We start from the raw sequence: 576,716 nt of genomic DNA on the forward strand, positions 1-576,716 counted from the left end.
GGCACCATCTCTCGAGGAGGCAAAGTGGCCACTTGGAGTCTAGTTGTCAAGTTGACTCCATTGGACTCCTTTCACATTCCCAATCCTGCGTCCTCCCCCCCATTTTGACAAGTATTGATCTCAAAGACATCCCTAAATAAACATCTTCCACGTGATCTCCCTCCCAACATCTGCTTCCCAGGGAACTTAATGTGTGACAAGTGTCTACTAAGCATCAGGATCTATGTAGGTGACTTACTTTTATGATCTCTGTTATTCTTCACAATACCTTGTGAGATGTTTTGAATGGTGGGGTCCTTTAAGAATCAGAGCAGGGAGCCTCAGAGGTTAATTAACTTGCCCAGGGATCAATCACTTTTAGGTCCAACTGGCTCCCCAGGCCGAGTCCGGGAAGTCTATCAAGCTGGCTACAACTGTTGTAGGACAAAAGGAAAGGACACTAATAATCATTTCCTGCCATAGACCAGACACTGTGCTAGGCACTTCTACCTACATGTCATTCCATTTTCATGGCAAGCCAATTAAGGGAGAAAGCATTGCCCCCACTTTTACACATGTATAAAACCGAGGCGAAGGAACTTTCACAGGGTTAGAGGGAGAGCTGGTTCTGGGACCCAGGATTGTCTGATTCCAAAGATAATGCGTTCTCCTCTTGGTCAAATCGCTTATACTGTCCATGATAGAAAGCCACTCAGGGAGAACATGGGAGACTGGAGGCCCTGAGAGACTCGTTTACCTAGAAACAGCCTGAAATATGCAGCATTCATTGAAATATCTACCGTGAAGTTGGGTCAGAGGAGTCTCCCACCAGCCTGCTGAACCCTCTGGTGACCTGTCAGGGTGCCTATGTAATTTTTGATCCGAGCGTGACACTCTAGAGTGTCAAAGGACAGTAGGAGTAAACCAGGATGGCCATGGGAAAAGCGATGAATGTCTACCCTACTATTGGGAAAAAATGTTCTGTTTCTTAGAAGCTATTCTTAGTTCATACTTAGCCAGTGTCTCAAACCAAACCACAGTATAAGTTGGGTTTTAAGAGAGAGTGCTGCAGAGTAACTCTCTGAATGGCCCAGCTTTAATGCATCAACTTTGCTCGAGAAAATTCAGCCATGATCATAACCTCTTAATCACACATCCACGCGAGTTCCACTCTGATATAAACACTGTGCATTTCCGATTTGTGGAATTGTTTTCCTCTAATTAAATGAAGGGGGGAGGTGTAGCTATTTTCAACTCTCCGCACAAATTACTACCCAGTTGAAAGCGGATAATGCATTGTAAGCAGTACTTGTTCTATTTATTGTGCCATCTACTGATGTGTGTCCGACTTGTCCTATTTTGGAGGCACTGCCGTGGTAACTGGGCTCCTGACAAAGGCCTGTGTCAGAGCAGAACTTGAATATGCAGAACTTCAGATAAGTGATGAAATAAAGAATCAACCTCAGCAGGCTCAGAAATAACAATTTGAAGGATCCTGGGTGTATTTGTCCATAAAGTTGGGAAGCCCTGTGAGGCAGCTCATGAAATTTACTGGATGTCGAACTGATCTTGAGCAAAGTGGAGGAATAAAGTCTATTTTCACAGTCTTTTAGCTCCCCTGTGAGCATCTGTTGCTCTTCCTCTTGCTCCATTTTGGCCTTGGGGACAGGCTCACAGCTTTAGGCATCAAGTACACGCTGGTGTTCAGCCTTCAAAGGCGGTAAACGACTGGCCTTGAGTCCATGGACCTGAGTTGTAGTCCTGACTCTGCCCTTAACTAGCTGAAGAGCTTCCCTGAACTGGGATTCTGGTTCCCACCTCTAGGCTTGGATGCTCTTGGAAGGCCCAGGAGCTCTAGCCTTGTGCTCCTCTTGAAGACCATGCTAGAGACGACAGAGAGGAGTCCTGATGGAGTCCCCCTTTTCTGTAGAACTAGCAGATCCCAGTGTTCCCACAGGGAGTGGGCACCTAAGCTACGCTGACTTTCTATAGTCCACGTCTACAAGGACTGAGGACACTAGAACAAAGCCCACAAGAGCAAAACTCCTTTCCCTTTGGATTTGGCTTAGAAACAGTAGTCTCATCACTTCTCAATTTCTCACTTCCAGGGAGTAAATGATAAACACAAGCAGTGACTACATCCTGCTCTGCCCTCCTTTCCTTTCCCATCTCAGAATCCTTCAGCCCATCAGCCCAGGCTTGGTTTAATTTCTGAGTTGGGCCTAGGAGTGGAAAGGAGCTCCTGTCCCCATGGGAGGCTATGGGCCCCTCCATAGAACTTGTCCTGGGATTCAGAGCCAGTGTGAGGATTGTCTTTCTTCTCCTCCTTTTCCACCAGAGTTTTAGTCATTGTTCATGGCTTCATGAGCTAAATTGTTCAGGCTTGAGTTCTGTCTAGAAGCAAGATGGTCACAATCTCTTAGGAACCAGCTCAGAAGGACTAGAAAGAAAGGGCCTGGCAAGACTATGCACAGTAAGCCATCAGCCCCAAGGGGAGGCTGATGGAAATGGTATCATCTGTGCAAATTTCCTGGCCCAAGGAAGAGAGACCCAGGGCACAGATAGGCAGAGGAGGGAAAATGGAGGAATTTCCCTGCTTATTAGAGAAACAGCCTCTTACTTGGCTGAAATAAAATTTGAAAGATTATCTAGGACTCCCAGCTTCTCATCTTAGCCATCATTTCCCATGCCCAATATATGAGAGGTGGTTGTAAACTTAGCATGGAAGGGTAGGCTTAGTGCCCCCTCCTGTTCTTTCAATCAATGCTCTTGCAACAAAGCATTCCATGTGCACCTCCTGATCCTTGCCGCGTGCCACCCCCTAGCCCCATCCTCCAAAGCATATGAGCCTTTGGCATTCCCATTGGCCCTCCCTTATCCTCAAGCCTTAGCCAGAAGGCTGGACCCTTTCAAGGGTTTCCAAAGTGGAGGGGCCATTAGGTCAGAAATAACAGATGTGGGTCCTGGATTTAGAGCAGACCCAGCTCTCCTCCACTCTCTCACCCTTTCAGTTTCAATTATTGATAATGGAAATCCCACATCTCTCTCTGATCCTACCTCTATTTCTCTTCCCCCAAATATCCCTCTCCCATAAACCACAGAAACAACTGCCTTTCCACTCAACAGCCATTTCTCTTGGGATCCTGGGTATTTCCAGTCAGGGAGTCAGCTATCATTCTAGCTCATACCTTCCTCCTTCATTCAATCAATTCTTACTCCAGTTTTCAAATACTTCCTCTGTCAAAGACACATTTGCTGGGGGGTGGGGGAGGGGATCGTTGGGTCGCCTGGAGCAGAGTTGGAGATCACAGAGGCGTTAGGACAACAGCTGTGGAAATCTGCTATAGCTAGAGTCTTTTTTTAGCATTAAAAAAAAGCTGAATCAGATGTCCAGTGACTGTAATCTTTTGATTTTTCTAGAGGGCAGAGTTCAAAACTTAGAAAAGTAAAAGGAACGCAGGGCTTGAATGTCCGCATCTGGGGTGAACATGTGTAAAGGCGAGAGAGGGATGGAGGAAACAGGGGACTGGACAAATTGCTAACAAACCACGGGAGGAAGACAAAGATGGGGCTCTGTATTTTTAGGGGTGACGGAACACTTCCGGCTTGTGAAAGCTTAGATGTTAATTATAGGACCCGTGGATGTCAGCAGAGATCTTTTAAAAGAATTATTTAAGCGTCTAAAATCCCCCCTAGAATACAGAGCCCGTTTTAGAAATGGCCGTCAAAGACAACAAAAGCGAAATGCGCAAATGCCTTCTACGCAGGGTGGTGCCCAGCAACCAGCTCGCTTTCCAGCCTCCCCCCACGCTGTTGCTAGGAGACCAAAGGGCTATGCTTCCATCATCTCCATACTTGCTGGGAGATTGAGTAATTGGTCTCTGGATGTGCGTGTGCTGCTTCCCAAAATATCTCTTCAAAAAGACGTGAAAAGGATGGGGAGCCGGTCGGTAGGATGATGGAGGGCGGACTGAGTCCCAAGAGGGCAGCAGGTTCCAAGAGCCAAGAGTGAAGCTGGGGGAGCCAGGAGACTTAGGGTGACAGGAATGGGGAGTTGTTTACAGCTTTCCCAGATTCTTTCCCATCCTCAGCCTTGTTATCTGGGACTGATCTCCTAAATGGAATCTGGAAATTGGTGGGGACAAAATTTAGGGAGCAATGTGATTTGGTTTTTCTTCTTTCTATTGAGACACAGCAAGGCTGGGAGAAATAATTTTATTTCATAGATATTTAAAATGTAAATGCACACCTTTATAGTACTTGATTATAGGTGTTGAACCCTGCTTTGTGGGGAAGGGGCTGAAGGAAGAAATAGAGCATGCCGTGGACACACAGGCCACTGTGGATGAAAATGCTTGCTTCAGCTGCAGGGAGCAAAGAAATGGAACATTAAGGCTCACAGCTGTAGGGTCTCTGGAAGTTAGAAAACCTGGGGGTGAGATTCAGCACTGCCCCTAACAGCTACATGACTGTTCCTGACCCTTCTGTGCCTCAGTTTCCTCATCTGTAACCCAACAGAATTGAGCTAGTACATCCCCAAAGTGCGCTCCAAATCTCTGACTTTACTGGAGTCTACGCTAGTCCCACCTTCTCCCCAGAGCCAAGGGGCAATGTCATATCATTTCTTTGTGGAGGTCTTCAATTCTCTATTTTAATTAATGAGGAAAATTTGATTGCTTGCTGCATTTTGCATTTTTCAAATATCTATTCAATTATCTATTGCTGGAAGTCTTGAAGAGTAGATTTGGAAGTGGACTGACTTTGAATTTTATTATTTTCATTTTTGTCTTATTTTTCATATAATACTTAACGTGTTCAAAAATCCATTTTTTTTTTTTTTAAGATTGGCACCTGGGCTAACAACTGTTGCCAGTCTTCCTTTTTTTTTCTTCTTCTTCTTCTCCCCAAAGCCCCCGAGTACATAGTTGTGTATTCTAGTTGTGAGTGCCTCTGGTTGTGCTATGTGGGACGTTGCCTCAGCGTGGCCTCATGAGCAGTGCCATGTCTGCACCCGGGATCCGAACCGGGGAAACCCTGGGCTGCTGAAGGAGTGTATGAACTTAACCACTCAGCCGTGGGGCCAGCCCCCCCAAAATACAATTTTTAATAGCATCGTATTTTTTCTTTAACCAAGGGAGGAGGGTGGAAGGAGGCAGGGGTTCAGGATATATTGACACTGTATCCTGATCATACCAGTGAGAACTAAGAATCTGGGGAGTTTTCCTTAAAATCACTGGCCAGATGGTTGAATGTTTCAAAGTTCTGTCAAGAATTAGGAAACTTGCCTTCTAGTTCTGACTCTATCCGTAACTCATGGGACCATGAGCAGACCCTTATCTGTAAAACGGGAGAAAAGCCTGTGCTCCAGCCTGCATAGGAATGTTAAGAGGCAGAATGCCATAATATATGTAAATACCCTTTGGAATGTAGAAAGTGTGCACAGAATGTTCTGCATTCTTTTCACTGCATGCCTGAGAAATTTATTTATTTATTCTGCAAGCATTTTCTGAGATGCTGCTGCCACCAGGCCCTCCTTAGGTATTCGTTCACATGGCACACACACATGGTCAATGTCAGCCATCGTCCATCCCGTCCCACACTTCCAGGGAGAGTGACCCCTGAGTACTATAGATAACTGAACTCCCAACAACCGCGTCCCCTGAATACTACACCTTCTCCTAGGCTGAACCTTTGCACAGTGTGAAAAATGCTGTCAAATCACTCCCACGAGTGTCTGTCTGAGTTTGTTCGCGAACACTCCCGGTGACACAAACCTCAAACACTTTCCTTCCTGTGTTAATGAATGCCAGTGCCTAATCATTGTACAAGCAGATGTTCCTTAGGAAAAACAAATAAAATTAAGGCTATCTTTAGGTTAGCAAACACGCCCCACCCTTGGCTAAGCAGGCAAATAAGCAATGCCTTTCACCTTTTTTCCTCTCTCATCAGAGATGGCAAAGCTTGCTGTCCCAGGGAACATGTAACTCCCTCGTTTTCTGTGCTGTTAGCAGACTGAGAGAGATTCAGGAGGGGCCTCTGGCATGAGGGCTGTGAGGGGCTCTGCTGATTGCCTACGCACCCCTGATGAATTATTTCATCGGTGAAGAAGAGGCGACACACCGCACTTTGAATCTTTCTGGTCCTTTAAAAATTTACTTTTTCCTTGCTCCGAAAGTGAGTTGAGCCCTAGAGAACAGGTGGGGGAAAATGAATGGATGTGACTAAAGAGAACCAGGGTACTGTGCGCTGGGCATTGGCTTTACTGGGCAGAGCTGGCTTCCTTGCCCTTTCTCCTGGGCATTTGGCAAGCACTCCAGTTCTCGGTAGGGGGATGGATGTGGGAGGAAGAGCACAAGGGAGTCATAAAGGGATGCCAAGTAATAATGAATAAGAGTTATTTGTGCACTCCCAGGAGATCCGAGCCCATGGGCACCAGCTCCGAGGAGGCAGATGTTGGTTCAGCACTAGGAAGTGCTTGCTAAGGAGGCCTCACAAAATGCAAATGGACTGTGCATGTGGGAGAGGATGAGGGCAAGAAGCCATGTCCGGATAAATTTCCTCTCACTAGGGCTGGACCCCTCTGGCAAGGATGTCCACAGGATTGCCCTCTATGGCCCCTCCAACCCTATGATGCTATAGGAGATCCATTCTGATCCATATTCACTCCTCTACCCCAAAGCCAGAAGGGCCACTATTTGTCTCCAAAACATTCTGTCCCTGAACTAAGAAAGTATTAAATAACTTTGCAAACACTGGTTTTTAAAAGTCCACTATAGAAAAGTCCCCTGGTCAGGCTGAATTGAACAAACATAGCCATTATCCTAAAGATGCCGCAAAATTACGTTTATGCTTTTTCATTTGGTATAATTGTCCGATTTCCGGCAAGCATGGAGGGAGATCCTCTGCAAGGGACCTTAATCTCTTACTTCTGAAGATACAGAGTCTTCTTTAAGGGACACTGCCATGGCAAGTCAGGCGTCCACCTGAAAATGAAAACCTAGCCATTTTTATTTTCACTCGTGGTAACCTCGCTTCTTCCGGAGGCTTGTCTGGGCTCGGCAAACTAAGTCAGGGAGAAAATTTGCTCTCCTTTCATGTGGGAATATTTGTCATTTATACTAATAACTTTACGGTTTCAAAGCATGGGTTAGCTCATCTGAACCTGGAGAAAAAGCTCATATGAGATAGTTTATAAAGGAGGATTCTAAGGCTTAGGAAGGTTAAAATGACTTGCCTAGGGTCACACTCCCTGTTTCCAAGCATCAGTCTACCGTAACTACCTGCCTCTAGTTTCCTGACCTCTTCTCTCAAGCTACTTAACATCCATCCATCTATTCGTTCGTCTATTCAGTCATTCAAAAATGATTGAATATCACTGATGTGTCGAGAGTCATCCTAGACAGTGAAGCAAAGACACTAAAATCTCTGGCTTTATAAACTTTACGTTCTAGTTGTAGGAAATGGCCAACAAAAAATGAATAAATAAAAATTACAATATTGTCATTCAAACAAGGGCAAATGGCTGGATAGTCCATGCAGCAGACCTGCTGGAGTATCGTGATTTAGGGGAAGACTCATGGGGACAGAATCAGCTGGTATGTGTGTTCCCAGTTCAGCTGCCTATTACTCTCTGAGATTGCACACAACAATCTGGTAGGACTGAGTTTACACTCCTTGAGGCCGTGGGACTTTTAAGTCGAGTGATTAAGGAAGTACTGGCCCCTCTCCTGCAGTGATCCAGGGCAAGCATTTAATAGAGATATGACAGAACGTCAGCTCCAGCATGTCCTGGCAGCTCGGTTTTCATGGTCATGGGCTGGGTCCAGGTCTTGTGGCTGCTGTGCTTGTTATAGCGAGCTATGAGCAGGATGATCCTCACCAGAATCCGTGGTTGGAGACCCACCAGCTGTTCTTCTGGCTTGATGGGGAGCTGGAGTCCCAGCCTTTTAGTTGATCAGGACTCATGGATTCATTGCCTTAAGCTCTGGGCCATAAATGGTTTCTGTGGAGCTTTGCAGGAAACTTATTGTCTGAGAAAATACACAGTTCACTACTCAACTCCTTGGATACTGACGATTTGCTTTTCAAACCTATCTAGTGCTTCTCCTAGCATTCATGAACTAACGTTCTAGGCCTTTCTCTGTCTGCCCATTCTCTGCTGAGTCAAGTCTTAGGTCTAGCACCAGGTGTTTCTTTGGATGGTTGACATTCTGGGGCTGAGCCTTATCATCCTCTTCAACAATATTTCCCTACCCTAGCTGCACATTAGGAACACCTAGAGAATTTGCAAAAATTAAACAATAATGCCTATATCTTACCCCACCTTGGACCAACAGAAACCAATTCTTTCAGGGTGGGGCTTTGGCTTCTACATTTTTCAAAGGTCTCCAAGGGAGTCTGAGCCACGATAAAAGCTGAGAAGAACTGTTCTAATATTCATCTCGACAGAATAAGACCATGGGAAAAGAACCTTCATCTCAAATTAAGGAAGAAAGCTTTGAGATTTCCAGGGAAGATGGAAGACTGGACAGGTGCACAGAGACCCCCATCTTGTGCTGAACACATGCATATGCTCGATAAAACATAACAAAATGGAAAAAAGAGAAAGAAAAGCTCCAGGAGCCAAATAAAATTAAAAGCCAAATTAAGGTCTTAGAGGTAAGGCTTTGTGACCCGTCTTGAGAAAAGATGGTTACAATACCTAGTGGATTGAGCATCAGAGAGGTGGTAGATGTTGGGGGATGGCGTGGAGTGTCTGAGGGCATCTGTCCTAGACTCAGGGCTCTCCGCTCTGGCTCTAGAAGCAGTGGATTGTGTTGGTCAGTAAATAGAAACCCTTCTCACGTTTCCTGAGTATCAGTGAGCCTTGGGATCCATGGGTTACCCTAGACAAGGGAGGCACACCCAGGAATCGCTGAGATTGATTTTTGCCCACACAGGATGTGGATGTGAATCAAACATAACCTGATTTAAAGGAAATGAAGAGAGTGGCATTTCCCACACTTGGGCTGGTACCTATAAATCCATACCTACTACAGGAGAAAAGGCTGTAGTGTCTATAGGGAATTATTATATTGTCTGTGTGGCAATGACTTTAAAATCAGCATAGACAATGTGATGTTTGTGTCGAGTTAAATCTAGAAGTGATTAGATATTATGACATATCTAATGACGTACAGATGTCCCATAGATGACATGTGTAGTGCCTATGTCAGAAATGACTTTACTAGTTAATTGGTATTTAAAATATTGTTACCAGAACCAGAGGGGTTGTTAATTAGCATAAGGGACATGAGAGATTTTTATGTGTATGTGAAATGACTGATTCTGAAGATTGAGGGTTTATTAGATGTTGTACAAGCGCCGTCATTCCTGCGTGAAGGAGGCAGGAGAATCTGGCAAGCCCAGCTCTCTCATGCCAGGAATGGAGCTTTCAGTGGCCAGAGCTCCCTGGGTGTTCTGTTGTCCCTGCCTGTCACCTGATCTGAACAGAGGCCAGGCTGGTCCTGGCATTAGTACATTATGGCATCTGCCTTTGAGTATGACTTCTGTGTAAGGACAGGGAGGGGAAGTTTCCTGGCTTAGACAAAAGGCTTGTAGTCTTGATAATAAATCAGTGCTTGTTTGGATGAATTTGGTCTAACCTTTGCATTCACAGTAAAACACCACCTGTAGATGGCAGGGGTGATGCGGTGTTTAGCTCTCATACAGCTCTAACCATGGGAACCTACCAAAGAACTTTGCCATAGAGAAATGGCCAAATTTGCAGAGGTCTTCTTGCAAGAGAGGTATTCTAACATCACCCCAAGCCTCAGAAGCCCCTGCCAGGCATCTGCCTCTACCCGCAGGCTCACCCTCCCCAACACTGCGGAGTGATGGGACGATTAGGAGCACTGGGCTCTAGGAAAGCACCCAAAGACCTTGCTGGTGCTCTGACTTGCCTTTGGGCTTTGGTTTAGTGGCCAAATTCTTGCCTTGTCCCTAACGACCAAAGTTCTTACACCCCAGGCTTAACTTTCTAGAAAGTCTCTAGTCTCCACGAAGCTTGAGTCTTGGCATTAGCTCCCACTGATAACCTCATTCCTACAGGGCTGGGGTGTTGGATTGCTTTTTACAGTCTCCAAGGGGCCTGGAGCCCACAGCCTAAACACCAAGTCACATGGCCATACCAAACCCCACCAGCAGGGCTCCCCGATGCCGGCCGTGTGCCCGCATCTCTGCCTATCATCTGTGGATGATACCTGTGGAAGTCCGTGAGGTTGCCCCTTGCTTTGAGGATTAAATGACTATCTCCCCTGCGAACAGTAAGGGCTATATTTACTGGTCAACTTCTTTTGACCTAACTTTTGGCAAGTTCCTTAACTCTCAGTGCCTCAGTTTCTCGTCTGTAAACTGAGGACAATGATAGTACCTGCCTCCCAGGGTTGATGTAAGAATTGGGTGAGTTAACATACTGTAGTGGGTTTAATGGCGGTCTTCAAAAAGATATGCCCACGTAGTGATTCCTGGAACCTGAGAATGTGAGCTTCTAAGGCAAAAGATGAGTAAGGACCTTGAGAGGAGGAGCTTGTCCTGGACTATTCAAATTGGGCCTTAAATGCAATCGCATGCGTCCTTGTAAGACACACGCACAGAGGAGAGGACACACGAAGGGGAGGAGGCAAGGTGACCGTGGAGGCAGAGACTGGCGGGATGCGGCCACAGGCCAAGGAACGTCGGGAGCCGCTGGAGGCTGACCCAGGGAAGGAACAGATTCTCCCTTAGAATCTGCAGGGGGAGTGCGGCCCTGCCGACACCTCAGTGTCAGACCTCTGGCCCCCAGAACCGTGAGGGAATCAATTCCTGTTGTTAAGCCAGCCAGTTTGTGGTAATTCGTTACAGCAATCACAGGAAAGCGGGAAATTAACACACATGCATAACACCCCGCATACAGCAAGCATTTGTTTTATTAGCCAATTTATTCTAAAGGTAGGGATGCCTGTTTTGATGAGGTTATTGGTCACAATACTTCAGAAGTGTTGTTGCCATCAAGAAATTAGACATCCGTAAGGGTGAACTAAAGGAGTGTATCTGAGGGAGAAAACTAGACGGGAGCTCCAGAGAGGCAGGCGAGGCTCGGGGAAACTTTCTGTTTGGGATTTAAATTGATACTGTTGTCATCGTACCAATAATAGGAATATAAGAATGTAATCTGGTAAAAGTTTGGATCTTTAACAGTCCAAACTGGGTTACGGCTGGCCAAGACATCGGGGGTTTAACTCTCGTCCTTTAATCCACATTTTGTTTGAGTGGGAGATACTCTTTGATCCCACAGGGACACGTGGTGCTATTTGGATTTCTGGACAAGTTCTCTTCCCCTTTCACGCAGTTTTGAGTTCCCTGAGTCTCTGCTGAGTTTAGCTTGGTCGGATTTTTTTAACTCAAGGAAAATACATCTGCGCAGTAAGAGGGCTTTTCATGAGGCGAAGTTCCTGAGGAGTTTGATTTGGGGACAGCCTACTGCCAACTTTTATGTTCCTGCAGCCCCCACCAGGAATGCTGTCCAGATGTCTCCTGGCTCTCAGACGAGGCTGCAGGGAGGAGGTCAACACTGAGAAACAAGACTGGGAGATACTGAGACGTAGAAATGTGGGCGGAGTGCTCCAGCGGCGAGGAAGAGACAGCCTTGGAGCCCATGCTAAGCCACTCTCATTTTGTCGTCCCTCGCCTCTCTGATTTAGGAAACACTGGTTAACAGAGAGACCAAGAGAATGTGGCATTTTCAACTTGGCTACTTCTGCGCTTGGGTCATTATGATCCTCAAAATTGCCCCAACCCTAAGAGGCCACGATACACGACATTTCCCTTGGTGGGTTTCTTAGGTGTGATCTGTTAGAAATCAGGATGATTCTATCTTCTAAGTCGGTGCTGTCTAACATGGAAATCTTGAGCCACATGTGGCTATTTAAATGTAAACTACTTGAAATGAAATCAGATTTAAAATTCAGTTCTTCAGTCACACTGACCACATGTCAAGTGCCAACTAGCCACATTGGACAGTGCAGATAGAATATTTATATCATTGCAGAAAGTTCTATTGGACAGTGATGTTGCAGTTCTCTAAGAGATAAGTTCAAAGTGTCAGGTTATGGAGGGCTCAGCCAGGGAACTGGTACCAAAGGCCACTTACTCTCATTGCCTTCAACTAATGAACACTGCAGGCATCTTCAGTGGCCATATCTAAAATACAGACAGACAGACAGAAAAAAGAGCACACCAGGCCTTGTGAAAGTTCTATACATTTTTAAAGTAGTCATCATGTCACTTTTGGTGTCTCTTTCGAGGATGTTATTTATTGTAAGACATCATTTTTATTAAGTACACTGTAGTACAAGAGACTTTCCATGTCAGGTTGAGAGAAGCTGGTCACGTGATTTACAAACAAAACTTTTTTTTTAAACACTGATATTCTGGTGTCACTTTGAAATCAGCCAAGATGCAGTGGGTCTTAGTAAAGCAATGGACCTCGAAACAGATCGCAAAACAAGAACCAGTAAGTATCAGCACAGAGACATCACATTAAAGAAAAAGAAAGCAAATAAAAGGAGAGTTCCAAATACCAGGTCACAATTAAAGGGGCAATATATCTTCAGAGAGAGATTGAAATGTGTGTGTGTATACGGCCTGGATATTTACAAACATCTCTCCATGTACAGAAGCAAATGCAGAGAGTGTCCACATCTCTAGGCAGATTTGTAAGTGATAGGTAATGATCGATGAATGCAGGGAGCAATATTTCACCATAATTTGGTCGTTTGTCAAGGGATTACATATTTAAAATCCACATTTAATTCAAAGACTTTGTATTTAAAACATTTCCAGCTGTTTTATACATTTTTAAAGCAAGAGTAAGATATACAAGCTGCAAGATATAGGCCTTTACATTTCATTTCATTTTCTCCGATTTTTTTTTTTTTCCAGTTCAAACGTGTGGCTATTAGCAGCTTTATTATGCTTGCTCCAGTATGCTGAACATTCAGCCAGCCTTCACGCGGGATCATTTTCATTAATGCACAGACCAAAGAAATAAAACAAACACAGACCTGGCCTAGAATGCATAGACTAAAAAAATGACATCCCCATGTTTTCCCATTTCGTCTCCTGAGACGTATGTTCAGATGGCAAAGTAGTTGCTTGGTTGCTGTTGTGAAATTCACAGTGTTTTGCCTGCAACACATATACACATATATATATATTTTTTGCTTTGCTTTGTGTTTGTGATGAATGGAGCAAAAAATATATAGAAATAAATAAATACATAAATAAAGGTAAAAGGGAAAGAATGGGAAAAAATGAAAAACTAAGGATATTCAAGAGCCTCTGACTTGAGCAGCAGTGATTCATTCTAGCCCTGACACCAAGAAAATACCTCTTCATGAGCTGTCACGTTTAACTACAAATCCCTCCCAGCCCTAATTCTTGAGGATAATATTTGCTATCACAACCTCGGGAGTCTCCGCATTCCGCAATGATGCACTGTGAAGAAACTGCTTTCATTGCTCATCCAGCCATCTGAGGAGTGGGGTCACTGGCCGTTCCCCTCGTGAGATTTTCTCTAACACTGATATGGGGCCAAAACAAAACTCAACATTGGAAATAAAAATCCTCAAATGGGGAAAAAAAAGAGCCAGAGAATTGAGGGTATGTGTGTACGCAGTCACGTGTTTAATCAGACACACAATTTAATGTTATTGGCATCATAGAAGGTCCAATTTGCAAAAGGAAAGGTTAAAAAGAAAAGTCTATTTCTGACCAGGGCATCCTGCTGTCACGGCTCTTTGCCAAGGCGGCATTTTGCACTGCTGTTTCTTGCATTCCTGCTTGAATGTGGGGATTCCTAAGCATCGCTCACCTGGCTGTGGGGTCTTGGAGTCTCACCATTGACCTTCAAGACACTGGGCTGCCAACATTTCAGTTCTCTTCTGGAATGCCTGGACTCTGAACACAAGTGTAAAGGGGTCACGGTGGAATGAGGTGAGCATGATACAAATGTGCAAAAAGATGAAAAAAAATCAATTTTCCTTTCCTGGACCTTTACAGAAGGAGATCTATTTCAGTCTGCATTTTCCTTTGCAAGGAGCCAGAGAAAGGACTCAGTGTCGCGGGATGGCTTCGATTCAGTTGTTCTGGGAAGCACATTACCTGAACTATGTCTTCTACCCATGTTGTACGGCACAGAGCTGAAAAGTGCGATGCAGTCCTACCCACGTGGAGAATGGAAGCACTAACAGCAACAGGACATTAAAAAGTTTTGGTTACTTAGCAGATTTTAAGCAAATTATTCCTACTGCACCCTACTTATAATTATCTCTATTACTGTGTGCCTATAAATTTATACATAATCACACAAACTATGCATGTGTGTTCATATATGTAGAAATCAAGTATTTATAACACACATATAAATACATGAAAATACCACAGGTAGCGTTGGTGTGAACACATACGTATAATATGAGTTCTGATATAATCCTAATAGCATAGTTCAAATGTTTTCTAAATAAGCGTGATTATGACGTGGGTTCAGTGTACAAGGATTTAGCTGAAGCTATGAGCATGATTATATATCACGATATCTCAGTTGCTTGTCATCTCATGTGGTTCATTTCGTTCTAACTTCGTATCCTGGTTCATGAACTTGTTAACATGCTTTCTTTCCTGGCCGGCTTGCTTGTATGTTAGAGTCTCTAGTGGACAGAATCATGAACTTCAGAGTCAGAATACTTCCATAAGTCCCAGTGGTGCCAGAAGCTAGCCTGGGGATTTCTAGCATGCCATTTAACTTCTCCAAGTCTCAATCTCCTCACCTACAAAAAACGGGAATAATTTGCTAACATATGTAAAAAGCGTTTGGAAAACTATTAAACAATTTACCAGTGGAAATGTTTGTCAGACTGAGTTTGGGCTAGAGAATTAGGCATGTCACTATGACTGTTGTAGTTTTGAAGGAATTTGATGGCAGGCCATATTCTGTGATCATTACTTTCTAGAATGAGAACACTCCTTTTCTAAAAATTGGAAGAGCATAGAGAAGAGGGGATTGTGGAGGACAGCGATGAATGTTTTAAGACAGTCTGTGGTTCATTCAGCTACTTCAAAAGCAATCTGGTGTTCTTTCAATGAGAGAGACATCTCTGAAATCAGTACATACTCTTGAGACAACAGAGGAAAAAAATAATAATCAGCAATAGAAAGAACTATAAAACTTCGTGCTTGCATAGAACCTTTTATTTCAAGACCTTGAGGGATCTGTCAGAAGGTAAGGAGACATTTTTTTTCTTTTTTCCTTCAGAGGAAAACAACACAGGAATGGAATGGAATGCTCCCGTCTTCTGATTTGCCTTAAACAAGGCCTTGCTCTAAAACTGCACAGCCCTCCTTAAATTTGATTTCCTAGGGTATTACCTCTTTTGCTGTCTGTTAAAATAAAACAAATAACTTGCAGCTTCTTCCCCCAGAGCAACTGGCCAGTCGCGCAGAAAGACAAACCTGTGTAGGTTTTTAGGTCATTGCTGATGGAATCTAGAAGAGTTTTATACAAATCTGCCCCTTCTTTACCGCTTCACAGAGTGCCACAGTGTTTGCACAGTACCATGGGTCCTTGTAGGATATATACGTGCAGGTATATATCATGGAGATATGGCTTTCATTATATTATTATGTGTATTCTGGAGGGGTGGTTTTTCACCTACAAAGAACAAACAGCTCAACTCTCACATCTCATAGGCCAGCACAGAACTTGAAGGGACCAGGGTTCGTCTTGTCCAACCCTCTTCACTTGACTGCAGATGCTACTGGATTTCCTTTTGTTCTCAGTTAATCGACACTATTGATTTTTTGACAACTGACTTTCAAAGCCTATAATGGAAAATAAGGTGCTCCAGTACTTAAGGGCGTAAGAAAAACCTAAACAGAGCAATTGCACCTTCAGAAACAAATATGAAATAAAATGACCTAAGATGAATTAAAATCACTCCTTTTCAATCTGGCTCATGTTATAAAGGTGTCAAGTTAGCAAAATTCCCCTCACAGAGGGTAGCAAGTTTTCTTGTGGAACAGAAATATTTTTCTTCCTTGGTGTAACTGATCATCAAATAACTGTAAATTTCTATTTAAATTTACAATCTCTTTTTGCAAAACCCATGACTATGCCCAGAAGCACACCTCCAAAGCTTGACCTGGGCATAGCCTCCTATTGGCATGCTGTGCCTAATTTTTTATTTTTACTTCTTTTAATGGAGTGAAGAAAACAAAACAGCATACTGACAATGGAGTACACTTGGAATGAAACCACTCTCCCAACCAGAGCCCAGAGCAAGGTCTTGGCCTGTGTACACTGGGCATCAATGCAGGTGATGCCCCAGGTGAGGTTTCCTTTCCCTCCGGGATTGACTGCCCTTCCCCCAGTCCCACAGTGGGTGCCGCGTGGATGGAGACTTCCAGGCTTCAGGGTACATATTTGTTAAAACCCATCACCACCATAAGACCCAGAGATATTTATACTCAGCTAATGAACTCCATTAGCTTCCCCTAATTATATAAGTGATACCTCTTAAGGATCTGCTCTACCTATCAGGGGCACGACGTCTGGAGCGGTAGTTCTGCACACAGGTATTAATCGACGAAGACCATGCACATTTTTGCTTGCACAGTTAAAAGGATGGGTCAGGTGGAGGGTAGGGGTTGGAGAGAAGTGCTATCTGAAAAGTTCAATATAAGAGAAACTTGCCTCTGAATTTATAGCTTGTCCTACCTTTCCAAGTCCTTGGCTTTCCCATCTGACCCTGAAATGATCTCTGGATAAGAATCCACCTATTTTCAACTGAACTTGATAAAGCCTCAGTGAATAACACTTGGAAAAACAAACCAGTGCTATCACCACGATCTACAAAGACAAGACCGTCTGAGCGTGTGATGCGCCATCTTGCGTCTCACGGAAGCCATCTTTTCCCTCTACTACACTCTAGTGTTTCCGGTGATGGGAAAAGAAGAGTCCACGGCACAGAATTCAACAGTCTTTTTACTCCTCAGAAAGGTCCTCAGGGGAAGGTGCCGAATACATTCCTCCCAGCTAACAGTCGCTGGGGTTTTCCTAAGCAGGGACCGACGCCAGCTGATCCCAATGGTTGTCTTTGTTCCTCTCATACTGCAGTTTATAATAAATCTTCTTTCTCTCTGGTTTTAATCTCCCATAGATAAAAGCTTCCCAGATTGAACACAAGTTTTCCTTCTTCATACACAGGCTTAAGCCATCCAAAATAATAAGAACAGTAATAATAATAAATAAATAGAAGTGAATCCATAGAAACTCTCGATGTCTGTACAGCAGAAGTGACAAAGTTTAAGTCAAATATTTGTTTTCCCTTTTTTTCATCCACATCAAAGGCAGGAATACAACAAGGCATTGTTAGTTGTGGTGGGCAAACTGGAGTGTCTGCTGATATAACAAATTAGGTTTGTTAAGGCCTTTGTCTATGCAGAGTTAATAGTAATGCAGAAGCCAGATTGATTTAAAAAGGAAGGTAAGGACTGTGAAGCAGGAAAGACAAAAAAGAAAGGAAAAAAAGAAGAAAAAAACCTAGGGAACAAACCAAAGGAGATGGAAAGAGAGAAAGAGATAATGCCAAAAAGAAGTCCATACTGTGTCTACGGATGGAGAAGTACACATTGCTTCCCTCTGAAAGCTTCTCAGTGTCTCTGTTGTTAACGCTGTCAGAGTGAAGAACAGCAGATTGATGGCATCCAGCGGCAGTTAAAAGACGTTCATCCTCTCGGCCCATCTGAGGAGGTGCTTTGGGAAGGATCGACCTGGGGAAGGGCCCTAGCCTAGAATATCCAGGTAGACTGGAGATGCCTTGGCCAAGTTCTGAAGGAGCGTGTGGATGCCCTTGATGTTCTTCCTCATGTGGGGCTCCCGCTGCCAGCACCCCAGCATCAACTCGTAGACCTCCTGGGGGCATGTTCGAGGTCGCTGCAAGACCCTGCCCTGAGTGATGCATTCTATCACCTGGACAGGATGGAGATCAAAGACAGGATCAGACAGGAGGAAAAACCAGGCAGATAAAATAAATGAGGGCTGCTTTAAAGAAACCCCTTGATGTTTACTTTCTCCAGAAGGAAGAGAGCAACTATTATAGTTGGTATATCATGGTTAATTTCACTGCTTTGTATTCACTTTGCAAGCCATAGTGATTTCACCAAACTGGCAGAGAAATCATTTATCTGTATGGAATGCTCCCGAATCTCACCCCAGCATTCCAGTGTGTTTCAGTTGTGCTGGCCTGAGACGTAACCCGGGTCACTTTTGTGTTAGGACGCTGACTGGCCAGTTAACCTCAGGCTATAGACCTGGGCGGTCGTTTTCCATGAGGGAATCAGATAAAGGACGGATGTGGGCCTGAAGAAGATATGAGGTACCTGACCCAGAAGTATGCCTCAGAGGTAGACATATTTGCAAAAGAATTATGATGGGAAAACAAAGAGCTTGAGGTTTTCACCAGAAGTAAATGTTCTAGTGAAATGTGCAAAGAGGAAAGAAACTTGAAACCTTATCGGAACAAGACCAAAAAACTAGCTGGATGCTTAGAGTGCGGGATGCTACGCCTGTTATTAACTTACTAGATGAGCAGCACCAAGTAATTCCCAGTCCCATCACCAGAGAACCACAGGCCTGTCAGCACACACTGCTCTGCTTGCTCTAGAACTCTGAAATGTGGAGAGTGACTACGCTTCAGCCGTGACATCTAGGCACACGGCAGCCCCTTTGGGAGGGGCTGCTCCCAACAGAGCCACATAAGATGGTGTCCTGACTTCCAGTTGAGGGATTCCCCTTGGCATCAGCCCTTGGGGGTGTCCTGCCCGGCAACCGCTTACCTCATTGTTCGACAGCTGATACCAGGGCTGTTTGCCGTACGTGAAGATCTCCCACAACACGACCCCCAGGCTCCAGACGTCACTTTCTGTGGTGAACTTCCTGTACATGATGCTCTCTGGAGGCATCCAGCGAATGGGGAGCATCGTGTGGCCACCAACCTGGCGGAAAAGGGGTGAACAAGGGGGCATCAGTCACCTCAAAACCAAGTTCCCACGCTCAGGGAAAAAGGAGTGGAAGAGAGATGTAGGGGATGTTTTTTTCCTTTCCTTTATTTGTATTTATTTTAATTGTTTATAAACACTTAAGGAAAATACAATTTCTTTATAATCTCAAGCAACAGAGATAGAGGGCAAAGGATGGTCAAAATACTTTTTTCACATGAAAGGTATTTGCAATTCTCCCTTTCTAGAAACTAGATAGGAGCAGAGATGACGATTGGGTGGATGTTCATCTTGGATAAAAAACACATGGACTTTCTGGTAGGAAGATGACTCTATCTTCTCATTAACAAGATGATTTTGAACAGGATATCAATAAGGTGCTCTGCATCTGAAATGGCCCACCAGATGACTCTGCTTCCTTAGCAAGGCCAGAGCTTCCTTCTGCTTTAAGGTGTTAGGGCGAGTGGACAGCCCTGCCTCGAACACCTTGCCACAACCCAGCAATGGGCAGGGCACAGATTATTCCCACTTTACAGATGAGGCAACTGAGGTTCAGGTTGCTGTGGACACAAAGAAGTCAGGTCTTTGGACTCCGAGCTCAGGGCTTTCCTCTACACTGTGCAACTGAGCTTATTTACAAAAGTAAGCACAACTTTTGAAAAATCCATTTTAGTAATAACACCAGAGCTGAGGCATCGGATGGCAAGAGCATTAGCATAAGCAAAGAGAACTTTGTTTGACAAAGGAGACTTGTTTATGATGCCCTACTTCCTGGAGAAAAGTTTAGAATTCCATTTTCGGGTTTGTAGCCCATGAAGTCTGTCTGATTTTAAAGCCATGATGAGCTTTCTGCACGGCAGTCCTTGGGGTGGTAGGTCCCACTTTTCATGCTGGTAAACCCAGCACTACCAGCCCAAAAGCCGTGCCTGACTCCAGGCAGCAGGTGAGCCCACAGCAGGGTTAGACTCAGCGCCTGAGTCCTGAGACTAATGCCACGTCGAGTTTCTGCCCAATTCTAAGTCTCAGGATCTATTTCTGACTCATGAAAGGAAGGAAATGGACTAACTACCTGAAAAACGCCACTCAACCTCAGAGCACAAGGAGCTGAGAGCATCAGAGACGTCTAATGTGGTTGGTGATTTCAAATGATGCTCTTAGCGTCAAAGACAGCGCGACTGTAAGAGAAGAGGGTCTTTTTCTATTCTTCTCTGTACTATGACTCCAAATCTGATTGATAGGGACATAACTTGCTGGCTCGAGGGTAAGCTGCCCCCATATCTTCACTGTTCAGCTTTGAATATACCAAAAGCTCATACACTAAGTAGAGGCAGTTGCCTTCCATCAGCTTTCGATTTCCTCACTTGCCTCTCACCCCGAAGTGACAGGTAGTCGCTATTCAGTGAGCACAGATTTTCCTCATGGAGATGCCTGGACAGGCCTGCAGGTGATGACCATACTCACCATCAGAGTTGATTTCCAAACACAGCCCACGTGACAGAGGCACTCACTGGCCAGAAAGGATGGTGGTAGAAAACTCATTTGAAATGTGTGTTTGTGGGGGACAGGGAGCGAGACAGAGAACCACTTACATGCATCTCCTAGAACCAGACAGCTAAACACCACATTCTGGGCTGGGTTAACCCGGCGACAGACCAGGCTTTCCACGTGCCTTGTGCATTTCCAGCCACTGTGCAGTGGACAGCACTCAGTGCATGACGTTAGAAACTCTGGGTTCCGGTGCACGCTCCAGCGCGCTATTTTCTAGCTGGGTAAACCTGACGAGTTGCCAAACCTCTCTGTGTCTTAGTTTCTCTAACTATAAAATGTGCATACCAATAAATACCTCCCAGGGTTGTCATCAGGTGAATACCCAAGCAGACAATATTTGCAAAAGTGCTTCCTAAATTTTAATTCACTAAATGCTTTCAAGGTTTTACTTTCTTCCGTGTAGCCTTTACTATCTTATTTTCCCAATAGGAAGCAGCCATTCTGGAACAAGAAGAAGAGTCAACACACACGTCTCTCCCATACTCCTCCCTCTGCCGTGACGGGGGCGCTGGGGCTCCTCTGATTGCTGTACCTACTCTATCTGGCTCTCTGTCCTGTGTTCCTAAAGGCCAAAGAAAAAGCTCCTGTTTCCTTTAAAGGTGAAAAAAAAGATTCAAATTTTGATTTACATGTTTTCCCACCTGATCATTTATTTTGTGCTTGCAGTCTCTTTGGGACAGAGTTTTCACTTTGATTCTTTCAAGAGTCCCTTCTGGGATTTCACACATGCTGTTATAAATAATGTTCTCCTGGTCCTCATGTCAAATGGGTGAGTGGTGGGAGAATCGAATCAGAGTTCAGACAGGGTTCACAAGTTTTCTAAACCTGTTTAGAACATTTCTGAGCATTTTCTTTTGCAGTCCTTTCTCCAGATTTTGGAGCATGTCACAAAAGTAGACAAAAAAAAAAAAAGCCACCGTTGTTACAAATTACTGTCACATTCCAGTCCCGGTCACCCCGTGGCTTTTGGACCTCACAAGCCACATACTGTGCAGCAACAAACACAGTGAGACAGTTGTTTTGCATTGTGCTACCTGGCAACTTGCCCTCACACCCTCTGATATTTGTGAGAGGGAACGTGATCCCAGCGTGACACTGGGCGGCAGGACTGCAGCTTCCACTGCGGGAGATGCCAGCGTGCCTGAGAGGCGCTCCGGGCTCAGGCTGGGTCAGGCCGCATGCTCCTCACTAAACTCACCAGAATGAACCGATGCAGGATGGGAAATCCAGTTAGATGGGAGTTGACTTGGACCTGGGTTTCTAGTTCCTGCTGTGCTATTAACCAGCTTAGGTAAGTCACCTTAGGTCTGCTTATCTCCTTGTTGGTAAAATGTGACAGGTTAAACCAGCTTAGTTACTTCTAGCACAAAACACTGGTTCTGTAATCACCTACCACCACTTTGCCACCATAATCACCCATCAACACATAGTACCTCACTTTTACAAAGAATTTCCACCCCGTGATCTCACAGGAACCCGATAGTCACCCTCTGGGGTAGACATTAGCTTGTCTTCATATTACAAATAATGTCCCCAAAGTTCAGAGAGTTTAGGTAGCATACCTAAAGCCACACACATAACCTCTCCCCCCTGAACATCTTGAGGTCATTCTGCTGGGTCTCCCTGTGTTCCCGGCTTCTGCAGTCTCTAACACGTGTTCTGTATTCAGCCAGCAAGCTTAGGTGTGGCTCCTTGCCCAGGCCGAACCTACTCCTGCCTCTTGGAAAGTCGGATCTCCTTTCCTTTCTACCTATTTCTCGAAGGTCTCCTAAAGGCAAGCTCAAGTTCACCATTTCAAGGAACTCTTCCTCCCTCAGTGACTTCCTCAGCTCAGTGACTTCCTTCCTCAGCTCAGTGAGTTTTCTAAGCACCAAGAAGTCCAGTACCCCTTAGTACAGCTCTGATAACACTGCAGGCACTCCTTTCATTTGCTAAAGTATCTGTTGCATCAAGAGGGATGAACACTAATCAGTGATGTCTTGCAGGACCTGAGGAAGTAGGTTGGTAAGCATTCCATTGCTTCAAGTGCGTTTCTTGTGAGTGCTGATATTTAGGGAGGAATTCTCAATGTGTTCTTTCAAAGAGATCAGTGTTCCCTACCTTCCAGTCCATCCTCCAATAACTACTCTAAACTCCTAATAGACCTAAGCCTTAGATTACATGGACAGAAACAGGCTCACCTATTTCATGCTACAGATAAGAACCATTTAATAAAATTGGTGACTTCTTAAAATGCAACCAAAAATATTGGGGTTCAGAGGAGTACGAGAGCTCTGAGCAGTGTGAGAAATCCCATTCATCCCTCGGTTTGCCATCTATACAGTGGACATAGGGGTCTATGGTACAGACCTGGAACTATTCAATCTGGAAATGCAGTCTAGGAAAAAGTCCGAACGCATAATATGAGGGAGCATTGTTCTACAGGTGGTGACTAGCATCTCGTATCTTCTGAGGCTGTAGACAAACAACAGGGACTAAAGAAGAAAGTTAAACCATTAAAAAGAAAAGGACTGAATGACCATCATGGCTGCTAATAATTGCAACTAGCTTAAATCAGCGAAGCTAACCACAGCGATGTCTGAGGCCCATGGCCACAAAGAAATTCCACAGTGCCTAAAATAAATCAAGTTACAGAAAATAATGGATTCTGTTTTTTAAAACATATTAAGATGAGAACTGTTTGTTTAGCTTTTAATGTTTATTTCCATGACACCTCCTAATTTTGACGGTGACGTGTATAGGATGATCTGGTTAAAAACAAAACTAACAACTGTGGTCTGGTCCAAATACCTGGGCCCGAGCATCCTTTAAATCTACCTGTTGGAAAGATAATTAAGACAATAAATCCTGAAGAGAATACTTAAAGGAACTTGGTGAAACTGTCTTGCATTAGAAATCAATGATTTCATTATTTTTAAAACAAATGGGACACATCTAATTGTTTAACTACAATATTTATTTCTTACCCAAGAAATACTCTTTCAGTACATTCTCTTAGGTCATTGAGTTATAAATTGTGAAAATTTCCCCATGGCTTAACAAACAATATGATTTCTTTTTCTACATTGGAAAACTAGGATTTAAGGAAGTCGAGGAACCTGCTGAGTAAGTGTAGATATAAACTGGTGGCCAACAGTATAGAAGACATCTCTCTATCCCACTACTATTCATGCTGGGAGCCTGGGTTCTTTTCATTTTTTACAAATATACAAAGCATCTTTATCCCTGATACAACTTAATGAGGAATGCATAACCAATTTTCCAGGTACATTGGGAGACGAGAGAGGAGATGACAAGCTTAGCTCTCCTTCTGTTGGACTTCACATAAAATGCATCTACCATCCTCCTTGCTGCCTCATCATCTTCTCTTCAGTTCTCCAAGAGCATCCATTATTCTCAGTGTTGCCCAGTCCATTCCTGCTTCCCTTTCTTTGAATTCCTCTCAAATCTCACTTGTCCAGTCCCATTTCAAATTCCAATGTTTCGTTCAGTCGTGACTGATTCTTTTTTTATTTCCCCAAATGATTGTGCTTCTCCCCATCCCAACTCATTCTCTGTCCATGGTGACGCCTAGTCTCCAGTCTATGCTTATGAGAGGCAAAATGGTAAGCTGGAGCCTTTCTATAGCTCCAGAGCAAACGCCTAGCTGGCTTTGAAACCACTGATGATTTAAAGGTGAATAATGCTAATCTGGGGCCTTCTAAACTCAACTAGCAAAGACCAATGATGCCTGGGAGGCCACTTTCCGCTTGTGATATTTACTCACTGAGTGAGTGATGGCTTGTTTGGAAGCCAAACATTTTACTCCTTTAGAAACATGCAGGCCAAAGGGCAAACCCCATTAAGAGATGCTCAGTCGTCAGAGGCTTTTGGCTGCATTAAATATTGAAGAATCTCCTAGACATCCTCACACACCCTACACCCGACTGCTTTGTTTCAGCAGTTTCTCCTCATCTGTTCCTTAAAAATTCATGAAAGCTGTAAACTCTGAGAAATAGCTGGACCTTATTTACTTATTTATTATGTGTGGCATCTGTAATATGAAGTTAAAAAAAGGAGAGAGAAACAATTTACACAAAATATTCTCCTTGGAGAATCTGGAACCATTGTGGTCAAACTGTGGGCGCTTTATGACCACATCCAGGAAGATCAGAGTTCTCCTATTACAAAGAGTGATGGAGTGCCTCCATGGCATGTGGCTGCTGAACCTGGGGATACTTCGTGGGAAGAAATTCTGCCTTTCCTGTCTTGCCTAGAAGTCTTGAAGGAGCGCTCAGGTTGAGTCAGGGGAAGTGCTGGTGAGAGCCTAGTCACCGTCTCTCTTTCAGTGGGAACTGACCATCACTACACTTGAAATTGTTATTTGCAGCCTAGGGAATCTTTCATTTTCTTTTACCATTACCAATCTGGTCATAGACATAAGGGTTATGACTTAGTAGCTTCAGGACCAACTATTTTTGGATCAGTCAAAGAGAGGGTATGCCGGACCTTATTCTAACAATATTTTTGTGAATACTTTTTTTCATAATTAAATCTCTTTCCTGTCAGAACAAGGCAGATGATCATGTTTTGAAGGGGAAAGTCATAGAGCCATCATCACTGTCTTCTGACACTTGGATTCTATGGGAGCAGATAAAGCAAATTCAGTACAAAATTTCCACTGAGAATTGATTTTGCCCTTATTCTACCATGAAATAATAAGAATACAAATAATAATATTAATACTTCATGTCTGTCTAACACTTCTTTTGCTTTTTCATAGCACTTCCACATCAGTTTATTCTATAATAATTGTACCGACCTCAAAATGTGTTTGTGAAGATTAAATGAGTTGCTGTTAGCAAAGCTCTGTGGTGCCATTGTATGATGCCATTTATATGACATTCTTGAAAAAGCAAAGCTATAGGTCTAGAAAACCTATGGTTGTCAGTGGCTGGGAATTGGTAGGGGAGCTTGCCATACAGGTGCACAAGGGAATTCTGGGAGGTGATGGTGGTGTTCTACGTTTTGATTGTGGTGGCAATTAAATGACTGGGTTTGCCAAAACTCAGAACTATGCACTCAAAGAGGTGAATTTTACTATATTTACATTATACCTCAGTGAACCTGACTTAAGAATAAATAAATTCTTAGAATAATGCCCAATACATAGTAAACGTGCAAAAAGTATTAGCTGCTGTTGTTATGCCAAGTATTTGACTGTCCAGTAATCCTGTGGGGCAAGTCAGGCATTTTCTTTTATCCCAGCTGACGAGATGAGGAATCTCCAGGCCCAGAGGCAAAGCGACCTAACCAAAACCACACAGCCAAGAAGGAGCGGTAGCATCTACACCAGGACTCAGCTCTCCAAACGCGTGGCGCTCTTTCTGTTCTGCCTCAAGTCTGACATGGAGTCAGTCCAGGGATCGGGAAGGCATTAGTCAGCTCAGGATGCCATAACAAAATACCATAAACTGGGTGGCTAAAGCAACAGACATTTATTTTATCACAGTTCTAGAGGCTAGAAGTCCAAGATCAAGGTTCCAGCCATTTTGATTTCTGATGAGAGCTCTCTTCCTGGCTTGCAGATGGCGGTGCAGAGCTGTGCGTGTGCAGAGAGAAAGTGAGTTTCTGGTGTCTCTTTTTACAAGAACACTAATCTTATTGGATCAGGGCCCCACCTCATAACCTCGTTTAACCTTAATTACTTCCTCAGAGGCTCCATCTCCAAATACAGCTGCACTGGGGGCTAGAGCTTCAACATATTAATTTTAGGGGGATGAAAACATTCATTGCATAATGTGTCCTTGCTAATGCTCCCCCTTCTGATTCCAGAACACTCTGGGGGAGCAAGAACAGCTCTGAATACAGCCATATCTCGGAGATGTTGCTAGTTCAGTTCCAGACCACCACAATAAAGGAATTAGCACAATAAAGTGAGTCACACAAATTTTTGGGTTTCCCAGTGCATATAAAAGTTATGTTTACACTATACTGTAGTCTATTAAGTGTGCAATAACATTATGTCTAAAAAAATGTACATACCTTAATTAAAAAAATCGCTAAAAATTGCTGGCCATCATCTGAGCACTCAGGGAGCCATAATCTTTTTGCTGGTGGGGGGTCTTGCCTTGATGTTGATGTCTGCTGACTGATCAGAGTGGTGACTGGTGACGTTTGGGGTGGCTTTGGCAATTTCTTAAAATAAGGTGACAATGAAGTTTGCCACAGTGATTGACTCTTCCTTTCACAAATGATTTCTCTGTTGCATGCGATGCTGTTTGATAGCATTTTACCCACAGTAGAACATCTTTCAATATTGGAGTCAACCCTCTCAAACCCTCCTGCAGCTTTATCGACTAGGTTTATGTCATATTTGAAATCCTTTGTTGTCATTTCAACAATCTTCACTAGGAGTAGATTCCATCTCAAGAAACTACTTTCTTTGCTCGTCCATTAGAAGCAACTCCTCGTCCATTACAGTTTTATCATGAGGTTGCAGCAATGCAGTCATATTTTCAGGTTTCACTTGTAATTCTAGCTCTCTCATTATTGCCACCACCTTTGCAGTTACTTCCTCCTCTGAAGCCTTGAACCCCTCAAAGTCATCCATGAGGGTTGGAATCAACTTCTTCCAAACTCCTATTAATGTTGATATTTTGCCCTCTTTCCATGAATCACAAATGTTCTTAATGGCACCTAGACTGGTGAATTCTTTCCAAAAGGTTTTCAACTGACTTTGCCCAGATCCATCAGATGAGTCACTATCTATAGCAGCTATAGCCTTACAAAATGTATTTCTTAAATAGTAAGACTTGAAAGTCAAAATGACTCCATGATCCACGGACGGCAGAAGGGATGCTGTGTTAGCAGGCATGAAAACAACATTGATCTCATTGTACATCTCCATTACAGCTCTTGGGTGACCAGGTGCATGTCAATGAGCACTAATATTTTGAAAAGAATCTTTTTTTCTGAGCAGTAGGTCTCAACAGTGGGCTTAAAACATTCAGTAAACCATATTATAAACAGATGCGCTGTCATCCAAGCTTTGTTGTTCCATTATAGAGCACAGACAGAGCAGATTTAGCATAATTCTTAAGGGCCCTAGAATTTTTGGAATGGTAAATGAGCATTGGCTTCAACTTAAAGTCACCAGCTGCATTAGCCCCTAACAAGAGAGTCAGCCTGTCCTTTGAAGCTTTGAAGGCAGGCACTGACTTCTCCTCTCTAGCTGTGAAAGTCCTAGATGGCATCTTCTTCCAATAGAAGGCTGTTTTGTCTGCATTGGAAATCTGTTGTTTAGCGTAGCCACCTTCATTGATTATCTTGGCTAGATCTTCTGGAGAACTTGCTGCAGCTTCTATATCAGCACTTCCTGCTTCACCCTGCACCATGTCAAGGAGACGGCGTCTTTCCCTAAACCTCATGAACCAACCTCTGCTAGCTTCAAACTTTTCTTCTGCAGCTTCCTCACCTCTCTTATCCTTCACAGAGTTGAAGAGAGTGAGAGCCTTGCTCTAGATTAGGCTTTGACTTAAGGGAGTGTTGTGGCTGGTTTGATCTTCTATCCAGACCACTAAAACTTTCTCCACGTCAGCAATAAAGTTGTTCCACTTTCTTATCATTTGTGTGTTCACTGGAGTAGCACTTTTAATTTCCTTCAGGAACTTTTCCTTTATGTTCACAACTTGGTTAGTTGTTTGGTGCAAGAGGCCTGGCTTTCAGCCTATCTTGACTTTCAACACGCCTTCCTCACTGATTTTCATTTCTAGCTTTTGATTTAAAGAGAGAGACATGCAACTCTTCCTTTCACTTGAACACTTAGAGGCTATTATAGGGTTATTAATTGGTCTAATCTCAATATTGTTGTGTCTCAAGGAATAGGGAGGCCCGAGGAGAGGGAGAGAGATGGGGAAACAGCCGGTTGGTGTAGTAGTCGGAACACACACAACATTTATTGACTAAGTCTGCCGTTTTACATGGGTGTGATTGATGGAGCCCCCCAAAAATTACAACAGTAACATCAAAGATTGCTGAGCACAGAGCACCACAACAAATAGAATGATAAGGAAAATTTTGAAATATTGTGAAAATTACTAAAATGTGACACAGAGACACGGAGTGAGAAAATACTGTTGGAAAAATGGCACTGATAGACTTGCTTGATGAAAGGTTGCCACAAATCTTCAATTTATAAAAAACGCAATCTCTATGAAGCACAAGAGAGTAAAGTGCAACAAGATAAGGTATGCCTGTCCTAAGAGCTGTGCAGTTCTGGTCCAGAATGCAAATCTGTGGTCCACTTTCAGCATCTTCATGTCTGCAGGTGAAGGCTCAATGCCACTCCTCCCTTCCCTTCCCAGGTAACTCTTGACGGTTTCCCTATTACCAACTAATTCTAGAGTTGAGCAAATGGCTTAAACCGGCTCTTGTTCCAGATTCAGCTCATGTCCAGTGCAAAGCTCAGGGCCATCTCAGTCCTCACCCTGTCACCTATACCCCACTCCATCCCAATTTCCCTGGTGGAAGCTAAGGAAGACTGAGCAGACCCTAGAACCCCCTAGTGACATGCAGATAAAGGCAGAAGGGCTTCCTGGCCTTTGTGTCACCTAAGTGACATCCCTTGTGGGTCCCATTGTCCCCTACTTGTGCACTATCTACAACTTAAAGAGCCACAGAGCCCCAGTCTTAGAAATGATTGTAGTTTCACCTTATTTTACATTTTGGCTCTAATCAGGAGCAAATAAGTCTTCCCTTGGTAAAGTATAAAACTGCAAGCACACTGATGTTTAAGATCACATTTGGATCTAAAAACCAAAGATTCTTCATCTGAACAATAAAGTGAAGTCAGACAGTAACAACATGCTCTCCTCCTTCCTCTGATTCCTTCTCCACCCCATCCCACTAACTGTTATCAACTTTGATGGGGAGTTCCCGAGTGGCTCAATGGGAGGATGACACCTTTGGAAGGAACTAATACAGCATGCTGCCTGGTGTGTAATTATTGTACAAAACTTATACATCTCTCAGCGATGGGACGCTGTATATTCCAACCATATGCATTTCATCAAACTGCCATTATTTTAATGTTCAATGTTATTGAGCTTTTTATGGCCGCCTGATAATTATGGTTTTAGACCCAAGAGACCATCTGACTCTTCAGCATTTGAGACCAAAGCAATGCATCCTTTGATGGTGAAAAGCCAAGGGGGACTGACATGTGCTGAGCAAAGGTAATCAGAAAAGCAGGAGCAATATATATTCATGTGACTGTCTGTAGTAAGGTGACTGCATGATGTTGGTTAAGAACCAAAATTCCATTGTGAAATTGTTTCTATGGAAATAACTCAGAAACGCTAGTATTCCAGCTAGCTTTTAGAAAAGGAAGAAATCAATGATTTATCAACATAGTAGGAAAAAACTAGCTTCACTGTATTAGAAACAGCTCTCTCCAGCCCAGCTGCGATTACCATGATTACTGCTGCCCCGGGTGCATCATGTCCAGCAAGCAGAGAGATCTGTTTTCTGGATGGACACCACATATCTATGCCACCATTGATGCCAGTTGGTCAGTTAACACTGAAGGCCCTGCCAGAATGTACATTCCACCACTAACCTGAGATGAGGACTTAGTATATCAGAGCTGGTTCAAAATGAATAAGGTCCTCTTTCATCCCAGCTCATTCTGATATGGAAACTGATGTCTGTGTCCATGTGAGTGTAACAATAATGGGAAAGTTGCTTTTTTCCAGGGAGCTCTGAATGCCTACCTAATGTCATTATGGCCCTTTTCTGCTATGTCTGTGATCTATGTAATGCATGGAGATTGTGACCTTGGTTATAAAGGACATTGTGATTTGTTATGATGATCATGGGAGCCAAGAAATAATATAACAAAATTCACTCAGTTAGGGAGCCAATAAATAATATAACAAAATTTACTCAGTTACTGAGCACCTACTCTGTGTGCCATGCTTTGTGCTAAAAACATTACCTACATTTAAAACCCATTTTCTCATACTTCTCCAGACATACCTACAGAGAAAACCTACCTACAGAAAGTACACTTATTACAAGAAGCAGCTGTTTTGCAATTGTGAACCTGGTACTCAGTTCCTCACCAGCAGCTCTTCTGTGCAAAATGAATATTGGCAGCTCAGTGTTATGGAAAACCAGCATGGTGTAACTGGATGTTTCTCAAAGCTTTCCACCAAAGCACCCCAAACCACAGAAAGAAGTAAAAAACTAGGGGTGTGGGGAGTAATTGGGACCATGTCTGTGGGTCTAGTCCAAGGTGCTTATGGCAAATGTGGAATTTGTTTAATGTCTTATATTTTATCTTTAACATCTAATATAATTGTTGCATTAGACTCCATGATGAATTATGAAAAGTGAGGTTTTGTCCCTCAATCGCTTATTAAAGTTGATGCTTTAGAAACACAGTCCATGTTTATCTGGTGGCCTCAGGGGTCTCTGGTTGGGACACACCATCTTGTGTTCAAAGGCCACCCAGACTCCTGTTTGAAAGACTCTGGTGGCAGAAAGTGACGGGTTTTGGAGTCGACAGAACTGGTTTCCTGTTCCAGCTCAGCCACTTACTAACTAAGTGAATGTAAATAAATCACTTTATGTCTTAGAGTCTCTTCTTCACCTCTAAATAGGAATAAAAGCTCATAAACCTAAATCCAGCCAATACCTTTCCTCAATAGGCTAAGTTCTAGAATATGTGGTAAAGAGCCCAATGGCCAGAAGAAACAAAAAGAAACATTCAGACCACAGCCTTGGGATTGCACAACCCTGCAACCAGATTCCATACGTCCTGTCCACTGCACGGTCCTGAGTGGCTCCATTCCCACTGCGGTCCACACAAATGCCCCCTCCTGGTATGCTCAACATAGTGACCTGCATCAGAAGCCTGGGGCTCTATTCTAGGGCATAAAGACTCTCCACATGACTGGGGAAGTCACTGTCTCCCTCTAAACCATGTTTTGCACTTACAGATTGGGGACAGTGATACTTACTGTGTCTTCTCTGTGAGCCTCAAGTGAGGTAGCTGGCAAAGTGTGGCTTAAGTGGTTAACACCCAATCCACATGCAATATCTCATTATTCTTGCTTCTTTTCCAGTACCTTTATTTCAGTACATTTCAACAAACTTGTATTTGGTTAGTGCTATGTGCACTGTGGGGAAGCAACATTGAATGAGAATAGCTCCTTGCTGTCTGGAGCTTGTTGTGCAACCATAATGCAGGGCAGAGAGCTGACACCATGGAGGAAATGTGAACAGCCGGCTGTGGACCATGATGCTGCTGCAGTTTAGCCCACAACTTCATCAGCTTCCTTCCACTAACAGGTCAATGTTAGGATGCCTGCACATTTGCTACTGTGTCCAGAGGGTCCCATGCAGGGAGACTATTGGGAAATAGCAGGAGAAAAAGTTCTCAAAGAAGATCAAGCCCCTGATTCCTCACTGAAGTTCCCTCAGGAGTAGAAGTTGGCCACAGTGCCCTGAAGAGGCTATGATGGCAGAGTTGTGTTCAGCTTTGCGGCTAACATTTAACATCTAGCTACTACTTATTGCAGGTGTAGCATATGTGAGGCATGACCAAGAGCTTTACCCATATTATTTCACGGAGCTGCATTGAACCACAACCAAGCCAGTGCAGGGATGAAGACCGTGCATCAGGTGGGGATCACCATCAGCTGCAGGTGACAGAGACAGTGGCTTAAACATGGAGGAAATTCACTTTTCTCCCTTACTGGAAGTCTTGAAGAATGCTGTCAAGGGCTGGTGGAATATTCTATGAAGTTCTTTCAAGGACATCCTTCAACAAACATCTCAAATCTGTCCATGTCCTTCCACCTCCATTTTGATCTCCTGGTTCTGTCATTTCCCTCCCTGGGCTACTGCAACAGCCTCCTAACTGGTCTTCCCGTTTCCCTTCTTAGCTTTTTCCAAACCACTGTCCATACAACAGCCAGAACAATAGTCTTAAAATATTAATTCCATCAGATCATTTGATTTTCCTGCTATAAACTCTTTAATGACTCCTCATTGCCTTTAGGATAAAATTAAAAGTGGTTAAAATGGCTGATAGAACCCTGGTTGATCTTAGCACCTCCTTCTCCAGTCTCCACTGATGCTTTCCCCTTCCTTGCAGTGACCCATCCATTTTGGTCTAAATGTCCTCAGCACTTTCTCACCTTAGGTCTTCACACATGCAGCTCCTCAATTTTTACCTGGCTGCCTTCTACTTGCCCATCAGAACTTAGCTTAAACATCATCTTCTTAGACACCAAAAGCAAGTTAGACTATCGGGCAGTTCTGCTGACTTTCCCCTCACAGCACCGATCAGGTGTAAGGACATGCCTATTTGTGTGGTCATGTGGTTGCTATCCCCGTCTGCCCCTAGACTACAAGTTTCATGAAGGAAGCACTGTCGGTGCTTGGATGTTCAACAGACACATGTCGAGGAAAACAATTGCATCTGGCTGCCTCAGGGAATGGGCTGGGTGGGTAGACAATCCAGTGTGAAATAAATATGGAAGGAAACAGGGGCTACAGCCAGAAAGGCAGCTTCCTGTCTGCCCTCCTCGGGGCTGTCAGAACAAACCCCTTAGAGCCGACGGGGGTATCCAGAGGGGAAAAGGAAAAATGGACAGTAGCCGATTAGCTTTAGGGAGCGACACCCGTTTTTCATTTAAACTGTAAATAAGGAATGGAAACAGACATATGTTGAACACAGAGTAATGAACATACGGGGTAAGCTACCATGAAAAGCTGTGGAAGCTGAAGATTAATGAGCTGAAGCGACACCTCGGTAGAGGAGAGGGTGTGAGGATGCTGGGAGAAACCAGAGAGAATGGAAAGGCTGAGTGGCTTGACCTACGGGTTCCCTTCTCTTTGCTCACCCTGTGGCACGTCCCACTGGCCATCCCAGCTTCCCTCCATGAAGCCATCCCACTTACAGAGGTTCCTTGTGGCCCCATCAGAATTTCCCATGGGAGGGGCTCAGGGGTGGCAGACGCTTGGCTAGGGGAGAGGCTGGTCTGAAGCACACTTGGCATGGCACCGCCTATACATAGTCTTGACGGCTGGAGAGGTAAAGGGGCAGATGGAGATTAACAAAGGAGGCCTAAAGCCCCAAGCCAGCCCTCAGCATCACCACTGCCTCCTGTACGAGCTGTCCTCTGACTCTCACCTCCTGCCATAGCTCCACCACCTGAAACCATGACCAGAGTGCTGTGGAGTAATGAAAGTTGGGAGAATTCAACCTGGAAGCCAAATCCCCGTCTTCAAAAGCTTATCCATTTCCACCGCAGCAGATAACATTAAGAAAAGCTATTATAACATTTTTCAGATTCTCAGACCCTCATTGCAGAGAGTATAGGTTGATTTTTTCAATCATTGAGTTGATAATCATTTGTTTGTTTTGGTATCATTCACTCATTCAGCAAAAAAATTTATTGAGCTACCTGTGGGGTGCTGGGCATGGTCCTAGGCACGGGGGATGTGGATGTGAATCAGCTCCATGTCCTCATGAAGCTCTCCTTTTAGTGGGACACATAGACCATACATAAATAAACACATAGCTACGTACGATAATGTCAGGTGGTCATAAACACTGGAAGAAAAAGAGAGTCAGTAAATGAAAAGGACACCGGGGCAGTGCTCTTTAGATGGGAGGGTCAGCAAAGGATTTTCTGAGCAGGTGATACCTAAGCAGAGATCTGAATAAAGTGAAAGAGCAAGACATGCAAACATCAGGAAGAAGTGCATTCCAGGCACTGGGGTCAACTGGTGCAAAGGCCCTGAGGTAGGAACAACCTCAATATATTTGAACAGTAAGGAGGCCAGTGTGGCTGGGGTCACCACAGCAAGAGGGCAAGTGGTAGGAAAGAGGTGGAGTGTCACCTGGGCCATCATTGATGGAGTTTTCTGTAATGTCACAGCTGCACTGGGGGCTATGTGTCTGTAACTATATGTCATATCTGTATCTATATTTATATTATATGTTTACTTCTATATCTAAATAATATGCTACATCAGATAGTATTTTAAGGCAAGCTACTTAATACAGGGATTTACAACAAACACATAATCTGTGAGCCAACTATCACCCCCATTACTGAGTAGGGAGACTAAGACATGAGCTCAAGACTGTAGTCAGGATCAGGCTCTGAGATGGCGACGGCGGACAGATGTTTCAAGTCCATGAATCTTGCCGCTTTCTCTTTGACTTTTGCCTCTTATTTCGCAACATCCCCAACTCCACCTGGAGGTGTGCATGCCCGCTAAAGCCATCAGCAGCCACTTTCTCTGAGCTCTGTTCAGGGGAAAACTCTTTCTTCCCTAATCCAGAGAATTCGACAATGACATCATTGCGCTGCAGCAATACCCAATGCTGGTTTTTGCAGAAGTGATGGATTTAGGACGCAAAGTGGCTCTGCTGTGTGGGTCCCCAGCCCCTCTGTCAGTGGAAGGAAGAGGGGCAGAGAGGACCCTATTCCTTCCAGGCCTTCGGCAGCAGGGGTGTCTTCCTGAGCTTCCCTGGGTGGGTACTTACAGCCGCTTGGTGTTTGGCCTTAGAATTTATGCTGAGGGTCTCTGCAGGCTTCCTGCTGTCAGTACAGAAGTAGGAGACTCCCTCCACATGACCTTGCTTTTCCTGATTATTTCCCCAATATTGCTCCAGTTATAGGATCACGTCACTGCTGAGGTCACCCTTTGACTCCTAAAACAATTGGCATTTCCTTTGAGGAAGAAAGCTGCCCTCGTGCTGTCCCAGGGAAGAAGAGAAAGATTCCACCAGCCTGAAGTCCATAATGATGGTCTGTCAGCATCTTTCTTTGTGCATCTTCCTTCCTGCCTCTTGATCCCTTAGTCAACCCCTATGGCCATTTTTCTTCAAATTCCTTCTCAGGATCTCTATCCCCGACAATTACAGTTGTTTATACCAAAACATCTATTTAGGTCCAGATCATTGTCATTTAGGATACTATATTTACTGCTTAATATCTACTTGAATCCATTTACGGAAATAGCTTTCATGAAACACAAACAGGTTTTTAAGTGCTACTATCTACTCTGTGAACAGACTCAGGGATACCAATTCTCCTCGGCTGTGAATTTGTCTTTAGAGATGAAGATAAGAGCACTCCAGAGAGGGGCGAGATTTATACAGAACCAAGAAGCTACTGCAAATTAACTGAAAACTGCAGGGAAAGGCAACTTCAGAACGCTGGAGTTTTAAACAATCTGCTCCCCTTTCCAGTGGTGGTGTGTCCTCTGCTTACCGGAGGGTTAAATGTCCTCAAATTTCCTCCCTCCTCTGAACCCTGCTCCTCCTTCTGTCTTCTCCATCCCCTTAAATACCACCACCATCCCCACCAACCACCACTAATTTGTTCAAAGCTAACAACCCAGGAGTCCCCATTGCTTCCTCATTTCCCCTTATCCCCCATGGCCAGGGCATTGTCAGGTTCTTTCAGCTCTGCCTGGGAAGCATCCCCTGAATGCACCCACCTGAGCATTTCCACCGGGACCGCTTAGTCCCGGGCACCTCAGGCTCGCACCTAGGCTGCCGCAATAGCATCCTCTGAGCTCTCACAGCCCCGGGTGCTGCCCCAACTCAGCGGGCAGCCTCCTTGGTGCCTCTCATCCTAGCCCGGCCTGATGTCGAGGGCACCATCTCACAACAGCTGTCCTCTGCCCCGAGAAACTCCTCCACGGCCTTGGTGGTCTCTTCCTGCCGCCTCTGCCCCACAGGAGGGGCTCGCTGAATGACCGCCCTCTCTGCCCATCACCATAACTAGATTTGAAGAAAACTTAGAACTGGAGCAGTCAAATCACAGAACGGATATAACCACCACAAAAGTGTTGTTAGTTCTTTACAGGCTGTATTTGATAAAACTTTCCGAAGACAGGAATGTTTACTTTTTGAAGAATTTGTGAATTGACCATTTTAGTGGTCACTTCGATGCTTCTCTAGATGAAATCACTAAAGTTGCACCATTATTTTAAAGTGGAGAAAGTGGCTATGCCTGAAGAAAAAAAATTAGTTTCAGCAGAAAAGGAACCCAAAGTGATTTTCAAAAAGTCAAACATGCAGAGAGACAGTAGCACATAACAGCATCTGGGAAGCCGGCACAGCCACACGTCCGCGGCTCACCCAAGACGTCACACACCAGCCTCTGCGTTAGGCTCCTAACAATCTCTGCTAATGAAAACTCAGCCAATCGGAACTGGCCTCATCCTCTTGGGGGTCTTCAGAAATTACGACCAGGCTGGCTTTGATTTATATCACCCATGTTCTTGTCAGGAAAACTGGGAGCTGGGCGGGGGTTAGGGGTTTATTTACCTGGCGGGAAGCAGGCTAAGGTGTGGCCTAAACACTGTCTTCGAGTGACGAGGCCCTGTCACCAGGAGAAGAATGCCTGGTGCTCGTCACCAAAGGCAGAGCAGGAAAAGGTGAGGGTGAATTGTTGCGTGAGGGTCTTGTCTTCGATATAATCAGCTTTTTGACATGAAGGCCAATAGGTCATTAACTGCTTGAATGCTCGATGAGGGGGGCTGTGAATTTCCTTTCTCTGTACACTTCTGATACCCTATATTAAGATACTCAGTGGGGCTTTTCCAGTTGTCATCCTAATTTAAAAATTCGGGCCTCCAGCTGAGGGAAAAGGAGTTCTGGGTACCCCATATTCCAGAGAAATTCTCTATCAGTCAGGCATCTGACAGCTGGATCAGACTCCTGCCCCCATAATAGAAAAAGCCCTACAGTAACTGCCCACCACGTTATATCCCTCTCCTCAGTCTGTATGGGAGGGGAGTGAGCAAGAGTAACGAGGGGCTATTGATCTGGGGGGCATTGGTGGAATGTTCCTAAAGAGAGGTCATTTCCTTCCCTTCTCCTTTCTGCACCTCCACCTCCCCCCCACCTGGCCCCAACCTGAAATCAAGTAAGGGAATTCAAGAGAATTACTCATAAAGACTGGGGAGCCTTAAGAAGGAAGATCGGGACCTCATTTTGCATTTGGGCTTCTGTTTAGGCAGCAGACTGTGTGCACTACACAGGAAAAGGGAAGCGGGTGGAGAAAGATGGCGGAGCTGAAGAGGGGGAGCAGGAGAGCCCACTCTCTCATCATTGGAAGGCTGAAGATGCGTGAGCTTCTCATGAATAAGTGGACACTGTGGAAAGTGTCTACATTTGAGCCTACTTGTCTGTTCCCCGGCTGCCCACGGTGACACCTGACCCACAGAGGTGTTAGCAGAGAAATAGTGATGAAAAAGGAGAGGATGACAACTGAGAAGTAAAGAGATGTTTGTCCTTATCCCCAATCCCTCCTCCCAGTCCCTAACTTCATAGGGAATACAGACTGAAGAGGAGAAGGGAGATGTCTATCCTGATGCTGGATGGATAAGAATGAAGTTGTAAACTAGATTCAACTGGTTTCACAGCTGAAGGTGAACAGGAAGTCTCGAAATCTACCCAAGATGCTCCCAGGTGGCGGGAAATACCAGTGTCAAAAGTGTTGCAGCACATACCACTCCATCCCTATTAGAATGGTGGAAATCCCAAACCCTGACAGCAGCAGATGCTGGCAAGGATGTGGAGCAACAGGAACTCCCATTCATTGCTGGTGGGAATGGAAAATGGTACAGGTACTGTGGGAGACAGTTTGGCAGTTTCTGACAAAATGAAACATACTTTTATCATATGACCCAACAATTGTGCTCCTTAGTATTTTCCCAAATGAGTTGAAAACTTATGTCCACGCAAAAATCTGCACATGGATGTCAATAGCAGCTTTATTCATAATTGCCAGAACTTGGAAGCAACCAAGATGTCTTTTGGCAGATGAATGGATAAACAAACCAAGGTATACCCAGACAATGGAAGATTATTCAGTGTTAAAAAGAATTAAGCTATCAAATAAGCTATGAAAAGACACAGAGGAAACTTAAATGCATGTTACTAAGTGCAAGAAGCCAGTCTGAAAAGGCTACATACTGTATGATTTCAACTATATGTTAGTCTGGAAAAGGCAAAACTGTGGAGACAGTAAAAAGATCAGTGGTTGCCAGGGGTTGGCGGGGAGAGAGGGATGCGTAGGCAGAGCACAGAGGATTTTTAGGAGAGTGAAATTATTCTGTATGACACTATAATGGTGGCCACATGTCATTATAAATCTATCAAAACCCACAGAACTTACAACACCAAAAGTGAACCCTTATGTAAACTACAGACGTTGGGTGGTAATGATGTGTCAACATAAGGGCACGATTGTAACAAATGTACCACTTCGGCGGGAGACATTGACAGTGGAGGAAGCTGTGCATGTATGGGGGCAGGGGGTATAAGGGAAATCTCTCCTTTCTGCTCAATTTTATCGTGAACCTAAAACTACTCTAAAAAATAAAGTGTATTTTTCAAACAGCATTGCAATGAAGACATGTGCTGTGGCAGAGACTGAGGCTCTGTTGATTGGTTTGCAACCAAGCCATTTAAACTTTCAGGAAAAGAAGGTTGCCAGCCCCGCCCAGCCCTTGCTGTGATCTGCCGTCATTCACTGGGCTGCGGAGGCTGTTCCGCACAAACTGAGAGCCTGAGCAGCAAACACGGAGAGTGGCTCAGAGGAAACCGACAGAGAACGCAGTTGAGTGGAAGCTGGCACGGAGTGGTCCACCAGCCCAGGCCCAGGGAGGAAGTCGGTGTGGCTAGAAGTCCACTCTCCACAGGAAACAGGAGACTGTGCTGTTCAGGAGTGTCCGAAATGGGGACACAATTAGGGTTCGGGATAGAGGCCAAGAGAATTGGGGGCAGGACCATTCTCACCAAGATGAAATTAAATTGACCATAGAATGTACCCATTGTTTTCCCCGCATATGATTTATTTTTTTAAAAAAAGACATTTTTGTTTTAGTTTTGAGAACTTCGGAGCTAAACTTGCCACAGAGGATTACAAGGATGTTGGGCATATCAGTATAGCAACAGTGCTGAGCCAGAATAAATACAAGGATGGATTGAGAATATTAGTGAGAAGCATCTTTAATTATAATGATTTGTGCCTTAATGACCCAGTATGTTGGCAGTATCATAGCTAAAGATACTAGAATATGATTTTCATCATAACAGTTCTCTTTTAAAGATATTAGACTCTTAACAGACAGTACAAAAAGAGCTTTTATAGCTTACAGATGGGGAGGATTCTCAGTTGAGAACAGTGACTGCCTCATGACTGCAGGTGTCCCCTCTCATCCGTAGTTTTGCTTTCTGTGGTTTCAGCCATCCGAGGTCAACCGAAGTCCAAAAATATTAAATGGAAAACTCTAGAAATACTCAATTCATAAGTTTAAAATTGCCCACCATTCTGATGAAATCTCAAGCTGTCCTGCTCTGTCCTGCCCTGGGCCTGATCATCCCTTTGGTGGATCCATGCCACACACACCACCCGCCAGTTAGTCACTTAGCAGCCGTCTTGGTTATCAGATCTGCTGTGGTGGTATCGTGGTGCTCGTGTTCAAGGAACCCTTATTTTGTTTAATAATGACCCCAAAGTGCAAGAGTAGTGATGCTGGCAATTCAGACATGCCAAAGAGAAGGAAGCAAAGTGCTTCCTTTAGGTGAAAAGGTGAAAGTTCTTGATGTAACGAGGTGAGGTTGCTACGATCTATGGTAACTTCTATTACGGTATATTGTTATAATTGTTCTATTTTATTATTAGTTATTGTTAACCTCTGACTCTGCCTAATTTACAAATTTATCATAGGTATATATGTATTGGAAAAAACATAGTATATATGGGGTTCAGTACTATCTGTGTTTCCGGCATCCACTGGGGGTCTTGGAACATATCCCCCATGGATAAGGGGAGACTACTGTATTCTCATAAGCTTCAATAGGCTTGGGCAGTTGTAAAAAAGCAAACTTCAATATTGGCTTACCTACAAGTGTTCAGTAGGACAGGGATAAAAAAATGGCTAAAATGGCCTTCGTGGGCTGGCTAGCTGTTCAACCTTGTCCTCCTACACGTATAAATAAGTGCACTCCAAGGAGGGGGACCCCGGGAAGCACTCCAGAAAGAGTGTGCGAAGGACAGACTGAGAACCCTACGGTCAGAAGACAATAAGAAAGAGTTTCCCTGGCTGAGAGAAAGGAAAGGCTGCTTGGGGATTTCCAAAAAAGAGCCTGACAACCTCAACTACAGGTGAGGGTCCATTTGGGGCAAACTTACACACACTGGCACATCGCTAAAATGCCACCGTCTGAGTCTGGATTGCAGAAGCATGTCAAGGCTGACACTGTATCATGTACAAATAAAGTCCTTCCGGTAGCAAATTCTTTTGCTTTCCTCAATGGATTCACCTCATATCCAATTCTAAGAAATGACAATGGTGGCAGGTGGAAGAGTTTCTCCGTGAAACAGAGCCTGAGGCCAAGGCTTCTGTGCTCCTACTTTCTCAGGGAGTGCAAAGTCAGGGAAGCAGAGAGAGGGATAAGGAGCATGAGGCAGGGAAGCAGGGAGGGGCAATAAGAAGAGGAGTATGGAACTAGCCACCATGTGGCATCCACGTGACTGACTGCTTGCTCACAGGCTTCTTCTGGAGGCTATTGGACATACTGGGTCTCAGGAAAGTTGGGTTGAAGGGAAGAACAGGGAATAACTTAACTAGGGGCTCTTGTCTCCTACTGCTCAAAGATTCCAACACTGGGTGTTGGCTTCCCTGCACTTGCATGTCTAGCATGCCTGGGCATCAGAGTGAGTCCAGTGGAGTGTCATATCTCAGCATCAACAGGGAGGCACTAGGCCACAAGGTGAGAGGTACACAATGTGGGCAAGATGCAAGGTGCTGTGCAGTCAGTTGGGGAACCCAAGCAGAGCTGGTCATTGCAACAGGAGCTGGAGCAGAATGAAACGGCCCATGGTCCCAAAGCCAAGGTGATCTGAAGCAGTGCATAAGAGATTTTTGCTATACAAAGGGGGTTAGACTACAAGACCCCACTATCTCTTCCTTCTACCACGGCTAGACCCACTTTTCCTCACCCAGATTTTCAGACCCATCATTACTCAAGCAGCTTCAGCTTACCCTAACCCCTTCCCAAATTTGCTTTGCTGAATATAGAATCAGCCTCCTCGTCGGGCTAAGTTGGTGCCCTTCTGCCGACCACCCAGCCCCCACCTTATGCCTAGAGTCATTCTTCTTGTTCCCTTGCCCCAAGGGGAGCAAGTGTCTGTGCTGGCCACCATGCACACCTAGCTCACAGCTCAAAACTCACAACATGGAGTTTCTCCAGGCAGTCTTTTTGCTGGTACAAATTCTGCTTTGTCTCTCCAGTAACTTACCACTCCAGTCACCTTACTTGTCCCCCCAGCTTCCAGAGATACCTGGATCTGTGCCTCCACACACATGCTCAGTGCCTATCCCTGTCTCCCAGGACAGATTCCTTATAGCCACATCCTGTAGGACAGGACTATGGGGTGTCTGCGCATAAGACCTCTCATTTCTGGATCCCTCCACTTTGATGGGCATTTAGCTTCTTCTTGACCCCTAGCCTGGTCCGGAGATTGATTTTAATCTCAGACACTAACTTCGCTCCTTTGTTAATCCCCTCCCACCAGTTGGACCTGCTCATCATAGTGCCCTGGTCTAAAACCCAGCATCTGCCTGGCCCTATACATGCCCTGTCTGGCCGCCACGTCTTCTCTGCAAATCCAACACTATGATGACAACAGCAAATCAGGAGTTGATAGAGACTTGGTCCTTTGTTGGCCTCCTGCAGAGTTCTGCAAGTGTCTCGCTGGGTAAAGGGTACATGCCACCTCCATGGTCAGGTAGAGACAGGGATGCAGACACATGCTACTTATCACTGGGCTGAACGTGGACAAAGCCCCAGGTGATTCTGTACATGGGTGAAACTGGGCTCACCAGCCTGGAAACAGCCACAGAGAGGAAGGGGGTCACTCAGTGGGGGCCCTAGAAAATCCACCCTATCCTAGAGCATCTCTGTGATGGAGCACACACCTAAGCGAGGGGCCAGGTGTTGTCTGTTACTCTCGCTCTCTTTGTCTCCACTTCTCTCTATACCTCTTCTCTACTCTGACTTTCTTGCCATTTTATCTTTCATAGAATGCTATTATACAGATACAGGCCAGCAGCTTCCTGGCTGCAGACCGAGAACAGAGCCCCAGCTCTCTGACTCTAAGTCCGGGGCTCATTACCCTCCATCGCATGGTGTCTTGGCTCCCAGGAATCAGACGGAGAGGGCAGACTCTGAGGCCCCAGTGCAGGGTCTCTCTCCTGACTGGAGGAGAGAGTCAGTCAGGTGTGGTCAGGAGACACACAGAGCCAGAGCCAGAACCGGCTCCATTTTCCCTCTGCAAATCTGAGCTCTAAATGACTTGCCTTTGGGCATCTGTGCTCTGCCCACTAGCCCACAGCCATCTGGGCAGAATCGCTGTCTTGCTCTAGCTCGTCTGTCTGACAAGATGCCTCAAAGCTTTCTTTTGTCAACTTGGTGGAGTAAGAAACCATCATGGAGGTCATTGCCGAGTCTTATCACAGCAGTGTCATTCATGCTGCATTAATAAATTTCAAGTGCTTAATCATTCACATTAGTGGGAAGGGGGTTACATCCTTAGAAATGCTTTTTCCCAAGGTTAATATTTCATGCTAAGTCTATTTACTCTTTTGACAGGTTTATGACCTGTGTACAACAGTCTCATATGTTCAAAATAATGTTCAAATTGAAAGAGTATGATGACCACTTCACAATATAAAAAGTGCTCTTTGTAAGTCAATTTCAAATATCTTGTTACATTTGGGACTTGTGTCCAATCAGATATTTTTCTTTTAAAGATCTACCCCGCTTATTTTCCCAGGACTGTAATATTTGGAAAGGCTAGAAAGAGACTGTTAGCTTCTCTGGGGATCTCAAGAGTCTATGTGTTTCTTGTCCCCTGTTAAGCCCTAATTATCTTTAGACAACAGAAGGTGAGCTACTGAATTAAAAACTTTACGTGTCTGGAATTGTTACCCTAAATTTGGAACTGATCAGGAGTTTCTGCTTAGTTGGCTAGATAAAGGTGGTATGTTCCAGTGCTGGAAACATAGGCAACAAGTGTTCCAGGCCAAATGCTGTTTCTTCACATACGTTAATTTATCGAGTTCTTGTAACAACCCAGCAAGCTGGGCTTTATGACGTCCAATTCTCAGATAAAGAAACCAAGACTCAGAGCATAAATGACTAGCAGGACCAGTCTAGCAGCGCCTTGACTCCCCGGCTGGAATCTGCTCCAATCTGCTGGGACCATCACGATGCTTTGGACTCAGTTCAGAACCTACAGAAGCCATGGATGCTCTTCACACGGGTGCCTGGGACCCCACGGGACCTGATGGGGCAGGGTGAAACTCACAGGCCAACTCGTGAGAAAAAAAAGGGGATGAAGAAGGGCCTTTTCCTTAAATTCTACCAATATTGTAATTATTCTGGAAAAACAAATCCAACAACGGTATGTAGCGGTTCTTCTTGGCAACATAGTCCACGCGGCGAGACTGCTCCTGAACCCCAAGGCTTCCGCAGCAGCTCCTGCAGACAGGAGGGCGGAACTGCCTGCAGCTCAGCAGGAATCTACAGACTGCATTTCTCTTAGGGAAGGCCCTGCAGGAAAAGCCATCTAATTTTCCAAGACTTTTCTGTTCCTAAGGACTCACGTGGAGCTTTGCTATTTTTAAAATGGTCTAACGGCCCTGACTCCAATGTCGCCTTTTCCCAGGGAAGATCCTGCCCATCCGGCTGGAGCATGTTTGTGCCTGGCTGTCGGGCTCTATGCAGATCCATCCTGCCTGCACATCAGGGATTCGTCTGGGTCTAATTGAGGCCACGACACACATCGGGCAGGAACTCTTTAATTCCGTGTTCTCTTCAGTGTTTAGCAGATTGTGTTCACTCAACAAATGTTAAATGCCAGTAATAACCAGCACCTTCTCTCTCTAAATAACGCACTATTTTGAGACAGCATATACATGACCATTCTGATTTAATTTTTTATTTAGAGAACAGGAAAAAAAAGCCACACACAGATTCTGTCAGCAATGCTTGAATTTCAAAGTCTCAAACTGGGTCATGGTGACAGGATGGAGGATGCGGGAGGCTGAGGAGTCCAGACCCTCAAGGGATCTGGCGATGGTAACGATAAGAAGCCTCTCCAGCAGGTCTTCCGGGGGAGACAGGCTGCGGGAGAGGAAGGGCACTGGGTGGGCCTGCCACTGAGCCACGGTCAGGCTCTGCCAACACTGCCTATCTGTGCTGCATTTAACCAGTAGCTTCATCTGTGTGGGGCTCAGGGGTCAAAGTGGATCATATCTGAGAAAGGCCTGTTCAGTCACTTAAATTAGCATCTACTGAGCACATATTTATTGGGGTCCTAGTCTGCGTTCGATACAGAGAAAATAACGGCAAACACGGTCCTCACCCTCATGATCTTAGAATGGGGAAGATATTAATCAAATATTCTCAGAATAAGATGAAATTCAGGTGCAATGATGCGTAGAGGAGAGGTACAGGATGCACAAAAATAGGAGAGAATTCAAAATATCTAACAGGGACCAACTGACCATACCTCCATAGATCTTGGTGCCTGAAGGCTCCGTGCTGTGCCTGGAGGCAACTCGTTAGTGGCTGAAGGAAGTGGATGAAGGGTGGCGGCTGTTCACCAACTTGGGCAAAAATATTTCAATTTTTGCAACTAGTCTTCTAGCTGAATATTTCCATTGTGTAAGAGCTTATAATAGAAGGATTTGTCCTAGGCTGGAAGGTGGTAAGAGGCTTCAGGTGGGGATAACATTTGAGCCAAGACCTGAAGAATAAGTAAGAATTAGCTAGATGAAGAGAGGAGGAAAATTATTCCAGGCATAGTGAGTGGAGCATGTTCAAATGTCCTGTGGCAGGAGGGAACAAAATGTGTTTGAGAAGTTTAATGAAGTCCAGCATGGCTAGAGTGCATTAAGCAATGGGAGCATAATAGGGAATAGGCTGGGGAGTCGGATATGAGCCAGAACATGCAGGATCTTGCAGATCAATGAAAGGATTTCATTCCTTTTCCCTGTGAGCAATGGGAAGCCATTAGAGATTTTAAGCTGAGAACGTCATGGCTGGATTTGTATTGTACAAACACACTCAGGCTGCTGTATACAGCAGAGATTGCAGTAGAAGCAGGTGGAAGGCTGCTGTGGTCATCCAGGGGAGAGCTTGGTGGCTCACACTAGGACACTGGTGATAAAGGTGGAGAGTGTATAGTTTCTTGCTTGCTGAATTGGTAATGATGATCATTCACTGAGATAGGAAACACTTGAATAGGCCTGGGGCCTGTGGGCTATGGGAGTCGGGAGAGAGACAGTGGGAAGGGAGAGGGGCTGACCACGCTGAGATGAAGAGGCCTCTGCGGTACCCAGGGGAAACCCAAGGGCAGGAGAGTGGTGTGGATGGCGGTGTGCCTCTGCAAGTCATCTTCGTAGCAGTGGTCGCCGATGCCCAGACTGCAGAGACAGCCTCAGGAAGAGCAGGGGGCTAGGAGGAGCTTTGAGAAATTTTAATGTTAATGGCAGCCGTTCATCTGTGAAGGAGACTAAGAAAGAGTGACTAGAGTGGCCTGGAAAACAAGGTGTTCCAGTATCAAAGCAGCCAAGGAAAAAGAATATTTCAAGAAAGAGAGAGTAGACGACAACTGCCAAATACGCTGAGGGCTGAAAAGGTCCATGAACCTTCGGAGAGATTTTACTGAGGGGGTTAGTGAAAGCTGCTATGTTTTTCTTGTAACTTTTCACTTGAAACTATTTACAGACTCACGAGTAATTGTATAGTACAGAGAGGTCCCATGTACCATCTTCCAGCTTCCCCCAGTGGTAACGTCTTACCCAGCTACAACATTAAACCCAGGACACTGATATTGGCACAATACAATTAACTCGACTACAGACCTTAATGGATTACAGTAAAAGCTGCTTTGAGGAGCAATGGGGCCAGAAGACAAATTGGAGTGGCCGGGGCAGGGAGTGGAGAGAGGAAACAGAGGCAGTGCAGATGGTAAATGTTCACTGTATCCTGCTCTGTGCTAGGACGATGGCAGACAATGGGCATGGAGTGGAGCCCCGCGGAAACCTCCAGATCCACAGGATCCAGACAAGGAATCAGGAGAAAAGGAAGCTGAGGGCGACAATCTACCTCTGAAAGGGGCACCAGCACAAGAGGCCACATTGGGCCGGGTGCAGGAACTCTAGTGTGAGTCGCTGAGGACGCCCTCCCAGCCCTGGCAGGAGCAAGAGAAAGCATGCTCGTCCAGTGGCAGAGGCCTCAAGGCTCTTCCCCAGGACAGATTTTTCCGGGGAGTTTGTCCTCCCAATGCTCTCAGATTTTACAGACTGTTAAGAGCAGAGAACCTTTCGGCAGTCGAGCTCAAAACATTTTACAGCTATTACATTTCTAATTGAACTGAGAAGGAACTTTAGCTGGTAGGTTGGAGTAAGATATTCTTTACAAGGCCATTTTACAGATGAACACACCAAACCCCAAGCTCCAGGGAAACTCATGTCTCCTAACCACATAGCAAGGTGCTTCCAAGATCTCAGAATTCTGATTTGATGATGTTTCTATTCCATTACCTTGGAGGTCCCTACTTCCTGTGTTGCCCTGGATCTCAGGAAATAGATTCTACTGAGCTGTGTAAGTAGTCCCTGTTTCCGATGAAAGTATGATCATTGCTTATTTCCAGTATCACCCAATTTGGCTATCCTCAGGTATCAAGCAGCCAACAATACCATAGGACGTTTTGTGTTTGTCTCTTGTTCCAGTTGATGGATGGCCAACAACCAGAAAAATAATTCAGTATATGAAACTTGGAAGGATAGATTTTACCGCTCCTGCTCCACATTCTGACTCCTCCCCGACTCAGGCCACTCTCTGAAGCTCTGTTTTCAAGACGGAAGGAGGCAAAGGCACAGAGCGCAAAGCAGGAGAGGCAGGTCGAAGGTGGCACCAGGGCCTGGATCCCCATGGGGCTGGGGCTGTGGTCGGCCGGGCTGCAGTCAGACAGGTGCGCTGGGGGGGGGTCCCCTCGGCCTGTTTCCTTCCATCTCAGTGGACGAGTTTAGAGAGCACTGGCTGCTGTGGGAGAGAGGCTGCGACAGGAGGCCCCGGTCCTGCATACTAATGGGCATACTTCAATGACTCCTCGCCCCTCCCTCCAAAGGCAACAATCCCCTCTTCCGAAATCACCAGCTCTGAGCAGAGGAGGCTCGCTGCCATAGCAACCAAGCCTTCCAGTGCTGGGAAAACTCACCATAGAGATGTGGGGAGAAAAATTCCACAGTCGAATTTCCAAAGAAGAAGGGCTCCCAGGGGAGGGAGGCGGAGGGAGAACAAAGGTGTTGGGAATGATGTGGTCAGAGATGGGGAGCTTCCCTGGTTGAGGGCCGGGGGGCACTACACAAGGATGCACCCAGACACGCAGACCCGCAGAGATAAGACCAGAGGGGGCCTGGCACTGAGAGATGCCATCTACATATGCTAATGTTCATATCACCTCATCCGCGGGAGGCCCAGCACAGAAGAGTGAGGGTAGATGGTGTCTGTAACGGTCTTGTTCCATGAATAGAATGCCCCCTGTGTACTCAGGAAAATATAGTACAGAGGCTGAATGTGCTCTGATCAAATTGTGGACTTTGTCACTGACAGTTTTTGTTACTGTTTTTGCTCTAGTAGAAAATCGTATTTGAAACAATTATACTTCCTTTGAAAAGTGAGGAAATATATTCAATAAAACGTGTGTGCCTGCCTGCTGACTTGTTTCGGGAGAGCAGAGAATTCACCAGGTATGTTTGCTTGGAGGCAACCTGCTCCCCTCAACGCGACCAAGACTTTTTGATGTTGTTAGAGGGGAGACGTGGGCCAGCCGGGCTTGGCTCCTCTGCATCCTCTTTAATAGGACGAAAAAGCAACACACAGCTGTTTGGTGATCCCCGTCCTCAGCATTGTCTGAAGCTCTATCCTCTCCGAAACAGTTTAACTTAGTCCCCTCTGTTCTTTAAAGCTCCCCTTCAGATCCCTTTTCTTCCTGTTTCTAAAGCAAGGCAGCGCCTTTTGCGTCACGAGCCCGTGGCATCATTTCTGAAACCCCCTGGTGTGAAGTAGCTGGCGCGCGTGATGGCGAAAGGGGTGTTTAGTTCTCAAAACCAAAGCAAACACACACACAAATGTTCTCTTTGGAACCAACGTGGGAGAGAGTTTCTAAAGGCCGACCACAAGCTGATTGTGTTTCTGAGAGTCCCCTTCTCTCAAAGGAATGGGCGAATTCCGCCAAGCCTTTATCTTGCCTGACAACTCCCAGAAACAAGCCAGGACTGGGAGCTCCTTTCAGATCCAAGTCAAAACCCTGAGAGCAGGAGACGCCTGCACTTGGAGACTGAAGCCCCGGAAAACCACACGAAAACAGGAGGCAACTGGTTTTCAGATGGAGCAAGGGGTGCAGAGAAAAGCCTTATTCCGTTGTATTAATTAAGATACACAGCAATGTCACATTCATCTTTGTCCCGCTGATGTCATTTTTGACACAAAGACTTTGTAACATGCTTGACTCCCAAGCCCTGGCTTTCAATACGACATTTGACAAATCTTCCATTCATTTCTTTTCAACAAATATTTACTGAACAAACTCTGCTAGATGCCAGGGACACAAAGATGACTATCTGTCTGGCCTTCCTTTAGAGGGGATTGAAGATAAGACCCATCTCTTACATTTGCAGACTACTTCCAGTTTCCAAAGCACTTCATACACATCATCTAATTTAATCCTTGGGACCAGCCTGGAGTGTGTAGATAAAGCCCGTGCCGCCTGAGCAAGGACTGAGAGGCAGGAAACTCTGGATGAAAGATGCCCCCAATGTTGGGGGGGGTACCATCTTTGATATTACCTCCTTACTTTGCACCGAGGAAACCCGGGTGCTGAGAGCGTGTGCTCTCTGGGCACCTAGGCACAGGCTGTCTGGGGATGAAGAGCTTTTTGGGAGAGTAAGTAAATTAGCCTTCAAAGAAATCTTTGCAAGTGAGAACACTTTATTCAGAAAGAAAATTGACTTTACTTTCAAGGAAGACTGCAAAGAAGCTATTTTCAAAGCGATGGCTTCAGGAGGTAGAAAGAACACTGACCGAAGCTTTAGGAGTTTGATAGCTGGTCCTTCTCTGTAGCTTTTGGAAAATAAGGAAATTGGGATGGATTATTTCTAAACTGCGAGTAAAAATTTCTGCATGATTTACCAGGCAGGTTTGCAATTATATATGTTATTCAGCCGTCCTAAAAAATTGATCAAATGCAGTTTTAAAAATTATGCAATTGGTTATTACTTATATGTGTATTTATTTAATTGCCAACACTGGTCGAATGTCAAGAGCTAAATAGCATTTTCAAGGTCGTCTTCTTTTGAGGTCTCTTCTCTCATGTATTATGGGAAGATTACGGATGGAAAGCATAATGCCTGGGACAAAACAGGCATTCCATAAATATTTGCTTCATAAATATATGAAGACATGGATGAATGAATGAATGAGGAACAGATAACTAGGCAGCAAAGAACAGAATTTTGTAGTGGTGCAGAACTGGAGAATGTAAAAGGATATCCCTCTGGGAAATGGATCAAAGCGTCCCCTGCCCCAAACAGAAGTCATGTGACTTGAGAAACAAAATAGCATCTTGGGGTGGGTGGGTACATCTGTACATGCAGTTTCAATTTTACTAATTTAGTCCTACTACTATTTTCTTAAGATTAATTTGGTGATTTATTGCTACGTAGCTGAATTGCCTATATCCTCTGATCCTAGATACGCATTTGCATTTGGAAAGTGAGGTTACTCCTGTTGCAGAGCCAAGACAGCATGATTCTGTGCAGATCCAACCATCAGACGTAAATTCAGAGTCCTAGCTGACATCAAAGAGACTGGTCATTGTATGTCATCTTCTGCAGTCAGGTAAGCCATTTGCGGTACCCTCAGCTCCTCAGCAGTTTGGCCTGTGGCCGGCACACTGACAGTGCCTCCAAGGGTACGCCAACCCTGGCTGTTGTAGGTGCACATCCAAGGCCCTCACACCTTCTAGATGTCTCTCTCACCCAAGAAGCCCTTGGCTCCAGCCATGAGGTCTATCTACGGCCCTTGCAGCTCGTCCATTCGCTGTGGCCGTGTTTCCGGGGGAAATGCACCCAAATCTCTTCTGGATCTTGTCAATTCCCCACCATACTTCAAGATATAGCTCAGGCTTCTTGGTAACACTATGAAAACCCCCAACCTATGGGAACATTTAGCACTTACTCTTTCTAATAAAACTACTTATCAGATGAAACTCTGGGGTGTTATGACTTTATGCATACACTTTGTCTTTCTAACTAGATTAAAAACTCTTGCAGGGTGGGAACTGCATTTGGTGCACATCTGTGTCCCCACAATGCCCAGGAGGGATTAAAGAAGCATGTGTTGATTGATGCATAAGAAATAGATCAAGGAGTACATAATAAATACATTAAGGAAGTAAATACAGCATTTAAGGCCTCAAATTAGAAATTCCCAGCTTTGAAGTACAGGCAAACACATAGCATTACTTATATCCAGACAAAGTTGAAAAAAACGGCAAGTTCTTTTCTACCATCAAAATTCTAATTGTAAAACTAAATAAAATTTATATTTGCTGCATCATAAGTATAATTTTAGCAGTAGGAAGTTAAGCAATCAAGAAGAAAGTACTTAAAGAGAAAAACGGGAGCAGAATTTTCCCCTCACAGGCACCATTGCGTAGTTAATGCTTCTGCTCAGGAACCTAGCTTTTAAACCGCCCAACTTGGTGTGACTGACTTTTCATTCTTAATGCTTCACTACCCTTTGATCCCTTAAAAATGAATCATGAGCTCTAAATGTTTGCGAGGCTAAGAGGGGGATATAAAGAAAAGGAAAAAGAGGGAGAGAGTTTAAGTGATAGAAGAAAGGAAATAGTTCCTTTCTGCTTTCTCAGGGACTGGGGTTCCTCCTTCTGCGCTGAGTAAACAATGCTACTTGCATTTTCCTAACTTAAAAAAGAAAATGAGGGTGGTATTTCTTATCCATTTACTTTATAAAACTGTACCACAGTCCACAGGTCCGAGTCATCTCAATGTAGTCGCCAGATCATTTCTTCTTCCACCCAAACCAATTATTGACCAGGTATTGCTGAGAGCCCAATCCATTAAACCCCGGGGCTGGGCCAAGGTAAGGCTGCAATCGTGCCCTTTCAGAGGAGCACTAGGCACCAGGCCGAACTTCCCAGCAATTCCCTTTCACCTTGACACGCAAAATTGGGCTAATTTGGGATCTAAAATGCTTACTTTTTCATATCAAAAGACATCAAATCTATGGTCTCATTTACAGGAGAAAGTGTGATTTTTTCCCCTCACCCTTATCAGAAACAGCCCCAGCTAATTGACTTCACATTTCCTTAGTGAAATCACTTAAGATTTCAAAGCCCAATTATAAGATGATCTGTTCTAATCTAAAGGATGCTTTTACAGGGTTTTTGGATATACCTCAGACTATGTTGAGTGGAACAGTTAAATTAAAATCATCTTTCTGGACTTAAACACAGTGAGTGCAACAGTGGGGTCCCCAACGATAGGCACAAGACCTCTCTCGCTCGCTTGCTCTCTCTCTCCCTCTCTGTCTTTGTATCTCTCTTGCTCACTCTCTCCAATAACTCATCAAGTGGTCTCAGTAGATCTAAAGGAAATAAGTCCACCAACAAATGAGATGCATGAATGACCATGAAACTTGTTGATATGCGAAGGAGAAGCAGTTTCGAAGGTGGCAAAAATAGTTCCAGTGGTGACTGGAGCAATCGCTCCAAAGAATCACCATCAGAGCCCGAACTGGGGAGGGCTGAGAACTTTATAATTTGGCTTGAGGGCTGTTTATCAAAGGGGAAACATCTCTGGCCTTCAAGTAGCGACCAGATAATAACTGTAATTTAACCTGCTCATGCCTTGCAGACAGCAGCCACTTTTTCAAGTCTGGAGGCTGGCTCTGCAAAGAGCGGAGAGCACAGCTCTGTGTAATTAAAGCTCCAGCTGCAGAGACCTGCTCGTTAGAAATTCACAAAGTCCTGGAGAGGGTCTCTCTCAGCCTTCCCCACCGCCTCCCACATCCTCTCCTTGTTTCCTCGCCTTTCCCACCCTTTCTGGCTTTTATAATTTATCTCTGAAACTGCAGCAGAAAAACTGCAAAACACCTAAAAATCCCACTTCCTGACTAAACTGGGTGTTCCTTGAAGGCGGTCCTACTTATCTTAACACAGAGACTTAGTAAACACTGGCAGCATTAATGGAAGTTCCCTTTGCCCATAAGGACGCTGGCAAGAACATTACTTGTGTGTAAATGAGTCAGGCATCGTAAAGTCTTCAACACTATGTCAAATTATGCTTAACCAATTCAAGGAGGGTTGATTTTATTCTTCAGGAACATACTACAATAACATTTTTCCATATTTCTACCAAACAATGAGCTTAAGGATTAATTAGGCAGTAGCTATCACTCTTCATAAGTCAGTGGCATCGCTGAAAGGGCAGGCCACCAGCAGTTAGCTTTTCAGCAGAGGGATGGGTAAGATCGCAGGCTGTGCAGCGAACCCTACGCAGGTTCAAATGCCAGCGGTCAATGTCCAGCATCGTGTGGACAGAGGCAGAGCTTCTTCACCCTCATGGAGGAGCCCAGTGTACGCACGGAGCTGTTGAGCACACTTCCTGAGTAGCCCCGAGGTAGTGCTCCCTGGGGTTTGTCCTTAGTGAGGCCCAATAAATGCTAGTCAGTTTGGCCCGCTGATCACAGCTCCTTCAGATAGAGATACCAATTACAGGGTTTCAGAAAGGGAACTGCACTTTGTTTCCATCGTGGAAAAGGGACACTAAAATAACGTCAAGAGATCCGTTCACCCCTGATTAGGAATTCCCTATGCACCTGATTTAACCAAATAAAAATCATATCTCAACAAAAGGCTTGGCTGTTTCTACAAACACCTTTGCAAGGACAGATAAGTGATTTTTTTTTTTCTCCTTTTCCTAAAAAGACACAGTCTTGTACTAGTAGCCTAGTCAAAGGCATTTCTATGACAAGAGGGCAAAGTCATGCTCGCGGCCCATAACAGCCGCAACTCTACTGTCTTACTGTTTTATACGCTAACACTGTCTACAGTGTTCATAGCACGTTCCTTCATTTGATCTCCACAAAAATCTGCTGAAGATACAGGAGGAAGGTAACCAGAAATGAAATAGAGAGGTTAAGAGGCTTTTCTCTGACAATACAGTGAATCGGTGGCAAAGATAAGACTGGAACCTACGTACGCTGACTCTCAGCACCAAGAACCTTCTAGTTTACAGGTGAACTACTTCTTCATGAACCACAGTTAATTTTTAAAAATCCGAGTACATGCCGTGAACAGTTTTTGTCACACCAGATAGCGAGGGTTCTCAGCGAGGGGTCACCAGACCAGCAACATCTGCTTTACCCGAGAACTTGTTAGAGGTGTAAATTCTGGCCCCCAACCCCAGACCTGCTGAATCTGAACTCTGGGGGTGGGCCCGGCTGTCTATTTTACCAAGGCCTCCACATGACGCGCTGCACACCGAAGCTGGAGAACCACTGCCATAGAATGAGGAGGCCAACAATAACCAGATCCCTTCATTTTATCCTTGCCACAATTCCAAGGTATGCAATACTGTTGTCACAATCTTCTATGGAGGAAACCGAGGCTCTAAAAGAACAGCCTTTCTAAGACCAGGAGGTAAGAAAAAATTGAAACTCAAACTCACATCTGCCTCACTCGTGCCCACGGCCCCACCGCCTCGCAACAAGTACAACTGTCAGAAAGGGTTTTACTAGAAAGAGTTCAAATCAGCTTCTCTGTAATTTCTACCCAAATAAGGCTCTTCTTTTCCCTCACAATAGACCTTTACTTTAAAAATGATGGTTATCATGCCCCCCCACTCCCATCATATAATTTGGGGGATGGGATGTTAACATAACCAGTTTTTCACACTTGACAGTGGAAATCTGAAAATGATGATTCCATTTTCAAGGGAATGATCACAAACACCCAATTCCCGTGGAATCCAGGCTCACAGTGCTAAGGGCACTTTTCACGCTACTCTGAATTTGCAATTGAAGAATACTTTTGATCACTGAGCTCTTCAAATGGTTGGCACTTATTTTCTAAGGGAATAAAAATGTAATTGAGTTCAATTTCCATAACTAGAACTGGCTCAAGGGTTCAAAGAGAACTGCTTATAGTTAGGCAAAGAATTAAAATAATGGTGAAGGCCTAAATTAGCACAGGAAACCCCCTGATGGAGGTCTTGACAGCTGTCCTTCAAAATATTTTTGAAAGAACAACAGGTGCTCTGTGGTTTTGTTCTGGAATCTGTTGATGCTGATCCCCAGGACAGGGCCTGTGTCTAAGTGGTTGCATATTTCATTTTATGTTGCCTCTCTCCAGCAATCTTACCTTGGGGTCATTAAGCTTCCAGGGAACCAGGGGAAGAGAACTGATTATAAACTTGAAGAACAGCAATTTCATATAAGATGCTGTTAAAGGGCAAGTAGGTAGTAATTTTTAAGACTAAAATTGGTAACACTTAAGAGGGCTTTTTTCCTCAACTCATGCGTCTGCAAAATGATCTCAATACAAGACCTAACTCAGAAGGCCAGAATAGCAAGTACCCTCTCCTGCTTCCCTATGCTTCCTTCACCCAAAAGAAGTGAGATGGGGTGGGGGAAAAATAAGACAGAGAAAGAAAGAATCTGCCACAGCTCTGAGAAAGAAATCTAATTTGCTCAACCACGTGTTGTCCATCCCCTTTGATAAATAATCATACATTACTATATTTTGTCTACATATCTTTGTGAAATGAGGACTAACTTAGGATCTATCTCTTCTTCAAAATGGTTTTTAAGTCAAAGCATATAAATTGCTTCCTCTAAAGCAAATGGTCATGTGAATATCTAACAGTAGCTATCCTATGCACTAGAGAGGGTTAGTTACCCTACATTTTTATATTCTGTGATGTGTGCACAAAAGTGGGATTTTATCACAGCACGTTGGTTTGTAGGTAAAAGGTAAGAGGGGACCACAATGAACCTAAGTGGAGAGATTGAGATGAAGAGGACAAGGTGGACCTGAGAAAAGCATGGGGAGTTTTGTGGTGATGGCGTTAGCATGCAGACGAGGGGGCACTTGGGTACCAGGTCGGCTTAGATTAGATGCCTTCGGATGTTTAAGGTCAACGTCTTGCTGAGAAAGAAGCTGAGCAATTGTGCTTTGCTAGTCCTCAGTGAGTCAGAGCTACCCAAGGAACCTGACATGTGTCCTCTCGGTGTGGCAGCAGGTGGGTTTTCCTAAAAGCAATATTGGCTAAAGGTCACTAAACTCTTCTCTCTTTCCTAAACCTCAAATACTGACATCTAACACTAAACATTATCTCGTGTGGGTGTATAAGTCATAATTCAACCCAATCAAAAGGAAATATGATATTACAGGCAAGCACTAAGAAAATGCGAAACATTCTTTAGTAGTTTAAATTTTCATTGATCAGAATGTCCATGCAATAACAAAGGCACTGGATAGAAATTCCGAAATTAAAACCCTTGGTTAGTGATTCCACAAACACCAGACAATCAATTGGCTTGATATCCCCCTTGCCCACTGAATTAGCTAATTTCTTGGCTAAGCCATTTTAGTTATTTTGGCTGCACGGACCGCTCTTCAGACAAATCAATAAAACCAGAAACTCCCAATTTAAAGGTTAAACTACTAAATGACTCGAAACACAGGCATTTCAAAACAATTTCTCTCTCCAAAACTTCTTCCTTTTTATCCTGTGGACATAATGGCTAAAGTGAAATGCTATTTTTAAAAAATACAATTCTTCCACTTATGGAGAAAAAGTACATCGGAATATTATGCTTTGTCGGTTGATTTAAGAAGACAATGAAAAAATCAGCAAGTTCCAATTATTACACAATTCGAACTATAGGTTAAAGAAACTATATTTTGTTTCTAAAACAAAATGGAAAATAATGGATTAGGAAAAAATATTTGCTTAATTATGTACACATGAATAATTACACACACACACATACACACCCACATATTTTAAGGGATTACTCACTTAAAAGAAAAAAAATCAAGACCTCAAAATATACGTGTTGAAAGCACACAGGCAGGCTATCTACACAAGAGAAAATAAGAATAGGTTACAAAAACTGGGGAGTGGATGATTCTGCCACTTGTCCTTCCAGTCCTTTTAGATCGTTCCTCCTTGCCCATGAAGGCATCACCTACTTTCATATAAAAACCTGACATAGGTATCTGAAGAATTTACTTCAGACTATCTGTTCTCTCACAGTTTGACTCCCTAAACCTTGCTTTTATCTTCCCTAGTTCTTCATTTACATCTACTCTGAGGTCCACATTCAGCATCAAAGGCTTTAATGTCCCATTTTGGACGCACTATCCAATCTGGATGTGTAGGCCCTCCTTCAGATGTGCCACTCACATCCAGCCTCTCCCCTTTGTACTGGGAGCGGAGAAGGGACCTCCTTGGATACTGACTTCCTGCCTTGCCCCAAGGGAACTAATTAACGGTCAGAGGGACAGAAATCATGCCAATAATCAAATAATAAACCAAAAATCAAAGGAATCCAGATTCAAACATGGGGGACAGTGTTTCATTTAGGAATCTGCAAAACTTTTCATTTAATCACCAATGTTCTCAGGGTTAGATGCAACAAAGACACCTAGGAATTAGTGGTTAACAATATTCACATACTGATATGTCCTAAACAACTGTTTTAAAAGCAGGATGGCAATATAGATCAAGCATCATAATAATGTTCACATCTTTTGAGACTATGAGTCTACTACTGGGACTACTAATCCTAAGTAAATAGTTCAAAAGAAGAAAAAAATCTTACATACAATCATGCTTTCTGTGCAGATATTTAAAATAGTAAGAAAAGGAAAAATCCAGAAGTCCGATAGCATGGAACAATTAGGCTAATTATGGTGATACAACTAGATGGAATATTACTTAGCTATCAAAAATGATCATTATACAATGATCATTCATTATAACAAGAAAAATGTTTGTAATAAAAGACCAGGCTACTGGTGGCTGTCATTATTGTGACCTAGTACAGGTGTACTAACACAGATACTGGGAAACACCATTGGATTTCTTCCTCTGGCCTGTTAGCACAGGGGTTTGCCATGCCCTCTAGAGCACCAATCCAATCATGCTCAGCCAGGGCAGGCAGTCCATGCTAGGTACTGGCCTTGTCCCCCAGAAAGCCCAAAGGGAACTTGTGGGTCTGTGTAGGTGGGGTGCATAGGACCTCTACAGTGGGGTGAGTGAATCTGCCTTGGTGGAGCGGGGCATGCACACGGGGCAGGACTCTGTTGACGGGGTATGTGGGCCGATGGACAGTGGGGCTTGTTGGCTGCTGCAGACTTGTGTCACCAGCCTTCTCAAACAGCCACACAGGGGATCTGCCCCACCTTCCAATGCCTGAAATGATTGTGTGCTGCCATGCTTGGGGCCAACCCTACCCATCTGCACTCCTGAGAAAGCTGACAACAGCCTCATAGGCTGGAGGCCCACAGAAATTGTGAGCCCCTGAGCCTAGCAACCAGCCACACTGGGGGCCTGACTCCCTTAACAGCAAAACAGCAGCAGGTGTGTGCTAGTAGACCTTGTAGTCATCTGTGCTGGTGTTCACCATGCCCAATAAAGTGACTAAAGTGACTGTAGCAGCTGCACACACCTGAGCCTTACAAAGAGCCAGCCCAGGGGCCAGCCTAGCCTACCCATGCACCCACAGCAGGAGCAATATCATCACAACAGAAGAGCACACATAGCCCACACAGCAGGCACTCCTGGAACATTTGGAACAAGTGACTAGACGGAAGCACACTGCTGGGCCCCATAAGGCATCCCTTACATAAGGTGACATCTCCATGACTGGGAAATGTTGCTGATCTACCTAATACATAGATATAAGCACAGAGAAGTAGACAAAATGAGGAAACAAAGGAATATGTTCCACATAAGGGAATAGGACAAATGCTAAGAAAAAGAACTAAAGGAAATAGAGATAAACAACCTACCTGATAAAGAGTACAAACTAATAGTCACAAGGATGCTCACTGATCTTAGAAGAAGAACAGATGAACACAATGAGAACTTCAACAAAGAATCAGAAAATATAAAAAAGAACCAATCGGAAATGAAGAATAGAATAACGGAAATGAAAAATTCTATAGAGGGAATCAACAGCAGAGTAGATGACACAAAAGAACAAATCAGTAAGCTGTAAAAAAGACTAGAGGAAATTACCCAAGCTGAACAGATAAAAGAAAAAGAATTAAAAAGAAGAAGGACAGTCTAAGGGACTTCTGGGACAATATCAAGCATACTAACATCTGTATTATAGGTGGCCCAGAAAGAGAAGAGATAGACAAAGGGGCAGAGGACCTATTTGAAGAAATAATAGTTGAAAATTTTCTCAACTGAGAAAGGAAACAGACATCCAGGTACAAGAAGCACAGAGAGCACAAAACAAGATGAACCTGAAGAAGCCCACACAAAGACACATTATAATTAATATGTCAAGAATTAAAGATAAAGAATAAAATCTTTAAAAAAAAGAATTAAAGATAAAGAAAGAATCCTAAAAGCTGTAAGAGAAAAGCAATAAGTGACATACAAAGTAAACTCCATGAGGCTATCAGCTGACTTCTCAGCTGAAACCTTACAGGCTAGAAAGGATTGGCATGATATATTCAAAGAGATGCAAGGAAAAAACCTACAGCCAAGAATACTCTATCCAGCAAGGATATCATTCAGAATGGAAGGAGAGAGAACGAGTTTTCCAGACAAGCAAAAACTAAAGGAGTTTATCACCAATAAAACAGCCTTACAAGAAATGTTGAAGGGACTTATTTAAGTGGAAAATAAAAGACCACAAACAGGAATAAGAAAATTATCAAAGAAAAAAATCATTAGTAAAGGCAAATATACAGTAAAGGTAGTGGATCAACCACCTATATAACTAATATGAAGGTCAAAAGACAAAAGTAATAAAATTATCTATTTCCATGACAAGAAGTTAAGGGATACACACACAAAAAATAGAGATTAACTATGATATCAAAAGCACAACATGTGGTGGAAGGGGAGTAAATGTGCAGAGTTTTTAGTAAGAGGTCAAACTTAAGAGACTACCAACTTAAAATAGACTGCTATTTACATAGATTCATAGGTTATATGAACCTCATGGTAATCACAAATCAGAAAACTATGATAAATACAAAAAATTAAGATAAAAGAACCCAAACATAATATTAAAGAAAGCCATCAAATTACAAGGGAATAGAGCAAGAGTAGACAAAAGGTGGGGGCCGGCCCTGTGGCCAAGTGGTTAAGTCTGCCCACTCCGCTTTGGTGGCCCAGGTTTTCGCTAGTTTGAATCTTGGGCGTGGACATGCCACTGCTCATGAGGCCATGCTGAGGCAGCATCCTACATGCCACAACTAGAAGGACCCACAACTAAAAATACACAACTATGTACCAGGGGGCTTTGGGGAGAAAAAGGAACAATAAAATCTTTAAAGAAAAACAAAAGAGTAGAAGAAAGGAACAGAGAAGAACTAACAAAACACCCAGAAGAAAAACTAACAAAATGGCAATAAGTACATACTTATGAATAGCTACTTTAAATGCCAATGGATTAAATGCTCCAATCAAAAGACATAGGGTGGCTGAATGGATAAAAAACCAAGACCCATATATATGCTGCCTACAAGAGATACACTTCAGACCTAAAGACTGAAAGTGAAGGGATAGAAAAAGATACTCCATGCAAATGGTAATGAAAAGAAAGCTAGGATAGCCATACTTATGTCAGAGAGAATAGACTTTAAGAGAAAAACTGTAACAAGAGACAAAGAAGGGAACTATATCATGATAAAGGGAACAATCCAACAAGGGGATATAACACTTGTATGCACCCAACATAGGAGCACCTAAATATATAAAGCAATTATTAACAGAATAACAGGAGAAATAGGCAGTAACACAATAATAGAAGGGTATTTTAACACTCCATTTACATCAATGGATAGATCATTCAAACAGAAGATCAATAAGGAAACATTGGCCTTCAATGACACATTAGACCAGATGGATTTAGTGGATATATACAGAACATTCCACCCAAAACCTGTAGAATACACATTCTTTTTGAATGCACATGGAAAATTTTCCAGAATAGATCACACATTAGGCCACAAAACAAGTCTCAATAAATTTAAGCAGGTTGAAATAATACCAAGCATCTTTTCTGACCACAACAGTATGAAACTAGAAATCAACTACAAGAAGAAAACTGGAAAAGCCAAAATATATGGAGATTAAACAAAATGCTGCTGAAGAATTATTGAGTCAGTGAAGAATTCAAACAAGAAATAAAAAAAATACCTGGAGATAAATGAAAATGAAAATATGACATGTTAAAATTTATGGGATCCAGCAAAAGCAGTATGAAGACGGAAGTTTACAGCAAAATAGGCCCATTTCAAAAATAAGAAAAATCTCAAATAAATAATCTAACAGTGCATCTAAAGGAACTAGTAAAAGAACAAACAAAGCGCCAAATCAGCAGAAGGAAGGAAATAATAAAAATCAGAGAGGAAAAAAATGAAATAGAGACCAAAGAAAAATAGGAAAAAAATCAATAAAACTAATATCTGGTTCTTTGAAAAGATAAACAAAATTGACAAACCTTTAGCTAGCCTCACCAAGAAAAAAAAAGAGAATGCTCAAATAAATAAAATCAGAAACTAAAGAGGAGAAATTACAATGGATACCTCAGAAATACAAAGGATTACCAGAGAATACTATGAAGGGTTATACACCAACAAACTGGATAATCTAGAAGAAATGGATAAAATTCTTAGAATCAGACAACCTTCCAAAACTGAATCAAGAAGAAATAGAGAATTTGAGTAAACCAATCACAGTAAGGAGATCGAAACAGTAATCAAAAGCCTTCCAAAAAACAAAAGTCCAGGACCAAACAGCTTCCTCAGTGAATTCTCCCAAACATTCAAAGAAGATTAATACTTATTCTTGTCAAACTCTTTCAAAAAACTGAAGAGGAGGAGAAGCTTCCTAATTCATTCTAAAAGGCCAACATTACCCTGATACCAAAACCAGACAAAGACAACACATAAAAAGAAAACTACAAGCCAGTATCACTGATGATCAAAGATGCAAAAATCCTCAATAAAAGACTAGCAAATCAAATATAACAATACATTAAAATGATCATACACCATGATCAAGTGGGATTTATTCCAGGGATGTAGGGATGGTTCAAAATCCACAAATCAATCAATGTGATACAAGTGATACCATGATACATTAACAAAATGAAGAATAAAAATCACATGATCATCTCATTAGATGCAGAGAAAGCATTCAACAAGATACAAGATCCATTTGTGATAAAAACTCAATTAAAATAAGTGTAGAAGGAAAGTACCTCAACATAATAAAGGCCATTAAACCCACAGCTAATATACTCAACACTGAAAAACTGAAAGCTATCCCTTTAAGAACAAGAACCAAACAAGGGTGCTCACTTTCACCACTCTTATTTAACATAACATTGGAAGTCCTGGCCAGAGCAATCAGGCAAGAAAAAGAAATAAAAGGGATCCAAATTGGAAAGGAGGAAATAAAACTCACTATTTATAGATGACATGATTTTACATATAGAAAACCCTAAAGAATCCACCAAAAAACTATTAGAAATAATAAATAAATAAACAAATACTCTAAAGTTGCAAGATACAAAACCTACATACAAAAATCAGTTGCATTTCTATACACTAATAATGAAATAGCAGAAAGAGAAATTAAGAATGCAATCCCATTTACAATCACTATAAAAAGAATAAAATACCTAGGAATAAATTTAACCAAAGAGGTAAAAAACCTATACACTGAAAACTATAAAATATTGTTGAAAGAAATCAAAGAAGATACAAAGAAATGGAAAGATATTACATGCTTACAGATTGGAAGAATTAATATAGTTAAAATGTCCATACTTCTGAAAGCAATCTACACATCAAAGTCCCAATGACATTTTTCACAGAAATAGAACAAAGAATCCTAAAAGTTATACAGAACAACAAAAGAACCTGGATAACAAAAGGAATCCTGAGAAAAAAGAAGAAAGCTGGAGGTATCACACTCCCTGATTTCAAAGTATACTACAAAGCTGTGGCAATCAAAACAGCATGGTCCTGGCACAAAAACAGACACACAGATCAATGGAGCAAAAGTGAAAGCCCAGAAATAAACCCACACATTTATGGATAGCTAATTTTCAACAAGGGAGCCAAGAACATACAAGAGAAAAAGGAAAGTCTCTTTATTAAATGGGGTTGGGAAAACTGGAGAGCCACATGAAAAAGAATGAATGAAGACTGTTATCTTACACGGTACACAAAAGTTAACTCAAAATCGTTTAAGAACTCGAATGTAAGACCCGAAACCATAAAACTTCTAGAAGAAAACATAGGCAGTACACTGTTTGCCATCGGTCTTAGCACTATCTTTTCAAATATTATGCCTCACCAGGCAAGGGAAACAAAAGAAAAAAATAAATGGGACTACATCAAACGAAAAACTTCTTCGGGCAAAGGAAACCATCAATAAAACGAAAAGACAACCTAACAGTTATGAGAAGGTATTTGCAAACCATATGTCTGATAAGGGGTTAACATCCAAAATATATAAAGAACTCATACATCTCAACAGCAAAAAACCTAACCATCCAATTAAAAAATGGGCAAAAGATCTGAACAGACATTTTTCCAAAGAAGATATACAGATGGCCAACAGGCACATGAAAAAATATTCAACATCACTAATTATTAGGAAAATGCAAATCAAAACTACAATGAGATATCACCTCACACCCATCAGAATGGCTATAATTAACAAGACAAGAAATAACAAGTGTTAGAGAGGATATAGAGAAAAGGGAACTATCATACACTGCTGGTGGGAATGTTAACTGATGCAGCCACTATGGAAAACAGTACAGAGATTCCTCAAAAAGTTAAGAATAGAACTACCATATGATCCAGCTATTCCACTTCTGGGTATTTATCCAAAGAATATGAAAACATGAACGCATAAAGATATATGCACCCCTATGTTCGTTGCAGCATTATTCATAATAGGCAAGACATGGAAACAACCTAAGTGTCCATTGATGGATGATTGGATAAAGAAGATGTGTTATATATACACAATGGAATACTACTCAGCTATAAAAATAGATGAAATCTTGCCATTTGCTAAGAGAAATAGGTCAGATGGAGAAAGTCAAATACTGTATGATTTCACTCATAAGCAGAAGATAAAAACAACAACAATGACAGACAAACACCTAGAGACAGAGATTGGATGGGTGGTTACCAGGGGGGAAGCAGGGAGGTGGGAGGGCAAGAGGGGTGATAGGGCACATATGTATGGTCATGGATGGTAATTAGTCTTTGGGGGGTGAACATGATGTAGTCTATACAGAAATCGAAATAAAATGATGTATACCTGAAATTCATATAGCATTATAAACCAATGTTACCTCAAGGAAAAAAAAAACAAATAAAAGACTAGGCACAAAAACTGAAAGAAAATTGAGTTCAAGGTGATTACAACTATATAATGCGTGTGTACATGTGTATGTACATAGTGTACATGCTGCAGAATTTCATTATTTGCAAATTCGCCTACTCCCTAAAATTGGTTTGTAACCCCCAAATCACTACTTGTGGTGCCTTCACAGTCACTCACAGGTTATCAGCTGAGGAAAATGTTGTGATCAGCGGCTCAGACACCTGACCCTGGATTTCCCCTGCGCAGCAATGGTGCTGTATGTACTAACTCAGGATCCGCAGTGACTTTATAGAACACAATCGCTGCTAATAACAAGAATCAACTACACGTCATATACATGCACGCAAATATATATACATCCATCCAGCCATACAAACACTACAAGAGAATTGTGTGCACAAATATACAAATATGCAACTATATGGGTTTAGGGATGACTTAGTTTTCCTCTTAAAATTTCAAAAATGTTTTTATAACATTGCTGTCACCATGAGAACATTTAAAATGTACAACAAAGAAGCTCTGCTGAGTGACGAGCCTACAGTCATAGGTACTGTTCTGTGGAATCCGTGGCCTTACCACCTCTGTCAAACAAAGCAGGTGGGCCAGCACGTGTCCTCATGCTCATTCTCTGGACAGGTCACCCGATCTCACAGTGTTTTAGTCGGCTCCACTAGTCTCACTCCACTTGCAGTAAGTTTCCCAGGAGACCTTCTGATTCTCTTAGGCTTCTAGCATTGTGGTCTTCAGAGTGTCTGCTCTAAACTGACAGTGCAATGGACTGAATTTTGTCCCCCAAAATTCATAAATTGAAACCCTAACCCCTAAAGTGATGGTATTAAGAGGTGGGGCTTTAGGAGGTAATTAGAGTTAGATTGGGTCCTGAGGGTGGGCCCTCATGATAGGCTTAATGCCCTTACAAAAAGAGGCGGAGACAACGGATATGCCTGTCTCTCTGTGTGCACGCGCCAAAGAAGGCCACGTGAAGACATGACCAGGAAGAGGGCCCTCACCAAGAACCTGCCCGTGCTGGCGTCCTGCTCTCCAGACTGTGAGAAGAAATTTGTTGTTTAAGCTACCCCGCCGTCTGTGGTAATCTGTTTTAGCAGCCCAAATAGACTAAGATGAAGCCCCAACTCCTCATGTGACTGTATTGGAGATGTGCCTTTAAGAAGGTGATTAAGATTAAAAGACGTCATAAGGGTGGAGGCCTGATTCGGTAGAATTGGTGCCCTTGTTAGCAGAGGAGGCGATACCAGAGACTCTGCTCTCTGTCCACCGTGTGAAGACACAGTAAGAAGTGGCCCTCTCCAAGCCAGAGCTCTCATCAGAACCTGACCATGCTTGGCACCCTGATCTCGGACTTCCAGGCTCCAGAACTGTGAGGAAATAAATTTCTGTTGTTTAAGCAGCTCAATCTGTGATATTTTGTTATGGCAGCCCGAGCTGACTCATACACTTGGGTTCAGTCCCCGTGCTCTCTGGCTTCCCACGAGTCAGAGGACAGGGTGTTGGACATGAAGTCATCACAGGCTGGCTGCTTACTTCTACGAAAGCGACAGCTCCTGAGCGGGGGGCCCTCTCCAGGTAACCACGCCTTCTACTTATCACTTCAGACCAAGGGGTGTTGTGTCCTACACTATCCCTTGTGGTTTCCCTCAAACCTGTCTACACCTTTGTAAGTAGTCTTTTTATTCAAATATGTTTCCATTACTCAATTTCAGCGTGTCATCTATTTCCTATCAAAACCCTGACAGGATCTAACAAAACATGGGAATTGCTAAAATGATTTTTTAAAAAAATATAATTCCAGACATTGTTTCACTAACAAAGAGACTGAGACCCAAGAATTCCTAATTAACTGGTAATAACGTCACATCCTCAGGGTCACCGGAGTCATTACAAATGGGATCATGGCACAGTGGCTGCTGCATTGTGTGTACCACTTGGCTTGTGATAACAATGCCAAGGAGATGGTAAGAAATGAAACCCCCTTTGGTCTGTCTAGAGCAAAACTTATGAATATTACATTTTTCTTCCCATACTCCATGAGCCAGACCTTCCATAATCTCTTCCATTTTTATTTTTGCCATGTCTTTTTCTCCATCTTGGTTCCATTCGTGAAAAGTCTCCGTTGTTCTAGGGGTCAGGAAAAAGGGGCAGGGGGAGTGCTTGTTTAGAAGTGATTGCCTAGCAACCCATCTTCCTTATTCCAAGGACAGAGGCTATTTGCATTTTGGGAAAGAAGAAAAAAGCTCCTCTTCTCATGAGTCCCGGAGTAAGAATGTCTTGCTGACCACTCCTCAAAGGAACCTTCCTTCCTCTGAGAACTCCCCCTGGGTGGCCTTTCTTTGCCTGCAGCCACTGTGTCCTCCCTTGGGGGCGGGTGCAGCCTTCCAAGGTGCACCCCAAGCTGCCTCGGGCAATAAGCGCCTGTGGCACTGCCAAGCTGCAGCCCTGGCAGGCGGGTGGCACCAGGACAGGGCTCAGAACATCCTGATCTCATTCAAGGGACATTTCTTTCCCACACTGTTCTTTCCTTTTTGTAGCTTTCTTTCCTGGAAACGTGCCACACCCAGGGGATGTCTAGGCCTGCCGTTCTTAACCTCCAAAGTGCTGGGGAGTCCCTCGAGCCTGTGTCAGGAAAGCTGAAGCAAGCAGGACAGGGAAAGAGGAGGAGGCCAACCTCCACTCGGAAGTTCTTCATCGACCTGCAGGAGGTAGGAACCAAGGGAAGAGAGACGGTGCTTCACATCATTTGAGAAACTGCACTGGGCTGGTATGTGGAAAAATCTCTCTTCCAAACTAGAGAGAGCCCTCCTACCACAGACATCGCATCCTGCATCCTGCTCCGTCCCCATGCTGAAAGAATGCAGGATGCTTCTCCTCTAAGTGAGGTGCGGAGAGGAATAAGATGGGAGTCCTCTCTGTTTTATGCCTTAAAGAGGTAAAGGAAACTCTTGGGCTATCTGGCTGCAAGCTGGGCAAGGCCTTTAATCTTCTGAAGCTCTAAATTACCATCTATAAAACTGAGGTCTTTAAGAATTACATTGACAACTGTTGACAATGTTTAACTGATTTGAACACCACAAGTACAAGGCATGTCCATTTGGGTGTACTGTTTAATGAAGGCCATCTCAGGACTGCTTCTGCTGGCTCCTTTGCCTCCTCGTCATGCTAGGATACTTGTCATGAGGAGAGGCCCAGGCTATCCACAGGTGATACTGATCTACAACATGATAGCAGATACATCTGGCATTAGGAGATGTTATCAGGTTTTATATACCTTTGCATTCCTTTGTCGTTTTATGTAGTTCCATGCACACAAACACCCAAGACAAAGAAACCGTGAAAGTCCGTACAAGGCTAATACATCAACTTCTTTGACTAATATAGGGATATTCTAAGAGAGAAAAGGGGGAAGATCATACCAGCTAATCCTTTTAGCTGTAAGGCCAGGAGATAAATGCATCCAGAGGAAAATTCTGAATGATTCATGGGAGTTGGTCAATGGGCAGGGAACAAAGAAACAAATTTTTAAAAATACCACTAAGCAAAACTTTACCTCCAGCAAAAGAATATAACTATGGTTTTGTTTTTAACTTTTATTTTTATCAGATTTATAAGTTCCCTAAGAATTGATCTTAAGCTTTCTCTGTACAGAAAATATTTTGATTGAATTCAGTGGAACTGGGAATTGAGCTTAGAATTTTAGAGTTAAAATACTTCAGAAGTTATCTGACCCAAACCCTGTCCTCATTTCACAGCTGAGCCCACACAGTGAGGCCCAAGGAGGTTCAGGTTTGCTCAGGGGACGTGCAGATGACATACGCGGCACTTAATGTGCAGAAATCGTTACGTACGGCACTGCGTTCATGTAACCACAGACAGCTGACCTTATTAATAATAGGAGTATTATATTTGTTAGCAGGCCAACTTTGTTTCTCATTTGGAAAGGGTTTGAGGTATATGCTTTTGGGAATGAGGAACTTGGAATGTTAAGCAAGGGGCTGAATTAGACCACCATATTATTATTCATTTTTCACTCACTTCTGCAGGAGTATTTGAGGACACACTGGGTGCCCCAGCACTGAATAGATCTAGAGGAGTCTGTTACGGCCCAGAGTGTCCTTGGGTTAATGTTCTCTCTGCTGCCAAGTTGGTGAGTTTTGCTGAGTCTGGAGAATAGTGAAGCAGTCATCTGGTAAAATGTTGAATCAAACTCTGGTTTCCCTGATCTGCTTACCATTCTCTCTTTTTTCTCTTAAGCACTGCCACTTCTTTACTCACAGTCAGCTGTGCTTCAAGCTTGCGAACGTTTGGGCATTCTCTTCTCTGTGACATGGAGAAACTGTTGGGCATGGTCATTACACGATTAAAATCATGATGTCATAAGTATAACGAGATACCAAGCTCCAGACTTTTTAGAATAGTCCATGCACATACAATCAAAGAATTTGAAAGTTCAGATGAAGTTTGGCAAGTTTGAAAGAAGCAGGACGAGTGTAGAAAAAGAGCTTATTGGAGAACGTAGGGTGAGTTGAAAACAGAGTTGATTCCGAAGCAGAGTGTTTCATAAATTTCTTCCTGTGCACAGAGGACCTGTATCTTGTCACATCCTTTTTGTTTAGGCTAAAATAATTTGCAGCAATGAGAATATAGTAGCTGATTTTAATTGTCAGAATAAAAACCATGGAATCTTTGCGTTATAAAGGTCTTTAGGAGTTATCTACATCAAATACCATCTTAAACAGAATCCCTAAAACTAAATCAAATAAAAATGCATCAGATTAGTATGAATTTATTTCTAAAACTTCAAATTGGTAACTTTACGTATTATGAATCAAACCACAAAAACACATTAAAGTTTTGCTGTTGTCCAATGTGTTAAACTTGTATATACAACCTATCTCAGTACATTGGTTTCTGTTGGTTTTTATTAATGATTAAATGCACTTATTATCAATAAGTATAGTAATAGTTAGAATACACATAAGCAGATGAAATTTAAATCAGCTGTTTACAGAACCAATCACTGAACTCCCTCCACAAAATCACTGGGTTCCACAGAACACAATTTACAAAGCACTGGTCCGTTTCCACAGCATCTTGGAAGACAGAAAGCCTGTGCTTGGACACCTCCCTCCAGTGACAAGGAATCCATCTCTTGGCAAGGCAGCCGAGGTCACAGATTTCATTCTTAGGCAGTTCCTCTTTACCATTGTGCCAAATCTGCTTCATGAAACGTTTACACAACAGACCCATTTCCGGCCTCTGGAACCACTGGCCTTATCTGCATGGCAGAAGACAGCTAATGTGTTCACATCGAGGTCTTCCCTTTTCTGACCCTTATGCTCCGCATCCCCTCAAGTGTTCCCCCTGTGGCACGATCCCAGACTTCTTGATCACCGTCCTCTGAGTGTTCTCTTGCTTGTTAGAGACACCCTTGAAATGTAGACAGCTTGAAATTGAAATCAACATGCACCAAACAGAATTCTTGGTCTCTCCTCAGCCCATTCCAAAACGAGAACAGTGAATGACACCACTGTCTGTCCAGTTATGCAGGTCAGAAATCTATTTCACATCCTGACATGTTCCTCTGCTTTGTACTTTCTGTACCCAATCTACCACTAGGTCCAGGAATTTTGTCTCCTAAATAGCTTATAAATCTTTTCACTTGGTTCTGTCTCCACTCCCATCATCCTTGACCACCGTCCTTGACCTTCTGCAAGAGCCCTTTAGCCTACCTGTTTACAGCTTCTCTGGCTCTCCAGAGTTGCACCATCCACATCCTGCTTAAAACTCTTAGCGGCACCCCATTGTTTCACGATAATGAAAAATCCTCAGCATGGCTGACAAAGTCCTATGTCGCTTATTCCCTTTCTGCTTCTCCAGCTGGATTTTGCACCACACGCTCTGTGCCCAGGACACTAGCCATCTTTTCTTTCCTTCACCATGCTCTGCTTCTCCTGCCACAGTGTCTTCCTACCTGTTGTTTCCTCTGCCTAGAGTGTATCGTCCTTTTCTTTTGGTCTAGTTAACACAAGTTGTAGGACTCAGCTCAAAGATTCCTGCCTCGATCTTCCCAGAGCTCTTATACCAGGTCAGCTTCCCTTGTTATAGGTTCTTATAGCCCTAAGGATGTCTGCCTCATGACACTTGTCGCAGTTCTTATTTACATCTCTTGAGATTATTTGATTAATGTCTGCTTCCCCAGCTGGACCATTAGCTCTACTAGGCTAAGATGTGTCTATTTTTGCTCACTTCTTTCCTCCTAGTGCACATAAGGTATCTGTTGAGTGAATTAGCTATGCAATTCCTATTTTGATTCTGTTTCATCAAGGGAATTGATCTTAAATCTAGAAAATATGGAAGAAATATGGTCAAGAGGAATTTGAAACCCAAAGGAGATGAGATAAATGGAGAGCTCAAAGTTGTTTTTAAAAGAATATGTGTCTCTAGGCATTATTAAATAATGCCTCAGGCTACTCCTCTTGACAATATTAAGTTTGGCATTCACACAGAAGGTAGGATCTAGAGAAAAGGACGAAGTGAAGACAATGAAGGGAGATGGACAAAGGTTGATATGATCTTCAAAAGAGAGTGAAGAAGTAGGGTTACAGAAACTACTGATAACTAAACATGACCTTTGTCCCAGACAGAATTTTAACAGCAGTGATTAAAAGCACTTAGAAAAGGAAACACTGATGACCAGGAGCAAGAATGGGGTCATCAAGATTAAGTCACAGCAAACAAGCATCCAGTTCCTGTTAGGTGAACTTGCAGGATGAGAAATGGGAGACTGCCATGGGCATGAAGTATATTAATTTCACTGAGACTCTTGGCAAAGTCCCACACAGTATCCCTGAGAGGTAGAGAAATGTCAGTTGAACTCGCAGCTAATCAGACCCCAGTGTGACACGCCCAGCTTAACACTGCCCCGAACAGGGCTGATTCTCTTGACAAATAGAAATGGCAAGCAATAGGATATATTGGAGCATAAGAGGAAGCCATTTGGTGTAAACCTAATTTGGCCTGACTTTGTTTTTCCAAGAGGGCCTGACATGGCCATTGAGCAGGCATTGTATATCTGCTTTAAACATTTACTATGGCAAGAACAAATCCCTTAAGATAAAGGCACAACTTTCCCCCACATTGGCATTTCCTTAAGAATAAGCATCTTTCCTTAGGCTAGGAACTGATTGCTGTGCTCCCTCTTGATCACCCAGCTCAAGACAACAGACCTGCCACCGTGCTGTGTCCACCGAGACAGTGACCTACCTGCTGTGTCCATCAATCGCTGTGCCGGCAGAGCAGTCTCGCAACTATTGTAAAAGGGACATCTCAAACATCTGTGAAACATCCTCTTTGGGGGTATATAACCACTCTGTACACCCCATTTATTTGGTGTCCTTTCTTCCTTTGGGAAGAAAGGCCGCAGGCCATGGTCCTCACGTTTTAGCTCAGAATAAAGTCTCCCAAAGTTTCATTTATAGATTGGTTATGGATTACTTTCTTCGACACTCTCCAATGCTATTTATCTCTGAGATGTTCTCTTTAAATGTTCATAGTAATGATAGCTGACACATAAAATGCACACCATGAGATGGACACTGTTTAAAGTGCATTTAATCCTTACAACAGCAAGTTGAGAGGGTATTATGGTTATTTCCATTTAAGAATTGAAGAAATGGAGTGTTGGGAGATTAAGTAACTTGCATAAGGTCACGTAGTAAGAGGGGGAACTAGAATTTGAAGCCAGGAAGTCTAGCCCCAGAGACTATGCTCCTTATGCTATCTCTCTCCCTGTCTCCATGCTTCAGATGCTCTAAAATGCTATCAGCAGGAGGACGTTATATCCTGCCTAGTGCGCATGCCTGCACTATTCTGCAATGCTCCAAAGTAGGAGCTCTCTACCTGTAACGCACAGACTCTCAAGGGATCTATGGATAGAATTCATACGGTTCTATAAACTCGGATTGTGTCTAATTTTTACTAATCTCTAACAAGAAGTTAGCATTTCCTTCAATTATTAACATAGGTAACAGACCATAGCAGTATCAGCGCATATGTGAGGTTGTCCCCAGTAATCAGATATTTTCGTATCACATTATTGTTTTTGTAGATATCTCAAAACATCACTTATCTCCATTGCTTTGAAATTATAGTGATTATTAGACCTGCCACCAAATCTCATTATTTAATTTTTTAACAGAAGCCCATGCATTATTATTTTCACCTTTTTAACACGTTGTAACTGCGCCGTACTGTAATCGCGTTCCTTTGTAACCCCGCGTTTTACGTTCCGCATTAAAGCCTCTTCTGGGAAGGAGCTGCGGGGCTGCGTAGACTGCTGGAGACCAGAGCCCACCTGCACTCTCCACGGCTGCCTTGTGCCGCAGCGTGTGCTTTATGCCATGATGGCTTCTCTTTGTGACATGTGTTTTGGGCCCAGGCAAATAGTTAGGACTCATAATGGCGGACAAAAGGTAAGCAAGTGATAGCTCTGGACCAACCAAAGAGACAAAGGAAGGATATCACGCAGAACATTAAGAGGAGCTTTCTGTGGTGGCAGCTGATGTTGTCTTTAAGGGCGTGGTAGAAGAAAGACAGAGTCCAGACCAGCAGGCAGTAGGGATCTAGGGAAGTCCTTGACTTTCTCAAAGACCTCATACTCTAGCTGGGAGAGTTGAGCAACAGTGTCTGAAGAGCGGCTGTAAAACACTCATGGGAGGTGTGTCATAAATTCAGAAGACATGAAAAGAAGGAAAGTACAAGGGCCGATGTACGTGCCCTGAAGGCAACACCCGGGGACTGTTCCATAAAGATCTGAGACAGCGCTTACGTTCCTAGGAACCCATCCCGGATTCTGAGAGAGCACTCTCTTATCTAAGAGATGCTTATCTAAGAAAGCATTCCTGCAAACATGGAGGGCGGAGCCCAGCATATGCCGCGGGATTCTGCTTTGTCCCTGTTCACCTACAACAACGATAACAACAATGACAACTTACATCCGTATACTTTACAGTTTCCATGGTGGATTCATGATAGCACTAAGGAGCAGGCAGAACAGACTTCTTTACCATTTTACTAAGATGGAAAGCAAGCTTCAGAGAGGTATAATGAGTTGTTCGAAGTCACACACTGCATACACACTGCAAGTGAGAACAGATGCAGGCCTGCTGTCTGCTGGTCCCATGTTCCTTGGCATATTAGCCAGATTTGGAATCTGGAAAGAATCCATATTCCTGCCTCAAGAAGGTCAGACTGGCTTTTTCTGAAGCCCCTTCCCAGCCTCAAAGTTTACAATTCAGAAAGGTAAAGTATCCCTTTTCCTCCTCCAGCCACTAAAGCTTTAAGACTTTGTCCTGCACAGTAAGCACCTGTCCCAGATAGACGTGTTATAACCACTGGAGGCAGCACTCAGAACAGCAGGCAATCCTTCCCCACCTCCCAGGGAGAAGACCAGAGGAGCTGAGGTTGTGCTGAGGGCATGAAGCAGGTTCAGAGTGGGAAGGGCATGGCTTTTCCCTTCAAGAACAGGAGTTCAGATGCCAGCTCTGCCACCTGGATGACCTATGGCATCTCAGGAAAATGACTGCACCTCTCTGAACATTACTCTTCTCACCTGTGTTATTTAGGTGATGGAGAAGTTTACACGTCAAGCTGAGACATAAAAAGAGGCCAGTAAACGTTGGTCTTCCTTACGAGACCCAACATCAACCCTCTAACACATTAACAGGACTTGTTTAAGGTAGCAGTTGGTTCCTACAATGAAACCTATGAGTTTTCCAGAAGAAATTCACTACTTTCCCTCAAAGAGCTCGGAAGAATTCAAATACCTGTGGTAGCTGCAAGAAAAAATGATGATATTGGACTTTACTCACTCTGCGATTTCACCTTGGGGTAAATGTTCCCTCTGTGCCCTGAAAATTGGTTATCAATCCATCTACACCCTTGCAAAACCCAGGAAGGCTTCTGCACTGTACGCAAAGGCGAGGCATGGGCCTCGAATCCTCCGCAGCCTCCGCTGCCGCATCCCCGTCATCAGCAACATGTGAATGAACCAAATTATCTCCAGGCTGGGGCGTGGGCCACACAGCCGGGCTCCGCCGTCAGAGGAGCCCAACGTCATGTTTTCCACCCCCTTTAGGAGGTGGCTGATGCTGTCGTAGGGCTGTGAGGGAGGAAGCCAGCCTGGAAATGCCATGTAGGGAAGAAACTGTTCCATTTCAGTGTTAGGATTCTAAAATAGCTGCTAATAAAAAGCCTTCATACTGTGACACTTCAATACAGACACCCACAAGGATACCTTGACAAGCTGTTTGACTCCTCACAAGCCTTTTCTTGTTATTCCCGCGCAGGGCCCCCAGCAGTCACCCACACAGACATACAACCATGCAGTGACAGAGAAGGCCAGCAGGGGTCTGCCTAGACTGCCGGCCCAGCCCGGGAGCCCTGGGTCCTTGCAGGAGGGAGGCATTGCTGCTCTGATGTTGGCTTGTCCAGGGACATAGCCCATCAATTTGAACCTACTGCTTATTCTGTCACTCTCTCTCTCTATCCACATGTTGTCTGACAATATTTACCTAAGAGTGAGCCAAGCTCACCTCCCGGGATGAGAGGGGAGATCTTTAAAGAGTATTTCACTTACAAATTCAGAAATGCCATGGTTCAATGAATCTAGGCTTTGAAGGTGAGGAGAGTAGGATATGACTATATGACAGTGATTAAAATTGAAAGAGTCTTTCCCATTGGAAGGCCTAAAAATCCATTGATTACTATACTACCAACTCCATCAGGAAAATAATATGTCGAGTTTGAGAGAATTTTTCACAGCACCTATCCTATTTTTGAAGCTTGATAATTAAGATCTTTTATAATGTTACCATTTGAATCTCAGCATAATGAGACCATGTTATATCCTTAGCTACTTTCTGTAAACGCTGCTATCAGGACCAATATGATTCTGAAACTTGGCTGCACATTAGACTCACCTAAGAAGTTTATTAAAGGTATAAATTCCCAATTATCATCCCCCTAGAGATCCTGAATCAGTATATCCAAGGTGAGGCCCAGTAATCAAGATTTTGAAGCAAGCACTCTGAGCTATTCAAATGTGGGTCAAGCTCAGGAGCCTCCATAGTGGGGAGCACGATAGTACCAGGTAAGCTTCCACTGCTATGCCTCCAAGAGAATGAAAGGAACTTGAGAAGCTGTCTCACAGTCAGGTACCACAAGCAACTTTATGCTTGAAAATTCTCTTAGTGGAGCTCAATTTACGGTGCTTTTCTTTGGTTAGTAGACATCCTCAGGTCATGTGCCTATACTAAGGTCTTATGACCACCAACGGGATGATCACCAAGAGAAGCTGCTGCAGCTCTGCAGATGACCAACCCTGGTGTTTTCAATATCTCTGTATGAATCCAATATTAGCTCAGGTTGTTCTAGCAATCTCTTGGAGTTTTATAATTTTTCAAATCTGGACAAATAGACCAAGCAGGAATGTGAAATAACTACCTGAGAACAGAATTCTAAAAAAGTGTTACAGAGAGTTGAGAGATGAAGTCAAGTCACGCTTGGACTTAGGAGCTATTTCCATCCTGAAGACCCACTACAGTGGATGGCATCTTTACTTTCAAAGACTCTCAAGAAGAGCACACGATCTTTCTCAGACCTCCTTTGAGGGAATTATTTCAATCAGTAAGTACCTAGTAAGCGCCTTCAACTTCTAGGAATGAAAACCACAAGGTGTGAGATGAAAAATATACTGGATGGGAATAAGAGGAAGTTAGACATTGCAGAAGCAAAGATTATTGAAGTTGAAGACAGAGTAACAGAAACCATCCAAAATAAAACGCAAAGAAAAGAGAATCCAAAAACATGAAAAGAGCTCAGTGAGCCATGAGACAGCTTTAAGTGGCTTAATATAAGTGAAATTGGAGTCCCTAGTGGGTAATTAGGGGGAACAGAAGAAATATTTGAACAAATAATGGTCAAAATTTTTTGAACTGATGAAAACTATAAGCCTACAATCCAAGAAATCCAATGAACCCAAGTGCAAGAAATATGAGTAAAACTATACAAAGGCACATCATAATCAAATTGCTCAAGACTAGTAATATGAGAAAATCTTAAAAGCAGCTTGAGAAAAAAGAAACACTTCATACAGATTTCCCACTGAGAAATTCCAGAACTTTTGTTTTTCAGCAATGATTATGTGCCACTTCAATTTGTTGTCCTCAACAACCTTTAAAGGCAAGAGCTCATTGCAAAAAAAGAAACGGAGGCTATGATGGTGCATGAGATGAATATGACACATAATTTCCTTTGCTCACCTCAAAGCCATGTGCTTTTGCTTCCTTCGTCCCTGTAGTAGAATCGCAGTTTTGTTTAGGTCTTTTATTGAAGGGTGACAAGACTTTGGCTTCCTTTTTCTCCATAGTAGAACCCCAGTTTGTCTAGACCTTTGGCAACAAGCCATTGATCTTTGCAAGTGAGTTCAGCTCTTTGTCTTGACCCACCTGTAGCCAGTGAGCTACAAGGAGGAGTCTTTGCAGAGATATTCTGGGAAAGACTTACCCCCTGATGAGAAGAAGGCGTGTAGAGATAAACGATCTGCTCCCTGCGGCATGTTTGGCGTCGCTGCAGCCACCTTGCAGCCATGAGGAAAAGACCAACAAAATCTCAAGTGCCCACTCATAGATCTGACATTGTAAAGCCTCTGAACTAATCAGAAACTGCTCATCTGTGAACTTCTTGTCTTGTGAGCAACATCAACTCCCTATTTGCTTCGGCCACTGCTAGTAGCATATTTCTACCTTCAGCTAAGTGCGTTCCTAACTGACAGAGCCATAAGGTTAAAAACAAGAAAGCAGAGATTTGAACCTTTCCCCTAGGACCCCAGACCAATGCTCTTTCCTCTATACCCCAGCTAACTCTTCGTTGCCAGCTCCCTTTTTTAAGGGACTCTGGACTGAGTGCTGCAAAAGTATGGAATGTCACAGGCATGAAAAAGCTGAGGCCTGGCTGCTTCAAATGGGGGTCGAAGAGGGAGAAGGGACCTACTGAAGAGAGGTCTGAGCACTCAGAGGAATTCGAATCCTTCCAGCCCATCCAAGCAATGGGTTGCAGCTGCCTTCACTCCCGGCGCACCTAGAAGTGTACTTAATTTCAGCATGTAGCACTGCTGTGTACAAAGTGGATGGGCTAGTGACTTCAGGGATAAGGGACTCTGAAGACTGAAAAAACAGAGGGTCTTTATCCCACCTTCCCCTAACAACCTCAGTTAGTTGGGAAATGGATGGGACCAGGGACCTGATCAAAGGCCCTCCAGGCCAGCTCTTCCATGCTGGCTTTGGTCACTTTCCACAGCCCTTCTGAAGAGGTCACAGGGCAAAGTAATAGATTAAAGGCTCTGAGGAGTTCCGTGGCAAGGAAAATTGCTTACCTTAGTGATTGTGGATCTCTTTACTTGATGAACACCCACTGCCAGCTCATGGACCCAGTTTGAGAGATGCTGCTCTAGGCCAATCAAATATGTACAGGAGTGGAGATCTGGGGATCTGTTGGGTGGATCTACTTTCATAAGCTGACAATGTAATGTGACATGCCACTTTCTACCGTAACATCTCTCAGTGGCTCCCTGATGCCAAAAGGACCAAATCCAAAGTCTTGGCATGGCAAACAGGCCCCTGTGCAATCTGATGATGGCCTCAATAGCCTACATTGTCAGCCTCAGACACATGCAAAGGAGTTCCCATTCCCTGGCCACACACTGTGATGTTTACACCGCAATCTCTTTTCATGCGCTACCTCCTAAGCCAAGAATGCCTCCCTCCCCTTCTGGCCCAGGGCCTTCCTGCCAATAGTACAATTTGGGGTTCAGATCTTAAATATCAGCTCAAATGTCATGTCTCTATGAGCCTTACTCTGATTTCCTAAAGCAGGCTGGTGGCTTCCTCTTTAGGGTTCCCAGTGCATATCTCTGTTACAGCATTCATTACACTGCATTGAAATGTCTGAGAACTCCTCCCAGCCACAGCTCCAGTAGCTTTTTTTCGTCTGGACGCTTTCAGTACAGCACCTAGTGCACAGTAGTTGCTTCAAAAATGTGTACTGAATAAATGCACAAATGACACACACTCTCTTGCTCCAACGCCGAAGCATATGCACAAGGTTCTTAGGAAGGCTTGAGTACACATTAAACCAATTTAGAATCTTGAAACAATTTATGTAAATCTAGTTTAATATAGAATTAATCTGAACTCAATGTTCTGATTTCTCCCCCGCAGACAGGTTCCTCTGAACTGTGCTCTCTCTCAGTGTTGTATGAGGCATAAATTGAAGACAATTTCATAAAATAAACAATGTCTTATGTTTCTGGGGCCACTTTAATCAAAAGAACGCAAACAGAAAGGTCTATAATTGTTTATACGCAAGTTAAGAGTCATTGTGTCAGTATCACGTATTAAGGGGAAAATAAGGAAATGGCACATGCAAAAGAGAGTTGATGACATAGGAGACATTGCTCTTCCAGGAAGGGCTTGTGTGGGCTCAAAATAAACACTGTGCCTGGGTTCAAGGGTTCCAGACAGAGTATGGCAGAGAAAGTTTCTCTACTATAGTATAAATGCAAATAAGTTTTAGCTCTGGGCTTTCTACTGAGAAGAAATTTTCTGAGATGAGGATGTTCTTCTATCCTGAGCTTTATTTCCTGGAGTCAGTGCTCCCAGCCTCAGAGCCAGGAGCCACCTGCAAATCTGAGGCTCTTCTGTATTCATCTACTGGGCTAAAAAGACTCACTCAGAAAGGCTTTTCCTGACTTGTGTCCTGCTCAGCAATCATTTACTGACCTCCTGGCATGTATCGTGCACTCTGCCAGTCTGCGCAGATACAAACATGTATAAAACGTCTTCTCTCCCTGCTCCCACATGAGTGAGAAGATGCATATGTGAACAAATTCCCACGATGCCACAGGCTGTAGTGCCCATTTATATGAAGTACTGAGGGGTCACAGATTTGTGAGCAATTACTCTGCTTGGAGGAAGCCAGGGAGGAGGTGAAACTGGAAGTGCCCTTTCAGGATTAGCAGGCGTTCACCAAGCAGATGCAATGCCGCTCCTCACAGAGGGCACGCCATTGGCACTTCACATGACAACATGCTAAAAACATGTGTGGAATGAGTCAAGATCGATTGATCTACCTACTGTCATCTATCTATCATCTAACAATCTATCATCTGTCTATCCATCTACCTAATATCTACGTATCTACCTATCATCTAGTTATCTATTTATCTACCTGTCTAGAAATGTTCACACTACATGAAAATATTCCTTAAAAAATAAACACATTCTTTTCAAAGACCAAGGTATGAAAGTTAACTCCTGATCATTTCTTATGTGCTTGTCCTGTTCTTAAAATACCTGAGCCTTCTCCTCTCCCTTGTGTTTCCAGCTCATCACCCCTCCTACTCCAGGTGGACAGGGTAAGGAGAAAGGTGCTGAAGTTCAAGTCAGTCTTTTTGGCTACTTGTCATCTCAGCTGATTTTGGTTCAGCCTGCCTTGTTTCCCTCTGCAGTGTCTAGCCTGGTGTGGAGGACCTACACGTGATCTCCTGGACTTGGTTGCTGATATCATTTCAACACTTTAGGATGCTGACTGTGGCCTTGCTTAGCTAAGTTATTTTCATTTGCTTCTTTAAATATCCACCATAAATCAATTTGCCTATTCTGCTTCTTTTTCTTTTCTTTTTAAGTGGAAGATGAATTAAAGGATAGAATTTCTTACCATCCCAACATAAAACTAAAGCCCAGAGGAGATCAAGATTTAAAAGCTAGGATTTCCGATGTCTAGGGCTCTCTTCTCACTAACCGATCATGCTCATTTTAAGCACATGCTGGAACCACATAGGGAAAACCACCAAAGCGCACGTTAATAAAACGTCGGTGGATCCACTGTGGAACAGTAATGGCCAAATAGAGTGAGATCCTAGGTGCCTGACAGGCAGAATGTGACAGAAATCTGTTTCAGATAGTTCCTGCGTGTCAGGTTTTGCCAGTGGAGAGAAAGAATAAAAACAAAATAAAAGATTGGTATTGCAGAGCTGCTAACTAAAACAATTCAGAGAACATAAATGCTGGAGTAATTTTGGACCCGCCATATCAGGCTGTTGCAATGCAAATGTAGTGTTCCGATTCCTCCCTTCATTGGGAAGATATAATTAGCTCAGCTGCAACAGGGTGGGAGCCTCGAGGCAGGCATTTCCTGGTGCTGCCAGCTCCCCTGTGATGGAGAAACAGCTGCCACATGCCCCTCCTACCACGGATTGCATAGAGCCATGGCCACCCCACAAGGCCGCTCACAAGCCACCACGAGCAGAAGGCTCAGGCTGCCACTGGAACTGGTTCTTGCTTAAAGATAAGGAACATGTTTCTCCTCAGTCTAGTTGACTCCAGGCCTAATCACTGCCCTCCCACATGATAAAGCCTTGGTTAACACAAAAATCCTCTCCCATGACTATGGCAGAAGCAATGTTTTACATTGGTGCTGACAACCCACATCAGCTACAGAAGCTCCCCACTTTGGGGTTTGATGTAGGCTTTTGGAGAGCACAGGAAGAGAATAATGAAGAAAAACTTACTTAAGGTGCTGGCAAATGGGAAACCCAAGCTATAAAGAGGACACATTCCCCAGCTGCTGTAACAGGAAAGATGAAGAGACACCATGACGGGGAGGGGTTAAAGCTAAGCTTGTGGACGATCCAAGGTGGAGAGCTTCTGTGACAGCAGCAGTGTGCAGGGAAATGGCCACTGCAAGGTGCATGGAGTTCACCTGTAAAACAGCAACAGCTTCTGCTTGTCCATGTGCCCAGTCAACAGAATGGACCCCACTGATAAGCTTTTGATATTTTAATAAGAAAAAATATTCTACAAATGAGTTCTATGATGAGAAAAACTGTCACGGCACCAAAAGGTGGACCACACCTTTGAAATTTTAGAGAAGGCAGAATACAAGCCATAATTTCTTTGTTCTCCTAGGCTACTATCAAATTGTCAGGTCCTATGTCCACCATCCCTTTTCCTATCAGCTGCTGCCCATCCCTACCTTTAACAGAAGCTAATGGAAGCCTGGTTCTTTTTCCTCATCCTCAGTGGGAAGAACAATGAACCAAGTGAACACACAAACCCTCCAGCTGCAACTGAGAGTGACCACGGGGAGGGGTTAAATGTGTGGCATCTGAAGCACATTTGTTAATGGCTGGGATAGTTTCCTGAACGTTTAACAAATAAAGGAACTGGGAATCATTATTTCATCCCACCAATTCAGAAGAGAGTACTTCAGGAAAATGTCACTTAAGTGGAGAATTTTTTTTTAGCAAATCATAGGAAAACATAGTAGATGACCAATGAGTGTTTTCATAATGTGTAAATGACCAAAACTAGCTTCTTATCTTCATAATCATGGTGACTATTTTGCTAATATTTTCCTTTTCAGGCTTTTTTTCATTAAAACATAATTTATATTACTACAATTCTTACCCTTTTAAAGTATACCATTCAGTGGTTTTTAGTATATTTATAAATATACTAAATAACCATTACCACTATACAATTCTAGAACATTTTCATCACCCCAAAAAGAAACTCTACATCCAGTAGTAGTCACTTGTCATTCTCCATTTCCCCAGCACTAGGCCACCACTAATCTACTTTCTGTCTCTATGGATTTGCCTATTCTGGACATTTCATATAAATAGGATCATATGATATGTGAACTTTTGAGTCTGGCTTCTTTCACTTACCATAATGTTTTCAAAGTTCATCCATGTTGTAGCATGTACCAACACTTCATTCCTTTTTATTGATGAATAATCCATGGTATGAATATACCACATTTTGTTTATCCATACATCAGTTGATGGACACTTAAGTTGTTTCCATTTTTTAGCTATTACGAATAATGCTGCTCTAACATTCACACACAGGTTTTTTGGGTGAACATATGATTTCAGTTCTCTTAGGTATATGCCTAGGAGTGGAATTGTTGGTTTGGTGACTCTGTGTCAAGCCTTTCGAGGAACTGCCAAACTGTTTTCCAAAGCAGCTGCACCATTTTACGTCCCATCAGCAGTTTACGAGGGTTCCGATTTCTCCACATCCTAGTTAACACGGGTTATTGGCTGCCTTTTGATTACAGCATCCCAGTGTGTGGAGTGGTATCTCCTGTGGCTTCGACTTACAGTTCCCTAATGACTAAGGATGTCGAGCATCTTTTAATGTGCTACTGGCCATTTGTGTATCTTCTTTGGAGACACCTCTACTTAAATCCTTCGCTGATTTTTTAATTGGGTGATTTGTCCTCTTATTGTGGAATTTTTCAGTCTTTTTCCTCTGATCTATTTTTCTAGAGATTGTAGAAGAGGACATTGGCGTCCACCTGGTTCATCTTGGCTTTGGGAATGAATCATAACTTTATCGATTTGGAGAATGATAAGTTTGAGAACATTTTTTGAGCACTTATTTTGTGTCAAGCCCTCTGAAACCTTTATTAACTCCCTGAAACAGAGGAAGCCATTGCTCGGGCCACATGCTTCTCCCTTAGACGCTCATCAAGATCAGTCGTGTTTTCCTCAGGGAAGCACCCATGTATTTCTTTGTCTCCTGAGACAGGGAGACCCCCCCCACCCCAACCTCCCACCCAGAAGCACAGCTAACAGAGGAGATGCTTCCATTGCTAGGTAAGATCTTTATCCATGTTTTAGATATCTGGAACAAACTAGATACTGCTACAGTCAGGACACATGCTTCGAACTCTATTTTGAAAACCTGAAGTTAAGACCATGCCCGTGTTTTCTACAAATACACTCAAGAGAATTCTTTACAATTTGGTCTCCACTCCTTCTTCCATACAAAATTGGACAAGGCTTATCAAGCTGACAAACTAAGCAGCCCCACAAAACAATCTACAGAAGGATGTTCAATAAGGCAACGGATTCATTTTCTTAGACTAATTGCAGCAAAGTTGACTGAGCTGAGAATCAGAGGCATTGGAGGTGAGGGAGGCTGCAGGGAGGGGTCTAGGAAAGAAACAGAGAAGGCTCCTCCTCCAAAATAAATCACACAGGGAAGAGCAAAGGCCAGGAGAGGCAGGTTCTTCACCAGCCCTACCTGTCACGAAACTTACTCGAGTTACGTGCTTTATCTTCTTAGGCTATATATAGCCAGCACATTTATTCCTTTTACTTCCTATTTTCTTCCTCTCCTCTTGAAAGTCAAGCAAAACAACAATCACTACCCCAAACCTTCATTTTAGAATATCAAGACTTCAAGGTCTCCAGACGCATCCCTTTTCTCTCGTACTTAAGTGCCAAGATCTCAATTAACAAATCTAACATGCCACAGGGGCCAATTCCAGGTAATCAGGGGATCTGAATTCCTGTCTATAACTCTCGCTCTTAGCACCTCTGGTGGGGGAACCCCAGGCAGGCTGGGGAAGACTGTTCAGGAGCAGGCAGGACAGAACCATTTATATCTCACCAAGATGGCCACCAGCTAATCCACTTTCAGCCAAGGAGGTTCTGTGTGGGAATTTCCAAGGTCTAATGTATTATTATTCATGTGAACAAGTTCATCTTAGGTCAAACTTCAAACAAAGGCTCCAGGCATAATTTCACAAATCAAATCCAAACCTCAAAATACTTTAGCCTCATGCCCACTAGGAATTCCCCCAACCCCTTGGGTTCCCCTGGCAGAATTCTCATGCTGAGGACTTTTCTCTTGGAGATGTCACACCCTGCTCTAGAGAGCCATGGAAAGAGTGGCCCGGTGCTGTGGGCTGAACTGTTCCCCCCAAAGTCATTGGTTGACGTCTTAACCCCCAGCACCTCAGAATGTGACTGCATGTGGAGACAGGGCCTTCAAAGAGGTGATTAAGTTAAAATGAGGCTGTCGGGTGGGCCCGAATCCTATCTGACTGGTGTCCTTATAAGAAGAGGACAGAGGAACACCGGGGACGCATGAGCGCACAGAGAGAGGACTGTGTCAGGCACAGAGAGAGAAGGCGCTGTCTGGAAACCAAGGAGAAAAGCACGAGAAGAAATCAACCATACTGTCCCCTTGATCATGGACGTCCAGCCTCCAGAATTGTGGGAAAATAAATCTCTGTTGTTTAAGCCACATAGTCTGGGGTAATTTTGTTACGGCAGCCCCCAAACTAAGACAAGGAGGGTCTCCCCAAGGGCGTGGCTGCTTACCCTGTAGTAGTCGGTGCTGTACACGTCCCGGGACATCCCGAAGTCCCCAATCTTCACCAGGAGGTTCTCGCCCACCAGGCAGTTGCGGGTGGCCAGGTCCCGGTGCACGAAGTGCTGGGAGGCCAGGTAGACCATGCCCGCGGCGATCTGCTGCGCGATGTGCAGCATCTGCGACTGCGTCAGCTCGGTCGGCGGGTTGCCTTCGGCCATCAGCACGGCGTCAGGTCCGTGTGCCCTGGGGAGGATGCAGAAGGCGTTGCTGGAGCCTCAGCTCTTTGCCTTAAGGGGTCCCTTCTCCCCCATCAGTGCCTGGTGCTAAAAGGCGCTGCCTGACCGCATAAGAGGAGGGAAAGATGCCTCACCACAGCTGTACCTCTGTGGCCTCAGGAGCACCCGGGCTCCATTGCCCAGAGAATTCCCAAGGCCATGTGGGCCTAAATGACACCCCCTCAACACACAGGTTTATGTTTTAGGGGCTCTGGAACAATGCTGCTGTCAGAGCGCCTGACCAGAGCGCCTGACCTGAGAAGCAGTGGGCGACTGAAGCAGAAAACAAAAACACAAAACAAAACAGAATATGGCGGGGGTTGACTCTCCTAGAGGGCAGGTCAAAGCCCCCAGTGACAGCCCCCTCCCCTCCAAGCCACACGCTGCAGCGGAGCAACCCCACCCAGGCCGTCCTTCCAGAGGGCTCCCTCCAACACCAGAGCTGGCAGCTGTGGTCTCCCTCGCTGCACCTGCTCTGCCGCCAGGCATGGCTTCCAAGCCACCCGCCTCTCCCTCAGCCCAAAGCAGCGGAATCCCAGCGCATCCTCCGCCTGGACATTCATTCCTGGTGAAAAATTACATCTCCTTTTGCCCTTCCCCTGCCCCCTTCTCCCCATCCCCCCCGCCCCCCCCCCCCCCAGCTCAACACGTGCTCTGGCCACCCATAGGAGAGTTCTTTGAATCATAACACATTTATTCCATCATTGGGGCGAGTTTTATTCTTTATGCTATGCAAGGCGGGGAGTATGATATTTTATACCTTCTTTTTCTGACTTACACACCCGGCCTTCTCCCAGCTGTGTGACAACTTAAGGCATCTAAACACTGGCCTGTGCTTCAGGGAGGGACAGCTCTGAGTTTTGAGATGTCACCATCAGACCTGGCAGTCCTCACTCTAGAAACCTGCAGAGACTGGTGTCGCTGCCCCTGACGGCCTGAGGGGGCGCTGCAGAGCAAGGGCGGGGGCGGGGCGGGGGTGTCAAAGGGCTCTTCCCTCTGGAAGGCAAATAAGGAAGATCTCCTTCAGGACAGTTTGAAGCACTTAAATATAGAGGATTGAAATGAATTTTAAACCTGCAGAGTTCCAGAACTGTAGGAGCATTTGAAAATGAGAGAGCCAGAATTATCCAAGAACGCCCTGCTCTTCCCTCCCTCCCGTACTGCCACCCAACCTTGGATGCGCTTTCTAGGGTGCTGAGGATACCCCTTTCGTCACGGCCGCAGCCCACGGTCATCCCCCAAAGAGACGGTGACCAGACCTCTCCTTCTTGTATTGTCAGAGAAGAAGCACTGGACAAGGAGGTGGGGACTTTTCCAGCACCGTGATCCGAGGAAGCCTTTTGACTTCTCCAGTCGGTAACTTCCCATTAGTCAAAAATACAAAGGGGTATTGTGCTGGTCCCTGCTATCTCTAAATATCCGGATTTAACCGTTCCTAGGGAGGAACTTCCTGTTTTTGTACAAGGCAAGTCCTAACACATTTTACCTCCATTCAAGCCACAGCCTCCGCCTGCCTCTTGTCACAGGAGAACCAGTCCTGGGGAGATGCCTGGCTCTCTTCAGCTCAGATCTCCTACCGGAGGCAAGAAGTCTTGCAGCACAGTGGCCAAGAATCTGGGTGTCAGAACTGAATTTGAATCCTGTCCTAACACACTAGCTGTGACCTTGGGGGAGCTACAGCGCCTCTCTGGGCCTGTCTCCACAATCTGTAAAGCGAGGGTCCTAACTGCCCCTTCCTGAGCTCACGATGCCAGCGTGTATGTTGTGGCTTTTCATTGGAAAGCCAGAGAAAGACTTTGCAGACAAGGTCCTCTTTAAAAAAGAAATTGAAAGGTGACATGAAAACATGGCTTATCCTCCGGGTGTTTCTTTTTGCAACTGGCCTGTGACAGGCTCTTGGGGACACTGAAGAGTTGGCTCTTCCCGCCTCACTAAGGTTACGCAAGCCCAGCCCTTCGCAGCTCTCCGGGGGAGGGGAAGTGAGAATGTTTTCACTCGTCACAGGAGCAAAGCCCTGGCTGTGACCTCATCACCAGGAGAGGGGCCTGGGGGAGTATAAACTATGAGAAATCCCAAAATACCCAGAGACTCCAGGCCACGGCGAAATCTTCTTAGATTTAGTTCAAAGAGTGAAATAAGTTGTTGATTTGCCATAGCCTTATTTCAGCCCCAGAAATCTAGAGTCTGTAAGAATCTGTCCACCGCAAAGACTCCAGGGAAGAGGAAAAGTCAGAGACCAGCGCAAAAGGCCACCTCTGCACAAAACCCCCTTCTGCAGCCTCACGCGGCGAAGGCGCCAGGGAGCTGGCGGCCCTCCACCACCCTCTGCGCTCGTGTTGTCCTGTGTGGGTTGGGGCAGGATCCTGCATTTTTACCAGTCGTTTCTCCTGCTTGCTGCTGGGTATTTGAACAAGGCTCCTTTTAACAGGAGAAACCTCTGGATGCTTTTCTTGAGCAGAAAGCCCTGCTGTAAAAAGAGAGCAGGCGAGTCTTCTCAACAAGTTCTTGAGAAGAGCATAACTAAGTTAGTCCCACAGCCCTCTGCTTCATGCCCCGGGCACCCTGCAGCTCTTGGAGGTAAGGACCCGTCTCCCCTCCGCCAGGAGAACACCCACTAAGAGGGGAAAGCAGCAGCAGCCCAGCTCGAGGACCAGGGAGGGTCGGGGGCTTCTCCGGGGCAGGCTCTCCCCCTGCTCCGCTGGTTCTCTCCCAGGGTGGGTCGAGGTGGGTGCTGAGCCATATTCTGCTGGCTCTGGAATTCCATAGCACACTACGTTCCCTCTGATATTTTCACAGCCACCTCAAGAGGAAGTACTGCCGTGGTTAAGACCATGGGTTTTGCAGCCTATGGCCATGAGTTTGCATCCCAGCTCTGTGGCTCACTAGTTGTGTGACTCAGTTTCTTCAACCGTAAAGTGGGAACAATGATAATAATAGTTTATTAACTTTATACAAGTTAAAACGTTTAAAATGCTCAGAAAATATTAGCTCAATAAATTGAAAGGCTCAATAAACATTAGCCATGTTATTGCTTGAAAATACTTTATCTATCTTGCCTTCATCGGAAGGGAATTCAGGAGGCCTTCTGAGAGGAAAAACTGCAGTCTCCTTGAAAGCAAGGACTGTGTTTTTCTCCTCCTATCCCAGCCAACCTGGCAGAGGGCTTGGCCATATTGGTACTCAGCGTATGGCTTCCGGATGAATAAAAAGGTGGGAAGATGACTCTAGACATAAGTTTTTACAGGGCAGTGCCAATGACACTTGGGGACATGTTCATGGCAATCTAAGGTCTTGGTTCCCTTCCAAAAAGAGAGAACAGACAGTAGCTCACAGCACATTATTAGGCCTGAGAACATGACTCTTGGCTTGGAAAACTTCTCGTTCCCCGAGTTCAGCAGATTCTGAAATTGAGCAGAGGTTCCCAATAGCTCCATGCCCTGTGCAAGATGCTGAGGGACAACCGGGTGCCTCTCTTCAGAAGGAGGAAGGAGAGCCAGGGAGAGGTAGACAGAGCCAAAAGTGAAAGAATCAACAGACACACACGTGTACATGTACACGCTTATGTGCACGTGCACAGTCTGAACTCACAGGAGCGTTTAATCGCGTCCAGGTGAGTACATTTGGATTTATCGTGCTACAGTTTGGGGAAAACACCATTTGTAGTTAGAGAAGTAGCCTAGAACATGGGAATAAGGAAAAGGTATTTCTTCTGTGAGCAGCTGGACCTGAACCAAATTCAGCTTCTTTTTACATTAGATCTGACATGCAGAAGCTGCTGTCACCCTCTCTTCCACTACCTATAAGAAAAGCTTTGCTGACGTTGGATAAAGCATTATTAGGGTGAGAGGCTCCGAACACTGTGAATTGGCTACATATTCCTAATCGCACCTGGCATTCCCTCATCCGATCATCGGCAAAGCAGAGCACAGGGACCCATCCCAGCAGAGGAGAACTAAATGACATGTGTATTCACGAGGCTAGAGGCAGTGAGCGTGATCCAGACGGCACAAACCATGTGATGACATTTCTAAACACAGTGGTACGCTCTTGCCTTCCACTGTTCTCTCAGCGATTGGCTTATTACTCAAATTGCACACTTTCTGAGTGTTCCAGTGGCTGCATGAAGCTACTGCGCTGATTTCTGTTGATAGCTCTCTCCAGTGGTCAAGCAAACTGGAGGACGGAGAGGTTTAGGTGTTGCCATAACATGAAAGGTGTAACTTCCCAGGATTGTGGATCCCTCAGCCAAAATAAAGAGGAAATGTGGCAGAGAAGAAGGGTAGTGGGGGCAACATCTATTGATTGCCTCCCATCGCAACAGTCCTAACACTGGGCCTTGACGGGGAGATTATTACACCCCTCTTACAAGTGAGAAAATGGAGGCCAGCAAGGACAGGTGCAAACGGTCACCTGCCCCTAACATCTTTCCTGTTTCTCCTAAATTCCACTAGCGATCAAGATGTCACAGGCAGCACATCTGCTAACCTTTCAAAGATGACAGACAGTTGTATTTTAAAGAAAACAGCATGTTAGAGCCAGACATGACTTAGAGAGGATCTAACTCAGACCCACCGGAGAGTTGAGGTGACTGAGGGCAGGTAGGCTGGAGACAGACCTCAGAGACACAGTGGCTGATGCAGAATAGGAAGGAGAAATGGTCTCCGGGCCCTCACTACTAGGACCACTAACTCTTCACAGGTCACCATCGTAAACGAGTGACTTCCACTCGTGCTTCTGTTTAATGCAAGTACAGGTGCCACTGGTTTCCTTCACCAGTCTCTGATCAGTGCCCTTCTGCTCTCCCGTGGTAGATACGGAATAAGAACCCTCGGGATGGGCCCTGGCCAGGAGACTATCAAACTCAGCCCTCCTTGCCATTTCTCTTACCAAGGCAGCCGGTTTACTAGTAGAAATCATTACTAGCAGAATTCAAGCTTCTGCTTTTTGAAAACTTCCTATTTGCTCTGATTCTAGGACCTTTCTATACTTATTCTAATTCAATCCTCATGCCAGCCCTGCTGGCTCAATATTATCACCAGAAGAGCTAAGAGACTTGCCCAAGGTCACTCAGTTAATAAAAGTCGGAGCTGATGTTCAACTTCAGCTCTGTCTGGAGGACTAACATCCGGCCCGCATCACTTTACTGCAACCTCTTTTATTTTGAAAGTCAGCCTCCCTGTTTCCAAGCAACTTGACCTTTCCTCCTGGGTTATCTCACCCTAAGCCCTCTCTCACTCTCTCTGTCCTGTGGCCCCTCCCCGGCCCCTGTACCCATCACCGAGGGAGGGGACTTCCTGAGAGCCCACTGCTGAACTAAAACGCATTTAGGCCCACGCTAGAAATCCAAGTGACGCAAACCTATGTAATAACCCAACGACTCCTTTTATAGTCAACCTTTTCCCCTTCCTTGTCTTGCCTTCCTCCAATGACCCTGCTTGCCACAAAGCCCCTCAAGTTGCAGCTGTCCATCTTTTCATGACCTCAGGGTCTCAGCAATTGCCACAACCCTGAGTCTGCAGTGGTCCCGCCAAATGCCATTTTCCCTCCTTCTTTCTAGACCTTTTGCTCATTGGATTCTGTTCTCTTCACTAGATCCTCTGACCGATGAACCTCCTGATTCTTCTTTTTGTCCTCAGAATAAAGTCCAAAGATGACCCTTCCAGCTTTGACTCCTCTTAGCTCCTTGTCCACCTCCCCTCCCCAGGCCCCTTCTGTGGTCTGAAACTCCAGACCCTCCACTCTTTCCTGACCAACCTTTCACTGTAACACCTTGGAGCCTTAGCTCTTACTGTTTCCTGCACCTAGCAAACTCCTACAGATCCTCTAAGGCCCATCTCAAATGCACATGTCACATGCCAGCCACTTAGCAAATATTCAATAAATCCGGGTGGAACTGAGCTGACTCAGTAGCATCACACTGCACAGAGCTAGTCGATTAAGGGAAAGAGCAATGCTGTGGCCTCCGTTTCTTTCTGGCCTGTGTTGGTGTTATCACCGGGACAGACTTTTCCAGAGAAAGATCCAGTGGTCCCTTGACCCTTCCCAGGAACTCCCATCCTCACCCTCAGGCTGTGTGAACCATGAAGGCCAACTCCATCTTCGAGCCCACCTCCCTCGTCGTCCCCCACTGTACCTGAGGAACTTATTGAGGTCCCCATGCTTCATGTACTCAAAGACCATGATGAGCGGGTCGCCCTCTACGCAGACGCCGTAGAACTTGACGATGTGCTCGTGCTGGAGGTTGGTCAACAGCTCGGCCTCGCGGTGGAAGTCCTTGCGTGCATTGTCACTGGCGTCCTTCAGTGTCTGAGGACGAGGGGCAGAGAGGGGAGAAAACCAACACATCTTAATCTGAGGACATCAAAGGGAAGGTGACATTGAGAAAGAATTACTTCAGCAGTATCTGAGGTTCCTTGATGAGAAGGAAATTCATTGCATTTATTACACAAAAGATTGGAAAATGGCCTAATTCCTAGGAAATAATATTTGTATTAATAACTGAGGAGAAGTCCCTTATGGGTATGCAAAGCTTTGCAGTTTACGAAGCACTCGCACAGATGTTCTCTCATTAAGTGAAAGACATGAGGTTTTTAGAGTCTTCATCTCTTTTAACCCTGGTCTAGACCCGGTTATTACCACAGACTTCTCTCCCATTTAGATGTCTGTTGTACTTGCTAGGATGCCATGCACAGTTCACCTCTGCTCATGTCATCTTGTAAAAACTTTACATAATAGAAATATTCAGTAGAAAGAAGAGCATAATGAACTTTCACGTACCCATCTTCCAGCTTTGAGAGCGATCATTTTGCTGGTTTTATTGTGTAGCTCACTAAAAAGCCTTCTTTAACTTATTCCCACACACACTGCTTGCCCACGAAATGTCCCTGCCCAGTGAGCTGCAGGAAGGCCAGTCACGCAGCAGGATGCAGACCCCGAGGATCGGTGTGCCTTTAGTTCTCTGCTCGGACCACTCTGCCACCACTGTGTCAGAGCAGGGCATAGCTGCCATTTGTTGATGCCACACAGGTGTGCTGAGCTCCTGTCCTGTGCCAGTCACTGAACCAGAGTTCTGGTGGCATGAAGAAGACACTGACAAAATCCTGGCCTCAGGCACTTATGGGTACATAGCAAGATAGGTCACGTATACAATTAACTATAATTCAAGCTCAAAATACAACGTCCTGAATGGTCTGGCTTCCCTGCATCTCTGTCCAGCTTGATCTGTTGACACGCCTCTCTTGAAGCCTATGAAGTATCCACAGCTGCCAAATGGCCCTGGGCCATGTCTCCCTGCGCCTGCGCATGTTCGTCCCTCTGCCTCGAATGCTGACTCGGACGTGGCCACTGGTGTTGGAGGTTGAATAAGACCTCCTAAAAATGTCCACATCTCAATCACTGGAACCTATGAATATGTTACCTTACATGGCAAAAGGGACACTGCAAAGGTGATTAAGTTAAGAATCTTGATGTGGGAGATTATTCTGGATTATCAGAGTGGGCCAAATGTCGTCACAAATAAGAGTCTTTATCAGAGAGGGGTAGAAGGATCAAGAGTGAGAAGATGTAGTGATAGAAGCCGAGATCAGAGAGGAGAGAAGATGCTACACTGCTGGCTTTGGAGATGGAAGGGGCCATGAGCCAAGGAATGTAGGTAGCCTCTAAAAGCTGGAAAAGGCAAGGAAGTATTTTTCACTCTAGAACCTCCAAAAAGAGCCAGCCCTGGGGACATCTTGATTTTAGCTTAGTAAAACTGATTTTGGATGTCTGACTACCAGAACTGTGAGAGAAATAATTTGCACTGTTTTAATCAGTGAGTTTGTAGCAATTTGTTACAGCAGCCAGAGGAAACTAATACACCTGGCTAACACCCAGCAGTCCTCCAGGACTGGGGTCAGCCATCACCTTTCTGAGAAGTGTTCCCTGACCCCCTAGTTGCTGTCACTTCCCTTCTGCCCCCCAGGCTAGGTTGGATGTCGCTCCTAGGTACACCTCATACTTACCTCTATCATATTCCAGCCACAAGGCATCCTAATTGCATATTTACTTGTCTGTCTCTGGCATAGACAGTGAGCTCCTTGCCCAGGGACTGTGCCTTCCCTCTCTGCATTGCCAGCACTGGACACAGCACCAGGCACATGACAGGAATTCAAGAGATGCTTGTGGATGAAGGATAAAGGCCCCGAGAAGCAAACACTGAGCGAAAAGAGGAATTCAGAGAGGGAACCGTTGCTTCAATTGAGGGATGAGGAGGAAGCCCAGAGGACGCCTTCCAGTAGAGGTGGCATGAGAGAGTGTGAATCCCTTCTCCAGAGAAACTGCAATTGGTCATTATCAAAGTCAGACGGCAAAGGTAAACACCCCATGTTCCCCTAAATTGCACGTTGGAACAGAATGAAAGCACGTCATCCATCAGATGTGCACTGAGTACAAGACTAAATGCTGTGTCCAGTACCAAAGAACACTGCCAGGTCCCTGGGGGTCATTTGTAGCTTGCTGCCTTGACTCTGCTGTCCCTCTGGGGATGCTCCTGACCTGGACAACTTATAGACCTGAAGATGTGTTACAGGTCGAGTTTCTGGGAGCAGACTCTGATGGAGATTAGAAGACAAGACACTTATTAAGGCATGCTCTTGGCATTAATGCCTGTGGGAGGGTGGGCAGAGGTGAAGGAGAGCTATGGTGCAGCTTAACAGAACCTCAGAAGGGAGGACCCTTCACACTTGTCTGAGTTGGGCCAAGGGGGCTGAGCCTGTGAAGCTCCTTATCAAACAGTCATCAGATAGGGGCAACCCTAGGAAGGGAGTGTGACCTTGAGTGGACTTGCTGAGCCCCCAGAGGGAGCTGGCAGCTGAGGACTATCCACTGTACCTTTTCCAACAACCAGGGAAGCAAGTCCTTTATTCCCAAAGGGGGGCAGGTCGTTCATCATCAAGTCTACCACAGGGAGAGATTTCAGTGTGCAATTTACCATGCCCAGGGCTGCTCTCCACATGGGAGGGCACCAGTGGACATGCGGGGTCTGTTTCATATCAGTGACAAGAAAACATTACAATGGCAGAGGCAGAAGCAAGATCCCGAAGTCTTTTCGGCTACAATTGTCACAGGATCTAGCATTTTCACTAACCGCCTTTAGCATTTGAAGCCTTGTCTCCAGTGGCGATCTGACCCAAAGAAACAGAAATTACAGGTGTAGTTTTCTTTAAGCAGTTGCTTCTTACACCAAATTGTGGAGATACTATTTGAAAAAAGGGTCTGGTGTTGGAGTTCCCCATTCTTACTTTAGTGTGGGTTTTTCGGAGAAGTGTCCCTGAAAGCACCATCAATTCTGCTTTGAAAAGTGAGTAGATTTGGGCCAGCAAGTGCTCAGACAGGTCATGAAGCTTCAATAGGGCCATTGCCATGGAAACTGCACATTTATTCATTTAATAGCAAAATGAACAGTGGTCAAGAACCTGGGGTCTGTGGCTCTGCTCCCTCGAAGCACCGGAAACTGGGCTTGTACCCACGCAAATTAAATTTCTTTCATCCCTCTTGCACAGGGAAGAGTGAAGTACTTGTCTTGACAATTTGTTTAGGTTGGTTTTATCCATCAGCATGCTTTTAGCTGTTTTTTTTTCAATCCAACCACTGTTTTGTTTTGTTGAACGTCTAAGTAGAAAAAGAGCAGATGAGGCAAGGAGATGGGCATGGGGGAGGTGGAAGTTGTCATCAACTGGGTCCTTCCTCTGGGCTCACAGAGCAAAACACACACGTCTGAGCAGTTCTCACACTTGGACTTGCATGAGGGTATTGAGTTCGTGTATGTCTCCATTACTTCCTTTGACAGTAGAAGTGTGTTGTGTTCACCTGTTTATCACTGACTGCCTGACGCAGGATCGGGCAACTGAGAGAACCCCTGACCCACGAGGTCTGTGGCAACTAGAGATAAAAGAGAATTGGAAAGGAATGAAAAGCGAACATTCATCTGGAAAGGTGGAATGTGGGCCCAGGTAAGGAACAGAAATGAAGAAGGACCAGGAAGAGAAAGCAGGTGGGAGAATGCAATGGTGACGGGGGACTTCCCAACACACTCTTGCCCGGAGAGCTGGCCCCAAACCTTTGTGCTCTCCTTCAGTCAAAAGGCAAATCCTCACAATGGTGGTACTCAAATGGAAGTTCTAACTTAAAATCAACAGATCCAGGTTCAAATCCTAGCTCTGCTCTCGACCTCTCTGAACTCTGGTTCTCTCCTCTGTAGAGTGAGGGTAATAATATCATCTACTTCACAGGGTCACTGGGAGGATGGCTGAGATGTGGTAAGTTGGGATGCCTCCCAGAGTCCCTGATAGAGAGTGATATTTGGGTGATTGAATTCAAAACCACACCCAGGCCTGTATTCAGTTTGTTCACACAGGATCCAGGAAGGCCAAAGACACGTGGAAAAGGCACAGAGGGTGGCCAAGACGTCAGAGCAGCAGTGCTCCTGAGGTGGCCGCCGTTTCCCTCCTGAAAGCCCTGAGCCCTGCGTGGTTTCCTCGGAGATCCCGCCTCATTACCAGGAAGCTGCTGCGAGTCGCTGGGACAGCTTACTTCTAAGGCCTCAGCCTCTCTTCAACAGTGAGTTGAAGAAGGCGACCTTGGGTTTTAGGTCATTATCACAGAGCATGAACAAATTCTGTATGTAATCTTTATTCTCAAATTTTAGCCGTGTATTGTTGATTCAAGAATGCTAGACTGTGTGTGTGCGTGTGTGTGTGCACGCGCATGTGTGTGTGACACAGAGAAAGAGGGAATGTCAGGCAGCAGGGTAGAGAGGTAGAGTGGGAGTGAAGATAAGATTTTCTTTCAGAGGGAGCACCAAACTGAAAGAGTTAACAAGCATCTCGTATTTCCTTTTCTCAAAAATAAAATACTATATGAAGAGACCTCACTCTTAGTACAACGTCCAAAGCTGTGCTTCTGGAACATTTTTGGATTTCAGAGAGATTTCTCTATTCATGGGGCAAGTGCATCTCACACGCCTGGCCTATTCCTATGTGCCCATCCATTTTTGCATGTTGGATCCTTTTTCTAAATTATGATTCAATTCTATTTTAAGAGATTCATAAAATATGGCAGTAACGAGTTGGGCAAAATCATCTTCTGAATTTGGCACTCGAAGGATAGAATTTTTCTAAGGGTGGAACCATAGCCAGACAGTAATCAGAAGCTGGAAAAATCCTGCTATCAGCCCCATTTATAAAAATCATCTCTGTTTTAGTACCATGGCTAACTGTCGTTTTATTCAATTAAGGGAGTCTTGGCTGGTCCCCCGAGCCCCTTGGCAATGGACATGAGGTGGCACCTTCCCTCACTGACAATCCCTCCACTTAGGTTTCGTTTTGACAGGCATATCTGCCCTGGCATTGAGCACTGCCATCTTCTTACTCCTAGTGTCTGCTTTGTAGCTTCATTTGTTCTTATTTCTGGTGAATTTCCCGACACTCGAAGGTTACCGTCCTTTCTGAAGACATTCTCAAGGGAGAGGTCTCATCCTGAGCCACAGCAAGTTACTGCCTGGAGTGCACACTGATTCCGAGTTGGAAGGATGGAGGAGCATGAAATAAACTTCAGCACAGAACTGAGAAATTACTAAAGGTAAAATAGAAGTCAGAAAAAAAACCCAAAAGGAAAACTAACATTCATCTGAAATTATTCAGCAAAATATTAAGGCTAATAGGAAGCTGGTGGGAGAGGCAAGAGAGCTTACTTGAAATCAGTGGTGTGACCGGATGTTGTAGGACATCACAAATGGTCATGAATTTCAAAGCAGAGGTGGTTTAGGAGACACAAGATAAAAGAGAGATTGATTCCTTTTTTTATGCTGATCTCATATTCTTCTGTTATATTTTTTAGGGATCATAGAAACAGAGTTAAGGTGAAAGATTTTTTTAAAAAAAGAGATTATTAATGGTAAGACCTCACTATGAGCAAAGCCCACCACTGTGCATAGAACATCTAAGGGCAATGAGTAAACTCCCATATGTGGCCACCAAGAGGCATGAGGCTGTTCACCAACGTTCCTAACGTCTCCTGGGTCAGGATCATGGGGTCAAGATGTGTTGTTAATGGAGACTGTTTACTCTTCTGATATCTTCTAGACCTGCCGTGTCCCATATGATAGCCAACAGCCACATGTGGCTAGTGATCACTTGAAATACGGCTTGTCCAAATTGAGATGTGCTCTAAATATAAAATACACACTAGATTTTGAAAACTTAGTATGACTAAAACATCTCATCAATATTTTTATATTAATAATCTGTTGAAATACTATTCAGATATGTTGAGATAAATAGAATATATTAATAAAATTAGTTTCATCTGTTTCTTTTTACTTGTTTCTTTTTTGAGGAAGATTAGCCCTGAGCTAACTGCTGCCAATCCTCCCCTTTTTGCTGAGGAAGACTGGCCCTGAGCTAACATCTGTGCCCATCTTCCTCTACTTTATATGTGGGATGCCTACCACAGCATGGCTTGCCAAGCGGTGCCATGTCCGCACCTGGGATCCGAAGCTGCCAACCCCGGGCCGCCAAAGCGAACGTGCGCACTTAATCGCTGCTCCACCGGGCTGGCCCCTGTTTTCACTTTTTTAATGTGCATACTAGGAAATCCTAAAACAAAATGGGGCTTGCATTTGCGGCTCACATTATACTTCTATTGGATAGAATTTTCCTATAAAAGCCACCACAGTAGGCTACTAATGGGTCAACCCAGTTCTTGGGAATGTGGAAAACAACGCTAAATTGCAATAGAATGAAGGCAGATACCTTCTTATAAGGTTCTCACAGGCAATGATTAGCTAAGTATCTAGAATGAGGTGTAGCCACAGTGCTGCATGATTCTTCTAACTTATAGAAACTTCTCTAAAGAAAGGTAGAGGAAACGTCTATCAAATTCTTACAAAAGTGAACTTTGGTGTATTTTAATAAATTCAGAGATGGGAAGAACTTGATAGAAATAAAATCTTAGAAACTAAGGAGAGTGCAATAGATGGCTCCCCAACATTCCTACAAACATAAAAACAAATTAAATGATTGTATGCAAATAATGATCACAAACACTCAGATAGTACTAGAAATGAACTCATCACATTCTAGAAACCAACATGCTGCATATATCAACTCAATCATATGTAACTGGCCTTTGAAAGGGCTTTGATTATGTACCAAGTGACGGGCTCAAATACAAGATTCATAGCCAGAGTGTCAGTTGCTGCTGTCTTTATTTTCGCAGCGATGCTGACTCTCCTGGTTCAGAATCTAAGTCGACCATTCAGTGGAAAACATGAGGCTATGTTCTGATTTGCATCCTTTAAAAAACTTGCAATAATTTGGGGGATAAAACTGATGGTTTATGTGTGCATATTACATCAAGTTGCATGTTATAAATGCTAAGTCTTTGAAAGACAGAAAACTAATTCATAGTAACTGTCATATTAGAGAAATATTGACTCAAAAAAGTGAATCAGAAGTTGGCCTCCAACATGGACAACTGCAATATATATATATCCAGTCTGTAAATATGCCAGCATACAGTTGTCTGAGACAGTGGCACCAGATATAAAGGAGCTGGAGCTGATGGATCGTGGTAGACTGTGACTCAGTTGTGAGCTGGGCTATCATGTTAAAGTCAAACGAAAAGCAGCACATCTACCACAATGCATAGAACGTTCCAGGGATACAGAGCGGTGGTATTAACCCTCCAGCTACATTCGGTACCAGGTGAGTCCTCTCTAGAGTGAAATGCACTGTTTTGGTTTTAGCATTTCTAAAAAGATGTGGATAAATTGGAGAAAAGCCAGAAAAGAAGGTTAATAAGACAAATTAACGAGACAAAAAACAGATCTCTGATCAAAGGTTAAAAGTTAAAGTTACTGGGAAAGGGCCATTGATGGAATAACTTAATAACTGGGGCCACGCTGACTCAAGTACAGGGGGATTCTTACAAGGAAAATGTTGTTTTCCATCCCACAGTATGTGAGCACATCATGTACACACGCATGCACACACGCACATGCACAGACACACACGGAAAGAATGTACTTACACTGAAGACCAATAGAAATCTATTAAGCAAAGTCTGGACAGTAAAGACAATTATGCCTTTTAACGAGCCACTATTAAAAGCTTACAATTTCTGTTCCTGGAGAGTTATAAAGATGGAATTGATGCACTTCCTGCAACATTATGTCCTGTTAAGGTATACAACCTATTTTTTTCAGGAGAACACTGACAAATGTTCTCTTAAGTACACTAATCTTGTCATCATCCATTTCCGTTTTGTGGGAACAAGGATTTCACTTCCCACTGTAAATAGAGACTCGGGGAGGAAGCACAGCAAGAAGGAGGAATGGGGGAGGGACCTCACAGTGAATCAAGATGGGAGGGCTGATACGATGACTGTCATAAAAAGAAGAAGAAAGAAAATAGTCATCTATCTTAGAAATAAACCTGCCTGGGTAGAGCACTTAAATCGATGAACTCTTGATGCTCTTTGTAGGTATGAGATGCTTCAGTGTTCCAGAATTGGAGAGAATGGGCTTTCCTTCTAGAGCCCTTATCCTGCCCTTGCACGTAGTCTGAGAGAACTGGCTCTGGCTGCTTCTTTCCCACAGGTGGCCTTATCTGTGCCGTGTGACTGCCTTGGATGATTGGACTGCTGGGAGGTGGCCAGGCATGAAGACTGAGTGGAATAACTGGACACACAGTGTTTTCCTTCTTGAGGAATCTGAATGTGAGTAACAGAGACCGTGTGAGCAGTGGCTGGCAAATGCTAGGAAGCAGCAGAGACGAGAGGCAGCTGCACTACACTAGCAGGGAAGCCTAGGGGACTATCCCTGATGTCTCTTGCTGAGAGGATGGGAAGGGACAGCCATAGGACCACCTCAGATCCTGAGTGGGCTTGTTAGCTCCCACCCGTTCCAGGCACAGTGAGGCCCAGCTGTCCTGCAGCTCCTACTTGAGTTGGTCATCTTTCATTTTTCCTGTCGGATCACTTTCCCTCTTCTTTTGGCTACATAGCATCTCTAACCTTCTTTTGAGGAACCACTGTTTCCACACATTCAATCCATGTGTTGAGTGGAGTTGACCCCATTTTCCATTTCCAGGGATACATGTATGTGAACTAGGCCTGGATGATCAGAATATTCTATTCCTTGGCCAGAGGCCCTCGTGACACAATTTAAGAAAGCCAGTAGGAGTCAGCCCTTAGGCTTTTGCATAACTGTTGGGAAAGAGGAGCTCTCCTTTAGGTCACTGGGATGGCAGGCTCTAAGCTCAGAGCCAGTGCTGCCAAGTCTCTACCACCGTGTGGGCAGAATCTGCCTGAGAAGGCAGTCAGTATAGAGGAAAGCAGAGCCAAGAGATGGGGCAGAGAGAGAGAATTGTTGATTCCCTGGATCTAGCAGTGCCTGAAACTAGGAAACCGGTAGCAAGGTTTCCAGTAGCTTGAGCAAATAAATTCCCTTTTCTGCTTAAACCAGCTTGAGTTGGGTTTCCAATGAACATTATACTGCTCTTCTTATCAAAGTTGATTATGATGTTTTGCTTGTATTCCCCTGAGGCCAGGGCACTCATTCTAGAATCCAGTTTCCCTTATTTCCACCTTCTCTTGAATTATATTTACACTTGGGAAAACGTGAAATCGTCTCTCCTGCTTACATACAAATAGGCACAACCAGCACACTCCTTTATATTACGTGGTAAGTGGCATTGTGTTGAATTTCCTCAGTTGTTTTACCAGGGCACGTGTAAAACTCAATAAATGAAAATGTGGCTCAGGATGCACAGTGGACTGATGAGGAAGCCTGAGCTTTAGTCCTAGGTGTGACATTAAGTGACCTTGTTCAAGCTATGTGACTTTGGGTTGGTCATTTATCTTCTCTGGGTTCTTGTTTCCTCATTGGCAAAATGTGGGAGTTAAGCTAAAGAATACTAATAATAGCTCTATATATCTGCATAGTGATTCAATCATTTGTAAAATGATTTCACCTTAGATTACATTATTCTATATATATCATCTTTACAGTTCCTCTCAGCTATAAAATTCTATGAAAATCAATAACTCATCAAATCATTTTCTTACCTATAAATGCCAACTGCCAACTCTTTACTTCTTCAAAAGTCTATTATTTCTATGGTCTATCCAGCCATCCATCCGTCCATCCATCCATCCATCCATTCATTCATTCAACAAGAATTTATGACATGCTACCACATATTGGGCAATGTGCTAAAAAGCATGGTTCCTGCCCATGAGAATATGCGACTCTAATGGAGGCGACAGACATTTATGCCAGCAATTAAATAAGCCCACAAATACATATATAATTAACAATCTTGACTAATGTTATAAAGGACAAGTATAGCTGCCTTAATAGCATATAATAGAGAGATCTGACCTGGATTGGGAACAGGCAAGGGGAGGTCTCCCCAAAGAGGAGCAACTTGAACTGAGAGCTGATGGATTAGTGGGAGTTGCATGGACCAAGGGGCTGGGCTGGGGCCCTCCAGATGCGTGAATGGCAACAACGTGTTGGATGTCACTTTGGGGCTGCCTCATGGTAATGTGCCAGAGGGTTTATCAATCAACTCTTCCAAAATCCTTGGTGAAGGAAATCATCATTATTTCCTCTATTAACAAAAAGATATTCAGAAACATGAAAAGCAAAAAGTCTAAGTTAGCTCCTGAAGAAAGTGTCTGCTGAACGCAGATTTCCCATTGCTCATTTTGCCACATCTTCCTGTGCAGCACCTCTGACTTGCTTTAATGTACACCTCCATCTTGAGGAAGTCGCTCGACTTCCCTGGGTCTTGGTTTTCTCATGTGTAAAACATAAGACTTGGGTTATATATCCAATTTCTAAGGTCTCTCTTGTATTCAGCATTTTATGTTTCTAGAAATACACCTGGGTTAGTGGCGAGTGGGAGGAGGGGCCGTGAATCCTACAAAGCGCACTGTGGCTGTATTTAAAAAACAAAAAGCAGCAGCATTCATAGTACAAGGCAACATTGTTGGAACTGTAGCTATTGAAATGCAGGTTGGATAGAGCCAAAAATAGCTGATGCATCCACAGCTAATGCAGAAAAACTGCCATGAAGCGTTTCCTTGGCAATTGAGTTACTTAAAGGTAAAGCAACTCATTTTGATCAAAGACTGGTTTCTCTTGCTTCTTATCTTCTCAATAAGTTCTTCAGTTGTAATTCAGTGTAAAGGGAAAAAATGTTGACAAATCCACTGCACTGAAAAACAAAGGTCACCCAAAAATATCAGGAAAAGGGCAATCTGGTTGGATCCAGATAAGCAGATACTCTGCTGGGAGAGGCATGCCAGCCCCCACGCGCCCTTGAGTGCCCTGCACATGCCTTAGGATCACTTCCATCTTAAACCGTTCCTGTGGATCCCTCAAGCTCTTAAATCATTTGGGGCAAGCGACACCAGAAATTACAGGAACCTGACATCTGTCAGTCTGAATGCAAAGCCTTGGGTTTCAAACCACTCAGCTCCTTCTAGAGAAGGAAAAAGGACAATGGCTGCTATTTCTTAGCATGCATAATCAATGCTGCAGGGGTTGCTAGGCAACGGGCAGAAAGACTGTCAAACATCCCTGGATGCCTCCAATGGAAGAGGAGCAGCCCAGCAGCCACTCCAGAGAGGTGACAGAGTATGCAGGCCCTGGAAGCTGGAAGCCACGTTTAGTTTGTCTCATTCCTTAAAAAAATCCCTTTATTGTGGTCAGGACTGAATCATAGACATTTTCGTCCTAGGCTCCTTTAGACAGTCTTTGAACACACTTCCAGTTGGCTGCCCATAGCCCTAAAAATGAGCAGGACAGTCTAGCCAGAGTCAGCTCTGTGAAACGTCCGTGTGTTATTCTGATCCAATTTATCCTGGAGCCCATGGAAGATCTGACTTGTTCCTTATGTGGCTGCAGCCTCTGGATCCCAGAGAGTTAAACGGGCTCCGTCTCTGAAGCTTGTAATCATTCTGGCAAACATAAGCAAAGCCTCTGATTTCAACAAAAATTCACCTTCAAGGTCATTGAGGTAAGTCTTCTTAGGTGTGCCACCTTGAAGTTGGAATGAATTTTAAGCTGTAGGCATTTTGTCCTCTCTAATTTGAGGTAGTGGTTTCATTTGAATTTCAACAAGAAGGGGGTCAGCAAAGAGAAGGAGTCAGGATTTGATAAAGGAGCAAATACTTTATTTTTTTTTAGCAGTGTTGATTAAAGAGGAAACACTCATCATTAATGACTATAGGTCGTTAATTTCCAAAAACTTATTTGGCAAAGCCAGGAGGTGATGAGGACCAGGTCCTGGTCTGGATCAGAGGTGGGATTAGGGCTATGATTAGCATTTAAACCAGGTAGAGGTTCACCAATGGTAGTGATGGCAGATACGCCCAGAGGGAACACATCGTGGGCAGGGCAACTGGCCGTGCATTGCTGTCGCTGGCTCATCCTTCATCATCACTAGCCTAAGCCTTGAAGCCCTATTTAAGCATGTATTTGGAAGGAAATGTAATGTTTGCATTGAGGGTGCCCTGGATTTAACTACGCAACACCCTCTCCTTAAGGGCATTGCAGGAAGTCCGGAGAAGTAGACACAGAGTGAGGAATGACACTAAGATGAAAGACTACACCCACTGAGAAAGTTTTTGGATCTATCCCTGTATCTGGCTGCGGTCTCTCAGCTACTCCTACACTGTCATACAGGATTCCCTAATCTTCTAGGATTTTCTTATATTCAAAGATTCCCACTTTGTGACCCTATGGAGTGAATCCAGAGTCTGAAGCCCTGGCTTAGCTCCGGGATGGGCTCCAAATAGCAGCAGGAAACACGGGCCCAGAGCAGGGATCCACGGCTTCAGGCTCCTCGTCTCTAACACACAGCTAGGTCAGGATCAGATGTTCCCTGAGCTCCTTCCAGCTCTAACATTTGATCAGTCTATGAATCTACAAAAATAGAGGCACCTTTGGTCCTATATATTCAAAGGGAGAAAAAAAAAAGGAAGAGCTGAAGCAGAAAGCAAAGACTGCAGATCCACCACTGCCGAATGTTCTGAGCATTTTATGCTTAAAGAACAACAAACTTTCTAAGTAAATGGAAGAAAGGAGGAAGTAATAGCAACAGCAGGAATTAAACATCCCAGAATGACTGCAGGATCCTTCCTTTACCCTTCGAGCCCTTGACCTCACATCTCTCTGGCATCTCCTTCCTTCTCTTCTCTCCTCTGTCTCACTCCCCGCACCATTCGCCTGTCTTAGTGAGATGAAGTTTATCAGGTGGATAGTACATTTTCATCCCTAGGAAGATCTGTCTTTTATTCACTCCAAAGTGCAGCTTTTAGAAGCCTATGCTGACGGTCGCCGTGTCACTCGGGTTAGTTACCTTGAAGGATAAGGAAAGCAAATGTACTTTCTTTCATTTGGATGAACTTTAACAGAAACCGCGCTTAGTCTGCAGGATGGGCAAGTTCAAGAGTAATTTACTCTCTCTCCTCAGTTACCCATTACGCGTATATGAAGTATCTTAATAGTTATAGCAGTAATGGAATATATATATGATTTTAAAAAACAAAAAGGTGTCCTGGTTATAACTAGCAAACAAATGCCATTCCTACAAATATTGTATGTTTGGAAGAAACAAAAACCAAAAAAATAAAACTCAGTTATCTTTTATCAAGCCAAGAAGTTACATTTTATTACATTAGCCATGTCCATATTCATCCTTCAACTCATTTTATAAATGTTTTACATATATTATCCAATACTTCAGTGAGATGTCATTTTTTAAAAAATTTTGACCATGCATATGTAAAAGATCTGCTGAAGTCTTTTGTGCTATTTTGGTTAATTTTTCTGTTTAGAGAGCTCAGCAGAAATTTTATCCCCTTCAATAATGTTTATCTTATTGAAGATTAAGTCTCCTTTTTGGGTTTATGGGGAAATGCCTAGGACGAAGGATTATCAGACTTCTTTATTTTAGTAAAAGCTTGTGTCTCCTAGGGTAGTGGAATCCACAAGAGATGCCCTCCACCCCAGATTGTAATAATGCCTGCGTAAAACCCTGGGGCCTTGGAGACAGTTTGTAGGGACAAGGTAAGGTATAACAGAAGATCTCGGTGGAGCAGAGGCTGAGAGGGGAAGTGAACTCCACAGTCTTCCTTGCAGAATCTCGAAAACAAGACAAGCTCCAGATGAGCTTAGCACAAGGACTGAGCAATCCTAGGAGATAGGCTGAATCTCCAACACTTAGCTGGTTGAATTCTGATGGACCCCCCCGACCTCCATCCAGAATTTAGTTAGCATTGACTTAGAAGGGTAGCTCAGAGCTATTCACAGCCTGCAGACTTCTAGGCTGACCTTGAGAAGAATTTCTGACAGTTAGATGTGCCTCATATGTCCTGCCCACTGTCCATTTAGTTAAAGGAATTTGAACACATCCACCATAGCACACGTAATTTGCTCCTGAGTTGGCCACTAAAATAAAATAAAATAAAGTAAAGTAACACTTCCACACATTAGTGTGACCATGGATAATGAGACATTCTGGAGTGTTCTCTTACCTTCACTGCCACCAAGATCTTGTCCTGCTCAGGACAGAGGTTATAGCATTCAGCTAGGAAAACTTTTCCAAAGGCTCCTTCGCCTAGCTCCCTTTTCAGAACAATGTTATGTCGCTTGATGTGCTGAACAACTGTAAAACAAAGACAGAACGGAAATTGGGATGGAAGCACGTGGAGGCGAGGGCAGAAGGTGCGGAGTCAGGGGCCTGCATCTGAGCTTGCAGGCCCAAGATCCTCTCCTCTGCACACAGCGAACGAAAGGAGAGGCACAGTGTCTGTCCTCACAGTCCACCCCAAATGCCTGGAAGGTGGTTGCATTGGCTTGCTCTCCAGAGCGCAATTAATGTTTTCCATAGAACTAAAGTTGCAACCTAGCTGTTGGCTGTGAAATGTCATTAATGAACTTTACATTCTAAGAAAGGGGAGAAATGATAAAGGAATGGACGTTAATAGCAGGCCTCTTCCATGCTGGACGCTTTGCATATATTTGTTGGTCCTGTGTCTAGTGGGGAAAGGCAGAGAGAGCACAGGAATCCCTGTTTGTTTGTTAGGCTGCCTCAGACTCCTGAGGGTGAGAGGCTCAGGGACACAAAAAGAAAATGCAAGATGTGTGCTTTGCTTATTAGAGCTTTGTCCGCACCCCGGTGTTACCATCCCAGTGAGGTGGGCTAGGCCATGGTTGAGCCTCAGTGACTCCTTTCATTTAGACCAAAAATGTCTAGATGTTGCTGATGCTGGCTTTCTTAATGTCTTTCTAGGACCATGCCCTAGTCTGGGCTCTCTAAAGCCAAGAAGAGACAGGAATAGATGCAGCTGGGGAAGAGAGAGTACTTCCCACTCTAGTCTAGAGCAGAGCTGGCCCACGTCACTCAGCTCTACACCTTCCTGGAGAATGAGGCAGGAGGCAGTCAAGGGTCCTCTGAAGTTCTTTAGCTGCAAGGTGGAGAACAGAGCGAAGCAACCCTCAGGGCCAGCGGAGAAGCCTGAAAGGACACTGTCGAGGACACAGATGCAGTGCGAGCTTATGCCTCTTCACCCGGCGCATCAAACGACGAAGCCCTCAGCACAAGGGTTCCACCAGGTCACAGCCACCATTCTTTTCTGTACTACTCATCCGTAAATGGCAGTATCAAAAAGAGACTGTGATGCCCTCTAGAGCTTGGAATGTGTGACCAAGAACGTTCTGCCATTCGCCTCTCAGAACCCTGTGAAGCATTCCCCTGCATTTCGTACATGGGGAAACTGAGGCGTCAGGATTTCAGTGATTCACAGCGTGCGAATGGAGGAGTTGGGATTTGAACCCAGGTCTCTCTGAACGCAGAGTCTATGTTTTTTCTTCTATACCACAAAGTTTCTTTTCAATTGTAAACTGTGATAAGCATGACAAGACAAATAGAAATACATAAGGGTAGAGTAAAAAGCAAAAATAATCACTCAGCTTCCTCTCTGTGTAGTTCACCATCCAAAGGCCAATTCAAATTCTCACTCCCTCAGAGAGCTTTCCAAAGCCACAGAAAAAAAGGAAATACAACAGCCTATCCCCACAGTTTAAATGATAATAAAATGAATACTTGTGAACCCACCATCCCATGTAAGAAGCAGAAGAGCGCTGTGTCTTGACAGCCCCCGTGCTCTTTCTTGATCGGACCCACTTCCCACTCACCTCCCCGGGCTAATGACTACCCTGAATTTTGTGTCAATCAATTCCATACAGGTTTGCTACCAATGACACGTCCCTAACGAGAGACTGTTCGGCTTTGCCGGCTTCCGAACCTCGTCACTGGCATCGTACTACAGGCTTCTTCCGTACCTCGCATCCTTCACTCAGCACTGCCCTTGAGATTGAGTTATATTGTGCGTGTATTAGTAATCCTTTTGCTTTTACTACTTTATAGTATTCTGTGGAAGGACTATACCACCATTATTTATGCATTCTATGTTGACGGAAGAGCCATACAGTTTCTTTTTAGATACAACTTGATATAAAATGCAAGTGGTGATTAAGGTTTTGCTTTAATAGGATTTTTTCCTGATGATTCATGTGGTTCGGAGCTATGACTGCTTCCATGGGCCTCTGGGAACTCAGGGTGATAAAAATCAAAAAGTCTTTTATGAGCAACAATATTAATGAATACAGGAATGTATATTAATTTCTCATGCTCCAGTAGCAACGCCTGAATTTAAGAGGAGAGCAATGTGTTCATTAGGTAGAGTGCACATATGAAGAGACAAACGTAATTCTTGCAGGGAATTAGCTGCCCTATTTAAATCTAACATTTAACTCCATGGCTGTCACATGTTCTGTGGGAATTAAATTGCCATGGGATTTACTTTACACTCTAACCAGATCAAGGCAAGTATTTAACTTTTCTTTGAATTTGATTTACACTTTGCTTTTTTTTTCTAATATTCCAAGCAGTAGAAAAAGTTGGTGGGAAATAAGTTTGTAAAGCTATGGATAAAGCCACAATTTCATCATCTTCAAAACTAAAATTGATGAGACAAGTTTTTTCATGGTACCTTGAAAGCAGTAAATGCATCAGGGTTTTTTTCTTTTCTTTTCTTTTCTTTTTTAGTGGAAGATTCACCCTGAGCTAACATCTGTGCCAATCTTCCTCTATTTGTATGTGGGTCATCACCACAGCATGGCTGCTGCCAAGTAGTGTAGGTCCGTGCCCAGGAGCCACACCCTGGTCCCCGAAGCAGAGTGCACCAAACTTAACCACTAGGCCATGGGGCCAGCCCTCCAGTAAATGCATCTTTTAAGAAATGGGCTATTTTGCACCGATTTGCTTTGTTAGTTTGGGACAATAGTTTACAGGAATGATGGCCTTTTGCCGATGTATTTCCTCTAAACAGAATGAATTTCTCTATGAGACTGGCAGCCACTTGGGGCACAGGTAACAATTTTGTGCTTGTATTTGCATTCCAGACAGAGCCTCACAGTGCTGTGCATACAGTTGGTGCTATATAAATATTTGTTGAAAAGTGTGCCAAATGGTAACAAAAACAACAGACAAATACTGTTTAATTATATTGTTTCAGTTAACTGACAACAAGCCTATGGAGTATGAAGTCAACAAAGCAGCCCACTTCTCCGAGATGTCAGGTGTGGGAGGACAACTGAAGCTGTCACATCACTGAGCTGAGAATTTCTTCCCATGCTGCTCCCAGAGAGCATCGGGACTTATGGCAACCTGCCGCATGTCCTGTTTCCTTCAATCCCCACAGGAAGTCCTCGGTACCCTCTCTGAGCATCCCTCCTTATCTGCCTCTCATCTGCAATTGCTCTACATGCCCCAGGCTGAGCCAGTGCTCATCTCTTCACCTCCCCGATGAATCCTTCCATGGGGCCCTCTGGGCTCGCTCCCTGTCACCCACAAGCCCCCTATATCCCCAACATCTCCTTAAAGTTCCCTTTACCTCCTTCTCCCAAATAAAACCTTGGCTATGCCCTGAGATAGGAAGAAGGAGCTGGCCACCCACTTCCAAAAACTTGGCCGTGAAAACCCTGTCAATAGCAGCGGAGCATTGTCTGATACAGGGATGGAAGGTGAGAGGATGGCTCAAAAAGACTGGGCAGGTTCTGCTCTGCTGGACACAGGGCCGCGAGGACTCAGAATCTCCGAACTGACTTACAGCACTAACAACAAAAATGCCCCGAGGGCATCACACGGTTCCCCTGCAGCCATCTTGAAGGGAAGCCACCCTCCCCTCGTCCCCAGGTACTTTAGGGCCCGTGTGCCTGATTTCTGACCATTACTCCCTCTCCTGCTAGAGGCCCACTGTTTCAAGTCATCCGTCTTAGGGAGCCATCATCCTCTACCACCTCTGCACCCTCGTTGCTGACGTCTCGTTTACTCTTCCCAGCCACTGAGCTTCTGGCTCACATCTTCCCTCTCCACGGTACCAGTGTCATCATTCTCAGGCCCTGAGGCACAGAGAGGTTCAGGAAGCTGCCTAAGCTGTAGAAACATTGGGCCACCATTTATCTGCGTCTTTCAACAGTGCAGCTAAGAGGCGGGGCATCTGGAGGTTTCATTTAGCTGTTTGCATGGCATTAAGCCAACTTTTCCTAGGAGAAGACTTTCTTAATGAAGGAAGCAATGCACTGTTTGACCTGCTGGACAATTTCCTTACCTCACTGTGGACTAGCACTTTGAATATCACCGTCTTAAAGGGCCCTGTTACATCTGGATTCGTTTCATACCAAACACGCTGAGCGAAGTGACTCTGAGGAGTCCATGATAGGTAAGCTCTCAGGAAGCAGGTAAAATTTGTACCCACTTCCTTTCTCTGAGGTCAGTCGGTTCCCTCTTCCTAACTTTGGAGCCTTGAGTAAAATCACCTCAAACCAACATGAGTAACTAATAAAAAGATAAATAAAAGCCAAAACTCTACCATAAATGGTTTCCTAGATTTGGAGGGAAACTAAAAACATTAGTTGATTTCTTAAAAAGTTTTATAAAAAAAGTTTTTATTTAAAATTCACCTTGCCAAAAGAAAAAGAGGTATCAACTAGAGGTGTAGGAAATACACCACCAAACTCGTGTGGGCCACAGACTGACCAATGTACGTTAATATAGTCCAATCAAAGTATGTGATCAGATGATTGTGCAAATAAATCTACCCTATAGAATCAGGGAGGAAGTGATGACCAGCAATGGTAATTAAGGTGAGTGGCTCAAGACCGTCTGGATGTCTTTGTTGTTAATGGAATTTTCCAGAGTGGAAATTTGGTGCCCTTGGTCATTTGCTTCATGAGTAGCAGAACTGAGTAGACTTCCGGTTTTGTGTTAGTATCACATTACAGCCACTGAGAAATGCATTTTGTCACAAAGTAGCTTTGGTAGTTTACAGAGATGCCTGCAGTTTCCGATGATTTCAATCCAGTTCCTGGTATTGATAGCTCCAGAAGCAAAAATGCTGTGTACACCCGCAGGCTGGAGATAAAGTATTAATCCATGTCTATAGCCATTACTACTAAATCTAAAACTAACAAAACAAATAAATAACTATAAGTCTACCCACTTAAGGTTGAAATAGGACATGTGTCCTCCCCATGTTCTCACTGATGGGTTCATGGAAATCTGTGGACAGTCGACATGTCCCGCTCAGCACATGGACCTTAAATTGAGACCTTTGTGGAGTCTGTAATATATGCCAAGTACTCGGTGATTGCAGTTCACAGGAAAGATATGTTAAAGCTTCAAGCAGTAAGGTAAAGAGACATGTCCTAGAAGATAAGCTTCTGTACTAGGAGAAATCTTTCTGTTTCCCTACAGACCTAAATGTTGGGCCTGCCTCAGCAGTTCCTTCTCAAACGTCTGGACTCTGTGACGGGAAGAGAATGTCAAGATCCTGGAGGCCAATTCCTTTGTGTTTGACAGCCAGTGAGTGAGGCTTAGAGTGGTGAAGTGACTTCCCCAGGGCCACACAGCTAGAAGGTGACTGATTTGGGACTCGGCTCCCCTGCCTCTAAGAAGAGCTACCCTTGGACTGTGTACTCAGCACCCTGTTTGAGGCTGAAGGCAGTGAGGGTTTCCTGATATGAAAGTGGAAGAAGGTATTTCATTTAGTTAATTATCTTTTCCCTTAACATTTATCATCTGAAATATACCAAACATCTCATAATGAAGAATTTCATTAGAAATGGCCAATAAACATAAAATATGAGTTCAGAAAGCAGGATGTAAAAGTTAAAGACTTTGAAGAATGCTTGAGTTTGATTTTAAATTCAATTAACAAAAATTATTTACTAAATATCTTAGTTTCTATTTCATGGGCAGCATATTGAAACAGGTAAAATCATCCACTTTGTAAAAATAAATACGCATGAAAGATAGGAACTATGTTTTTGCATTTCACGTACATTTTTCTCAAGATACAAGTTGGTACTAAGTTGAAAATAAATGCAATTAAGATGGCAGACATAAAACACACCAGGACAAGACAAAGACAAATATTCATAAATAACCTTAATGATGAAATAGAACATGTAATAATACTGAACCATTCTTAAGCACTTTTCAGCAAAAAAATCCCAATGTGCATTACCATCAATTAATTTTCATATCCCTTGGAATGAGGTCAATAGTCACATTTATTTTACAGATGACACCACAATTAATTGACTTACTTGTGGTCACAGAGCAATCCACTTATCCTTTTCCAAGTGCTATTTCCAATGAACTGAGGACACAGGGAGGGAAGAGGGGGCCTCACATGTGCTGATTGCTACTCTGGGCAGAAGATGTGCTGAGAGGGTTACAGGGTTATCAGCATTCATAGCCATCTAGTCGGGGATCCCCATCTCCGTTTTCAGATTAAAGTAAAAAGAAGAGGATCAGAGGAGCTAAGTAACTCATCCAAGGTGGTACAGTTGGTGAGAGCAGAGTCTGGATTCTTTTTACGACAGCATTCTACCTTTCCTTGCCCTTCTTACAAAGAACGGAGTGACAGAGAAGGTGTATGAGCTTGACTTTGCCCATCTAGGGAATCATGGGTCTACTCTTATCAGTTTAGCTCAACAAACCTTTATTCAGCACATACTATAGCCTGGGCATTTTTCTAGGCCTAGAAAAAGGCGTGTATAAAACAATCCTTGTCCTGAAGGAACTCAAAAACTAAAGGGCAGGAAACACACGTACATGCGTCTATCTGCACATAGATCTATCACATTTGTTTCTGACACCTTTGCTTCCTGCGCAGAAGATTTTAGTGTTTTACATGACTAGGCAAGGCAAAACAAAAACTTAAATCAGAACTCAAGTCAGGGAAAATGGAATAGAAGGCTAAGACAAGAAATTAAGTAGCAACGCAAATGTGCAGATTCTAGGGTTCCACGTGGTTATTAATATTGTCATAATTGACTCTGAGCTTCCTGGCAGCAGAAGCCAAAAAGGAAACAGACTAATTCACAAAATTTTGACCTATAAGTAAAAGCACAGAAATTTGTTATGGTAAGTAAGATTCTTCATGGCATTTTGTGTTCAAAGGAATGTACTGAATGGATTTTACCCAGGGGATCAATGTCATCCACAATGTCTCTGGAGTAAAGAGAGAGTTTCCTAAGAATATTTCTCATAGCAGAGCTCAAAAGAGATAAGCGTTTGACACAAAAGCCATTCTCAGCCAAAGCATTGCAAAGGGAGTCCACAGCTCTTGTCATAATAGCATAAAAATCACCGTCTTCGGGCACACTCAAGAAGGCCGTGGGCATGGGGTTGAAGCAGAGGTCTAATTCCCCACACCCACAGCTGAGCCTAGAGCATATTAGGCAGTCAAAACTGTTTTATGAATAAATAAAATAGATGAGTGATCGTATGAGAGGTAAGAATGCTGAGAAAGAGGGCGTTTCAGGGGAGGAAGAGAAAGAGCAAGAGGAGGAGGAAAAGTCCAGCGTCTACTTAAGAAATAGTGATTTATCTTTGTTTCTCCTGAAGAGAAACAGTAAGCAACATGCTGTGAAAGTAGGGTGACACCGTATAGTAGGGGGCCTTGAACGCTTCACTAAGTAGTTTAAACAAGTTTGGGCATTAATAAGTAAGGACTCTTGGACAAGTGACTTCTCTTTGCTTTTACTTCATGATTTTTAAACGAGGGAGTGGGAGCTGCGTGGCATCTTCAGGCTGCTCCAGCACACACACTCCACAGCCTACGAGTCCATGACGTTGTTTTCTATATGAGTCCTGTGTGGAGCCATGGAAGACTTTTGAGCATGGGAGACAAGCGATAAGGATAAACCGTTAGGCTGAGCTGGCAGGCAGAGAAGCCAGTTAGTGTGCAGCAGAAGACCCCTTCTCACCGAGGCCAGGCTAAGCTGAGGGTGGGCTCCATCCAGTTACTCATCCATCCTTCTTCTCCAGCCCCTTGTCCACAGAACGCACGCAGCTCAGGGTGCCTGACAGACCCTAGGGAAGCTGAAGTCAAGTCCACCCCAAAGGGAACAGTGAGAACAAAGCATATTGCCAAGGACTAATCCTCTGATGTTTTCAGGGAAAGATAGAAGAAAAGGAGCCATAGATGAAAATGGACAGATCAGAGAGGCAGGAGAAAGGGCCACGAAGGAGCCTGAGGGGAGCAGAAGTCAGTCTCTGGGGGGCGGTGGGCAGAAGAATACATGGGAAGTGACGAAGCAGAGGCAGTGAATGGAGACTGTAGACGTGGGAGGTCAGGACCAAATGGGAGTGGGGCAGACAGGTTGGTCTAGAGATAGCACCCGATTCTAGAGGATGGGGCTGGGGGTATTTTGAGGAGGGAGAGATTTGAAGGTGTTTGTAAGTTCAGGAGAATGGTAGAGAGTAAGAAACTAAATAGGCACAGAAACAAAGGATGGAATGGAGGGAGAGAGGGAGGAAGGGGAGATGCTGGTGGGAGAGATTCCTAGGGAAGGTGTTGAGAGTACAGTGGGGTGGGGAATGCAGAACAATTCTGGGACGGAGAGAAAGGATTTTGAGTGAGCCGCCTTCGGAGAGCCTCCGCTTTGATGCTCATCACAGCATTGGGCCACTGAAGGAGGAAGTGGACTTTCAGGGATTCCTAAGGGGTCCATTAAACACAAGCCATCAGGAGTCCTCAGGCTAAGCCCCGCATCGGGTCCAGTGATGGCAACTTTACATGCTGGGAGGGCACCAGGTACCTACTTGGATGCCCCCATACAACATCCAATGGCAGCAAACGACACTTTTCTCCTAAACCGAATTGTAATACTCCCATGCTGAGTGGGAGCAGAGCACCTAGGGGGCAGGAAGGAGTAGGGCTAATCTAACCTGGACGCCACAGTAGGTAAAAGCAATCACATTATCTGAAGTTAAATTCCCGAAACTTCTTGGAGAAAACAGCCAGGGAGGGGGAAAGCCCCAGAAATCTTTCAAGCTGTTAGATTGAAGGGAACACCACACTTCAAAATACACATACGGCACATCCTTCGCTTTGACAGTCTCTAACAGCCAAAATTATATCTGTTCTACACACTGGCATGTGGTAGAATTGGATTGATTTGCCCTGACAGCCCTCCCTGCTGGAACAATACTTGTCAGTCAGCCCCGGCAATGTTTGTATTTTCAAGAATAATTATGCAGAGTGATTGTATGAAATCCTGGCAGGTGGGTCAGACAGTCTTATCTGCCTGCCTCTCCCACCCCATGTCCCTGAGCCCTAGACTGTTTCCTGCTCCTGAGGGTGGAAAACAGCCCTTTCACACCCTGCTTCCCCCTCCCAAGCTGTGTGCATAACCCTCCATTTGAGGCTTCCATGTTGGCGTCTCTTTTATCTTTGGGGTCCTCCACTCCTGTGCCCTCCTCATGGAAAGTGTCCTTCCTGCAATAATTGAAATCGGTAGCCACGACATTTTCCTAACTGACTTCTTCACATTAGCTGGCCTTTACCAATGGACCGCTACATGAATGCTCCCACTGTGAAAGAAATCCTTTGTTTTTGGTGGAGATAATTCAAAAACCACACCAGTGGGTATTTGGGGGCTTCCCTGGCCGGTATCTTAATTTTGAACAGTTTATCCCACCGTAAATATATTGAGTATCTCCTCTGTGCACACTGTAGAGAGGGGGCAGAAATAGGTAAGAGAAATGCAGATATAACAATAATGTGATCAGAACGTGATAAATGGTGATGAGGGGGACAAGCGAAGAGCCATGTAAGTAGGCCACTCAGGAAAGGCTCCGTGGAGCCACTGAGCCAACTTTAGAAATACAAGTTGGAGTCTTTATGAGGAAAGCTCTGAACACGAGAAAGGGCCAAGTGCTTAGCCTAATAAGCAATGGGAAACCTGCGGGCATTTGATGAGGCCCAGAATTCCATGCCAGCTTCCCAGGCTGTTTTCCATGGCTGTAGGCTCTGCCCCAGTTCCACAGAAAGGCAGATGCTCAGTAGAGCTCATACCCAATGATACGTGGCCAATGTCTGCAAGATAGAGGGTCACAGACAAGATTTTTGGGGTGCATCCCAAATGTTTTCCATCTCTGGATGGCTTTCTGTCCAATTAATATGCAAATCAGAGTCCTATGGCATTTTCTCTTTAATTTGCTTATTTGAGAACTTGTATTTTAAAAGGTAACACTAATGTTTGTTTTCCTTAAAGGATTTTGAAGCATCTTTCAATCCATCATGTTTTTTTTTCTTCCTCATTTCACCATTTAAGCACCTACGTGAAAGAACGATGTTTTGGTGCTGCGGAAGACTCAAGGATGAAGGGGTAAAGAAAGTCAATAGTCATTGACTGCACATCTGCTGTGTGTGAGGCGTTATGTTAAGCCTTGTACACACATCTCTTATTCAGCCCTCCCACTGGACCTGGGGAGAAACATCACTGTCTCCATTCTCGGAATGTGGTAATCGAGTCTTGGAGGTGTTGTTATTTGCCCAAAGCTACACAGCTGGAAAGTGAGCAAGACAAGCTAGGATTGACTTCAAAACCCATGCAGTCTCTCCCAAGAGAACACGAATCTTTCCCCTGAAGGAAGGGCCATCTAATAGGGAGATGAGACAAATACACAAATAACAGTTGTGAAAAGCAGAATGTTAAAAACTGCCGTGAAAGATGTAAAAAATATAGGGTTAGGAGTGTTTAGAACAAAAAGTAAATCCTTTGAGTACGCGGTTTGGGGTTGGAGGATGTGCCATTTGAATTTTCCCTTCTAAGTTGAGCAGGGCTTGAAATGTTGGCTGCAAAGAAGGACATTGTTGGACGTAATAAATTATGACATTTCCAAAACATCAAGATGTCACTGATTTGATCATATACTGGGCCTTCATACTAAGAGGTGTCCACATTAAAATCTGAAAACTATTTAGGTTGAACCAAATGGAATTACCACTTGTGCAGGCCCACAGGAGGGAAATATCAGCTATTTCATATGGCTCAGCCTAACTTATCACTAGATTGTACCTCTGCAAACAGAACCTCTGAATATTAGAAAGAATCCACATCTTTTCTTTTAATTTTCAAAAAGCACATTCAGGAAGGCAATACACGCACACGGTGACGCAGCAAGTAGTACCGAAGAGCTCTGGGTGGAAAGAATTGTACCCTCGCACACTCGCCGGGTCCTCAGCGCTACTTCCTGGGCACCCAGTTCCATACAATTTGAATTTTGGTTTTCTGGGGATTACCTCCATAACTCTAATTAATGTGCTGTACCTCCTGTTCTTATTTTCCTAATTTGAGACACTTGTTGATTCGCCGTTACATAAGAAGTGGATTTTGCTCACAGTGTCTCTCACCTCCTCCCAATACTTGGGAGCGGTGTTATTTTCAGTTCTTCTATTCATGATCTACCTTATCACTCTCCCTTCGGCCAGCGTCCTGACGGTCCTCTGTGTACGATAAGCAGGTTAGGACCCCTACCTTCGCTCAGCCCCAATCACTCCACATATTCTTTGAGCTTGACCTTTATCACAACTGTCAAGATTGTTGTTATGTACATTCAATTTACAATATGATACAATCAGATGTCATATGCTTCTAAAAATTGAAAAGCCATCAACAGAATTTATATTAATATGACCAGCTCAATGCTATATACCTCAAGGAGAAGCAGGTGCCAGGACTGCATTGCTTTCCCATATGTCCAGTGCCACACTGGGAACTTTTTGAAGGAGGATGCTCCTAGCACCAAGACCAAGTGACTTTTCTTTCCCAGCCTCAAGCCTGTCCTAGCATCTGATTCAAGTAGATAGATTTTTCATTTCTCTTGCTGGCACCTAGTGGACCTCTCAACAAGCCACTCAACAAGTGACATTCTCTTCTGTTTTCTTTCTTTGATAATATTCTCCCTAGCATTTTTCTCTGTTCTCATTATTAACTGGAAATCTTAATAGTCATGTGTCACCTTTCATGATACAATTGAATTATATGAATTCTCGCTCATGAATCACTTCTTTATTTCTCTTATCTTTTCTTCCTGAGCACTATCTCTGCCTTTTCGCTCTTTATTCTGGAAAATTTTCTTGACTATCTTTGAGACTTGTGCTTGAAACTTTTATTTCAGCACCATATATTTAATTTTTATGAGTTCCATCTTATCTTATAATTCCCTTCTCATAGCTACGTAACTTTGATTTATGTGTATAAAATCTCAAATCAGAGATCACTTTTTTTTTCCTTTTAAATTTTTGTCTGCTTCCTGAAATACTTCTGTTTCCTCCAAGGTCAGTTTTTCTCTTTGAATCTTCTCTTTCAGGTGCACATTGTCACCATCTTAAATCCTATTTATATTTAAGAGTGAAAGACTGGGAGCTAATAAGAGTTTCTTGTGCTTTTACGTTGGTAATTCTGTTTTCAGATAGGGAGTCTGGTGAGGAACTGGGGCAGTGGTAGAAAACACAGATATGCAGGCCTTGCTTTAGGGAGAGTAGACAGAGAGCAAACCATTAAGCTGGAGCATAAACATGCCAGACTAAAGAGAACTTTACTCGGGGTCTCCAACACCTATACTAACGGCCCTCATCCTCTAGTGCAATCTGGCAATTTCTGCATCGAAGTGTTTTAGATTTTTCCATTTTGTTCTGAGGAGAAATAGTGGGCTATCTGATTCTCTGTCAGATTTGGGGTGGGGTGCTTGCCACTAAGGCTGGGGTCCCTGACCTGTGGTTAAGCCCTTGCCCACTCCTTCCCTCCGCTGCACTTGTGGGTCTCAAGCCTGGAGCCATTCCAGATTCCAGCAAACAAAGTGCTCCCACCTCTGCTGCAGATCCCCTTAGCATATTCTGAGCTGGAGATTCCTCCACTCTTTCAGGCATCAACATGGCAACCACGCACCATCTCCCTTCCAGAAATCTATGGAAAAATCTCATCCATTAAGGCCCTCCACCTCTCCTTCCCCTCACTGTCAGGGAGAAGAGGCAAACAGACATGCTCAGCTCAGCAAAATGGATGGAACGTCTTCCTCCCTTCCTAAGGAGGTGCTGCTTAGAGTCTCCACAGCAGCTAGAATGTTCTCCAAGAGCTCAAACAGGGTTCCTGAAGACCTCGAACAACCTGTTCAGTTTATAAATGAGGATAGCTAGGCACAGTAAAAGTGCTAATTTCCCCTAGCTGAGCCAGGACCCCAAATTCACTTGCTTGCCCTCGAATCCAGTGCCCTTTTCATTATGCCCAGATCCTTCTCGTGACAGACGTTTATCAACCAAACATAATATACAGCTGAAAAGTGCAAGAACAGGGGAAGGCAGGGCAGACAAAGGCTGCATGAAGTCCTGGAATATTGCTGTAGTCTGTCCCCAGAAGGCAAATGGCCCTTTCTCTGCAGCTACCAGATTTATCTCTTTTGTCCTCTGCCTATTTACACTCTCCACCTTTGATGAGCTGCAAAACCTTGGGTGTGAACTCACGCCAGGAAGCATGGTGCTGAAGGCAGTTTATGAGCTGAGAGCAGATTTATAACAGTGAAAGCCATGGTGCTTGGGTTCCTTTCCTCTCGGCCTTCTGATAAGGACATGTTTTGCGTGCTTCTGTCAGCTGGAACACTTCCAAACTGTGCAGTCAATGCTGCAAACTCGGTTTCTGGAGAACAGTTATAAAAGTGCACAACGAAGTCACATTTACCTAATCAGGCTGCTTTAGAAAGGAGAGCAGTGTTCCCACCCATTGACCTTTGGGGTCCTGTTGGGGACACTGCAGAGGGCAGGACAAATCCGACCCCTGGTGCGGCTGCCCCGGTTTTGTAATGAAGTGTCTTATACAAACAGCCTCTCCTGAGAGACTTTCAATGCTCCTATTACAAAGCAAACTACTTACGCTGAGTGACTAACAATTCTGTTCTTATGTGTTAATATGAACCTTTTGCATCTGGGATTGGCATCATCTAAAGTATTAAAATGGCATCAAATATTTGGAGTCAATTATATTAAACAAATTCATTCAGGAATAAGCCAATGTTAAATTACTCGGTATGCCGAAGTTGCGGAAGTAATCAGCCGATGACAGTTTGTCCTTGTGGGTATGGATAAGAGATGGGCAGCCCTGCCTCACAGCCCCACCCAGGGCCTAGGTGGACAAGGGTCCGGGGAGAACCTGCCTTCTCAGGAGGGTTGCCATCTGTTGGCAGGGGGCCTGAACTGAGAGGGAGGGCTTAGCATCATACTCAGATCGCTTCTCCAATCCAGGCTCCTCCTCCTAAAACTGCTGGAGTGAATCAACGGTATTTGTAAAGAACAGTAAAATATTCCTCTATTTTGCCCACTTTATGAATGTGTGCATCGTTCTAACAACATGAACAAGAGTGAGAGCCTTACAAGCCCAGAGGAAACCACCCTAGCGACACAGGAACCAGCGAAGGCCAAAGAGGAAAATGCGCATCCAGGACGGAAAGTGAGAAACCAGGGGAGTGTGTCCTGTGGGCAGGGCCCAGGGTGGTGATGGGGAAGCAGTGGGTGGAAATGACCACAGTTTGCAGGCAGGGATTAAGAGACAGAATGGTTGCTAGTAACTACATGACTTACGGCAATTCACTTATGATCTGTCCAACTTTGATTTCTTTCCTCTAGCTGTAAAATGGGAAGAGAAACACCTGACCCCTGCACCCTAGTGAGAACAGAATGCTATTCTAAATAAAAAGTACTCTGAAAAATGAAATGTCCTATAAATGTTATACGGCCTGACTGCTGCTAGTTAGCAATTTGGCACTCAAGATTACACGGTGCCTTACAGATACATTTTATTGGTTCAATTTAACGTTAAATATTACAGACAAACTACAATTATAATGAGGGCTTCTGTTCTCAGAGCACTTTAACGTTCATAAAATACCCTCACATGTTATTTTATTGGAGCATTAAAATAACTCTGTGAAATAGACTATAAAAATTTCCTGAGTTCCATTTTACGGCTGAGGAAGCAGAGGTTCAGAGAGGCCAAGGGACTTGTCCAAGGCTGCACAGCCAGTGAATTATAGAGTCAGATCCCAAGCTTGATCTTTTGATTCCAAGTTCAATGTTCTTTACACCAGAGTGGCATAGTAGGCATTCTGGAGACTAAGAATCAAGGAAAATTAAAAAATTCATTCTTTGGGGCCGGGCCAGTGACACAGTGATCGCACGTTTCACTTCTCAGGGGCCCAGGGTTCGCTGGTTTGGATCCTGGGTGCGGACATGGCACTGCTTGGCACGCCATGCTGTGGTAGGTGTCCCACATATAAAGTAGAGGAAGATGGGCATGGATGTTAGCTCAGGGCCAGTCTTCCTTAGCAAAAACAGGAGGATTGGCAGTAGTTAGCTCAGGGCTAATCTTCCTGAAAACAAAAAATCATTCCGGAGATAAAACTCGTAGACAAGACGCTAAGTTCAATGCAAGATGCTAATGCAAAAATAGTACCAAGCATTTGCCTACTAAAGGGATATGAAGTCAAGGAAGGAGAAGTTAATGCAGATGGTAATTATAGGAAAAGCTTCACAGATTTAAAAAGGTCTGGGTTGAATGTGAATAATGGACTTATTTGAGTAGTTGGAGGTAAAGGGAGGCCCTTAAGAAAAGAGGAGAAGCAAGGGCACAAAGGCAGGGTGTGGGAATAGGACTGCTCTGGTTAATGAGCGGTGCGGCGAGAGGTGATGAGATAGAAGTTGCCATAGGTTAAATGGAACCAGATCGTAGAGAGCCTGAGGGTTAGATGAGGGGCCTAGATTTGATCCTATAAACAGATGGGAGCTATTGTAGGCTCCTGAACGAGGGAGTGACACCATATGAGTAGTATACTGTCTGGCGGGAATATGCATGGTGTATTAACTGTGCCCAGAGGCAGGGAGAGTAGCTAGAAGAGTGCTGCATTAGTAAAAGCAGAGTCATGAAGTCCCTGGGTTACAGTGGTAACAATGGACATAAAAGGAAAGCTATAAATCCTAGCAGCCAAGTCATTTGATAATAGAGCAAGAATTATTCGCTGAGCTACCATATTCCTCATGGCTCTCAGAATCATGAATAGCTTTCTCAGTCATATTACCCCTTAACCATGCTGCCAGATTAAGTGATCCAAAGTGGCTGAAGCAGAGTTCATTAAAAATCACAGGAATTCGTCAAAAAGCTTCCTTATTTCATCCCTTGGTCTTCCACCCAAGAAGACTCTTCAGAAGTAAAATGAGTACACACATGCACATTGGGATCACCTTCAGACCTTCCCAGTGAGTTAACTATGGCTTCAGGGCATACGCATCCCTGCTTCTGGCGTCAGAAGATGTCAAGTGTCACCTTTCACTGGACACATATCAGCTCCGAGGAGATGCAGGTGCTGATGGGGAGCAGAAGCCCCAAGTGTGGAGTGGAGAAAGAGGAGGCAGAGCGGCAGGAGGACATGGGCAAGCTGGCACCGGTGGATGGAGAACCTGGACCGTAATCATTTGATTGCTTAGTCCAGCTGGAGTCTCGGCACCTGATTCTGCCTTTCCAGTACCGAGTATATGAAGCCCTGCCCAAAGCAGAAAAGGTTAAGGGTTGAAATTGGTCCGTTTCCTTTGCTTAGCAGGTGGATTCATCAACACGACCAGATTGAAACATAGCCAGAGCCTCCATTTTCATAAGTGAATTTTGATTCAAACATACTTTCCCTTTAAATTTCAATAGCAATGTCGTGCTTTCCATTCCTTCTTCACTTCACTGTGTGGGCATTGCACAGGCACACACACCCAGACACTTCACACGCTGCACCGACAGCGGCTTGCCAGTCAATGAAGTCACGTTACTCTGCCATGGGGATGTGTGAAATCAGCCCTCCCAGGAGGGGGGCAGAGGCATGCATGATGCGATCAATGCAAGCGGGAGTTTTCTCTCTCCCGCTCCTGACTGTTTTGTCAGCTCACTGAACAGACGAGTGAACGGCTTCATTGGGTGCAGAACTGTATTTAGCAGAAAGCTTTCTTTTTATCGTCATTATATGTGATAATAACTTCAGGAGACTGTCACCTTTGGATTCACGCTAGTTGGATGAAGCAGTCTCCCTTCTCTCAGAAAAACCTGACAGAACTGACCTCCTTTTCCCATGGAAATGTCAACAGCAATTATAGAGCCAGCACTCCCCAGGCAAGGAGTCCGGAGCCCTTTGGAGGGCTGCATGGCTGCGGCCAAGCCCGGCCACTGTCACGACATCTTCAGCACCTCAAAGCGTCTCTCTGAGAGCTGATGAGCACAAGCTCCGTGCCAGGCAGCCGCCAGGCCAAGGAGCTCCAGCCCAGGCACTCCTACCTCCACCGCGTGTTTGCAGCTATCGTCCCACCAGAACGACCTCCGTCCCAGACTCTGGCAACCCAGAAATTGATGACCTAAATCAAGTACCTGAGAGCTTAGTTGTATTATTTCAGTACTCAGTGAAAAGAACTTTTGAAAGGCAAATGTTTATTTTGGGTCAAATTCATTTACATAGTTCCTGATGGTGTGCAAAAAATGATTTGTCTCAGCTGATGTCATTAGACTACCCACAAGGACTTCTAGGCCCCCAAGTAAAACCTCTCTCCAAAACCAACCAAAGCCAACAAGCAGGCTTGATTGTTTAAATAAGGAAGGTACAGTGGGAGGAGAGCTACAGGACACTGGGATAGGATGAACTCCAGAAAGCTAATTAACACGACCAGGAGAAAGAAGTGTGTGACAGATTCTCACACACAAGTGAACTGGCAGCCCTAACTAATTAGCAACAATTAATTTTACGGTAGGAGCAAGAACACATGTATTATGTTCTATAGAAGCTTAATAGATGTCACCATAAATCACTCCCATCTCTCCCCTGGAATTCAGCTTGCAAGCAGGCTGCCCTGAAATCTTCAGGAATTAACAATATAGAGCAGCCTGCTATGTCTTTGATCTTAAGATGAAAAACAAGGTGGTTTTTCCTCTGCCACTTGGCCCTTGACTACTCTCAGCTGTTGTCACTGAGGTTGGTGTCAGCAGGCTCAGCCACACCCAGGCCCTGAACCAATTCTGATTAAGGAAGGTAAGAAATGAACAGCCGCAGGCCTGCTCCTGCTGGGATCTGGGATCCACTGTGCTGCACTAGACCGGATGTCCAGTGCACCCAGACTGTGCTCCTGGCCCGAGATGGAAACAGATTTCTTCGTATACACCTTCTCCTATGGAGTGGAAGTGACTGCATGACCCATTGCGTGGAGAAGATCGGGGCTTAGTGGGAAAGAGCGCCATGATCAACTAATCACGTCTGCTGGGCACTGGGAGGAAGAGCACTGATTTTTGTTTGGTTTCATTTTCCACCATTCTGTCTTAATTGTGATAAAATACATATAACATAAAATATATCATTTTAAAGTGTACAATTAATGGCATTAAGCAAATTCACAATTTTGTGCAACCCTCATCACTATCTAGTTCCAGAACTTTTTCATCACCCCAAATGGAAACCCTGTACCTATCTATTAAAAAGTCACTTCCCATTCCCCTCTCCTCAGCCCCAATAACCACTAGTCAGTTTCCGTCTCCATGGATTTGCTGATTCTGAATGTTTCATATAGATGGAATTATACAGTTTGTGTCCTTCTGTGTCCGGCGTCCTTTCAGCTAACGTGTTTTCCAGCTTCATTGTGTTGTAACGTGTATCAGCACTGTTGTTCTTGATCGTCCTGACTAGGCCTGCCTGTTGACCAGGTTCCCCTTCAGTTTCCTAAATGGTATCTCAGTTTTCTTCTGAGTCGAGAACTCACTATGAAGCCCAACCAAGTCCTTCCAGGCCCCTTCTTCAAATGGTTTCACTTTATTGCTAATCCTCCCAGGCCCTTGGTGGGACTGCGCTCTGAGAGGGCAGATTAACTATAACTAGGACGCTGCAGCTTGTTCAACAGCTCTTGCTGCCGTGGTCTACCAGCCAGACCGGGCTTCCCCGGAATGCGGTAGACCCACCCTTTGGAGCATGCACTTTGCTTGCTCTGGACAGAGAGATTTCAAGGGCCAGACTTCAGCCAGGTGAGTTCCTCCAGTCCTGAATCTACATTTGGGTGGTTTCATCAGTCTTCCAGAAAGCTCAGTCTCTTGAGATGTATAGGGGTAAAGTTAAATGTAAGAGCTGTAAATTCGGCTTCCAGGAAGACAGGGTGGATAAGCTTTTCTCAATTTTTCCCGCTGACTACCACTAAGAACCCTGGATTACAGACACATATATGTAAAACATAAGAAGATTCTGAAAAGTGAAGAGAAGAAAGCAGACTGCTCAGAGACCTTGGAATGCCATTTTTGCCTCTTATATCGCCAAATTGGAACTGAAGAAGCCAGCAACTGAAAAATGCCAATGGACATAGGTGGAAAAATCCCTAGATCAAAAGGCTCCTCTCTCTTTCAAAAGACCAGGAAAGCAGTAGCCTAGCAAGACAGAAAACTCATGCACAATAATTACTCTACTCCTACCAAACCCCATAGGGAGATGATGGCGCCATCCCACCAGTGTCAGCAAAGGCCGAATGGGGAGCCAGGACTTCTACCCTCATGAAGCAGTAACAAGGCCACCAGCCATGGGCCCAGATGATGTTAGAGAAAAGGCAAAGAAAGAAGCTGAGAATTTCAACCCTACCAGGCAGTAACAGACATCCTCACCCAACCTCCTGCCACAGAATTCTTGGAGACCGTGCAGGGAGCCTGTACTTCCATCCCCACCCTGCAGCAGGCAGGCGCCCCCATTCTTCCCTGCAGGGGGGCATCAGAGGTGACCAATGCAGAGTCAGGACTTTTACCATCACCCAACAGTAATGAGACCACCGCTTGTGTCCCCCACACATTGTGATATCAGTGGAAGCCACGTGGGGAGAAGTCAGGAGGCATTCCTACCTCTCTCAACCAAGGAGATAGCAGCGGAGGCCTAGCAGGGAGCTGGAACTCCCACCCTTACCCAACAGTAATGAGGAGACTGCCCCCTCAAGTGTTAGCAGAGATTGAGTTGGAAATCTGGACTTCCTTCACCTGGCAGCAACGAGACAGAGTCCCCCTTTCTCCGGCTAGGGTGGTATCAGATGAAGCTAGCTAAAACAGAAGATTTAAATAAGATCTGAGTATCATAACAGAATACCCTAAATGTCCAGGCTTCAATTAAAAGTCATTCATCATACTAAGGACCAAGAACATCTCACACTGAACGAAAAAACAACCAATAGATGCCAGCATCAGGATGACAGCAATATTAAAATTATATGACAAAATTTTAAAGCAGTCATTATAAAAATGCTTCAATGGACAACTACAAGCACATTTGAAACAAATGAAAAAAATAATAAGTTTCAGCACAGAAATAGAGAGTATAAAGGAATACCAAATGGGAATTTTAGAACTGAAAAATGCAGTAACCAAAACTAAAAACTCAATAAATGGGCTCAACTACAGAATGGAGGGGACAGAGAAAAAGATTTAGTAAACTTGGGGACAGGACTACAAAAATTATCCAATCTGAACAACAGAAAGAAAATAGACTGAACAAAGTTAATGGTACCTAGGAGAACTGTGGGACTGTAACAAAAGATCTAATGTTCACATCATCATAGGCTAGAAGAAGAGGAAAAAGAGGGCATGCTCAAACAAGTACTCAAAGAAATAATGACTGAAACTTCCCAAATTTGGCAAAAGAAATAAACCTAAAGATTAAAGAAGTGAACTTCATACAGGATAAACCCAAAGAAATACACACCATGAAGATTACAGTCACACTTCAGAAAATTACAGGCAAGAAAAAAATCTTGAAAACAGTGAGAGATAAATGACACCTTACTTATAAGGGAAAAACTATTTGAATGACAGTGGGTTTCTGACGTGAAACCATAGAGGCCAGAAGAAAGTAGCACCACCTTATGCAAGTGATGAAAGAAAAATACGGTCAACCCAGAATCCTATAACCAGTGAAAATATCTTTCAGAAACAAGGAAAGAAAAAGATCTTAGACAACACAATACATTTTCCTTTTCCTTTTGAGTTTTCTAATTTATGTTTGGTGCCTGAAGCAAAAATTACAATATTGTCTGTTTTGATTTTAAATGTATGTAGAATAAATGTTGGAGGCAATTATATTATAAACAGAAAAGAGAAAGTGAAGAGGAGTAAGGTTTCTACATTTCTTTTGAACTGGTAAAACGTCAAAACCAGTAGATTGTGATAAGTTATGTATATATAATCTAATACCGAGAGAAACCACTAAAAAAGGTATACAAAGGAACACACTCAAAAATACTATAGATATAGCAAAATGGAATTCAAGAAAAAAGTTCAAGTAACCCAGAGGAAATCAGGAAGACAAAAGCGATACAAAACAATGATGACAAAAGAGAACAAAGAGAAAACAAAAAATAAAATGAGTGACTTCAGCCCTAACATATCAATAATTACATTAACTTGAAAGATCTGAATACACCAATTGAAAGATAGAAATTGACATATGGATTCAGAAACATGACCCAAATATACAGCATCCACAAGACACTCCAAATACAACAATACAGGTAAATTCAAAATAAAAGGATGGATGGATGAAGATCATGAAAACATTCATCAAAAGAAAGCAGAGATGGCTATATTAATAGCAGATAATACAAACTCCAGAGCAAAGACAATTATCAGAGACAGAGGAAATATTACGTAATTGATAAAAGGGTCAATCTACCAAGAAGACATAGCAATCCTAAGTGTGAATACAGCAAGAGAGCTGAAAAATATGTAAGAAAAAAAATGAGATAACTGAAAGCAGAAATAGACAAATTAACAATGATAATTGGAGACTTCAATACGTCTGTTTCAATAATTGATAAAACTAGCAGACAGGAAAACAAGCAAGAACAAAGAAGAACTGAAAAACACCATTAACCAACAGAATCCAAATGACATTTATAGGACACTCAACAACTTTCCAAGTGTCTACAGAACACACAGGAAGATAGAGCATCTCCTGGGCCATGAAACAAACAACGCAAATTTACATTAAATTTAAATCATGTAGGGTGTGTTCCCTAACCACAAGGGAATCAAAATAGAAATGATAGCAGAGTGACAATAGAAAAATCTCTAAACACTTGCCAATTAAACAATACATGTCTAAGTAACCCACAGATCAAAGAGGAAGCTTCCAGGGAAATTTAAAAAAATATATTGAACTGATTGAAAATGAAAACACAACATATTAAAATTTGTAGGACACAGACAAAACAATGCTGAAGGGAAAATTTGTAGCACACTATGCTTGCATGAGGAAGATGAAAAATTTCAAATCAATAATCTAAGCTTATGCCACAAGAAACCAGAGTAAGGGAAAAATAAGCGCAAAACAAGCAAAGGAAAGAAATTTAAAAAGATAAGAGAAATCAATGAAATTGAAAAAAAAACAAGAAAGAAAAACACTGAACCAAAAAGTTAGTTCTTTGAAAAGATAATAAAATTGGAAAGCCTCCAGCAAGACTGACAAAATAAGAGAGAAGATGCAAATTATCAACATCAGGAATGAAACACTATAGACCCTACAGACATTGAAAAGATAATAAGGGAATACTATGAACAACTCCACACATAAATTCAACAATTTGGATGAAATGGAGCAATTCTTTGAAAAGTACAGACTACTACAAGTCACTTGATAAATTGAATAGCCCTATAAATTTGAAGGAAATTGAATCTATAATTAAAAGTCTCTCCAGGGGCTGGCCCAGTGGCATAGCAGTTAAGTTTGCGCACTCCGCTTCGGTGGCCCAGGGTTTGCTGGTTCAGATCCTGGACGCGGACCTACGCACCGTTTATAAAGCTATGCTGCAGCAGGCATCTCACAAATAAAGTAGAGGAAGATGGGCACGGATGTTAGCTCAGGGCTAATCTTCCTCCAAAAAATAAAAGTCTCCCCCAAAGGAAATCTTCAATTCCAGATGGTTTCACTGGAGAATTCTACCAAATGTTTAAAGATTTAATGCCAATTCCACACAATCTCTTCCAGAAAACAGAAGATAAGCATGTATTTATAAATTCATTTTTAAAGCTAGTATTACCTTGATATCAAAACAAGATGAAGATAACACAAAAAAGAAAACTACAGATATCTCTCATGAACATAGATGTAGAAATTCTTAACAAAATATTAGCAAATAGAATTGAGCAATATATAAAAAGAATTATACACCACGACCAAGTGGAGCTTATTTATGGGATGGAAGGTTGGTTCAATATTTAAAATCAATCAAGGCAATCCACCATATTAACAGGCTCAAGAAAAAAAAAAATATCACATGATCTTATCAACTGATGAAGAAAAAGCATTTGACAATTTTCAAGACCAGTCCATGATAAAAACTCTCACAAAACTAAGAATAGAGGGAAACTTCCTCAACTTGATATAAAGCGTCTACAAAAACCCTACAGATAAAATTATACTTAACGGTAAAAGACTGAATGCATTCCCTTTAAGACTGGAAACAAGGCAAGCTCTCACCATTCTCACTCCACACAGCAGTGAAACTTGTAGCCAGTGCTATAGGCAATACAAGGAAATAGTAAGCATACAGACGGGAAAGGAAGAAATAAAACCTTTCTATTTGAATAGGTCATGACAGTCTCCATACAAAACTCCAAAAAGGCTACCAAAAAAACCACCCTCCTAGAATAAACGATGCCAGCAAAGTTGCAGGATACAAAATAAACTTGAAATTAATTGTAGCTCTTTTTTTTTTTAAAGATTGGCACCTGAGCTAACATCTGTTGCCAATCTTCTTCTTTTTTTTTCTTCTCCCCAAAGCCCCCCAGTACATAGTTGTACATCCTAGTTACAGGTCCTTCTGGTTCTGCCATATGGGATGCCACCTCTGCATGGCTTAATGAGCGGTGTGTAGGTCCGGACCCAGGATCTGAACCAGCGAAACCCTGGGCTGCTGAAGCTGCGTGCACGAACTTAACTACTCGGCCGTGGGACTGGCCCCTAATTGTTTTTCTATTTGCTAACAATGGACATGTGGACAGCAAAGTTAAAAATGCAATACTATTTTAAATTGCTCCAAAAATATGGAATACTTAGACATAAATCTAACATAATATTTGCAGGACTTGTATGTTGAAAATTACAAGGCAGATGAAAGAAATCAAAGATCTAAATAAACAGAGAAACATACTATGTGCAAGAGCCTTTGAGGGTCGCAGCCCTGTTGATGTTGATTTCAGGCTTCTGGCCTCCAGAAATGTGAGAAAATTTGTTTCTGTTGTTTTAAACCACTAAGTTTGTGGTAATTTTTTATAGTAGCCCTAGGAAAGTAATACCATAGCCTGTCAAAAAATGGGCTCAAGCAATTGGACATCCATGAGCAAAAAAGCTGAACCATGACCTGTCTCACACCTTATACATAAACTAAATAAAAATGAATCATGGGCTTAAATGTAAAACATAAAAGTGTAGACCTTTTTGGAAAAAACAACCACAGAAGACAATCTTCATGATTTAGGGCTAGGCAAAGCATTCCTAGATTTGACTCCCAAAGCGTGACACATAAAAGGAAAAGTTAGTGAACTGGACTTACGCAAAATCAAAAACTTTTACTGAAGATTCTGTTAAGGGAATAAAAAGTCTTGTAAAACACTGGGAGAAAATATTTGCAAGCCACATATCTGACAAAGGACTAGCATCTAGAATACATAAAGAACTCCCGAAACTCAATCGTTAAAAAACAGCAAACAATCCAATGAGAAGATGGACCAAAGATATGAAGAGACATTTCACTGAAAAGTATATACAAATGGCATGACAAACAGCCTCACGAAAAGGTGTTCAAAGTAATTAGCCATGAAGGAAATGCAAAGTAAAACCACAGTGAGATATCACTACTCAGCAATCAGAATGGCTAACATAACAATTGTGACAAGGTCAAATGCTGGCGAAGGTGTGGAGATCTGGATCACTCACACACTGCTGATGGGAATGCAAAATGGTACAGCCATTCTGGAAAACGTTTGGCAGTTTTTATAAAAAAAACCTAAATATGCAACTACCATACGACCCAACAGTTGTTCTCCTGGGCATTATCCTAGAGGAATGAACACTTATGTACACGCATATTTATAGCAGCTTTACCCATAACAGTCCCAAAATGGAAACAACCCAGATGTCCTTTGACAAGCGAACAGTTAAATAAACTGTGAGACATCTATACCATGGACTACAACTCAGCGATAAATAGAAACTAACTATCGATGCACACAACTTGGATGGATTTCCAGAGAATTAGGCTGAGTGAAAAAAAAATCAAAAAGGTTACATCTTGTATGCCTCCATATATCTAACATTCTTGAAATGACAAATTTATAGAAAGAGAGAACAGACTCGTGGTTGCCAAGGGGTTATGGATGAGAGAGAGGAGACTGCAGAGGGAAGTGGGCGTATCTACGAAAGGGAAACAGGGGGATCCTAGTGGTGATGGACATGCTCTGGATCTTGACTGTGGGAATGTCAGTATCCAAGTTGTGATATGGTACTATCATTTTACAGGATATTACCATTGGGGGGACTGAGTAAAGGGTACATGAAATTGCTCTATATTATGTCTTACAACTGCCTGTAAATCTACAATTATCTGAAAGTAAGTTTAATTAAAAAATGCCAGAGATGTGCCTTGTGCCTTTGGATACATTTTTAATATGGACAAAGCATGTTACTTGCTTGTAAGGAACAGTTTGCCACTAAAAGCTACCATTCATTATTAACAATGACGGCTTTGGTCCCACCTGCATCGTTAAGTGAGCTCCTTCAGGGCCTGACTCATGTATTATTTATCCATAAATCCCCCACAGTGAATAGCAAGCACCCTGCTATGTAATAAGTGCTCAATAAATGTTTGTTGACTTAATGTTTTTGTCAGTAATGCATTGAAAATGTGAGGATGTGTATTGTGCATTATTAAAACATTGCTTGCTGCAAATGAGAAAAACATTAAAGAAATGTGTCATGAAGTAAATTAACGCCATCCTTAAAAAAGCAATTAGATCTCTTTCTTTGTTGTTTTTTTTTCACTACTCTTCTGCTTTTTTTCCCTTTCTTTGTTTGTGTCTGATTACAAAAGTAATCAATGGTCATTGTAGAAAAGTTTGAAAGTCTAGAAAGACCTTTCACTGTCCCTACCCTAATGACCAGACGAGTCACTTCTAAGGTGACGTGGTGTGCTTCCGAAGCGCTGCCTGGCAGCTTTGTGATTCATTGAGTCATGCATTCAGCAGATGTATGCTGCCGATCTGCCAAAGGCAGAGGGAATGTGGCTCCCTATTCCACACATGAAACGGACTTGCTTGTTTGGAGGGTCCAGCCAGAGGGAGCCTGTTTCCCTTTTCTGGTGGCCAGTATCAGAATAACGTCAGATTCTTGTACTTTGACATCTTAAAAGGACAGCACTGCCTGGTTAAGGATGAATACAGCTGAGTATTTCCCTAGCAGTGAAGGCTTCCAGGGGACATCTCCAGGGGACATTGCCTGGTCAAGCACCACGACCAACAGAGAAGGCAAGAAACAGCCAAAGGGCATTGACTAGCCTTCAGCCATGAGGTTGGGAGTTCAGAAACTGCAAACTTGGGCAAGATTTTGAATGTACTCAAATGCATCAGAAACAGAACAAAAAGCGACATGGGAGAAGACATGAGGGTCCATACCATCTTCTATTTACATCAAATCCGTATTCTTGGAAAAGGAAAGTAAGGCTTATTCTTTAAAAGCAAAAAAGGTAATACCTTGAAAGACAACCAGGCAAAATCTGTCACCTTATCAACAGAAATGCATTATTTTCATTCCCTGATGTTTGCGCTGGTGTAAATTTTATCCGCCAGCCTGAGCAGAATTAAGCAAAGCTTTGGGGTTTTTTGCCAGGCAGGTACAAAAATATGTGTGTTATTTTTTGTTCCACTTTTTGAAAGAGAAAAAACGACTCACAGAGTTCTCACTGATAATAATGGGGAACCAAAGAGTCCAGACTTTTCCCAAAATACCAACTGAATTCCAAATGCAACATGCTTTTCAGCTCATTTTTCTGAAAATATTCTGTTGCTATGGAAATGGCCATGCAACTTATCCAAATGAACCCCCTTCTTCACAGGGGAGGCCCCTCTAATTGGGGTCACCACATTTCCTGGCCTGTCACACATAATGACCGAGTTGAAGCCTGCGTTAGAAGCAGTTCTGCCAGCCAGGACCAGAGTTGTAGGTGTCAAATTCACATTTATCACCACTTATCATTAATGGTAGGTGATGATAAACAGATTTCTTTTGTGATTTTAAAGAGATTCGCATGTTTCGATTCAACAAGTATTGATTCCACACTTACTCCAGAACTGCCATAAATACCCTACCCCCCATTGTGTTTTATAGTTTTACAGAGATGCTGTGAATTTCCCCAAAAGCATACTGGATATTTTTGAGCTACGTAATTGGTTAAAATTTTTCTTTTTGAAAAGAACGCACCCATTTAAAATTTTCCTCCTTTACAAAAGGAAAAGAGGTAAATAATAATTCCGGGCAGGGGTAGGGGCTGTTATATACTGATAAGTACGATTTCCAAAGGAATAAACAGAAACATTGACAGCAATTGTCCACAGGCAGAGGAGGCAGCTGCTCACACATGATTTCAAGAGCACCAGGACACTTCTGGCTGAAAACTTCTCTAACTGGCCTTCGGCCACTCTGCCCATCTCAGAACTACCATCAGTCTCTATGGACTTGGGAGATCTGTGACTGGACAGGGCTCATGACCATCCTTTAGGCCCAGGGCGCTGAGAGAGAAGGACGATAGGGCATGGGTCTGTTCTGATGGAAAATACACTAAGTCCGGCAAAGGTCATGACGTAGGGGTTGGGCAGAAGTAGACAGAACCAGTCAACTGGAAGAGCCAAATCGAATCTTCTCAGTCACTCTCCCTTCTGTCTCTGCCACACTCACTGCCTTGGGGCCTGGCCACCAGACCACAGGGCCACATATCCCACCCCTGGTGGTCTGTTCACCCACTGATCTGGTGAAACTGCCCTCTGACTGACTCCACTTCATGAATCCAGTTTTTCTTTGTGATGCTAGTTGGTTCCTCTCCTCTTCTTTTCCCTCTTCTTCTTGCTGTTCCTGAATCCTAGGCATTCCCACGCCTGGAATTCTGGATTTGGTGTCCTCTTTTTCTTCCTCTTTACGCATTCTCTCCAACTACAACTACACATCTTTTTCAAGCCTCCAGTCTTCCTTCCATACAGATGTGGCTCCATCAACATCTGTAGCCCCACAGCTCTTCTGAGCTCATTTCCTGTTCCAGCTTCCTTAGGATATTTTTTCTTGGGTGTCCTTTCTGCTCCTCAAAGGCAAAGCACTAGACATCGAATGCATCTTCGGCCTCTGCAACCTGACCCTCCGCCTATGTCCTTCTTATCTCTTCTCTCACTATCCTTACGCCCAGATTGAAACAAAACAATTTTAACTTTCCCTTGGTCCTCAAAATATACTTCCAACCAGTGGCCAGATCTCATCCCTCCTGCCTCTCTCATTTTCCCAGAGTCTGTTTGCATTCACTCCGTTCCCTGCCATCTCCCTGACAGGACCCTTCTCCCTTCAATCTGCATTAATACAATGGTCTCCTCTGTAGAATGCACTTACCCTACACTCCCAGATTAACTATCCTAAGGCACCACACAGACAGTATCATTCCCTGATTTCAATTGTAATCCAAATGAAGAAATATGTTTTACATTATAACCTAGTACACATAAGCCGGCATTCACCCAAAATTTCATAAGGCATATTTACTCTCAATAGGGTAATGCACTTTTTCTTTTTGAGGAAGATTAGTCCTGATCTAACGTCTGCTGCCAATCCTCCTCTTTGTGCTGAGGAAGACTGGCCCTGAGCTAACATCCATGTTCATCTTCCTCTACTTTATATGTGGGACGCCTACCACAGCATGGCATGCCAAGTGGTGCCATGTCCGCACTCAGGATCCGAACTGGTGAACCCTGGGCTGCCGAAGCGGAACGTGTGAACTTTACCACTGTGCCACTGGGCTGGCCCAAGGGTAACGCACATTTTAAAAGTCAACTTAACTCAATTTTGTTTAATTTTATTTTCTTAAAAGATGACTGATATGACCCACTAATGAGCTGAAACATGCAGTTTAAAAAGCACTGATTTGTAAGACAATTTGGTAGAAACTTATTTTCCTCTTACCCCCTTTCATCTCCTGCCTTTTACCATTCAGATGCAGAAAATTTCATCATTCTTTAATTATGCCTGGCCCATTTTTTTCCTATTGCAGAATACACATAACATGAAATTTGGCATTTTAACCCTTTCTAAGTGTGCAGTTCAGTAGCATAAATTACACTCACAGTGTTGTACAACCCCCACCACTGTCCCTCTGTAGAACTCTTTTCTCGAAAAACTGAAATTCTGTACGCACTTAACAATAACTCTCGACTCCCCTCTCCTCCCAGCCCTGACAGCCGCCCTTCTACTTCTTGTCTCTATGAATTTAATGCCTGTAGGACCCTCATGCAACGGAATCATGCAGTATTCATGCTTCTGTGGCTGGTTTACTTCACTTAGCATAATGTCCTTAAAGTTCACCCGTGTTGTAACACATGTCAGAACTTTTCTTTCCTTTTCAAAGCTATTAGTCCATCATATGTGTGTACTGTATTTTGTTTACCTATTTATCTATTGATGGACACTTTGCCCTGCACTTTTAAAGCCCTGCTTCTGTGTCCACATCATGTCTTCGCACATTCCTAGTTTCTATCACACACATACACACACACACACGCACACACACACACACACACACACACACACACACACACTGTTACTTAAAGTGATATCACCAAATTTTTATCTCTGATACCAGAGGAGAAACAGGTTTTGAATGAAAAAATTCACAGAAAATGTAGATGCCCTTTTTAGCAATTAAAATCCACTTTTTTTTTTTTGCTTTATCTCCCCAAATCCCCCTGTACATAGTCGTATATCCTAGTTGCAGGTCCTACTAGTTGTGGCATGTGGGACTCTGCCTCAATGTGTCCTGACAAGCGGTGCCATGTCCACGCCCAGGATCCGAACCCGTGAAACCCTGGGCCACCACAGTGGAGCATGCGAACTTAACCACTCAGCCACGGGGCTGGCCCTGGAATTCACTTTCTTAACCACATTGTTTTAAACTACAGTTGTTGCAAGAAGACAAAATATTATGTTGGTGGATGACGGTAAAAAACACCATCTATAGGGGCGGTATGAAGAGGAGATAAAGCAGAGCGTGTGAAGAATGCGAAGCCGCACTTGAAGAATAAATGGCTGCCTGCTGAGGAAGTAGCTTATTAAAATTCCAAGGTATTTATAAAGATTAAAAACTAAGGTTGGCTGGAGTTACACAGCTAGGCAAGTTCTCTGCAAATTCCATTAATAATTAAACCTTTTACAGGATTCTATGTGACTCCTAGAGGAATGCATTAAAGACACAGTGTGTCCTCTGCCCAAGGTTAGGCGAGAAGCCAATTCAGTGATGAGGATTAGAATTCATGAATTCTCTGTTCAGAATACCATGTGCCTAACATATGGGGTAGGAAAAATAATCTATAACAACTTCTGATGGAGAAAGGGAGGTCAGAGAAGACGGTGTTTAGAAGAAAGAGCATTTCCATATTTAAGCTGTGTTGCAGCACCTATCAGGTTTTTTCCTCACTTCTTTGGTTTTGCAGGCACTGTTCGTTTAGAACCACTAATTCTGAACAGCCTGAAGGAGCTTCTCAGTAATGGTTGAAGCATCTGCTTAGTAAAATACTCTGGGCAGAGAGGTCTACAGGTTCACTGATGAAGCATCCCCCTGATTCATTAACAAGACCACTGCTCCCAGGCCAGGTAAATGTCTTTAGTATACTCTGAAAGAGAGGAAGGAAGGAAGAGAGGAAGGGAGAAAAGAAAAAAACAAGTGGGTTCAGGAGAGCGAAGAAAAGATTTTCCTGCCTGCTGAGAATACATTGCTTCTTCTACTTTGCCTCTTTTCCCATCAAAAAACATGATGCCTTGAGATCAAAGACTTTAAGGGTTAGTAAGTATTTTAGTGCTGGAATGATCATAACATGGGAATTGGGAAAGATGATAAAATTGTGAGAATATGATTAGCTGTACTATATCTCCAAGTAAGCAGCTCTAAATTACCTTTCCACTCCAGCCCCGTGGCATCCATCCTCAAAGTCACCCCATGGTCAAAACATTGACCCTACAGCTCAGCTGCCTTCCAGGAAAGCTTTAACCAAGGACTTTTGTTTACATTTATTGGCCAGAACCGCACCACACTATAACTGCAAGGGAGTCAGAAGCACTGACCAATACACCTTTCAGCAATGATGGAAATGTTCTATCGATGTTGTCCTCTGTCATAGCCACCCAAAATAAGGAACTGAAATTTTAATTTTAATTAATTTAACTTTTAATAGCCATATGTATAGATTTTCAGCTAGGCGTTCCAATAGAATCAGAAAATTCCCTCATCTCTAAGTTACATGGGGAGTGTAATGAGGTGGGCTGGGGTGGGAAAGGGATGAAGAATCATTGAGATAACTTGTTTGTAAGCTATGAAGCCATGCTAGAAACCTGACAATTACTGTTGCATTTCAACCTCATGGAAGTGACAGCAGGCTTTATTGCACCCATTTTACAGAAGAAATAACTAAGGCTCAGTTTAGATAACTTGGCTAAAACCATAGAGTTAGTGGGAGCAGAGTTGAGTTTTGAGCCTGGGGCTCCCTGACAGCAGAGCCCATGCTGTCTCCACCATCTGAGAGACCAGTCAGGAGGAGTCAGGACTCTTAGACGAGGCTCCCAAAGGCTGAGGGGAAGAGGTGCAGATGTTTTTAACTGGAACGCCTTCTGTCATCCTTACCTTTCTACTACTAGTTCTGTGGGTTAGTTTGTCTACCTCCCTTCTCTTTATGACAATTTGAAAATCAAGAAAAATAAATAATTTAAACCAATGTAGACTCATTGTTTACAAAACTTCAGGACCGAAAACAGGGAATGTGGGGCCAGCCCGGTGGTAAAGCACTTCAGTGGCCCGTGGTTCACCAGTGTGGATCCTGGGTGCGGACATGGCACTGCTTGGCACGCCATGCTGTGGCAGGCATCCCACATATAAGGTAGGGGAAGATGGGCATGGATGTTAGCTCAGGGCCAGTCTTCCTCAGCAAAAAAGAGGAGGATTGGCAGCAGATGTTAGCTCAGGGCTAATCTTCCTCAAAGGGAACAGAGAGCATTCCAAACCCTACCCCCAGTCCTAAAGATTTCCCCTCACCCCTCCTTCTCGTGAACTGCTGTGAAATAAAGTACAGATTCACCTAATCCCCGTGTCCCAAAAGCATGCGTATAGATCCCTCAAGGTGTTCCAAGAAGAAAACACAAGAATTTTCTGAAGTTTCTTTCCTTCTTATTGGCAGGAAAAAGACAAAGACACTTAAAATCAAAAACAATGATAGTATTGATGGTAATCTTTAGATTCAACTATTACTAAGTAATCTTACTAAAGTAATATGCATGTTTACCTCAAAGAAAAGGTGAGCTTCTGGACATTTTGAGCGTGGGGGTTATGGTTTGCATGTGGGTGGAGCTGGGGGCTTTGAGAAGAAGCCAGTGGAGGGAAATGCGAGCCAAGCCCCAGGGGCAGTCACTCTCTCCAGAGCCACCATCATTACCGCACGTTAGACACATTCATGATGTTGTGGGAAAAGTAGGGTTAGAAACAGACAGATGAAAACAAATATGCTTTTCATAATTATTTGGCGTTTCTTGTATAATTATTAATTATGGTACATTTATGCTGATTTTACAGGACAGAGTATTGTTTAAATTTTTGAAATTATAACCGAGCTTATAGTAATTTATAATTGCTTCTTCTTTTTTGGGTTCCCATCTGTGAGTTACTTGCCGGAAAAGAATCTTAATCAAATATGCAACCTGTAATTGCACATTTCCTTTGAAAAGATACCATCCTACTTACAATGTTCCACTTAGAGACTTTATTTCTAGGTTCAAATGTGAACCGTCTGTATGCAGTTCGTTAGCCAAACTGGCTCCTTACCTCCTCACTCATGTTTATTTATTTATTTATTTATTTATTGTGAGGAAGATTGGCCCTGAGCTAACATTTGTTACCAATTTCCTCTTTTTTTTGCTTGAGGAAGGTTAGACCTGAGCTAACATCTGTGCCAATATTCCTCTATTTTATATGTGGCATGCCTCCAAGCACAACTGATGAGTGGTGTGGGTCTGTGCCCTGGATCTGAACCCATGAACCCAGGTTGCCAAATCGGAACATGCCAAACCTAACCACTATGCCATGGGGCCGGTCCTACTTACTCATATTTTGATCAATATGCTGCTTCCTGATGCTTGAAAAAAACAGTTTTTGTACTCAAGTTGATAGATGTTTTCAGCTGTTGAGAACTTTTTAATTGAAGATTCAGGGAAAGGAATTTTAAATGAATCAATAAAATGAGGTCTTTGCATTATTATTTTATCCAGGTGCCCCCTGTCGTCTCAGAAGAGCTGAGGAGGCTTCCTTCTAGTCAATGATTGGAGGAGATGATATTAATGCTCCAAGCACTGAACAAGCTGGCAATTTACATTTAAACTCACAAGTGCAAATACTTTTTAGATAGCACTGTCGGACCTTTCCAAAGCATGCCTCTGAAATGCAGCTGCTTTGGTTTCCTTTAGAATTGTTCATTCTAGAATTGTTGTGGCTGACTGATACAGATGACATCTGAAGGAAAAAAGAACCCATGGAAGCCAACCCCTCACCGGGCCCATGATATTCTTAGGTCTCTTTGTGGGAGTTCCAGATTTAAGGATGAAAACTTCAACAAAATTCATCCTTCACTATCCTTAACCCAATGAATGCACCCAGAAACACACAAAATCCTTCACATGACCTCAAGAGCTGGGGGGAGGAGAAGTGCAGTAACAGAGCCCAAAAAGAAAGGGGTAGATGGGCTTTTCATCCCATCTCTGCTATTCATTAGCTATGAGTCCTTGGACCAGTTTCTCACCCTTCAAAGTTTTCTTATCTGCTAAATGAAGAGGTAGAATTAGGTGATCTCTAAGGTCCCAGCTGACACTAACATTCTGAATGTGATCATGGCTTTAGAGAAGCCATCATTTCCTTTGCTTAGCATCAAGGAACAAGAGAAGAATTTGGTGCTATGTCTCATGGGAAAGGTGGAGCTATGAGATGTTTGCTTTGCTTGAGATACCCCAAAACTAAGTTGTTCCCTTAACACGGCCTCCTTGCTTTATAAGACTCTGATGAGTGTTGTTAAATCTAGTCTCTCCTCGGATTTTCTAAATGGCCCTAAAACATAGGAAGGGCGGGAACATTTTTTCCACAGACCAAGGAACTAAGAATTTGAGGAGCTGAGCATCCACTCACTGAGGGCCTAGGATCCTGGTCTAAGGGCTCCTAGACTGTGCTGCTCTCTTCTTTGCCAGGCAATCTCATTCTTCATCTACATGTGTGGCTCTGATTCTAATGCTCTCTCTCCCTTTCTTCCTTTCTCCCTTCTATCTTCTATGCCCCAAACATGAGGGATAGGAATGAAAAATGCAATCCTTATGCAAAAGGGATAGAGCATTATTACATGGTATTTTCAGAAATTAACTGGTTTAAATTCCTGCCCCATGTTCAAATATGCTACTCAAACAATGCCTTTTTGGCCTTCGATGATACAGTTGCCCCAGATGGACTGAAGGATGACTGTGGGAGAACAGGCGCCCTCCCAACTTTCCAGAGAGAGAAAAAACAGTAAGATGACAATGACTGACAAAACTTTTAAAAGCTCTTCTTGGATTGAAGGTTCACATTTAAAACCCATTGGTCCCATACTGAGAGTGCTCTGCGCATCCCCTCAGATGCTTACGCCACTCCTCCATGTTACGTCCTGAAATAGAGGTTTGCCTTCTGATCAGGAGTTACTGTAGAATTAGGTAAGAGAAAGAGTGAAATGTCTAGGTTATTAGAGTTTTCTGAAGCAAATCAATACTCCTGATTGTCTTTAAATAAAGACATATTTAGTGTTTCTCAGCACCGTGAGCTAAATGCCCATGCTGGTGTCTTTCCAAAGGAACCATTAATGCATCAGTTTTAAGAATCCTCCTCCTCCTGCCCCCCTAGTCTCAGTGTTCAGATCACTCAAAAAAGGGGCACATTTCTGCTACACCAGACTTTGTTGGCACTGAAGACAAGTATCTCAGTAAAGCCAGCCTAGAAATAAACTGAACACTAAAAAAGCTCTTTTCTCAATAACTTTCAGACTGTGTGACTCTTCAAGGCTGAGTGTGTACATGGTAAGAACAAGGTAGGTCTGTCCAAGCAGGAACATCTATTGCACCTAAGTGCCCTGCACCCAGCCACAGGCAGACACAATTCTATATTTCACAGCACCATCTGAGAAACCACAAGCAACTAGTGGAATGGAGACAGTCTTCTGAGAAAGTGACGGCGTCCCACAAGCCCAGAAGTCAGACATTCCAAGTCACTCTTATGTGACTTTAGCAAATCTCATCACTGCAGCCATTTCCCACTAAGACAACAGAGACTGGAGCATTTCTGTTAGAGGTGAACCTGTCTTACAACGGTGGTTTCAAAGCCAACTATCGCCATCATAGAAAGAACAACAGTAGCAGGTAGGACCTTTCTCTTTGTATTCTTCTCTAGGCTTTTCTGCCTCCAAGTTTCCTTGTAAGTCAAAGGGAGGACTGCATTCAACAGGGTGGGTCTGGCCTTCTACCCACCCCAGGCCTAAGCTGCAGTTGCCACGGCTACAAAGACAAGAACATTCCTTGGTCTTTCTCTCATGGACCTTTTCAGTCAGCATTTCTTTTGTCCTTTTCAGATCCCTGTGTAGCAGGAATGAGATGGAATTCACCACTGCCCCAGCTAAGTGAGGATGACCAGCACATGAGCCATCGAACAGAATGGGCCTGAGGAAGTGGTTCATGAGGGTGTGGAGGGACGGCTTGCCTCTCTGCCCTCTTCTGAGTCCTAAGGCACTGATTACACATGGGTTCAGGCCTCATTCTCAGCCTCCTACTGTTTTTGTCTAGCAATAAGACAAAGGTGCCAGCACCCGAGGGAATCTTGTGTCAGCACAGGCAAGTCGAGTGCTGTTACAGGGCCCCAAGCACGAGTCAGAACTACAGCATAAGCAAGCTCACAGCAATGCCCACAGCATGGGGCCCTGGGGAGAGCAGGGCCTGGTGAGTAAGAGCCCAGGCTCGGGCGGGGGGACCTCCAGAGGGCTAGCTCTTCCACTGGCCAGCGGTCTAGCCATGAGAAGTCACGACCTACCCCTGGGCCTTGATTGCCTGGTGTGTTGAATGGGGATAATGACCTTAGTAATAATATCATCTCTCTCTTAGGTGGGTAACTATGACTCCAGGAAGAGTCAAAAGAGCAGTTCTAGGAAAGGAAGGTGGCCCACTCACTCTCCACACTATGTCCACTCCTCCTGCTCTGAATTTCCAGCTACTGTCATGGAATTCCTAAGCCCTCCCTTGACTCTTCGCTGACCCGTTACTCTCCTCTCTCCCAGCTGTCATCGTCTCTATCCTCCTTACCAGCCACCACTCACAGAAAGAGGGAGAAGAACAAGAGTTTGGCTACCTGAGAAGTCCTGATGTCGGGGCACTGAAATAGCTCATTATTAAATTTTAATCCCTCTTAAGATGTATGGTAGGAGGTCATTTATGCATAAGTACAGTAAAAAGTCTCACGAAAACAAAGGCATTTTGTTGAAATGTCTAGCCGGTTTCATTTCAGAGATGTGTAAAGAGTCGGATAGCCCAGCATACTGCAAGACACTGAATCGCTTTAGAGGCACACCATGGAAGCCTAACGTGAAATCACTTCCTTCCTTCCAATTTTGGAGGATTTCACAAGTCATTAGAACTGGGTTAGTTTGGGAGAAAAATGTGTGCTTCGAATTCCCATCACTGCATGCTCCGTCCATCCACCCCATTACTGAGCACCTCCTCCCTGCTGGGCAGTGTTGCTGGCACTGAGCATACAGCAGTGGGTGAAGGAGACCAAAATCCTTACCCTCAGGGAACTTACATTCTTGCACAGTGCCTGGCACCAAACAATCGCTGAATGAATACAGGCATGCACTTTCACCCTAATGATGCAGTGATCCTGCTAAATCTAAGATGGCTATACCACTTCTTCAGCAGGCATAGCCATGGGCATAACCAAAGTTGCCTTGATCAGAAAAAATATTTAAAACAAACCAATAAACTTTGATTCACTTCCCAGAGAACCTATCTCAGCAGAACAACAACAAAAGAGAGAGCGAGAGGCTTACTCAACTGGCAACAGCCTAAGAATCCCAGGAAAATGCTATCTGTAAATTAACATAGGCTTCTGCAAGAGAACAACATAGATGAGAGACCTACACAGCCTCTAAAAATCTTACCATGTGAGTTAAAGATCTTGGGCACCACTTGTCCTTTATTGTTAGATAATAGTTCCCCAAACGCCCTCCCCCCAGCAAGCAAGCCCTTTACACTACCAGCTTCTCCCACTGCAGCAGCGAGATGGGAGAAGGGAGCTAACCCTGGCAAAGACAAGCCTTAAGAGCTTTGTGTTCCCTTCTCTGCAACGCTCTATTGATTTGCTCACACTCCCCAAAGATCTGAGACATTTTATAATCATGACCATAATTGAATGCCATCAGGAGTTCAAGGGGACTTTCCTCTTTAACTTTTAAAGAGACAATAAGCATCAGTTTAAAAGCCATAAAACCTTACCAAGAAGCCAAGACAACCCCACAGATGGACCCTGCCTTCTGCAAAACTTCTGCTTTCTAAAATGTGCCCCTGGGTGCCTGGCCAATGGCTCCAGGGAAGTGTGGAGAAACCCCCATCTCTCCCCTGGGATTCAGTTATCTGGCTGCCAGGACAGCATGGCCTGCCAGACAGGAGAAGGAGAGCGGTTTGGGGAGAATCATTTCCAGGGAAAAGCAATTAAAAAAGCCTTTCATCAAAGATTTCTGCTGTGAACAAGACAGGCAATGGATCCCAAGTGCCAGGAACTTCCAAACCTTTCCACTCTAACATGGCATCCAGGTAGCCTCTCCAGATTCAGGGAAAGTGGAAATCTCTGTGTCAAAGTAACTGCTTAACAGTTAGGGCTGGGAAGTTGCAAAGCATACCTTTAAGATTTAAAAGACATTAAAAAAATGAGTATAAAGCCCACTGGTCCACTGAGCCTCCTGACCTTTTGTTCGTGTTATTGTCGCTATTCCGCTGTCTCCCCACCCTTCACTTCCTTCTCTTTGCCCTGAATTTGGTAAGTTGTGTAGGTGATTGTCTCAGGTCGCCCTATTAGCTAAGGGTTATGTTTTCCCCATTATGGCTTGGATAAGTTTGAATCATAAATCTGTATATTTTCCTGCAATTTTATTCCAGCTGAGTCAAGTCACAGATGCCTTGTCTTCTCTGATGTCTGTCCAACTTCCCTCTCCCTCTTAAGCTTTGTCTGTAACTTGGAGGAAAAGCCTTATGAATTGTGTCCCCAAACTGTATGGTGTTTTGAAGTCATCATAGACAATATTAGAGATGATTGACAGTATCTGTTGTTTTGAGGTGCATATGGCAATTTATTAATCTGATGTCTGCCATCACTTATGTTTAGATATATTTGTAAATTAGGCTTCACGGTAAGATGTACCGTGTAGATGATCTATTGGATGACCACAATATTTCCAGACTGTCAGACTCAAAGAAGCTTCTTGCTCTTGGCAAGCCTTAAGCAAGATGTGCTGAAGTTCAGACAGGATATTTAGATGGAGGTGGGGTGAGGTGGAGCAATCTTCCTGTTATTTGCTGACTAGAATCTGACTGATCCATGTAATGAGATAGAACAGAAAGTTGCGTTGGCTCAGCTGCAACATGCCAAAAAAATTGCTCAACTTTGCCTTAGCTCAGCAGCCAATGACCCATTAATGTACAAAGCTAAATAAAATCATCTGTTCGTGGAGATAAGCGTGATCGCTGCTGGTCTGGTTATACAAACTGTGTCCCATTAAATTAAGCATGTGAGATGCAAAACAAAGAGAACCAGCTCACAGTTGGAATGCATTCAAGGCGTTGGAGCAGCAGCCTTCTTAGATTCATGCGGGTGTGTAATGCAGACCATTAATACCCCTCCAAGTGTGGAGTCTGACCAGTGCATGCAATCGCCTGGCACCTGTTAGACTTTCCATTTGTCTGAATAACAATGAGTGGCTCAGCCTTGGGAACGTACTTTGCACAGTCCGGCCTCTGGATTTAACAGCCCAATGACATCTCCTTGCAGTACTTGGTTGGAGAGGCCTCCTGGGCACCTTTCGCTTTGTTGCTGAATGTACCACATCTATCGGGGAAAGTAGGGTGACCTGTCTCTCGTTGTCAAAAGAGCTCTACAGGTTTGGAAAAGCCTCTAAGGTCACGCCAGCTCCCACATGCAGCTTCTTTTTCTACGCTGGAGGCAGTGCGGGCAGTGTCTGCCTGGTTGGCCAAGAATCCTCACCCTGCTCCAACAGACGCACGACCTCCTCCCCTTGCATCGTGCTGCATGCTTTGAGGCAGACTATGTCCTCCTTTGTCTCATGGAACAATCAGAATAAAATCAATAATATAGAGTCTGATTCTCAGACAGAAAGACAGACCCGCTAATAAACCCGGCTGCACTTGGAACTCGCGGTGCCTGCATGGGCATGCCGTGCCTCTGCTCTCTGCCACATGCCAACCGGCATGGCCACATCCCTGGTCAAGGAGAAGCTGCTGCCACTGCTGCGGGCTTTTAGAGACTGAAATCAGGGCACAGGGGCGACTGCTCCAAAATTGCTGAACAGCCATGGATGACTCCTGGAGCAACAATTCTCCTTCCTATGCAGCACAAAAAGCAGTGGCTCGTGGAGCAGCAGCCTCTGAATGGAGCACAACGAAAAAGCAGAGTTCCAAGGTTTAAGATTTTAAAACTTATTAGACAAAGAAGGACAGTTCTCACCCAGAGTACATGCGGGATGCTTCCCTTTATATGAAGTTCCAGAGCAGGCAAATGAACGCAGCGTTGAAACAATTAGAAGAGTGATTGTATCTGATGAAGGGTGGGTTGAAGGGAATGACTGGAAGTCATGGGAGGAAACTCGACAGGGTGACGGTGACGTCCCGGGTCTTGATGAGGGTTTGGGTTACACAGGAGGACGGGTTTGTCAAAGCTCATGGAATAGTACACTTGAGACTAGTGTATTTCATTACAAGTAACTTTTATCTCAAAAAAAGAAAGAAAGAAAGGAGAAAGAGAGAGAAGGAAAGAAGGGAGGGGGAAAGAGGAGAAGGAAGGGAGGGAGGAGGAAGGGAGGAAAGAAGGAGGTGGGGAGAGAGGCACAGAAGGAGAGAAACTATAGACAAATATTGCCTCTCGCTTAGGCTTGTTGAAGTATTTAGAGTTGAAGTGTCCCGCTGTCTGCAGTTTACTTTGAAATGCTTCTAAGAACAGCTGGACTGATGATGATAAAGAGATCTCACTGTAGAATCCAGATGGGCATACGGGCGTTCACTGAACAATTCTTTCAACTTTTCTGTACGTTTGACACTTTTTAAAAATAAAATATAGGGAATAGGAGGAAGAAATTCAATTCTACTATTGAGAAGTCAGGTTTCAGAGTTGGCGATGTCAGTTTTGGGGACGCGCCGGACGGAATGTCTCACCCGGAGAGTTGCCGCGTGAGCGAGGGGCAGAGCGCACGACCGGCCGTGCCCGCAGCCTTCGGTCCGCGCGTGGATGCTCCTGGGGCCCCTCCCTCTCCGGGCCCTGCCGGACTGTAAGACACGATTCTGCTCGGCAGCAGAGCTCAGATAACTTAAGCAAGAAAAATGCCCTTTGGATAATTTGCAGACTTTGACCTGAAATAAGGGCAGATACATTTAGATATATGATGTGTTTTCCGGCTGCTGTGCTATTTCAAAGTAGTCTTGTTACTGCTTGTGGTGGAAAACTCCTCCGCTATCAGGGAAATGAATCAGACTGGGTTACTAACCATACCCTCCGGCTCTCCCAGCCCACATCCATCTTACTATCATATTGGCCTGAGTTCACCTCTTAAAAAAATACTTTTAGTGTGACCCATGTGGGTAAAGAATTTTTTTTAAGCAGAATATATTGGCTGAGCCAAACAAGTTGTTACATCCCTGTACATCTTAACAAAACGGAGCCCTTTCTCTATTTCTGTAGGTTCTAATTCATAACTCTCAATTTTAAGGGCTAAAGAGGAAAATATAGACATGAACATCAATAAAAATCTCTGGCATTTGGCTTTGGGATTCAGTCATAGATCAAAACTAAGTGAGATAAATACATGAACGAACCGTCTAGGCTGCGTTCCACTCTCCTCCCAGATCAGGCTTGCTGGGTCCCAAGACCCAACCAGACAGCTGAGAAAATAGGAAGAACCTGGAACTAGCTTTCCCAAGCGGCATGTCCATGGTAGTGGCCAAGATTAAGCAAAACTATGGAATGAATATTGCCAGAACTTCCTTAAGAGTTAATTTTAATTGACTCTTTGGGGAAATAGATTTTTATCCTAAAATATAGCAGATATATTCCAGAATAGTGGGCAAAATTCCCATGTGGTAGTAGACTGTCACTCTGGTGGCTTCCCATAAACCTCCCTATTTTCACACCCTGTGCAAGCTCCTCGCTTTGGATCCAGGCTGGTCCTATGACCCGCTTTAAACAGTAGAATGCAGTGAAAGTGACACTGTGCTGCTTCTAAACCCTAAGGCTTAAGAAGGCCTGGCAACTTTCACTGTTGTGTTTTAAAAATGTTTGACTAGCTCGAGTCCTCCAGGACGTGAGGAAGCACTGGCGTCCACGTGGAGAAATTCACACAGGGGAGAACTGAGGCCCTTGGCTGGTAATCCCACATGAACTCCCAGCCAGCAACCACCAACTACCGGCCATGTGCAAGAGACCATTCTGGACCTGCCTAGTGTCTGAGCCAACACTATATGAAGCAGAAAACCAGCTGATTGACCCACAGAATTGTGAGAAATAATACATGAATTGTTCTCGTTTTAAGCCACTAAGTTTTGGGGTGGTTTGTTACACAGAATAAGATAACCAAAGCATATGTTTAAAATAAAATCTGTGTTTTCAAAGATATTTTGCAATTGAGGAAGGCATCTCAGAGTTATACTCTGAGATGTTTACCCACCAATGAGGGTACTTCAGTGAAAATGATCGAGAAGCATTTCCTCGGAACACAGTTCACAAGAAGATGGTCCCCTAGATTCAGGTATGTTTCCTAGTTGTTGTATGATCAAGATGAGCCTCATATCCTAAGCCTTTGATAGGTGATCAGAGATAAGCCTTTTGTAATTAAGCCTGTTCATACCAAGGTGATTGCTAATGGGATCATTTGAAGATATTGTGAAAGTAGGAACATCATTTATATCTGGCACTGTCCTCTAGATCTCATAATTATTTGTCTCCCAAATTCCTGCTGCTGTGACTCAGAGACTCCATCCACAGGGTCAGCTGTAGCCGATCCGAGACGGTGAGAAAAGATCGGTGAAGGCTGGTTGTGTCTGCCCTACCCGGGCAACCTAAAGCTAAGACTAAGAAATCCCCCCTCACTCCAGCCGTTCATCAGACGGCCCCTTCATAGCAAGACGCTCAGCACCTCCCTGCTGGATGAATTCTCTGAATCAACATACTGAGGGAGCCCTGGCCTGGCTCAGTACCTGTCACATGAGGATGATAAGGGTCACAGTCATTAGCATTGATCAGTTGCATCCATGGACCCACTATTGCCCAGTACTGGATCCTGAGTGACTGAGAACCTAATGTGACTCAAGGTGAGGCAGAGAAAGAAGGCGCGAGGCAGGAGAACAGGACTGACGTCTGTTGACCACAGTGAGACAGACATCAAGCTAGATGTGTTGTATGCATTCAAAATCTCTGAGGATGCAGACGAAGCAGAGCAGGTGGGCATTGTTATCCTCATGTTCTGCACACTGCGATGATGTCTGGAAAGTGCTTAGCACAGCAGCTGGCTCTTACCAGGTGCCCCAAAGTAGCAGCCATTAGTATTTTCATCATGTTGTTAATATCATTTTACAGAATGGAAACTGAGGCTAATTGAGGTTATGTGCCTTGTCCAAGGTCACATGGGAGCAGCGGCCTGAGACCAGGACTGAAGCCCATGTCTGTGATGCTCCTGTCTCCACACCAGCAATAATGATGGTGTTGTGAGGACGGTTGTTTTCCCCTGGTAGAGGCTGAAAAAGTTATACCCTTAGAATATGCCACCAAAGATATGTTAAAGTTGTATCCAAATTTAAAGTACCAAAATATATTTGGGTCCTACTTAAAGCAGCAAGAATATTTTAGAATTAAAGGGAAAAATGTTTTTAAAAAGCCATTTTAAAAAGTCATTGTTTTCAATAGTAACAAACGGACAAAGGTCATCCATGACTCAATTAGCCAACAGAAAAAGGCTGAGCTTCTCAGGGACTTAAACCAAAGCGGTTTTGAGACCTGTGATTTGTCCTAATGAGAGACTCAACCTTCCGCCATTACAGGTTGAAGTGGGTGTCTGGAGTCAGGTCAGCTTCACCGTGTGTGGAGCACGGGAAGGACTGGGCCCCATTTCCACAGGGTTGGTGGCTAGATGCTTGGTTCCCAGTGGTGGAGGCCGAAGTCTTTGAGGACAGAGAATCTGGATCTTTTCTCTGCCACTTTCTACCTAGACTGTGAATCTTACTTAAACTCTCCAAGTCTCACTTTCTTCTCCTTAAGAAATTGACTGAATGTGATTTTCAGCTGAGATAATGTATGTGTAAACACTTAGCTCTTGGTAAGTCTTCCTTTCCCCTTCCCTCTGCAGAACCGGTTAAGTTCGATCAACATTTTCTAACAAACCCAAGATAACATTTCCTTCTGCTTCCTTTGTCGTGGCTGACTTTGGTTTGCCTTATTAAATACTTGGAAAGTAGTGAGGCTGGATCTGTTTTGTTTTTTGTTCTACTCTGTGGTTTGTCAAGAAGCCATGTTCCTTAGAAAATCAGTTTTGTCATTTCTTATAAAATTTACTTTATTCTTAAGCAAATAGGACACAAAACAAGATCACGTGCCCCTCTTGTTTCCTATAACTTCAAGAAAATAATTTGCACCTCAAGTGATGCTAATAGATAATCTTTTCCTTAAGGAAAAAAAAATGTGCACCCAGCCTTTCTGTAGTTTCTTAATTTAAGAGATTTTTCTACTGGGGTCCAAGCCAGAAAGCTGAAATCTATATAACAAAGCAAAGCTGAGAATAGATGCTATCATCTTGCTGGGGATGGTTACCTAATGTCCTCAGAGGCAGTGACTGGTGATGGCCAGAAAGAGAAACAACATCTTGGACCGCACTCTTGACTCAAGGGTACATATCACTGATATATTTGGTCTTGCTGTGTGAAGAATGCTTAACGTCAAGCTTACTGTCAAGCGCCAGAGAGGCTGCCATTTTTGCTTTTGAATATCAAATCATCTTCTTCTTGCACCTCACATCATTTGGCTCCAAGGCCCTTACTAGTTGTCGTTAATGATGCTAGAATATCATTTTTAAATTCCTTTGACAGCAGGAAAACATCCCCTCCAGGGGGTGCTTAATTTCTTGCTAGTCACTTGATGATGAATAGGTCTCAAGGCCTTTGGCAGCTGTTGGCAATATTCACATCACCAGGGGAGGATGCAGGGTGATGGGAGATAACCTTAAGCGAATCCTTAAAAATTCCTTTGCTTTGAAAGCTGACCTAGAGAAAGGGACTGTCTGAATGGGAGGAGAACAAAACTTAAGAAGAAAACAAGCAACACACACATTTGGTTAGAAAATACTAGTTCAGGCCTTTACCAGAGCATCTTCCATTTCTTGAAATATGATCAGTTGTCCTAAAATAAAATGCATGAAGTGCTACAAGTCACTGATTTTTTTTTTTTTTTTTTTTTTTGATGAACCATGTACCCTCTGCCTAAGCAAAACTTACTCTCAGGAACAAAGTTCAGGCCCACGCAGCATCTTTTATCTTTTGTTCAAACCCCACACTTGTTTTACCCTCAGCTAGTTTAGGCAGAAACTGATAGCTAATGCTTTTCATTAAGCCAGTCAAGAAAAATTGCTTACCAGGTTTTACTCTTTCATCAGCCTGACTAATTACACCCATTCACTCTTCCTTTCATATAGAGATTTCAAATTCAAACTCTCAAAGACACACACCACCCAAGAGACATCTGCATCCTGGCTCACTCTGTCTCCTTTTTTATATTACCTAGTGAAAAGTGCTCGGCAAAGCAAATTCTAGAAGTGAGAATGGATTTCAAGCTCGTGAAGGGGCAGGTCAAGGAGAAGGTGTTGAGATAAAGGTAATGGGAGATAGTGTGGTAAAAAGACAGAAAAAGATCTTCTCATTCAATACATTCAGGGAAAGGCATCTGGCGTACAGACCCCAGTGACAAGCTTCAGATACCTTCGTGTGGCGACAGAACAAAAAGATAGAATGTGCACGTGTTCACTAAGGCAAAGCTGGTCTGAAGGAGTTTGACATACCAGTTGGAGCAGGGGCTTCACGGGCGGCATTGGCGCTGGATTGGGTGCTAACACCTAAAGCTGGACTTGAGCCCCAAGCCTGGGCAGGACCCAGGTGGTAGTTACATTTCTCCAAACCATCAAATGTTGAGCATTAAGGAGGTTAGGGGACCAACAGCTCAATAAGTTTGGGAAGCAACTTCCCATGGATCCACGGTCCAAACTGAAATTTCACCTTTAAAGGAAAATATGGGGATGCAACTTAAAACTCATAAAGTATGATAACCTTAACTTTCCCTCTCTGGAAATTTCTTTGCATGGAACTGCTTTAGCTGAGTCCACAGCAAACTCTTCACAGTGGTCACATATACGTACAAAAGCATGCAGTGTTGACCTAAAGTGGCAAAATCCCATTTCCCATCTACGGCGTGTTGTGGGTTCTTTGAAGATTTCTTCTTTCTGGCTCATTAATCTGTTGGTAGAAACTTGATGGCAAAAAATAGTGCAACATTGTCCAGATTGCTGTCAGAAAACCATTTTGAATACTGCACTTAACCAAACCTCAGAGCAGATAGCTCTTCCTGACCCGTCTTTCTTCTGAAGTTGCTGGAGCTAACTCTATTGTTTCAGCTTAGGGCCTTCTTGTGCGCTTGACATAATGCTTCCCAGGATTATTAAAAGCAAAAAAAGAGGATAACTTCTATTCGCCTACAAGTTCATTTCATGTACTTGATTTATTACAGCACAAAGAACACCAGATGTGGTTTACATTTAAATCGTGTCTTTAATATAAAGCTCTAGAGCTGCTGAAATCATGCGTGTATATGACAGCCATTCTTCACAAAGCTGTTTAATAGCTGGAGATCGTGTTTCGGGGCCTCGACCTCACTATTAGAACTCGATTCTCCGTCAGTGATTTGTCACTTGCATCTCATTTTCAAGGGATCATGAGAAAATAGGCTTCTGGTCTTTCAGGGTTCCAGCGAGTGAAGCCATATTTAAAATGCTAAATAATTTTTGACAGACGAGGCTCAATTAGGTCGCAGATTTCAGAACTGAGTAGCTTGAAGGGGGCTCAGTGATCCTCTCTACCCCGGAGTTACGAGGTACTAACTAGTTAGCCCAGGAGACACATTTCGGGCAGTCGATGCACTGTTTCTTCCTTCTGCCCTAGGCTAACCAGGGCAAGAAACAAGAAGCCAGATTTTTCCCATCAGTTTCCTTGCCTCTCAACCACATCCAATCCACATTTTCCACAATGTGTGTTTAGCTTAGTGGTCTTATCCTTTATGTTTAGCGGTTTGAGAAGACACTTCATTTCTGAGAAATATAAATAATAGTGTGGTTGCAAAACTCTCTGTTTGCACTGAAATATATTAAATAAAGGAAATCTTTAAAATCATCCTTACTGGCACTATACACAGTATAATTAGAGTTAAGCATCTGTGATAAATTGTGCCTAACAAATTGCTCAAGCACCATAAGCATTACGAGAAGACCACAGTTTTATTAAACCCTGGAAATTGTATTTTTCCCAGTGGTTGTACTGCAAGATAACAAGCTCACTATGAGTGGTGGCAGAGATGCAAATTCAATTTTGCAAAGACTTACAAATGCCGTGATATATTATGCCAATGGAGACACAGCCTCCGTCTAGACAAAATGAAAAAATTTCCTCACGTTCAGTAAGCGCGTATAATTAGGAAAATATGAAGAACAGCTAATCATCCATATTTCAGGCATGCCTACATTTCCAATCTTGTTTTTAACAAAAGTCTAGTTGAAATTTGAACCTTACTCTTCCAGGTTTCAAGTTTCAATTTTCAAAGGGACTTGACATTGGTGAAACTAGAAGGCACCCAGTCAGGACCGAGAATTTACTAACTCTTAAAATTTCTGCTTTCAACCAAGTGCCATGCCAAGGTTTTCGTTCATAAGAGCAAGTTTTATTATACAAATGAGCAGACATTGTCTGGGAGGCAAAATGAAAGCAGCTCTGATAGTTTTATTAATTTATTTGATTTACTTCTGGTTTCTCTTACCCAATCTTATTTATGTCAAAGTAAGTTGAAACAGAATTCATTACGTAGTGAAATCCAATTTGAGCACTTTTTATTGGGACATGGTGATTCAATCATTTCTCTCCTTAAGTCTCATTATCTCTTCTTACATTAGTTTGTACAGATCAAATCACAATAGATGAAATTTCTAGAGGAACCTAAGAATTTTGGGGGAGGGAAGAAATAATATCCCAACAAGTCCTAATACTAAGTTACACTCTCATCATTTTGCGTTATGATAGCATATTTTCTTGGAAAAAAACCAACTGAGTTAGTGAGCTTGAGTTTTTTGAGTAAGCTTTTGAGGAGCTGCAGTTTCTAATCATTTTGATATAGAATTATCAGTAGCTTTGAGCCTAATCTGACCAAGTTTGGGCATTTCTGCATCTTGTTGATTATGTGGATTACAAAATTTGCCAAATTGCTACGGGATCTTTTCCTCTTCAAACAGTAGAGTTTATGAGTTTTTGCATTTTAGTAACTTTATGAAGTACTTGTGAAAAAAAAATGAGAGAGATTTCTCTTGTTTGCTATTTATTTCCCTGGCTTGTTGTGTCACGTATACTGGTAGTACACAGGGAATCCTCAACTCATAAATGGATCTAGTTACCAAAGTCCATTTCTGTGTTGATTGTTTAGAAACGGGAGTCATTTTCTCATGGAGACATTGCACTTGTGCTTAGAATGACGAGACTCTCCCTTAGATGCCTTCTAAATTCTCTAAATCAAAACTCCTCTGCCCTAACTCATCATGAGTGAGATACTTCCATGTTTAGAGACCTGTAAGATCTCTCTGCAGACCAGAGAGGGTAGCTGAATGTCAGCAAAGGAGGCAGGACTACGAAAAACTAACCAGCAACAAAGATACAAGCCTGTCCCTAGGACACTTGCCTCCTCACCTCATCCAGCTTCATGGTTGCTCCAGAAGAGAACCTTCCACAGTGGGTCTGGCCTGCAGACAGGATCCCCAAACTCCAACATGCATCAGAATCATCTGGAGCTTCTTAACAACACAAATTCTCTGGCCTTACCTCCAGTCACTGGAACTGGTTGGGATGCAGGGATTTGATTCTTAAAAAGCACCTCCAGTTATTATCACACACACACACACACACACAGAGACAGAGAAAGAGAGAACAGGGACCACACAGCAAGGATCCAGGTCCAAAAGCTTTTGCTTGCTGATGACTGCCAATAGCTGACTGGCTAGCTAGAGGATGCAGAGTTAAGGGTAAATAGGTACAGGTCTCCACCAGTGGTGTCCCTCAGCTTTGCTGGGTATTTGAGAAGAAAGAGGCTGGGCAAAGCCTCACACAAAAGGCCACCAGTATCTCTACCATAACCCTCCAAAGCCACGTGCCTGCTATTGGGTGGCTCTCCATCAAAGATGAGGACTGGAGACACTGGTTTTTACCATTTGAAATCATTCTCTACTCTGTCGTCATAGGCTGTTTAGAACGCAAAAAGTACTTTTTATAATACAGAAGGAAATTTCAGGATTTAAACCATGGGCAAAATGAGAAAGTTGTAGGTATACCAACTCATCAATTGCCAATGTAAACTGTCACTGTCTCAAATCCTTTGTGGGCCAGTGTGTGTACAGTGTGGGGAACAAGAAAGACCGGCTGAATGGCTCGACAGAGGCAGAGACGGGCACCTGGATAGCAGGTGCTTAAGGAAACAGACTCCGGAGTCAGCCTCAGAGCCTCAGTTCAAATCTTAGCTTTCTTAGGTCTATTAGCTGCATGTCCTTGGGCAAGTTGCTTAATTTCTCTGTGCCTTATTGTCTTCATCTGTGTGATTAAAGTAATAATAATACCTATTACATAGCAGTATTGTGTAAATTAAATGAGATAAATACATTGTACAGGGGCTGGCATGTATTAACTGTATAATAAATATTAGTTACTATTATTGTGTTAGAGATAAAATTAAATTTTGGTTGACAGCATTCATTAATCAAGTTCTTAGCTTTCTGAGTCAGTTTTTTCCTGCAAGATTAGCCAGGAAATTTTGGGGGTATAGGCCTCGATTCACTCAAAACTTTCTTACTAGTCCCAGGAAGGAGCCATCTGACACCCCTAAGGGGTTGACCCAGAACGCTACCTTGCCCCTTACCCAGAACCCTCTGGGTGTCTTTTTCACAACAGGCTCCCCAGTCATCTTCCCAAGCAGCCCCTTCTTGGTCCCTGAGCTTCAAACCTTCCCAGTGACCACCGCGTTTAGTCCCTGAGGGCACAATCTGTTCTAGTTTTTCCAGAACGGGTCTTCTTTTAGTCTACACATTCTTATTATTTTTGGTCTCCTTCTAGAAGCCTCTGCATGCCTCTTTTATTACCAATTCTTCTCCATAAAGTCACCCTTGGAGCATGAACATCAGGGCCCCTGAGAAATTATTCTCTCATAATACAAAACATAAAGTATTAGCATACTTGAACCCAATTTACAAAACCAGACAGAAGAATTCTGAAAATGTAAATGACTTGGGAGGTAGAAGAGGAAGAAGCAGGAAAAAGCTTTAAACCCAACAGTGAACAGACATGGCAATGGAGTAGATAACGTGAAATTCAAATGGAGAGATTGCCTAACTTCTGCTCCTAACAGAATCAGAAGGGAATTTAACTTGTTAGCCATGCCTGATGCTCAGTGAAGTAGAGATTTATTTTTCCCCCGAAGTTACAAGTACAGTAGATACACTTATCCATTCATTTGTTCATTTAGTCATTTACATGTTTATTATGCACCTACAATGTCCTGGGCACTATTCTAGGAACCAGATTTCCCAAAGCACCTATTTGTCCATTGAATGGTCCATGATTAGGAACTTAGATGATTGTCAATAAGTATTTCCACTGGTAATTTTCAATATCATTCAATGATTGCTGCCATTGAATTCCTGGGCAAGACGTGACTTCCTCATTACACACATTTGTCATCCAACCGAGACATATGACCACATACACTGCGCCCAGTCGGAACTTTCATCCCCATCCCTGCTGCTCCACCCTATCCTGGAGTTTCATTGTTAAAAGTTCCAGATAGTCTGGTTAATCAGAGATTTGTTTTGTTTCATTATTGGGAAAATTTTCCATATTGACAAATGTAGCTAGGTACACACAAAAACACACACCACCCCCATTCCAGGGGGTGCAAGAGACTCATCAAATTCTCTCTTTGGAAGGAAATATTTCAACCTCTTTCCTCGGAAGTCTCATTCTAGTTACTCTCTCCAAGACACTCTTGGGTTGCGGCTCCACTGACCCCCATGGGCTGCCCAAGCTCTGAACCTCTGTGCTGATATACGCCCGGGGGCCCAGAGGCCTGGAAATCTCTCATAAACAATATTTTGATCATAGCATTATTTGTCATGATGGACTTTGAACTGCAATGAAATAATTCATACTCTGGTCTTTTCTAAGTTATCAAGATAACTAAGAGAATAAACATTTGGGTCAGGAAGTAATTTATTCATGTCGGCTAACCTCACCAATCTAATTCTTCTGCACTGGTCAAGCTGGGGAAGACGTGTTACAGGACGTTTTGGGGGAACACGTGTTACTCTCCTTATTAAAAGACTAAGATGAGGAACTGGTCACACACACAAATCTGTGTAGGCGTATGCTCCTGAGACAAAGTAGGTACCTAAAAAAAATACCAGCTTCTTGATGTTCCCTGACCTAATGAAGCTCCTGACGCATTCTGTTCCCATGGAAGAAATGCCATTTATCAATGCCGACACGTGTTTTTAAAAAAGACTCCATAGAGGTTAAATTTCTCAAGAATTTAGACCCCTTTCAATAAGGCAGTTTGGAAACACAGACCTTTGCATGGAAAACAAAAGAATAAGTCAGAGAGGGCGAGCCAGAAGCGTAGCTTGTCTCTCCTATGAGATGCTCACACGTGGCTGACATTGAAATTGGTTGCCTGTAGAATGGCTGGTGAGAAGGCATTATGAGCCTCTGTGTCCCCTTGGCCTCCCTGGAACAGGGTGACCCAGGCAGGTCCTGTGGGTGCCTCAACCCTGGCAGCACTGCCTAAGGACACTCAGAAAGTGTGTGCACCTCAATTTGCTCCTGAAAACTCTTGGCCCTCTTTGAACACTGTCTTTGGAAAGGTGGACGTCAAGTTCACCTAGGAAATATGATGCGCTCATCTCGGAGGAGTGAAGGCGTTCAAGAAAGAGTCAGAGACCTATGGTATCAGAGGCTTTTCCTAGGATTTTCTGAAATAAAACAAAAAAGGCAAAGTTTTCAGGGTGGGTTTGAGGGGGGATTTTACATGATTTTCATTATCAAAAAATAAAAATACGGATTGATTGTTAACAATTATTTAGTATTTCTGGCAATGACTCCATTGAGAGAACCTCACTACTGCCCCAGGGGGCCTGTGTCAACCTGTACATTAGAGATTGGGCCTGGGGTCAGCCCACCACTGGCTCCTTAGTCCTCCAACAATAAGTTTACCACCTGCCCTCTGACGTTCCCCAGACTTCATGTTGGAAGGTCAGTACGCTCCGCACTCCTTGATGAACCCACGTGAAAGTTGCGATACCAACACTGTAACCCCCCTCGCAACGTTAGAAAATCACTCCGTGTTACTTTTGGAAAAGGCCAGCAGCAGCACTGGGCCAGAAAAACCGCAGGCTTCACACAGGCTGATCGGGGACTGAACAGCAACTCTCCCATGTGTTGGGTGTAATTTCGGTTTGTTACTTTTCCTCCTACCTGAAACTCAGTTTTCTCGTCTGTAAAATAGAGTAATAATATTTATTTCGCAGCTTTGACAAGGATTCTTTTTTTTAATGTGAAAATGTGACTCATAGGGCACATTGAAAGCATTAGATACTGATTGTTCAAAAATAATAATACAGACTTCACTGAAGGAGCTCTTGGCATTACAGAACAGGCTGAGAGGAAATGGAGTATTTCAAATTTCCAATATTGCACCTGTAATTTAGCAAATGTAATGCTAAAACTCAGTGGGCAAAAATGAAGCAATAGCTAATAAATTAATTAAAAGACTTTCACTTATTTTTAAAAAAAATTATCCAACTTTTTCCCTAGATTATTTCTCAAATATACTAAGAAGAGCCCCTGATTCTCCTATCCTTTTCACCTTTTTAAAATTCACTCTCTGTTTTGGCAGGCTCATTCCTTTCCTCACTCTGGAGAGTCACATAGAAAAAACAGCAGCGAGCAGTCGAGTGCCGGTCCCAGCGCGCGCCGGCAGACAGCGCAGGACGGTTGATGCTGCCGCTGCTGTGGCTGGCTGAGCCCAAGGGAGTCAGAGAAACGTATCTGTGGGGACCGGCGGCCTGGGATGAGGAAGGACAATTAGGCCAGGAATGCAGGAGAGGAGAGACGATGGAAAGCTAATCAGCCCAGTAGCTAATGTATATGAAACCGAGCTTTGCAACAGCAGAGGTTTATGCAGGGTCCAGGCCAGAAGGAGCCTGTGTCCAGTGCCCGGTGGGTGAGGGGACTGAGATTCTCAGCTTGTGCCCCAAATTTAAGGGACCCCCAAAATTTAGTAATCAGGACGAATAATATTTTAATGCAATATTTTTTAAAATAAAAATTAATGCAAACATCTAGGATGAAAAAAATATCCAAATTTTAAATAAAGACAGGATCTGACCCTGAACTTGCAGGACTCACCTCGCCCTGATCCCAGTCCTCTTGGATCCTGTCTTCATTTAAAACTTTGATACTTTCTTCATAGTTTTTTTTTTGCATTAATTTTTCTCTTTTAAAATATTGCATTGAAATATTATTTATCTTGATTGCTGTGATTGTTGGTGCCCTTTAAATTCTACATGCCAAGGGACTGCCTCACCCGCCTTACCCTCCTCCGGGCCCCGCCTGGGTGTGGAGAGGGCTGCGTGAAAAGTCAGAAGGGCTGCTTGGGAGCTAAGAGGGAATAAATGGGGCCTAGCTTTAGGGGGCTGTTTGTAGTGCTTTTAAGAATTCCAACACTGAATTATTATTTTTAGGTGACAAAAGCAGGCAACGGAGACCATGGATCTGACACTCTCGTCTTTATTGGTATACGTGTTTGGCTCTGAATGATCAACTACATGACAAATTCCAGTACAGCAGATCTCATTTCCATGAACACGTCTACATAATAAAGAATCCCAAGCTCCACTGATCACTCATACAAATGTGTGGACAAGCCCTGGAGTTTCTGAACATAGTCAAAGAATGCAAGTCATGTTTTAGGTCCACTCTCTTGCATCAAATATGAGAGAGGGAAGTAACGTTAAGCAACACATATCAATCAACAGAGACCCCTCCCGATCTCACCCCGGCAGATCATGGTGCAGCATCAGAGGGCAGAACTGCTGAGACCGCTGCTGCAAGACAGCAGGTAGGTGCCAGCAGTAAGAGGCTCGTTGCCCAGAGTGGGGAAGCTGGGAGACCTCCAAGAGAGGATCACTCTAACACCCAGACTGGGTGCCCATTAGCAGAAGGGTCTCCTTGGGGAACATCATCCATACCACACAAGTCTCCTCTTTCCAAAAGAGGGCAGAGAGTATGGGGACAGCGTGAATTCATCCCCCAACCCAACAACTCCCTCCCATAGATTCCGTAGGTGTACCAACACACAGAAGCTCGGCCCTCGATGATACAGAGCTCTTCAAAGAGAACAAAAGGGAGCACTGGGGTGTTGACAGCAAGGACCATGCCCATGTATCAGTTATTAGACCCCATCTGGCAAAGATCTGCTTTAATTAAAAACTAGAGGTCAATGTGTAGGAAGTAGCAGAGAGTTTCACCAGCCCAGACTAGAACCATGACTCAGGAAGTGAATGGCAATCTTATTCCCTTTGCTATGTGGCCATTGTCTCCCTCCCCAAAGCTCAGGAGTTCAGGAAGCTAAGGCAGAGCTACCCATCACCAATCTATTACTAATAAAATGAGTGTTTTCCTCTTCCAAAATGAATGTTGATAAAGGTCTAGGTAGGGCTAAAGGAAAACTAAAATCTTACGTGTAAATAGAGGAACTTTACCATCAACTCAAAAGAGAAGCTCTTAAGAAGGAGAGAAAACCATAAAAGCGATAGCATTTAAGAAAGAAAAAGATGGTCATAAATAAGGTTCAAGCAGCAATACATATTCATCATTGCTGCTGTGGGTATCAGGAAATGGCATTCATGCAACTAGGAGCTAGGAAGAAATGTGATCATGAGCATCATGGTTCCTGAACCCTGATATATGGAGAAAAGGAGGGAGGATGGCAGAATGAGATGGGCAAAGGAATTTCTATTTTATGGGTCAGAGGAAGTAAAGCCAAGATAGAGACAATGTGAGACCAGATAGTCCAGGTGGCTGGAGGACTCTATTAATAGAAGGTGAGACAATGAGTCTGTCCCTGGGTAACCAGTTAGTTTCTCTCTGTTCTTTAGCCACAGACTTAAGGCCAACTTACCTGCAAAAGTAAACTCTTTTCAGGAGTAAGGATGGGGATGAGTATTGGGCATGAGCATATAAATGGATCTGAAAATCCATCATTGTTGCAGGAAAACAACTCACGTGGCTGCACAGTGGTGCCATCTCTGCTTATTTGACAAACAGACAGATCATGCAATCTCCTCTAGTAAAGACATTCCCTAATGTGGAGACTAGCTCTTTTGATATAATTAGATAGTGTAGGATTTTATCCTGTTTCCTCTATATCAACCACTTTATTGGAACATTAGGAATATGGCACTCACTCTAAATGCCATTATTATCAAATAATGAGTTTGGGTTCCATTTTAATGCAACCAGAAGGTCAATGGCATGATTAAATAAATGTGCCAAATAATGGCAACAGGATAAAAAGAATGTTGATGTCTACGCCTATTCATAGCATGTACAGTAATGAGAAGAATAATATAGAAACTAGGCAATAGATTATTATTTTGTTTCTAGAATTCTCTCCTTCCCTGTTCAAAATCATACAAATCTAGACTCTTGCAAATCGCAGGAATCTATCTGTTCTAATTCATTTTTAGAATCTGTCAACTTTAACATTACTGTGAAAAGCGCTAACACTGCCACATTGCTGTATGTCATGCTGTTGACAGGGTTCCTCTTGCCAGAGCCCAGTGTAGGCCAGATGCCTGAGAGACCAGAAGAGGAAGCTTTTCATGATGAGAAGACTAGACATTGTTGCACAGCTACCTCCATCGTGTTTAGGTAAGGCTGAGTGACTAAGGAGAGATTCCTACTCATCAGAGGCCCTTGCACAGCCCAGGGATCCTGGGTGGAAGAAAAGGCATCCCTAAATTGTGGGAACCTTATCAGATGTAACCAGCCTGGCCCTTTGAGATCCAGCACACTTAGCTCCCTGAAGGGAGCTAGCTGGCCAGGGCAAAGAACTGGGAGACAAAAAAGGATCATCTGCTTCAGCTGAGCAATAAACTATGTTTGGAATCACCAAGAGTAGTGACCCTCCCCTGGAACGCTCAGCCTGCCACGGCAGAACAGGGAGGCTCATACTTCTCGAGTCTTCCCAGCCCACAACACAGGCCTCACGTCCTCTCTAATACTCGCTGTGTGAGAGCTGAGCTCCTCTGGAGTTAGGATCTCTCTAGCCCAGAACTGGGATGGCAGTCCAGCCCCCCAGCTCTTATCATAATCCCTGTGTACCACCAAGCAAATATGAAATCTGCACTGGCAATAATACACTCAGTCTGCTTCCTGTGGACTTGCCTGCACAATCCACAACACATGAACAATTGCTACAGAAATATGAGCAAAACCCAGTTCAAATAAAGGCGAGGGCACAAACAGACTTCACATCACAGGAGAGTGAAAGGACATTCATGAGACGAGAAAGCTGTACATCCAAAGGATATATCAGCAGTTATCTCTATGTCGAAATTACCGGTGAGTTTTTATTTCATCTTTGTTTCTTCTGTTTTCCAAATTTCTTACTGTAACCTATATTGTTTATTTTTATTTTAAAAGTATCTCCTTTTAGGGCACCTGAAGGCATCTTGGGTAATTAAGACTTAATTCTGTCTTACTAGCAGAAATCATCAGGTCTATACCAACTAGGGTGACCATTCCATTGGGGTTTGCCTGGGACTGTCCTGGTTTTAAAACTGAAAGTTCCAGCACATCCTTGTCAGTCCTGGTGGTCAGTGTAATATTGACATTCCCTTTTCCTTTAGGCCACAAGTACTGCCTTCTAATTTTTCCTTCCCTGAGGGAGGCCAGGCATTCAGAAACACACAGCATTTTCTCAGCAAAAGGGAGCAGCCTCAGACAGAGGGCAGCATGCATTCAGCATTCCACCCTTTGGGCTGCTGTCTCCATCTCAGGAAGCAGTCCTTGCTCAAGTAGGAGCCAAGACTGAGGAGAGAGTCTGCCTTTGTGTTTGGCTATCAGGTTAAAATAAGAACTAGTTCTCTTCCCAGTTCTTTCCTGTCCATGGTATGGAGCAAATTCATCTTACCTGTCTTTCAAGAGAAGCAATAACTACAAGAAAAAGAACATTCATACAAACAAACCAGCAAATAAGTATGAAGGGCAGCATTACTGTGCGTCTCATCACTAAGGAGAGCTGGCATGATACGTAGTCTGAAAAGAAGCCCAGCCATGGTGGGTTACCCTCTCAGGCTGGCAGAATTAGTAAAGGCAGAGAAAAATCTGCATTTCACTCGGAGAAAACCTGCACTTTGTCATTATAGCTGCCATAAGAATTTGAGTATCACATCCAAGAAAAACTCCCATCCTGCCATCTCTACTTAACTATAGGAAGTACTCAATTGTTCAAACCATCTGGGTAGCAGGAGCTTTGTAGCGGCATAGGAGGCTCCCCTGCATTGGTGTTTGCTGAGCTGATCCTGGTCCACAATCTGTTGGCACATGCAAGAGTGACCCACCGAAAGCCAAATGGGAGTGTAGCTTGATTAGATTCATCCTGCTGGTACTCATGCTCCTGTAGGGCTGGGCCTTGGGAAATGCCCAGAACAAATGCATTAGGACCCCGCATCTGTTGGTATGCTTCCAGCACAGCTCTGATGATTTGGTGAATTACACTGACATGTCCGATGTGTGGGGGATGCATAATTCCACCTTTCTTGGCCAATGATGTGGAAGTACAAACAGTTTTCAGAATATCATTATGAGTGTCTCTCTGACCTAAATCCATAATTGTTTTTTCCTTTTCAGCCATCAGATGTAGGATTGGAGTGTTTTCTCTAGGGGGTGGAGGCATCTTATAATCAGGTACTTCTTTTTTGATAAACAAGTAATATCATCCAGTGGTCAAATGTTAATAAAATGATGGCTCTTACTTTTCTTAGTTGTAAATGTGCTTGACACTGGTTTACTAACAAGTCTTCATCTCAGTGGAGTTTGTAACATGGCTTACATTTTAAATGCAATTATGCAGCATGTATTCATTTCCTTTCTTCTAGGGAACTCAAGTTGCTTTTTAAAGCATTGTTTGATAGTTTCTTACCATCTCCTCTGGAGTTGAAAAGAGAATATAATATCAAGCTGTGATAGCTAGCGATGCAGGACTATGGCACCAAGAGGGAAAGAGAATTGGATTGGGACCTACAGAATTTGAGCAATGTGCCATGAAGAGCCCCATGGGATGAGTTGTCAACCGGCATGACATAAAGGATGCAATTTCTAAGGATCCTAAAATAACTGCATTCTCTCTGTCCTTACACTCTCACTGGGCAGAACGGACTTAGTTTATTTTTAAAGTGCAGGCCATGGCCTTCAAAGGGATATAAACAGTTCCCAAAGCAGCTATTATTTGGCCAATTAAATGCTTAGAAGAAAATATACTTTTGAAAGACAAAATTAATAGGCAAAGGACAGAGGAAAGTGCAACAGCAATTGTTTCTACCTGTTTTTAATCCTATCTCTGACCATCAAAATGGACCATCAGCACAGACTGTGCTGAAGTTTGATGATAACCTCGGGTAACTCTGTGGGCCCTCATCCTTTGATCTAATGAGTTCCTAGGGTCCTGGGTGTAATGCAGAATTTTTGCTCATGTGTACTCAAAGTAACATTGCAAATATGTTCAAAACCTCTGCAGTTCGGTGAAAAATATTGCCTCCAGTAACCTCTCCTTGCTGGCGACACAATGATGGTGTGGGTATGGCAGTTGACGGGAGCTGGGGGGTGGCCCATGTGATCTTTTCAACTACTGTTAAAATTCTCCCTCCCTTTATTACGTCTGATTTCCTTAGCCTTAGCTGGTCTATGAATCTGTGCTTAGCTACATAATTGCCTAATAAGCATGTAACCAATGGGAAAACACACACACACATACACACATATGAACTGTAATACCTAGAGAAGTATGGCACACTATGCAGGGAATCAAAAAATAGCCATTCCATTAGAAAAGGAATCAAAGTGGGAAAAATTCAGAATTCTTTATATGCATCTGCCACAGGGAGTTACTAGCCCTAGGTATACTTAGAGGGCATGCTCTGGATGGACAAACACATACAGTACATATTTAGAGACAATTCTCATTTCATTCAGGCCCTAGGCCTAGGGTCCTCACCCATTTACAAGGCTGCTGTAGGAAAGATGCAGTTTTAGGGATGACAATAAGTCTATGGCACTTGCTTTTCCTGGGGGAAAGCTACAACGCATTCCCACCCTTCAAGAGAACCCAAGATTGATGATTCAGGGGTTTTGCTGGTTAGTGTGTTTTTCTTTCCCTTTTGTTCCCTCAGCTCAGAAGGTATGTTTCCATTGTACCCTGTCAAAAATGTTCTCAGCTGTCAAGGAGAGGACAGCGGCGCAGCTGCCCTTAAGCCGAGTTTGTAAATCCTACTGGGGAACCACCCCGTGCTGTCAGATGACGTGGTTTTCAGACACATCTACACAGACTAGTTGAATTAAAGACAAACTGCAGACTTGATGTTGCTGAGCTCCTCAGCTCCATCTTGCCATCCTGATTGATCGAGGAGATGGGTCTATAGTTAAAGTGGCACAGCACTTTGAGCCTTAGTCATTAGAGCACACTGCTTTCTCTTTGGAAGGCAACTTCTTGCTTGGCTAGGTTATAGAAGCTAAGGAGTGACGTCAAGGTGTTGTCTGGCCAGAATTTGCAGATAACCATAGAACTCTTCTCCTCCATCAGGCATGGACTTAGCCTCCTTTAGTTCCTGCAGTGACACAGGAGCCTCCAAATACCAAATTATTATCAGGCGGTCTTGGGGGAACCTCTGGGCCCTGCAATAAAGTAGACAGACTTGCTATTGGAAAGTGTTCAGGAGCAATTCAGCCCTGTTCAGATTGCTCTAAAATCCTGCAAACCAGCTCTGGACTTCGCAAATGAAAACCTCACATAGCTCCTGAGAGTGGGGACATAATTTATCATCATCTTTCACTTAAATGATCTAACACGTCATTTAAAGAAATCAGTTTGATCATGTTATTTTGTTTGTTGTTTTGTTTTTAAAGCAAAGCTGTGCAAATATGGAGGCCGTGTGATTTTGGACAAGCCACTTCTGAGCATTGTCTGTAAAATCAGGTGTTTGTATCTATTGACTTTTAAGGTCTACCTCAGGGGGTCACAAACAGGTGGAGGACTGTGGACCAAATCCAACTTGTGGGATGTATTTTACTGATCCCCCCCAGTGGTTTCAATCTTGGGAAATTTACATGAAAGAATAAATGTCCGTTTTCTCTGGACAAATTGGAGTATCTGGTAATACCAGGCTCATGTTCCAGCATGGCCTTCGCTGCCACATGTCGTCTCTGATCTGTCTTGTTTCTCAAGTTGACCTACCTGACCCCTGTAGGTAATTGGGGTTTAGGACTGTTACTCTAAGCTATCCTATCACTGTACATTGTGATTATATGATGATATCTTAACCACTGGCCTCTCTGATGAGATGCCCGGAAGGCAAGGACCATGCCATCATTATCACTGAATCTCGCTCCTAGCACTGCAGGACTATTGTGGTTGGCCAATAAATATTTAATGAATTGAACTTCACCTTCTATACTAGATTCTCACAGTTCAGTGAAATGAGACTGGGACCACTCTTTGTAAAATCACACATATATTCTAAAGCCAGCATCTTTGAATAGCATATAGCCTTAGGAAAAGAAAGTAAATATGCTGGTTTGAGGCCCAAGCCTCTGATGGGTCCAGAGGTTGGGGTTATATCATCCATGTGATATTCTGCTTTAAGCACATGGGAAAAGCTCTAAACTTTTTCTGAGATCTTCTTAACTTTGTTTTTCAACTTCTAGGAAGAGCCATCCTTTGGAAATTCTTTAGAGGTTAATTTGTAATAATATTCAATGGGAATCAGTTCATTGAAAGGTAAGCTCCCAAAATTTCATAGGCCTATAGCAACAGATCCTATCCATTTTGAAATATTTCAATTTCTGGATGACTACAATTAGGATGTTCAGAAACTATTTTCTGTTAAAAGCTTATTGCTGTTAAAATTATTATCTAAATCTGTTTAAATTGACTAAAATATTGTCAGAAACCTATCTAATAAATGAACTACTACTATGTAGGCAAGCTTAATAGGCAATGAAAGAACAGAGGCAATGAAAAAGACTATGAGTCATCTTGTTACAGTCTGTTAGTAACATGTCAGTAATATGTAGCCACATCTGGTCAACATCTGGCCAACATCAAAAGTACAGCATATGCCACACTATGAAGGAGTAGTTCAACAGACACCGTTTCTGCTCTCCAGGAGCTTACAATCTAACCTAAACAGACTATAGAAACACAGACACAAGAATAGTCATCCTCAGGACTTAAGAAAAGGCAGCAGATACATTGAAGGTAGAGGAAAAAAATACGGAGTAAAGAATGACATTTAAGAAAGGGTGAAGGGAAGGAGAAAAGTGATTGTTTTTCATTTCCATTTCTTTGAAAAAAGATTCATGGAAGATACGTGATTTTGAGTTTTCTTAAAATCATGAAAGACCATATGGCTTGATGCCTAGAAGAAATAAAATTTCCTCTGACTGAGTGACTGGAAACACTGAGCTGAGTAAGGACAGTTGACTGAAGGACCCAGCAAGACTTTATAAAGAAGGAAATGTCAAATGAAGAATCAGTGGTCTGGAGCCCTCTGGTAGAGGACAAAAGGTGAGGGGAGGCTGCAGGTGTCCTCAACTTCTTCCAGTTCCTTCTAACTGGGGGTGGCATAGAGTGGTTGAGCCACAAAAGCAAGATTCCTCCAAAAGAACTAAAATGTCTAATCCAAAACCTTTGCAAAAATCTCCACGGACTCTAGATTAAGGAAATCACCTTTAGAAATTTCTTATGGGATTTGTGAGAGAAAAAACCACTTCCAGATAGAACCACAGATCCAGCAGCCATCTAGTCCACTTTCTTCTATAGAATCTCTTTTTTATTTGTTTGTTTTCTTTCTTGTTCACTTGTTCATTGCTTCTTATTGGACTTGTTGGGCTGGTGCTATCTACTTGATTATTCTGCTTTATCTCTCCTCCATTGACAAAGGAAAGCAAACTTTTGAGGACAGGTTGATTTTAGTGACTCTCAATTATAATACAGCCTCAAGCTAACTGAAGTGCATCATACAGCTTGGTACTGGTGGTGACAGGGGTGTCAAAGTACTCTGTTCTTAAGGAGAACAATCAAAATTATGACAGATTCTCCCACTGCGTTATCTTGCTTTGCCTTCTTCAATATTTGAATGTTATGCATGCCAGAGCATATCAAGGACATTTGAAGGATGCTTATCTCAACAAAGAATGCGCATTTTAAGCAATGCCTCCATACATCTTATTCACAATATAATGACAATATTAAGATTAATAGTATCTTGATTCCAAATAATACCTTTTATTTCAAGGAGTTCAATATTCTTCACATATGCTATTTTAATTATCTTGTCATATTACATCTTCAACTGAAATCTATGGGGTTTCAAGTCTCACACATTACAAGCTTGTAACACTGTTCTTCCTAATGATTAAATTCAAATCCAATATTAAATATGCTTTTGGATACATTTGAATGAATAGGAGGAAATTACAAGTATTTCCTTATATATGAACAGATCTGATACTCATTGCTAAGCCCCCTTATCTCATGAAAGTTTTTAGTGGAAAGTCAGTCCCCAAAGCCTAACTTTGTAATAGTCTTATCTTACTTCCGAGGCAGGCCAAGAAAACAGTGCTTAAGATGGGATAAGAACATGCAAATAGACATAAGGTGCCCACTCATCAGTGCCAGGGAACCCCTGGGACCTGGGCCACCTGTTGTTCTAGCCCTCATCACCCCTTATTCGCATGTGAGGGAAGGTCTGGAGTTTCAATAGCATAAGGTTGTTTGTCCACTGTGGTTTTATTTTTTGTTGTCCTTAAGGCTGTGCTCCACTTTTTATATATGAGCAGTGGCTCAAAAGATAAGATTAGATTCTCTGAGAAAACTCCCAAGCTTCCCAACAGAGATTAATGAGTTAATTTGCTTTGGAGAAATATAAGTCAGCATACTTAACATGCATATCATTGCTCTAGTGTCTCTTTGCTTTCATGGCATCATGATGAGTATCATGCTGGGAACTAGGACTGAGCAAAGAATACAAAACTACCAAAATTGATACCACCTGACACAACACTTTCCTGACTATCTCTGGTGTATATTTTAAGGACTTTCAATAAACCAAATTTAAATCCCAACAATCGCCTGTCTTCCATAACTGACGCATGTGCATTCTAATGACACGTCTGGTTTCTGTCTCTATCTTTTTCACGATAAGCATGCCTCAATTCCAACTTCATGTTGACAAATGCTTTTGGAAAATGGATCCCAAGAGAAGTCGGTAACTGCCCCCAGTTCCAAGCTCAGCAGGAGACACACCCTGAGAATTCCATAAACAACAAACTAAAAGCGCTAATCTGTCGGCCCAAAGCCCCAAGAATTCTCAGACATTTCAGTGCCCCCTCCCCTCAGTCACCCTGGTTAGACACTCTGACAAATATACTTGTTGATACAGCTATGCAGCACATGGGCCGATAAGTATTAACAGCTGTACTTACATGTGTCTGGCTTGAGTTGACTATTGGTGATGCCGAAGTACTGGGGATTTTCAATGACAGGAATCTTGGTCATTCCAATAATGACGGCATCTGGGCCGCCCTCTGAAGATGATGGGGTATTACTCCCATTGGAGATGTGGTGGAGTGGGCTGGCAGAGTCATCATCATTGCTGATAACTGAAGCTGGACCTGGAGTTGGAAACATGCATATTCACCTGTAATTTTTAATGCTTTTATTGAGCTATAATTCACATACACGAAACTCACCCACTTAAGGTGTACAATTGAGTGGGTATTGGCGTACTTAGAGTTGTGCAACCATCACTACAACCTAATTTTAGGACACTTTCATCATTCCAATTAGCAATCCCTCCCCATTCAACCCACTCTCAGCCCTGGGCATCCATGAATTTAGTTTCAATCTGTATGGACTTACCTATTCTGGACATTTCATATAAATGAAATCATATAATATGTAATCTTTTGGGACAAGCTTCTTTCCCTTAGCGTAATGTTTTTAAGGTTCATTCATGTTGTAGCATGTGTCATTACTTTATTCCTTCTTATTGCCAAATAATATTCCATTGTATGGATATGCCACATTTTGTTGATCCATTCATCATTTGATGGACATTTGGGTTATTTCAACTTTTTGGCTATTATGAACAATGCTGCTATGAGCCTTTGTGTACAAGTCTTTGAGTGGACAGACATTTTCCTTTTTCTTGGGTGAAATTGCTGCTTCATGTGGTAACTCTGTGTTTAACATTTTGAGGAAATGCCAAACTGTTTCCCAAAGTGGCCGCACCATTTTATATTCCCACCAGCAATGTGTGAGGGTTCCAATTTCTTTGCTTCCTTCTCATGTATTTAATATGCAGCTTTCCCTTCTGCTCTCTGAACATCGTTAGAACACTCTCTCACCGAAATGCCCAGCGTGCATGTAGGACTCCTGTTTCACAGTGCGCTGAAAGATGTACTAGGAGTTCAAGATCTGAGCTCTTTTCCACTCTTTGGACAAGTCACTTACCTTCTTTGTGGCTCTATCTCCACTTACATTTGTAAAATGTGCAAAATGGTACGTGTTTGTTATTTTATGAGACTAGAATGAGACTACTGCTGTGAAAATATATTGCAAATTGAAATGGCTTCACAAATAGGAATTACTACTAGGTATTATTAAATGAACTTACAACTGGGGGAATAGAATTACATTGGACTGTCCTGCTACTTTGTTCTTCTTTCTGTATATTCTGTCAGTAGCTGCATCACTTTTGTGTACAAAATAGAGGGTCAATCCCACGGCGAAGTTACCTACTTTGCCGTTAGCCGAAATGTTATTTGTAGAGTCATTCCATGGATATCTTTATACTAAAGCAATAACCATAGCATTTCCCATACAAAACTTAAACTTTTTAGCACACTCTCAGAATGTATATGCCCACAAATATGATTTACTACGTCTTGTCTAAACGATTTATCCATTGACCACTAAACCTATACTGTTTGCAACCAAAAATAGATTCACAAAGATAAAAATCTACAGGAAAGCTTCAAAACAATTAAGATCTCAGTGGCTCATGACAAATGCTGCATACATGAAAAGTACTCAAATCCCCGTAGACATTTATTTATTTATTTATTTATTTATTTTTTAAGATTTTTATTATTTCCTTTTTCTCCCCAAAGCCCTCCGGTACATAGTTGTATATTCTTCGTTGTGGGTCCTTCTAGTTGTGGCATGTGGGACGCTGCCTCAGCGTGGTCTGATGAGCAGTGCCATGTCCGTGCCCAGGATTCGAACCAACGAAACACTGGGCCGCCTGCAGCGGAGCGCACGAACTTAACCACTCGGCCACGGGGCCAGCCCCCCGTAGACATTTATTTTTATTACACATGTTTCTGCAGTGTACTGAATGGGCGCAGCATCCCACAGAAGGCAACCACTGGCTAGGGCTACTGAAGGAAAGGATAAGGAGGAAAGACAAAAGGAAGCCAGAATGGAATATGCAGCCAAGGCAAATGCCTACTAGGGTAGGAAAGTCTGAATCACAACTTTCTGAGGAAGGGAATGTGTTTCCATGCAGCCCGCCAGGATGCAGGTTTCAGCACCTCCATCCATTCCCTACCTTGTCCGTCCCACTTAACTATTGCAGTAAGAAGAACAGCAATTCTAAAAACAAAAGGTTTTCTGTCACACATTTTTGAATCCCCTTGAAATGTCATGCTAATCTATCCCCCAACCTCAAGAGTCATTTCTCCCCCATATGGGGATTATCACAGCGTGTAGTGATAACAATTGGATATTCCCCAGCTGGCTGAATCTTAAACAAACTATGCAGGAGGCAGCCAACTGCTATTATAGGTAATTTTTTAAAGCATTCTCTCAAGGGGATGTGCATTTAAGTTGCCTTTAATGATACACTCTGGCTTAATTCTGCAAACAAGTCCTCACACTGCCAATTTAGAAGCCACAGAACACTCAGAGGAAGCAAGCACACCAGTTATGCCCATCTTGTGCCTAGCTTGCTGGCATTAGCCAAGAGTGGAAATTCTGCCAAGAATAGCTACGAAGACAAGTTATTTCTCGTATCCTTACCCATCCTGTTTTATGATTTGCTTTCTGACAGCCCTAGATCACCCAGAGCTTAAGCCCAGAGATGGAAAATGGAAATGTATTATGCTAAGGTTTCTGCATCTTGTCAATAAAACCTTCCCACTGCTGGCTCCCTCGCTGTGTTCCTGGTGCAGCTGTTCCCCCTTCCGAGGTTACCAAAGCACGCTACTGCCTGAGCTCCCTGAGGGGGTGCAGTCAAGGCCACACATTTCTCAACAGAATCCAGGCTGCACATTTGCACCCCGAAATGCAGGAGTTGTCATGTTCAAATACTCCGCATGCCGTCAGAAGACCCACCATATTTGCTTCAGGAGCCCCTGCAATGATTAGAAACGCACTGATCCCAGTTGCTCTCTTCTCTGATTCTCCTCTGGCTCGGGTCAGGCTATCAACATTCCCGGAGCATGCGATCATTTTAGAGAAGGTCGATACCTAGAAGACAGTGTTGAGATTCCTCCAGGAAGTCGGGCTCTGAATCATCTGCCATGTACACCGTGGAGCCCTGATTTAAAGAGTTCAACCAAAGGACTTGCTCTTTGCTTCTCTTGCTCCATCAAAGAACAGCCTGTCCTTTCCTTGGCCTCTCAGAGTAAAATCCCCGAATCTGAGGTAACAGATCTCAAGGGAATGGGCCCTCTGTTTGGGGGAAAAAATTTTAAGCATAGCAGCAGTGTAAAGCACCAGAGGTAATTTTTCAAAAGCCTTTTCACTTTGCCAGAAGGTCACTACTGACAAATCTGAACAACATATAAACCTCAACAATTTATCAAGTGGAATATTAATTCAAGTGCTGTTTTCTTCATTATCAATGTTCCAAATCCTGGAAGATTGATGTCGCTGGCAAGGCTGCAGGGATTCAGCCCATTTTTCTCTGAACATTTTGATCTAATGGAGCACAGCAAAGTTGGGAAGGGGGGAAAGCTCTTGGCAGGGACAATGAATGTCTATATACTGTGACAGCAGCCTGTCTGTGCACATCATGGGATGTGTCTGTGTGTGTCTGTGCATGTGCTCGAGGAGACACCACAAAAAGACAGACAGAAGAAGAGTTGGGGCACATCACTACGTGTTATAAGAAATTCATAAGAGGACTCGAAAAAATGTCTTATGTTAATAAAAAGTTTTAAATTGCTAGGTCTGTGCAACTGGCTGGGTTTGGGGTAGATAGCTCTAATTACTGAGCTGACAAATAGGAGCTTTGTCTGGAAACATTTTTAGCCCATTTTAATTTTAATATGTCTCCAGTGCAAAGAGGCAAGCTTCTTTTATCAGAGCTGCTGGGTAACATATCCTGCACGTATCGCTTTGCAGACATTTCTAAGCCCAACTTAGATTTATTTTCCTGTGATAAGAACAGATGATGGTCATCTGGGAAAGGCGTTTCCTTCTCTTGAGACCAAAAATGCTGTCAAGGTGAGGGGAGAGATTATCGTTCTTGGGCAGCTGTATTAACCGTATCTTGTCTTTTCTGTATTCTTGTGTTTCAACATCTGGGGCCTTGCTGACCCTGGAGAGACTGCCCCTTCCAGGGAGAGCCGGTTCCTAGAGCCAGTCAACAACTCACCTGCCAGTGTACTTGTCATATGCAAACCGACCAATCCATAGTCTACACCGCCAACCACATTCCTTATCAGGCATCATACTCCAAGCCACTGTCCACATGTCCTTTCACCCTGAACCAGGTACCAGACACCTTGGGATGCCCCTACACCCCAGAGTCCTCTGAAGTCACTCAAACTAGCCAATCCTAAACCTGCCTCCTCTGCCCCACTCATCCCTTCCTGCAGAAAGCACAATGGAGCCTCTTATCTGTGGTTTCCCTTCACTCCTTCTGCCTCCTGACTGGCCCAGGGGCTGCCCCCATGTGTCCCCCTCCTCCACGGCATGGTGTGTCCCTTCCCTTGGGAACCGTGAGTAACAAACTGTCTTTTCACTGGCTGTTGTCTCCTGACCTGTTGGCCTCACTCTACCTAAATAACAATAAAACCCGCATTTTAAAGTGGCAGCACCTCTGATGAACTGTAGCTGAAAGAATAATTCTGAAGGCGGCTCTCTGCTGTGGCCTAAAAGGGTGAAACTCTGTTTTTGAAGCTTTCCTGGAACATGCGCCTCTCTACAGGGCAAATTGGTCTGGAAACTGTTTAGGTGGTTCTGGAGGTTTGCTGTTTAGTGGAGGAAAGACCCCCTCTCACATTGCTACTGTGGGAGAGTTTATCACTCGACACCCCTGTCACCACCACACATGGAGCACAAGCCTTACCCCAGGGCACCTGTAAGACCGTCCAAGCAGGGCAGTCTCTCTGGTATCGGCAAAGTGACTGTGACCAGCTGTATCTGAAATTTGCCCCCAGGGTGTGGCTGACAAGTCCAGGGCTGGTTGAGCTCAACATTACAACTTTGCCACATCTCTGCCTTCCTTTCGCTGGTCAGGAGCTTTTACCTTGGAATTCATGGGGCTTATAAGGGTTGGGGTGACGTTTCCCCTCTCTGGCTCAGTCTGCTTTGGCCTGCCACCTCTGGGCTCAGCCCACTGGACATTTTGGATCACTGGCAGGACATCAGTAAAGGCTATCCAGTAGGAAAGATCTGATATCAGGCTCAAAAATGGAAAGGAAACGTGATTCCTTGTATGGATGGGATGAACATGTAGGGGGCAGATGGCTCAAACCTGGAAGTCTCCATGACAATGGTACCCTGGCCCTATTTTACAATTTTACCTATAGCCAACCTCGCTATCAAAATAAATACTAACCAGAAGATGCTCTAGATGGGGCCAGATCTTGGAAACACATATGCAAGATGTAAGGCAATCTGCCTTTTCCTGCCTTCTAAGCAATTCCTGTCCATTGTTTCTCTACCCATAGAAAATGCTGAGCAAATTGGAGGTCCCGGGATGTCACACCTGATTTCAATCCTAGTGATGAGCTACATTCTCTGTAGTCATTTGGGAAGCTACAAACTCTGCTTTTCAATTGTCAGCACATAGTCTAAATGCAAGGAATAGAATGCAATCAAGCACAAATCATAGTGTGTGGACATTAGAGTCTTGTTTTGAAAGAGAAATGGTCATAAATGAACAGCTGATTTCCCAATTCAGACATTTATTTCATCTTGGCCAATGGAAGAAAGTTAAGAACCCAACTTGTCCAGACATGAATGTTCAGCCAACTATTTGCTGCACATGGAGTGGTAGTGAGGTGCATTTATTCCTCAAGCTTCTTAAAAATGCATCACCAACCTAGAACTGCATGACCGTTGACCCTTCTCCATGGGAGAAAAACAAGTTAACGTCAAAAATACAAAACCACTCACTGAACTCAATTAGCAAAAGTAACACCTTTTCTGGAAAAATTCTAGGCCTCTTTCTTCAGCAAATCAGAAACCAGGAATGCAGAAAATGAATGAAGGGCCAAGAAGTATGAAGAAAGGGGTCGAAGCAGGTTCATCTGAATTAAACAACACAAACTCATTACTTATCCAAAGAAGGAGTGAGTAACTACTTACCAACACCTTGTCTTGATTTTACTTTCCCAAATCCAAACCATGAGAAATCTGAAAACCACAACAAAACACAAAATAAACTTCGAAAGAGAAGCGTAAACCAGACGCACACAGCGCTGTCCCTAGTGACATAGTGGACTCCCTGAAAAAGCTCCACTGCGGACCGAAGCTTCCTCTCAAACACCTGGAGACTAACTGTTGGATTTGTATGTAAAGATTTATTTCTCATCCTGAGAACATGGAGGTTGGAATCAGATAAGAGACAGCAGCCTGTCTTTGAGAAAAATGGCCCAAACCCAGCGTTAAGGGCTGGGAGCAGTTTTCTTTCTTTCTCACGTTCTCTTTCCCTCACGTATCGCGGCAGCTAACAGGAGAGCTACAGGGGCGAAGACACGCGATGCATTTGACAAATGCACGATGGTTCTGAACCGCAGCCACGTGGAAAAATAATAAGAGAAAACAGATTTTTTTTCTGGAGCTGAGACAGGCAGCAAAAAGAGGAACATGAAATCCTGTGGGAGAACTGACACTTGGGCTGGATGGGGATTCAGGAGGAAAAAAGGGGGATCTTAATTCTACACAGATTCCACTACTGACTTGCTGTGTGATGGTGGCCAGCTCACAGCAGCTCTGTGCCTCTTACAACCCAATGCTCCACAAGGCACAGGGAAGGAAAGGTCTGCCACATGTTTGGAGGTCCTTCAGGGAATAAAGCCACAGTGAAATGCCTATTTGTTTCCTGGGCCTGACTGTTCGCTTCTAGGTGATTTCCACTGGGTTCAAAGCAAATTCTGCCCAGCAGGGAAATCCCTGGATGCCAGGCCGATAAAGGGAATGGAGCCCAAACAAGTAACTGTGTTTCTCAGCAATTTAGATCTATAACGATTTTTACAGGCAGTTAGGATAAAGAGCTATGCAGAAGAAGAGCCAATTTAAAAGAAACAATGTATACAAAAACTCTTCGCACACTCAAAATGCCTTACAAAGTTGCTGTCATGATGACTGTTTTTGAGTATGTTTAGCTTTTGCTTCCCTGGTGGTCTACAACGTCAGCTCTCCCAACTCTCAGCGTTTTTCCTTCTCATTTGTGTTCCTCCAGATGCCTTCCTCCAGGTTTGAGAAGACAGAAGACGGGATGGAGGTCTGGCTTCTCTCCAATGCCAGATCGCGATAATGCCTTTGCACAACAGACACTGGACCTCGTTCACGGGGTCCTCTTTTGCGCGAGGCAGGGCTGCGCCTGTGGATTTCTTAGTTACCGCTAATCCCTTTCAAAACGAGTGTATTTTCCTACTGGTCACCTTTTGTTTTTCTATATTCGTTTGATTCATATAGTTTATATCAACCTGAAGACTGGATTTTTTAAGATTGCTTTTTTCACTTGAGTATTTTTTCAAACTCATGTTTCTCTCCTACAGAGAACCCACCAAAGGACAATGCCACAGCAGTCCCTCACTGATTACACGTTTGAGATGACTGTCAATCATTAACTATAATAAACAGAACCTCAATGAACATCACACATCTTAGGTGCTCCAACCCCCATTTTCAAAAGTCATTCCCTCAGGATAAATCCTAGAAATGGAATTACTGGATCAAAAGCGATGAATATTGTTAAGGTTCTCAACACGTGATAAATGGCTTTCCCATTCTATCCGGTCTGACTTTCACCAACAGCGTATGAGAGAGTAGGAGGGGATTTTCAAGTTTCACCCAGTGGGAAAGCTAAGGGTGAACCAGTTTCTTCCTCCATCCTGCCTTTGGTGTATCCACCTAACTGAACAGGGACCTGGTAAGTACGCCCTGGTATCTGTGCCACACAGACCATGCACACCCCACCTCTCCTCGGCTCATGTTTGTTAGGGGTGCAGTAAGGAGAACCGCAGATATATAAAGAATCAGGACCCCTCTTATTTGTGCAGCCATTATAATTCACTGACTGCTCCCCCACCAGACACCTGTCCCTTAGTCCTCAGCCAAACCCTGTAATATATCATCTTCAGTTCATTGACAGGAATTGAGACACAGAGAGGTGACAGACTTAGCAAAGGTCATAGATCACAGTGACTGAGAAGCCAAATCCAAGATTTTTCATTCTTCCATAGTTGCCTTTTCAAGCCTCCAAGATGTTTAGCCAAAATTAGCCCAGGTTTACAACATGACAATCAGGATTCAATTTTACATATGGAAAGGACTATAAGTAGTCATTCGTTCTCACTTACTGATTCAGCAGGCATAGGAGAGGAATCAAAGAGAAATGAGCTTCATGACCTACCCTCAAGGAGCTTACAATCGAGGGTCAGCTATCCTAGAGGTATGTCCAGGGTGTGTGGGAACTTAGAGGAGGAACATCTACCCCAGTCTGGGGGACGGGGTGTCAAGAGAGAGTTCTCTGGCTTCTGGATGACAGATTAGAATTAGCCAGGAATTGGGGAAAGTAGAGGGCAGCATTCTCATGGTATGCAGTCCAGTTGCTGCTAGAGTGGGGAGCAGCGCATGTGTCAAGGAGCTGATGCAGCTGGAAAGGGGAGTAAACTGAGAAACATGAGCAAGAGCCAAGTCAAGAGTTTGGATTCTTTTGTGTGTGTGAGAGGAAGATTGGCCCTGAGCTAATATCTGTTGCCAATCCTGCTCTTTTTGCTTGAGGAAGATTGTCATTGAGCTAACATCTGTGCCAATCTTCCTGTATTTTATGTGGGTTGCCACCACAGCATGGCTTGACAACTGGTGCTATGTCGGTGCCTGGGATCCAAACCTGCAAAACCCAGGCCATTGAAGCAGAGCACACAAACTTAACCATTATGCTGCTGGGCTGGCCCCAAGGTTTGGATTTTATAATGGAAATGGCAGGTAGCCACCCACTACCACCACCACCAAAAAGATTCTCAGGCCAGGCAGTAACATGATGGATATTAATTTTAGCAAATGGCTGCAGGGTAGAAACAGAATTATGAGAGGGAAAGGCTGAGAGCAAGAGACTGGTTAAGGAGGCTTCTAGAGAGATCAAGGTGTGAGACAATTGTGTGTGAACCAGCACTGGGGAGGTGGCACAGAGAAGTGAAGGGGATGGCTGTCAGGCATATTTAGGAGAATCAATAGGACTTGGCAATTGATAGCAAGTTCAGGGGAGGAGGGGTGTGAACAATGAAGGTTTTGGGTTTGGGCAATGAGACCCATGGTGCTGATTCCCACAGCATCTCCAAGGACCTTAGAAGGGAAACAGGCTTGGGGATTAAACTGACAGCACGGGTGTTGGGCACAAATCGCAAATAAGTTGTCCACGTGGAGAAAATGTCAAGCGGAAACAGCCAGTGTTTGGACTCAGGTCTGGAGCTCAGTACACAAGTCTAATACCCAAAGTGGATTTGCCCAAGTTCTGGAGCTCACTGTTGAACTGGAAAATGGAAGCTGGACACTGTACCTAGGAGGACATATTTCTTGTTTGGGCACACAAAACACTCTTTTTTGTCAGGCACAAATGAGAGGGCATCCGACTGAGGCTATCTTTGACAAACTTATTCGTAAATTGCTAAAATATTTCTAAGTTCTTTTTGACAGAAACACAATTATTATGTAAGAGAGAACACAATCTTCTTGACCACAGCCCAGAGTACTTGGAAAATTTAACTGACCAGATATGGCAGGGTCGCATTGGGACCTACCCCCCACCGCCAAAGCTGTCCCTTGTTCACAGGTCTTTCTTGATGAATTTAAGTAGTGTTAAAACCTTTGTACTAAATTTCACCAGCAAATTTTCCCACAAGGCCAAAGAGAAACAATTTCTCAATTTCCTGTGATGTTTCACCCATTGGGAGTAGAGTCCTGCCAAACATTCTTTTATTTTCTGTTAAATAAGAGACACTTTATTCACTGCAAAATAAAGGGCCCCTTCAAAAGCAAATGTAGCTGCAGAGAGCTTAAAGGAACTCCTCCTTTTGGAATCTAGACCAACAAAGACTCCAAATTATGAAATTAACCAATTAAATCCATCTCGTATTGAAGAAAGTTCAACCTTTGCTGACTGGAGAAGAGGAATGCAGGAAAAGACAGCATATTAACACATGAACAACTCTAAGACAAGACTTAGCCTAAATAAAATAAATGGCAATAAAGATTGTTTTTCAAATGTTTCCCAAAGGAAACAGCTTAAATTTAGGGAGTTGAAAAGGAATATTTATGGTGCAAGTGAGAGAGGCTGGAGAGAAACAGGCAGCATGGAAGAAATCGAATCTTCCCTGTGGGTGCTGAATCGCACAAACACAAAACATGATTGTTAGAGGGGTTCTGATCTCCAGAGAATGCTGTTTCTGTTTTGTTTTTTTTTTAAATTTCACAAAAATCATTTTAGTATGTTAGGAGAAAAATCAGCTTTCCTCCCTTCTAACTCTGGAGAAATTAAAATCTGCTGTGTTCTCAGATGTAATTTCTTGATATTTTAAGGCAAGGTTCACCATCCTCCACCCTCAAGAAAAGCATCTCCAACATTGCAGTGTAAGCAAATGGGAAAACATGAGTCACTGACAGAAGTTCACTTCACCTCCAACTTCTTATGGCCACACCCACTCCCGAAAGGCTCCAGGAAAGAGGCGCCCTCAGCTGCCGCGCTGCAGGGAAAGTTAGCGCCAGACAGTGCTGAGCCCTAGCAGGTCCTCCCTAAGCGCTGCACTGAGTAGCGGGTTGCCTGTGACCTCAAACAAAGAACTAGGATGATTGGTCTTTGGAGCGGAGGGGAAATAAATGCAAAGTATCACTTTGTTGACAACGCAATCGTCTCTCTTTCCAACTGACACATAATCGGAGTGAGTAATAGTTTGCTTCAAATTCATTCCAGTTCTTCAGGGCACAGAACAGTGTAGTTTGGGGCCAAGTTTCCACTTCAATTTAAACTTAATCTCTTACTTAAGGACAAAACCTTTCTATATGTCCCATTTCCACTGCCTAGGAAGAAGGCTGGTTCTGAAATCCTGATGTAAAAAGTCCTGGAATCCTCCCGACCAACCTTCATTGGCTTCATACCTTTCCTTCCTTCAAACTTCCAAAGTGACTTATTATGCTATTCTCTAAGTAACATTGAACACCTCCACTGTGACAAATACAAAGAAAAACACATGAATTATGGCTGAAACTGCTAGCTTGCTCTCTGAAATCTTTATTTCCCTCTTTTTTCATGGGCCCACAGCTAATCTACATTTCCCAGCCCCTTCGTGGTTAGTTATGGCCATTCCATTCAATTCTAGCCAACAGAGAGTGATCAGAGTGATGGTACCACCCAGGCCCGCCCCACCAACACTTCCCACATATGCTGCCCATGATTCCCCCTTCCACCTGTCCAGAATGAAGACAATGCTTACATCAAACTTGGAAGTTATGACTTGAAGAAAGCAGGAAAGTTCTCTGCTAATTCTCCCAGTATTGTTTGGTGAGGGTAGACAGTGTAGGAATGGAATTATTCTACCTGAGCTAGGTATCCTCCGACTCTCACTCAAATGCAAGAAATAAACTGTCGTGTTTGAACCATTATCCACCTTGGGACTTGTTTACTATGATAGTGAGCCTACCCTAACTAATGCGTATATACAAAGAAAAATATATATATATATTTTTTTTTAATAAAGATTTTATTTTTTTCCTCTTTCTCCCCAAAGCCCCCCAGTACATAGTTGTATATTCTTAGTTGTGGGTCTTTCTAGTTGTGGCATATGGGATGCCGCCTCAGCGTGGTTCAATGAGCAGTGCCATGTCCATTCCCAGGATTCGAACCAACGAAACAATGGGCCGCCTGCAGTGGAGCGCGTGAACTTAACCACTCGGCCACAGGGCCAGGCCCCAAAATATATATTTTTTGCTGCAGCCACTATGGAAATAGTATGGCGGTTCCTCAATAAATTACAAATAGAAATATCATATAATCCAGCAATTTTACTTCTGGGTATATACCTGAAGGAAATGAAAACACTAACTTGAAAAGATATATGCACCCCCATGTTCATTGCAGCATTATTTATAATAGCCAAGACATGGAAGCCACCTAAATGTCCATCAACAGATGAATGGATAAAGAAAGACTGGAGTATTATTCTGAAAACTATAAGACATTGATGAAAGGAATCGAAGACAACACAAATAAATGGAAAGAGATACTGTGCTCATGGATTGAAAGGTTAATATTTTCAAATTGTCCATGCTACCAACAGCAATCTGCAGATTCATGCAATCTCTATCAAAATACCAGAGGCATTTTTCACAAAACTAGAGCAAAGAATCCTAAAATTTGTGTGGAATCACAAAAGACTCCCAATAGCCAGAGCAGTTCTTGAGAAAGAACAAAGCCAGAGTTATCATGTTCCCTGATTTTAAACTATACCACAAAGTTATAGTATCAAAATAATATGGCATTGGTACAAAAACAGACACATAGATCAATGGAACAGAATAGAGAGCCCAGAAATAAACCCACGCCTATATGGTCAATTAATCTATGACAAAGGAGGCAAGAACGTACAATGGGGAAAAGACAGTCTCTTTAATAAATTGATGTTGGAAAAACTGGACAGATACATGCAAAAGAATGAAACGGGACCACTGTCTTACACCATAACAAAAATCAACTCAAAATGGATTAAAGGCTGAAACCATAAAACTTCTAGAAGAAACACAGTCAGTTCTTTGACATCAGTCTCAGCAATATTTTTATGGATCTGTCTCCTCAGGCAAAGGCAACAAAAACAAAAATAAACAAATGGGACTACACTAAACTCAAAAGCTTATGCACAGCAAAGGAAACCACCAACAAAATGAAAAGGCAACCTACTGAATGGGAGAAGATATTTGTAGATGGTATATCTGATAAGGGGTTACATAAAGATTATACATAAAGAACTCACACAACCCAATAGTAAAAAAACAAACAAAAACCAAACCCCAAACAATCCAATTAAAAAATGGACAGGAGATCCGAATCAATATTTTTCCAAAGAAGACATACAAATGGTCACTAAGCACATGAAAAGATGCTCAACATCACTAATCATCAGGAAATGCAAATCAAAACCACAATGAGATATCACCTCATATCTATCAGAATGGACATTATCAAAAAGATAAGAAATAACAAATGTTGGCAAGGATGTGGAGAAAAGGGAACCCTTGTGCACTGTTGATAGGAATGTAAATTTGTGCAGCCACTATGGAAAGCAACATGGAGATTCCTCAAAAAATTAAAAATAGGACTACCATACTATCCAGCAATTTCTCTTCTGGGTATTTATCTAAAGAAAATGAAAATACTAATTTGAAAAGACATGTGCATCCCTATGTTCATTCCAGCATTGTTCACAAGAGCCAAGCTATGGAAGCCAAGCTATGGAACATGATAACTCTGGCTTTGTTCTTTCTCAAGAACTGCTCTGGCTGTTGGGAGTCTTTTTGATTCCATACAAATTTTAGGATTCTTTGTTCTAGTTTTGTGAAAAATGCCGCTGGTATTTTGATAGAGATTGCATTGGATCTGCAGATTGCTTTTGGTAGCATGGACAATTTGAAAATATTAATCTCTTCAATCCATGAGCACAGTATATTTTTCCATTTATTTGTGTTGTCTTCGATTTCTTTCATCAATGTCTTATTAAGTATCTGTCCATAAATAACTGGATAAAGAAGATGTGGTATATAAATACAATGGAATATTAATCAGCCATAAAAAGGAATGAAATCTTGCCATTTGCAGACAACATGGATGGATCTAGGGGTGTTATGTTAAGTGAAATAAGTCAGACAGAGAAAGACAAATACTGTATGAGTTCATTTATATGTGGAATGTGAAAAACAAAACAATATTGAACAAACAAAATAAGATAGAAACGAACTCATAGATACAGAGAACAAATTGGTGGTCACCAGAGGGGAGGAGGTTGGGGGAATGGGCAAAATAGGTAGAGAGAATTAAGAGGTACAAATTTCCAGTCATAAAATAAATAAGTTATGGGGATAATAATGTAATGTACAGCATTGAGAATATAGTCAATAATATGGTAATAACTGGGTATGATGCTAGATGGTCACCAGACTTGCCATTGTGATCATTTGATAATGTATATAAATGTTGAATCACTATTTTTTACACCTGAAACTAATATAATATTGTATGTCAAGTATACTTCAAAGAAAAAAAAAGTGGTTTATGTATACAATGGTATATTATTCAGCCATAAAAAGGAAGGAAATCTTGCCATTTGCAACAATGTGAATGAACCTTGAGGGCCTTAGGCTAAGTGAATAAGTCAGACAGAGAAAGGCAAATGTCATATGATCTCACTTATATGTAAAATCTACAAAAAAGAAAAAACAGCAAACTCGTAGATACAGAGAACTGATTGGTGGCTGCCAGAGGCGAGGGACGAGGAGTGGGTGAAACAGGTGAAGGGGGGTCACAAGGTACAAACTTTCAGTTATAATATAAATAAGTCCTGGGGATATAAGGTACAGCATGGTGACTGTAGTTAATAACACTGTATTGCATAGTTGAAAGTTGCTGAGAGAGTAGATCTTAAAAGCTCTCATCACAAGAAAAAAAGCTTGTAACTATGTACATGACCGATGTTAACTAGACTTATTGAAGTGATTATTTTGCAGTATATACAAATATCAAATCATTATGTTGTACACTTGAAAATAATATAATGTTATATGTCAATTATATCTCAATAAAATATATTATATTTAATATACATTTGAGGTTTTATCAACTGACTCTATGACTTCCCAAGCCTGCATCATAAATTCAAAATTGTGCAGCCATGTGTATTTGTGTTTCTCTGGAGAAGTCAACAGATTTCATTAGATTTTCAAAGGTTTCTTCATCCCCAAATGCTGAGAACCACTGAACTACATATAAACCATTTTAGAGACAGAGCTGTCAGTGCATCAGTATTCTGCGTGTATGTTCTGCTGAATCACCTTCCTGTCAAAGGTTGATCTGGGTGCTGAGAACCATCCGCCATGTCTCACCTAGGTTTCTGCAGCAGCCTCCTAACTTGTCTCCTGCTCCATTCCTGCCTCTCCCCACCCCAGTCTCTTCTCCACAGAGCTGCCAGAGCAATCATTTTCAAGTAAGTCAGATTATTGCATTCCCCTGCTTAACCTCCTTTAATGGTTTCTCGTTGCATTTAGTATAAACTTCTAATCATCAAGATAGAGTCTGACATGACGTAGCCTCAGCCAATCCACCAGGGCCCCCACCCATCTATTTCCCAACAGTCACATTGGTCTCTTTCCTGTTCTTGCTCCCTGGGCACTTTCTTTTGCTTGCTCCCAGAATCTGCTTCTTGGGCTCCTTTCCTGACTGACCGCTTCTCATCCTTCAGGTTTCAAGTCAACTCTTGCATCCTCAGAGGAGCCCCCATCTCAACCCTTTAACCAGAGTCTCTCTCAGCCCCTCTCCACTCACTATCATCTCATCCTTCTCAGCATGTACCAATAAATAAACTTCTTCATTTCACTTATCGTGTATCATTTGTGTCCTTTACTAGAACTTGAGCTCCAAGAAGTCAGTGACTGTCTTAGACGAGGCTCCCCCAGAAACAGACACCAACACAAGGATTCAAGTGAAGGCAGTTTATCAGGGACAGATCCAGGATACACTAGAGGGCAGTGAGTGAGTGACCAGGGAGGGGATCCCTTAGTGGGTGCAGTATCCAATGGGTCACACTTTGGACGGCTGGGTTTCAAACCCCTGGGGAACTCGGGGAGATGGTATACAATGCAGTTCAGAGATGTCCCATCCAAAAAGTGAGGAAGCTGGAACATTTACCCTCCAGCCACCATCTGTCATTGGCTGAGGGCTTCCGACCATGAGAAATCCCTTAGGCAGAGAGCCAGGGCTGCTTGTAGCGGACGCTGTGGGCAAGGATGGGGCGGGAGGACAGTGAGAGCTGAGGCTGTGGGTGGGACGCCAGGGGATTTGCTACAGAGATTTTGTCTGTGTAGTTCGCCACTATCACCAGTGCCTTCCACAGAGCCTCAATAAATACTTGTTGAACGAGTGAATGAGAGCAACAATTTCTAAAAAGCATAAAAATATGAGATGCAGCAAGTCTAATAAAAATGCCAATATGGAATTTATACACCCAACATAAAAACCACTGTGCTTTGCAAATATATTTGCTACCTTCCTGGTTCATTTATGACACTCCACAGAACCTCACTGAAGACAGTCTTTAAAGGTGAGCGAGACTTAGAACCCAGGCCTCTGGGAAGGAGTGTGGAGTAAGTACGCTGGACTAGATGTCAGATGTGGGCTCTCTCTAGACCCTGCCGGAAGTGAACTGCAAGAGCTTGGGAGAGTCATTTCCCCTCCTATAGACTTGGTTTCCTACTCCGTGAAGACAGAGGTTGAGAAATGGCAGGAAGGCCAGTCCCAGCTCTCGCCATCTACAGCGCTAATCCTTAGGCACACATGACTGAGAATCGACTGCTACCTGGCCCCATGCAGCCCGCCAACACGGCTGTTTGGGGAATCAGATCTTGTACAGTTTAAAGAAAAGCGCTCAGTCAACTAGCCTGGATTTTCTTCTGCTAAATAATACTCAGATGCTTTTGGGTCACTTTATCCTCATCTTGAGAGAAGGGCCTGTGGCTGCAAAAGTAATTTTAGAAAACAGTACTTACTGAATACTTGCTATATGCCAGGAAACTTAGTGGAGATGAGATAGTTCTTTAATTAGGGAAAATTGGTCAGTTTCTCTTGCAGCATTAAAAAAATAATAGCAGAGGGAAGCCTTAAATCCTACAGACTTAAAGTTCTGAAGCCTCAAGTGGGAATAGATGAAGCTAGACTTGCTTGGAATGTGGCAAAATGTCCCAATCCTGTATTTCAAACGTTTAATTTTGAGGAAAAAAATGCCAACTATTTCCCTCTTTCATTTAAACCTGTGGAATATTTCAAAGAACATTCAGTTGGTCTACGTCTTAGGCATTCATGATTGAACTGTGCAAGGTGTATTTTTTAACCTGTTGTAAATTCTGAAGCCTTTTTCTTTAACAAAGGTGGTCACAATCTGCCCTGGGTGGTAAAACATGAACCTGGAACTCCTAATAATTAGTTTTCAAGCTTGGAGCTTTGAGAAAGGCAGGGGCAACCTCTGCTTACTAATCAAAGTTGATAGACTTGAGAGAGTCCTATTACAGCTCTGCCTTTCTATGGTCCCACCCCAGTGAGAGCTTAGAATGCTCTAGAAACATTGTTTTCAGCTGTTGCAGGCTCCCCAAAGGGAAGGCAGGTGACGTCCTGTTGCACAAACACAATTTCCCTGATAACACTGTCTTAGTGTTGGATGAATGACTGCCTGAGAGTCACCCCCAAATTCCCTTCTCTCTGCACAGTAGTGTTGGTGAGCCCTGGGAGCAAGTCTTTGGCTGATTAGCAGGAAATCATCGTGGAAGCGAGTTAGTGGCCCACAAAGAGAGTGACAAGTCTGTAGAATCTGGCAAATATTTTAGGTCAAATTCCCATGAGCTTTTGTTTCCATGGAAAATCTTAACAATGACTCACACCTCGGCCGACTTGCCCAGACCTGTCGATTGTGCCCAGTCCCCAAGTGAGACCAAAACGAAGGAAGGCCATGCTCTCCACTCTTCCATAATGTGGCACAAGGTTTGTTGCCACAGTAAATGCATCTGAAAATAAATGCCTTTGCAACTTCTGCTATATCTTTATAGTTATATTCATATTCACACATATTATTTATATTCATATATATAAATGCAAATTCTTTTTTTAGTTGCTCTAAACCTACATTTGCTGTAGCTAATGCAAAGCACCACGTAGGAAATTGTTTTGTGGTTGTATTACGGAATTTGGGAGGGAGAAAGAGGATGGTATGGTTTCCATCCATGATGCCTCACTATATATCTCTATACATAGTGATGACATGATAGCACTGTATCTCACTATAGGATATTTTCCAATTTCAACTGTATCCAAATTCTCCCCTCCAACCTGCAAACGTGGTAACTGCTTCATGCCATCCTCCATCACTTTCGTCTTTCTTTTCAGTGGCCCACTGTCTCCCTTCTCATCCCGCACTCCTGTTCCACACTCCTGAATCCAGCCAAGGTCAGGAAACGTGTGGGGCTGATACAACAGCCAAGATGTTTATTTAATTCTATTACTGTGTGCTCTTCTATCACGAAGCTCTCATAATGAGATAGAATATAACAGGATTACATACACTTATAAAGCTGGGTGCTGAATAAAAATAATTGAATAAAATGACCATAAATAGAACAAAATGAAAACCTATTGTTTAAAATGCAATGCTGGTCACATGAATTAACTATTGGCCACCCTGTTTAGCATCACTTGAGACAGTTACACACTGTTAGTGGAAGAAACCCAAACCCATAAGATGGAACCGCATTTCTGTCCTTAGTGTTTTCCTGCTTTAATGCCCAATAAGCTCTTTAGGATCCACTGTTTTTCTGGAAAATAATCAAAATTGACCGACTAGGTCAATAGTTCTCAAGTGGGAATGATTTTGCCTTCCAGGGGAACCTGCCAATGCCTGGAGACATTTGGGGTTCTGGCAGTGGCGGGGGAGGGGAGGAGGGTGCTCCTGGCATGTGATGGGCAGAGGCCAGCAATGCTGCAAAATGGCCCAAAATGCACAGATCATCCCCACAACAAACAATTTAAGACCTGAAATGTCAACGGTACTGAGACAGAGACACACTGGCCTGGGTCATGAGCCAGCAGAGGTGCAATATATCCCCACACCTTTTATATCTATTAAAAAAGCACCCCAGCTTGTCCATGCTCACTGTCACTATGGGGGGTTAGTCTCCTCTTGTGTTATTCCAATGTTCTTGTCACTGCTGTCCTTGCTGCCAGGCCCTTCTCTCTCAGTTTATCTTATATCTTGCAAAACCAGCTCTGATATTGTCACTTCTGCTGCTTCCAAACACCAAAAAGTGCTGTTCTGGCCCCAGAACAGAGTGGCAAGGCAGTATGAAGGGACAGGAACTGGACTTGGACTCCAAGCCTCAGGGTTGATCTTGGAGCCACCGTTTCCTGACAGAATGCCCACAGTATGACTTGGTCTTTCTAAGAGATCCTCCTCGGAGCAATGCTACCGCCCTGCCCACCTGACGCTGCTGACGTGTCTGCTAAACCTCTGTAAACACTCTGGCATTATATAAACATAGGGGTAAGGGAATAATAAAGTCCAAAATCCTCAGTGACTTTCTAAACCTTGACCTGGCCCCATGACCTGGCCCCAGGTTTATCGCTGAACGGCTCCTCTTACAGCATTCCAGTTAAACCGTTAGTTTGCATTCCTTAAGTGAACATGCCTTGAATTTTCCTATTTATCCATTAATTCATTCAAATACTATTCATTGAGCACCTGAGAGATGCAAGACAGTGTAACAAATGCTGGGAATGTAACAGAGAACTGGGTAAAATAACCGCAACCCCTGCCCAGAGGGAGCTTCCAAATCTTGTGTCTTTGCACCACTGTTTTTTCTACTTGAAATGTAACCTTTAAACTGCATCTGTGATCATTAAACTCCATTTATTCAACAAAACCCACCTGAAGTCACTCCATCAGGAAACATTTCTCCATTCCCCAAATCAGAAATACACCGAGTGAGATTTGGGTTGTTTGTCTCATGGTAAACACCACACTTCCCACTGTATTAGTCATTTATGGAATTGCACTTCTCCTATTAGATTTTAAGTACTCTGAGTTGAAAAAAATCTTCTTATTCAGTTCTGCACCCTCTTCTATAAGCTTTGTAACAGTTATAATAGTGTCAAACAGGGTACTTTACACATGGCAGATACTCAACAAACATCTCAATTGCTGGTCAGGTCCAACTAGAAGGATTTAAAAATAGGGCATAAGATGCCCACAAAAATAGTCGAGTCTGAGTTGTAAAGAACAGGGCTAGACAACAGTGGGAACATTCATTGCTGTTGACTACTGTTCTCTGTACTTCCAAGGCACACTGTTCTTTCCCTGTACTCTGAATGTTAATTATCTCCTTTCTTGTTGTAAACTCCCGCCACACTGTAAGTTCTTTATGAGCAGCAAATGTTTCCATCTTGTCTCTCCGTTGTACTTCTAGCATTGAATATAGTGTCTGGTGCATTTTTGGTGCTCAATGAAGATTTGTTGAATGAGTAAATGTATGAATTTCAACTTTTCACCTTGGCATTCTTTGATCAAGAGGCAAATTTGGTATAACATGAGTTCATGATTGTGTTCGACACTGCACTGCTCACCTCTCCCTTCTGGCCCAGCATAGCCTCCACATCCTCAATTCATGTTGCTTGCTTTTGCTAATATAACGGGAGTGGACAGGACATGTGTCACTTCTAGGCAGAAGATTTAATAGTCAGTACTGGGTTTTCCACTTCCTCTTCATCCTACCATGAACCATGAAGCCTCATGTTCAGATGGCAGTCTAATGAAGTTCTGGGTCCCTGAGAGGTGACAATGAATAAAGCCGCCTGCTCACTGGGTTGTACATGTAGCATGAGAAGAAACAGTCTTTTCTGATTTAAGGGTTATTTGTTTCTGCAACATAACCCAGCCTATTCTGACTGATACAAGAGTGAAGTTCTGAGTGAACTTTACTAAAAGGCAGTCTTATCTATAAAAATATGTGGCTTTTATTTTATAAAAAGACTCCAATATGTATGGTTAAGAGAGAGCATGCCCACATACTCCTGATGGATAAAAGTCCACCTGAAACAGGAGTAATTAGAGATGCACAGCTACAGAATTAGCATTTTTGTTTGTGTCCTGGACAGAATTATGTACCTCTGAAATCCATAGGTTGAAGCCCTAATTCCCAATGTGACTATATTTGGGCCTTTAAGGAAGTAATCAAGGTTAAATGAGGTCATAAGAGTGAGCACCTAATCCTCCAGGGCTGTGTCCTCACAAGAAAAGACACCAGAGCCTTCTCTCTCTCTCCAAAGCCACAGAGGAAAGGCCATGTGAAGACGACACAGTGAGAAGGTGCCTGTCTGTAAGCCAGGAAGAGGGCTCACCATGAATCTTATTGGCTGGCACCTCGATCTTGGACTTCTAGCCTCCAGAACTATGAGAAAATAAGCATCTACTGTTTAAGCCACCCAGTCTGTGACATTTTGTTATAGCAGCCTGAGCATACTATTCTAATTTGTTTGTTTTATTTGTTTGTTGTTGCTAGTTTGATTGCCACCCTGTATCTACTTCCTTCTCCTCAACTGCTAATGATATTTATTCAGTTTTCCACCCACCCCTAGACAGCCAACGTGATTCACGATGGAACCAATGGCTCAGGCATAAATAAGCCAGCACAATTCCATTCCCTGCCCACCATGGTTGGTTCAAGAATGGGCACATGTCTAAAGTTAGTATGACCAAAACCAAGCCTAGGATGTGTGTATAAAGGTTGACGCAAGCAATGTCCTCTTTCATGCTGGAAGGGCATCTGGAAGGATGTAGCAGCAGGGGTATATGGAAGTCATCTTTGCTGCAACCATGAGAGAAAAGTTTGTCTCCAAGTTGAGCCAAATGCGAGAGAGCCAAAAAATGGATCCTGGTCACAGTGTTTGGGCCTTGGACCAAGCCATATCCAGGAGCTTGGAATTTACTCCACGATGGTATATTCATTGTTCAAGACATTCGCAACTGTAAGATGCCAACCTAATACAGGGATGGAGCAATAGTGGTCTAATTGTCAGTAAGTGAGTCCTGCATCTCCAGCAGCTAGAGTGAATGGGTACCATATTCTGGAGTCCTTCTGTGCACCCAAGTTTTATTACCACTAATGTTGAATGGGCCCCTTATGGTGATGTAAATGTCCTGCTCTTCAAAGGCGTGTTTGACAGGATGAAAGGCTCTGGGATTTCAATGACTTTGACTCCTCTGGAGATGGGAGGACAGCCTATTTTAGCAATTTCCATGGGAATGAATAGACATATACTTTAGCTATTCAAATATTTAACTAGCTCTTTTGTTGTTGTTTTGAATCCCAACAAGCTGCAGCTGCCTGTTTGTGTCTGTTGTGCCTTTAAGGGGCTTGCTGATTCAGTAGGATCCCTTGAATGCATTAATTAGCCTTCTCTCGTTTTCCCAGCCCATGCCTATGAAGAAATGAGCATTTGCAGCTCCAATTGCGGAACGATGTGAGTCTTGAGGGTACCAGATAAATGGAGGCTCAGAATCGCCTGCTTTTTGATGGGTAGTTTTAGGCTGGCAGCAGCCTGCATGGCAAGGCTCCTGTGGCTGCATGATTAATTTATTGGCTATCACTATTGGCAGGCAAATGAAACACAGGCCCTGGATTAAAGTGTAACAGGAGAGATGGGGCATTAATCAGCCCAGGTACATGAGTCAGAAGGAGGTAAGGATCCAGAGAAAATAAAATGTTATGGAAGGATGGAAAATGATTTATCATTTTTAATATATATCATCTAAGCCCACTCTTTGTAACTGCTTGTAGGCCTCCATGTTGTGAAGACTTGGGCAATAAAACACCCCTTCCTTAAAACACTAAAATGAAAGGTGCTGCTGGGGAAAATAAAGAAGCGTGAAGGATGAACTGACTATAAAAGAAAAAAAGCGTTTGGCTTAAAATTAAATTTCCACTTGTTTCTTTTTAAATGATTTAGAAATACAGCTTTTGCTTGGAAAAAACTGTGTTCTATTGATCAGATGGAGAGAAAGATGAGGTCTGTCCATGAGGGCCAATTTCTCAGATCATCTTTGAAAATATTATAATATGAGAAAATGTCCTTTCAAAGAGCAAGTGTCCATGGCAGGCTTAACTCTTAACCCAACCAATAGAATTACTGTTAACTAAGCTTTGAGCTTGCAAGTTGGGTTCTACATAATTAAGCATTCCTCAATTTGGAAGTTAGCAAGAATAAAGTCTAGCAGTTGAGCTGAGAATTGGAGGAAAGGAGACATCCCTTCCCCCATCAGTAACTATTTCTCCTTGGGTTTCCTTAACCCAAGAAATTATAAGAACCATTTTCAGGAAGGCTTCCCTTTCCATAATGGGCAGAAACAAATAACAGCATGCCCCTTAGCATTCTGTAATGCCTTACAGCTTCTAACAGTAGCTGCTTTTCTCAGTGTCTTCAGAAATGTCAGGTATTTCTAGCAAACAGGCAGATAAGGATCGAGGACCTAAGCTGGTTACCCAGAACCATCGAGAAATGTAATGAAAGAAGACTACTAGGAGGTCTGTTGTCCCCTCCCTCGTTTTGCCCCCTTTACAAAAATCCTCTGACTTATTCCGAATGTGGGAGGAATCTGTGATACGTTTATAGACAAAGAACCCATTGCTTTTTGTATAGTGAGCCATCTACGACTAAACTAATGCTAGCTGAAAAGGCATCAGCCATGGCACTGGCCCAGGCCTCTCCAGTTCTCAGGACAACTGCTGCCTTGGCCTACTGTAGCCTCCAGCCCTCTCTTGCCCTCCTCCTGTCCATTTTCCATGCTGCAGCTGGAAAGAACTTTCTAAAATGTCACTCAGATCCTCTTCTTCCCTCCCTTACTACTTAAAATCCATCAAGGGCTCCACATGCTTGTCTGACAACCCAAACTCCTAATGTAGGTCTTGAAGTCAACTTCCTTTCCAGACTCTTCTCTTCCAGTCTCTTTCTCTCACCTTATGCCCTAGCAACTGTGGTAGTGGTATGAGCTCAATGCTCATATTGGGCTGTGTCTTGCCTCTGTGTATTGCCTCTATGTCTTGGCCAATGCCAATCCTTTTCCCAGTTTTTCCTTTACTGCTCAAGTTCACCTCCTTCAGGATGCCTCCCCTGACCACTTCAGACTGGGCTGAATGTTTCTCCTCTCTGCTCACATGAAATCCTTTGCAGATCTTGATTGTAACCAGGCATTATAATGATCTTTTCACTTATCTATGTCCTCAACTAGATTATAAACTCTTTGAGGAGAAGCTCTAGTCTTAAGTGTTTATTCCTGCACAGTGCCTGGCCTAAAGCCCCCCCTCCACTGCCACAGGCCCACGCAGGGCTGACGCATTGTGCAACACCCTGACTGGTGGCCCTTCGAGTTGTTGGACTCAGGGCAAGGCTAGGCTGCCTGTGGCCCACCATCCGAGATCCACACCTGTGACCTCTAATTCTCCACCTTCAAAAATCTCTGGGAAAATGCAATTGTCCCTGGCAAAGAGAACACATCAAACCATAATGGCCATTAAGGCCAAGTACTGCTTGACTCACAGCTGGCCAAACTGGCAGTGGGGCCCAGGGGAGTGAAGGACAATGGGCAGCCACTTTTAAGTGAGGAAAGTGAGGAGCAGGAGATACTTGCAGATTAGGAGATTTCCTGGGAGCTGGTGGAATCCTGCATTGGGAGGGGAGATGCCTGAGGGAGGGTGGGGTACCTCAGACATACTGTATCTACCTCACAACCTTCCTGAGCACTTGCAGGACTAAAAACCACCCAGCCACTGTACACCCAGGGAATCAGTCCACCCCTTAAAAATGTTTAGATTGGAAATCTACTGTGTGCGATACTATGGGAAGAACTGGCATTTACTGAGTTTTTCCTAGGTATGAAGCATCTTATTATTAGATACTCACCATAACACCATCAAGTAGGTATTATTATGATCCCCATTCCTAAGGGAGGGAATGAGGTGCAGAGGGGTTCAGTAATCTTCCGGTCATATAGACAGGAAGTGGAGCAATGTAAACATGTAGTCAGGAATTAGGCAGAAAGGCTGGATCATAGGGTTAGATTGGGGGGTCATCCAAGAACATGCCCTCCTCATATGTCTCCCCATCAGATACTCATGATCTTTCATTCATTTCTGGATATTCACTGTCTAGGGTCTCATAAGGTCTTTGTATTGGCCCTAGTAATGGGTTTAAAACTTGGCCGTCCGGCTGCTCCCTCAGATATTTGACAAGGTCTAGTTCTCTCCAAATTTAGCCTGAAGAATGGAGGGTCTGATCAGTGCTACCAGTTAGTGGTACCAGACTGTGGACAAAGTGAGGTTCCAATTCTCATATAGAGGAAAACCCCTATCTTCAGTGAAATCAGGGGCCCAGGGACAGAGGAGGTGCCCACAGGCACACAGATCACCTCCCGATAACCCACGGTGTGACCAGTGAAGCAGCTTTGGGTGGATAACAAGAGAGGAAGAGCCAGAGTCCCAGCCCCCGGAGAGCAGACAGGTACTAGTGGCCTGGTGTGGAGGGAAAGTCCCCAGGCGGATCAACAACTTTGGCTAAGGGCCTTCCTTTGGGCTCAGAGTTCATTTTATTGTGTCATCCAGAAGAAGGATGGCATTCACACACAGGGCCTTAACAACAGGGCTTCCCCTCTGATAATGTAAACATATGTTTATGAAGATAACCCTGGAGTCATGGAGAAATGACCTGCGGGAGGGCGGGACTTGAATCAGCAGCGTGATGGGCTGAAAGGCCACTGCTGTTGACTGAAGAGGTCAAGGGCCTCTTCACCTGGAACAGTGCTGCATCCTACAGTATGCTCAACACCCAGACTAAGATTCCTCAGTCCTCTACTGTGCGTAAGAGCTGCCGCGGCATGCAGGAGTGGCTGGAAATGAAAACAGGAGATTAGGAGGGATTCCAGAGTCACCCACATTGGTTGCGTCATCAAATTTCTGGGGAAAAGGATAAATAATTCTGCCTCTTGCTTCAATGTTTTGTCTATGGGTTGCAACATATCAGCACACAGAGAAATATCTGGGCGACTAAGATTTTCACTTTCACTGGCATGCTTCTCATGCCACAGCCTGGACCTTGCTGTCCCCCAGATTTGACCTGTAACATCAGTTCTTTCACTCACTTATTCAACAAATATTGATTATGATGAAATATCCTAGGACGTGCAAACAAAATGAACAAGAACTCCTTCCATCAATGCAGCTTACATTTTGTGGGGGAGACATATGATCAACAGTAACAACAAAGAAATATGTCTGCTAGTGATTAGGCTTTGAAGAGAAATAAGGCAGGAAAGAGGGTGGAAGATGATCAAGGAGGAATAAGGACTGCCATTTGATAAATGGTCAGAGAAGGCCTCCCAGAGGTGACATGTGAGCAAGGACCTGAAGGAGATGAGAAGAACATTCCAGAAAGAGGAAATCACAAGCACAAAGGCCATGGGGAAAGAGGCTAACCAGGGTGGGCTCTGAACAGCAAGGCAGCCAGTGTGGTCAGACAACCCAGAAGAGAGATCAGAGAAGCTTGGGCCAGGGTGGCAGCTGTGCAGATAAAGCAAAGCAGTGGGTTCTAGATATATTTTGAAGGTAGGACTGATAAGGGGCTGGATAAGGGGTGTGAGTGAAGAGAGGAGTGGTGAGGACTCACAGATTTTGGCCTGAGTGTCCGTTTATTGAGATGGGTTAGACCATGAGGGGAGCATGTCTCAGGGGACAGCTCAGGGCTCTGTCCCAAAATGACTTTTAGGCATCCAAGTGGAGCTGCTGAACAGATGGTTGGCTATTTAAGTCTGCAGTTCAGAAAAGATGTCTCTGCCAGAGATCAGATTTAGGCAAAGCCAGAATTTAGATGGATGCAAAGCCATGAGGTTGGATAAAATCCCCAAAGAGGGTGTGCAGCCCGAGAGGAGAGAGGCTCAGCTACGGAGCTCAGCCACGGTTACAGCAGGGAGACGAGAGAAGCCACCTCTGAGAGGGGAGGAAAACATGAGGGTGGGGCGTCCCAGAAGTCAAGCATGAAAGGGATCCAGAGGAGACACGAGAAGCCGTGCCAGGTGCTGCTGACAGGCTAGGTGGGATAAGAACTGAGAGTGACCAAGGGACTTAACAATCATGACTTGAAAGGGACCTTTCTGGTGCTGCTTTCCCAGTGAGAGCCTGATTTTAGAGAAAGGGGGCGAGCGGAATTAGAGAAAGGAAGAGCAACTCCTCCAGGAGGGCAGGCGTGGGGGGTGAGGTCAGGAGGAGTTTGTTTTTTCAGATGTGAGAAGTGACAGTAGATTTGTAAGCTGATAGGAATGGTCGAGTACAGAAGGAAATGTGACATTGCAGGGAGAGAGGACAACTGCTGGGGTGATGTCCTCCAACAGTTTCCCTGGGGGCAGAATCCAGGGCGCACATGGGGGCTGTCCTGGGGGAAACAGCGTGAGGAGGGGAGTAAAGCGGAGGCACTGCCAACAGGTGGGGAGAGACGGTGGGGGCGGGGCACGGGGTTCTCTTCTGAGGGTTTTGATTACCGCAGGGCAATGGAAGGCAAAGTCCTGAGCTATGAGTGAGTTAAGGGGAGGAGGTGGTGGAAGGGTGCTGAGAAAGGAAGATGTGGAGGATTTCTCTAGGAGAGAGGGAGGGGGCGGGGAGGGCACACCACTGCAGAGGAGGGCTTTGCGGTGCCCAGGCTGGCGGAGCACTGGAGTTAGCCAGGGTGGCTGTTTTGCCAAGAGAGGGACAAGGATGCTGCAAGTAAGTGCAAGGGAGCTAATCTGGCCAGTGACCATGGATTCAAAGCTAGAGGAAGTGAGGTGAGAAAGAGAAGGAGAGAGAGATGGAGGGGGGAGGGATGGAGAGAGAGAGGAGGGAAGGAAAAAGAGAGAGAAAGCAAGAAAACAAGCAAGAACGCAAGCAAGCAAGCAAGAAAGAAGAGTAAAGAAAGAAAGTGAGAGCGAGGAGGGAAAATCGAGGGAGGAAAGGAGAGCAATAGAGAGGGGGAGAGGAAGGGAGGAAGGAAGGTGGGGTCAGTGTTTGTGGTCCAGGAAGGCCCAAGGACTGTTGGCATCAGGGCAGCAGCCAGCCAGCTGGAAGCAGGATCAGAGAGGGATTCCTGAGACTATGCAGAGGTTGGTAATGACAAGGTCAAGGAAATGTCCACAGGAGAGAGTGACCACAGCAAGACAGAGGGCTCATTCCTCGCAAAAGACCAAACTTGGTATGAAAGGGCTGAGTATTCTAAGGTCTTTAAGAAGGAAAGAGGAAGGAAGGGAGGGTTGGAGTGAGGGAGAGAGAGAGGGATGTTGGCAGCAAAACGCACCCACTTAATGACATCGTATTTCTGAAACTAAAGCTGGGGCAAAAGTAACCAAGCAACCCCAGACCCTGTAGTGTCACAGCTTCCCAAAGTCCATCCTCCATACCTCTAACAAAGAGTGGCAATTTGTCTGCATTTTGCACTCACACTTGACATGCTGGCGGCCTCTCGCATGCTGCCCATCTGTCTGCAGGGATGGGGAGGCAGGGGACCACTCCTGCAGGATCGGATCGGAGAAAACCCACAGGCACGCGCCGGCCTGGCCTGAGGAAAGCAGCTTGCTCCGAGTCTGCTGGAGGCTCTGAAATCAGCTCCACATCATCAAAACTAAGCCTTGGCCAAACTCAGCACGGAGCGGGCGTGGAGCAAGCACTCCATAAATATTTGGTGTTGACCAAATGAAGGAAATGCCACTGCTCTGCATCTGTATGGAGCATGAATGTGAATGAAGCCCAGGATGTATGAGCCTTCAAATGAGGGCTCAGTGGGCTGAGACCCTGCTGGGGTGAGGACATTTCACATGAAAGGAGACCTTGAGGTCCGTAGTTTGAAGCCCCAGCTTTTTATTCTCATTTCCACTCAGTCCACAAACATTGGTGAACAACTATTATGTGCCAAGCTTTGTGCAAAGAACAGAGGCTCTCATGTAAATCAGTCAAGAGAATATTTACTGAAGTGAATAGGACAATAGAGGCCAATGAAAAGGCAGAATTAAAATTTGTGCTCACCTGTGGTCTACATTGTTTTAGGTTTTTAAAAAGTATATTTTGACCCTTCTGGTGGGAAGTTGTTAGAGGAGCAGATGGGAGCTTCCTCAATGTTTCACACACAAAGACACCCATTAGGTTGACCACCAAACCACAAATGGAGAGTTATAAATAATACATGGCCTCAGTCAGAATCAGTGGGAATGTGGGTTAATTACTACAGTAATAAAGGAAGTGAGGTAACTTATTTTTCAAAGAGTAATGAAATGGATGTTTCACCTTTCAGTGCCTTTTTGTACATCTTGGCATTTCCTCTGTTCCAGAAATTGGATCCAAGTCTTATAGCAAAACATTATGAAAAAAATGATTGAGGCTTCTGTGCAGAATTTCAATTATTTTTAATCAATGAAGCAGAAGGTAAACAGTGCTGTTCTATATTTTAAAGATTAGAATTGTTTATTTTGAGTATATAAGCTATTCTTTATTTTACTTTAAATTATATATTCAAAATAAAAGTTCACAGAATAGTATACGTTATGGAAGAAAAGTAAAACTAGGTAGGTAAATTCATTCTTCTGGTATTTTTTTTCTTTAAAAGCTTTAGAACAACTTTTTGCATTATAAAACATGTGCTTGCTTTTAGTAGAAAATGTGAAAAGTGCAGAAAGTATAAAAAAGAAAATAAGAATCACCTATAATCCCACATCCCATAATTATTAACATTCTGATGCTTTTATCTCATTTTTTCCACGTAAAAAGTAAGTTGGGAATTATAATGCGTAAGGAATACACAGGGAGTATAGTTTAATATTCTGAACTTTTTACTTAACATTACTTTGTGAGCACTTTACTGTCTTTGGAATTTTACCATCATTCAATTATCATTCTGATATAATTGAGCATTTAGGCTTTCTTTAACTGTTGTAAATTACACGGAGAGTATCAACTTTGTACACATAGCTTCCTCCCCCTCTCTGTCCCTGTTTTCTTCTGGATGTCCTGTAGTGGTCCCTGTTGTTGTTTTCCTATTTGGAATGACATTTTTTTACCATTATATTGTCTAACATTATTGCTAACATATGAGTGAACTATTAAATAATCTGTTTGGGATCCAGCCAGATTATAGAAAATTGGGATTCAATACTGGGTTTGTAATTTGTTTCTCTACCATTTTCTAAGCACTCACAATATCTATAAATATTATATCTTTCCCTTTTTCTTAGATAAGCCACTTATATTCATTTCATGTCTTACTCCATTAGCTAGAACTTTCGAGAACATGACAACATCATAGTGATTACGTACATGTTCTAGCGTTGCCTCAGGTTTTAGTGGGAAAACTTCGGAAATTTCACCATTCATTCTGATGGTGACTGTTGGTATAAGATGCAGCATGTTTATCATATAAACAAGGTGTCCTTCTCTTCTTAGACTACTAATTTGTATAAGTTATTTAATTTTGTCAGTAGCTAAACCAAATGGAGATTTGAAAAGAGAAACAGATTTTCTTCTGTGACACTGGATTCTTGGCTTATCATAGTAGCATGGGGTTATTCTTTTATTATTAGGTTGTTTAAAAAGTTAGCTGAAGTTTTATCTTTTTACGTCTAAAAGCCCTCTCCATTCCATCAGACAAAAGTTCCTTGCTACAAAGCCTTTCTCCAATACCTGAGATTACCTAGCACTCACTGAAGACCCATTCGGTTCCAGGCACAGTTTCTAAGCACCTTACATGAATCTCTAAACAATCCTGTAAGGGAGATCTTATTGTTATTCCCATTATATGTTTGAGGGAATGTGGGCACGGAGAAGTCAAACCATTTATTTCAGTTCACACAGTCGGGGAGTGGCAGAATTAGGACGTGGACTCCCAGCAGCCTGACACTGGAGTGTGCTCTTAGCCACCACAGCCATACGCCCTAGTTGGAATCACAGCTTTATCACCTGCCACCCAGGTAGCCTTGGGCAGGTTACTTCGCTTCTCTCAGAAGCAGTTTCCTCATCTCTAAAGTGAGCATTACAATAGGAACAACAGTACCTACCTAGCAGCTCTGGCGTGGAGCTCTCCGTGGCTGGCATGGAACAGACACTCAATAAGATGACAGTTAACATTTCTTATTAATTCTTTTATTTACTTAACAAATACTTATTGAATGCATACTCTTGGTCAGACATTATTCTGGGCATCTAGGAAACAACACCACAATCATGGAACTTCTCTTATAGTTTATTCCCAAATTATTTAAGGTTATATTATACAATATTATGCTCTCCTACTGGCTCCCAATCCATTATCTGCACTTCTGAAATCTGAAATGTTCCGAAAGCCCGAAGTTAAACTCATTTGGCTCTAAAACCTGCCCTGAACGGCTGTGAGGTTATTTGCTTATTCCAGTTGGTGTGACAAGTCTTCAGTTTCACTGCAGAAATGTCACTGAACATGACGACAAAGGGCTCCCCGAGCCCCAGCAGAGGTGGTATTCACTGTAGGAACCATACTGCATTTCTAAAACCCAAAAAGTCCCCAAATCCAAAGCATCTGGCTCCAGAGGTTTTGGATAAAAAAGTGTGGTCCTGTATAATTTATGATAATATTAGATTATGCTAGAAAAGAATCACATTACATTCTAGTAGAATCTAATAGTGTGATAAATTTGTTCCCTCAGTTAGAAGGCAAGTCCCTTGAAGGCATTGACTTCTTGCTCATCACATCGTCTCCCACAGTAACTCACATGCTCCCAAGGCCCTGGTGGGTTCTTGATAATCATTCCACTCAAATTAATTCAATCCGAGAGCATCCTCCTTGATCCAAGATATTTTAGTTCCCTGAAGGGCGACTTCCCTCAGACAAAAGCATCAATGTAGCCATCATTTCCTAACCAACGGTGGGGCAAATGGGCAGGGCAGACCACTGGTAGCGCTGCCCTTGACTTGCATTTCTGTATACCTAGAGATGATTTTCTGCCTTGTATCAATGTGTTTGGCCTTAAATATCTGAAAAGTAGTTGTTTTATTAACAAAATGTTCAAAATATATCAGCACATTTTAATGATTTTACTTCTACCAGACACTAACTCAAAACGTTTTGTCAAAGAGCAGAACCACGGCATTCCTTCAAATGATAAGGAGCTCTGGTTCGCTGAAAGATGGCCTCAAGTTGCGATGGGATCCAGCCTTCCGCCTTGGCACCAGGAATGAGCCATTAAATCCTGTCTTACACTCCAACCACAGGGCCTCCTTGTGTTTCTGGAGCTGTTTTGTCTTGTCAATTGTTTTGAGTTTTGTATTAGATTAGGATTTGCTAGCATTGCAGGGGAAGGTGCCGAAACTGCCTCAAGCAAGCTCTATAAGCCAGGAGTAAGAAGAACAATGACATTCACTACTTTCACACATTATATTTTTCAAAGTAATTCCACAAACATCATTTCAGAATAGTTTCTCATCAGCTGGCTTTCCCTGGTCAGCCTTATGTCGCCATTACACACATGGCTATCTTCAGCACTGATGTACAGGGCAATGATTTTGAAAAATTTTATAACAAGATTATTATAAAGGAGACGGGCGGGGGGCATCTTGGATATTCAGCCAACCCAATGCATCATCTTTGGATTTTTGTAGGTTCCTGTTTTCCTGTCTGGATCTCATAGTGGCAAACACCAGAAAAATTGTCCCATGGTTCTAGCATCTGAAGGATACTTCTTTGCTGTGGAGAAGCTCACTATTCCAAAGGCAGAAATGGCTGCCTTTCAGAGGCAGGCTAGTTTACCAACAGAACATAGCTTAGCACATTCCAACTGCAGTGCAGCATCATGCACAGATCAACACTGAACACGTCTACTGTGAGGACTGATAATGATGATGGGGCAAGCCAGGAAAGGTGCCTTGCACAGGGCCAGGTACTCAATAATCACTGATTGATGAATGGTGGCAGCTACTAAATGCTACTCTAAAGAAAGCTACTCTTGAAAAGATATGTAGGTTAATCCACGGTTCCAGATCAGATGCCTGGGATTGAATTGTGGAAGTCTTTCTTAAGGCAAGCGCGGCTGGAAGAGTGGGAAGGAATGCTTAAGCAGTCGTTACCGGTTTCCCCTGCCAAAGGAACACCACTTACCCAAGAGAGAAGACTAAGCCATACCCACTACAAGGAATGGAAATTATTTCCTGGGTAAGTTGGACAGTGCTTTTAGTCTATTTTGCCCATGTTTTCTGGTATGAGCTCAATCAGGTATGTAATTTGCACTGTCCAATGCCAAAGGAAAGGCGGGCTCCCAGTTCATAAATTATTAAGTGTTTCAAAATGTTAACAGCAGAGCCTTAAACCAACAATGCAGCCCTTCTGTGGGGGGCTGAGTGTGAAGGCACAGTTTCCGTCCTGGGAGACTGGCCCTGAGTGCGAGTAACACTTTGGATGTAATGCTCTGGTTGTCCTTCTTGTTACCTGTAATCGGTGGGCTCTTGGGGTTGCAGGAGCAGAGCTAATAACATGAGCCAGAAAAGATGAGGTCAATTGTCTTACCGGCTGCACAAGAAACACTTCCCTCAGATTAGAAAGGAATAGTAGGACAACCCAGGAGTTCCTAGAAGTTTGAGGCTGTGTTGACCTTGATAATCAAAGGAAAAAATGTGATTAGGGATGAACTTCATGTGGTAGGATATAAAGTTGTCCCCTCCTTGTGAGCAGAGGCTCAGTGAAGACCTGCTGCCACTCTGGGGCTCAGGTCTAATTACCCGGGGAGGCAGGCTCCAGGACACCACAGGGCCTGCGAGCCTGGAGACCTGTTATTAACTTCGAATCAGACACTTGCCGTTTTCAATTTGTTTTGACTTGATTTAACTGCCTTCATAGGTAGGATAAATGCAGGATGCCCAGCTAAATTTGCATTTCAGATAAACAAGAAAGAATATTTTGTGTAAGCATTTCCCAAATACTGCATGGGATAGAATTACATTAAAAAAAATCATTTGTTGTTCATCTGAAATTCAAATATAAATGGGCATCACGTATTTACTTACTAAATCTGGCAAGCCTATTGCTAGGCTCTTGATAGGTTCCCCCGCCATATTTTGTAAAGTTCTAGTAAGAAAATGTCAACTTCTCCCAGCTGAGTGAGAATTTCAGGGAGCTGACAGGGTAACCCCGCAGACAGAAGCCACCGTGGCGATTGTAGTGAGCTGCCCGAGGGGAAGGGAAACAAACTAAGCCGTGCCCATCCTCACCTGGGCATTCTCCTGCAGCTCTCCACCCTCCCTGCACCCTGGAATCACCAGGGGAGTTTACAAACATTGACGTCAAGGTCCTGACCTTGGAAATCCTTATTTAATTGATCTGGGCGGTAGTCTGAGCAGGTGGAATTTTGAAAGCTCCCCAGGTGAGAACCATCGCACTAAAACCTCAGTGGGTTACCTGATTTGGTTTATCAAGGGAAGTCACTATTAAACCCTCAAACACATATGTCCTCAAAATCCAAGGGTAAGAAATTGATCGGACATTCACTTTAATATCTACTGGACTGATAATGTCTTTTTTTTTTTTTCACGTAAAGCACTAAAAGCACAAGGTTAGTCTTATCCAGTTCCAGTCGTTCTCATACATTAGAATCCCCTGACTCAGGACGCGTCCCCAGATGTTCGTATTTACTTAATCTGGAGTGGGTCCCAGGCATAAGTAGTTTTAAAAGCTCTCCAGGTGACTCCAGTGTGCAGCCCAACTGAGGTCCTCCTCCCAGAACAATGGCTCTCAACCCTTAGTGTGCATCAGAACCAGGTGTGGAGCTTTTTAAACAGGCAGATTTCTGCCCCGCCCCAAACCGCCACCACCACCCTGTGAGGCCCAAGAGTAGGCCCTTTATCAAGCTGGTTCTGCTGCAGGCCGCTGTTGGAGAAAAGCGGCTCAGGCTGTGGGCTCCTCCGCCACAGGAGTCCTCCTCAGCCCTGCTCGGCCTTCGCAGGGCCTGACAGAGAGGCGAGGGGTCTGCACACACTCCATTCTGGGGCTGCAATGCTCACTAATATTGCCTTATGGTTCCAACAAGAAAACCAAGGGTTGGGGCCAATTCCACACATCCTTCCATGAAGCTGGAGCTGCGGACATTAGTGTGATATCTTTAACACATGCAACAACAAGAGCTCGTCGTGTGACACCGCTGTGCCCTTGCTGCTTCCACATCTCCTGCTTCTGGATACGTCCATCCAGGCTGCCCTGCACCTCCATCCTTCAGACATTCCACCATCCTTCTGGGGCCAGTGGAAACGCCAGCTTCCCCATGAATCCTTCTGTGGATCTCCACAAAGCAGGAAATCGTGCCTTTTTGTTCACGATACCCCGTGGTTCTTTAAACCTCTTCAATGGTGTCTATCTGATTACACCTTGGCTATGTTTGTTTTGTAAAGTTAAAATTATCTGTGAGAGTATAAACCTCCTGAGGTTTGTCTCGCATCTCTGTATCCCTTTAAAATGCCCAGCATCACTGTGTGAGTGTCAAATGCTTGTGTACTGAATTAAATTGTGATTGTTAACATGGCATCTCAAGCCTGTAACTAAGACTCAATGAAACCAACCATATTTTAAGTTGGAGGGAGAGCAGCAGAGCTAAGGAGAGAATACAGGAGCATCAAGTTTATAGAATTCATGTTCTGAAGGTTAGCATAACAGGAAACTGCTAATGCCTAAAACAACCATGATTTCTGGACATGGCAACAAATGCAGTTTCTGAATCTTTTGGAGTTGATTTGGATCTTACCATGAAGAATAATGGATAAATTTTGTTTTCTGAGACCGTGAAAGACCTCCCTATTTGAGCTAAAATATCTTGCTTTGTTGGAGGTTTATCTCACTTCGAGTCTGGGACCTCCACTGAACTCCCATTCTTGCAGAAGAGGGAACTGGAGAATCTCTGAAGTCTGTGCCCATCCAGGGGCGCGTGTGCTGACTGTGACTTCTGTCGGGTTAGCGTCCGTCACCTGGCCTGGGCCCTGATGTCTCTTCTTTTCCCTCACAGTCATAGGAAGCCCTCCAGGAGTGGTTAAGAGTATAGACTCTGCCAGCAGAGGCCCTGATTGAATTCTGGCTACGACACTTACTAGCTCTGTGACCTCAGGTGAGTGACAGAGCCTCCCTGGGCCTCAGCTTGCAACTCTGAAAAGCAGGGCTAACAGTTGTATCTACCATCAGTGGTCTCTACTGTGACCAGCCTACCTCATGGGAGTGCTATAAGGGTTACAGGAGTGGGCCCACCCAAAGCACTAGAACCACCTGCACCTGTAAGGCCCTCTCCTGGGGACCCTCCAACATATCAGAGCCCCAGGAGGCTAGACACATCACTCTTTCTTATTGTCGGTGAATACACACACACAACCACAGAACCACAGGTAGACATGTAATACAAAACAGCATATAAACACTAAAGCAAAGATTAGGGAAAAAATTTAAACAATTCAATGCTAACAAGGGTGCTAAGAGATGGGCATTTTTTATACTTTTGATACAACTGCAAATTAGCCAAAGTTTCTTGAAAGTAAAGTAGCAATGTATTATAAGGCTCTCAAGAATATTAAACCTTATGACCAGGAAATGTTATGTCTAGAAATCATTCCTAAGGAGATGAAACAGAGACATGGACTATGGTTTATGCCCAAAGATGTCCATTACGGTGTTATGTTTAATAAAGAAATTGATACTATTTAAATGCCCAGCACTAGAAAATGATTAAATACATTATGGTTTATTCACAGGATGAAATACTATGAAGCCATGAAAAAATTTTATTTATGAGAAATGTTAATTCCATGAAGAAATCTTTATAATATACAGTTCGGTACATATGACAGGAACTAAAAAATATATATAATATTATTTCAACCATATAAAAATTATACGTACAACAAGGTATTGAGGGAAAAAAGTAAAATATTTCCGGATGGCAGGACTATAGAAAAGTTTTACTTATTTCTTGGTAATTTATATATATTTTAAAAACACCATACCAGTATAGTTTTAAAAATCACTTGGGAAAGGAGGTAAACACAGAATATGGATATCAGGATTAGTTCAATACCAATGTATAGTAATTTCAAAAATTTTTTTATAATATTGAGAAAAGCTTCAGAGATTAAACTGCTCCTACCTGAAATAAGGTATGAGCATATCTGTATGAAAACGTACCTGATTTATAACATGTTCTTTCTCCCTTGTAGGCTGAGAACAGTTCAAAGAAAGATGAAAACAAAAAAAACACACAAAAAACCATTGGGCCGCTCAGCACAGCACGACAGGGAGAAAAGGACGGGTCAAGGAGCACCCAGGTCATGCCAGCTTCAAAGAGTTATTCATTTGGGGACTGTTTCCATCACGCTTCTAACCAAGACTGCCACTGTTTAAACATCCATAAAGACTCCGTAAAACCCTGCCTGGGTTTAGATGAGATGAGTGCATGTATAACCTCTGGGTATAGGACACCGTGCACAGAGTGTGACGGTCCTGGGCACTGGCAGGGACTCGGTGGGCTTGAGTCTAGCGAGTGTGAGATGCAGCACAGGAGGCGTTGGGAACAGTGGGAAAGACCAGATGATGATGGGGTCTGACTGGCACAAAGCATCTCCTACTGCCAGAGCCACTGTGACTTTCCATATTCAGCATAATTCTATGTGAACCCCAAATGACTTAAACCTAACCGCAAGCGGGCTGGATGATAGGGGCCACTGTAGGGTGGGTGCTTCCTAAACCACCCCTATTCTGGAGCAGTGACAGCCACAGAGCAGCCTTGTCCCAGATGTTTTTGATGGCATATCCCCAAGAATTACTAGTGTTTCCCCCTCTGATAGATAAGAAACAAAACATACTGTAATTCAGAGAGGAAAAAAAAAATCCTTGCTATCTCTTGTGGAGAGGCAGTGGCCATCCAGGAGCTCCCAATACAAAAGAAAAATATAGAGCTTAGTGAAGAGGATTAAACTACCCCATCCATCAAAGGCAAAAAAAGCCTCATAAATCCGTGAACAATCCCCAAAGGCGTCTAACGGACCCCACCATCCATCTTAGAATGTCACAGAGGAGCGTGTGCAGGTCTTTGAGACGTGCCTTCCATCACAGCTTCCTCTCACATTCCATCCAACAGCCACGCGACATGCAAATGGGCGAAACATCACCTCCAGTGAGGCCAACAGAAAGAATATTTAACAACTCAGGTCCCGAGAAGAACTTGAGAACAAAATTGGTCTAGTTGTTCCACATAGGGGAAATGCAGCCATTCTAAACTGTGGGGTAGCGTGGCCGAGGGCAGAAATCCCGTTTGGGAGTCCACGGTGTGAACTTGCCCTCAGATGAGCTTTGTTTGATTACTCCATTGTTTAAAAAAAATCTATGCGTAATGGCAACATTTTAAAATCAGGAAATTTCATATAAAAATACTGATTTCTGGCTTCTCTTTAAAAAATTGAAATGAAATAGACAATCCTGGTAATGGTCCACATTCTGTCAGCAGCAAGGAAGAAGTGACCCCCTGCAGGCAGGACAGGAAAGGCCCCAGGAGCCCAGGGCACTGAGGGCTGTCTGTCTGCCTGGTCCTACACAGGCGTGGCGTTTCTAATCCATGAATCACAGATCACACTAGGAAACATGATAACTAAATATCTCACTCTTCTCCAGCTTGCAGAAGAGACTGACAGCCATTTCTCTCTTCCCTTTCTTTGAACTTTACTAGCCAAAAAAAAAAAAAAAAAAAAAAATCAACCAATACAAAATTTCGTTTCATTTTTTTTAAAGAAACAAATCATATTGAGTTAGAGACACAAAAGAGATAATTCTACTCTTTTGGGTACTAATGAGTCCGTCTGAGTTCTCTTTGGGATGGATAAGAGAATCCATCTGTTTGGAGGGGTGAGGTGGAAGGTGGGAGGTTTGTCTTATTCTCTAGAAAATCTTCCCCTGAAGCCTGACTCTCCCTAACGACAAGCAGAATTAGGGAGAAGACGCAGATCTATGGAAATGTAAAATTTTCCTGTCATAAGAATAAATCCTGAAAGATAAATTTTTACCTTCAACATAGAATGAAGTTATAGCTCTTTGACAAACGATGTTCTGGGTTGTCATGACAACTGGGCCTGTTAGAGGTGTGCATAAAGGGGCCTGCCCATAAATCAGAACGTTTTAGGAAGGGGTTAAAACAAACATTTCTGGATGATTCCCAAGACGTAGTGCCAAAAATGTAATTATAGACATTTGTATCAGTCTGCCATAAAGCATGACAACTCCAATTTCACAAAACGTTAATTAAAAAAATCTATTAAGCCTGTGTCCCCCTGAGAGAAATTAATATCACACCTAAGGTTGGGAGTCAGTGCAGCTCAGAGGCTGGGAAAATTGGATGGCAAAGTCAGAAAGGGGGCTTCAGAGCAGACTAATCCAGGCGCAGCCTAGTTAAGACTTTGGGCTAGTTCTGACCCTCAAGGGAAGAAACGCTGAGGCCAGAGGACAATGCCTAGAGCCTTTCTGGAAGCTTGAGAGAACACGAAAAGGAAATCAAAGATTTGGAGATGGAATTAGAAAGGAAAAGCTGCTAGATGGAGGTTAGTTCACCTGAAAACCCAGGGATGAAGCATGGAAGAATCGCTCAGTCCAGGAGGACACAGACAACAAGCGGTAATCATTAGCAACTTCCAATGAACTCAGGAAACATGAGAGTTAGCTCCAAATCAGACTTTGGAAAAATGCTTCTTCAGGTCAAGGTCATGACATTCCAGTCCAAGGGTCGTAAATTGGCAGCCTGCAGAGCCAAACTGAGTCCAGAGACAAGTCCTGTCTGGTTTGCACAGTGCTCTTTAAAAAATGTGCAGTGTTTGCCAACATTTAAAAATCAGGAGACTGCACAGAAAATTCTGGCTTCTTCTCTTTAAAAAGAAGATGATTTGGCAGCAATAGGCCTGGATTCTCATGTGGCAACTGGAGCTGGGTTCCCAGAACAGAGGCTCCATGAGGACAAGGGGTTAGCCTCGTTCCAGCCTGTGGCCTCAGCTCTGAGAACAGAGCGGGGCACGCAGAGGGTATTGAACAAATGGTTGCAAGGATGGATGAGCAGCAGCTGCCCTCTTTGGAGAAGGCACACACTCTCTCTGGGCTCCCTGTTCAGACTGTTACCTGCCGGGCCCCCAAAGGCATGCTCTGTACTATAAACGTTTCCTAAGTGGAGACTCACGTTGCCTCTCCACGTGAATTCCCCACAGAACCCACTCTAGTGGCCACATATGCAGGCCATTGAAGTGAAATGATAATGCAATAATATTCTTTAAGGCTTTTAAGAATAGTCAAAAAATGAGCTTCCTTTAAAGGTTTGGCATCATTGTCCATCCCGCAGGCAGAAAGCTGTAGAAAAGTACTTGCCAAGCTTCCTCCAGTGCCTGAACAGAGCAAGTGCTTCTGACAGGCTTCAGATCTGATCACTTGTTTATTCATTCAACAAACCTGGAGCCTCTTCTAAGTGCTAGGATGACTAAGGGCCATGTGATATGTCTTTTTCACCTTGATGTCCAGAGATTTAAATTTTTATTGAGTGAATGAATGAGTAATGAGAATCTCTATAAACAGAAACTATATCATGAATCTACTATGTGCCAGATTTACATATTTTTCACTAATCCTCACAACCTGTGTGTTAGAAATTATTATCCCTATTGTATAGAAAAGAAACTGAGACTTAGTGAAGTCAAGGAATAGGTCCACAGCACAGGTCAAATGGGGATTCGAACTTAGGTCCATGAGACATCCACACCATGTGCCTTCCATGATGCTACCAACCTCTCGGCTAAACTCTGTTCTCAAGTGGTGGTTCACTTGGAGGTGGTTCAATAGTGGCCTCCAAAAAATGTCCAGTTCTAACCCCGTGAACCTGTGAGGGTGATCTCATTTGGAAAAAAGAGTGTTTGCAGATGTAATTAAGCATCTCGAGATGACATCACCCTGGATTTAGAGCGGGCCCTAAATCCAATGACAATTAAAGAGGAGGCGAGGACAGAGAAGCACAGAGAGAAGAAGGTGATGTGATGGCAGAGGCAGAGCTTGGAGTGACCGTCTACAAGTCAAGGAACGCCAAGGACTGCCGGCAGCTGCCGGAAGCCAGGAGGGAGGCATCAGACCCTCCAGAAGGAGCCAACCCTGCCAACACCTTGATTTCAGACTTCTGGCCTCCATGACTGTGAACGGACACATTCCTATTGTTTTGAGTCACTGAGTTTGTGGTAATTTGTTACCGCAGCCCTGGGAAACTAACACATCCGAATATTCCTGGTCCACGTATCAGTGAAGGTCCCCAGAGAACTTAGCCTGTCCTGTTCACAGGGGGGATTCGGCTGCACTCAGGGTGCGAGACCCTCACTGATCTTCCTTACCTCAGACGCTCCCTATTTCTGGTCAAGCCTTTCAGCCTGGGGTCCCACACAGCTTTATCCAGAACATTCTCACATCTCGACAAAAGTGAACTCGACTGAGAATTACAGCACGGTGAGTACCTCTAACGTAAATGGTATGTGGTCCAGTGCTTTGGAATAATTCAATTTCCTGCAGCAATAGAGGGCCCAGCTCTCCTCAGGAGATGATCAAGCATGGCACAACACTCCTACGGGAGTATAGGAAAGAAGGTGTTGTTTCTGAGCGGGATGGGCCTCTGACAGATGAATGCAGAAGGTGGTGGGAGGAAGAGGTCCCCAGGTGGAGCGAGCGGCTTAAGGAAGAGGAAGAGAGGTGGGGGACGGGGAAGGCATGGCTGAAAAGATGGCCCAGAGGTAGAATGTTCTGGAGTTTGAATGTCCTTTTGAGGAGCTTGGACTTAATCTACTTCATGTGTGAGTGGCAGAGGTGTGTGAGTACTAGCTCAAGTCTGTATTTTGGGGGGAAAATGCTGGACTCTGGGGTGGAAGCATGGTGAGAGGGGGTGTGAAGACCAGCCTGTCCCCTTGGAGGGCCTGGAGGAAGGCAGGGGGTGGGAGTGGGAAAAATGGGGCAGGTTTGAGAGATATGGGGGAGCAAGACTTGGCTTGATTTCAGGAAGGAATCCAAGAGGCGAGGGGGAGGAAGCTGTCCTGGCTAACCCAGAGGTTTGGAAGGATGAGCAAGGCCCTTACCACAGCAGAGGCCACAGGACAAGGGCTGAGCGGGCAGATGTGGTGGATTCAGTTCAAAAAGACAACTGATCATTTTTGCCTCCAGGACCCGCAAAGTCCAGAGACGTCCGGTTAGCAGATGGTGGGCAGCTTCTGCCTTCTCTCTCTGCTTCTGATGGATTTCCTTCCAGGGGGAACTAGTTGGAGTTTAGAGGGAGTTTCTTTAAATTAAATACATGAATAGTTTTAAACCCCCCAAAGGAAACAGTACACTCTAGGTGTGAATCATCTAAGGTGCGTAAACCGCTGGCCTATTTCCTGGAAAGGTCCACCTCCCTAGCAACAGGGCAGCCATGTCTCATAGCCCAGGACTCAGCATCAGGGTACAGAGCGTGCAAACACTGCCTGCATCTCAGGTGTGGAATCGCCAAACTTAGTGAAGGGATCTTAGAGCTGGGAGTGCCGCAGGTTCGTCGGCGCCTACTCAGGACTGTCCAGAATGTCGCTGGTTCCAGAGCGACCTCCTCGCTCCCATTGACCTGCCCCTGCTTTCTCCGGAGAGCCGTGCAGTCCTCCCCCAATGCAGTCCTGGAGGAAAGACGGGCTAGGAGTCTGGGGCCCACACACCAAGCAATCAGAGTCTGAGCTAACCTGGACACCATGCGGATCTCACTAAGAGGCAGCGTGGAAGAGCGTCAACAAGCACTGGACTGGCCTGGAGTCACAGATCAGGGTTCGAATTCTGGCTTGACCTGGGGTTCTTGTTACCTGTGGACTGGGGAAAGTCACAGATCTCGGTGGTGGGCCGTGCTGAGGTTGTTGGGTCCATGCTGGTGCTGTGTGCGCCCAGCAAGGGCAGCCTGCACCTGTGTCTCTTTCCTGGAGGATCGCCCTGAGCTGCCAGGGCCCGCTTTGCCTGTTGGGACCCTCAGCCCACTGACTGTTGGGTCCATGAATATGAGTCCAACTTCCAACTCTCTGAGAGGCCACCCACACTCAGGTGCTCCTCCTCCACCAGGCTTTGTCTGAAGATTGCTTAGTGCCCCCTTCTCTGTGCTGCTTCCTCCGCTCCCCCAGGCTGCGCTGGAGCCCACCCTTAATAAATCACTCACAGGTGAATGCTCATCTCAGTGCCGGCTTCTAGGAAGCCTGAGCGAAGACCAGCATCTGCTTGAGGCTGTGGTTGAGGAACCATATCTTAAAAGCAATGAGCAGAATATCCAGCACAAGGGCCACAGCAGGCAAAATTTGGCATAAAGACATGTTTTGTTTGGCTCATAGAGACTTTAAAAAATGTTAGGGGCCTTGCCAACATTTAGAAACTAGGAAATTCCACACAAAACCCCAGATCTCTCCTTGTGTTGAAAAATCAGAAGATTCGGCTACTCTGAGCCTGCATTCCTGCGTGACAACGTTGACAGGGGCTGGGGGCAGCTCTGTGTGTGCACGGGGCCAGTCCATGAGCCCACCACTCATTCGCCTGACCCGTCTGGTCTCTGTGGTCATTGGAGTTGGCAACCTACGATCTAGCACACAGAAAATACTCAATAAAGTCTGTCGCGTCCAAATAAGGCATCATTTTTCTTGAAAACAATTCAACTCGAGGGCTGCTGGAGCCCAGGAGTGAATAATTGTGTAAGATGATGCAGCGCTCTGTTCCACTCCAGCTCTTTCCTCATGCCTGGAGAGGTCAATGTACACTTCCATAAACACTCTTCCGAAAGAAGATGAATCAATAACAAGAGCTGCCATGCTAGGAAATTTGGTTGACGGGGAACACAAACTGAAGAGAAATAAAATCGCTTGTGGTTTTAGTATGTAGGCGAGAAAAACAAAAACAGGTCTTAGTTTCAGATGTTGTTTTGTGTTGCTATAAATAAAAGGGTGGCTACAGCTCGAAAATGACATTTTAAACATTTCAAAATGTTGATTTGCCTGGTCTGTGTACTTCTCTCTTCTTTAAAGAATGATTATAGTTGAAGCCCTTTAAACCAATGTAACTGGTAGTAAGTCATTTAAGGAAGCAGAGATTTCCTTAATCACTGGAACGCAGCCTTGCAGCCAAGAGTGTTCAGGTCACTGTCAGATGGGTCAGTATGTTTCACAGAGCAATGGGGAGCAGTGTTACCTAGTATATATTGGTCAAGTGGAGGTCAGATAAGACAGCTTCTATTGTCTGAGGGCACCTTGAAGACCTTTAACTTCAGGAAGCATAACTGCCAAAGGGCCCCAGCTGCACCCTGAAATCTTTCTCCGCTCTGAAATGCCTCCCCTTATTTGCACAGAGTCCATGCTCCTCGTGGGCTGCTCCAGCACCAATGACTGAGTGTGGGAGGCATAGGCAGACCCACCCTGGGGGACAAGAAACTCCTCCGCTGGTGAATTTTAGCTCCAAGACTCCCCAGCACCCTTGCCCATACTTCCTTGGGGTGCTTGACCTCCCCTTCCCTCCCTCTCTCATTCACCAAGGTCATACATGCGCTGCAGAACGACACTCCTGCAGCCTTCTCTAGCTCCTTCTCCATTTTCTCTTACACAAGAGTTTCTCCTGATTAAAATCCTTGCAGCTATAATCCCATCTTGGCATCTGCTTCTCAGAGGACACATTCTGCATTTGAAAATTCCTGCTGCTTGTATTCGGCAAAGTCTGTGGACTCTACCCAATGATGGGAGGCTCCCGACTTCCGTGTGCTTGCATGAATCCAAAGAAGAAAGTACCAACAAAGAGAACTTAAAACGAGTGGGCTTTAAGAAATTGAGTATGGAATTATGAGAAATAGGAAAAGGAAAAGGAGGGGGAGGAGGCAGGGGACACGGAGAAGGAGGGGGGGACACCTGCTCAGCAGTTCCTCCATTTTGACAGTTGACTACTAAGAAAACAGGCATCGAGGTCCCCGAACCACAGCCCAGTCACACCTCTAGGAAAAACTCTCCGAGACTTTCTGGGTTACCTGTCTTGCTCCGGAATCCCAACTATAAAATTGCCATTTGGGGATGAGATAGATCGTCCCTTAGAGGACTGCTGGCCAAGAAATCTTTTGTGACCACAATGAAGACCACAGGTTATCATTCTTAACAGCCCAAACCTCAACCTTTCCAATTGTCATTTTGTGGAAAGGAAAAAAAGGGGAAGTACACTGCCTATATGAAATATGTCAGATGTGCCTCATAACCAAGAAGAGAAAGAACACAATAATACACACACAGGCATGCACGCATGCACGCACACACTCTTGCTCCGCTAGGAGGGTTAATGTTAAAAGGAAGCCTTCAGGCTGGTTATTTCATAATTCACAGCAAAACAGAAAAGAGAGACAAAATCAGCAGCATCGTTTATAAGCCCTGGAAAATCGAAGTTTCCAAGCTGTCATAAATAAGGATGGAAAGCTTTGCCAAGTCAGAAATTTTGCCAAGTTTGGAATCCACTCAATCCTTACATCTTGGAGCTCAGAACGGAACACCAACCTTTTGGGATTTGTAATCATTTCTTCTCAGCAAAACTTCTTGCTATTTATAAGTAAGTAAAAACAAAATGCAAAAAATACAATATGGAAAGTTTTTAAAGGAGCTGGGAGCATTAAAGCACGGTGAGCTCTGGGGAGGTGATAATGGTACAAATGGTATATGGACTGGGAGGGAATTCCCATTTAGTCACCCAGGGCTTACTGTATGCACTACCCCTGTTCCACGTGCGTGTGTGCATGTGAATTACTGTTTCCTTCCTTGTTGATGCCTCTCTCTCTCTCTCTCACACACACACAGACACACAATCTCTCTTCTATGCAAATATTCCACCCAACCAATTGTAAATGTTTAACGTGTGAAAATTAAAGAGAGGATAAAGCATATTGGTGTGTTTGTGCAGATGGAAAGGGAACTAGAAGAAAAGAAGAGGGGGAAAAATAAGAAAAGAGAAAGAAAAAAAGAGAAAACAGGTACCAAGGGCAGGGATACCATTCACCAGTTTCCACTGAGTCAGGAAGAATGACAGCCCTCAAATGGAGAGCAGAGTTCTGATGGCCCCTCAGAGCCAGCAGCCCTGGGGTCACCCAGGAGGCAAAGGGAGAGTGAGGAGCTCAGAGAGCAGGGCCTGGAGCGTGGATTCCACAGGCAGTCGGCTCAGATTTGTGGGACCTTGGACAAGTTACTTAACTTTCTAAGCCCTTGTTTTTTCATGTGTGAAGTACGGACAAGAATGGCATCGACATTACAGATATTACCATTAGCCCACAGCCCACGGGGCCAGAGGTGGCAGCTGCTTTGTTTATTTGGTATCTCCCAGCACCTGACTCACTGTCTGACCAAAAACTGACCAATAAATATTTTCTGCATTTTGAACAGACTCAATGCAAGACGAAACAAGAGCGTGCATTAGAGAATTTAGTGTCTGTCTCGGTTGAGGCTGCGTCAAGGAAAAGAACTCACCTCAAGAGATGCAGGGATGATGCAGAGAGGTATGAGCAGATAAAAGAAACAAACCAGAAATGGTGAGGCATGGGAGACTGACCACAGAGGGAAGGCTTCCCCGCCTCCAGGGCTGAGGGACAGATGGCAGGGCTGCAGATGTGGAGGGATGAGCCCTGTCAGGGACAAACCTCTATGAGTGGGACAGGGCAGACATATCCTGACCCTTCTCCTCCACCTAAGACCTGCCAGTCACCCCGCCGTCAAACACACCAGGAGCCAGCATACTACCTGGGCCAAAGGAAAACACGGCACGCAATTCAACCATGTTTAGGAAGGACGGCGATGGAGAGGCGATTAGCCTCCCTTGGGCCCAAATCCTAAGTAAACGCAGAGAGAAAAATCTGGCAAGGGAGTAATCTTTGCAAAACCTGAAGCACCCTAATAGGCTATGTCTTAGTTCAGGTAAAAACCTACAACTCCCCTAAAAGGTGAAACAGTGCTGGCGACTCGGTACTTCCTACGCCGGCTCAAGGGTCTTTAGTGAAATTACGTGAACTTACCTGAAGCAGAATTCTAATCCTTAAAGCAAACAGCTGTGGCCAACATTTTTATTTAGCGATTCAGCAAGACTAATTACTGTATGACGACAATTATTAAAAAGAGAGGGGTGACAAAGAAACACGAAAGAGGCTTTTCCTTTGCTCCTGGGTATCACAATAAACATTCTAAAAGAAGAGAGAAAGGGAGAGAACTTACTGGTCATTAGTTTATGGTCGGGCAGAGATTTTAATTCCATAAACACAGGCCCGGGGTCTTGTGGTGTGTGAGATGGGACTTGACCAAATGACTGGGAAATTAGCATGTGCCCTTGGCAGTCTCTTTCTGTCCCTGGCTCCCAGACAGGACGCTCAGGGACAGGAGCGACGACGTGACCGAGTTGCTCAGATGCTGCTCCGTCTCCCTGTGCTTCAGGCAGGGAGCAGCTCAGGCGTTTTCCACCACCTCGTTCCAATGTCTGGATCGTCTTCATGGAGGCGGCAGAAAGTGTCCTCAAATGTACCTTGCCACCATGCCCCTCCCACCCCCACCCTCACCGAGGTAGCTTCCCTCACCATCACTCATCGCAGAGTCAGGACTGCTCCAAATGAATGGGAAGGACTCAAGTTCAAGAGCGACAAGAAAATTCACTTTAGAATAATCAAAAACAACAAATCCATCTTCGGTAACAATGGACAAAGCAACACGGTCCGGGTTTTCATTAGCTAATTAGCACTGAACACATACTGGGCACAACTTCTCTGTTTCATAAGGTAAAATTGAGAAAGTACGTGCCAATTTCGCTACCCTGCCAGGTACTTGCAAGTCAGGATCTGCAAGGGCTTGGTTAGTGGCTTATGGGGACAGTGGGTGCCTCCTCAATGATTTCAGTCAACCTTGGAATTCTGCTTTTTCACAACAATAATCTCTGCTTGGCCACTAGAATGGATAGAGTGACTGCTGGACAATGGCACGGCCCTGAGGGTGCCCCAAGCACCATGCTGGCCTCACCCCATCCTGGCCCTGCTCATGAGTCCAGCCCATACAGGGCAGCCCCTCGATCACCCTGTTCCTCAGTTTCCTAACTTTTAAAATGGGAGCAATATTTTCACTGGCCTGCTGGGGCTGTAGGGAGGACCATGAATTAATATATGAATGAATTAATACATTAGCATATGTTTTAATATTTAAAACAGTGCTTGGTACACAGTGAGGAATCAACGCCCATTAACTATCAGACCCTGTGGTAGCTCTCGCTTCAGAATGTGTCAGAACAGGAGGTAACCACAGTAAAGGCACCTCAAATTTCGTGCTGGGAAAACTTCAATGCCATTTATTACAAATGATTTAACAACAAGAAAAAAGCCCAAATTACAAAATATTTTTAAAGAAATGAAATTTTGTCACTTCAGACATGAAGTAACTCCAACTAGGCCATCACAAGTCGCCTCCTAGAGCTGTGAGAAGAAAGCAGGTGAGCAAGGAGGAGAGAACAACCTAGTGGTTGTACCTCACGGCCTGTGAACACGTTTCCAGCACTTAGGGGAACTTGAAGCAAGTCTCTTTTTCAGCGTCTCCGCTAATTTGTCTGTTGTTTTTATTGTTAGCCAAAGATTTTCAAACGGATCCTTCAAAAGTTAAAGTCAATGTAGACCCGATCCAAGGGATCAAAAATTCTAAATTAAAGTGAGAACAGAAAAGCCAGACCATATTTGGGACATGCCTGCCCAGGCTTTCTCTTCCAGAATCCTCAAATTAGAGACACCATTCAAACTCACAGAACTATCATGACACAGACCCAAACAAATTGTAGCCTGTTATTTTATCAAAGTCAAATCTGAGGAAGAATCAACCTGAAGAATCGCCTGGGCAGAGTGAGGGATGTAGGAGCAAAATCACAACAGCTCCTGAGAAAGCCCCGAAGTGGCCCTCATGGCTTGGACCATGTGCAGAATGACCTAGTGGGTGAAGCCCTTTCATTTCACTCCATGAGTTGCACCCATGCAACCACCATGGGACCAATACGTGCAAGTGAGTCTGTGATCCGAGGGCATTTACTGCAGCGTAGCCAAGCATACTGCAAACCCAAGTCTCTCAACGTGTTTTTATTAGTGACGCCCAGTGACCCCCATGCGCCATCTCATGCAACTCTCGGAAGAGCCCAGTGGGGAGGCACTGTTCCCATCATCATAATCTCACTTTGCAAATGAGGAAACCTAGCGTGGAGGAGTGAAATAGCTTTCCCGAGGTCAGTTAGCTTGTGAGCATGGCTGGGATTCAGAGCTGCGTAGTCTGGGTCCAGTGCCCACCACCCCAAATTATGATACAACCTCTAAATGGCAGTTGAAACCTGTTCTCCACTCAGCAAGTTGAGAAGGGGTTTGGAAAAAGCACAAGTCTCCAGCACTACGCAGGCTCTTGGAAGAGGCTGGTGTGCTTGGCTTGATGAGACATCCGGTCACACTGGATCAGTTTTTCCAACATCTAAGTCTTCAATTTGGAGCAAAACCCTTTCAAGGTTACCAGAAGGTGAAAGCAGGCTCAAATGAATCAGAACTGACGTCCTACAAACTTTGCTTTTAGGTCCTATCCTGAAAACAAAAAAATGAGGAAGGACAGCGTGGCCAGCTAGGAGATAGAGACAAAAGGGACGGGAAGTATGGGGACCACGGTAACAGGTGCAGTTTGGTGGCGTCTCATGTCTGTGTTCATTTGTCCTCTTCCCCCTCCCCGTCGATGAAAGCACAAGTCATGGTGTTCATTGACTACAAAGTCCCTTAACATGGAGCGACAGGGCACTGAGTGTATCCTCCTGCTGGGACCTGGGTCACTCGGAGTTTTGAAAATCCCAAAGGACTTTTCCACAGAATGTAGGTTGTCTTTTTTTAAAAAAATTCCCTTAAACTTTTCGTTTGTTTGTTTTTTAGGATTCCCTTTTATCCAATGAAAATATATCTAGTGAATGTATAATTCACATTGCTGGAAATGTTAAAAGCCTTTTTTGGTGGGGAGAGATCTATTCTAGAATCCATTGTGGGTTTGAGGACTCCCCCAAACTCTAAGTGACGTTTCTCACGCTCTTTCATCTAATGCCTTCAGTCTTGAACACCACCACACACACAGGGTGACGGGATGTGTTGGAGGAAGGGGGTCAGGTGTATGAGGCCCTACAGAGAATGCAAGACACATGGAAATGAATTATAAAACTTTATTGGCTTGTTAAAAAAATGAATGAACTCAGCAAGTACATTTATGGTCTATCCAGATTGTTAAAACAGCATTTAAAAATAAAATAAAAAATGATTATCCATTATTTACAGGAAAAGTGAAAAAAAAAATGACTTTAAAACCTGGAACAGTGTGGGGAAAAAACAGGGCCTGAGAATGATTCACAGACTGCCCATGGATTACAGCAAATGGATTTGAACATGAAATGAGTGAACCCCAAGGATTTCTCTTTCTCTGGAATCTCTTGCTATTTTTTTTCCTTTCAGTTTTATTGGGGTATAATTAACAAATAAAATTATAAGATATCTAAAGTGTACAATGTGATGATTTGAAATACCTAGACATAGTGAATAGAATATCTCTCGTTATTTTATATTTGTTTGTACTCCATTCATAAATGGAGTGTCTTAAAATAAAGGTGATGGAAAAATCTCTGTTCTTTGCTTCTCACATATTTTCCTTTTCCATGGAAACTAAGACTTCAGACACAGCCAATGGCAACCTATGTCGGCTGCTCGCTAGCGCCCGTCTCGAGGCCACACTGCAGCGTGAGCCGGCACTAAATTCGGAGTGATCTCACTATCAAATCAGATGGCTGGAGGCTCCTCAGTCCCTGAGGACCAGAACAAGGCAACTGGCTGCCTGGAGCGGAAAGCTGCCTTCTGTGACAGCTGTTTTCATGTCACTCTCTGGGTTTGGGATTCTGTTAACCTAATTCAGTCTGGCAGCACCCCACAAAAAATGGCATCCATGCCCTGTCCAGGAGAGCCCTGAACCTTCCAGGTGCCCTTGAATAAACGTGACCTGGTTCCCAGTGCTGCAGGCGTGTGGATGCAGCAGAACACACTTAACAGCGTGGCTGCTTCTGCCTAGTCCCCTGGGAGTCAAGCCTGCTGAGTGGCACAGCCCCAGGGGGCCCCACTGACCTCCACTAGATGAGAACAGCACAGCCCACGTGGCTGGATGCTGCAACCCTGCAAACACCCTGGCTTATATGAAACCTCTTCTCTTCAGCTGCTCTCCCTCTACATCTAGAGTTTGGACAAAACAAGAAGAAATGAGTGTCTCCTGTCGTGTGAGGAAATTAGATGGAAACCAAGGGAGGCGTTGTGGACAGAACGCACTGGAGCCAGGGGCAGTGGACCCTGGCTGCCCTCCCATGGAGGGAGAGGAGAGTGAGCACACGTCCTGTTTAGTCCTTTGGTTCCATTCCACAATGAAAAAAGAGTTGTGTGCAAAGCAACCAATAAAGCACATAAAAATAAACTCTCAGTTTGTCTTAGAGTCGAGTTAGAATGCCAGAGAGAGGGAGAAAAAAGTCAGGGATTTTAAGTGAATAGAGAAAAGAAAGAGGAGAGAGAAGGCAGGAGCGTGCCCTCACACCTGGCTGTGACCCGACCTCCTGACCCTCGAGCTGTGCCCTCCTCAAACTGCCCAAGCACAGCGGCCTCTGCTCTGGGGAGGCGCCTCAGCCCTACCCACGCTGGTGTAACTCAGGATCCATTGAAGGGTTCGGAGCCCAAAGCAAACTCCCTCTGCTCTGGGTTGCGGGGTGGGGCTGAGACTATTTAGTTCTCATCGCTACTCTCTACTCCTGGAAAGAACGCTCACTGGGTGGAAAATGAAACCTGTCCCTGCTAGAGACAAGGAGCGAAGCCCCTGCATGGGCTGTCTCCCCTACATATGTGGGGATTCGCTTTTCCTGTTGAGAGATGGACCTTCTTTGGCCTCAGACTGATGGCTCATCTGATGACAGGGGGAGCTCCTTAGTCCATCTCAGCTGCCTTGGAAGGTCTCAGTGGGACCCAATTCAAGATACAGGGCCTCAGCGACACCTCTCGAAGATGATACAGCTGTTTTCCACCGACCAATGGCCGCATGGGTACATTAAGGACACCTATGAACAGGTCCCATCTGAACCTGGCCGCTCCTGAGCAGGCCAGGGGACAGGGATCCCGGGGAAAAGAAAACGGGAGGAAGGGCTCACCAGGTTGCCTCTTGCCTCATGGAAGTAGGCCCAATCAGAGGATGGAGGGAAAACTGCCACAGGAGGGCTCCCAGGCAGGAAGAGAGAGCAGCGACAATGAGTGACACAGTGCAGATCAGTGAGGGGCTAAACTCAGTGGCCATTAAGCTCTCAAGGGCAATGTCAGGAGGTACATTTGCAAAGGAAAGATAGGATACAATGAAAGAACAATAATCTTGTTTTAAGACAAAAGTAGCAAACTGGCAGCTCACAGACATGTTTTGTTGGCCCACATAACATTTTAAAAATAACTGAGCCAACTTTTCAAAAATAAGGACATTTCACATAAAAATCCAGGTTTCAAGTTTCTCTTAAAGAATCAGAAGATTTGGAAACCAGGAGGCATGAGTTGGCTGGGGCTGGTGACAGGGGCCCCTCTGGGGTGGGTGCTCACTCACCCAGCACACGGCATTCACTGAGGACCCCCACCTGGCATGAAACGCCAGATCCTCACTGGAAGGCGACAGACTCGATGTCAGCAGAAATGCTGCCTATCATTTTCTAATGCTGTGAAAATACGTGATAAGGTGTCTTTGGGAAGCTCTGAAAAGATCTCTTACAGGGACATGAAAAGCAGAGGGTGAAAGGGGTGCTCTAGAGGACAGAAACGAGAAGCTATGCTACTGACTGGTCTTCAGAGATTAAAAAAAGGAAAAGCAAAGAACACCAGAACTGTATGAAACAATTTTCTAACAGCCTGCTGTTTTCATGGTTCCCTAGGAGATGTCAACTGCTTTTTGATGTATTAAATTGCTTTAACTGTCCACTTCTCTCTATTTTAAAACAAAAATTCACCCTGCAATTCTTCTAGCTGTTGAGTACAAATATCCAAGTTTTTTTTTTCCTTTTCGGTCTGGGAAACTTACAAAATAGTCCTCGAACAAAGAATCACCTTTTTATGGCTCCATGGAATAATGTGTTTTAAAATAAAGTGTACTGAATGCTGATATTTAAGAAGGCTGTCTGTCCTGACAGCCTCTGCTTGGCTCACAGTTCGAATTTCATTTTTCTGTCAGGGTTCAGGGTTTCTGCAATTAGCTGGCCTGTTTGTAAACCAACACCTTTGGGAAAGACCAAAATCTAAGTAGTGACAGGAACTGTCACTGAACAGCGAGCAAGAAAATGGGAACTCAGAAAATATTCAGACCTCCCCACACCAGCTGAGGACCAGTTGCCCCCACACTCAGACGGCTTTTTGGAAAGAAAACTTTTGAGAACAAGCAGCCTGTTTATGCCTCAGCAAAACTGCCCCTCTTCAGGCTTGGGCTGGAATAGCCAAGTTAAATGCTGTAATCCATAGGCCTCTGTGAACGCCTGCATCGGGCGACAGCATATTCAGTGGCTAATGTAAAAGATACAGTAGAAAAGACTCATCGTGGGCCATCTTTTTATATCAAGTGGTGCCTAAGTGGATCCTGGTTTATTAAGATTAATGCCTTGATTACACAGGATTCAAGACAACGTTTCCAAACACGTTGGACTAGTTAAAAATCTATAAATCCTTAAAGCTGAACTGCAAAACTTGAGTAACTATTTCGCCAAAAAAAGAATTTTTAAAAACATCAATAAGTTTCCAATTCAGCCATGGCATCCATGAGCATACCTTAACAGTCAGAGTGGATGGTGTTTTCGAATGAAATGCTCCAGGCCTGGCTCTGAAGTTCCCCAAGCAAGCAGGGTATGAGGTGAGGGGAGAGGAGGTGGGGCAGGGCAGCCCCGACCTCCTGAAGGACAGGGATCCTGCTTGGTGCAGACTGAACAAAGCAGACCAAGGTCACCGCGATGGTCAAGGGAGTGACACAGGTGTCCACAGTAAGACTAAGGCAGGACACAGGATTCTGCAGCTCTACGGCTGCCCTCTCAGCAATGAGGCTGGACGTTAGCAAGCACATGTTCATTAGCGATCTGCCACCTCTGTGCTACTGGGGTCAGGAAGGGCTGCCCTGCCTGGGGACCCCAGCAGTGGTGCAGTAGATGGTAGGGGACTATCCTTCTTAGAATATCATCTCCTGCTCGCAGCAGGCCAGCCATTCTGCTCGCAGGCCTTTTCAGAGTAGAAAAGCTGCAGGTCTTCACGGGAACAGCATGATGCTGCGGCCTCCTCACTCTGTAAACTTCTAAAAAGCAGGTGGATCGCAGAGGGCAAATGAAAGAACAAATGCACCATATGCATATATTTCTCTCTTATAGTTTCTCTGAAACTGACTATGCCTAGCCTAAATCTATAGCCCTCTACCCAACAGCTTCTTTTTTGTTGGTCTTTTGTCGGCCTGATGAGAAACTTTAAGGAAATCCTTACGTTGATTGCATGACTCTGGACCTTTATTGCCAGTGAAGGAAAGAACCTCTCAGTGACATCACCGAGTTCCCACAGCGACGATGTCCATGCCCCTAACTCTGTCAGTCACTGTTGTGGATAGGAAAGTGAAACTTTCTGAACTCAGCACTGATTAAACAACAACAGAAAAGGATGCTAAAATACACGTTAAATGGAGATTAAACTGTTTAGTGTGCACTTACATCTGCCCCTAAATTTAGATTTTTTTAACTTTGCAGTTCACCTTTAATAAACAGAAACAATAAAAATCAATACATTTCCAGTACAGTCAAACAGCACCCCTTTCAGAAGGGAAGCATAATCCAAAGGAATTTCATTTCAATTTTGTATTTGAACGATTGTAAGAACAAAAGAGAAGCACTGATTTAAGACGTTTTCTTGAGCTTCTGCTTAGCTGCCTGTGAGCCGCCTCTGCACTGGTGTCCCCAGTCACAGCTCACAACGTCTGCGTCTGCGGGCGTCCTGCAGGCACCACCCACAGCTACCAGAAAACCCCAGACAGCAGCCCTTCCCGGGGGAGGCCACCGCTGTCCCAAGAGTCCAGCTTACGAGGCAGCATCCACCCACAAGCACACAGCCCCTTCTCTGTCCTTTCCTTTATTTCAGCTACCCATCCAGGGGGATCTTATGAAACAAAACAAAACCTAAAAGAAACACAAAATAAAACATGAGTCATGCTCAAAAGAAAAATCAATGGAAATTAACATATAATCACTTTTAAAAGAACATGATACATAAACATCAAAATTAAGACACAATACGGAATATGCTTTAAAACATAAAGTGGTATATAATAACAGAACAGAAACTGGGAGAAAACAGGCATCTCATTATCAAGCAACTTAGTTTTAAACTTAAAACCGATTTTACATGAAACACGGGAAAGAAATGGAAAGGATCTCTGTCCACAGCTCCACCCACAGCCGCGTGGGACGCTGACATCTTCATCTAAGGAGGAGAAGTCTGTGTGCAATATAGATGACCCCTGAAGAATTTTTACATACAGGGGAAAAAAATAAAACTCAACAATATCTACCCAAGTCCTGATTTTCTTTCCCCACCTAATTTTACAAAATTATTTGTAAAATAACGGATTAATTACTCAGCAAATGGATCAGAGAACTCGCTGGCTTTAGCTGGTAAAATACTGGACCACATGAAGATTTAGATTTTTTCTGGAATTCTACTATTAAATAATTAATTAATTGCCTAAATTTAATTAAGTAGCATACCATATATATGACACATGCACATATATAGACATAATATCTATTATATAATGTATGATATATAGCATACAACATGTAGTATATTGCGTGTATATGTATTATATATACAAAATGATGTAGTACAGTACATATCACGTATGATATATACATAACACTATGTCCTGCGAACATTTATTGAGCACTGTTCAAATAGTAGACACTGTAACAGATGACACAAAAATGAAGAAAATGGAGTTCCTTGACCTCAAACACTTCACTGCCCCACTGACAGAGAAAGATGAGTAAATAACTTGCACAATGTCACAGCTAATCTCCCTTGTGCCAGACTCTCGTCTAAGCTCCTTGCCCAAATTAAGTCTTTTAATTTCACCATAACCATATGAGAGAGGTTTTATTATTGCGCCCTCTTTACTGGAGAGAAACTGAGGCCCAGGGAGGGGAGCAGCTCACTCAAGGTCTGACAGCTCATGTGTGATGGAGCACAGATGCTGATCCTGGAACTCTGATTCTGTGGCCACCTGCCGTGTCCCTGCTCAGGAAGGACAAACTGTCTCCAAACACGCTTATGAACACCCAGCAGGAACAGGGAAGACTCTGTTACATGTAATTCTGTGTGTAATTTGCATGGATCCTCATCAGATTCATAAGTGACAAAATAGATGACGTGGTAGTAGAAACCCCCAAGACGTTTCCAAGACATTTTCAAGTTCAGCTTTGGAAGGCGCTTCTCAACCCAACCCTCCAGACTCTCGATCTTCCTCAACCTGGTGTCTGGTCTGCCAAGTGCTCGTGTCATCTGCCTCCAGAGCTGTAATTACCACCACCAATCTGTATCGTCACTTACAACAACACTACGAGAGTCGATGGAGCTTAATTTCCATGGCATTTCTCTCTCCCGCCCTTCCAAGTCTCAGGATAAGAACTCAGTACGGACTGCAAACATCGTTTATGGATTTAATCACCCACAAAGCACTGAGAATTTGGGAAGTACACAGTGGTGCTGAGTAATCTCCTTCACATCTGTCTCTAGCCCCTTTCGAAAAGAGCAGCCTCCAGGCAAACAGAAGCTGCACTAGGTTGAGAGTGCGCTGTGGCATGGAGGACGAGCATGCCCGATTGGAATAACTAACCAAACACCTGAGTTACTCCTTCAAGTTTGAAGAGGGTAGATCTCAAATTCCTTCCCACTGAAACAACAGGATTAATATTAGGATGTCAAGTTTGCCAATAAAAACAGGAGAAACTTGGTGAGACAAACAGAAGACCTCACACCCAAACAAAAAGATTTGTTGATTCAATAGACTAGTTTCTCTGCACATTCAATTTTGAAGGGCATTTGATTAAGAAAAATACTAACAGAACAAACTAAACTGTGAAAGTAAGCCTTCTTTCCACTGGTTTCCATGTCTTTCCATTGCACAAGAACCCTGAGAGTTCAGTCATGTCAGAGCACTCACAGTGGGAACCAGGCCACCCTTACTTTGCCTCTATTTGCCATTTCCTCCCCCATGCTCTTCCAGGCTCTTTAATATTTCAATTGGGGAAGAATGTTCTTTGCTCCATGCAAGTGCTTTTGGACTGCTACTCACTCAGGCTGCAACTGCCTTTGCCCCTATTCAAACTGATGTCAAGTGTCCCTCTTCCATCTTCCCCTGCTTTCCCTTTCGTAATGCATTCTTGTCAAAGAAGAATATCTCAGCCCCTCACGTCCTTGCAATAAAAACAGTGAAGCCACCATAAAAACACCGGGATACCTCCGGTATGAGGAGGAGCCAGCTGTTATAGTGATAAGCAACGTGCAGTGTCTGCATTCAAACCGTCACTACCACCGCCCTTCCAAGGAAGGCAGGTCAGGGTCCTCTGGACACCCTTGGTCTTCACATACTGTTGGTACACCAAAGATATACCACCAAATATTGAAACGTAAGTTTGATTTAAAGAATTGACTCTTGATAAGGCAACGTATCCAGTGCTTCCTATTTCTAAGGGGTTGAAGCAAAATTCAATCAAGGCTCCAATTCACCTGCCAGGATCTCATGACTTGTGCCCTCTCCTGTTATTAGAAACTCAAGACAGGGGCCACAAAATGATATGAAACAATAGATAATTATTTTCTCCTAGTGACGGGGAAAGTTTTTAGACCACAACAAATGGCTGAACATCTTGTGGGTTTAGCAGCCAAACGAGCTGTCTAGCTTCTGAGCCTGAAATACAGATATTTTGACAATGTGACATTCTGAAGCATTTGCAGCATTCCGACGGTGCATGGGAGTTATGGAGAGAACAGCTCCTTTATCAAAAGCGACTCTGGAGAAACTTTGCCACCACTGCTTACACTAGCTGAGCTAAATAAGAACAAAGGTAAAGCAGGTGCAGTCTGAGAAATGTGATAGAAAGTTGAAAGCAGAGAAGAAAAACCCGGATGTGCCCTAACCATCAGTCAGTCTCCACGATTTGCTGATTTCAGACCTGCTCATTGACTTCATGAGAGGGAGGGACCAGGAGGCTGAAGGTCAGCGAAGCACTGTGCTTTCTTTACCATAGGCTTCCGACCCATTTAGATTTATTTACATTCAAACGCGCACACATTTTCCTCCTATTACTCAGAAGCAATCAGCCAGAAAACGGCCAGGATCTGCAGTACATTTAAATTAACAGCAATTTATCTGGAGCAAAAAAGAAAACTGCTGAGTCGAAAGGAAGCGAAGGGAACGGAAGAAAGATGCAGCTGCTATCTAAAAAAGCAAATTTTATCACATTTGTCGTTTGAAGAGTTCAAGTAGGAAACTGCCAACGGGGACGTCCATGTGCATGGTGCCACTTTGGAGATGGCATGGTGGCCAGGGTGCCAGTAGAGGGGCTTACCTCGCTGGAAAGCAAAGCAAAGGCTGCCTGAGCATTCTGGAAAATGTTTATAGGTAAAATCAAAGAATAAACTCTGGTGTTCTCATCACATTAAGTGCCTAGAAAACAGCGGATGCAAAAAGCTTTCCATTGCAAAGTTAGATTTGTGCTCGGTGCAATTCTGCTTTATACCAGCCCCTTGGCTTAAACATCGACTGTCTCAATTTGACATTGGTGGAACACTTAAAATCTGTTGGTTGTTGCACCAACTACCCCTTGCTGTTGTGCCTTTTCTATTTTATAGGTGATTCACTCAACCCACATGGCTGCTGTGACACGTCCAGGGTCACCCAGGAATGGAGTGAGAGAGCCGAAATCTAAACTCAGAACCTCTGGATCCTCAGTCCATCTTTCACAGTGGTGTAGCAGAAACTTCCCAATATCTAAGTTTAGGTCCTGGTGCCTCCTTCTCTGTGCTCATTCCAGAAGTGGCTTAACCATCCTTCGGACACCCCTTTTCCTTCCCAAGGATGTGCTTTGTCCACACACCATCCTTTCTCCTAAGATCGCCTTCCACCAAGCGAGCTTCCCTCATAGAAACACTGACCATTCTTGAGGGTTCAGTGCAGAAGCCGTCTCCATCTCCTGAGAGTATTTAGCTCACTGGCCTCTTGACTTCAACTTCATTCTCTTCCCTTCAGGCCCATGGCCTGCCTTTGTACCTTGGTAACACCTGTTTTCTGTTTACTTGTCTGAATCCCAGCGTGTAAGCCACAGGAGGGCCGAGAGAGAATGTCTGTACCTCTTCTATGCCAGCACTGCCTTGCACAATACTAAGGACTAAATGCACTTTAAATTTCAGAATAATAATGTCTAAACTTGGAGTTTTAGTGGAGAACTCAACAACAGAACCAAAATGGAGGGGAGGGGAGGATACAGCACAATGTAGGATCTATATTTCTCACTGGGTTTAGCTGGGTTAATAAAATCACTTCAAAGCTTCCTGTACGAAATCACAGATTTGCTCAGAAGTATGTTGAAAGTTACGGAGTCAGACACGTGGACACGCGGTGGTGCCTCCTGAAGCATATTAAGCTCCTGGGGAAAAGGTGCTAGACTTAGTTTATTCTAATTCTCACAGTGATCAAAATTACAGAGGGCATTGAGCGGGACAAAGGAAACTGTTGTCCATTTGTTAACTGGAGATAAAAAACAAACAAAAATGAGTAGCTGAGGATGGTCAGTGGGACTCGTAAAGCTCTGGTTTGACTTTACAAAATGACGTTTAGTTATGAACTGAAAATTAAAGCTGGAAACACAAAGTTCTTGGCAAAGCTCGAACGTGTAAGGAAAGCCAAAGCTATTGCACAATTAAAATTCAGTGATTTTAAGGAGGATGTGATCTGATCAGCAGGACCTGAGGATAAGTGTCCAAGGGCTCACCCACCACCACGTCAGGGACTTCCCACAGGATGGGTAGCACATCCAAACACTGATGACATTGCCTCTTTCTGCAGAATCACCTAAAAATGCTATAAGTGGAGTAGAAAAAATTAAAAAAAGATGGAGTTCGTGGTTTGAGGAGGATTAAGATACTCAAAAGGCTTTTACTACAAATACAGTGAGACACGCGAATCAATGTGTTGAACAACCTGCAGGTTGAAGAACTGTGGGTGCGTCTAGCCTTCTGGCTTACTTCAATAAGGACATTTGCAAAATCTATAGGGGAGCTCCTGGTAACGTGAAATGACATCTTCTTAACGACATTGTTTCACAATTCTCAGACCAGGGAGGCTCACCAGCGACTCCAACATTCAGTACACATAGCAGGGCATTGTAAATTCATTATAGAATAGCATGTACTTGCTGCTGCCAATAAATTTGTCTTTGCCAAAATATTCTAGCCAGTGGTCCTTCTTAGTACATGAAGCCAGAGTACTGGAACCTACACTGTCCAAATAGGAGACAAATGACACAAAACCTACTACCCAGTTAACCTATAATGACATAAAACCTGCAAGAACCTCAAATACACAATCTAAGTTCTTGGCTCTACTCAATTGTGGCTAAAACTATGGCCCACAGATCAAAATGGATCTGGTAATAAATTTACAGAAAAGTAAATAATGCATAAAAAAGCAGCGAAAACGAGTGGACATGGGTCAGCCAGCACCTGTCTGATAATAACAAGGGTGGTGGTAGTGGTGATGGTGAAGACAAAAGATGGAGGGAGGAAGAGCAGGAGGAGGAAAAACTCTTGCTGTTGATGCAGTTGGCAGGCTTCAAGCACAAAAAAGGGTGACTACAATTATTGGAGATTGAAAACAGAGCTAACAAGGCATCAGAGCAGGACTACAAGTCCAGGGCCAAGTTTAAGCTGATCCTAGAAGGAAGAGAGGAGGTAAAAGAAAAATTTGTCACGGAGCCCCACTTTTTCATTAGGCCCTCCAAGCAATCTTACTTGCTCAGGATGCAATAACCAGGGGGCTTCAGCGCGCAGTATCTCCGCCTATTATTGCAAAGCCCCAGAAGTCAGAGCCACTAATGGCTCCAATTAAGCAGAGAGGAAAGTCAAACAAATTACCTTCACTTGAATGGAGGTACCTTATAAATCTCATCTCCATTTAAATTAGCTAAGTGCACAAGATGATGAAAGCTCAGCCAAGGACCAAGTATTCCAGAGTGCAAACAAAGAAAGGTGGCCTTGATGATCCTCGTGAACTGACCACAATGAACATGAATTACTCAAATCTGCTGAGAACAGGATCAAACACAAGGCCTTTGTTTTGTCTGGCAACATCCTGGAAGGTAAACTGCCCTCCTATGATCTGGTGCCGACAAAGTGAAACTGCCACAGTTCTGAGGACTTAACTCTGGCTTTTCCAGGAGTCCAGTTCATGTCACTCCCCAGCCCTGTGTTTGTTCCCTCTCCTGTGTGTTGCTAACACATCCAGAGCCGCCTCCTCACTGCCCAGCCCCTACAAGCAACGACTGCAGCCCGCTGCCCAGGGTCCTGCTCCCAGACCAAAGTGGGGCCGCAGATCCTCTTCCAGCTGCTGCAGGCACACACGGGAAGCTGCCAGTCTTCAAAGATACTTCTCTTGTCTCAGCCTTTTATCCAGAGAAGATGTGCCCAAACTCAGAGACAGGTGAAGATTAGGAGGCAGGAAGGCGGGCCTTCCCCAAACTGTCCTTTTTCTCTGCTGCCTTCTCCCCAGGACAACCATTAACAGAAAGACTTCCACCATCTCAGAAGTTACCTTGCTAGAACAAGAATTAAAAAGTGCTTCTCTTCCACAGCACCTGAGATGTAATGGGGAATGCTGGGTTGGAATGGTGGTTCATCTTGCCCTTAGTCTGTCCCCCTGGGACATTACTTGACACTCCTCTGTAAATTGTAAAAGTCCCAGATTGGACCCCACAGAAGCATATCCAACTAAAACCCTGCTGAGCATCCCCCCTGCTAGCAAAGTTTATAAGGCCATGTCCCAGAACTGCTCATCAGTCTGAAAGAGTACCAGCCTATTCACACCACCAAGAACATGATCTATGCTCCAAAAGTGTTTTCACATCAGGTGGAACCCTAAGGATTCTGGTGCCACAGCCAATAGCTATGCTTGTTCTTTACTAGTAGGAGGTGACCCATTTTGAAAAACCATTTCAGTAAAAGGGAGAGCTTACTATAGTCTCAGTAGGAAACTTGAAAAGTGCAAAGTCAATCCCAGCTCACAGCCTTATATGCATTCAGACCGAGGAAGCCAATAGAACCCCCAACTTCACTTAAACTAAACCCACAGTTCTAGAAGCTTCTGCTGTTAGCGACATTTTTATTTGCTCAAAGAGCTCATTTTGGAAAAAGTCCATGCTGCTATGCCATCCCGCCTCACTATCCTTATACCATTTCAGCAGCATCTTACAGCAGCTGGACATGTGCCAGCCCCAGCAGTTTCACCCGGCAACACCCCTTTCTGAAAGATGGAAGATTCTCTCTCCTCCTTGATTCCTTCATGTTGGAACTCAGCAAGTCCCCTCATAATTCTTTGCTTCAGGTACAATTTATATGTGAAGAAAACTTTGGAGCTTAAAGAGCATGCATTTTTACACACACATACCAGATTTTACAGTTTATTTTCCTCTTTAAATAAAGTATGCATGGCAGATATGGTACATCAACTAGAACAGCTTGGTTAAGAATTAGAGCAACCATGCCAAGAATCAACCAGAACCAAGACACTGGGAAAACAATGCATTCTAGAATTTTTTAGATGGAAATGTAATGTATCCAAACATCTGATATTATTTTAAGGAATGCTGTCCAAAACTTACCAGGAAGTTCTTTGCTAAGTCAAAGTGATTAATAGGGAAAGGCTGTTTACCTTGTAACTCTACACGCATTCTTAGTTTAAAACAGAAATCACATCTATGTAAGCACAAGAGGCATTCAAAGACGTGATGGACAAATGCGTCGCTTTATGAGAACGCAGTAAAAATCTTAAATGTCACATAGATGAAAGGACAGAGTAAAGTTACATATGCATGCCAGGAATGACTGGATTATAAATTAGTTTTTCCTTCATTCTTGATTATTATGGCCATTTATCATTCATCGTTTAACTACATAAGATCCTAGAACTTGACTTACAGCTACCATTGGAGTTAGAATTTTAATAAGTACAGTCACACCACATATTTATCTTCTTTGGCGATTGTGTGCTAAAGAACTCATTTCCATGGTGATGCCCAGAAGAAAACCAGCTGGCTGGCTGGTGAGACGGCAAGAAGCAGCCTGAAATCAGACAAATCTGAGTCTGGATCCTGCCCCTGCCCCTCCTGAGCTGTTAAACCCTGGCCAGGTCAGGGGACCTCTCTGAACCTCAGTAACCCAACTCTAGAACAGAGATGAAACAAATCTAACTTATTGTGATGGCTAGAATTAATGAGAGCCAAATACTGTCCATGCCATACACAGGTTCCTCAACTCAGGGCAGTTGCTAGCAATGTGACTATTAACATTAGACAAAGCACCAAGCCATGGAAATACCAAACTATCCCATTGATTTAAAAAAATACAACTGAAATGATCCCTCTCATTGAAGACAGTTCTATGTCTCACCAAACATACGATTTACAAAAAAAATATTCAGGATGATAAACTCCTAGCCCACAGGTTAAACGTCACCTTGGTCCACCTTCATTGAGTCCATTTAGGACTGCTGTAGATGGGCAACATGACTTCAAACCAATTAGTGACCATATTCTTAAAGCTCATAAGTTTGGAATATTCCTCCACAAACGTTGGCCTCGTCCAGGCTGCGTAGCCAAGTATCTTTCCCTTTTGTCTCCCAATTTTTCATCTTCCTATTTTGTTTTTCTGGGCTGCCCAAATGTCTTTCTTTTGGATCTCTCTCTCTCTCTCTCCAATTTCTTTCTCTTTCTCCCTTTCTCTCCTTCTCCCTCTCTCTCTCATCTGTTTCACTTGCTTTGCATGTGTGGGTCCTAGCCTCATTTCCAACACTCTCTATTTCCTCCTGTGCACTGGGAAGAACTGAGGTATATGCTGATGTAACTATTCTTATTTATCTAGTGGAAGTTTGTTCTAGATTTGAATATGACATGGGTTCCTCTTTAAAAACCTAATTTAAGTTGTATTTATTTATTGAAAGTTAACCCTCCCCTCATCTGTGTTGCTATGTTGTCGTTGTTTCTAGTCTGCCATAACAGAACTGGGGGCAAAGAACATTAAAGCTAAGTGCCAATCTGAAGTGAAGATATATCATTTCTGAAAATATTATTCAATAATGTAAGCAAGAGAAATATGACAATTTATAAAAATCTGGTTTCCATACACCTTTTCACGTATGTATGAATCATATTTCACACACTTCTTTTGGGACAAGGGCTATCATTTGCTTATTGTGAAGTGAAAAGGAGGTCAGTGCTTCCATTTTACAGATGAGAACAGAAAGGTAGATGGGGGCCAAGTGGTCATATTTTGTTTGAGTTAATTACATGTTTCATTCATTAATCACACAGCAATAAACCTCCTCCCATTATGATAACAGGACACTAACATGCCTTTTAAAATTATCGTATGTAATTCGGCTTAGCACTGTAAGACAAAAAGTTCTCGAGCTTCCTTTCCAAAGCAAGGACCTCTGTTACCCACCAAGAAATAAATGCTTTGAGAACCAAGGGGACTTGAACGTACATGAACCCTTGCCGCACCAATCACTAGGGGATTGCTTGACACTCCTGTGCTGCTCCCTAGAATAACCATGCCTTGGTGCTTCCAAGATTTCCATTCACCGTCAGGAGCAGTGAACTTCTGCCCACCATCAGCTCAGCAGCCACTGCAAATGATGACTTTCAACTCCATTTGAAATCATTAGCCTAATAGACTCCTTGTCCTGAGATATAAAGTAAAAAGTCACAGAAAGGAACTTTGCTCAAAAACTCCATCTTCACACTCCCGGACAAGTGTGGACCTCTCAGTTAGAAGCCCTGGGGATGCTGGAGGAGGGCTATGCTGGACCACAGCTGTCAGATCCAAAGGGTGGCCACGGGCCCTCTCACACCATTGTCAATGGTGTGAGTCTTTTGATGCCAAAATGGTGGCCGCTGGCTAGGGATGTCATTGAGTCTGAAGGCTGGCCAGTGCCAGGGATTTCAACCCATGGTATGCAAAATGTTTGAGAAGCACTCCATGGCTTCAGTTCCTATTCTAGGACCACAAAGAAAAAGTTGCAAAAGAATTTTGCCTTCATCCACAGTTATAGGAATCTACAGTTCCACAACTAAGGAATACACATAGATGATAAATATGAAACCACACCTTGATTTTCAGCTTGTAATTGTCCTAGACACCTGGACCAGCTGCCCGAAGGCCAGGGGACAGCCTCCAGTCACACGTCCTCCAGATCTAGAGCTGCTACCGAGGCGATGCACGTTTCTCCCTATCTAGCATCTTCCAGCAGCAGTTAAATGAACCAAACCCTAACTAAATTTAACTGGCTAATTGCACCTAAATTACAGTCACAAAGCCCCTTCAGAAGATTCAGTCAATTTCTTGAGGGAGAAAGTAAATGTTTTACTATATAATTATAAACTTAATTAACATAAAATAAATTAATTAGGGACTTGCACTGGTAATGAACACCATGGTTTAGCTGTTTATTGCTTTATTTTCCAGTGGAAGCTAAACCTTGGGAAGAGGGCTAACTCATTCTGTAAGCCTGATTTCATCTCTCCTCTCCCACCCCAACAGAACTGTGAGATTTCTGGTTGATACTCAGTAGCATGGTATCTAAAATTATACAGAATTCAAATGGAGACAGTTTATGTGTAATCTCTAGGAAAAAAAAAAATCCCCATCCTGAACCACAGTAGCTCTAATAGTTCCTAGCTGGCAGTTCACTAAAATAACAGATGATTATCCAAAGCAATAGTTACTCTGTCCCAGAGTATAATGACAAAAACTCACCTAGAGCCGAAATAACCATCTGCCACAGATTGTTCCACATGGTTTGTTTGCTTGTTTGTTGTTTAATTCTGAGAAAGAATTCAAAAATGATATTGGCAAAGAAGGATGATTTCACAAAAATGACCCAGTTTCCAACCTGTGTTGCCTCAATTATTGTCCTAAATTCTTTTTATCTGACTGCAGAGAGGAGGAGGCAGGGAAAAGAGCCTCTGAGGATGATCTTGATGGCAGAGAGTAGGTTTTTGGTAAATGAAAAAAGTCTTGTTCTAGTTTTCAAAAGTGTCCATAATTTCTAGGAACTCCAAACTGCATTTCTTGTACTGTTTTCCCCCTTAATTGCTGTGAAGATGAAGAATTGCTGCTGTGAGAAAGTCTGAGCCCTTGAGAGCGAGGTAGAAGGAAGAGCGGTTGAGAGTATGGGTTTGGAAGCTAGAACGTGCAATGACTGAGGGACCTGGACAAGCTGTCTCAGTGTTCTCATCTGTGAAATGGAGCTAACGAGAATACTTAATCTAGGGCTACTGTGCAGATTTTAAAAAGCTAATACATATAAAGTGCTTAGAAGAGTGGCGCATAATACATACCAAATGCTATCTATTTCTATCACCTGAGGACCCCAGCTCTCAGCTTTTGTCCCTCTGAAATAATGTTTCATGGTCAAAAAGACTTGCAAACATTTAATGAGACAAGTCTAACTTGTGGGCTACCCTGGTCAACACACAGACCAAATGGAGAAGACATTTAGGCTGAGACCGTGAATAAAAAGAATCCTCTTGTTTCAGATAAGAAATGATCTGTGTCATCATGAAGTCTGAGAATTTTAGCGAAGGAAACTTAGAGACCATCTAGCCCATGCAGCCCAGCCCGTCTCGCCCTCTCATCTGGGAAACGAGGACCATAAGTTTCTGGAAGCTCGAGGAAGTTGCTCAAGGGCACAGGGCCAGCAAAGGGCAACTCGGGGCCCCTGGTGCGTGCCGGCTGCAGACTCGGAACTGGAATGCAAGGTCAAAGTGGTGCAGGCGCCTCCCCTGACAGGCGGAAGCCAGACAGAAACGGGATCCGTTGTTTTTGACATGGTCTGGGAATTCTGAATGCATTTCTGCTACATCACCCACATGTTTTACTTTATTTTATTTTATTTTTACCTAAACATTAAATTGATTTTCACATTGGGGGGCAGTGGAGCCCAGGCGCTATGTTGAGTTATCATGGAATCACCACGACTGCTCACGCTGGGGCTGGCAAAATTTTCAATGAAGGGCTGAACAGTAAATATCTTCAGCTCTGCGGGCCATACACTTTCTGTCACAACTACTCACTCTGCCACTGTGGCAGGAAAGCAGCCGTGCAACACGCAAAGGAAGGAGCTGGCTCTGTTCCAGTAAAACTTTATTTATAAAAACAGATGGCAGGTTGCATTTGGCCCATTGGCTGCGGTTTGCTGACCTTTGATTAATGCAACCACCTCCCTGAGATTGCCTTTGCCTTATTTCCTTTACCTTTTCCCAGCTCCAGCTTCTTCTTTAGATGAACGTTCATACTGTTTCAATAATCTTACCAGGATATGATCAATATACAGTAGGATCTAATTTATTGTACACTAGAAAGAAAAGCCAGGGTGAATTTATGAAAAGCTCTAAATTATAAAATATGTTTAAAGAAATGTAGTTTTATTACTTTCATATACATATAGGAATTGAAATTAAGCCAGTAAAACATTTTTAGCATGTTTTGGCAGGTAGGGGGTAATTCAACCTCACCCAAAAGAAAAGAAGAACTTAAAATTATGTAATTCATCAACTGTTTTCATGAGATTTCTTCTAACGGGCTTAGAAAGTTTGTTCCTTGAGACGGTGAAATATGATTCCTACCACCCCATCTTGTTTCCACTATTAATGGGGTGGCAATTCTTTTGTTCATAGAAGGTGCCCAAGTACTCCACCAAACCAATTCCTCACGCAATTAATTATCTGAATCATCAAGAGTTTTTCAACTTGCAGAGAAGCTAAATAAATTGTAATCCTATGACATCAGAGATTAATACCATCTTTGAAAAAGCTTTACTGCTCTCTCTCTAAGGGCCTCTATCCGACCTTTGGCAAACATTGTGAGCTGGCTACTCAAAATCCACTCATAATCCCTTTTTCCTTTGCTTCCTTTACCTTTGAGGGAGAAAAGCCAATATACTTGATTTCCCAGTATCCCTTGAAGCTAAGAGTGGGCATGCGACGTAATTCCGGCCCTTGAGATATAGCCAGAAGTCCAGGGGGTGGAGGGGTCCTCTCTTCTTGAACTGAAAGGCGAAACTCATCAGAAGAAAGCCTTATTGCCCTTCCTTCTTACTACTTGGAATGTAGATTTGACAGCTGGAGGAAACACAGCCACTGTGAGACCATAAGGTCACGAACATGAGGAAGAGGCTTGCTTGCTAAGGACAGCAGAACAGAAAGGTGGAAAGAGCCAGTGTCCGTGACGGCATCACTGGGCCACTACAACAGCCTTGGATCCAGGAATCCTTGCCAAGTGAAACAGATAAACTGCTATCTGTTTCAGTGGTTGTTTGTTTATTGTTTCAGCCAACGCAATCTTAAGTGATCCAGTTCAAGCAGGCTCTGGGCTTACTTATGTTATTCTGAGGGTGGAGGGGAGAAGGAGAGAGCAAAGGAGAGGGAAAGGGAGACAATGACTCTAAACTAAAGAGTCCCATCTACTGCCAAGGAAAAGGAATCAGCCTTCAAGTGACGCCACAGCATCTGTGTGGCACCTGGAACTCTCTGCAATGACTCATGTTATAATATAGTCATGTACTACGTAATGGGCTTTCAGCCAATGACACACTGCATATACGATGGTGGTCCCATGAGACTAGCACCATAGAGCCTAGCTGTGTAATAGGCTATACCATCTAGGTTTGTGTGAGTATGTAGGGGAGGAAGAAATTTCCCTCTACCCTTCCAGGTTCTTCTGGCTAGTCTAAGAATTAAATAGACATGACACAGATTCATAGTAGAAAAACAACCAAATTTTAATAAATGGGAGAAATGAAGGAAAACCAAGTAATTAGTCCAAATGACTAATCATCCTCAGCTAAAGACAAAAAGAAGATGTGAGAGGTGGGGAGAGTCAGAGACTTCAAAGGGAGGGAAGGCAATTCACAGGCAGGTGAAAAGGAGCAACATTTGGAAAAGATGTTTTTGGTTGGCCACACAGAAACAGAAGAACACAGAGGGGGCCCAACAAACAGACTTTTCTAGTTTCCTCCCTCTCTGCCACCCAGTTCATGTTATGCTAAGGTGGAGCTCGTTTCCTGAGACAGGTTTTTTTATCTGAATTCTTTTAGGCAGTTAAGTGGAGTGGGGGGGGGGGGGGGGGGAGGAGGGTAACAAGAAAAACTTTCTGAGTTTTTTGTTTCTTAAAAAATAATTATCCTAAAATAATCCTCATGTCAGAGAGACACATTTTGGGGTGGGAAATATTGTTCTCCTTTAGTACACTCCATGATGTTCACGCAATGACAAAATCACATGATGATGCATTTCTCAGAATATATCCCGTTGTTAAGTGATGAATGACTATAACATGGGGCTGGGTGGAGAGCCAGGGCAGGAATGCCCTAAGAACAGCCACCTCACGACACCAGGGAGCCATGGGGGAGCAGCCAAACCTCCCCATATGCCTCAAAGTGTCACAGAAGTGACCCTGAGGGAGGGAAGGTGCACTCACATACATGAGTGAGGAGATAAAGAAATTTTGGGGGGTCTAGGTGAGGAGAGCTGAGTAGAGAAAAGATGCAGTGTGACTATGTAACTCAGCGAGTCACACCGAATCCTGGGTTAGGGAGAACCAACAGAACACCCTGGACATCTGAGGATTGGAGAGTTGAGAAGACTGTGGCTGCTTCCACCAAGACCCCTAGGAAGCAGTGCCCCAGATATGTTCCCCGCATCAGAAGTAAGACAGCACTAATGCTTGGCCTGCACCTGCGTACTTGATGGCCTCACACAGCCTTCTGCATTTCCCAAGAGCCCAGAGCGCTGTGCGCCCAGGAGGGGCACAAAGGTGGTCAAGACTGTCTCTGGGCATGAGACAAGCTGTTGGGACAAAGGAGAGACAGAATGACCTGTGTGGACCTGATGCTGGGGGCCATGGCAGGCTGGAGAATGTCACCAGTGGAGACATCCAGCGTAGAGGACAATGCGAAAGACCAAAGGCCAGGCAGATCCCAGGGGCAGGCTGCCAACCCTAAGGCCCAAACCCATCCCACCCCCTGCGGGGGAGGGCAGATCCCTGAAATTGACAGCTTTACATGAAATGACAAAATTAAGAGATCTCAAGGTAGAAAGCGAGTTCAGGGAGAGGAAAATAAAGACCACAGATGTTTCCAAATCCTGGACTAGACAGAAGTTTTAATGTTTTCCCAAACACAGATTTCACACTTCTGTCTACCATATTCCTTCACTGAGCTTTTGTCTTCTCACCAAATACAGTCAGATGGAAATAAGTCAATAAAGTTGAGATGCCTGTGTTTCAAATCAAGACACGGAGAAAAGGACTCCAACCTGCTTAATATGAGACTCAGCCTTCATCCTCGACCTCCAAAGACCCTTTATATCCAAGCATTTCCCTCCTTGGCCGACACTCACCTCTATCATGATTATAAAAGTCTGTGTGTGAAAGAGAGAAGACAAAGGAGAGTAACTAACATTTTCTAATGTGCCTGATTGCGTAAGGCACTTTGTATAAGTTAATTCATTTAAAGTGTGTTTCATCTTCATATTAGAGATGAGAAACTAAGAAGATAAGTAACTTGCCCAGTCTCCAACAGCCAATAAAACTCACCTATATCCAAGCTCAAAGAGTAGCATTGCATTGGGGTGTTTTTGCTGTGCCATTTTGTTAGCCAATCTGAATTGCCTTTTTAACCTGTTGACTCTCTCTCCCAGAGAGGAAAATAAAGAGCGGACAGCAGTGTTTGACCCATCCCATAAACAAAGGCACCAATGGCAACGGACAAGGATGCCACCATTTTGAGGTGATGCCTCATCCTCATTTCTGGACAACTTCTCTCTAATCTCCTTCCTTGTAATGTGGTATTTTTATAGATACAATGTCTTCTCTCTTTCTCTCAACATGTGGTTTGTACCTATTGCCAAATGCTGTAGGTGAAGGCTAAAACATTCTTTCATGTAGGTATTTTCAGCCCCCCAATAGATACACACGTCAACCCAGGAGATCCCCCAGCCTCCCTGCTGAACTTGTATCACTGGACATGAAAAGAAGGCAGCTTGAGCTTACGTGGAGTCAACTGGGTTGTCGGAAACCTCCCTATGTTCCACAGCAGGGCCTGGCAAGGTTTTTCTGAAAAGGGCCAGGTAGCAAAGAATCCCAGCTACACAGTCTCCTTCCAATGCCACCATCCTTAACTGCCGTTTTAGCGAGCAAGCAGCCACGGACAATGCCAAACCAAGAGATGTGGCCGTACCCCAATAAAACTTTATTTACAAAAACAAATTTGGCCCCCAGGTTTGCTGACCCCTATTCATAGTCATTTCTGTGAGCCACAACACGAAGATTAGTTGTTGTCCTCTCCTTCTGAAATAGAACGGAGGGAAATTCCTTCCCATTACAGAATCTCAACACGTATAGTATAAGCTTACATCTATGCTGCACATTAAATGTCTTCTGGGAAAAAAACATTCAAAACCATATTTCATAAAATTATCATCTGCGTTTGTGCCTGGGCAGGCAGTGGGCCTAAGGCAGCACAGTATTTGTGGGACACAGCTGGGAGGACATTCCTGGTGGCCACACTCACCATCCCCAACCTCACCATATGGAAAATCGCTGCCTCTCAATTAGTAGCACAGAAATAGTAGTACTTTCATTATGACTCACACTCTGCAATTTAGGTCATGCCTATGGCCATCAATAACATCCTCCACTTAGACTTGCCATGGCTAATTTGATTCCCCCCCAACCCCTAAACTGAAAGGGTTTTTTTTAGTTGTTTTCAATTAAGCCAATTTGTCAGACACCTCTGTTCTCAACAGGGTATTTTTGCCCTATTTCTCTTTTGTTTTGAAAATAGCAAAGTGGGAGAAATGCATGTGCAAGTGTTAGGCTCAAACCACTATAGTTTGTGCAAGGATTTACTGTAAATAGAGAAGAGGCCTCTCAGCAATATCACACAGACACACACATACACACACACCCCCGAGTTGCTTTCCTTTATTGTCTCACTCTGCATATTCTGTACACATCCTTAAGTGAAATGTCAGACCCTGATGGTGGTGATGCTGATGGTGACAACAGTTACACCTTATGAAGTGTCCACTGCATGATGGACACCGTGGGAAGCATTTCACAGGTGTCATCAAATCCTCATGATATTTGTATTCTCCCTGTTTACAGAAGAGAAAAGCAAGGCTCAGGGGAGTTATATAATATCTATTTTACAGAGAGGATATGGAACACTGAGGTCAAAAAATAGCTCAGAGTTTCAATCTCCACCTTATTAATTTGTGACCTTGAGCAACTTTCTTAATCTTGTGTAAGGCTAGGTGATCTCATTTGTAAATGGTGATAATAACATCTTCTTTAAAACTGTGTTGGAAGACTCAAATAAGAAAACATCTATAAAGCTCCCAGTACGATGTCTTAATACATGCATTAGTCTGAACATATGAAAATGCCCATATTTAATCACTGTCTTAGCCTGGAAAAATGATAATTTCATATGGCTCAAAACAATAATTGCTCAGAAAATAATATTATTAGTAATACTGCTGTTATTATCGTTCAAAGACAATAGTAGGTGGCAAAGAAGGGATTTTAATCTGAATTTGACTGATGGCGAAGGCAGTGCTTTTTCTACTAACTTAGTGGCCTTCAAAGAAATCTAATGATAATTTTTACTGAGTGATCCCTTAATAAACTGAAACTGGCATCAGGGAGCTAGTAAATGAGAAAAACAACATTGGTATTTTTTATTTTAATAGCAGTATTTTATGAACAGGACAAAGCCCATTTCATAATCAGCTCAGTATATCCCAAACTTGTTTGAAGAGTATTAACCAAGTGTCAGTTAAAGAAAAATGTGAACTGTCTCTCTTCTTTAATGTATGAAGTGTCACAATCTACTGAAAATTGGGATCTGCCTCATTAAACAGTTATAATTAACTCTGCCCATAATATTCCACAGTGGAATAGCTGCAGTGGTTCATACTTGAAATGAGGAGGATAATTCAGCAGCATTCGATGAAAGAACAATCAGATTTTTCTCTTTCCCATTCCATGATGGGAACTGGGAGTAAAAATAACTTTCTCTTCCCAGGCTGGGGAATTGTAGGGTAAAGAGACTTCCCCTCAAACGTCTGTCTGTTCATTGACAAGCTTAAAAGAAATAAATTCCCATCTGAAATGAAACCATTTCTTGTTGTTTTACCATTTTCCCAGTGGCTATATATGTTGAAAGAGTCTAGACATTTTTCAAGCTTCAGTTGGATTTTAGACAAGGTCTTTCAAACTCAGAGATAATTCTAAAAAAGGCTTTCTTTCTAAAATATGAGAATCTAATCTCCAGGGTGTTGCCTCATAGGATTGTAAAATCCAGTCAGAAAGAGGAATTTCTCCACTTGCTTTTTTTCCAAATAAATAATGAAACATCATTCTACCGATGTATAGAGAGGAAATACCAAGGTCAAGAAAACATTTGAAAATATTTGCATGGTGTTTTGACTGGAAACCACATGCGTTCTCTGGAACTTTTCAGAGTGTCTCCCCTGATGTGTCTACAGCCAGAACTTTCTGAAGATGAGCTCTTCTCAATGACCGTTACCCCTGGGGGAACTCTGTCCCTCTGAGTCAGCATGGAACTAAGGTTTGATTTGGAATTTTGTAGAGATAATAGTCAGTTATAGTCCTTTTTGGCTAAGAGAGACATAAGAAAATGTAAATAAATTTTAGAGAAAGACAGTTAACTATAAGAGCTAATCTAGATATTCTGGTCAAAGTCCTCAAATCATGAGAGGACCAAAGAGAACACATGTTTTGGAGGGATGGGACAGGCCCCCTTTCATCTCTCAGTCATCCTTTTGAATATTGGGTTGTGCCACCATCAAAGTCCTTTTGTACAGTGCCAAGAGGACGTGACACTCATTCCCATCAGGAGAGAAGGTAAGAAGCTCACATTTCTCTCACGTTAGGAGGTTAGAGAGTCTTCATTCTCAAAAGCTCAACTTAGCCAATAAATACTAAAGTAAACAGAATATGATTTGACACTACTAGGCAAACCCCAAGGGGGCAATGTTACATTTGAAAGGAAAGAGTTAACTAAAATATGACACCGAAATAATTGAAGAGGAAATGCATTGATTAATAAAACCACTTTTTAGCCAGTGTTCATTTTAGTAATAATAATTGCTTTATCAGTGCAGATTGGCAATCATAAGGGGGTTTCTGTCTTGATTCCCCAGATTTGATCTTGAGCTGAATGAGGATTTTAACTCTCTGAAACTCTCCTATAGACTTCCTTCAGATCCCCACCACATATACCTACACTCCCTCCTTCAAGGTCTCATTGGCCCCACACTCAAAACCGCATCTCCCTGCATTGCATCTAAGCAAACCCGTCAGAATGGATACACGGGATGGCTTTACAAACTCCAAGAAAGACTAGCTGACATAGCAAATGTCAACAGTGACCTTGAGAGTATTGATCAAGCACTGTTTCTCTGTTACAGAGGTAGGAATATTAAGCAGTCTTCTAAATCATTAATGGATTCCTCTTATGTTCTTCTATTCAACTCTCCCATCCCCCATTCAAGCCAGGAATTGCCATCCTTACATCTTGGCGGAAAACAGCAAAACTTATCCTGTCAAAATGTTCAGGAAGGCTCAATTTTCTTTCATCCACTGCTTAGAATAGGCAGGGAAAACTTTATCTGCAATCAACTGAGAAACTGTCTTGGAAAGATATATAATTTTTGCTTCTTTTGTGGAGCTGATGGTTAAGTCTCCCTTAGAAATTTATTAAAAAGGTAATGACAAAGAAAAGACTTCAGGCACTTTATATGTAACTGAAAGTTTTCTTGACTTTATTCTTCGAGCTAAAAGTTTTCTTTTATAGAGTATTGAGATTGGCATATAGACCACTTAGATTTACAGACTGAGAGCCTGTCTATGCACTGGGGAGAGGCCCATATCAAAATGTAACTGTATTCCCTGGGAGAAATAGAATGTCACATCCACTATATCCATTGTCACCCTGGAATTTAAGCTATTTGTTAACCAACCACCTAACAAGGCCTGAGGAGAAAAGTAGCAAGTGCTGTTATGGGTAAGAAGATAGAAAAGAGATATGAAAGCTTAGGGTTAGGAAGAGCTTGATTGACAATCTCTGTGGCCAGAGGACAAGAAAGGTCACAGAGCGTGGGGTGAAGAGAGAAGGGACAAGGATGCAGGGATGTGTGCATGGAATGTACGCAGGGGCAAGAAGGTCCTCCTGGATTTAAGTTGGCCACTAGGCCACTGACTCCAGGCTGACCTGGGCAGGTCCAAGAGTTACTGTGGGCCTCAGGTTCCCCAAGGAAGCTACACCTGGCAGCCTCTGACCCCCATTCCAGGTCTAACACCCAGAGGTTCTATGATCCAAACTTGTCTTTCTTTGCCATCTCTAAGCTAAACCCTGAGTGTCCGCATTTTCAGTTGGTGGATGTGTAGATAGCTGCCTCTGAGGGCCAGGTCAGCAAAGCATTCTGTCTCCTCACTCTGTAAGGCCAATGCTCCGGATGCTCAGCTTGGGGCTATCCAGATCTGGCACAGATACAAGTAATTCAGTTCACCTCCCCAAGACTTCTGGCTGCCCCCCAACAGCTCAGCAGTTTCACAATCTGCTTGAGTTGAAGCGGGTCATTTCCTCAGGCCACACCTGAGACCAGGCAGCAGAGGCTCTCTGTGTCCCTAGGAGCTCCCCTGCTTCTTCTCTCCACTTCTTGTCACAGGATGAGAGGTGATACCTCAGCTCCTGTCATGGCAGAACCTAACTTTTCTTCAGCTTGCTTTCATCTTGGCCTTTCGGCCCTGCCACTCCTCTGAAATGCCCCCTCACAGCCACCACAAAAGCCTTATCGACAATTTCTCAATGGCGTTTTCTCCAGCTTCTTCCAGCTGACCAAGCTGAGGCCTTTGGCAGTGGCGAGCACACCCTACTTCTAAATTCCTCTACTCTCTTGATTTCCCTAACACCAGATTCAGGTCCCTCTATCCTCAACATGGCCATTTCTCCAGCTCCTCCTCCACGGTTTTGGTTGTCTCCAAGGCTCTTTGTGCCTCGTTCTCTGCAACTTGCCTGGAGCTGGATGGCAGCTTCCTAACTGATGTCTCTTACCAGTGTTCTTGCTTCCTGTTACTCACTGCTCAGAAACAGACATGGGCTCTGGGGAGGGGTTGCACACAGCTCATGGAGGCTCACAAAGCTGACAAAGGCCCTGTTACCTAATGTCCTCTCTAGGCTCCCTACAGGAACAAGCCTGTCCCGGGCCACCCCCATCTGCCTCTCCCTCTCTGTTGTCTGCCCTTGGTCAGTCCACCTGAACATTACCTGACACTTCTCTGTCCTCAGATACCTTCTGTCTCAGATACATGAAACGCTGTTCCCACAAATACCCCACCCTGCCCTCATCCCACACGCTCCCAACCTCTGCACGGAATTCTCTCTCCCACTTCCCTGCCTGGGAGACTCGACAACAAAGCTCCAGTGCACTCTTTTACATGAACTCAGCCCTGGGTCTCCGAGGCTGAGGCAGAAGAAGCCCTTCGGAGCCCCCGGGACAGACACTGACGACGAGCATGTCACAATGCTCTCTATGGCTGGCTTTTCAGCAAATACTTCTCAAGGGTGACCCTCCCTTCTATATGTGTGTCCCCAGCACATAGAATAGACACTCAACCAAATGTCTCAAAAACGGCAGACGGACTCACTGAATCTGAGCATCTGCCAAATTTATATTTTTGTTAATTTAATGTTCATTTTCCCAATTTTTTAAAAAATTTCATTTTTATTTTCCTACTAAAATCTTTCTACTGGTCTTTATAAAATAATTACTTTAATCCTTGAAGATAAATAACAATTATGACATAATAATAATAATCACAATAATGAACGTAATTCTTATGCTTACTGTGTACAATAATAGTAGCTAAAACATGGTGTTAATCAGGCTTCTTCTAAGTGCTTTATATGTATTAATTCATTTAATCTTCTTAACAACCCTATAATGGTATTATGATTATCCTGTTTTAGAAGTGAGAAAACTGAGGACAGAAAGGTTGAGTAACAGCAAAGTCACAACGTTGGTAAGTGCTGGAGCTCAGATTCAAACCAAGACATCCAGCTCCACAGTTCACTCCTGAGCTGGACCAACTGCCTCGCTGTACACTACACTGCCCGCCACATTGCAGACTTTATAGATATTCTCTCATTTAAGCCTCACAACAACTTTATAAAGCAGGGAAATTATTATCACTACTTTCTACAATAAAGAAAACAAAGGCTCTGAGAGGTTAGGGAACTCACCAAAGGTCACATAATAATAAGGGGTGGACAATGGAATTAAAAATCTAGTGTTTGCTTCACTTCTCACATTTGAGGAGATGAGAGGAGGGAGGAATATACCAAGTGCGTGAAGACATAGCCATCCACACAGCCATCACTGCGTGTGCAGCAGCACTTCACCGTGATCCAGCAACTCAGATAACGGAGAGATCTGTCCACATCATCCTAATTTTGCAGATGGGTAAAGAGCCAGTAACTAGTTCAGTTGAGAAGCTGTGTCTCCTGGGTCCTGAGCTGGCCCCATTCAGTTGTCTCTGTCATTACACTTGAGATCGTTTTGTCCCTAGTCACTTTAAATATGCCTTGTCTTTGGTAGCTTCATTTCAAGCTTCCAGAAATCTGACCAGTATGGAAATAGAGTTGCTCTCCCTTGGTTCAAGGACAACAAAATGTCAATAAAAGGGATTAAAATTGAGATTGGGTTTTAGACACGTTTTTCAAGAAGCCCATAATTCCTTGTTGGAGGGCCACCACCACCACCGTGGCATGCTCACAGCTCCTTAAAGCAGACAAGGCATTTGCCATCCCAGACACGTGATGATCTCTGCGATCTGGAAGCCCGTAATTCAAACATGGGTGACACGAACTCTTTCTCAAAAACAAGCTTTCCTCCCATCATCCCTTTTTAGCTTTGAGATAGCACCTTTCTTTGCATAGAGTTTTCATTTTTCTGCCTAGATATTATTTGGCTAAAATGATTAAAAGATTATCCTATAAAGATAAAGAAAATAACAAATCCCATTTTGGAGAAACAGGGAGAAAGAAACCAGAAGTAGAGACAGATGGATCAAAATAACAAAAGGATAAAACAAGAGAAAGATATAAAAATAATACTAAATATCACTGAAAATTTATAGCTGATATCTGCCCAGATGTGGACGCTGGTGTTGCCACTTACCACATGTACGTATAGATATGTGACCCCAGGCAAGTCACCTTCTGTCTTAGTATCTCCATTTTCTCATCTGTACTTCCTCATCCAACTCATGAGGCATTGAAGGTATTACATGAGATAACACAAGTAAAGCACAGAAATGTGCTGGGAGCAAAGCAGATGCTGAATAAATAAGAGCTATTGTTGTCGTGGTGGTAATTTTAAGAAAGACATGAATTCTACCACTTGATGATTCCCAGGGGACTCTGAGAATGTGAGACTCTCAGATGAGATGGGCTGGCAGGCAACAATGTAAGGGACTAAGGTTCACACTGCAACTCCACATGCTCTGGTTTCCTTGGTTTTGTACAAGGCATGTGCAACCTCATGAATTCCCAGGTCATGTTTCTAAAAGATTTCTCAGTTCCTCTCTCGCCAAAGTTGCAATAAATTCTGGTGTGCACTGCCAGGGGAGAGGATCTGATAGCGTGGTGCTTGTGTATAAGTCACCAATTTGGCTGGGGATAAAAGGAACTTCAGTTCACCCTTTGTCTGCAATGATTAGCTGTCGCTGACTCTTGAAATTGATGTTTTAAGAACAGTTAATCCAACAACTAATGCCTTCCAAGGACTTTTTTCCGTGTAGTTTAAGTTATTGAAGACTGAATAAAACTCTCATAGGAAAAAATCAGACACAATACACAATTAGAAAAGAATATGCCATAAACACTATATATTTAAAGATTTCTCAAACTGGATGGTTCTATAGGCCAATATTTTGGAGGGCCAATTGGAAACCAATTCTTCTATGAAAGCATCTTGTTAGCATGAACCAGAAATAATCTTTCTCTCTGAACCCCCATAGCAATACTTCTGTCTTCTTCTAGAAAATGAGTTCTGTTGGCCCTTGAGTCATACAGAAGCCACTTGACTGTAAGGGCTACTACTTATTTAGCCTCATAACCACACTTCCTTCTCCATGTTTACACATAGCAGGCCCTTCACAAACATTTAAGAATCAGTGAATACACTCATTAGATTCAGAACACACATCCTCAGTTTTCTAACCAGTGTGCATGAGAAGGATAGCGGGACTAGAGCAGCCAACCTATTCCAGGAAATGGTTTTGAGCCATGGAGCATGATTTTGGTTTGGGATTACCATTCCTGTTGCTTAAATGAGGGAAAAGGATTAGGGACAACCTCTTCTAAAACTTCTGTGATGTGATTTGCATTTTTAAATTTCTGCTAACATCATCTGTTTATAGCTCTCAGGAGAACTACAATGAGAGAGGATTAAGAAGGGGCCTTCGCTCATGAAATGTACGAACTCGAATTAAATAGGATTTATGACTCTCTGGTTCCTCTCTCTATTTCTCCAACTTCCCAGAGAAAATGGATTCTACCGTATAAATGAGTTTGCCAAAAACATTTTATAAATGTTCAATCTTCAAAGTAACTAAATTGTGAGAAGGAAAAAATACTCAATAAGATATGAATAAACTCCCAAAGGGCTTATTTTCCCCAGTTGATCTGAATTAAAATGTTAATAAGTCAGTTAATAGTATTTTGATTTATACTGCATATTGGACACTTTGGTCATCATACGTGAACACCAGTTAGTTGATGAACATTAATTATTAAACACTCTCTGCCCTCACACCTCAGGAGATGTCCCTGAAAGGGACAGTCCTCAGCCTGGGACCTTGCACATGAGACACTAAAGAAGTACTTGTTGAGTGTGTAGCATGTGAGTAGACGCTTTTAAATAAGCCCACAGGGAATACATACCTGAATGAAGGTCCTCTCCTTCTCTCTTTATACACGTGCTCAAATACACACACACACACTCACACACCTTCATGAGTAACTTTCAAACTCCACACATTTAACGCATACAATCTCATTTCACTCGCACAACACGTTATGAAGGACAAGCACCACTCCCATTGTCCAGAAGAGGAAAAGCCAGCTGAGAGAGTGAGGAAACTACCCAAGACCACAGAGCTAGTGACCCATCACACTGGGATTTGAACTAGATCTGCCGGGCTCTGCCTGTGCCTTTCCATCAGGCCACGCTGCTTCCTTCAACCAAACTGCTTCTGCCCACATTTTTGGAACTCATTTTTAAATCTTACCTTTAGAGTTTGCTAATATTAGTTTGACTTACTCGAATCTGGTCATCCCTGTTAGGAATCCTACCTCTGGTCGTGCTCCCCAGCCCTCCAGTCTACTCTCCTCCCCACTTCCAAGGGTTCTTTCTACAACATATACATCATTAGGATGCTTCCGTCTAGCAAAGTCGGCCCTTCGGGATAAATTCTATCCACTCAGTATCCAAGGGCCTCCGAGGTGGACTCCCTTACTCCCCTCCAGTCTCTCCTCCAATTCTCTACACCCATTCTCTGCTCAGCCAAACCCTGGAAATGTATGAATGCCAGAAGCTTTTTCATAAGTTCATGTCTTGGGACAGGAAATTCCTGCCTGGAATCCTCCCTCATCCTTCTTCCTGCCCTTCCCTCAACTCTCACGCTCTGCAAGCTCCAGAGCCCCCTCCAATGTTCATCTTTAGGACCAGTTTCTAGGCTAGTTTAGATATTCCTATCCAGGGCTCCCACAGCAACCTGCACTTACCCTCTCCCACAGCACCCTTCAAAGTGGATATTTAAAATATCCACTGAGTCTATACTTTCCCGGTAAAGTGTATGCTTCTGGGAGATGGGGCCATCAAACCCAATGCTTATTGCAGATACATGTTTGCAAATGAATAAATGTAAGCAGCAAAGGCTGACAGTAAACACTCAACCTTTGGGGGTGAATCTGACTCAGAGAAATAGCAGAGAATTATTCAGAGCCAAGTTGAGTAAATAAATGTGAGTGATCAAGCTGGGTAGCACTGTTTAGGGTCCAAAACCATTTCAACAAAAATACATTAAGGTAAAGACTATTGTCAAGAAAGGAAAGTCAATCCCTGTACGTACAAAATGTCCCTCAGAGGCTGATCAACAGTCCTAAATAAACACCTGTGAGAGGAAATGTCACCAGGAGTGTTTACTATATTATACTTCAATGGTCTCATACAGGGGATGTAAGGAGCAACGAGAGGATGTTCACAGGAAGACAACCGCCATGTATTTCTTATCTGAGAAACAAGTTCTTGAAGATCTACGAGAAGCTTCAGCAAGCCTCACTGGTTTCTCCTGGACTCTCAAATATGATCTACCTTTTCATACTAGGGAAGTCAAATCCCATATCCTCACCCACTTCAGGATGCAGACCAATGGAGAACACAAGATTAAGCATCACAGCTTGGTCAAAGTCATGGTTTACGAAAAATAACTTCTTCTACAGAAGTCAATTCTCACCAAGCTGTTAGCATATTTCTTTAAGTACTTGCAAGTTAATAGACAAGGTCAGGCTGGGCTGTTACACTCCAGAGCGTAGTCCCTTACAAATGCTGAGGAAAAGACACGTCACTGCCTCAGAAAATGTGGCACTTGGTGATATGACAAGTACAATGGTATTTATCATCCATATCCACAGCCAAATGGACAAGAGCCATATCTGAAAACGGAAAGGGTGATTCAGCCCATTAAGTATGCAGAACATCATCTTTCAACACAAGATGGTCCTTGATGATTTCTTTTCATATCTAAAGGCTTTATCCAAGTGGGAAAAATGCAGAAGCAGAACAAGCCACAGCTTTTCTGTTAGAGCTACAGTCACAGCAAACTAGGGATTATTGGGCAGAAGGAGCTCAACAGAATACGCAAACAACCTGCCCTCTCTTCACAACTCTGCTCTCTACAGAGGGGCCACAACCTCATACTTAACTCTTGTTTTCTCTTTCCCCTGCTTCCTGATAAATGCTTTTACAAAGTTTTCTGAGAGCCAGATTTCAAGTAGGTTCAGATTATAATTTCCAAAATAAGACTTTCTATAAAAACTTGAGTCCTGGCAAGCCCGCATCCCTGGCTTGATGAGCATTTCCCGTTGAACTGAAGATGAATTGTCTGCAGCTAACGAGACAAACAATATAAAGTTGTCATTTTGTGGAACTTAAAGCCCAAACCCTGCTCCTCCCTGCCACTGACTTTTTTTCTAGGAGGTGATGGTATAATCCTTTAAGCAAGTCTCTCTTATACAACGATTTAGTTTTAACACACCCTCCAAGGTATTATCTAAAAATCCTCCACTAAAAAATCATTACAAATGGCCCTGCTATAAATGGCTTTTCCCAAGTTAAAGTGAAAGACACTAAAGGAATTACCAAAATAAGGGGTTAGTTAGATCCTGGCTGAAGCTTTTGATTTCAGTCAACATATAAAAGATCCTCACAATGTGGTTACCTTCTATTTACTGCATTTAAATGAAGCATATGCTTAAAAAAATACAGAGCTCTCTAAGCTATGTCAGTTATATCCCTACGTTGTTTCATGATTTTACTTGACGTATTTGAACCAGTCGTACATGGGCCCCCCAAATCAGTGCAAAGATTTGCCACTATTTCCACCAGGGGGCATTCGTCTCATTAAAAATAAACACTTTTCAACTGTTTGGCTAAATTCAGGGTAAAAGAGAAAGAGAGTTACGCTAAAATGGCTAAAATACGTATTTTGTTTATTAATCTGGAAATCCACACTTTTAATGGGAAGCAAAAAGGCTAAGTCGTTAGTGGGTAGTTCTTGAATCAGATGCTTCATTTATGTTAAAAGGTATTATATAAGTATGGAAAACTTATTGCTATGTTCTAAAAGGTGATATATACTAGAGAATGTTATGAAATTTTCAGAAGTGTCAACAAAATATGCATGTAAAGAACGCTCAGGTATAATTAGAGATTAATTTTAGAGGCTATAATTCATTTTAGATTAATTTTGGGAGCTATAACTGCTGCTTTCTTAAAATTTTTCCCATCCTAAAAGTATTAAAAGACTCCCACAAAAGCAAACATCATCCTTTTTAAAACGCCTATTTCTCAAAGATCGCATCAGTTTCCTTCTGACGAGACTACACAGGTACTTTGCACACATGAGGTTTGGGCACTGGGAGACAGAAACAAGGCTGATTTTCTTTGGGAAAGTTATGAAGAGAGGAAGAAAAGATGATGAAATATACAAAGGTCACACATTTTAAACAGGAATCCTGATAGCCTTTTATTAAAAATAAAGTATGTGGGAAGCTATACCAAACACTGTCAAAAAATACCCAAATACAGAATACCTTTTTTTGTTTACCTACCAAGAATATATCACACAAAGTTTGCCATATCCCTCAAATTACCACCAACCCAAACAAGCCAGAAAACTTCTCATATTTTTCTTTATAAAAAAGATAAAAGAAAAAATTCCAAGTAGAAATATGATAGTTCATATTTCTATCTATAGCCATCCAATCCACCAGCTCTTAATTAGGAATCAATAGATCAATAAGGACTATGGATCAATGAAGTCTAGCATCGCCCCCACCCCCAACCCTGATGGCAGCTTTCTCTTTCTCCACAATCTCCATTTTCATACGTTAAACAAACATGGCCACAGTGGAAATCACAGACTCTTACGGTAAAGCTGCACAGGGTTGGTCTTGGTATTCTCTTGAGCTAGAACTTCTTTCTGTTCCCATCCCTCTGCTTCTGCACCTGCCTAAGAAAGGCCAAACCAGCAATCTATGTGGGGAGCCGAATGGTGAGTTATCATTTTATTAGATATTTTGCTTGTTTTTCTCTGTAAGGCAGGGGTCAGCAAACTTTCTTCTATAAAGGGCCACACGAAAATATTTTAGGTTTTTTGAGCCATGTGGTCTCAGTCACAACTATTCAAGTCTGTGGTGTTGCATGAAAGCAGCCAGAGACAACCCCTAAACGAATGGGTGGGGCTGAGTTCCAATAAAACTTTACTCACAAAAACAAACAATGGGCTAGATTTGGCCCATGGGTCTTAAGTTGACAACTTCTGTTTTAAGGGGATAGCTCAAGCGTTTTCTTCTCCTGTACTGGTGGAACTCTGACATGTCAAACATCCAGAGGTTCCCTGATGGCAAGAATGTTAATCATAACTAGATTTTTAAGGAGAAAACCTAAGATAGAGCCCCCTCTATAATGACATTTTCTATTCACAAAAGCCAGCTACCGGGGCGCTTCTCTGACCCTCTAGTGGTGCCAGCTGTTAATGCTAGATGCGAGCGGGAGTGTCTTGGGTTCTTCTTGGCCCCTCTGGCACTTGCTGTCCTCAGCAGTGGAGAGAAACATCTCTGACTCCAGAGAGGAGTCCAATTTGGCATTAGGATTTCAGACCCAACACACCTGAGAAAAGTTTTTCAAACTTGCACACTCTTTGCCTATCAAACGAAATGCCTCACTTCCTCTTCCTGAACTTCTGAGGAGCGAGTCAAGTCGTCCGCATCCAGCTAAGCCTTTTAACGACCCACGGCTACTGTGCTGTTGCCGTGACTGGGGCAAGAAGGTGCAGCAGACATCTGGCCTGGCTGAGCACGCCCTTCTCAGAGGAGCTCCTCCCTCTCACGGAGCAAGAAAACTCCGGAATCTAATTTGTCTGCGTGTCTAGACAAAAATTTGGGTCAGACAACACAAAGCCCTCTTTTAAAAAAATCACTTCTAGTTTTGCTTTCATGAAAAAAGGGAAGATGGGAGTGAGGGGGTTGGTGGGAGTTGATCTCTAGAACACAGCATGTGAGTTGTCTTTTCAATTTGGTCTCAGCCTAAACAGCAAATCTGTGTGCTCCTTCTCTTTGCTTGTTAATGCATTTCCTTCCGTGGGAGAACAAGCCCCCCCAGAAATAGTGCATTTTATAAACAGAAAAAAATCAAGTTGTAATGGAAGCTCTGAATCAATGTTACCAGGCTTCCAGCAAAGTTGACATGGACCCTTCAGAATGTGCATCTCTGTTTGGCGGAGTTTTTTATTAATATTACTCATTAATATTTTTACTCTCCTCCGTGTGCTCAGAGACCTTGGCAAGATGAGCATTTTATAAATCTGAAAAATAAATAATTAAAGCCTTCCAATCAATACCACCCAAGGGAGAGTGAAGGAGGCACTCAAATCTGCATTAAAGTCAAGGTCCTCCCTTCTGGTAAGTGCTGGAGGAAGAAGAGGCAGGCTCGGAAAGCCAGAGGCCAGGAAAGCTCCTCTCACCCGGGTGAGCCGAGTGTGGCAAGCTGGCTCCTTCCACTTATCCCTCAACAGCTGGGAAGGGAGAGGGGGCCACAGGGAGTAACTCTGCCCTTGAAGCAAAGTGCCCCAGCAGGAGCTGGGCAGCAGAGACTTGCTCACTGTGAGCTTCACTGGAACTGCACGGTCTGGGCTCCCACTTCAGTTCTCTGGGAAAATGTTTCTGTCAACACAGCAATAAAGCGCTCCACAGAGGGACTTCACAGAACTCCGCAGCCCAGGTGAGCAGCCCAACTGAGCCGGGGGGATTCCAGGGTAAGGCTCTCCAACAGGCTTCAGGCACCACTAGTGCAAGGAGGATTCACCCTGCCCCCATCCAACCACCAGCCACCACCAACCACTGAGGCAGGTGTCTTGTTCCTGAATTTGTGATTCATTATGATTCTACAGATCACCAATTATGAGGAATCATCACTGGTTGGCGCCTGAATAGCCTCCCACTCTTCTAAAAATATCAGTGACAGTCAGGCTGCATCTACAGGCCTTTCTATAGAAGAGAAAATGCTGAGCTGGTGGTTGGTTTACTTAAAAAAAGCAAATAGCCAGGCTGGTTATACGCACAATATAAAGGAAGACTTTTAAAAAAATGAAATCATATCGTTGAAATGAACTTCAAAAAATCATTGAGGCTGTCATCCTACCTTAAGGTAAGCCTATCTATGAATTGCCCGGGGACAAGCACAACATACATTATTATAAAAGATCTTGAAAAAAGGAACTTCTATGAGCAAACCTTTTGTAGGACCAAACTACCTTCACTGTCAAAAACTTGCTAATTAGGACTGTTCTGCAATGGGTTGCTGGAGCCAGCTCATACTGGTTTGTTAAATTTTCAGGAATTTTGCGAATTCTGGCTGACGTCACATGGGTAGCTTGAAATCAGCCACGGTGGGAATATTTACACCACAGAAATCAGCAAACAGTACAAATTAGGTCCCTAACCCCACTGCACCCCTACAAGCTGGTTGTTAAAAATTTATCAGTATACCACCGCCATATGCTTTGTGAAACTGCTCCATTTTTCTCTTTTCCAAACTCTTAATTCTTTGAGAGAAGAGAAAAACTCTAGGAGTCAAAGCAGAAGTCTCAGTTATAATTTTATGGAAGATCTAGCCCCAACTTAGACAAAACAAAGGAAATCAACTGCTTTGCAAGACAAACCATTTATAGACAATGAAACTGCTGTATTAGAAAATCACCCTTAGCCCCAATTTATCCCTGCTATTCTCCCTGCCATTTCCCAGTCTTTTAAACATCTCTAGTCTCTTCAGCGCTCTCTGAATTATGTCACATCCCTCAAACTTCAGGATAAGAATGCGTTCAGTACTTCAATAGTACAACTGCAACCATGAAGAGCCACAGGTGACCCCACTTTTTATGATGCACAACCCCACCTGCTTTCTTAATATAACTTCTCTCTTCCTGTAGGGAGCTAAGCTGCATGCCAAGACTGGAAGTTATTTACTTCCTAGAGTCTTTCTGATAGAAATAAACCTTAGTACAACCCAGGGATTGGGAAACGTATCTTTCATGACTTCCAAAAAATATTTATTGGCCCTAAAACCTAAGAATAAAGATATTCTATTACCTATTGCTGGGACATATTCTCCATGAGTCCCTTGCATTTCTGGATATCTTACAAGAAGAGGCACTGACTGCCTTTTTTTCTGGATTATTGTTTCGAGGAAGTTTGTATAGCGAACAGCTTTAGAAGATAGAGATCATATCTCTGGGGCAAAGAGAAAGCATGTTAACTGCCCATTTAAAAAGATTCAAATTCCCTAAACTCAGGGTTCCTTTCCTATAATGCAATCTCAGCCCATCTGCATCAGCCCCGTGGGACTCGGGGCAGAGAGAACTGACACACACATGCTACTGACGCTGCTTCCAGTGTAATAAGTAAGAAAGTCCTTTGTCTCTGACCCAGGAGTCTCATGTCTTCTGCCACCATCTGTGAAACTGTGGCAGGCTAACTTGTTAGCTTGCAAGTAGAGTAAAATCTCAGACCCTTCACAGTTCTTGACACCTGCCCCCTACATGGCTTTAAAAAATTATATATATTCATATATCTATCTATCTACCTACCTATCTATCTAATAAGGACTAATTGTGCCCCTCAGAGATTCTTTATAGCTCTCATGGGCAATAATGTATAAGACAGCCCATGACGAAGTTACTAGGATGGAAATTGCAGAGCCGTTGCACTGTATTAAAGATATCCATGTGAAACTGGGCAAAATGGGCATGAACAAAATGATGATTGCCTTAATGTGTACTCTTTTTGTGTACTCTAGAGCAGGGCTCCTCAAACTCTAAGGAACATTTAAATCACATGGCATCTTGTTAAAACGCAGACTTGGATTCAGCAGGTCTGGGATGAGGCCCAAGATTCTGCATTTTTAACAAGTTCCCAAGTGATGCTGATGATGCTGGTCCAAGGACCATATTTTGATAGCAAAGTTCTGACAGCAACTAAATATAAATTCTATACATGTTAACACTCTGATATTTGCATAAACGCTAACATTTTTAATAAAAATATCTACAACAATCCAGAAAGTCCACATAAATCAGACAACTCCTATATTGGTTTAGCAAAGGATACTAAAATAGTTCCTGAGTACATGATTGAGTGCTTCTATACTTATATAAAGAAAATATCAATATTTGTTGAGAATTATCCTTTATTCCAAATTATAAACACATTCTATTCAAAGAACCAGGAGCAGAGGAAACCTGCAGGAGCAGACCTTCCTAGGTTGTGCAAAGAGTCTGTGGCCTGCAGCGAGCACAAAATAAACAGGGCAAGTGACAGTCCTTAAGGTTTATGTTGTAGGTCATTGTACCTCTGGCTAAGCTAATGCTGATGGGCTAGGCACAACAGGAAAAACAATATGTGGACATAAGACTGAGTCTGAAGAAGCAAACGTGCTTGAGCGAAAACCCCGTGGGTAGGAAGTCAGGGGCCCGAGTTGCGGTCCCCCCAGCACTCCCTTGCTACAGGAGCTGAGGGAAGCAGGGCCAGTCCCCACGGGGAGGTGAGGGTAGAGCCGTGCTCCAGGCCCAGGTGCATCCCCACTTCTGGACTCACATCTTTGCTCCAGTCTCGGTCACCTGCACAGGCAGCCTCTCTGTGTCAAGGACCATTATTTAAAAGTGTCATCAGCCCAGAGAAATCAATCTTTCTGTCTCATCTTATCCACTTGGGAAAAAGTGTGTGCGCAAATTTGAAAAGCACAGAGAGAGAGAGCCCAGAAATGAAAGAAAGGCGGAAGATGTATTTCAGATTTTTATTGAGAAACGTTTAGCAGCACTTTTACTTCATTCCTTCTGTCTCCTCCTTTCCTTTCTCCTGCCTTCCTTCCTCCTTCCTACCCTCTCTCTCTTCATTCTTTCTCTACCAAAAAGACAACCAAGGAGGCAGCGAGGTGTTATTTCTTATTCCCCACCCTACTTTCTCAAGAGGGTAGTGACTGTTGCTTTTAAGCAGATTCCTGGGGTCATCATGCTTAGGAAATCCGGGGTTCAACAGAGTGCAAAGGTCTCTTTCCTGAGGACCCTCTCAGCCTTTAACAGGCCGATGTGCAGGGCAGGCAACTCTCCTCCCTAAGGGGCTGGGCCACTGCATTTTCCCTGTTCAGCCAGAAACCAAGCCCTCCTCCTGTTAGTGTGCTGCGGAATTTGCTCTGAGAAAGGGAGCTCTGATTCTGGAGCAGGAGCCAAGCTGTTGTGTTTGAATTAGCTCTACCTGGAAGAGAAGCTGCGGCCTTGGGCAGGTCACACAACCTCTCTGAGCCTCCAGTTTCTTCACGTGCCTGAGAGGTCCATGGCATCTCGCTGAGGGTGCCATTGACAGGACCAAGGGAGACCAAGCATGCAAAGCGCCAGGAACAGAGTTCCCCCTGCAGCCCAGTTTTCAGAGTCACAGGGGATGTTAATCCATGTCCCCTGAGGGCTTGCTGGAAAAGCGCCCATTTTACTGAAAACTACTCTTGGCAATGAGGGCACTGGCCTCTTTCCTGACCTCACCCGGTGTCAGAACTTGGCATGTGTCTAGTCCCATCCACTCAAACCTGACTATTCTCTTCCGAGGGCTCCCACCAGGCCATATCTTTTTGTGGTCAGTCCCAACAGATGACATTTGCCAAAGGAACGAGGGAGAGAAAGGAAATATTGAGACAGAAAAGGTCACAGAGAATAAACAAGGGCAGGATTGAGGCCAGGTCAGAGATGGGACATGACTGTCCTGAGGCAGGCCCCTATGCCTCTGTGCTGTGGAGGAATGTGGCCTCAGGGAGTGAAATAATCTCCCTGGGTCTCAGGGTCCCCATTTAGAAAATAAAGACAATTACCACTACCATGTGACTTCACTCAGGTGTGGAAGATGAACAAATAAACAAACACATAGGAAATGAGTATTTACCAGCAGGGAAGGGGGTGAGGGAGGGAGAAGGAGGTGAAAGGGACATATGTATGGTGACGGATAAAAACTAGAATATTTGTAGTGAGCATGATGCAGTCTATACAGAAGTCAAAATACAATGATATCCACATGCAATCTAGATTATGTTATAAACCAACTGCGAGAAAAATAAGTAAAATAAATTTTTAAAAAGTAAGATAAAAAAAGAAAAGAAAGGTAATGCTGTCTATCTGGTAGAGTTGTGCTGAGCGATTAAGAGAGATTCTATATGCAAAGCACTTAGCACAGAACCAAGCACAGGGGAGGAACCCAATAAGAAAGATGAAAACAGAGCTAATGTTCTTTTTGGAACTAAGGGGGAAAAATAGAAGCTATTGTTCTCAAATCCAATTATCTGATTTCTAGGTTAGAAACTGGATATCGTCATCTTTCTGAGGAAATCTCAGAAAGAGGAACGTACACAGGGCAAAGAATTCCATTCCTTACAAATGACTTCAGACATGCCCAATGAGTGGTGGTAGATGTAGTTTTCATGCTGCTGTTTGGAGAAAGAGAGAGAGAGAGACAGGGAGAGAGAGAGAGAGAACCTACTATCTACTGGACTCCAAGAAGATTACAGTCAGCAATAGAAAACAGTAAGTGTTCAAATTGCTACATGAGGACCTCTTCCTCGGCCCTCCACAAGGCAGTCAGGTAGAGACATCAGATCACTTCCTTAAGACAGGACTCTCTTCACCTCCTCCACCCATATCTTACATATTTATTAATCTGTTGTCCGTCTCTCAAGGCAGGGACTCTATCTGTCCTCAGGGTCCTTAGCGGGCTGGCCCAGAGCAGCCTCTCAGTCCATGTTTGTTGAAGGAATGAATGGATCCCACATTAGTTATTTAATAAGCATGACCACTCAAGGATTTACAGTCCATTAAAACAGCATGAAGACCACAGGACCAGAATTTTTTAAAAATTAACAAGGTTATTATAACTCAAATGAACAACTTTATTAATCCCTTCCGACTTTAACAGCAAATCAAGGAAGAAAGTAAGAAAGGCTTAGCAGGAGCCAAGACATCAACATAGATACGATCACTCTATATTTAGATGTTCTATCCTAGCCTCTCAATGACTTCCTTATCAATTCCTAAATTCAGTGGCTCTGCTGTGACCTCAGGACCAATTCCAAACTCAAGAGCATGGCAGGAAGGCACTTGTTCATCTCTCCATCATCTTCTGCCACGTCCTCTCATATCTTACACTCCTGCCATGTGCAAACTACCCTAACATGAACCTCCGTGCCTGGACAGGTGCCTCCTTCTCCACCTTGTCCATGCGGTGAACTCCTACTTGTCCTTCCAGATCCCACATGAGGGTCGATTGGGAAGTACTCCCTGATTTCTCTAGACTGAATGAGTCAGTCCCCTCCCGTGAGGGGCTATTTAGATAACCTATTGCCATATCATCTGCTTAGATGTCAGTCCTCTGCTAGACTACAAACATCTTGAAGGCAGGTTGACAGGACACATACTTATTCCATGGCACATTGTACACCCTCAGCAAAAATGTTTACCAGAACAAATAACTGGATCCATGACCACTGTTACACTTTCTATGCCCCCATCACTATCCCTCCCAGCCAATGACCTTAAAACCAATGACAAGAGACCAGCAGGCAGGTTCTAAGGTAAACTTTGTGGAACACCTATTATCTGCTAGGCACTATCTTATTACTCTTTTGGTTACCTTTAAGTGCTAGTGTGCCCACTTTACAGATAAACAAAATGAAACTCAGAGAGGTTGTCACAGAAAAGAATGCAGCAGAGCTCAGAGTCAAGCCTGAGTCTGCGCTCCTTCCACTATCTTATCTGTCCTCAAATGCAAATCTCATTTCATTCTTTACCACTTCGGAAGGCTGTTCGCATCCCGATTGTCTTCCATCATAATTCTCACCTCTTAAGCCATATCCCCAAGTGGCCCTCAGATGCCATCGGGCCACCGAACTTCTCCCTGTCTACTGGACATAACCCATTTTCCTCTCTCTTTCAGATCTTCTTGTCCCAAAAGCCTGACCAAGTGTTTCCACTGCCTTCTAGTTCTTCACTATTTCTTCTGCTCAAGGCAGTTGAATGGCTTTGAATTAATTTCCAAGAATAAATCATTCATACCCAAAAGACATGAAGAAGACATGAAGACAGAGGAAGAGGATTCTTCTGCCCTTACAATTCAGGCAAGTTCAAAAACATGTCCTGAGTGTTAACTCTGCCTTGCACCATACCAAGTACTGGGGACACAGAGATAATAAAACAGAACTGCTGATCTGGAGGAGCTTTTAGGTTAATGGGACAATCAACAGGTAAGCTAGATGCTAAGCCCTTTCAATGGGATGGGCTAAGCATTTTTCTGGATGATTACTCACAGTAATAAAGTCTATAAAAAAGGGTCCATCCTGAGGGTATCAGAGAAGGCTTCTTGGAGGAGTGATGATTGAGCTTCGTCTTTAAAAGATAAATAAGAAATAACCAGGCAAAGGGATGGAAGAAAAGCATTCCAGAAAGAGAGAGCAGCTATGGTCTGTAATAAGTGCTGATGTCACTTTAGAGGTCTTTGGTATGGTTTTGTATACTCTTGCTGAAATTTTCACATGTGTAGAGCTTGTGTCAGCAATGAACAATTCAAACAGCACCCAATGCAGATGCTAGATGGAAGTCCATTTAGATGGTTATGCCATCATTGCCATCACCCGTTCAATTTTTTCTTTAAGGATCTCTCTGTGGAACAGACTGATAACTCCTGTGAGATGAGTTCGGGCTTTGAGAACGCTGCGGTCCATTTAGAGGCCGGAACAAGTCCTTTTCTAAACAGCATCCTGGTACAATACAGCCACAGGACTGAGCGTGACCGCCCCAGAGGAGGAGCTGAGAGAGAGACTTCCAGCCTCTGCCCCCAAAGCACATTTGTTTATTTTTCTTAAAGATTTTATTTTTTTCCTTTTTCTCCCCAAAGCCCCCCGGTACATAGTTGTGTATTCTTCGTTGTGGGTCCTTCTAGTTGTGGCATGTGGGACGCTGCCTCAGCGTGGTTTGACGAGCAGTGCCATGTCCGCGCCCAGGATTTGAAACAAGGAAACACTGGGCCGCCTGCAGCAGAGTGTGCGAACTTAACCACTCAGCCACGGGGCCAGCCCCGCAAAGCACATTCTTAACACTCCATCCTGTTTCCACCTTCTCCGTAATTTTGTGTTTCTATGAACCACCCAGATTCTTTCATAAACTGGACAAAGCTCTCTCTGTATACAACAAACTGATATAGCTTGCCTCAAGCGCTTATTAGAAATTATTTTCAATCATTCTCATTCTGGGAAATGAAGTTTAGTGTTTGGTAATGTATTTTGTTATCTCTTAATAAAGAGACAGTCTCCTCCAATTTTAGCAAATCATGAACTTTGATGTCGGAATGCCTCTTTGATAACATTAGAAACAGACATTTTAATACCCCACAAAGAAAAGAGAGTCAGCAGGGCAGCAGATGGAAGAGCTAAAGCATTAAAAGCAGAAAGATCTAAATATGAATTATAGGCCTGCCAATTACTAGCTCTGTGACTCGGGCACGTTAATATATTCCTCTGGACTTCAATTAACTCATCCTTAAAATGGAAGGTTATTATGAAAATCAGAGAAAATGTGTCTAGGACGTGGCATACAGTGGTGCCCCTCAGTAAATAGTAACTATAATCTATACCTTATTTAACTTTTAAATTACATTTTAAGATCACCCACTTGCACATATGTAGCCCAAATTAGCAAATGAGAGATTAAAACTTGTTTTAAACATATTGACAAAAACCATCAAATAAGATATTAATTTCTTAGAGCGCCTGCAGAAAATACTGTCTTAGGTCTGCTGCTCAGAAGTAGACCCAGACAGTAGTGTTCATGGTAAATGATTTATTAAAGGAGGGCTCCCAGGAGAGGGGGAGACAGGAAAGGAAAGAAGAAACCAAGCAAGGCTGCAATTTCAGGTGAGGTCTCAGCCTCAGCCTGATCCTGCAGGGAGCTCTGGAGTGTAAATTACCCACGAATCCTGCAGAGAACTTGTAAATTATCCCAGGGAGTTGGCCCCACCTGAAGGCAAGGGAGTGGGTTTTCCTGTTCCTTCATCAGTCAGTCATCAGCAAAGGAACGGTTGGGGGAAGGGGTTGGAGGGTACTTAACTCCCAGCCACTTCCAGCTCTGCATGCGTCCACGTGTGTGCACGTGTGTGCACGTGTGTGAGCATGTATGTGTGTGTTGGGGTTGGGGAGGAACCCCCCTAGCTCAAGGCTAGCCCTCTGAAGAAGGTTCCAGGTGCTAGCCCTTAGGAGCAAAAGTATACAGAAGCCAGGCTGAGCGCACAGGACCAGTAAAGGGATCTGGGCGGGGGTAGCTGGGTGGAGCATGGACAGCATCTGCAACATTAATCAAGGGAATTTCACGGTAACGTATCTGTGTCAACTCTGCCTTCTGATCTTGGAGTTGGTCCATAACCAAATTATGTACACTTAACTGTAAATACACTCATTTTTCTTTGGTAATTTACAAAGACCTGAGTTTGAAGTAAATATTTCCTAGGAGTATAAAATTCAATTTTGAGGGTTTGCCCTCAGGCATCAAAAAATGAGCTCGTCAACCTATTACGGTTATGGTTTTCTGCTGAAGAAAGTTGTGCCAGTCACTAATAGAGGGCACAGACCCTGCTCAGACAGAAGCACTGGGAAAGACTGGTGGCCAACTCCTCAAATACCAAGGAGAAAACTGGCAGCAACAATTCCTGGGCTTTTTCATGTATGCATATTCATTGGTCTCCGCAGAGCTCCGACATTCTAAATGCCATTTAATTTGAGTTGTGTAATCCATGCATCTGGTTAACACAGATCTATAGCACAGAGATTCAAGACTCTGCTTTATTCAAATAAATTCTTGTGATTTAAAAACGTAATTTTTTATACCTCTATGTCCTTATCTCTAGAAGGGAAGGCTGACTTTAAGCCTTCAGGTCATAGGGACTCACTGGAGACAGCCAGTTGGGTAGGTAGGCTGGCTCAAAAGGTAACCTGAGAATGAGCTAATAGATTATTATAAATGACTACAGAAACATGAAATGTCAAAATAATTTTTAAGTAATACATGCAATTAATTTGTCAGGGTCATGAATGGTTCCATACACCCCTTCTAAAAAAAAACTTTCCAATAATCTGGCAATTTATAATTTAAGGCAATTATGTCAGCACATCAGGAAGACTAGGACTGGAACTAAAGGGTATAGTCTATGAATGCTGTATAACCAGACGTATCAAAACAATTCATGAAGAACTTTTGAAGGACCCAACAGACCGATAACACTGATGATGAATGGGCACCTCAAGTTTTTGCACCTAGAGCAAGTTCCAATTTCAAATAAATAGTGAGCAACTGCAATGAGTGCCGCCAAGGGGCAGGGGCAATCTACTATTCCAGGGACTCTCAGAGCACTGCAGGAGCTCGGGAGATGAGTGGGAAATATCAGTGGGTACGGGGAGGGGTTAGAGGAGGGGCAAGGATTCAGCCTAAGAATGATTATCTTTCTCAAGCAAAATTCTCAACTACTACTAGAGTTACCAAATATCTACGCTGAACCACCATTCCAGGGTGAAACATTCGCTAAAATGATAGGATGAAGCTACTCAGACTTGGCATCTCCTGCTCTTGGCACATTTGAATTCTGAGAATTCAGAGTCTGATTGTAGTTCTCTGCTTTCCCATGCATTGTTTTATAATTGAAAACTTTTGGAATCGATAAGAACCTGATATGTAGTATAAGATGCTGAAGAGAGGGAAAACTAAGAAGTCAAACCAAAATTAATACTATCCAAGAATCTATGCCAATGAATGAGATTATCCAAAATTGTGCCCTTTATTTTCCATTTTTAGATTTTCATTTGGTAACATGGTAGATCTGTCTTTTCAAATATGCTTTTTTTGCTGGTAATATCTGAGTTAGTTTCTTTGAATTTGCTAACCCATAAGTGCATTAGGTGACGGGTGAGAAAATAGACTAGAAAAAACATGTATTGCGGGGCACTTCATAAAGAGGAAGAGCTACATGACGATAATGAAGACTTGGGAAGAACCTAATTCCCAGATCCCATGGGGGAAAGTACAGAACATTCTGCTCCATGCCACCCAGGGCCAGAGTAGTTTGGAGAAAGAAGGGGAAGAGGTCAGAAGCTCCCCAAAGGTGGTAGTCAGTCAAATACTTCCCCAGAGAGAGAGAATAAGAAGGATGAGGAAGCATGGAGATAGAAAAATACATTTAAGGAGATCTGGTCATAGAATAATTAAATCCCACTCCCCACACCCAGCCCATGGTGGAAAGGCAATTACTCCAGACCACAACATGGCAAAGTGCTATCACAAATTTGTCAGGAGGATAATAAGCAGAAAAATCAAGTGCTCTTGTCCTCTCTAGAAATGCACAGCTTCAAAATTTTCCAGCCTCATCTTAAGTCCTACCCTTGTCTTTCAAGCCAAAAGGGACACCATGCAAAGAGCAGGGGTTCTACTTAATGTTCAGTCATCATGATGAGGAAAATCAGAATTTCCACAGTGTCTCTGCTCACTCTGAAAATGCATCATTTGAGTTTTCAAACAGTAGCACTTTTCTCCCAATAGCAACTGAGATGGTAAAAATAATTTTACTTAAATTATATCAGCCATGAAGTTAACTACGGTGTAATGACCTCGCCTTGGAGTGAACTGAGCTGCATAAAAGGAATTAGAGTGAGGGGCCTGCCTGGTGGTGTGTGGTTAAGTTCGTGCACTCCACTTTGCAGGTTCAGATCCCAGGTGAGGACCTACTACTGCCCGTCAAGCCACGCCACGGCGATATGCCACATAAAATAGAGGAAAATTGGCACAGATGTTAGCTCAGGGCTAATCTTCCTCACAGAAAAAAATAAAAGGAATTAGAGTGAGGATGAAAAGGATTATAAGAAAAACTCAAGACATAACCGAAGCCCGAGTCCTACCCATTCTGGTCTCAGGGGGCCATGGTCATGTGATAACTAACAATTGCAGCATACTGTGGGTGTCTAACGCCGGGGTAATGCAGACAACTAAGACCTTGCAAACCATCATTTCGGGGTGTGTACTGAATGCATGCGTGGACAAATGTTGGGGACTGGGAGGGGAGAGGGATCGTACTTCTAAGTAAAGCTGATCGTGAACCTGAAGTGAAATTTTCTCCACACCCTTGTTGCATGAACTTCTCTCCTCCACCCCAGAGATATCTTTTCCCCCGTCATCCTTTGTGATCAGAAACTAATTTTATACATTAATACATCAGTGTTGCCCACACTTAAGTTCTTTACACACACTTTCTCAACTGATGCCTTATCTAAAACCTTCTGTACCCTACCCTTCACTCAGAAAAGCCTTCTGAAAGCTGCAGGTCCCTATGCAGAGCTGCATCTCTGCCACTTCTCTGGTCTCTCCTACTGCTCTCCCCACCCCCACCCCTGCTCTGCTCCAGCCACTCTGGCCTCTGCTCTTCCTTCAACACGAAGAGCTCGCTCCAGCCTCCCTGACTTGCGCGTGCTGCTCCCTCTGCCCAGAATGCTGTTTCCTCAGGTGTCAGCAGGCTCATTCTCTCTGCCTTTGAATCTTCGCTCAAATGTCAGCTTATCAGAGAGGTCTTTCTTAATGATTTAAAAACAGCAAAACTCTCACTATCCCTCTCTTGCCTTGCTTCACATTATCCATAGTATTATGACTTGTACACAAATGTTTGTACTAGTTTTATTTTCAGTAGTCACAAACTGGAAATGCCCAAATGTCCACAAACAGGTGAATGGATAAACTAATAATGGTATATGCAAAGATAAGAATATTACTCAGCCAAAAAAAAAAAAAAATGATGAGCTACTCATATAATATCATTGATGAATCTAAAAGTAATTATGCAACATAAAGGAAACCAGAAAAAAAAGGAGTAAACATTTTAGGATTCTAATCATGTAAATTCTAGAAAATGCAAAGGTATCTATTGTAAGGGAAAGTAAACCAATGGCTGCATGGTGGGCTGTGAGTGGCAGAGGGTGAGAGATTATAAAAGGATATGAGGCTGATATATGGTGACAGATAAGGTCATTGTCATGACCATGATGATGGCTTCACAAGTGTACACATATATCAAAACTTACCAAATAGTACACTTTAAATATGTGCAGTTTATCGCATAGGAATTATACCTGGATAAAGCTTTAAACAATGGCTCAGGATGAAAAATCTATGTATCCCCCTGATTTGGAAAGTAGGTTTGGGAACCCTATATTGACTCCACCATCTCTCTCCTCATGCCTTTGGGGGTCAGTCCTATTCAAATAATCATTTTTTAAAAATTTAAATTGAAATTAAATTATTTACTTAATATTTTTATTTAATTTTTTAGCATATTCCTTATCCTAAATAATATCATGAAACCAAGAGTATGATGTGCCAGATATATTTTTCTAATAAATTTAAATTATCAGAACTAAAGATGTTAGCCCCCGAGAATCTTCTAAAACCATCTTGGTACCACTGATGATGTATGTCCCCAGAAACACAGTGTCATTCAATGGCGGTACATATCAGTGGTAGTACATACAAGTGACAGCCAATGGCAGCTATATACCAGTGACATCCAACGGCAATACATCCTAGCGCTAACACAGTGAGTTTGGTGTGGAAATAAGTTTTATTTATTGTTATAATGTTTCTTAGTCTCACAGCATAAAACATTAAAGCTGGAGTCATGAGGCCTGGCTTCTGCCTCTGGATGTGCTACAAACCAGCTACGTGATCTTAAGTAAGTCCCTTAAGCTCTCTGGGTCCCAACATCTTCATCTCTGCAATAAAGGCTTTGAATGATTCCTAAGCTCACTGCCTGCTCTCACTGTCTTTGATTCTACCAACGACCACAAAGATGCAGGAGGGAATCCGAAGGAAATTAGGGCTCTGATACCTACTTACTGTTTAATCCCCGTGATGAGGAAAAAATAAAAGAATTCCCACAAGGTCTTTGCTCAATGACTGAGAAACACAAAATAAATAATATTTTATAAAATAAAGTAATATTTTTGATGTAGTAACACTAACCCATGACCCACCCAAACGTAGGCAGCCGGATACCAAATATCCATTGCCTCAAGGAGGGCTTATCAAGGTAGACCCAAAATTAAAAAGTTGAAATCCTTAAGGCCAGAATGCTCCTTTTTTAAAATGGAATCCAGTAGGTACAAGGAATGATTGAATTAGAAAAACACCATTCTGCAGCCCTTAGAAATTAAATAATTGTTTCAGGAAAAGATCAGAACTGGATATTAAGCCCATTAGGTTCACGTTTTGGGGGACGAGGACATTAGCTAGGGCCAAGCTATCACTCTACAAATTACCCACCAACTGCAAAAGGAAAAACGTATATTTACAAAGAAAAGATCTGGTGGTCGCCATCTCTAAAAAGTGATCCAGCTTAGACCAACAGTGTAACAATCTGACACAATGCGCTTCTAGATGTGGTACAGTCTGAAGCGCACAGCATCTCTGGGACGTTCCTCTTCCCCAAAACTTTTCACCTGAATCTAATCAAGCCTTTAGAAATAACTCCTGTCACAGGAAATACAGGAGATAAAAGACAAGTTAAAGAATCCCACCAGCAAACTATCAGACACAGTCAGAATGAAGGACAGACTACAGGACAACTGACCGGACTCTTCAAAAAGTCAGTGTCAGGAGGAAAAAAAATGGAGGTAACGTTCTAGATTGAAAGGGCCCAAAGAAACACAGTGACAAAATGCAACGCATGAACTTTGAGTTGATCCTGGTGTGAAATACAAATAGCTGTAAAAGGCACTGTTGAATAACTGGGGAAATTTGAAGATGTACAGGTAATATCTGTTATTTCAGAGTTATTTTAACTTTCTTGGGTACAGTGATAATGGTATTAGGGTTGTGCTTTTAGGAGATTTGTGTCCTTAGTTTTAGGAGAAACATGCTGGAAAATTTAGGAGTGAAGTGACATGATGTGGGAAACTTATTTTCAAACAGCAAAATGTTAAACAGAGATTGAATCTAGATGTTGAACATGCAGATGTTCACTGTAATATTCTTTCAACTTTTCTTCGTGTAGAACACGTCATCATAAAAATTTGGAGAAAAAACAAGATCCACATGTATGACAAAAATTATTTGGAAGATGAAGTCAGGCCAAACCACTTTTCATATTCTTTCTGTATCCACGGGAAACAGGAAGTAACTTGTTTGTTTACAAGTTAAAGGAAGGCAGGAGGAGCTCGTACCCTGTCCCCTAGTCAAGTATGGGGGGTGGGGACCCATAGAACCTCTAGTCAGGGCTGGAGATTCCAAAGAAGAACCCCAAGTCCATCTTTCTGGGAGGACCTGAAAACATGGCCAAGAAGCCAGAGCAACACCAAGCCTGTAATGGCAGGAGAGTGATAAAGCCGGGAGACCATAGTGTGTCTAGGCAGAGAGAGCCGGGGCCAGGTTCACAGAATTTCCTGTGTCCCCAAAGCTTCAAGGATGGCCTTGCAGAGAGGCATGTGAATATGGTGGAACCTGGTTAGGAACACAAGACATTACACCTGTGACTTGCCCGAACTGGTGGCTGAGGACAAGTGGGAAGAGAGACAACACAGCAGAAACCAATATTGAGAAATGACCACCAACGGCCACAAATATGCTCCTCCCATGCAGGGGCACTTCATAATCCCTGAGGCATGCACTCTGCCACCATCCAGAAACTGAAATGCCGCCTGAGGAAATGGAGAGCAGAGAGAGAGAGACCCTGACTTGATGGAACAAACGCTGAAGTCTCTGTGATTGTCCACAATTGTCTGAGATTACCCGGAATGGTAGAAGATTAAATTCCTGCCACCTAGTGCAAAAAGGACTAAAAATAGATATTTTATTGAACAGTCTGCATGAGATATGTGCCTGCTCCATTCTCAATCCCATCCTAGACATTTAGCTATGCCTCCACCCACCGCCATGGTATCACAGGATAACCAAGATATAATGTGGTTCAATATGGATAACTCTAATGTTTCAAGGATTTATTTCAAACAAAATAACAAAGCCATGCTGTGAAGTCTAACTGGAAACAGTTTGGAAACAGTTGGGGAACTGCCCAGCTGTTGATTTGCTCCCTGAAACGCACAGCGTTGCAGAAGAGAGACCTCGGCAGGGCTGCCTCTCTGCTTGAGCTGGGATTTCAAAGCTGCCTCTGGCAGGACTCATGCTACATGCAAATTAACAGTAAACAGAGTTATTGGGAATGCCAACTAAATAAGAAATACCTTCTGATTATAACTTAGAGGCCAGACTTTGTTGAGAAGATCACAAGTTTGAAAAGACATCCAGGGATATTTAGTATTGACCATACAGACACAATATTTCATATGTTAGTAGTAAGAAGATTGTAATTCAACAATGGAGCAAAAAAGCTATATCATTACACACCAAAATAATAATGGACATCACCAGAAGTACATGGCGGACTCTTTTTTATTTTTTTTTAAAGATTGGCACCTGAGCTAACAACTGTTGCCAATCTTCTTTTTTTCCCCCTGATTTTTCTCCCCAAATCCCCCCAGCACATAGCTGCACCTTCTAGTTGTGGGTGCTTCTAGTTGTGGCATGTGGGGTGCCACCTCAGCATGGCCTGATGAGCGGTGCCATGTCTATGCCCAGGATCTGAACCGGCAAAACCCTAAGCCACCAAAGCGGAGTGCGTGATCTTAACCACTCGGCCATGGGGCTGGCCCCCATGGCAGACTCTTTTAGTGAGTATGTGATTGTTTTGAATGGTTTTGTAACAGGATGGTAGACATAAAAGCTGGAGGGGACCCTCAGATGCCTTTTGGTCCTGTACTATTATTTCTGGTCTGCACACAATTTACTTTTACAGATGATCGGGAAAGGCTCAGTTGGCTGGTTGACTCTACTCAAGTCTTGCCAGGACTACTGAAGTTGACAAGCATAACACCACCTTATTCTCAACATTCTCCCTCCCACACCAGCCCCACCCCTGAACTCAAGGCCCCTTCCTTCCTCTCTCACTAGTGGGCGCTGAGGTGATTCTTCCGTCTTTAATTCAGGATGTTAATCTCTTACTAAAGACTTAAAGAATTGTGATGGAGATTCTCTCCCTCTCTCTCTCTGTCTCTCCCATTCTCTGTCCTCAGAACAATAAAGCTCCCAGATGATCACAGAAGAAGCCAATGTATTTCTACTTTTGCTCATGCCTCGAGGAAAACAAAGATCTTCCACCGCCATGTGCCTGGCCAAGCCTTGGCTTCTCTCACAGGAAATGCAGCATCTTTTCTTGGTCTATGGTTATAATCATATGGATGACAATCAATTGTATAAGGAAGAACTTATTTTCTCCAGAATCTCTATTTTCGTCTCCAGCAGGCTATGAATACAGCAAAAATTAAAGTCTATTTTTGTTCGAAATCATTTTAGTAGTTGCAATATTCTCCAGGCAAAAGGGAAGCACATGCGAACAGGAGGCGCTATGAGCTCATGTTTCTAGATTAAGCTAACGGTTCTGGGGAGGCAGGGCCTTCTCCTGCCCATCCCACTCCTGCCTGCCCTTTGTGCCCCTTCCCTACGGTGACCGCTCCTCCCAAAAGAAACTAGTCAAACCAAACCAAACCATACCAAACCAATCAATAAAACAGATTTCTCATAAAGCCCCAAACAACGTAAACAGATGAATTGTTCAAATGACAATAAAATTAAGAATTTGCAATAGTTCATACATAGTGTCTTTAAGGGCTGAGGGACTTAAAATTAGCGTTTGTTTCAGCAACTTTATACTCATAATACATCCCATAAAGTAGAGACATGTTATAATGATAATTTTTCTATAAACTCAACTAATAAATCTTAAAAGACTAGTAAACACTGTATACATTTGGACATTTTTCTGCAGTTCAGACTGAGTATGAATTCACACAGGACTCTCCCCTCACTCTTGTCCTTAATGATGTATTACTGTAACGTGAATCTGAAAAATAATTACCCCTTATGGAATTAGTTCAATGAGCCAGGCACTAAACTATGCACTGATTTAGTTTTTATAATCAGCTGAGAGATGCATATTATTCCTTCATTTTACCAAAGAGGAATCTAAGATTTAGAGAGTTTAAAAATTTGCCCCAAATTATGGTTAGCAGGTGGGAGATTTGGGACGGGAACCCAAGCTCATCTGACTCGTAAATCTCCAATATTCTATCTCTACTTGCTCCTAGGATTGAAGACTTAAGAGTTAACAACTTACAAACACGAAGGATGTGCAGTGTTCAAACAGGCTGTCTTCTGAATTACCATGTGACAATTCTGCTGATTTAGAGCTAAATTTATTCCCGTAGTCATTCAGTATTCTTGCCCAAAATAAAGTAGATAAAATCAGAGCATATGTTAGAATTTAAGCCAAGTTCTTATCTGTCTTCTTCATAAATTTTGAAAAGCTTGTCCACCAACATCAGATGCTAGGAATGAGGAGGAAGAAGACCAAAAGAGGGAGCAAAGTAGAACTAGGAAGCACAGAGTGCAGAAGGACAAAATGGCAGGAGGAGAAAAAAATGGAAGGTTAAAAAACAAGAGAAATAAAGGAGAAAATAAGAAAACCAGCAGATTTTCCTATTTAGGAACTCCTTTCTATTATCTTTTGTTTTTTTGAGGAAGATTAGTCCTGAGCGAACATCTGTTGCCAATCCTCCTCTTTTTGCTGAGGAAGACTGGCCCTGAGCTAACATCCACCCATCTTCCTCTACTTTATATGTGACGCCTGCCACAGCATGGTGAGCCAAGTGGTGCCATGTCTGCACCCGGGATCCGAACCAGTGAACCCAGAGCTGCCGAAGCGGAATGTGTGAACTTAACTGCTGCACCACTGGGCCGGCCCCTTTAGGGAGTCCTTTTTAAAGCATGTCATGATCTGTGTAGGGAGGTCAAAGTGAGTTCACCACAGGATTTATGGAGAACCAAAAGTAACAATTTTGCCTGATTTTTAAGTATAAAATCTACTTTCTTAAGAGATTCTTTACCTTTTAGTGAAACTAGTAGCGTGGAAAGTCCCTAAACAATACTGGGCATACTTTCCACATTACAGGCGAATCTGGGCTCTCCCCCAGTCACACTGGCCAGTGGGATGCCCTCATGTGACAGGTAATTTAAACAGTTCAAGATCAGTGTGCTTGCAAGGCTAACGGGAGAAGGGCTACTTCCACTTCCTGTCCTGTGTGACCTGGCCAGTTCCTGGAAGTTCCACGCGCACCTTCAATATGCTGCAAAGAGTAAGCATGTTCTGCCCTCCTATAGACATAAGCCAAATGTTGGCCCTACAAGAAGTAAGAGACTTTGAAAAGGAGATCTTCACCTCACAAATATATGGGAAAAAGCTTCGTATAACATTTCCATAGTTACAGGAAAGGAACGCTTGGGCTAATTCTTTTCTTTGGATAAATTTCTAATTTGTCCAATTACTCAATACCTCTTTCAACTGAATGTCTTTTCTGAAATTTCCAAGGATTTGATTGTTATTGACAAACTTTGTTCTCTACTAAGAGAGCCCTAAGATAGACTTTAAGTTCAATCTGAAGCTGGGAGAGGGCAGCAAAAAAGGTTCCTATAAAAACTTATATTCTCTGATACTATTTTGTGAGGTTTATATAACCCGTATTATAAGAAAACCAACAAAGCTCATTACTTACTTTACAAAAAAGAGTTAATTGCTAAGTTCTCAAAAATTTCTTTTTATTAGTGGCTTTCTGATGCCAGAAAGTTAAAATAATACTGTTGGTCTCTCTGAAAATGTCACACTAAAATTTGTTTAAATATCTTTATTCTGTATATCTCTGAAAAAGACAGGAGTACTTCACACCAAGTTATAAAAAATTTCAAAAGAACTGAAGAGCTAAGTTAAAAAAACCACACATATGGAGTAAAACTAGTAAAAGAGATATTAAAAAATATGTTTACAATCCTAGAGGAGGAAGGCCTCCCTAAGGAAGACACAAGCTTAGATGGAAAAGGACAGACTTGCTTCTATAAAGAGGTAAATCTTTTTGTTTGACCAAAGATACTATTAAAAAAAGACAAAATATTGGAAGAAAATAGAAGCAATATATATAACCAATAAAAGATTTATATATATAACATAAGGAAGTCTATAAATCAATAAGTAAAAACAAACATTTATTCTTATTCTTCACATGATAAAGATGCTTAACTTTATTATTAATCAAAATATCACTTTAACTGAATTATCAAAAATATAAAAGATTGATAAAATCCGACGTGGATGAAAATACAAATGAAAGGATATCCTCATACTGTTGGTGGCAGTGTAAGTTGATGAAGCATTCATGACACCTTTTCCCTCAACAATACATTTCCAAGTATCAATCTTTCTACGTAAGGTATTATTTGAAACAATTATCTGAAGACTTGGTAAAATTCTCAATGCCCATGGGAAGAAGAAAATAAATCACAGTTCACCAATAATAACAATGCAACTATTTGTATACTAATTACTAAATGCCAGGAACTTTGCCAAGCACTTCACACACATCGACTCTGTGTTATAACAACCTTATGAAGTGGGTATAGTTATTGCCCCTTTGCAGCCGGAAATACTGAAACATGAAAAGAGGAGAAGCTTGCTCAAAGGCACACAGCCCGTGGTGGGCAGAGCCAACTTTCAGACCCAAGTAGCCTGAGAGCAGACTTCTCGGAAGTACTATCAACTTGAATGCAGTGGATTCCTGGATGCTGATATGGAAAGATCTACAAGGCAACTTGTTCCCCTTAAAAAGACGCAGACAAAATTGGTATTATCATTTCTTTACGGAACCGAAAATGAATATATTTGATTCCATAATAAGTGAAGCTATGTATTTTTTTATTTACGTAGCCATATACATTCTAGACGGTTAAAGAAGGCTATTCCCAGGAGTGGAAACGGTAGTAGGAGAGCGGGGTAAGTGGAACTTTCACTTTAACTCTATATATTTCTAAACTGCTTAAAGTGCAAAAAACAGAAATGCATTTGTGTGTTACTGTTATAATTTTTTAACGTTATTTCTCTTTAAAAAATGGCGGCGGATTGGGGGGGCATATGGAAAAGTTTGTCCTTGCAGATGTTTCTACAACTGTGTTTCTGGCTTTTGGTCACATTTTTCCCTCTTTTAAAAGTTGATCCAAATATCTGTTAGACTCAACCTCCTAAACTTTCCAGAATGAATTGTTTTCAGCTCATATAAAAGGCTTTCACCTTCAACCTCTTTAGCTTTGGCCCCATTATGTTTATGACTATTTTTAAATAACAAAATTTTTGGTTGCTGTTGAAAGACATCGAGGAGATCATTTATTAGAGGAAAAACTTAACTGTGTGCCTTTAATCTGAGTTCAGAAAACCTGGCTCTGCATTCTGAGGCAGTGTAGTTCTCTGGTCAATTGGTAAGTGGAAACATCCACAGCTCGAATAGCAGATATGAGTGCACATCAGAGGTTTATGTGCAAGGACAGGAGGCTGCGGAGGGAATCTGCAGCCTATCAACACTGAATAACAGAAAGGGCTTCCTATTCTACTTCCTCCTGTGGGATCTCTTAGGGTCACCGAGATATTTACTCTAGAAGGAGAAATGATGCATCAGTACTTAGGGAATAAATATCACATGTGGACTTCCATCAGGAAATGCAAGTAATATAAAGCTGATGGCCTTAACTATTTGTCTCCAGTGTGACGAGTGCCAAGCCCTCTCCGCCCTTCTGGCTCCCTTATATTTTTTCCAGCCCTGTGCACCATCAGTGCCATCAGGCAGGGCTCCCAACATGGAGCGCTCTTGGAAGGCTTGGCAGCCCCTGTGCCCCAGGATGCATCCATTTCCCCTTCGTGCGCACTTCCACATCTTCAATGAGAAAAGGGAGCCAGGAAGCAACGTGAGAGCTAAATACAAGATCTGGTCACAGCACAAGCGAGAGCATTCAAAGGCCTGGATGCCTGTTCTGTTGGCAATAAATCTGCTCTGGAAAAGTCTTTGAGCCCCTTTTCAGTGGAAATTAAAATTAAAATAAATCAGAGGCAGCCTTAAAAGAAAAGGCATAAAACTATGTATTTACTTCTAAGAGTATTGATATAGACATAGACTAAATAGATTTGTTATGCCTTTTATGCATCCATATTAAACACACACATGAATAATCTCTATACAGATGGCCAAGCACTAACAGAGGGGCTTTATTTGGGGCTTCTGTAATTATGGTAACTAGATATTCAAGCAAAAAGCAAGAGGATGGTGTAAAGGCACAGAAATGAACATAGCAAAAAGGACTGCGGTAAATTCTACCTCTTGACATCTTTACTGAAAAAGGGCTTGTGGTCTATTGGATGCCAACAACAAGAGGCTTGAAATATCAAGCTTAAAAGTATCAAGCAATAATGAAAGATAAATTCTAGGTTAACACCAAGATAAGAGCCACCATCTGGCACTTCTGCCCACTTCAGAGCTGGACAAAGACACATATTTTGAGGCCATACCTTCAAAGGCAGAGAGGCAGAAACTGAAGATGCTCACAGGCAAAAGGGAAAGCCAAAATGAACCCTCCCAACTTAAACAACAACAATTGTTGAAAATAGTGTGGGAAAACCTACACATCCTAAGACATAACCTGGACAAAACGACCTCTGTCTATGGCCTTTACTTATCTGGAATAATTGGTAAAAGGCGGGTGGACTTTGATCCTGTCAGAAACTTAGAAAAGCTCCAAGATCTCTTTAACATTCATATATGAGCTGTCCTCCAAAGATTAACTATTTTCCAACCACCAAACTAAAGTGGATGAAGTTAAAAATTCTCTGTGGCCATTCATTCGGTCAATTCATATTTACTGAGTGCCAACTTTGGGCTTGGCACTGGGTAGGTAATGATGACCAAGACTAATGTGAACCCCGTTGGCGTGGCGCTCACAGTTGGGGCTACATGTTCTAGAGCGCACTGTGAGCACTTGGCACCGTGAATTGACAGAGCAGAGGAGCAACCCCATGAGGCTTCCAGTTCAATAGCCCAGTCTCCAAAGAACACACCCCAGCTCACGGGCTGTACTCTAACACCCGGGTTTAACTCATGAGTTTGCACTTGAGAGATCACCTTCCCATGGAAGCAATGCCAACAATTATGTTTGGATTCTCAGGTCAGTCCACAAAGCTTGAGGTGCCCTGCATCCAGCTGCAACATGATTTTAAGAGGTTTCTAGTCTGTATTACCCTGGGCCTTTCAAATCAACAGTACTATATTGTAGTTTATAATCATGACGCTGCCACCACGAATTGAAACAATCGATGCTGCAGACTGAAGCATGCAATGCTGGGGATGGGTAAAAAGGTGTAAATGCCCATGGGTGCGCTGGCAGCCCTTCTTCAGCCTCAACCTGTCTCCCCAACAAGGGAATACAAATGGGGGCAGAATCTTCCAGAAGATGCTTACGAGGGCAAGGATTACATTGGGAGTATCTTCTGCATATCAGCCACCGGCCTCTCACACGGTGTCTGCAGTTCCGGCCAAGGCTACGTACATTTCATACCGTTCCTACTCAGAAATCTCAACTGACACATTTCCTAGTTGTTTCTGGAAGTATAATAGTGTTTTTACATATTCTTACCTTTTGTAAGACGTATGTTTTTCAGCAGTAATCTCAGCTCTAATAGTATTTAAAATGCATTAACATGCATTAATTTTTAAACATCACTTTTTATGCAGTTTCAATTGCCCTCATTGCATGAGCCTTATCTTATCCTCTAGATGCCCCAAAATTATCAACTCATCATCTGACTAGCAAAACAAGAACCTGGGCTTAGGCCCATTTTGTTCAAACCATGGCAGTGATAGACGTGTAGCTGAAAATAGAAAAATGAACTATTCTAAACAAGTATGTGAGTCTCCAAGACAAATTTTTAAAACAATTTTATTTACGTTTAGGAATAAGGGAGCGAAACATACGCTATAGTAGTGACTGCCTGAAGGAAGTCATTTACTGGTTCTGTGACAAGGTTAAGCAAAATCTTTCTCACAATTCATTAAGGATACCCTTAGGTTATACTCTGAAAATGTAGTGCCTTAGCTGTAGCCACCCCAAATTATCCAAGTAAAATACTGCTTCAGTCTGAGTGCCAGAGCCTCTATACGAAATACAATCTTCTCTGCAACAAAATGTCTACCTTTTATTCTCCTCCATCACTGCGCTGTCGAGAATGTGCTCACTTTTACACATCATTCTGTCAGATGTTTTCCTAACACAAAGCTTGGGTGGACAGGGGCTCCAAATGTTGCTCCAAGAGTTCCCAAAGCTTTTGCTGAATTCTGAAAAGGACCTGGACATATCCTCTCACTGAAAAGCCCATGAGATGAAAAATCTCAAACTAAACCCTCAAGGCGGGAAAGAGACAGGGCTGGAAGCTGGCTTTCTCCAGTAAAATCTGTGCTTGGGGACATCCACTCCAAGTGTCTCTAAGGAAAGAAGTGCCAGATCAGAACAAGGAAAGCAAAAAGCCGTGGTGGTAGCTGACACGCAGAGGGTGGCAGCCTGGCCTGGACATGGGTGCCAGCTGAATATGGGGACCCAGGAAGGTCTCTGAAACAGTGGGTAAGTTTGGTTTGCAGTGCCTCTCCCACATCTTGTCACACTCAGAAAGAGACCTGGTAGCCCACGTTTACCCCATAGAATAGAGATTGCCGAAGAATGTGGAGGCAACAGCAGCATGAACATCCCTTGGGAACCGTTAGAAATGTCAATCTTCAGGCCCACCACAGACCTATTAAATCAGAAACTCTCGGGGTGGCCCAGAAATCTGTGTTTGCACAAGCCCTTCAGTACTTTCTGATGCAAAGTCGAGTTTGAGAACCACCACCGGGAGATTAATAAAATCACTGTAGTCAGACCCTCTCCCTTGCCTTATTTATCACTGGAGAATGACAGATCTCTCCTCCTCCAAAAGAAATGTCAGGGGTCGGCAGGCCAAGGGGGAGTCAGGAGGAGGTTTTGGGGCTTTCTTAGGCCCAATTTACCACGACTCCTGTCTGTTCATTCCGGGTTTAGGAATCTCAGTCACAGGCACCAACAAAGGGAGAGGCGAAAACGTCAGAAATAGATCCCATCCACCCCGGAGCCCAGAGTATGCTGAGCAACTGACCGCTACTTAAGCATTCAAGCAAGAACACTGACAGTACCTGCAATGTACCACACAGAGCAAGAAAACCCAGCAGCCTTTATCTTCAATGCAATTAAGACACCACTAAACCGTCTTCACAGCTTCCTCAAGCTAGTGGCTACTTCCCAGAGACCATACCAAATTCAACAATAAATATTAGTGAATACATAAGTTGAAACTCAGAGCAAATGCTTTTAAATCACTACAACTCTTGGCTATTTATATAACAGGAACATTTAAACAAGTTTTCCCCCTAAAATGAATTCTCAATCATCTAAAAGAGACCCATGATCTCTTCTTGGGTAACGCAGTGCCTAATTTTTAATCGAACACTGGGAACTTTTGCATTAAAAAATCCCCACTCATTCGCAAAGCTTTGATGTACCTCCAATGGCTCTTCTTATTCTGCCTCCCAACACTGTTCGAATTTCAAAAGATGAGAATCTGAAGAAGCAGCAGCAACACCAAAAGCATGCCACAGACGACCTGGAAGTCAAGTGTACAGCAGAAAGGACCTTTCTGCACAAAATACATGTGTCCATAACCAGCCTACCACCACTGGGCCTCGCCTGCCTTTCTGAAGCAAAAGGAAAACTCAGGCAGTGTTGCCTGTATCATTATTCGTCACTTGATACTCAAGAAACCAGTTCTGTGTCTTCTGGGACAAGGATTCTCATTGGAAAGTGGGCAGTGCTGAGTAATCAACATTATTTTGCTCTTTCTTGATTTGTAGTATCATATTCTTGTTGCTATTTTTTCAGCCTTAAAACCCAGTCATCGTAAATCTAGCTGCTTCCTTCTTTACTGGTAATTAGCATTAGTCATAAGCCAAAAATTATTCCACAGAAGAAGTAAAATAAACACAGCCCTTCTTACCTTTCATGCCAAACTTGGAGTGTCTTGCCAACTTCAACAGAAACAGCATTACCAGCAGACAAAATCCCACTACAGATGCAATGACCACCACAGCATAGACCTGGAGAAAGGACCAGAGGGCAGTTATGGCCTTGCTGACCAGTTCCCTAAACCCAGATGATAATGATGATGATGGTGACAGTTAATATTTATCGGATGCTTGCTACTCGCTCTTCTAAGAGCTTTATGTGTATCAATTCAGTTAACCCTCAACAACCCTATAATGAAGTATGTAGGTCCTGTTATTACCCCTGCTTTACAAATGAGAAAATCTAAGTTAAAGCTTATAAAAATGGAGGTCCAATTGATAATAGATAGAGATATAGATATTACATATATCTATTTCTCTCTCCTCTATCGACCTACCTACTTACCTACCCATCTGGAGAGAGAAGAGAAAAGAAGCGTATATGAAACAGGAATGACAAAATACTGATAATTTTTGAAGCTGGTGAAAGATACAGTGGGGTTCATTTTGCTGTTCTCTCTACCGTTGTGCATGTTTGAAAAGTGTCCATAATAAAAGATTTTTTAAGCTGGTTGTTGTTGCTCTTAGACGTTGGGGTGCCCTGCAGCAGTGAGCAGGCCTGGAAGGGAGCAGGAGGGCACTGGTGGGTGAGTTCAGCTTGTGAGAGCTCATTGGGCTGTAGACTTATGATACGTGCACTTTTATATACGTACGAGAGAGGTGAATACAAAGTTTTTTTAAATTTAAAAATGCAATTACAAGATGTGGATTCTGCAAGCAGAGGAGTAGATGCAGACCTGTGTGAATCCTGTCGCACCCTGAGCTGCAGATGACAGAGGCACAAGTGCATAACGCTAAGTACATATTAACACTTTGGAAATAAAGATGGAAGCGGACCTGTGAACCGCCTTCCATTCCTGCTGCTCACCCCAAGTGGTCCTGCTTCCAAGAAAAGTTTGATTCTCTAAACCAGGAGTTGGCAACCTTGCTGTAAAGGGTCAGATAGGAAATATTTTAGGCTTTGGGGGCCATACAGCCTCTGGTGCAACTACTCAGCTCTGCTGGTCGAGCATGAAAGCAGGCAGACAGCATGTGAGCAAATGTGCACAGCTGTGCTCCAGTACAACCTCATTTGCAAAAACAGATGGACAGCAGATTCAGACAGTGTGCCGACTCCTGCTCTAAACTATCTTAGATGTCCACGCTGACTTAGATGCTCAAGCTTCTCTGTTTGTTTTAATCTGCATAACAATCCTTAAGACAGATATCATTATCCCCATCTACAGTAATCATTGGTGCTGTTTCCCAAACATTTCTGTTTTTCTCTGTTTCTCTTCGTAGGACTCACTTCCCGGCTTCTTTATGATGAGATGGGTTCATGTGACTAGTTCTGGCCAATGAGTTGAGACTTGCATCACTGCCAGGCAGAGGACCTCATTGCTACTGTGAGATCTTAGATTTAGGCAGTGGTTCTCAACCAGGGATAATGATGCACCCAGGGGATGTTTGGCAATTTGTGGTTGTCACAATGAGGGAGAAGGTGCTACTGGCATCGAACGGGTCAAGGCCAGGGATGCTGCTAAACATCCTCCAGTGCCAAGAACAGCGTCTCACAATGAGGAATTATTCATCCCCAAATGTCATAGGGCCAAGGTGAACAAACCCTGCTCTCGGGCTGTCTTTGTCTCTGCCATAATAAATACTAAGTTTCTAAAAAGTGGCTGCCTTGTCAGCCTGGTCTTGGAATGAGGATGAGGCTGACAGAGCTCCCAGACAATACATGTAATCAAGCAAGAAATAAAGCCTTGTTGTTTTAACTCACTAAAACTTGGGGATTTTTGTTACTGCAGCATAGCTTATCCTGATCGATACCCTCGTCTCACAGTGAGAGGCAGTAAAGAGTGGCGATTAAGAACATGGGTTCTTCCTGGTTTTGAAATTTAGATTTACTACTTATTAGCTGCATGACTTCAGAATTACTTAAGCTCTCAGCATCTCATAATCCTCCTGGGTAAAATAGGGAATGTAATAATTCTACCTTTCAGGTTGTTGTAAATCCTCAAAGAGTTAATGCAGATAATAGGCTTAGAACAGCAGCTACTACAATATATAATAAATCAATGTTGGCTGTGATAATGATTATGATGATGAAAAACTGAGATTTAGAAAAAAATAAAGAAGCAGTCCAAGGTCACACCTCTCAAGCTTGGGATTCGAACCAAAGTCTGCCCAAGTATAAAGCTGTGATCTGTCCATTACATGGTCTCTCCAAAGCACGTGGCTAAGAATGAAGGCAGGATAATAAAAACACACGGCTAATCCTCCTGCAGCACCTTCTCTGGTGTCAGACGAGGACAGCATTAAATACGTCACAAAGCACAGAAAAGAGTGCACGCCAAGACCTGGCCAGGGCTGAGCAAAGGTGTGCCAATTCTCTGCTCTGAACGTCAGCGGTGAGTGCCCTCCCAGAGGAGGCTTCCGGCGACGTTTGAGGACAGACGAACTCTGACTCCACGGCCCATCTATAGACAGAGCGGTGGCGATTCCTAAAAGGCCAATATGGGTCAACTTGCTCTGACCAAAACTATTTCTCTCTAAATTACCTAATGATTTGGGGTGTTTTGTTAAATCTTTATTTCTAACTAACATTTTCATGGGAAAGAGATCGTGGTATTTTAGCTCTAAGTTTCTCTTCCTTATAATTAAACTCTATACTTCTACAGATAGAAGGGGGATACCTAAACGAACAAGTTCCAACTCTATGGTATAGATGAGGAAACTGGGATGGAGAGAGGTTAGGGGACTTCTCTGAGGCCCAGACCTCTGTGGTACCGACGTATAGTCTTGTACCACTTTGGAAAGCACAAGCCTGGCATCCAGGAGACCCGGGTCCCTGAGTTCGCGGGATACCTTGCCTTTACCAGCTGTGAGAGCAACCGATGCTTCACTTCTCCAAGCCTCCGTTTCCTCATTTGCACATGGGGATAATAACTGCTGCCCAGCCTTCTTGAGATCCTTATAGGATGTTTAAGTCAACCTGGAAATGGGCAGGGGTTCTAGTGCTGAAGAGCAGCTAATAATCCACTGAAAAATACTGAAACCTATTGAAGCAGTTCTCAATACATGGAACCCTTTAATAAAGACTCCTGTGATGATAAGAAGAATCACTTCCTCAAAAGGAGACTGTGTGATAAACACAGAGCTTTGCGTGTTATACGTGTGTTCAGACGGCTGTGGTCTCTACCTGGGAGACAGGCAGAGGTGAGTTTACGTTTGTTTGGTCGGTCGGTTGGTTGTTTGATTGTTTTTTATCTGAGGATATCTCTTAGCACAGAAAAACGAGGTGCCCTCCTCCAAAAATCCAGCAAGATTCGTGAGGAGCCCTTGCTGGAACACCAAGGTGTTTGAGTCTGTCTTCAAAGGCTCTGACAACACCTTTACCCTTCGTATCAGCTCCCTGCCTCTGACACTTTTCTAGTCTAATGGTCCTGGGATCAGGGACTGTTTATGTATCAAATATCAGATCCACTCACAAGTTTTAAATTTTCTTTAAACTTCTACAAAACATTGCCTTGCACCTCTCATGCAGATTTCCCAGAAGGCCTCAGGTGGAGCCACAATGTACAAACTTTCAACAAAGATTATTTTCAATGATCTTGCCTCCCAGCGACCCAATCAATTCAAACATCATTGAGATACACCAACTTGGGGCTTGCATTTAGCATTTGGGTGCAAAAGAAAAAACTGAAGTTGGCATATATTTTTAGTAACTGGGATACATACACATCTGTGGGCTTAACAGATGCCGCTCGTATTCCTTCTGTATACGAACAACTTTCTCCCACCAGGAATCATTAAGTGGTTGGGTATGAGAGTAACAATGGAAATGAGCGTGCAAGGCAGGGAGGGGAAAATATGCTGCAGGTGACTTAGCATGGCCTTTGTCCTTGCCACTTCAATGCAATGCACACAGCCCGCTGTGGGAGCGCATGTGTGTGTGTGCGTGTGTGTGTCTCCACAGACTGAATGTGCACATTTTGAGTTGCAGCTGAGCTGCGTCTGTTTATGAGGCTCACCTTCCCACCCCTGGCCCTGGTTTAAACACAAACACATCTCTTTGTTACTGCACCAGACCCCTCACTCATCACCCCACTTCCAATCTCTCTGTTCTGCATGCAGCCATTCTACCGTGTTCATCGTTAGTCTAACCCATCTACAGTTCTTACTGAGGACCCCGGGGGCCAGGCACTAGTCTAGGGACTAGGGGTACAGCTGGAAAAACACTGACTCGGTTGCCTATACTAAGAATCTTATGAAAGAATCCAGGAAAGGGGAAAAGACATCAAATAAGTACACAAATAAGCAAAGTAATTACAGACGATAATAACTGCTCAGAAGAAAATGAAGCAGGTGATGGCTGCCTGCTGACTATCCTAGCTAAAGCCATGTGATGACTGACAGGAAGTGCATGCCTTCTAGAGGGAGCAGCATTATAAAGGCTGTGAGACAAGAGTAAGGCCAGAACATGCAAGAGGGCATTAAAAAAAGACAGGTGATAAGCAATGAGAGATGTGGGAGATGAAGTCAGAGAGACAGAGGAGGGCAAGGTGTGTGGGGCCTTGTGAGCCGCCACGAGGAGTTGGGCTTTTATAATAAAAGTTTTATTACAATTGCATTGGGAAGACTCTGAGGAGGATAATAAGAGTCATCCAGTTTGTGCTCTAAAAAGGTCACTCGGCCTGCTGTGTGGAGAAAGGCAGGAAGATCACAAGAGTGGGGGGCGGGGCACGTAGGAGGCTGCAGAGTCTCCGGGAACAAGCAATTGTGGCAAACTTTCCCTGTAAAGGGCCACATAGTAAGTGTTTCCAGCTCTGCAGGCCATACAGTCTTTGCAGCAACTACTCCACTTGCCATTGTAGCACCAAAGTAGCCACAGATGATATGCAAACAGACATGACTGCGTTCCAATCAAACTTTATTTATGGACGCTGACATTTGAATTTCATAAAATGTTCACGTGTCACAAAAATCACTCTTCTTTTGAGTTTTTTCAAACCACTTAAAAATGTAAAAACTATTCTTAGCCTGCAGACCACATACACCCAGGCGGCAGCAGCATGGGGTGGCCTGCAAGTGGCGCTGGGGCGGGGACACAGGCAGTGGGTGGGTTAGGAGTGGAGGAGGAGGCGGGGCTCACAGCACGTGGGATGGAGAGGGGAGAAGGTGCTGAGGCTGCCCAGGCTCTGCTGGGAGCCCGCGGCCCGCAGAGCAGCCCCAGCCATCCTGGCATGGCCTCCGTTGTGCAGTGAATCCAAGCTCCTGCCCTGTGTTCCCAGGCCTCGCGACCTGGAACGGCCGTCTGCACCAACCTTGCCTCAGCCTGCCGCCCTTCTTCCTGCTAACCTTCCCGTCAAGACTGTTTTCCAGTCTGCAAGCTCTTGTCCACCCACCCAAAATGCCCTTCCTTCCGTGTCCTACACAGGCCGCGCAAAATGCTGCCTGTCCCTCCAAGACGTCTGCGGCTCTCGCAGCAGGAAGGAGCGAGCACCTGGCTCTGTTTCCACCTTTCCCATCACATTCCTCAGCCTCTCTTTGTGTTTTAGGTGCTAGTGTTCATTGACATCTCACGTCTCTGAACGAAGTATGAGCTCCTAAAGGAAGACTTGGTATTTAGCTCATAATTTTATATCCTCCCACTGCCAGTCCCTTCCAGAACCTACTAGATTCCTTACATTTGGTGGGCACTGAAAGTTTCATTAAAATATTTAAGGAGGGGGCCAGCCCCTTGGCCTAGTGGTTAAGTTCAGTACACTGTGCTTCATAGGCCTGGGTTCGTGGGTTTGCAGGTTTGGATCCTGGCCACAGACCTACACCACTCATTAGCCATGCTGTGGTGGTGACCCACATGTTAAAACTAGAGGAAGACTGGCACAGACGTTAGCTCAGGGCTAATCTTCCTCAACAAAAAAAAAATTTAAGGAGACAGCTGTGAAGGTGTGGAAGACAGGAGTAATTATTCATGTCCCTGAAGGAAAAAGCTGATTTCTTGCTCATCTAGATAACCTTTCGAAGGACAGGTACTTAAAGTAGGAACCACCAGCAATTAAAGCGGCACACAAGAGGAGAAGCAATGAAGTCAGAGGCTACAGTGGACCTTTATCACTTCTCTTAAACCTTTCGATCAATTCCTCCAAACTTCAACGTCCTATTTACACCTGAACGATAAACATGTTTGGTTGAAACACATGCACTGAAGCAGCTCTCCTCCTCCAACATTGAAGCCTCCAGAGTACTCAGAGCCAATCTAGGAAACAGCTCTTTACCCCACTCACCGAGAGGTGTTCCCGACCGGTATTGTCAGCAACGTCTGTGGAAGGGATGTTGTTACTTCTGTTCGTGGTGTCCCCAATGTCATTTGCTGCAGTCCCATAATCTTAAATTGGAGAAAAGGGAAAGAGAAGGAAGCATGAAGTTGTCATTAGGCTGCCAACAAACACGAGGCCACACTTTGACCCAGAATGAAGCAAGACAAATGGCAAAGATTCCAAACCACTGACAGCCTGGCTGGGGAGGAGCAGGACCTGGCTGTTGAGTTAAATCCATTGTAGCATAGAGACGGCGTGATGCCAAAATTGGATGCAACCCACATCTTTACATCACTGTTTTCTTGGTCAAATTCTAAACCAGGTTTAGAGTTTTTCTTTGCACATAAGAATATAGCCCTTTTTAATGAAGTACCTAATACAAATGTGAAAGAGAATCGATCATCTAAGAGCCACAGATTTATAGACCTGGAATGGTTTTTAAGAGATTAAGTCTAACTGCCAGTTTTACAGCTGGAGAATGTCAGCTGAGGAAAATTAAATGGCTAGTCTAAGGTCACCTGAGAAGAAGGTGGCAGAGCCCAGACATGAACCTAACTTGAAATCAGCAACACTGATTCCCAGGGCAGATGCATCTTATTTGAGGACGAGGCAGCGACTCGAGATGAAATGTGGAAGCGGCATCGATGTGGAACTTGGGTCCCCATAGGAACTTTTTTGAAGAGTTCTGAATCACCAATATTTCAGATTCAGAATTAATAGATAGGGAACTGCACGAACACAACATCTAGAATTGTAAGGATATGTTGCCAAATTAGCATGTCTCAAATGTAGCTGTCATCTTTTGAATCAATTTTAGTCTACATGGATCAGGATAGAAATAAGTGACTGATCTGTTTTGTGGATAGCCAAAATTTTATTAATAATATTACATATAAAAGGTCATAGAAAATTCTTGGTAAATTTATTGCAGACAATACTGTTTATAAATGTTTGGTATTTTTATTCTAAATAGATATCATGCCTTCAATTTCCATCCTAAACAAACAAGCTCATCAAGTGAGCCTGGGCTCAACTTCCTTTGGTAAAATTATCATGTTGGCCTCAGGGCAATCAATATAAATTGCATTTTTATTAACAGAGTGTTCCTTTGAATGTGAATGAAAAGCAACAGAAAAAGCATCTATTTTCTATCAGTTTGCTGTTTTATTAACTCCAAAACTACATTCTCACCATTTCCATTTTGAATATATTAAAACTTAATTTCAAGCACTAAGAGCGAGCATTTATTTGCATATTTTTCCCACTTCATATTAAATCCAGCCACTCATGCCAAATTAAATCCTTAGAGAATCTATGGTTTAATATCATGACTTTTTGACCCAAAGATCCAAAGTGGGATCTGAACTCAATAGGAAGATAACATTTTTAATGTCTTGAAGTTACCGCAAAGAAGTCTAAAACATAATTTTAAAATGTAAAATCACAATTTAAACGTATTGCTCTGTGACATGATTTGAGATGCTCTTCCTTTAAACTATATCAAGACAAATAAAAACAAAAATACACAAATCACATGCAGAAAAATCATCCAAACCACAGTGTGAAGGATATGTAGCTTAACATGCACAAAGTGGGTAGAGACAAGATAATTCCCCAGTTAAAAATAGCTCAAGTTAAATACACACACATATGATAAACATATAAACACAGAATCATTTTTTTAGAAAAAATAAAATGTCAATGTGTATATATAAATATAAAATTAAGGAATAGAATATTCTATAAAGTAAAGGTATAAATATAACATTTTAGTTCATCCAACTTTTAATCAACCTTAAATTTCAAGCCAAGTCTTGAAATTTAGCCTGCCACTTGCCCAAACAGAAGCCCCCTAGTCATGAAGGTTGTTTGAAAATCTATTAAAGATGGGTTTTCACACCTAGTAAAACATCCCTGGCATTCAATTAAAATAGCAAAATATAGATAAGGTATTCCCTTAAAAGCTAATACAATGGACCTTTTGGTTTCTCCGCTTCCACATTCCTGAAAGAACCCCATTTTATTTCAAAGGTTTACCACATCCTCCTGGGAAGCTGATCTAAACTCCAGGGGTGGGTCTAGTCAGTCAAGGGTTAACCCATGGTTCCTATCAGTAATAGAGGCAAGAGCGGCCCATGACCCAACTGGGTCTTGAATCTGATTCCAGGAGGGCTCTGTGCAGGTTGCTGGGGAAGTTCTCTTTCTTCTGGGACACTTTCAGGAGCTCTCCCTTTTCTCCCATCCATGTGGATGACAGCACAGATGACAGCAGGGCTTCATCTCTTAACCATAGGGGGACCAGCCTTCAGTGAAGCCGGCACAATGGACAGGGGGTGTGGGTATGAAAAAAACTTGAGTCCTTGATGACATACTTGAGCTGCTGGTTTAACCAACTCTAAAGCATGCCCTGCCTTGGAGGTTCCTGCCTGCGAGCCAAACTTCCTTATTACACAAGAAACATAATTTTGAATTGAGTTTACTGTCATAGCCAGAAACTGATACACCTCCCTTTTCTTGGTAGTCATAGCTTTTAAACAGGTAATTAGTTCCCAATTACGGAAACAAAATGTCTGTTACAGCGGAATGGATTTACCACTTCCAAGAACAGCGCATGAGAGAGAAAATGCTATTTACAGGCACTGGAAATATCAAGGGAAGACAGCCGTCAATATTGAATGATTTTTGAAATATTATTTGACCCATGTAATGCTTGAGGTGTATATTTAACTGAGCTTAAAGGTCTTCTTTTAGTTGATTGATTTCATTCTAGACAAACATTTTTAAAAAATACAAAATAAAGACAACATGATAGCTACCTTCATAAATTACATCAGGATAATTTGGATTTGTACCTAAAAAGCAAAACAAAGCAAAGATTTGTAAGTATGCATTTGGTGTTAAAAAATTACTAACTTAATACCCACTAAAATGAGCTAAATATATATTGAAGTTTTCGTGACTGAGTAGATTGTTTGATAGGACAGGCAGATAACCTGAAATTCTTGGTTTGCTTCATGTTAATTCTGTTCCCTCCCAGTGCCACCACCTCTACCCCTCCGAGAAAGAAAACAGAAGAACAAATGGAAATCGCAGATCACTTTAGCTGAAAAAACTTCAGCAATGAACGAATCATGAACATTTCTTTTTTGCACCACTTCTGTTTTAAAGTGGGCCATTTTAATTGCAATTTTGCATTTTTGTTCCAGAGACAGATCATTTCTGTACCACTTTTGCTATTCTCTGATGGTTTGGGGTTATGTTCAAACTATGGTGAGGCAGGTCGATTTGTGTTCACAAACATATCATTAACCAGCCTGTATAATGATATTTAAAGCACAATTTTGTTCTCCCCTTAGTCTTTGGTGGGGGGGGGGGGTCCAAGGCTAAATAAACCCTTTTGTTTGCCCTAATACGGCACAGAAAACTAAATGCTGTTTCTCTGTTGAAATTGTTTATGTATAAGAGATTATAAATAAATGTATGTCAGAAAGAAACACAAAAGTATACCCACTTAATTCTTTTGGATGACTCTGTAGTCATCAAGATAATCAGAATATTCTATTTTAGAGTATTCCCATGAGGTTTGCAAAAATATTTTTAATCTTTTTTAAAAAATCACTGTCAACAACAACTGGTGGCAAAAACATTTGCTACTTATTCTCCAATCAGAACTAACTGGTCTCTATACAAAAGCCTACTTGGAAATAAAATTAAATTTTGATATACCATTTAAGTGATTACCAAATGAATTTCCAAAGCTGCCTCCTAAGCTGTTGGTCCTCACTTACCATGTGAAGAAGTAAAACTTGCAAACCATACAGCTTACTCAGTTCTCATTTCACTTCTGAGCCCTTAGCAGAAAAATACTATTTAAAATAAAGTGAAACTTGAGCCAATTTTCTGTTTACATATTCCCGAGTGAATAATAAAGATTAGTCTAAATGAAGAACCAAATAAAAGTGGCCTTAATGTTCAAATGAGAATTTTAACACAGAGCAAGCAGAAGAATACCCCTTTTAGCAGGGAAAACTTAAGTAGATGGCTGTGCACTCCGATTCAGGGATGCTGAATCCTGAACCCATTCTTTGTACAACTCCAGGGGGCGCCATTCAGCCTACAGTCTATGTGAATGGCACTACCTGAGACTGTGCAGTGCACAACCTGTGCAGTCACATGTGATGGCCTTGCATCAATTCATGCAAAGTCATCAAATCCAGTGAATTTCAATTGCATTTTGAGTTTTATTATCCCAAATGACATTTCAAAGTAGTTTTGAGTTATAATATGTCAATATGTATTGTCAGAATTATTTGTAGCTGATGTGACACCCTGAGAAGGCCTTGAAAGCTGCCCTGCCGTTTGAGGAGTAATTGACTGAATACAGGAGCAGGAAATCCCAGTGGCAGCCCTGGTGCTGCCATTTGCAGGGTGCCTGCCCATCCTCTGAAGTCCTTTCCCTTTGCAAAGTCCCTGGACCAAATGGCGCCACTCCCTGTGAGGATTTCCTACCCCTGCTGAAGGAAATGCTCTACAACCCCAAGTGAGCAAGTCATTGTTTCAACTGCTCAGCAATCCATTACTTTAGAAGACCCCACTTTGGCCCTGTTCTCACTGAGCCCTCGACATACAGCCTGAATCTGCAAGGCTGCCTGCCCACTAGAGTCCACTCATCACTTCTAGACCTTGCTCCAGTGCCCTGGACCCAGAATTCCCTCCCCACAGGCCCCACACCCACTTCCTAGGCCTGGCCAGCCTTTCCCCTACATCCATCAGCCCACAGGTGGCCATAGCACCAGTATGAGCACCCTCTGACCCCAGATCCAAGGGAGGGGTGAGGGCTGAGGCAGGTCAGGTGGGCTGGGGGGTCCACAATCACATTCATGAAGCCTCTCATTTTAGATTCAGAGTCACGGGACAGGGGCCATGGCTGGGGACCAGCTCTACCAAAACCACTACATTCCAGCCTGGAACTCCAAGAGTCTGAGAATTCGATCTCCAAACCCAGCCTCCCAGGTCATCATAAACACTTTCGTGCCAAGGTAGGAGGATAGAACCCATTTTATTTAACAATTCATAAACTTGATTTTGTAAGTATTTGGGTGTAAGTACGTGGACGTTCATTGGTACTAGGGTGACCAACCATCCGCACTGCCCGAGACGAGGGGACCCTGCGTCATTGGACTTTATGCTTTAAAACTGGGATAGTCCCAGGCAAATTCTTGCTGTTTGCCCAGCAATGAGGGCCTTTCCCAGATGCACTTCTAGTGTAAACCGGGACGAGTCGGTCACCCTGATTCGTTCTCATGCCCTCAGGGACGCTGCACGGGTGAGAGGGGCGCCTGCAGTCACCACTCGCTTATACACACACAATTCCATGAGAAAGTAAAAAGCCTGAGGATTCAGAGCCAGACTCATGTAAGCGGCACACTGAAAGGGCCTCAGTGAAGGTGACAGGCGTCCAGGCTCAATCAGCTTCACGGCAGACAGGGAACACCCAAACACATTACTCACGCAGAGCCCCCAGAAAGATCTGAGAACATTGAATCAGTGCAGTGTAGCAAATGCCAGGTATAGAAAAATGGGATTTAGGGTGGCATGAAAAGTAAGTAGGTTAGCCCATCCTCTGAATAAAGGTCATTTTCCAGACTTATGATTCATATCAGAGCATGCCTTTCCCACCACGTTCACCAGCAGAAGCTTTAGATCACATCACTCTATTTTCCTAACTTCATTTTCCCAGATGTAGGAGAAGCATTGTCACTTTTCTTTTGTTGTCAAGAATAGCCAAATTTAGTGCAAGAACATGAATCTCGCAGAAAGACACTGTGGGAGGAACAATAATGGGTTTTTCCTGTCTAGTATACTGAACTATGTCTGATGAGGGCCCACTCGCCACAAGAAAGAAATGCCTGTCTGTGCACAGAGGTTTAGGACGTCTGGCACATGGGAGAGTGCACAACCTAGAGGCTATGAAAATCAAGGGTCACATCACTCCAGCTGACCCCAGATCATTAAGCACAGTGTTTTGCTTCTAGCAACTTCTCAGTCAAGCCAACCTCCCATGATGTCTACATTTTAGTAGTGAGGTGGTTGTTAACATCATTTTAAATGCAGACACAGAAAACAAAATCACCACTGGCTTTTTAGACTTCTGGCAAAGGTCAGATTCTGAAAATATCCTACCATTTTTGTCTGATTTCTAACTGGTTCCTTTGACTTAGAGTAAATGCATTCTCTATGGATCGTCATACGCTGAAGGGAGGAACCTCTGTTGGAGATATTCACACTAAACGTGGAGGAAAGAGAAACACTGGCTGTGAGAGAAAAAAGCCAACAAAGAGAGAAGGAAGGGAAGACCGTGACCAGCGTGGACTCGTGCGGTGCGCTGCAGTGCGGTCTGGGCGGGGTGATGCTTCCCTGGACCTTGTCCTGGTAGCTCTCATTCAGTGAGAAGCCTCAGGTGCAGGAGGTGGTGTCAATCCCTAAAGCTTCAGTCGGGCATCTCCAGAAGAAAACACGGGAATCCGAGGACTCCACTAACCGCACGGGCATTCCAAACAAGCAGCAGCCTGGTTTCTCCCGGCACAGCTCCCTCAGCGCAGAAACTGCAACTCCTCCCCAGCCAGAAGAAGACGCGCTGAGTGCAAATGTCTGCTTGTCTGATCGTCAAGTTCTGGTTTCTGAAAGGTTTGTTGAGCATCTCCAGGTGCTCCCTCCCATGTGCTTTGTTCTCGACCTAAGGCGTGTTGTCAGGAACCAGGGAAAGAGTACTAACAGGTCCGAGCACAGCCTGAGCTTCCCACTGAAAGGAGCAAGGAGACTGTTTCAGAGCCCCATGTGCACTCCTGACCAAGTTCCGTAGATGTGTGACGCCTGCACCTCCGAGAGACAGACCCTAAGAGCATTTAGGCTTCCAAACGTGGATGATAAAAATCACTTTTTTCCCCTCCACCAATATCAACCAAAGCACTTCCCCATCCTCTGAATTCCATGCTAAATGACTCAAAGTCAGCACCTTTTGACTTCCATCTTCCCATCTCAGTTACAGCTCGTGAGTAAATCTTACGACTTTAGGCAAATCTTCATGAACAAATCTTTATGCCTTTTTAACTGTAAGACTCTATAGCTAAAGGATATAAACACTTGTAGGATCAAAAGAGATGTGGGAAGATAGGTCAGCTGACAGTAGGGTTCGCTTTCCATTCTGCTGCAAAGATAAAGATAACGATAAGGCAGGGAAAATATCTGTTTCCTTCCTGTAAGCTTTTAGTGTCTCTCTAATGCCCTAAGGGAAAAAAAAAGAAAGATTTTCCTTTCAATTCTATTTGCGGACTCCATTTAGTGTGATCTTGAAAAATATTTCAAAGAATTCCATATGATAAAGCAATAGCAAAAGATGTGTTCTTTTCAAATGAATTGCCCTTGCTTTGTTAACAGTGTTTTCTAGCTCATGGCAGTCTGCCTTTTGATTTCCAGATCCTTCTCCTCTGCCCTTTCTGAATGGTAGGCTGAACTCAGGGCCCGAACACATTGGGGGTTCCGATGTCTGGGTTCCATTTCTGGCTGGACCGCTAAGGTGCTGTGCAGCACTGGGGGCCTCTTCACTCCCTCTGTAACAAAGGAGTCTTCCGGACTGCAGGAGAGGATAATAGCATTGGCTTTGGCAACTCCTTGGGAGCTTCAGGAAGCATAATTAATTAACATTAGTACTCTTGAGGCGTAAAAAGCTATTTAAGTATAAATCTTAATTATCATGATTATTATGAGTCTATGGCCAAACCATACTCTTCTGGGTTATTTAAGGCAGAAAAGCAGGTAGAACTTTCTTTCCTTTCACTCCCAAGTCAAGAAAGAGATCATGACAAATGGCCTAAGGGACAAGTAGTGGAGGGCTTTATATTTTCCTAATGTGTAACATTTGCAGAAAGTTCCTCTCCCTACATTCTTTGGCCTAACTACACCAAATCTAAATCTGCCAGTTTGAGGGCAATTCTAAGCGCTACGGAGAGCTCTAGTTCATCCAAACGTCATGAATCTTTTGATAAAACAGCACGAATGAGAAGCTGTGGGGAAAACTCTTCCAATATTTATAGTTTGTTCCTGACATGCATTTTGCATAGGAGAGAACTGCTCCCGAATTAGGAAGCATAAGTCACTAACTCCCACTGCTTGTGTGAATGAGCATTCTTGAGCTATGACATTCTTCCTGAATGAGTGGGCCATAAAGACACTCTTTATGTACTGCCTGAAGAATGAGATGCTTTAAAGCACCGGTATTTTATCATCTAGTGCTCTGGCTAGGTTTGTTCCAAGCCTCAAGTAATAATCACTTGGGTGATGATTTCGAGAAAAGAATCTACTCTTAAATAGTCAACATGTTCATGTTTGTAGAAATATCTGACCTTGAAAATTCTTGGAACTTGTGCTATCTGATCAGAAGATGCTAGCAAAGGCTCCAGGTTTCTTCCTCATAACACTCACAAGCAATCTCTCTGCCATTAATTTCTGCTTAAAAAGACGCCCTTTCCACTCCTAATCTCCACTCAGTCTCCATGCACACTTTCGTGTTCATGAAAAGACCTCTCTATATGTAGGATTGAATTCCAGTGACAGCCACATAGTGGATCAATTTCACCTTAGACAAGTCTTATTTTTGGCCTGTAAGCTAAATAGGATACAGCAGAATCTTTGGAGAATCCTCAGATAACCCCTTGCTCTCTATGCGTGTGCCTGCACTGCTGTCTCCACTTTTTATTTACCCTCCCAAGCCTCCTTAAGTTACATCTTGAATTCATCCTACTTTTTGCCAAACCCAATTAGAGTGCATCTCTGCACACTAGCTATTCTATATTTTTATCATTATTTCTAGTTGATACCCTCAGCGAGTCGGTGAGGCAGTCTTGATGGATACCAATTCTTCCAGTGGCTCCCCCAGGCTCTGCAGGGCAGAAGTGAACTACCCTCACTACACAAAGTGTGGTCCATGGACCTGCAGCATCAGCATCATCGGGGAGCTGTAGAAATGCAGGCTCTCGGGCCCTTCTCTAGACCCATGGAATCAGAATTAGCGTTTAACAGGATCCCCAGGAGATCTGTATGGTCATTAACGTTTGAGAAGCCCTGGTTTACAACTCCATGAGAAGTTTTACCAAAGTCAAAAGGCCCCAGTGGGCATAACAGATGACAACTTTTCAGTGAAACATAAGGCAAACCTAAAACTGGCCAGATACCCAAATATTGAGGGGGATGGGTACTCATTGGCAGTGGCTGCAAAAGACATTAGAGGTAAGGGCAGGAGACGTGTTCTGTCACCAGTGGCACACCTCTAGGGCCCGTTCCATATGGGGCAGGGGAAGGGAAGGAGCTTAGACACCGGAGGGAGCTTGCATTTACCTACCCTCTCTAGGAACCAAACTTTGACTTAGTTTTCTCCTTAATGGGCCAAGTCTAGAAAGCTCACATGTCAGGTGGCAGAGTCCTGAGGTCCTCTTCCCTGGGCATGTCCAAGCTTCCAGATAAGGGAGGATAAAGCCAGTGCTAAGAGAAAAGCAATTCTGGGAGGATAGTTTCTCCTTGATGGCTACAGAGTAAATACACAAAGGGAGGCGAGGAACGGATCCCTTCGGTATCACTCTCAGTGCTGATGGCAGCAGAGGGAACACAGCTCCTGCCTCCCCGTGTCAGGTACCATGCATCACTCTCACACATGCTCATCTTCACAAGACCCTTCTAAGCAGGTGCCAGAACCCTACATTTTATAGAGAGGAAAGCCAGGTTCAGAGGTGGTAAGAAAATTGCTCAAAGCCACACTGGTCACGGAGGATGGAACTCATACTTGAATCAGATCTAAATCTCACACTCACACCCTTCCCACCGGACCAGAGTGTCCCTTGGAATAGCGTGGAGGGCGCTGGCTAACTATGCTCGAAAGTCCAAGTTCAAGCGCCAGATGATGGTCATTTGGATCTATAGCTTGTTAACAGGAGTTTATCTCATTAACAGTAAAATCTTTCAGGCTCCACCTAGTCCACTTAATATTCTCTGTTCCACGGCCTCCACGAAAAGAGAACATTCAAAGGGATGCTTAATTCTTTATTGCCTACAATTTCCACATATCTTCAGCTGAATAGTGCTCCTTCCCTCCCTCCATGAGTAGATCCTGCCTAACGTGGGGACAGAGACATCCCTGGGAATGAGAAGCTGACCTCTTACAGCCAGGAGGAGGGCAACCAGGGGAAAGAAATGAAAGACCAAGGCTTTCTCCCTCTTGTATCACTTTATGGGTAGTTGGAGTCTTTTCTCCTATGGAGGAGGGCTGTGTTTTATCGCCCCAGTCACGAGCCTTGCCCTGCCACCTTCCTAAGCAGCAGGACCCACACTGTCTCTGCTTTGTAACGCGCTACAATGGGTAGCCCAGCGCCCTCCGTTTCTCATACCTCCAACGAGCTCTGACATAGTCTTCAAAATCCTAGAAGTCTAGTATAACAGGATGTTAAACAGACTCTTCCTGCCTGAGTAACCGACACCACTGTGAATGTGAGAAACTCAGAGGCAGAATTCACAAAGGAAGTGGCTGAGCACTGGATCCATGTCCTCTGAAACATCTGATTCACATTGAGACTTTAAGAGGTCCCAGAGAGGAGAGAACGAGGAGGGACCTGTAGAGAAGTTTCTTTGGGGAGAAGTGTTGCCATTGCCTCCACACCACTATGGGGCTGCCAGGGCACCACTCTGAGAACTTGAACTGAGTTTCCTGTAGGTGGAAGGCTTGGAGGACGAGTGCCTGACTCCTGCCAGAGAAGGCTAAAGCAACCTGTGGTGGCAGAAGGCAGGTGGCATTTGGGTTCGACCTGTACCCCCAGAGGTGTCAGACCAAGGGACCATGAGTGATCCCCATAGGCCAGATGGAGGCAGCTTGGGAGAAAGTCTGTGTGGGGACTTGACAACAGGGCCCCCTGGAGGGGCAAAGGGACCCCAACAATACAAAGCTGCCTTCCTAGGTGCTGAGGAAGGGGTGGTTTCCACTAGGTGGAATCGAGATGCATGGGCTTATGTCATGGGAACTGTGGGAGAGGGTACTGCAGAGAGGCATCCAGGAAAGAAGGTCCATAAATCAGCATTGAACATGCCCAGGTCCCCAGAGCCAAAGCCACCAGCAACACACTTCTCTGCCATCTGGCCCCCCCTTCCACCTGGGCTGCAGAGAGGCTGACACCTCATTAGCAAGCCCTAGCCCGCATCCCCATACAGTCAGCCTGAACTTGGAGAGGAGAGGAGACTGGCTGTTAAATCATGGCTAGAGTTGTGATTTCTAAGTCAGATGGGACAGACATGTTATTTCTCAATTGAGATTTTGTCTGCAACTTAAAGTGACCAAAGGATTGTCTGTTACTCAACAATGAGCAAAAAAATCGTACTCAAATCAGAGCTCTCCTCCTGAGCAGTGACTCTCACCCTTGGTTGCACCTTGGAATCACTGGGGATCTAAAAATAAAAAAACCCTGAAGACTCATCCAGCGGCCACTGAATCAGAACTGCTCAAGGTAGGCCCAGGAATACGAATTAAAAATGCAATAAAATAAAGCAATAATTAAAACTCCCCAGTTGATTCTAATACGCAAGGAGGAGCAGGATGCTGCTGCTCTCAGAGGCAGAGAGAACTCTTAGTGAATACATTTTAAGGGGACAATGGAAAACAAACGTGAAATACAATTTGTTTGATTGTCACAAGGTGTACTCTTGGGTGTGCTAGAAAGACAAAGGCTATAGTTCTCCAGATTTCATTTTGCAGCTGAAAGTTGCGTTTTGTGCTTTAAACATAACACGAAACTGACCAGAGCTGAGTGTAGTTCTACACGTGGGATCGGAAACCATCAATCTAGTTTGCGGAATCTGGGCAGGTCTTTCCTCCCTTTCGTAGTTACCAGTCAGGTTGCCAGCGATTAACAGACGGGGAAGGCACTGGCATGGTATCCGGGGTCCTGCTGGCACCTAAAGATCTGATGACACCTGTCCTTCCTCATTAGCACCCTGACTGGGTCTGGTGTCAGAGTCTGCAAGGTCCCAGCACTCTGGAGAGATGTTCTTTGGGGATCTTTACTGCCTGCCTCACATCCTCACCCGCCGTGGATGGCACCCTCTTGGCCTGGCTGATGTTGGCTCAAGGTCTCTCAGCCCCACGCTTCCTCCAGTGGAAAGCAGCGTCTGCGACCACATGCGGTGTTTCTATACCATACGGCATTAAAGGAAATTCCGACTGTAATCACCTCCAGGAGTCTGTCCCCTCTCTGTTCACCCATTTTTGTTTTAGGGACTTCTTGTTTATCTGTTCTTATTTCTGTTTAATTTGGACACTTCATTCTCCATCTCCAAACGGAGAATGAATTCCTAAGCAAGGTGACCATCCCATGGAAATCTCAGTTCTGGGCTGAACGAGGAGCACGTACACTTAGGATGGCAGAGCCGCCATTTTAATTCTTCTTGCTTCTTAGGGTAACGCCCTGGCTTCACGGGGATCCCAGGCTGCCTGCTTCCTTGTAAGATAACAAACTTGCAATGTCAAAAAAGGATCTCATCAAAACAACTGGGGAAAAAAGTAGCTGAAACTTCTTATCAAAAAGATTTGTGAGAGCTAGACTTCCTCATCCATTACCATATGACCACGGCAGAAACACTGAGGAATATAAACCCTAACTTGACCTATTGTCCTTAACTTGGAATGCACCTTTAGACCAGCAGGGAAATGATATCTATATTTGCTATTTGTTTATTTTTCTTTAGTTTTAAAGGGGAGTTAGAGGGAAAGGAAGCAATTCTAAGAAAGGCCATTATCTGTAGGCTTTGGCTAAAAATCTCATAAATATCCACAAAGATTCTATCACACAAGCCAAGTCAGGTCAATCTCTAATTGGTCACAGTGCTTTATGGCCCACTAGGGCCATTTATATCCACTATCACCTTGGGCCAAGTCTCTTTCATTTATTACTCCTTGATAGCTGGTCCTTGAGTAAACACTTACCGAGGAAAAAAATCAGTCTTTTCTAAAAGCAGATATTTATATTTTAAAGACCTGATAAAAACAAAAAATGAACAAGAAGAGGAAAAGAAAGGAAAGGAGAGAACTTCTTTATAAAATTTAGCTTCGTTTTTATTTTTGATAAATAAATGATTATTTCTTTTAAAGGGAATATTTGAGAGACTCCAAGTTATTCTTATGCAAGAAAACAATTCTTTCCTATCAGTAGCAAAGTTAAAACTAACAAAAGTGATCAATTAAAATGAAGCCACATGGATGAGAGGAGTTAAGCTCTAGCAAATATTCGCACCATACAGAAATGTTCAAAGGAAAATACATCAAAATCCTAAGATAGAAGCCACTGGCTTTACACTGACAGAACTATGCATATATCAAAGCACACAGAGCTCTTCTAAACCTTTTGAAGGCCAAACCTTCACCCTGAATCAAGTTCACCTCCAAAGGTTTCAAAAGGCAGTTGCTGGCAAAATTCAAACAAAGTCTGAAGTTTAGTTAATAGTGACATCCCAATGTTAGTTTCTTAGTTTTGACAAATGTACCGTAGTAATGCGAGATGTTAACAATAGTAAAAACCAGGTAAGGGGTATCTGGGAACCCTCTGTACTGTCTTTGCAACTTTTCCGTAAAACTAAAATTATTCACAAATAAAACGTTGTATTTAAAAACAAACAAAAAGCAGGTGTCCCAAAGCAGAGTCTCCGAATTTAACTACAAAGCTGTATTCCCCCAAATGTGTAGGAAAAAACACAGTAATCTAGAGATTTACTACAGCAAGTGTGGCCAAGCAGCTAAACTCTCAATTAAGAGGAAGATTTAATGGGAAATACAACCACTGCCAGGCGTGTCTGGGTAGGGTGTCCAAACACAGCGTGTTTTCTGTGCTCCTGAAGGGCTGCTTGTAAATCAAACTGATATAATTCAAGTCACATTTTGAACAAACTAAGGAAGCCTGTGCATTTAAAAAGTTGTTTAATAAACACCAGGATAACGGGAAGAGTGATTCTGTAATGAGAATTACTGCATTCTCGTTTACTGTGTGAGAAGGTGGCTTTGCGCGCATCATCGCTGTCCGCGGGGCCGCCCTGCAAGCCACACAAACGTTGCTGCCTGAGCAGCCCCTGCCTTGCAGGCCTCCAAGTTTCTACTTTGCCCTCCCTCTGCCAAGCCATCTTTGTGTGGCTTTGATTAACTCAGAGCTATTGCAGAGAGGACTTCTACTCATGTACAGGTCCCAACATCCAAACGCAAGTGTCAGCCTCCACAATGGGCAAGAAGATCAAGCAAGTAAGAATCCTCGACTGAACAACAGTATCTGAGGCAGGTAGATGCATGATAATTGTCCCTGCTGTTAGTGGGGGACCCTCACACTTAAAACTCTCCTCCTGGCCACCAAATGGACTCCTGATGCCAGCCATCCTTTCTCAAGGAAAACCATCGATCAGCTGGGAACTATATCACTCTAGAAAAACAATTCAGGATCAGATCTCGACTCAGTCCCCCCGGCTAAGCAAAACATTCCAGGACCCTGGTTTCTCATCCATGGGTGAGAGAGCAGGATTCTGGACTCTAAATGGATAAGAGGCTAGAAAATACATCTTAAGTAGTTCATGAGCCAACCAAACACAGTTCATCTGCTCACAGTTTTGCAAGGGCTTTGCCATTGTGGGTAGAAAATCTTATTAAACACTTGAGACAAAAGTAATATATGTATACAGATTATTGTCCAAAATGATTCACCCTCCCATTACCTCCTTGGGAGGAGGATGAGTCCTGTCCCTGGACTTCGCTTTGGCCCTGTGACTTGCTTTGGCCAATGGAATAGAGGCTGAAAAGACCATGTGCCAGCCCTGAACCTAGGCCTTAAGAAGCCTTGCGTATTTCTAGTGGTTCTCTTGCATTCTGCCCTCGCCATCAGAATCAGACCTCCTGGGTAGCTGCTGCTTTTTCACCCCACACCACAGAGTAAAGATGTGTGGAACAAAACCACCCCAGCTGACCTACGGAGTCATGCACAAGACTAAATAATGGTGTTTTAAGCCCTTGGGGTTTGGCGTGGTTTATTGTACACGTGATTTTGTCAATAATTGAGTGATATACTCTATCCTCTCCCCAGATGCAAAAGCATCAGGTACTCACCATCATCGATGCCAGGCCAGCCCATGAAGTGAGCAGAAATCTGTTTCTCATCCTTCCCATACTCATTCTTGGCTACTAACTTGTAGTCCCCATTGTTCATGTGAGTGGGATTGTCCAGCTGGAGGCAGCCGTGGTACTCCGTGTGATTGGTAACATGGATTTTAGTGCAGATGTATTTGGACTCGTTCAATATTGCCCCATTATAGAACCACTGAAGCGCTGGTTTGGGGTTGCCTTTCACAGTGAATGGAATGCACCAGTGGTGGTCTGAGGTTGGAGATTCGAGAAATGTGATAGTTGGAGCAACTAAATTGAAAAAGAAAGAGTTAATAGCATCAGAAAGCTCAGAATTCTCCCGTCTCCAGATTCTGTGTCATCGATAGGGGATTTTATTCAACCATTGTTTGGTTTAAGGAAACACATGACCAGCAACTCTGGAATCCATCAATATTTTGTAACATCATCCAGGTTGATTTAACTCCCCACAGAGAGCTGAAGAGAGACTCTTTTCTCTGCTCTACTTAAGACTCATGCATCACAGTCATTTTTCAAATCTATTCAGCATGGGAACCAGCTCCAAACAGATCCCAGAGATTTCTGACAGTGGAAAAGGTTCATTTAAAGTCGACTTTGGTTTCTAATATATATGCCTTGAAATCTTGTAGATTCATCACCAAAACATTTAGGACCACTATTTTTACAGGAGGTCACTAAATAATACAAATAATGACAAAAATGACTTTGGTATTCTTTTCTGAAGCCCTGATCTCACATAATATCTAAAACAGATTAAACTGATCAATGCAGTGAATGTTGCTATCCATGCTGATTGATTATTATAAAATGTGATGAATTCATATTTTTCACTCTCAATAGTAAATGTTCTTTAAAAGCATCACATTTCATTATAATACAGCCATTTTTGCTAGGATTTCAGATGTCAGTGCTTTTATCCTTTAAATGTCTGGGGTCCTATCTAAACCCTGGACAAACAAATTAGAGATTATTTTAATATTAAATACAAAGCACTTTATGCTTTGGGGGAACAAACACTATCAAGTAGCATCTCTAAACAGAGTATTTATCCTGAGTGAAGGTATTTAAAAATCCCTCATAATTGTTTATTTTAATGAGGTCTAACTTTGATAATTAGATATCAAAATAGATAGTCAATTACCCAATAAGGGTGAGTGACTTGGTCTAAGTTATTGTGAGAGGCTGATCTGGAGCAGGAATCCGGTTCTCCTGACCCCTAACCCGGGAGCCTGCCCTCAGATGCACTGCCTCCTAGTTGTGTGTGTTCATCACAGGAAGGGGGAAAACAAATACACTGCTAAGAAATATACTCTGAACGGGGTCACTGCAAGGGTTACCTCAGTTGTTAATGTTCTTTATCACTTATTCCTTCTATTCTTTATGTAAACTTTGATAAATAAGGTCAATTCTTCAGACCATGGTGACCACATAGATATTAACCTAAACTGAGAAAATTTTGAATTTGAGTGTCCTTATTTGTAGGTCTGTGTTACAAACACAAGGACCACAGTGGGGCAGGGAGCACACTTACCTTCCTCCCACTGCCCAGGCCCCCATGCCCGGGACCCACCTATTCCTTGCACCATGCTCAAATGAGCTCTTGGTGATGTGTTGATGTAAGGACGTAAAGTTGGAAGCTGGTTGCAAATGTTTGGGAATAGAATTAACCTCAGGCTTCTGGGTGGGTCATGATGATGAGAAATTATGAGGCCCGTACCTACTGAGTATTGTGGCAATATTGACAGTGACAAAGGATGGCGGTTGGTGACTTAGTCATTCACTCCAACAATCACATACTGAATTGTGCTATGAGTGAATGTTAACCAGTGTATTGACACCTTGTGTCTACATGTGCATAATGTGTAATTGTACTTACACACAGGCACACTCGTGTTTTTCTCACTCAAACCTAGTAAAACCTCATTAATTTATACCATGCCAGCTCAGAATTTGCCATGATGTGAAGCGTGCATGTGATTTTTACCAACTGCACATTCACACTGAATGCCACAATCTGGAATGCTGAGGTATATGTCATGTTATTTATAATACTGGAAAATAATGCATGTGCATGTTCAGAAGCATTAATATCCTATATCTTAGTTTCAACATATACAGAAATTTAAAACAATTATAATAATAAAAGTTTTCTGCAGGAGATAATAATTTTCAATAATTTAAGTAGGACTCCTCCAACCTTCCCAGGGAAATTTAATGTCAAACTAATGAGGTTTTATTGTTATAACAGTACAAGGGGTGTTGGTGACGAGCCAGCCCAAACTTTGGGTATTACAACTTGAAACCTTCACATTGCTCTTATACAGAAAAAAAAATTTAGAAACTGATTTATCAGAAATTTAAACCAAAACTTATTAACAAGAGAAGGATAACCAGCTCAAAATAAGTTCTATCAAAAAAAGACAGAGGAAGGCAAAAGAGGACAAGCTTAAGATTGAAAAAGAAGCTTAAAAGAAAGACAACACATGAGCAAGAGAGATTAGCAGAAATAGAACAGTGAGAGAGGCTGATAACATTTCTGCATTAAGTACGCATAAAACACTGCATTTACTTTTTTAACACACTTAAACAGCACCCAGAGTGCCCCAACGACAAATGTAGGTGTGTCCACGATCATTTGCTATGAAAAACACATGCCGGTCTGATTACGTACAATGTACAGTGAGGTTGACAGAATCTTGATCTTCTCCTACAAGATTTTCTGCCACACAAGAGATTTGCTTTCCACTGTCATCAGATGAAATGTTAGTTATCCTTAAGGAACCCTGCGTGTGGCTTGTTTCATTCTACAAACGAATTAACAGACAAAAATAATTTTTATTAGGATTGATCTCAAAGTAACAAGATTTGGGATTTCTTTACCTAACTAGAGAAAGTGATCTATAACTTTAGGAAAGGATTTGGCCTAATCGGGCTCAGGAAAAACGAGGAAATCACAAGTGATTCTATTTCTCTAGATTTCAGTTGCTTAATGTGTGAAGTTGACTTAATCCTTGCCTTCCTACCCACCTTCCTCCAAGGGAAAAGACCTCAAGGAGAGTCACTCACCTTGCTCACGATGACACAAAAAGCGCTCTAGGGACATAGAGACTCTCCAATGTATTGGGTATCATAACTAAAATGTTAGTCTTTATTAATTAAGAATAAATTGAAAATAAATATACATCAAAAGCTCATCATAAATTTCTCTCTGTGGCCCTATAAAATATTAAATGATCATCACTAGGTTAACACCATCTCAAGTTCTGACACAGTCTCGTCCCTCTAGGAACTCAGAGGCAAACACAGCCTTACCATATGTTTGGAAACCAGATTACCAACATCCCAGTACAAATTCGGAACTGGGTCGCCTGCGACACTGCAAGATAATGTGACAGACTTTCCTTCCTCCACAGTGAGGTTAGGTGCAGCCAGATTTGCTGATGGCAAACCTGTGGAACAAGAAAAGTCAATGGAGACACATACAGATAGTGAAATGCATGATCAGAATACGAGCAATAAATTGAATACTTTATGCTTTAAAATCAATAGCTATTTACTTTCTGAGACTGATTTATGTTGATCTGAAAAAGTGCCAGGTTGATACATTTTACAGATTTAATGTTAACCCAAAATAGGCAGTAATAAGATCTGAAAATTAGTTTTGCACATTTCTTGAAAATACTGCAGAAAAACTTTTTATTTAAAAAAACACATTTATAGAACTCTCTTCCACCTCTTTTTCTGTTCTACAGTTACCAATCTATTTGTTTGCACATAAATTGGCATGGTATTTGAAGACCGTCTTAACTCCCCATCTCCTCCCCACCACTTTTTTATAGTCAAGGACAAAGGATGAGAAGGATCTACATGTTTGCATAAATCCATTTTGTTCATTAAGTAACTCATAAATCTAACCCATTATCAGACCTAGAATTTGAAGAAGTCAAAGTCAGACTATGGAAGAAAATGTAGTTTCAAAGCCTTTTTCAAAGACATGAGGCTTGAATTGTCACAGCATTCTAACATTTCAAAGCTATATAAATCACAGTTAAATATCATGGGGAAAATTGGTGATCCTATTGATGATATAATGAAAAGAGTTACGTAGATCCTTATTCCAATGGAAAGTTATTTTTTTGGAAAAACCCTGAGAAAGTATTTGTTAGATGAAATTGTGAACCTCATAAACATTTTTTTAATATTTGAGAAGAGCATCATTTTTCTACTTCTCCATTTCAAAAGCTAGCTTTCTTTTAATTGATGCTGCTATCACTTTGTTAAACTCTCACACCTACTGGGTCTTTACGCTGCTTTAAACGGCAGGGGACTCATAATATTTTTCACATGAAGGCAGGTCTCAGAGGGTAGAAAGATATGTCAGGTTCTGCCAGTGAAGCCAGTGTCTCGCTTGGTACCAGGAACTCTGCTTAGGACTGCATTCACCAGGACAGCCGTGTCCCACGGAACTGTGACACATCATTAACTCCGGAGTAACCCAGAGGTCAGAAAAGGCAGTCTATCTTCAAGAGCTGTTAAATTGCAATTAACCCACCCACATAGTGGTATCTGATCCACCATCTTCACAATACTATCCATAAACCCTGCTCTTACGACACAGTCCTTAACAGAGAAAGCCATTATTCTTTATTACTAAAACCAGACTGGAACAAGATTTATACAGCATATGTCTCATGGTATTCCCAACATTGATAGAGGACTTCCCAACAAGATCTGGCTTTCAGTGGCTGATTTGGCCTCATCAGAACACTTCCTTCCTGTCAGCATCCAATAGAGAGCAATGTTATGTCTTTCACAGAGTTTCAAAAAGGCCCCTAATACTCTGAGATATACAAGACTATGAAACATATATGACTGATGCAGAGGCAGCGCAGTTAAGAGGCATGAGCACTGGCTCCAGAGTCAGGAGCCCTAGACCCTAAACCCAGCTGGTACTATGTTGCCTTCGGTGAGTCATTTCTCCTCTCTCAAAGTATTTTCTTCTCTATAGAATTAAGCTGTTCAGTTGGAAGATCTAGCTCTAATGTCTTCCCGTTCTAATATTTGGTGACAACTTCTGTGTCAATTAAACTTTTCAATTTATTAAAAAGTATGTTGAGGCAAGATATAAGAAAGGTGGCTACTTAATGAAAAATCTCCTTGAAGTCAGTGGTATGATCTAGGTGACTTTTTATAAATATATTGTTAATTTTGTTTTTCTTTTAAATCAAAATGGATAGTCACATAGTTTCAAGAGTCTATAAATCTACAAAACTTGTTATGAAAAATATTCAAACTAATGTATGAAAAACAGTAGTCTCACTTCACCCGTGTGGCACTATTTCCTATTCTCCAGAGGCACTCATTCCATCTCTTTTAACTTCTTTGTTGAGTATTGGTCTCTATATCACTAAAGATCATGCTTATATTGCTATTTCTTGATTTTTATGTTCTAACATTATCTACTGACCTTCCATCATGAGATGAGGACTAGGCTGACATTCACACAGACTAGCCCTCCACGCTTGCCCAAGCCACACTCAACATGCTCTGTCTTCATATCTTTCCATATTCTATGAAGTTATGTTGTCTAGATGTAGATATAAAGTTTATTATGAATATATAAACCCTATTGACGGTGGAACCATTGTATGTAATAGTCATCATTTTATCAAATTTAAGACAGCATTAACTACAAGATGCAGCACCATGATATGTACCACTAAGAAAGAAAAACAAACAAACAATGCCAATTCAACTATTTTGCAACGCTTTTATACCACTTAGGGCCCGTTATATGGATGTGGGACTTTCTGGATATCTCATCAAGTTTTTTAATCTTTTCTCTCCTATTTTCCATCTTTTTTGTCTATTTGGTCTATTTATAGGGAGATTTCCTCTGATTCACCTTTCAAATCTTCTTTTAAGGTTTGAATTCCTCTGTCATATTCTTAGTTTCCAAGCTTATTTGTTTGTTCCTGAATGGTCTTTTATTTTTTATGGCACCCTGAATTTCTTTCATGGGTGCAATATCTCTTCTGATCTCTATGAGATATTAATGATCATTCTTTTGCATTTTTCTTCTCTCTATATCATCTTTGTTTCTTGTAACCATTTTTTTTTCTTTCTCTTTGGTTGTTTTGGTTGGTCTTCCATATCATAAGCTTTTCTCAAACAGTTGGTGATCCTTGGCCATTCACACATCCATGAGAATGAAGCACTGTGTATTTATTAACTGTCAGCTTTGTTGTAGGGCAATATTATTGGCGTCCTTACAAGGTATCCCCTGATCTCAGTATTATTAAATCATTTTGGGGAAGAGACTGGTCAAATTATTCAGGTAATGTTCTTCAAGTGTCCTGCTTGGAAGAGGAAGAAGCCTGGAAATATCAATATTTGGTATATAAACCTATCATTTTCTTATGGTTCTCACAGCCTCAACTCTGTCTGGAGTGTCTCATGACTTTTGCTTTATCTTCTCTTGAGAATAAACCTCCAGTTTTCTGCTTAGAAGGATAGAGTCACTCGGGATGTATGGAATGAAAATGGGATCAACTGCTTCTTAACAGACTTTCAACACATCTCCTGTATTTGATGTTACCTGTACTCTCACCTCCTGAGCCTTGTGGTAGTTCGGCAATATAAACTCACTTTCCCCTTGCCCTGTCGCCTTGACAACTTGCTAGCCAGCATGCTCAGCCTTTGAGTTAATTGCTACTCATCCTTCTCTTCTCCAGATCACAACTCTGTGTGCTCGTCGACTCCTCTCCCATTTTCTTTTACTTATAGATTTATCTGCTGATTCCGGAGGGACCACGGGGCCAATGCCTACCATGGTGCTTACTTTTAAGGTATGACTCCTTCCTCTGCCAGACTCCAGCCTGGAGACATCCCTCTTGTCACCTCAAGTACAAACCTACAGGATGAATTTCCTACCTTTTATAAACATATCTAATAATTTGGAAATTCTGAGCAGAAAAAGGTTAAAATAAAAAGATGCTCAGTAGAGACTGCTATGCCATAGTCTTAATTTCCCCTATGAAATCTAACGTAGTTTTTTTTTTCTTCAAGTCTAAGCTTATATGACTAACAATTCTAAAAATAGCTGCTTAATTACAGTAATAGTAATAGCACTTATTGGGCATTCACTGACCCAGACACTCTTGCCTAGTACTTTATTGTTTTATTTAATCCTTACAACCAATTTTGAAGTTAAGTATTTTTCCCTCTTTCAGCTAATGAAGAATATGAATTTTGGAAAAGGAAAATACATCTTCCAAACTTCCCCAAGTACCTGTAGTCCTGGGATTTGAATCCAAAGCTCAGGGTCTTCACTGCTACACATACTACCTCCTCAGACCGCATATATCCATTTTAGCACAGACCATAATAAATACCAATACATATTCATGATCTAGGAATTTAGTTCATTTAAAAAATAATTACGTGTCTATTTGTGAGAGAAGAGCAAGTCTCCTTTATTTATAGAGAAATTGTATCACCCTGTCATAGCAGTTTCCAAAGGAATCTGTGCAAAATTGGCCAAGTCTAGATCTTTGAAATGTAAAGTCTTCCACAAATGAGTAAGCATCTGACTCACGTTAATTCTACAGCATTAATATGCTGGCCAAAGATTCAATAATGGAAAAAACAATCTGTACTTGAAATATCACTTGAGGTTTAATTAGCACAATAAAAATGAATTGGGAAGCATGAATAGCCAAGGCAGGATAAACCATTTGCCAGGCACTACTTCCTGGCTTAATAAGATTTGAAATCGGCACAAGTACAGAGCAAAGCTCAGCAATGCTTCCAAGAGCTTCTAGCACTACTGTAACGGGCTCCTGATTTCAGCCTCAGAGCCGTCCTCCTTGACTCTGAGAAACCTCACTGGAGATAAGAGATGACCAGCTGCCCAGCAGACACCCTCATGCCAACGTCCCTTGGCCTGGATGTGTTCAGGAAGGACACATCAGCCTGTAGATCTCAGCAGAAAATCACCAACCATCCAGTGAAAAGGCTGACTTTCTTTAGACCAGCGCTTCCCAAACTTTAATATGCATATGAATCACCAGCAGATCTTGTTAAAAAGGTTTCCTCTTTTCCAGTAGGTCTGGGTTGGGGCCTAAGAGTCTACGCTTGTAACAAACTCCCTGTTCCACAGACCACACTTCGAGTAGCAACGGTTTAGACAACTAGCTTTGGACAATTATTCACTAGCCTTTTGTTTCTACAACTGATATTCTTAAAGCTGATGACAGGGGCCTGAGCAATCATCTGTCCACCAAACTTTCCCCAAAGTGTGTTCTGTGGAACTCTAATTCCTTGAGATGCTCTATGGTAGGGGAAAAAAAAATTCAAGAAGTAAAACAAAAACCCACCCTACAAGAAATTCTGTAACTCTGGCTGTTCCCAATGCACATTACCAACACCGAAAGCTCTAGAAGTTCTACTATAAAGGAACCATTTAACTTCCATTGATTTTATGTTCCCCAAGCTTATTTGACTACATACCATTTCTTTGAGTTGTGATATCTTCTTGTGGCTTTGTGATTTTTGTTTGAAGTAATTTGACAAAATAGAAAATATACACATATTTAAATTCAGATGTAAAATATATTTAAAGCTAAATATTCATATTGGTGTTGTTAATAACATTAGTAGCTAATATCTATTGACACTTAATATGTACTAGACTTCATCTTAAATAATTTCTATATTATCTTTTCATCCTTCTAAAAACTCTAGGAGGTAGGTGTCATTAGTATCCATATTTCCAATTAAAAATTAAATCTTATTGAGTATCACAGTACACAGCTAATGAGTGGGAGCTGGCCCTGACCCATATCCATCTGTCCATGGCCTTAACCAATATGTTGATTGGCAGCCAGTTTTATTGGGTTTTCTGCTCCCATCCATTAGTGCACACTTCTTTAGAGCTGACTATATTGACTAGGCCCTTCGATCACTAATTCAAAGTATGCAGGTTCTCACTTTTCAACAATTGAGGAAAACTAACCTCTAATCATTTTGGATTATTAACTCAGCTTTGCAAGAAATGAGATGGATCAAGTTTCGGCTTTATCTTTCAATATCCACCTGTAAGTCTGGATCGTGTGCTTTCCTGTCTTGTTTTAGGGAACCAGAGCTCTGTTCATTTCCTGTTGGGTCATCTCCCCACGTGTATAAAAATATTCAAGTAAATTACGATTTTTGTCTGCTCTCTGTCCTCTCTCCTCTCACTTTCTATCTTCTTGGCATATCTTCCAATTTCTTTGTATCCTAAACATATATATTTCATTTCCAGGAATGAAGCCAGAATGAGCCTGACCTATTTAGAAGTGGTTGCTTTACACCCAGTTGCAAAAATGACAGAAAATTAGCAAAGTGACTTTCCAAGCTCAAATCGGAAATTGTGCTTCTATGCTCGTGTGAGCCGTGTCACGACAGTGACAGCAACCACGAACTTCTAAACACAAGAATTTAAACAGCGGCCGACAGGTTAGAAGAAACAGCTGTCTTTGCCATTCTAAAAAGATAAAGAAAAACAATGGTCACTGTGTGGCTTGCTTTATTTTAGTAGATAAAACCAGATCTCTAATAAAAGTAAAGCAAAGCAGTAAACTAGACTTTGTTTATGTTTTTCAGGAAAAAAAAATCAATCAGCTAAGATGCTAAGAAAATAATGTTTTATACCAATCTAACTTCCACATAGAGTATCAATATAGCATTTCTTTTTATTCTGTGAATGCTAACAAAGTAGAATTTTATTTTCCTGGTTTAAAACAAAAGGAGTATGTAGAGATATGATAAACTGTCATGAGTACTACAAACTATGGTGGAAACCAAAAGTAAGTCTTAAAAATAAATCATTAACATAAGTTTACCTCAAGGAATAGTAATAACTGTCTCCCAGACACCGTGAACTGACCTCAACATGGACAGTATTTTGTTGGTGTGTCTGAAGGAGTCTCAACACTTAAAAGTTTGAAGGTTAGAAAAACGGAAAATTTGAAATTTCATTATAAATAACAAAGAAAGCTAAGGCAGGACTGATTTCAAAGCATGGCACCGTTAAGGGTGTTTTATCAAGTAACCACACAGTCCTTCAACCATCAGCTGAGTTACCACCTTCTGTTCACTGCGGGACCAGCACGTGCTATGGTAATAGTTACTAGGAAAGTGGTTTGAGGGATTGCTTTATATGACCCGGAGGAAGAGTGCCTTTCTGAAACATACTCGTCATCTACTTAGAACAGAACATTTCATCCCCTAATAACACTTCCTGAAGAAACTCTCTTCCAGAGATTTAAATCATAATTATAGTATAAAAAATTTAAACTGTAAAGTACACTGTTCTTTAATAATCCCATTCAGCCCAAGGAAATGATTCAGAGGTTTACAGCACAAACTAACTGCTAAGCCCAACCAAGTGTAGAGGAATTGAGTACAAAAATTTAGAATATACTATGTGATAAATAATTTCGTTGAAAAACACTAAAAGAAGCGGTGGGGACAGTATTATATGGAATGAGAAACCAGCACGGACTGGCAAAAATACCCTTTCTTCCTTAGCACTTGTGTCATTCAGTTTCTGTCTTAAGAACCACGGCTCGGAGCACCCTTTGTTTTTCCCATTAATGTGGAAATTTTGCATAAGTATGTTTTGTTGCCTCACAATTAATAAAAGTTTTCTAAGGTTGAAAAGGACCTTGTGGCGAAACAGACACAACATGTTTCACAGCGTGAATAAATTTACAGTAATTCACGGCAGGAGGGACTGTTAGAGAAATATTGTGAGGCATGTTGACTGTGCTGCTAACACGAACAGTGTACTTACATTTCCCAGTCCCGCAGCCAAGCTCACTTAATAGCTAAACAAAAACGAGATTCTTTCAAAATGCAATGATGACAGAAATTTCAAAGGGAACTACAGAATGCTAAAATATGGAATAATTTGGCTAGAATAATATAAATGTTTGAGTTATGTTTGCTTAACTGAAATATCCACACTGTTATATTAAAAATCTGGTCTAATGTGATCATTAATATAATATGGTTCATGGATTTATTAATTAATCAATTCAGCAAACAGTAACCAAATGCCTGTTATGCTCAAGGCAGGCATGAGGCACTACAGAGTGTGCATATTTGCTGATAAAATGTAGGCAACTTGTTCACCATATAATGCCTACATGAAGCAATGAAATCCCAATAGATCCTTTTTATTGAAATTAAAATATTACCAGTTGCAAGCTAAATGCAGTAGCCATAGTTGTCGGCAAATTGCTGGTTTACAATGATGAACCACACCAGACTATGCTCTCATGAGTTACTCTCAGAGTTAGCTAACAAGTTTCATCCCAAAAAAAGTGGAATTAGGACAAACTTCAGGAATCTGTGACTTAATTAAATACAACAGGTATGTTTTAAAGGCTTGCAAAGAGTGAGACCTGAATGAAAAGCCAACTGACCATGAATCCATGTTTTAAACAAGACATTGAACTTGAAGATATTAGCATATTATCTGATTCTTCAACATGGAAGTTCAGAGACACAATTTAAATCCAAAAAGCTAATATAATTTATTGCTCAATCTAACTTGTCCTTTTTGTTTTTTTAAAAGGAGGGAAATTCTTTTCTTTTCTTTTTAAAGATTGGCCCTAAGCTAACATCTGTTGCCAATCTTCCTTTTCTTTTTCTTTTTTTTTCTTCTTCTCCCCAAAGCCTCCCAGTACATAGTTGTATATTCTAGTTGCAGGTCCTTCTAATTCTGCTATGTGGGACGCCACCTCAGCATGGCTTAATGAGCGGTGCCATGTCCGCACCCAGGATCTGAACCAGTGAAACCCTGGGCCACGGAGGTGGAAGCAACCACTCGGCAACGGGGCCGGCCCATAACTACTCTGTAAAGAACCAAAGTTGAGAAACCATCATAAAGAAAATTAAAATATGCCTAAGCCCCAAATGGAAGTCTCTCCCTCTCATCTCAAGTCTCTAGAAATTATGTAAACTTAAAAAAATCCAGAACCATGTTGGAAAACAAGAAGGCATATTGTTGGTTGATAAGAAACCAGGAGGAACCCCTGAACAAGAGAAAGGGGAAATGGGATTAAAGAGAAACAGCATTGCCTCAAATAGACAAGGAAGTTTGTGCTGCACAAAACAGGGAGGCTCTAGGCTGATCCAGCACTGAAGGGGCAGACTCAGGGCAGAGGGGAGCCCACCCAGGCCAAGCCACAGGGCCACTGGTTAGGAAAACAACTAGAGGGGCTGGCATCGTGGTGTAGTGGTTAAGTTTGTGGGTTCCACTTTGGTGGCCCAAGGTTCACAGCTTCGAATTCTGGGTGTGGACCTAAACACTGCTCATCAAGCCATGCTGTGGCCGCATCCCACATAAAATAGAGGAAGATGGGCACAGATGTCAGCTCAACAACAATCTTCCTCAAGCAAAAAGAGGAAGATTGGCAACAGATGTTAGCTCAGGGCCAATCTTCCTCACCAAAAAAAAAAAAAAAGAGAGAGAGAGAGAAAAGAAAAGCAAATGACCAAAGCAGTCCTTGTCCCACCTCTACCTTCCTGTGTTGGGCACAACATCCATCCAACAACAGCTGCAGCTCCCTGGGGGGAGAAGCAACAAGTGTGGGAACTTGACAGGAGAAAACAGCCGCACTAGGTGCTGGTGACACCCTAGAGATATTCGGAACCCTGACATGGAAAAAGGCATTTCACTCATAAAAAAAAATCACAGAGTCTGTGGAAATTAAAAATTGATTTTTGGAAGGGAAAAACTCAGTAGCTGGAGAAATAGCTGAAGGGCAAAGTAGTGAGTAAACCAATTCTCCCAGAACGCAGCAGAAAAGGACCATCAGACGGAAAGTCTCCAGAAGGTTGAGAGGCATGGAGGGCGGAGCCGGGAGGGCAAACACCCATCTCAATAAGTTAGAAAATTCTTCCAGAACTGAAGACGTGAACACTCACGTTACAAGAGTACATTACATGTCAACCAGGATAAATTTTTCAGAACATACACACACACCCTGGTTACAGTGGGTAAAATTTAACAGTAACATCAATAGGAGAAAATATTAAAAGCTTCTGGAAGGAAAAGAAAAGCATAGGTTACCCATCAAGAAATGAGCATCAGGCTGCCCTCGGGCTTCTCACCAGCAAATGCACCCGAAGGAGAACAGAGTACAATATCTGCAAAGTTCTCAGAGAAAGTAATTTTGGTCTAGAATTTTATTCTCAGCCAGTTCCATCGAGAAGAAAAAATACAGGCTGATTTTTCACCAGGAAGAACTTGCAGGTTTTATTTTTTTAATTTCTCTGAAAGAAATATCAGAGGATATACTCCAGCAAACAGAAAAACCACTCCACGAGGAAGTAATAGGATGCAAAAGTCAATGATATACAAACAAATCGTAAATCTTCAAAAAAATCAAGTCATAACCTAAAAATAAAATCTCAGGCAATAACGGTCTGAGAGATGGGAGGAGAAAGTAAAGGAAAGTAAAATTATCTTTTCTTGTCTTATTGTGGGTTATCTCTAGATACAGAAAATATATTTAAATATGTGTGGTAAATATTTGAGCATTATTTATTTACAAAATAAACATAATTCATAACTTTCAAACCATTAAGAAAAAATAAAACAAAGAACATATCAATGGAAGAAAAGGAAAGAAAAGGAAGCTAACCCTATAGAAAAATAGACAAAGGATGTAACTATCTAATTCACTGAAGAATAAACACAGTGTCCAAAAAATATAGAAGATACTCAGTAGGAATCAGGAAAATGCAAACTAAAAAGCAATGACATACCATTTTTTAGAAAGATAACAAATAGGAAGTTTGCTAACATCCAGGGATGCTTTGCTGGAGCGACAATAGATTGGGATAACCACTTTTTAATGTGCAAATCATATAAACCAAAAAGTCTGCTTCCTGCTGTGTGCTCTAGAAAAGGCTCTGCCTCTGTACACAGGCACAAAGAGCACATATGAGGACACGTTGAAACATTTTTGTAGCAATGAAAAATGGAAATAAGCTAAATGCCTGTCAATATGGAAGATTTAGCGGAATTAAGATATACGCTACCATGAATACCATACAAAGATTAAAAAGAACATGAGAGATCGACGATTACTGACCTGAGCTCGTCACAAGTAAGAAAAAGACAAGCTTTAAGTGCAACATAGAAAGTTATTTTTACAACAAAAAGTATCAGCATTATTTGTACAATTATGAATAAGTAAAAAGCACTTGGAAAGCAAACAAAAATTAACATAAAAATAACAAAACAGTTTAAGAATATGAAAGTGGCAGAAAAATAAGTCTATCAATTCACCTTTTATAACGCTGCCTTTTGAAAAGCATCATTGACATTGAAATTAATTGTGAATGTTACCACGAAGGTAGCTACTCAGCCCTAAGCAATCAACCCCCCGCCCTTGGACCGTGGATTCAAAGTCTCTCTCTCCTACACACAATTCACTGACTAATTTGTAGGAAACAAATAGCGATTATTGAAAATTGACGAATTGATCAGGAAAAATTAGGACCCGTTCGCTCCTCCCCTTCCCCCACCAGAGTCACAAAGAACTATCAACAACACATTAGGTGCGTGCGTTACTGGAATGCTGTCAAGACAGCATGGCCAAAAATAAAAACAAAAAAAAAAAAGTTGAATTGGTTTCAGGCAAGGGCAAAGCAGACGTCTATTAAGAGGCTGTTTGTGAAATCAGAACAGGAGTCAGATGCTGTCTCTTTTTTCCTCTCAGTGGTCGCTGAGCCAATGTGGTCACAACAGCCACAGGGACTCAGGAGCTGGCCAAGAGGCCAGGTGAGTCAACACAGAATTTCTTGTCCCTCTAGGCAATTTCTCTCAGCAGTGCAAATTTATAGCAGAACAGAGAACAGTGAGCTGCTTATCAATCAGGAAAAGATAGATATTAAAAGTTTTTTTTAAGTGCTGGCTAGCAAAGACAGCTGAGGGAAGTTGGCAAGGGAACAAGGCCTGATTCCCCCATTAGGAAGCCAAAGGCAGAAAATCTGTGGGGAGGGTACGTGCTGGTTTCTAAGCCCCTTCTGGGTAAGAGACAAACACTTATCTTTTCTTTTATTCCATTCTTACTAAAAGTGAGCAGAAGCTATATTTTCCTTAAATAAAAATTGACCCTGAACAAGAGGGTCTTCTGAAAACAAAGAATCAGATGTTTATGGTTAATATAGAGGTTCCTTGTGGACAAGAATCAGGTGCTTCATGGCTTTCTGCTGTGTCACCAGCCGGAAGATCAAATATAATTGCGAACTGATTAACTGGTTGACTAACTGATTAAAATTTCAACAGAGGACTAACATGCCCATGTGGGTATTGCAGGGGTATGTCACAGAAGCCCTCAGCAGTAAATCCTAAGCACGACACTTGGATTTTCCTTTCTCGTAAACACACTGGCACTCACAGAGAGCTGTGAGTTTATCACGTGGTGCCCCTTTAAATTCTGGAGGTGCAGATACTGAGGGAAGGAGTGGAGGACAGGAGTAGAAGAGGAGATTGTAAACCCAGGCACCGGGAAAATCACGTGGGACGGCAGGTTTCTGGTGCCCCATCAAGAGACACAGACATCTGGCAGCAAGACAAGTTTAAGGCCATGTGCTGGATCCAACTGCATGTTCTTGTGCTGCCAGGACACTTCATCCTCCTGAGATTCTTCCCTGTACAAGGCCTGAGTGCCAAGTAAGTATATCTGTGGCCAGTGAAGTATTACACTCTTAGCAGATATTTTTTTGGATGGTGGATGGATGGATGGATGGATGATGGTACAAACAAATGAACAAAGGAAGAAAGGAATAAACAGTGTACTTTTTTCTCTATGCACTTTCAAATCATCCATTCAGAAATAATATTCTACTTGCAAAGAATATTCAGCAACATTGCTCCCAGTTGACTTCTCCACACTGCACACAAATGTTGCCCAACTCACTTGAGACGTCAAGAGCATACTACGTAAAATCTGGGTAGTGGTAATCTCCCCAGAGTCTCCACCACACCAAAGCAATTAGAGCAATTAATAGTAACTAGAACTCATTGATTTAAAAGTAAATTACCACAATTGGGTATCTGCAGGTTTGCCAGGGGAATATTCTTGCTGCTTTCATTTAGGCAGTACAAATCCTGAGTTTCTGGACTGGATTTAGTCTCCTGGAGAGTCTTGATCCACATAATGTCACAGGAGCATGTAAATGGATTGCCCACCAGGATCCTACATGGAACAAAAATGAAACCCAATCAGGCTTCGATCTTTTAGTTTTAACTACACTAGTGTTTAGAAAGCTCTGCAACATGACGCATTCTTCCTAGCCAGCAATCTTGGGAGATTGCACCCACCTTTAAAGCACAACAGTACTTATTATTCATTCTTTTATCTAATACGCGCTGAGCTTCTGTTGCGTGCAAACTCCACTGTAGAGGCTAAAGAGTGATGTAGGACTTTCCAGAATAACAGGGGAAACAAGATAGGAACAAAAACAGCCGTAACATAGGACCAACAGGATGTCTCGTAAGATGGGGAAAAGTAAGGCGCCATAACAAATTTATCACAGTTATTGTATAGTTATTAAGAAGATCTTAAGCAAAGATGTCAACAGTAAGTTTTCAGGAATGCTGACCAGGCTAGAGATTGAAGCGTTATCATTAAATAAGCTCAGACTTCAGCGGGCGACAGAGCGATTTCATCTTCACTTAAAATGAGACTGTAAATAAATGCTAAGACTAAAGCGTGAGAGCCAAGAGGGCGGCACTGTCAGCCTCTGCATTATGCGACCGCAGCTCAATTTGAGTGATGCAAGAAAGCTGGAGTGAAGGTGAGAGGGAGAACCTGCAAGGGAGCTCTTAGACTTCCTGCATACACACCCACACGTGCGCACACACACACAACAAGCACAGGGTTTCTGAGAGCAAGGGTAGCTGAGCTCCAGCTTAAGTCTCTCAGCCCACTGTGGGAGGTCTGCAAAGAGAAAGCCACCATTCAGCTGTGTGGCCTGGACTCTGCGGCCTGCAACTGGTGAAAGAGGAAGTAGTCAAGGGGAAAATAAAAACCACAAGAAAAAAAAATCTTTAAATGCTTATTTATAATACTCAGTGGCCTATTTAAGATGACTTCCATTTATGGTAATGAGTCTTTAAATGAGGCCATTTAAAATCGTTACATAGGCTCTGCCTGGCATTAACCACAATACTTAAGATTTCCATGAGGACAGGACCAGGGCTTTGCAACATTATTTACTCCTGTGGTTTTCTGGTCGGGTTCTTCGAATCTCAGGAGAGTTTTCTGGGAGTTTCTTCGAGGAAAATGTGGTCATGGAAGACATTTAATTTGTGTCTGCTTGATGGCCTCCAACACCAAAATAGGATTTGATGCTACTGGATATGGAATATAATGTGGAAGAGATCCACAATGTTTAAACTCCACTCATCCAAGATGTTTCCTGGCATTCCGAGCACGTGAAAAACTAAAGTCTTTCTAAAAGGAAGGTAGGATTGAATCCACATAAGTGACAAAGAAGCAAAGAGATCTTTAATCATAAATATAGCAATGTTCAGTGACCACACAATGCTGGCAGACAGCTGGCTCCTTCCTCTGGCTCAGTGTGCAGACTCCTTCTGCACCACATACACTTACGTGTTTAGGCTTCTACCTCTCCCCCTGGATAGCAGAATCCTGGAACACGGAAACTCCTTATATAACCCCACGGCCTAGTGCGACGTTAGTTTGAGTTGTAATAGGCACACAATTAACATTTGCTGAGTGAGTTGACTAAACATGCAGCAGGGGGAGTATTGAGATGTGAATTTGAAATCAGAACTCTAATATTTAATCATGAAAATTTTCTGCAGTGACGCTCCAAATGTTTACAGAGCCGCTTATTCTGTTCCATACCACTTCCTGAAGGTTTTCGTGCCCATTCTTGTGTTAGAAAGCTAGCGCCTCAACTCCATGAGTCAGTTGATTCCAAATAATTGCCAATTCCCAAGACTTTCACCACAAAATACTCACGACTACCTAGTAACTTCTTGTCTCTCCACTAGGGGCATCTTCTGATTGGCACAACTTCCTTGTGAAGAGGGGTGGACCCCACAACTCAGGCAACATACAGTTTAAGCAAGGCCATTGCCTGGTATTCAAAGGCCTTGTCCATCTGGGCCCCCTCCACCCTACAGAGACTCTGCCTTCGGGTTCTTTGGGTACGTTTCCCAAAGGAATGGCAACAGTTCATATTTGCTCCATGGCGATAATACAAAGAATCGAGCCCACTTGGAAATGCTGGCTATTAGTCATGAACATAGTTCAATATTTCTCCTATCATTTTACAGCAGAGGAAATTAGGGCGTAAGGATAAAGATCGAGTGCAGTGGCAGACCTAGAAGAAAACCTCACACAGACAGGCGAGACGAGAAGGACCACCTCTTCTCCAGGGTTCACTAGGCCAGCGCTGGGGTGGTCGATACAAGCCGGGGCGCGCTGCCCATCCCCACTGCCTCCCCGAGTATGGGTCTGCTTTCCACTCGGGCCTGGACATAACAGGGCGAAGGAGCTTCTACGAGATCTGTCGCCATTTGAACAAAGCCCCCGTCTTTCTCCCCTTTCCCTCCATTAGGAAACAAAACATCTACGTAAAAATAACATTTAAACTCACATAAGTGTTGTACTACCACTGAGATTTCTATTTTTTACCACCGAATCATATCTTCACGAGGAAGTAAAACAAGTGGCCAAAACTTGAGAAATCATTTTTCAAGAATTTTGATATAAAAATAGATTTACAGCATCATTCATTTAAAAAAAATACTTAATTACCCTTTCCTGTGAAATTTCTTCCCCAAATGTCACATATAATCGTTACTTACAGCTCAGACAAGTCAAGGTGACGGAAATGTTTCCTGGACAAACTCGTCAGTTTATTTCTGGTAAAATTGCTGAAAGGAATCAAAAATGTTAAATATGAATTTAAAATGTTACATTTCAGGAATAAAGTATTCAAAAAGAGATTTTCTTTTTTCAAAGTATAATTTTATTTGATCACAGTATATGCCTTACTTAGGCCCCAAATCTCTTTCTTTTACCTAGAGTGATAGCTTAGTTTTTCCTGCCTCTCCTATAATTCTTGTTTATGGGAGAGAAGAGGGAAGCGTAATTTTTTTTTCTTTCGGTGAGGAAGATTGGCCCTGAGCTAACATCTGTTGCCAGTCTTCCTCTTTTTGTTTGAGGAAGATTGTCACTGAGGAAGCTGGTAACATCTGTGCCAATCTTCCTCTGTTTTGTCTGTGGGATGCTGCCACAGCATGGCTTGATGAGCTGTGTGTAGGTCCATGCCCAGGATCCAAACTTGTGAACCCCAGGTCACTGAAGCAGAAAACGCAAACTTAACCACTATGCCATGGGACCAGCCCCTGTAATGTCTATTTTTAATCTCTTTTTTACCCAAAAGCTTATTTTTTGTATGCTGATTCAGAGCTAAGTTACATACCTCCTAGAGCTCTCTGACTTTTCGAACAATTAATAGAAGGATTAAATTAAATTAAAAACCATAAACTCATTAGGGAAAAAAAGATGCTTTAAAACTAAAGAATAGTATGACTATTTTGAAATCACATGACACAAATAACTCTGAAGATTAACTGAATTTAACATGTCCTTATAGGAAAGAAGATACCTAGCGATTGATAAACTCTGTTGAAATTGTTTATATATGACTTCTAAATAACTAGATAATTCCATGATGATAACAACAACAGCAAAATCAGATAAGAAGGAATATGTGAGATTTTATCTTGAACTATTTTAGCAACGTATTATTTTAAGACTTGGACAAGCCAGACAAGGAAAAGATGTCCTATTTGTGAATGGAAAAATAATACTGAATTTACTGACGTGTTCTGAATATGTTGTTTTATTCAAGGATGGAAGTTCCAGTTTCCAAAGATCAGCACCATGAGACCTCAAGTTGGGAAATTCTGAGCCATAATCCTGGCAGCTGACTTGCCCTCTGAACTTGTTTACCAGTTGAATTTATTTAAGAAGTGTCCAAAGCTTGGGCCTCTAGACATGTGTGCAATAAGTAACATGAATGCAAAACAAACATCATCTTTTCCAAAAACAGCCAAGCTCTCAACAAATCGCCAGGAGCCTTTCAGTGTCTGTTCCCTACTTGGGAAAGCGAGTGATGGGCCGAGAGCCAGAAAAGAACGGGCGATCCGAGGGTGACAGCAATCTTGCCACCCCCACCCCGAGGCAAGTCTACTGTGTCAGCCCAATGAAATCACTGAAATCATCGGTGGAAGTATCCTGGGATGTCTGACCAGTCACCTTCAGAGAGGGCTCATACCCAGGGCCTAGTGCACGAGTCAATTGACCAGTGAAGAAAATGCCACCTCAGCATCTCATAATTCAAGAGCGTGTGTGTCCACTCTCCACTTAATTCTATATTGAGATTTCCACTCATCTACCCCTACCTACTCCAGGGCACTCTCTGCCTTCTATGCGTGCATCTTTTCTCTTCACACTGAGTATAAAGTGCTCACCCACATGAAAAAATAATCCCCTGGGAAGCTGTGAAATGTGCCCACATAAATCTTTCTTTTGGAATGTGAATTAAGAATGGTTTCCACTGGAGTACAATACATTGAAAAGTCAATCTGCCTGTCTTCGCCTCAGTCTTGGAGGCACAAATGTTTTCATCGTCATCAGAAATCCCCATCCTTCTGAAGGAAAAAAAACCCTACTCTTCCTCCCAAGAAGAATGAGGAGAGCGGAGTCAGAGAAAGAGGATACTTGGTGTCAAGGTTCTCGGCCAGCGAGCAAAGGTAGTCTGGGAGCAGTGCGGCCCAGAGTGTGGTTACGCACCAAGTTACGAGGTGAGTTTATGAACCATACTTATTATTGGGGCCAAAAGTCACAAAGGAGGAGGAGGGGAGGAAACAAATCAACAGTCCTCTGTTTGATTATAGAACTTTAAAAGGAGCTAATGAGCACCTCGGCAAAGCCCCTAGAAAACACAGATATTGGCTTTTCTCCCAGCCCCTGGGTTCTCAGGGGCCGGGCAGGAATTAAAGGCACCAAGAAATCAACTCAGTGAGCAGTCATAGGGGTTTTGGACAGTCACCATGTGATGCTAAATATGCCCAGGGTAAGGGAGAGACAGGATCTGACTTGAATGTCCTTAAGGCCCACCGTGAATAGACGGCTCTTGCGCACATGTGAACACTGCAGGGAAACTCCCAGAGATGATCAGCGCATCCCAGGGGCGGAGAGAAACAGCCTCTGATACACATCCCTTTTCCAGCCCCCGGCACCCACTGTGCTGGTACACGAGGTAGGAATGCACTTCACAAGGGGGAGGTCAGGGACAACAAGCCAGCGCCGCTGCCCTCAGTCACAGCAGAGGTTGGGACTAAGGTCTGGAAAGGCAGACACTTGCCTTGATTCCCTCCTCCCTGCCATTCTCAAAAGCCAGCTACTTCATTTAATTTCATATCTTGGCGATTAGGAACCTCTTTTATCAGGTGGCTATATGAAGCTTACAGACACTTTATGACTTCTTCACAACTGTGTGAATCCTGGCCTGACTTCTTTCTGTCCTATGATTTCATCGAGCCGCAAATATCAATAGAGTTTTTGCAGTTTGACCAATGGGCTTCCTCACCACCACCTTTTAAAGAAACTAGAGAAGACCTGTCCATCTCTTTGGTTGACAGTTTTCAAATGACACCTCTTTGGGACACAGGGAGTTGGCTTTATATAAGTTGTGTGCTGGACAAAGAATGCCATTAAAATTATTCTACCATACATCACCCTGAAAAAACACACTAGGTGGCTTCGGTATTCATATAAATAGCATGCAACAAGGAAAGTAGGGAAAATATAAGAGGTATAGTAAAGTAATAACTAATTCTGTTAATAAAACTATAATTAACTATCGCCCATTGAACACAACATAGCCCTAGGGGAAATGAAATGGTAAAATAGCCAGTAAGATGTGATTGTTGAGTAATTCAGGTCGAAAGTCAGCTGTAATGAAAATTCCAGAACTTAACCACTGAGGTCATTAGTTACAGTTAAGTGACTGCATTGGAGCCTTTTGCCTTTTTCTTCTATCCAACTTCTCTCTTGTTTATGCTATCAAGGCCTACGCAGACATCAGATTTGTGCAGGCAAACCAACCACAGAGAGGATGCCAAAAAGCACTGAAATGAAATGTGTTCATAGAGTTCCTTGGAGTTTCATCACGTTTTTACCGTATGTTTTATATCTTAATTCTACCGACTTTATTTTTAAATTGACTTCATCATTAATGTCACCTATAAAATAGGAAGTCACGATACCGGCTTTATGAAATTAAGGTCTTTCATAATATCAACAAATCTTCATAAAGTGTCCAGGCAATCTGCTCTAAGAGAATGATGTCTTTTATCACTGGCATGGCAATCAGTTGAGGAACTGTTCTCCCCAAGAAAACAAAGAGGACAAATGTGACAAGAAGGGCTGGTTCTCAAATTACACGGATGACACAAATTTTCTTTCCTGTACTCTTATTGTAGGAACATGGCTAGGAGTGGGCCCTGGAGTCACAATCCTGCCACTTTCGATCTGCAGACCTGCGCAAGTCCTAGAACTTCCTCTGTCTTTTTTTTTTTTTCTCCTGCTTTTTCTACCCAAATCCCCCAAGTACATAGTTGTATATTTTAGTTGTGGGTCCTTCTAGTTGTGGCATGTGGGACACCGCTTCAATGTGGCCTGATGAGCAGCGTGGTGTCTGCGCCCAGGATCCGAACTGGCGAAACCCTGGGCCGCCCAAGCAAAGCGCGTGAACTCAACCACTCGGCCATGGGGCCAGCCCCTCTCTGTCTGTCTTTACAACTATGAAACGGGAATCAAGAAGATCTTCCCTGCCAAGTGACAGAAAAATCAAGTGAGATAATTCAGGTAAGAGTCTTATAGGTACACTGTAGTCTATGAAACATATAAGTATTGTCGCAGAGAATTTGCAAAGCACAAAAGAGCCAATGAATGCTGACAACATTCCTTCAACAGAAGCTCCCACTGAAAATTCGGGGCATGGGGACATCAATCTGAGCTTAGGGGTGGGTAATCCTCTGTTTAATGAAGAAACCTCTCAGGAAGTCCACACCGTATTGACTAGACACTATCATCTAACGGAATTTAGCAGCAAACAATCTGAGAGCTCCCACTGTCCATATTTCCATTTGGCTTCAGTGGACAGAGCATCAAAATGACTTTAGGGGAAACGTGCTGTTGTTAATAATTGTCTGACCTTTGGCATATCCCATGATTGATTTTTCTCCACTTTTATCAATCATGACAGATAGCTTTGGGAAAACGAAGGTTCCAAAGAGGACCCGTTGTGGGGGGAAAAGCATTAGTAATTTTTAGTTCCCTAAAAAGGCCAAGGCCAAGTCAGCTTCTTTCAGCTCCACCAGTTTGATGTCTTCCAGGGAACATGTCATGATTCCAAGGAAAAGAATCAGGGACGCTGTACCAAGACACAGTTTTCACATCAGACTCCTTACTGTTGGCCTATTGCTCTGTCCAAGATGGAAATGGCCCAGAAATTCATGAAAGGGAATAAACAGGCTGTTCTAAGTACCCCTCTGAAGCTATTCAGAAATCAAACAAAATAAAAGCTAATGCTTCTAAGCTATTATCACAGCTATACTAACTTTCAAAAAGGAGGTTTAGAGTTGGAAAAGAAGAAAAACAGAGGAAAAAATTATTGAATAAATTGGGTCCTTGGAAACAAAAGAATCAACCTTTACTTACATGTGCTGTAAGTTGGTGTTTTTCAGAAACGCTTTATGAGCCACAAATTTTAATCCAGAATCCACAATTGTCCTATGAAAACACATAATTGCATGTATGTTAGAATTAACCAATGAAGGACCCTCTGACTATGACAGAGCGTAAGCAAAAGCTCTGCGGTAAGATACATCAGTCCTGAGCACTCACAGGTTTTTCAGTCCCACGTAAGCTTCAACATCATCTTCGTTGATGATTTCTAGCCTTTTCTGATTTGCAATGTAACTGCAAAAAAGCAGAGAGTGAAAACCAGTGACTCAGAAGGTAGGCAATGCATGAGAGAACGGACAGCTTCCCTGCAACCTCACCAGGGTGCTCAAGGCGATCCCTCCCCACCCACCCTAGCCCCACCATTTTTTTCAAATACAGCAAGGGGAGCAAAACTGAGTGTGACTGAAAAGAAGTCATGATTGATCGGGTTTCATGGTCAACGACAGGTTCACCAGGTTTCATTTTTTCTTAATCTTCTATCACTCTTTCAACTAACAAGTTCAGCTTGCCAACTCTTTTAAGGTATCCCCTGTGTAGAGAGGTGAAAATAACTGGAAATGCATCCACTAACTCTCAAAGGCATTTCACCCTTACGGTGACAGCCACAGGGATGCCAGCATCACCATGCAAGAAAAATCACATCCTTCCTCACATTCCAGCAGCAGCAGTCACTCCCTCCTTTTACCTCGGAAATGACTGAAGCAGATTCCCCTCCCCCTTTCTCTCTCTCCCAGCCTCCATCCCTCCCTTCCTCCCCACTCTCTCTTTTCTGAGGCCAGCATCTCCTCTTTCTGCCTTTGTCATTAATAACACCAATTTTTCCTTTCAGGAAGCACATTTCACAAACTCCGTGTGGCCCCAGTGCACTCTGTATAGAAACGAAGCTTCATCTTCTCTGAAAACCCTCAAATATAGGAATAAAATGGTGACTCTAGCTGGACAGAGAATCCCTTCCCCTTGGCCATGATGCCTGGCTTAGAGATGTGCATGTGACCTCAACTAAACCAATGAGAATCTTCCCTGAAATTAAATAGATTATTGCTGGGACAGAGAGAGTCTCTCTCTTTCTCTGGGACCATAGCTGAAATATTACACAGGCCTGGGGCTTCCATGGGAAATTTTTCTGCCACAGTAAAGAGACTGTCCGAGAAAGAAGTCAGCAGACAGAAGGAAAGAGAGCTGAGAGATTAAAGAGAGGCAGAACCCTGAAAATGCCACTTGAGCCTTTGGATTCAGCCATCTCTGAAGACAGATGTCACGAACAGAAATTCGATCTGAATTTCTGTCACTTGCAATCAATAAAATCCCTAGCAATACAACACAAAGCTATTAAAACTACCACCATGGACTCTCCTTGTGCTAGTCATCTGAGCACCTGTCCACTCACTTTTCTTACATCACACCCTCTTTGAAGACACAACAGCTGGATCCTGTTTTATTCTTCTTAATGTGCACCACAGCCTCTAGCAAAGTACCTTGCACAAGGTAGGAATTCAAAGGCTGAAGGACAGATGGATGGACAAATGGATTGATGGACAGATGGGCAGCAGTTCCAAAGGCACTATAGGAAGTTGTGCTAGTGGGATTTTCAAAAAATTTAAGACACATAACATTCCAATTATGACACAAAACAAATATGCAGCCTTTCTATTACCAAGAAGAGTTAAAATAAAAATTATAGTAACCAATGGGGCAGAAGGTACAGCACCTATAGGTCCCTTCTACGCAATCCAAAACAAGATAAAAAAGATATCACATATGGTAAGAGTTGGGGCACCCATTTCTAGAAGATAAATTTTAGAAATAAATTTAGTAAATGCTCTGAGGGAACAAAATTACACCAAAGAGAAATAATTTTAAAAGGAGCCACATAAACATTGTCTCCTGCTACACAACAAAAGCAACCTCCAAGACAGCAGTATATCTTCTGCTCAAAGGTCTTGGTTCTCCCCGATACCCAGGGCCTCGCGCTTCACAGCTGTGCAAGGATTCATCCCCTTCTGTCCTCCCACACACAGAAGAAAACATGCTAAGACTCCAATCTAACGCTCAAACAACAATTTTCAACATTCAGAGTTATTTTTTTTTTTAAGATTTTATTTTTTCCTTTTTCTCCCCAAAGCCCCCCAGTACATAGTTGTATATTCTTTGTTGTGGGTCCTTCTAGTTGTGGCATGTGGGACGCTGCCTCAGCGTGGTTTAATGAGCAGTGCCATGTCCGCGCCCAGGATTCGAACCAACGAAACACTGGGCCGCCTGCAGCGGAGCGCGCGAACTTAACCACTCGGCCACGGGGCCAGCCCCTCAACATTCAGAGTTTTTATAGAATGTTTCAAAATTATCACATTTTGGAAACATTTTTCCAAGATTTTCATTCCACTAACATTTTCCATAGAGACCACAGTGACCTCCTTCTAAATTATCTCCCAGAAAGAGCTGCCTTCCAGAGAATCCTGAATTTTAACGCTTTTGTTCAGGCAACTGCAGCAAAAAAGGTAGATAATGTGGGCAAGATTTCCTTTGGGGTCACAGCCAGGACTTCCAGAGAAGTCTGTCTACTCCCTACAGCTGAGCTGGCATGGTGGCTGTCACCATCCTGATATCATCTGAGCATTCTTCAACACTCCTTCTTGGATCGTCACTGCGTCCTCCATGCTTAAGGCAGGGGCCTGACACTCAATAGGGACTTAACCAACGTCTGTGGCACAAAGCATTTATCTTTAACTTTCCTTTTAGTTATCTATGCCCTTTATTTTATTTCTATTTCATTTTCATCAAATTTTTAATTTATAAACTCCTAAGTTGTATTCAATAAAATACAGTGAGCTAACATAAACAAAACTGGAAGGCACAGAATAAAGAAAAGCAAGAACAGAGATACTGCAGGGCTAAGAATTAGGTTTAAAATGCATACACCTGTTAGGAAAGGGCCATGAGCTTGAATCTAAGCTTTCTAGTCACCACGCCCAAGAAAAGAAGGAAAGGGGTATCCATTCAGTCGGCGGTAAATTTATAGCATTCGTGAGATGAAAATAAGTCAGACATTAAGCAGAGCATAACTGTTCTTGGATCTAAGACCAGACAGGAGATTTTACAGAAAACCATCAAAAGAACCATGTGAAATTACAAAAAACGGTCACTAGAGAATATCCTTCCATTGTGGAGGCAGGAATTCCTGGATAAAATAATGAAGTTTTCTCCTGGTCAAAATGGAAAAACCAACAGAAGAGCTGGATTAAAAGGTCAGTACGTGCCTCTCTAGAAGCCAAGAATTCTGCTTTATAAGTTACCATCTGCAGAGATGCCCACAATATAGCTGCTGGCGATAGAGCGCTCATGAAACCTACCCCATGGGAAACTCTCCTTAGCTCCCATTAACTGAGGAATCACAGGGTTAGAATGGAAGCCAGTAAAGTTAATAACAGACAGTTCAGAGGGGAGTCCTCCATGGTCGAGAAATATATGAAAAGCTGCTTACCCCACAAAGAATCTGAAATGTAAATTAAAACAAGGACATACCATTCCTCTCCCACTAGCTGGACAAAATGTTTAAAGCCTGACAATAGAAGGCATTTCTAAGGATGTGGGGATTTCTCTTACATTGGTGGAGGGAGTATAAATTGGTACAATCACTTTGAAGAGCAATTTGCTGGTATCTTGGAAAATTATAAATCAGTATGCTTTATAGTCAAGCAATTCCCTTTCTAAGTACTCACCTGAGAGAAAGTCTCACACAGGCACCTAAGGAGATAGATACAAGAATATTCACCGTACTACTGTCAGGATTAGAAGTTGGAAACAACCCAAGTGCCATCAACAAAGAAACAGAAAAAAATAAAGTGTGTAGGTGTGTTAAATAAGTAAGTTGGATTGAACCTCATCTTTTATTTGAGCAGAAAGAGATCTTCATGCTAAGTGAGAAAGAAAAATAAGCAAAACTGCATACTGATATGTACACATAATATAAAATAATTTATGTGACCTTTTAAAAATACACAGAAAATAATACTACATCATGTTCATAGTCAAGGACATTTGTAAAGTTATAAAACCAAGACTGCAAGGAAGTTCACCTCGGGAAAAGAGAATGGGCCTGGGATAAAGAAACTTCAACTGTTAAACTATTTTATTCAACTACTAAACTATTTTATTAAAAAAGACAAAAATGTTAAAGTCAGTTCTGAATATAAGGACATGAAGTATTGTTGTTATATTTTTTTTAATTTTTTAAATTTATGAAGAAAAAAGAAAGAAGGAAGGAAGAAAAGAAGGGATGGAGGGAGAGCAGGGAGGGAGGGAAGGACAGAAAGAGAGACAGACAGACAGAGAAAACCACACGAGTGAAACAAGAGCAGGGAAGCTGGACCAGGGCTGCTCAGTTAGGAAGTGGACAAACACGCCTACACTCAAGGTCTTGGCTCCTTGGACCACCCCAAAAGGCAAACGGTCTAAGAGCCTTCAGCTCCCTGCCCCAGCGCCCCAGACAGGAACCAGAAGACTAAGGAGCATGCTGGGCTGCCCCCTACTGGTGATTTCCACGTGCCTCCAGGAGGATTTTGGCAACACCAGACCTTTTGAGCATTCCGATCTCACTGCCACTTATGAGAAAAGCAGCAGCTGCGGAGACCCACCCAGGGTCGGGAAGGAGAAAGGAAGAGCCAGGCCAGTGCAGACAACTGAAAGATGCGCCCACAGGCAATGCGGCAGGCTTTCCCCCTGGAAAACCATTTCCCACCACTGCGGTCAAAGTGCTGTCAAACTCTGAAGGCTCTTTACTGAGTTATAAAACACATCTCTGAGAAGGGTTTCATTCCCAACAAAACAGTGGGAAGGCCCAGTATCTTGGCACAGGCCTTTCTCATGTGCTTTCTTTCCATGGCAACTCCAAACTCCTCTGACCTATGCCCACTGTTCTGGAAAGCCTAGGCCCCAGGGGTTTTAAGGCACAAGCCACCCCCCCAGAGCCATGTCCCAGCACTTGTCTGACAGGAATCTCATAAACGAGTTCAGCGAAGCTTTGGTTCTTCACGGAAAACTAATCTTCTGCCCCTCTAACCTGCAGCCGACGCCTTAGTTCTCTTTCAGACAAGTCAGCAGCCTTTGAATAGCGACAAAGAGACTTGGTAGATTTGGATTTTTTTAATTCGATATTTCTTAAGTATTTCCCTCACTTACCTCCTGAGCATCCCAGGCCCTTTGGCCCACCCCTCCATCAGCAATCTGTCTGGAACATCGTTGGCGTCCAACCATCCTGTTTCCCGAATATGCCTTCCTCCTTTCTCGAGTCCATATAGAGGATTCTTGCTTGGCCCTCATATGATGAGGGCTGTTTTTCACTGTTGTTTTTCACTTTTACGACATCCCAAGACCACTATCTACTGCCCTAAAAGTTGGATCCCATATTCAAGGAGCTTCTCACTGAATTCACCTACATCTATTCTGGGACCCTGCAATATCTGAAACACTGCTTGATTTGTACACAACACCGAAAAGGCTTTTTCCATCAGAACATTTTTATTCCATCATTGGCAAGCATTTCTTCTTTTAGCATTTATTGTACTTCTTAATTTGAAAATTAAGAATTAGAAGGGATGGAGGTACTTTTTGTACCGACAATTATATTTTTCTTTTAACCTATCTGACTCCCCAACTGAACCGTTAACTCAGATGGAGGGGTCTTATTCATCTCACGGCATCTCCACTTCCGGGCGCAGAGCTGATGCTCACACACTGTCAAACAGATCCACGGAGTCTCCAAGTGCCCTGGAGTCTTCATTGTCCCACTGGAAAGACCAGACACGTACATAGATTGCATGAAGGATGCACAACAAATGCTAAATGAAGATTGTGATAATAGAAAATAACTTCACGTATCACGGAGAAAACAAGGAAACCAAATAAGGACCATAACAAAGGAGGACGGAGAGTCGATCTTGAAAGCAAAATTTGTCTGATCTAGAAGTAAATTTAGATCACAAGCATACAACATATTCAAACCAACTACTAATTTATTTATTTATTTCTGCTTTATCTCCCCAAATTCCCCCAGTACACAGTTGTATATCTTAGTTGCAGGTCCTTCTAGTTGTGGCATGTAAATTTATTTTTTTAAATGATTAAAAACTAATCACCCGAAGAAGGTAGCATGTATTTGCCACCAAACTCTCAGTCTCAGGAACATTAAGGCTAGAAATGGCCCCCAAGGATCTTCTGATCCTGCGGTCTTGACCTTGAAGGAGGTGATGCTCTCTGGGGTACAGTGCTCATGGCCACCGTATTTGATGAGCAGAAACGAGATGGCTCCCAGCAGAGGTACAAGCACCTGTGAGGACACCGTGGGAGGAACTACAAGATAGTATTGGGCAGGTCAGTGAAGGCTTACGGAGGTCAGGCCTTGAAGAGTGACCCAAAGTCGACAGATAAAGAACTCAAACATAAGAAGAGTCCGTATGATTTGCCTTTTTATCTTACATGGTCACCACAGCCGCGCCAGTCTCAACTTGACATCCGGGATCTTCACTAAGACATTTTCTTGAGGGTAAAGAATTTCCTCTCCTTTAGCTTAACAAAAAGCTTATAGGTGGCTTTTTGGAAAAGAAGAGAGAAGAGGTAATTTTAGGAAAAATTTGCAGAAACATTTTTGAAATACAGGTTCCTGGAAAGGGGATTGATCCCATTTTAAAAGCTTTCACAGTGGCTGTGACAACCTGCTAACTAATTGTTCCAGGTAATCTTCTCAAGTAATAAAAACTGGTTTCTAATGCATCTTTTCCTCTCGTGTACTAGCTTAACAGCAGGATTGCTCAAAAGTCAAATTTCCCTGTAACTTAGACTTTACTGCCTGAATTGTACTTTGGCAATTCATCAAAAAGAAATGGAAACAGCCGTGAATATTTCTAACCGCCACTCTTCAAAATGGAATCACTTCCTGCTACCTTGGCTACCCCCCACCTCCACCCCCAAGTAAACAAGTAAACAAATAAATAAGGTAATAAAAGTAGATAGAACTCAAACTCCACAAGAGATTGTGATGTGTGTCCAGGCTTACAGACGTGGGGTGCAGAATTTCAACTCTGATAGGCTCCTTTCTGCCATAAGATTCCCATCACAGGGAATATAATAATTCTTTTAAAAAAATGCCCTTAGGGGCTGGCCCCGTGGCCGAGTGGTTAAGTTCGCGCGCTCCGCTGCAGGCGGCCCAGGGTTTCGTTGGTTCGAATCCTGGGCGTGGACATGGCACTGCTCATCAAACCACGCTGAGGCAGCGTCCCATATGCCACAACTAGAAGGACCCACAACGAAGAATATACAACTATGTACCGGGGGGCTTGGGGAGAAAAAGGAAAAAAATAAAATAAAATCTTTAAAAAAAAAAAGGCCTTATTCCCTGAGTCCACAACCAGGTTGCTTCTGTTTCTCAGGAAAATGCTGAGAAAGAGTTTTGAAAGTCAATCCATGATGGGCCAAAGAAGGACTCAAAATAGGACTCTCTCAGTCCATCGCTCCATTCTTAAGAGAGGGCACACCACCCCAGCTATGAAGACAGGAATTAGAGAACACCAAATAAGCATGCTCAAAACCTGAATTCAAACAACCTCTCATCACATGCTGTTTAGCGTCAGCATTTCCACCTCCTTTGTGGTCCTGGGCAAAGAAGTAGCACCACTAATTCCCTTTATTGTAGTGCTAACTGTGTGCCAGGCACCAGGTTACCCATAGATTGTCTCCCTTAACACAACAGTGCTACCAGGAGACCACCATGATTCTTTCCACATTTTTTTTGAGGAAGATTAGCCCTGAGCTAACATCTGTCACCAATCCTCCTCTTTTGCTGAGGAAGACTGGCCCTGAGCTAACATCTGTGCCATCCTCCTCTACTTTTTATATGTGGGACACCTACCATAGCATGGCTTGCTAAGCAGTGCCATATCTGCACCCGGGATCCGAACCGGCGAACTCTGGGTTGCCGAAGCAGAATGTGTGAAGCACTTAATCGGTGCACCACCGGGCCACCCCGGATCCTTTCCACTTTTAAAAGAGGACACTGAGGTCCACCCATGCCAGGTCACTTTCCCAAGGTCACATAGGTCCCCAAACAGGAGATGAACCCATATCTGCCTCCTCTGAAGTCTGAGCTTGTAGCCACTATATCACACCCCTAGGACTGTGGAGTTTTAAATCCTGCACCTTTGACAAGGAATAATTTCTAAAATTTCTGCAAAATGGACCTTTACAAATGATCACAGCCTAAAAGCACTAGTCAATGAAAAGGAATGAGGACATTTTACAGGATGCTGTCATGTATTATATTTACACAGAGCTAATAGGAGATAAATAAAAAGTCTTCTTCCAATTCTTACATAATGCCAAGCTCTGAGACTGCAGCTTCCTAGAATAGCCCAGATACCCTGGGAATTTAAGAATTCAAGTGCCTGGAAAATAAGAAGCGGTGTGGTGGAGGGATAAACACACTCTACTGCTTTACCTCTTACAGCCCCGTGACCCGGGGCAAGTCCCTACGCCTCAGTTTCCTTCTCTGTAGAATGAGGTGGCAACAGTAACTGCCTCATGGGGTTTTTGGGAAATTAGAAAACTGCCTTCTCACACACGAGGACCTCAATTAATGCTAGTTATTATTAACAATGAGGAGAACACCAAGGTTTAAGGCCTGGCTTGATCGCTAACTAGCCGGTGAACTTAACCTCACCTTGCCTGCAGAGACCATATCTGCGGAAGAGGAAATTTGGACCTGATAATGTCTCAGTTCCCTTGAGCCCACAAATTAAAGGAAAACTTTAGCAAAATATTACAAAGAAAAAAATTACACTCCGGATTTTTCTATGAGTATTTATATAGCATTTTTTAATCCTCCTCTATCAACAAGGTGGTTTCCAACCAGCAACACCACAATTTACAACCAGAAAAATTAACTTTGAAAAAAACCCCTTCAGCTTGGCTTTCTCCATAAACACATCAGTCTCCACCAGGAAAACGTAAGTTTCATTTGACGTATTAGCATAGTCTCCCATGGAGATTTAGGATTGGACCCCGGTCTATGCATAATGTGCCACATAAACCATATAAACCGATCAACCAGAAGTCACAAAGGCAGCAAGTGGCCCAGATCTAGTCAACACCGGGTGCCTTCATCTTCTTATTAGACTTTTCCAAATGGGAAGATTTCACATTTTAAAAATCTGAATTTCCATATGCTCTTAAAAAAAAAAACAGAAGGCCCACCACACTGGACTAACATTTCTTCCCGGCAACAGTCAGGGCGAGCTGAGTAACATTGCCCCTGGGGGCTTAGGGTGCATTTCCAGGTGGTCACATTCCTGACTGACCTCAGCCATTTCACCGGCCTGTGGAAAGATTTTATGACCCGTGACTTAAATCTTGCTTGTAATTTCCTCTGAGACTTCAGTGCTGCTCCAACCATTCTCCTGCATTGATATGTCGTCTCCACACAAAGAGATCCCTGAAGTGAGTCTCTCAAATAAAATGACACAGAAGCCACAATAAAAGTACCTCACTTTTTAAAAAAAGTTAGTTCTACCTGTTCCAGAAGCTTTAGAAGCTTCTTCTCTTGTGAAAAACTAAACTAAAACTGATAGAGACATACCTGAGGATAATTTTCTACTGGGTACGGTGGTAAATAAATCCCAGGAAGAGCAAGAGATGTGTTTTTTCCTGACAAAAAATAGTTTTCCTTCTCACTAATTTACTTAATATCATTATTCACGATAAGTCTCAGATCTTTCAATAGGTCTCAATAATCCGCCATAGTAAATGGAAAGACAAGTCAATAACCAAGAACCATGACATATTTCCACCAGATTAAATGAAGAGCCCCAGGATGGAAATGGTCCTGATACCAAACTCCTGTCAAGAAGGAGGCTTAAGTTATGTTCAAGCCAAAATTTTTATCTTGGGCAGGTGTCCTCTGTTTTGGGCAGGTGTCCTTTGACATCAGTCAATATGAAACCACCAGAAACACGAGTCGGCTCACTAGGTGACTTGGGGGACGCTCTGCAGCTAATTCATCCTGGCAGGCCCATGAGGAGCCATCCCTCTCAGAGTTGGGGGCACCCCAGGAGCCTGAGGGGGCTTTTCTTACGGTTGGGAAGCCGTCTGGTCACACCTGCTCCTAAGAGCTTCTAGGCTAAAACCATCTCTGCTGTGCTCTGTGGGTGGAACTCTGTGGTCTCAAACGAGCATCTGTCCAAGTTCTGGGGCCGTCAAAGGGCTGCTTCCCCAGCAAGCCTGCACCTGCCCTCTGGTACCTCATCTAGTCCGCGGTCGGGGGCTTCCACCTGGATGAGCACGCAGGCCGGGCTGCTTGGTCTTTGTAAAAGGATGTCAGCCCCACCATCTGCTTGTCTGGTTTCCAAAAAGAATGGATCTGGCCTTAACCAGCAACAGAGATTAAAATTTTCCAGGCTCTGGTCAGAGGGGACAACTTCAAATCATCTGCAGCCCAGCTTCTACCAAAGCCTGGTTCAGCACAAGGTATGCGGGAACGGGAGGCAAAGCTCCTGCGTTGTGTTTTATAATTAGAGTACAGGGGCATTAAATTCTTGGACCACGTTAGCCTTCTTGCAGAATTCATGTCCTTGTCACTTCGCCCAAATTTCACTGGCTTTCTCAGTAAGAAGAAAATGAACTCTACTTCTGCATTTTTCATAAAAGCTGTGAATTACATCACTCATTGTCTCTGCAGTAGAAATTCCTTTCAGAACATAGTGCCAGACAAAGCTATGTTCCTGTGGAATTAGCAGGCATTCTCCTTCCTAATAATGAGCTTCTCTTTTCACTGCCAGGAAGTTGAGGACAAACGTTGCGCTCAGTTACAGCAACTATGTCAACCATTAGAATCACTTGCAGAGAATTCCAGTCTCTTTTTCTATTCCTCATTCCCTCCCTCTCATTTTTACCTCATTAACCTTATTGCATAAAATAATTATCATCAGTTACTCAAAGACTAATGATAAACTGATTAATTGTAACATTTCTAATATTCATTCAATACAAATTAAGCGGTCATTATGACCAATATGCTGATATTGTAATTACCTTTTGTTTTCAAGAAATGAGTTATTAATCATTTCATCCATGATTTTCTGTGTTTCACAGTGACTGTTCATAAAAAGGCAAAATCTTCTTGCAACTCCAGCTCAACACAAAAATTATATTTTCAAAAAAATGTCTTTTTCTCTTTCCCCATTCTTTCAGCCCCATCAATGTTTCACTGGTGACCAGTGAAAAAGAACTTCCCACGACTAGCCCAGGCCTTAAGAAGTCTAAGAAGCACTCAAGTCAGCACTAATCACAGCAGAACGCAGTTTTGAAAGCTCTTGGCCTCCAGTCAGGCCAAATCATTCCATTCGAAGAGAATCTTTGGAACTAATATTTCTGCTCCAGCTTCAGGATAGGTCACACACGGCGCAGAGAAAAATGAGCATCAGGCACAACGTCAAGAAAAGCGAATGATTCAAGTGGTAAGATTTTAGGCTCTTTCTGAAGGTCTGCTTGGATTTCGGCACAATTTTCCAGCCAACATTATGGGCTGTGGGAGTAAAGAGAGCAAGAGAACATGAGCACACTTCCATGTGGTCTCCCTCGCTTCCCTTCACATCTTAATCTTGAGTCACTTTTAAAGAAGGTTAGAGATCAATTCTTCAGAGTTAAACTACGAAGATGCTGCTGGAAAGGGATCCAAGTCATAAGTGGTGGTGTAAGGCCACATAAAGAGAAGCTATTTTGCAGAAAGGAAGTGTGAGTGCATCTAAAAATCCTAAACCAATCACTTATAAAAACTTGCAATTCAACGAATGCATCATTGTCCAAAAGGATGTATATTTTGAGGGACTCAGAGTAGTCAAATTCACAGAGACCGAAAGTAGAACGGTGTCCCCAGGAGCTGGAGGAGAGGAATGGGGAGCTGTTGTTCAAAGGGTACAGAGTTTCAGTTTTGCAAGATGAGAAGAGTTCCAGAGACGATGGTGGTGACGGTTGCACAAGTGAGAACACACTTAATGGCACTGAGCTGCACATTTAAAGATGGTTAAGATGGTAAATTTCATGTGATGAATATTTTACCAGAATTTAAACACAAAGGAAAAGAAGACATACATTTTGTAAAGACCTTGCAATTAAAGAGTAAGAAAGAAAGTTAAAAGAGAAAATGGAGTAGAAACTGACTGAGAACCCCCCGAGCCCAGGGGAGCTGTTGGAAACAACCTCGTAAATAAAATGGACCAGGACCATCGAACATAGCAAAGTTGCAGAACGAAGATGATGACCTGAATAATAGTGGCTAAATCTGACCCACGACTGCTCAGCACACAAATGATCAACATCCCAATCAGCTGAGCATGCCAGGTCCCTCAAGATGAGAGGAATACGCCACTGAGTGTAAGGACATGCAAAGGTTGCCATGAAGAGAACCAACGCCCTTTTCCATCTGTCCTCAGCCCCAGCGCCTGGCCAGAGCCATACTTGAGGCAGATTCTTTTGCTTTCCTGTCCTTCCTCAGCCCTACAGAGTCTATTCTCCTTCAAAATACAGTTGAAGTTGGCCAAACAAAATAAAAACTAACTGCCGAGCTCATGTTCTGTGTTGGGCACTGGTGTGAACATTTTACATGCATCAACTCACTTTAACCCCACAGAAACCCAGAGAAAGGTTCTATTATTGCCCTCTTTTATAGATGGGCAAACTGAGTCACAGAGAGAACTTTAATAACTAGTCCAAAGGAGCAGAAGCAGTCAACTTCACAGGGGGTCTCTTAAGCTATCCTGCCTCACGACCTATATGACTCTCCTATGCAAACTCCCAAAGAAAATGAAAAATTAACTCGTCCATCCACCTATACACAGAAATGGACATACTCAGTGATTTTTCAATTTGGAAAAAAGAAATAATGAGGAGAATAACTTTTTAGGCACAGTTTTCACAATCCCAGGATCCTCCTAGGGTGCCAGTAAAAACAAAAATATTCAGCCATAATGAGCTGATTCTTAAAATATTATGTTCAGATATGAACCTTTCAGGGGTAATAATAAAATCTGTATGGGGAAGAGAGCAAGGTGGAAGTTCACAGCTGCTGGTGTTTAACAATCCCCATTAACTGCTGAGGACAGATCTGTGCTTTGCTAATCTGTCCGTGTCTGTGATATCCCAAATCCTGTTGTAATACAAGTCAGGGGACGAATTCTGCACATGTTGTCCTGGTGGGAAACATGGCCCCCCATGCTTGAGAATTCCCGTCAAGAGAGGGGGGCACTGCAATGGGAGGAGCAGTCTGGTAGTCTGGTCACCCCACTGCCCACTCCCAGGGCATAAGTCTTGCACTTCCTCCATTCAGAGCATCATCATAGCTCAAAACTATGATGATGCAGAGGCCAGATCCACAAGGCAGAGGCCCAAACAGCCTTGTCCCTAGTGCCCTTAGCTCTGGGCAGTGGGCCCAGGCATGTTAGAGGCCCTCACTCTGGTACTTCTCTGGCCAAGTTCCTCCATATGAGGCAAGGAGTCTTCAGGGCCAACAGGATGCTCCTACCTGGAAATCACATCTTCCTTCTTGACCTACTAGGATCCTACAATTCCCTACCTGAAGGCCCTGAGCCCACTCCCAGGCCCTGCGCAGCCTTTTTCTGTGCGTCTCTCCTCCTGAGGCTATGCCATGCTGTAGATGTGCACATCCCTAGGCACAATGGTGGGGGGCGGGGGCCCAAGGGCGCTATCTGTGTTGGTGTTGATGGAGTTGGGATGCGAGGCTGGATTGGCTACACAGCTTCGAGAGAGAAGAGTAGGAGTGATCTGACTGGGGACCTCTACAGAGGCCCTTCAAAAGGCCATACAAATGGCAGGAGTTGGCCTAGATCTTGTAACCCAGGACCCAGAAAAGTGCCTGGTGGGAGGACACATTCAAAACATACTTGCTGATGGACTAATTGACTAAATGAATGAATGAATTGATCAAGCAGTCAACACACGCATGTATAAACAGTCATTCCTGTCTTCCATTTCAGCTGTCCACGGGAAGAGATAACTACGTCAACAGAATATCTATTGCCCTCTGAACTGTCTCTGTGTGGATATAAAACACAATGAAAGGAGAGGAATGACGGGGTGGATTCTAGGGTAGGCTGGGGTCAAGGGAGGTGGAGAGACAAAAGGCTCAATAGCGCCCTCAAGTCACCAGGCGGTTATGCTCCAGAAGACACTTCTTACTGGTGAGAAAGCAATTCACTGAAAGAATAAATGAGATGGCTAAGAACTTAAATCCAGAGGGTCACCTACACTTACCATGAGAGCCAATAACTCAAGAATAAGATTTTTCTTATCAGCGTTAAACATTATATACTGGTTCCATCAGGTCCCTTCCTTTTTAAAAATTTAACTTTCAAAATACAGAAGGAATCTAAACTATTTTCATTTGTATGTATACTATGAACACACTGCATTGTGTAAACATAAATAAATGGATGTTATTTATCTCAAGGGAGAAGTGTCTTTTTGGATTATTCAACACAATCTGTTCACCTATATACTTCCCCACTCTATTTTTAAAAGCCTTTCAATCTCATATGTCTATCAGTTGTTTTATGATCAGTTTTTCAAACAACTATCAAAATTTCTAAGGTTCTTGATAGTGTTAATTATTATAAATACAAAGGAAGCTATGAAACATTCTTAGGATCAGCCCATCGCACCTTGATTGCCAAGGCACAAAGTGTGTGCATCAGATGGTCCATTCAACTGGACCAGACACACCACCTTTTGATACTCCTGGTGTCTGCAGTTCTTCAAGAAAAATGAACAATCTCTACCATCCCTACTACAAGAGGGATAAATCACATCTGAAATCTCACGCCAGAATCACATTTAAGTGAAGTGCCATAAATGCAGTCGCAAGGAGAAGTGCAGTTGATCCAAAGGGATAGCCATTATAAGCTCTGACACAACAGAAAAGACACAAATCTTTCTCATTAGGACTATCCGTTTGCTGGAGATCAGATGTCCCTGGAATGATTCTTTTCCCTGGATTTACCCCTGTTGTTAGCTGGCCCGCGGTGCATTGCTCTTCACGCTCTCGCAGGCATCCTCCCGACTCTTCCCTGTCCCTCCTTCCTGTTGGGTAGTAATCAGCCTGCCTCATCAAAGCTTTGCCTTTCTTCCTTTCCAGCTATGCTGTGGCTCTACAATGAATTGATTTCTTACTGTGCATGAGCCAACATTGAGCTATTTAATTCCATAAAGATTATTTATTTAAACCAACATCTTAACCTGATGACTTTATAAAAGTCACATCTCAAAATTTACATATTGCTGGCCCAAAGAACAACTAATAAATACTCTTATTTGGAATTCTAAATGATAGACTTGTAGGGGAGTGCGTGTGTGTCCAAGTGTATGTGTGGATAATGTGAAGATGTAGGACATTGTGCTGGGAGCTGGGGAAGAGCAGTCAACAAGATCTGCACAGTCCCTGCCTTCATGCAGCCTGTATTCTAAAGGTATGTACAGACAGGTAGCCGGGCATGCATCTATGATGCTGAGTGACCTATGCTGGGGTTGAGAAGCATGGAGGCTATGCGAGTACCTGGTGGAGACACATAGCCCAGACGTAGGCAGGCAGAGGGAGGTAGCCAGAGGTAGCCAGGAGGCAGGGAAACGGTGCTCCGGGCGGGCAGAGGATGGTCAGTGTGTAGCCTGGGAGGTAAGTAAGAGCACAGCTCAACAGGGGAACTGAAAGCTCCGAGTGGCTGAATCATCTCATTGAAGAAAGGGAGAGGCAAGAAATGAGGCTAGAGGTTTGAATTGGAGGATGCAGGGCTTTTAAGACTTGTTTAAACAGACAAATGTAATGCTATTTTAATTTAAAACACCAATGTAATGTGGAGCCAGGCAAGCAATTCCTAAAGTTCATACAGAAAAATTATCATGTAAGAATAATCCTGAAAATTCTGAAAGGAGATAAAAAGTTCAGTGCTGGCATGTAAATGGACAGATAGATTATCAGAATAGGATACATCCCAAAGTAGGACCAAATATAAAGGTGATTTTCGTATATAACTAAATCGTTATTTTAAATTAGTGAGGGAAAGGTAGAATTATATAATCAATGCTATCAAGAAACTTGATTGGCTGATTAGCTATCTTGAAAAAATAATAAAAATTGGTTTTTGCTACTTCACTCCTTATATTTCAAAAATCCAGAGAAGGCAAAGCTTTAAACACAAAAGCATGAAATAGTAAAAGTAGTGGAAGAAAATATAGGAGACTTATTTTATCCTCTTTGAGAGGGAGCAACTCCTCCTTGCCACATTTACAACATAGAAGCCAGAAGGGAAATAACAAATTTTACTACCAAAAAAAAAATTAATTCTGCATTATCAAAAAAAGGAGAAGAAAATTCATAATCAAATCGGCAGACAAGAAGAACAGTAGGCAAAGTATAAATTTTCTTTTCGTTAAATAGATTTTATGAATCAATTTTTTGAAAAGGTCACCAAACCCAATAGAAAAAAACATAACTAAGGGATATGACAATGTAGTTCACTGAAAATGAAAGACAGATGACTTACATACATATAAAAAGACTTTCAACCCAGATCATGATTACAGAATTGCAAAATAAAACAATGGTGAATATCATTTCCCAGGAACATGACTGACAAAGGTCAAAAGGTTTGATAGCAAATAGTATTGGCTTAGCTGTAGAAAAACAGGTGCTTCCAGTTTGAGTGGGAGAATGAAATGAGGTGGTCTCTTTGCAAGACTACCTGGCAATATCTCTCAAAGGCACAAACGCCCCTGCAATTCATATTCTAGAAACTTTTCCTTTAGATAAAATCATCCATGTGTGCAAGAACTTGCACACAAGGTTGTTCAAAGGAGGTTGGTAAAATAGAGTCTATTCCTTCAACGGATTACTGTGTGGCTGTGAAAAAAATAAGGCTGGTGTACATATGCTGACACAAAAACATTTTTAAGACACATTGTTGAGTGAAAACCCACCAAGATGTAGAACAGTGGTATAATATGGCTTCATTTGCATACAAACAAAAAAGATATAGATATATACTCACGTATGCGAGCAGACTCTTTCTGGAGGCAGACACACAACTAAAACCAAAACTGCCCCTGGAGAGGGGGCTGAGGGACTGGAGGGCTGGAGGGTGTGATGAAGGGAGACTAACTTTCTACGACGCACTCCTTTATGTTGTTTGCCTTTCTTATCACATTCGCATATAGCTTTTTTAAAAAGTTAATTTCTAATAGAATTCCACACAATAAAATTAATGCACTTCAAAGAAAACATGTGCAAAATCACTTTAAGAAATCTCAAAGGCTCCCAGGCTTGAGCAGAGCTTGGCTAAAGGTGCTAACCTTTCCGAAGAAAGAATGTGTCAATCAGAATTGGTGCCGGGCAGTGAATGAAGGAGAGAAAAAGGAGTGTCCATCCAGGGGACACAGGTCCGGGCCAAAGCACTTCAAGTTCTGCACTGCCTTTGTGAAGGCTCTCCCATTATGGAGATGGATGCCTCAGGCAAGCTTAGCTTAATGCCATTTAACATTTTAAATGCAGAATTAAGTGCCCTTGCTCCAATTCCAAGATTGCCAAGCAAGCTTCCAGTTATAATTTGCTCTCCTTTATAGATCTGCTGGTGTAGAAAGCAATTATGTCATGCTGATCTGTGTATTCGGGGTTCTATGTGATAGTCATATGATTCCTTATACAGCAATGCAGTGACAATCTGGTTTTGTTTCTTTTAAACTAAAAAAACAAAACAAAACTTTGGACTTTATTTTAAGAGATGGGAGGAGCCACAGGGCAATTAGAAGCAGTGACATAAGATCAGCATTTTAGAAAGACCACTCCAGCACAGTGTGGCATAAGGTTGAGAGGGGCCAAGACTGGAGGTAAGGATGCCAAGTAGGAAGCAGCCACAGCATTTTAGGCAAAAATGATGGTAGAATGAATTAATTTTTTGTTTATGTAAGTACTTGTTTGATGCTCATTTCTCCTCCCAGACTGCAAGCTTGGTAAGGAGAAGATACCAGACTGGTCTTTCTCACCCCATATCCCAAGTACTTAGCATGACACAGAGCAGACCCCAGTGGAAATAGAAAAAGGAAGGAAGGAAGAAGGAAGAAAAGAAAGGAAGGAAGGAAAGAAAACAGTAGAGTTAAAAAGAATTGAACAAATTTAAGAAATTTGGAAATTTATGAAAATGAATCGGCAAGATTTGTAATTGAATGAATATAGGGGTTAAAGAGAAGGAGGAGCCAAGTTTCCTGGCATATATTACTAAGTGGACAATGGTGCCATCCATTAAGACAGGGAACACAGGACATGGGTATGGGGTGACGATGATGAATTTAATTTGGAAATGTCGAGTGTGACACACTATGACATATCCAAGAGGAACGTTCAGTAGGCAGCTGGGCATATGAGCCCAAAGGTCATCACTGATAGTTCATAGATTAGGACACCATTAGCATGTAGAAGGAAACAGAAGTCATAGATGAGACTGAGGTTGCCCAGGGATAGCCCTGGAAGAGAAGCAGCCCTAGGACAGAAGCCCAAGGGACATCAATTTTTAGGGGCACAGAAAAGGGCGCCTACAAGTCAGCCTAAGAAGCAGCAGCAAGAGGGACTGGGAGAAGACAGGAAAGTGAGTGACACCGAGGCCAAAACCAAAGGAGGGAGTGAGAAATGAGGCCAAGTTCTGCTAAGAAGCAAGTAAGAGAAGGACAGAGAACTATGCCTTAGATTTAGCCCTGAGAAGGTCTTTGGGGACAGCGAGGGAGACTGAGCTCGATGACGCAGTGGACTGAGATTGGATTAGAAGGTGAGGAAACAGACACGAATACAGACCACTCGTCTCAGGTCAGGCTTTCAATGGAGAGAGGAGGAAGGGCAGAGACTACAGATGGATGGATGGAGAGGGAGGGAACGGTGCTAAAGGAAAACTGTTCTAAGCTGGGAGAGACCTGGCCCTGCTTAAACTCTGATGTTTACAAGAGAAAGAGACTGAAAATAGAGGTGAGTGAGGGAAAGTCGCTGACAGAGACAAGTTTAAGAGGATGGGATCGGTAATAGAGGTGGAGTGATTAGCTTCAGCCAAGTGGCACTCCAGCCCTCCCATGGCGACAGAAGGGAAAGGCTGGTTCCAGAGGTAGGCAGCTTGCTCAAATGGAGTAGGAGAATAGCAAAAATTATTGAGAGAGAGAAAATAACACAACTCAGCTGGGTGACTGCCATCACAGGAAGTAGGGACAGGGGATTGTTCACACCCAGTCTACACGTCTACACCTTTCACTGTTAAACAGTGAAAACGATGCACAATTGGGAGGAAACACTCTGTAAATGGCCGCATGGCTGGCTGAAGCTGAAACAATCACCAAACAAATGTGGGTTGTAGCCTCATGTGCACTGACTGCCCTTACCACATTATATTAAAATTAGATGTTTATGCATCTATCTCTCCCACTAGATATTAGCTACTCAGGGCTCCTTGCCTCCATACAGTAGCTTACTTGTCTGTAGCATTCCAGTGTGCTCAACAAACACTAGTTGAACTGAACTAATGTTTGCATGAAGTTTGAATTAGATGGCAGGCACCCCACGTGACAATTTGGAAACATATGGTAAACTATTCCAGGCAGGATGAAAGGAAAACTTGATGGGGGCAGAAAGACGAGAATTGATTTTGGTGCAAGCTCCTGTTCTGGGGACCTTGGAAGTGGAGACTGGCCAAAGAGGTGAGCCAGTTAGAAATCCCTTGGGAGCACCACCCGCAGGAATGGACCAACAGTGGACTGAAGACGTCAGAACACACACACCATAGCGGGTGTTCTGATCAGACGTGAACCTGTGGATTAGCGGGTACAACGCTGAGACTGCAAGGAGACAGGACACGTCAAGAAAACCATCTGTAGGAAAAAAGCACAAGTTTGTTTCGATCACTGGGAAACCATGGGAGCACTGCTACCCAGGACGGCAAGGAGCAGGTGACCTGCAAAGCCATCTGACCTGAAATGCAGAGTTGGACTCAGAGAAAATCCACAAATAGAACTTCTGCTGCTTAAACCACCAAGAGAACTGGTACAAGCTCTACACTGGCCCCGGGGGAGAAGGCAAGGGCGAATTCCAGAACAGAAAAGGAAACACTAGCACCATGGCTGACTGATTCAGAACCACAGAGCCTTTCACAGGTTAGCATCCATCCAAGCCGCAACCTCTAGGTTGGAGATAAGGAAACTGTCTGGTGAGATTAAATGGCTCCCCCAGGATTCCAGGTTCTGATACTGTGAGAGTGTGGATATGAACCCCACCTCCCATCTCCCCGCCAGGGCTACTTTCAGTTACACCAGGTTCCTAGACGTTGATGCCTCTCTGACAGTGTTAATCTTATCAAGCCAAGTTCAGTGGGAATGACAGTCAACGCATAAGGTCCTGCAACCCAAGATTTCATTGCAATCTGTTAAAAGGGCTTTGCAGCCAGACAGACATCTGCCTGAGTGTGTGTGTGTGAGAGTTTGTGAGCTGGAGGCAGTGGGGTGGGGGATAAGAAACACTGCCAGAAACAGAGGATGGAGACTGAAGGGTCACAAGGGGAAAAGGCCAAAAGCAGGAATGCAAGGGAAGCATCCCAGAAGCAAAATCTTCCGTAATTTTCTTTGAGTTTGGGATGGCAGCAGCAGAGCTCTGAAGTGAGACCAGGGGCAGACTAAAACAGGTGTGGCGGTTTCGGTTTGGTTGAGGTTTTCGGAGAGAAGTGCTTGTTTTTTTCTCAAACCCTGCCAGAGAATTTAGAGGCTATCATGTCAAGCTCTCTCGCCTACCACTTTCCACCCCTGCACACACACTGCACAGAGGAGTAAATCAAAGCTAGAGAAGGGAAGCGAGCTGTCCCCACAGTGAGTGACAGCCAGAGAATTCGGGCACAGGCCCCTCTGCCACCTGGCATCCTGGGTGTCTACAGCACATGAAGTAGAGACAACTTTGATGACAAAGACTGGTTTAGAAGAGCCTATCTTTTTAGATTGGCCTACATTTCAGAGGTTGAAAACCAAATTCTAATATCTTTTGGTTTAAATTACACTGCTGTGGAATTGTTCAAAAATGCCTCACTTATGATAATATAAATTTTGTCTATGTTGAGAACTGATCAAATACGACAGACACAATGGGTCTCTGAGCAGCCAGGTTGGCTAATGGAGTCCGTCTTCTAATGCTTACTCAGAGAAGACCTTTCATCAGGTCTGCATCAAGAGGAATCTAGAACGATTAAAACACAACTTAAAGTCTGAGTGGGGGGGCCAGCCCTGTGGTGTAGTGGTCAAGTTCAGCACACTCCACTTTGGTGGCCTGGGTTCAAGCGTTTGGTTCCTGGGCACGGACCTACACCACTGTTCAGCCATGCTGCAGTGGTGACCCACATATAAAATAGAGGAAGATGGGCACAAATGTTAGCTCAAGGCAAATCTTCCTCAAGCAAAAAGAGGAAGATTGGCAAGAGATGTTGGCTCAGGGCGAATCTTCTTCAACAACAACAACAAAAAGTCTGAGGGGGGAAGTAACGTACAGCATGGTGACTATAGTCAATAATACTGCATTGTATATTTGAAAATTGCTAAGAGAGTAGATCTTAAAATTTCTCATCACAAGAAAAAAAATTGTAACTATAGTGATGAATGTTAACTAGATGTATTGTGGTGATCATTTCACAATATACACAAATATCGAAACATTATGTTGTACACTTGAAACTAACATAACATTATATGTCAATTATATCTCAAAAAAAAGTCTAGGTGGCTTAAGGAAGTAAATTCTAAGTTATTAGGAAAATTTTACAATTCAAGATAATTAAGTCTGAAAGGACCACACCTAGTGGAATTCTATACATATATTTACATATTTATAGACACCTAGTGGAGTTCTATACATATATTTATATATTCATAGACACACTGTACACACACAAATAGAGTTCTGGTATGTGTGTTTGTCCAGAGAATTGTTGGGATATGAAGATTACAGGAAAGTGTGGGGTGCTAAATAGCAATAGTTCCTTATTTGCAATAAAACGGGGACTCTAAATGGTGTATGATTATTAATATTTTTCTTCTAGAAGATGCTACATTCCCAAGGGCACACAAATCGCTTATCGTCTAACAGGATAACAGATTGTGAAGGAGGAGATGATGATGGAAGGGGAAAGACATAAGATGAAGGCCCAGTCCGCCTCCTTCCCACTGCCATGCTGTTTGACTTGTGAACATTTATTTCAATCTCTACATTTCTCCTAATATTATCTGGGCTCTCAAGCCCCAGTATGGGCAAGTGGGGCTGAGCAGACAGAGCCCTAAGCAAGACATTGGACAGGGTTCTATCCCGAATTACCCTCTGTTTGACCAGAGAGCCCCGGGCAAGCCAATCAACCTGACAGGCCCTCTGAGCCTGTCAAGACCTTCCCACCTACTTCAGAGCGAGGTTTTAAACCTAAATAAGCAGATGTCTGTAAAGTGCCTTTCAGTTCCCTGGGGAGAAGCCCTGCATGAAACCAGAGGTATGTCTCAGAGCAGACCATGGATAACATACAAAATGGTAGCAGAACGAATTCTGGAAGTGAGTCAACAACGCTTAAGCCCGCTCACTGGCTCAGACACTGAGCTCAGCCATCAATCCTGGGGCAATGAGAAGTCAGGGGATAAAAAGAAGGCAGCGAAAAATAAGAACTCTCTGGCCACAGCTCTTTCACAAGGGAGCGAAGACAGACTTTGTACAAAGGGTGTGGGTTCCTCCATTACATAACCACCCTTGACTGTGGCAAAGGCTCCAGGGGCAGCAGCCTTCATTCTGCTCTGTCGGCTCTGCTCTCCCTCCAAGGCCAGCCTGCCAAGATGGTCCAGTGGGCACCAGGTTAGCGTCCCTCATTGCTGCCAACTCATGACAGCTGTTCTCTGCAGTTTGACTTTTGTGCACGAATGGCTTAGAGGAGGAAGACTTGAAATTTAAAAAAAAATTCACAATAAACTAAACAAAAAATGCATTTCTTCCTATGTGAAGATTAGGTCATTCCTTTGGGATCAGAAGCTCATGCACTTTTTAATTACTTTGTCTCTAGTAGAGACCAATTTGCACAGACTTAGCCAAACTAAGCTTGTCTTCACATCTCTGCTGCTTCTAAAATGGTGGGCTGGAGTCGGGTTTAGTGCAAGGACACAGAACAGAGGGGCGGCATCCTAAAATAGAGGAGGTGGCAGCTCCTTTGGATGCTAGGAGGAAGAGCTTCTAGTCCCCTCCTTGTCTTGAATGAGTCCTGGCCTTGGCGACTCTTCACTGCCCTTGGTTTATGCAGACGGGTATGGAGGAGAACATTTCTAAGGCCCCTTCTCCTTCTGTGGTTCTGATTCAAAGTGATCCTGTGACCTTGGACTCTTCGGGCCCACACTAACATGCCACCAGCCTTATTAGCAGGTCACATTTAAAAAGACATGGTTTGGGAAATTGTCAGAACAGACACTGAAAATATGCACATGTGACACTGTGACACCAAAGGTCCTCAGATTCTCACACTGCCAGCTCTGCACACTCTGCACCACCCTTGACTTCACGGCTGCTGTAGAAACTGCATTATCTCTGTATCTGAAGCTTTGTGGGACTTCTGAGCTGGGAGAAGATTGTCTGAGGATGGGATCCAAAGTCCTCAGTTTGTATCTGACAGGCTCAGGCCCAGAGACACTGGGGCTGCTTCAAGATCAGGTAACTCCTGACTCCAGCTTTCTATACCACACTCTTTTTTAAACATGTACACTTAGTGTCCATGCATCACTTTTCTTCCCTGGGTTTAGAACACTCATGAGCATTCACTCCTTCATCTCTCTGGTCAATATTTACAACTTCCCAGTCCTTTGGACAGCCCAGAGTGCAGAGTCAATGGTGAGAAGGCACCCTGGTTATGTGGGATCTTTGCCTTTTGTAATGGAGATTGATCAGCAATCAAATGTAGAGCTAAAATTATCAGGCCACTGCAGGGCTCAGACCTCTGCCACCTGGGGGTGTGCGATTTGGGTTTTCAAATAGCTCAACCAAGTAGATTATGAAAATGATCAATCAATTATTAATAATCCAAGGTTCAGGGTTTTTTTCTCTCCTTTTCTCTCTCCCACACACATCAAACAAGTAAAAAGTTTGCCCTGTCTAAATAATCTCTCCCCAAAATCATCCAATTGATTTGTAAATATCAAGAGGAACCAAAAATCGGCATTGCTCCAAGGGGCAGCAGGTTCAATACCACATCCTACCCTACGGCTTTTGACCCCACAAGAGGCTCCAGCGAAGTGGGAAAGTTAGTCTGAGGAATAATAGCTGTGTATGCGATTCATAATGGTTTGATGATGTTTCTTTCTCTAACAGGCAAGATGAGCAATGAGTTAAAACTGGAGCCACTTGCTTAGTAACAAAGGCAAAAAAAAAAAAAAGAAAAAGAGAGAGAGAAGAAAGAAAGAAAAAGAAACCAAAAAAAGAAATTCAATTTCCCTTTTTCAGCTAAACAAAAACTCTAGGTTTTATACTCCTACGACCTAGATATAGTCAAAGAGATCATACAGAGTGTTCCTAGGGAGAAAGAGACCTCGACTCTCAACTGTTCAGCCAAGTTTTCAGCTTAGAAAATGCCTTTACAAGAGAATACTGAAACAGACAGAAACAGAGGCTTATGGGATAGAAACAGTGAAAGAGCTTAAACAGAACTCGGCTCAGCGCTGGGGGGCTGTGAGCACATTATCTCAACTTCCCATTACTGGCTTGTAATAACACAACCCAGGCTCTTCTCCTAGCTCTAGTGCTCTGAATTCCCATAAGGAAATATCACTTTTCGGAGAAGGAAAAAAAATCACACACATTTTCCTGTACAGTCAATGAGAGGTGACGGAAAGGAGGGAGGTGGAAGCAAGTGGGGTCAGAAGGGTTACCGGCTTTTCAATTGTTTTACCCAATGTAATAAAACCTTCCGTAATGCAGAGATTGAAACTAACAAGACTGCAAATAGTTGTGCTGAGCTGTATTCTGTAAATACCTTCACTATGAAGACGGCATGTTTTCAACTCCCGCTTGCAAGTTGTCTTAAATAATGAATGAAGTAAATGAGACTGCCTTATTTATTAACAGGTCCAGTGTGGCCTATGTACCCACACTCAGAACTTGCACTGTGGTTCTTAAGTGCATGCAAAGCATAATCCAAAGTTCCAGAAGCCCCGGTGGAGGGGCTGAGAAGTAAATACCAGAATAACCAAAGCTGATGTCTTTCACTGAATGCTTATAAACGCCAGAGTTTTTTAGTACAATTAATTGCAGTGGAAAAGCTTGCTAAGGTGAGGGTGCCAAAATCAATGTATTAATGACATAACATTACAGCCGCTTAACCAAGCCAACAATAAAATACACACAGGAGCTCTGGAGCAGAAACTGCAAATTCTGTTTCTGTTGTACTAAGAGGAAAATATTAGACTTGTCTCCAACTATTACCCCCAAATCAGAGAATACAATCCAATAAATTCAGAAAAAAAGGTTATCACTGGGCTTGACAGAACATGGGCAACATAGGGGGCTGGCCCAGTGGTGTAGTGGTTAAGTTCGCACACTCCACTTCAGGAGCCCGGCATTCGCAGGTTTGGATTCCGGGCGTGAACCTACACACCACCCATCAGCCATGCTGTGGAGGCATCCCGCCTACAAAACAGAGGAAGACTGGCACAGATGTTAGCTCAGTAACAATCCTCCTCAAGCCAAAAGAGGAAAATTAGCAACAGATGTTAGCTCAGGGCCAGTCTTCCTCATCAAAAATAAAATTAAAAAAGTGGGCAATATAAAAATGCGTGCCCTTTCACTACCATGTGAATGTACTAAACACCACGGAATGGTACACTTAAAAATGGTTAAGAAGGTAAATACTATGTTATATATTCTTGATCACAATAAAAAAAGTGCACGACTTACTTTAACCACCCCTTTCACCAGTTTGGTGAGACAGACCTTGTCCTTTGTGATGCTTTTCGCCACTTGCTACAACTAAGGTTTAAGTGGCTGGTTACATAATTCCAACAACAGGCTCTACTCTCGAATTCCACTTACATGTGACAAGGGCATTGTTTTTAAATTTAATTTAGCACTGCTTCGGTAAAACTGTCCCCAAACAACAGAAGCTGGCACTTGTCAGCAGTGTGGCGTTGGGCGGGGTGGTGAATATCTATAGACAGAGAGATGATCACGTTAGTGGGTAAAGGTGTGAGACACATACTGTCATGGGAAGATTTTTAATAAAACGTTAAAACAATGGCTCTGAAAAGGAAATGTCAAGTTGGCTTCAAATATGCATGGAGATAAAAAATAAAAGTCTCTCTCTTAATTAATCATGCATACAGTTTTCAAATGGTCGACCGCAGGCTCTCTGAATCGTAAAAGGCACAGTGCTGGTACTTTCTCCCAATATAGATATGAAAAGATATACGATTTTTAAATGATACGGTAGCTGTTGCTTCAGCAAGTTCTAATCATAGTTTATTTACTTACATTATTCCTATTTAAAAAAATAGAAACGTAATTTCAACTAAACATCATTAAACTAGAACTTTAAAATAGGTTATTTTAGGAATTCCATTGGGTCTAATAACAAAGTAAAAGCAAAAAATTGTGTAATGTGGTTCCAACTGTAGCTGGCATCCCCTGGCCAGGAATTTAAAAGCTGTTCGCGCAAATATTAATATGTAAGAAAAAGCGCACAGATGGTGTCATATAAGGATGTGAGTGAAACAGGCTCATCCACTGATGTCATTTTGATATCAAAACAGCAGAATTCAAAATAATCATATGAAGTGCTTTCCAAACAAGGATTTTGATACATTTTACGGATAAAGACACGAGGGCACAAACGGGCTGGGCTCCCACCAAGCCAAGGGCCTGAGCAGACTGCGGACTTTTTCTCACAGCTCACGTCTGCTGCCCAGCTAATCCAGCTCCCCCCGAACGCTCCTCCCTACACACCTCTCGATTCCTTCCGTCTCAGTGGATTTTCAGATCAAAAGGGGGAAACAAATAAGAGTAGAAATTGGGAGTGCTGTTATTGAACGAATAGCTGTGACAAATTCTTGGGTAAATATAAAACAAAATCAATTTTAAAAAGACTGACAATGGGAAGCTGCCATCAGATATAAAAGGCACGACAACAGTAACTGTGAGAATAGATATAAGAAAGCTCTGCTCAAAGCTATTGATTTCATATCTATCAGGCAGCTAAGACCACAAAGGTTTAAAATATTATTTTTTAAACTTAAGGGGAGTTTTATTTTCTTTCCTCCAATAATGGTCTTAAAAAATATTAAAGTCAAACAAATGTTGAAGTGAAAATGATTGGCCCTATCTCATTTCCTCCTTCATTATATATCTATCATCTAAAACAGAATTTAAAAACAAACAAACAAACAAAAAACACCCAGCTGTGTAAAGGTACTCCTCGTGGTCTCACAGTAGTCTGAAGAGCTCTGAGTTCCACATGGCTTCCTCCCTCCCACTACTGACACCCCGTCTCATGAAAGAGACACAGACCCTACAAAGGCCACAGACACTTTGACTACCCTGGTGGGGCTCCATCAGTGCCGCTGGGGCCCTACCCACTGTGCCTCTCCGGCCCTCTCTGGCCCTGCCTGCTGCTATCCTTGCCAAAAAGATTGAGACCCAAGCATCCTGGATCCAGCCTGACAGTTGGCTGCTCCCGGCATATCTCAGCTAAGCTAGGCCTGCACGTTCCCCTCTGTTCTGTTGTCATTTCCTCCCGCCCGAGCCTTATAACATGAGCATCGCCAGCAGAGCAAACAACAGACACTAGGAAAGTCTCTTACTTACATCAAAAAACAGGTTATCTCGGTCAACTATGTTGGCAGAAACAGGGAGTGCGTTTTCTGTGGGGGCAAGAAAAGCATGCGCACTCGCCAACCGGAAGGCCACAGCCCCAGCTCTGCTTTCGGGGCTGCCTACTTCTGTGTCAAACACCCTTAGGAAAACCGGGAGAAACTCTGCCTGACAACCCTCAACACGGACAAATAAAATCTCATGTTCATAAAAGGACAAAGTCCTTAGGAAAAAAATAAAACACCTCTAGCTGAGGTGATGGGGAATTCTGGAGCAAGGACTGGTGAATTCCTACTTGGTAATGTATTTGTCACAAGGCCTCAGAAGAGAAGGACAGAAATACACAACACTGCTTCTCTCTCAGACCAGAACAAGCTCACACTTTTCCAGGAGCACAGAGGTCCCATGCTAAAGACAGCACTCATCAGAGCACTACACACTGCTTTATCATCCAACCTAGTCTTGGGAAATTATTAAATAGGCAATTAAGATTTATAATCCAAATGGCCTCAAAATTATATCTCTGGCAAGTCAAGTCCAAATTAAATCAGACCAGGCTTTTAGGCTTCCAAGAGCACATTTTCTCTTTTGAGCGAGTGCATTTCAACACTCAGAACTTCTCCTCTTACAGATCATTTTCAAGGCCATCTCTGGATGCAATCTCCTAAGCAAAATCTGATATATTAAATGAAAAGGGAAATCGGTGAACTGCAAAGCGCAGAGAAAGGAGGAGAGAGCTTTACTGGGGAGACTCTAACCTCCTTCAACAAATTTCCAAAAGTTCATTATTTTAACAACCTTTGTAGTAAATATTACTGGAATTTCTCCTAACACAACACACACATAGCACCTTATTAAACGAAAATGTCCAAAACTAAGTTATTGTATATGGATAAACCTGAAGCACACTCAGTAGGCCTTCGAAATAGAAAGTGGATATGGAATCCTTTCCTGCCAGGAATATATATATATTTATATCATTGACATATATATTTAAAACTTATTTTAAACTGTCACGCTTCTCCCCGCGTTAGCAGCCCCACGCCTGTGAAACAGACAGGTAACTGAAAGACGGTCCAGGCCCGCATCCCTCATCTCTGACTTCTCCCCGACTTGAGACAACAATCATGCCCGGGACAGACCTGCCTGGTCAACCCCAGCACCAGGGGCAATGAGAGAAGGAAAGAGAAGAGCACCAGGAACTCACATTTCAGTGATGTTCTCAAGGTCTGCACTGTTAGCCTCCAATCTCGGAAATGCCATGATGCCAGGAGAAGGGTCGCTGCACCAGATCCGAGAGGCGCTGCATTTGCAGGACGTGGGACAAGCGAGAGCTGACCTCCAGAAGCCCATAACCAGCCAGCAGAAGCCCCAGAGCCGCGCCGTGGCGGGGCCATGCCACCTCGTCCAGGACGACATCCCTAGCCGCCAGTGCCAGCCGGAGTCAGACTGAGTAGTGTCCCTGCGCTGCACCGGCTGGCCTCCTCTCCCAGGGCTAGGTAGCCTTCACAGCGCTCGCCGCTCTCTCTACTCGGTGCTCGTCGCGGGCGCGCAGAGCAGAGCGTGTCCGGGGCTGAGCGTGTCCTGGCGGGCGGCACCGTTTACAGCGGCCGGGGCATCTCTGGCCGCCTCACAGGGGGCGCTACCGCCGTTCTGAGCTCCGCCGCTGCCGCCGTTGCATGGCCTGGCGCGCCGGGCACCAGCCGGCGGCGCTCCCCGGACTCTCTGGGGCGCAGCCTCCTTGCTAGACGTACACTGGGATCCGGGACGCACCTCCAGGCTGAGAACAAACAGACACGCATAAGACTGAGTGCAGGACCTCATACACCACGAACTGGAGCACTCTCCCTCCGCGCTCGCGTTACCCCCACCCCGACCACAGCCAGGAGACTGTGGATGGATGAGTGCCCAGCTCCAGCCCCAGAAATAAACTTGCTCCTCGATGGCACTACACCGCTGGGCCACCAGTGTGCCCACCCTTTCTCTAAGCCTGTGGTCGAGGGAGAGGAGATAGGGCAAGGGTCCCTAAGAGAGAATTCCATGGCACAGGCCGGGCGAAGGACCCTTTAAAAGGGGACGCGGAGGCTGCCGGCTGCGATGGCTCCGAGACTGAGCCTCCGAATGATGCTGCAGAATCCACCACGGCCGCTGGGCGCAGGGGGCGCGGGCAGGTGGCGCGGCGCGTCCCACCTGGGGAGCCGCCGCGGCCGCCCCAGGGGGGACAGCGAGGGCCGAGACGACGGAGGACACTGTCCGCGCTGCTCACCCGGGCTCCGGCGCCTATTGCCCGCCGGAGGCGCCTGGGTCCAGGCTCCTCCTGCCGCCGGGGACTGAGCGCGGAGAGCGCGAGCGAAGGAGCGAGCGAGGCTCCTGCTCCAACCCAATTCCGGGAGCAGCCGCCGCCGCCGCCGCCGCCTCTGCTACTGCTGGCGAAGTGACGTGAGGGCTGACGCAGAGCAGGGGCAGAAACTCCAGAAAATTAGTCTGAAATCCAAAAACACACACGCTCATACACACACAAACCCATAACACCCTCCAGACAAAAGCAACAGGGATGGGAGGGGAAGCTGGGGGCGAGCGGGGAGGAGGGAGGTATCGGTGCCACTGGCCAGAAGCAGACAGCAGCAGCATGTGGGAGTTCACACACGCGCACACACGCACACATCCTGGCGTGTAGACGCGCGCGCCTGTGTGTGTGGGGGCGCCCGTGTGTATGTGACTGCGTTTAGATCCAGGTACCTCTGAGATGGACCGTTCCGCCGCTCGACGCCTCCTGGTCCCTAATTCACACCTCGGTCTCTTCTACATTCGCAGTAGAGGCTGTCTCCTTTTTTGAAATGGAAACCCGGCTCGGTTCAGCTCTGAAAAATGCGCTGATTCTTATTATAGGAATCCTCCCTCCCTTCTCCCTCCCCACTGCGTTCTCCTTTCCCATCCTGCCTAAAAGGGAGGGCGAGCAAGCCTAAAAATAAATAAATATTGTAAACACCAAAACGTGTTCAGCATTAGCAACCAAGGATAACCGCCCGCATTCCGGGCCATCTATTTGGGGATCCGTGGTTTTGGAGGGTCTTCCTGTTAGTGCTTTTACAGAGGGAGGGGAGTCTCCAGACGCAACACTAGCTCTCTAAGTGGGTCTCTTTCCTGCCGTTTTCTGGCACCACACGCCGGGGAAATAGAGACATGTGAGGGGAAGGGAGCGCGCCTGATTCGTATTGGGTTCTCTAAATGCGCGGCAGCAACCCTGGCCTGTCCGGTGTGTGGCGCCGCGTCATTTTCTCTCATCCTTCAACCTGGCAGGATGCAGCCATTCCCAGATCGTAGCTTCATTCCCTGCGATGCCCACCCCCACGCAGGGCACCCCGAGCCCTTGCTCCCCTGCCGTACCTTGCGCGTTTTCGTGTGTGCGCGGGTGTGCGCGAACGCGTGCCCTGCGCCCGCGCTGCCCCAGCACGACATGCATCCAGCTACCGAGAAGCCCGGCGCGGGCAGAGCCTCGGGGTCTCACTAAAGACAAATGAGGCGATCCGGGAGGGTCGGGTGACAAACCTTAACTGTTCTGCAGGCGCAGTTAAATGATGGCTGCGGGGCATTCGCAAGCCTTGTCTGAGAATCCGTCTTCCCATTTGCGGATCGGAGAGTCTGTTTTTCCGCAGTCATTTAAAAGGGAACTGGGAAAATGCACCGCAGTGCCCGACACTTCTGAGGGCTCTGGTGCCCCCGCGCGGGGAGAGAGCGCCCGGCACGCTCGGGAGCACCAACCCACGGCCGCGGCGGTGCCGGGCACTGCGCAGGGGGCGCGCTCTGGCGCCAGATGCGCAACCGGCAGCGCCCGACGCGCGCGGCCCTGCCTGCCAGCGCGCTGCTCGCCGGGTCTCTTCGAGCTCCTGCCTGGGAAAAAGGTGGGCACCTCTCAGAGCGATAAATGGCGATCGGATGGGATTTCGTCCAAATGATAAGAATGGTCACCAATCTGCCCACAGAGGCTGGGAGTGGAAAGGATCGAGAAACCCCAATGTCAAGGTGAATGCTTAGATGTCGAGGACGCCTTAAATATTACGAGGGAACGGAAAGCATCTAGCGGGCTTTTGTACAGACCCTGGGCGCCAAGTGTAACCGCGGAAATCCTTCCGCAGCACCCAGAAATCTTGCTGCAGCGCCGGAAGACCAGGCCAGCAGGTCTGCCTCTCTCCACCATCACTCGGCTGGACACGCGTTGGGTGCTGAATGGCCAAGCTGAAGTTCATTTCTCTACTGGGCCCCCATCCCCTGCTGGGCGAGGACGTGCCAAGGAAGGGAAGCCAAGGGCAAAAATGTCTTGCTCCACGTCACAAAGTAATAACACTCTTCCGCCTGTCTTGCCAGTGTCCTTAACTGGAGCTGACCCTGCGGAATACCTGGGGCAGGGGTGTGTGCATAATTACCCACATCTCTCTCACACTCACACCCTCATCTCATTTTTGTTAGAAATGGCTCATTTGCACCCTAGTGGCCGCAAAGTGTCAATGCAACCTCCAAAGGATGGGCAGTTTCAGCGTGGTTTGCAGACCAGAAGATTCTAATTACGTTGGAATATTTTTAGAAGGTGTATTATAACAGATATACACTACTATAATATTTAGATTCTAAATGTGCCCCATTGAATATCCCCCACTTAAAATTAGAGCTGGCGGCCCCGCTTCTAATCACCCTTCCCCTGCTGTTTCTTCCATAGTACTTGCCGTTTTTCTAACAGATCATTTACTTATTATATTTATCGTTTATTGTATTCTCCCAGTGGAATGTAAAGTCCATCAAGGCAAGGATCTTTATTTTATTCGTTGATATATCTCAAGGACATAGTAGGTTTGAAAATATGTATGTGTATGTGCTTGATGAATAAATGAAATAAAGTTGAGATTCCTCAAACAGGCTCTCTACATTCTCACTTTCTTAACCTCTAACCCTGCAAATCCGTCTGAATGATTCCGCCTGGACCCTCTCCTTCCCATCTCCACCATCTCTGAATCTTCCCTGTGCTGTGAGTTCTCACAGTGCTTCTTAAAGCCCCACCTTCTGCCTCCTCCAGGAGCCGGGTATGTTCTGGCACTGGGCCAGGAAGGACCTCCCTCTCACCCACGCTGGTAACTCAACACTGTCATGCACAGAGCCTGAAACACACCAGGCAATCGATATTCATTTCTTCACTCATAGGATCGTGGGTCTTTCTCAATTTTAAGACCTACAAGATATTTCATAGACATTATTTCAGGGATTCTCAGACCATAGCTTTGTGGGAGATGAGGACTATTTCTCAGATGGACAAAATGACATAGAGATAATTTTCCCCAGATCATATGAACTCTTCAAAGCAGAGATGGAGACTAAGCGTTGCAGACCCCTGCCTGTACTGGATTATGATGTACTTAGAATGGTGCTTCTCAAGCTGGTTTCACCATGACCCACAGTAAGAAATGCCCTTTCTATCACAATCCAATGCACGCACGTATGTACATACAACTAAAAACAGTTTCACAAAACAAAACTTATTTACTCTTAATGCATGGAATACACTAATATTTTATTTTTTATATTATACCACTTCATTTTTTAATGCTTGAAATAACCCAATAAATTCATTTTAACATCCAACTGAGTTGTAAAACAAAAACAAAAATACTGTTAACTTCTGTTTCTGACTAAAATAGAGTAATAGGGAATACATTTAACCTCCCAACCAAATTACCAACACACTGAACAAAATATACAAAACAGTAATTTTCAAGACAATGGACATAAGACAATGAAGGCTGTGGCTCTGGGAGAAGGAACTCAGGCAGAATCCAGCTCCCTGGGTTGAGGAGACAGAGCTGAGAGTCCGGGAAATCCAGAAGTCAGACTTCACAAGGACACAGGAGCAGGGAGGAGAGAAAAGCACAGAGAGAGAACTCCAAAGGTCTGCAGAAGGTCCCTCTCAAGCTGCCAGGGGAGTACTAATTAGCACATGCAGGTGATGAAGTCACCTGAGGCCAAGGAAGGAAGTTCTGAAAGGATTAAAAGGAGCAGAGTGGAAGAAAACTTCAAAAGGGAAATTGAAAACATTACATATCAGAATTTACGCTAATATGTCAATTATATCTCAATAAAGCTGGAAAGAAAAAAAAACAGACATTAAACAAATTTTTTAAAAAGTTTGTGTGGTGCCACTAAAACATCTCAAAGTATTTAGGAGGAATTTTGTAACACTAAATGCCTATATTAGAAAAGAAGAAAGGCCTCTAACCAGTAACCTCAGCTTCCACCTTAAGAAACCAGAAAAAGGAGAGCAAATTAAACGCAAGCAAACAGAAGTGAGAAAATAATAACAATCAGAGTGGGAAAAAATGCAATACAAAACAGAAAAACAGGAGTGAAAAACAATGAAGCCAAAAGGGATTCTTTGAGAAGATGAATAAAATTGATAAACCTCTAGCCAGACTGGCCAGGAATGAAAGAGAGAAGACACAAATTATCAGTAACAGGAATGCAAGCAATGACAACACTAGAAAACCTATGGATATGAAAGAAATAACAAGGGAGTATTGTGAACAATATTATGCAAACAAATTCGACAACTTAAATGAAATAGATGTATATCTTGAGAGATATAAGCCAACAAAGCTCACCATAGAAGAAATCGATTACCTGAATAGTCCTATATCTATTTCAGAAATTGAATTTATAGTTAAGAACATCCCCATAAAGAAAACTCCAGGGTCAAATGGCTTCACTGGTAAATTCTACAAAACAATTAAGGAAAAATAATACCAGAAAATGAATAGAACCAGAATAATACCAGAAAAATGAAGACGAAGGAACACTTTCCAACTCATTCTATGAGGCCAGTATTGCCTTGCTACCAGAATCAGACCAAAACGTTGCAAGAAAAGAAAGCAAAAAACCAATATCCCTCATAAATATAAATGGAAAATTTCTTCCTGATTTTTTTTTTCTCCCCAAATCCCCCCAGCACACAGTTATATATTTTTAGTTGTAGGTCCTTCCAGTTGTGGCATGTGGGACGCCACCTCAACATGGCCTAACGAGTGGCGCCATATCCGCGTCCAGGATCCAAACCCTGGGCCGCTGAAACAGGGCACGAGAACTTAACCACTCAGCCACAGGGCAGCCCCCTGGAAAATTTCTAAACAAAATTTTAGCAAACTGAATCCAGTAAAACATCATACATCCAAAAGCATGATGACTAAGTGAAGTTTATCCCAAGAACGCAATTTTAGTTTAATATTCAAAAATCAATCAATGTATGTTATCATACTTACAAACTAAAAACCTAAAATTATGTGATCATCTCAAAAGACACAGAAAAGATATTTGACCAAATGCAACATCTATTCCTGAAAACTCTCAGCAAACTAGAGATAAAAGGGAACATCCTCAACTGATAAATGGAGTCTACAAAAAACCCACCATTTACATAGTGCTTAAAGTGGAAGACAGAATGCTTTACCCCAACTAACAGGAAGAAGACAAGGATGTATATCCACTTTCGCCATTTCTATTCAGTGTTGTACTGACATTCGAGTCAGTACAATAAGTCAAGAAATAGGAATCAAAGGCCTCAAGATTGGAAAAGAAGAATAAAACTGTCTTTATAAACAGACGACATGATTTCCTATATAGAAAATCCAATAGAATCTATAAAAGAGCTACTCATACTAATATGTGAATTATTGAGTTTGCAGGATACAAGTCAAATGTTTACAAATTAAGTGTATCTATATACTAGCACCAAAAATCTGGAATTAGAATTTAAAAAATAATATGAGTTACAGTAGCATAAAAATATGAAATACTTAGAGATAAAGCATAATTTATAAAAGGAAAAAGATATATTGGATTTTATAAAAGTAGTTTCTCCTCTTCAAAAGACATTGATAAGGGAATGAAAAGCCACAAAATGGGAAACATATTTGCAAATTGTATATCTAATAAAGGGCTTTTCCAGAGTTTATGAAGAGCTCTCAAAACTCGATAAAAATAAAAAACATTTTAAACATGTGCAAATGATTTGAACATATACTTTACTAAAGAAGGTATACAGATGGCAAATAAGCACATAAGAAGATGCTCAGCATCATTATTCGTTGGGGAAATGCAAATTAAAACTACAATGAGATACCTACACAACAATTGGAATGGCTAAAACTAAAAAGACACCGCACCAAGTACTGATGAGAATATGGAGCAATTGGAACTCTCATACACTGCTGGTGCAAGTGTAAAATGGTTCAACCACTTTGGAAAATAGAACAGTTTCTTAAAGTATATAAAGTGAAGCATATACATGCCATGTAATCCAGCCATTCTACTTCTATGTATTCACCCAAGAGAAATGAAAGCTTATGTCCATGCAAAGACCTAATGTGAGTGTTTGTGCTGCTTTGTTTGTATTGGCAAAAACCGGAAACAACCCAAATATTCAACAGGTAAATGGGCGAACACATTGTGGCATATCCATACAAAGAAATGCTACTCAGCAATGAAAAGCCATAAACCCTTGATACCCACAACCATATGGATGAATCTCAAAATAATTGTTCTGAGTGAAAGACGCCAGACAAAAAGGAGTACCTACTGTATGATCCCATGTTTTTAAACTATATAAAATGTAGACTATCATGACAGAAAGCAAATCAGTAATTCCTGGTGAAGGATGTGAGGAGTGGGCAGGGAGGAGCCTGGGGGAGCAATGACACAGGGGCACAAGAAAGCGTTGATGATGATGGATGTACTCGTTATCCTGATTGTGGTGATAGTTTCAATATTACCAAATTGTACATTTAAGTATGTTTAGTTTATTATATATTATTATACCTCAATAAAACTATTTTAAAAAGAAAGAAAGAAAAACTACCCTAGATGCTCCCATCATCAGCTTCTTGTCCCCATTGGAGTGCCATTAGAACCTCCAATTAGGAAGCAATAATAAAGTTTGGAGATTTTTTAAAATAAACTCAGATTCTGTAATCTTCTCATTTTAGAGGGACCTACTGTGTAATATCTTTTACATTGTGGAAAAAGATTGGGGAAACCATCATTTAAAAGATAGAACAGATAGTGGCCCACACCTAGAAATAGCTTGAATATCCATTAACAGTAGAACAACACAATAAATGATGAGACTTCCATTCTGTATAATCTTATACACCTAATTAAAATGAGTTATAACTATGTACATTGACCTGGAGGTATGTTCATGTATGTTAAGCGAATAGTGCAAGTTGCATGACATATGTAGTCCGATGCTACAGAGAAAGCCAATATGGTGAACGCGATTTGTTGGTGTGTGCGTCTGCAGAAAGGCAGAGAAGGACTTACACCTGCTGCAACATGAGTAACACAGAGGCATTGGAGAGGTTGTTTGGAGGAAGGGGAGGGCAAACCAAAAAACTTGTGGAATGTGGCACTGGTAACCTCCTTACCCATAACATGCCTTCTTTTTTCACCTTTTCCTCTTTTTGTTGCCTCTTTTTCCCGCAGACCTGGTGTTATTCTGTCTCCAGAGTCCCTCCCTTTGGTGGAAAGAACTGAATGTAAAAGAATGTTTACAATCTAAATAATGTTCTCCACTGGATGTTTCTCTTTTCCAAGAACATCTGTATGTTAGTAGAGGACGCTGGGGAGAATATAGAATCCCGAGGAAGTTCAGGTACTAGGGCGTCCATAAGTGGCAAAGTATTTTGAGACAGAGGACCCTCAACACAGGCCACAATGGAGTCAGAGGCTGCTATTCACGATTAGCCCCACACTTGCTCCTTCACACCCTAATCCCCTCTTTTGTCGTTCAGAAAGTTTTGAAATGTTTCCTACCTCATACCCCCCAGCTCTGAGTTAGGGTCTCACTTTTCCGCATCTCTGCCCAGTCTGTGAACTACATGTTGCCCTGTCACTGAACAATAGCCACATCCAGGGTCTCATCCTACTTCCTTTCTTCCTTGTGTCCAAACCTTCCACTTTCAACTCTTAGTCATACACTTAGCATGCACTAAGTCAACACAGACTTATGGAGCTTTTATGAAGCCCTAGAAGGAAGAGCATGTGGAGAAAATTTGACAGAGCCCCAGGAAATTGGAGTCACACATAGCTGGGTGACCCTGAAATCTAAGTTTGAATCATCTATCTGACTCATGATAAACTCTGGATTGTTTTCCTAGTCTGTGCCAGTAGTCTTATAACTATACCCATACCTGCCCCCTGTGTTGTCCTGATTTATGGAGAGCTATCTTATCACATCATCAAAGAAGTCCATGTCTCACAAGGGAGTTTACTTATTCCTTAATAAAAAGATACGGTGTGTCTTTTCTGTGCCACCCAGCCTAGATTTACTGGGACCGTCAAGTGTTCCCAGTTCCCAACTCAACTGACAATTACAATCCACACAAAGAACAGTGTTTATGGTCATATTACCCTTAGGGTTAAAAAGCTACAAACATTCTATCATATCAGCTGTCTACAGTTAATTAACTAAATGTTCTTCCAAGTGGGTAGCAACCCATTAGTAAGATTTTGACAATATCCTTCTTTACCCATGCTGTCCAACATGGTAGCCAATAGCTCCTGTGGCTATTGAATACTTGAAATGTGGCCAGTTCAAAATGAGATGTGCTGTAAGTATGAAACACGCACAATGTCAAGACTTAGAGAAAAAAATGCAAAATAACTCATTAATAATTTTTATATTGATTTTGCATTGAAATAATATTTTGGATTTATTAGGTTAAATACAATATATCACTAAAATTAATTTCATCTTTATACTCCTTTTAATGTGGAAAAATTTATTTACTTTTGTTTGTTTAAAAAAGTTATCAACTCAACATTTATCCTTCCTAAAACCCCCTGGTTGTTATCTTTGAATCAATGATCCAGATGGTTAAGTCTCTTTGAGTCTTCTGCATAATCTTTTAAAATCTTGAATTTGCCATCCAGCATTTTAACCGTTCCTCCTACACTTTTTCACCTGAGGGTCTAATGAGTATGCCTTTTATGCATCCATAAATGTCATTGATAAAAATTATTTAATGTGACAGGTCGAGACACTCAACTAGAGACATTATCTAGGCTGACATTTATTCCTTAACTAATTTATTCATCTTTACATTGAGTGTGGCTGTTTAACTAGCTAAGAATCCGTCAAACTGAATTCCATAATGATGTCTTCCTTGACCCTTGGCCTGAGGCACCTACATACCACACACTCAATTGCATGAAGACCAAGCTGGTATTGCTCACTAGTGTTTTTTGTTTGGATGATTTTTTTGGGGGGTGGGGGTTGTGTGTTTTGTTTTGGTTTGGTTTTTTCAATCACCATGGAACCCATCTCTCATGCCAACTCCAGATCTATCCTCATTCTAACCTAACGTCACTCCTGGAACTCACTGGCTTTTTGGCTAATAACTCCATTTCTTCCTCTTGTCCCTTTTGATCCTTATACCCTGTTTCTCCAATATTTAAATCAACTTCTCCGAATGAATTTGTCTCGACTGCACTTTCAGCTCTCAGTGCACTGGGTTGTTTTGGATAGGAATTCCTCCTTCATAGCTTAGGATTGTAAAACCCAGCAACAATCCACTTGGCCAATTTTGCACCCACTCTCCTTTCCCCTGATGGGGAAAGATTGGGCAGGATAGCTCAGAAAGAGAAAGAGCAGAGCAGACAAGTGGGGAGTGGTTGAGAAACAGAATGGACAGTAATTTAGGTACATTTTGGAATCCACTTTTGCTCCTTTTCGGAAAATTGAGACATTTTCTATTCTGTTCTTCCATGTGCCATCTCTCCCCGGGCATTACCAGCAGTTGTCCCTTGGTCACGAAAGCAAGCCTAGTAATGACTTTTATTATCTTTGCAACCATTTAAATAGGCTATTGTACCTCTTATATGGTCTCGCTTAACTAAGATGTCACATTTTTGATATCACACGGCCAATACCATTTCCATCGTAAAGATCCTTTTTCTTACCAGAGGAGGACACAGAACAAGAGCTAAATAATATTGCCTTGTCTCTACAATCTGTGGATGTCTCACCATCTGCCCCAGCTCTGAGATTGTCTCTTCATTCTTCTTCTTACTCTCAGCCTGGTTTAAATAGTCTTTTTTTGTTGTTGATCTCTGTATTTTTTTTTTTATAACTGTAATGCATTCTGGACGTCAATCCTCCTGCCTCTGTTCTCACAGAATTGTGCTGCTCTGTTGTATTCAAAATGTGGCCCACTTTCCATTTGTCCCCCACAAAAATCCACAGCCTAGTTACATAGAGTCTCCTTTCTTCCTCTTGAGCATCTTTCATGCCCTTGTGGTCAGAATTTTATATTTTAGAGCTTCTCTTCTCTTTCAAATCAATATTCTCTTTTAGAGTCAGCAAGTCAAAGGGTTTAATCTATTTTACCTCCAAAATAATCTGTTCCCTGAAGTCTAGGATACGTAACAGTTTTCTCAGCATCTCATATTTAGCCAGTACGACCTCCAGTGCCATAGCCAGGTCAGTCTTGTGGGTTTCCATAGCCCTGTCATGAGCGTCCTTCCCTCCCCACCCACCAAGTCCTAGGGACCCGCATAACACCCAAGAAACATTTCCCTGGGGCCAGGACAATGGTATCATCATTGACTGAAGTGGAAGCATCCCAACAGAAAAGAGAATCCAAAGCAGCAGAGTCAGGCTGAACCAGAGTTGCCTGACACTCCTGTCTAGTTGGAGATGCTCTTCTTGTCTCTCAACTTTGTTTCTATTGTGCTCTCTTTTAATAAGGGAGGCCGCTCATTACTGTGTCATGACTTCTCTTCCAATCAACTGAAAGAGATGGGGAATGCCTGTGGTGGAAGCCTATATCCCTTAATTCTTCCATTTCTGTATAGGTTGGGTAGAAATTAAGCTGCTTCAATAAAGAGACCCACTTCCCAAATACAGTAGCTCAAACAAGTAAGAAATTTATCTTTCTCATGTCATAGTTGAGAGAGAATGTGCATTCCAGGAAGGATACATGACTCCATGCCACAGGGTTTTCCTCAGGTCCAGGCTCCTTCTATCTTGTTCCTCTGTCATTTTCCCAGGGTTTGACCATAGTTTCCTACCTAGAAATTCAGTAATATATAGTTTAGATTTTCCTGACTGCAAAATCTTTAAGTTAAAACAGAATTTAATGGACCATTTGAACTCCAGGTGACACCCTGACACTTTCTTTTTCTGTCCCTGGGGAAAAACACAGGGTCTTTCTGCCACAGTGCCCACTCCAGCCAACTCTAAAGTCAACTTTTCACATGAGACTTTATTGATAAATATATGCATAATGCTGTGAGTGGCAAACTCTACTGCCTTAATTTTCATTTCTAAGGGTAGCTCTAAATTTTGACCATTATTCTAAACAAATATGTATAGGAAATATAACTTGTTTGTTTGCTCTTTCCGGTAGCTTTGACTAAAGAAATAAAGCTTTTTTTCCTTATAAAAGAAAAGAAAGTAGACTGAGTAGATATCATACCACAGGGGCCATCCTGGAATACCCTTACCTTTGCTACAGACATCATTAGGCTTGAGTTTCAGTCACAACTCTGTCACTTTGTAGCTCGTGTGGTGCTTTTGGGAAAGTAATTTACCTGTCTTAGGCCTCTATCTATAGAATGAGTATGGCAGTTTGAAATCATGGCTGCAGTCTATGTCCCCTCCCCTTGAATCTGGACAGGCTTGTGACTGCCTCAACCAATATAAGGTGATAAAGGTGTCATTATGTGACTTCTGAGGTTAGGTCATAAAAAGAGATGCAACTTCTGCCTTGCGCACTGTAAAACTTGCTCTTGGAACCCTGAACTCCACATAAGAAGCCCAACCACCCTGATGGTGCCATGATGGAAAGCATCTCAGGCAACAATCCCAGCTAAGCCCAGCCTTCCAGACCTCCTGCCCTAGACCCCACTCCCAGAATGAAGCCTCTTCTTCTTCAGACCTATCGATCCACCAGCTGAATACTACTGAGTGACCTACATTGATGCCACTTGGAACAGAAGAATTAGCTGACTGTGCCTGAACTCCTGATCCACAGAATTGCGAGGCAGAGTAAAATGGTTGTTTTAAGCCAGGAAGTTTTGGGTAATTTTGCTACGCAGCAATAGATAACTGAAACAATGAGGAACTAGATGCTCTCAAGGGTCTCTTTCAGCACTGATACTCCAGAACTTTCTGAGAGACAATTGGAGGTACAGCTACCTCATTTACACTGGCCACAAAATCTTTTCCATGGCTCCTACATTTCTCTGTGCAGATCCTTACCTGTATTACACAATTAACCAGTTAACCCTCCATCGGTAACATAATTACTCTCCCGCAAAATGATAACTTCTCTAATGATACAAGCAATAATACATAGTTATTGCTTGTGAAGGCAATATTTTATACAGCCTTAGACCTTCTGAACGCACCCTGAAACTACCTAACAACCAGCTGCATCTACAAGCCAGTGGAGGTCTACCAACGTCTGTTCTTAGACTCTGACTTCCTAGGGCGGTATTTGGTTGGGGTGAAGGGTCCTTAGCCATCAGAACTCAAGTTCTCTCAAGTCAATTGACAGACATTGCTAAGCACTGGAAATATAAACAGGAATAAGACACAATTCATGTCTTATAAGAGCTTGAAGTCCTATGGGGAGACACATGCAAAAGTGGATCATTTCAGTTTACATGGTGTAAGCCTGGAGGCACGTGCTGGGAGCTATAGAAGACAAAGGAGGAGCACAGAGCTCCATCAGAGAATCAGGTAAGGTTTCAGGGAGGCAATGACCTTGAGCTGAGTCTTAAAGACTACACTTGAATTATCCAGGAGAAATGACCAAGAGGATGGCACGAGTAAATGCAAGAAGGCCAGAAACAGGATGGCATGTGGGTGGAACCACATGCTGCTCAAATGGTGGCCACGCCTACACCTTTCCTTTATCCTCCCAAGAAAATTAGCACCAACTGTGTGCACTGGCCTTTCGCCCCCAGACTAGCCTCTAAGAGGACACGGTGACTACTTTCTCATGGCTCTCTTTTGCTCTGATCAGAGTCCACTCTGTGGTCAGTCCACCCTCAGCAATCAGCAGCCTGTCTGAAGGGCGTTTAGTGATTCCTTCCAAGACCTGCATCTGGCAGGCCCTGAAGTTTTTCTAAGTATTTTCCACATGTGTACATCTCTCCTGTCCTTCCTCCTTCCCTCTACTGAGGGACCCTAGCCCATGGCTTTAGATAAATTTAGAACTGTTCTATTCCATGTCTGTTAACTAGAAAACCTTACAGAGACAAAGACTATATCATAACTGCACTTCTAAAGTCATCCCAGCAGAGAGGAAACAGAAAATAAATTATTTTGTGGGACAAATCCACCTCTTCTTGAGAGTCCATTATTTTTCATCTATGTGGTTTCTCTTTCTTAAAGGACCTCCATGGTCAGTTGATTGACCTCATGCCTTGTAACATAAATACCTCTTTTCTGTCCAAAAGCCTTGGAGATTCTGCAAGGCCCTTTGCAAACACAGAAGCTGCAACTTTTGCCGCCTCATCTTGCTCTTTAAAAGCTTCAATAAACCTCTCCCACTGGAAGACATCTCCTACGCACAGGGTGAGATTTCCTGTGGACTGAGAGAGAAGGACCGAGAGATGAGAGAAGCTTTCCTTCCTCCCATTTCCTCTTACCCTTACAAGTGAGCTCAGTAGAAGAGAAGAGCCTGTCCCCAAAGGATAATTCAGGTTCCGAGGGCAGATAAAGCTAATTCTGGGTTTCCTATACTCTGGGATATTTCTAATTATCTTCAAAGAGAATTTTCAGATCCTTAAACACAACCAAAAATAAAATCAATTCTTTTTAACTTCAGCTTGAAAGAACTTGCCACTCAGTACTTTTTAGATTGGAAGGGGACATCCTGAGAGCCATCTCCAGTGGTCTTACAGCCTCAGGTACATTATCAGCCGCTGCCTTTGGTTCTGATTCTCCAGTGTCCTTTGAACTCTTTGTTCTCGAAATAACTGCCTAAATAATATTCAAAGAAAGATCACAAGGTTGTTCACGGAGGAAAAGCATAGTGTGGTTTTAGGTTCCCAACTTGCCTTTCTGTACCTGCAACTCCACACTTAACAAAACGGGAATAACGCTATCACACCCCTTCTGTCTCACAAAGCCCTTGGATGACTAATTAGATATTGCCTTTGAGTGTCTGAAACTTTCTTCATGTGAAGAATATTGTCTCTAAAAGTGGTTATATTGCCTTTATTAATCTCATGCTGTAAGAGAAGAAAGTCACACAGTGGAGACAGCATCCCTTCAATGAGGATCGAAAGCATCAAGGGTAGCCCACGCTTTCCAGGGTGGAAGAAACAACAATCAGCTGAAAAGCTGCCTCTCTGCCTATAAAAGGGACTGCCCTGCAGCTGGCCATCATGAGAAGTGGCAAGGCAGAATGATCTCGCCCAGAAGCAGCAGCCTTCCAGCTTCCTTTGCTTTGGGGGTTTTGACACAGTTGTGGGCTGGCTGTAAGGACTGGGTTACCTCCAGTATTGCCTGGGCTACACTGGGGGTCTCCTTGGAGAATGCCAGAGAGCTTCTTGCTCAGTTAGCCTTTCCTCCTCATCCATCTTTTCATCCTGGGATATGATTTTCTTCGCAGAAAGGATGGTGTTCTAGAATAGTTAATTTTGCCCTTCATTTTAGATTCAGTGCCTACTGGAGAGAGAGAGAAAAAAACAGAGAGAGAGTCTTTTCTTTTTAATATCTGCCTATCAGTGGAACTCCATATAAACACTTGCTAGAGTTTGGCATAGCTCTTTGTATAAAGAAGAAATTTCCTATTTTCATAAGAACACTGAAAAGAGGTCATCATTGCCTAACCCAAGAACCGCTCCATCCAAGAAACAGCCCTTGGACTGCCTCCTCCCCAGCACATATGGTCTCTACTTTCTTCTACATGCCCTGTACTTTCCTAGGGCCTTTGCTTTAGAACAGAGCCAAAACGCGCACGTGGGACGTAAGCCCACACGTATTTAGCAAAGACTCAAGACTATGAGTAGAGCCAAGTTTTAAAACAAAGCAAAACACAGCACTGAAAAACCTTGCATTTATTTTTAATCTCTTTCATTCCCTCATCATCCTTCTTGATTACTATTTATTTTTCAATATTTCTCAGCAACACAGCAGTTTTGTTTCTGCTCTGTTTCCTGTCACTTTGCTCCAGACAGCCACAGGGAGTGAAGCAGACCTAAGACTGCCATCTTGTGCTCAAGACGGTTATCGTTGTTGCTTTTGAAAGCAAATGCAATTTGTGGGATTTGTGAGAAGACTTTGGAATCCAGGTCTGATGCTCTCTGACCTGGATTTTACCAGAAGGTTTTGAAATTTCTCATACTTTAGCATTGTTCTTTCTTGGCCTTCCCTCTTCAGGATGCCATGAGTCACCCCTTAGTTGAAAGCCTTTTTTTTTCAAATGACTCCAAGTGTGACTTAGAATAATTATAGTTCAGAGACCATTACCTATGGTTTTATGACTGGGCTCAGTGGCCCAACTCAGGAGAGTAGACACTTAAGAACTAAGGCATGACAGATAGTTTAAAACCAAAGACCTAGTGGGTATTCTCCCCACTACCCTCTCTATATCTCTCCTCTACCATCTCTTCATTGGAAACTGACCTCTCATGAGTGGTGTACTGCATGCCAGGACCTTGGCTGGAGGTCCTGTGGGGTCAGTATCCCACAGGCCCCAGGAATATCTGGATAGGGCACTCTCGGGGGACATTTTAGCACCAAAGTTGAAAATGGGCTTAAATCAATAACCCGGGAATGGCAGAGCAAAGGAGAGAGGTAGAAGCAATGGAAGGAAAAGAAAGAATCACAGGCCAAGAAGTGAAACCTAAGGAATCACAAATGTAACATTCTGAAGTGAATGAAGAGAGCTCCATGTAGGAATAAGCACTGGACAACTGAGACAAAAATGCCAGGGCGCCAGCCCAGTGGCGCAGTGGTTAAGTTCGCACGTTCTGCTTCTTGGCAGCCCAGGGTTCGCCGGTTCAGATCCCGGGTGCGGACATGGCACTGCTTGGCATGCCATGCTGTGGTAGGCGTCCCACGTATAAAGTAGAAGAAGACGGGCATGGATGTTAGCTCAGGGCCAGTCTTCCTCAGCAAAAAGAGGAGGATTGGCAGTAGTTAGCTCAGGGCTAATCTTCCTAAACAAAAAAAAAAAAAAATGCCAGGAAGACAGCAACGAGGAGAGGTGACCCTCACGAGGACCCACAGTGTCAGGGAGTCAACGGGGATTGTACTGGAAAGAGCACATTCCATCCAAAGGAACATCTCAACTCAAGGCTGCAGTCGTCAGGGAGGAATGTGGCTATGCTACTGCTGAATCTTCTGCTTTTCAAAGATAATTCATAAATCTATATTTGCACATGAAATCTTTACATTTCTAAAGTTGGCTGAAAACATTTTAAAAAAACACTATGTGGGACAAATAAATCTTCTGGCCAGATTTGGTCTGTTGCTGCTGGTTTAAGACACTCCCCTATGTCTTACACAAAATTTTAATGATATGTGGGTGCACAAACAGATACGATAGATGTACCTCCACCCTTTCCCCCATCTCCCATTTAAGAAAGTTTGTGAAAACATAGGTAAGATAATGTCATGGATAGTATGACTGACCGTTCTCATTTCTTTTCAAAAAGCATTCACACAATTGGACATCCATAAGCAAAAAACAAAAACCAAAAAAAACACCTTGACCTAAACCTCACACTTTATGCAAAAATTTATTCAAAATGGATCACAGAACTAAATGTAAAACATAAAATTGTATATCTTTTAGAAAAAAAGCATAGGAAAAAGCCTTTGGAACCTAGAGCGAGGTGAAGAGTTCTTAGATTTGACACGGAAAGTATAATCCATAAGAAAAAATTGATAAATTGGACCCCATCAAAATTGAAATGTTTGTTCCGTGAAAGATTCTGTTAAGAGGATGAAAAGACAAAGTATAGAGTGGAAGGATATGTTTACAAACCACATATCCAACAAAGGGACTTACGTTTGACCACACAAAGGATTCTCAAAACTCAACATGAAAAAACTGCAGACTTCAATCAGAAAATAAGCCAAGACATGAATAGATATTTCATCAAAGAGGAAATATAGACAGTAAATAAGCAAACAAAAAATGTTTAAAACTGTTAACCCTTAGGAAAATGCAAATTAAAACCACAATGGAGATATCACTACATACCTATGTGAGTGGCTAAAATAAAAAATAGTGATAACACCAAACGCTGGCAAGGATGCAGAGAAACTGGATCACTCATACATTGCTGGTGGAAATGTAAAATGGTACAGCCCCTCTATAACATAGTTTGGCAGTTTCCCATAAAATTATAAAAGGACTTACCATATGACCCAGCAATTGCACTTTTGGAATTGATCCCAGAGAAATTAAAACCTATGTTCACATAAAAACTTGTACATGAATATTCATAGAAGCTTTATTCATAATAGGCAAAAATTGAGAATAGCCCTAATTTCTTCAGTGGGTGAATGGTTAAACAAACTGTCATGGAATACTATTCAGCAATAAAAAAGGATGAAGTACAGATACCCACAACAACTTGGATGGACCTGAGGGGAATTATGCTGAGTGATAAAAAGTAATCTCAAAAGGTCAAATACTGTTTGATTCCGTTTGTATAATATTCTCAAAGAAAAAAAATTATAGAGAAGGAGAACAGATTAGCAGTTGCCAAGGGGTAGGAATTGGTGGGGTGAGGAGGAATGTTAGAGAGTGGGTGTAGCTCTAAAGCATGAGCATGAAGGAGCCTCGCGGTAATGGTACAGTTCTGCTTCTTGGTTATGAATGGTAGTTAAGGGAAGCCACATGAAGGATGTAATGGTGGTCGACCACACACACACACAAAACACACATGTACACATACACAAATGAGTACAGGTATAACTGGTGGAATCAGAATCGGTTCTGAAGATTGCACCAACATCAATATCCTGGTTTTGATACTATTCTATAATTATATAAGAGATCAACATCGGAGGAGGCTGGGTAAAGAGCTCCATGGAACCTCCCTGAACATTTCTTTGCAATTACTGACTAATCCAATGGCCTCAGAAGAAACTAAATCAAACATCCCAGGAACAAAAGGGCTTTTGTCACTCCCCAAAATCCCAAGACGTTCGCTCATGCGAAGTGAACTGTGAGTCACCTGCCTGAAGGATTAGCTGATGAATAACGCATGTTCACAAAGACAGTGGAGTGAATGGCTCAATTATTAGCTAGAATAAGCTAACCACTCTAAGAATAACCCCCGATTCCAAATGACCAAACAAAATAAAAGTTTACATCGCACTATGCAAAGTCCAAAGCAGAGACTCCTGATTGGATGAGTCTCCTCCCGTGGTGACTCAGGGATCCAGGCTCCTTCATGCTGTGCTTACTCTTCTTCAATACAAGTTTGCTCTGGCATCTCCCAACTGCAAAGAGCAGAGCAGAGAAGGAATATATTGACTGGGACAGGATGCTCCAGGTCAGCCCTGGAGCAGCAGCACATATCACTTCCTCCAGCACTACTCACATGGCTCCTCCTAGAAGCAGGTGGCTCAGGAAATGTAATTTAGCTGAATGCCCAGGAAGAGGAAATGGGTTTGGTGAGTGCAGAGCAAGCGTCTGCCACACTAACCTTTCTAGAGGCAATTTTTCTGAAAGAAGGTAGCTGTTAAATGACTGAAGAGGAGATGGGGTGGCAAGAAGGGGTTGAAGTAACTGGAGTGTGGGACACAGAGGGCTTTATGTGGAAGCTCTATTTTCAGGAACTACCATAAGACCATAACTTGTTGGCGTTCAGAAGGATCCTGAAATTTCTAGATGATTGAAAATTGCTCTCACAGCTGCTGTGGTGTGATCTCATGTTTTGCCAGTTGTTTTTCTTGTTACTTACACTGATATTGTCCTGATAATTATTCACTGCATATAATAGTTAAACACTGTAAATTATTCAGACCTCAATTCTCCCCTTCTATTTCTTAAAGGTGAAGTAATTCACCAAATAGAGTCAAAGAAAGAGGAAAAGTTTCCCACTACATTCTCCCCTTACAAGAAGCTAGAGTTGAGTTAGATCATAGAATACTCATAGCTTCCAGAAAATGCAATTTTCTAGTCATCTTTCCTTGCAGCACAGGAAACTGCCAGAACGTGCAAACAAGAAACTCAGCCTTATCATGGAGAGACTAGACCCTGCAACACGTCTTTTATGTTGGCCACACCCTCAACTGGGCTAATTTTGGCCTCTCAATAGCACAGATGGGATATAAAAAGGCTTAGTTATCATAAAACGTCCTGATTGTGAAGCAAACTCTCTAAATATTTATGACAGATCTTTTTCTAACCAAAGATGGGGAACATGGCTTTTTTCCACCCAACATCCCCTCCAAATGCCCCACTGAAATGTGCCTTTTTCCCTGACCTGCACACAAAATCCTTGCTTAAACCGGCAGTGCTGCTCCTAAACTTACCGCCCCAGCTGCTCCTGGCCCAGGCTTTCCAGAGTGGTTTCCTCTGTTAACGGTGTCAACACAAATCTGGTTTTCTGAGGTAGAAATGGGAGTCATCCTAATGCCCCTCTTTCTCTCTCATGAGCATAAGGAGATCAGCAAGCTACCTGGAAGTAGATGCAAGTTGCTTCTCCAAACCAGGCAGCCGAGCCTTCATTAGAAGTGCTTTATCAAAGCCAAAGTTACCACCATTTTCTGTATTCCCTTTTCTAGATGAAAGAGAAAAATAATGAGAGGCAATCTCGTACCACAGATTTAGTCACAAAGTCAGCTGCCCCCTTATGTGGCTGGGTCACTTAGCCCTACCCTCCTTATCTCCATATTCAACAGAGAAAGCTGACATTCATGTGCAGGAGTATTTAGGTACGTTCATTGGCTGTAAACTCGTGACCTGAAGGTGCCTTAATATCCTTTAGGATGGTTTGAGCAACAGTGAATAAAGTAACCAGAGTTCCAGCCAGCTGGAATAATTCCCCAGATATTACCATTAAAGGCAGTTTTACTGGAAATTGGAGAAGCTGATCACTCAGAGGTTAGGATGACATTGAAGCATTTACCAAGGTGACATAGTACCAGAAATTCAAGCATCAAGGGAGGCTGGGAGCTCACTATGCCCATGGTGGACACTTAAAAACAACTCCAGAAGAAACTAGGAAAATAATGGAAAGAACTCAGCTGGTGTTAGCACAGCACCTACCACTGTCAAACATCTGGTCTTCACAGAGAGCCTACCAAATAGATATTTCTGTGTTCCTTTGACAGACAAGGAAATCAAGACCTTGAAGTAACTTGGCCAAAATCATACAGGCAATTGGGGCAAAGCCAAAATTCAGTCCTTAAATGCCAAGGCCCTTGCTCTCTTCACCGCACCACACTATGTGGAAACCCTGTCACCAGCCCCCTCTCTCATTCTTTATCCATGCATTTTAAGGAAAATTAGTTTTTTCCATACCCTGGGACCTCCATTCATCTCAAACAAACCTCATCCAGTTTATCTTACATCTCTGAACTTTCTGTTAAACCAAACTCTCTCCCGGAGCTCTCTCCTGATTAACCCTACAACTACATGGTTTCACACCATTATAGAAAGAGCTCCAGAAGTCGCATTCATTGAAAAAACTCGGGCTCATTTGATCTCAGAGTCCCTTTCACTGCTCTCCTGGAACGTTTCCCCAAATCTCCATCTCAATTACAAAAACCATACTTTAGCTATAAGTCTTTCTCTTAGAATACCCCTTTGTGTAGAAAAATGGGTCCAAGAAAATAAAGCTTTCAAAAAAATGCTTCTAAGCACAGCATCAAAAGGTGCTTATCTAGACGTAGCATCCTGGAATCAAGAGTAGGCAGACAGACAGGTGGTCAAAAACATCATAGAGAAAACATAAATGGGATGGTTCTTTGCCAGGGCATCACAGATAATCTCACACACAGAAGGTAGAAGTTATAGGAGTATTGGGCACCGCAAATAGCAGCCAAAGCCGCAAATCAAGAGGACGCTGGAGGACTCGTGTGTGGAGGAAGGGGTCGCTCAATCTCCTCATTGGCCGTATCTGTGCAGAACAACCACAGTGCAGGCCTGCGGTCCAGGGGAGAGGGGTTGTGTCCGTGGGCAGAGAGGCCCCTTGAGAACCAAACTGGGATAGGAAATGTGTTTAACAAGGAAGAGCAACAGAAAGAAGATATAAGATAGCAAGAACAGCAAAAGAAATAAGCTCTCTGAAGGATGGGAAGCTGTTTTAAAAATGTGGCCTGGAGTGTAGGCCACCCAGGCAACAGCGAATTTTTCCACACGCAGGCAGCCAATATTCCACACTTGTAGCACAGTCTCCAGAAATTTGGGAGCGCGTATTCTCCTAAATTCTCCAGTGTCCTCCTGAGGAGAGAGATGAGCATCCCTGGTTGTGGGTGAGGAGAAAGGGTCTCACAAACAGTACATGCTTGGGAATTTTGCTTACTGTTTTATCTATGTGTCACATAGTCTTTCTTATTCTCTAAACCTTTAACCATGGTAAGGATGCTTTCAATAGGAGGAAAACGCCACCTCATGAAATTGGAGGAGTTTGTGAAAAATTATACAATGTGTGTGCCAAGTGCAGACACACCTAAAGTGATCAGTCATATTCCTAACTTGTTCCAAAAATGCAGCGAAAGGATGTAGTTTGTAATAATTTGGCAGAAGCAAATGGAGGTTAGCACTGGGGGGAATATTGTTTAGAACCTTATTGCTCAGGAAAGCCGTGAAAAATTAGATGATCACACAACTCATGTTACGTCAATAGGAGACAATCTCCTTGTCCTCCGTGGGTGCATTTACAACATTCATCCAATCCACTTTGTCATTTCTAACATCCTATTGTGAGAGAGCCTGTCAGAATCACTGTTAACTTGCCATGTGATCCAAAGAACAAAGGGGAGCCATCTGGCTGGGAAAATCATACAGAAATCCGTTAAAAAGATATTCCCAATTATCTGTAAATTCAAATATGGGGAATTCTGTATAAAAACATAAGTAGGACTTTTCAGATTTCCCAATTTGATTCTCAAAGTTGTGAAAATGTATGATTTTTTGTTTTATTTTGGTTTCATTTTAATGTGTGTGTGTGTGTATTCTTGGCACACTGACCTTACCAGTGCAACACACATTAAAAAATAAAAATTCATCAACATTATTTTGCAAAATCACTCACTGGTCAAAGTATTAATTCCAATGAGTTTTCCAAACATATGATGAGGTTAGATTAAGGGTCAGCAAAGTTTTCCTGTAAAGAGCCAAGGAATAAAGACTTGGGTCTTTGCAGGCTATATGCTCTGCCATTGCAGTGTGAAAGCAGCCAGAGACAATGCATAAATGAATGAACATGGCTGTGTTCCAATAGCACTGTATTTGCTAAAACAGGTGGTGGGCAGGATTGGACCCACAGGCCTTTGTGTGCTGCCCACTGTGATAGAGTAATCTCCTATAAAAAGACAGCTCTCTGCAGCTGCTCAGATTTTCCCTGGGATGAAAATGTCTTTCCATGATCAAGAAACTAATCATATCGACAGTTATCCCCTGAAAATTTTCTTGTTTAAGACACACACACAAAAGGTGACCTCTGGTTACCTCTGTAGAGTATCTATCACATTGCATGCATTGCCGGGGGGTTGACGCTGTGGTCAGTTCATCCAGCCTCCATTCTGATGCCCTTCAGTATACCTTCCTGTACCACAGATGACTGCACGTAACCTACAGCGACTGGACTCCCTTGCAGCTAAGGGACCAGAGGTGATTCTGTGCTTCCTCACTGTGGCAAACATGGTGGCTCCTTTCAAGCCTAGGTCTGTGTTGGATTTGGGGAGTTGTTCCTGTAAGTTCAGACTACAGCCTGTTCTCTGTAACTAATAACTGTGACTAATACTAAAGATGTTCATATTGGGAAGCTAATAGCAAGCATCTCTAAAACTTTTATTTATAAATATATATAATGCTATTTATATAGCTATATACATATAAGTGTGTCTAAATATATGCAAATATAAATAAATGTATATATAATTCTATTTCACCACATATAACATGATAGAGACTTTATCGACAATAAATCTCCAAGTTCTAAAGAAATCAAACAATGCATTTTGAGAATACAGCTAAATTAAAGCAACTATTTATAAATTTCTGAGATCATTTTAAAAGTTGCATATAATTTAACAAGTGTTTCCTGAAAGGAATTCCTTTAAAACAAAAATATCAGAGACAACAAAATATCAGAAAAATAGTGAGATTGTCATTTTGATCTCATGCCTTTTTTAATGCTAAGTCCCCATCACACATAATAAAATAATTGGATGAAGTGTCTGCTAGTTAAAAAATCTCTAAGCAATTGGATGTTGCTGGGACTGAGGTTGAATTCCCCAGTCTGATTGGCCCAGGGATCCAATAGGATGAAATCTTCTATTAAGATGTTTAAAACTAAATAAATAGAGACTATAACATGCAAAGCAGTAGTTTTTGATTTCTCAATCTAATAAATGTGGTTCCAGAGACATAAACAAGGCAATTTTATTCACCGAATCTGACATAACGCTTACCATAAAAAGGAAATTCTACCTACCTATTGACCAGAAATTTAATTTATCCTCTTATTAATATGGTTACTTGATTGTAGTGTTCACCTGGCTTCACCCATGAGGATCTTGTCCAGATTACACTGGAACATACCGGAACCCTCTCTTTGCCTCTTTCAACTCTCCCCTTTGCTCCTGAAAACATTCCAGGCAAGGGAACACGATTGTGTGGCATGGGTAGTCTTTGCTTTTCTTTCTTTAACTAACACAAAGCTTCGCAGCTCAAAATCTCCATTCCCACTGTGCCAGCCTCATCACCTCCTTCAACTCTTCCTAACAGCCAGTTTCCTGTTGTCAGTAATTCCTGACAAAATGTCAGGAAAACTATTCCAGTGGATGTTAAAATGCTTACATTTTAATTTCCTGGTTTATAAAATATTAAAAACTGTAAGGACATAAAATCCAAGGAAATATGAGAAATGACGAGACAGGGATCGTCTCTGAAGCCAAGATGCATATAATAACCAGCATGTATTAAGCACTTGCAAGGAGCCATTCATTGTCTCATTTAATCTTGACCCCAACTTAAAACAGACACTATTATCACCCCTATTTTACAAGTGAGGAAACTGAGGCTTGGAGATGTTAAGTATCTTGGCAAAGCCACACACCTGGGAAGTGGCAGAGCCAGGACTAAGGCAGGTCTGTCTGACTCCAGGCACTGCTCTTGATTACTATGCCAGGGGCTCCTAAACACCAGTCCACAGCTGGGGCTGGCTGGTGACAATGCTTTTGGCAGTCAGCAGTGCCAGAACAAAATTTATTCAATTTCTTGAAATTATGAGATTATATCCTTCCTATATCTTTTGGTTTGTTCGTATGGCATGAGAATGCATTGGGTCATTAATGTTAGCTATTCCCTCTCACATTACAGTCCATTGTGGTTCTTTCCTCCGAGCAGTGACTCAGAAATCCAGGTGACTGCTATCGTGTGGATCCACCACCTTGACATCCTCCACTTCAACCAGGGGCATGAGAAATGGCGGAAAGGGCAGAGAACGCACTCTGGCTCTCACTGCCTTGGTCTGGAACTGAACCAAGTCGCTTCTGCTTATATTCCATTGGCCAGATCACAATCAAACAGCTCCACCTAAGTAGAGGGGAGACTGGAGAACAGACATCCTGTATGCCCAGAAAGGAGAGGAGAGGTGAACATTGTGGACACTAGCAATTGCTACAAGAGATGGGGATTGTCAGTAGCACAGGTTTTGTATCAATGTCATTATTCAGCAAAATCAACTGTTGGTAACTCGAGGTTGAAATCCGAAAATATTGTTATTCTTCTTTTATTTTACTGGTATGTAAAAACTCTCTACTGTATCCCAATCTATACAGAAGATGGTAAGAAGAACTGTTAAAATTAATCATTTCTAAAATAACTGTGGCAAATTAGGGGGCAAATAATTTGACTGAAGCTTAGTAGAAAAAAACCAAAGCTTATTTCTTACCCACAAATGAGTTTTCTAGGAATATTATCCAAAGGAGAGACTGTTACTAGTTTCCACTAATATGTTTTTCTTATCATACTTTCTGTACAACAGATTTCCCAATGTATCACAGACACCATGTAGAGAATAGCATGTGGTATTAAAAATAGAGGTTTAATTATTAATTGATTATTACGATTAATAAGTAATTTTATTAATCTCCTCTGTTTATAATAAAATACATCCATTAGGACCTTCAGTCCAACACTCAAAAATCTGTAGTTTTAAAACCTATATATTCAACTTACAGAATTAAAAGAACTGATGTAATCATTTTCTTAGAAGCGATAATGTAGTGTTCCTTTTAAAAATGTGTTGTATAAATTGTGTAGTTGCTACACTAATTCAAGGTGGTGGAAGGGGAAAAATAATGTCCTTAATCTGAAAACAAAACCAAATAAACAAAAATTCAAATGCCTAAAATTGCAACGGCGTTCTGAAAACATTGGTTTGGAGAGCAAATCTCGGCTTTTGGATTGACCAGCAATTTCTCCACTGACTATTCCTGGGGTGAACTGTAAAATACCCCATGTGACTGGTGAACAAATAGAGGGAAAAGCAGCGTGGTTCCTTGCTGCCTGGATATAAACATTAACCAATGTTTCTCAGGTCTGATGGCTGTGGAATTGCCCTCGGATCATCTACCACTTAAGTTCAGAACAAAAATAGGCCAGGGTGTAAATTATTGAATATTTTCAGTAATCTTTCAGAGAGACTGTTTGTTAAACTCAGAAACTCTGAGGGCTGAACACTTTGACAGTAATCTGAAAATCCACTAAACCCATCTGGTTTTGATGCTCTCATTCATTGGAGTCAATGCAATAGTTTAAGATGATGTCGTGTCCAAAGTGATTTTAAACAATTATCTTTAAGGGTTGATTCATTACAATTCAGCAACCTTTACACATTGGGGAAGTAAAACCACTACTGGAAGTTTCACATAAACTTATAATGTAATGAGTTTTAAACACATCTACTCTTGGAAAAAAAATCTCTAATTGTTAGTTCACATGCACAGATTTTAAATAGCAAATCAAAAGATCAATAAAGACGCCACCTGAAACTGTTTTTAATTGCTCAGCTCCTTATTAATCCTACTTTGACATTCCAAAAATTAGATATAATAGGACTATTTTCGTAAGGCACTAATCAGAGCCTCTAAGCTCCAGGTTTCAATTTCCCAACGAACTATACGGAACGTGGGTCTCTCATCAGCATTTCAAATGCAATACAATCAAAACCGAACTCATCTTCTCCATAAAGCTCATTCTCTGCCCAAGTGTATCTCCTTTCACTTAAGTTACCCAAATGCATAACTTTTAAGTCATTTTTGACACTTTCTTCTCTTCACACACCACATCTAAGTAGTTGCCAATTCCTGTTGTTTCTTTGAAACAGCTATTGAATTTGCCTCTGTCTCTCGGGGCCACTGTCATTACTCCAGTTCAAATATTTGTTACTTCAAGTCTAAGATTTCCAAAGCAACTTTCTTACCGGTTTGCCTATCTCCACCTTCCCATCCATCTACTGGCTCTTTTCTCATCTGTCACTCATTTGTTTAAAAATATTTTTTGGCTCCCCATTCCTAAACTTAACCTGGCCTCAAGATTCTCCTTGATCAGATGCTAACATCCTTCGCTAATTTTTCCCACTCTTCCTTCATGCACGCCGTCACCTAAACTCCAGCCCAGGTACACTTCGGATCCCCAGACACTCCCAAAGCCGTCAGAGTCCTTCCTCCTCAGCTTTGCTCACGCCAATCCCGGCCATTTGGAGCACCTTTCTCCTCCTCCATCTCCTCTCCTCCGTCTGCTCTCAGTTAGGAAACTTGGATCCTTAGAGCTGCAGCTCAGTGACGTTCTGCACTAGGAACCTCACAATGTTCCACTGGAAGTTATTTCTCTTCGCCTCTATGGCTTCTTTTTTATATATAACATTTTTTCCAGTTTTACTGAGAAACAATTGACACATATTGCTGTTTTGGGGACCAGAAAATGCCCACTTAGCCTTCAAGTCCCATCTCAAACATCATCTCGGAGAAGCCTGTCTTCACTCTCCGACGAGTTACTTTATGCACAGTTGTCATGCCTCACTTCTGACTCTCATTCCTTGCATTACCATTTTTGGCTTACATAGTGTTTGCCCTACAGGAATGCAAGGACAACCATGTCTTATTCATTCTTCTTCTTCTTCTTTTGTTTTTTTGGGGGGAGGAAGACTGGCCCTGAGCTAACGTCTGTTGCCAATCTTCCTCTTTTTTCTTGAGGAAGATTATTGCTGAGCTAACATCTGTGCCAATCTTCCTCTATTTTGTATGTGGGACGCCACCACAGCATGGTTTGATGAGGGGTGGGTAGGTCTGTGCCCGGGATCCGAACCTACAAACTCTGGTCCGCCAAAGCAGAGAGCACAAACTTAACCACTATGCCACCGGGCCGTCCCCCTTATTCATTTTTTTTTGATCTTTATATATTTCAAGCCCACTACAGGGCCTGTGTGATATGCAATACTCAGAAGCTGTAGTAAGTTTAGCTGTATTAAGATAGATTTCTGAAAGTGGCTTCATCAACGTGCTTGCATGCTCAATAGTCTAATAGTCAGATAGGGTCCACCTGGAATCATGAAGCATTGTAAAAAACTGGCAACAACTGAAATGTTAACATTTGAGGATGGTTAAACAAACTATGCTATATCCACATAACACATTGTATGCAGCTATTCAAAATTATGTTTATGAAAGTCTAAAACAACACAGAAAATTCTACTGCTATGTTGTTCAATCAACAAATCTTTACTATTAACGCAAAGGTTAAAATGTAGACTACAAATACATATATTTTGACCAAAACTATGTCAAACAAACAAGCGTAAGAGCTATTCCCAAGGACAAAAATTAAAAAACCCCAAATATAAAGAACAGTGTAGAAGTGGTAGAGAAGTGTTTGTCCCCTCTTCTCCGCTTCCTTTTTTCCATATCTTCTGTAATGAATAAGTATTTCTTTTATAATCTAAAAAATATAATATTTTTTAAAGCCTATATAAACTGTCATTCCTATTTCAGTTTTTTGATTAAATTTTTGTACTTCAGATTTTGATTCAGATTAAACTTTTAGATTTCAAATTGGGGTATGAAAGTTTTCCCTACATTATTCCCCCTGCTTCTCCCCTCAGGTTAATATCAAGGTTGTCTAAACTTCACATCTGCAAGCTGAGTCAGCCTTCTTCCAAATGAAATAACAGCTGCTCTCTCAGAGAAAGGATGTTTGTCGAAAGGTGTGAAATGGGACCAGCAAACCCTGCTGTGAGAAGCCTTCCCCCTCCAGAAGACCAGCCAAGATTCACCAACAATGTAGAAATTATCGCTTTTCACTTAAAGCCATGTTTTTAACATCTTTAGGACAAAAAAAAAATCTGTTTCTTTCCTTTTCTCTCTCCCTGTTATTCTGGCCCACTTTCTCCCTTCTCTTACTCTCTTTTCAAAAATAAACCACAAAGCACTGAGAATTTTTTCAGAGTTAGGTGTAAGGTATAAACGGCCACTCTTTTGTTCTCTAGATTAAGGCGAAAGTCTTCACTGAGTTCCAATTTTTTCTTTTGGGTACGTTTTCCTGTCGAAGAGCATATCAAACCAGTCAGAAGGCATTTTCTTCACTTGGGTTCACATTATAGTAATTGAATTCTGTGGTAATAAGATTATTTTTCTGGGGCTGGCTCCATGGTGTAGTGGTTAAGTTCAGCACACTCTGCTTTGGTGGCCTGGGTTCACAGGTTCAGATCCTGGGTGTGGACCTACACTACTTGTCAGCCATGCTGTGGCAGTAACCCACATATGAAGTGGAGGAAGATTGGCACAGATGTTGGCTCAGGGCTAATCTTCCTCAGCAAAAAAATAAAAATAAATAAATAAAGGGGTCTGCTTGGTCACACAGTGGTTAACTTCACACATTCCACTTTGGCGGCCTGGGCTTTGCTGGTTCAGATCCCCGTGCGGACCTACATACCACTTAGCAAGCCATGCTGTGGCAGGCATCCCACATATAAAGTAGAGGAAGATGGGCATGGATGTTAGCTCAGGGCCAGTCTTCCTCAAAAAAAAAAAAAAAGAAAGAAAAGAAGAAAGAAAATATAAAATTAGTTTTCTTAGGGAGATATATATCTTTGTTTCTTCCTTTCCATGTTTTTTTCTTCTTATTATTATTGTCAAGTATATTAACTGTTTTGTGTTGTATCACATGCTGCTATTCAAGCACAAAGATGATGATACAGACTTACTGCTGAAATTATTTTGGTAACAGAGTCAGTCTCTCAGATTTGTGATTCTAATGTGCCGCCTTCCCTGTCTTCTCTTTCCTGTTATGAATGAGGCCCCATGGGGCCGACCCTGTGGCCAAGTGGTAAGTTCTAGCCCTTCACTGTGGCGGCCCAGGGCTTCGCTGGTTCAGATTCTGGGCGCGGACGTGGCAACACTCATCAGGCCATGCTGAGGCAGCGTCCCACATGCCACAGCCAGAAGGACCTTCTACTATGCAACTGTGTACCAGGGGGGATTTGGGGAGATAAAACAGAAACAAAAAAAAAGATTGGCAACGGGTGTTAGCTCAGGTGCCGATCTTTAAAAAAAAAAAAAGAAATGAGGCCCCAAACATGAATTTACAACTTCTGAATGATCTGACCAGTGAACCCAAAGATTCTGTTGACCAACAGATTCACTAAATTAATGAAATCTACAAGAATTTATTTCTTTAATGATGGGCTAGGTTGTGAGTTTATGGGCTAAACTGTGAGAAGGAAAAATATTTTATTGCATGAAGCATGGTCAGACACTGTAAATCTACTTATCTCTGGACCAAGTAAACTTTCCTGCAAAGATACCCTCACTCTTTAAATCTTTGGGCAAAGCATGGCTTGACTGCCTCAGGAAACGACTGGTTAGCATAACACCAGGGTTCAGGGAGAAATTCCAGTCACTGGTGGAGAATGATCAACACATTTTCCTGAAAAGTTCATCGAAATTATTAAAGAAGAGGGTTGCTGTTAAAACAGGTTTTTATCTCCTAGGAAATGGGGAGCAAGGAATCAAGGAGGATGAGGAGATGTTGTCATGGAAACAGTCCTCACCTAACATTGGTCTTTCAAGGACTTTTGAGGCTTTCATGTACATTGAATTTCTAACAATTTCCTAGATAATTGACCCTATTTATGCGCACTGGTCATAAGTGATAAACAGAGTGCTGTGTCGAGTTTGAATTTCAATAACTGTAATTAAAACTCTCAATAATTTTCTTTGAAATAGAATTTTTGCCCAAAGACGGTTTAGGGATAGAGATGAAAGGCAAGTCTTTGATAAAGATTGTTTATCAGCCTATACCTCCATTTACCCAGGGACCACAGCAAAGGGAGATGGGGAGGGTTGTGGAAACAATATAGGATCTCACAGAGTTTGTAGCAGGTCCACGGGACTTCTCAAGACCCATGAGCCAGCAGAAAGAGTGGTTTCTCACCGAATTCCAAGGTGAAAGGCATCCATTTATATTCCAAGGTGACGCTGCTCCATTTGGAGGCTGATAATTCAAGTTTCTCTCCATTCATGGGAGGAGTCCAACCGACGAAGGCCATGGAGGCTAAAGCACTGGTCCCCGATGAGCCTTGCCTGCGTCGGGTCTGCCCCGTCCCCATCTGCAGTTGGTGTCTCCCAGCCCATTTCTTGCATAGCTTCTAGGCCCCTTGTCTCGGTGGATAGCTCTTACCTAATACTACAGATACTTCTTTTCTTCTGGACACCCCATATCCCCAACTTCTGGTAAACACACTTAGTTCACTGAAGAGGGAGTTTATTGTGGAATTTACAAATATAGACTCTGAAGCCAGACTGTTTGAATTCAAATCCTGACTTCGCCACTTACTGAGTGATGTGGGAAGGTCACTAACCCACTCTGTGCTTTAGTTTCCTCACCTGTAACATGGGAATATTAACAGTAACTCCCTTAGAGGGCTGTTGTGAGGATGCAATATGACTGAATGTAGTGTTTATATATTTCAGTAAGTGTTTACCATTGATATTCTCCAGACCTTCTCTGAAAAGATTTGGAGAAATTTACAAAAGTAAATGGGTATATATTGTTAAAAACAAGACAAAGGCTCCAAATGGATGGCTTCTGTGAAGCCCCAGGTCAACAAAGCAAGACTTAATTACAGTTTGGCTCTCCCAGAAATGGAATCAGGAGCCACCCGATCAGCATTAATTAGTAGGCAATCTCCCTGATAGACCCCGCCCACCTCCTATGAGGAAAGTAACCTTCCAATAACCAATGTACTTTTGTGCCTGAATAACTTCCTTGTCCCTGCTCCCTTCTGCCTCTGTTCTCTCTCCCCTGGTACAGCTCTTCAGAGCTCCTTTCTAGCGGCTAGATTGGATGCTGCCTGATTCATGAATTTTGAATAAAGCCAATAAGATCTTTAAAGTTTACTCAGTTGAATTTTGTCTTTTAGCTATACATATATCCCAAAACAAATAAATTTATCCTTTATAATGTGCATGTACAATAAGCCACTTCTTAAACTGTATTTTCAAACTGTAGCTGAACCGGAGGTGGGATGGTTAGAAAGCATTGTAGACAGAAAAAAGAGCAGCCTAGGAAAAGCTGAAGATTTCACTCGAAACCATCTTTACCATAAATGCTGAGCCTGCACAGGGAGAAGGGGTGAAAACGTAGGACAGGAGCGCCAACGCTCGGCTCAGACTCCCAGTCACGAGAGGACAGGCCTGGCTTCCCGGAGCCTGCTCAGTGGGCAGCTGCCAGGTGTCCAGTCTTGCAGGAGTCACCCCAACCTTCTTGCCCAGGTCACACTCCTCTGGGGCGGCCCCCAGACAAGGATCCTGGGGTGCAGTGGTACGAAGGCTCCGTACAAGGCCCCAGCAGGGCACCCAGTGCTTCCCAGTGGGCTGGCTGAGCCTCTCGTCCGCCTTGGGGTCTGGCGCCCTCCTGCCTTTCCTTTCACGGTGTTACTCCCCCACAGACCTCTTGCACTCGGAGTTCCATCCCAGTGCCTGCTTCTCTGAGAACTAAACCAGCACACATGTTCTGTGGGAAATTGACTAGACCAGCGTTCTAAGAACCTCAAGAAGTGCAGAAAAAGCCTCACAAGGGGGTTTTTCAGCATCTCATTTTTAAACATTTAAAATTTACTCTGATTCTGAAAGTAATTGTTTTCTTTACAGGAAACTCAAATATAACAGATATTTATAACAGAAAGTGAATATGTCCTGTAGTCCCAAACCTCTTAACCATGGGGTCCTTATCTCTCCAGGTTTTCTTCATATGCATATGCTAACATGCATGGTGGTTATTATTTTACAAAATAGAATCAGACTGTACTCTTTTGTATTTGCTTAAAAAACAACATGCTAGATATCATTATCTATGTCCATGCATATCGAAATACCTCATTTGCTTACCCGCTACACAAAGTCCCATTGTATGAATACTCTACAATTTAATTAAACATTTCCATATAAATGGGCATTTGTGTGGTGTCTAGTTTTTCATGATTGCAACGGAGCTTTCACACTGTTTAGTTTGAGTTTACATATTGAAATGTTTGGGAAAGCACACATAGGAGTTTCACCTTAATTTATTTTTAACATCTATTTTGGCATCTTTGCGGGGTGTATAAAATGAGATGCCAGGGACTGAACCCACGTTTATGATTTTGGACCTTTATGGAGTAAGGGTTTCTGGGTCATTTTCTGCTAAATGGGGTTTTGCCCGTGGTGGTGAGGAGTTCCCACCCTCCATCCACGCGATTCCCCTCACCTGCCTTGTGACCTCACGGGCAGGTTAACTGAGGGCTGGTGCGGGGGGGAGTGCTGACCTGTAGGATAGGCCCAGTCACTAGCCAAGCAAACGGCTCCTCCCTTTTAGATCTTGAGGGCTTTGTGCTTAAATGCCCTCCTAGGAACACTGGCAGTGTGTGCAGCAACATTCTAGATTCTACGGTACGTTTAAACATAGCCTAACCATTTTTTTCTAGAAAAGTAAGCTTTTCTTGCTTTTAAGAACTTCTGTTGTACAGAAACCTCCTTTTGCCAAACTTTTAGAAAAGAAAACAGTGATGACGGATAAGGGTATCAGCTGTAAGCCCAATCAATGTTTGCATCACTGCCGCCTGGGTTTGTTTGGCGAGCAGCTCAGATGACTCTGCCAAGGTGACTTCACCCTGTCAGACATCCCCCTGGTCTGAGAGCTCCAGAGCTGCTATGCAGTTTCTGCTAGGGCTGCTATAGCAAAAATGTCCTTGGCTTACAAGTGTTGGGTGCATTTGTTTGGCTAAAGGACCCAGACAACCTCTGGGACGTGGCAGGAGAGGTCTCTCAGGTGAGTGTCAAGGGCTGAAAAGGCAAAACACATTATACAAATGCCAATAAACGGAGACGGGGAAGCTGACAGAACATACCCGTCAGCGACTCCTCGATGCCTCATGTGCTTTAAACAGCCCTTTGAAAACAATGAGAAGCATTTAAAAGCCTGCTTTAAAAAAAGAGAGTAAATCAGTATTTTTTCTTTTAGTTTTTCTTCCCTACTTGAACCAGGCAAACCAGTTATTGAGTTCCTAAGCTGTTCCTTTTGTATACCCGTGAGGCCAAACAGGGAAGGTGCAGACGAGGTGGAAAACTACACCTAAGGAGTAGCTCTCAGACTTTAATGCGCTGAGACCCACCCAACAAACTCACCAAGATGGAAACTCTTTGATCCACTTGCCAGAATTCAGTCCCTCTAGGGTGGGGCCCAGGAAACTGCATTTTAATAACCCCAGGTGACTCCCATCCAGGGGACAGGGAGACCGCACCTTGAGTTGGCTGAACACTGGGCCCAAGCCTGCAAGACTTCTTTTTCTATTTCTAGTCAGTCAGTGAGTTTCGACACAACTTTGGGCCAAGTCACATTCATCGCGTCCCAATTTCAGTCTATAAAGTGGGGCTGGTCATATCTGCCACCTACCTCATTACCATCACATGTGGATTCATGAGATAATGCCTGTGAAGTAGTTTAAATTCCTCAGTAGAAAGGCGCTCTATTTCAAGTATTATCAAGTATTTATTTCCAGTATTACAGTAACACTTTGTTTTTTAGGGACCCACAAAAAGTGGTGCCGTTACTGTGCAAATGTGTTCATGAGACTACTACACTATAAGTTCAACCAAATGACAGAACTCGTACACAGAAGGGGAATGGGTTTCTGCCTCAACTTTGACATAAAAACTCACTAACATCATGGTCAATGGTCATTTTTAGACTACAGACCACGTTTGGACATTCCATGGTGTGTCAGTGAGAGTTCAACCAGAGAAGCAGACCCAGTAGAAGATGTATCTATGTACACAAATACAAATATATATGCAAATACATATATATATACACACATACATTAGCGTTTGATTGAATATAACTAGGTGCCATAGTCAAGCCAAGTTGACACATGACACCTAAAACTAACCATCACTCACAGTTTCACAGTATTCTCCAGTGATTGCTAGGTAAGTAATTGATCAGGATGGAAACAAAGAAGATCCATCCAGAGAACTTGACAATTGTACTGGTGAAGTAAAAACTTACCTTCAATTTATTCTTTTTATTACTGTGTAGCTTGATAGGGCAAATAGGCTAGTAAGTAGATTTTTCACTGGCCTGAAAAGATCGTGTACCTATTTTCTAGGTTGTAACATGGGCTTCGTTTGTAAGGTCTTGATATTTTATAAGAAGAGGCATGGAAGTACTGAGCCCAGAGTAAACTCCTGTTGTTTTGTCCACTTTGATGCTTTCTTCTTGTGCCAGTCCCAAAATTTACCTTTGAACCACTTCTTCTCCATCTTTGGTCCACCTCCCCTTCTAGGAGAAGGTCTGGCCCATCAGACAATAGCACCCCACTGCCCACAGTGATGGGCTCAAGGATGGGCAGCTGACTCAAATTAGACTGATGAGGCTCAGTCTTGGACTTCTTGCTGGAACCAGTAGGAAAGGGATTCTCTCTTTTTGCTGTGGTTATAAAGCTGGTAGGAAACAAACCCAGGATTGTTCATGACTACCTTGCCACAACAAAAGGAGCACCTGCCTGAGGAAGCAGAGCTGAAATCGAGAGAGAGATTCGGAAGCCACTGTTTGAGCTACTGAATACAGACGTTCCTGAAGCCACCTGGATTTGGGGCTGCTTAGCCAGTAATCCCATCTCTATGCTTAAACCAAGTTCAGTTACGAGCCTGTAACTCGCCACTAAAAGTTTCCGACTACACTAGATGCCAGTTCCCCCTCTTCATGCTGAGGATGGTGTTTGCAACGAGTTTGCTCTGTAGACCACTAACAAGAGAGGCATTTCTTCTGCTCTCGCCCCCAGGCTCATCGTTGGAGCCGGCATTCTGATGTTGGCCTATCTGATGATGGCAGCCAAGGTCATCCCGGGTTATACTGCTGGACAAAGTGGAGGCATCCCTCTCAAGGCACACAGCACTCCTGGCTGGGGCCTTCTGACGGCACTCACTTCTGCTTGGGGCTCAAAGGCGGGTGGAGCAACAATAATCTAGAAGGGGCAATAACCGCCACATCTTGGATCAATGTCTGTTTGTGTCTAGGCCAGCACCAGCTACTTGCAAAGAGAGGGAAAGAGGAAAGCAGGAAGGAAGGGAGGAAGAGGGAAGAAGTGAGAAGAGGATGGAAATGAACTTTCATTAAGCTTCCACTGTGTGCCGGGCACTGTGCAAATATTTTTCACTTGACTTATCTCACGGGATCCTCACCATGTTCTATGAAGTTCTAGGAAATAGTTCTATGATGTGTTTATTACTGTCTTTGTTTTAATGAGAAAATAAATCCATAGAGATTACCTGACCTGCCCAAGGTCACATACTTACACAGTCAGCGGCAGAGCTGAAGTTTAGATCTGATTCCTACATTTGTGTGTGTGTTCCTTTACTTGAAAACATTCTTATAAGGAGCTCAAGACATTAACAAAAGAAGAAGAAAAAAATAATAAAGGCCTGCCTGGTGGCATAGTGGTTAAGTTCAGGCACACTGTTTTGGCAGCCCAGGATTCGCAGGTTCAGATCCCGGATGCAGATGTACACACTGCTCACCCAGCCACACTGTGGCGGCCTCACGCATACAAAATAGAGGAAGATGGGCACACATGTTAACTCAGGGACAGTCTTCCTCAGGAAAAAGAGGAAGATTGGCAACGGATGTTAGCTCAGGGCCAATCTTCCTCACACACACACACAAGATGGTAGCCCTGCTGCTCATCTCCTTCCCGGCTCCATGGAAGACCCTGCAGCCACCCCTTGAAAACGTAGGACTTCAAGAGCACAGTTTGAAAAGCACAGATACGGTGGGAAAACCTCTGCACTGGTTAGAACTCAGCTCAGACACCAGCTTTTTCTGTGATGAGAGGAAGTAAGGAGGATGGAATAAACACACTAAAGAAAAAGAAAAAAAGGACACTCCTAAGTCCCTCCCAGGCCCAGTACCTACATAGAACCAAACGCAGCCTAAGTGCTTAATAAGTTTGTTGAATGAATAAAAAAAGGAACAACATCGAATGATTAACTTGACTAATTATGGTAAAGACAAGAGGAAAAGTTTGGCTTCCTCATTTTACTCTCCTTGCCATAGCAATTATCCTGCAAGTTCTGCATTGGATCTTGGTCCCTAATGCTGGGGCGTTAGTGATGGTTTGCTGGCAGACTGCCTGATAAGATATGGTAGACACATTATCCACCTTGATCTCTGGTCTTCCTATCCAAAGAAAGGATGTGGAAGGCTTTTAGGATCGCTGGGGGAATACGATGAGTCGGAGTGGAAGGAAACGTTGAAAAAGCAAGGTAAGGATTTACTTTCTTGCAATTCTAAAGATGACAGCTATTACCTGTTAAAACAAAGTTCTCGAATGCTGTTCCAGTTTACACAATCCTGAGAAGATGTTTTGGAGCGGCATCCTGTGAGTTCCAACACAACAGCAGGCTTGGAACTAGCGTTCGTTGATTTCCTCACACAGCCAGGAAGTGAACTGCATAGCTGTTCCCGTGCTCTGCTTCCACCTGGGCTCAGCTCCCTAAATTTCCCTTCCAGACACCCCTTCCCCACTCTCAGTCCACAAGCTTCAGGCAATATTGACTCCATCCCTGACTCTAGCACGTGACTTATACCAGGCCAATAAGAGCAAGCAATTTCCCCAGCCACAGTGATTGGTTGGAGGAAGGGCACACGACTCAGCCCCAGCCAATCAGAGCCAATCCCTGCTGATCCCAAAGCCCTTGCTTTCCAGTTTGATTGGAATAGGAGAAGCTACGGGGTTGGAGCCATCTCGCCCTCACGTGAAACCTGAGAATGAAGCTAATGTAAATAAGAGAGCAAAATGGAGCTGAAAAGTGGGGAAATGTCAATAACACAGACAAAGCGGATAAGTTATTTACTGTGATCCAGCTTCGGGATTACCCTGTGACTTTTCAGTTACAAGAGCAGAGGATTCTTGCTTTTTTACTTAAACCAATTTAAGTTGCATTTTCGGTCACTCACTGACAAGTGAAAGAGACACATCTACTGCGGCCATCTTAGTTGATGTCCCTAACAGCCCTGTAAGAAAGGAGTTAACATTCCAATTCTACCATAAGAAAACCAAGGCTTGGAGAGGTTAAATTACTTGTCCAAAGCCATGCAGAGGGTATCAGCTCTACTTTTAGAGAATGAGGATAATTCTTAATATCTGTGACTATTTTATATCATGCACAAGTTGCTGTCATAACTATTAAAAAGAATGATCTGTTAGGAATTTCAGGATGGTTAACTTGATGCTTCTAGGTTTCTTCAACATCGTATATGTGTGTTTTCATTCAAGGTCAAGAAATGGTCTGTGTAATGTTTAAGATCTTGGACTCTGGAGATACACTTCCTGGTTCAAATCCAAGCTCTGCCTATGTTAGCTGTGTGACCTTGGATAAATTAACCACTCTGTGAGTTTCCTCATTTGAAGATTGGAATGAGGATAATGATAGTATTGCCTCCTAGGGTGGTTGGATTAGGTGAATTAACATATGAGATGTACTAGAAAGTCTCCAGCGTATAGTCAGCGCTGCTATTGCTATGAATATAATTATATGTGATGTTCCCATGTATCACAAATTATTGAAATATATATTACTTTTGTGCCCTGTTTGTTTATGCTGCTCTAAGAGACATAACGAAGCACATACTCGCCAGTCACTTCTCCCCAGGCACAGTCCTTCAGTAACATCCTTGTACACCCAATACTGCAAGACCAGGACAGTAAAAAGTTGCCCAAGTTAGGAAGGACTCTCAGGGCGTATTGTCATTATTCAAAAATTAGAAACATTTTTGCAAGTGCAGGATCATCTTCTAAGCGGGAGTTGTTTCAGAGCCAAGTCACAAATACCACCACATTCACGGGGAGGAAGTGGCTACGTCCTGGCCCAGAGGGGCACAATTAGATCCCTCACCATCAGCGTGAATAATTGCAAATCCTTCAGAGTAATTGCCATCTTGTTGCATTTTGCAATTGTCCTGTTCCTGAGGTGTTCATGGACTTTAATTCCACTAATTCTTAGAAGCTCCTTTAGTTTCTATCCTAGATACACTTGGCAGAGCTGGCTGGTCTAGAGGGGAGAGCTGTTTGCTTTCAAAAAGCAAGGTGGACTTTGTCCCAAAGCATCTGTCTTGCCCCTACCATCCTCATTATCTTCACCCACTATAGCCTCTCCCTCCAGAGAAAAAGAAATGGAATCAGCCTTGCCAGCATCATTTAGCTCCTTCTAGTACTCTGGTGTAATGCAAGAGATAGGCCCTTCCAAATTCTTATCTTACACGACATGTGATGGAACAATCAAGAACCCAGCATTCTCTGATCAAAAGAGCAAAGGCACCTAGCAAAAGACAAGTGGTAAGAAGTGGAAGGACCATAGAAAAGTGGTAAAGTCTCCCCCTCTTTCACTCTCGCAATGGGAAGGAGTCAGCTAGGCGAAGAATTTGGGAGAGAGTGCCCAAGCAGAATGATCACCCCCACCATCGTCCAGATAGGATTTCTCTGGTCTGGTCTCCCAGTCACAAAATAATTGAATCATTGACTTGGCTTCTCTCCAACTTGCACTGTGTAACGCCCATTAGAGTCACTTGGTGCAGGATGGATCAACTACAACTGGGTTTAGCTGCAAGTGACATCAAACCCAAAATAACAATAACTTAAATTAGCTAAAAGTACATTTTTTTTCTTGTGTAAACCAAAGCAGTCCAGGACCAATATTGCTCCCCATGAGGACAAGGATCCAGGCTCACTCTCTTTGCTCATCGGGTCCACCTTATGGTCCAAGATGGCTGCTGGATTTCCAATCATTACTTAAATTTCAGTCAACAGGAAGACATAAAGCCAGAAGAAGGGACAAAGATTGCATGTTAGCATCTTTACAAAGAAATTTCCTGGAGCCTGCTCGTGTCCTCTTCCTAATCTTTTTTATTAACATAGATTTGCCGGATGCTGTAATGAATAGCTATCTGGGCCACGGACCCTACAGACAAGCACACATAATTACAGTCTGGATCCTGGGCCACAGAGAAGACAGAGTGAGTAAGTGTCATCTCTTACTGAGAGTTTGCCTTAGCCAAACTCCCTTTCTGTGGTGCTAGATGTCTCGCACACAGAGTCTGCCAGCTTCTCTAGAGCCTGTACAAAGGTTAGCATTTTCTGTTTCTCTGTCTCTGTCTCTCTCTTTTGTTTACTGTAAAATAAACTTGCTTGCATCTCAGAATTGATTTTGGATCATTAAAGAGACTTAATTTGAATATCATTTTTTTTAAACTATTACCTTATTTTTCTAATATTAGTATTAATATTTTTAATATTATAATCATTATGTTATTAAAATATAACACTTATCATCTAGAAACCAGGAAAGGAATCAAGGTGTTTAGACCACAAGTCGTTGATACTGACCTAAGCTCTCAGGTTGGGACTTGCCATAGAAAACTAACTGCTTCGGTTCCCCATCTCCTTCCTGAATCTGCCAGCCTGGAAGGGGGTGGGAGACCCAGCACTTTAAGGATCCCGACCGTGTGGTCAGGCCTGGTGGACGCTCCATGTGGGGGTTTCCCAGCAGATGAGGACTGTTTGTGCACATGGCACAGCAGTCAGGAGGACTGCCTTTACAGCCAGCAGCCCGGACTCTGAGCTCAGCTCTGCCCATTATGGGACATGTCATTTGGGATGAATTCCTCTCTGCCTCAGGTGAGTCAGATTCAACATAGGTGCCATATCCCCATCTCACAGGTACTTTCTGAGGTGAAATGTTTCCATAGGTGCTAAATGCTTAGCAATGGGTACCCAATGTGCTTAGTGAATGTTAGCCATTATCATCAGCTTGTGAATAAGTGCGGTAGACAATATTTTTGCCTTTCTAAGGATAATGAAAAGAATTCACTCAATAACTGTTTATTGATAAATCACTATGGTTTGTCTCAGTTAAGTACTTTCACCTATAGTGGTAAAAGGGAGAGAGAAAAAGGGAGGAAGGGAGGAAGGGAAAGAGAATGAAAGGAAGAAAGAGAGGCAGGAGGGCAAGCAGAGCATGTGGGAGAGGGCCATTGAGCACATACTTGGGGACCCAAAGCTGTTACTGAGAACAAGGGGACACGCCCCTCCCTGAATTTTATGTATTTCCAATCCCTCAGGGAGGCTGTTCTTTACAACTACTGTCTGGGTGTGCATCCAGGCAAGGAGCAAGGGTTAATCTACACAGACCAGTTAACAGCCATTAAAAGCACTTACAAACCCAATAAATCAAGAAGGGTGTTCTAACCATTCACACCAGAACCTGAGTTCTGTGCGAGGGCCTCCTTGTGTGGTAGCACACATCAGCAGCATCGTTGGCAAGGCTTCCTCCCTAATAACCAACAACCCAAACGTTTTCTGCCAATCCTTTGAGCTAGGCACTGTGGTAGCCCTGGAGATAAAAAGATTAATGAGATTTAGCACAGGCCCCAGAAGCCTATGGTATGGGAGGCAAAACTGTCTAGAAGTGACCATAATAGAACGTGATGACTACTGCGTAAGGAAAATGAACTAAGTTCCACGTGAGTGTGTAATTAATGGTCTGTTTTCTGCTTGAAATGGGACCTTTCTAACATCAAATATTTTTCAAGAGCAAAGGGAATTCACCAAACAAACCACAGTGATGGCACAAAGCCATGAACACAACTAACTGCAAAGGAAGATGCTTCCTAAAACACCCTTGTAAACCTCAGGGAAAATGGCAGACGGGAAGGAAGTATTATCTATGCCCTCCCAACCCCCCACCCCGGCTCTAACCACATAGTGGATAAAATATAACCATTTCATTTTTTTAAATTTTAAAATTTTTATTATTTATTTATTGCTGAGGATGTTTCGTGCTGAGCCATCACCAGCTGCCAATCTTCCTCTTTTTGAATATGAGCTGCCACCATGGCATGGCGATTGACAGGTGAGTGGTGTAGGTCCACACCTGGGAACTGAACCTGGGCCGCCAAAGCGTAGTGTGCTGAACTTAACCACTAGGTCATTGGGGCTGGCCCAAAATATAACCATTTTAAAAAACATTCTAAGCTGAGTTCAAAATAAGGATTTGAATATCATCAAGCATTAGGAAATAAAAGGAGAAATTAAAAGCTACAGAGTTAGATCTTAGAGATGATGCCATGTCTGCCCAAGGAAGGGTATCAGAGAAGGTCTAGGAATTCTGAGGAGATAAGATATATGGCCTCGAGCCAGACTCTGGAAGGGTTATTTGCTTTGAGAAGAGGGAAGTAGGAAAAAACACTGTAATTGGGCCTACTAAGTGGTGGGGAAGTAGATCTCCACTGACAGCATTGGATGGACAGAACTGAGAACCACATGCCTGTGCCATGTGTGAGTTAGGAATCCCAAGTATACTCAGCCCTGCATGGTGCCATGAGGCCAACCCCGGGGAAATGGTCCTAAGCAAGTAAAACCCATTGGACACCTGGTAGAACCAAGCAAAAACCACTCTGTAAGGGTGCTTCCACATTCCAGGGATCAGAGATATCCACAGGAAAGGAAATAACCCCCACTGAAGATGAGCTCATAACCAAAAATGAAAAATCATCATGGGAAGCTATCCTCCATGAGGGAGACCCAATAGATGCAACAAAAGAACACAATAGCTAAAAGACCCTTTTAGATAACTGGCAAAACAGATAAAAAACCCACAAAACAATACGAAAAATTATACATGCCAACTTTACATAGTTGAATAAGCGAACATATTTAGTATCACCCAACGTAGCAAGGCCTTCGCCCAAAGACCAATTCCCCACTTGTGTTTGAATTTCCCCTTTTAGTACGTGATTCCTCCATATGAAATATTTTCTTCTTTCAGCTGTCATTTTAAAATGTAGAAATACTCCTGAGAGAATTAATACAAGTTAGCCTGTTTCAAGTTTCAATGTTTATTAGAATCATCTGTGGGCCTCTTTCAAAATGAGCCCTACCTGATGAAATTCTGGTTCAAGCAGATTTAGTGTGGAACCCAGGAAACTGTGTATTAACTAGTGTCCCAAGTGATTTCCCGAGTGGCTCAGGAGGGGAGTACAGTGAGGATGGCTTTGAACTGCCGGCCAAGTGGTTTACTGTAGACACTGTTCAAGGGGCTGGGAACCGGCTTGACTGGGAACCTTTAGTTGAGAACTCTGTATGTCAGATTAGGGTAACTTTATTTAGATAGAGCTATATATAGCCCATAGATATTCTTCTACATACACACGTTTCAAATCAGGTTGACTTTCTATCTTTTATTTAAGATTAGATTTCAGCATACTGCTATGGCTATTAGTAGAAGAAGTGAAAAGAAAGGGGGAAGAGAGAAAGGGACAGTTGCTAAGTGAAAAGTTAAGAATCAAGTAATAACAAGGGGAAATTATTATCTTTATTAGGTCTGCCTCAACTACAGCCTGGGTGTCAGAGACATTTACTACTTGCCAAATATCCATGTGCTCTTTGACATTTCCAAACCTCCTCATAGTGGGTGTGGCTATGTGGCTAGTTCTGGCAGTGAGCAGAAGTAACGTGTGTCACTTCCAGAACTCACCCTTAACAGTGGTGTGCAACTCTCTGGGACTCCTTCCCTCTCCCGTAAGCATGCAGCTCAATTGCCCAGGAAGGTCACTTGACCTCAATCAGGCTTGCATGAACCATAAACAAACCTTTGTGGTGTTAAGTCACTGAAACTGGGAGGAAAAGGTATTTGTTACCACAGCAGAGCCTAGCCTAAGACACTAGTCTATGAGAAAGGGCAATAGGTAAAATCTTGCTAAAGAAAAGGCTTCCCATGCCCAACCTAGTGGTTAGAGATAGCAGTTCTTGTCTTTAACCCTCTTTAGCTGTTCATTTTCTATCACTGCCCCCAATATTTTTAAATTGCTGAAGATGAGTAGAAATCCCAATAAACTCCAGGATACTACTTACTCATTTTCTTTTCCTACTACCTAATCCTTTAGGCAGAGTTCCGTGAAGCTATGATACATGAGTGTGTGTTGGGATGTTATTTTTAGGAAGCAAAAGATCCTGAGATTTCTAATCCTTGCCTCAAAGAAAAACACAGGCACTTGCTGGCAATGCTCACGTTTTACTGACCTCTTCAGAGTTAGTTTCCTTTTGGTGTAAAGAGAATAGCAGAACCAAGCAGATGTTCTGGCCACTCTGCAGCTGCTTGATTTACAAGGTGACACCAAATTTATGAAATCAGCTGGGGTATCCCCTGGCATCCTAAGGTTTCAGGAAGGGAAATTCACAGGTTTGAGTCAACCCAAGTTCCATGTTGTCAAGTGCTTTGCAGTGGGAAGTTGCTGTGAGGTCCCCAAAGGACAGCCATGGAATCTGGGGGAGGGTTAAGAGAGAACAGAAAGCAACGTGCTCCCTTCCTTGACAGGACCAATGGGAGAGTCAGGAGGAGGAGGAAGCATGGAGAGGAATCCCAACAAGGAAGGAAAGAAACTCCATTTTTCAAACTGATAGCTTCCCTTAAGTTTGCCTTCCATCTCCCACCCCAGCGTAGGGAGGGTTCCGGCACCATTTCCACCACCATGAGGGAACACCTGCCCTGGGATGCACCACTCCTTCCGCATGTTTCCTACTCTTACTGTGCTCACAATAAAAAATGGGGTCTCTGTGGGCTGGAAAGAAGTCTGGTTTGGAGATTAGTGAGCTGAAGAGAACCAAATAAAGTTTGACAACATGAGGGTTGAGAAGCATATCCTGAGGAAACACACTGTGTAATTTGTAATGAAGTTTCAGGGCAGGAACTGGCAAAGACACAATCTCCACAGTCTATTGTTTTCTGCTTCTAAGTGGAGTGCATGATAATTGCGTGTTAAAACATCTCTTTGAACTTCTCACTTGCTTTAAAAAAATTGACAAAATCGCTGGCCATGAAGTTTGCCAGCCACTCTCTTGATAAAAAAGAAAACAAAAACAAAACCAGTGTTCCCTAGGCCTTGTAACATTTGTTGAATAAATGAATGGATGAATGGTCAAGAGGAGAAGCTAACTGGAGGAACAATGGAAATTGCAGTTTTAGACAGGGTTGGGTTTGAGATGTAATTAAAACCTCTTATACTAGACTGACAGATTTGGCTACTTAAAAATTTTAAATTCTGTATGACAAAGGACACCACAAATAAAATTGAAAGACAAGCAACACATTGGAGGAAAATACATACAATTTACTAAATAAAGGTTATTATCCAAAATATCTGTAAGAGGCTCATATCTCAATAGTTAAATGAGCAAAGGCTATGAACAGGTGATTTGCAGAAGAATAATTACAAATGTCCATAAGCAGGTAGTGAGATGTCAATAGAAAGATAGCGCACCTTATTAACAAGAAGAGAAATTCATATAAACAAACGTATGTCAGTTTTTTGCCCATTAGTTTGGTGAAAAATAAAAATATTGTTGATTTCAAAAGTTGAAGATGCTATAAAGAAACAACCATTGTCATTCACTGTGGAAGAAATAACATTTTAGAGACTTTTGTGTGTAGGGAAAGTAATTTGGCAAGAGTTATCACAATTTCAAATGCTGCCTACACTGGCAGGAATTTCGTCAGTACCAAACTATCCTCGAGAAAAATACACGTTCCCAAAGAGCATGAGCGAGGATGCTCTTGACTGCTTTGTGTGACAGTGAAAACTGGAAACAATCCAAACACCCAACAATAGGGGAGAGATCGCATGTGTTATGGTACATCCATATTAAGAAATTTTATATGGCTATTTAAAGAAGGATGTAGTAGATTTTCATATGCTGATATGAGAAGATCTCCAAGTCAAAAATTAAGTCAATTGACAAAATGTAGAACATGTGAGCCCATTAAATTACATAGAAAAATGACTGAAAAGATATCCACCAAACTGTTAACATTACTCTCCTTTGGGAACTCCAGAAAGAGCAGGTGTACCACCTTATAGAGGACTGCAAATTATCATTTGGACTCTGCAGTTTGGCAAAATGTTACCAAAGAATAAAAATAACTCACCTCCTTCCATGTTTTGGTCAATAAGCAACTGTGGATAGAAAATAATGCAAAGCAATGTATGTGACTAGTGAGATGGCGAGAAAGCAGGACTTCACGGGCTGATGGTTGAACCACGACCGGGGGCAGTTGCCTGAATAACTATCCATTGTTGTTAGATGTGCATCTATAAACAGGAAGACTGGTCACACGCAATCTAGCACATCTAATAACTATAAAAATTTCAAAGTAATGATAACTATAAGTGGTATTTCAAGGTATTTGGGACAACCATAACTATATATGAAAATATCATTGATTTCTTTTACCGGCGAAGTCCCAGGGTCATACGTACTGCTAATATTAATGGGATTTGTTGCCTGCATTCATAGTTGAAGGAAATGCTGTATTTCAGTTACAGGCTAATAAAAGTAAATAGGTAATTGTTCCCATCCAAGATCATGAACGCCCTGAATTTCATCTGTGGACCCAAGGTGAAGACCCTGATCTAGACCCAGAATTATGAATCTTGTTTAAGATTTGCTGGTTGGACTGCAGCCAGGCTTGAAGCCTTAGACACATTGTGAAAACAGTGGCATACAGAAACCACATGTCAGACTAGAGAGGATTCAGTATTGACTCAAAGTCAAATACATCAAGATTCAAAAGAAGAAACCTAGACTTTTAAATGGATTCCCCAGGATGTGAACCATACCTCACAATTAGAATTGTCTTCATTCATTTTATTTCCCCAGGCTGGTCAGAGATTATTGTAGAAATCACAAGTTAGAGATATTTTGAGCTTTTGATGAACTTTTTCTCTTTTAGCTGAGTGGTCTGCTTTATGTGGTGTGCATAAGGATGTCAATTAATATACCAGGCTGTATTAGTTTTAAAACATGGTCTCAAGTTTTTTGACATTCTTCTCATCAAGAAGTGGGGGTCTAGGTCCTTCCCCTTGAATCAAGATTGGATTGAAAAGTTGGTTATTTTCACCAATAAGATACTGTAGAAGTGACGCTATATGACTTCCAAGGCTAAGCCATAGCGGATTATGCAGTTTCTGCCTTGTTTGCTAGAACACTTGCAGCCTGAGTCCTGAGCCACCATGTAAGAAGTCTGACTATCCTGAGGATGCCATGCTTCAAGGAAGCCCAGGCCACATGAGGAGGCTGTGTGTCATACCCCAAGTGACAGTCCCGAATAGCCCTGCCTTCACATATGTGAGTGAGGGAAACTTCAGATGATTCCATCCTCTAGCCGTTTGAGTCAGCCCCCAGATGTTCAAGCTTTCTCATTTGAATTCCCAGTCACTGAGGAGCAGAGCCAAGCCATCCCTCTATGCTTGCCCAAATTCCTGACCCACAGAATCCAGGAGCATAAATAAAACAATAGAGTGTTTTTACACCATGAAGTTTTGAAGCAGTCTGTTACACAACCAAAGATAACGAAAAATAAAGTCCAGTGTCTGATCAAGAGAAAGCTGCTAAAAAAGCTGAAGTGGTCCATATGCGGATGTAGTGATCAGATACCAGTATAAATTTAGCAAAGCATCCCCATTCAAGACTCTTCATGTTCAATACATTTTTGTTCTAAAGCGGTGCATTAACCACAGGCCAACTGCCACAAGCATTTATTAAGTAATGTGGATGAGACCAGCCAAGTGTAATAAAAATCTCATAGTGAACTCTTTACTATGAGAAAACAAACAAACAAAAACAGAGGAAAGGTGATTGCAGCAGAGATTGTAGACCGTCTACTAAAATCCATGCTCTTATTTCCATGATATAGTGGTTGCTGGAAAGTGGCTACATGGAACACTTTTTCTAGCACCTTTGAAGCTAAGTGGAACTATTAACTAGTTCTTGCCAATGGAATAGGAGCGGAAGTGGTGTATGTTACTTCTGAGCCACAGAAGTTAGAAAGCTGACCCTTCTCTACCTCTTTTCCCCATCCATCAGCTGCATACTTGGGACTCCATGGCTCAGATGGCCGAGCCTTGAGATGGGAGGAGCCTGGGTCCCTGAATGATTGTTTGGAGGAAGGTACCCGCTCCCAGAGACACCCGCATTGGATTGTTACATGGGTAACTGATATACTTCTATATACTAGATATGGAGTCACTGGAATGGCAGGGTTTATTTGTTACAGCATCCAGCATTACCCTAATTGATACAGCAATAATAAATAGCAACTCACACTTGACTTCCATGTCAAGAGAAGAATAAGCGATGGTAAAGACTATGGGGAATCTAAAAACATTCATCCCAACTCAACTCCAGCCAATTATTGTCATGTGGAAAGGTAGAACAAGTTTCTAGATGTTCCTATTTATTTGAGAGGAGCTAGAAATCCATATTTTTATGTGCAGTCTTCTCATTTTTAATGGTTACGTCCATTTAAAAAAATCTCAGTGAATGGGGCTGGCCCCGTGGCCTAGTGGTTAAGTTCGCGCGCTCCACTGCAGGCGGCCCAGTGTTTTGTTGGTTCGAATCCTGGGCGCGGACATGGCACTACTCATCAAACCACGCTGAGGCAGCGTCCCACATGCCACAACTAGAAGGACCCACAACGAAGAATATACAACTATGTACTGGGGGGCTTTGGGGAGAAAAAGGAAAAAAATAAAATCTTTAAAAAAAAAAAAAATCTCAGTGAAGCCAAACAAAACTATGGCTTCAAAGCCCTTTTAGCTACATTGCACCTTCTGGGTTCTATACCAAGCTCCGTGGGATCCCTTTATAATTTCAGTGTTATAGGAAAGAGCTAATCTCTATTAAAAGTTGACCATGTCGTATCAGACATTTATCCCATCTGTCACATCTTCGTCAGAGTTACAATCTCAGTACAGCACATCTCCTACTCAGAAGCCCTCCATTTCAACAGAACAGAGTTTGTCTTTTCATCTCAGCATTCAAGGCCCTCCACAGTCTGGCCCTAACCTAATCTCCTGCAGTATCTTTTCCAGCTGCACCAGACCCTTTGCCCTCCCATGTACCTTCCAAACTCTGGGCTTTGCTCATGCTGCTCCATAGAACACGTCCACCTCATCATGCAAGATTCAGCTGATGGACAAGACAGGGGAAGGAGTGAGAAACCAAAGAGGTCTGTCTTCAGAATCTGTGACACTTGCTGTGTGGCCTTAGCCAAGTCACCTAAACCTCTCTAAGCCACCCACTATAGAGGCTGAAAACTCCCGGCCATCTATTCAGCTAGTCAGGGATCAGCAAACTCTGTGCATAAAGGGCAAGACAGCAAATAGTCTAGCTTTGCAGGACATTCGGTCTCTGTGCAGTGGTCTCAGCTGCTGTGCAGTGAAGGCAGCCCTAGTCAATACATAAGCAACTGGGCATGGCTGGATTCCAGCAACACTTTATTTACGGACATTGAAATGTGAAATGCATTTAATTTTCATACCATGAGATATTCTTTTTTCAACTATTTAAAAATGTAAAAACCATTCTTAGCTTGTGGGCTGAACGAAAACAGGTGGCTAGCCGGACTTGACCCATGGGCTATAGTAGTATGTCGACCCCTGAACTGGTTCATGGCCGTGTGACCTATCCTGGCCAGTGGGGCCTGTGGGAAAGTTTTCTGGAATGGCTTCCTATAAAACTGTCCTCTCCGTTTAAAGAGACATTGGGAAGAAAAGTCCCTCTTGTGCGGCTGCACATTGTCTTGTCTCCGCCTAATGCCATCTTGGGCCATGAGAGGCAAGCCTGACGACTGTGTCAGGATGTTGAGAGGAGTGACAAATAGAAAGATCCTGGATCCTTGTTGATATCGTTAAGCTGCCAAAGCAACCTTGAAGCTATCTGACTCTAGATTTTATTTCCTAAGAAAATGAATTTTCCTTATTGGCTAGCTGGGTGTTTGGCAGTGGCGTACCAAGTAGTGGGAACAGCGGGGCCAGTCGGCCCTGGGTGCAGGCAGGAAAGGAGTGCTTGGTCTGCAGGGAATTTACAAACTGTAATAAAACCAACTGAAAGCCCATCAGCTTTTTATTATCACTATGCACCAGCAATTCCAAACCATGCCAGTGGTAAAATACTCACTGCTCCCATCGCTGCCCAATCTTGGTAGCCAGCTAATACTTTGTAACTTTCAGCCAAGAGCTTCTCAACTGATATGCATGCCCCAGCACCTGGCACAGTGTCTTGACGTGATAAACATTTTGCTGAAGTGTTGAAGACCCCATGATCCACACGTGCACATGAGGACACACACGGACCCACGCAGCACTGAGTCATGTTATAACTGCATTCTACCGGCTTAAGAAAACGAGGAGTTTTCTTAGGTTTCTACCACTTGACATCTCTTAAACCCACAGTGGAATCATGAGGCTTCCACCCTATTGTGACCTCACACAGCTTTGCACTTGCTCCTCAAGGCCTGGCGCTGTTTGCTAGGACAGTCCTGGAAAATGGTGCATTTGTTTGAATTAAAAATGACAAGAATCAAAATAAACTTAAAACAACTTACTTGAATTTACTCAAGAAATGCGCAATGTCCCTGAATCAGAAAATTAGCCCAACCTAGACAAACGTAGCCAAAACCCCCAGGATTCAGACCCATATGACGTGGTGGTGCATGGGCTGCTTAGAGTGGACACAGCTCCTGCACAGCATGCCTCACTTCCACTGACTTGGCTCCGGGACACCAAACTGTTTAATCAGGACTATTTAGCATGTCCTAGAGCTGTTTTCTATTAAGAAATGTGTGCACAACACATTGCTTCATGTAAACATCAAGCTTTGATTTTTAGCAAGGTTCTTTCTCAGCTGCATTTTCACTGTGCTATAAAGTCACACACACGTGCACCCATGCATGTGCACTCGTACATATGCACATACATAAACACAAAACACATACATTGACAAATGAACACATGCATGTGTAGACATGCACACAGATGCATATATGTATGCAAACACAGCACATGTAAACATTTGCACATAGGCAAAGATTTATTTGTGTACATAAGCAATGCATATACATATGTATGTGCATAAATGATCACAAAGACACGTGCATGCACACACACCCATGCTCACATCCCTCAGCACCTGGATGTTAGATTTTTTCGGTTTAACTTAATACAGTGGAATTATGCAAACTGGTTTAAAACCTGGCCCCAACTCTTTCTAGCTCTATGATCTTGGCCAAGTTATTTAATTCCTCTGAACCTTAGTTCTCTAATATAAAGTGAGAATAACAAAAGTCCCTCTCTGATAGAATTGTTATGAGGATTAAATGCCATGATATTCATAAATGCTCAGCATAATCCCTGTCACTTAAGTACTGAGTATAATATGTTATGATCTTCATCATCATTTTTTATTCTCAATCACATCTGGCAACAACATTTAATAATCAGAAGCCAGACTTGAGACAGTGGATGCTGTGTACCTAGTTCATAAGGTTAAGAGAACCAAAGGGTTTCTTATGGCCCCATCTGTCAGAGTGGATGAGCCCACATTAGCCCGTTGGTAGAAACCTGCTGCCCCCAAACCCCGATCTGGCCTGCCCTGCCCGCTGCCTGCTCAGACGCGTGTGCCCGCGGAGGCACTGCTCTGGGTGCACCTGGGATCTGGATGGCCTGGCTCCCATCCACAGGCCCATCTCCCTGCACCTAGAGTCTTTAATGTACATTTCCAGGACTCAGAGCTAGAGATTCTCACTTTGGAAGGTGGGTGTTGCTTGACCTGAAAGTTTGCATTAATGTTAAGTGCCAAGTCTTTGGGGCTCCAGCAGGAGTGGCCAGGAGGGAGGAGATGTGGGGGACCTCTCACCCTGAGGCCTGATATTCAAGAGGAAGATGTAGACGCCAGTGGGAACAGCATGTCCTGGCCCGGAGCAGGGTCCACACCAGGGAAAGGAATCAAGGGGATGAGAGAGGAAACGGTGAAAGTCAAGACAGGAGTGATGATGGGAAAGGGGCACAAGGACATTTTCAAGTTCACGTCTTAAAGCTGGCCTAGGACTAACCAGAACCGTCTACCTGCAAACGAACATCCAATCTCTCCCTCTCTCCAGCTCTCTCTCCCCAAGAGCACATTCAAAAATTTTCTGTATCTCCCTATTACTTCATGAACTAAAATTAAAAATAGGTTAAAGAATGATATATTATTAACTGAGCCAAAACATCTGCACCTCAGGCCGAGATCTACAATAAACAGTCTGATGCTATCTTCCCTTGCAGGCGTGCTGTTCTGTCTAAAAGTGCAGAGACATACACCAAAAATAATAAATTAATCAAATAAAACAACACGAAAAACAAAATAAAATTCAGCTAGACAAACTCCAGAACAAATCTGCTCTGTTTGGCTCCTGAAGGGCGATGAGGATTGTTGCCATTTTGAAGTTGCCTTAGCGCTTTCTATTTATCCAAGACTCGCTGGGTTTTCTGAAATTTATAATCATTTCATGTTTAACAAGTGTCCATGGTTGAAACCCAACAGCAAAGCAGTTTTAAACGGAGATAATGGATCTAGGTTCTCGAGCCACAGCACAGCTGGACTCTCCCGGGAAAAGAGGCAGGAAGTCTGAGTGAGGAGTTGCTTGCAGGAGAGGCTGGTTTTTGTGCCCAGGGAATGGCGGATGCCTCCAAACAAAGGCCATTTGGGGATCATCTTTACTGGTAGCTTGATATTCTAAAAAAATAAGCAAACATGGAATTTGGGGGCCACCTATGAAAAACATGGTTGAGGACACATATTTATATTTTCTCCTATGGCTTTGTCCTTATAAGCTCAGTTTCATATACCCCATCAACAAGATTAGTGTTTCTTCCTGGCATCCACCAAGGCCCTGGGTGGCAGCTTCACTGTTAAGAACTGGAAAAGCCTCCGTTTATCTGCCAGCGGTCATGAAAGCATTGCTCTGCCTCTCGGCTGGGTGAGGCTCACGTGACTATACAGCCAAGATCGCCTTTGCCAGGCTGGGCAGAACTGGGCGAGCAAGACCCCTTCAAAATGCTTGGCTATTATGGACTTAGGTATAAAAGAAAGAATGTGGAGCTACTGAGACCAAAAGTGGAAGAATTAAAGATTTAGCTTTAAAACTACAGTGGTAGTCTTGATATGAGTCAATGAGAATGGCACTTCATCTCTGTGGTCTTCCTTCCAAAGCTCATAAACCCAGGCTAAGTCTGAGGAAAACACCAGACAGCCCGACTGAGGGACGTTCTACAAGGTGCCTGACCAGGACTCCTCAACGTCATCAAGGTCATGGAAACAAGGAAAGCCTGAGAAACTAGCACAGGCCAGAGGAGCCTAACGAGACATGATAACTAGGTATAATACGGTGTCCTGGGTGGAACCCCAGAATTGAAAAAGGTCATTGGGGAAAACTAGTGAAAGAGGAATAAAGTGCAGAGCCTTGTTAATATTAAAGTACCTGCCGATGTTGGTTCCCCAGCTGACAGATGTACCATAGTCATGTAAGAGGCTAGCCGCAGGGGAGTCTGGGTGAGAGGTAGATGGAGACTCTTAGTACTATTTTTGCAGGCTTTCCATAAATCTAAAACTATTCTAAAATAAAAAGTTAATTTTTACAGGTTCAGAGGTAGTAACTGATAAGAGGTAAAATCTGGTTAAAAAAACAACTACAATATCCCTGTGTATGTGTGATTGTTTACATATTAACATTAGTTGAATCATTAAAGCATGCTGTGCACCGAATTTAGCACTAGAAAATGATATAGAGAACTCATTTCTGTAGACAAAGTCCAATTGACTGAAAAGTGTGGGGTTTAGCAGATGATCCCATTTCCCCACCTGTGGGGTGCCTGGCTGTGGGGACGGCATGGTCACAGCCAGGTCATGTCGTCCATCCCCTTGGTAGGGGCTCACCAAAGTCCTCACACGGTGGCCAGGAGAAAATCAAGAGCTCACACTTGGTGTCGTATACCACTCACTCATTCATTTTTTATTTCATCCACTCACTTACTCCTTTGCTTAATTTCATTCATAGAACATTCAAAAACACGTAAGTGGCCACTATATGCAGCACTTTCCTGACCCTGGTCTCTGCACTAACAGGGCTATAATCAATTATAACAGGGTAGGTAAGACAATCGGCTTTGAGCCTGGGTTCAAATCCTGCCTTTTGCCGCCTGGCAGCTTTGTGACCTTGGGTAAATCCTATGAGTCTTTAGGAGTGTTTCCTCGTTTGTAAAATGGGAATAATAGCAGCAAAACTTTCCTCATGTGATTTTTGTGAGCTAACACGTGTGGTGTGTTGAGAACACCCAATGGCAGCTATTATTATTTACTGACATTAAAAGCTCTGAGTGCTTGCATAGCAGATGAATGGAGTACAATGGGAGCAAATCATGTTTCTGTCCCTTTGACACTTGGTGGTCATGGGACATAACCACACTGGGACTCCGTTTTCTTGCCTGAAACGTAAAGAAAGCATTATTCACATTAGGTTTTGAAGAGGATTGAAAGCTGTAAGACATGTAACAAATCCACAAGCGCCTAGTAGGTGACAGACTCTCAGCCACTGGGAGCGGTTATTCCTTAAACACAGTGGTGAGCATGGCGGTTCCAGAACAAGATGTGAAGAGCTTGTCCTGTGCAAAGAAAGGAGTCTGGCCAAGCATAATGAAGATGGCCACAGCAAGACACTACCTGAGGAGGCATTTTTGGTTTCTCACAAGATGGAGATGAAGGTTTTGGTGACAAGCACAAACCCACACAACTCAACAGGAATCCGCTTTTCCAGTCTGCTTGAAGTGACTCAAATCATTTTCCTGACATTCTTGTTGCTTCAACTGCTCCACCTCACAGCCAAGGCCCAGCAGCAGCCACCCCTAAATGACCTCCCCAGCTCAGTCTTCCTCTCTGCGCGGACACTGCAGTCAAACCAGACAGTCTGCTCTCGTTTCCCTCACTCCCGTGTTTCCTCTGTGCACCTGGGACTCCCCGCCCTAACATACACTCCACTTGTACATGTTCAAATGCTGCCTAGTCTGCTAGTGTGGCTGTAATTGCCTTCTTTAAAGGAAGTTTTTCCTGGTTCTTCCAATGGAATCAATTGTCCCTTGCTCTCCACTCTTATGTCTTGCTCTCTTTTGTTTGTTCTTCCCTTAAGGGACATTCCACTTTCCCCCTAATCTTGGAGAGATATTCTAATCCTGCACTAGATCAGAAGCTTCTTGTGGCCATACTTTGTTTCCAGCCTCATCTCTTTGTCGTCCAAAGTGCCAGCACAACATTTTCCACATAGACACTGCGTTTGTAAGTATTTGTTAAATGTCCTGAACTAGAAAGATCATCCATGACAGCTGGCACACACATAAACTGTAAAATCTGGAATGATCACTCAGTAACTCCAAATATTTGCATTCTAAATGAAGAGGCAATAAAGATGAATTTTGTGGCAACGGTTCGCTTCCGCTGCACATCCTTCCTGGCAGCACAGCTTCAGGAAGGGAAGCCAGGCCGCACTGTGGGGGGTCACACAGCAGGAGAACTCAAACAGAGAGTTTTGCCAGCTCTCTGAACCTAGTCTGAGAGCTCCTGGGTCTGGCACGGGCCACTCCCTCAAGTGGCCACTGCGGGGCATGAATAAATCAAGTCCCGGATTAACCCAAACTTCAAGGGCGACTGTGACATGTTTCTATTGCCCTACCTTGACTTTACCCGAGTAAAGAGAATTGTTAAAACGAGGTTAAGCCCTCAGTCTTTTTGTGCCATCATAAGAAATATAAATTTGGTCTCTGCCCTGGTTCCTGACACAGGGCTGTCGAAATTCTTATAATTTCCTGAGTGGTACAGCTGAAAGGAGAATCTTTCTCCAAAATTTGGTCTTAGACCTCAGTTTCTGACACAGAGCTCCTAAACCCTTGTAATTTCCTGGGTGATAGGAGCATCTTTTGTTCTAATGACGTGACTCTTGGTGGTCTCCTGGATGGCTTGGGTGGAGGCTGGTTACTGGAAAGACCAAACATGGTTAGAAGCTTGGAACCTTTAGCCTCATCCCTTCCATCCTCCTGGGAGGGGAGAGGGGCTGGAGATTGTGTTAATAAGCCAGCACGCCTATGTGATGAAACCTCCATAAACTACTGTCTCCCTAAACTAGTGTTCAGACAGCTTTTGGATTAGTGAGCACGTGGAAGTGCTGGGAGGGTGGCACTTGTGAAGAGGGCACGGAAGCACCTCATTCCTTCCCCAAGCCTTGCCCTATGCGCTGCTTCATCTGGCTGTTCATCTGTATCCTGTGTGACATCCTTTATAATAAATGTAAATAAATGTTCCCCTGAGTATTGTGGGCAGTTCCAGCAAATTATGGAACCTGAGGAGGGGGTCATGGGAACCCGCCATTTAGAACCAGTTGGTCAGAAGTACAAGTGACAACCTGGGACTTGCAGTTGGCATCTGAAGTGGGGGCTAAATCTTGTGGGACTGAGTCCTTAGCCTGTGGGGTCTGGTTAACTCCAGGCAGTTAATGTCAGAATTGAGTTAAACTCTAGGACACCCAGTCAGCGTCTGCAGAGAACTGGAGAATTGCTTGGCGTGGAAAAACCCAAACATTTGGTGTCAGAATTATTCTGAGAGTAAAAGAAAGTGTGTTTTCTTTTACTCCCCAGATCTACTAGCAAGTCTGCCAACCTCTCCCATCCTAAGGAAGATTTCCAAAGTACAAGGAAGTAGGGAAGGAGAGAGGGAGAGAAGAGAGGTTAAGGAGGGAGGACAGAATTTTGAGAACAATGTGTACTTACAGCCAACTCTTCTTGAATTTTCGTCTGTGTTGTCCATCATGTGATGGGGTACAGCTAACTGCTATGAATTTTCCCCTAGACTACAAAGATATGCTCACTATTTCCAGCTAAAACTGACATTTTTAGGGTGAGAAAACTGACGTCATCTGGTTATCAAGTTAAACAATTCTAACATTTCTAAAAGGCCCCATTGGAGCCCTGAGGGACCCTGATTGGAGGCCTGTGTTGGCTTTATAAGGTCCTTCTCTCCTGGAACTAACTCAGGCGGAGGTGGAGAGCTGCTCTTAGAGGCAGGCCACAGTGTCAGCAACTGGGGAAGAAGGGTTCAGAAAGGCTTTAGAATTGTTTTTTTCCAGAAAAGCAGAGTTTTCAGTCTCTCGAAATGTTGTCTAGTTTGACATAATGTTTTCCCCTTCATTAAAACCCTGGTTATTTTCAAAGGAAACTTAATTTAAACATTGTGTTATTGTAATTAAATAAAGGATTCAGCAATACAAACACCAAAATTCTTGCTTCAAAGTAAATCTTTTCTGGCTTCCAGGACTGCCAGGGAATTTTTTAAAGAACTGTGGTGGCTTCGAGCTAAGAGTTTTCAGAGTCAGAGCGAGAAAGTTAACCAGGAATTTGTCATCTGAACATGCTGTGTGGAGCCCAAGGGGCACAGAGCTCACGCTCCCCATCTTCATGTGTTCTAACCACACGTGAAGGTTAAGTAGTGACATTCCTGAGAAAACTCGGAAGTCCCGGCCATTCTTCATTCACGATGAGTCCGCAGCTCAGGGCATCACATTTATTAAAGAGAACTAACACACTGGTCTGTAATTCCCAACACGCAGTAAATGCCACATGAAAAATTTTCTGGGAGCTTCAGCTGTGTTAGCTTATCACCAGCAATGCTTCATCCCAGCCACTGACAACCAGAATGTTCTGTTTAGGGTTGTTCTCCTGGAAAAATGTGAAGTTTTAAATGGAAACACAGGACAGGATGAGGATGCTTAAAGATAACTGAAAAAGAATGAAGACCATCTCAACAGCAAAGGACTGAATAACTGCCTGGGAGAAGACCAGACAAATTACCCTCCAGTGCACTGGGAAATACCTGATTCTTTTCTGGATTGTGGCAACACTGCCCCTATGAAATGGGGTCATTTGCTATATTATTCAACGAAGGGCAAAGAATTCACACTTGCGTCTGGTTCCAATTACACACAAGAATCCAATGGGTCAGACCCAGACAAGGCCACCACCCACACGCTGTCAACGGTGAGGCAGACAGACACTTGGAGAGAGAGAAGCGTGCTAAGACCATAAGGAGTTAGACTGAAAACCAAACCTGGTCCCCTTGCCTCCTTTTGATAACCACCTGGATGGCTGGATGCCCTCTTCTAAATAAGTCCATGTCACTTCCCACCCCAACACAGGGTGCCACCAGCATGTTATTTCAGCTCAATACTAAAGATTTAGGAACTGATGAGGGCCCACTGGCAGGGCAGAGGACAAGGGTCCTCCATCATCACTCCTCACTAATCATGGAAGGCCGCGTGTCCTGGTGGCCCCAGAGGGCCAGGGAGGGTGTGGAAGTACAGTACTTCTTACCTGTGACATAAAAAGTCATATCCCATAAAGACTGTTCAAGGTCGTGGGCAAGAAAGCCAGTCAAGCAAAGTTATCCATCAAGAGCAGAGTGTGGAACCCAAATGAGGTGGTTAAACAACCAGTTCAGAGAAGAGAGAAGAGAAGTGAACAGTCCAACAGGGACTGAATAAAATCTGAACGCTGATTATAGAAACATGGGCTTTAACGGGTGAAGCAGGCTCAGTTAAAAGGGCTAGGGAGGGACAAAGATGCCCATATACTCAGCCTACAACAGCAACAATAATCAGTAACATTTATTAAGCTCTTAAGATGTGCCAGATGCTTTTCTAAGAGCTTTATGTGTGTTTTCTCATTTAATCCTCACAACACAGCACCCTGAGGTAGGTACAATAATCATCACCCCCATTTTTCGATGAATACATCAAGACACAGAGAGATTGAGTATTTTGCTAAGGTCACCTTGCTAGCAAGTGGGAGAGCTGAGGTCTAAACCCAGGCTGTTTGGCTCCATAGTGGTAGGGTCTACGGCCCAGCAAGAGTCTGTATCTTTGCATCACTCACAAGATATCCTGAGGCTCAGCTAGCACTCCCACACTGTGGCAGGATTACCTTGGAGGTGGGGTAGCCTGTGACTGAGGATGGAACTTGCCCTCTCTCCCCAGCACAGTAGACCCCAGAGCCCAAGAGACAATCTACACTCAGGAGCAAGATCACCAGGAAGTTTCCATCCTAGAAGAATAGGAAGATGTCACTATGGGCAGAGGGAGCCCCATGTGCCCTCTAGGATTCTGCAGACCAAGATGTAATCTCCTCATATTTACAGTCTTCAGTAAAACCCAATTTTAGAGTCAGTGTTAACTAGCAACCTTTCAAAGAAAAGTCACATGAAAGAGTTATTTAAGGCATTAACTAAAAGATAAGTGGAAAAGTTCAGCATGAAAGTAAAGACGTCTCATAAAATGGTTAATTGGAAAACTATTTTAAGGACTGTAAATATTCACACTTTGAACATCCCAAATATTTGCATAACTCTATCCAAGAGGAGTCTTAACAAGGGGTTTCAAACTTTCAAAGGCTATTAAAAGACTTGAGTGTTGTTTTTCATGTGCTTGTTTTTGCGCAGAGCTCGAGAATTTTCTGGCAAACGCAAAGTAAGCCATATTTTCTCTCCATGAATGTACCAGGATCTGCTCTCATTTCTGATCTAAACTCCCCATCAGTGCCTGTTTAACAGACTCCTTTTCATCCAAGTATGTACTGAGCCCCAGCCGGGAACTGCATGAAGGGTCAAGGAGACCGAGGGGCAACACACACAGCCGTCTCCCATGGAGCTTGCATTCTGTGGGCAAGACAGACATCAAACAAGTGGACCCTTGCTGATTGTGGTTAGCAGCATGAGGGAGATATAGGGGAGCATAACAATAACAGGATGAAAGGCTGCAAGATGGATGGCTGAGTAAGTCTTTTCTGAGGGTGTGATATTTCAAACAAAAGTGAAAACTGTTTTTTAAAAGAAGATAAACAAAATTGGCAAGACTTTAGCCAGACTAAGAGAGAAAAAAAGAAAGAGGACTTAAATAAATTAAACCAGAAATGAAAGAGGCGACATTACAACTGAATCCACAGAAATAAAAAGGAATTTGACTCTAAAATGAATAAGTATATACCAAGAAATTGGATAACCTAGAAGAAATGGATAAATTCCTAGAAACATACAACCTACCAAGACTGAATCAGGAAGAAATTAAAATCTGAACAGATCAATAACAAGTAAAGATATTGAATCAGTAATCAAAAACCTCTCAACAAAGAAAAGCCCAGAACCAGATGGTTTCATTGATGAATTCTACCAAAGATTTAAAGAATTAACACCAATCCTTCTCCAACTCTTCCAAAAAACTGAAGAAGAGGGAACACTCCCAAACTCATTTTACAAGGCCAGCATTACCTGATACCAAAACCAGATGTGGACACTGCAAGGAAAAAAACTACAGACTAATATCCCTGATGAATACAGATGCAAAAAGTCTCGACTAAATATACGCAAACCTAATTCAACAGCACAGTTATAGTAATCAAAACAGTATGATACTGGCATAAAAATAGACACACAGACCCATGGAACAGAATCAAGAGCCCAGAAATAAAACCTGACATATATGGACAACCAATATTCGACAAGGGAGCCAAGAATACTCAGTAGGGAAAGAATAGCCTCTTCAATAAATGGTATTGGGAGAACTAGATAGTCACATGCAGAAGAATGATGTTGGACCCCTATCTTACACCACTCACAAAAATTCCCTTGAAATGGATTAAAGACTTAAACATAAGAACCGAAACTATAAAATTTCTAGAAGAAAACATAAGAAAAAATTTCCTTGATGCTGGTTTTGGCAACAGTCTTTTGGATATGATACCAAAAGCATAAGCAACAAAAACAAAAATTAATGTGTGACTACATCAAACTAAAAAGCTTCTGCACAGCATAAGAAACAATCAACAAAATGAAAACGCAAACTACTGAATAGGAAAAAATAATTGCAAGTCATGTATCTGATAAGAGATTAATATCCAAAATATATAAAGAACTCATACAACTCAGTAGCAAAAAAAAAAAAAAAAACTCCAATTAAAAAATAGCCAGAGGAACTGAATAGATATTTCTCCAAAGAAGACATACAAATGGCCAACAGGCACATGAAAAGATGCTCTACATCACTAACCATCAGGGAAATGCAAATGAAAACTACAATGAAATATTACCTCACACCTGTTAGAATGGCAATCATCAAAAAGACAAAAGATAACAAGTATTGGTGAATATGTGGAGAATATGGAACCTTTGTGCGCTGTTGGTGGGAATGTAGAGTGGTGCAGCCACTATGGGAAACAGTGTGGGAGTTCCTCAAAAAAATAAAAATAGAACTATCATACGATACAGATACCACTTCTGGGTATACACCCAAAGGAAATGAAAACAGAATCTCAAAGAGATATCTGCACTCCCATGTTCATGGCAACATTATTCACAATAACCAAGATATGAAAAAAACCTAAGTGTCTGTCAATGAAAGAATGGATAAAGAAGATGTGGTATATATACAATGGAATATTATTCAGCCGTGAGGAAAGAAGGAAATTCTGCCATTTGTGACATGGATGGGGCTGGAGGGTATTATGCTAAGTGAATTGTCAGACAGAAAAAGAGAAATACTATATAATATCACTTATATGTGGAATCTAAAAATATTAAACTCAAGGAAGCAGAGTAGATTTGGTGGTTGCCAGGGCCTGGGGGTGGAGGAAATGGGGAGATGTTGGTCAAAGGATACAAACTTTCAGTTATAAGATGAATAAGTTCTAGAAATCTAATTACAGCATGGTGATTACAGTTCATAATGCTGTATTACATACTTGAAAGTTGCTAATTCAGTAGATCTTAAATGTTCTCAACACAAAAAAAGAAATGGTGGGGCCAGACCAGTAGCATAGTGGTTAAGTTCATTTGCTCTGCTTTGGTGGCCCCAGGTTTGTGGGTTGGGAACCCCAGGTGTATACCCCCACATCGCTTAGCAAGCTGTGCTGTGGTGTCCCACATACAAAATAGAGGAAGATTGCCACAGATGTTAGCTCAGCAACGATCTTCATCAAGCCAAAAGAGAAAGATCAGCAATGGATCCTAGCTGAGTGAAGCTTCCTCACCAAAAAAAAAAAAAACCGATAAGAAATAGTAATTGTGTGATGTGATGGGGTGTTAGCTAACATTATCATGGTAATCATTTTGCAATGTCTAAGTGCATGAAATCAGCACGTTGTACACCATAAACTTACACAATGCTCTATGTCAATTCCATCTCAATAGGCTAGGGGAACAAAAGGATTCCATTGTCGAGAAGGTCAGGAGACCTGGAACTCGAGTTTTTCCTATTGCATGAGATTTACAGCCTACTCATGATGATCCAGATGTGAGTCAACTCTTATGAATTTTTTATAGATATTCTGTAGCCCCATTGCTGCCCCCAAACTACCCTTCCAAACTTGTCACCACTTTTCCTCCAAACAAATCCGTCATTTTGACACCACTGGTCTACTTGCTCCTCCCTAAACACACTATACCTGTTCTTACTTTCTCCTCACCTTCTCCCACGTGTTCTCTCCACCAGGACTGCTCTTTTTCCTTTCTTTGCCCAAGTCCGCCTGGTGTCACCAACGTATGAAGCTTCCCTGACTACCTCTCTCCACACTTGTCCTGTGAACACCTACGAACCATAGCTCCTGTGTCACCTCCTTGATGCTTTTCCTGCCTCAACTGTGAGCTAACTTTCTAGTGTTTATATCCAGCCTCTTCAAATCAACTATATATGACTTGAGGTAATTTGCTTCCTTGCTTTCCTTCTTTGCTGACAACCACTGACTAGCCAGATGCCTCTATAGTCTCTTATAGCATTTAGCCCACCATAATGTGTATGACAATCTACTTGGTTTTCTTCTAAATAACTCCTGCATCCAATTGAGCATCAGATCCTTTTTTTGGGGACTCCTTTTTATATCTCGTTTCTATAGACCTCTTACCATTGTCTCTTCCACCCCTGCTCAAGTTCAACCTATCATTACTTTCCACCCGGCTTAGTGGAACAACCTTGTAACTGGCATTTCTGCCTCCAATATTGCCCCTACAAGCCATTCAACAGGCAGGGCCAGAGTGAGCTTTCTAAAGTGCATACCTGATATGTCACCCCCTGATGACACCTGCTCCATGCCTTCCCATTGCACTCAGCATGAAGACCAAAATTCTCCCGTGGTCTCCAAGGCTCTGTCTGGTCAGGCTCTGCCCGCTTCTCTACCATCTTGGGCCATTTTTCTCCTGGTACCAGCAAGAGGCTCTTCTGCTCCCAAACTCTTACTCCTGCCCTCACACTCCCCGTCCGTGTCTCCATCACAGTTATTCCTCCTCACCCTTCGGAGCACAGCCCACAGTTCACCTCCTCAGAGAACGCGTTCCATCATATCCTCATAGCATTCTGGGCTTATCCTTTGTAGCTCTAGTCGCAAGCATGATTCTATAAATAATGTGGAATGTGTGATTTAATGTCAGCCTCCCCACTACATCTATGTTCCAAGAACAGAAATTTTATTTTGTTCACTGCTTTATTTTGGGCTCCTAGCACAGTGCCTGGATTATAGGAGGACTAAAACAAGTCTTTTAAATAAATAAACAAATTCAGTTTAAGAATAAGTTCTTAGGCATGGAATATGTCTTATTCACTATTCAATGCCCTATGCCTAGCATGAGGCCTTTCACATAGGATGCCCCAAATAAATATTTTTTGAATGAATGGCTCTGTCTCATACTGTTAGCTTTGGATTTTACAAAGGTTGAGAGATAATAAGAAAGTAATAAGTATGGCAGTTTGACAAAAGAAACAGTAAATGATGGAATTTTTAAAAAGCTCAATCTTCTATACTGATTTAGGTCAAGCGCATAACCTGTGTTTACCTGGGCCACCTGGAGAGCTGCGGCTTGGATTCGCGTGTGAAGATATGATCCTCAGCTTACACATCTTCAGATGAAACAGGACTCTGACCTAAAGTCTAGACATCATCTATGGCTACAGATAGGAGCAATTTCCTATGCTGAACGAGGCTTAAAGGTCATTCATTGTTTGGTTGTTGAATTACATGTTCTTACATTGTTGCATTATAAAAATAAATAGGACATTTGTTTTGAGTTATCAGAGAATTCTAATTTTGGCAGCTTCTAGCTCTGCTATATGTAGAGCCAGACTCTCTCAGACATAAGCTACTCTCTTAGATATTTTCTAAAGCTACATTAACTGCTTCAGGCAAGTTGGACAATGTGCCAAGAACAAACGGAGATGCTTCAGTAAGGAAAAGTGCACGACGGTGATGCATCTAGAAGACTAATCCCAAGGCTGCACACCCAAGAAAGGAAAGCCCTGGCGGGTGCTGCTAACATACAGCAGTAATCTCGCCTTCATCATGGAAAGCAAACCAGCCACGAGGCAGTGGTGAAACCATCTCTCACTGCAGAAGGTAAAAAGGCAGCTAGTCACCCTCCCTTGCTTCACGGAACTAGGGTGTCACATGCCCTAGATGGGACCAATTGGCTGCTCCATCCTAGGACTTTGACTCTGGAGTCAGCAGCAGAGAAGCAGGAGCAGTACAGACTCCCTCCAGTGGCTGTGGCAGGCAGAAGGATCAGAGTTCAGAGCACTGGTGGTACAAGGAAAGTGTTAAGTGTCTACAGGCGGTGGTAGTGGTGTCCCCACCAGGCTGTCCCCATGGCGTGATTATGGCTGTAATTCTGGCTGCCTGCCTCTGTCTTGGCTCCTACCATTTTCTCACCCTGTTCTCCAGTCTTCCCGTCATGGCTGTGAATTCGAGAACCATTCTTTTTCTATTTAAGTCATCCAGAGTCAGCGTCTGTTGCCTGTAATGAGAATTCTTCTGTCACTTGTCCTTTAACTCCAGCAGAACTGGGTTTAGCAGAACTACTTTGAGACCCTCTGCATTCCCATGCAATATGACCAGCCAAGCAAGTGGAATGCTAAGATGACAGTTAGCATAGTAAATCGGTATGCATTTCGTATCTTGATGACCAGACATGTTAATACATCTTCTAAAACCAATTTAGTACTAAGCATGTAGTTCATGAAAAAAAAGTCTTAGAAAGAATTTCGTCTCTGATCTCACCTCCAGATCATTTAATAGGTCTCTCGTAGGCACCACCCCATTTCATCTGATTTGACCCCTCTTGCTTGGCCCTTTCCCATAACACACTCATTTAGTATTGACCCTTCCTTTTATCCATAAACATAATCTCCCCCTTTATCTTAGTGCTAAGCAGTGGGAGTTTTGTTCTGATTATATGTGCTGCAAAACTAAAAAGAAATAATTGTGAAAGACAGAAATGTTTCAGCCAAAAGAAGATTTTAAGCTGTTGAATTCAAAAAATACTTATTTTCAAAAGGAAACATGTCAGGTAAAGTTTTCTGGGAGCAAGAAGCAAGTTCAAATGGACCCCCTGAGTAGCAGCAGGAAATGGAATCATCCAGTGTCACCTATAAGGGACCAAGTGCTAGAAGCATACAGGGAAATGCACATGTGAGTGCTGGCTATGTATTGTTGCTCCTTTCCTGGTTGGTGAAAACAAACTCACACCTTTCTACCTAATCATGTCATATCATGAGGGTGAATTTAACATATTTCTTCCTAGAGTAGGTGATCTCTGGATCAGTGTTTCAAAAACACCATCATCAAATCTGATAACTTTCCATATTGTTAATTTTGTCATCTTGATCTAACATTTCACTGTGATAGTGGACAGATAATAGACGAAATGGAATCTTCTGCTTGTAACTATGAAAACCTTGATTTCTGAGCATAGCCTCTATCATCAATGCACATTGGGCAACTTCAGCTTATCCAACTTCTCCCCCCACACCCACATCCTACTAGTTCTTATAAGAAAATGGGAAGTTCTATACTGTGTCTTTTTAAAAACTTTAACTAAAACAAAAGATTTCTAGCAAGTTTTTCATTTTTTACTTTGCATTCAAAATATATGTGATCAAAGAATTTGACTTTTCAAGAGACCATCCTTGAGAAGTTAACTAGGATGTTTTTCCCTTTCCCCTTTAGCATCCCTCCCTTGGCTAAAGGATGCTTGGCTTTCAAGGATGGTGGAAGGAGGGTTTAGAGTTTCAGAAAGAAAACAGAACAAAGACACCCAATTCCTAAGTGTAAAGCTCAAAACTAGGGGTTCAGGTATATATATAAAAAAAGAGAATTAGAAAGTAGATGTATCAGTCAGAACTGGAGTCTTCTCCCTTTCAACCACCCACTGCGGATGTGATGAGCACAAGGCTGCTGCTCAGCGGGGCCCTGAGCAGAAGTGGTCAGTTCCAAGGACCAGGTAACACAAGGCACGTCTCCAGGGATGGCGGCTGAGAACATCATCAGATAGAGACCATTGAGTGGGAAAATGGCACTTGAGCAAACAGCCCCCTTCCTAAAGCTTAATATCAACCGGTGGGGCAATGACGTTTATAAAAGAGGGAAAAAAATCCCAAATGTAGCTAAATTTTTAACCTGAAGTGATTGAGAAATTATGAAAGTTGCCTGAGTTTACCCGAAAGTAGTGTGATCCCATATCTGAACAGTACTAGGAAAAGCGGCAGCTCAAGGCCCGAAGTAAAATTTTATTACCAAAAGGAATTACTCCATTTTATACATCTGAACACGAGAATTGTGAAGTCTGTAGCCATTTTACTTAGATTTACTCAAAGGACCCAGGTCTGCAATCCAATCGGAACTGGCCTTTCTGATCCACCTGATCTTCTCAAGTCTTCAGAGATTGTTGAACTAGGAAAAGAAGAGAGATGGAGAAAGAAGATGTGGAACAGGCAGCACCTGGAAAAGTTATGAGATGTCCAAGTCGGAAGTGAGGGAAGGAGGGAAATGGGAAGAGCTCAAAGAAGAATGCGCCATCATCTTTCTTCTCTGAAGTCCCAATGGGAACGGATTCCCTTGCTCGTCACTTATGCAGGCTCCAGGGCAGCGCAAGAGGGAAAGGTCAGTAGCTCTGGGCAAGTGGAAAGGTGACTGCAGATGATGTGGGAGAGATGAAGAGGATGCAGGCTTTACAGGAAGCATCTAGTTTGGAAATAGAGATGTTGAGAAATTCTCAAATAAAACATTTTCATGCATAATAGTATAAGAAATGTATGTGGGGAAATGGGGAATGAAACTAACCTGACTACTCCCTTGTTGAGCTGATAGAGTGATATTGTCATCACCTTGGATCAATGTCTGACAGCTCATTCTTTGCTGGTACTGTGGCCCAGTTCCAGTACAGGTAATTCTGCTTACCTAACTCCCCCTGCAACATCTGTTACATATGTTTCCTGTCCCTTCAGTCCCCTGGTTATTCCCTATTCTAATTCTCTGGTACCCACAGGGATGGTGAGCCATGGTAAGCTAGTATTTATCATATACCTTGAGATGTCTGAATGAGAAGTGCTATAAAAGCTCAAATTGATCTTCTTAGCAAGAAGTGTTAGGGGATCCGAATCATTTCCCCTTAACATAGATCTCCCCTCCTTATTTGCAAAAACTTCACATTTGTCTTGATCCTTTCCCACTTCCTTCACTGCAAGCATCTCAGGAACAAGGAGTATGTCTTCTCTTGCTTTAGTAGCTTCCACTGAATAATAAATATCCCATGAAGCTTGGTGACAGATTACTTAATCACACGTTCACACGTTCATAGTAGAGTCCTACCTCCTAAACCCCATCGTAAACTCATACCGCAGAACCTTCCTCGCCAATTCTTCTTTCCAATCTATCAAAACTGAAACAGCTATTAAAAATTGATTTTTTTCCTGTCTACTACTACATAGTAAAGAGGAAAATATGAAAGGATGGATGGATAGTGTGAGCAAGATAAGGAAGGGAGAGCCCGTAAAAGGCTGACACTTAGTGGGTGCTTATAAACATTCATGGCTTCCACCCATGAATGAACAAAGCAATCAATCAGCTGATGGGGGTGTACACTTTGGGGCCCTTTGTGTTGCAGTAACAGATACCCAATTAGATGTAGAGCAGAAAAGGAGAGTATTGGGTCTCAATTCAGAATCCAAGAAAGCATCACCCTTAGACTGCACTCAGGGCAGGGGTTTGCAGCTGGGCCTCAGGAGCAAAGGGAACCAAGCACACTGTGACCATCTCTCAGCTCTGTTTGTCTCCATATATCAGCTTCATTCTTCTTCCTTTTGTTGACTTTCTAGACAAGGTCTCCAACAGCTCCCAAACGTTATACCTACAGTTCATGTACCACCTGGAGAGAGACAGAGCTCCAAGTTCAAATGATCTAGGAAGGTCCTCCTTGGCCCAGCTAGGGTCGCTTGCCCATCCCAGGACCTTAAGATGTAGAGACCAGGAGAGTGTAAAGGATGGAGACAGGTGGGCAAGTTGCTGAGAGTACGATCTCCAAGGTCAAGGATTGACTGGAGGAGCAAGCAAAGAACTAAGAACAGACTAAACAAAGGCCACCAGACTGTATAAGATTGAGTGCATTTTAGCCTAATATTCTGGTCATGTCAGATAGAATAAACAAGTGTCAATGATTTGAACATGTCTCTGTCACCTCTATAAAGCTACCACTAATGCTAGATGGGGAACACAGAGACTCCAGCCCAGTCACCAGCCAAGGCCCCCGACAGTGTCCAGGGATGTGGAGAACTCTCCAGCACTCGCCTAAGGGGCCTTCCCACGTGCGTGGGATTTGCACTCATGTCCATAAAAGCCCACCTGCCAGGCTTCATGCTCCTCAGCGTGAGGAGACATGGGGGAAAGAGACAATGAGCGAAGGAGAGAGGAAATGACAAATGCAGGGACAGGAAGGGGAAGGCAGTAGAGGTGATGGGGTTTTGGCATGGAAGACAGAGAGGATGGATTTGCTGCTGGCCCAGGAGCAAGCAAGGCCCAGGAACAGATCACCCATTTAGGTTCCCTTTAGCCCTGAGACTCCCAAACCTTTCCAGAACCTCAAAGCCCAGGCCCCAAGGCATGCCATCTGCTGGAGGTAACCAAGTGTGGAAACCAAGAGAGATCTGAGTTTCACCCTGCCCTCGGCAAGTCACTTATATCCTCAGCTTCAACTTCCCCTTGTGTAAAATTAAGGACTGATCTACGTGTTTGCTGTGGTTTCTTTTCTCTCCATAGTTACAGCTTTTATCTCTGTGATAACAGCTGACCTCGGTGGGAGGAAAACTCAATAAATTCACAGGTAACATTGCAGCAAGAGACAAGCAAGAGGGGAGGAAATCTTTTAAACCTCTTTTGAGGTCCCGTTAGAACCTACTGTTGCTCCTGCCTCTGCTAGCAAGTTCTGACCAAATTTCATGGTCACCCCAAAGTTGTGGCTCTCACACGTTGGTAAGAGTCAAGAATTTTGAGGCCTTGCCACAAATACAGCAATGATTTTGATTTCACAAGCTGAAGTATTAAAAAGCACCGCGGTGATTAACTGGGGTTTTATAGGCAGTGTTTCCAACCAGCACTGTGCCGCGTGCATCCAGTTACTGCGGTTACGATTTCATTAGCTTCTCTGATAAATAATGCAATGACTTTAATGATGCATTTCCTCTTTCTGAAAAAACCCACAATGAAACTCCATTTCATAAAGCAAGGAAGAACAATGACTTCTGTTTAATTTTTATTACTTTAAAATTAATCTGTAAGGTTTTAAGAAGTGAAAACCACCTTCTGAGGAAAAACCAAAAAAAACGGAAAGAAAAAGGTTAACTGGTTAAAAGGTACAATCATCTCTGGGTGAGTGCAGGATGGATGTAGGTCAAGAATCAGCGTGGAAGCGCCACCTTCCTCAATTGAGCCCTTTCTAGATCACAAAAGGAAAGTGGTCCTGCCAAATTAAACCCCTCCATAACAATAAAACCTGATTTAATGCAGTCATTATTTTTCCATTAAATCTGAATATCATCTAATGCATGGATGTTATTTTAAAACTACCACGCTAATGCAAATCCAGCATTACTTGTAAATCAGACCTAAACGTTCCATCAGTTGTCATTAATGCTTTTGACAATCACAATGCTTCATCCCCAAGGACACCATCCCCTCGACCCCTGACTCCAGAGGTAGGGGAAAATAACAGAGGAGATGTATTTTAATTTTGAATGGAGAGCTGCTTACTGAAGTGTAGAGGTTGGGTCAGTAACACCCTGGAGGTCTCAGCTTAATTTGGTTCAAAATGTAACCCTTGCTTCTCCAGGCCACACTAGGCTGGAAAAAAAATTCAAGGGTTGGGTTAGGAATAACCGGGAGAAGAGAAAGCCCTCTACATATTTAAACCAGAGGAAATTTACTGCTGGGAATTGGTGACATGGGGGGTGGAAGTGAATAGAAGCGCTGATAAGCCAAAAGGCAGAGGGTAGCTCAATCCAGAGACTGGCAACTACGCGGAGCTGTTGCCACACCTGGGCTAGAGTGACAGAGGGAAGATGAAGTGGTACCAAGACCCATGGGGCAAGGATGCTGGAAGGATTCTGGAACCATACCAGGCCTGTCCAGTGGGATTTGGAGCCATTGGCTCAGAGGAGACGTTGCTGCTACAGAATGCTTCCTGAGGCACAGCGCGGGGAGAAATACCCTGGCTTCTCCGTTTTTCCTATCTTCCCATCTCCTGCCAGTGCCTCCCTTTGGCAAAACCCAGCTAGAAGGCAAGGGACCTCAGAGTCTGGGAAAAGCAGATAGATGTCTCTCCCCTTGAGATGCAAAGCAGAAGGATGAAGAAAGAGTGTGAGGGCAAATAGGCCCAGAGCGGGCAGAGGCGACAACTCCCTCTGTTAGTATTCGGGGTCTGCCTCCCTGGGCTGGGCTGCTCCAACCCTGCCTCAAGCCCCAGTGCAGACCCTCTGCTATGAGCTGCAGAAGTCTATGGAGGGCTTTGCTCCACAGAGCGAAAGCTCTTTAATTCAACCTCATGTTGCGAGACCTCCACGTGTCACAGTACCTTCAACCCTGGAGTCCGTGGAGCAGTGGGTGTCATGGTCGACTCCCTAGCACTTAGCCCACCCTTGATGGAGAAGCCCCACGGACTGGGAGGAACTGGCTCCAAGCTCTGGCCTCGATTGGTTCTGCCAAAGCCCCCTCACCACAGTGACTGGTTTGCGGATGGGGACACAGTCCGGGCCTAGGTAGTCAGAGTGCGGCATCACCCTCATGATAGTGATTGATTCAGGGTGAACTGGTGTCCTAAGTGGGCCTTTGTTCTGCAAATGGAGGAAGAGAAGCTATGGGTGAGGAAATATGTGGCCCCAAGAACTGATGGCGGAGATTAGCCACCAGCCTGAGGATGAAGCAGCCAACCAGAGGAGGACGGAGATAAGAGAATCAGAGAGAAACTAAGCCATAGCCTATGACAGCATGAGCCTGGAGAACATGCCAACCCCTCCTCAGGACTTTCCAGTTATGTCAGACAACAAATTTCCTCAAGGTTTAAACCATTTGAGTTTCCTGTTGCCGCAAGAGTCCTAACTGATACAGGGAACCAGATGCTTCTTCAAAGGTTTGGCACATGGTAGATGTTAATAAGCGACTGCTTGCTATTGTTTTCTTATAGAGCTATTGAAACATTTATACCAAGCTCCCTGGGAACTGGAGTGGGGCTGGCCTGGCTCTCCCAGAACGACATCATCTTATTATACCTGATTCTCAGCATTTATAATCCTCACTAAAACTGTCTCCAACACAGGGCATACATCCCTACACTGCTCCCCACCTCAAGGTGAGTTTGCTGACTTTTGATGGCTACACCATGCCACACCACACCCCCTCCCTGCCACGAGAAGGATTTGACGACTCCATTTCACCTTGTTGTTCAAAGAAGTTCTGAGAGTCTTAGCTGTTTCTCCTGGGGAAAAGGAGAACTCATGAAATCTCTGCCTCCCTGGCTTACAAAGACTATGCTCGCTCATGAGTCTTCTCTTGTGGAGTCCTTCCCATGAGCCAGACATGCTGAAGGCTGTGAAGAATAAATTAGCCACAATAGGAAGCTGTGGGTAAAAGCTTTCCAAGAGCAGAAATTTGCCTGCCTCAGCTTTCACAGTCATAGGTAAAGGGTTCAGGGGCAGCCTTCGAGAGCATCAACTTAAGAAATCAACAGAAAATGCCTACAGAAAACGCTTTGTGTTGATAGATGGCTTGAACCTGGCTGCATGGCGTGTGAGAGATGTAGATAGGTGATAACCCTATTGACATCGCATGAATAAACTATGTGGGGGCAGGGTCTACCTGGATGTCATGGTGGATGTTTCTCTAGGGCAGTGGTTCCCAGTGGAGGCAGTTTTGTCCCCCAAAGAACACTTGGCAATGTCTGGATACCTTTTTAGCTCTCACAACTCGGGGTGGGGATCCTACTGGCATCTGGTAGGTGAAAGCCAGGATCACCACCAAACACCCTGCAATGCACAAGACAGCCCCTCCCCCTGAGAATTTTCTGGCTTAAAATGTCTATAGTGTCAAGGTTGAGAAACCATGCTCTAAGGTTTGGACTTATGTAAACAAGGAATTTAAAAAATCAGATTAACATTGCTCAAATGGGTTGAGTACATTTATCTTTGGTTTATTTTTTACTGCAAGGTGTGGGCAATCCCAAAATTTTGTCTTTCTTTTCTACCCGTTGTACATTGAATTTCTTTATATTGCCTTACTACTCTGACTAGGCTATCTAGCACACTAGAGAAAAAGAGTAATAATTAATTACACCCTTTCTTCTTCTCTTCTTCATCATTAAGTGTAATATCTGCTGAAAGCATTTTTCTAGTTACCTATTATCAGGAAGACAAAGTTTCAGTCTATTTCTAGTTTGCTAAAGGTTTCTATCGTGAATGGCTGTTAAATTTTATCAAGTGATTTTTTTCCTACATCTATGGAAATGATCAAATAGTTTTGCCCTTTCTACTATCAATGTAGTGAATTATATTAATCAATTTTCTAATGTTAAACTAAACTTTCTTGCCTTTCATAGACCAAACTTGGTCGTGAGATAATTGTGTTTTTATGTATGTTGAATTCAATTTGCTAATATTTGTAAAGGATTTCAGCATCTATATGCAGGAGTGAGATTGGCCTGTGATTTTCCTTTATTTTCATTTCCTTTTCTCTTTTGGCATTAAAATTACGCCACCCTCTTTAAATGAGTTGAAAAGTGCTCCCCTTTCTATATTCTTTGGAAAAGTTTCTGTAAGATTGAAATTTTCTATTCCTTAAGTGTTAGGGAGAACTTACCTGTAAAACCATCTAGGCATACTGCTTTCTTTCAGGGGAAGATTTTTAAATTATCAACTAATGGTTATAAGACTAATTTGGTTTCTCATCCTTCTTGAATCACTTGTGATAAGTTAGATATTTTTAGGAATTTGTCCACTTCATCTAACTTTTTAACTTTTTTGTCATAAAATTGGTTCATGATGTTTTCTCATTGTCTTTGAAATTGCTGATGCATCTATAGCTATCTTTTTCATTCATATTTTATTTATTTGGCTTATCTATTTTTTTCTTGTTCCTCTTTAAAGAGTGTTTTTCTTTTTTTAAGATTGGCCCTGAGCTAACATCTGTTGCCTATCTTCTTTTTTTTCCTTCTTCTTCTTCCCAAAGCCCCACAGTACATAGTTGTATATTCTAGTCGTAAGTCCTTCCAGTTCTGCTATGTGGGATGCCGCCTCAGCATGGCTTGATGAGCAGTGTGTAGGTCCGCGCCCAGGATCCAAACCAGGAAACCCTGGGCTGCTGAAGCAGAGCGCACGAACTTAACCACTCGGCCACAGGGCCAGCCCCTTGACAGAGTTTTGTTAATCTTATGAGTATTTACAAATAACCCTCTTTTAGCCTCATTGATTCTCCCTATCTGTTTTCTTTTCAATCTATATTTCTACTGTCTTTGGGTTTATTCTAATTTTTAAATTGGATGCTTACCTCCTTAATTTTTGGCCTTTATTTTTTTTCTTAAATGCAAATATATGGCTTACGTTTACCTCCAAATCCTAGTTTAACCGCATCCACAAGTTTCAATATTTTCATTAATGTTAGTTCTATATACAGTCTTATTTATATGATTTCCTTTTTAATATGGGTTGATTAGTAAATTTTTCTTAATTCCACACCTTTGAATTTTTATACTCATCTTTTTTAAGTATAAACAGATCATAAAAACATTTATTTGGTGATCAGAGAGCACGTGTTATATGTTGTCAATCTTTCAAACTTGTTAAAACGTGTCTTGTATCCTAATAGGTGATTATACTTCACAAATTGTCCATATGTGCATAAAAAGAATGTGTATTTTGCAGTTAATTATAACTCCAAATATTTGATCAAGTTTAATTGTACTACTCAAACATTGTATATGCTTATTGAATTTTTAAAAATCTGTTTTATTACTAAAAACGGGCTTTCTTTTATTCCTTGCACTTGTATCAGCTTTTGCTTTAGATATGTTGTGGCTATTTTATTAAAAGTCTACAAGTTTAGAATTGTAAATCTCCCAGTGAGTTGAATCTTTTACATTTATGTACTGACTCATTCCATCTCTGCTAAATATTGTTTCAGCTCTATTTCATTAACAGAAGTATTCCAGCTTTTTTTGGTTGCTACTTACCTTGTACATATTTTTTCCATCCTTTTATTTTTAAACTTTCTTTGTCCTTATTTTTATGTTTTTTGTGAAACAAAATCATAAAGATTCTTAATCCAATCTGATAATCTTTGTCTTTTATCAGAATTGATTTTTATTTCCTGCTGAGGAAGATTAGCCCTGACCTAACATCTGTGCCAATCTTCCTCCACCTTATATGTAGGTCACCACCACAGCATGGCTGACAAGTTGGGTAAGTCCACACCCAAGATCCGAACCTGTGAACCCTGGCCACCTAAGCAGAGTGTGCCAAACTTAACTACTACGTCACAGGGCTGGCCCCCAGAATTGATTTTTCATTGACATTGATTGGGATTACTGGTATTTGGATTTATTTCTATCATTTGGTTTTGTGCTGCTTGATACCGAGCAATGGGCTTACTCTGCTTGCTGCCATCTGAGCCATTAAATCACAAGTTAGGGATCGAGAAACAAAGTTTTAATTCAATTAGCCAGCAAAATCGGGAAGATGACAGACTAATACCTCACAAAAACCATCTTCAAGGATTGCAGAATCCTGAGGCAGTTATATAGGGAAAATGGGCAGTGAAGAGGGGGTCCAGGGATGTTGGTCTCCAGGCACAACGGGCTCCAGGCATCACATTGTTTCATTCTTCTGTCAGCTGCAATGGACACTTGTAGGTGTGTTTCCCGCCTGTGGTCAGCCTGTTCCTGGAGAGAAATTCATAGAACAAAGTTTTAATTTATCAAGTTATCGGGGAGCACATATGTAAGCAGAGGCCATAAATCAGGAGAGCATGTGAATTTTTTAGAGTACGTGCAGAGCAGGGAGTAGTCACACAGAGGAGGGGCTGGGGCCATTTTGCATAATAAGATGGCCTCACTTTTGCTCACTTACATGCCTACTCTGATTTTTCTTTTTTTTCTATCTCTCCTTACTTTCTGGATCTTTTTTATATTGACTATTTTTTTTTTTCTCATTCCAATATTTGCTTCAGTAATTTGGAAATTATACGCAATATTTTTTTCTTTCTTTTTTGAGGGGTAGTCGTTTCTCTAAAAATTTTAACGTGAAAATTTAACCTAAAAACTCTAAAATTGATCCCTATCTTCACCTTTGTCACAAAGAATCCAAAAACTCCAGAACATTAACTTTAATCATCTCTACAATGATTTATGCCCCTCTTAATCAGTGTTTATATTCTATTATTTTAATCTACAAATCAGACATCATTATCAGGCTTTTACCGAATCAATAGCTTTTATATTGACTTTTACAGTTACCAATTTATATATTTTCCCCTCCTTCCTACATCTCAGATCTTCTATCTGAGATCATTTCTATTTTGGCTGATTATACACATTTCCAGGTTTCCTTTACAGACATCTCTGGGTGGTAAACATCAATTTTGTTTATTTGAAAATAGCTTTATCTTTGAAATGGCAGTTTTATTAGATAGACAATACAGTAAATAGATAGTCATTAGACATACATTCAACACTTATAAATATTATTTTAAGTTTTTTTGTCTCCCATTGATGCTATTATGAGTCTTCTGTAAGTCTAACCATCATTCTTTTGTAGCTGATTTGTCTTCTCTCTAGCTTCTTTTGATATTTTTATTTGTCTGTGGTGTCCTGCAATTTCCCTCTGTTGTTTCTAGATATGAGTTTTTCTTTATTTATCCCTCTTGGGATTTATTGGGCTTCCTGAAACTGAGAATTGGTGTTTTCTCAATTCTTGAAATACTAAGCCAATTTTGGCTTTGAATGCTGCTTGCCCCTTTCCCTCCTTTCTATCCACTTTGAATTCTCATTAAACGCATGTGAAACCTGTTTCATGTTTTCCATCTCTATGCCTTTTTTTGCTGTATTTTATAGAATTCCTTCAGTTCTGTCTTTACGTTCATTTATTCTCTCTTCAGCTGCGTCTTATCTGATGTTTAAACCATCCAATGCCTCTTGAATATCAACTGTGATATTTTTTCAGTATTAGAAATTTCATTTGGCTCATTTTTGTAGCTGCTTAGTGATTTTAAAAGTCTTTTTCCATAATTATATTTCAATCCTTTTTTTTTACTTCTTTTCATTGCCCCTCTGACCTTATATCGTACCTTTCCTGCTTACTGACTTCACCTCATCCATCCTGACCTCACTTCTGTGCCAAGCACATTCCCACCTCCCAACTTTCGCCTGCTATAGAAAGCTTTCATCTGACACCAAGAAATGCACATGACTTACTTCCCCATCTCCTTCAAGTTTTTGAGAATGTCACCTCCTACATACCTCTTATACTCACGCTCTGCTTTATTTTTCTCTGTAACACCTTTTACTTTTGAAGACTACATAGTTGATATATTTAACTTGAATGTAAATGTTTAAAGGTAGGGATATCTTCTGGGGTTTTTTCATTATTGTGTCACCAGTACCTAATGCAGTTAGTATCTGATACAGGACACAATAAATATTTGTGAATAAATATTAAATACATTTACTTTATCTGTTGTATCCACTAATCTTGGTTCCTTTTTTTATTCATGATGCCCTGTTTCCTTGTGTGTTTTATGATTTCTGAAAGTGAGCTCAATTTTCTTGGATTTATATATGTGAATTCCTCGAGGCCTGGGTTGAATGTTTGTTAACCCAGAGAAGATTTATATTTGCTTCTGCCAGGCATCTTGGGTTACAATAATCTCATGACCTCACTTATATAATTATTTGTTTGAAATTTTTCAGACCACACACAATATAGTTGCTAGATATGTAAATCAAAAACTATCAGAAATGCAAATAGTGGCACTTTAATATAGCTCTTTCAGGACACATCTTAAAGGCAAAAAATAAGTGAGGATATAGAGAAATTAACACGTATGTAATAAATTACATCTCTGAATAGAAAAATGTGTTTCCTTGTAAGTCCAAAATAAATCAAATTCTTGGCCACAAAGAAAATCTTCATAAATTTTTAAAAAGTAACAATTGTAGAGGTTACATGCTCAATCATAACCTTAATAATAATAAGAAGAAGAATTTCAACTACTTGTAAATTAAGGAATAGTTCTATCCAAACCTTGTATTAAAGATGAATTAAAACTGAACTTTTATACTGTCTTGGAAGCCATTAAAATGAGAATACTTTATAATAAAATCTGTGGGACATAGCAAAAACTGTGCTTAGAAAAAAAATTATAGCCTTAAATGGCTTCAAAGGCCAAAATTAAAGATACTTAGGGTTCATTTTAATGAATCAGAAAAAGAGCAATACAGTTAACTGAAACTAGAAAGAAAGAAAATAAAAAGAAAAGAGAAAAGAGAAATAAAATCAAAATCTCATTCTCTGAAAAGACCAATGGAAAAAAAGAGAAGCCCTGGTAAGCCTGATTAGGGAAAGAGAGAAAAAATATTTATGACTAAGAATGAGAAATGAGGGGCCAGCTCCGTGGCCAAGTGGTTAAGTTCGCGTGCTCCGCTGCGGTGGGCCAGGGTTCGGATCCTGGGCGTGGACATGGCACCACTCGTCAGGCCACTTTGAGGTGGTGTCCCGCATCCCACAACTAGAAGGACCTGCAACTAAGATATACAACTGTGTACAGTGGGGTTTGGGGAGATAAAGCAGAAAAAAAAAAAAAAAAGATTGGCAACAGTTGCTAGCCCAGGTGCCAATCTTAAAAAAAAAAAAAAAGAATGAGAAATGAGACACAATCACAGACACAGAAGAGATCAAAATAACTGTAAGAGAATATTTTGTGCAAATTGATGGCAATGAGTTTGAAAACTAAGATAAATGGATAATTGCCTAGCAAAATCTCAATAGAAACCTTGCTGAGAGCAGTATAATGGAGTACCTGGGGGAGGTGACGCAAGGCTCTCTTTCAAAATGCAGCTTTCAGCACAAGAAAGCACAGTGACGTCTATGGCTGAAGAATGCTCAGAGGTTTCAGGGCAATTCCAAAGTAAACAGCTCCAGGAGAGTAGTGACCCCAACACGCTTTCCTTAAACGCTGTGTAAATCCAATATTAGGAAAATCGAGCCCAAGATTACAACATCACATTGGATCTTATTGGGAGCCCTGGATTCCGGAGCAGTCTCAGGGGCCGAATAACTGAAAGATGCTGGGAAGATAACAGCCTATGAGGACACTGAGACCCTTTGGAATCAGTGTGCAGGACAGGATATAAATGATCTTCAGGTTATAAAGAAGGCTGAGCCCTCTTGGTTCCAGTGCCTCACCTGGAAATTCCAACAGTTTTTCAAGATGTGCAAATCATCAAATCCAGCCGTGTCAAAATCTGCATTCCTGGGCTATTGTTAGTATTGGCCATTACTTGGGAAAGCGTCAACATCATGTTCATATGATTACTGGTCAGATGGAAACGTTTAAAAACTCGTGAAAGAAGAAATTAATGATAATTCAGTCTCCAAGGTCAAAGTCATACATTTCAGTAAAAGTTTACCTCCTTCCAAAACCAAAAGTGACACTGAACTACAATTTCTGATGAGGGGGTAAGAGGAGTAAATTAACCAGCTATTTATCAAAATGGGCTGCACAGATATGTATTATAGAGGATTTTTTTCTCAACTATAGTCTCACCACTGAACCGTGCAAATTGTATTACTGTGTTTTGCAGCAGGGAGACACTCCGAAGCAGAGAATCTAGCTAAGCTGTGCCCAGGGTCCTGACCCAAGAGACTGTGAAATAATAAATATACCAGCATTTTAAGCTGCTAAATGTGTGGTGATTTGTTATGCAATAGTAGAAAACTAATACAAACCACAAACTCCTCTACCTCTCTCCTCACACTCTTCTCACTGCCTATACAGCCTCTCATCCCCTCCCACCCATCCTCCAGGTGGATAATTCCCACTCACCTTTTACGATTCAAGTTGAATGTCTTCTCTTTCAAGAACCCTTCTCTTAACTCTTCCCTCCACCCCTCTTCTTAGGTTTCATAATGCCTGTAGATACTCATTATTATATGTATATATTACATGTTTATTCAAATCATTATCACCCTGTATGTCTGCTCCTTTGACTAGATGTGTGCATCTTCGAAGAAAGGGGTTATGCCTTAGTCGTATTTATATTCTCGATGTCAAACATGATGCCTGCCACGTGGTAAACACTCAACAAATGTTCGTGTGGTGGGTATGCATCAGCATCCAAAAACTCCTTACTTTGCATAAATCAATATCATTACCGACTTCAAGCCCCCTCTTCACTAGGCTGGCAGGACAATTACCCTCAACCCTTCCCTTGTTTTCCTTTCCCCTTCCTGAAGGTCATACCAAAAATCCAAACTCTTACACTGTGCCAAACTATTATGGGCAGGGGGCTCCATCACTGTTTACACTGGTTACTACTAAGATAGTTCCTGTCTCTGTCTGCAGCCTCTTCTGGTACTTCTGCACCAGACTTTGGACATGGGAATTAGATGTGTCACATAACCGTTCTGTCCTGGAGACTTATCTCATCCTAGGGCGCCCTTACAAACAGCAGGGCCTGGATTCCCACTACTCCTGGACCACAATTCTCTCTCTCTCCCACCTCTTTCTCTCCCCAGCCAAGGGCCATCTCCTCATCTGGGATGGGGCATTTCTACAAGACACACTTTCTAGATCATCAAGTCCCCTTCAGCTTTTTGCCTCCCCTGCAAACCCTCTACCTTCCCAAGCTTAGACTTTTAGAAAACACAAGCCAGAAATCCTTGCTGGCTTCCATTCCTTTCAGCCCCAAAGGGAATCTTCTCTGAGACGAAGTGTAGCCAGGACCTGCTCAGATGGGAGAAAAGCAAAGGGGAGAAGTCGCATGCCTTCTCGTCTCACAATGTTAACCAGTCTCACTTTGGGGATGAACGTGTTGATTAATTGATCAAATTAGAGAAGCAATGATAATAACGCAAGGGTATCAGTAGAGGAGTCGAAGTGACCAGTAAAGTATTAATCCTCCACCCTACAGAAATCCTTGGTGGTAAACAGGTCAGGCCCTCTCCTGAACATAGGAGGAACAGGAATCACCCACCCAGATAAGATCTACAGGTACTTTTGAAACCATCCATTTAGGTCATCAATTTTAAACTCTTGCATTCCAAATCCTTTCTTAAAGCTACTGCTGATTGAGTTAAATTTCACCTTCTGCAGGACACTCTTTCTAAGCCCACTTGATTTTAGCACACCTGGGATGGACTCTACGCATGCTGCCAGCTTCCCATCTTAAGAGTCTCATCTCAAGGGCCTCCCTGCTCTTTTGCCTCCAGACTTTCTCCCAAGCCCTGGAGGACCACTCAGCCTAGACTCAGGCTCATCCCAGAAGCAGAGAGGCGTTAACATCCCTGGGGCAACCCTCTGGCAATGCGTCACAGGAGTCGGTGGAAAACGTCCCAGGATCTTGCCATTCAGATGGACACTTCTGAGGTCCTTTCCTCAGAGGTCCCCAGGGGACTGAGCCTTGGGGACCAGCAAAACTGTGCATTCTCCATTGGCTTTTCCTCCTTCTCCATTTTATGCCTCCCTCCAAACTCCAACTTCTGGGAATCTCTCCCAAATAAACTACTTCTCTCAGACTCTGCTTTTAACGGAAGCCTACTGATACAATGCTTTCTCCAGGTCAGCTTTTCCAGAAGAGGTGCTAAGGAGGAGTGGCAAACCCAAGAGGTAAGTTCCAGACTCAGTAGAGTGGATGGAATAAATAAGCAAAATAGGAAAATTGGATAATCAACTATAGAGCTGCCCCCAATAAAGGGGCTGGAAATTGCCTGTAAGAACTCATCTGTGCAATGTCTGGACCAAGTTCAAGAGGAGGAGCCTGCTGAGGATCAGGGTATCGACAGATCACTGCCCACAAGTGGAGGGAAAGAATGCAAGCTCAGGCTCTGACCGTACTGCCTGAGCAAATGCTGATGCACCAGCAGCACTGTGACCTCACACTCAGCCACTCAATGGGGGACAGCAAGATGAGAGCAGTGCTTAGGCAGCTCTCTGGGAAGAGGGACGATGCCAGCATAAACTGAGAGGTGTAAGCAATGAGGCTGCTGGGAAAGCTTAGAGCATCTAGAGCAAGTCAATGAGGTCATAGCCAAGGAAAGGGAGGGAGAGTGAGGAAAAAGCTCAGGCTTTTCCAGATCCCTCCAAGGTGCTCATCTAAGAACTTGACTTATGTAACCTGAGTTTCCTGGGCCACACCAGTCCAGGGTTAAATATGGCACATATGGTTTCAAAATGTAGGTGTTATTAGTATTCAGGTGCGGTCAGGCCAACATTGAAAACACAGCTTGCTACTCACAGTTCCTAAAAGGAGGGGGCATGCCATGCCATGCAGGGCCACATGGAGAAGCACCGGGATCAGTCAGGAGGCAGAGGGAGTGAGGGGAGATGGGAGGAACAACCTTTATTGTGCTTTCCATGTGAAGGAACAGGAGGAGCAGGAGAAGCAGATTCAGGATTCCTAATTTAAATGCTTTCCATGGGCTCTGGGATGTAAAAGCTGTCCTGAACCGTCTGGTACCCGGCCCTGGCATGGTTAGGGCAAGGGGCTGGTTGCCTGATTGTGAGAGCCTGAAAAAGGAGGTGGCACCTTCCTTCCTGACTTTTGCCAACCCCGTCACCCTCTGCAAAGTCCCCTCTTCCAAGTGCCCCTGAGTTTGGGGCCCTACGCCTTTGGGATGTTTTGCCCCTCCTCATTCCTATTTGCTATCATCTTGCAACAACTGGGTGTTGGTGGGGCCTGTCTCTGCTCTGTGGCTGAATCGTGACAGGACATCTGTGAGCTCAGGCTGCTGGGTGAGGACAGAAGTCGTGGATGTGAACTTCAGTCTGGTCTCCCACCAGTTATCGCTGTGTCTGATTTCCTCGCCCACTCGGCTCACCAAGGGGAGCACCACTGTTCTCAGGTTCAGCACCCTCTGGCCTGATACGAGGAGAGCTCCTTGTCCTCACAGCCGGGCTGCGACTACCTGTGAATAACCACCAATAGAAGAACCAGCAGAGCACTTGTAATGATCTCCCTTGTACATCCTGGAGAAGCGACCCTGGCTTCGATTCCACGGAGTGGGGCAGGTCGGGGCTTGAAGGAGGTTTTACCAGTCTTCCTAACTCATCCTTCCTCCAGCTTCTACTTGCAGGCTGGGTCAGGAGACAGCTGGGCTGCAAACACCATGCTTTTCTTAGCCTGGCCCAAGCCCTGGGCCTAACTGTCTGCCTGCTTCCTCTTGCCCTCAGGCTGCTTCTCTCCAAGCATGCTCCTGATCTCCCCGTGCAAACAGATGACCAGAGGCCTTGAGCACATGAGTGAATGTATGAAGTTTCTTGCAAAGTTCTTTACTCCTACACTTCTTGGAAGGTAGAAAAATGAAGCTTTTGTTGTGATTATTGCTTCTTTGATGATGGCTATTGTTTTAACTGTGTCCATGGTTTTCCGGGCTCTGCTCCCGGGGATACTGGAGTTCATGCCCTAAGCAGCCGCGAGGGTGTGTGAGTGTGACTGTGACCTTCCTTCAATACCCCAAGAACAACTCTGTGAGTCAGTCTTAACATTGGCCACTTGTCTAGACGACCCACCTGGGCATCTGGAGCTCCATCAGGTCCTCTCAGCTGCCAAGCTTGCTCCTTCAGGCAGTGGAGGCAAGTCTCTTTTTCTAGCCAACACTTCCTCGAGTTCTGTGGAAACACCTTTGGTGCCCTTGGAGTGAGGAGTAGCTCTCTTTGGCTCAAAGGCAACGCCTGAGCTTCAGGCCTCGTGGTTGACCACATAGCCTTTTCCTCTACTACGGCTTCTCCTCCCCCTGGGTCCTCAGGTCCTCTTGATGGGCTTCCTCCTTGAAAATCAACCAGCCGGCTCCAACCCACTGGCTCAGATCTGTACTGCCCAGCAGATAAAGTGCAGACTGGGCAAGGGGCAGTTCCTGATCACGGATGTGGGATCCAGAAAATGTGCCCCTCACAGCGTCCCAGAACCTGAGTTCCAGCGTGACATGAGTGACATAGCTATGAATCAGGTGGGCATAATGGGAGACCAGGATGGCCAAAGGAGAGCAGCAGCAGGTGGGGCACAGGGGATAGTGGGCCAAAGCCATGCCAGAGACTAAGTGCCAACGCTGGGAGCAACTCTTATACTCCAGCCTAAGCTTCGGAGAGCAAGTGGGTTTATTCTCACAGTTACTGCACTCGGCCCCCAAAGTCACTTCAGATACTCCTAACTTACCTCGTATCCTGCCCCCTAGCTTTGGGCATGATCTTCTGGCTTTATTTGGCATCCTTTCTCAAGCATGATTCTTCCACACCACAATCATACTGGGAGGCTGTATAAGTTTCCTGTGGATGCTGTAACAATTACCACAAACTTGGTGACTTAAAACAGCACACATTCATTCTCTTACAGTTCTGGAGGCCGGAAGTCCAGGACCAGTTTCATGGGACTAAAGTGAAGGTGTCGGCTGGGCTGTGCTCCCACTGGAGGCTCTAGGGGCAAATCCATTTCTCTGCCTTTTCTAACTTCTGGTAGCCGCCAGCAGTCCTGTTCCTTGGCTTGTGGCTCCTTCCTCCATCCTCAAAGCCAGTCCTCCGGCATCTTCCACTCTCCCTCTGCTTCCATCACTATCACATTGCTTTCTTCCTCTTCTGTGTCAGATATCCCTCTGCCTCTTTCTTATAAGGATGCTTGTGATGGCGTTTAGGGCCCACCCGGGTAATCCAGGATAATCTCCCCATCTCAAGGTCCTTAACTCAATCATGTCTGCACAGACCCTTTTCCATATAAGGTAACTTTCCCAGGATTCCAAGGCTTAGGACCTGCATATCTTTGGGGCCATTATTCAGCTTGCCACAGAGATGTCCCCACCTCCCTCTCAGGCCAAAACAAGGGACCAGGTTCATGAGAGAACTGGCTAATAATGGAAGGATTTAAATCCGGGTCTTTTAGCCTCTGAAGCCCAAGGTTTCCCCACGTTATCCATCATGTGCCTCTCATGAAATCATTGTGAACTTCTGGAAAGAGGGAGTTAAAATTTACCCAGGATCCTCAAGACGAAAATAGATTCCTGAGCTCCAGAGCCACTTAGAAGAGAGTGCCTGCCGCCTGCACCAAGGGGGCCAGCGCCCAGGGAGCAAGCTCCGCTCCAAACCTCTGAAGGTCAGAGCAGGGCGTGAAGCAGGCTGGGAGGAGAGTCTGGGTGGTCAGCAGAGCTTCATCTAGGCTTTAAAAACACACCTGGTGTCGGTTATTACATGAGGAGTGGGTCAGGAGTATAGTTTCTATAGAAGCAAGAGTGCACACTTATTTCATTATAAAAATACCTGTGTTGGCTAAATGCTAAGTCAAATAATCTCACAGCCGTGGCTCTGTTCTTTTTGTGTGTCATCACATGTAAATCCTAATTTCATTAATCTCACATGCATTCAGTTTATCCCTTTAAATTCTCCCCAGAGATGCAATTTTTCACCATTTGTGTGAGCAAAGCAAATGCGAGCGGTGTCTACCTCACAATCACTTGGAATTCCCAACAAATACAAGTTCCTATGTATTTCAGGAGCTTCTTGCTGCTGTTGTTGCGCACAAAGACAATGCAGCTTGACTCACAAATACCATCACCCAGGATGAATCTCCAAGCTACGCAGAGAGATATTGGCAATAATATTCCATTTTGAGGGGTTTTATTTCATCAGACAGGTGTACTTAGCTTCACAGGAGAAGCATTCCTAAAGAGTTGGCTATACTGTAAATTTTGTAAAGCAAATCTCATTTTAACATTGATTTCCATTATGTCAGAAACCTTCTCCCGAATCTTTTGCTCTTACCGCTTAGTCGTGATAATGGCACAGACCAGAAGAGAGGGGAAGAGGGAGCTTCTTAAGGACAGCTGCCTTTCTGGAAAGGACAGCGTAACACACAGGGAGCTTCAAGCCCCAGAACGTTTCTGATTCTCTCCTGTAAAATGACTAAAGGCCCATTCCATGTCGCCCAACCTCCTAGCATGAACTTGATGATGAGGCAAAGAGGTACAGAGACACGCCATGGAGAGATTCCAAACCAAGGCATGTCTTTGCTTCAGCAGAGGCTCAGGGGCATGGGGTGGCTCAACGGGGCCTGAGGGGCCCCTACGGCAGTGACCAGGTTAGGTTAGGAGGCAAAGCGTGCGATGAAAGCACTTGGAGTTTAGTAACAGACTGGGTGGAGGGCAAATGGAAATTTCATTCAGGCCTGGCATGGGCATCCTTAGGTAAGCCGAGTGTGTGTTCTGAGCCTGTTTCCCCATTTGTAAAGGAAGGGTGGAAATACTTACCCAGCATGTGGTTGTCAGGGTTAGATATAATCTAGATAAAGGGTCAGCAAACTTTTCTGTAAAAGGCCAGATAATAAACGTTTTAGGCTTTGTGGGCCATATGGTCTCCATCACAAAGACTCAGCTCTGCTGGGGTAGCATGAAAGAAGCCATAGGCAATATGTAAATGAGTAGGCGTGGCTGTGTTCCAATAAAACTTTATTTACAAAAACAGGCAGCTGGCTGGATTTGACTCATGGGCCAGGGTTTTCTGGTCCCTTGTCTAGAACATGTCTGGTACACAGCCTAGTTAGGATGCCGGACCTGGGCCTGTTTGCCCTCAGACTCATTCGCAGTCCTTGCATGCACCCCTGCAAACTACAGTTCCCATCCTCCTTTGCTAGCTGGCTTCTGGATGGATCTGGCCTATGGGAGGTGTCAGTGGGAGGTGGGAGCAGGGAGCTCTCTGTTCTGCCTGTGAATCTGGCAGTGGCTAGTCCACTAGACAGCCTGTCCTTCCACAGCCCCAGCTTCCAGCTCCTTCTGGGTGCCTGGGCATCTGGGCTGCAATAGCACTGTCTCCTCCATTCTTCTTCCATCCACCTAAGCATGGCAGTGGCTAATCTCCAGGCTGCCTCACCCTCCCCTGCTCGCTTTCTTGCTCTTCTGGCACCTGTGTAACCAGTTTCTGGTCTTCAGTGGTCTCTATTGAACTATTTGGCTGAAGCTCATTCTCATAACTCTGACTACGAGAGTTAGTTTTCCATAAACGGTTGATGTTCTTAATTGATTCCTCTTAACACTCTGGATATTTTTAATTTCATGAAGTAACATTTCTGCATAAAAGATGTCTTAACTAGTTTCTTATACAGTTCCTATAAGGAGAAATGCAGAATCTTGGTCATTCAGTCAACAAGCATATATTGAGTACCTACTATGTGCCAGGCACTATTCTAGGCCTCAACGGTGTACAATTTAATATACTAGTTGATGAGTTTATCCATCAGCCAATCCAACCCTTTCATATTACACACAATGGAAAAAAAGACCCAAAAGATAATCACAACTAATGTTTATTGAGGATGTAACTTGTGCCATGCTCTCATCAAAGCACTTTGCATGAATTAACTTATTTAACACTCCTAACAGCCCAATGAGGTGGGTAGTATTATTACCCCCATTTTAGAGACGACGAAAATGAACCACAGAGAGGAAAAATAACTTACCTGAAAACAATTAGCTAGTAAGTGGTGGAGCTGAGATTTGAACCCAGACAGTCTGGCTCCCCATCTCAAGCTTCTAATCACATAGTATGCTGCCTCCTCCCAAGAGAGCTAAGGATGTGTTCAAGGCCACGGCTACTGGCACCTTCGTGACTCAAGCCTGGTCCTCGAGTTCTAATTATATGTTCTAACCATTAACAAACTGGCAGCCACTGCTGTAATCATTAAGGTGATAGCCATCCCTCTAGAAGAAATAATAAAAAGTCATTACATGTCTCTATATAGTCTTTAATATACTGCATAGAAGAATAAAAACGTCAATAAGGAATATGCTGCACCAGCCATCACAAACACTTTGCAAAATGTCTGAAATCTAACAAATAGTGGAAAAATCTAAAATCAGAATTTTGTAAGTGAGATCATCGAGTTAAGTGGTTTCAAAATTTTTTAAGCCTTGTAACCCTTTCTTTAAATAAAAGCTTCTAGGAGATCCCAGTATGCAAAACAGTTGACAGATAAAAGGAGACCTGCCCCAGTTGGGGTGAGTGGAAGATGCCAGAAGCTCCCTCTCCCTGTCCATTTCCATTTTCCACGAGCCCTTGAGCAGACTTGTCGGAACCCAGTTGTAAAGCCATCCGTGCTAGCTCACCCCAGTCTCTCTGAGGCCCTAAGAAGTGATGGGACTTCCTCAAGGTCATTTGGGTCGGTCGTGGAATAGCCAAGATCAGAGCCCAGGCTGAGTCCCTCTCCAATGCTCTCTTCGACATCGTCACTGTATGCTCCTCTCATTTGGTTTTCTGGGAGCAGTGAATATCTTTGCAGCAGGCAAGTGTGTTCTGTCTTTTGAGCCACCCACATGCCCAGCAATAAACGAAGCTGGGATGGCCAGCAGGGGGAGGATGAAGGGAGCAGAGCCTTAGCAAATTTGATGGAGCAGGGCTAATTTCTGCAGATCTAACAATCCCAGCTACATTGTCAAGGCTGCATTGAGATAAATGGAGAAGAAAACAGCCTCTGATCCACTTGGGGTAGCACTCGAAACCTCTCAGCAAGAAACATTTCCCGAGATATCAAAAGCCACGTTCCTAAGATGCTGTGAGCTGGTGATGCATGTCTGCGTCCCCAAGCTTGCTGTTCGCAGTTGTCTTTATGGCACAACAGCGGGCTCCCACAGCACTGGAGCCCAGAATCAGAGAGGATCTGCAGGCTTCCACGCTGCAGTGGCTTTACACATTCTATGTTTCTCTGAGGATTTCCCATAGTATAGCTGACAGCCTCCAGCTGCCATTTAGACTTCATGGGGTTCCCAGGTCTCAGCAGGGAGAAAGGAAAGCCCTGGAAACCCCAGCTTTGAAACAGCTCTCTTAGCCTAGGAGACCAATGAGGCAGACAAACTCTTGATGACTGAGCAGGGTGGGCTGGGTAGAGGAAGCAGCGTGGTAAATAGGGTCCCCCTTAACCTTTCTGGGGGGGTTTGTTATGTGAGACGCACTTTTCAGTCCAATGACCAGAGCAAGGTTGCTGAAGATCACGGTCATGAACCAAGGGAGTTTCACCTCCAAAATCGCCAGGCAGGTTTCACACCTGCAGCTACACGTCATCTCTTTGTTCAGATCGCCTCTCCTCCTGAATTAATTATGCTATCCAAGTTCACTCTCTGCCGACATCAAACTGAGGTACATTGTTCCTCTTATGATTCCTTGTCTCTGAATGGTTTATTTTCTTTGCCATTAAGGGCTGGTTGAAAACTCAGAAGTTTTGCTTGAATTATCATCAAACCAAGTTGTATAAAGACATAAAGGACTGACAGCTTTCCATTTATGGATTAGACACTCGTTATTTTTCTGGCTTTTAACAGCTTTTCAATCTAGCTTGTCATTCCAATGTTCTTCCCATTCCAAGATGACAGCGCAAATCGGACACAGACGGTGCACTTACGGCTGCCCTTCCAGAAACCCTGAGTACCTAATGGTTTGTGAGGTTATTGGCTTGTTTTTCTAGTAAATTCTTTTTGAAATTCCAGTAAATTGGTTAAGTTAGTATCTTGAAGAGAAAAAAAAGTCAATGTACTTAATTGCTCTCTTGTCTTTTAGGGTGTCTTCCCATGGGAATGGCCATCATCAGACTTGGCCGAGGGTCCAACATCATCTGTTTTCCTCTAATGTGTCAAATGTTCCCTCTTCCTTTTGTCAGAAGCCTTGATGTAGTTGTGAGCCCGACTTTGAAAACTCCATTCAGCAGGGAGCAACTGAGGCCCCCGTGCAGCCGGCTCTAGCCCACCCCACTCTGGAGGCATCTGTGCTCGCCGTTCAATTCCAGGTTCTTTCCCTCTTTAAAAGGTGCAAAAAACGTACATACATATTTTGTTCTCACTAGTCAAACTTCAAAACCATGGAGGGAAAAAGAAAAAGGTGCCAAAAGCATTAGCAGTGGTCAGCTCTAAATGACAGGATTTGCGAAGATTATAATTTTCTTCTCCTTTATTTATTTTTTCTAATTATATCATGTATTTCCCATGGAATAAAGGCACTGTTATCCTTACTCTTGCGATAATCATCCCCTGGTATTTTGTTCTAATTTTATCACCTACTGATACATCTCTAAGCAATAAATTTTTAGGTTGGTTTGTTTTGAAATTTCATATAAAAATAATCATACATTTATAAAAATGTATTAAATAAAGGACAAAAATATGACAATGCAGAAGGAAGCTGTCTAGAACTACGCTGTCCAATATAAGAGCCACCAAACACATGTGGCTATTGGACACTTGAAATGTGACTAAATTAAGTCCAAATTAAGATGAATTGGAAGTGTAAAACGCACACCAGATTTTGAAGACATACTTTAGTAGGAGAAATGGAATGTAAAATATCTCATTAATACTTCTTCATTGATTGCTTGTTGAAATGTTAATATTTTAGATATATTGTTTTAAGTAAAATATATTATCAAAATTAATTTCCCCTATTTGTTTTTATTTTTTAAATGTAGCTATAGAAAATTTTAAATTACAGACGTGGCTTGCATTATATTTCTATTGGATGGCGCTGGCCTATAAGCTCTCTGAATTCCTTACATTCAAAAGCTACAATTGTAAACAACATTTGATGATTATTAGATACCTATTTCATGCCAATCATTTTGCCTTTGTTTCTGTTTTTTCCTTTTGACTGTCCCCTGGTCTAACTCCCTCTGTCACAAAGCTCCTCCTGCACCCTCTGTGTTTCTCTCCTACAGCTCCCCTACCTGCCAACCAAAGTGAGCCCTGTACCAGCTTCTCAATGCCCTTAACAAATGGTCAGTGTTCTCATCCTCCATTTCCTGTGACCCTGCCCGCTTTACCTCACACGTCCACTTTTCCTGCCCACACTGCTAAGACCCTGCTCCTCCACTCTCACCCTGTTCTCTCATCAAGACATCCCACAGCTTTGGTTTACCTGTGACAGGTCATCATGACATCAGTCACAGCCAAGTCACCATTGCAAGAAGACCTTTCATTCTCCATACAATAAAAGACTTTACACCTTAAAAAAAAACCCTCATTATTATGTCTGCTCTATAGCAGGTTCTTTGAAGACACAGGGGACCCATCTTAGTGCTCCTGAAATCACAATGCGACATACGGGAAGAAGCACTGGCTTTAGAACCAGAAGACCTCTCTCTACGCAGGAGCCTTTGAGCAACTTGCTTCTCCTCCCGCAGCAGATTCCTCGCCTGTGAAGGGAGACTTTTGTACCCAGTGGTTTCCAGGTTCCCTTAGTGATAACGTTCTACAGCAAGAAGTTGATTGTTTGGCTCCTCTTAGCTAAGTCTCACGGTCCTCGTCAGCAAAAGCAGAACACTAGCAGTGCTTAATGCTCGGCACACTGCCTGACACTCACCATTTCAGACAAGCACGCTGGTTTGTGCAAAGACCAGTAACAGCCCCTTTGGGGGCATATCATGCTCATTTTAATGTATGCTTAAGCTCACTAGTTATTACTTCAGAAAAGTGTGCTGAATCTATTTTTACTTCCCAACGCAGGCCTTCTCTCAATTTCCTTTCTTCCTGGCTGGTTTAGATCAGTTTCCACTGGCAACGTGAATGGTAGGGTCATAGCCCATACAGAACTATTTCAGCTCTCCTCCATTTCCCATTGCTTCTCTGCCCAATATCCGTCCAGATATCTTCTCATAAGACCCAATATAAGGGAAAACGGAATCGTCATCATCTCCTGCTCACTTTAGAGACACTGCTTCAGTTTCTCCATCCTTCAAGTGCGGAGCCCTATCATTGCCTGAGATAATTCTCCATGCCCCGCCCCCAGGCCCCACCCAGAAGACCCTGTATGCAGGGTCGGTGAGCCGAGGAGTCGAAAGAAAGATTTCTTGGACTCTCAAGGTCTGGTAGTGGTGCTCTTTTATTTAGAGAATAGTACGGAATAGCATGGGGACAGGACCCATGGGCAGTGAAGAGCTGCAGGCATGGGGACAGGACCCATGGGCAGTCAGAGCTCCTGCTGCTGCCCTGAGTTGAGGGTTAGGGCTAAATTTATAAGGCATGGGTACGTGACTTATTTTTACTGGAAAAAGAAAAGATGATGTAAAAAGTCATTAAATGAGTTCAGTGCCGATGGGGTCTGGTTATTGTGCGATCATATAACTTTAGATACGAATCTGGTCATATAGATTGGCATGTAGTGAGGATGCCCTGGGCTTCTCTCCCTGGGGCAGCCCTAATTCATACCATAAAAATCCATTGAGTCATATAGTTTGGCATGTAGGCCAGGTCACCTTGGGCTTCTCTAGCTGGGGCAGCCTTAATCCACATCCTCTACACTGTCAAATTTGGCAGCCAGGGCTGCATGTGGCTAGTGAGCATTTTAAGTGTGGTGATTCCAAATTGAGATGTGCTAAAAGTTTGAAATATACCCAGATTTCAAAGAGTAAGTGCAAAAATTAAAGAAGAATGTAAACTATCTCATTAAACATTTTTATATTGATTACATGTTGAATTGAAAATATTTTAGATATATTAGGTTAGGTAAAAATATATTATTAAAATTAATTTCACCTGTTTATTGGACTTTTTAATGTGGCTATCAGAGAGCTCTAGATCACACACATGGTTTGCGTTCTATTTCTCTCGATGGTGCTGCATTTACAATGATCAGCTTTGCTGCTCACTACTCTGGGGCATTGCCACACAGCTTCCCTTGCAAACTACGGCGACCAGTAAACTGAGCAAATGGACGTCTTGGTGTAGAAATAAATCTCCTTTATTTCCTTCTCCATTGCCCTCTAACTTGCTCAGGAGGCCTAGTTTTTTCCCTGCCCCTGAATGAAAGCTTGACGTTTTCGTCACTCTTGGGTAAAAGAAAATCTCAGAATCATTTGAGTCTCAAAACACAGTTTTGATTTCCACTTCGAATTTCAAACATACTGGTAAAAGCTTCCAGCTCCATTCAGTTTCAGGGACTCACCTTTCCTAGCCAGATCTGCTGTTAAAAAAAAAGCGGCAGTCAGGGAAGGGGGCTGGGCTGTCACACTCCTCCTTCTTCCCCAGTCCCTTGTCCTGTCCCCTGACTGCTGCCCCTGCTTTCTGATGGCGCCGGTGTTGGGGAGCAGCAGCGAGGCAGTGTGGTCCTGTGGAGAGCAGGCTGGGGGTGTCTGGGCCCTGCCCTGTTTCAAGCTGGCTCTTCCTTTCAGAATTTCCATGAGGTCTTTTGAAAGCCCCCTCCATGCTGAGGGCTGCACACCTGAAACTTCCCTGGTGTGGTTGATGCGTTCTCCTAGAACTTTCTGTCTACCCTTTCTGCAGCCATGAGGAATCCAGCAGTTGAAGTTGAATCTAGGAATTCAAATTCTCTCGGTAAGCCTTCTTCACTCTGTTCTTAAAAGCAATTTTTACTGACATATAACAAACACACAGGTGCAGAGATCCTAAGTACAGAACTTGAGATGTCTCGAGTAACATCTGTGACCACCACTTCACATCAAGTAATTGTCTCTTCACTTGGATACTGGCCCTCTTGAACAAGGTCTAGAATGCCAGCCCTTTCTCTGGTGTGGCCTCATCTGGTCCTGGGGATGCTCAGGCGCCCTTTGCCTCTGCCAATTCTGGGAGAGGACACTGAGGGCAGGGGCAGCTCCTCCTTCACTCCCAGCACAGGAACAGGAAGCAAGCTTCGTCTCCTCCGGTGTGAGTCAGACCCTTGTCGGTCGAGCTCACTGAAGGACTTGATGACTCTGCACCTGTTTTAGGGTGAGGGAGAGGCGTCTCTCACCCCTTTCTTTTGGCGGTGGCACTGGGTCTCGTAGCATATCAACAAGTCTCACCAAAAGAAATTCTCCTCAGAATCCCTTTCTTCATCACCCCTTACTGTGGGGGAGGGGGAGTTCTAACCTTTCTGAGCTGCCTGCCTTGAACACCATCATCTTCTCTGGTGCCTCATTTGGTGACATATCTGTTATCTAGGCCTCAGCCGAAACGTTCATCTTAACATCCTGTTTTACCACCACAGGCACCCAATCATCTTCTTGTCTCCATTCTCTGCTCCAATTATTAAAAACAAGCTGGAGAGGAGGGCATAGTTTCTGCCCAAGTACTGTGTTTAATTCCAGGCCATGGAAGGTTAGCTTCCTTCCTCGCACCTTCTTACCAAGTTCCACTTGCTGTGGGAGATTCAAACCCATGAGTTCAAGGCTCCCGCTGCAGCTGCTCGCCGTGTGGACAGAAGCCCAGGCAGGGTTGATGGAGGTGGCTCTTTGGCTCAAATCCAAGCTCTGCCAACGACAGGCTCTTGAGCCCTGGTTTCTCCAAACGCAGGGATGTGCCTCCCTTTGCAGGGCGGGGAAGCGTGAGGTGACGTCATGATAGGTGCTTAGTGAGCGGGGGAATGTGTACAACTTTCCATGATTGTTCTGGCTCAGGAGATAGTAGCAGTTTCCCTGTCTCCTGAAGAGACTATCCCCTACTTCCAAATCCCTTCTCAGGGTACTCGCCGGTCACACAACTTTCTGGAACTCTCTCCCATAGAAATCTCTCCCAGTCTGAAAAGGAAGGAGGGAAAATCTGAAACAAGAAAGAAAGGGAAACAGTCTTAAGATCGTAGTCCTTTTTGCCCAGATGGGAGAGCTGGAAAGACCTTGAGATACCATCTCTCTGGTCCTGACGATGATTACGATACATGTCATGTTCAATCTTCTCCACTTTCTGTGTTTTATGTGAATGAATATTACTGCTCCTAAAACTCAGATTATCTTTTTCTTCACCAAATAAGCATTTGTCCAAGCAGACTCGTTAAAACGATGCTGCCCCTAAAAGGACAGATTTAAGGGTATAGTTTATAAAGCATTTTGAGCTTGCAAGGGGTTTTTTTCTTTTTAAATCTAGTACAGAATCCCCATCATTGTTGCTTGTTTCTTCGTTTCTAAAGCAAAATAAAATGTCTCCCAGTCATCTGCCCCTACCACTGACTTCACATTTCTCTGAGGATTACTGCCATCCTCAACTTCTTGGGGATGCTTCTCAGACACGGCAATCAGCAGATGCAGCAGAAAGCTGAGCAAACAATGAAGAGGTGGAACAGGAGCAGACAGGATGCAGTGCTCCGTGTCTGGTACAGGACAGGGAATGTGTTAGGAGGCTGCCCACCTACTCTAGAATCCCACATGTGTTTTCTGAAGCTTATATCTGGATAATCCCCTTGTAATAGGAAAAATGGTGACAGTGCTTGGTCTATTCCAACAGCTTGGTGCAAATGTCTACTGTGGAAAAATCCATACAGGGAAACTCTGTCCTCGGTCATGGACCCTGGCCAGAGATCATGCAATGTATATGTCCAGTTAAAAAGGGACCAGGACAAAAGTACTAAGAGGTCAAACGACCCATCTTCTCAGTCGGGAAGACAACTCAGTTCCAGTCCTGCTAACAGCGGGGCATTTTGGAAGGGATCATCCCACGCTGTGGGAGGTGCGCCGGTCCTGCATGGGTCTTTTCAACCATGTTCACACACCTGCCTACCGGGTTTCGTCAGATGCATCATCAGGAATATGAAAGCCTAGAAATACAATAGAAGCCAAAGGGTTCCTGCAGGGGAGAGGGAGAGTGATGTTTGAAAGCAGCGCAGAGTTGCTTCTGGTCTAGCCCGGTGGCTCACTGTGTTGTACAGAAAAGGAAAATGTCTGTTTCCATTTGTAGGACATAGATCAGGAGTAATAAAACCTGGAATCAGCACCAAAGGACCCATCGTTATAAAATCCTACAGAACGCCCCTGTTCTTTCTTGCAGTTTTCAGAAGCTCCCCAGGGGACGCGGCAGTCTTGCCCTGTGATTCTGTTGTTCGGATGCAGCTCCTGGACTCCGGCATGATGGTCAGAGGGGCGAGGAGAGGTCACTTTGCTGCATCCTTGCCCTGTGAACCCTGATGGACAGCTTGGGCTCACCTTTGCATGCAGAAAACATCTTTGCAAATGTCTTCTTCCCACCGTGACTCACTTGCCTAAACCAGTTTGTGTTACATGAAGAGAAACAGACAATGAATTCTCTCACAAAACAGGAGATCTTTCCAAAAAATACACACGCACCAGCCTTGGCCTAAAAACCCCAGGGTGATATCGAACATTTCCAAGCCCAGCCACCATCTGAGTAAAAGTAATTTTGTAATTAAAACAAACCCCATTTCATACTTCGCCCAATGAAGTGACGGCAGATCCTTGTGGAAACCGTGCAGCACGCAAAACACTTGTGAAATGGAGGTAAAAAGAAAGATTAAATGAAAATACATATTCGAGCTGGTTATTAGGAACAATAACATTTCCAGGAATGGGTCACTAGGGGAGACAGTTGATTTGGCTGGGGATAAATGGCGCCTCTTAGGTGTGCCCTGAGAAGACGCAATCAGAACTTAATTTTAAATCTGAGGATTTTAATAAGAACCTGGGTGTTTAAAGTCACTGCCAAAGAGAAGGGAGCAAGCAGGAGCCAGGCCGCAGAGGAGGAACTGCAGCATGCTCCCGTCCCCTGGGGTCAGAAGGAGGGGCAGACACTAGTTAAATATGCTAAAGCTGATTCCTACGTGTCTTTTCAATGCTCTAGCAATGGGACCCTCTGATTGCACAGTGCTTTGCCACAAAGGGCGCAACAGCGAGTCTCTGAGATGAGTGTGAATGCAGGGGCGGAGGGAGGGAGAAGACGCACATTCCAGCTCCATGGGGAGCTCTCTGCCTGCTGAGGGGTTCCGGGAGATGTTTGTAATTGATGCTCCGGGTCTTCACCTTCTCATTTCTGGACTGATTTTCCATTGCTGGACACTCGCTGTGATCCCCCCGACTGAGGTTATTTTGCAGAGGACTGACTGCAAATAGACGACACGACAGTTCTCTTTTCGCCCGAGCTGGAGTCTAAAATTCGGAACAGCTGATGTTCTCTTCCTTCCTGAAGTAACTCAAACAGGGCTTTGGTGCTTAAACTAAGTGTTCCACTAAAAGTGCTCGAATGGGCGTGTTTGAAGCGTGCGAAGGGGAGGGACTGGGGGGTCAGGCGGGGACTGGGAGCATGGTGAGCCACGTCCTGAGACTGTGCTGGGGGGACAGCTCAGGGCAGGGCAGCATCAGTGGGCAGTGCCGGGAAATGAAGAATTTGGAGCTAACAGCCCCTCAGGAGTAAACTGGAGATCCTGAGAAGGCTAATAAAATAATGATTTTACTTTTTATGTCAGAATTATCTGAAATTGACTAGGATCTTAATTTTATATATTATCATAAAGTCTGCATATACATCATGTCAGGTGTAAGCTTCACAGATATTAAAATTGGCTGTATATTTAAAGCAACCTTATATTTCCTGGAACACAAAAGCAAATGGTCTAAGTCACAAAAGTATGAAATTTCAAGGTCAGTTGATACTGTGTCACTCAAGGCTTCCTAGATACCAAATAGAAATGCCATTCCTCCGTGCGTGCGTCTTACTGTCCTGCTCCCCTTGCCTCACTGCAAGTCAGTGACCTTCAAACGCAACTTCTATTGTTGCAGCTACTTTTATCTTTACCTGAGTGAAGCAGAATCAATGCGCTTGACCAGCAATTCCAATTAAGCCACGATAGACAATCCTGCTGAATCTGCAAGCTTTGGATTTATATTGAATTAATGAAAGCTGAAAGGGGTTCCCATATTACAGCCACACTTAATGCATCCTTGTCAAAAAGAAATGTAATTACAATATTGCACATGCATGGTAGGTTGATCAACTTACATGAGGTGACAGCCATGAATTGATCGTGTCGGAGTGTCAATGAAAATTCTAGTAGCTCTTATAAAATGTGCTACTTTTAGCTTATTTAATTCCTTAGAGCCTGGATGGTTCAGATGACTGGTGAAAAGATGCACACTTAGAGTCACTTATTTTCAGGTCAATGGTTTAAATAGACCAGTAGGTAGTATCAAAGGCATCTGCTCCCCCTCAATTAGTCTCTTATTCAGACAAAACTCAGGTCTTAGTCTAACAATTTATTTCCATGTGGGAAAAATCCAAGAAAGAAATAGTTTTTAAAATATTCCATTTAACCTTTGAAGTAAAGAAAATATAGACTTCCTGGCGAAAAAAAAGCAAGGGAATTAAGAAAATCATGTAAGCAACATCAGCATCTGCTGTCTGGGGACACACTTTAAATCAGCTTTGCTGATCAACTTTAATATTAGTTTTTATGTGGCTAGATTTAATTAGAAGAGAGGAAAAATCTCATATTTAAAGTGGTATGGAAAAAAAGATGTACAGGGGCCGGCCCCATGGCCGTGTGGTTCAAGTTCCATGTATTCTGCTTCAGTGGCCCAGGTTTGTGGGTTCGGATCCTGGGGGCAGACCTACTCCACTCATTGGCCATGCTGTGGAGGCATCCAACGTACAAAATGGAAGAGGAGTGGCACAGGTGATAGCTCAGGGCTAGTCTTCCTCAAGCAAGAAAAGAGGAAGATTGACAATGGATGTTAGCTCAGAGAGAATGTTCCTCACCAAAAAAAAAAAGAAAAGATGTGCATCTGGTCAGTGAAGTGCTGTCATCAGTTAGCCTGTGAATAACATTGCTTGATGGCTGGCAAACTTGACTATCTTTTTTCATCAACAGTATTATTATGTTAATTTATTATTTAAGATACTACAGAAAGTCTCTATTCACTCTTCAACCTAAAATAATAAAAAACAACAAGAAAAACTAGGAAACACCCTTAACCCTGAACCATAATTTATGATGAAGGGCTGCTGAATGCTTTGGAAACTGCCCAGGGAAGCAGAGACTCAGAAAGAGAAACCTGACTTCCGAGGACCCTGAGGTAACATGTTCTCCAGACTGCAGGGCCCACCAGAAGGATAAACCGACTGCCTTGATTGGAGAAGCAAGGTCAGGGTGTGTGGACAAGCCAGGCGAGCTTCCCACAGAGAGGCAGAGGGTTTATTTTTGCAAGAAATAGGCTGTCAGTGAAACCGGGATTTAGAACAAACCTGGGTGGCACACATTGCTGCAGCTTTGATTACCTGATGATAAGCAATGTTTAAATTGCCGAACAAGAACCTGTGTAAGGGAACCAGAGTGATTTCCCCCAGCTGGGGGCACAGTCACACCAACAAGGCAGAGAGCTGTGACAAAGTATTCGGAGCAACTTAGCAAACTTTCCTGCCATCCCAGCCTATCCCTATCCTTTTGTTCTACAAATAGCTGGTCCAGGAAAACTTCCACCATTCAATGATGGACACCAGCACGGAACTTACACAGACATACTGCAGGAAATGAGGAAAGGAATATAATGAAACAAGGTAAGTGAAGAATACACATGAGAAAATTATGCTGCAAACCAGTTTGAGATTATGATCAAATATCTCCATGAAAAATTAAAGAAAATAAATGTGATATGACCTCAGAAGAGGGGAAAAAGAGAAGCAGGACAAAAAAACCATAAGGGCTCAGAGGGAAACTGATTTTTTAATTTTTATTTATTTATTTATTTTAAGATTTTATTTTTCCTTTTTCTCCCCAAAGCCCCCTGGTACATAGTGTATATTTTTAGTTGTGGGTCCTTCTAGTTGTGGCATGTGGGAGGCCGCCTCAGCATGGCTTGATGAGCAGTGCCAGGTCTACACCCAGGATCCAAACCGGCAAAACCCTGGGCCAACCAAGTGGAGTGTGCAAACTCAACCACTCGGCCATGGGTGGGGCCGGCCCCTGATTTTTTAAAAGACATGAAATGAAAGAGGGAAAATGTAAGCATAACAAAAGTGAAGGTCATATTAGAAATAGAAATTACTGAAAAAAGTTTAGAACATGTAGAAAAGGCTTTAGAAAAAGTGAACATATTAAAAAGGAAAACAACTACTAAAACGTTTTTTAAAAAATCACTAAGGGGTAAATGTTAATTATGGAAGATAGTTAAAGGACAGTAGTCACTATATCTTCAGAAGATAACTAAAAATAAAGCAGGAAAAGATTTAAAGATAAACCAGAAGATTCTCAAACATTAAAATTAATTAATTTTAGTTAATTAATTAATTAAACAGAATGAAGAACCATACTAACTCCCAGGAAAATGATTTGAAACAGAACAATTCTCATAAACCTTCTAGAAAAAAGTATTATGGTACAAACTTTAACTAGCTAAGAAACAAATTGGTGGTGAATATTGAATCAACATAAATGTAGAAGTAAGTCTAAATATATGTAGAAATTATTGTTATATTTCACAATACAAATATTAACAGGAATTACAATGTAGAAATAATCTAATTAACAAAGCAGAGAGAAAAGTTAGGGGAAAATGGTAAGAAGAACTATTCAAAGAAATAATAGCAGAAAACTTTCCAGAATTAAAGAAAAGCATTCTTCTAGAATTGAAAGCCCTTCTGAACCTCAAGGCAGATAAGTAAACATAAATTAACCCTACATGAAAAAGGCAAGAATAGCCAAGACACTATTAAAGAAAAATTAGGTGGAAGTGTGCCCTTACTAGATATAGTAATTTTTTAAAGTGTGCTATTGGCACAAGTAACTGCCAATAGATAAATAGCTATGGAGATATGGTATAGATGGATAACTAATGCAGAAGAAGAAAGAAACCAGAAATAAGTCAAGTATATAGAAACTTGGTATATGATAAGCTGGTAAGCCATATCAATGGGGAAAGCAGGGACTATTCAATAAATGTTTTGGGAAAATTGTTTATTCATATGAATAAAGTTAAAAAAGGGAGCCCTACTTCACATCATTTCAACTATCAATTCCAAATGGGTCAAGAAATTAAAGGTGAGCAGGAAAACTTTCAAACTTTAAAAGTTAATAAAGGACTCTGATTTTAACTCTGATATGTAAAGAGCTTATCATCATCTCATCCTTACAACCAGAAAAAAGCTGAACAAACTGAAAATCAACAACTTTTCTTGGACTGATTAAAGAATTGAGGTCACAAGGAAAACTGCCAGCTGAAATCTGGAGAGATTGGTGAACACAGAAAATCACACCTGAGATGAGCTTACCTGAAGCAGAAGCAGTTAGAGCCACAAACTGATAGGAACATTTCAACAGTCACTTTGACAAATTGCTGGAGGCAGAGTACAGAATAGCACGAGAATGAGAAATTCCTCGGGGCCACAGTCATAGAGTGCTCCCACATTTTCATGGGTTTTACCTCCAGACACCCTACCAAGTTCTCAGAGTCAACAGCCAAGAAAAATCCTCCTGTCGGCAGAGATAGGGGAAAAGTAAGAATTTAAAATATGCTCAAAGAATTCTCCATGAGAAAGGCTGCTCAGCAAGGAAAAATCTTCACTGAAGCCCTATCAGATGTGGTAGAGGGGAAATTACCAAACTCCATCTTTTCTAGTCTTCCCATCTCTCTAAAAAAGAAAAAATGTTGAGAACATTACCCTTCACCCCACACCTGACCACCACATCAACAGGGTCCAGTATGACAACAGTGGGCTACAGCTGAAACACCTACAAGACCCAGACTCTATTTAAGAAGGAATTTTCAGGGAAATCCAAAGACAACAGGGGAGACAAAAACAAGGACACTAGAGGAAATGGAAGCTCTCAAAACCAACAACTACAGCAAACATTAAACATTGGATAACTATAGCCAGATTATCATAAAGTCTCACACTAAAGATCTATTTGACTCTGTTTCTATTATTCAATTCACGATGTCCAGCTTTCAACCAAAAATTACAAGCCATGCTAAAAAGCAAGAAAAAAACAGTCTAAAGAAAAAAATCAAGCAACAGAATGAGATTCAGATTTGGAAGTGATTTTGGAATTATCAAACTAGGAATCTTAAAAAACTATGATTAGTAATGTTAAGGGCTCTAATGGAAAAAGTTGACAATATGCAAGAACATATGGGTAATGTAAGCAGAGATGAAAACTCTAAGAAATAATTAAAAGTAAATGCTAGAAATCAAAAATACTATAAAAGAAATGAAGAAAGTCTTTTATGGGCCCATCAATAGACAAGACACACCCAAGGAAAAGATCAGTGAGCTTAAAGATATGTCAACATAAAATTCTCAAACTGATATGCAAAGAGAAAAAAATAGAATAGAATATTCAAGAATTGTAGGACAATTTCGAAAGGAGTAACATATGTGATAGCGGAATACCAGAATGAGAAGAAAGAGGCAATGGAACAAAAGAAATATTTGAAATAACAATGGCTAAGAATTTTCCTAAATTAGTGACAGACATCAAATCACAGATAAGAGAAGTTCAGAAAATACCAACCAGGATAAGTATCAAAAAAAAATACACCTAGTCATATTATATTCAAACTGTATAAAAACCAAAGAGAAAAAGAAAATCTTGAAGGCAGCCAGAGAAAAAACACACTGTACCTGTAGAGGAATAAGAATAAGAATTACATCAGACTTCTGTCCAGAAATTATGCAAGCAAGGAGAGTGAACTATTTAAAGTGTTGAAAGTAAGGGGAAAAAAACTTCAGCAACACTGAATTCTATAGCCAGTGAAAGGATCCTTCAAAAGTAAAGAAAAATGAAGACTTTTTCAGTCAAACAAAAATGGAAAATCCATCTCCAGTGAAGCTGCCCTGCGAGAAATGCTAAAAGTTCTTAAGACAGAAGGAAAATTATATAGGTCAGAAATTCAGATCTACATAAAAAAAGGAAGAGTGTCAGAGGAGAAGTAAATTAAAGTAAAAATATTTTATTTTTCTTATTTTCAATTGATTTGATAGGTTTATTCAAAATAATAATAGCAACAATATATTGGGGTCTTATAGTTCATGAGTAAGTGAAATGACAGACAACAATGTTACAAAAGATGGGAAGGGGTAATTGAAAATACTCTGTTATAAGGTTTCTGCACTACCCATAAAGTGGTAAGGTGTTATTTGAAAATGGATTTAGATATGGCACAAAAGAAACTCTCATCCATTACTGCCGGTAATGCAAAATGGTGCAGCCAATTTGGAAGAACAGTTAGCAGTTTCTTATATAACTAAACATAATTTCACTATACAATCCAGCAATTGTACTCTTAGGCATTTACCCAAATTAGCTGAAAACTAATATTCACAAAAAATCTTGCATGCCAATGTCTATGGTGGCTTTATTCATAATTGCCAAAACTTAGAACAACCAAGATGTCCTTTAACAGTTGAATGGATAAACAAACTGTAGTGCATCCATACAATGGAGTATTGTACTAAAAAGACATGAGCTATTAAGCCACAAAGAGACATGAAGAAATCTTAAATGCATATTGCTAAGTGAAAAAAGCCAGTCTGATAAGAATATATTCTGTATGATTCTAACTATATGACATTTTGGAAAAGGCAAAACTAGAGACAGTAAAAGATCAGCGGTTGCCTGGGGTTCGTGGGGGGAGAAGGTTAAGTAGTTGGAGCACAGAGGATGTTTGGGGAAGTGAAATGTTTCTGTATAATACTGAATGGTGGACATGTGACATTAGATAGTCATCAAAACCCACAGAATGTACCACACACAAGTGAACACTAACGTAAACGATGGACTTTGGTTAATAATCATGTATTAATATCGGTTCCTCAATTGTAACAAATGTACCGCACTAGTGCGAGATCTTAATAACAGGGAGACTGGGAGTGGGGGAGACGGTGAGCACAGGGGAGCTCTTACTATCTGCTCAATCTGTCTGTGAATCCATAGCTGCTCTAAAGTCTATTCAGTTAAAACACAAAATAAAATACTTAAAATGAATTATAAGTCCCAAACAGGGTAAACACGCACAAATCCACACGCAAACACATCATGGTGAAACCACAGAACTTACACATTTTTTTTTAAATCTTAGAGACTTCCAACTAATAATAATCCTAAAAAAATCAGACTGACTTCAGGTTTCTCATGAGCAAACACAGGTAGCAGAAAACAACTGAGTAATATCGTAAAAGAGCTAAAGGACAATATCTGTCCAACGGTGATTCTATCAATACAGAGGGAAGAGAATATATTTTCATAAATATGCAGATCAAGGGAATTCACTACTCCTGGACACAGAAGGAGAGATTACTAAAGGATAACTCAGCCAAAAGGCACTTGAACTGAGAAAGAGACGGCAATATGGGAAGCATTCTTAAGAAAAAAATATTGGTAAGATCCATTGGTAATTCTAACTAATGATGATGATAATTGCAGGTGGGGGTCTTAAAACCAAGTTGGAATAAAAAATACATGGAACAAGTTGGAACAAAAATATCTGGGAATATGGGAGGGGAGAATTTAGATTTAAGTGTCATAGGCTTTTGTGTTTTTGAAGATTGAGATATGGACTAATCTTAGACGTATGAAGTGAAGACTAGAAGTTAAATCTTTTGAAGATAATCACTAAAGAATAAAAATAAAATAAATAAAAACTTTCAAAGCTGTACAATGTAATGGCATGCGTTACCTCATTGAGCGTATCTCTGAAAGAAGAGAACATTCTTTTTTTATTGAGGTCACATTGGTTTACAAAATGATGTAAATTTCGGGGGTACATCACCATACCTCGACTTCTATATAGACTACACAGTCTTCCTTTCAATTAGGCATCAGGATTTAATCACGTGCTCACAGTTTTTCCCGTCTGCTGACGGGAAGACTTTCCCACCCACTAACTTCCGTATCCAAAAATATCAAACTTTGTTTCTCCTCCATCTCTCACACCTTCCTGCGCCAGGCCCCAGAGAACACATGCATATCACCATAGAACTTCTGGCCCTGCAACATCGAGTCAAAATACCAGATAGGGCAGCGGAGAAGGGTATTTCTGGATGTCACCTTGACAAAAGTGACTGTGAACCATTTAAACAGATTCCATCTCACCCCACTAAATGCATCCACAATTCCACTGCCCCTCGCCAAATCGCCCACATTCCTGCTACCGCTTCATCCCCACCTGACGGGAGAGGCAAAGTGAGGGATGGAAATCTGAGTGCAAAACGGCAGCAGTCTCAATTTCATTAACTGATTTTACTTTTGCAAAATTTCCAAAAACAGGTGTGCATGTTACCACACTGCTAGGGCTCCCCAGACCTCGAAAGAGGTTTTTTTTTTTGGTAGATGAGGGACTCTGAAGTTAAAGTTTCATCACCTTCACAGTAAATATGCCTCTGTACTCTGTTTAAAAACAAACAAAAGCTAATGCACAGGAAACGACTAAACGAAAATACCCAGAAAACACTGACAATGGCTGTGTCTACTTTTTCTCTTTCTGCTTTTCTGTAGTATCGAATTTTCGTTAAATAACCATCTTTTGCTTTAACATTAAATTAGTTTAAGTGACAGTTCTTCTGGCATTAGCTGTTCTACAGGCTGTGATCTTTAGATTTATTTTTTTATCCAGCTAAGGATCAAGAAAGGTGTTTTAGAGGGCCGGCCGGGTGGCGCAGCAGTTAAGTGCGCATGTTCAGCTTCAGTGGCCCGGGGTTCCTGGTTCAGATCTCAGGTGCGGACATGGCACCGCTTGGCACGCCATGCTGTGGTAGGTGTCCCACATAGAAACTAGAGGAAGATGGGCATGAATGTTAGCTCAGGGCCAGTCTTCCTCAGCAAAAAGAGAAGGATTGGCAGCAGATGTTGGCTCAAGGCTAATCTTCCTCAAAAAAAAAAAAAAGAAAGGTGCTTTAGGACCCAAAGAATTTCAGCCCTTTGAGAAAATGTTTCTAGCCTTGTGAATTGTTTATTCACAAGTTATAACTGCACAACCAAGTCTTCTCTAAAACACTATATGTAAAGTTGCAATCCAACAACTCCATTTATAACCAACAACACACAAAAACAAAGGCGAGACTTAGCCAGCAGATTGCCATCATTCTCACCAATTATGAAACAAATACATATGTAAAACTTTCCCCTTGGGCACAGACGTGAGATGTTTCACAAGAGGCAAAAGAGCTCCCAGTTTTTATTTAGTGAAACAGAGTCATCTTCATGCACAACTGCATTTACCAAAGTGTTCAGGGAGGAATCTGAGAACAACTCTATTCAACCTTAGAAGGAGTTTTGTTTTGTGTTTTCTATGTAGGGCCTGTTGCTTAAACAGCGTAAAAACACCGCGTGTGCTCATCAGGAACACAACAATAAAACCTACAGCGGTCTATGCATGGTCATCGTTAGTCGACGGGGTTAGAACAAATTTCCCAAACTGGTATTCCACAGAACGGCCTTTCAAAGGAGATGTATGGAAGTGCCGGGAAAAATTCTTCTCAAAATATTTGGTAAACGTTGGATTAAATAAATGGTGCGCATGTGGGTGTGTGTGTAAGATTTTGTTAGTTGCTTGTTTTTAACTATAGGACTACTGACTTTAATGAGTAAATACATATTGTAAATTATCAAGAGAAAGCAGAGTATGCTGCATTTTCCAAACTTATTTGATCATGGAACACATCTGTCTTTCTAGAGCTATTACAGTTCCTGGATGAGTGGTCTCAGGACCGCCATTTGGGAAACACTGACTTAGATTCTGAGGTTTTTTTCCTGTGTGTACCCATGAAGGGTGGTATATGGAATCAACAAAAACGCTTGTCTTCTGTCAACACTGAAAACTAAACAAGACATTGCTAGGGGGGACGTGGTTTACCTTTGCTTGAAGGCAAATTCCATATTTATATTTTTAGCATAATTCAATTTGTAACATGGCAACATAGGAAAAAAAAATAAACCACCTCAGGGTAGAAAAGTAAAACTCAGTGTAGTAAATGTTGTGTTTCCAAGTCTGCCACTTCATTAAGTAACACAAAATACTGTCAATAACCTCCATGTACCATTCATGAAAATGCTATGACATTCTCAAGTGAAAAGAAAAAAGTAAAGGTCATCATTCCATCATAACTCCAAAAAGAATACAGTGTTAAGTTAAGGTAGCCATGAAGTCCAAAGGATTATCCCAGGTTAGAAGACTGAGTGTGACACCAAATGTATGAACCATTGAAAGGGGACGTACTTGGTCGACAGGGCAGTTCTTCAAAGGCAAACAAGTACCAGGTGGAGGTAAGATCCCCAAAGCCAAGACGACTGGAATGCCAACGGGAGGAGGACGCAGCACACTGGAAAGATGGAGAACAAGCAAGTGCCCACGGTAACATCTTTGAAAGCCATGGACAACTCTCTGAACACGTTAGATATCCTCTTCCAAATCACAGCCCTAGGGTAGAAGCCGCTCATCTTCACAGCTGCAGGCAGAAGACTTTACAGACAGACGTCGTCGTCTCCCCCTCAGACCTGCTGTCTCCTGCAGCCCGTGACTGTCTGGGGCTGCTCAACCCCCAGCACAAGACTTCAAGTTTGTGGCTACTGTTTGTCTGTGGATACTTTTTTGGACTCATTACTCTTTGAACTTTGAAAATCCAGTTTCAAAATTATCACTAATAATGGAATACAAATATCAATACTCTATTTTATGTGATACGCGTCCACTGCAGTCCAGCATGTGCCGGAGACAAGTACTCTCCCCAGCTCTAACATCTCTTCCCAACTCCAGGTCTGGTGACATCAATGCAGCGTTAGCTTGAAATCTGCCGGAGTGGAAGTGTTTACATTACAGAAATTGGCAAATGCTACAAATCAAGGCTTTTCTTTTCCAGAAAGCCAATTGTCAGACACTTACGAGCACACCTCTGTTAGTACCTATTAGTGCCCTGCCATTCTCTTGATCATTGATTGTTCCTGGCGTCCATTAAAATATTTAGGTTGTTCTCATGCTTTTACCTGGATTAACATTTAGGGTAAAACACAAAGGAATAAAAGTTGAGACAGAAGATCTGGGCTCCCTCCAGAGTCCTGCCTAAAACGCACAGCAGAATTTAGTGCAGGAAATACCAAACTTCTCTGACCAGAGCCCAAGAGCAAGGGGAATCCTGACTATCAGTGCACACACAGGGGCAGGAAAACTCTGCATCCATGCACAGCAGCCAACCTTTTTGGTAGGAATCCTGGAAGCACCTTTGGTAAGTTCTGACAATATGCTAACTGTAGTTTATAAGCACCTCTATCACTCCCCTGGTGAGGTGAGGGGGGAACAGAGCCACTGCAGGGGGATGTCAGTTTACCGTGGCACAAAAGCCCCTGCCGCGGGGGTGAGAGGCCCTGAAATGCAACCTGCCTCCACTTGCAAGCTTCGGGGTTGCAACTGCCTGGGTACCTTCTGATGTTGACAAAGGCGTGTGCTGTGCTAAGGACTACCCTGATGTAAATCGCCCTTGGTAACAGGGAAAAATAAAGGACCGTAGCAGTGGGAGTCAACTCAAACATGAGAAAAACAAACAACAGCAAGAGACTTGCGCTTTTCAGTCAGAGGGCTCCTCCTAACACCACCAGGGACTATTCAGGATCCTTTAAAAAGTATGTTAGAGAATTCCAGCCAGGACAGCGCTGTAACTTCAAGTTCTGACACACCTCTGCTACTCCAAATACGTAACAGTGATGGATACTCTTCTTTAAGTAAACCGAAGCAGTTACAGCCAGATTCCAACCCAAACAAACAAGTCTGTGGACCAGAAACAGAAGAGAAACACAAACGGACGAGCAGAGCTGGAGCTGTGGTGAAGAGTGGGCAAGAAGGGTGAGCACAAAGGCGGCGGGGGGGGGGAATGCAATAGATAAAGAAAGAGGGATGGACCAGGGCGTAGGCACGGAGATGGCCGTGTGGACAGAGATGGCACAAAAGGTCAAAGTGAAACTTTAGACAAAATAACAAGATACGCTGACAGTCACTGAGTTATTCCAACATGTGGAGGCTCCTGTCACCTCTGGCAGAAAACTTGCCACATTGTTGGAAAGGTTGGAAAGCTATATTGTGAAATCGGTGTGTTAAAACTTAAGGGTAACCACTAAAAGAAGGGAAATGCAATCCCCAGCTTCCAAACCAACAGAGTTGTCAAAATGGAATCTGGAAAAGTTTATCAGGGGGCCAGCCTGGTGGTATAGTGGTTGGATTCATACTCTCTGCTTTGATAGCCCAGGGTTCATGGGATCAGATCCCAGGCATGGACCTACACACCGATCATCAAGCCCTGCTGTGGTGGCATCCCACATACAAAATAGAGGAAGATTGGCCCGGATGTTAGCTCAGGGACCATCTTCCTCAAGTGAAAAGGGAAGATTGGTAACAGATGTTCACGTAGGGCCAATCTTCCTCACAAAAAAAAAAAAAAAAAGCTTATCAGTTCATCGGATACTGGGAAGAGAAAAAAAAGAGCAAAATAAAAGAATGTGAAAGAATACGAAATAAGGTAGCAAAAAATAAATCCAGCCTCAGCAGTGTTCACAATGAAGCCTGCTATTAAAAGATAGCTTTTTTCTGAACACATCAAAAATAAAACATCTGTGCCAGTTACAAAAAGCATAGCTAACACAAAACAAAACTACATAGAGAGGTATCAAATGAGGTGATAGAAAAAAATATATATGTGTGTGTGTGTGTATATATATATATATATATACATATATATCAGGCAAGTATCTGGCCAAAACAAAGCTGATATATACCAATTTAGATTAGATGAATAGAAGTCAAGGGTAAAAGCATTGAGAGGGAATTTGGAAAACCACATAATATTGACTACAACAACCTATTAGGAAAATATAAAAATCATGAATTTGTATGCAACTAACAGCAGAGCTTAAAAAATATATATAAAGCAAAACTAACAGAATGACAGGAAGAATTGGGAAAATATATAATTATGGAGGGCAATTTTAACATCTTCTAACAGAAACATAGATCAAGTAGACCAAAGGTTAGTGGCAACATAGAAGACAAACAACCAGGTTCACGAGCTGGATCTGACGGGGATCCGTAACGCTGCCCCGGCAGAAAACACAGTCTCCTCAAGCCAACAGAATGTTCATAGCAACAGCCCGTGCACCAGCCCGAAGAGCAGGCCTCAAGCAATTCAGAGAACAGATGTCATACAGGCCACGTCCCCCAACAACAACGCAATTGAATTAGAGAGAAACGAGAAGCTAATTTCCAAACCAAGAACAATTTCTGCTAGAGTAGGAAGAACAAAGGGGTCGTGAACTCTGAGAGACACACATGCAGGTCCCGGGTTCGACATGCGCCTGCTGAGCGTCGCTGGGCAAGGTGCGCAACCTCCCTGGGCCTGGCTTTCTTCACATGCGATATGGCTGTAATAATACCTCTCTCCCAAATTTTCATGCAGATTAAACGAGGAAGTAGCTTAGAAGCACTAAGCACGTACCTGGCAGAAACTCAAATGCTAGTTTCACTCCTTTCACATAATATGTGTCCAATAAACATCGATTGAATTAATAGCTGCATAAATGAATACTAAGTAGAGATAAATATACATCCTTTTAAAATAGAATCTAATCAACAGGGTCCTATTTTAAACAGAGACAAGAAAAAAGATGGCACATTCTATGTTTTTAATTATCCTCTGATTCAAAAAGAAAAGATTTTGTCAGGATCTTCGGAAAATCTGATGCCACATCCTGTTTGTCCTGCTCATGTTAATTTTTATAATCGGTTCAGATCATGAGGTCACTTTGTCCAAATGAAAAGAGGCTTCGCTTGTAAAAGAGAGAAGCTTGGAGCGCAATGTCTGCCATCTCACAGCTCGCGGTGCAGAGAGGAGCAAGCTGCACACCCCGGCTTTCAGAGAGAGCTCAGCCAAATTCAGAGAGCACAAGTCAGCCAGATAGAGGAGAAAACGTCCTCCGCTAGGGCTGCCGCTCCCCTGCATCAGGCCGGGGTCTGTATCATCTCCTTCTAAGTCTGCTTCCAGACGTCCTGAACTTCGCACTGGCTGCGCGGCGAGCTGAGATGCACCCCCGGGCTGCGTGACGCCTGACGGGGTGTGTGCGGTGATGAGGCACAAAGAGTACCCATCGCTCTCCATGCTCTGGTTGGCTCCCATTCCGCGGAGGCTTTTCAACTTTTGTTCGGGCCAATTATTTGTTTGGTTGCTTCATTTCTATGGGACTTAGAAGAAAGGTTTCCTTTCCCACTGCGTTTCCTCACTGGTGCCAAGGATTTGTCACTTTAATTGCTAGACGGAGCGTGATGTTCCCAAGCCCCACATCAAGGCTTCGGTCAAAGGAGAAAGCTTGTCTAGATGTGAGAGAAAGGTGGCATTGGTGACAAAGCTGACAGGAGCAGGATGGACAGCTCAGGAACTCAGCACTGCTACCGGGAAAAGAGCGTGTGGTTCGTATGCTGTGAAGGGTCCTTGACTTCATGTTCACCTGAAAAGTACAACATCTTGGTTTTTCTGTTCCCGCTAAAAATACTGAACATTTCTGAGGCACCAGAGAATATGGATTAACTAGTGAAAAAATAATTGGACTAGCTAGAACAGTCCTTTGTGTCATATACTCAGATCCCAGGCAGATTAAAAATTTTAAGGTAAAATTAATTCAGGTAAATGCTTTTATAATCTCAGTGTGGAGAAGATCTTCATCAGCTCAAGATCAAAGGCAGAACCCAAAGGGAAAGACTGACGGATTCTAAACGTCTATATGGTTAGAAAAATCATAAAGACAGACAAACAACAAATAGAAAAAAAACAATTTTAATATCTATGACAAGGAGTTCACTTTCTTAATATATAAAAAGCACTTATAGCCAAAAATAAAAGGAAAATAGGAAATGGGCACAATCAGTCACTTCCCAAAGGAAGAAAGACGAGTGACTAGTAAGCAGACCTAAGAAAAGTGCAACTTTAGCGGTAAACAAGGAAATACAAATTAAAACAATGAAATACCATTTTATTATTTGTATTTATGTTTTCACTTATGGGTAAAAATTAAAGCAACTACCCAATGTTATTGAGCCCATTGTTGACAAGTATGTGGGAAACAAACATTCTCTAATGAGCCTGATGAAAGTAAAGAAAAAAAAAAGCAATTTTCACGGGTTAGGGACAGAGCGAGATTCAAATTGACATAATACATTAAAATCTTTCAAAATGGACATTCTCTTTGATCACAGAACTTTTTTTCTGTTTTATCTCCCCAAACCCCCCCCCCCCCCCCCCCCCCCCCCCCCGTACACAGTTGTATATCTTAGTTGCAGGTCCTTCTAGTTGTGGGATGTGGGACGCCGCCTCAATGTGGCCTGACGAGCGGTGCCATATCCACGCCCAGGATCCGAACCCTGGGCCGCCGCAGCGGAGCGCGAGAACTCAACCACTCGGCCACGGAGCCGGCCCCGTGATCAAAGAATTTCATTTCTAGGAATTTATTCTAAGGAAACAGTCAAACGGAAGTACATAGATGGCCTTTCATCGCCCCAGGAGCGTCTGTAGCAGCCGTGAATCACACGAGCTCGGTGTCCCTCAGTAGAGGAACTTACACATAAATCGTGAAACATACCCGCAAAGAAGCAATTTGTAACCATTAAGTGTGCAGATGTGGCACTAGATCCATTGACACGTGAAAACGCCCACGTTCTATTAAGTGAAAAATGCAGGTAAACAGGATTTGTACAGCCTGACTCATATTCCCCCAAACCTTAACCTAGATGTGTGTGTATGTATATATATGCCTATAAACATGGGGAAAAGTCCAAGAGGACAGTCAGGGACATTTTCACAGCGACCTACCACAGCAGTGGTAGGATTACAGGGAATTTTCAGTTTCTTCTTTATGTTTTTCTGATTATCTCTTTTTCTTTACAATGAAATTTTTTTACTTTAGGGATCAGAAAAATCACAAGGTAATTTATACTGAGGAGAATAAAAAGAAGAAAGCCATAGTTTACCCTGGCAGTTTAATTTTTGATCTTGCAGAAGGCATACTTGTGGAATTGCCACAAAAAGATATTTGCCTTCCAAAAAGATGATAAAGAGGATAAGAAAGGAATCTGCAAAAAGGGCCAAATTTTCTTTTAAAAACAAAAGCAGCCCTGTACATGCTGCCTGAAGTTCCCAGAAACTTCAGGAACGTGAAGCATGTACATAGACCCCCTTATCCGGTGGGTGTGTTCCAAGACCTCCAGTGGACGCCTGAAACCATGGGTAGTTCGAACCCTATACATACCGTGTTTTTTCCTGTACATACACACCCACGATAAAGTTTAATTTATAAATTAGGCCCAGGAAGAACTTAACAATAGCTTATAATAAAATCCATCAACTATAACCATATACTATCATAAAAGTTACTGTAGAGCTTAGCAACTCAGCATATGATTCTTTTCTTTCTTAAGTTGAGAACTTTCACCTTTTCACTTACAGGAAGCACTTTACAGCTTCCCTTTGGCATGTCCGAATTGCCAGCATCACTACTCTTGTGCTTTGGGGACATTCTTAAGTAAAATAAAGGTTGCTTGAGCACAAGCACTGTGAGACCGCGACAGTTGATCTGATAACCGGGCCAGCTTCTCAGTGACTAGGAGGCAGGTAGGGCACAGGGCGCGCATCTGCTGGACAGAGGGGTGACTCATGTCTGGGTGAGGCGGAGTGGGACAGCGTGAGACTTCATCGTGCTACTCAGAGTGGCCCACACAATTTAAAACTTACAAATTGTTTATTCCTGGAATCTTCCACTAAATATTTTCAGACTGTGGCTGATCACGGGTAACTGAAACCATGGAAAGTGAAGCTGCGGATAAGGAGGGACTACTGTAACTGCTTGTCTTTTATCACCATTGCCATCCATCCTCGTCAGGGGACATCTTCTGGACCCCCTGAGGGTCCTATTTCAGAAACACTGACCCTAAATATTTTGCATGTTGTGGCTTAGGCTTCAAAAAAGATTTTGATTCATGTTCAACGTTATTCAGATATTAGTACAAATTATTGATTGCTAGAGGGAAAAATCCTAGTTTGCCTCAGTTACCGGATAGTGACATCCAATAGTGATTATGGACACCCGTTCTACCATATAGTGACTGCAGCTTCTGAAACAAAAATCAGAATGCGTGGCTTGACAATCGGCGTATATTTATGAGGGCACAGTGGTTAGCAAACCAGAAAATCCAGGCCATATGCATGCCATTAACTATATATAATGAATGATACACATGAATAATGTATGAATATACGGGAAAGCTAACATCTTTCACCTGGCCAATGTACATGGACAGATCTTGAGAGGTCAACTAATGAAGAGGCACTGTTGATTCTGTCCTCTCTCCAGTTGCTTATTTGATCGATGTCAACTGTCTTCATTAGGTCCGTTAATCTGACAAAATGATAGATCATCCTTATATTTGCTGTCTTCTAGACAAATATAACATTATTTTTAAAAATCCTGTAGGTCTGCTATGAGACTTGTGTGAACTATTACATAAGTAATCCATTAGTTTGACAATTATGATGAGAGGAATATTGTATACATTTTCTTATTGCTGGTGGATAAAATCATGATGACCTGCAGACATATTGAAATTATACACAATTTTAATAGAAAGTCAGGGCTTTAAATGTCATGGCTCATTTCTCTAAACAGGAGTGTGTCTTTGTAAAGGAGCAGGAGAGCCCTGTCCAGATGGGACCTAGGGAACAATACCTAAAAGAACCTACATCGTAGCGCTGTTCTGTGGGTTCAATGAGTTTATATTTGTAATATGCTTAAAACAATGCCTGGCACATGGTAAATGCTATATAAATAGTGTTAGCAGTATTGGCTGTAAGATAGAATTGTTAATTCTTCTTTTCAAAAGTCTTTTGAAAAGCCTGTCAGAGGTTTTACCTAGTTAATTTTTTGATACGAGTATTTTTTACTTTGCAAATCTAAAATCTGTGGATTAATCATCATGGATTAAAATTTAAAACCTATTTGTACTTGTTTATGGGATTTTTTTTCCTGTGTCTGTATGGGTGACAGCCTGCCACCAAATCTTTGCCTAAACATGATCTGCTGTTCCCTCTTACTCTGGCCAGTATGAGCCGTCGTGACATGACAAGTATGCACACACAGCTAAACTATGTTCCTAGATATGGACTCTGAGTAAACAGGACAGCTATATGAAATCTTGAATGCAGAAAACATGTTAAGTATGTTGGTTAATTACAATACAAACGAGCTCTCCACTGTACGAAATGAGTCATTGATTCTCCCAGATTGTCTGAATAAAGTTCAATGGAAATTAAGGGAAACAAGGTACGTCCTTAGACATTCGGGGAGCTGAGGTGGATGGGGTGACAGGAAAGGCATAGTCAGCATGTTTCGTGCTGGAGGAGAACTGTCTGAGCCTGTCTGATAAACCAGCAGGGCATGGCCTTCCAGAAATATCTATTTCATGAAGGCCTAAAAAGTTTTATGGGAAAGGATTCTTAAGAAAGGAACATTAAGACAACCATGAGCTGGCAGAAAAGCCTAGCATTGTGTTACAAAGATGTGTCTCCAAACCTTAATCCGTCTGAATTTTATGTGGGTGTGTGAGTGTTTGGGTGAGGAGGGAAAGTCAGAAAGTAAACACTGCAAATGCCATTCCACCTACGACTCTAAGACACTGAGACATGAGACAGACAGCTGTGATAATTCTCTAACAGATTTAACATAGGGAAGTTGGGTCTCTCTTCCCACCACCCCACAGAAATCATCCCATTGGGGAGGTTGATGTGTCTGCACCAGGCGGAGGGTGGCTTCTGGCAGAAGCAGGAGAGGAATGAGGTAGCAGCCTGGGTTGTGCAGGAGCGGCACAGTTAGCAGGCCCAGATGGAAGGATTCAGTAGGAACCACTGTGTCCCGCAAAGGGGCTCAGAAGAACGTGACCCCTGAGGACACAAGGGACATGGCCAGAAGCATTGTCAGAGGATGAAGATCCTGCCTCACCCAAAAGAGCAGTAGTCAGGAGAGGGGTTCGATAGCAGATTTGAGCTGGCAGAAGAAAGAAGCAGCCAACTTGAAGACAGGACAGTTGAAATTATTGAGTGTGAAGAACAGAAAGAAGAAAGGATAAAGAAAAGTGAGCATTCATATGTAATATACTGAACACACACTATAACCTGCTCTGACATTTAAATATTTGCATTCTAATGTTTTATGCAATAAACGTATTTGCAAACATAAATAGAATTTTCAAAACTGAAATCATCAAAGAAGGCTTTTTTGTACAGAACATATTAGATAACAATAACATTCCACAAATATATTTGTCTAGTGCCTACTATGTGTCAGACATTCTGTATGTGTAGGATGCAAAGGTGAACAGGACATGGAGATCAAATTCCAGGGCATGGGGCCAGGTTGGCATCATGGGTGTACAACCCGGGCAGTCACACAGTGCACTTGGTTTAATGCTCTACTGTCAGTGTCTTGAAACTCTTAATAATTTTTGAACAAGGACTCTGCTTTTCTCATTTTGCACTGGGCCCTGCCAGCTATGCACCCAGTTTGAGGGCACACAGATAAATAATAAAGAGGGACAGTGCTAAGACAGAGATGAACACTAGGGGCCCTGAGCAGGGAGCCTGATCTGGCCTGAGGGACAGGGAGAGGTGGGGGATGGGGTGGGACTTGAGGTCAGAGACAATTTCCTGGAGCAAGTCTCTGCTGAAGAGCAATAGAATTAGCCAGAACTCTGTTCAGTTCTCTTACTTTTGAAAATTCATACATTGATAGTTTAGCTTTTTTTAAAGTAAAACACACATCTATGTGCCTGTGCATAATATTGTTGAGAAAAATTAACCACAACCTGAAAATAAGGCTTCAGGATGGTTCCATAGCATTTCCTAACAAGCCTATTGAAGGGTCATCTCACTCAGCCTCTAGACTGGGGGGTCAGGCTCTTTTTCTGTAAAAGGCCAAATAGCAAATGTTTTTGGCTTTGCTGGCCACTTGGTCTCTGTAGCTAGGACTCAGTCAGCCACAGTAGTGTGAAAACAGCCACAGGCGATGTTAAATGAAAGAACAGAGCTGTGATTCTAGGCTACGCAGAACAGACCGCAAGCCATTTGCCAACTAGGGCATGTAACTTTGATTCCCCATTTACTGCGATAAAGTCCCACACTGGGGAAAGTTACATGTTAACTGATGTAGTCCCATTTGCTTATTTTTTTTCGATTGGCATCTGAGCTAACATCTGTGGCCAATTATCTTTCTTCTTCTCCTTCCTCTCCTCTCCCTCCTCCCCCTCCTCCTCCTCCTCCTCCTTCTTCTTTTTTTTCTCCCCAAAACCCCCCAGTACATAGTTGTATATTCTAGTCGTAGGTCCCTCTAGCTCTGCTATGTGGGATGCCACCTCAGCATGGCTTGATGAGCAGTGCTGGGTCCACGGCCAGGATCCAAACTGCCAAAACCCTGGGCTACTGAGGCAGAGCACGCAAACTTAATCACTTGGCCACAGAGCCAGCCCCATCATTGGTTTATTTTTTCTTTTGTTTCCCTTGTCTGAGTAGACATGGTATTCAAAAAGATACCACTAAGACTGATGTCAAAGAGCATACTGCCTAGGTTTCTTCTAGGAGTTTTACGGTTTTGGGTCTCACATTCAAGTCTTTAATACATTTTGAGTTAATTTTTGTGTACAGTGAAAGATAACGGTCTACTTTCATTCTTTTGCATGTGGCTGTCCAGTTTTCCCAACATTATTTATTGAAGAGACTTTCCTTTCTCCATTGTATGTTCTTGGCTCCTTTGTTGGAGATTAGCTGTCCATAGATATGTGGTTTTATTTCTGGGCTTTCAGTTCTGTTCCCCTGATCTGTGTGTCTGTTTTTGTGCCAGTGCCATACTGTTTTGATTACTATATCTTTGTAGTATATTTTGAATTCAGGGAGTGTTCTTTTTTCTAATGATTGTTTTGGCTATTCAGGGTCTTTTGTTGTTCCATATAAATTTTAGGATTCTTCGTTCTATTTCCGTGAAGAGTGTCATTGGATTTTTGATTGGGATTGCATTGAACCTGTAGATTGCTTTAGGTAATATCAACATTTTTAACTATGTTTATTCTTCCAATCCATGAGAGCAGAGTATCTTTCCATTTCTTTTCATCTTCTTCAATATCTTTCAATAATGTCTTTAGTTTTCAGTGTATGGGTCTTTCATCTCCTTGGTTAAATTTATTCCCAGGTAATTTATTCTTTTTGTTGCAATTGTAAATTAGATTGTATTCTTGATTTTTTTCTGCTAGTTCTTTGTTAGTGTACAGAAATGCATCTGATTTTTGCATACTGATTTTGCACCCTGCAACCTTGCTGTATTTGTTGATTATTTCTAATAGATTTTTGGTGGATTCTTTAGGGTTTTCTATATACAGAATCATGTCGTCCACAAATAGTGACAGTTTTACTCTTTATTTTCCAATTTGGATGCCTTTTATTTCTTTTTCTTCCTAATTACTCTCTGGATAAAACTTTCAGTACTATGTTGAATAAGAATGAGGAGAGTGGGCATCCTTGTCTTGTTCCTGTTCTCAGAGAAATAGCTTTCAGTTTTTCACCACTGAGTATGATGTTGTCTGTGGGTTTGTCATACATGATCTTTATTATGTTGAGCTACTTTCATTCTATACACATTTTATTGAGAGTTTTTATCATAAATGGATGTTGGATCTTGTCAAATGCTTTCTCTGCATCTACTGAGATGATCATGTGCTTTTTCTTTTCATTTTGTTAATGTGGTGTACCATATTGATTGATTTGCAGGTGTTGAACCATCCCCGAATCCTTGGAATAAATCCCACTTGATCATGGTGTATGATCCTTCTAATGCATTGTTGTATTCAACTTGCTAATATTTTGTTGAGAATTTTTGCATCTATACTCATCAGCAATATTGGCATGTAATTTTCCTTCTTTGTATTTTCCTTGTCTGGTTTTGGTATCAGACTAAATACCCTCTACATGGCAAAGGAAACCATCAACAAAACAAAAGGACAACACACCAACTGGGAGAAAATATTTGCAAATCATACATCTGACAAGAGTTTAATTTCCCAAATAAATAAAGAATTCATGCAATTCAACAACAAAAAATGAACAACCCAATCAAAAAATGGGTGGGGGATATGGACACACATTTCTCCAATGAAGATATACATGTGGCCAACAGGCACATGAAAAGATGTTCAACGTCACTAAGTATTAGGGAAATGCAAATCAAAACTACAATGAGGTATCACCTCACATCCATTGGAATGGCTATAATTAACAAGACAAGAAATAACAAGTGTTGGAGAGGGTGTGGATAAAAGGGAATCCTCATACCCTGCTAGTGGGAGTGCAAACTGGTGCAGCCACTATGGAAAACAGTACAGGGATTTCTCAAAAAATTAAAAATAGACATACCATATGATCCAACTATTCCACTACTGAGTATTTATCCAAAGAACACAACAACATTAATTCAAAAAGATACATGCACCCCTGTGTTCACTGAAGTATTATTCACAATAGCCAAGATGTGGAAGCAACCCAAGTGCTCATCAACAGATGAATGGACAAGAAGATGTGGCATACACACACAATGGAATACTACTCAGCCATAAAAAAGACATAATCTTGTGCCATTTGCTAGAACATGGATGAAACTTGAGGGTATTATGTTAATTAAAATAAGTCAGACAGAGGATGACAAATACTGTATGATTTCACTTGTTTGGGAGATAAACAAACAAACACGTAGATAAGGAAAATAGATTGGTGGTTACCAGAGGGTAAGGGGGTGGGGAGAAGGTAACAGGGGTAAAGGGGCACATGTGTATGGTGACGGATAAAAACTAGACTATTGGTGGTGAACATGATGCAGTTTATACAGAAACTGATATATAATAGTGTACATCTGAAATTTACACAATGTTAGAAACCAATGTGACCTTTATAAAATAATTTTTTAAAAAAGAATTGTTTAAAAATAAAGTTTGACGTTAACTTGCAGATCAATAAATGATAATTTCTAACTGGTAGAAACTGTAACCCCAAAATGTACAGCTTATTGCCCTGCAACATATTTACCAGTTTTATATTAATTTTGTCTGATCCTATCCCACTACATATGTATGTTTGTACCTTGTAGCTATTGATATGAATAGAGATATAAATATCAAAATAGATATCAGTTTCTCATATCTGGTTTTGTATGCACTTTGTCATCCTGCTGTTACCCTCATTAATTAGTTAAATCTTTTAAATATGCTTACTATATGTTTTTATGGAAATTGTATTTTTAACTTTTTAAATACTGTACTTTGTCCACATATATAAAGAGAAGCACAGACAGATACAGAAGGAATGCAGATTTTCAACAGGCAACACTGCAAATAGAATTCTCCCTAAAGTAACTGCAGCTCACCTCGGTCAGCCTGTGTGAGTCTGCTCCAGGTCAGAAATACCACAGTCTGCCTTATTTTCACACGCAAACCAACCACAGGAAAGCGATCTGAAGCAGAATGGCTTTTTTAAAAAAAGCAGTGTTAAGGGATCATCATCAAAATATCAACCAGGACGGGAGGCTTCTTGTGAGGAAGGGTCAGGACTCAGGGCTCTGCCATCCCTGCCCCCTCCCTGCAGCCTCTGCTCATCCCAATCTCCCTGCCCTGAGCCAGGAATCTGGACGGCCCAGGCCTTCAGCCCTGGCACGGAATTCCTCCACAATCTCCTGACTTCAGAACCGCAGAATCCTTTCTCCTTAATTCCACTATGACAGAGTTAGAAGTTTTCAAAGTAATGGTTTATTCTAAATCTGAAGGAAAACGAATACTTGTAAAGAGACCACTGCAGGGGAGGCTGTCTCATCGGGGGCCGTCAGCCCCAGCTCCTCAGACCGTGGTCCACAAGCGTGTGAGTGACGTGGCTCAGAGACAGACATGAAGTGCCAGAAGCAAAGAAGATGGCAGTCATGTGAGCGGCTACACTGAGTCAGTACACTAGCTCTGTTTATACGGACTCTTTAGTACAGGAATAGAGTGAAGTGTGTGCATTTTAAAATGTGTGTTCAGATGAGCTAGAGATACAAACTACTTGGACGACGGTGGTGGAGTCAGGAATACAAAGGAGTTGGGAAGGGGACCCATTACTGACAGCTTCCCAAACCCCTTTCCATTACTCTCCAAACATTAGCTACCGAAAATACACTCGTTCAAATGTGAATTCTGTCAAGAAAGAGGAGTCGAATAGTAAATGAATTGGAAGGAAAGAATCTAAACAGTTTTTTTGCAGCATATTCACTAATTGATTTCATTTTACATTGTTTCCAAGCTTTCTGACATGATTGTTTTTAACCAAGGTAAACAAAAATAAACGAAAAAAGAAAAGACTTTTTTTAAGGGACAGAGGCATATTTGTGTTTACTGTTACCCATGGTGCTTCTTCTGTGGATCCACGTAAATCAGAAAGTCATGACCACTGCTCTCTCTCTTCAGATCCCCTCCCCTAAAGTCATCTCACAAACATAAAGGGAGGCTGTTGGTTCTTCATGATTTTTTCCAGATTTGTTACAACCCAGCTCACTTGTCCTCCTTACAATGCTGCTTGTCTGGGTGCGTCTAGCGTGCTTATCTGCAAGTCTTCCTCTTGAACAGACAGCACAGGAGTCAAGAATTCAGGATTAGTGACAAAAGACGGCTGAAACACAAAATTGCAGTATCCTAAGGGGGAAATAATCCATATACACTCACCCTGGGAAATAATTGCTTTTTCGAAAATATATATAATAATGATGTATTAGGAAATTACCTTTTAAATGTACTTATTTATACATGTACATATACATATATTTACATTATATATAGTGTGTGTGTCTGTAACAGTTCACTACAACACGTCGTTTGTTTCTCACAATCTGAATGCTGCCCTTTGCTCTCAGCCAATGATCTAATGTGACACAGAGCCTACTGACTCTCTTGGCCAATGGCGGCTCGTGTCTCATGCTGTGAGTTCTCTCAGCCAGTGAGCACTGCCCTCTTGCTATCCAGATTGTGTATTACTATGCGTGATGTCTACTTTCCTATGTTTCTCTTTCTTCCATTTATTTGCATGCTGGTGAACGATTTCTATGCACTCTGGCTGATAAAAGCTGTGCAAGTTACTCAAAATGTGACAATACAAATTTTATGGCAACTCAAAGAGTCTTCAAGAAAATGGTCCGGATACATTAGAAAGCAAGCTTCCAAGACTGCTTACGGGCTTTTCAAGACTTTTCTTATCTAGCTAAACAAGATTTAACTTTTATTATAAAAGCAAAGCCGCCAAAGCCTGTAAACAGATATGCATTCCCAAGTCAGATACTCTCAGTCCTGGATAAAAGTAGGAAAAGTTCTTCCAGGTTGGGAACTGCAAAGAAAAGTAGCTGCGTAATTGCCAGCTACAATTCTAACTAGAGACAGCAAGCGTGAAATCACAGACTTTTCCCTTGATCAGCTCAATCTGCTTACCAAATCCTCAGGATGTGTGCATATTGTGCTCTGTGATTACAACCACACCACTTGTGCAGGTGGTCCCGGAGAATATCTTTTTGGCATGATCTGTGCACTGGGCTCGCTCACGGAGTTAATCAACAATCGTGTTTGCTTAATTTTTCAGCTGAATTAAACCTGGACGTCAGAGCACAGTTTTCTTGAGATATGTGCACGTGCTAACAAACCACCAAACCTAAAGAAGCAAATATTACTTTTCCCTTTTCCAAAGACTTATTGTTGTTTATTGCACCAAGTATAGTTTACACGGAAAAACATATATGTGTAAGTGAACAAAAGTAAGGCCATCTTATTGTGCTAAATGGCCCAGCCCCTCTTCTGTGTGACTACTTGTTGCTCTGCATGTACTCTAAAAAATTCACATGTTCTCCTAATTTGTGGCCTCCTACTTACATAGCTTGATAAACTAAAACTTTGTTCTATGAGTTTCTCTCCAAGAACAGGATGCTCACAGGTGGGAAACACACCTACAAGGTATCCATCATAGCTGACAGAAGAAAGGAACAATACCCTGGAGTCTGTCACGCCTGAAGGGAACCCCCTCCTTACTGTCCATTTTCCCTATATAACTGCCTCAAGATTCTGTAATCCTTGAAGATGGGATTTTGAGACATTTGTCACCTGTCTTCTGATTTGCCAGCTAATTTAAATAAACTTCCTCTCTCAGTCTCTATCTGGTTGTGATTAATTGGCTCAGATCAAGGTGAGCAGAGCGAGCCCATTGCTTGGTATCATATATGCATTAAAAATGCACACAAAAATGATTAATAAAGAGAATATTCTAATTTGCCAAGACTTTTTGTCCCCTTTCTTGTTTTGAAGAAAATAAGACAGTAAGCTCTTCCCATTCACTTCTGGATGGGAACAGGTTAGCCAGCATGGCCTGGCTATTAAAAGATTACTTAAGTGGCCTGTATGTTTAGATAGTCTCTCAAAGTCACCAACAACCTCCCCTTTGACAAAGCCTTTTCTGTGACCTCACCTTGTGGGTCCTCTCTGAAGCACCAGACACTACTTGGATCTCTCTTCTCCGTGTAATTCCCTAATGGCAGTATTCTGGTTCCTCTCCGACATCTTTGTCTGCTCCTTCTCAGCTCTTCTTGGTGAGATCCCCTTCTTTTACTGACATCTTAAATGCAGATGCTTCCTGAAAGAGAGTGCATTAATGGCCCGATCACTCACCCCACTTGTAGTCGTACTCTTTGCCATGTGTCTTTGAAATTCTTCCCGCTGAATAGAGGCAGTATATTTCCCTCATCCTCAACTTCTGGTTTGGGCATATGACTTGTTTAGACAAATGGAAGGTTAGTTGATAGGACATGATCAAACGTTCCCTCGAGTGACTGGCCTTGCCCTCTTGTGCCTCTGCTGTTGCCGTGAACATAACTCACTCAGGCTAGCCCACTGGTCCCAGGAGACCCAACCTGCTGGGGCCGAGAGAAGGACGAGGAACACTAAAAGCAGAGCTCAGCCAGGGGCAGTTGACTGCAGATCCACGGAGGATAAATGATCTCTGCCTTAGCCGCTGGGTCTTGGGATGTTTTTTGTTAGGCAGCACTGTTGGGCCATAGTTAACTGATAGACTCCCTGAGGTCTGTTGTCCTCCCTTACTAAACTTGGTTATTCCTGAGAGCCTAGGGGCTAAGCTGACCTATCATCTGATAATAATAAATGATAATAAGTAAATAATGATAATATAGTTATAAATAATATGAACATTAGTAATAAGTAAAAATAAATAAATGAAAAAATAGATAGTAAATGATAAATAAATAAGAGCTTCCATTTTTAAAGCTCCTACTATACTTCAAGAGTCATGCTAAGAGTTTTACATGTGTTATATCTGAAACTCATGATTTTCCAGAAAGAGGATATATGATTATGCCCAATTATAAAAGTGTAAACTGAGGCTCAGGGAGGTAGATTGACTTGCCCAAGCTCTCAAAGTAAGGAAATGGTACCCAGAATTTGCACCAGATCTGTTTTCCACACAGCAATGCAAATTGTGAACACCACGCATTCCCTCAATTCAGCCAAAGTAGCTTTACCTTTCTCTGCTTTCTGTGTTGGTATTTCACGTGCTTTATTTTTCTTAACTTAAGTGTCTCGTTAATAAAAAGAGAAGTTTGGAATGCAATGCCGTATGCCCATGCCACCTTCCTCTCTCAGCTGTGATCTCCCGCCAACAGCCAACCATGGACTGAGAGGGCAATAAAACAGAGACAACATCACCTTGAGCAAAAGGCCCTGCCTCCCAGACTTCAGTCATGCTTACACAGCCCCTACGCACCCTGATGAATATGGCTGATCTCATGGAAGCCTTAGATTATGGAAGGACGCTTTGAAACTTCAGATATGAAAGTCTCTTGGTCCCCAGAATCAGAGGGCTCGCTCTTTTGGGTCTCTAACAACACTGTCCACATTGCCCCTCCCCGAATCCAGCACAACACTGCCCCGAGAAGGATTTCTCCAGTGGAGGAAAGAGAGAATGAGGTGGACCCACACCTTCCTCAGTATTTCAGGGCTCCCTGAGAGGCTCATTTCTGCCCTCCTCCTGCAGAACACTGGGGAGTTGGCATGGCTAAACCACCTGGGACAGCTAGAAACCAAAAAAGGGCAATAACAAAAGAAAATTGGGAAAACTCAAATACGTGGAAATTAAACAACACACTCTTGAACAACCATTGGATCAATGAAGAAATCAAAAGAGAATTTAGAAAATATCTCAAGACATATGGAAATGAAAACACAGCATACCAAAACGTATAGGATACAGCAAAAGCTGTACTGAAAGGGAAGTTTATAGTGATAAATGCCTTCATCAAAAAAGAAGAAAGATCTCAAATAAACAACCTAAATTTACACCTCAAGGAACTAGAAAAAGAAGAACAAAGAAGCCCAAAGTTGGCAGGTGAAAGGATAATACAGACTAGAGGAGAAATAAAGGAAATAGAAAACAAAAAAAACAATAGAGATAATCAGTAAAACTGAGTTGATTTTTTGAAAACATAAACAGAATGAACACAATGTTATATTACACGACATACAAAAATTAACTCAAAATGATTAAAGACTAAAATATTAGATCTGAAATCTTGAAACCCCTAGAAGAAAACATAGCGAAAATCTTATTGACGTTAGTCTCAGCAATGATTTCTCAGCTATGACACCAAAATCAGGGGCAACAAAAGCAAAAATAAACAAGTGGACAATGTCAACCTGAAAAGCTGATGCATGGCAAAGGAAATAATCAACAGAGTGAAAAGGCAAACTATGAAATGGGAGAAAATATTTGCGAACCATATATCTGATAAGGGGTTAATATCTAAAATATATACGGAACTCCTAAAACTCAATAGCAAAAAACACCAAATAACCTGTTTAAAAATGGGCAAAGGACTGAAAAAGACATTTCTCCAAAGAGGACATACAAATGGCCAACAGCTGTATGTAAAGATGCTCAAATCAATAATCATCAGTGAAATGCAAATCCAAACCACAAGAGCTATCACTTAACACCTGTTAGGACAGCTAATATCAAAACAAAAATATGTAACAGTTGTTGGAAAGGTTGTGGAGAAATTGGAACCCTGTACACTGTTGGTGGGAATGTAAAGTGGTGCAGCCACTATGGAAAACAGATGAGAGTTCCTCAAAAATTAAAAACAGAACCACCATATGACCCAGCAACTCCGCTTGCTGGTTTATATGTGAAATAACTGAAATCAAGGCCAGTCTGCACTCCCGTCTTCATGGCGACATTATTTACAACAGCCAAGATACGGAAACAACCCAAATGTCCATCAACTGACAAATGGATAAAGAAAATGTGGTATAAACATACAATGAAATATTATCCAGCCTTTAAAAAGAAGGAAATCCTACCATTTGCAACAACGTGGATGGACCTGGAAGACATTTTGCTAAATGAAATAAGTCAGTCACAGGAGGACAAATACTGCAAGATTCCTCTTCCATGAAGCATCTGAAATAGTCAAACGTATAGAAGTAGATGATAGAATGGTGGTTACCAGGGTGTGGGGAAGGGGATGTGGGAGTTGTTGTTGAACGGGTATGAAGTTACAGTTGTACAGGATGAGTAAGTTCCAGAGATCTGTTACACAACACAGTGCCGATAGTGAACAGTAAGGTACTGTGCACTTAAAAATGTATTAAGAGAATAGACCTCATGTTAAGTACTCACCGCAAAAAAGAGAAAATATTTGCAACATTGCTGACAGATAAAAAACTAATTCCCTAAAGTTTTTTGAAAAGTTCATATAATTCAATAAGTAAAAGAAAAACAACTTGATTGGAAATGTTAAAAAAATGAAGTCAGATGTTCAAAATGATTTTTAGATAAAAGAAAAGAAAATCAGGAAGACCACCACAGAGAGCCAGATAACAACGCTATCCAGCATTCAGGAATCTGAAGAAACTGCTGTTGCAGACTCACCCCACCAAACCCAGAGGCGGGCTAATGTCAGGAGTCCAGAGGCTGCCGCCCCATCTCACGTCCAGGGAAGCTGTCGCTGCCAGAGAAGAACAAGGCTCTACCTGTCTCCTATTTTTCAGATCCCTTGCAAACGCATCTCAGAGACAGAACGTAATTGGCTTCCAGAATGTTGGTGGCACCGGACAGTAGGAAATGTGGTTTCCAGGCTCCCAACCCTTGTATACAGGGTCCCTGAAAGCAGAGACAGTCAGAGATAAGGACTCGTGCGGGTAGTTTAGTAGCGCAGTAATTTCCTGTCGCTGCTGTAACAGTTACCACAGACCCCGGGGCCACAGGTTTATGTTCTATTTCTCGAGGTTGGAAGTCTGAAGTGAGTCTCCTGGGCTATTATGGATTCTATTGTGTCCCCCGAATAAGACATGTTGAAGTTCTGGCTCCCAGTACTTTAGAATGTGACCTCATTTGGAAATAGGGTCTTTACAGAGGTAATCAAGTTGGAAGGGGGTTATTAGGATGGACCCTAATCAACGTGACTGGTGTCCTTAATAAAAAGGGGAAATTTGGATGCAGACTAATATGCACAGAAGAACACACAGGGAGTTCAACACACAGGGAGAATATGGCCATGTGACTGGAATGATGCAACTACAACCCAAGGAACGTCAAGAATTGCTGGCAAACGCCAGCAGCTAGGGGAGGGAAGAAAGGATTCTCTTAGAGCTGGAAAGAACATGGCCCTGACAACATCGGCATTTCGTACTTCAGCCTCCAGAACACTGAGCCAATAAATTTCTGTTGTTTTAAGTTGCCTAGTTTGTGACATTGTGTAACAGCCCTAGGAAATTAATATATGGGGCTAAAATCCAGGCGTCAGCAGTGCTGTATTCCTTCTGGCGAATCTAGAGGAGAATGCCTCGCTCTCCTTTCCAGCCCTGGAGGCTGCCTGCATTCCTTGGCCCATGCCACATCACTCAGAGCCCTGCTTTCTTTGTCAAATCTCGTTCTCTTACTCTCTGGCCTCCCTCTTGTAAGGACTCTTATGATTACATTGGACCAACGTGGGTAACCCAGGATCCTTAACTGAAAACCGCATCTGCAAAAGTCCTCTGCCATCCTCACAGGTTCCAGGCATTAGGATGTGGGCATATCTGGGGACCAATATTCTGCTACCACAGGAGGTGATCCCAGGAAATAGGAATGGGAGAGAAGGAAGTGAGACAGAAAGGAAGAAAACCCAATATAAGAGAGTATTAGCAAAGCCTTAGCTGAGAGCAACAGGGGGTCAATTCTGCCAAGACCTCCTGATTCACTTACCGAACACCATCAGAATTGCCTTCCTGAGCAATGGCAGCTGGAGCCTTTATTCCCTAGCTTTCACTCTCGGTTGATTAAGGGCTGTGCATTGGCTTTCCTTCTATACCAGGCTGTTTTCACGCCAGTTGAACAGGCTGCCAACATCAGAGAAAGCCCTGGGCATGTGCATGAGGTTGGACATTGTTGAGCTCATCCTGAACTATCCACTGCAACTGTGGATGAAATCAGAGATGGGCCAAGGGGACGTAACGCAGCACAGAAGAGGCATCTGCTACACAGTCAGTGCTCAATGCTGCTCGCCAAAAATCCACATACTGTCCGGCACATATATCCCTGGCATCTGCTTATAATTTGAGATTCAATTTTAAGTAACAAGCTAGCCTATTTCTAATCAGCTACCCCCCAAACTGTGTGTTTCTTGTTCAACAATTAAGCTTACGCAGTTGTTACCTAACACAACTGTCTTGGTGAAGGTACAGGGCAAGGCCTGCCACGTGGCTGGGGGGCAGTTGCTCCTAAGAGGATGGGTATTACCAGTGCCAATCATCAGGCAGCAAGCAGGTCAGATAGGGTTTTGAAAGGAGTCCAGGAAAGGGTCACAGAGGCAGGGACAGTGGCTCTAGGCTACTGGCAAATGGGAAGAAATTTGCCAAGTAGACCAGAAGCTTGTTGTAAGTAAGTTTACATGGTGGTGAGAAGTGTCTCTCACTTCACACAAAATCCTGGTTTATTGAAATTCTGTCAAGGACTTCAGTCTAAGAAAAGTCAAGATTCAAACCCAGATTCTCTAATTACAAATCCCCTCTTTTCCCTACTCCAGGATCAGTCCTTTCACCTGTCGATGAGAGTAGGGAGGAGAGGTTTAGGTTTTCAAGGCTAGGTAGGCAGTGTCCAGCTCTCTGCTGTTTGCCATTGACAGGGGAAGGACAGGACAGGTTTCTAGATGTACCAAGTGTCCTCCATGGAGGAGAAGGCGCCTGAAGGAAAGACAGGTTCCCAGTGACCGGGAGCAGAACATGGAGCAGAGGAAGAGCTGGAAATGTCTGGGGGCTCAATGTGGTCAAGCCTTATGATACAGGGTCCTGGTGAATGAGCTCTCTAAGATGACCCTTGGTGGTTCTTGCTCCGTTCTCCAGAGATGTTTGCCTCTCTCTCCCTCCCTACCCCAGGTTTTTCAGCTCTCCATAGAGGTTTTTCCACTCAGAGATTGTGATCCAACTCTACCCAACAAGATCCAAGCTCTTTACTTTTCTGGGTGTGTCCAGAACAAAAGCTCCTGACCTTTTGTTCATCCTTTGGATATTTTGACAACATTTCCTGCCAGCTAGTGTATCACAGAGGTTCAGTGCACTCTTCTCCCCCATATTGCCTGATGCCTTCCTTCACCAAAACCTTGGGAGTTTGAATGAGTCATGCAGCCAGAGAGTTCAGATCAAGCACTGTAGCCATTTCCTTTATTCAACCTTCTTCTCTGCTGAGTCGTCTTACTGCTGTCTCACTGACTTTCCTCTTTATTTCCGGGGAAGTATTAGCTAATCTTTTGGAAACCAGTCTAAATCCAATGGTCTCCACCTCCAGTGGTGGGAAGGGCATTCAACTTCATACAAAATCCTGGTTTACTGAAATTTTGTAAAGAAATCTTCTTCAGTCTAAGAAGAACCATTGTGCACCATCAATTTCCTTCCACTTGTTAGCACTTGCTCTGTCTTGTAGGAAGAGTTGGAAAGGAAATATCCTTCCTCAAGATTTTTATTTTGCTTAAGTGGAATGAAAATCATTATTTTGGATCCCTGTGGACTATTCTATTTCAAGATCATCTCACGTTGACTCTTGTCATTCATCTCCCAATTAAGACGTCTCTTCCTCAGAGAGCCCTTCCCACGACCCATCAAACATAGTCACCTAGTCACTCTTTTTCACATCCTATTTTATTTTCTCCATGACTTTTGTCAGTTCTGAAATTGATCACATTTGTTATTTAGTAGGGTTTTGTTTTTGTTTTTGTTTTGTTATTCTCCATCTTCCATGGAACACAAACTCCATGAGAATACAGACCCCAACTCTTTTCACTGGTTAGGGGAGTCGCTGGGCCTGGTCCCAAATTTCCAGTTCCCTTCATTCTCCATGTGTGGTCTCCAAGTGAAGTTTGGCACAGTCATGTGATTTGTTTTGACCAATGAAATGTGGATCACAGTACTCTGTGTTACTTCCAGGAGGAAGATTTATGAGCTAGTGTGCAATTTGCCACATAAAGATGAAGTGGGTATTGAAGTACTTGTCATGATGGAGCCTCCACCAGCCTGGGGCACTGGCTGACAGTGATGAACAGAGCCCCCAGCTGGCCCTCAGTGGACTGGTAGTGTGAACAGGAAAGAAGCCTTTACTGTGTTAACTCAATGAGATTTGGAGGTTGGTTGTTACTGTAGCATACTCTAGTCTCATAACTGTCTTTGTTTCTTCTTGTTGCTGTAACAAATTACTACACACTTAGGGGCTTAAAACAACACCATTTTATCATCTTACAGTACTGGAGGTAAGAAATCCATTACTTTCATTACTTTCTAAGTCAATTTTTTTTATGTTTGGGAGAGTATTTTTATGTTTTGCTTTGTTTTGTCTTTCCTAATCCTCTTTATTCTGAGAGTCTGAGAATTTTCCAAGCTTCATCAAGATGGATATTGGGGCCTCACACTCTCCCCGCTGCCCAAGAGAATCTGCTGTCCAGTGTGGTATGGAGGGAAGAACAGGGGATTTGCAGCCAGACACTCCTGTGTTGGAATTCTAGCTCCCTCGTTATTAGTTCACGACTTATGCTGGTTACTCAAACTTTCTGTGCTTCTGTTTCCTCAACTATAAAGGGAGGAGAGTGTATATAATGCCTCCCACTGTTGCTGAGACAATTCCATAAAATAACATATATCAAACTCTCTCATAAGGCCCAGCACAAAGCAGGCACTTTTGAAATGTCACCTCCCTTCCTCCGTCCCCCATCCACTTCCCATCTGCCTGGAAATTAATGGATTTAGTTGTCTTTTATTTTCATTTTAACTGTTCTTTCCCCACACTTACCTTTAGTCTTATCTACCAAATACATTGCTATGCACTAAAGGTAAACCTAATCAAGGTTTCTGGAATAGATGTATTTCAGTCTATCTCTTCCTCATTTTATCCATCATTTTTATAGTGAACAGATTCACTTCAGGTATCAAAATTCTGATTTAATTTGCCAATTCTCTATATATTTTAGAGATGATTGGTGTATAAAGTTCATGGGTTTAGTATTTCCTTTATCATCTTCACAATGACTTCCTACAAAAATGAAATGTGACTTTCATAAATGCTCTACTTCGCTTACATTATTTGGGACCATTTGAAAGCCAAGTCTGATGGCTGACCACAATAGAGGTAGAAATGAACAATCAAAAGATACCAAATGTGGCCAAAATAATGTCTCCCTCGGGGAATTTAATAAGATTTCCCTCGGGCCTAATATTTAGACCATGTCTGAGCACATTGTAAGCACTGGATAAATGTTAGCTACTATTGGTATTAAAGGCATATATAATTTTCAAACCCAGTTTTAGCTCAGCACGAGATAACTAATGCCACCCTGCTGAGTTCAGAAACTCAGAGCCAAAATGTCAAGACATGTGATGTGTTTACAAGCCTGTGCACCCTCATCAGAAAATAGGCAATGTTTCTGCTAGACTTTTTGAAATATTATAAATAACATGAGTATCCTTCTGTAAGCCCCAACTGGGAATCACTAACATAGACTCAGTCCTTTATTTACAAATGAGGAAGCTGAGTTCCGGAAGAGGAGTCAGCAATTTGCCCAGGACCACACTGCTGGATCCAGAGCCCATGACTCCCACCTTCCCATCCAGCACTCCATCCATTCATGCTGCCTCTCTTGAAACAAACCAGAATGAACCTGTCGTTTAGAAAACAAAGAAAGGGAAAGGAAAAAAGGTTCTCCTGAACTCTGCTGTTTTGTTTTCGAGATGATGACAGAGCATTGAAATAGACTTTGTACCTGACTTTCAGAATGTACCAGATCAAGAACTCAGGGTGTATATTTTTGGAGCTCTAGGAACCTTCTATAAGATTTCCTCCAGCTGTGCCCTTACACAGCCAGAAAACACTTGAGGCCTGGGTCTCCTATGCACATCTTTCATTGCAGGAAATGTAATTTATTTATTTATTTATTTTTTTTTTTTAAGATTTTATTTTTTCCTTTTTCTCCCCAAAGCCCCCCAGTACATAGTTGTATATTCTTCGTTGTGGGTCCTTCTAGTTGTAGCATGTGGGACACTGCCTCAGCGTGGTTTGATGAGCAGTGCCATGTCCGTGCCCAGGATTCGAACCAACGAAACACTGGGCCGCCTGCAGCGGAGCACACAGACTTAACCACTCGGCCACGGGGCCAGCCCCAGGAAATGTAATTTATGAAAAGGAAATATTAACTGGCATCTTGTACATGTCATATCTTAGGCTCTAGATTTAGGCACCACACCAGTATATTTTCATCCTCCAACTACAGTGCAGTGTCCAAAGGCATCAAGATTTACCATCTTATTATTGTACACATGAATGACATATGCCCAATTATGTAGTGAGCTTTCCCCCCTAAATCATCCCTTAGACAAAAGAGATGATTATAGTCCTTTTGTTCTGGTCCTCACAAATTCTCTCATATTATGGAGATACTACTCCAATTACCTTATTTTTGGCAAAGACTCATTAGCCTGAACAATTTCAATAAATGGTAGTTAAGCTGCTTAGAAAGCTTGCCTCATGAAATTTACTTTAAAAAAAAATGAGAAAGGAAGTATATTAGTCAGTCTAGGGCAGACCACACTGCAGTAACAAATTAATCCTGAAATCTCAGAGGCTTAAAACAAAAATTTACTTGTCATTCATACACATGTCACCATGGGCCTGGGGTGACTCTTCAAGAAGTTGTCCCTTGAGTGGTGTCTTAGCTTTAATCTTGTGGCCCCACCATGCAACACAAAGCTTTCCTTAGTCGCCAATTCAGGGAGAGACAGAGTTGGAATGTTATGCAGGGGTCTCTCACTGCCTCAGACAAAAGTAACACGTGTTTCTGCTTGTGTTTAATTGGCCAGAACTGCCTGACTGCAAGGGGTTGGGGAGTGTGGTCTTTGTCTCCCGTGTGCTCAGGAAAGAGGAAGAGGAAAAGAAATCTAGTGAACACAATGCATTTTCTCTCTCATGGGAGGCAAATGCTTAATGTGTATTTAGTAATTATATAATCTCACAGTTGCAAGAATTGAAGACTATTATAAAAAACCTTCTTAAAAATCCCTTTATAAAGCAATACTGGAGGCTGGAACAACTGAATATTCATTTGGGGAAAGAAAAGACCCTCAGCTCTTAACCAGACACAAAAAAATCAGTTGATGTGGGTCACAGAGCTAAACTACAGGCTAAAACTCTACAAGTTCTAGGAGACAATGTTCAAACTTAGGGTAGGCCAAGATTTCTTAAGTAAGGAGAAAGCACAAATGATAAAAGAAAATATTGATAAATTGTACTTTATCAAAATTTAAAACTTGCTCTATGAAAGGCAACTTTAGGAAAATAAAAAGGCAAGCCAGAGAATCAGAGGAAATATTTAATATATTTATATTGAGTATATGCATATATGAATGTGTATTAAAATTCATTAATAATAAGACACACAGTCAAATTTATTTTGATGGGCAAAAGAATTGAACAAACACTTTCAAAGAAGACAAGCTCATAGCCAATACACAATGAAAAGATGCTCAGCATCATTAGCCATGAGGGAAATGCAAATCAAAACGCTTTAAACCATAATATTCTTAGAAGAAAACATGGGAAAAAGCTCCTCGATATTGGTTTTGGTCTTGATTCTTTTGGATATGGAACCAAAAGCACGGGCAACAAAAGTAAAAATAAGCAAGTGAACAACATCCAACTAAAAAGCTTGTGCACAGCAAAGGAAGCAGTCAATGGTATGAAATGACAACCTACAGAATGGGAGAAATACATTGCAAACCAGTGTCTGATAAGGGGCTCATATCCAAAATATATAAGCAACTCCTAAAATTCAATAACCAAAAACCAAATAATCCAATTAAAAAATGAGCAAAGGACATAAATAGACATTTTTCCAAAAAAGACATACAAACGGTTAACAGGTACACGAAAAGGTGCTCAACTTAACTAATCATCAGGGAATGCAAATCCAAACCACAATGAGATCTCACCTCACACCTGTTAGGACGGCTATTATCAAAAATACAACAGATAACAAGTGTTGGTGAAGGTGTGGCGAAAAGGGAACCCTGGTACACTGTTGGCGTTGGTGGTAATGTAAATTGGTACAGCCATGATGTAAAACAGTATGGGGGCTCCTGAAAAAATTAAATATAGAATTACCCTATGATCCAGCAATCCCACTTCTGGGTATATAAACAAAGGAAACAATACTGAATCTCGAAGAGATATCTGCACTCCCATGTTCATAGCAGCATTATTCACAACAGCCAAAGTATGGGAACAACGTAAAAGTCTGTCAGTAGATAAATGGATAAAGAAAATATCCATTGACGGATATATCAACGTGCATATATTAAAATGCATTATGTATATGTATGTATATGTATATACACATTACATGTATCACATATATGCAATATATGTATGTACATGTGCATATATGTGTATATTTACATATGTGTAATATATGTATACATATATATAATTACGTGTGTGTGTATATATGTATATATATACAAAGAAATATCAATCAGCCATAAAAAAGAAGGAAATCCTGCCATTTGTGACAACATGGATGAAACTTGGGGACATTAAGCTAAGTGAAATAAACCAGAGACAGAAAGACAAATACTGTTTCATCTCACTTACATGTGGAATCTAAAATAGTTGAACTGACAGAAGCAGGGAGTAAATGGTGGTTGCCAGGGGTTATGGGTGGGGAAAATGGGGAGATGTTGTCAAAGGGTACAAACTTTCAGTTATAAAATGAATCAGTTCTGGGGATCTAATGTACAGCTTGGTGACTATAAAGTTACTAACACTGCATCGTATTCTTGAAATTTCTAAGAGTAGATCTTGTGTTCTCACCACATATGTACAAAAAAGATAACCATGTGAGGTGATGGATGTGTTAATTATCTTGATTATGGTAATCATTTCATAGTACAGTCATAGCAAATCATCACATTGTACAACTTCAATATACAAAAATTTTGTCAATTACACCTCAATGAAGTTGGAGAGTAATAAAAATGCATAAAAATTAAAATTCTAATGACACCACTGCGTATGTACTAGAAGGGCTAAAATGAAAAAGAGTGATAATACTAACTGCTGGAGAGGATGTGGAGCAACTGGGTCTCTGGTACATTGTTGGTAGGCATGTAAAATGGTTCTAACTACTTTTAGAAAACAATTTAGCCTGTTCTGATAAAGTTAAACATATACTTACCATGTGCCCCAATAATGTCACTCGCAGGTATTTACTGAAGGAAAACAAAAAATATCTATAGCCACACAAAGACCTGCACATGGATTGTCATAACAGCTTTATTCATAATCCCCCTAAACTAGAAGCAACCCAAATATCCATCAAAAGTAAGTAAACATATCTCGCTTAATCTACACCATGGACCCTCCTAAGCAAGAAAAAAGAAAGTACTAATACACAGCATGACTGAGTTTCAAAATATTATGCTGAGAGAAAGAAGCCAGGCACTAAGGAAACATCCTATATGATTCCATTTATATGACATTCTAGAAAGGAAAAGCTAATTTGTAGTGGCAGTAGGCAAACAGGGCCTGGGATGGATGGATTGACCATAAAAGAGATGGAGGGAACTTTTGGGAAAGATGAAAACTCCCTATTTTTTTATTGTATTGGTAGCTTCACAGTGTATGCATTTGTCAAAGCTCACAAATTATACACTTAAAATGTTTGCATTTTACTTTGTATAAATGACACTTCAATAAAGGTGATTTTGAAAACAGTATAAGTGATGTATTCAGCGATCACAAATATATGCCAGAAGAATGAATTGGAAAAGTCTTAATGTTATGAAAATAGTGCTTCGGTATAGATTAAATTACCTGTGGCAACATTATAGATGAATTCAAAAGTTCTTTCTCTGAACAACTTTAATAGAAATGAATATACTGTATTGTGAAAACCTGTGTAGGTAGCCAAAAAAAAAAAAAAAGACTGAAAAGCACTGAATAAGGACAAAAGCACTGAATAAATATAAACGGAAAAAAAGTTCTAAATTAATACATAATTCTTAACATGTGATGTGAAATTTTATTGAATTGGTCAGAATCTAATCAGAAAACAGAATATTTAAAACAGAGGATCTTTAATACAGGGAATTGATTAGACAGTGAAGGAAGCCCAGGCCCAAAGGAGATGATGAGGCAAAAGGAAGATGAAAACACAAGTATTGAGTGTTTGCTTTAGTCCTCGCCGACTTGGGGACAGAACAACAATTACTCAGATGGCCACGTTCACAGCACACACCACTCGCAGCCCACAGAAAGAGGTGGAATCCAAAGCTGTGAGCTTGGGGACCACAAGGTGGTCTGGGGCCAGAAGCAACAAGCAGGTGTTAGTGCCAGCAGGCCAGGCAGGATTCAGGTGAAGGTGCCGCATGGAGACAGCTGTCCTTCATCCTTGGCCTCTCCTGTGGAGCGCTCCAGCTGCCTGCTCTGATTTTCAGACTCGACAGAGTTGAACTCCAGAGACCAACTGTGCATGGGTGCACACTGGCTGGCTGTCGCCAGATCTGGGGCTCAGGTGTGTGGTTTAATTGGTCCATCACAATTCATAAACAGGAGGCTCCATATGGAAATCCAGATTTCTAACTTCCTCAGCAAATTCAGAAGATCCGGAAAGCCAGTGCCATTGTCTGCCGGAGCGGAGGAGCATCTGCACTTTTTAGACAGGGAATGCCTTCTCCCTCTGCCTCTGTCCCATCGCTTCCCATGATTATATCCTGTCTGCCTTATTCACTTATAAGACATTCTCCAGCCCCTGTATTTCCCTTGATGTGTAGCTTTGGACATCCTCTGTCTTCTGAAGTTTTGACCAAGACATGTCAGGAATGTACGAACTGCTCTGATGCTGGCAGAATGAGCTTTCTAGCAAACATCTAAATGGTTGATACCAGGCTCTCAGTCCTTCCACACCTCTGTTCCCATGAATCAATACTACTCACTTTCTTCTCTCATGGTCAAGTCCTTGGTACATGGTTCCAAATTCAGGGAAATATGAGTGGGTCCCTGTAGGAGGAAGCTTTTTCTTGGCACCAGGCACACAGTTGGCACTGAGTATGGGGTAGTTCTCCTCCCTATACCCCTTCAGAAGTAACTGTGCCTTCGGAAACTAACCCTCAGATTGATCTTCTCAAATCAGCCATGAGCAGGCTGGACACTTATTCATAAGCTCTATAGGCCATGCACTTCAGTATAACATTTCTAAGTAAGACCAAATTCAAAGGGTTGGAAAAGCAAAAAAGCTTTGGATGACACCCAATAAATCCCAAAGGCCAAAAATAGAAAGGGAGATGTTGTGTAAAAGTTTGTCAGAATGAAGCAAAGAACACAACTTGCCAATCAGACAATAGTGTTATCGCTTAGCATTTCCCCTACAAGGTAAGTATATGTTAAGAGCTTGATTCTGAGACTTTAGGGCCTAATCTAGTTGCCAAAATCCTTGAAGCAGATGACAGTTGGGGAGAAGTGGTGCATAAATCCAGGAAATTGCGTGCGGACAGTCTGGGACCTGAGGTTCACTTCTGGGGAACTCTGCTTCTTGTCTCCCGAAGTTGCCTTGGTGCAGAGGCTCCCGCACTGGTCCAGTCCCCAGACCTGGAATCGGAGCTGCCTGGGTTTGGAGGGAGCACAGCTGGACACACATACATTCCCAGCCCCGTACCAGTCTCCAGACTCAGCTGAGCCCTCTCCTAACTATCTCCATTCTGAAGGTTCTTAGCAACCTGGTCTACATACAATCACAAGGGTTTCTATCTGTGCTACCTATGTGTATAGTATATGCTGTATGGATATTTCCAAATCCTGGGGGTCATTCTCAGCCAAAGTACACCAATAGCTTTATCTAGTATTTTATATGAACAGTCGATAATCGAAGTTCTTTAAATATTAATCTATTTTATGAATGTGCAAGAACATTCTGAAAGAAGTCCACTGTCATGTCTATGACAAGATGAACAATGGGGTTGTCTCTACTGGGACAAACTTCCTTTTTTGTAGACAAACTAGACAAAATTTTCTTCTTTTTTGAAGGCTTTTTATTTATTTATTTATTTTGAGGAAGATTAGCCCTGAGCTAACAACCACTGCCAATCCTCCTCTTTTTTTTTTTTTTTTTTTTTTTTGCTGAGGAAGACTGGTCCTGAGCTAACATCTGTTCCCATCTCCCTCTACTTTATATGTGGGACACCTGCCATAGCATGGCTTGATAAGCAGTGCATCTGTCCTCGCCCAGGATCTGAACTGGCAAACCCCAGGCTGCCAAAGCAAAGTGTGCAAACTTAACCGCTGCGCCAGTGGGCTGGCCTAACAAAACTTTCTTTCTGATCATCTTTCCATTCACTCATCTACCTGTCCATCTATCCATGCCTTTCCAAATTACCTATAGGATTTCTTGACTCCCTTTGGATAATTTGTCACTATTAACAAGCCAAGGATAAAATAATGGACCCACACTTCTCACTATCAGCATAATCTTCACAGAATGTGTCCCCGGGACCTGTGAGAAATTGTACAGTCAAAATTATGTCACCACTGTATCCAAAGATCTAGGACAAAATGAGCATTTTATTATTAGAAGTTAAATACCTCGCATAGAAACAAAAGCAACCATAATATTTTTTCAACTTTGCTATGTATGCCAACATATTTCATTATTCTATTTTTATTGGCATTAAACAATGCACCTTACTCTTCATTTATCCCCAGTTCCAACTGTAGAACAACGAGATCTTCCTGGCCGACTAGGTAAAGTGGAAAGAGGCTGGACCTATCAGAAGGCTGAGGCCCCGGTTCTGATTCTGCCCCTAATAAATTGTTTGGACTTAGGCAAATCACTCAACCATTGCCAGGCAATTTTCTTATCTGCAAAACGAGATAGTTAAATAGTTTACAAATGAGATAGGTAGACTATTTAATCTTTCAGGGCCATTCCAGCTCTAAATGTCTGAAGTTTTTCATCCTTGACCCTTGTTTCTCTCAACAAGTGTGGACTAATCTCCTCCTCTCCCGGTACGTGCTGGCAACTCAGGTTGCCAGTGGCCCGCACCATGGGGCGCGCTCTAGAGTCTCCAGCGGTGAAAGGAGGCAGAAACCCAACGTGTGTGAGCCACGTGGACGTCTGATTGATAACAGAGCCGAATCCGGAGAGTACCCAGTGGTGTATGACAACTGGACATCACTTAGAAAAAAGTCAAGTGTTTATGGAAGCTTCCAGAATACATATTGTTTGGTTGGTAGCCTTCAGAATATCATAGCTTTTAGATGTAATTTTAGTGGAAGACACTTGAGGAGCTCAACGTTATATACTTAATTACATTTAGCTTCTGCTGTAATTAGTGATTTCAGCCTGTTACCTTGAAATCCACATCAGTAGCAGGGAAGTCAGCTTCTACTGGCCTAGAAATTCCAAGTGTGCTAACAAGAGGCAGTGATTTGCAGCCTCGACTGTACGTTGGAACCACCAGGGGAGTTCTGTGACCATATCGAGGACTCGGCTCCATCCCCAAGAGGTTCTGATTTAATAGATCCTGGGGCCCAGGCACCAGTGTTTTTTAAAGCTCTCCAGGTGATTCTAATGCAATGTATGCATGATTCTAATGTACAGTCGGGACTGACAAGCACTGAACTAGGGAAAGAACTGATTTTTGATCAAAATTGCAGGTGAGCCAAGTCCAGGGTGAAGCAGGCCATATTTGACCCATATTGGAAGCTTGAATTCTTTGATTTCAAAGTTCTGATTCTCGTAAGATGAAGCATTTAAAGACACGTAATGCAGTAGATGGGAACCCAGCTGATTTCATGCGAGAGGCTGTTTCACTGCCCAAACAGCCTCCCTGTGGGATTTCCTCAAGCAGCCAGCTCAAGGCTGCACACTGAAATCACCAATCCATTTAGCATAAACGTTTATAATACATGCCATCTCAGCAAACAATTCTGTGAAGTGGCTGGTATGCCTTTCATTTGTGCAGCACACTAAGAGAAAAATGGCTTACTTTTACAAATCACTCCCGTATCTGAGTTGAAGACAATTTCATCACCCCAGAGATGGATTAAATTCAGTCCGTCCGGCTGGCAAGACTAGAAGGCCAGTTGAGTAACTAACTCAGCATCCCTAACACCAAGCCACTAAACCAGCCAAAAGGGAATGTAGTTAAATGCTTGTTAGTGACTAAACCCATTCATTTATCATGTGGACCATCACGGTGATGCACAATGCCCTTAGACCTTTCCTAAGTAGACATTGTCGGGAAAAATTCTGCTTGTTAGAAATGCAGGGGCCAGCCCCACGGCCAAGTGGTTAAGTTCGCGCGCTCTGCTTTGGCAGCCCAGGCTTTCACCGGTTCAGATCCTGGCAGCTGACCTAGCGCTGCTCATCAAGCCATGCTGAGGTGGCGTCCCACAGAGCAGAACTAGAAGGACCTACAACTAGTATATACAACTATGTACTGGGGGGCTTTGGGGAGAAGAAAAAAAAGACTGACAACAGATGTTACCTCGGGGCCAATCTTTAAGACAAAGAAAAGAAAGAAATGCAGACTCACAGCCCCTACCCCTAACCTACTGAATTATGTGAGATGAACTAAAGTTGTCAGTGGGATGTGAAAGAGAAATGCATACGGGACAATTGAGGAGATGGAATTCATGAGATTTGGTTACGATGGGATGTGGGAAAAGGCAAGGTCAAAGATGACACTGAGGTTTCTGGCTTGGACGACTGGGTGCCATTCACCAAGACTGAGGACACCAGAGGAGGAACACATCTCATGAGCTCCTCTTCTGCCTTCACCTACTTCCCCCCCCCCTTAAATTGTTGTTCCCTGGTTTCCTGTTTGACCTGTGTTTCTTCTTTTTTGACTCACCTGATCTCAAAGGCGTCATCCCTCCTCCCCGCAACACACACACACCAACAGCTGGCTCAAGGTCCCAAAGGCACCTCAACTCAGTTGATCATCTTCCTCGCAAAACCTACTCTACCACAATCGTCCAGCTAACAGAATCCAATCCGTTTTCTATCTATTCACTAAGAGGACTGGCCTAGAAGTCACCAGACTTTAGCCCCTTCTTTCCCCCATGTGAAGTCAGTCACCAAGGCCTGGCTTTCCACTTCACCATATCTCTAATACGTGGCCCCTCCTCTCCCACCTCTCTGCTCCCAGGTTGGTTCATTATTACTCACCTGACTTGCTGACCTGAGTCCCCATGTTTTCCCCATCACCACCCTGGTTAATCTATCTCTGCCTGCACCCATGCCCTCCTCTAATGACATCTAAAAAGCTGTTTCTAAAACATAAAGCTAATTATGCCATTCCTCTGTTTAATACTCTTCAGTGGTGTTTTGGCATGTCATTCAAGGCTTTCCATGGCCCTGCCCCTGCCCACCTTTCCAATCTCATCTCCTGATACTAGCCCTACACAATTTGCATTCTTGTCACCTGCCAACCTCACCACTGAATGAAAACATGAACCAAACAGTAATCTCGGGCATCCTATATTGCTTTTAGTTCATTGAACCCTTAGGGAGTGAATTTGTCTACAAATTCAGAGCTCCTTATTGGGTCCCCAACATGTTCACCATTGAAGGAATGAAATTCTTCATCAGTAGAAGTTTGTTGAGTGCCTTTCTGTCATCAGTGTTCCCTAGATGCTCTGGGAAGTTTACAGAATAATATAAATTTCTCTTATTTGAAGGCCCAGGAAACATCTTTAACTTCTTATTCCTTAAACTACCACCACCCTCTCTCATAACCCAAAAGTAGAAAGTACTGTCGAGTCCTATATTAGGATTACATGTTACATATTGTTAATCCTATATTGTTACATTATATTATATATTAATTATATATTATTAATCCTATATTATCCAGGTAGTGTTAATCCTATATTATCCAGGAGCTAATAAAAGCTAGAAATAGCTACCATTTATCGAGCACCTGTCAGCTCATTTACTCCTCACCTCAATCCCAGGAGTTTGGTAATATCATTCCATTGGACGGATAAGGAACAAGGGTTGCATCCATTTAATTGACATCCACTAGAGGCAGTTGTAGACTCCATGAGGTCAGTAAATATTATGGATTGAGTTCACCATTCCTGGAAGACGGTGCTCAAACAAATGTGTACTGGATGAGCAATGAATGAATGAAGCAAATAGCTAGAGACTGGTAGAGTTGGTATCAAAACCCAAGTGATTTGACCACAGAGTGGCTGCTCTACACTTGTAACAGAAAACTCGGTGTAGGAGAACATGCAGCTGACGAGAGGCCTGACCGGGCTCCTCTTTGTCCATTCCTCATGGGCTTCTATATGTGGTTTGAAAAGAGTAGGTGAAAAAAACCTGACCAATCTCATAATGGTGCCAGGAAGATATTTTAAGAAACATTTTATGAAACCTTGTAAATACATAGCACTATAAAATAATCAAAGATAGGGAGCCAGCCCGGTGGCATAATGGTTAAGTTCGCCCACTCTGGTTTGGTGGCCCAGGGTTCATGGGTTCGGATCCCAGGTGTAGACTTACATGCAGCTCACCAAGCCATGCTGTGGCAGCATCCCACATACAAAAAATAGATGAAGACTGGCACAGATGTTAGCTCAGTGACAATCTTCCTTGAGCAAAAAGAGGAATATTGGCAACAGATGTTAGCTCAGGGCCAATCTTCCCCACCAAAAATAATAATAATAATTAAAGATGATTCCTAATATTAGCATTTAAGGCCTGTTGTTTGTTTGCTTATGGATCTGAATACACATTCCTTTCTAAGATTAAGGGAACAAATGGCTGAACTAGCCTTGCTTCATTTTGCATCATTTGTACCATTTCATGTCCCCCTTACCATCAGGGTCAAAGTGGGGATATGAGCGATTCTCACGTAACCTCGGAGGGGTTGCTATGAGGTCACACAGATCCATGCATGTCTGATAGATTTACACCAAACACCCCTTGTGGGAAAAATTACATTAACTAAAATGAGTTGAATTAGGTCCAGGTTTAGACACTGCCTATTAAACAAAAGCTATTGTACTGTCAAGGACACTAAATTGTTTAATTCAACATTTTAAATGTGAGAAGTTAATGTTGGTGGAAGAGTTAAGCACATTATACATTTATCACCCTAAACACAGAGATATGAAAATGTCTAAACCATTAGCCATGTAATAGCTTCCAATGCTTTATTCTGGTAACCTTAGATTGGCTAAACTATGAAACTACGATTAAGAATAATTATCCCCTGCAGTAGTCAAGCAGATGCAGAAACCCCAGGAAGTAGACAGGCTGGCTCAGTAATATATCAGCTTTCAACCTGAGTCAGTCCGAATAACGATGGTCTCACCAATTTTATGTCCCTCTGATAACGTTGCACAAAGCAGCAAGGACCAGGCTGCGGCAATGAGCAAAGAAAAGGAGATCCTACTCTACACCTATACCCATCTAAAACAGGATGCGAAAATATGCCAGAAATGATTTTCTTCTTCTTTAAATTAACATGGATGATCTTAAACTCTACTTATTTTCCAAGTCATCCATTTACAAAACTATTTTGAGACCCTGGTTTTTAAAAATATTTTGTATCTGTAGATTTTTTTTAAAACGAAATGTTTTTAAGTTGATCAAAGCTGGCTTATTCCTAACATGTGTTTCTTTGGATCATTACTTCTGAAGCTCTCCCTTCCAGGTCTGTCATGTTTTCCACCCTTTTTTCCATAACAGCTTCTCCAGCTCAATCCACATAGTGACCACTCAACAAACACTTGCTGAATGAATGAATACATGAATGAACAAATGAATGAACAGCAGACCTCACACAGACTCCTGAATATTCCCAGCAGTTTTACCAGCTTCCCAGAGTTTCTCTGTTCCCTTTCATCCTATAGACTTGCCAAGTTAATCTTGCGATAAACATCACTTTCCATGATCAGCCTCTTGCACGAGAGCAACCAACTCTAAGGTGATTGCTTTAACGACGAGATCCTCCCTCACTTAGTTTCAGCTGACTGGACTTGGCCCCTTGCCTCACATCGATCCCCTTCCTGGGAACTCGCTGTCTGCTTAGTTTCTGAGAGATGATGGGGCTTCTTGACATGTCATAGCACAAATGTAGCCTCTGGCCACCCCCAATACACCAGGCCACTCATTCCAAAGGCCAAAATGAGGTCCTGAAACAAAGGACTGGAAACACGCTGATGCTGCATGAATGCAGCTGCGTTCAAGTGCTCCGAGCTTTTATTAATGATAAAGACTTACCCAAGTGCGTCTCAAACTTTAATAAGCACAAGAATCACCTGAAGGTCTGAGAGGCTTCACTTCTAACAAGCTCCCGGGTGACATTGATGCTGCTGGTCCATGGAGCACAGTTTGAGTACCAGAGCTCCGGAGCAGGGGTTGTCAAACTTGGCTGCACGTTGGAATTATCTGAAGCATTTAAAAACACTAACCCCTGAGACCAGTTCCTAAGATTTTGATTTGACTGGTTTGAGCTGCAGCCCAGGTATCAGGATTCTGAAAGCTCCTCTGGTAATTCCAGTGGGCAGCCAGAGTCCAGAAGCGTTGCCTTAGATCAGTGTTTATCAAACTTTTCTTTTCATTATTTTCCCCTTAGGATGACTTAGACATTTTCTTCTTTTCTTTTTAACATTGGCACCTGAGCTAACAACTGTTGCCAATCTTCTTTTTTCCTTCTTCTTCTCCCCAAAGCCCCGCAGTACATAGTTGTATATTTTAGTTGTGAGTGCCTCTGGTTGTGTTCTTAGACATTTTCCTCCCAAATATCCCTCATGAAATTTTACTATCACAGATGCTTTGCATGTCAGTTTATACAAGTATACACACTTGTGCTCTATACATTAAAAGAGGATTGCTTGGTCCCCAGGGGGCAATTTTCATACCTTTGGGGGTGATTTCACCCCCACTAAGGATACACACTTTAGACTATGCCTAAAAACCTGGTTTTGTCACAGTGTCCACATGTCAGTCTGCACACAAATGCCCCCAAGCGGAGGCTGTAGATCTCAGGCATGAAGAGACGACAGAAAGACCAGCAGGTCAATGCACACCCACTCCTGCATCCTCAGCCGTGACTGTGTGCAGGGCCTGAAATTCCTTTGTAGTTTCTACCACCTCATTATCCTGCAACCACAAAGGACAGTGTATGACATGCCCAATCAAATAAGCAAGATATGATGCTTGCCAGTATATCCTTGCTTGTGCTCACAAGCCAAGCCTCCCTTTATGTTGCCCATTGGCAACCAACATCTGCCTGGAGACAGATGGGCTCTCCATCACTACATAAAGCAAAATGTCTACCAGAGACTTTTTAACGTGCATGTTAATTCCTAACACCCGCTCGGGTTACAACATAACTTCTGTAAATTATACAGGAGGGTGGGTCACAGCTATCAGGGGAAAACAGCAGTGTATTCTAAAGACAGAGCAAGCTGGACTCTAACCCAGGTGTAAAGTCATGGCTATGAGGAAGGCAGATGGCTATGTGGCAACAAAAGGGGGAAGGGATGGGCCAAGAGAGAGGGAAGGAAAAAGAAACTGACATCACTCACATTACCACGTGTCTACTTTGTACCCGGCGGTGTACGAACATCACTTAATATTCTGTCATGAGCCTGGGAGGTGGGTATCAGTCTCCCACTGTACAGACAAGCACCCTGAGATTCCTAAACGGTCCACATGCTACTCCTAGCAAGTCAGGGAGCCAGCATTCAAATCCTCATCTGTCTGGATTCAAATCCAGTGCTCTGTCTAGTCTATCATGCTGTGCTCCCAGCCTCATGACAAAAACACAGAAATGGAGCACTGTAATCACTAAGGACAGCCCTCCACATTTTAAACCAGGAAGATGGGGGTGACCTTGTCATGACTGCAGGAACTCTGGGTCCTGCAGAGGCTCCAGAATATAAATCAGAGACTGAAATGAATATTCAAAATCAGCAAGGGGGTATCTGTGATCAGGACCTCCACAGAGCATGGATTCAAGTGTCAGAACCCCAGTGAGGAGCAAAGGTCACGAGGACTGAGGCGTAGAAGGAAGAGAGAAGCAGGGACAGGACAGGGCTGGTCTACATTTAACCTTAAAGACTAGGAACAGTGGGAGCCCAGAGTTGCCTGAGGACACAAAGATATCACCAGAAACTATGGGGGGAAGGGGAGGGGTGGAGATGGTGGTAAGAATTCCAGGAAGTGGGAAAGGGACTGGAAAATGGATGGCCCTAAAAGAAAAGTAACTTGCTTGCCTTGAAAAGGTAGGGCCCTGGGCCAACAGACCTCTGCTCTGCCTGGGCCCTTCCATCCCAATGCAGGGAGGAAAGAGAACAAAGAGGTGAGTGACCCCCTAGGAACCTAGACAGTGATTCGCTCCTCAGACAAAGAGGAGAGAACTTCCCCTGTCTCCACCTGGACCCAAGGGCTGACCTCACCAGAAAAGTGCCTTTTCCTTCCCTCTGGGGCAAAACTAAACAGGCTCCAGGGGAGGGAAGGAGGCCTAAGAACCTGAGTTCTCACATGTGCTTAGGATGCGCCTTCAACCTCTGCCTTTATCAGGGAGAGAATCTCTTTTCCCTCCCATTGGCTCTTTCTCTCCATCTAAACTGTGTAGCCTGAAACTCTTGCCGAGTTATGACAGGTGAGCCCCAGGGGGACTCCAGGGCTGGGCCACACTTCTGTCCATGGGTTTGCAGAGGAAATCCTAGGGTGAACCTTTGTCTCACCCTCACCAACTGTGCTACTAACTACAGTCCCCTCCCTTCCCAGAAAAGCCAAGTATAAAGTCCCACTTCAAGGAGACCACTTCCTGTGGAAGCCTGAGCCATCAGGTTACTTGTCCAAAAAACACGTTTGTGGAAAAGGGGAAAACTCTTGAATAACACGTTGAAAGCCAAAGGCCTCCAACATTTTCCACTCATAACCACCTAGAGCTTGAAATCGCCCAAGGACATAAGAGCTGCTTCAGGCCAGGAAGAGACATGGGCACCTGCATCTCACTTTAAGCCATAACAATCCTACTGTGCCAGAAAGGCTAGGAATGGTTCTTGAAGCCTACTGGAGGCCCTACCCAGAGGGCGAAGACTAATGTTAAAGTTATCTCCTCCGAGGAGTTTATTCAGATTATTGCTATGGTATTTTCAAGTGGTCAGATGGACTAAGAGCAGATTTATCCCCAATGCCTCAGAGTCAGGTGTCTGGCACATTTGGATCAGGTAGAACCAGTCCTTAGGGCAGAGGATGAGAATTGCCCTGTCTACAGGAATGGGGGACAGAGCTCCTGCCCCTTCCTCTCCTTACTATGTTGTCAGGTTCCTAAATTCCCTTAGCTACTCAAAGCAACCTGTTGATTCCCACTCAACATGTTTATTAAAATATTGAGTAAGAATTGGCAGTGTCGGGTAACGCTGGCCTGGCAGGAGAATCCCCACATGGGGTTTTGACAAGAGCAGCTCAAAGGGCCCCTCTGAACTGGCATCAGGAAGGTTTGCATTCCCAGGAGTAGTGAAGCAGAAATAGTTTGATTATTCACTGAGTATTTACCCAAGCACAATTACGCTTGATGGCAGCTTCATTCCAGGAGGCCAGCTTTACTGAGAATCTCTCACTGAAGCTGACAGGAGTGTATCTGCACATTTTGATGGAAGACAATCTGCCAGTAGAGACCTGTCTCTGTTTGGCACAAGGAGTGTTGTGCAGTAAGACCAAATCTGGGGGAACTGCTCACCCAGAGCCTTATGTCTCAACAACAAAGATCAAGATCAACAATGTCTGGGCAGATCAAGATAGTAGCAATTATCTAGAGTGTTTATCTTCCCCAAAATAAAGAAAGAGAAGCAGGGAGTGAGGAAGGGAAGGAGGAAAATAAGAATGGAAATAAGAAAAAAAGATGTCTGACATATTCCTACTCGTCTGAACTAGCGGACATTCCTCAGATTCACTGCTCTATAAATTCACTGAGTAATTGTGCAAATTCCCTGGATAGTTGCCAGATCTACTTCTTCTCCTCCCCAGCCCCTACGGAAAAGCTCACTAAATTAAACGTGCAGGATTCAATTAAAAGCACAGTATAGAACGTTACCATTTTCTATAAAAGAGTTGAGTATAAGTATACATGATATTTGCCTGTATTTTCATGAATACTCCTCCAACCCAACTGGAGGGACACACAAGAATTGCAACAGTGGTTGCCCTGAGGTCATTTGCAAGGCAACTGGGTGTGGGGTTGGGGGATATAGGATGGAAGGGAGATTTTCCCTTGGGTACCTTTTTATACTTTTTGATACTTGAATCGTGTGAATATGTTGCCTATCCAAAGAATGAAATGAATGGGAATATAAAAATCAAATTATTTAAATGGCAGCCAGCAGAAGCCCTGTGCTACATCAGATTTGGAAAAGGGAGGGGGAGGGGGGACCCAACCAGCATTCCCTCCTTCCCTTCACTCCACCCGCTGCCTTTCCCCTTCCCTCCCATTCACACCTGGGGTTTGATCCTGCAAGTCACTGGGTCATCTCAGGACTCAGCAGAAGGTGAGAGGGTGACAGCTGCCTGGTCCTTGGAACAATAACAGGAAAGCCCCAAACTGGAAACCTAAAAGCAAGGAGAGCCTAAACCCTTCCATGAAGACTAGGAACAGGAGCATGTGCAGGGAGAAGTGCTGGAGGAAGATCTGTGACACACAGCAGTTAAGAGCGTCTGCTCTGTGGTCAGCAACTTAAGGTGACGCTTCTCCTCCTTGAGCCTTGGTTTCCTCCTCAGTGAAGCTGTCGCGACTTCATCATGGATTGGATCTTCAGTCCAAAGACGGGACGCAGAGACAGCACCCAGCACAGGGCCTGCAGGAGGGGTGGACCTCGGGATACCGACAGTCGCCATTCTACTAAACCACACACTCAGTTCTGAGCAGCTACAAAGCATGGAGGAAAAGAATCACAGGAACAAGACAGATTTCAAACTCTGTACGTGATCATGGGACAATTTGAGATGATGAGTTTCTGCTGTTCAGAGGCAATTGAGAGGGAAAAACCTGGCTTTGAAACCAGAAAGGAAGCTATGATTTGTTGCTGTTGTTTGCACTTTCTATTGTTTGTTTGTTTTAGGCATAACACTTGCAATAATGCTGGAAAGAACACCACAGGGCCAAAGTTGAACACATCTCACTCACTTTGCCATGGTGAAAATAGGGTTAACCATCAGCATTATCACTCCAAATCCTCAGTGACCTTGCGACATCCCTCACAGAGGACCTAGGATATTTGACACTTAGAGCAGATCATTTTTTAATGCCCTCTTCTCTACAGGACAAGATTATTTTCAGTTATATTCTTGTTGTATGAATAATAATCCCTATTTTTTTATATATTCATTCTTTACTTGTAAAACAACAATTCAAAAAGGAGAAATTTTTATTTTAAGGATGTTATTCAAATTTAGTAAAATATTCCATTTAGGAACTGATATTTGCACTTACAAACAAAAATGTTATACTTTGCAGTTACCGCTTTAAATTCTAAACACAAAATCTCCAGGTGGTCACACGGTGTGACAGAATTAAAACAACTCAGGTTCTGAGTCTGTCTTTAAATTCACTGGACTACCATTGTTTATTCCAGATCTGCTATAAACACAGAATATGTAGTGTCACAGCGGTTAGAGACACACACTGTGCCCAAAGCAAGCTTGAACAATTCCAGAGCATTACACATTTACTCTCAAAACAAACATGCAGTGAACCCGTGTACATCAGAGGCCCACTGTATAACAGGGAGTTCTCCAAATTAACCTCCATGTAGTATATAGTCTATATTAATGAATAAGAAATAAAACTATGTTAATTTGAGACTGACGTGTATTATTAAATCTCAACAGTAATTTTAATTATTGTTTAGAATATAGCCAACAAAAAGATTTTTCCACTTAGGGGTATTTTATCACTAGCATGGTTTAGAATTGCCCACACATGTTGATAGTAAAAAGCAAACAAAATTTTAGTTGGTTTCATTGTTTTCAATTTCTCAACAGAGATGGCCTCCACTCAGGCAGAACACTCCCACTGATATACCCCTGCTCGTGTGTCTCTCACTCACTCACAAATCCAGCTGCCATGGTTCCCAACTCTCAACTTAGCACGTTCAAAGTAGAAATTCATGTTAATTGAAAAAGCACCTGTTGGAGGAGGGTCCAAGATAGGAAAATCCTGTACTCACCTACTCCCATGGACACACCAAATCTGCACTGACATAGAGAGCAATTCCTCTTAAAGAAGAACTGAGGGCTGAATGTCCAGCCAGCCTTCCAAAATCGTCTGGCACACACAATCTACACAGGGGATATTCCTACACAAGGCCACTCCTTCAAGACCAGGAGAGTTAGATGCTTTGCCTAATTCATAGAAACCAACACAGAAAGTCAAACAAAAGGAAGATAGAGGAATATGTTCCAAACAAAAAATAATAAAAAAAACCCACGAAAAGTCCCTAATGAAATGGAGATAAGTAGTTTACCTAATAAAGAGTTCAAAGTAATGACTATAAGATGCTCACCAAACTTAAGAGAAGAATGGGGGAATACAGTGAAAACTTCAACAAAGAGTTAGAAACTAGAAAGAAACAATTAGAGCTGAAGAATACAGTAATTGAAATTGAAAATACACTTGATGGAATCCATAGCAGATTAAATTATACAAAAGAATGAATCAGTGATCTGGAAGACAAAATACTGAAAATCATCCAATCAGAACACCAAAAAGGAAAAAAGAATTTTAAAAAATAGCGATAGTTTAAGGGACCTTCAGGAAAACATCAAGCATACTAACATTCACATTGTAGGAATCCCAGAAGGAGAAGGGAGTGAGAAAGGAGCAGAAACTTTATTTGAAGAAATAATGGCTGAAAATAAACATCCAGGTTGAGGAAACACAGAGTCCCAAACAAGATGAACTGAAAGAAAGCCACACCAAAACATACTATAATTAATATGGGAATAGTTAAAGATAAAGAGAAAATGTTAATGGCCACAAAAGAAAAACAAGTTATATACAACAAGACCTTCCCCATAAGACTATCAGCTGATTTTTCAGCAGAAACTTTGCAGGCTAGAAGGGAGTGGAAGGATATGTTTAAAGTGTTGAAAGAAAAAAACTTACCACCAAGAATTCTCTACCTGGCAAGGTTATCATTCAAACGAAAGATGAGATAAAGAGTTTCCTAGACAAGCAAAAACTAAAGGAGTTCATCACCACTAAATCAACCTTGCAAGAAATGTTAAAGGGTCTTCTTTAAGTGGAAAAGAAAAGGCTATAACTAGAAATAAGAAAATATATAAAGACAAAAATGTCAGTGTAAAAGACAAATATATAGTATAGGCAGTGGATCAGCCATTTAACAAGCTAGTATGGTTAAAAGACAAAACTAGTAAAATCAACCATAACTAGAATAAATAGTTAAGGGATACACAAAATAAAAATATGTAAAATATGATGTCAAAATAATAAAATGCAGGGCTGGCCCTGTGGTGTAGTGATTAAGTTTACGAGCTCTGCTTTTGTGGCTTGGGGTTTGCAGGTTCGGATCCCAGGCACAGACCCAGCACCACTCGTCAAGTCATGCTGTGGTGACATCCCACATAAAATAGAGGAAGACTGGCACAGATGTCAGCTCAGGGCCTATCTTCCTCTCACACACACACACAGATCACAAAATGTGGCAGGGGGAGAAAAACGCAGAGCTTTCACAATGTATTTAAACAACCATCAGCTTAAAAGAGACTGCTATATATATAGGTTGATATATATGAACCTGCTGTTAATCACAAACCAAAAACCCACAACAGATACACAAAAAATAAAGAGAAAGAAACTCAAACACAACAATAATGAAAACCATCAAACCACAAAGGAAGACACCAAGATAAGAAGAAAGGAACAGAGAAGAACTACAGAAACAACCAGAAAACAACTAACAAAAAGGCAATAAGTACATCCCTATCAATAATTACTTTAAATGTAAATGGACAAAACGTTCTCATCAAAACACATAGAATGGATGAATGGATAAGAAAAAGAAAACATATATATATATGCTGCATATAAGAGACTCACTTCAGATCTAAAGACACATCCAGACCGAAAGTGAAGGGGTGGAAAAAGATATTCCATGAAAATGGAAATGAAAAGAAAGCTGGGATAGTGATACTCATATCACACAAAATAGACTTTAAAACAAAGACTGTAAGAAAAGACAAAGAAGGGTATTACATTAATGATAAAGTGGTCAATCCAAGGAGAAGATACAACATTCATAAATATTGATGTACCCAAGATAGGAGTACTTAAATATATAAAGCAAATAAACTCCTAGAAGGAAACATATGGAGTCAGCTCTTTGACATCAGTCTTAGCAATATTTTTTTGGACCAGTCTCCTCAGGAAAGGGCAACGAAAGCAAAAATCAACAAATGGGACTACATCAAACTGAAAAGCTCTTGCACAGCTAAGGAAACCATCAACAAAATTAAAAGGCAACCTACCAACTGACAGAAGATATTTGCAAATGACATATCTGATAGGGGGTTAATATCCAAAATATATAAAGAACATGTACAACTTAATGTCAAAGCAAACAATCCAATTAAAAAATGGGCACAGGCGTTGAATAGACATTTTTCCAAAGAAAACATACAGATGAGCTACAAGCACATGAAAAGATGCTCAACATTACTAACCATCAGTGAAATGCAAATCCAAACCATGATGAGATATCACCTCAGACCCATCAGAACGGCTATTATCAAAAAGACAAAAAATAGGGGCCAGCCCAATGGTGTAGTGGTTAAGTTTGCGCACACCTCTTCGGCAACCCAGGGTTTCAGGGTGTCACGTCCCAGACAGGGACCTAGCACCGCTCATCAAGTCGTGCTCTGGTGGCATGCCACATAAAATAAAGGAAGATTGGCACAGATGTTAGCTCAGGGCCAATCTTCCTCACACACACACACAGAAGACAAGAAGTAACAAGTGATGGTGAGGATGTGGAGAAAAGGGAACCCTCATACACTGTTGATGAGAATGTAAATTGGTGCAGTCCCTGTGGAAAACAGCATGGAGGTTCTTCAAAAAATTAAAAATAGAACGACCATCTGATCCAGCATTTCCACTTCGAGGTATTTATCTGAAGAAAACTAAAACATTAATTCACAGAGGTATATATATATACCACCACGTTTATTGCAGCATTATTTATAATAGGCAAGATAAGGAAGCAACTGAAGTATCTATCAAAAGATGAATGGATAAAGAAGATGTGATATATAAATACAATGGAATATTACTCAGCCACAAAAAAGAATGAAATCTTGCCATTTTCACCAACATGGATGGACCTAGAGGGTACTATGCTAAGTAAAATAAGTCAGACAGAGGAAGACAAATATGGTGTGATTTCACTTATATGTGAAATCTAAAAAACAAATAAACAAACAAAACAAAACAGAAATAGGTTCACAGATACAGGAAACAAAATGGAAGTTACTAGAGTGGGAAGGGTTGTGGGGAAGGCAAAATAGGTGAAGAGGATTAAGAAGTACAAGCTTTTAGTTACAAAATAAATAAGACATGGGATGTAATGTACAGCATTGGGAATATGGTCAATAATTTTGTAATAACTCTATATGGTGCCAGATGATAACTAGACATCGTGGTGACCGTTTTGTATAAATATTGAATCACTGTAATATATACCTGAAACTAGTAGGATATTGTATGTCAATTATACTTCAATTTAAAAAGATCACCTGTTGACAAAGCTATTCTTATAGTCCTCTTTTCCTTTCAGGCCATTTGGCTTTGGGATTGATTTATATGTGTGTATGTGGTCTAAGACATTTTTGTTTAAATTTGAAACAAGAAGGTGTTGCCAGGGGAAACGTGGCTGGTTGGCTGGCAGTGGAGGGCCTCACAATGGCATTAGGTTGATGAGTTTACCGTGGCTCAAGATCGTGCCACAGCCTTGGAGCTCTAGAAAATTGGGCTTTTCCACTACTCCCAAAGGAAGTCAGGTGCTCCAGGATTGAAACAGATGAATAATAAAGAGCGGTCAGTGTCTTCGTTGACAATGGAGACAATGGCTCCCATGACTAGAAGGCTAACTCCCCCATCTGGCTCTTTCCTGTGGTGGGCCTTTGTCACCTTTTCTACATTTGGGGAATTTGCCCTTCATGAGTGGCATCTCCAAAGGTAGAGTCAGAGAACATGCTTTCCTGACTCCCCTGAAGCTAAGGGGAAGCCACGTGACCTAGATTTTTCCAATCAGTCACACCCCCGTGAGATTTTGACCTAGCACTGCGCAGAATCAGATTTTTTTGGGATGACCTTGAGTATCTTCTTTCCAAATAGTGCACGCCATCATATCTTTGACCACTGGTGGCAGCTGTGGGATCGTCCATGGAGACATCCCATCATGAGGTCTGCCTCAGACTGCAGAGCACCCAAGCATAACCCTCTGGCCTTCCCAGAGAGTAAGTGAGCTACCCAAGATCCTTGAACAAACTTCATTTCTGTTTAATTTAGCTGCAATGAGTTTTGTGATTTCCAATATCCCAGGAAGCCAGATTAGTAATTAGAAGGTTGTATATAGAGCATATAATGTAGGTAGACAGTACTGAGATATTTTATGCAAGCCAAGATAATAATTGTTTATAAGAGAGCGTCCTTCCATGATTTCCCTTTGTTTCCCAAATAGGTATCCTACCCCAGATAGTGATGTGCATGCAGTGGCGGAATTTGTTTCTCTTAAATCCACGTTTTCTGCTGTAATAAATAGATTCTTTCATGTACTATTTTAATATTACTGGTTGAATTACAAGTGAAGGAGCTGTTCCCATGGACTCACACCGCCTATTCAATTTTATTTAAAGGTCTAATTTATTTCTATTTAATTCAACAACCTTATTTCTAGACTCCCATGGGCCAACGCTTATCATTTAATTTTATTTAATTAGTCTATTTCTATTTAATTAATCCACATTTTTGCTAGATTACTGGTGGGCATCTCACTGGTACCCTCATATTCCACCTATGGTTGTCATAAGTTTTTTGATTTTGGGAGGGGGTTTTGGTGGGGAACATTGGCCCTAACATCTGTTGCCAATCTTCCTCTTTTTTTCCTCCAGAAAGCTCCAGTACATAGTTGTATACCCTAGTTGTGTATCCCTCTAGTTTTTCTACATGGGACACCGCTTCAGCATGGCTTGATGAGTGGTGCATAGGCCCGCACCCAGGATCTGAACCAGTGAACCCCAGGCCATCAAAGCAGAGCGTGTGAACTTAACCACTATGCCACTGGGCCAGCCCCTGCCATAAGTTTTTAGTCATTTTCCCTCCAACATTTATAAAGATAAACATTGCAGTGTGAACTAAGGACCCCACTCAAAGCAATCAAGTTTTCCCACAATCACTCTTTACCAGATTTCATTACAAGCTGCTCAATATTGCAGGAAATTCATTTTTTTTCAAAATGGCAGCCCAAACCACAAATCAAATGTAAGGCTCTACTACATTGGGTAAAAATTAGTCATCCACTTCCAAAGCTGTTGTAACATATATGTAGACATTAATTGACAAGAAGTTCTGCTGAGAAAAAGAGCTCACAAGTGGGCAATTAACTCCTGTATCTCTTGGGTGTTTACAGGCAGCCACGGCAAAGGCGGAGGGATGAACAAGTTGCCCCTTGAATTCCACAGATACAAAAACTCTAGAATTCTATAAGATTAGACTTTTATGAAATCTCTAGAAGCCTGGATGTATTCAAATTATTTTATCTTATGAAAAGTTATTGCCAGGCAAGGTAACTGTTGGCAGTGTAGAATGCTAATTTTCTAATACAGAATTTCTGCGAATTTTGTTTGTTGTATTGTTTGTCTTTGTCCTCTTTTAGCTTCACAAGGTGAACTAAAGCTTACCTAGAAAGACGCTTTTCATAAGGTCACTGCATTCAGAAGATTTGTCAGCTGTCAATAGCCTTCCCTGGGCTTTCAAACGTCTTACTTTACTTTTGACAAGAAAATGTTCACTACGCCATTTCAATCACACACGAGGAGTAAGCCACAAGGTTTAAAGGGAACATTCTATACTGCGCCAGGATGGGGCTCCCCTTAAAAAGAGAAAAATAATATATTTAGGCTGGAAAATACTTTTTTTCTCATAGTCACTCCTAAGAAAGAAATTTCAATGAAAATTAAATACTCACTCAATTTTGACATAGCAGAATGTTAAAAAATGAAGTTTCCTATTGTTTTTTCCTATCCTAGATTTCAAGAGAGATTGATTTAAAATCTCAAACTCATAAAGTTGTAAACTAGTGGACCCAGGAAACTTGTAGAAGACTGTGGTGTCCCTCAGTCAGTATCATCCTAGAAGCGTGTTGTAGCCAAAATGTCTCCATGGCCATGATCTGGTCCAGTGTTACCCAAACTTCAGTTATTCACCTACCACTCCAGGGTCTGTGTCATATTGTGCACAATCTCTGCATTAGTATTTACTTTTTATTTTATAATAGCCTTCTTTAAACCAACTCACTTTTTATACTTATGTAAACTTGACTTTGCCATAAACATTAATATCCATGAAGTCAAGGATTTGAGGTGTATGACAAAGACTAGTTAGATGCTCAACAATTTAATTTCCTCTTCTTGGTGACACAGGAAGTCTACCCTTCTCAATTTCTCAGCAGTAGGCTGGCCCCATGTGACTAGATTCTGGACAATGAAATGTGGACAGAAGTGATATACTTGTAACTCTGGTCCCTAAAACATCCTGCATATTCTTCCTTGCTCTCCTTCCACCATCTATGTAACTAGAAGCAATGGACTCTGAAATGGCAGCACTCATTTCCCTTACTGCTCAAAGGAGTTTTGACCAAAAGAGCATTCAGCTCTGTGTCAGACATTACAAGATCAGCAAAATCTTTTATTGTTTTAAGCTGTTGAAATTTTGTTGTTGTGTTTGGGGGTCCCTAACATCACCCTCGAATTCAGTGATTCAGTAGAAAGACTCTCAGAACTTAGAAAGCTGTTAATCTCACAGTCATAGTTTATTACAATGAAAGGATAGTGATTAAAATCAGCAAAGGAAAAGACACACAGGGCAGGGTCCATGGCGCACCAGGCATAAGCATCCAGTTGTCCTCTCCCAGTTGAGTCCTGTGGACAGCACTTAATTTTCCCAGCAATGCTGTCTGACAACATGGATGAAGTATTGTCAACTGAAGTATTGTTCACTCATGTCTTAGCGTCCATGGTTTTTAGTGGGGAGTCAATCACATATTCATGGCTGATCACCCACATGGCTGACCTTAGTTCCATTCCCCTTGAGAAGTCAAGCTGATACTGTGTGGCCCAAAACCTCCACCACAAGTCACACTGTTAGCATAAACTATCTGAAGTGGCTCAAGGCCTCAGGTAAACAAAGAAATTCTTAATAGGCAGGATGTTCCAAGGACTTAGAGGTATCTCCCAGGAGCCAGGCAAATGCTAAAACTTCCTTTGGAATGTGCAGAGTTTGAACCACCCAGACCTGCTGAACTAATCCTTTACTGCCTCGTGGCCTATTTGTTACACAGCATGGCCTAACCTGCCCTGACTAATGTAATGTATCAATTACAGCTTTGTCTAGTACACATGAAAATACTCAACTGATAACAAAAATATTTATCCATATACTTTCTAAAATGATCTCATATACTACCAGTAGTACACACACCGTACTTTGAGAAACATTGATTTAGTCCAACTTCTTACTTTAGAATGTGTGAAAGGTAACGAGCGTCACTCTGCTGCTGAGCTTTCTCCAGAGAGAGGGACACTGGCTTAGAGGGGAGCATTGCTGGAGAGAATGGAGTCTGAGGCAGCAACTGAATAGATAATTTCCTCAGTAGCTTCTCCAGGAAGGACGTCCAAGGACTATGATAGGACATTTCCAGGGGATATCAACCTCTGGCTCCACCCAAACCCTGGTCTCTGGATCATTTAGATAAACTTGGTGCACCCTGCCCAGAAAGAAGATTTATTCTAAGAGTTGTGATGTAGCATATTTTAACTGTCAGCTTCAGTAGGCCATGAGGTGCCCAGATATTTGGTTAAACATTATTCTGGTCTGTCTGGGAGTGCATTTCTGGATGAGATTAACATTTGAATGGGGAGACTGAGTAAAGCAAATTGTCGTCCCCAGTGTGGGTGGGCTTCATCCAGTCTGGTCTGTTGAAGGTCTGAATAGAATAAAAGGCTGAGTAAGAAAAACTCTTTCTTTCTGTCTGACTGTCTTTGAGCTGAGACATCTGTCCTCTCCTGCCTTCAGACTCATACTCTGACTAACTTATGGCATCGGCTCTCTTGGGTCTCTAGCTTGATGATGGCAGATCTTGGTCTTCCCAACCTCCATAATCATGTAAGCCAATTCCTTAGAGTAGATATATAGAGAGATATAGATATGGATATGGATATGGATATGGATATGGATATAGATATAGATACAGGTATAGATATAGATTAGATAGATACAGATAGATCCTATAGGCTCTGTTTCTTCAGAGAATCCAAACTAATAAAAACATCCCAGTAAACCAAGTCCTTACCAGGCCTCACTACTCTATCTCACTCTCTCTATTTCTCTCTCTCCCACTCCCTCTTTCTTTCCCTTTATCTCTCTCACTATTCGTTTCTGGAATATACTTCATTAAAGTCACTTCCATGAGGATCAGCTTCTTGGTTTCTGGTCCTTTACAACATGCCAGGGTGAAGGGAAAGCAAGGGCCTGAGGCCATGACTCTGGCCTAACTTGAAGTGACCTTGCAAAGGCACCGTCCTCAATTACTTGATTCACTCAGTTTCTACATCTTATAATGAAAATCCAAGAGAGAAAAATAAGATTGGTCCAGCTTGGCCCAACCAGCTGTGACCACAGGGTGGCAGGGAGGGAGGTCAAATGACATCAACAAAAGAGATGGAGCTTGGGGTGGGGGGGAATAAGTGTATCTAGTGCAATAGAAAACCGTGAAATAATAGAACAAGGGCTGAAAGCCCATCCTCTAAGTAAACTACAGATGTTCTGGGAGGAGAATCTGGCCCTCCGCTTGAAAATTTCATTTTATCTGAACTAACCTCTCTTTCAAAGGGTCAATCCAATTACTTGGGACAAATACCAGAGGCTCCTTGATACTCCCATCAATCCTCAGAGGAGAGATCTGAAGCAGGGGTGCTGAAAAGAGAAGCAGAGTCTCAGTTTCATGGGAAGTCCATTTGGATGCTGCTCTGCGTGGACCGCAGTTTAGAATTACAGTTCAACGGGCCCTGGATGAGCTGAGTTCGTGACAAGCACAGGGAGATCCCTGCTTTTCTATATCTGAGAGTCTGTGAAGGACTATTATGGGTCCACTACCAATTTGTCCTTAAAGCCATTTTCATTTTTCAAATGTCAAATGTGCATAAATTTGGCCAATGACCAAGCATAAGGCTTTTGTTTTTGCTTTTTAATGCCAGCTTGCTCCATTTGAGAGTTTCCTGAGAAAGAGGACAAATGTATGCAAACTCTCTCCTAGGAGCCAGTATGATACAGGCCCACAATTCCTTATCCAAAATTATGAAATCCCAAAGCTCTGAAAATCAAAAATTGCATGAAATAGGTGCAAAAGCATTTGGCAACCAAAAAATGAGGCTATTTGTACTTTTTATTTATCCTACTTAGTTTCAGTGTTGATGTGTTTCACTGCTAAAATATTAATGGGTTTGATTACAGGGTGCTGCTCCAGACCCCACTGGGAGTATTCACTAATATATGGGATATGCATCATATCCCCATTCTGTACCCTACTGAATTTCAAAACACATCTGGCTCCAAACCTTTTAGATAAAGAATTGTGGACTCGTTCAATAAAAAAGCAAGACTTTGGGCTCAGACAGACAGACCTGGATTGGACTCCCCTCTCTAGCTGTGTAGCAAGTACCTTAACTTCTAGGAATATCGGCTTCCTCTTCTGTAGAGTGGAGGCAACAACAGCAGCCGCCTCCTAGGAGGTAGTTGGGATGCAATGAGACAAGTTACATAAGGAACTTGACACCCTCCCTGGTACTGGTCCCTGCCCAACAAAGGGTTCTTTTCCCCCCCTCATAACACCCACTTCCTTCCCATAGAATCCAGGCACAGTGCTATGAAAGTCAAAATGTGGAAAGTACAGAAAAGAAAAACTCACTTCCAATAAAAGGAGGACACGATGGCAGAGACTGACAAGATAATTTATTAGGAATGTTATCCTGCTAATAAAGAGTAAGGTGCTCAATGTGGCTGGAATGAAGACCCACAATACCAATGATCTACTCTCATATGTACCTCTTTATGCTTCTCTTGGACTGATCCCTTTCTTATGGCCTATTAAACCGATTCTAGCAATTGTTGCAATTACGTGGGTGGGTGGGTAATTTCCTTTCTCCGTTGGTCCTGTCATCCTGGTAAGTGATTGGCTGTAAACAATGCCAGCATTATTAACCATATTGACTTCCAGAATCCCACACTTTGTTTTATTATTTGCTCCCCTTTTGAGATGGATTCTTTACTTAAAGACTTCACCACACTTCAGTCAACTGCAAAGACCACAAAGCATTGGGATAGTTTTTCTTAATGTGAAATCTATGCACATGAAAAGCACAGGAATAAATATACGGGTGTAATGAACTTTCCTTAAAACTTAGAAGAAAGTCAGAAAGCAGTTGTATACAGAATTTTGACTTCTATTTTAACAATATTTTAAATAAATTAAAATTGCAAAAAAGAGTATTCTTTCAGTCCTCTTAAGTACAAAATATGATTGATTGCTAGTTTCTATTTGTAGTTCAAAAACCATATAAGGCATCCTCTCCAGTCTCCAGTCCCCGTGGCTAAGAACTATTAGCCATACCTTCTGTGGGCACAGAATTAGGAAATTGCAGCACGTATGTCATAATTTTGCAAATTCCTTTTCACATTTTCCAAGTGTTTCTCTCCATTCATCCATTTACCCATCCATCCATTGAGAGCCTTTTCTTTGTCAAGCAGTGAACTAACCTGAGGGTGCAAAGACGAATAAGACACAGCCCCCAGGGATGAGACATATGTGTTTATCATTTAAGAATTCATGGTTAACTAAAAGAATGTTTCTTGTTATATTAAAATCCTCATCACCATCACTGGAGCTCAAACCCTGTCCCTGAAGGAGGTGAGAACTGGTCCCTAGAGGTCGTTTTGTAACTAAGAGAGCTGGGCTGGCTGTGGTCTGCAGTTTTGGAAGGAGACAGTGGGACACAATGAATTCTGCATAATAAAAGGATGGAAAGTATGAAGCTTCCCGGAGAAACTGAAGAAAATGGAGGCTGGCACCACCAAACTGAGCTCTGAATGGAGGGAAATGCTGAGAGCTAGAATAGCTAATGCCCATGAGGGAAACAGGAGTTTCAATGGAGGGAGTTATGGAGTCTAGTCAGAGATGGTTTCACAGGGGAAGTGGCCCTTGGTCAAAAGTTTGAAGAGGTTGGGGCTGGCCCCGTGGCCAAGTGGTTAAGTTCGCGTGCTCTGCTGCAGGCGGCCCAGTGTTTCGTTGGTTCGAATCCTGGGCGCGGACATGGCACTGCTCATCAAACCACGCTGAGGCAGCATCCCACATGCCACAACTAGGTGGACCCACAACGAAGAATATACAACTATGTAACGGCGGGGGGCTTTGGGGAGAAAAAGGAAAAAAAAAAATAAAATCTTTAAAAAAAAAAAAAAAAGTTTGAAGAGGTTCCAGTTACTATTGTTGCATAATAAGGCACCCTAAAACTTAGTGACATAGAACAACAATTATTTTATCATTGCTCACAGTTTGTGCATGTCAGGAATTCAGGAAGAACTTGGTTGCCGGCTTTGGCTCAGGATCACATGGTGGCTGGATCACAGTGTAAGTTGAGGGGAGAGAGGCTGGCAGCAGCTGGAAAATGGCCCAGCATCTCTCTTTCTTCATGTAGTCTTGGGATTTCTCCACATGGGCTAGTTTGAGCTTCCTCACAACATGGCAGCTACAGGCAGTGGGACTACTTATAAGACGGCCCCAGGCCCCAGAACAAGTCTACTGCTCTAGTGCACAGAATATAAGCAGCATTGTTTTTCATTACCTAACCTTGAAATTATATTGCATCGCTTTCACCACATTCTATTAGTTACAGAGAGTCAGAAGCTTGCCCAGATTCCAAGGGATGGGAATTAGACATCACTGCATGATGAGGGAGTAGCAAGGTTCTGAAGAGAAAGTGGGACGGGAGCTATCATTGTGGCCACCTTCGGAAAACGCAATCTGTCACAGAGTGATAGAGGTCAGTGGTTGGGAAACCCGGCCCTGCCTGAATACCTGAGTGCTAACTTCTCTGGCAGCCAGTCAGAAAGCCTCCCCTAGTCCCATGGAACGAGAAATCAGAGAGAACCCATCAGCCACCCCTTCCCAGTATGTACCTGGTGCCACCTCAACAGGCTACCTCACATCCCAGCACCTCTGAATCTTCACGGCCCACCTGTAGGCCAAGTTCTGCTTGCCTTCCCCCACCGCCCTGAGGCTGAAGTTGATGGCCTCTTGCTTATTGTCGTAGTTTCCTAGGGCTGCCAAACCAAAACCACAAATTGAGTGGTTATAGCAATACAAATTTATTCTCTCACAGTTCTGGAGGCCAGAGTCTGAAATCACGGTGGGACGATACTTCCCCTGAAGCTTCTAGGGAAGAATCCTGCCCTGCCTCTTCCTAGCCTCTGGTGGTTGCTGGCAACCCTTGGCGTTGTTAACATGCAGCTACACATTCCAGTCTCTGCCTCCGACGTCACATCGGCCTCTTCCCTCTTTTCACAAGGACACCAGTCACTGAATTAGAGCCCACACGAATCCAGTATGATCTTCTTAACCTGACTGTGTCTGCAAAGACCCCGTTTCCAAATAAGGTCACACTCACAGGTACGAGGGGTTAGAATTTAAACACATCTGTTGTGGGAGACAGCACACGACCCACAGCACCCACCATTGGGCCATTCAAATTCTATAATCCCCTAAAGGCTTCAGGGCTGTTACTCCTTCCAAGCCTCAGCCTCTTTACCCTTCAAAGCAAAGCCACCACCTCCCATTCACAGAGCACGTCTCCTCCCTGGGCCTCTTTCAGTCACACACAGTTTGGTGAGGACGTCATCAGTCTCTCTGCCGCTGTCTCTCCTCTGTTCCAACCCCCTCCTGCAGCATTCAGGCGTGGGTTTACACACATACACACGCACACACTTGATAGAGCCACCTGATTCCTGACCACAGAGATGCTTCAGAGCCACACACATGGGATTATTGATTTTCTCTTCTCTTGGCTTTTTATTAGTGCCCACAATTGTTTTTGTCCTGATAGCTCATTTACCTAACTTTCTTTAGATGATTTGTTATCAGAAGGATCCCAACTTTTTGTTGGTCCTCATGGAATTTAGCAGAGCTCTCTGGAGTCTTTTTTCTACAGCTATCAGTCCAGAGGACCCTTCACAAGCCCAGAGACATGCTATGCAGACTTCTTCCTAACAGGCCTCTTCAACCGCAACAAAGGGGTCAAATTCTGCAGCCAAAAGACTAACCTGTGTTTTATAGCTTCAGCCTGACAGAGAAAGGAGCTACACACCCAGTCTGTGGGAGTCCCCCTGTGAATGAGTGTGAGACCCACTACATTGAGCGAGATGAGTCTTTAAAGGGCCACATCTGACCCGTATCTGGGGGACTCTGCCTGTCTCCTGTCCTATTCTGCTCTGAGTCAGGGGTAAAACAAAAAATCATCTACCATCAGCTTGTTTACGATCATGATCAAACCACATGGCCTCACAAGAGGGGACTCGGCAATTCTTCTTAATTAGACCTCTTTACATACGTTGTGTATATTTATATTCATACACACATTGTGACCAATATCCTGAAATAAATCCATTATGCACACTTTTTTTTCCTGCAAACGCAATGACTATACCATCGCAAATTTGTAAAAGTTTGAAGAATTCTCTGCTTCCCTGGATAGTTCTATATGCAGCAAGCAGAAAGCAGCCCTCCTCCCCTAACTTGGAAATTGAATTCCAATCATAACTGGTCTAAATAGAAACACAGAAAACCACTGTCAAACAGACCCAGCCATGACAACAGGCCTAACTCCTCCCTGATTAACAGAAAAGGGGGCGTGAATCATGGAAACTTAGGAGAGTTACTCCCAGCCCACCCACACCAGCCCTGGGCTGCGTCTTAACCTGTAGGGCAGGTTTGTCACTGTTACAGTCTCTGAAGCCTGAAGCTGCCTGCGCCTGAGGCTGCCCTTTGCCCTGGTCCATGGCCTCCCATAACCATGAGGGAGTCTGGAGTCCTCTAAATTTGTACATAGAAAGAGAATATGCTGGGCCTCCTAAAATAAGTTTATCAGGTTTTTCTTGTTTTTAATTTGTGTATTTTGTTTTTAGGCAAAGCCACTGGAGTTTGCAAAACTCCTAAATGGGCATAGGTGGAATAAATAAAATTTCTGCCGAAGTAGGAACTATTTCAGCCTCCTTTCAAAGTCTTCAAACCCAAATTACCTTCAAGTGGGCTTTAATATTTAATTCAATGTCTGAGCTGACAGAGAAAATGTGAGACCTCCAGCTCTGGCAATCTTCTCTCCAGGTCGCTGGACTGTTGCTTGATTTTGAAAGGATTTCAATGCTTCTCCAGTGTTGAATGAGGTTATTGAAGCTCTTAGGAGCACGTTTTTTTCCATATGGACTAGAGCGCATTCAATTACGAACTGAGGAGTTGGATGAGCTCATGAGCCCAGACCGTGGAATCAGCCAGAATGGAATTATAATTTCAGTTCTACCTCTTCAAAGCTGTGTGACTTTTCGCAAATTACTTAACCTTTGTGAGATCAATTTCCTCAGTGATAAGTAGTGTCACTCCTATGGACAATGTAAAAATTAAAGGAGATAAAATGTGTAACTTGTTATATGAGTCAACTAAGTAACAAACAACTTTAAAATCTCAGTGGCCTAAAACCACAAAGGTAGATTCCTGCCTCATGCTCCATGTCCAACTCCTGTTGGAGGCAGAGCCCCAGTCCCTGCCTGGTCCTCACTCAAGGACCAAAGCTGATAAAGCCACCGTTGCCTGGAGCGTCACCACTTACAGCAGCAGGGAGAAGGGAGCTGGTAAGATTGCACACCAGCTCTGAAAGGCCCCGGGCCCTAAGTGACTCACTTCCCTTCTGCCCACACTTCACTGGCCGAGGCCAGTCCTCCGGCCTTGTATCTTTAAGAGGCAGGGGAAGCGCAATCGGACCACGTGTCCTGAAGGAAGAAAATCAGAACTATCAGGAGCAACACTGACGGGGCCATGTGGGCTGAGTGCAGGTTTTGATGATACGGGCTATTTGGATCCCATCACTTTTCTCCTACAATTTTGACTCATTGGACATCCTGGCCCTAGTTCCATCCAGGGAAAATGCTGGCTCTGTGTTAATGACTACAAACGTTTTACTGCAGAATTTGTTCAACCGATATTTGTTGAAACTCCTGTGCGCCAAGCTCTCTTTGAGACCCTGCAGACTAAGCAGTAAACCAAACCCTTTGGAGCTGACACTCTGGTCAAGGAGGTAGACAAATAAATAGATAGATACAATAATGTCAGGAAATAATGATTACTACGAGAAAAAAGAAAGCAGGATAAGGGGGAGGAGAGTGAGGGAGGGAGTCCATGTTCTCCCTGAGGAGTGACATTTGAGTGGAGACCACCCTTAGTGGCGGAGTGAGCTAGGTGATACCCTGGAAGAACATTCCAGGCAGAGGAAACTGCAAGGAGCACGGCCTTGGGAGGTGTGAGGAATGGCAAGGAGCCAGTGCATCGGGAGCACAGGGCGCCGGGCTGGGTGGAGGAGTTGCGGACACAGGGAGCCATGGGCCAGACCACCAAGGGCCAAGGCCACGACGTCACCGGAGTGTGTTGTACAGAGGGGAGGCCTGAATCCCATCAACATTAATACATTTTCACAAATGGGTATTTTCAGGAGCAAACTCCATTAAGTGAATTTAATTGCTTGATTAGTTAAATGATATCCATTTTTTTTCCACTTTCATTTCTATTGTAATAGACTTGTTTTCATTGGGATTAATTATTTTCCTTGTAAAATTTACAGCATAAATTTAGTTCATTGATTAGTTTTATGTCCATATTAAATTTTACAAAGTCTAGCACCCGCCACTGTAAGTTGTTTGTTTTTTCTTGTCTTTCTCTGACCAATATTTTTGCCAAATCCAATTTTTCTAGCCCAAGCTTTTCAGATCTAAATTTTTTCACAGATACTTGATTTTTCCATTATAAATGTTCAATCAAAAAAAATTACCATATACAACTTTAGTCATTGCCTTTTTAATTTTGTGTTGATTATTTCTACCGAGGCAAATTTTCCTACGTCAGTTCTTTGCAGTTTTCTATATAACTACCATGATGTCGTGCTTTACTCAGGGTTTTGTTATGTGATTGTTATGTTTTGTTTTGCATCTCTTACATATACCAGAAATATTATGAATCGTATTAAAAAAACAGTTTCTACTGGTTTCTGTCTTATTCTGTTCAGGCTCCTATAATAAAATGCCACAGGCTTGGTGGCTCATAAACAACAGAAATTTATTTCTCACAGTTGTGGAGGCTGGAAGTCCAAGATCCTTAAGGGCCTTCTTCCAGGTTGCAGACTGCAGACTTCTCGCTGTGTCCTCACGTGGTAGACGGGCCTAGGGATCCCTGGTGGGTCTCATCTTATAGGACACTAATCCCATTCATGTGGGCTCCACCCTCACAACCTAATCACCTCCCAAACACCCCACCTCGTAATACCATCACATTGGGGGGTGAGGATTTCAACATGAATTTTGGGGACACAAACAGATCATAGCAGTTTTAGAACAAAGTGTCAGATCTAGGGGAAACAAAAGGTCAAAACCATGGAGCCGAAGCTTCCTGCTCTTCCCGTGCCCTAACTGCTCACGGCAACAGTCGTTATCACCCCATGTTGCGGGTGAGGACTACACACCGGAATGCCCACTCACACACTCCCAAGTGAGGCCTTGAGTTTACATTTTTATTGCTAAGGACAGGTATTTTTAGCTTAAACAGGATTCAATGACTTAATTTCATACATTAGTGCAAGAAAGTATCTCTGAACTGAAAAGCAAGAAGTAAAACATCAAATTTACCTGTAGAGCTCAGTTATTCTTACTCACAAGTACAGGTCATTTTATACCAGCTGGATATTAAAAAGACAGCCCCGTCAACCGTAGTCCTAATTGAATTGCTCAGCGTTCTTTGTCGGTACAGAGTACCGAGTTCTCTCTTTAACCTGTGACCATCACGTTGCTCAAGGATATCAAGAAATTTCTGAGTCTAAGAGCTAGAAGCTGCCTCATGACTCCACTTCTTCTCCAGAAGCACAGGGAAGGAAAAACCAAAATTATTTAGCACTTATCCAGATGTTTTTGTGTATCAAATCAGCTAGTCTTCAAGACGTCCTTGTGAGGCAGGAATTTCCTCCCATTTTAGAGACAAGGAAACTGAGGTTCTGAGAGATGAAGTGACTTGCGCAAGGTCCCACGACTGGTGCATAAATGGCAGAGCCAGGAAATAAAATCCAGCGGTGGACCTGCATCTAGAGCGCATGCATTTTAATCCCATCTAAGCCAGCTTCATAAAGATTTGTATTTCACAGCACTGGAGTTTTCCAGCACCAGAGGGTTCTTTCTCCTCGGAGACTCTGCTAAGCATTTCCTCCTATAAACTTTTGACCCCTACATCTCTCTCCCAACGTCAGGAAGAATTATTATAAAGAAACAATGCTCAGTTTTGAGCTAATATGGATATTCATGATCAACAGTGGAAATTTAAGGTATAGCTCTCACAAAAACATGTGTTCCCAGAACCGTCTCTAGGCAATGTAACATTTACAAGAGCGTTCCAGACACGCCATTGGACTCACAAAGGGCACCACTGTGTGCTGGATTCCTGAGCCACTCTGCTCCGGATCTGCATTTCAAGAAAAGAAATCCTAATTTTGCTGGCTCTGTGACATACATACCACATCATGCAACCTGAGGCCTACTATATCATCAGTCTACTATACACATTACAACTCAAGTTCACTCACTTTATCAAAATAAGTCATTCCTTTGAAATGAACTGCAATAACTTAAAAAATAAAAATAACAGGGAACCTTTTTTTTCATATCTCCTTATCCAACCAGAGATATCTATTTTAAACAGCCACTCAAAATGTATTAATAATAAAGGCCATAAATGTGTTTTCTCTGACTTTATGACCTGAAAAGCTCCCAGTTAGTGGTTGTCACTCATTTTCTGCTCTCCTTTCTGGTAGACAGTGAAACTGACCATAAACAACTGGGCCTGGCCAGTCTGATTTATTGGGACCATTGTACCCTGTCACTTACTCATAAGCACTGCAAATGCTGAATTGAAACATGACGTGAATGGGGCACTACTCAGAATTATAGATGGCCGTGTGGAGAAATGTAATAGATGAGGTCCCATCAGCGCAACATAGGAGCAACTCTTCAGATAAAAGTCTCTGTTTTAATGAGCACCAAAGGCTCACCCACATCAAGGATACGAACTCAAGAAAAATAAGTCAGACAATCACAATTTATGATCCAAAGGGGTGCACCAATTTTGGGAAAAGACTAATTGCTGCGTTAAGAAGGCAAAGCAGCTCAGCGTAATAGCACAAAGTCCCGCATAGTGCCTAAGTGCCCTCAAGAAGTCTTTGTGCTCATCTAAAAGCCCAATACCAACCGAGTATAAATATAGATAAGGAATGAGTAAGCTAAAGAATAGTATGTTGAGTGGATTCCCTAAGGCACAAGACTAAATTATTTCTCTAACCTGGAATGGAAGGAGGGAAAGTGGGAGGGGGTGGAACAATCAGGAAGGCAATTCCGGGGCCTCTTTGCACTCTCTACATAAATCATTGAACAGCAGACAAATGATTTAACACTAATACAAACAAAGGTTCCCAGAGAATTAAATTTCCTTTCCCACAAATGAGTCAGAATGAAAGTGAATCGGCCACATCATCATCTCACCAAATGCCAGGAAATATGATGCCAGGACAAATACACCTCATAGAGACTGATGTGACTGCAGTCACGCCACCCGTGTGCCCATGAAATTCCTCAAACCGTTCAGGATTTTTCCCAAACAGACTAATGAAGTCACTTGTCATCCAATACATGGGGTCCCCAAAGGCCAGTCCCACGACCTGAGCTCACCATTAGGCAGCTTGAAACATTTCAGATCAAAAGCATAGCGGAAGATTACCGACTGCGCATTTTTAGGAAGGATTGTCCTTTATGCTGAGATCTCACCCTTCCCAATAATTGGCTTAGAATTCTATTTCTTTTACAAATAATGACAATCAGTTTGTAGTTGTCATTTCTTTTAGTCTAATGTCCTTAATTTGGCAAAATAAAATGTTAGCAACTCCATGTTGAATACTATTTTTTAAATTCATCAGCCCATAAAATCCAAAAAATCTAAAAATCATCATCTTATGTGCTAAGGTAGTCCAACTTTATAAATCAACATATATCCAGGCAAGAATTCAGGAAAGCCTACTCTGCTATTTTCCTACTTGAATGTGGTTGGAGGAGAGAGCCATACAGTATAACCCAACTAAGGGGGCTGGTCCTGGCTTCTAGGACAATGAACCATGTAAATGACAGTCTCTCAAGCATTCACACTGAAGCAAAGTTTGATCATCTGGAATGCTGTGGTGGCCTATACTTTGTTTTCTACCTTACCTTGGTATCTCAGTCAAGTTGAGGATTCTTCAGACACCACGGATGATAGTTTCTTGACCTCATTAATTTACTTTCTGTTCCACATCACCTACACATAGGCAATGAACCTCATTTTCAGTTGTATGGCAGAACTACCCTTTCCTTTGATCTCACTGTGAGGTGGGGGAAACCACATAACTGAGAAGTGATGATTGAATATGGCACCTCCCAAGGCTTGATCAACAGAAGAGGCTTTGAAGTGAACCTCACATTCCAGAAGGAGAATTTCTGATGGACTTCTTGCATAACATAGAGCCAAGGTTATGCCAGAAGGGGCCATGAGTCTCTCGTGCTCAGATCTACTGCATGGTACATAGCAGATTATTTTTAGAAACTTAAGGATGATCAAAGGAAAAGAATGAAAACAAATAGAAAGATGAAAAAAGCCATCTTCAAACAAGGAGCACAACCCACACTAGGCGTCTACGGGACTTCAAAGTCACAAGAGGAGCCTGGCATTGAGAATGTGCCTGTCTTTACTCAGGCCATTCCCATCTGGATGCCCTCCCTCCCCAACCCCATTCTGTAAGTTCAAGTCCTCCCCATTCTGCAAGGCTCAGTTAGAAAGCATTTCTAGTAACAAGCCTTCCTGCCTCTTGGTGATAGATCCTCCTCAGCGCAACCACAGAGCTGTAACTGTCTCTCATGAGAGTAATGTCTATGATTTCCTACTTTGTGTGTAGGTTTAAGACATGAGCACTATTCCTCCTACCATTTTGAAAGACTTGTAAGAGCATGTCCATGTTTGATTCATCTTTCTTTCTAGTTAATGTTCAATAATTACTTGCTGAATGGGAAAATGAACAAATGAATGAATATAAAATGGCATATATCCGCTTTAGACTCCCTGCAATTCCACAGAGGCCTCTCAGCCACCCAGGAACAAATAAGTCAACAAAATATCAGGGAGCAGAGAAGCAGTCTCTGGACACAGTGTGGAATTCAGCCATGACTTTCAGCATTTTTAATTCTCTGCTTCTTTTTATTTCCCTGTGCAGCACCAGTGGGCCTCTGTGATGTGGCTCGGAAGACAAACACAGCTCTCCAAATTGTTGATGATGCTGGTAAGTGACAATTACAAGAATTCCACCTTTGGTTTCTCTAGCCACTTCTGGGTCTTCCAACTCATTTCAAAAAAAAAAAAATTATCTAATTTGATTCTCACTACCACCCTGGCGCGGAAGAGAGAGAAGCAAGACAGGAATATTCTCCCCATGGAGAAAACAGAAAAACTGAGATTCTAAGAGATGTGGTAACCCCTCCAAAGTCGTACAGATGGCCAGTGGCAAAGGAAGTTTCAAATCTGCCTCAGTCTTTTGACAGAGAAAACATAGCTAGAGATGCTCAAATGATGGGGTCCAGGAATGGGCTGGGTCCACAAGATGAAGAAAGCAATGTTGGGAATGGCCTTTGAGAGAGGAAGATGATCCACGTGAAATACACAACAGCTGACTATGTATATTCTCCTAAGGAAACATCAAAGCTTGCGGACATGCCCATCTTTGTAAGGAACTCAGAGAGCGCCTTATAAGACCATTGGCATGTCCATACAGGTGTTGATCCATGGCCCCAAGGTACTTGAAATAGACAATTCAAACCTCAGTGTTGTGGTTCATTCACTTATCCAACAGGCATGATTTGAGGGCATATGCTACAAGGGGCTGAAGAGATAAGTTCTGTTTCTGATTTCAAGGACTGCAAACTCTGATAGAATTTAACAACCTGTAAGAGAAAGAAATGGAGGTTTCAAGCTTCTCTCAACTCTACATGGTGGATCCAGGAGTAAAATACATGTTTTCTGACTCTCAAGTCCTTGATTGGCTCTCTGCTTTTACAGGAAGGGGGAACTGAGGCAGGGTGAGCTTAACTTAAGCCCCACCTTAGATACTAGCAGAGAAGAGCCAGGATTTATGAGAGGTAACTCCCATGTCTGTATTTTAGCCATTAGACAAGGCTCCATGCTAGTGACAGTAGTGACATTAACTTCACACCAAAAAGACCAAAAGTTCCAAATCTAGTCCAGCTGGAGCCCCCTGGAATGGAGCAGTGCCGTCCCTGTCAGCGGTGCTGTCCTGGGGCTGGCCCACACATTTCCACAGCACACCTCTCCAAGCCAGAACCATGGAAGATCTCGCCAATAGACAGGTGCTTGTTCACCTCAATCCAAATTACTTAACGCCTTTGATCACATGGGTAGAAAAATGAATTTTGAAAAGGTATATTCTTAGCAAATAGCAAAACAAATGGTGCCGATACACAAATAATTATCTATTTTTCACTCCATATCAGACAGCTCTTCACCTGATTCTAGCTTTTAAAATATAGACAGCCTGTTTTTCTGCTATCTGTGTTTCCCTGTAAGAAAATAAAATGATGTGTGTCTTGCTCACGATTGCATCCCTCACACCCAGCATGGTGGTTGGCACAAAGCAGAAGCCCAATAAATATTTGTTGGATGTTGATGTGAACATGTGTACATGAATTAAAAGGCTGCTATGTGACTTGTCACCCTTGCAAAACTTACTCCTCCTAGAAAGACCCATGTGATTTTTACGGCAATTCCCAAGGTTTAGGAGGGCAGGGGGCAGAGGATGTGGGTTGCCTGCTTCTCCATTTGTCAGTTCCAATGACAACGCACCTGGATGTTGGATACCTATGAGGACCGAAACAAGCCATCCCAGACTGATGAGCACGTTTGCGTGCGAGTGCTTCCTTTCAGAGACGTTTAGGCAATTGAGCCAGTTACAGCTGCTGCACCCTGGCTGACTGTGGAACACCTGGACACTGGGTCACTTGTAGAAATCTGCCGCTCCAAGTCACCATCCAGGAAAAGCAGCAAATGGTTCTACAAAGCCACCAACACTGTTCTGCCCTGGTGCTGTGACAGGGAACAGTGACAAGGAAGAAAAGGCACCGAGTCACATCTGTTGAGCACTTGCCTTAGCCAAGCATGTCCCTGGGTGTTTTACACGCATTATCCCATCAGAAACCTGTGTTGTGATCCCCATATTAGAAATGAGGTAACTGAGGCTTCGACAGCTCAGGTAGTTTGCCCAAGGTCACTCTGCTGGAAAGGAGCAGAGCTGAGGGCAAACTCAGGTTTAATTGAAGCCAAACCCCATGTTCTCTTCACCACTGCACTCTGCTGAATGGGGAACCAGATTCCGTGTATGACTCCATTCTTGCTTTTTGAGAGCAGCTTTTGCCTGCAGTCGAGCATGTGGTGCTCCTGTTCCAATGACAGCTTGTTGGCCAGTTGAGGATCTAGTAAAAGAGGTCCCGTGGAAGACACCAAAGGTCAAGGCTGTGGTACTCCCTCCAGTGTGCACATTTGCTCCATCCCTATTCCCCTTCCTTGATCTCTTTCTTTATCCTCTGACTTCCTGTCCTTTTCTGCCTATATCTTAAGCTTGCAATGACAGCCCTGTGACCCTCAAAGCTAAAACACATGCCAAGCCCTGGCACTAAACAGCCTAATTAAATTAGGTCCTGAGATGGTCAAGTTCACTGCTGACATCATTTCTCAGAATCCAGAGGAGCATCGCTCTGTTGGCTGCAATGCTTCAGGACAGTGAGGGGGTGGGGGTGGGGGGCATCCAGAACCAGGAACCAACCTTGTCCACTAGGGGCCTAGGCTCCAGTGGGGCAGGCCCTCCAGAGGTGCTGGAAGTCCTCTCCGGAAAGCTGAGTGTGCTATCTGTGTGCAGAGCAGCAGAGATGTGATAAAGCAGGCAGCTTCAAGTAGTTCTGATGGAGGGAAAAAGTGTCCAAACACTGCAAACAGAGGACAATGGCAGGAAATTGACAGTGGACTAGCTTGGAGACCAACCAGGAATCAAGCTCAGGGATGTCTGTCCTCAGGCAACAAGGACCCAGCCATTGGGCTGAAGGTCGAAGCCAAAATCTTAGGTCCTAGAGGGCTTGGCAGGAGCAAGGCAGGAGCCCAGCTCTGCAGGGGCTGACAGCTGGGCAATTTAACAAAATCTGGACTTGGGTCAGCGGCTTGGGCATGAGAACTAGAGCTCAGGGTAAAGACCACATCTAGCGATAGAGGCTGATTCGTACCCCTCAGCCTGTTCGCCAATTTGCTGACACCAACTGGGCGTCCTACAATTCAATTCAATGCTGACACTACCTGGCGTCAGTGTCAGACTCGAAAATGTGAGGAGTCAGTCCCACAAGACTGCCCTCACTTCGGAAACAAGCTGCAGGTATCATGTCCCCAAGTTACCTGCTCTTCTGTCTGACTTGGCTGCAAAGTCCGGGGCTCTCACAATCCCCGCCCCCTCAATTTTGAAAATTTGCTAGAACTACTCACAGAACTCAGGAAAATGCTGTTTTTACTACTACACTTTATTATAAAAGATACAAGTGAACAGCCAAGCAAAGAGGGCCATAGAGTGAAGTCCAGGAGAGTCTGGAGCACGGGAGCCTCTGTCTCAGCGGAGCTGGATGCACCACAGCCCAGTGCGTGGATGTCTTCACCAACTCGGAAGCTCCTCAAATCCCTTCATTTGGCGGGTTTTTTGGAGGTAGCATCACCTAGGCATGACTGTGGCCTTTGGTGACTAACTCAACTGCCAGCCTCTCTGCCTCCCCAGAGGTCAGGAGGTGGGGCTGAATGTCTCAAACTTCTCATCATGGCTGGTTTCTCTGGCAACCAGCCCCCATCCTGAAGCTAGCAGCCTCTCAGCCAAGCCGTCTCATTAGCACACCAAAGACACTCTTACCATTCAGAAGATCCCAAGAGTTTTAGGAAGTGTATGTCAGAAACAGGGCACAAAGACCACAATATTTTTTGTTATACCACAGAGGCAAGTGTCCAGCTACCAGAACAGAGGTCAGAGCCACACTAGGGGCAAGGATGACCCACAGCTGTATCCTCCACATTGGGCAGAGCCTCAGAAATCCCTTCTGTCAAGAATCAGGACCAGCTCTAGAAAAAACGACTGAAGTCAGGCTACAAATGTGAGGCTCAGATGATGCGGGAAAGAAAGATGCTGGAGCTTGACCAGCAACGAGAGACCAAGAAGCATCTGGAAAAGACCCCTACTGCCTATCTTGCTTCTGAGTTCCAGTAAAGTCTTGATACTCACCCTGGCTTCTCTGCTTTCCCCAGCTACTTTTTAAAATCAATTAAACAAACAGTTGAACTCACAGAAACAGAGCGTAGAAAAGTCACGGCCTGGGGCTGGGGAACATAGGGAGAGGCTGGCAAAAGCGTTCAAGCTTTCAGCTCTAAGATGAACGAAGTCTGAGGATCGGCTGTAAACATGGCGACTGCAGTTGATGACACGGCTGTGTAACTGAAATCTGCTACGAGAGGAGAACTTAAATGTTCTCACCCAAACAAAATAATAATTTAACTCGATGGGGGAATCCCTTCAAAATGTATATGTATACGAAATCATCATGTCGTACGCTTTAAATATCTTACAATTGTATTTGTCAATTATACCTCAGTAAAGTTGAAGACAATCAATAATAACTTTTGAGTTCCTTTGATTATGTGCTGGAGTAATGGAGGATTAACTCTTAGAAGCAGTCCCTGCCTTCAAGGCTGTTTTATTCTATTCAAAGATAAGAAAAAAGAAAGGAAAAAGAGAAGATTGGCAGCAGATGCTAGCTATGGGCAAATATTTCTCAGCAAAAAAAAAAGATAAGAAACTAACATACATGAACTAGAGAATCATATCATTTTGCTTCTAGAAGGAATCTTAGAGCTTGCACTAGTTTGCTATTGCTGTTGTAATAAATTACCACAACTTAGTGGCTTAAGACAATGTAAATTCCTTATCCTACCGTTCCGGAGATCAGAGTCTGAACTGGTTCTAAAATCACGGTGTCCACACAGCTGCCTTTCTTCTGGAGGCGATTGGAAAGATCCTATTTCCTTGCCTTTTCCAGCTCTGAGGGGCCACCTGCATTCTTTGGCTGGAAGCCCCTTTTTCCATCATCAAAGGGCAGTCACTTCAACCTCTGCTTCTGCCGTCACATCTCCTACTTCTGATTCTGACCCTCCTGCCTCCCTGCAGTGAGGACCCTTGTGATTACATTGGGCCCACCCATAATCAGGGGATTCTCCTCCTCTCATGACTCTTAATCACATCTGCCAAGTCCCTTTTGTCACGTAAAGTATCCTATTAACAGGTTCCAGGGATTGGGACCAGGACAGCTTTGGGGGCCTTACTCTACCTCCCACAGAGCTCTTCTAACTCAGCCACCCTCGTTCTTTAGTTCTTTAGATGAGGACATCTGATCACAGTGAGGTAATGACTTGCCCAGGGTCAGAAATTTGGACTGGAGCCCACGACCTCGGATTCCCATCATTGTTCCTAGGTAAGCATTCTATTTGCTACATTAAACTGTCACAAAAATGAACAATACAATCAGTGCAATGGCAAGTACAAATTATAGTATTTGTTTATAAGTACACAGAATTACAGGATCGGCGAATTAGTGCTCAGAGCATCTCAGAAGTCTTCTTGTCCAACCAATCTGATCCTGGCTACATCCATATATTGATATCTCCAGCTGGGGGGAACACCACACCTGAAAAAGCAACCCACACCCCATTCCTGAGAGTGCTAATTTTTAGCAAAGTGTTCCTTGAATAACTGGATTGCCCAGTCTGGCCAATCCACACTGTACTCCAGTCCCCCAGGAATGACCCACACAACACTGGAAAGCCCACAAGCCCACAGGAACCAGAAGTCCAGGCCCCTTCCCTGGGAACTCCATCCTTGATCCAGGCAAGATTACTGCTGAGACTTACTCCTGCCTCACAGGCCAGTCCTTGTGTTCCCACCTCCCTACTAGGACCAGAACCCAGATGGCACCTTTGGCAAACATTGCTAGACAGGTGTCCAAGCACATTCTCTCCTTCCTTATCAACAGGATTGTAACAGACAATAACTAAACCACATCTCCCACACTCCCTTGAAGTTAGTGGACCTAAGACTAGTTTTCACCAATGGAATATGAGTAGAAATAATGTGTACTACTTCGGGGCCAGGCTTTATAAAGTAGGTGCTTCTCCTCTGTTCTTTCCCTTCTTCTACCTGAATGCAAAAGTCTCTAGGGTCTAGATGAAAGACACTTTGATTTCTGAACCACTGCACAAAGGAGATACCCCTGCTGACCAGGAACAGCCACTTTAGACTGCTATGTGAGCAGGAAATAAACTTCTATAGCATTGGAGCCATTGTATAATTTGGAGTCTAATTGTTACAGCAGCTTAGCTTACCGTAACTCAGATAGTACTTCTTAAGGCAGAAGTATTAGACAACTTCTGCCTGATCAATGTCACTGCCACTGGTCATAGCCAAAGGGCAAGTTCTGATTGTTCCTGACAGCCAGGACACTATTGTTCCAGTGGTAGAGGCCTTGGGAGGTGGATGGCAGACACTGAGTGGCCCCATAATCACCATCTAGACCTGTATGCTTTGATAGAGACTACAGACATTTTCTTAACATCACATAAGGTACAATCCAATCCCACTCACACACCACCTTTCAATGAGATGGCTTCCCCAAGCCCCTTCCATGAGGAACATCTGGATCGAGCACTGGTCACAGTTGACACTCAAGATGTCTGTAAAGGAATTCTACTCACCACCAAAGCCATCTGCATCATATCATCAGCTCTGGCCACATCTGAGCCATGTGGTGGTCATCACTCCACACTGGATTGGATCTGGGCTCAGTCTGCAGAGGTTCTGCGAACATAAGAGGGAAAACTGCACCCTACTGAAGTGATGTTGCAGCTCTTCCATACCCATGTGTATGAGCCTGGCAGCTGAATGCCGAGTGCAGGACAGGTCCATCTGGCTGCCCCTCATGGACTCAGAAGCACTGCTGTTCTGACCACATGATACTATGCAAGGGTCAGCCCTCTGACCTCATCTCTTTTGATCCTTGTATTGAGTTTACTTTAGCCACCACGCTGATGACCTTTCTTGCCACTGTGTCTATCTCAGGGCCACCTTTTCTACCCTGACAACTTTCAATCACTTTGAAAAGTTCCCCATGTCCAGTTTCTCTATCCAAAAAAAAAAAAGCTATGCCTTGCTAGACATCCCACTACACTTACTTAGAGTTTCTGCCTTTTGGTAACTTAGCCCACTATATCCTGGTTTCACATAGGACTAAGTTTGTGGAGAGATCCAGAACAAGGATTTCTCTATATGATAGTCCTCATAAAAACTAAGAATAACTTTCATGACTCCAGACAAAGTCCTCTCTTGGTTGGACCAAACATTCCTAATTCCTTTGATTAGTCTTTGAGAAACTAAATAAGAACGTAAGAGGAAGCACTTTGTGATCCCTTGAGCTCCCAGCAAATGCTGACCAATGTTGTTGCTGCTGTGTACAATCTCACTTCCTCTCACTGTCCTTGTCTCACCTCTGACCATGCCCACAAAAGGGAAACACTGATGGATGGAGTAGAGAGCAAACGCTCCCTGGAAGAAGAGGAATCTGAGCTGGATTTTGAGGATGTGCAGCATTTGGATGTGTGTAATGGGTAAAAAATTAATTGGAGAAGAGAATATGAGTAAAGACAGAAACAGAAGAGGTTCTGGTCGATGGTTAAGAGGCTCCTGCAAGATACTTGCATAATAGTGTGATAGGGTCAGCCCTCTGACCCCATCTTTGAGGTCATTTCACTGTTAGAAGGGTTTTCCCCACACCAACAATCAATGCTCTGACACCAGCTGGGGTTCCACGATTCAATTCAGTTCTGACACTATCTACCTGAAGTTAGTGTCAGATTCCAGGTCAATGGTTCAGTCTGTCAACGAAAATAATCCATAACCAATCTATAAATGAAAATTTGGGATGAGTTTATTCTGAGCTAAAATCTGAGGACCATGGCCTAGGGCCTTTCTTCCCGAAGAAAGAAAGGGCACCGAAGAAATGGGGTGTAACAGAGTGGTTATATACCCCAAAACAGGATGTTTCACATATGATTGAAATGTCCCTTTTACAATAGTTGAGAGACTGCTCTGTTGGCACAGCAATTGATGGACAAAGTAGGTAGGTCTGCTGTCTAGGTGAACACAGCAGGGTGGCAGGTCTGCTGTCTCCAGCTGGGTGGTCAGAGGTGAGCACAGCAATCAGTTCCTAGCCTAAGGAAAGATGCTTAATCCTTAAGGAAATGCCAATGTTGGGAGGGGGAGGAAAGTTGCGCCTTTATCTCAAGGGCCTTTGTTCTTACCATAGGGAATGTCTAAAGCAGATATACAATGCATGCTCAGCAGCCACGGTCAGGCCCTTTTGGAAAAACAAGGTCAGGCTGAACTAGGTTTACACCAAATGGCTTCCTCATATACTCCAATATATCCTATTGTTTGCCATCTCTATTTGTCAAGTCCTACAAGACTGCCCACCCCACCAAGTTCAGATGCCACTTGCAAGGCCAGATTGTCACTCCTGCTTCTGATCAACCAGCCATAGAGTGGAGGTTCCTATGAACAACTCCTTGGGTTCCATTAATTTTCTAGAGCTGCTCACAGAACTCAAAGAAATATTTTACTTACTAGGTCACTGGTCTATTATAAAAGGATATAACTCAGGACCAGCCAGCTGGAAGAGATACATAGGGCAAAGTATGGGGAAAGGGCACAAAGCTTCCATGGCCTCTCCAGGTGCCCCACTCTCCTTGCACCTCCAAGTGTCACCAATCCAGAAACTCTCTGAACTCCACCCTTTGGGGTTCTTATAGAGCTTTGTTACAGAGGTAAAATTGATTAAATCATTGGCCACTGGTGATTGATTCAACCTCCAGCCCGTCTCCTCTCCCTGGAGGTCAGGGGGTGGGACTGAAAGTTCCACCCTTCCAATCACATGGTTGGTTCCCCTGACAGACAGCCCTCATCTGTAGGTGGTTTCCAAAATCACCTCATGAACATAACAAAAGGCGCCCTTATCACTCTCAACACTTAGGAAATTCCAAGGGTCTTTGGAATTCTGTGCCAGGAACAGGGTCAAAGACCAAATATATATTTCTTATTATTAATCACAATATTACAAAGGTTGATGAGGAAGTAAGTCTGCTAGTAGTGAAGGTGTCTACATTTGGGGAAATAGTAAGTGGAGGATCTTGAAAGCTGGCAGGAAAAAAGTTAATTCAACACTGTAGAACATTGTGAAAATGGATCTTGAGCAGGTGAGTGCTGTGCTGTCAATGTTAAGGAAGATGAATATGGCATCAGTAGGTGGGAAGGGCCAGGAAGAAGCTATGGCAGGAATTTTGGAATGAGGAGGTAAGAGAATTAATTAGTGTGATGTCAAGCAAACCTCAGAGGAAAGGATGGACGACAGACATCTTCAGGGATTCGGTGCCTGGTTGGATCAGTGATTCATCCATTTCCAAAATTTCCCACTTGGATAACTACGATGGTAATTTACCATCAGTGGAAATTTGAATAGGCAGGGCTGCTTTAGAAATGTTGAGTTTGAGGAAATAGTAAAATATCCTACTAGAAATGCCTGGTAAGCTGCTGGAGATGTGGAACGAACACTTGATTGGAAAAGCAAGTAGAGAAATAGAGTCAGGAGTTAACACGAGGGGTGGTGATAAGCAGTAAACAAAAATGGATGGGGTTTCCATCCATTGAGTCAACTGGTTGATTGAATGGTAAGAGAAAAGGCTAGAGAAGATAGCTGACTATTCATTCAAAAGTCACAAGTGCCCATTATGAGCCCAGTACTGTCCTAGGTGCTAGGAATGCAGAACAGAACCTCATTAGCCTCCAGCAGAACAGACTGATCCTGGGGCAAAAAGTCCTTCCTGCTGGTCCCAGTGCTCAACTAAGGACAGGCTACTAGGCGGTTACCACCAGCCCGTGCCTTTCTGCATCAAGGCCACTGAGAAGACAGGGGGCTCTTCACTCCTAGAACTTATTTCCTCCAAGAGTGCATGTTTCTTGACCTTCACAGAATCCTACATGAGATAAATTTTTTATTTACTTATGCATCTCAAAAAGGCATAATTCCCTCCCCACTCCAACTTCTCTATTTTCCTCAAGCATTAGATTTCGTCCAATATTTTTAAATTCCTTTTTTAAAAAAAGAATCACTTTTTAAAAAATGCCTTTCAGAAGAGTATATATTTAGGAGTTTAAAATCGTTGTAGAGACATACAGTCCAGCTCACATCTTTTGTGTGGGACTCCCACTGAGCAGTTTTGTATGGGGGATCAAATGCCAAAAAGTCATTCCCTGCTGGGGGTGGAGGCAGACAAGTCAGAAAATTGCGAGAACGTGGTCTTTGGCCTCTGAGTGGCAAAAAAAAAAAAAAAAGAAAAGAAAAGAAAGAAGAAAAAGTACTCAGGCTCCATATGCGAAAAACTACCAAGAGTTTTATTTGTTTCTTAGCATTCTCTGTCTCGTGGTGTAAAAGAGGCTAATACAAATTACACGGACCTTAAGGAGGAGAATCCTTTTCACCTCGGTGGTGTTTCTGTTATAGAAAAGGTTACTTTTTTTCCGCTGAGTTTGGTTTCCAGTTTACCAAGGCGTCAGCATTCTGCGCAGTGAGCTCTCTGAGTCCTTCACACTCTTGGCTTGTTACAGAACACCAGGCCCTGCTGGATGGCTGCTGTGTGGATAACACCTGAGAATGTCCTGCAATGGCACAGGCACTCACATATAAATGTTTTATGCTTGTTAGAATGATTGAGACATGTTTACATGTCCAGAAAAGGCAATATTTCCAAGCCATATTATTAAGTTTTTTTAAAAAAAGCAGGATGGCAAACAGCATATATGGTGTGATGCGTTTGCTATAAGGTAAGATCGCACACGCGTGCGCAGGATTAAATGCACAGATTACTTTGGAAAGGAGAGAGCAGTTGCCTCCAGGGAGGTGAACTGGTGCTTAGTGGACAAGGAGAGACAAGTTGTCTCACTTTTTACCTTTGCCCTTTTGTATCTTTCAAATTTTGTACTATGTGCAAGTAATATCTAATCTCAACAACATATTAAAAATAATAATTAAAAATATTAAAAATAATAATTAAAAATATCAAAACCAAAAAGCGATAAATGATTGATGTTCAAGCACACCCATAAACTGAAATGACATCTGCCCTTTAATCTCCCTGTGGGGTCTGGCACCGTGCCCTCCATTTGATATTTGTTAAATTGTTGAACTAGAAGTAACAGCTCATACAGAACTTAACAACATACCAAAACCAAAAAGGAAACATTCAACATTTACCATTTAAACTTGATATGTTTTCAAAGAACTAGACCATTTGAGCCAAAATGAACAAACTCCATTATGGACACAGATTAAACCTCTAAAGCTGCTAAAAGTTTCCAGAATCAACTGTAGAATCAAAAGCTTCCTGCAAAGGGATAGCTTACCCTGATGTATTTAATCAGTAAATTAAGAAAACTATGCATTTATAATTACACTGTATTTTGACTGGAGAATATGAGAATTAAATGTCACCCATGGGCTGCTCTTCAATCATAAATCCACAGAGTCGGCAAGGCTGTGCCATGTTTGTTTAGATCAAATCTGAGAAAATAACATTGTTTTGAATGAAAATGAAGATAACAGTAAGAAAGAAAGGACATAGTAGGGGTTCAGGTTTTGGAGCTCTGAGGGAAGTGCGGGACTGTGCTATTCAGAATCTAAGACATAAAAAAGGAACATTGAAATTGTTATAGATAACAAAATAAATATTAGCCTAAGCTCATTTCTCCGTTTTTTCCTCCAGGTATATAGCTTGGCACATCTAGTTACGCAATAACCGATCGCCACCCCAGTCATATTTGTGTTCGTTCTTCGGTCTTAATTCTATTCAGTCTTCTCATATCCCTCAAATAAATTCGTATCATCATTAGATAGTCTCAAGACTCTTCTGAGAGGCTCAATTTTTCTCCCAGCAAAATTGCTTATTTATCCAATTTCATTTGGGAAATAGTAAAAATGTTCAGCAAAAGTCTTCACGTAATCCCCATCCCTGCTCCCAAATCCACATGTGGTGCCCTGGGTCATGCAATTCCCCTAATGAGGAAATAACATTAGGTCACCCTGAAAAAAATGAAATGAAGGGTTATTTTAATTTAAAAATTGCTCCCCTTCACATAAAGGCAAGGTTTTAAAACAAATTAAATAATCATAAGTGTGTGATATCAACCCCAGCACAAATACATTAAGAGAAGCTCAATATTTTAATGCAGAAAACTCACTCTTTATTCAAAGAAACTCACTGTGCTCTGTCATTCTCATCCAGAAAGCCTCTCTAACACAGGATCTTGCTCCAGGACCTCACGGATTGCATCACCTGCTAGAGAATATATACTAATCTGTCCAGGTCTCTCAATTCCCAGGGACCCAGGGAAGTGACAGAGATAAGGGAGAAGAGCTCATTTCAAACATTAAAAAAATGATCCCTGAGGTTTACATGCGTACCATCCCTTCATAATATCGATACCCAATATCCTCAAGAGAACTCCAGCCCCAGGAAAGGGTTTCCTACCCCCTCTACTTCTCAGTGTCGCGCCCACAACTCAGCTTCTTGGATGCTGTTAATGAATGATCGCTTGAACTTGATTTCACTTATATAAAAATACCTGGAATATCAGTTAGCTATTGCTGTGTAACAAACTACCCAGAAAATTTAGTAGAGTCTGAGAAGGGAAAAAGAAGTCCACAGGTGCTTCTTCAAACCTCTACTTGTGTCATTGGTTTTGTCCCATTGGCTAAAGTCATCTCATCAAACCCAGAGTCAGAGTAGAAGGCCACTACCAAAAGGTTTCCATTCAAGGAGATGCAAAAAATTGGGTCCATCTATGCAATCAATCTACCATGACTCACACAGGGTGGTATGTTTAGAAAGCCCCAAAATAACCCCAGCCATAACCTTTCTACTCCCTTCACTTACCCCTACCAAATGAGAACTAGAGCCAGCCTTGGCTTATTTAGGTCAAGCATGATTGGCTGGGGGCATAGAAATGATGATTTTCTGCTACACCAAGGCTGGTAACTGGAGTCCAGGGACAAGACCCTTCCTCCTAGCAGTTAGGAAGAGATGCCCACCCACAACTCAATCTGGGAAACAGTGAGCCAAATGGGGAGGAAAGATGCACCCCAAGGGAGGAGAGCCAGGGGGGTTCATGCTGGGAAGAGATCAAAGAGGATAGCTTTGAGTTCTGTATAACATGGTGAAATTTAAATTTCTTCTGGTCTAGGGCCTAGGAAACCTGTCAAGTTTCCCAAGATGAGGGTGGTGGCAATGAATTGATTAAAAGTTTTACCTCTAGAAGCTATACATGGAAGAGACAGAGAAGTTATATTTAATGAGCAAGTTACAGCATCCCAAGGGTGGGAGAGCTTTTCACTGATGATGATCCAGAGAGGGAAGAGGAACTGCTGCAGCAAACAAAAGAGGAGATCAAGGCAAAGTGATAGACACATCCTGGCCAGGAGAAGAAAAACAACAGCGCAGTGGAGGGGAGGGATGGAGCAAGGTGGCCAAGAGCGTGTGAACATGAGATGCCCCTACAGGTTCCCTAAATGACACAGGAGGCATTTGGAGGCTGGGGTTTCAGTAATTTAGCTAGTGGGGAATGAGATAGACCAGTGCTTCTCAAACAATCTGTGCAAAAGAATGAGTTTCTCAAATTTCCAAACTTGGACTCAGTGCTTACGTCACTGGGCACTAATAGCAAACAACTCACCAACTGGCACAGGTTGGTGGACCACACTTAGGATAGCACTGAGCTAAACAGATGTCAGCTCTTGTTTGAAGACATGAAAACCATAGCTGCCAGGTTTGGCGTATCTGTTGTGTTCCTGGCTCTGTACTCAGCCCCTCATATATATCATCTTTATTCTTTCAAAGTTATTATCCCCATTTTAAAGATAAAGGAATGAAAGCTAGTGAGGCTAGGGACTTGCTCTAGACTACACAGCCAGTGTCAGTGACCAAGGTGGGGCTTCTCTTTGGTTGATGGCCTGGTCCGTAGGCCCTGAATAAAGATGGGTATGGATATAAGGACATACAGTACTTTCTACTCTCTAGGACTTAAATAAGGGTAGGAGATGCCCAGGAAAACCTCCAAAGTAGCTGAGTATAGGTTGCCCTTGACATTAGTTCATCTTTACAGCTGCCATGTTTTCCTCCCTAAATGAAGACATTTGGAGTTTTGCCAGATTCATTACAGTAATCCTCTAGCTCAGGACCCATTCTGCTCTTACTCTTCACTGTAGTTTTGCCCACAAATGCAGATGAACACCTCTGGTTGCCTCCAGTTTCTGGTCTTCTGGCTGGAATTGGCTTTGTGACCTTTAACCCAGGTGGGATTAGACAGAAAATCACCATATTAGGGCTTCATCACAGCTGTGACAGGCTCCTGACACAGTTGTTTCAAGTTTAGGGGAGGTATTCTTGTTGTTTTTGTTTTCATTTGTCTACTCAGCTGGGTAGGAGTGAGTTGGGCCTGATGGATTCACTCTGTCTACAGACTCAAGTTCTAATATTTTGAGACCTAAAAGTGGAAATCTGGGGTTTAGAAAGCCTCTAAACTCTACAAGTCAAAAAATCTTGTCCCAGAAGTTCTTATATGAGCTCGCCAAAATTATGAATTAAAAAAAAAAAAGAGGTCCTGTCAATGTCATTGCCAAGGATCAAGCTTTCTTAGAAATAAAAACATGTGCTCACAATCCCCGAGGGTAAGGAGCAAGCCAGTCAAATGCGGTCTATTTTTGAGAGCCATGTCATCCTCCCATTTAATTTAAAATATTTTTAAGTGTTTTTTGAATGCCCACAAAGACGACTGAATTCAGATATAAACACAAAATTTCACCACTCTTTGCAAGCTTTAAGATATAAGGAAAGTTATTTTCAGATAAAGATAGTCACATAGGCAATGAAAAACAATGCTTTCTAAAACCAAAAGAGGTTTCAGCCTGGGATGGACTACCTGCTCTGGCCCCATGACTTCCTGCCCAATAGCTTCACAATGCATGAGCCTGAGCCTGGAGCTTCTGTAATGAAGAACAAAGAAGAAATCTGGAAGCCTCAGCACCATCAGGAGCCATGTCCAATGTCACTTCAAAAAGCAATAGGCCAGTAGACACGCTGGTCAGCACTATGCTTGCTGTGAGGGAGGAGGGTGAGTTGAGAGCACGGATGACTTTTGAGAGCTACAGTGAACAACTTTGAGGGTATCTTCCCAGCACTTGCCTCTCTCTGCTCTGCTGAGAACGAACTGTGCCATGAGTGGATCCCATGACAATGTTAGGGCTGTGTGACTCCACCACCAGGCACAGCAAAGGGCTCAGGGCTGGACACCTGGCCCAAGCTGGGTCAATCAAGTCTCTGTCCCAGAATCTGGAACAGGAATGCAGACTGCTTGGCTAGACTCCTCTCAGTAAATCCTTTTCTGCTTAAGTGATTTGAAGTGGGTCTCTGTTTCTTTCAACCAGAGGAAACTTGACCAAGTCAGGAGTTCATCCACAGATCTGTGGGGGAGTTCAAGCAGCAAACATCCGCTAGGCTCTTGGTTAGCGGGAGCCTGTTCAGATCGTTTTGCTGGATAAGGAAGTGATCCTCATATCTGGAATTTGTGCCAGAGGCTTATTTCTCCATTACTCCAAAAGGGCTGAGTTAACAACACTGCAAAGACAACTTCCACCAACAAGAGTCTTATGAGTAACATCAGTGATTATTCTAGAAAATTAAATGTAAATTTTACCCAAATAAATCTGAAGTACCCAAAATAGGTATCAGATTTTTTTTTCTTCACCTAAAGCTAAAATCATGTGAGCCATCATTAATTGGATTTACCAAAATGTGTTGTTTGGGATTTTTTTCACTACTATAATTTCTGCATAGATGCTTTTATTGTGATGGAGAAAACATCATGTCTACCTATAATTCTAGTTTATCTCACATCAAATGAGAAAAGGCCATATAACGTGAGCATCAGGCCAGCATGTATTAATATTTCATTATAGCTGAGCTATAGTTTTACACACCCGGGGCAGAGGCAGGTCTTGATGGTGTCTATATATCTGGTTGATAATGCAACCTGAAATTTATATCTTAGCATCAAAAAAGGCTAAGCGTCCTTTTAGATCTCAATCCGCTTTTGGCTTTTGTTGTCGTGTTCTTTCCTGGACATTGGTGTTCTGCTAGCATAAATTTGAGTATCTACTCTACCTCCTCTCCTCTTTTGCTCACATGCTTTCCTCTAAGTGATGGCCATCTCGACCTCTTTAAAGTCAAGATGAGCTCAGTCTTTCTAAGGGGCCTCAGCTGAAAGTATGAATCTCTTAGGTCAGCAGGAACTCATTCTTCCCTAAACTCCATACGGCTCTGCCCCATTAAGCCATCATTAGGCCAAGCAGAGGTTGTATTCTTAACATCCTTAAGTAGAATGCACACGTGAAAAGTAAGGCGAGGGAATTGATATTGATTCTTCCTATTCTATTTTATAATAAAACATTCCTTAGCTTGCAAAGACCCGGGCAGAGATTGGCTTCTATTCAAAAGATGATCAAATATACTTTTAGTCCTAAAAATTAATATTTTGCCATTAAGTATTATCTTTGTGTAGAGTTGCTACTGACCTGTGCTGTTAAGTGCAAATTAGAAAAAGTGTATTTCTGCAAGTTAGAAAAGGTGCCACTGTAGGGAGACAGTGCCTTCAGGTGCAGAGCCTTGCAGGTGGCCCACGGGCTGGATTCTGGCTGCCACTCACCCTCTTAGCCTCTTTGTGGAGTGGACGAACAGCACAGCTATGGACAGTGACCTGCCTTCGTGGTTGATATGCTATCTTTACCTATTTTTTCAGCCATTCATTTAAGAGATCTGGTGTAATAAAAGTGTACAATTGTTCCTAACCTATGAACTTTAGAAAATAAAAAAGTTATGGACTTTTAAGATCATCAACTTTAAAGTTCTTTTTCAATGGACACTGGGCATAAACATGGACAGAAATAAGTAAGAAGCTATATTATTAGCAGTTCTCTTTGGGGAGTAGGTTGTATATACAGTCATGTGCTGCATAATGACGTTTTGGTCAATAACAGTCTGTATATATGGCGGTGGCCCCATAAGATTAGCACCATATAGCCTAGGTGTGTAATAAGCTAGACCATCTAGGTTTGAGTAAGTACTATAGGAAAGGAAGAAATTTTCCTCTACCCTTCCAGGTTCTTCTGGCTGGTATAAGAATTTATTTGACATGAGACTGATTAACAGGAGAAAAACAAACAAAAGATTAATAACATGTATACGTGGGAGAAACCCAGGAAAACGGAGTAACTTAGTAAAATGGCTGAAGCCCTGACCTTAAATACCATCCTCAGCTAAAGACATAAAAAGATTCTGGGAGGGGGAAGAGTCAGAGATTTCAAAGTGAAGGAAGGCAATTCACAGGTAGGTGAAAAGGAATAAACATTAGGAAAATGTTTGGCCACACAGAAACAGAAGAACACAGAGGAGAGCCAACAAACAGGCCTTTCTAGGTTCCTCCCTGTCTGCCACCCAGTTCATGTCATGCTGAGGTGATAGCTCGCTTCCTGAGACAAGTTTTTCAATCCGAATTCTTTCAGGCAGTTAAGGGGGAGGAAACAAGAAAAATTTCTGAGTCTTTTGTTTCTTAAAAATAATCAGCCTAAAATCATTTTCATGTTAAAGCGACACATTTTGGGGTGGAAAATTTTGTTCCCCTTTGGTACACTCCATGATGTTCACATAACGACAAAATTGATTAACAATACATTTCTTGGAACGTATCCCCATTGTTAAGTGACACACGACTGTATGGACAGTAAAGGGCATAAAGTGTACTCACCCTAATCTGCACATCAACGATTTTTTACATGTGCACGCACTCTGTAACAGTTCAGCTCAAGATCTAGAACATTTCTAGCACCCTATAAGGTTTCCTCCTACAACTTCCCTGGAAATCGTCCTTGCCGCTTGGCTATCACTTTCTGACTTCCATCACCTTTGATTCGTCTCGCCTATTCTTGGACTTGGTATAAACGGAATCATACAGTACAGACTCTTCTGTGCTTGGCTTCTTCTACTCCGCATGTTAAATGTGGGGTCCTTCCCCCTTGTGGTATGCATGTAATATGTATATAGTTTAATCATTTTTGTTGCTGTGTAAAATTCCATCATATGATGATACCACAATTTATTAACTCTCCTCTTAACAGATATTTGGGCTGTTTCTAATTTGGAGATATTATTAAAACAAATTCAATACTTCCTTTGAATCCAAGGAATACAAGTTCATATTTTTACTCAGTATTATTCCACAAAGAAGTCAACACGATAAAATAATAGTAAAATAGAGAGACACAGAAAATTAAAACAAAGATAAAATGGCAATGCCTGAGCAAATAAGCACAATATGCAATCTGTCAGGTCTTCAGAGTTGTGATAATTGAGTTTCAAGTTAGTCTCTGAGCTTCCTGAAAGCCAAAACAAAAAGGGAAACATGGTGACTTACATAATTTTGTAATAGGATAAGAGAATCAGTCAGGGGAAGCAAAACTTCTGTTGCCCTAAGTTCCAAACAAAGTTCTTTGCATGGAGTTTCACGGGAGGAATTATTGAGAGATGTAACGAATAACATCCTCAAAGTGGCTCTATGAGAAATACAAGAACAGATTTTTAGATCATTCTTTCTTACAGTACCCATAAGATGTGAGCCCAACTCAATAGGTTATGAAACAGTATCATAGTACAATGGCAGTGTGCGTGGTGCATGGATGTGTATTTTTACAGAGGGACAAGTATACTAGAATGTTGTACATCCCAAGTCAGGGCTTGGCAAACTATAGCTGATGGACTAAATGTGGCCCAAGACCTGCTTCTGTACATAGCTTTATTGGAACACAGCCACATCCATTCATTTACACACTCTCTGTGGCAGCTTTCCTGTGACAACAGCAGAGTTGCATTGTTGTGACAAAGACCATTTGTCCCACAAGCCTAAAATATTTACTATCTGACCCTTTACAGAAAAAATTTGTTAACTCCTGCCCTAAATCAGCAACAGACTAGAATTCCAGGCATGATTTTCTTCTTGGTTATTATTCATGCCTTTATGTAGTCTCTACCCCTGCAGTATGAGCAGGACCTGTGACTTGTTCTAGCCAATAGAAATGGCAAAAGTAAAAGATTTTGCAGATGTAACTAAGGTGTCAGATCAGCTGATTTTTGTTTAATCAAAAGAGAGATTATCCTGGATGGGCCTGACTCAGGGGAAAGTCCTAAAAAGAGGAACCAGGCCCTCACTGACATCAAAGACTTCTCTCACTTGCTGGCTCAAAAAGAGTAGGCTGCATGTTGTGAGAGGGCCTCTGGAGAGGACCACGTGGCAGGGAGCTGTAGGCAGCCTCTAGGAGCTGAGGGTGTCAGTCCTGCAAGCACAAGGGACTGAATTCTGCCAACAACCAGGTGAGCTTAAAAGAAGACTGAGCATCAGGCAAGACCACAGACCCAGACGACACCTTGACTGCAGCCTAGTGAGACCCTGGAGCAGACAATACACCTAAGCCGTGTCTGGACTCTTGACCCATGGAACTTGTTAAATAATACATGTGTGTTGTTTTAACCCACTAACTTAGTGGTCGTTTGTTACACAGCAATAGAAAGCTAATACAGTTACCTAGTTTTCCCATTTTTTTTCTGCAATACACATGTGGTTTAAACATGAAACAACCATAATTTTTATAAAGAGTGTGTATCTTTTAGAAATACATACTGAATTATCTAAGGATAAGATGATATGAGGTCTGGGATTTGCTTCAAAAAAATGAGGAGGAGACAATGGAATGGTGTAGATGAGATGAGATTGGCCGTGTGTTGCTAATTCTTGAGGCTAATTGATGGATTCACGGGGATTTATCACACAACCCCTTCCACTTTTGTATATATTTGAAATTTTCTATAATAAAAAATGTTTTTAAAAATTACACTCATACATACAGGATTAGCTAAAAGGATGTTTATAATTTCTGATACAGGAAAACTAAACAACTTAAATGTCTATATAGGGAACTGGTTAAATTAACCACTATAGGTAAATAATATGTATATATGTTTTTAAAATTGATTGCCTAGAATAACGATGCTATTAACATTTTTCTATGGTCTTATGCTTTGATGTAAAATAAAACATTTGTGAGCAATAAAACAAAAAACCCACTAAACGTTTGCATTTTTAAAAAATTCATCAGAGTAAATTCTTTTCCATTATACAGTGACTGAATCCAGTCTAAGTGCCCTGGTGGTTCCCCTCAATGGAAGGAACACCGTGGGAGTGCCTGAAGGGGAGGAGAGGCTGTGGAGCCACCCAGTGATCCCCACACCCATCACTGACCCCGCAGTCTTCTGCTGGAGAACAGGCAACTTTAGGTGACCACGTTCTGTTGTCTCCAGTCTCGCTATGGATGTACAGAGGTGGGGCAAGGAAGAGGGTGGAGTCAAGCAGATCATTCAAAATCTTAGTGCATCTTGAATAAATATATTCTCAAGAAGGAGAACTATGGAGCTGGCCCGGGGGCGTAGTGGTTAAGTTCGCATGCTCTGCTTTGACAGCCTGGGGTTCGCAGCTTGGGATCCTGGGTGCAGACCTACACACTGCTCATCAAGCCATGTTGTCGCAGCATCCTACATACAAAACAGAGGAAGATTGGCACAGATGTTAGCTCAGTGACAATCTTCCTCAAGCAAAAAGAGGAAGATTGGGAACAGATGTTAGCTTAGGGCCAATCTTCCTCACGAAACAAAAAAGGAGAGAACTATGAATGATGACCACCTTTAGGGACTTCTAATTTTTCCTTCAGCCCATTTGGCCTCAGATTTGTATTTTCACTGAGAGGGTTCTTTACTTTCTTAAAAATTTAAGTCCTCAGTACCACCTGCTCCTATTTCCCTCAGTTCCCTTTGTCAGTAAGATAACAAGATAAGCTATACCCACACCAAAAAGACTCTTGGACTCATCTTTTAAAATCACTATTCCAGATCACTTTAGGGTGGAACGTTCAAAGGCGGTGAGGACATGGTAAATGTTCTGCCAAAACACATGCAATCACAAAATTCCTGAGATCAAAGTGCCCATATAAATCATTTAAAGTTTCTTTATTTTACCAACCAAAAAAAAAAGAGACCCAAGACATAATGCAACAATGACAGCATCACAAGAACAGGCAGTGCATCTGAGAGTAGAACCCAGGTGTGCCAGCTCTCAGGCCAGAGCTTCCTGCCTAGCACTGAGTTGCCCTCTCTGAGTCAGTTCTTCTCAATCTTAACGGATAGCCTAAGTTTGGGCTGACGCATAGACTTACAGAGCAGGAGCACAAAACCTGAAATAAAGGTGGCCAGTGACTGTAGGAAGGAGGGAGGGAAGGAGGAAATTCAAAATGGCCAATATGAGAGAACCAGAGAAAATCCAAATGGCCAACAGACAAATTAAAAGGTGTTCATGCTCATTAGTCGTCTGGAAACCACAAATCAAAATCACAGCAAGATACCACTCCCCCCATCAGGGGAGCAAAAATTAAAGACTGATGGTACCGAGTGTGGCACACATAGTACAGCTGGAACTCTCACATCACTCGGAGAGGCACAAGTATGATACATTATATGGTGCAACCACTTAGGAAAACTCTTCAGCAGTCTCTGCTAAAATTGAGCGTACGCCTATCTGCTGAGTCAGCACTTCCACTTCAAGGTATATTCCCACCAGAAATGTATATATACGTGTTCGCCAAAAGAGATACACTGAAATGTTCATTCAGCACTATTGTCAGTAGGCAAAACTGGAAACTCCCAAAATATTCATCAACTGTAGATAGATAAATAGTGGCGGTATATTCACGTCATAGAACACAGTGCCAGAGTATGAATGAAGCTCTGCTGTGGCAACAACAAGTACGAGTCTTATCAAAACTATCGAGCGAAAGGAGCCAGTCACAAAATAAATGATTTCAATTCATGTAAGTTCCAAATGCAGGCAAAGCTAATGAATGACGTGGAAGACGGGATCGTGATTATTTTGGGGGAGAGTAGAGTGGAGGTGACTGCGGTGGTCGTGAGGAGGTCTCTGGGGGTAATGTAGAGGTCCGTACCTTTATCTGAGTGGTGATTGCACAGAAGTATTCACCTTGTGATCATTTATTGTGCTGTATACTTAATATTTGTGCACTTTTCTAAACATACACTATTTTTCAATACAACCGTTTGTTTATATATATCTACAAAAAGAAGGCAGAAGGAGCTGATTTGGTAGAATTTTAAGGATCTCAAGACTCTTGATCACTGCAGCCTTCGTGAACTTCTTAGCACCCCTGAAAGACCGTTCATTCATCAGGAGCATCACCACTCACTGGGATGGCAAACACCAGCTCCGTTTCACAGCTAGAAAGAGAGATGTCTACAGGATGGTAACACAAAACAAATATCATAGACGTCATATTAGATCACTAATCTCAAAATAACAGAAGGAGAAGGGAATTAACATTATTAAACATCAAATATGTTACCACAGATGTTCTCTGTACCTTACATATGTTGTCTCCAGAATTCTCTCAGTAACTCTTCATAACAGGTATTGTGATTAATTCCATTTTATAAAAGGAGAAACTAAGACTCAGTGAACTTAAGCAATTTGCCAAAAGTTGCAAAGCTTCTAAACAGCAGAACCTAGATTTAAATCCAGAATTGTTTTGCTCCCAAACCCGGAGTTATTCCATCACACCCCACGTGGCCCTGGGCTATTAGTGGCTTTGACTTTTACCAATAAAACAACTTCATAAAACTTGCCCCCTCATTCATATCTCATAGAAACAAAGTAGCCTGAGATGATCTCCAAGGAATGTTATTGCGTTATGCTCTGTTGCTGTTTACAACCCGGAAAATGTTCCACAGTTTTTACTCCTAATAAGAAAACAAATTTGGGGGTACAGGTTCGCTGATTCCCCAATAACACGTGACAGCCCAGGACACAGCCAGAGCACAACCACCCACCTCCGCCCCTCCAAGCCCTTCCGAAAAGGGGGAGCTAAGGCCAAGTTACTCTTTTAAAGCTCTTCTTATTGTAGCTGTTTTATTATTCATCTACTTTTAACAGCATCTCAATGCTTGCTTTATAGGCCTACCGTAGCTTAAGTTAATGCTAAAGACATTACAAGTAGCTCTCTTTTAAATTTTTAACAAGAATAAAAGTTTACAAAAAGCATATACGCTACTGAACAGTAAGATCTTGTATCAAACTGAAATGGAGACAGTTTACAAGGTGACTCCCAGACTTCGTCGGACCCTACCAGTGTTCAATGCCCATTACAACTGCAAGAACTAGAGTCTTGGGGGCTGCCTACAGCCAAGTATGTGATGACTTCCAATTTAAAGACCATTTCCAGGAAGTCTTACAGAAGACAAGGAAAGAAAACACTCTACTTCTCTTCTTTTTGCTTGACAAGAAGATCAAATGTTCCAGCAGTTGGGAGGGGAGGCACTGAGCAGAGGACAGTAGAAGTATCAACGTCATCAGCTCGTGAGTCGAGTTTACTTAAACTACCAGAGTTGATGCGCTTAGCGTAGAAGAGGTTAGTGGTTGTCTTTTATTGAAGGGGAATGAGTTTGTTAAAAATGTATTGATAGTGCTAACATATTAATAATTGAAGCATAAATCTTTCCCACTGTCCCATTAGACTTACTCCTTCATGTACACGATGATGAGTTTAATGCCTCTGCTTTTACAGATAGGCACCAATCGTGGAATCCCTCCCCAGTCCGGACGGTTGAGTTCCTGAAGAATCCTTCTGGTAGAACACCCAGCTGTACCAGTAACCTTGTGAGAGAAGCAGGGCTGAGGGAATAAAATGCTGAGTGAATCTTTACAAATATTTTTATATTTACTAACATAAAATGACAAAGTGAGCACGCTGTAGCCAATAACAACATTTGTACGTATCTTAAATTAGTAATAATGGACTCTACCCAATTAATCTTCATTGCCTACCTCTTGACTCCATGGATATTTATGAAGATCTCCTTCCCTCAAGTTTCAAAAGGATGCTAGTGAATCCACTTTGTCTTTACAGGTAAACTACAGGCTGAGAGGTAGGTTTTCCTGTCTTTAGTTTTCCAGCCAAACGCCTTCAGATTTTACAACTCGGAGCAGTGACCACCCACCCCTCCCAAAGGACCATGTACATTTGTTCCAGAGACGCAGGGATTTGTTCTCAATAAAGAATATTTCATAATACCATCTTATAATAGAATACTGAAACTGACATGCATCCACATGGAGGAAATTGTTCATCCTTCCTCTGCAATCCCAGAAGGATGGCCCTGATGTCAGATACTCACTTCCCCTGCTGCCTCCTCCACATACAGCAATAGACCTCTTGGGGATCCAGCATTCCTTTCCCCTGGTTTCCTCTAGCCTCACTGCAAAAACTCCAGCTTTATTTACTATGATGTTAGTTCCGTGTGTCAACTTGACTAGACTAGTTAAATGAATTACTGGATAACACCCAGTTATTCATTTAAACACTAATCTAGGTGTTTTTTTGAAGGTTGTTTTGTAGATGTGGATAACATTTGCAAGCAGTTGACGTAAGTAAAGAAGATCACCCACGATCATGTGGGTGGGTCTCATAGAATCAGTTGAAGGCCTTAAGAGCAGAAACTAATGTTTCCCAGAGAAGAAAAAATTCTGCCTCAAGACTTGCAGCATCAGCTCCTAGCTGAGTTTCCAGCCTGCCAGTCTGGACTGCAGATTTCAGATTTGAACTTACCAGCTCCCACCTCACAACTGTGTGACTCAATTCCCCAGAATAAATCCGACAAGGGAAGAGAGAGAGAGATAACTGGAAATTTATTTCTCTGGAAAGGCCTGACTGATACACGCACCTTCCTACCTTCTCTATCCCTACTGCTGCTAATTATCTCAACACAAAATACTCGTGGGCCACTCATCTTACAAGTGGAATCCCACGGTTATTCCATAGTCAGTTTTATATACTAATATTTCATGGAAGGGAACTTAGTTGTGTAGAAATTACTACAATTTTCAAGCTGGTTTCTCAAAAAGATCTTTGCTTGACTAAACTTTAGTAAGTTTCCTGACCCTTCTCCTAGGCCCATCTGTTCGCTTCCTTGTAAAATCTAGTTTGAGCAAGAAGCCTGCTGTCAGTTTAACCAGAACCCCTCTCCCTCAATATCTGATCCCCCTCGATACTTGACGAGGTTCCTCACTCTCCACCATCTCCCAGGTGATGCCTGATCACCCTGGCTTGTCTTCAGCAAGGATCCTATTAGGTCGGATTAGTCAGAATCCTCCTTACCCCTAATGTTTCCTCTTAGCAATTTTCCATCCACTGACCCCTGCTCCTTGGTGATAAATTCCCATTGGCCCATGCTGTATTCAGAGTTGAGTCCACTCTCCCTCCCTCACCATAAAATCCCATTGCAGTGGTCACCATACCTATTGCGATGGTCCTGAATAAAGTCTGCCTTTCAATCTGTGACAAGTGTCATTGACTTTTTTTCTTCAACTCTTCCAATGAGAACAAATTTTCCCATCACTTGACAGTAAGACTTGTGTTACTCAGTTTAGAAAGGATGGCAATTCAGCTACAACCCTATTTTCTACCCCTGAAGCTGAGCACATCTGGGGAATCCAAATCAGCTTCCCCAATCAAAAGAAGAGTGGGAAAACCAGACGCAGCTCCGGGGCAGCCCTGACAGGTCTAACTTCACCGTGCAGATGTGGTACATCTGGCGCTTTGCCCCACACTCCTACATTTGCAATGAAACTACTCAGTGCCCTTAAGGACCTTCTGCTAGATGTTAGCCTAGGACCAGGTCAGACGTGTGGGACTACCTCCCACAAGGATGACCAGTTACCAAGCATATCTCTAACTTGCTCTCAGAAATCTACATAACGTGTGGCTGGGAAAGCAAAGGCTATATTTTCCTAACCTTTGAAGGGGAAAGATATTATAGATTTTTAAAATCTAAACCTCTCCTCAGAAGTTAAAGTAAATCCTATAGAGAAGAAAGAAAATAACCCAGAAATTGAGAGATGTCAACATCATGGTAGAATGTGCTGTTCCCTTTGTGCATCCTTTGTAAGTTACAACCAGTAAGACATCCACAGGCCAACAAAGGATCCCTTCACAGTGCAACAGAAAGCCTGAGAGACTCATACATCTACACATCTGAAGATGGGGGGACTGGACCTTGCAGAGGTGGTGGAACCACAGGACCAGTGGCGGCATCTCTCAAGACCAGAGGTTCCAGGAACTACATAACACCCATGAACAGAAGACCCAGGCACCAAGGCAGCCAGGCTTCCTGCATCGCCAGGAGCCACTATGGTGCCCATGACTGGTGGGTCCAGGAACCTCAGCGCTGCCTATGACCCAGCCCCCTCAACTTCCCCTGGCCTTCCCAGCAGTGGGGGCTGCACCCAAGATCCCAGTTGCCCTGGCTACAGCGGTGGTGCTCAGGATCTGAGATTCCAGGAACTGTGCCAGCACCCAAGACCAGAAGCTTCAGGAGCCATGCCAGTGCCCAGGACCCAGCCCCTACCACTCCTCCGGTGGTGCCTCTAACCCCAGCCAACGAAGCAGCAAGGGCTGCATCTAAGACCCCAAAGACCCTGGCAGCAGTGGCAGTCAGTGCTGGTGACCTAAGGTTCCAGGAACCACACTGGTGCCGAGACCAGAGGCTCCAGGAACCGGAGCAGTGCACATGACCCGGTATCCCTCCCCCCCATGGCAGTGCTGTTGGTGTTGGTGACTCCAGACCACCTGGCAGCTTCAGTGACACTTGTGAATCCAGTGTGCCTGGCAGTGGCGGTGCCAACATCTCCAGAAAACCCAGGAACAATAGCACAGGTGGTGCACACGGCAGCAGCACTGGCAGCACTGAGGCCATGGAAAGCTTGGCAACGGTGACAGCAGAATCCATGGTCACCCCTAGCTACAGCAGTGTCCACAACTATGGCCCCCCAGCCATAGCAGAGGCACCTGCAGACCCTAAAACCCAAACATGGCAGCAGTGCCCATGACCCTAGCTTCTGCCATTACACTCCCCTTCCCTACCTTTCAGTGAGGGAACTTGAGACCCAAGTGACCCTGGAAGAAGCAGAGGTGCTCAACAGCCCAGTGACCCTAGTGGTGACACCTGCAGCTACAGCGACGGCCAAAAGCAACAAGGCACCACCAGCTTAGGAGACATAACTGGCACAACAAGGGCACTGATGGTACCTCTGGCAAAGGCAGGGGAGGATAGAAAGTGCAGGCTCTCAAATACAACCAGACTAGCTCAGAATCAAAGTAAACAAAGCCTTACCTAAACAAGGGTGTGTGCTACCCCAAATGCACCGGCAGAAGAACAACTCATCAAGCACTATGAAAAAATATAGTAACAGGGTATCACAAACAGAAAATGACAATTCTCCAGAAGCCAAATTTGAAGACACAGAAGATAGTGATCTAACTGATAGAGAATTTAAAATAGCTGCCATGAAGAAACTCAATGAGCTACAAGAAAACTCAGAAAGACAGTTCCATAAGGTCAGGAATAAAATTAATGAACAGAATGAGTACATCACCAAAGAGATTGAAACTCTGAAGATGAACTAAACAGGAATTCTGGAACTGAAGAATTCAACACATGAGATGAAGAATAAAGTAGAAAGCATTGGAAATAGAATAGACCATATGGAAGAGAGAGTTAGCTAGTTGAAGATAGAAATCTATAAATGATTCAAGTGAAAGAGGAAAGAGAACTCAGATTTCTTTTTAAATGGAGAACCTCTATGAGAAGTGTCCTACTTGATTAGGAAAAGCAACATGATAATGGGTATCCCAGAAGGAGAAGAGAGAGACAAGGGAGCAGAGATGCTTATTTAAAGAAATTGTAGCTGAGAATTTCCCAAACCTGGGGAAAGAACTGGATTATATAAGTAAATAAAGCTAATAGAACACCTAATTATGTCAACACAAAAAGACCTTCTCCAAGGCACATTATATTAAAACTGTCAAAAGTCAATAGCAAAGAAAGAATATTAAGAGCAGCTATGGGGGGGGGGGGAACCCAGTAACTTAGAAAGGAACCCCCATTAGGCTATCAGCAGATTTCTAAGCAGAAACTCTACAGGCCAGGAAAGAGTAGAATGATATATTGAAAATATTGAATGATAAAAATCATTAGCCAAGAATACTCTATTAAGCAAAGTTACACTTCAAATATGAAGTGCTTTCCCAGACAAACAAAAGCAGGGGGAGTTCATTGCCAGCAGACCTGCCTTACAAGAAATCTTGAAAAGAGCTCTCCTACCTGAAATGAAAAGGCAAAGGTTTACAAAGCTGTAAGCAAGATGATAAACAGAATCACAAAATTGCAACTATCTGTTTTATTAGTAAATACTTAATTATGACATAAAGATTAAATGGAAAGAAAGCACTAAACATAACTATAACCACTTAAATTTGGTAACAAACACACAGTGCAAAAAGGGATAATTTGTGACAACAAAAACATAGAAGGGGAAGAGGAAAAGGATGGAACCTGAATAAGCAAATGAAGATAAGATGCTATTAGCAGAAAAAGAATTATCTCATCTATGAGATCTTTAATACAAACATCATGGTAACCACAAAACAAAAATGTAGAGCAGAGTCACAAAACATTGAAAAAGAGGAAACTGAGAAACACACCACAGAAAACCACCAAACTGAAATGGCAGACAGAAACACAAGAAAAAAGAAATAATGGAATATAAAGCAACCAGAAAACAAAAAAACTGTCAGTATTAGGTCCTCATATATCAATAATCACCCTAAATGTAAATAGAATGAATTTACCAATCAAAAGACACAGAGTGTCTGGATGGATTAAAAAACCACACTCCACAATATGCTGCCTCTGGGAGACCCATGGCAGTGCTAAAGACAAACACAGGCTCAGAATGAAGGGATGGAATATGATACTCCAAGTGAATGGCAACACAAAAGAAAGTGGATATAGCCATACTTATACAAGACAAAATAGACTTCAAGCCAGAAAAAGATAACAAGAGACAACAGTGGACATTATATAGTGAGAAAGGGGATAATCCATCAAGGAGACCTAACATTTATTAATATCTATGCACCTAACCAAAATATTTAGAGCACCACATTATATAGAACAACTATTAAGAGACATAAAGAGAGAAATTGACAGCAACAAATAACAGTAGAGGACTTTAATATCCCATTTACATCAATGGATAGATCATCCAGACAGAAAGTCAACAAGGAAACATTGACCACAAATGAAACACTAGACAAGATGGACTTAATAGATATATATAGAATATTCCATCCAAAAGTAGTAGAGTACACATTCTTCTCAAGTGCACATGGAACATTCTCAAAGACTGTATCATGGGAAACACAAGTCTCAATAAATGTAAGAAGATTGAAATCATATCAAGCATCTTTTCTAACCACAATGGTATGATACTAGAAATCAGCTACAAGAAGAAGGAGGAAAAGTCACAAATGTGTGGAGACTAAACAACACACTACTGAACAATTACTAGATCAATGCAGAAATCAAAAGACAAATGAAAAAATACCTGAAGACAAATGAAAATGAAACACAGCATACCAAAACCTACGGGATGCAGCAAAAGACGTACATGGCAATACAGGCCTACCTCAAAAATACAAGAAAAATCTCAAATAAACAGTCTAACACCACACCTAAAAGAACTAGACAAAGAAGAACAAACAAAGCCCAAAGTCAATAGAAGGAAGAAAATAATAAAAATCAGAGGAAATAAATGAAGGAGACACTAAAAAGACAATAGAAAGGATCAATGAAACTAAGAGTGGGTTCTTTGAAAACATAAACAAAATTGACATACCCTCAACTAGACTCACTAAGAAAAAAAGAGAGAAGCTTCAAATAAATAAAATCATAAATGAAAGAGGAGAAATTACAACAGATGCCGTAGAAACACAAAAGGTTATAAAAGAATACTATGAAAAGCTATATGCCAACAAGTTGGATAAAAATGGATAAATTCTTAGACTCATACACCCTCCCAAAGCTGAATCCAGAAGAACTAGGGATTTGAATAGATGAATCAGCAGTAAGGAAATTGAAACAGTAATCAAAAACCTCCCAAAAAACAAAAGTCCAGGACCAGATGGCTTCTCTGGTAAAATCTACCAAACACTAAATCAAAGAAAATCTAATACCTATTTTTCTCAAACTCTTCCAAAACACTGTCCAGGAAGGGACATGTCCTAATTCATTTTACAAGGACAACATATCCTGATACCACAACCACACAAGGACAACACAAAAAAGGAAAATTACTGGTCAATATCACTGATGACATAGATTCAAAAACCCTCAACAAAGTATCAGCAAATCAAATGCAGCAATACATGAAAAGGATCATACACCATGAGCAAGTGGGATTTGTTCCAGGGATGCAAGGATAGTTCAACCTATGCAAATCTGTCAACATGATCCACCACGTTAACAAAATAAAGAATACAAGTCACATGATCATCTCAATAGATGCAGAGAAAGCATTTGACAAGATTCAGCATCCATTTATTATAAAAATTATCAATAAAATGAATATAGAAGGAAAGTACCTCAACATAACAAAGGCCACATACAACAAACCCACAGCTAATATCATACTCAATGGTGAAAAACTGACAGCTATCCCTCTAAGAACAAGAACAAGACAAGGACGCCCATTCTCATCACTCCTATTCAACATAGTATTGGAAGTCCTAACCAGAGCAATTAGACAAGACAAAAAAATAAAAAGCATCCAAATTGGAAAGGAAAAAGTAAAACTGTCACTATTTGCAGATGATATGATTTTATATTAGAAAATCCTAAAGAATCTACCAAAAAACCATTCGAAATAATAAAGGAATACACTAAAGTTGTGTGGTAAAAAATCAACATACAAGAATCAGTTGTGTTTCTATATACTAACAATGAACTAACAGAAAGAGAAATCAAGAGCACAATCCTATTTACAATCACAACAAAAAGAATTAAAAAAATAGGAATAAATTTAACCAAGGAGGTGAAAGACCTATAAAGTGAAAACTATAAGATATTATAGAAAGAAATCAAAGACCCAAAGAAATGGAAAGATATTCCATGCTTGTGGATTAGAAGAATTAACATAGTTAAAATGTCTCTATTACCTAAAGCAATCTACAGAGTCGATATAATCCTTATCAGAATTACAATTACATTTTTCACAGAAATAAAACAAAGGATCCTAAAATTTATATGGAACAATAAAAGACCCTGAACAGCCAAAGCAATCCTGAGACAAAAAAAAAAGCTAGAGATATCATACTCCTTGATTTCAAAATATACTAGAAGCTATAGTAATCAAAACAACATGGTACTGGCAGAAAAACATACAGGTCAATGGGACAGAATTGAAAGCCCAGAATTAAAAACCACACATGTATGGACAGCTAATTTTTGACAAAGGAGCCTGGAATATACAATGGAGAAAAGAAAGTGCCTTCAATAAACAGTGCTGGGAAAACTGGGCAGCCAGATGCAAAAGAATGAAAGTAGACCCTTATCTTATACCATGCACAAAAATAAACTCAATATGGACTAAAGACCTTAATGTGAGGCCTGAAACTATAAAATACATTGAAGAAGACATAGAAGTATGTTCTTTGACATGGTTCTGAGCAGTATCTTTTTGATTATCATGCCTCCTCAGAAATAGGAAACAAAAGAAAAAATAAACAAATGGGACTACAACAAACTAAAAAGTTTCTGCATGGCAAAGGAAACCATCGACAGAATGAAAAGACAACCTATCAATTGTGAGAAGATATTTGCAAATCATATGTCTGATAAGGGGTCAATACCCAAAATATATAAAGAATTCATACAACTCAACAACAAAAAAACAAACAACCTATTTAAAACATGGGAAGAGGATCTGAACAGATGTTTTCCTAAAGAAGATTTACAGATGGCCAACACCAGGCGTATGAAAAGATGTTCAACACCACTAACCATTAGGAAGATACAAATCAAAACCACAATGAAGTTTCACTTCATGCCCGTCAGAATGGCTATTATTAAAAAGATAAGAGAGACAAGTGTTAGAGAGGATGTGGCAAAAAGAGAACACCTGTACACTGCTGGTGGGAATGTGAAGTGGTACACCCACTGTGGAAAACAGTATAGGGATTCCTCAAAAAATTAAAAATAGACCCATGTAATCCAGCAATTCTACTTCTGAGTATTTATCCAAAGAACACAAAAACGCTAATTAGAAAAGATATATGCACCCCCATAGCCACCACGGCATTATTCACAATAACCAAGTCTTAAGTTGTTTCTAAGTGCCCATTGACAGATGAGTGGATAAAGAAGATGTGGTATATATATACAATGGAATATTACTCAGCCATAAAAAAGACGAAATCTTGCTATTTGTGACAACATGGATGCACCTTGAGGGTTTTATGCTAAATTAAATGTCAGATAGAGAAATACAAATACTGTATGATATCACTCATATGTGGAAGATTTACAAACAAACAAACACGCAGATACGGAGAACAGATTGGTGGTTACCAGAGGGGAAGTGGGCGGGGAGAGGGTGAAAGGGGTAAAGGGGCACATGTGTATGGTCACAGGTGGCAAATAGACTTACGGGGGTGAACAGGATGTAGGGTATACAGAAGTCAAAAAATGATGTACCCCTAAAATCTATAGAAAGTTATAAACCAATGTCACCTCAGTAAAAAAAAATAAATAACCCAGAAATGTTATACTGCTTGAGCTTCAAGCATTTACCAGTTATTTTTCTACTTCTAAGAAAGTCCTTTTCTTGAAAAAACTTAAGGCTACTAATTGGAAGAGCGAGGATAACATGAAACTTGGCTTATTCCAGCAGAAGGATGTCTACAAATAATCATTATTACCAAGTCATTTGGATGGGTGGTTATTGATTTGAAAACTCACCAGTAAGAACTATTACTAATGAGACCATTGTGCTCAATGTGTAACTTGTCAGAATTTACACCAGAAACTGTCATTAGTGTCTTTCACGGGAAGAACCACTGGCCAACCCCAGTTGATTAAAGGATAACCTTGCAGAACTGGCCAAATCGAATCCTGGTACCAACGATCAATGGGTGAAGAAGGAACATATTTTGAGGTTCTTCAAGTCATTGGTGAGAACAAAATATCAGAGAGAAACAGGGCAGAGGGAAGGTCCTGTAACCTTTCAGTCCCCTGAGGAAAGAACTATCCACACCAGTTACCAGTGGCCCGTTTACCACAGCCTCACAGGTGCCCAAACCTCCAGCACCATCTCACTTCAGGGCACTGACCTCTGTGCGCCCTTGAGAAGTTGCATTTCTTGGCCTAGTGCCGAGGCCCCCCATTGGGTGAGGCAGGGACATCCTTGCCCCCCATCTTTCACTAGTGCGCATACTACAGGAAAAGGAAGCACAGGACTCCAAGAGATACTGGCCAGCAGAGTGCTAAGTCTCAGGTCTCGTCCTGCATTTAAGATGTCATTTGTCACTGACTGGAAGAATCTCCATCAGGAACAGCTGAAGAACCAAAGTGGCTTGCAGGAGGCTGAAGAAACCACCATGCAGGGATTAATGCAATCTCACGTTTGCAAAGCCCTGAGCTTTTGACAATGCATGTAGGATGATTTATCTGAATAATCACTATGAGTGAAACATTGTACTTTATTGAAGAAACATGAATGAGTCAAGGTCCCCAACCTCGAGGGTTATATCTGATGGAGAAGGCTGGTAAGTTCAGAGCTAGAAGGTGGTGGGTGAATGTGCTTAACTGAGAGAGACAAATCTATAGAAACCCACAGGTAGAAACAATTCATTTCAACTAGGAGAACTGAAATAGGCTGCCTAATAAATTAGTAGGAATTTGGGTGGTTTCCCCTAGAAGATCAAAAGGAAGGAAATGTAGGGGATACTTGCAACTAAGGGAAGAAAAGAAATGGAGGGAAGTGAAAGAGAAGGGAGAATGGCCCCACAACATGGCAGCACACAGAGGCCCCAGGAGAAAGATAAGACATTTTCTGGGCTCACAGATGGGACTGTATTCACTTTCTATTTTTCTTAAGCCTTTGGTAGAAGTCTACCACATACAACAATCCTCTATAGAGAGCTTGGGGACAAAAAAAGAGAGTGGGGCAATGCTTGGGGCCAGCAAGACACACAGGGTCCCTTTGCCTCCCGGATGTGTAAATCTTGGAAACCGTATTTGGAGGATTGTGCTTGAATATTAAAGAAACAGAGACAGAAGACTTGGAAACATTTGGGTTTCACATATGAAAACGGTAAAGTAATAAATTTGAAACTGGCAGTGGGAGCAAAGGAAGGAAATGACTTCACATTCTGTAACACTGAGCTAGCCAAAAACCACGGGATTCATGCTTTCTCTCACTGCCCTCTTGCTAACTCAGGCTGTTCTCTCTGACTAAAACACCTTCTTAAGGGAAACCCAGGTGCTCCCTTCCTCAGGAAGCCTTCCTGACTCTTCCAGATGGACTCAAGCACTTATCTCCATTAATTCCGTTATCCAGCTGACTAAGACAGGCTTATCCCCTGGATAGTCTCCCCATTAAAAGGTAAACTAGACTCGAGAATAGGAGGTGCATGTCTTTTACCTTGTGACCTCAATGCCCTACACATTACCTTGCACATAGCTGGTGCTTACTCAACATTTCCGTAAACAAGGGGAGGAAAGGGGACGATTTCCACCGGACTCTGAAGGAGGTTATGACGTGATTAAACAGACGAGGCTCAAACACATTCTAAGCAAGGGGCGCACAGAAGAAGGGACGTCAAAGGAACGGCCAGGTTAAACACGGTGGCCCAAATACAAGCCTTTACCTCTGCTCTCCTATGAGATGCAAGAATTTAAGGAGTTTTTTAAAAAAACTATGAAGTCCAGGACAGATAGCATGAGCAATGTAAGCATATTTTGGGGAAATGGGAAGTAGATGAGTTAGTGTAGCTGAAAAGGATGAAAACCAAGTGCCTGGAGAGGGAGGAGCCAAAGAGCAACAGGAATGCATGTCAGAGAAATGCACGTCTGAGAAACGCATGTCTGAGAAATGCACACATGAGAAATGTATGCCTGAGAAATGCACGTCTGAGAAATGCATGTCTGAGAAATGCACACATGAGAAATGTACGCCTGAGAAATGCACGTCTGAGAAATGTGCGTCAGAAGAATGCATGTCAGAGCAATGCATGCCTGAGAAATGCAACCTGTGAAATGCATGTCAGAGAAATGCAAGTCAGAGAAATGCACATCTGAGAAATGCAAGCCAGAGAAATGCACACATGAGAAAGCACATTAGAGAAATGCATGTCAGAGCAATGCATGCCTGAGAAATGCAACCTGTGAAATGCATGTCAGAGAAATGCAAGTCAGAGAAATGCACACATGAGAAAGCACATTAGAGAAATGCATGTCAGAGAAATGCACATCTGAGAAATGCATGCCTGAGAAATGCTTGCCTGGGAGAGCTGGATACCAGGACCAGTGAATCAAGGGCCTGAAAATAGGGAGGTGGGTCAAGTCTGAATACAAAGCTTCCAGAGCCCAGACCCTTCCTCCCTCCAGTTCCCCCAACAACTCTGGCCCCAGATCCTGAGGGTGCTCCAGCGGAAAAGTCCATTTGGGGCCTGGTCACCAGTAGGCCCCACCATTGGGAAGTCCACTCTGCACACAGAACTTTTAATCATCTTTCTCGTCACTTTTTATCAAATACAACTTTTTGAAAGCCAATACTCTCACTTTATTTCCCCTTTTAATCCGATCTAAGTTATTTACACCCTGCAGATGCCTAGTGTTTGTTTAAAATATAATTTGAAGACTGTAGCCAACAGAGAAGATGTCCCAAGGAAAGAGGAGAAGCCAAATCAAAAATGACTTATTGTGGGTCAAGCGTCCTCTGAGGGAAGCACAGACCTAGAGTCCCAATATGAGCAGGAGACAGTTGGGTTCATAATAGGGAAATTACTGTAATTAAAAACCAGAGTTTAGGGGGCTGGCCCCATGGCGTTTGGTGCACTCCACCTCAGTGGCTCAGGTTCGAGGGTTTGGATCTCAGGCATAGACCTACACCACTCATTGGCAGCCATGCTGTGGTGGTGACCCACATATAAAATAGAGGAAGATTGGCACAGATGTTAGCTCAGGGCTAATCTTCCTCACCAAAAAACCCAAAAAACGAAAAAACAGAGTTTACTTTCTAAAGAAGATTAGAAACGCCTACAGAGACTGTAAGGAGACTTCTAAGTAAACCTGTCAGACTGAGGCTGCATCACAGATTTGTCCTCCTCTAATTCTTAAAAAATAAAAGAATAAAATAAAATAATTTTTTTAAATGAAAAGAAATTTTTACCCTAATTCTAACCTTGGAAAAGTGAGATATATTTCTGCCCTAAATTTCAAAGATGGCAACAAATGAGAGAAACAGAAGATTCTCAAAAGACTCAGGGAGTCTCTGGGGTAGACAGAAAAGCCTGCAGTCTTTACTTCCTCCCATTTACGGACTTCTGCCTCCTTGTCCTCTGTCATGTGATGTCGCTGAGTGTCCTCTATAGTGAGGTTTGCCACGTGCCTTGTCTGGGCCCACAGGATGTGTTAGCATCCTGATGCAAATAGGGCTTTACATGCGCTGTGGGACTTGACTTGGTTTCTCAGGCTGTTGTGATCCCACCAGGGAGCAGCTCCCCGCATCTTGGTCCCCACACTCAAGATAGGGGCACCCCTGAACACACTGCAAGCCTGGAGTCCAGCCTGGCCCAGCCAAGCCCAGCCCAGAGCAGAGCAGCCATAGCTTACTTGCAGACTCCTGAGCATGAAAAGAACTATTTCTGTAAGTCACTGAGCTTCTGCAGTTTCTTTCACAGGAAAAACCTATTATAGGCTCTTAACTTAATCCCCATCTCTTAGAAGCAACATTAAGGGAAGAAGATGAATAGATGAAATTCTCAAACGAGCACTTAAACCAGCTAATTTGGGGAGAGCATATTGAATAGGTGTACAGGCTGCTGGGAAAATGCACGGAGGAAACCCTCAGGAGGAGCAGCATTTATCTGCCACTAGAGAGGTCAGGATCTCGGAAGAGACAGGAAAGTCATCAGTGAGGGCGGGCCCTGTTGCTGAGTGGTTAAGTTCGAGTGCTCTGCTTTGGTGACCCAGGGTTCGCTGGTTTGGATCCTGGGTGCAGACCTACACACCACTCATCAAGCCATGTTGTGGTGGCATCCCACATAGAAGAACTAGAATGACTTACAACTAGGAGATAGAACTATGTACTGGGGCTTTAGGGAGAAAAAAAAAGAGGAAGACTGGCAACAGATGTTAGCTCAGGGCGAATCCTCCTCCAAAAAACCAAAAGAAAAAGAAACCTACCTCCACTGCTTGGGCCAGCCCGGTGGTGCAGCAGTTAAGTGTGCACGTTCCGCTTGGGCAGCCCAAGGTTCGCCAGTTCGGATCCCAGGTGTGGACGTGGCACTGCTTCTCATGCCCTACCGTGACAGGCGTCCCACATATAAAGTAGAGGAAGATGGGCATGGATGTTAGCTCAGGGCCAGTCTTCCTCAGCACAAAGAGGAGGATTGGCAGCAGTTAGCTCAGGGCTAATCTGACTCAAAAAAAAAAAAAAAAGGTAAACCCTCAGGCCTAAATTAGGGGCTCTCTAAAGACTGGGGCTTCCCTGCTCCTCGGGAGTAGCACACACCCAGGAAGGGTGAACCCTGGGGCAGTACCAGCCAAGGCTCCAAGAAAGGCTCCCACAGCCCAAGCCACACTCCTCAACTCCCCCATTCTGGCTACAGAGAAGTGATAAGAGTGCACAGAAAACGATATTCAGTCTTCACACTGCAAGACAGAGAGAGACAAACAGCAGAGGGTCTCAGAGAATTCATGTCACTACACTAGGCTGACCAGCAAGCGGGCAGAGCTGTTCCTGCCTCGATGGATCAAGACAAAGGGAACTGGCGTGGCAGCTAAGCAAACACAAAAGCACATGAAAAAAAGCAAAAGAAAGAAAGAGAGGGACAGAGAGGAGGAGTAAGGAAGAGACAGAGAAGGAGCGACGGATGAAGGACACAATCGAAAGAAGGAAAGAATATAAGCCAAGGGAGGGAGAGAAGTTCCCTGTGAGTGCTTCTTGCTACCAAAGAGTTTAAGGAAAACGTGAATTTAACGAAGTAATAATTCAAAGTCAACATGAATAAGTAATGGAGAGAAAAGAGGGAGACTGTGGAACTAAGAAAACAACATAGGGATCAGACAACATCCTTGTGGAAATAAGAAGTAGAAATGGCGAGAAGAAGACGAGAACAACCAAAACCCAAATCACTGGCAGAACAAAGGCAGAGCTCCTCTAGTCGGGGCGGGAAGAAGTGTTCCTCCCCTCCTCGGGGCCCGGCTGGGTCTGAAAATGGAACTGACAGATTAACAGGGAAAAGCACAAAGTTCACTGAATGTTTACACGTACATGGGAGCCTTCACAAGAGAGTGAAGACCCGAAGAAGTGACCAGGGCAGGAAGCCTTTCCACCTTCTGGACAAAGAGCAAACACACTTGTGAAGGACCCACAGCACGGAGGGGTTGGGCCGGGCGTCCACCCGTGAGGCCGTCCTCCTCTTCCTTAACTAGGCAGGAGCGGCTCAGCTTAACCAGGTCTGTGTGCTGGCTCCTCTGGTCCCTCCAGGGGCTGATGAGAGTCTGTCTCAGTCAAAGGAATATTTATTTCCTGCCTTTTAGGCCGAAATGGGGGGGGGGGGGGGGGGCGCATTTTCTTCATTTACTGCTTCTTACTGGCCTTCAGTTCAACATCATCTTTTTGTTAAAGAGGCAGATTTTGGGTTGACATATTCTGGTTTCCTTCGATAGCAAAAGAAAGCAGAGGTACCACAGCAATTAAGAGGATATACAGGAAGAAAGACAATAACGTGTGTCCTTAAGATAAAGAACTCAATAAAGGGAACAGAAAAGAGAGGAAAAAGCAAAATACAAGAAAATTTCCATGACATAAAGGAAGAACTAAACCTTAAGCACAAAAGGGCACAAAACTAATACAAATGATTAATACTGAGGCATGTTCTCGCGACAGATTAATTCCAACAACAGCAAGAGCCCTTCAGGCACTGGTGGGGGAGGCCCCGGGGGATGGGAGTGAGCGGTGCTCAGGCTGCTCAGAACAGCATCAGCCGCAGGGCCCAGGAGCCCGCCAGGGTCTCAGGCACAGAGAGGTGGCAGGTGTGACAGACCAGCAGAGCGACCGCCCAGCACGAACGCAAGAGAGACCTTGTCCATCAGGAAAGAACAGAGGAAACGCGGCCCCAGACCTTGCCGTGTGGAGGGAAAGTGGGATTCTTCCAACAAACTCCAATCTCTCTGAGGACGGAGAAGCTGTGATTTAAAAATTATACAACATTTGAAGGAAAGTGCCACCCAGGAATTGTGTGACTAGACAATTTGTCCTTTGACTAGGAAGCTAAGAGGTGATTTGGGGAATAAAATTCCTACAAGTCCTTCTTGAAAAGTATTACTAGGCAATAACTCCAACTCAGTCAGAGAAGAATTGAAATTCAGAAAAAAAAAGACACCTGGAACTGGAGAAACCTGCATTACGTAATTATCAGTGGGCATCAGCCCATCTATAAAAACATCTAAGACCAAAGGACCAAGGTAACCGTGGTTACAGGAGAGGATGAGAATCTTCAGCCTCGACAATCTAAACACAATCGAATGAGAAATGGGAAGTCAGAGGAGCCAGGAGAAAAGGAGGAAGGCCAATTCCTCATGGTCAGAGCAGGACTCCAACTGCTCCATCCAAAACTGAAAGTGGAATTTAAAAAAGCAAAAGATCCGCAACCTCTTCTCACCTTTTCCCCATCACTTCCTCGGAACTATGTTAGGGACTATTATCACCTGCAGCAAAGAAAAGTGCGTCTCAAGTTAGCGGTTCCTGCAGCTTTAGTTCATTTCTTCTGTTAAATTCAAGTAAAATGGAATTGAATCGTTTTTAAATATAGCTTTCATTTTTATAAGATCAGTTCTCCCTTTCTTTTCTGTGGATATATTGACAAAGACACATGTGAGAAGGAAAAAGATTGGGGAAGGGATGTGACCTAACGGAAGGTCGGCACACTCAGCCTGCAGGCCGAGCCGGGCCCCCAGCAAGCTTGATGGGAAACAGTCACGCCTGTGCATTTCCTCGTTGTCCGTGGTGCTCTCCCGCTACAAGGGCACAGTCCAGTTCTGAGACAGAGACCACCGGACCTCCGAAGTTGCAAACATTTACTGTCTGCACAGTTGCAGGAAGTGTGGTGACCCCTGCACATAGATGGAGGCATTCAGGGGTGTGGGGTATTTGGGGTTTGGTTTGTAGTTTCTTTTTCGGTATTTGTTATATTGCATAGAATTTTTAATGAGCATAATTTTTAAGAAAGCAACGAAACCACTTTGTATTTGGAAAAAGACCTCCCTCCACATGTGGAGTGAGCGAAGCGGCCTCTGGCTCCCCTTTGTGAGCTCCTTTCTGGAGCAATGCCCTTCCAGTCCCCCTGAGAGCCTCCTGTCTCTGTGGAGGAGACTCAACACAAGCTGGTGGGCGGCTGTGGAAATCGGGGCCAGCTGGTCAGGTGCCCGTCTGAAGAAGGCAGTTGTGTCACTGGCTTTGGCAAACAACTGGAGAACACTGTCCAAATAACAAGGAGATGGGGAGGGGAAATTTTTTTCTATCTAGCATTTGCCAAAATCACAATCTTCAGCAAATATCACATAACTCATTAAAAATTCCCCATTTCCTGAAACCAAAATGGAAGCGGTCCAAGAATCAGAAGAAAATGACAAGAGATTTTCACATGATGGAGTATATGCGGTAACTATTCTGGTTCAAAACTGATGCAACTTGAACTAGAAAAAAAAGCCTGCGTTATGGCCTGTCCAACACACACTGTACATCTGCTTTAATAATTAAGATAAGAATGCCTACTTCCCTCCTACAAAGCCAGTAATGCCGTGCCAGTACCGCCTGTATGAGTACTCCTAAATCAGGGCCCCTTCCCAGCATCAGGGTCACGTTGACCTGCTAATTTGCAACTGAATACCTCCTTGAAACTTTGAGGAATATATACCCTGGGCTTGTTTAATCTCTGTTCTTTCTTTTAAAGGTGTAAGACTGTTCTGAAAACCAAGGTTCTCTGGAAAAGGCTTTCCTAGGTTATAACCCTCACTGGCTCAGGTAAACTCACCTTCTCTCTCTTAGCTGTAGAATGGTTATTGGTTATTTTCCAACAACAAAAAGAAAAGCTGGTCAGTCCTCCTCATGTGTTTAAAATCTCTTTCTCGACTGCATGCTAATTTTCCCATGCCTAAATATAGGCCTTTCCTCAAAAGTTCAAATTACAAAATGGTTCAGAGTCCACACAATTCAAAGAGGATGGTCTGAGTCTGTGAAATAGCATCTGATCCATCTGTGAGAGAGCCTGTCAAAGGGGCAGCTGTGAGAAGAAGGAAGCTGCCCACACGTGTCCATCGCGTCAAGCCTTCGCCCTTCAGCCTCTGGGCCGCCCTCTCCACAGAGCTTTCCACCAGGGCCGCCTCCCTGGCGATTTCAGCAGCCACAGCAATCCCAGTGTGGGATGAAGGCCCATCCCTGTTGTGCCTATGGCTTCCCCCAGCATCAATGATTAATGATTCCAGAGCACTCCCAGGGCAGGAGGATGCTTCTGCAGGATGAGTTATCAGCCACTAGAAACAAGGAGGAAGATTAAGACCCGTGAGTTAAAGCTTTCATGATTCAAGATGTTTTCTGTCTGAAAATAATTAATAATGTTGATTTTATTCCCTCATTGAATAAATGTGCTTATTCCAAGAACAGTAAATCTCTCCAAGTCCAAGAGCAACGGAACGGAAAGGTCTCCAACAGCAACCTTCTGCTTCCTTCCTGATTAGAAAGCAACTGTGGTTTTTTAGGGAAAGGAAAAGTCTATATTAAGAACTGTTTTTAGGGGCTGGTGCCGTGGCCGAGTGGTTAAGTTCATGGGCTCTATTTCAGCGGCCCGTGGGTTCACTGGTTCGGATCCTGGGCGTGGACCTAGCACCACTCACCGGGCCATGCTGAGGCGGCATCCCACAGACCAGAGGCAGAAGGACCTACAGCTACGATATACAATTGTGTACTGGGGGGCTTTGGGGAGAAGAAGAAGAAGGAAAAAAAAGAAGATTGGCAACAGATGTGACCTCAGCTGCCAATCTTTTAAAAACAAAGCCAGAACATTTTTACTAAAAATGCTAACTAATCAATGAACTATATCTAGAAAGAGAAACTGCAAAAGTCTTTCTTCATGCTTCTTCAGGTTCCTTACATAATCAAAAGGTTTAAAAATCAGCTTTTATAGGTAAAAATTGAATTAGTTGGGCATGCAACACAAGCTGAAGTTGTCCAAGAAAAGTGCTCATAAATTCTTGTCATCAATGAAAAACCTAGAAGATATTTCTCCTGAAGATGTTACAAGTTTTGCTCACTTTCTTTATTGTCAGTCATGCAGATGCTCAGTGAAATCTAGAATATTCTCCCCCATACATAAAATTCTCTGCCCTGCATTGCCTCCACTTTCTCCTCCCAATCCCTCAAAATCCCACATTGAACCAAAAGAACCCAGACCAAGACGACAATTCACCTCTTTAAAGAAGAAAGAGAGGAAACTCAGATGTGTTTCAAAACGTGAGAACCGAACTGAACCACAAAATGCTGAGGTCCAGGAGGGCAGGCCAGTCCACCTCCAAGACACAACTCTACACAGACGCACAGCACAGCCAGACACCAGCCAGAATAGTAAGAGCAATTCAAAACCAAGCAGCTTGTGATTCTAGATGAGAAGTCCAATCCTGGGGGTGGTGAGAGAAGGGGACAAGGAGGTCAAAATGTACAAACTTCCAGTCACAAGATAAGTAAGTTGTGGGATGTAACGTACAGCCAGGGCCTCCTGGCTGGTCTGAGAACCAAACTGACATGAGACAGAATAACAGGAGAAACTCCAACAAAGCTTCAGAACATGTATACATGGGAGAAACCCAGGAAAACTGAGTAACTTGCCAAAATGGGTGAAGCCAACACCTTAAATGCCATCATCACCTAAAGACAAAGGAGGATGTTGGGGGTCGTGGTTTGGGACTTCTAAGAGAGGAAGGCAATTCACATGGAGACAGAAAAGCAAAGGTTTGGTAAGCAAGTGTTTGCTGAGCCATCTATAGAGAATGTGACCCAGCGACAGAACTGAGACAAATGGGCTGAGCCAGGCCCCTCCCAGTCTACCAATACCCAGAGTTATCCATGGTGATGGCCTGGCCTGGGACGGGACTTTGTCTTGAATTCTTTAGGCATTAGGGGGAAGGTCAAAATCTTTCAGAGTTTTTTTCCTTAAAATTAATCAAGCCAAAGAGACACATTTTGGGGTGGCACCAGTTCTGATCCCCCACAATTGCATACTGGAAAGTTGCTAAGAAAACAAAACTTAAAAGTCCTCACCACAAGAAAAAAAATTTATAACTATGTGTGGTGATGAGTGTTAACCAGACTTACTGTGGTGTTAATTTTGCAATGTATATAAATATCAAATCAATGTGTCACATACCTGAAACTAAATATAACGTCAATTATACCTCAATCTAAGAATAAAAAGAAATCCAGTCCTATTGCTAAAGCCCAGACATTCCATGTTCCATTAATCATTGAAGTCAAGCTAAAAACTCCCAAAGAAACAAAGAGCAAACTGAGAGAGCATTTGGGGTTCAAATTATGCGGAAGGTCCACATATTTATCTTTATTCTTTGCATATCCAGACATCTGCTATTTCTTGCTGTACATTTTAAAGGCTATATTGTAGGACTCTGAACTTCGTTGTATTCCTCTAAAAAGTGTGATGTGTTGTCCTGACAAGCGGTTAAATTACTGACAGGCCATCTCAGTCCTGTTGACTGTCGGGGTTCGGCTTTGCTAAGGGAGGTCTGTTTCACTTTGCTCTCAGTCCTCCAGCAGGCCCCTTGTTCCTGGGACACAGTCCTTGCTCCTCAGGTGAGCTGTCCTGGGGTCTCCAATGGGCTCCATCAGAACCCCACATCCCCCTGACACGTGCAGCTTCTAAAATCGCGGTTCACCTCTCCAGCCCCCGGAAGCTGTTCTCAGTTGACCTCGCAGAGTCTCACTCGGAGCACAAGCAGCTAAAGATTTAGCAAAGAACCTGAAGGAGAAGCCCAAACAGATTTCTGGGGCTACTTCTCCTCAGCTGCCCCCTCTCAGGTACCCGAACCTGCAAGTTCCAGCAGCCTTAGTGACCCGGACCGCCTACCTCCGTGTCCTCCCCTGCTACGTGGATGGGGGCAATCAGTGGTCAGCAGCACCCCCCAAAGAGGCACCTCATTGCCTACCCCTTCCTTAGGAACTAATCAGATTTTTTTTCACTCTGATGAAAAAGAACTGGGAAGGCTTTGATCAATTTATATTGTCTCAAGAAGGGTTTTGAGGTTTTGAGGATTGCCAAGGAAAAACATCTCAACCCTGGTCTCCTCAATCTCTCCACCTACCAGCCCAAAATATTCTCCTAACTAAAGAGAGGCAGCGCTTCAGATCTAGGGGGAGGTCCCCGGAGCCATTCATGGGGCATTGGCCTCAGAGAAAAACTGAGAATTCAGAGCCGCTCCCAGGAACCCACTGAGGAGCACGCTGGACTGGGTGGGGCCCAGAGGGAGGAAAACCGCCTCTCTTTGAAGGGCACCAACCTGTCCTGGGGGTTGGGGCGGGTACCACAGGGTCAAAAGGATGGGGGACACTCTGTGTTCAGCAGCGCCCCCAAGTGGCAAGAAACAGACACTACAGAGGACTGACCAGCACTAAGATTTTTAACCACCTGAAAACGGAAGTTTGGAGCAATTTCCTTTTAGATTGAAAATATTTCAGAAGGTTCGTGAATGTTCCACAAAGGAGAATGGACACCCAAGAGTGTGATAATGAACTTTTTTGCCAGCCCAGTGGGTGGACCCCTGAGCCTATTTGTTCCACACAGCTCCCACCTGTTACGTGCTAGAAGACCAGAAACAGGACCTAACACATGGTAAGTACTCAATAAATTATGATCCTGAATAGACATGAGCTGAAGTAAATGAGGACAAGGGCATATGTATATACACGACAGGAGCAGGACGGATCAGCCAAAATGCAGTCCACTCAAATGGAAGCTTCGTCAAGGTGGGTGGTTTACTTTGTCCACGCTGTGCGCCCAGCATTCAGAACAGCGCCTAGCACGTACATCTTGGCAAGTGCGTGTTGAATTGAACGCTAAGTGTGTCTAAGTCTAGAGCCTGACCCCGTGTCTAAGGAGTGAGACGCCCCTGGGGCCGTCACCCTCTGTCAGTGGGAAAGCCTGGACTGGAGGACGGACGGGCTCACCAGGTGTACCCCCTGCTTTCTGCCCCAAGAAGGTCCTGCCACATCTTGAGGAAACGAACGCACACCAACCTCAGCTGCTTGAAGGAGTGGATCCCAGGGCCGTGTGCTTCACATGGAGTTATCACTTCCACAATCACAATTTCTCACTGGAAGGAACAGGAAAAAGCCTTCCTAGACAGTGGACCCGGGACCCATGCGGTTCTCCTGGGACCTTATTCACAGCAGACTCCTGGGCTCCAACCCAGCCGCTCAGACAGACAGACGGAGCAGTGGCAGGCCCCGGGATCTGCGGGCTGAATTAACGTCCCAGCGATCCAGAGCAGCCCGGAGCTGGGGCCCAGGAACCTCCAAAGGGGATCAGCACCCCATCTCACCAAAGGAGAACTTGGCCCAGAGGGGTCCCGTGACCCGCCCAAGGCCGTCATCCCTGCGGCCTCCCCTCACTCGTCACAGCCTTGCCCTCCACTTGCCTTGTGTGGAAGGAGCTGACCCCCAGAGTTCCTTTGGAAAGAATGGGCCCTGGGGCTCCAGCTGACAGGTGGAAGAAGAAGGCCCAGCTCTCCATGAAAGCCGGTCACTTCCTTAGGTTCCTGGAGGAGGGGGGTGGGATGCAGATCTCACAGTCCCGGGGTCCCCTTCCCTGGTTGAGGAAACCTCACTGTTTACCTCCCACCGTCACATCCCATTAGGCCCAAACCAGGCCTCTTCCTCTGATTTCTTCTCTGTAATATTGACCCTGCCCGCTGTCATGGGGGCTCTTTGCTGGGTGACATTCCAATCTGAAGGAGGAAGGGAGGACAGAGGAGACCTGTTCCCCCATCATTTTCCACTCAGGATCCTATTTTGCATCTTCACTTGAGGTCCAAAAAGGAACCCAGAGGGAGGGCCCCCCCCGCCCCCTCCAACCTCCAATCCACAGCGGGGAGTTCCTTGAAACGGAGCAGGGAGCTTCGGGCCGATCAAGGTGAAACACTGCCACCACGTGGCCACTCTCGGTCATCACAGGCTGGCCCCGCTTCCCCGGCGCGGGCCTCCACCGCGGGGACACACCTATGGCAGGACAGAGCAGGTGGGCGCACACGGCCCTTCCTTCTTCTCCTTAAAACTATTCTCTTTCTAGGAAGAGAAGTACATTTACGTGGTACCAAACGCAGAAGGTCCAAGCGTTCTGCTGTGGAACCTCAGTCCCCGCCCTCGGCCCCAGAGGCCTCGTGGGCAGTCCCCTGTGTGACCCGCGGGAGGTGCTCTAAGCAAACACGCGGATATTCTCCGTCTACATACGGGGCCCCAGGGCCTGCGCTCGCTGCAGGATCCCACGGCGTCGCAGACCCCTGTCTGTGCAGCCATGTGTTCACCCACTGTATCTCCGCACGGGCCCTCCTCTCCCCGTTGACAGTCTCCCCTCCCTCACAGACACAGCAGGAGAACCAGGAGATGATCCATAAGAGACCTGGCTTTAGCCAAAGGGCCCCATGCCGCACAAATCGCCTCAGACCAGAGTGGAATAAGTCCTGGAAACCCTCTAGCCCAGCCTTCTCATTTCACAGGCGAGACCCGCAGAGAGGGACAGGCCTTCCTGAGGTCACAGGCTGTTGCCTCCTGGGATCAGGGAGGTTCAGCTGAATGCTCACTTAGGGTCTACACCTCACTTTTAACCCCTGCCTGCCCCCTCACCAGCAGGGCCTCTGCTCCCTGTCCTCAGGGACCCTGCTCCCACGTGCCCAGCGCTGACCTTGCTCCCAGGGTTTACCAGGAATCTGGGCTGATGCCGTAGCGACCAAGGCCGGGGGCTCAGTTGACTCCCAGACCCTCCCTGGTCCTGAACACCTTGAGCACCGGCCCCTGGGGTGAGCCTGACCGCATTAGCCTCGGCTGCCCTGCGAGCCCAGATGGTCCCGTCAGGGGGTACGGGGGAGAGATTTAGGCAGGATGGACACAAAGAAGACCTTCTAGTGGGCAAAACGGTTCCAGCCCCGCCATGGGTGGCCAGGGAACTAAGAGCATCTCCTCTGGAGACTGTGCAGTGGGACTCAGTGACAGGAGAAGCTGTGGGTAATCAGGACTCGACAGTGCCGGAAACACGCGGGAAGACGGGGAAGTGCCCTGCGGTCGGCCTTGCCTCTGAAACTCCTTCCAGCCCGCGGGGCCTGCCTGCATGTGCCACGAATACTTCACTAATTCATGTAGGGTGTGTGCATTACACACGTACTTCTGTGAACTGCACGTGCCACACTGTGCTGCTCTTATAGCGCTAACTTGAAGAGCATCAGGCACACTGTTCTCATTACCATTTCATGAAGAAAGGAACCCAAACATTAGGCATTTTCCCCTTAATTGATGGTTTCATACTTAATTGGGCACATGGCAAGGTTTAGCTTGTTTTCTTGTTGTATAATGGATCATTTTGAATTCAACTAAGGAATCACCGTTTAGTTTTTAGGGTGTGCAAAGGGAAGTAATGCTAGTTGGCAGGATTGGATTGTAAGGAAACGATCAAATAATTGTATTTCAGAGAAACGGAAAAGCCAGAACATGTACAGGAAGGAATCGAGGATCAAGGGATGTTAGAGCTGGTATCTGACAGATGGAACCCTAGCACCACACCCTTTTTCTATAAATGGGGAAACTGAGGCATTGGGAGTGAAGCAGCTTGCCCACGGCCCCTCACGCGTGTCTCTGCTTTGCCACACACCGTCTCGTGGGGGCGCTGCTGGGAGCCTGGGGTCTCTGGGTTCTGTCTCACTCAGCAGCTACCTGGCTGTGAAATCCCCGGGCATGATGCCCTTACTCTGTTTCAGTTTCCCCATTAGTAAAATGAGGAGGTTGGACGAGAGAGGACGTTTACGATGCAACAATTCCCAAGAAACCCTCCCATACTCGTAAAGTCAACCTCAAATACACATAAGTCGGCACACACGCATTTGCAACAGCGTCAGTAAAACCGACAGCAGCCAGCCTCACAGCCTCCACCCTCGGCAGGACCCTCTCACCCACTATGTTCTGTCTTTCTCCTCAGTCAGGGGTAGCTGTAATGCAATTCCCTCCCCAGCTGTGCCTGACTCCGCGCTGCCTTCCCAGTAGCAGGTCGGGGTTGGTGGTAAGGGGCAGGGTGCTCTGGAGAGGGCAGAGTCGTCCCTACCAAGTAATTTGCCTCAGGAGATGTTTGGAAATACATTCAGCAGCCCCTGCAGTCAAGTCTAGAGAATGATCCATCACGTAAATGAAGCTGCCTCCATCAGCGGGGAGAGAGGCAGGCAGAACCCAGGCTGCCTTCCCAGGGCCAGCACGTGAAGCCCAGGCACCACCAAGCAGGGACTGGCTCCCACTAGGTCAAGGTCACCCAGAGAGATGTGGCAGAAGTGTCACCTCAGCCCCAGCCGGTCTGGCTGTGACATGGGTACCTCCTAAGCTCCCAGGGAGGGAACAGGGGGTGTTTTGACAGCTTCCTGGCCTATTACATGTGAGCAAACGTCGCCAGGGCATCTCAGAGAGCCTGTTGCTCCTGACCCTCAGCATTGGAAGGGCCTTCCCCCCAGCTTCCTCCACCTCCCCTCTCTCCCCTCCTCCCAGCTTCCACCCCTGCACCCTCTCCCAGGTTCTACCCCGCCCACCACCACCTTCCTTACAGGTTCTACCCCCCACCTTCCTCCCAGGTTCTACCCCCCCCACCTATCTTCCAGGTTCTACCCCCCACCTTCCTCCCAGGTTCTACCACCCACCTTCCTCCCAGGTTCTACCCCCCCCCCACCTATCTTCCAGGTTCTACCCCCCACCTTCCTCCCAGGTTCTACCCCCGACCTTGCTCCCAGGTTCCACCCCCCACCCATCTCCTGATATTTTTGCTTGAATTGCCATGAAGAGCTGAGAGCCCTAAAGCCAGCTCCTATTCATCAGTGCCTGAATGACCTGGGCTTACAGAAGTAACTGGCAGAGATGAAACGTAGGATGCTTCAGGAGTCACCAGATCCAGGGTTATCCAACGCCTCTGGTTTCCCTGGGGGAACAGGTACTTAAAGGAGCTGAGTCCTCCCCAAGGGCCAGTATGACACCTGAGTGCACCTCTGACCCCGCCGAAAACACACAGCAGGTCCCCACTGCCTGCAGATGTTTGTCATAATTGGGGTTGCTGTCCTGGAGGTGGAAAACGGGGTGAACGTGTATCACAGAGCGTGGGCGAGCAGACAGGCAGGGGCATGCTGCCAGCCCCACTCAGCTCCAAGCCCTGTGCCCTGGCCGGGAGAGGGCACCTTTCGGGGAGGCAGCAACGTTTGTCTGCACAAAAGTGACTTCTGCTCCAAAGCTGCATATCCCAGTGCTGGAGTCCCCCTTTTTAAGTGTGTCCATCCAGAAAGGACACTTCTCCCAAAATTTACAGAGAGGGCCCCTGCTCTCTGCCGCCCTGCTCCCCCACAACCCTGGAGACACCTCTCGCTGTCCGCCCTGCAGGTCCTCTGGGGAACACTGTCCATACTGAGCACCACCGTCCCTTGCAGACCGTGCAGGGTGAGCGCCACTCTGCACCCTCCTTGCAGACCCAGGACGAGGGCCTGGAGGGAGAGTGCCCGACTCCACAGCACTGACCTGGGGCCACGGTCACAGTGCACAGGGCCTCCTACTGTCAGACCGTGCCATCACCAGGTGAGCCCAGCAGGGCCTTACTCTACTTCCGGGGTGAAAGGCCCAAACTGAGCCCAGGAGAGTGTCAGTGAGCCGTCCTCAGGCCACTAACGCAGGTGGTCATGGGGGACTAGATCTCAAGTATTCTCCGTCCACACCTTCCGTCCTCCGTTCCACAAACAAGATTTCCCGGGTGTGGTGAGAT

The 576,716-nt window shown here is 43.0% G+C and overlaps 1 protein-coding gene, 2 long non-coding RNA genes and 1 other non-coding gene across 46 annotated transcripts; 3 read left to right on the top strand and 1 right to left on the bottom strand.

The window, feature by feature from the left end:
* Positions 1–12,279: 12,279 nt before the first annotated feature.
* NTRK2 (neurotrophic receptor tyrosine kinase 2) lies at positions 12,280–357,595 on the bottom strand. 43 transcript variants are annotated; one of them, XM_023627135.2, is made up of 21 exons: positions 357,339–357,526; positions 356,529–356,650; positions 356,056–356,273; positions 354,997–355,569; positions 326,021–326,095; positions 325,835–325,906; positions 320,905–320,973; positions 318,105–318,259; positions 305,310–305,446; positions 304,669–304,801; positions 301,962–302,267; positions 289,606–289,641; positions 286,757–286,857; positions 280,418–280,517; positions 175,253–175,300; positions 169,132–169,320; positions 105,506–105,636; positions 91,053–91,225; positions 84,653–84,887; positions 18,892–19,050; positions 12,280–18,025 (listed from the first exon to the last, which is right to left on the bottom strand). In XM_023627135.2, the coding sequence occupies exons 4-21, from the start codon at positions 355,206–355,208 to the stop codon at positions 17,840–17,842; spliced, it is 2,517 nt and encodes an 838-aa protein (XP_023482903.1). In that variant the 5' UTR covers positions 355,209–355,569; positions 356,056–356,273; positions 356,529–356,650; positions 357,339–357,526; the 3' UTR covers positions 12,280–17,839. The 43 variants fall into 43 exon arrangements, with proteins under 43 accessions (XP_023482903.1, XP_023482902.1, XP_070104677.1 ...); XM_023627134.2 differs by having other exon boundaries at positions 357,177–357,472; XM_070248576.1 differs by lacking the exon at positions 175,253–175,300 and having other exon boundaries at positions 357,339–357,595.
* Positions 47,538–50,972, top strand: LOC138920394 (uncharacterized). Its single transcript, XR_011431492.1, has 3 exons — positions 47,538–47,675; positions 48,344–48,453; positions 50,456–50,972. It is a non-coding gene; the product is annotated as an uncharacterized lncRNA (long non-coding RNA).
* LOC138920393 (uncharacterized) lies at positions 66,993–71,752 on the top strand. The gene is made up of 3 exons (XR_011431491.1): positions 66,993–67,115; positions 68,454–68,557; positions 71,625–71,752. It is a non-coding gene; the product is annotated as an uncharacterized lncRNA (long non-coding RNA).
* MIR544B (microRNA mir-544b) lies at positions 257,173–257,248 on the top strand. Its single transcript, NR_032996.1, has one exon. It is a non-coding gene; the product is annotated as a microRNA mir-544b (primary transcript).
* Positions 357,596–576,716: the final 219,121 nt, after the last annotated feature.

Source organism: Equus caballus, chromosome 23 (genome assembly GCF_041296265.1).
Source record: "Equus caballus isolate H_3958 breed thoroughbred chromosome 23, TB-T2T, whole genome shotgun sequence".
NCBI lineage: Eukaryota > Metazoa > Chordata > Mammalia > Perissodactyla > Equidae > Equus > Equus caballus.

Coding starts and splice junctions, on each gene's coding strand:
- NTRK2 (XM_070248573.1), bottom strand. CDS start 355,208: ATGTCGTCCTGGACGAGGTGGCATGGCCCCGCCACGGCGCGGCTCTGG. Junction 325,907..326,020: donor TACGTGGGACTGAAAAACCT/GTGAGTGCTCAG, acceptor GTGTTTTCATAG/GACAATTGTGGATTCTGGAT. Junction 305,447..318,104: donor CCTGCAGATACCCAATTGTG/GTAATTTACTTT, acceptor CTTGTTCCACAG/GTTTGCCATCAGCAAATCTG.